Here is a 567,764-nt window from a genome sequence, read left to right on the forward strand (position 1 = left end):
CAGTGAGCCAAGATCACGCCATTGCAATCCAGCCCGGGGAACAAAAGGGAAATTCCGTCTCAAACAAAAAAGAAAAAAGAAAAAACAGAAGAGGAGGGATAGATGAACGGCATCAAATATTCCTAAAAGCCTGAGATGAAGGTAGTGGGGGAGTACAACAGATTTCACAACATGGAGGTCATTGGTGACAATGACAAGAGCATTGTCATTGATCTGTGCTCATTTCTGTGACATGGTGGGCATGGGAGCCCAAGTGAAGTGAAGTATGCCAAGGAGAGAATAGGATGTGCAGAAGTGGAGACTAATTTTTTTTTTTTTTTTTTTTTTCTTGAGACAGATTCTTGCACCTAGGCTGGAGTGCAGTGGCGCGATCTCGGCTCACTGCAAGCTCCGCCTCCCGGGTTCACGCCGTTCTCCTGCCTCAGCCTCCTGAGTAGCTGGGACTACAGGCACCCGCCACGGTGCCCGGCTAATTTTTTGTATTTTTCGTAGAGATGGGGTTTCACCGTGTTAGCCAGGATGGTCTTGATCTTCTGACTTCGTGATCCACCCGCCTCGGCCTCCCAAAGTGCTGGGATTACAGGCGTGAGCCATCACTCCTGGCCAAGTGGAGACTAATTTTATCTGAGGCAGTTGGAGTACAAAGGGCAGTAAAAAGGGAAGAATGTTTTGGGATGGAGGATGTCTATCTCCTCAATTGTTAGGATGGAGCAGTTAATAAATAGCTTAATATCTATCTGAAAACATTAAAGTTCAGAGTGTCATAACCCCATTTCTTCCCAAAGCTATGTGGCAAGACACATTGAACAGGCTTTGGAGCCAGAAAGAGTTAAGTTTGAATCCTAATTCTGCCACTAACTAGTTGTGTGAACTTAAGCCAGTTGCTTAACCACTGTTCCCATCTGCTCCTAAGTGAAATAAGACAATCCTGCCTACCTTGAAAGCTGTTGAAAGCATAGATGACTGCAAAGTACCTATCATGGTGCCTGGCACATAGTAAATCATTAATAAATGGTACTACCATTCTTGCAGGCCAGAACTAGCATTTATATATCAAGGGTCTAAATGAAAGTCCCATGAGACAAATACAGTAAATGTTTAATAACATTTGTAATTTCCTTTGAGCCAAACCACGGGAAGACAATCAAGCCCATATAGCCATGCTGCATAACACGCACAGCTCAAGCTACTCCTTAATGTTTCCCTATTTGTAATGCGGCAGAAAATCATGTACCTGCTTGTCTCTCTGAGGCTCAAAGTATAGCCAGAGGGCTGAGCAGCAGCTGAGCATCTGCCTTCTCCTTGAAATTCAGGGTCAGCAGGAGGACAGACCCACAAGAACACTCACAAGGGGGGACAGTTCTTTGCAAGGCAGATGTAAGAACAAATCCTAAGCAGGAAAATGTGTGCATGCGTGCAGATGAAAAGGTAGGTATCATGAGCGCTCTCATATGATGTGCGAGCTAAGTTTATATTATTACTACTTTATAATAATTATTCTGATTCTTACTTTTATTCAAGTTAGCTCTTTGTCTAAAACCAGGGAAAGGGGTCAATCAGAGTAGGAGATTAGAGAGGTGTTTGTAGGATGAAAGAAGGAATTCTAGGCCAGGCGCAGTGGCACTCACCTGTAATCCCAGCACTTTGGGAGGCTGAGGCAGGTGGATCACCTGAGGTCAGGAGTTCAAGACCAGCCTGGCCAACATGGTGAAACCCCGTCTCTACTAAATATACAAAATTAGACGGGTGTGGTGTCACACGCCTGTAATACCAGCTACTCAGGAGGCTGAGCAGGAGAATCACGCTTGAACTCGAGAGGCAGAGGTTGCAGTCAGCCGAGATCTAGCCATTGCACTCCAGCCTGGGCAAAAAGAGCGAAACTCTGCCTCAAAAAAAAAAGCACGGCAGAATTCTAGTTTCTCTATCCTGCACACCACACTGAATGATCTTCTGACTCTGATAGAATTAGAGTATTGATGGGCCGGGCACGGTGGCTCACACCTGTAATCCCAGCGCTTTGGGAGGCCAAGGCGGGTGGATCACGAGGTCAGGAGTTTAAGACTAGCCTGGCCAAGATGGTGAAACCCTGTCTCTACTAAACATACAAAAATTAGCCGAGCACTTTGTCAGGCACGTGTAATCCCAGCTACTCGGGAGGCTGAGGCAGGAGAATTGCTTGAACCCAGGGTGCGGAGGTTGCAATGAGCCGAGATCATGCCACTGCACTCCAGCCTGGGCGACAGAGTGAGACTCCTTCTCAAAAAAAAAAAAAAAAAATTAGAGTATTGATGAAGATGCCACTGGCTTGTGGGGGAACAGGGCCATTGTGCCTTACCCTGTATTGCACACTGAGCCCAGCAGCCGAGAGGGCACAAACACTGGAGCCAGGCTGTCTTGGTTCAAATCCTAGCTCCATGTCTTAGTATCTGGGTGACCTCAGGCAAATTTCTTAACTTTTCTGAGCCTTAGTGTCTTCAACACTAAATAGGCATAATAAAATCTCTATCACAGTTGCGTTATAAAGGATTGAACAGGGGGAGCTTTCAGACCAAGATGAAGACGTGACAGAATCTATACCAACCCAAGGGAGCCCTGGAGCAAGCGATGCCTACTAGAGGAATTTTTTCTGGGCACAAACATTCTGCCCAGCCCTTGTAGACCCACCTCCTTGCTCAGCCATTCATAGGCGGTGACCTGTAAAGCATAACCTCAAGCTGAGGGGGACCCTAGAGGGGACAACTAGAGGCCATCAGCCCCATAGGGAGGTTTTGTTTTGTTTTGTTTTGTTTTCTTTGGAGATAGGTTCTTGCTCTGTTGCCTAGGCTGGAGTGCAGTAGCAAGATCTCATCTCACTGCAGCCTTGACCTCCCAGGCTATCCCCATTACAAGAAAAATAACTCAACATTAGGCCCTTTTTGCCACTGGTCAAGGTTAAATTGACAAGGCAACTCTATTAGTTGGCTAGGGCTGCCATAACAAGGTACCACAGACTTGGTGGCTTTGTTTTTCTTTTTTGATACAGGGACTGGCTCTGTTGCCCAGGCTGCAGTGCAGTGGCATAAACACAGCTCACTGCAGCCTTGACCTCCTGGGCTCAAGTGATCCTCCCAACTCAGCCTCTTGAGTAAATGGTACTATAGACATGCAGCACCACCACCACTGCTGGCTAATTAAAAAAAAAAAATTTTGTAGGAATGGGATCTTAATATGTTGCCCAGGATGGACTCAAACTCATGGCCCCCGTCAGTCCTCTTGCCTCCACTTTCTAAAGCTCTGGGATTACAGGAATGAGCCACCATGCTTGGCCAACAAAATTTATTTATTTATTTATTTATTTTGAGACAGAGTTTCGCTCTTGTTGCCCAGGCTGGAGTGCAATGGCACAATCTTGGCTCACCGCAACCTCCGCCTCCCGGGTTCAAGCGATTCTTCTGCCTCAGCCTCCCAAGTAGCTGGGATTACAGGCATGCGCTACCACGGCCGGGTAATTTTGTATTTTTTCTTTAGTAGAGACAGGGTTTCTCCATGTTGGTCAGGCTGGTCTTGAACTCCTGACCTCAGGTGATCCACACGCCTTGGCCTCCCAAAGTGCTGGGATTACAGGTGTGAGCCACCACACCCAGCCGCAAAATTTATTTTTAACAAACATTAGGAAAAAAAAGACATTGGAGCATTTCCTAGAATCCCCAGTACTGGATTAATGGTAGCAACTGAAGAAGAAGAAGATGGGAGAACAAAAGAAAGGAGAAAGAAAAGGCAGAAAAGGGAGAGAAGAAGGAGGTGGAGAGAGAAGGAAGAGAAAGGACCAGAAGAAAAGAGAAATGAGAAGGGGTCAGGGAGAGGAGAGCAGTAATGTAACTAGGTATGGGGTTCACCTTGCCTACCGTCTAGACAGAGCTGATCCAACAAGACAGGGGAACTGCAGTAGAAAAAGAGTAATTCACGCCGGTCACGGTGGCTCACGCCTGTAATCCCAGCACACTGGGAGGCCGAGGCGGGCGGATCACCTGAAGTCAGGAGTTTGAGACCAGCCTGACCAACATGGAGAAACTCCGTCTCTACTAAAAAAAATACAAAATTAGTCAGGCGTGGTGGCACATGCCTGTAATCCCAGCTACTCGGGAGGCTGAGGCAGGAGAATCACTTGAACCTCGGAAGCGGAGGTTGCAGTGAGCTGAGATCACGCCACTGCACTCCAGCCTGGGCAACAACAGTGAAACTCTGTCTCAAAAAAAAAAAAAAAGAAAGAAAAAGAAAAGAAAAAGAGTAATTCACACCGAGCCAGCTGTGCAGGAGACTGGAGTTTTATTTTATTTTATTTTATTTTATTATTTTATTTTTGAGACAGAGTCTCGCTCTATCACTCAGGCTGGAGTGCAGTGGCTCCATCTCGGCTCACTGCAACCTCCGCCTCCCGGGTTCAAGCGATTCTGCTGCCTCAGCCTCTCGAGTAGCTGAGATTAATAGGCGCCCACCACCACGTCCGGTTAATTTTTTTGTATTATTAGTAGAGACGGGGTTTCACCCTGTTAGCCAGGATGGTCTGGATCTCCTGACCTCGTGATTTGCCCGCCTCAGCCTCCCGAAGTGCTGGGATTACAGGCGTGAGCCACCATGCCTGGCTGGAGTTTTATTATTACTCAAATCAGTCTCCCTGAATTGGGGAGCAGAGTTTAAGGATAACTTGGTGGGTAGGGGGAAGCCAGTGAGCCAAGAGTGCTGATTGGTCAGAGATGAAATCAAAGGGAGTCCCGGGTGTCTTCTTGTGCTCAGTCAGTTCCTGGGTGGGGGCCACAAGATCAGATGAGCCAGTTTATTGATCTGGGTGGGGCCAGCTGACCCATCAAGTGCAGGGTCTGCAAAATATCTCAAGCACTGATTTTTTTTTTTTTCTTGAGGCGGAGTCTCGCTCTGTTGCCCAACCTGCAGTGCAGCGGCGCGATCTCGGCTCACTGCAACCTCCGCCTCCCGGGTTCACGCCATTCTCCTGCCTCAGCCTCCCGAGTAGCTGGGACTACAGGCGCCCGCCACTACGCCCGGCTAATTTTTTTTGAATTCTTAGTAGATTCGGGGTTTCACCATGTTAGCCAGGATGTTCTTGATCTGACCTCGTGATCCGCCCGCTTCAGCCTCCCAAAGTGCTGAGATTACAGGCGTGAACCACCGTGCCCGGCCTCAAGCACTGATCTTAAGAGCCGTTTAGGGAGGGTCAGGATCTTGTAGCCTTCAGCTACATGACTCCTAAACCATAATTTCTAATCTTATGGCTCATGTTGGTCCTACAAAGGCAATCTAGTCCCCAGGCAAGAAGGAGGTCAGCTTTGGGAAAGGGCTGTTAGCATCTTTGTTTAAACTATAAACTATATGTTTCTCCCAAAGTTAGTTCAGCCTACACCGAGGAAGGAACAAGGACAGCTTGGAGGTTAGAAGCAAGATGGAATCCATTAAGTTAGAGCTCTTTCACCGTCTCAGTCATAATTTTGCAAAAGCAGTTTCAGTAACCAGCTTTGTCCCAGGTTTGGGTTCCCAGCCATTTGAAGGTGGCCTGAGGTGGGCTAAGGGAAAGAAGAACCTTATTAAGAACTTGGCCGGGCAGGGTGGCTCAGGCCTGTAATCCTAGCAATTTGGGAGGCCAAGGCGGGCATATCATCTGCGGTCAGGGGTTCAAGACCAGCCTAGCCAACATGTCAAAACCCTGTCTCTACTAAAAATACAAAAATTAGCCAGGTGTGGTGGTGCATGCCTGTAATCCCAGCTACTAGGGAGGCTGAGGCCGGAGAATCACTTGAACCCAGGAGGCGGGGGTTGCAGTGATCTGAGATCATGCCATTGCACTTTGACATAGGTGACAAGAACAAAACTTCGTCTCAAAAAAAAAAAAAGAGAAATGGCAAAATCCGCATTTGAACCCAGGTCATCTGATTCCCAAAAGGCTGCCCTCATGTAACATCTTAACCATGTGCCAGGTTGCACACCTCTTTACTGAGCTCCAGGGTGTTGCTTGAACTCTCCAGAGCCCACACCCAGCTCATGGCCTCTTGCAGTAAAAAGAACACAAGGTTAAGAGCTAAAAGGTCTGAGCTCTAGCCTCAATTTTGAGGTCAAGTAGGCAAGTAGCAGTGTCCTTGAGCAGTCCCCTGTAAACCTTACAGCCTTGTTTTTGTCTCTTCTCTTTTTTTTTTTTTTTTTTTTTGAGATGGAGGAGTTTCACTCTGTCACCCAGGCTGGAGTGCGGTGGCGCCATCTCGGCTGAGTGCAACCTCCACCTCCTGGGCTTAAGCGATTCTCCTGCCTCACCCTCCTGAGTAGCTCGGATTACAGACGCACACCACCATGTTTGGATAATTTATTTGTATTTTTAGTAGAAATGGGGTTTCACCATGTTGGTCAGGCTGGTCACAAACTCCTGACCTCAAGTGATCCACCCCCCTTGGCTTCCCAGTGTTCTGGGATTACAGGTGTGAGCCATCGCTCCCGGCCTGCCCCTTCTCTTTTAACTGAGGAGATGGGTGACTTGTCCTGTAAGACTCCTCCCAGCTATGCAGTCCTGAAAGTTATCCATTAGCAAGGGTGAATAATCACCAAATAATTGCAGGATAGGTTAGGGTAGATTTGTCTTCATTTTCACTGTAGACTATTAAATCAATCCAGATTGTCAATAGAGAGTCAGAAAAGAGTGGATTTATTTATTTATTTATTTTTGAGCCGGCGTCTTGCTCTGTCTCCCAGGCTGGAGTGCAATGGCACAATCTCAGCTCACTGCAACCTCCGCCTCCCAGGTTCAAGCAATTCTCTTGCCTCAGCCTCTCGAGTAGTTGGAATTACAGGTGCCCATGACCACACCCGTCTGATTTTTGTATTTTTAGTAGAGATGACATTTCGCCATGTTGGTCAGGCTGGTCTTGAACTCCTGACCTCAGGTGATCCGCCTGCCTCAGCCTCACAAAGTGCTGGGATTACAGCTATGAAACAGCGTGCATGGCGAGTGGATTTATTTTTTTGATTATTATGAATAAGACCTTCTCCATGTAGTAGGCCAACCTGGCTATCTCTCCTTAGCTGAAGCCAGATCTCTTTCCCCTGAGAGAACATAACTTTTTTTTTTTTTTTTTTTTCTGATACGGAGTCTCGTTCTGTCGCCCAGGCTGGAGCGCAGTGGCGCCATCCCGGCTCACTGCAAGCTCTGCCTCCCGGGTTCACGCCATCCCCTGAGAGAACATATTTATTTCCCCTCGTATAAGGGAAAGTCCTCACATGCTCAAATCAGAAATCCTTCCAGTTTAGATGTGCTTTGGATCTGCAGAGGCTTTTATTCCCTCTTTCATGAAATGAATCATAATTAATAATAGCCAGAGGATGAGGAATTACAGTCATGCCTTCGGATGTGTCTTCAGCCTAGCGAATGATGACAGCAATGACGAAGCATTTCATCAGCTTGAACACATCCTTCACCCCAGAATTTCCACCTGGTACCCCCACAGAAGAGCCCTCACAATGTGGTTGGAAGAGCAGAGGAAATGAGGCCCAGTTAGTCAACTGCCTCGTGCAACTCCTACTAAACCAGTGATTCAGCTCTTGGCCCACAAAAACCAACTTTTTTATTCCTAAGAGAAAAAAGAGAAAGAATTCAAAGTTAGTACTGATTTAGGAAAATGAATCAAATTCCCTCTGAGCAAATGAAAGTCAGCAGAATTGCTAAAAGTCCACTAATTTTCCACTAAGTTATTTCACTTTCTGGAAGTTTATCCACTCAGATAATCAACAAAAGCCACATCTATAGAGAGGTGGGTAAAGAAGGTAGGCCAGCTTCTGGAACTGTCTGGATTACTCCTAAACATGAGGGGAAATATTTCACACTCACAGAACTGCAGGAAAATAAAACACATGAGAAAAAAAAAAAAAAAAAAGGATTAGGTCAGGTGCGGTGGCTCCTGCCTGTATTCCCAGCACTTTGGGAGGCCAAGGCAGTAGGATTGCTTGAGGCCAGGAGTTCAAGACCAGCCTGGGCAAAATAGTAAGACCCCATCTCTATGAAATACACAAAAATTAATGGGGCATGGTGGTGCATGCCTTTAGTTCTGTCAGAGGCATTTGAACCAGAGCAACTCCATCTTGAGTAGGGGCTAGGTAAAATAAGGCTGAGACCTGCTGGGCTGCATTCCTAGGAGGTCAAAGCATTCTTTATTACAACATGAGGTAGGAGGTCGACACAGGATACAGGTCATAAAAACTTTGCTGATAAAATAGTTTGCAGTAAAGAAGCCTCCTAGAACCCACTAAAACCGAGATGGCCACGAGAGTGACCTCTGGTCGTCCCCACTGCTACACTCCCATCATCGCCATGACAGTCTACAAATGCCATGGAAAATGTCAGGAAGTTACCCTATATGATCCAAACAGGGGAGGCGGCCGGGAGCGGTGGCTCACGCCTGTAATCCCAGCACTTTGGGATGCTGAGGCGGGTGGATCACGAAGTCAGGAGATCAAGACCATTCTGGCTAACATGGTGAAACCCCGTCTCTACTAAAAATACAAAAAAAAAATTAGCCGAGTGTGGTGGTGGGCGCCTGTAGTCCCAGCTACTCTGGAGGCTGAGGCAGGAGAATGGCGTGAACCCGGGAGGCAGAGCTTGCAGTGAGCAGAGATCATGCCACTGCACTCCAGTCTGGGCAACAGAGCGAGACTTCCTCTCAAGAAAAAATAAATAAATAAATAAATAAATAAAGCAAGAATAATCCACCTGTTGTTTAGCATATAATCAAGAAATAACCATAAAAATGGTCAACCCTCAGGGCTGCTCTGTCTACAGAGGGGCTACTCTTTTATTCCTCTACTTTCTTAATAAACTTGCTTTCACTTTCCTCTATGGGCTCCCCTGAGTTCTTTCTTGCGTGAGATCCAAGAACCCACTCTTGGCGTCCAGCAACAGTTCCACCTACCCAAGAGGCTGAAGCGGGAGGATCACTAGAGCCAGAGAGATTGAGGCTGCAGTGAGCTATGACCTCACCACTGCACTCCAGCCTGGGCTACAGAACAAGACCCAGTCTCAAAAAAAAAAAAAAAAAGAGAAAAGAAAAAAAAGAGGACTGAGTCAGCCTTTTCACTTATTATCCCTCTGGCCCTCATTCCTCCTTTTGGTTTGAGAACTAAGGTTTTTGTCATCACAAGTGCAAATGAGTCTTATTCATTCAAGGGAGTCAGGCTTAGCCTGACCCCTTTACTAACTGTGAGCAGTGGATTGTTAAACCTAATAAGCATATGCACATTTGTTCTAAGAACAAATAGCTTTGGGGTAAGATGCAAGATGACCTGCCTTGGAAATAAAATATTAAGTACTTAACATTTTACCATAAACAGTTGCCTAATGTCTAATCGAGTGGGATTTGATGTCTTATTATTTGATCCAGCTTCAGCTATTTTCTATGACTGAATTCAGGATCCCCTCCACCACCATCATCAGTACCTTCCATTACCCATCCAGCTCTCAACAGATCTTCTTTTAGCCTTTAAATGACTCTGAGCCCACACACAGAAAAAAAAGAAGTTGTTTTAGGTTCAAGAAACTGCCCTTTCCTCTTTTTAATTACAGTATATCCAAATGGTAAGTGCTTTTATTTGCATTTGAAGGAAAAATTCAAAGAGTTGGGGTTGGAATGAGGAAGTTCTTAAACATCTTTCCTAAATATCCTGACAATGAAAACCCATAGAAAGGGAAAGACTCCAAGACTAGCAAGGGTAATGATAAACAAAACAAAATAAACTATCCAAAAGAGAGAAAATCCCTGATCTCTCTTTTCTCTTTCTTCCCCTTTGGCTTCTTTAGTGGGTTATCTCCTTTTTGCCCACAGGCAGAGCATCCAGATTTCTTTCAGAATAACAATGGCTGTTATCTAATTCCTAAACTATTCCTTTCATCTTAAACCTTCCCGAGGCAAATCCTCCATCTCCCTCCTAGCCTCACCCTCAAGCACTTTATTTTAGCCATGATATATATGTATGTGTATATATATATATAGTTGCCCAAGCTGGAGTGCAATGGCGTGATCCCGGCTCACCGCAACCTCTGCCTCCTGGGTTCTAGTGATTCTCCTGGTCAGCCTCCCGAGTAGCTGGGATTACAGGCATGCACCACCACACCCAGCTAATTTTTTGTATTTTTAGTGGAGACAGGGTTTCTCCATGTCGGTCAGGTTGGTCTCGAACTCCCAACGTCAGGTGATCCGCCCACCTCGGCCTCCCAAAGTGCTGGGATTACAGGCGTGAGCCACTATGCCCGGCTTAGCCATGCTATATTTTTAATTCTCAGAATTGTTTCTACCGATACAATGGAGTATGCTTCTCTGAAATGTTTCTACTGTTGGTGGACATCACATCAGTACTTCTTACCTTTCCTTTACCCTTAAGTTGAAAGGGAAGGGTGTGAAACATTAGAAACTTTGGATAGTCATAGAAATACAGACTGCCTCACCTCCCTATCCATTTCTCCTCCAAAAGAGGAAAGAGGACTTCCTTTATTTATTTATTTTTATTTTTTTTGAGATGGAGTCTCTGTCACCCAGGCTAGAGTGCCGTGGCGCGATCTCGGCTCACTGCAAACTCCACCTCCCAGGCTCAAGCAATTTTCCTACTTCAGGCTCCCGAGTAGCTGGGACTACAGGCGCGTGCCACTATGCCCACTTAATTTTTGTATTTTAAGTAGAGACGGGGTTTCACCATGTTGGGCAGGCTGGTCTCAAACTCCTGACCTCAGGTGATCCACCCACCTCGGCCTCTCAAAGTGCTGGGACTACAGGCCTGAGCCACTGCACCCGCCTGGAAAGAGGAGCTTCTTAACCGAAGGGCTCAGCAATGAAGCCTAGACAGGAGTCTTGGATCACTTACTTCCCTCCTTGATTTACTAACTTACAAAAGTTTTTAATTGGCCTGCAATGTGCCATGCACTTATTCTAGGCCCTGGGTTTACAGCAGTCTACATGACAACAAGGATTCTGCAATCATGGGAGTTCTTATTCTGGTGAAGGACACCAGCAGTGTGCAAATGAATAATATATGGCTGGTATGAAGAAAACGAACAGTAATGTGATAAGAATTGGGATAGAAGTCAGAAAAGGTCTTGCAGAGAAGATGACATTCACGCTAAGACCTGTAGGAATATCTCACATGTGGGAAAATCAGAAGAGCCATTCTGAGGAAGGAGGGGTGCAAATGCAGGAGGTTGACCTGTTATAGGCAGCAAGGTGATTTGGGTGACTGGACCTTATTAGCTAGGAAGGAAGTGGTAGTGTTAGGGACATTGGAACCAGAGCAACTCCATTTTGAATAGGGGCTGGGTAAAATAAGGCTGAGACATAATGGGCTGCATTCCCAGACAGTTAGGCATTCTAAGTCACAGGATGAGATAGGAGGTCGACACAAGATACAGGTCATAAAGACCTTGCTGATAAAACAGGTTGTAGGCCAGGCGCAGTGGCTCACGCCTGTAATCCCAGCACTTTGGGAGGCCAAGGAGGGCAGATCACCTGAGGACAGGAGTTCAAAACCAGCCTGGCCAACATGGCAAAACCCCGTCTCTACTAAAAATACAAAAATTAGCCAGGCGTGGTGGCGGGTGCCTGTACTCCCAGCTACGTGGGAGGCTGAGGCAGGAGAATCACTTGAAGCCAGGAGGTGGAGGTTGCAGTGAGCCAAGATCGTGCCACTGCACTCCAGCCTGGGGAATAGGAGTGAGACTCAAAAAAAGAAAAAAAAAAAAACAAAAACAGGTTGCAGTAGAGAAGCCAGCCAAAACCCACCAAAACCAAGATGGCCTCTGGTCATCCTCACTGCTACACTCCCACCAGCGCCATGACGGTTCAGAAATACAAACACAACATCAGAAAGTTACTCTACATGGTCTAAAAAGGGGAGGAACCCACAGCAGCTACAGGAATTGCCCACCCCTTTCCTGGAAAGCTCATGAATAATTCACCCCTTATTTAGCATACAATCAAGAAAGACGCATAAAAATAAGCAACCAGCGCCCTTAGGGATGCTCTGCCTATTGGAGTAGCCATTCTTTCTTCCTCTACTTTCTTTTTTGTGTGTGTGAGCCACCATGCCCAGTCCTACATTTTTAAAAGACCTCTCTGACCATAGGTTGAAGAGTAGACTAGTGGGGAGAAAACCAGCAGTGATCTAGATGAAACGTAGTGGTGGCTTAAAATAGGAAGACTAGCTGGGCTGGTGGTTCAGGCCTGTAATCCCAGCACTTTAGGAGGTTGAGGCGGGTGGATCACGAAGTCAGGAGATCAAGACCATCCTGGGTAACACGGTGAAACCCCATCTCTACTGAAAATACAAAAATTTAGCCGGGCGTGGTGGCGGGCGCCTGTAATCCCAGCTACTCCAGAGGCTGAGGCAGGGGATTGCTTGAACCCAGGAGGCAGAGGTTGCAGTGAGCTGAGATTGTGCCACTGCACTCCAGCTTGGGTGACAGAAAGAGACTCTGTCTCAAAAAAAAAAAAAAAAAAAAAAAAAAAAAAAAAGGATGACAGCAATAGACATGAAGAGAAGTGGACAAATTGGGATCCAGGGTATATCTTGTCGGTACAGACAAGAGGATCTGATGTTGGATAGGCTGTTGGGGGTCCGAGAAAAAGGAGGAATGAAGGATGACTCCCTGGTGAATGTCTTGAGCAATTGGGTAGATGATGGTGATATTTATTGAGATAGAGATTAAAGAAGTTTATGCAGAGGAAACATCTGTGCTTCCTTTAACTCATTTGTAAAATGGAAACAGTAGTACCTGCTTCATAAGTTTATGGTCAGGATTAATTAAAATAAAAAGCCAGGTACTAGTATGTCCTCAAATAATGTTAATTAGTTATTGTCATATGCCGAGCATATGACAAAAAATTGAATACCTGCTCTTTTTTTTTTTTTTTTTTTTTTGAGATGGTGCAATCTCGGCTCACTGCAAACTCCGCCTCCCGGGTCCCGGTTCAAGCAATTCTCCTGCCTCAGCCTCCCGAGTAGCTGGGATTACAGGCATGCGCCACCACACCCAGCTAATTTCTGTATTTTTAGTAGAGGTGGGGTTTCACCATGTGGGCCAGGCTGGTCTTCAACTCCTGACCTCAGGTGATCCACCCACCTCGGCCTCCCAAAGTGCTGGGATTACAGGCGTGAGCCACTGTGCCAGGCTGAATACCTGCTCTTGGCTGAATGTGGTGGCTCACTCCTGTAATCCAAGCAGTTTGGGAGGCCAAGGCTGGCAGATCACTTGAAGTCAGGAGTTCAAAACCATCCTGGCTAATATGGTGAAACCCCATCTCTACTAAAAATACAATAAATTAGCTGGACACAGTGGCACGCACCTGTAGTCCGAGCTATTTGGGAGGCTGACGCAAGAGAATCACTTGAACCCGGGAGGCGGAGGTTGCAGTGAGCCAAGATGGCGCCACTGCACTCCAGCCTGGTGGTGACAGAGCAAGACTCCGTCTCAAAAAAAAAAAAAGGAAGCCTAGCATAAATAGAATATGACAAGTTGTTGGAATACGGGATAGTGAGGACAATCTAATTATTCAAGATGGTATAGAAGAAAATTTTCAATACAACAGTCCAAATAACAGAGGAGCTCCAAGACCAAACTGAATACTTTCTGTATTTACAGAAGACAGTCATAGATTCTTTTACAGTGCAGTATCCAACGCAGGCTGAGACTGTTTAACAATATGCTTTCTGAAGAAGTAAAAGAAAGCCGTGATTTGTTGCATTTGCCAGTTTGTGTGGTATAAATACTCCCATTGCAGCCAATTTCAAATTACCAATGTGATGTCAACCAGCTCACAACATTTCTGAAAATTTAACAATTGGTTCTTATAAATGATCTGAGCTATTTTCAGCTCACACTGAACTTAGAATATACTCAGCAAAAAGAGATAAATGATGACACTTAAGGAAGATGAATCTAGTCTAAGCGTTCAGTTTGAATAAGAAATAACAATTGAAGGTAAAAAGCTCTGTATCAGGCCAGGCACGGTGGCTCATGCCTGTAATCCTAGCACTTTGGGAGGCCTAGGTGGGCGGATCACCAGAGGTCAGGAGTTCAAGACCAGCCTGGCCAACATGGCAAAACCCCATCTCTACTAAAAATACAAAAATTAGCTGGGCGTGGTGGCGCATGCCTGTAATCCCAGCTACTCAGGAGGCTGAGGCAGGAGAATCACTAGAACCCAGGAGGCAGAAGTTGCAGTGAGTGAGATCGTGCCATTGCACTCCAGCCTTGGCAACAAGAGTGAAACTCCATCTCAAAAAAAAAAGAAGGTCTGTATGTACTTATTTACTTATTTATTTATTTATTTTTTATTTTTTATCTTTTATTTTTTTGAGATGGAGTCTCGCTCTGTCTCCCAGGCTGGAGTGCAGTGGCGCAATCTCGGCTCACTGCAAGCTCCGCCTCCCAGGTTCACGCCATCCTCCTGCTTCAGCCTCCCAAGTAGCTGGGACTACAGGTGCCCGCCACCACACCCGGCTAATTTTTTTTATTTTTAGTAGAGACGGGGTTTCACGGTGTTAGCCAGGATGGTCTTGATCTCCTGACCTCATGATCCACCCACCTTGGCCTCCCAAAGTGCTGTGATTACAGGTGTGAGCCACCGTGCCCGGCCCTGTATATACTTATTTAACAAATATTTACTGAGTATCTGCTGTGTATAAGAGAATGTGCTAGGTACCTGGGATATCCTTGTCTCACCATTTGGTAAACAGATAAAGTACCATCAAGTTTACATGAAGCTGACAATCCAGCCTGAAGTCCACTGTGGGGATTCACACTGAGTTGAGGTCTTAGAGTACTGATGGTAGAAACTGTCTGAGTAGCTAGAAACTACCTAAGAGTAAGTGGTGAGTCTGAGTTTTTTAGGTAGGATCTATGGCCGGATCTATGATATAGACATAGAAGAAATGAGAAAGCAAAGATCCGACCAAAGCTTCTAGTGCAAGAGACGTTATACATTAACCCAGAGATCAGAAAGGGAAGTTTGTACAGAATAGATGCTCAATAAATATTTGCTGAGTGTGGAAGTGTTTGATATTTGTAATAGCGTTCATAAAGTGTTCCAGTATATTTAATTTGTATGAATGAACTACATGTAATTAGTGATATAGAAACATAATATTTTAGGTCCACGAGGATGCAGCTGGGGGAAGTCCAGGGGAATTCTACAGGACAAGCAAACTGGTTCCTTCCACAAATAAATGGTGGGGTGGTGAGGGCAGATGGGAGGCAGATTAAAAAAGACACATCAACCAAAAACGATCTACGAACCATGTATAGATTCTGATTTGAATGAACTAACTATGAAATGACAATCATGGAAAAACTGAATATGGACAGCATATTAATGACGTGAAAGCATTTTGCTGATTTTTGTAGGGTGAAAAGGTATTATGTTTGTGTTTTATTTTTTATTTTCTTTTTGAGGTGGAGTTTTGCTCTTGTCGCCCAGCCTGGAGTGCAATGGTGCTATCTTGGCTCACTGTAACCCATGCCTCCTGGGTTCAAGTGATTCTCCTGTCTCGGCCTCTCAAGTAGCTGGGATTACAGGCACCCGCCACCACGCCGGCTAATTTTTTGTATTTTTAGTGGAGACATGATTTCAACCTGTTGGCCAGGCTGGTCTCGAACTCCTGACCTCAGGTGATCCACCAGCCTTAGCCTCCCAAAGTGCTGGGATTAAAGTGGTGAGCCACCACGCCCAGCCATGTTTGTGTTTTAGACAGAGAGAACAAAAGTTCCTTATCTATTAGACATACATAATGAAGTATTTACAGGAAGAATAAAGTGATGTCCCCAATTTATTTTAAAATACTCCAGAAAACAAAAAGTGAGAGGATAGATGAAACGAGAATGGCAAAATATTGATAATTGTTGAACTTGAGAGATGGCATACGAGGGCTCCCCATACTCATATATGCTTATTATTGATATGTTAAAAATTTTCCATAATTACCTGGGCATTGTGTCTCACACCTCTAATCCCAGCATGTTGGCAGGCCTAGGCAGGCAGATCCCTTGAGCCCAGGTGTTTGAGACCAGCCTGAGCAACATTGCAAAACCCTATCTCCTCAAAAATAAACAAAATAAACTGGGCATGTGTTGGAGCTTGTAGTCCCAGCTACTAGGAAGGCTGAGATGGGAGGATCACTTGAGCCTGGGAAGTGGAGGTTGCAGTGAGCTGAGATCATGCCACTGCACTCCAGCCTGGGCGACAGAGTGGAAAAAAAAGAGAAATATTTCTGTAATTAAAAGCTAAATTTAAAAAATGAGGAAGAAATCTTTTTTTTCTTTTTGAGACGGAGTTTCGCTCTTGTTGCCCAGGCTGGAGTGCAATGGTGCGATCTCGGCTCACTGCAGCCTCCACCTCCCGGGTTCAAGAGATTCTCCTGCTTCAGCCTGCTCTGAGTAGCTGGGATTACAGGCATGCGCCACCATGCCCGGCTAATTTTGTATTTTTAGTAGAGACGGGGTTTCTCCATGTTGGTCAGGCTGGTCTCGAACTCTAGAACTCAGGTGATCCTCCTGCCTCGGCCTCTCAAAGTGCTGGGTTTCCAGGTGTGAGCCATTGCACCCGGCCTGGAAATCTTAATAATTAAAAACTATAAAGAAAAATACAGGCTGGACACGGTGGCCTCTAATGCCGGCACTTTGGATGCTGAGGCAGGAGGAGCACTTAAACTTAAGAGTTTCTGACCAGACTAGACAATGTGGAAAAACACCATCTCTACTAAAAATATAAAAATTATCTGCTGGGCTCGGTGGCTCACGCCTGTAATCCCAACACTTTGGGAGGCCAAGGCAGGCAGTTTGAGACCAGTTTGGCCAACATAGTCACCCCATCTGTACTAAAAATCCAAAAAAATTAGCCGGGCATGGTGGCAGGCACCTGTAATCCCAGCTACTCAGGAGGTTGAGGCAGGAGAGTTGCTTGAACCCGGGAGGTGGAGGTTGCAGTGAGCCAAGATGGCACCACTGCACTCCAGCCTGGTGACAGTGCGAGACTCCATCTCAAAAAAAAAAAAAAGAAAAAAAAGAAAAAAATTATCCTGGCATAATGGCACATGCCTGCAGTCCCAGATACTCAGGAGGCTGAGGTTAGAGGTTTACTAAGCCCAGGGAGGTTGAGGTTGCAGTGATCCTTGATTGCACCACTGTACTCCATCCTAGGCGAAAGAGTGAGTCCCCGTCTCAAAACAAAAAAAATTAAAAAGGCCAGGCACGGTGGCTCACGCCTGTGATCTTAGCACTTTGGGAGACCAAGGAGGGTGGATCACCTGAGGTCAGGAGTTTGAGACCAGCCTGGCCAACATAGTGAAACCCCGTCTCTACTAAAATAAAAATAAAAATAAAAATAAAAATAAAAGTCGGGCATGGTGGCAGGTGCCTGTAGTACCAGCTACTCAGTAGGCTGAGGCAGGAAAATCCTTTGAACCCGGGAGGCAGAGGTTGCAGTGAGCTGAGATCATGCCACTGCACTCCAGCCTGGGTGACAGAGTGAGACTCTGTCTCAAAAAATAAATAAAATAATTTTAAAATTAAGGGACTGGCGTGGTGACTCACGTCTGTAATCCCAGCACTTTGGGAGGCCGAGGCGAGGCGGTTGGATCACCTGAGCTCAGGAGTTCAAGACCAGCCTGGTCAACATGGTGAAACTTTGTCTGTACTAAAAATACAAAAATTAGCTGGACATGGTGGCCTGCGCCTGTAATCCCAGCTACTTGGGAGGCTGAGACAGGAGAGACACTTGAGTCAGGAGGCGGAGGTTGTTGTGACCCAAGATCTTGCCACTGCACTCCAGCCTAGGTGACAGAGGGAGACTCTGTCTCAAAAAAAAAAAAAAATTACTTAAGAAACGTACAAATCTTAAGTACAAATTTCAGTTACTCAATAAATTGAAACTTCTTACTATTATCACCACTGTATGGGGCAAAAGTAGCAGACTAGTCAGTCAGTCATCAGTGGAATGGATCCTACTTGACTTGTAGTACTAACCAGCTATATGACCCTGGACACTCATACAACCTTTGCTTTCTTTTTTTTTTTTGAGACGAAGTCTCCCTCTGTCACCCAGGCTGGAGTGTAGTGGCGAGATCTCAGCTCACTGCAAGCTCTGCCTCCCAGGTTCACACCATTCTCCTACCTCAGCCTCCCGAGTAGCTGGGACTACAGGCACCCGCCACCACACCCGGCTAATTTTTGTATTTTTAGTAGAGACAGGGTTTCACTGTGTTAGCCAGGATGGTCTGGATCTCCTGACCTTGTGATCCTCCCGCCTCCGCCTCCCAAAGTGCTGGGATTACAGGTGTGAGCCACCATGCCTGGCTAACCTTTGCTTTCAAACCTGTAAAACAGAAATACAGTGCCACCACCTCTTCTACTCATCTCTCAGAACTGTGATGAGACGCGAATGAATAAGAGATATGGAATCCCCTTTCAGAAAGTAAAAACACTTACAAAATCAGGGGATTTTTTTCTTCCCCACATTGACAAATATTTGGGTTCTTTGGGAGTTTTTAACATATGGGTTAATTCAGAGTTACAGATATAGATTTTCATAAATTGGGTTTCTGAATTTCCAAAGTTAAAACTATAACCTCAGACAATGTATCACTTCAAGGTTTCATTTTATCCCAAGTCATATCATCATGAACACCAATTATTGTCCCTTTGGAGACAGCTGAGATAGGAGAAATTTAAGAATCAGAGCATATGAAACAAAGCTTTTAGAAGATAACATCTGCTGGGCAAGATCAGGGATGATATAAGGGAAGAATAAAAATTATGAGTCTTTCTCTAACAGTCCAAGCATGAAAAAATAAAGATAAAAATAAGTAAAAATTTTAAAAAATGATCAAGTCCAAAACGAATATTCCATAGGTTTTTGGGTTTTTTTTGAGACAGTCTCACTCTGTCGCTCAGGCTGGAGTGCAATGGCAGGATCTCCGGCTCACGGCAACCTCCACCTCCCGGGTTCAAGCAATTCTCCCAGCCTCAGCCTCCCAAGTAGCAGGGATTATAGGCACCTGCCAGCACGCCTGGCTAATTTTTGTATTTTTAGTAGAGACAGGGTTTCCCTATGTTGGCCAGGCCGGTCTCGAACGCCTGACCTCAAATGATCCACCCACCTTGGGCCTCCCAAAGTGCTGGGATTACCGGCATGAGCCACTGTGCCAGGCCCCTCATTAAGTCTTGAGTAGGAATAAACCTATCCCAGCTCTGAGGCATAGACCTTAATTGGCATATATAAATCAGTTTAAAGTTACCTACTCCTCTGCCGCAGTAATTGGGTGATGTATGGATAATAATCTAGACCCAAACCAGTTAACTCGTAGTATTTGCTTAGAGTAGTTCAGGGATGAGCCAATCACTGTCAAAGTACAAACTGGCCTGGTGCGGTGGCTCAAGCCTGTAATCCCAGCACTTTGCGGGGCCGAGGGGGCGGATCACCTGAGGTCGGGAATTCGAAACCAGCCTGACCAACATGGAGAAACCTGACTCTACTAAAAATACAAAATTAGCCGGGTGCGGTGGTGCATGCCTGTAATCCCGCTACTCAGGAGGCTAAAGCAGGAAAATTGCTTGAACCGGGGAAGCGGAGGTTGCGGTGAGCCGAGATCGCGCCGTTGTACTCCAGCCTGGGCAACAACAGTGAAACTCCGCCTTGAAAAAAAAAGAAAGAAAGAAAGTACAAACTGTTGGATGATTATGGAGAGCAGTGCTTTCTCCCCTTTCAGAGTAAGCCCTGGTTGCTGTAGGCGACAATCTTGCAGAGGAAGGAAGCCTGCTGAAGACAGGTGAACCACAGGTGGTGGGGGCTGGATCACAGGTGTGAGCCACCACACCTGGCCTATTCCATAGTTCTAACCTTCATTCAGTTGGCTAGTCATTCATTTATCAAATATTAAATAGCACATGCTGGCCAGGCGCAGTGGCTCTCACGCCTGTAATCCCAGCACTTTGGGATGCTGAGGTGGGTGGATCACTTGAGGTCAGGAGTCTGAAACTGGCCTAACCAACATGGTGAAACCCAATCTCTACTAAAAATACAAAATTAGCTGGGCGTGGTGGCACATTCCTGTAATCCCAGTTACTCAGGAGACTGAAGCTGGAGAATCACTTGAACCCAGGAGGCAGAGTTTGCAGTGAGCCGAGATCTCGCCATTGCACTCCACCCTGGGCGACAAGAGCAAAACTCCGTCTCAAAAAACAAAAACAAAAACAAGACTAGGGCATGTTAGGCTGGGTGCGGTGGCTCATGCCTGTAATCTCAGCACTTTCAGAGGCCGAGGTGGGTGATCATCTGAGGTCAGGAGTTCGAGACCAGCCTGACCAACATGGAGATACCCTGTCTCTATTAAAAATACAGGCCGGGCGCGGTGGCTCACGCCTGTAATTCCAGCACTTTGGGAGGCCAAGGTGGGCGGATCATGAGGTCAGGAGATCGAGTACATCCTGGCTAACATGGTGAAACCCCGTCTCTACTAAAAATACAAAAAATTAGCCGGGCGAGGTGGCAGGCACCTGTAGTCCCAGCTGCTCCAGAGGCTGAGGCAGGAGAATGGCGTAACCCAGGAGGTGGAGCTTGCGGTGAGCTGAGATGGCGCAACTGCACTCCAGCCTGGGTGACAGAGCAAGACTCCTTCTCAAAACAAAAACAAAAACAAAAAATTAGCTGGGCATGGTAGCTCATGCCTGTAGTTTTGGCTACTCGAGAAGCTGAGACAGGAGAATTGCTTGAACCTGGGAGGCGGAAGTTGCAGTGAGCTGAGATTGCGCCACTGTACTCCAGCCTGGGAAGTTGAGACTCTGTCTCAAAAAAAAAAATTAAATTAAAAAAAAAAAAAAAAAAAACTAGGGCATGTTTCAGCTATCTATAGCTGTGTAACAAACCATGTCAAAATGATGCCAAAATCTAGTGGTTTAAACACTTGACAGAGATGGGTCTTCCTTCCTCCAGATGGTGCTCGCTGGAGTGGCTTGACAGGCCTTGGAGAATCTGAAGTCACTGGCAGAATGTTCACTATGACTTCATTCACTTCTCTGATGCCTTAGGTGGCTGCAATGTGTGAAGGCTGGCTGGTCCCCTGCATCTTCACCTGATCTCTTACCATCCAGTAATCTGGCTCAGAGCCTCTTTTTTTTTTTTTTTTTGAGACAGGGTCTTGCTCTGTTGCCCAGGCTAGAGTGCAATGGCATGATCTTGGCTCACTGTAGCCTCAAACTCCTAGGCTCAAGCAATCCTTCTGCTTTAGCCTTCCAAGTAGCATACAGGTATGCACCACTACACCTGGCTATCAGACGACTTTACATGGCAGCTGATGGACAAGAGAAGGAAAAGGAAGTTGGGCTTCTTTTTTTTTTTTTTTTTTTTTTTGAGATAGAGTCTCGCTCTGTTGCCCAGGCTGGAGTGCAGTGGTGCCATCTCGGCTCACTGCAACCTCTGCCTTCCAGGTTCAAGCGATTCTCCTGCCTCAGCCTCCTGAGTAGCTGGGATTACAGGTGCCCACCACCACGCACAGCTAATTTTTTTGTATTTTTAGTAGAGACGGGGGGTTTTACCATGTTGGCCAGGCTGGTTTTGAACTCCTGACCTCAAGTGATCCACCCACCTGGGCCTCCCAAAGTGCTGGGATTACAAGCATGAGCCACCATGCCTGGCGAAGCTGGGCTCTTAACACCTGGGTTTAGAAGTCCCAGAATATTACCCTCACCACACTCTGTTGGTAAAAGCAATTTACAGACCCAGACTCAAGAGGAGGGGATCCTGCACCAGAGCTCCCCACTCTAAAAAAAAAAGGCGGGGGAGAGGAAATGGATTCCATCCGTTCCTGTTCACAGAAAGAATAATTTGTTGGTGGCTGTCCTCACAGATGATCCACCGAAGTGCTTAGCTAGGATTGCATGGTGGGAAGACCAATCTTTTCCCTGGGGAGGATGGATTGTAGCCAGGCAAGAGGCAGAAAGACCAGTTTGGAGGGTGTTGCAGTGGGACAAGTAATAGTTGAAAGTCTAGGCTAATGAAGGTCTAGGTTAAAGAAACAGAAGTGGATGGGTTTGAAAGGTGCTTTATAAAAAGAAAAATCGCCGGGCGTGGTGGCTCACGCCTGTAATCCCAGCACTTTGGGAGGCCGAGGCAGGCGGATCACAAGGTCAGAAGGTTGAGACCATCCTGGCTAACACGGTGAAACCCCATCTCTAATAAAAATACAAAAAATTAGCCGGGCGTGGTGGTAGGTGCCTGTAGTCCCAGCTACTCAGGAGGCTGAGGCAGGAGAATGGCGTGCACCCGGGAGGTGGAGCTCGCAGTGAGCCAAGATCCCACCACTGCACTCCAGCCTGGGCGACAAAGCGAGACTCTGTCTCAAAAAAAAATAAAAAAATAAAAAATAAATAAATAAAATAAAATAAATAAGAAGAATCAGGTGACTGATTGGCTGTTGGTGCTAGGGAGAATATGGGGAGGGAAGAGCCAAGAGGGACACCAGTGTTCCTACTTTCATTATTATTATTATTTTATATAAAGATGGGGCTTTGCTACATTGCCCAGGCTGGTCTTGAATTCCTGGACTTAAGCGATCCTCCTGTCTTGGCCTCCCAAAGTGCTAGGATTACAAATGTGAGCCACCAAATTCAACCCAGGGTTCCTACTTGATTTCAGAGCAGCTGCCCTTTGTTCTGTCAAATCCCTACATAACAAAGTCATTTTTATTCCTAGATGAATGTTATTTTTCAGCAATGCTTCAACTCTGCTAAGCAAGTTCTTTAGGTGAGGTTAGCTTGACCCCAAGAAATCCAAGTTAAATTTATTGTGCTTAAAAAGGGTCAGTCAGGGAGACTCTACATCAGTCAGGGAGACTGCAGAGTCAAGGAGGCCACGTGGCTGGTGGCTTTAAAAAGTTTGCTGAGAGCTGAAGAGGTCAGCTGGCCCCATTCCAACCTGCTCTACTCATGGAGAGGAGTCCCATGGAGAGGAGTCAGGCCAGGCTGTTCTGCCCTGTCTTGACCCTGCACTGCAGGGCTGTCTCCACTCCGGAGATCAGGAAAGTCAGACAGACCTATGTTCTCTCTGACAGGTAGCCACAGCCACCAGCTGGAGTAGGACTTAAAGTGACTGAAAGACTAAGAGGCTGCAGAAACCTTAGTGCCTGTCCCCAGAGAGCAGCATCTGTTTAGAAAGTTTTTTCTTTCAGAAGCTGAGCCGGGATGGTTCGGGATGAGAGAGCCGTGATTCTAGTCAGACGGGTCAATCAGGAAGCCCTGATTCTTGGAGTAAGAACTCTGTGGAAAAACAAAAGTGCAGCCAAGCAAGTGAGGTTCCTGTCTCCCCTCACCTGCAGCCAGTGATTGCAAGAATGGAAGGCTGGGTGGGACAGCCCCGGGGAGCATCTCTTCACCACTGATGCTTGTCCCTTTAAAATCTGGAGCAAGGCCGGGCGCGGCGGCTCACGCCTGTAATCCCAGCACTTTGGGAGGCCGAAGCGGGTGGATCACGAGGTCAGGAGATCGAGACCATCCTGGCTAACACGGTGAAACCCCGTCTCCACTAAAAATACAAAAAATTCTCCGGGCGTGGTGGCGGTCGCCTGTAGTCCCAGCTACTCCGGAGGCTGAGGCAGGAGAATGGCGTGAGCCCGGGAGGCGGAGCTTGCAGTGAGCAGAGATCGCGCCACTGCACTCCAGCCTGGGCGACAGAGCGAGACTCCATCTCAAAAAAAAAAAAAAAAAAAAAAAGTTAAAAAAAAAATCTGGAAAAACTCAGCTGTTTATTGATCCCTCAGGCTCTGGGGTAATTTCCAGTCGTACAAATAGATGCACCTAGATCTTGGGAAAGACCCACAACTGGGCTGAGGTGTTTTTGTAGTTGTTGGTTGGTTGGTTGTTTTTTTGAGATGGAGTTTCGCTCTTGTTGCCCAGGCTGGAGTGCAATAGCGAGATCTTGGCTCACTGCAACCTCTGCCTCCCGGGTTCAAGCGATTCTTCTGCCTTAGCCTCCCAAGTAGCTGAGATTGCAGCCATGCACCACCACGCCCGGCTAATTTTTTATTTTTAGTAGAGAAGGGGTTACACCATGTTGGTAAGGCTGGTCTCAAGCTCCCGACCTCAGGTGATCCGCCTCAGCCTCCCAAAGTGCTGGGATTACAGGCGTGAGCCACCGTGCCCAGCTGGGCTGGGGTTTTGTTTTGTTTTTCCCCTCTAAGCACCGAAACTAAGTTTTAAGGGAAGAAGGAACAACTATAGAAACCAAACATACCAGCTCCAGAGAGAAAACGTAACGTGTGTCCAAAAATGAAATAGTCATCTTTCAAGCCCAGTTTCCCCTCCAAAAACCGGTTTCCCATCCTAACTTCCCTGTTTCTCTCAACAGGAACAGCATTCTCTGAGCTGCCCAAGCTCACTCTTGTTTTTATTTTATTTTTATTTTTTGAGACGGAGTTTCAGTCTTGTTGCCCAGGCTGGAGTGCAATGGCCTCCTATCCGTCTGCTGTGAGCTTCTTCAGGAAAGAGCCCTCCACTCCACCTCAGGACACCAGAGTATCACCCTATAAATGAGGCTGAATGACTGAGCCTACTACCAGAGATCCTTTTGGGGTGGGGGTTCTTTTCTTGTTTGTTTGTTTTGATCCTTCCTTTTTTTTTTTAAACTTTTTGTGGAGAATGGGGTCTCGCTATGTTTGTTGCCCAGACAGGTCTTGGACTCCTGGGCTCAAGTCATCGTCTCACTTCTGCCTCCCTAAGTCCTGGCATTACAGGTGTGAGCTACTGCCCCCAGCTCTGGAGGTTCTTTTCTTCTTTTCCTCTCTACCTCCAATAACTTGTGCACAAGGCCCTCAGTCTTCCTTTCATCTGCCCTGTCCCCGAGACAACAGAAACCAAGGCACAGACTACTAAAGGGAAACAGTTCCAAGTGAATCTGGCATTCAGGGCTCCAGTAGACACCTCATACTCCACTCCAGCCCTTTCCCATTTCAAGGGCACCTTTGTCTCCAGGCTGAGGCTCCTGGAATATGCACAGATCTTGCTCCACGCCACTAGTGCCCTTTGTTTCGCCTTCCTCTCACTTTCTCCATTGTTCTGGAGACTTAAACGTCACTGTTAAATTTGAAAGTCCTACTCAAGTCCTGCCCTTTGTAGGAAGCTTTCTCAACCTGCTGGATCTCTCACTGCCTCTTTTCTGAATTGTATGGGATTTCTTTCTTTCTTTTGTTTTTTCCCAGTCTCGCTCTGTTGCCCAGGCTGGAATACAGTGGTGCGATCTTGGCTCACTGCAAGCTCCGCCTCCCGGGTTCACGCCATTCTCCTGCCTCAGCCTCCCAGTCCAGTAGCTGGGATTACAGGCACCCGCCACCATGCCCGGCTATGAATTCTATGATATTTCTTAATCTAATCTAAAATGTTTATTTGTACATAATCATAGGCCACCTTATGCTGTTATTTAATTTCTCTTGAGGATATAATTTTGTTCCTTATAGGCAAGGGTCATTTTTTACATGACTTTTTACTCCCTTCAATATCAAGATCAGGCATCAGACACAGGGGTTGGGCGCCGTGGCTCAGGCTTGTAATCCCAACACTTTGGGAAGACTAAGCGGATGGCTTGAGCCCAGGACTTTGAGACCAGCCTGGGCAACATGGTGAAACCCCATTTCTCTCTCTTTTTTTTGTTTTTTAAAGAGAGATCAGATACATAACAGGTCCTTAATATATCTACAACAAATTAGGGGAAAATATGAAATTTTGGGACAGCAAGAAACATATTAACATTTAACGTCAGCAAACTATCAGGAGTTGGGAATGAAGTAGAACCCAAAGTCGAACCCTCTTGGGGTTTGTAGTCTAATGAAGGGAGGTAATTAGACAATCACACATAAATACCCTTTAACACCAGTGACTGAAGAAAAACACTATAGGCTGGGCGTGGTAGCTCACGCCTGTAATCACAGCACTTTGGGAGGCAGAGGAAGGTGGATCACGAGGTCAGGAGATCGAGACCATCCTGGCCTATATGGTGAAACCCCGTCTCTACTAAAAATACAAAAATTAGCTGGGCATGGTGGTGCGCACCTGTAGTCCCAGCTACTCAGGAGGCTGAGGCAGGAGAATCGCTTGAACCTGGGAGGTGGAGGTTGCAGTGAGCTGAGATCACGCCACTGCACTCCAGCCTGGCAATGGAGTGGGATTCTGAAAAAAAACAAAACAACAACAAAAACCACTATAGTTGAAGAGAGTGTTATCTATAACGAAATTTACTAGGTAGTTTGGGAAATTAAAATCTTATAAAGGAGCTGCCAGTCAGGTGCAGTGGCTCGAGCCTGTAATCCTAGTACTTTGGGAGGCCGAGGAGGATGGTTCACCTGAGGTCAGGAATTCAAGACCAGCCTGGCCAACATGGTGAAACCCCGTCTCTACTAAAATATAAAAATTAGCCAGACATGATGGCGGTTGCCTATAATTCCAGCTACTTGGGAGGCTGAGACAGGAGAATCACTTGAACCTGGGAGACAGTGGTTGCAGTGAGCCGAGATTGAGCCACTGCACTCCAGCCTGGGCAGCTGAGCAAGACTCCATAAAAAAAAAAAAAAAAAAAAGGAGCTGCTAGGCCAGAATCGGTTTGCAGCTTCCTTGCTGGTTCCTTCCACATCACTCCTGCAAGGAACAGGGAACTAAAACATCTACATAAACCTGAATTCTCAAACCTGAATGAACCTCACAGTTCCCTAGCCAGCTTGTTAAAACACACATTGCTGGGTGCCCCCCCACCCGCCGCCCCAGTTTCTCATTCAGAAGGGCTGGGTAATTTGCATTTACAACAAATAATAAGAGACCCTGATACCCCTGGTCTGGGGAAGAAACCCTGAGAATTTATGGGCTGGACCTTCTTGGAAACTTATCATGGGCACTGATGTACAATTTCTGTATGTCTTTTTTTTCCATGTGCATATCTGGTTTTTTTGTTTTTTTGTTTTTTTGTTTTTTTTTTTTTTTTTTTGAGACAGAGTCTCACTCTGTCGCCCAGGCTGGAGTGCAGTGGTATGATATCAGCTCACTGCAACTTCCACCTCCTGGGTTCAAGCCATTCTCCTGCCTCAGCCTCCTGAGTAGCTAGGACTACAGGTGCATGCCACCACGCCCAGCTAATTTTTTGTATTTTCTTATAGATGGGGTTTCACTGTGTTGCCCAGGCTGGTCTGGAACTCCTGAGCTCAGGCAATCCACCTGCCCCAGCCTCCCAAAGTGCTGGGATTACACACGTGAGCCACCACACCTGGCCCTTTTTTTTTTTCATGTAGACTGCAGTCTCCCACAGGGCAGGCAGTATTTTATTGAGGATATACTTTTGTTCCTTATAGGCAAGGGCCATTTTTTACATGACTTTTTACTCCCTTCAATGTCAAGATCAGACATCACACACAGGGGCTGGGCGCCGTGGCTCATGTCTGTAATCCCAACACTTTGGGAGGACTAAGCAGATGGCTTGAGTCTTTTTTTTTTTTTTTTTTTGAGACAGAGTCTAGCTGTGGCCCAGGCTGGAGTGCAGTGGTGCGATCTTGGCTCACTGCAACCTCTGCCTCCCAGGTTCAAGCGATTCTTCTGCCTCAGCCTCCTGAGTAGCTGGGATTACAGGCGCGCAACACCATGCCCAGCTAATTTTTGTATTTCAGTAGAGACAGGGTTTCACCATGTTGGCCAGGCCAGTCTCGAACTCCTGACCTCAAATGATCCATCCACCTTGGCCTCCCAAATTGCTAGGATTACAGGTGTGAGCCACCAAGCCCAGCCTTTTTTTTTTTTTTTTGAGTTGGAGTTTTTGCTCAGGCTGGAGTGCAATGGCAGGATCTTGGCTCACTGTAACCTCTGCCTCCCGGATTCAAGCTATTTTCCTGCCTGAGACTCCCAAGTAGCTGGGATTACAGGAATGTGCCACCATGCCTGGCTGATTTTGTATTTTTAGTAGAGACAGGGTTTTACCATGTTGGCCACGCTGGTCTCGAACTCCTGACCTCAGGTGATCCACCTTGCTTGGCCTCCCAAAGTGCTGGGATTACAGGTGTGAGCCCCTGTGCCCGGCTGAATTCAATATATTTTTGAAAGCTAGAGAAGAAAGCAAATTGAGTCCTTAATGGCAAAAATAAGGGAAAAAAATTTGCATTCTTTCAAGTCGTGGCCAAATTAATGGAAATAAGTAGTACCGGTATTCATAGTAGGACCTTCTGAGTAAGCCAATTCTCCTCCATAGGACTGAATTATTCTCAAATTAAAATAATCATCCATGAGGTCTACATTTCATGACTTAGTCCATCCATGCATACAACCCAATTCCTACCACAATCTGAATCAGTTTAAACATGATTGAACGTCACTATGCAGGATTTATCATATTTGCGACAGGAAAAACATTCGGTTTGGCAGGAAACAAATGATATTACAGGGCCCAAAGGTGAGTAATTGGCCCTAATGACTTGGAAATAAATTTGAATTCGCATTGGGTAGGCTGTATAAATATATACTGTATAACTGAATGCCTGGTGCTTTGGGGGGACAAGCGGGGTGGGAGTGGGGGGCGAGGGGAGGGGAGAGCATTGTTGTCAGCCTCTCCCTTGCAGCTGGTGCCATTCCTACTTTCTTCTCCTCCCCAAGCTGAATGACAGTAGGTTAAAGGAACTGTTGAAGCACAGACAATGAGCAAAGAAAGTGGCAATTCACAGCCTATTAACCTTGGATTTTGGAAGTTGTGCCACCCCCCCACCCCGACTCTCCACTACAGCTGGCTTTAAAATCACAGCTTTTAAGGATTCGCCTCCAGGTCTAAGGTGGGAGTTACGCTTTTGGTTAAGAGTGACCAAGAATTGAAAGAATTTCCTGGGAGTCCTGGAAAGGTAACTCAGGTGGAGAAAGTCTTCTTGGTGGATCAGAGATCAGATGCAGGGGCTGGGTGTGGTGGCTCATGTCTGTAAACTCACCACTTTGGATCAGAGTCCGAATGCATGGCAGGGACGGCACTTGGTAACTGTAATTTATGTGCCTTTGCTTCCAAGTGTTCAGAGAAATGGGTATGAAGACAGCAGCCTTATTTCAGAGGACATTGATTGATTCAGTCATTCTGAAAATATTTATTGAGAGCTTGTTCTGCCCTTCATTGGATGCACAGCCAAGAATGGAACAAAGAGGCCGGCACAGTGGCGCCTGTAATCTGAGCACCCTGGGAGGCCGAGGCAGGTGGATCACCTGAGGTCAGGAGTTTGAGACCAGCCTGGCCAACCTGGTGAAACCATTTCTACTAAAAGTATGAAAATTAGCCAGGTGTGGGAGTATGCACCTGTAATCCCAGCTACTCGGGAGGCCGAGGCAAAATAAACTCTTGAACCTGGGAGGCGGAGGTTGCAGTGAGCCCAGATCGCGCCACTGCATTCCAGCCTGGGCGACAGAATGAGACTCTGTTTCAAAAAAAAAGAGAAAAGAATGAAACAAAGGCTTTGCCCTCATGCAACTTGCAGTCTCAAATGTCTTTCCAAGCTACGGTGACTAACCTCACTGGTATGCCCAGGACTGAAATTTCTGGAATGTAGGGCTTTCAGTGCTAATACCAGAAAGTTCCTAGCAAATCAAAACTAGGCTGTTTGCTTTTAAAATTTTTTTTACAGGCCTGGTACAGTGGTTCACACCTGTAATCCCAGCACTTTGGGAGGTTGATGCAGGAGAATCACTTGAGCCCAGAAGTTTGAGACCAGCCTGGTCAACATAGCAAGACTCCATCTCTACAAAAAAAATTAAAACATTAGGCTGGGCATGGTGGCTCATGCCTGTAATCCCAACACTTTGTTTTGTTTTGTTTTGTTTTGTTTGAGATGGAGTCTCACTCCTGTTGCCCAGGCTGGAGTGCAGTGTCGCGATCTCGGCTCACTGCAATTGCCACCTCCCAGGTTCAAGCAATTCTCCTGCCTCAGCATCCCAAGTAGCTGGGATTACAGGCGCACACCACCATGCCAGGCTAATTTAATCCCAGCACTTTGGGAGGCTGAGGCTGGTGGATCGTTTGAGGTCAGGAGTGCAAAACCAGCCTGGGCAACATGGAGAAACCAGTCTGTACTAAAAATAGAAAAATTAGCCAGATGTGGTGGCCGGCACCTGTAATCCCACTTACTCAGGAGGCTGAAGCAGGAGAATTGCTTGAACCCGTGAGGCAGAGGTTGCTGTGAGCCGAGATTGTGCCACTGCACTCCAGCCTGGGTGACAGAGCGAGATTCTGTCTCAAACAAAAAAAAAACAAAACAACAACAACAACAACAGCAAAAGGCCAGGCACGGTGACTCACGCTTGTAATCCCAGCACTTTGGGAGGCCGAGGCAGGCGGATCATGAAGTCAGGAGATCGAGACTATCCTGGCTAACATGGTGAAACCCCGTCTCTACTAAAAATACAAAGACTTAGCCGGGAGAGGTGGCAGGCGCCTATAGTCCCAGCTACTTGGGAGGCTGAGGCAGGAGAATGGCGTGAACCTGGGAGGCCGAGCTTGCAGTGAGCTGAGATGGCACCACTGCACTCCAGCCTGGGCGACAGAGCGAGACTCCGTCTCAAAAAAAAAAAAAAATTAGCTACACATGGTGGCACGCACCTGTAGTCCCAGCTACTCTGGAGGGTGAGGTGAGGATCACTAGAGCCCAGGAGATCCAGGCTGCAGTGAGCCATGAGCTCACCACAGCACCCTAGCTTGGGTGACAGAGTGAGATCCTGTCTCAAAAAAAAAATAAAAAAGTTTTAGAGTCAGACTTTCTCTATGCTGCCCAAGCTGAGCTCAAGAAATCCTCTTGTCTCAGCCTCCTGAGTAGCTGGGACGGCAGACATGTGCCACCATGCATGGCTCATGGTTGGTTTTTCAAATTATTGTCAAGTGTTATAAAAATTTGAGTTGTTCTTTTAAAATATAGTATAAACTCATCTACTAAATCAGCAAAATGAAATACCTTCGCTGCTTCTTTATTTTACTTATTATTATATTTTTATATATTTACTTATATTTTTATTATATTTACTTATTATTAATTTTAGATGGAGTCTTGCTCTGTTGGCAGGCTGGAGTACAGTGGCATGATCTCGGCTCACTGCAACCACCACCTCCCGGGTTCAAGCGATTCTCCTGCCTCAGCTTCCCAAGTAGCTGGGATTACAGGTGCATGCCACCAGGCCCAGGTAATTTTTCTATTTTCAGTAGAGATGGGGTTTTGCCATGTTGGCCAGGCTGGTCTCCAGCTCTTGACCTTAAGTGATCCACTCACCTCAGCCTCCCAAAGTGCTGGGATTACAGGCATGAGCCACTGTGCCTGGTCTGCTTCTTTATTTTAAAATGTGGGGCTAAAAAAACCTTTTTAAAAAAGATTTGGGAACAGCTGGGCATGGCGGCTCATGCCTCTAATCCCAGCACTTTGGGAGGCCGAGGAGGGCGGATCACGAGGTCAGGAGATCGAGACCATCCTGGCTAATACGGTGAAACTCCATCTCTACTAAAAAATACAAAAAAAAAAAAAAAAATTAGCCGGGCGTGGTGGTTGGCCCCTGTAGTCCCAGCTACTTGGGAGGCTGAGGCAGGAGAATGGCGTGAACCCAGGAGGCGTATGTTGCAGTGAGCCAAGATCGTGCCACTGCACTCCAGCCTGGGCGATAGAGTGAGACTCCGTCTCAAAAAAAAAAAAAAAAAAACAAAAAAAAGATTTGAGTCTTGCTATGTCTCCCAGGCTGGATTGCGGTGGTACAATCATAGCTCACTGCAGCCTCAAACTCTGAGGCTCAAGCAATCCTTCTGCCTCAGCCTCCTGAGTAGCTGGGACCACAGGTGCCACCATGCCCAGATAACTTTTACATTTTTTGTAGAGATGGGGTCTTGCTATGTTGCCCAGGCTGGTCTCAAGCTCCTGAGCTCAAGTGATCCTCTAACCTCGGCCTCTCAAAGTGTTGGCATTTCAGGTGTGAGCCATTTCGCCTAGCTGATGTGGTGACTTAAACAACAAAAATTTATTTCCTCACAGTTTTGGAAGCTGTAAGTCTGAGATCAAGGTGTCAGAAGGATTGGTTTCTCTTAGAGCCTGTCCCTTTCACTAAAGCTGGCTGTCTTCTTCCTGTGTCCTTATAAGCTCTTCCCTCTTCGTGTCTATGTCTTAATCTCTCTCTCTTTTTTTTTTTTTTTTTTTTGAGGCGGAGTCTCCCTCTGTCTCCCAGCATGGAGTGCAGTGGTGCAATCTCGGCTCACCATAACCTCCATCTCCCGGGTTCAAGTGATTCTCCTGCCTCAGCCTCCCGAGTAGCTGGGACTACAGGCATGCTCCACTATGCCCAGCTAATTTTTGTATTTGTATTTTTAGTAGAGACGGTGTTTCACTATATTGGCCAGGCTGGTCTTGAACTCCTGACCACGTGATCCGCCCGCCTCGGCCTCCCAAAGTGCTGGAATTATAGGCTTGAGCCACCGCGCCCGGCCTTTTTTTTTTTTTTGGACACAGGGTCTCACTGTCACAGCAAAGCTGGAGTGTAGTGGTGTGATCATGGCTCACTACAGCCTTGCACTTCTGGGCTCAAGCGATCCTTCCACCTCAGCCTCCCAAGTAGCTGGGATTACAGGCGTGTGCCAACTGTAATGTAGAGTTAATTTTTTATTTTGAGACAGAGTTTTGCTCTTGTTGCCCAGGCTGGAGTGCAAGGGCACAATCTCCGCTCACAGCAACCTCCACCTCCCGGGTTCAAGCAATTCTCCTGCCTCAGCACCTGCTGCCTTACAGGCACCTGCTGCCACATCTGGCTAATTTTGTATTTTTAGTAGAGACAGCGTTTCTCTATGTTGATCAGGCTGGTCTTGAACTCCTGAGCTCAGGCAATCCACCCGCCTCAGCCTCCCAAAGTGCTGGGATTATAGGCATGAGCCACCGCGCCCGGCCATGTGGGGCTAATTTTTAATTTTTTTGTACAGATTGGGGTCTCACTATTTGCCTAGGTTGGTCTCAAACTGCTGGGCTCAAGCGATCCTCCCCAGTCTGCCTCCCAAAGCATTGAGATTAGAGATGTGAGCCACCGCACTCAATCGACTCCTCTTATAAGGACACCAGTCATCTCAGGTTGAAGCTCACCCATATGACCTCATTTTAACTTAATTACCTCTTTACAGACTCTATTTCCAAAGTCAGTCATATTCTGAGGTACTGGGGACTATGACTTCAACATACGAATTTTTGGGGGGAACAATTCAATCCAACAGCAGAAGACAGGTATCATTTGTCAGCTGAATATATCTATCCTCATCTTGAATTTTAGATTCACATTTTGTATTGAAAATGTTTGAAAAGCTGGGCATGGTGGCTCAGGTCTGCCATCCTCCAACTTTGGGATGCCAACGTGAGAGGACTGTTTGAGCCCAGGAGTTCGAGACCAGCCTGGACAATATAGCAAGACCTGTTTCTACAAAAAATAATTTTTTTTTTTTTTGAGACAGAGTCTTACTATGTCACCCAGGCTGGAGTGGAGTGGCGTGATCTCAGTTCACTGATACCTCCGCCTCCTGGGTTCAAGGGATTCTCTTGCCTCAGCCTCCCGAGTAGCTGGGACTACAGGTGCATGCCACCATGCCCAGCTAATTTTTTGTATCTTTAGGAGAGGCAGGGTTTCACCATGTTAGCCAGGATCGTCTCCATCTCCTGACCTCGTGATCTGCCCACCTAGGCCTCCTAAAGCGCTGGGATTACAGGCGTGAGCCACTGTGCCTGGCCAACAAGTTTTTGTTTTTTTAGGGTCTGTTGCTGAGGCTGGATTCGAACTCTTGGGCTCAAGGGACCCTCTGGTGCAACCTCCTGAATAGCTAGAACTACGGGTGTATGCTGCCATGCCTGGCTAACATAAAAGTATTTTATATCCGCTTTGGATAGTTCACACAAAGAGTTCTGGCTGGAAAGCCAAATAGAGATATTTTAAATGCCACTTGTTAACCATTTTCACTTCCTCAATAATTGCAACTCCTTGCTGGTAGCTGGCCTATTTGAAAGGGTACCTCAGATGCAGAGAATGATTTTTGAACAAAATGGTAAATGGCAGTATCACATGTCAATTTATGTATTTATGTATGTATGTATTTATTTTTTGAGACAGGGTCTTGCTCTGTCATCCAGGCTGGAGTGTAATGGCATGATTGTGGCTCACTGCAGCCTTGACTTTCTAGGCTCAGGTGATCCTTCCACCTTAGCTCCGTGAATAGCTGGGACTATAGGCATGAGCCACCAAGCCTGCTTAATTTATTTTTTTTGAGATGTAGTCTCACTCTGTTGCCCAGGCTGGAGTGCAGTGCTGCATGATGTCGGTTCACTGCAACCTCCGCCTCCCAGGTTCAAGCAATTCTCTGCCTCAGCCTCTGGAGTAGCTGGGATTACAGGTGCCCGCCACCATGCCCAGCTAATTTTTATATTTTTAGTAGAGATGGGGTTTCACCATCTTGGCCAGGCTGGTCTTGAACTCCTGACCTCATGATCCACCCACCTCAGCACCCCATAGTGCTGGGATTACAGGCATGAGCCACTGCACCTGGACTTTTTTTTTTTTTTTTTTTTTTAAGACATGGGGCCTCACTACATTGCCCAGGCTGGTTTTTTTTGTTTGTTTGTTTGTTTTTTTTTTTTTTTTTTTTTTTGAGACAGAATTTTGCTCTTGTTGCCCAGGCTGGAGTGCAGTGGCGCGATCTCAGCTCACCGCAACCTCCGCCTCCTGGATTCTATCAATTCTCCTACCTCAGCCTCCGGAGTAGCTGGGATTACAGGCATGCGCCACCACACCCAGCTAATTTTGTATTTTCAGTAGAGACGGGGTTTCTCCATGTTGGTCAGGCTGCTCTAGAACTCCTGACCTCAGGTGATCTGCCTGCCTCAGACTCCCAAAGTGCTGGGATTACAGGTGTGAGCCACTGCGCCCGGCACCCAGGCTGGTCTTGAACTCCGGGTTTCAAGTGATTCTCCCACCTTGGCCTCCCAAAGTGCTGGGATTATAGGCATGAGCCACCTGGTCTGGCCCATTTACTTATTTAACAAGCATTTATCTCCTATGGGACAGGTACTTTGCTGGGTAAGTGGGGAGATGTAGAGTAGAAGTAATGTGAATATGACCCTTACATCTGAGGCCTGGGAAAATCTGGGACAGTCCCAGGCATACTGACATGACTTGCGAAATCTCCAATCTCCAAGGATCTGCTCTATAGTAACTTCCAAAAATGTGGCTCCTTCCTTCTGGTTTTTCTTGCCTTCTAGGATAAGAGAATTCCAGGTTACCTGTTTTGGGTCAAAGGATGCTTTGGAGATACAAACTCTATCAACTGGGCCCCTGGTCTCACCTTCAAAAATATCAATTCAAACACTCAGAGTGCCAAAAGCATAACTGTGACCAATGTGTGTCCTATTTATATCTGTCTGTCTGGCTGTCTCTTTTGAGGTTTCTTTTTTTGTTTTTTTAGAGCTAGGGTCTTGCTCTGTTGCCCAGGCTGGAGTGCAGTGGTGCGATCATAGCTCACTGCAACCTCAAAGTTCTGGACTCAACTGATCAGTCCTCCTGCCTCAGCTCCCAAGTAGCTGTGACTATTGTGCCTTTGTGCCTGGCTAAGTTTAATACTTTTTTTTTTTTTTTGAGATGGAGGTTTTTGTTTTTTGTTTTTTGTTTTGTCTGTTGCCCAGGCTAGAGTACAATGGTATGTTCTCAGCTCACTGCAACATCTGCCTTCTGGGTTCAAGTGATTCTGCTGCCTCAGCCTTCCAGGTAGCTGGGACTAAAGGTGTGTACCACCACACCCGACTGATTTTTGTTTTTTTGTGTGTGTTTTTTTTTTTTTTTTGAGACGGAGTCTCACTCTGTCATCCAGGCTGGAGTGCAGTGGCACAATCACGGGCTCACTTCAACCTCTGCCTCGCGGGTCCAAGTGATTCTCCTGCCTCAGCCTCCCGAGCAGCGGGGGTTACAGGCACCCGCCACCACACCCGGCTAATTTTTTTTTTGTATTTTTAGTAGAGATGGGGTTTCACCGTGTTAGCCAGGATGGTCTCGATCTCCTGACCTCACGATCCGCCCGCCTCAGCCTCCGAAAGTGCTGGGATTACGTGAGCCACAGCGCACGTCCAAATTTTTGTGTTTTTAGTAGAGACGAAGTTTCGCCATGTTGGCCAGGCTGGTCTCGAACTCTTGACCTCAGGTGATATGCCTGCCTTGGCCTTCCAAAATGCTGGGACTGCAGGCATGAGCCACCGTGCCAGGCTGTAAATGTTTTGAATATAGTCATTATTTGGGGAAAAATTTGGAAACTGTTTTTCCCCTACTCACATACCACCACAATAATCATCAACACAGAAGTTTTCTGGGACCAAATGAATGGAGGTTTTCCCTATACACCAAGAAGCAGACACCAGCTGAGAGTCCTTTGATTCAATTCCAACACTATCCACCTGGGGATAGCCTCAGATCCCACAGGTTGAAGGCTCAGTCCCCAAGACTCATCCCCAACACCATTTGTAAGTCCGGGCCTGTGGAACTTCTGACCAACCAGCTTTGAGTTGGGTGGGGTTCCCATGACGCTCTCTTGGGTTTGATTAATTTGCTAGAGGGGCTCACAGAACTCGGGGAAACAATTACTTACATTTACTAGCTTATTATAAAGGATACTACAAAGGATGCAGATGAAGAAATGTGTGGGGCAAGGCATGGCGGAGAGGGTGGAGCATCCGTGCACTCCCCAGTGTGCCACTCTCCAGGAACCTCCACTTGGTCAGCTATATGGAAGCTCCCTGAACCCAGTCCTCTTGTTTTGTTTTGTTTTTTAAATTTTCTGAGATAAGGTCTCCTCTCTCTGTCCCCCAGGCTGGAGTTCAGTGACACTATCACAGTGCACTGCAGCCTTGACCTTCTGAGTTCAAGTGATCCTCCTACCTCAGCCTCCCAAGTAGCTGGTACTACAGGTACTCGCCACCACACCTAGCTAATTTCTTTTTTTTTTTGAGAGTGACTTTCGCTCTGTCACCCAGGCTGGAGTGCAATGGCACAATCTCCGCTCCCTGCAACCTGTGTCCCCCAGGTTCAAGTGATTCTCCTGCCTCAGCTTCCTGAGTAGCTGGGATTATAGTGCCAGCCACCATGCCTGGCTAATTTTTGTATTTTTATTTTTAGTAGAGATGGGGTTTCATCGTGTTGGCCAGGCTGGTCTTGAACTCCTGACCTCAGGTGATCTACCTTCCTCGGCTTCCCAAAGTGTTATGATTACAGGCATAAGCCACTGCTCCCGGACTAATTTTTTTTTTTTTTTTTTGAGAGACTGGGTCTTGCTCTGTTGCCCGGGCTAGTTTCAAACTCCTGGCCTCAAGCGATCCTCCCGCCTAGGTCTACCGGAGTGTTGAGATTATAGGTGTAAGCCACTTTGCCAGGACCCTCTTGGATTTTTATGGAAGCTTCATGAATCCAGCATTCCTTCCCCTAGGGTATATATGGTGGACCCTTTAAGACCCAGAATCCGAAAGATGAGGGGTGGGGGAAGCCCTGGCGAGGTGGCTCATGCCAGTAATCCTAGCATTTCGGGAGGCCAAGGCCGGAGGATTGCTTGAACTCAGGAGTTTCAGGCCACAGGGAGCTATGATTACACAACTACACTCCAGCCTGGGCAACTGAGTGAGACCTTGTCTCAAAAAAGTAAAAAGAAAAAAGAAAAGCAGATTAGTGTCTTGCACTGGGGCAGGTGAAAGAAGGGCAGGAGAAGCCGGGCACGGTGGTTCACACCTGTAATCCCAGCACTTCGGGAGGCTGAGGCGGGCGGATCACCTGAGGTCGAGAGTTCGAGAGTTCGAGACCAGGCTGACCAAAATGGAGAAACCCCGTCTCTACTAAAAATACAAAATTAGCCGGGCATGGTAGCACATGGCTGTAATCCAGCTACTTGGGAAGCTGAGGCAGGAGAATCGGTTGAACCCAGGAGGCGGAGGTTGTGGTGAGCCAAGATTTGGAGCCATTGCGCTCTAGCCTGGGCAACAAGAGTGAAACTCCATCTCAAAAAAAAAAAAAAAAAATAGGCAGGAGAAAGTCAGAGAGCAACTGTTTCCTGAGGCCTGTCCCTGAGACCTAGCAAGCCCAACATTATAACAAGAGATTATAACAAAGGCTATGGGAATAGGCCTGGCGAGGTGGCTGAGACCTGTAATCCTAGCACTTTGGGAGGCCAAGGCCAGTGAATCCCTTGAGCTCGAGCTCAGGAGTTCAAGACCAGGCTGGCCAACATGTAGAAACCTTATCTCTACAAAAAATACAAAAAGTAGCTGGGTGTGATGGCGCACACCTCTAGTCCCAGCTACTTGGGAGGCTGAGGTAGGAGGATCACTTGAGCCTTGGGGGGTGGAGACTAATACACACATAAAATAATATCACACACATAAAATAATATCACAGTCATAATCTATTAGATTTGGAAGAGTGTTAGAGTCCATCTAGGTCAATCCCCTTTTTTCACAAATGAAGAAAATGAGGCATAGTGACATCACAAAAAGCTGAGATGAAACCTCAAGTGTCTAGATTTCCAGTATAATCTTCCCAGTAGCCATATTGTATTAAATAACCACATTGATTTTATAGTTTTCCTCTTTGTATTTGTTTAGAATCATAAATGCCTAAAGTTTTCTAGGTAACATACACTGTTTGAGAACCCTCAATTTCGTAATCGTGTACACATGGACACATAAAAACACTGTCTTTTTTTTTTTTTTTCTTTTTTTGAGACGGAGTTTCGCTCTTGTTGCCCAGGCTGGAGCGCAACGGCACGATCTCGGCTCACCAAAACCTCTGCCTCCCGGGTTCAAGCTGTCCTCCTGCCTCAGCTTCCCAAGTAGCTGGGATTACAGGCATGCGCCAACACGTCCGGCTAATTTTGTATTTTTAAGTAGAGACGGGGTTTCTCCATGTTGGTCAGGTTGGTCTCGAACTCCTGACCTCAGATGATCTGCCTGCTTCGGCCTCCCAAAGTGCTAGGATTATAAGCATAAGCCACCGAGGCTGGCCAAAACACTTTTTTTTTTTGAGACGGAGTCTCACTCTGTTGCCCAGGCTGGAGTGCAGTGGTGTGATCTCAGCTCACTGCAACCTCAGTCTCCTGGGTTCAAGAGATTCTCCTGCCTCAGCCTCCTGAGTAGCTGGGATTACAGGCACATGCCGCCACATCCAGCTACTTTTTGTATTTTTAGTAGAGACGGGGTTTCACCACGTTGGCCAGGATGGTCTCAATCTCCTAACCTCGTGATCCACCCGCCTCGGCCTCCCAAAGTATTGGGATTACAGGCATGAGCCATCGTGCCTGGCCAAAATATTTTTTTTTTAAAATGAATGTTTGACAATTGAGAGAAAGACCAAAAGCAGGAAATTAATAATCCACTAAGTTTCAGTCACAATGTAACTGCCAATGTTTGAATCTTTTCTGTTTCACTCTATGTGTCTGTGTGTAGGATCGGAAAGGGAGATGGCACTGGGTTTCTGTAAGGTGTGAGTGAATCTTGGGTTTTGGAAACACTGAGATTTCAGAAAACAGAATATAAATTGTAGATGTCCCAATTTGGCAAGAGATAAGCTCTGTTTTTGTTTAGAAAATTCTATAGATTCATAGATAAGAAACTATGGGCAAAAGTGTTTGATACGTAGATCAACCAGTATTTAGGCAGGGATCATGTCTGTGAAAACCTTGAAGTGTGCAAGGTGGGGTAAATGAGAGAGTAGCTCTAGACTGAGCTGGACTGGTCTATCATCCAATGAATCTCTAGGATTCTGATGGTGAAAAGGTTATTTTCTCCTTTCCTGCTCACTTCTGTGGCCCTGACAGAGGGAAGAACTAGTAGCTTCTGTGGTAGACTATATATATATATATATATATATTTTTTTTTTTTTTTTTTCTTTTTTGCTCCCTGGAGTGTTTGTCTCCCTCCCCTTTGGATAACAAAATCTGCTCTACCCGCCATGTCCATGGTGGGAAAGGAGTTTTCTTTTTTGTTTTTTGAAACAGTCTCGTTCTGTTGCCCAGGCTGGAGTGCAGTGGCGGGATCTCGGCTCCATGCAACCTCTGTCTCCTGGGCTAAGCGATCCTCCCACCTCAGCCTCCTCAGTAACTGGGATTACAGGCACGTGCCACCATGCCAGGCTAATTTTTGTATTTTTAGTAGAGAGGGGTTTTGCCCTGTTGACCAGGCTGGTGTCGAACTCCTGGGCTCAAGTGATCCGCCCGCCTCGGCCTCCCAAAGTGTTGGGATTACAGGCATGAGCCACTGTGCCTGGCCGCAAAGGAGTTTTCTTTGGCGCTATCATCTCTGCTGGTTGGAGAGGATGACAGAAGAAGGAAATGCTGAGATGAATGGAGAGAAAAAGAGAATGAAGGAATGAAGGAAGGACGATGACATCCTTTGTAGCCCTGAAACTCGGACTCTGGGTTTCCAGATAGGTGAGCCAAGCCCCTCTTCCTTTTTTTCCATAAGCCATTTTCATCTGGGCTCCATTCACCTGCAACTGAAGGCATCCTGATTCATACAGCTCCTCCCCCTTTCCCTGCCTACTCACAGGATCCCTGTAATCCCTATACCTCAGTTTCCTCATACTGATCCCCTGTGGATTAGTTGATCACTGATAAAGTTGATTTTTCCCACCAAACACAGAGTGCAGTATTATTATAAACAGTAACGTCTATTCTTAGGAACTGCAGGTTTCCCGTCTTGGCTGCTTTACCAGAGTTTCTGAATCAGGGCCAGCTCTCTTTCAATAACACAAGACAATCTAAGCAGAATAGTAATGATAGTCCAAAATTTTTACACAATCCAAAGTACCAGCGACTTTCAGTGACTTGTATAAACAAGGTCCACAGACGACCAGTAGGGTTGAAAGCATCATTTTATTGTATTTGGTTTGTGCTGTGGCATTTTATTGAGGCTTGACAAATAAGACTGTAATTTGGGGACAGGAAGCACTGAATAACAAAAAGAACTAATGTCTCCTTGACATCACTCACTCTTAAGAGGGCTGTTTACATCTGAGTTTACCTCCTAGTGTGTTTTAAAATACTCTTGCAAATCTCAGTTGGCTCGAAATAGCTGTTCTATGTTCTTTCAATGGAAGCCCCCACCTTCTGAGTACACTGGTTCATAGTTATTTATAAACCTGATGTCACTCAAATATTATTTTTACATCCCTCTCCTTACTCCCTCACATATGAAGATAGACCTATATAAAATTAGAAACTTCACATAAGGTATTCAGTCACTTAGGTAGGAATTATTGTCAGTCAGCAATCATTTATGAAGCATAAATTCATCATATTGGGTGAAGCATGTCTGTAAAACTGTTCCGTGGTAACCAGCTCTTTCTTCTTCTTTTTTTTTCCTTGGTGTTCTGAGGCAATTTAGGAAAAGCAATGAGGGCTGGGGGCTGGACTTAAAAGGTCTGTTTTTTTAAATTTTTTTATTTTTCGAGACAGAGTCTCGCTCTGTTGCCCAGGTTGGATGGAGTGCATGATCTCGGCTCACTGCAACCTCCACCTCCCAGGTTCAAGCGATTCTCCTGCCTGAGCCTCCTGAGTAGCTGGGATTACAGGCGTGCACCACTATACCCAGCTAATTTTTTGTATTTTTAGTAGAGACGGGGTCTCACCGTCTTGGCCAGGCTGGTCTCGAACTCCTGACTGCATGATCTGCCCGCCTCTGCCTCCCAAAGTGCTGGGATTACAGGTGTGAGCCACCACACCCGGCCCAGCTCTTTCTTTCTTTCTTTTTTGAGACAGAGTTTTGCTCTTGTTGCCCAGGCTGGAGTGCAATGGCAGGATCTCGGCTCACCGCAACCTCCACCTCCCGGATTCAAGCGATTCTCGTGCCTCAGCCTCCAGAGTAGCTGGGATTACAGGCATGTGCCACCACGCCCAGCTAATTTTGTATTTTTAGTAGAGACAGGGTTTCTCCATGTTGGTCAAGCTGGTCTGGAACTCCCAACCTTAGGTGATCCACCCACCTCGGCCTCCCAAATTGCTGGGATTACAGGCGTGAACCACCGTGCCTGGCCAGGTCCAGCTCTTTCTTAAAAAAAGATTTCTGTGATCAAATTAGTTTGTAAAACTACATGCCCCTTTGGGGATTTCTAAAAACCCTACAGTAAAGTAATCGAGTTATCTTTATTATAAGGTAGCAGTCTGCAAATTTATTTCATCGAAGAATTATTTTCTTTTCAGTCCCACCTAGTAACATTTCATGGAATCATATGTCTTGAATCCCATTTTGGAAAACCAGGGAGGTGGCCTGCACTGGGTATGTGGAGCCGAGAGTCCTGAGTTTGACCCTTGGCTCATCCACTCAACTGGTTGTATGACTTTGAGCAAATCACAACCTCTTAATATTTCATTTTCACATTTGAAGAGTGAGGACAGTAATACCTGTCTTGATCTAAGTTGTTTTATGGTTTAAATGAAATTATTATGACAGTGTGCTTTAAACACTATTAAAGTTATACAAATGAAAGCTATCATTAGATAGCTCGGATAAATATGAGGTCTTTTTGGAAATTAATAACATACAAGTGTAAAGAAACTTAACCTAGCAACTTTTACTGAATGATTGTGGATTTGAGTTTACTTAGGGGCCAGCACTGAGGGGGAAAAGCAGCATAATACAAAGGTAAAGGTAGGACTAGAGAATGTTGGGTGTAGAAATGTCTTTGGGAAATAACTGAATTTAACCCTCTAATTTTTAATTTTATGTTTGTAGAGATGGTGTCTGGCTATGTTACCCAGGCTGGTCTTGAGCTCTTGGGCTCAAGCAATCCTTCCGCTTTGGCTTTCCAAAGTGCTAGGATTAGAGGTGTGAACCACCACACCCAGCCTAACCTGCTCATTTTATAAATGACAGACCCAAGGCCTATATGAGGCAGGTGAATGGCATATGGTCACTCAGAGACTTAATATTAGAAACATCTGATTCCCTCATTGCCAATGGCTGCCTCAATATGAGACAAATCATGGCCCCATCCAATTTTCAATTAAGAGATACAAGATACTTACATGACATAATCAGAAAAAAATACAACAGAGAACAATTTTTTTTTGTTTGTTTTTGACAGGGTCTTTCTCTGTCACCCAGGTTGGAGTGTAATGGTGCAATGTCAGCTCACTGCAACCTCAGCCTCCCGCTCAAGCCATCCTCCCACCTAAGCCTCCCAAGTAACTGGGACTACAGGTGCACACTACCATGCCTGGGCCACCACGTCCAGCTAATTTTTTTTTTTTTTTTGGTAGAGATAGGGTTTCACCATGTTACCCAGGCTGGTCTCAAACTCCAGAGCTCAAGTGATCCTTTTGCCTCGGCCTTCCAAAGTGCTGGGATTACAGATGTGAGTCACCACATTCGGCCTCAGAATAAAATTTTAAAGCTCAAAAATTATTGCCAAAATAGGAAGGGCAATGAGAATCCAGGAATGAGTAGGCCAAGCAGCGAGGCTGGATTGGAAATGGGCCTGAATTTGGGGCCTTGAAGAACGTATAACACTACATTGGATTTAGATAATGCAAGAGGAAAACTAGCAGAGTTCCAGAATGGAATGGAAGATGATGGTAGGAGACTAAATGTTGGGCAATAGTCTAAATAGTTGGGCATTATAGTTTTGGTGAAATATTCAACAGTAAGCATTTACTGGACATCTTTCAAATTTGATGAAGTTTTTGGAGCTTTGGAGGGTATGAGAAGTAGACAACATCATCTCTTTAGGGAATTTCCTTTTTACTTGGAGAGAAGAACTAGAAACATTAAAAGTGGAGAATGTAAACAAATAGGATGCAATGCAAAGGGGTGAAATATGCACTTCTTTAAGTATGTATGTGAACCCCTACACCTACTTCAAAACTCCTTAACACCTAGTCATCTCAGCAATGTGTTCTTTTTAGCTTCTTTTCTACATTGCTGATATAGTACTTTTTGGAGGTATCACAATCCATTGTAAACTCTGCCTTTTTTTTTTTTTTTTTTTTACTGAGCTGTGAGCTTCCTGTGTCCTCAGGGATGAGGACAGTGCTGGCATAGAGTCTAATACAATCAATGTACCTAGACATGTTCTCATCCCTGCCCCTCCAATTGAAGAGGTCAAGGCTTTGAGATGTGAAAATCATCATAAGAAAAGCTGCATTTGACTTACAGAAAATGAAAAAGAGGAGGAAGGAGCAAGAAAAGCCTTGGATGGTCTTGCCAAGATGGTAGGGGAAGGAAGTTCATTAGGAGTAGGTTACTTTCACAACAGGAAAATCTTTCAACCACTAAGAAGGCCAACCTTTTTTCTCTTTCAGGGAAAACAACACTAATATTATTCAAATCTTTTGGAAATGAGCAAATTCCTTCCTTTCCCCTCTGCCCTGAGGCCTCAACTTTACACAATAGTTTTTCACACCAGGTGACCTGGAGCTGGTAGCCTGGCAGGGGAGTTCGCAAGCCCAGGACTGAGAAGTCCAGGCCCCAGGGCTAGTTAGGGGAACAGAAAAGAAACTCACCTTTGTTCATTAATATTTGCCTAGGGAATGAGGTATCTGCGTTAAACTTACAGAAAGCTGGTTAAAATCTTAACAACGTGGAGACGTGGAGATTCCCAGTATGCCAGTCCTAATGATCAGAAAGTTTTTAGAAAACACCTTGGGTGGCCCTACTGTAGTCTGCCCCATTGGATCCTTCCCAGGAAATGGCACCAGCGTACAAGTTTTGCAGTATTCAGGGCACAAAAGATCATTTATTTTTCCAATTGTGAAGTGAACATTAGATAAAATTATTTCATTTCAGATTTTTTGAAAAGGTAAAAATAATAAGGAAAATACCCTCTCGAAAAGGCTTTTTATTTCGTTTACTGAAAGCTTCCAATAACGTGCCTAGTTTTAAACTAGGTTACTGTTATTTATCACATAATCATCCCCACAGGTTTGATCACCACTAATTTGCAGATGCGGAAACTGACAAGCTCAGAGAGGCTCTCGGTTGCCTTTTGGGAAGTGGCCAAGGCGCGATTTGAATCCAGGTCTCTTACCTCCAGTTTCTGAGACCTTTCTAGACACCAAGGTTATCTCTTCAAATACTGCTGCAAGTAAACAGCTGTGTGAGTATCTAGACTTTTGAAGTTAGCAGACTCTAGGGAATAGGTAGAATAAAATATATGGGTATGTGTTCGCGGGAGCGCTTCTGCCACGTTTTATTCCGAGGCTAGCCTGAGAGATCATGGAAAACATTGCTTCTCCAAAACCACAGCGAAAAACAAGGAAATTAACAAGGCAGAATCGCGATGCGAGACTTGACAAAGTTGTTAATAAGGCGAAGGCCCAAAGCGCTATGCCAGGGCCTGCTACTTCATTTGTTTCAGCGATTAAACCAGCACGACAGGGGGCTGGAGGCAGGTAAAAAGCAGGCTCTTGCGTGGCCCGGACAGTTGATATTCCTGGCACTCGGTGTTCGAGATGTTTCCTTACAATTGCGTGTCTGTGCGGCTCGGTCTCCATATTCCACTCATTTTTGTCTCAACATTTTGTGGTATTTTATCACAAAATACGCCCGGCAAAGCAAAGATCCCGTTCAGTCTCTTTAAACACGGCTATCTTTTCTCAGGAGGCAGCCGCCGGGGCTTCACTCCTGGGCCACCAGCGACGTCCTCCAAGCGGGTCGAGCGGAGGCGCGTTCGCGACCCAGGGGCAGCGTGCCGAGCCCGGGCGTGGGGGGGCGTGGCCTTTCCACTCGGCGACCCCCGGCCACCGCCCACCCCGCGCGTGGGGGCGTGCGCGACTGCGGGGCGCGGAGAGGGGTGACCTCGGACTACCCTAGGCGCCCGCAGCACGCTCTGTACACAGACGCGAGGCGCTGTCCTGAGGTGACACCGGCTGCACGGCACAAGCAGCAGGCGCCGCCGATCAACTAGTTCGCACCGAGGATTCCTCTTGGTGCGTGGCCCAGTTTTCCTTAGGACGGGCTCCAACCCCTCCCTGACACCGCCCCCCTCACCGCCACGCTCCGAGGCCTTCCCCGGGGAAGCCTCGCGTCCCTCCCCCGCGGCTCCGGGCCGCACGCGCGCGATTCCTCGATTCCACAGGCGGTTCGCGCCGCGGGTGGGGGCGGGGCGCGCGGGGAGGGGGCTGGCGGCCGCCAGGGGAGGGGGGCCGGGGCCCGGGGGGCGGAGGAGGGCCGGCGTGGGGAGTTCCTCGCTCGCGGACCACACGCTCCGCGGGCCAATCCCGAGCCAGCCTCTAGCAGTGTCGCACGCGGGACACGTCCAAGCGTTTGTTGGCACGGCCAGTGAGGGGGAGGGGGCGAGGAGGAGGGAGGGGAGTTGAGTGACAGGCTTTGCGGGGCAGGCTGGGAATTGTAGTTCCCAGCTTCCGTGGCCATAGCCATTTTGTAGTCGGGGGACTACAACTTCCAGAAGATCAAGGGGACCATTCTAAGGTGCCCCGGGAATAGGCGGCTCTCCCCGGGGCCGGGCGTCCTGGGGCACTCCTACCCAGCAGCCCGGCTGCAGGTAGACGCGAAGGCAGTGGCGGGGGCTGGCGTGGGGCGGCCGTGGGGTGAGCGGCAGGCAGGGGAAAGGGGGTGAGGTGGAGCGACGGAGCGTGCCATGCATTGAGCTAGGGAGCCTCTCTCAATTCCACGCCTGGGCTCGGCGTGGGAGCGACGCCCGAGGGCTTGCCTGGGAGGGGTTCGTCGAGGTCGCTCGGGTGTCTGGTTGGCCAGGCTGCGGGGGTGCCCTGGACTGGGCCAGGGGCGGTCGGCACCAGGCTAAGCGGGCGCCTGGCGGCTGAGCGGTGGGAGTTTTCGGCTGGCGCCCGGCGGGGAATTATCCGAGGAGCCCTAACTTGTATAAAAGCAGAGTCCATTTAAAGTTGGGCTGGATAGCCTCTCTCTCATTGGTTAGGGGGCTTGGAAAAAAGAGACTCGGCGAGCCCTCGCTGTGGTGCTGCCGCCGCCGCCGCCGCCGCCGCTGGAGTTGACTCTTCTGCTCGCACTGCTGCTGCAGCACAAACGTGACTTCCAACATTTTTTATTTATCTTTCCCTTTTCTTTTCCAAGATGTAACTACGGATCAGACACTAAGGACCTTCACGTTTCGCTGATGTAGTTTTTGGAGGAAAAAGGGGGGGGAGTGAAGGGCGTCGGTTTTTTTTTGTGTGTGTGTGTATGTGTTTCGGGGGAAATTTTCCATTATGAGTGTTTTACTAAAGTGAATTTTTTTTTGTTTGCTTCGTTCGTCTTTGGCTCTTTTTTTTTCCTTCCCAATTTCGGATTTATTTCAAGGCGAATCTGGCTTTGGGGGAAGAGGAAGAAAAGTCGGATTACAAGATCAACCACCACCAACAACAATAAAAACCACCAGGATATTTTTTTGCAAATTTCTGACGGCTTTAAATTCATGAAGCAATTGTCCCCTTTTGCAATCAGCATTTGGATCTCAGAATGAGCAAGGAAAGACCCAAGAGGAATATCATTCAGAAGAAATACGTAAGTGCTCCTAACAACACATCCTTTGACTTGCAGTTTTAAGCAATGGCTGTGAATGTCAAGTTTATAGATAATTCTGCCTCTGAAGGGTTTTAAACACAGCGTCCGATAAGGCTGTTTCTTTTTTTTCTGAAAGAGGGCTTTTCAAGCAAAGTGGTGTCTGCCTAGTTTGGTTGAAAAAACAGACTGGTGTAGAGATACCTCAAGTGAATAAATTGACCTCGAATGACACAACCATAATCTACTTTTAGATGAAAGGCAAGGGATTTTGGTGGAGCTTGAGGTGGGGGGTGGCTGCGGTAATGTAACTAAACTGCATTCTCAAGCGGATTTGGCCCCGTATTGCACTTTGCATGCAAATGAGCCTGTGTTATTATTATTAATGTTATTTGGAAAAATCGTGTAACGCATGTGTGTTGGAAGCCCTTTAAGTTGCGATCGAGGGTCCGATTATGGCGATCTTCTCTTTGCACTGGCACATCAAATTTAATGTCTGTGGTCGTTTTGGCTTATCTGGTTTGCAACATAAACCAGTTGGGAATCATGTTACAGCGAATGCATTTGTTGGGATTGACTTTAATAATGAGGCTGGTTTTGTTTAAAAAATTCATGGTTTCCAGTTGTAGGGGAAAAGGACACACACTATGGCTAATGTTTTTAAGTGTGTACGTGAATGCATATGTAAGTAACTACAAATAATTTCTCCCTGTTAACTGGGCTTCTGAAATTGGGTGATTATTCCTAGATTTAAATGGCTTGGAATAGTTAAATTTGTTTTGTGCATAGTACAGCTACGTTTTGATTGGCATGGGGAGTGTTTTTGTTTTGTGTGTGGTGGCTTTTTTTTTTTTTTAAGTTTGAGGGGAGGGAGGAAAGGGGGACCGAGGGATTAACCAAATATGCACTCGAGTGATCTGTGATTAGCTGCATGCTTTAAATTAAATAACTCTTTTTTTTTTTCAAAAAAGGCCAAATGAACATACCTTAGGAATAATGCAACGTAAGAGGAAAGTTTATTTAAGTTGGGTAGACAAATTGGTGTTAATATTTTCCCTTTTTGATCATTGTGGTGTGTGTAATGAGAGATGACCTTCGGGGCACTGGTTTTGTAAAAAAATATATTTAATGGAAAAGCTGAATGCCTCTTCAAGAGAGCTGATCCTTATCTAGACACGTCAACTTCAACTATGAAAGAAATGCAAGGTTAAATAATCAAGCCCAACTTAGAAAGCTGTTCCATAAAGAATTTAAGAATTAAAATACATCCGCATTGCAGAGGGCTGGGTAGAATGCAAAGGACTAGTTTAAACTCGGGCTGTAGAAACTGCACTGAGGCAACCTTGTCTTGGAGCGTGGACGCCTTCCCGGGGCACGTCCGTTTCGGATGCAGCCACAAAGCAAATGGGGTAGAACTTGGACGAGAACCGCACCCCGCCTCCCATTCCGGACCTCGTTGAGGTGGAGAGCAGCGTGGGGTGGGTTTTCTTTCTTATTGCGGGCGTTCAGCGGATCGTGTCTCCGAGTCCGGGCGTCCGGCTGCAAGCCCGTGGCTGGCGGCGGCTGCGGGAGGCACGGCACGAGTTAATGCACCGGGAGCAGAGCCGGTGTTCCCGACGTCCTCGAGCCGGCTGCGAAAGGGACGGCCCGCGGGGGTCGCGGCAGGCTGGGCCGGGGCTGGGCGGGCGGGCGCGCGCGCGCGGCCTATAGGGGGCATACTCCGGGCTCTAGGCGGGCGCGCGAGGCGGGCACCGGTCTACCCGGGCCGGCTTGCAGGCGGGCAGGAGGGCGGGTGGGGCGCGGGGGTGGCGCGGCCTGCGGGGCGCGGGGAGGGGAGAGCGCGCGGGGAGGGGGTGGGAGCGGGGGCGGGGGCGTGGGCGTGCCGGGGAGGGGGCGCGCGGCGCACAGCTGCAGCGGGCGCCCCCCACCGCGCACACGGCCGAGCATGGCGGCGGCGGCCCGGCCGGCTTCCCGCGGCCCTGCCTGCGGGCTCCGACGCAGTCTCGAGAGCAACAGGTTAAGCCGGCGAGACGTCAGCGCGCCCCCTCTCCGCCCCCCGGTTCTTCCCCCGCCGCGCGCCGGCGCCCCAGCCCTTCTTCCCTCCCTCCGCCCCCCGCGGCGCTCGGTTCCCCGACGCTCCCGGCCGCACTCTGTTGTCATTGTGACGTCACAAAGGGACGGGCTCGGGTGGAACCTTCCCCTCCTCCTCCGTGACGTCAAAAGTCGGGCGGGAGGCTCCAGGCGCGGCGGGGCGGCGGGGGGAGGAGGGAGCTGGGCGGGGGCGGGGGCTGCCGCAGAGCCGGGCTGCGGCGTGGGAGGAGGAAGAGGAGGAAGATGCGCTCGGCCTCTGCCTTCCGCTCCGGAGCGTCGCGCTTCCCACCAGGTGAGGGCCGGGGAGCCGTAGGTCCCCAAAGGAGTGCCACTGGACCCTGTTCTGATGCCACTTGGGAAGCGGGGAGCGGGGAGGAGGCGCCTCCTTTCTGCAGGAATGTTTTCACTTCCTCTGTTCCAGGTCTCCTGATGGTGTTGCATTACTAGCGTGGTGCATGTGTCCCCTCTCCAGTGCTTATGTAAAGAAATGAAAGTATTCAGGGAAAGCTGTGCTTTGTTGGAGGACCGCGTTGTGGATTTGGCCACCTTGTCACTTGAAGTCGTGTTAGGGGTGCTTCAGCAGGATGTGGCCGGATGCCTTTCATGATGATGCTGCACAGCAGCAACTGTTGCTCTTTCTGGAAGCTTTGTGGTACTACGGTGGGGGGGCTTTCCTTTGCTGTGCCGGCTCTGTACCTACTGACTGTTATTTTGGGGGGCTGGACCAAAGGAAGACTTGTCATTGATAAATGTACTGAGAAGAGCACAGGACTCCTTTAAGTCTCAAGGTGCTCTGGGCTTAGTTCTTCTGAGCAGGGAAACCAGAGGCTGGCGTTCTGTTTTCTCTTTTGTAAAATGGAAAAATACCTGCCATTGCCACTTAACTAAGTCACTGAAAAGATCATGTGCATGGAAGATGTAAAACAGTATGCCTCTTTATAAGTAAGGTGGCATTATTACTTGAGCTGGTGGAAGGCAGCACGTTTCCCACAATTGGTCTCAAAAGCCCGGGATGCCTGCTGAGTTGCCATTTAGTTTATTACCTTAGCAAAGCAGAGTTGGGGGTGCGATTGTCGATAGTAGGCTTTGGGAGAAATGATTGTTATATTTCGTAATAAATGATGTCCTTGAGAAACTCATAAGTTGCAGTGTAATCCTGTCTTAATTGTGTTGAGCACGACTCCCACTGCAATACCTTAAATAACTGAAAACATTTGCCTTTGAAAGCCCCAATCGACTTGGACAATAAAAACAGTTGCATGTTTTGCTCTAGAGATATTTTCTGCCGTTTCCATCATTCCACTGCCTGGTTATTCCTAGGGAGAATAACAGATAGGATACTGGGGCTTCACCACTATTTGATCAGGTATCAGTTTGAAATAGAGAATCTCTGCCTTATGAAGATAGTAATTCCTGTAGTTAGCATGAAAACAAATTGCCAGTTTGATTTTCTAGGACAGCTCAAGCAGAATTTGTACCACTAGGCTGTAAGTTTTAAGTATCTAATTTTCTGATTTGAAAGTGTATGATTTAAAAATTGGAAAAAGTTTTTGTTATAAGCTTCAAAAGGATTTACTATAATTACAACTACGTAAAATTACAAAGAAAAAAGTAGGAAGAACACAAAATATACAGTGGTTGGATTTATGAGGTTTTTTGTTTTAAAACTTATTCATCACAAATTGTTCAGTCACGTTATTTTACAGTTGGTGGGGTGGTGGGGAAATTTGCACGTTATTTTATTGCTGTATTTTTTCTTTCCTGGGATGTTTACGTGGCTTTTCAGTTACTTGTTTCTAGTAGTGGAAAATCTTGCTCTGTGTTACTTAGGTGCAGGGCAGTGGCAGTTTAGCTCCTATCACTGTACAGGGACAGTATGGAAGGAAGACACAATGAAGTCCAAAGTGTCACTAAAATTTGAAAGAAAAATTATGTCGACAAGTAATCCAACTTGGTTTATTATCCAGGTTATATTATTTTACAGTAGGCTAATACCTAACTTGTGTGTCCCTGTAGCCACTGGCCCAAATAGACAACTAGAATTATTTGGTACTCGGTAATGCCTGTTTCCTCATAGTGGGTTAAACCAGTCCCTGTTGCTGGGCTGAAGGCTATTGACGCACTTCCAAGTGCCTTGGAAATAACTCCAGTGTTAATATATACCGTACTCCAAATGTTAAACTTTCCTCCTTCAGAACAAGACAATCTTTTGGAGTATATAATTGGTGTCTGTTACCTTCAAAATGGAACTTTTTTTTTTTTTTCAGAGAAGACACGAGAATGTCATATTAAAAGCGTAGTTCGTTAAAACACTTGGTGAAGGCTAACCTAGAGAGCATTTGTTTTTTTGTTTCCTTTTTTTTTTGAGACAGGGTCTTGCTCAGCCACCCAGGCTGGAACGCAGTGGTTCCTCACTGCAACCACTGTCTTCCGGGTTCAATCGATTCTCCTGTCTCAGCCTCCCGAGTAGGTGGGATTACAGGCACCCCCTATCATGTCCGGCTAATTTTTGTATTTTAGTAGAGATGGAGTTTCATTTCACCATATTGGCCTAGCTGGTCTTGAACTCCTGACCTCAGGTGATCTGCCCGCCTTGGCCTCCCAAAGTGCTGGGATTACAGGCGTGAGCCACTGCACCCAGCCAGCTGAACATTTTTAAGCTAGTGGTTTGCCCTTGCTCATGATGGTGTGAGGACTCACACTCCTGACATTGTCTGAATTCTGGCTGCATTGCTCTGATCATCCTGATGTTACTGGTCCACGTCTCCCCCAGGATTACAGTAGTAGCAGCTCTACTAACCACCTTTTGTCTACCCATCCTGCTTGCCCTGTTGGCTGCAGTATGTCCTGACTGATATCCCAGGATACAGGTCCTGGCCACCTCTGGGATGTACCTCTGTCCCCTTTGGCTTTCACCCAGAAGTCTTGCCAAGTGTCAGTTGTTTGTTCCCAAATCTGGTTATTCCAGTTGGGCTTATTATTGTAATTACAGTTAAGTATTATGTCAACCTTGAAACAGTGTGAAAAAGAGCGTGGTGGCTCATGCCTGTAATCCCAGCACTTTGGGAGGCTGAGGTGGGCGGATCATGAGGGTCAGGAGTTCAAGCCCAGCCTGACCAACATGGTGAAACCCCGTCTCTACTAAAAATACAAAAATTACCCGGGCATGGTGGCGCATGCCTGTAATCCCAGCTACTCGGGAGGCTGAGGCAGCAGAATTACTTGAACCCAGGAGGCGGAGGTTGCGGTGAGCCGCTTGAACCTGGGAGGCGGAGGTTGCAGTGAGCCGCTTGAACCTGGGAGGCGGAGGTTGCAGTGAGCTGAGATCCTGCCACTGCGTTCCAGCCTGGGCAAAAGAGTGAGACTCCATTCAAAAAAAAATGTGGGCCAGACATTTTTAAGATGTTTGGGAAAATCTGAAAGGACTGTCCACACACATTGCTTTGCAAGTGATTCCCTTTTAAGAACCAAACTTCAGTTATGCCCAGACTTCCCCAACAATCAAAACAGCATAATGTAGAACAACAGAACGTTCAGAGACTTAAGCTCAGAAAGAAGACCCATGGCCTCATATCAAAAAAACCGTAATTAAAAGTAGATTTGTCTGTCAGTTAATACAAAATGTTAGGGAATACCTTTTTTTTTTAAAAATTGTTTGTTATCTAACAAACTTGTTCCCATTAACTAACCAACTTCTGGTTCTTGTCATCTCTGATAAGAGTGCTTCCAACTGTGTTTAGCCTTAATCCCCGCATGCTAAACTGGACTCCCTGTCTGCTTCATGCCATGTAACATGTAAAGTGTGGATCAGTTTAAAGTAGTCCTACTGAGGTGATTGTATTACTTTTGGAGTTAAAATAATTGTGCCATTTACTGAGTGGCAGGGAGCAGAAAGATTAGTAATTTTGCACCTAATTCATGGAGTTCAGAAGCTTCTATCTTGTAATCTGGCAACTTTAATTATATATTGTTTTACTTATGAGATATTGTGGAAGGTCTGTTCCATTTTAAATCCTTAAGCCTTACCTGTTAATAAAAATGAAACCAAATGAATCTGTTTTTTCATGTGCTCAATTATCTTTCGTTTTTTTTCCGTCCTCCAGATAACTGTACTCTTTATATCCTGTGACTCCCTAAGACAAGCCTCAATTGCTTTTCCAGGCCCCCAGTCTTTGTTTTTCTGATTCCTTTTGTCCATAAACCTTTTCCATACTTGCCTCACCCTTGCAGGCATCTTTTATTCTAGGAGGTGAGAACTCCGTGGTATCTGTCTACATTTTTGTAGAAGAAGAGTGAGCGAGATTTTATTCTCATTATCCTTCTAGGTTTTAATCTTTCTTGGGACTTCAGACAATCCTATAACCTTCTGCCAGCTTCAGGTTTTTTTAATAAGGATTTTTTTTTTTGAGACAGAGGAGTCTCTCTCTCTCACCCAGGCTGGAGTGCAGTGGCGTGGTCTCTGTTCACTGCAGCCTCCAGCTCCTGGGTTCAAGCTATTCTCCCGCCTCAGCCTCCCGAGTAGCTGGGACTAACCAGCGTGTGCCACCACACCCGGCTCATTTTTGTATTTTTAGTAAAGACGGGGTTTCACTATGTTGGCCAGGCTGGTATTGAACTCCTGACCTCATGATCTGCCCACCTCAGCCTCCCAAAGTGTTGGAATTACAGGCGTGAGCCACCGTGCCTGGCCAAATAAGGATTTTTAAAATGCAGTTCTGATTCAGAATAAAATTATCGAAAGTGGAGCTGACCTGTCATTTTGCTCTTGGTGGAAGACTCATGTTTCCAGGACTTCCTGTTCCTGTCACTTCTTGCAGGTGGCTTTTGTCTTTCTTGCTCTCTTAGGCTGTAGGAAAGAGCCCACGCAGATTGTTCCAGAGGGCAAAGTATAGATCATTCCTGCGTGAGCAGCGACTGGCAGCTCGACTACCACTCTGGGTTTCTGGTTTTTTTTTTACACTTGTACCACAGTTTGTCTTGCCACAGATTTTACTATTTTAAGGGTGCTGCCCACCTCTACTGGGGTTCTTTTTTCCATTTGAAGAAATGTCCCAGAAAAGCATGGATTATAGAAAACACCTCCAGATGACGACACAACACCCACTTCTCTTAACGGGATTGTGAAGAGAGGACTCAGTCAATTCTGAAATAACCGCCTACATTGTGAGTTTGTCTGAGAAAAGGGGTTTTTGAGTCCATTTTATAGATGAGACAAGTAAGGTGAAAAACCAGTCAGATGGTTAGTTTTCTGAATTTGCTCCCCCCTTTTGAGTTCAGAGGACATAGAAGTAACATGAACGATCAGTGGAGCCCCAAAAAGGGGAGAAGAAAAGGTTGTAAAAGGGACTGTTGGCAGCCTTTGGAGAGGCTTTTTGCTTGGGAAAGTTGGAAGGGAGGGCAGTTTTGTCAGAAGTGTCCGTCTTCCCTGCATGTTTGTATTTGTTGTTTTTTGAAGAACCAGTTGGTGGAGCTACCCCCTTATACCCAGCTGGCTGTCTCTTTGAGTCATCATTGGAAGACTGACATCCCGTGTCCCTTGGGACTGGATGGTTTGTGCTCTTCTAGTTTTACAAATGCCCCCACCACATTCTTGGGTGTATCTGAGGCCCAGTGTGGGCTGCAGTTCTCCAGACTTGCAGGAACCAGTTTGATTTCCCAGGGCTGTTGACTTTTTCTTGTACTTGTATCATTGCCCCTGACTTTGAGGCTTAGGGGACCATGGAGCACTGGGGAAATCATATGCCCTCAGTCCTCACTAGGGGCTGGGCCATCCATTAAACAAAGGCTGTCCAGATGTGTTAATGAGGCGGTGTGAGTAATGGGAACATTATACATGATTACTTACATAATCATGGGACAGATGCGGGTGTTAGAGAAAGAGGAACCCTACTGGTAGAAGTTTTTGAGAGCTATTCTTGAGAGCTGGTGCTGCCTAAAAGGTCTCAATTGGATTTTAAGTTCTAATTTTGTAAGTCTGTCAAGCTCCACCACCCATGAAGAGGAAGGCCAGTGAACACTGAAATATTATCAACAGCAGTGTTTATTTACCATGCTCCTAGAAGGTTAACAAAATACATAGCCACAGGGCCGGGCGCGGTGGCTCATGCCCGTAATCCCAGCACTTTCGAAGGCCGAGGTGAGCGGATCACTTCAGGTCAGGAGTTCTAGACTAGCCTGGCCAACATGGTGAAACTCCGTCTCTACTAAAAATGCAAAAAAGTTAGCCAGGCGTGGTGGTGGGCACCTGTAATCCCAGCTACTTGGAAGGCCGAGGCAGGAGAATTACTTGAGGAGGATGGAGGTTGCAGTGAGGTGAGTGAGACTCTGTCTCCAAAAAAAACAAAACAAAAAACAAAAAAAAAACACCACAAAAACACACAAAAACAACCACTGTGTAACCACAGTTTTGCCCCTCCATACTCCCAGTAAGAGTCTTCCGTCATACACATTGGTAAACTAGGAATTCTTTTTTTTTTTTTTTTTTTTTGAGACGAGTCTCACTTTGTTGCCAGGCTGGAGTACAGTGGCGCTATCTCATTTTCCTGCCTCATCCTCTCGAGTAGCTGGGACTACAGGCACACACGACCATGCCCAGCTAATTTTTGTATTTTTAGTAGAGACGGGGTTTCACCCTGTTGGCCAGGATGGTCTCTATCTCTTGACCTTGTGATCAGCCCGCCTCAGCCTCCCAAAGTGCTGGGATTACAGGCGTGAGCCACTGCGCCTGGCCCAATTAGGAATTCTTAACAGTAACTTTTTTTCGGGGGAGGTGAGGAGGAGGAGTGAAAAGGATAGGTTGTGTGACTCTTGTCTACCTGGAGACCTGGTTTACTGGGACAGGAGAATGTGGGAGATCTTCTGACACCCAGTTTATTGATCTCTTAAAATCTTGGTGGTTCTGTCTCCATTATTTCCCAGCCACCATTTTGGTGAGAGCTTGGTCTGAAGTGGTAGTGTATTATCTGTTGGTTCTCTCTCGGTTTCAGCCAGCTGTTAGAGTGTTTGGTGCCTGTGGGGGCAGAAACAGGTGCCAGGAGGAAATGAGAAGGGATTAGGGCTGAGCATGTGTTTCTTGCATTTAGTCCTTCTATAGGTTTGCAGAAGGGGGCTGAGTGAATGCTTATTCTGTTAAGCAGCAGACTTTTGTGCTTTGTGTATATGCCTTATTACTGCTACTAAATGGACCTAAGTAATGAAATGCCTCAGATTTGGACAGGCTTGTGAATATATGGGGTACCTCTGCAGTAATGGACAAGGTTGGGAATGTGAGCCTACTTCAAGTTTGGCCTTGTGTTAAACTGGCTGTGTGACTCCAGGCAGGCTATACAACCTCGCTGAGCTATTTCCTCATCTGGACAACTTATTTCATGCACTTCACAGGCTTGTTGCTGGGAGAGGCAGGGGAATTTTTGATGTGAAAGCACTTTGTAAACTGCATACTGCTGCACAAATGCTCAAGGTATTATTACCCAGTTGGAAATCACCAACCTGGAGACATCAGGCCTGCCGGCGGCCTTCCTAGCTGACTCAGATATAAATGAATCAAATGAATTCTGCACTTTGATTCTTAATAAAGCAAGCTGATAGCAAGTAGCAGATGCACATTGGGAAACAGAACAAGGCTTTACGGATTAGAAGGTGATGTAATCACCTTCTACCTCTGTCCTATATTAGCCAACACTTGACTCCTAAATACACCTGGATGGTGAATTGGAAAGAGGGATAGATTGAGAATTAAGACTGGAGTGGCACTGAATCTGTGCACGAAGATGTTTAAAGAAGACATAGTCCTTGAAATTAAAAATCTGATTATGATGTGAACACAATTCTTTAGTGGCTCTCTGGTCCTCAGGATCGAATCTAAACCAACTTTGTTCCCAGCCCTTCTTGATGTACTCTGGGCTTATCCTGCCACCCATCCACTTCACACATCCGGGGCTTCAGCTGAGCCCAGCATTTTATTCCTCTACTTGCTTGGTGAATGGATTGCCTGAGGAGCCCACCGTGTTTGTCTGAAGCCTGTCACCCTGTTCACCCCGTCTGGCAGAGCCAGGCTCTTTCTCCCTGTTGGCTGGTCTCCTCGCACTTTATTTTTAGGTGCTGGAGTTATTTGCTTACATGTCTCTCACCCTATTAACCCCACAAGAGTAGGGGCTGAATTTATGTCATTGTAGGTCAATGTTAATGTCTAATACATAGTATACATTCTAGGAATATTTGAGTTCAAGTTTGGTGGAGTATTTCGAGTACTACTTAGTAGTGGGAGGGAATCGGTATGAATCTAGTGCAAAAAGATAGACTTAACTGATCACAATTTTGGACGCTATAATTTTATAGTTGAGAATTCCTGAGGTTTCTAGTACTGTTGTAAAGTGACCTGCTTGTGGTCGCATATTTTATCAGACACAGCTGGGGCATGAAATCCAGGTCCTGATACAGTAGAAGGCCCTCTCTGTTACTGCCTTTGGAAATACTTTTCTTTTCAGGGGGATTTTCAGTTATTCATGGTAACTGCAGTAATTGATTCATTTTCATGGAAAAATAAAATCCACGTGTAATCCCCATACCTAATTAAGCCAATAGCATTTTACTGTTGTGCAGATGGCCTTTTTTGCTTAATAAGAAGTGATTCAAATCAGACAAGTACTCAAAAGATAGAAATCATTGAAATCACATACTGGACATTCCTCTACTTGCACATACAGTTTTATATATATGGGCCATACTCTTTAAGTGCTGTATTTTTGTTACCTCCTGTTTGCATTTATAACTTGTCATGGTAATCAAAGACAGTGATTTTTAATGGCTTCAAGGCCGTTGGTTGATAGTTACCACTATTTTCTTGACTCATCTCTTCGGGATGGGTTTTTCACAGATTTGGGGCTGTTGTACAAAATGATGCATGCAGCCTGCTTTGCACGTGTCTGTTTGCACTCAACTCTAAATTCTTACTGTGAAATTACTGACTTAGAAGTGCCCGTATTTACGTTTTGATCTTTCCTAGTACATTGCTTTCTTGGAGAGAGGCTATACTAATTTACAGTCCCACAGGTAGTACACGTTAGGCCAGCGGGTTGGTTGGTTTGTTGGCTTTTAAAAAACAATACAGGCATTTGTAACAAGTAGTAAAGATGTCAGTTGAGTTTTATTTAAGTTTCTATTTTCTTCCTGTGTCCTCTCTCAGGGCATTTAGAACTAAATGAGATAAGATATGTGAAAGCACTTTGTAAAACAAAATTGCTCTAAGAACACAATGTGTTATTAGTCAGAACAGCTCCAGAAGGGAAGGGAAAGGGAGAGCCTTGGGTAATTGTACAATGATGTTCTTATTCTTATATGTATGAAATGCTTTTTGTTGTGAGGACATAGAGATACTTAAGTAATAAAGATGACCCCCAATCACATTGTTTTCATATGTGATCTCAGCCTTGTTTGTGAGGTGGGCTTTGTATATTTACGAAGATCCCTTTGGGCTGTGGCTTGGAAGACTGTTCAGTTAAATACAGCTGGCATTTTTTGGTTGCTTACCATGTTCTGACACTGTGTTGGGAGTTTGAAAATACGACATTGCCCTTGTCTGAGGGGCATTTACAGTTTAGTTGGCAGCAGGGATGTGAAACAATGGGAGGAGAGCACTGGCTTTGGAGTCAGTCTGAAGTTGAGGATCTCTGCTCTGTCATCTTGGGTAGATCACTTCACCTCTCCAGGTCTCAGTTTCTTCATCTTTGAAAGGGGGAGAATTGTGCCTTCATTATTGGCCTCTCAAGGTCATTTTGTGGGAGGCTGAATCAAATGTTAAAGTGTGAAGTGCTTTATGAACTGTGACTATAGCCGGACGTGGTGGCTCACACCTGTAATCCCAGCACTTTGGGAGGCCAAGGCGGGCGGATCACAAGGTCAGGAGTTTGAGGCCAGCCTGACTAACATGGTGAAAACCTGTCTCTACTGAAAATACAAAAATTAGCCAGGTGTGGTGGCAAGCGCCTGTAATCCCAGCTACTTGGGAGGCTGAGGCAGGAGAATTGCTTGAACCCAGGAGGCAGAGGTTGCAGTGAGCCGAGATTGCGCCACTGCACTCCAGCCTGGGCAACAGAGTAAGATCCTGTCTCAAAACAAAACAAAACAGCAGAACACCAACTGTGACTATTTAGACCATGTTATTATAAGTCTTACAGATTCTTGTGGCTGTAATTCTCCAAGTGCAAGATTGAAGAGGAAACTGTTTCTGGGTCATCTGTGCTGATTATAGTATATCCCAGTTGTTCGAGGAAGAGGATAGAAATTCAGATAATAAGGGTGCTTAGCACCTTTCCTTCTCACCAAGGCTTGGTTTTTCTTCCTAACTTATGGAAAAATGCAGTGTGAGTCTCTTTACACCCAGACATATTTTTGGATGGATGGGATTTTTATCTTCCCTCTGCCTTCCCTGGTTTGTGAGGATGAGGGTAGTGTTCACAGTGTGACTAAGAAGCAGCATGACTTTTTTGCATACTTTTGAATGAACTACTTTGCCTGCCTTTTATTCTCCAGGCAAGATGTACCCTTAGAGATGAGGTGGAACCTAACACTTGGTTTTACCTAAATTGCCTCCTTTTCCATTCTTACACTGCCCAGAGCACTAAAGCTCTGTTTGTTCTATTTTCAGCTTGTAATAATGTCTTGATGTTGGAGGATGAAAGAGCTGATGTGAATAGAAGGCATTTAATAAGGAGTCATGGTCTGGAGTCCCAGTCAAATTGGTAGCACATGGTTTTCATCTGCCTTGAAGGGCTTGGTTGCATGGTCTTGCCTTCCCAGAGCTGTGACAGCACCAGGCTGGACCCTATACACAATGCCACATCTCCTTCTCAAACTGATGATTTGGAGTGGCAAATGCCACTGGCTTTGAGAGATGCCAAAAGAATGGTGGACTTGGCTTCTTAATCTTTTGAAGATCATAAAATGTTTGCTAGGGCTCGCTCATCTGCACTTAGGACAGGGGTTAGATGGGTATGTTGGGGAGATGAGGTTATTTTAGTGGGGTTTGGTTAACGTTCAGTTTTAACCACTGTTCAGCCTTCTCACTGGGACTCCTAGCTGGTTACATTTTTTTGATGGGGGTTACTTTTATATATTTATGTATTTATGCCCCTCATTCTAAAAAAGGATTTTAAAGCCACGATGAGCTGTCATTCCAGGAGCAAATAATTTTTACTTAGATCTGACTCAAGTTCACTTTCCAAATGCAAAAAAGGGACAGTCAGATTAAACTGTGGACAGCAGAGTAGTTGTTCATTCATCTCAATGCAGCAGTGTTTGGGCCTGGCAGTGTTTTTGCTTTTGGTTTGAGGTCTTGACCTAAAACTTTAAGTAAAGGCAAGTTTTGCTTAATAGTATTGGTATTGACACTCTGACAGATCTTTTAATCTGAAAGAATTTTAAAGATGCATGAAAGTAATCCCCAGTGATGATTACATCTTCGAGTGGCAGAGATCAGATTTTTATTTAAATACCAATGCAGTTTATCACTTTTTTCCACAGTGCAGGGGGCCAGGGAGGGTCTGGATTTGGGAGGGTCTGGATTTAATAGTGAACTTCTGAACTTGACTTACTTTGAGGGGAGCGATTGGTGGGTGTTACTGCATGATTCAGTGTTCTGTGTCTTTAAAAATGTTTTGAAATACTCATTCTGTATTGTAATCCTCAAAACTACTGTTAGGATTCCAAACCATTGTGGTTTAAACTTAGCTGGAATCTAAAAGGTGGCTGACAGAGGGAAAGGAAACCTCCTTTAAATAAAGAACATATTTGGCTTGCCTAAGTGTCCCAGAGTCTGGGCTCTGGGCATATCTAAGCCATGGGCCAAGTCTCATAGTTGAAGAGGTCGGGAAATACTTGTCTCAAATATAAACACCAGCTCAATATAAACACCATCAATTAGTTCTGCAGAAACTCCTGGTACAAATAAGAACTTGCAAAGCTTCATGTTCAATGGAGTTCTTGTCTGGATGAGATAAGGAGTGCAATACTGCACGCTCTTCTGTACTTGTGATAAATCAAAACTCTAATGATGCTATTAAAATGGGTTTTCTTTTGGCCCTGGTAAGCTGGAAAGCATTGGGAGGTGGGGAGGATAGATTTCACTTGGAAATACCTGAAGCTAAAAAGTGGTGGCTTTTTCTTCTTTCTTCTAAATGTACTCCTTGCTCTAATTAAGCGATGTGATCACTGTCCCAACACTGACATACCCCAGGATGAAACACACTTTCTATTCAAGTAGCCTTTTTTTCCCTTGCCTTCTTCCATGAGACTTGCTGAAATTGTCATGTTATTTCTTTCCAGAATTTATTGGAGCATTAGGCAAAAGCCTCTTGGGAGTATAAATAATGATGATTATAAAGAACAGTCAGTTTACCAAGGAAGGCCATTATCTTTGACTTGCAAAGCTTTTACAGCCAAACATTGTTTGCTTACAGTTCTTTAATACAAATGAAGACCTTAATGGTAAGAAGAGTCCTATTACTACTCCCTTTGTACATGGAGGTCATCCCAATAAAGAAAGGACGATGTCACTTTGCTCAGGCATTAACAGCTTGTTTTTCAGGACAGGCATTATATACGGTCTATGAAGGCCTTGGATGGTGTTTTTTCTTCTTCTTCTTTTTTTTTTTTTTTTTTTTTGAGACGGAGTCTTGCTCTGTGGCCTGGGCTGGAGTGCAGTGGCGCTATCTTGGCTCACTGCAACAACCTCTACCTCCCAGGTTCAAGCGCTTCTCTTGCCTCAGCCTCCCAAGTGGCTGGGACTACAGGCGTGCGCCACGACACCCACCTAAATTTTGTGTTTTTTGTAGAGACAGGGTTTCACCATGTTAGTTTGCCAGGATGGTCTCCATCTCTTGACGTTGTGATCTGCCCGCCTTGGCCTCCCAAAGTGCTGGGATTACAGGCGTGAGCCACCCCGCCCGGCCTGGTGTTTTCTCTTCTAAGGAATGTGGTTTCTGCCATCAGCAGCAAGTAATCCTCCTTGCTGAGTGTTAAAAGATTTCTAAAGTTGATAAGGAATACTGAATTTACTTTTGTACTCCCTACTACGTCCTACTGTATATTGTATACCTTATATACAAATTCAGGGATTTTTTTTTTTTTTTTTGAGATGGAGCCTTGCTCTGTCACCCAGGCTGTAGTGCAGTGGCGCAATCTTGGCTCACCACGACCTCCACCTCCCTGGTTCAAGCAATTCTGCCTCAGCCTCCCAAGTAGCTGGGACTACAGGCGCGCGCCACCATGCCCGGCTAATTTTTTGTATTTTTAGTAGAGGCGGGGTTTCACCGTGCAGGTCAGGCTGGTTTCAAACTCCTGACCTTGTGATCCGCCTGCCTCAACCTCCGAAAGTGCTGGGATTATAGGCGTGAGCCACCGCGCCCGGCCCAGGGGATGGTTTTGACTTTGTCTGAGTAGGCACTGACATGGAAAAGGTATGTATAAATGAAGAATCTCATGCCTTTTTTTTTTTTTTGCCTGTTAATTTTCTTATTTTAAAATTTTTATAGAGGTGGGGTTTCGCTGTGTTTCCTCGGTGGGTCTTAAACTCCTGGCCTCAAGTGATCTTCACCCCAGTTCTTCCAGCCTCTTACACCTACGAATCATTTTCTGTCTTTGTGCTTTTGCTTATTCTGGATATTCCATGTGAATGGAATCATATAATATGTGGACTTTGTGTCTTGTGTCTTTTAAAATTATGTTTCTAAAATTCATGCTGGAGTGTGTATCAGTACTTCATTCCTTTTTGTGGCTGAATAACATTCCATTGTATGGATGTATCATGCTTTGTGTATCCAGTCATCAGCTGATGGACATTTGAGTTGTTTCTATGGTTTGGCTATTTTTTTTTTTTTTTTTTTGAGATGGAGTCTCACTCTAGCCCAGGCTGGAGTGCAGTGGCGCAATCTTGGCTCACTGCAACCTCCACTTCCGGGTCCCTGTTCAAGCAATTCTCTTGCCTCAGCCTTCCGAGTAGCTGGGATTACAGGTGTGCGCCACCACGCCCGGCTAATTTTTGTATTCTTAGTAGAGACGGGGTTTCACCACGATGGCCAGGCTAGTCTTGAACTCATGATCCACCCGCCTCGGCCACCCAAAGTGCTGGGATTTATAGGCGTGAGCCACCGTGCCCGGCCCGTTTGGCTATTTTGAACAATGCTGCGGTGAACGTTTGTGTGGAGGTTTTTGTGTGGATTTGTTTGCATTTCTCTTGGAATACCTTGTTAGAAAAGCGTGCTTATACGTATTACTACTAAATTTATTTTCTGTCATTAAGCTGTGTTTCAGTTCATGCCTCTGAAGTGATGTGCTCTGTTCAGCAGAGTCCTATGCTGTGCCCTCCCCTTCTGGGGCTCTAGCTTGCCCTTTGGAGGGTGTGTGTTTGTGTGTGTGTGTGTGTGTGTGTGTGTGTGTGTGTGTGTGTGTGGTAGGGGTCCTCATTTTCCTTACTGCCTGTCACTCTCCATGTCACTGTGGGTGGCCAAGAGTGGTCTCATTTCCTCTACCCCTTTGCAAACCGTAAACACTGGTCACACGTGCTTGTGCTGGAATCATATGCTCCAGTGGCTTGATGGTGGGACTTCAGATTTCCTGCATTACCTTAGGTTTTGACTTTCTTGTGGTTACCTCTGTCAGCATTCTTTGGCAGAGGACTATGGGGAGTAGAATGACCTAGAAATTATCCCTGATTTTCTTCTCCTTCCAAGCCTGCTGAACCAAAAATGGTTTTTATTTTTCTTTGAAAAACTACCCTTCGTAATGAACTCCATTAAGAAATAGGAGTTCTTCAAAGGAGGAGGGATGTTACTGTATTCTTTTGATTTCTCTGAATTTACTAGATTTATTTTCCCCAAGTTGGTGTGAAATTGTTGAGATTGGTCCTTAACTAGAGTCAGACAATTTTTTTTTTTTTTTTTTTGAGACAGAGTCTCACTTTGTCGCCCAGGCTGGAGTGCAGTGGCGCGATCTCCACTCATTGCAACCTCCGCCTTCCGGATTCAAGTGATTCTCCTGCCTCAGCCTCCAGAGTAGCCAGGATTACAGGCACCCGCCACCACGCCTGGCTAATTTTTGTATTTTTAGTAGATACAGGGTTTCACCTTGTTGGCCAGGCTGGTCTCAAACTCCTGACCTCAGGTGATCTGCCTGCCTCGGCCTCCCAAAATGCTGGGATTACAGGCGTGAGCCACCGTGCCCGGCTGGCAATTTTTATTTTTTAGATACAGGGTGTCGCTGTGTTACCCAAACTGGAGTGCCGTGACGTGAACGCAGCTCACTGCAGCCTTAACCTTCCTGGGCTCAAGCGATCCTCCCACCTCACCCTCCCAAGTAGCTGGGACTAGAGCTGCGCTTCACCATGCCTGGCTAATTTCAGGCAATTTTTAATTGTTAGAAAAACTGTAAGGCAACATAAGAGAAGTGGATGGTGGGGACTGCAAATGTCATGTGGCCTAGTGGTATTGAGAAGCATTTTGTGAAGCAGAGAGTGCGTGTTCCGATTCTGTAGGAGCACATGTCTTGGTGTGGGTGTCTTTGCCTTCCTAGAACTTCCTGATGATAAGAAGCCTGTAAACACCAGTGTGTCCGTCAGTATTTGGAATCTTGTTTATTACATAGTCCTCAGGTTCATTGTCAAAAAATTCTTTACTGATGGTATTAATCAGTATTTGGAATCTTATTTATTTCATAGTGCTCAAGGTCATTGTCAAAAAATTCTTTACTAATGGTATTAATCATGCTTCTCACACTCCAGTTTTTCTGGTATGGTTTTCTGTTCCAAATTGACTCCTGTGCTCAGGTCATTAGTTTGGCTTACTAACAGGAGCCCTGACAGCTATATTCAATATTTTTCTCTGCAGTGGCCAAGTAGCCAAGAATTTACTAGTTTAGACACCCACCTCAGTTTAGAAGGTAGGTGTGAGTGTGTGTGTGTGTGTGTGTGTGTGTGTGAGAGAGAGAGAGATAGAGAGAGAGAGAGAATATCTAAGAAGGAGTTAATATTTTAAACTTTGCATTGTTTAACTGGAAATCTGTGTTCTGCCGGGCCGCTTTTATGTGGTGTACCTATAACCTATACACATACTTGTGCCTTTCAAAGGCTAACGCCACATCCCTCCTACTAAAATTGCTTATTAGAGCTAATTTTAAGAATTGAGTTAGAACTGCCCTATAATGTAATGCAGAATATTTCCCAATAATGCCTAGGTTAACAATGATAGTCTTGCTGTATTGTGCAAAAAAGGCTTCTGTTCAGACCCAGCTGGGTTTCAGGCTTAATTCATTGCTCTATGGTGGGATCACCACAGCTGCTGTGGGGCCTTTACAAATGCAAAAAAGCTGTCAGTGTTTGTTTCATCAGCTGCATAAGTGATGAGGCCAAGTTGAGGAATCCATTCCAGTGCGCAGTGTGCAGGCTGTAGCTATTATTGTTTACAGAATTAGTGTGTTGGAGCTTTAAAATAGTTGGCACATCGTCTGCCCTTTAAAAGCACAAGACTAAGGAATGAGACCAGTTGGTTGTCCTTGTAATGTTGGCCGGATCCAGCCCAGCCCTTGTCTTTTAACAGCTACTGCTCCGGGCTGTGCTGTGGGACTTGACTACTCTTTGGAGGAAGTGGGGGTGCTTGCTGAGTTCTTGTCTCTGTAGTTCTGCATCCCAAACTTAGGTTTGCATTAAAAAAAAAAAAACAAAAAAAAACCACGCAGTCATTTAGAGTTCCATAAGTGTAATTGAGATTTAAAGCCTTAATCATCCTCCCAGCCCCAAATAGGTATAGGACTGTCAGCTGGGATTTCAAATATCTGTGCAGTAACATTCCAGATTTGGCTCTGTGAGATTTATTTTGTGAAGTGATACTGCTTTGGGACTTGCCCTCATCTCTCCCCATGGGTACAGAAGTTAAGGCTACTTCTTGGCTGGCAGCCAAGAAGCCAGGAAAGCCCCATTGGACAGGTCACTTTCCAGGCAATTAAGGAGTATTCTGCAGGGCTCTCCGTGAATGCTGTCTTAACAGTGTAAGGTGACCCTCTTCCCCAGGGACCTGATGAGCCCGGGCAGCATGTTCACTTGCTTTTGGACTGGGCAAGCAGGAATCTGGGACCAGCATCATGGTCATTCACAGGATAGTGTGGGATTGTCCCAGCCCCTCCCTCATTTACATTCAGACCCCTTCTCCACTCAGGGGTCTCTGCCTCATGGAAACTGGAGGGCATGGGCGGTGGCTGGTCTGTTACGGTTTTGAAAGTGGAGCTCATCAGGTCTCCTAGCCAACGGGGGTGAATAATTGTGCTTCCTTCCTCCCAGCTGGAAAAGGTCCCAAAGTGCTCTCTCATATTCATAAAAGAGATGGCACGAGGCTTAGTGTCTCCAAATTAAAGGTCAATACTGATCAGCTTTCTCTCAAAGAACTGTCACATATGCTCTCCTGGAGACATTTGTGTCTTCCCATTTTACCTTAGGAAGTCTCTGGAGCCCAGGAAGACAAGTGTGTCCGATGAATCTCCTGTGGTGTTGGTACTGATTAAGCAGAGTTTGGGGATCCTTGTATGGCCCCTCTTTTAAAGAGCTTTTTAGCACGGTCTCTGCCAAGTATATTTTAACTATTAGTTACAATGATCTTCCAACAGAGAGCAAACAACATAAGTAATAGTTTAGAGTTTTACTTCTTAACGTCTTCCCAAATTCCTTCTCTTTCTCTTTCTTACCTGCACCCTGGAATAGTAGTAATGAAAAGGAAAATAGCAAACCGTGAGCTCCATATCCTCTCCCGCTGGGGGAAGGACTAATTTGCAGGGCCTCATAAGGAAACAGCAGTTTCATGGTCATTGTTGTCAGCCTAGCAGCGCTTGGTTGCACTTCCGTTGCTCAACGTGTTTCTCCTGGCTAGGGTGTTTGTAGTATATTTTGAGTTTTAGGAATCTTTCATCAAAGTTTCTTCTGCTTTTTTGTCATTTTAAGGCAAAACATTTTCTTTTGGTAGCTTGAAAGTTCTACACTCTCAATGTTTAAACATTTTTTGGGGGCAGGGTGAGAAACAGCTTTGTGGACGCATATCTGATTGTGTGTGTTTGTTATTTCATGTCAGAGTCATCTCATGACCCCAGGAGACCTCGCCAGTGGCCTGCCTCCTAGAAAATGCACTGCTGTAATAACAATCAGGGCGCCAGCTGACCACTGGTTGTCCCTCAGCCACTTATTAGCTGCATGTCCAGGAGGATCACCAGGCCGTGGTTTAAATTCTCAGTGTTCTCCATTGTAATGTGGGGTGCACGTGCGTCCCTGAGTGGAGATTAGGTGCTCTAATAGGCACAACTGTGCCCCTTTCATTGTAGGCATTCTCTTCCACCTGTATATTAGTATTGCTTCTAGCTGCGTGATCGAGGGTTTGGGTTAATGCTGACATATTGCAACTTACTGGATGGCAAACAGTTAAGTTGTCTTCTTTGGCTGTGGGGAGAGATGGTGAATTCAACACTCTGAAACTCTGAACACAGTGTCCAAAGAGACCCTGGGCTTCCTGGAGTGTTATTCTCTTACTCTCCTAAACTATTCTCCCACTCCCATGAAAAAGAAAATCTTAAAGCGGCTTATCAGTATCTGACATAAGACAGAGTGAGGCCTTTCCTTTTATCTACATAGAGATAGCTCAAAGATCTGCTTGAGGGGCAGCAAAAGGCATGTCAGCAACCACCAGGAAAGGATCCTGAAGCCTAACCAACTGGTTATAAACAGCAGTAGGTGCCCAGGAGGGAACCGATACCTTCTGCAAGAGCATCAGTTGTGAAATGGCCTAGGTACAAGGATGTTCTTAGAATCAGGTTTCAAATTATAGTAACATGTAGACAGACTCTGAATGCTCTGGGAATGGAGTAAGCTGGTTCTAGTGAATTTTCTGGTTGACTGTTTCAAGCCATGGCATTAACTCCTTATGAAGGATATTTTTTGGCTGTCCTGTCTTCAGAAGTCCGGTGTGACGCGCGAACTCAATGGTTGCGTTCCCGAGGACCTTATGGAGTGCTTCCTGTCTGTCTGCCAGTGCTTTGTTACTGTGCACCTCTGTAGATATGCAGTAGGGGGTTTTTGGGTGGTGTGCATGCTGATCCCCAGAGGGTTTATATTTTACCTGCACTCCTGAGGATGTGTTTGTGTTGCTTGGGGCCCTGAGAAAAAACTGCATTCAGCGGAGGATTTAGTAAGAAGAAAGTTGGTTCCATGAAGTGTACATCAGCAGCCCCCGAGGATGCTGTGGGGTTGCAACTCCTAAGGCTTAACTGCGGCGGGGATCGGTTAATAGTATGGACAACCCCACACCCCAGAACAGGGGATAGGTGATGGACGACAGTGGGACACCATACCTAATGTGCATGCCTGCTTCCTAGAAATTGTGATAGTGTGGTGACTCTTTCCTTCTCTGAAAAGACCAAACCCCATCACTTAATATGGAAATTTAAAACCAAACCTCCAAACCCTTCTGACAGCATTTTTGACCAAATTGGCTTTTCGTAAGGGTAGAGCTAGATTTTCCGAAGAGCTTTAAAAACACAGCCTAGAAGCTTATCTTTGTGAACTTTTGCTGTTGTCAACAGTGGATATCTTGCTGCTGCTAATAGAAAACAAAAAAGTTCATTTGCCAAAATGCTTGTCATTTCCTCCTGAGGAGTGCAGCTTAACGCCAGGACTTCATTTAGTCAGAGGGAAATGGTTGCTACCTCCCTGTTAAGCTTCTTTCCATTATCCAGTTATGGCAGAATGAGTGTTGGGGCGGCCTGGGGAGATGGGGGTAAAATAAAGGAACAGCTAAGAAGTGGTTCTGCAGAATGTGTACTTATATCCGAAAGCCTGGATGGAAAGGACGGTGGCTTTGGAAGGGGTGTAAAATGGGAGGGGGTGGCAATCGCTGAAGCATGACAAGCCTCCGAAGGCCTCTGGGACTTGAACACAAAAAAGGGAGCTTTTTGCAGCTCTTTCACATGCACACGTCTCCCTCTGCCCCATCCATCCTCCCCTGCTGTTTTGTAAATCTCCCAGTTGGAAATTTTTAACATGGGAGAGCTTCTTCCTGTGCTTCAGTTGGCAGAATGCTCACACGCAGCTGCAAAGAATTTGCTTTTCCTTTTCACAGCATCTCTCATTTAAAAGCATTAGTGAGACTACAGAACAAAATAAAAACTTCAGGATTTTTCAGAAGTGGAAGCCAAGTTTAATTAAAGTCAAGGAAGTTCGGGGCTCTAACTCTTTTGTTAAACCTCTTAAAGTCAGGCGTGTGCGTGTGCCCATGGCAGGCAAGGTAGGAAATGCCAGTGCCTGTTTCTCGTTAGGAAATTTAAAGGCCTACTTGTCTGGTGTGTGCTTGGGGAATGTCCTAGAATTTATCAAAAGATGTGCTGAACCATCATGTCTTTGGTGGCCTCAAAATGCTTGCCAGTGGTGAGGTAGTTGCCCCTTTCTTGAGGGAGGAGGAAAACCGTTAAATAGCTTTCTGTCTCCTCCCAGGCCTCTGTAAAACCTCCTAATCTGAGTGCCCTGTTCCCTGTGCTCCACCCTTAGTCCCTAGACCAGGCCACTGGGCTGTGAGCATTCTTGTTGGGGGGGGCGGAAAGAAGTTTCTGACTCGATAACTGCCTCCTAAAGTTGGATTTTTAATCTTTCAATAGTATTTGAACCTTCAGCATTTTTTACATTTTATTTTAAGAGACAGGGTCTGTTGCCCAGGCTGGCGTGTGGTGGTGTGATCACAGCTTATTACTGCATCCTTGAACTCTTGGGCTCAAGAGATCCTCCTGCCTTCCCTGCCCCACCCCCTAGTAGCTGGGACCACAGGTGCATGACACCACACTTGGCTAATTTTTAATTTTTTTTTGTAGAGATGGCTATTTTAAAATTTTTTTTTTTTTTTTTTGGTAGAGATGGGGTCTAGCATTGTTTCCCAGGTTGGGTATGAACTCCTAGCCTCAATCATCCCACCTCAGCCTCCCAAAGTGATGGGATTACAGGTGTGAGCCACCTTGCCTGGCCCAGTTTCTTTGTCTAGGAGCCTTTACAAACATTTGCAAAGAATATCCAGGCAGTGTTTATGTATGTCTGCAGTGTTTTTACTGGCTATATAGACCACAGAGTCCAGAAGTGACTTGGATGGGATCCCCAGGAAGGATACTTAGAATTTACTTGACAGACTGAAGATTGGTAAACATGGTCTCAAGTTGAGTTTTGCTGGGAAATTGGTTAGCTTCGCTGCAACCTTGTCATTTCTTTCCTGAGTAATTATATGCAGACATTGGTAGAGGTTTTTTGTTTTTTCATAAAGAATATTAACACAAGGGTTGTATACAAAGGGAACATACTCATTTCTTAGTCTTTCTGTAGATCCTAGCACTTGTAACTGATGAAATGATTTGCCTCAGGGTCGATCCTTCCTTCCTTCCTTCAGTCCGTCCATCTGTCCGTCCGTCCTTCCGTCTTTGATGGACTTTCACTCATGTTGCCCAGGCTGGAGAGCAATGGTGTGATCTTGGCTCACTGCAGCCTCCACCTCCTGGGTTCACGCGATTCTCCTGCCTCAGCCTCCGGAGTAGCTGGGATTACAGGCATTTGCCACCACACCTGGCTAATTTGGTATTTTTAGTAGAGACAGGGTTTCTCCATGTTGGTCAGGCTGGTCCCGAACTCCTGACCTCAGGTGATCCACCCGCCTTGGCCTCCCAAAGTGCTGGGATTACAGGCACGAGCCACTGCACCTGGCCTGCTCAGGGTTTTTCTTGGTCTTCATGTATTTGATCCTATTGGTTAGGTAGCTGCAATCCCTTGCCCTCATTTTACAGGCATAGAATGGGTACTTTATTTAGGAAGGGTTATGATTGCGAGTCATGTCAGGTTACCAGAACTTGAAACTCTACCTTTGGACTTAGCAGTGACTGTGTTATTAAGGTGTTGGCATTTCCTTTAGGTTCTTGCTCTGCCTTGAAAAAGCTGACCAGAGGCCATGCATGGTGGTTTCACCTGTAATCCCAGCACTTTGGGAGGTCAAGGTGGGGAGATCACTTGAGCCTAGGAGTTTGAAACTAGCCTGGGCCACATGGTGAAACCCTGTCTCTACTAAAAATAGAAAAAATTATGGTGGTGCACACCTGTAATCCCAGGTACTTGGGAGGCTGAGGCAGGAGAATGGTATGAACCCAGGAGGCAGAGCTTGCAGTGAGCGGAGATCTTGCCACTGCACTCCAGCCTGGGCAACAGAGCAAGGCTCCCTCTCAAAAAAAAAAAGGAGAGAAAAGAAAAAACTGTGGGACCTTGGGCAAATCCCACACTTTGCTTTCCCACAGTTGTTTTCCTTAGCTGCAAGTATTGTGTGATGGGAACACAGAGTTCCCCTCCAGAATGCTATGATTTTTGTCTTTCAGAAGTTTGTAGCCTTTCATTTTATTTCATTTTAGTTCTACAAATATTTATTGTCTACTTTGTATACTTGTCCGATTGGAGATTGTTTTCTCAGGTGGTAGGGAGGGACATGTGTAGGGGGCATGCAGGATTGGGACCAAGGGAGGTTCAGGAGGGCTTGAGGCCAGTGGGTTCTAATCACACAAGGATCTTGTTAAAATGCAGCTCCTCATTCAGCAGGACTGAAGTGGGGCCTAGGATTCTGCATTCTAACAAACTCTCAGGGCCTACACTTCGTGTAGCAAGACTTTGGGACTGATTTTGTTCTTGGTGCAGTGGTTCGCTTCTTTTTTCTTTTTTAAATCTCACATCTCTGTCCCAACCTGAGCATCGAAGGGTAGGGTTCCCAATAAGATCTCTGCTACCAACAGAAGTTTGAAAACTATTGTTATAGAAGATCCAGGCCTGATGTGGTGGCCCATGCCTGTAATCTCATCACTTTGGGAGGCCAAGGCATGAGGCTTGCTTGAGCCCAGGAGTTCGAGACCAGCCTGGGCAACAATAGTGAGACCTCATCTCACCTTTTTCTGAACCAGCAGGGACTGAAGAGACACTCTCCTACAGTATAAAGATGTTTAAAAACAGTGATGCGGGCCAAGCACAGTGGCTCATGCCTGTAATCCCAGCACTTTGGGAGGCTGAGGCTGGCAGATCACTTGAGGCCAGGAGTTAAAGACAATCCTGGCCAACATGGTGAAACCCCATCTATACTAAAAATATAAAAAGTAGCTGGGCGTGGTGGTGTGTGCCTGTAATCCCAGCTACTCGGGAGGCTGAGGCAGGAGAATCGCCTGAAACTGGGAAGCAGAGGTTGCAGTGAGCTGAGATCATGCCACTGCACTCCAGCCTGGGCGGCAGAGCGAGACTGTCGCCTGTAGTCCCACCTACTCAGGAGAGGTTGAGGCATGAGAATCGCTTGAACCCAGGAAGTGGAGGTTGCAGCGAGCCAGGATCGTGCCATTGCACTCCAGCCTGGGCAACAGAGTTAGACTCTGTCTCAAAAAAACGAAAAAACAGCAGAAAAACAAAAAAACAAAAACAGTGATGCAATTGTAAGGCTTGAGCATTGCTTGAAAATGCATCTTTTGGCCCCGTGGCCCTCTATGTTGTCCTTTCTGAAGACCATTCTTCAGTTTTCATTCTGGAAGGAAGACAGCTAGCTATAATGCGTTGCCTGCATAGTGTTATCATGTACTTCCCAAAGCTTCCATGTCTTGCTTTAGTAGACAAAGAGCAGTGTCAGGAATTTCTGCGTAGAGCTCTTACTGTTTTGCTGGTTTCTATCCTGAACTCACCTTGAAAGCTTATATAGTTTTTAAAAAAGAGAAGTTGTTACTGGATAATAGCTACCATTGATTGAATGTATACCTACCCTAAATGCTTTACACAGACAGCATTTTACGTATTCACTTCTTACCACAACTCTGTGACTTAGCCATTTCCCCCAAATTGCAGCTGTGGAAACAAAGCAGGTAAAGGGGCCAGGGTTGGACCCCCCTACCACTACTTGACCCCAAATCAGGATGTTTCACTTTGGAGCCTGTGTTTGATTTCACTATCCTGGAAGGTGGTATTACCTCAGGTTTATGCAGCCATAGTCCTGGGTTTGAAGCCTGCCTCTGTCACAATCTCTGTGCCTCAGTTTTCTTATCTGTAAAATGGATGTGATAATTATAGTACCTGGGCCACTCAATTTTGCGTGGCACTGGCTATACATTTTATTTGTTGTTATGATTTTGTTTATTATTCTTGCCATAGTCACTAAGTTTATTTTCTTCTCCCTGCTCCCATTGGCTCTTTAAAAATCATTCTCTAAAATGTTAAATTAGCAATCTTAATGATTTTTCTTCCTGGAGTTAGGTTAAGAGGTTATATTTGTGTTTTCTTATCAACCTACAAAATAAAGCCTAGTAAGTTGCCATCTATAGAGAAAGCAGTTAGGGGATTCAGCATATGGCATTTACTAGATTTTGTTGGGTCCTCATTTTTTACGTGCTAAGTTTCCTCATGTGGGTGGGGAGGATGCCTTATGCCTGGAAACATCGCAGTTGCATGTAGTGGTCTCCCCTACCCTTATTTTAAAATACCTGAGTTTTATTTGTGAGCTATTGAATACACTTAGCGGGGCTCTCTGTAAACATACCCTGAATTTAATAGCCAAATGATGTACACATGGGATGTGCACATATAATCTCTTTTCCAATTGTCCCTGCTATATTTTCTTCCTTGACAAACTATAAAACCAAGGGAATGATTTTCAACTAATGGTTGTGTTCTTTAAAAAACTGTTTTTCAGCCAGATGTGGTGGCTCACGCCTGTAATCCCAGGACTTTGGGAGGCCAAGGTGGGTGGATCACCTGAGGTCAGGAGTTCAAGACCAGCCTGACCAACATGGAGAAACCCCATCTCTACTAAAAATACAAAATTAGCTGGGCATGGTGGCGCATGCCTGTAATCCCAGCTACTTGGAAGGCTGAGGCAGAAGAATCGCTTGAACCTGGGACTTGTGGGTTGCGGAGAGCCAAGATTGTGCCATTGCACTCCAGCCTGTGCAACAAGAGCGAAACTCTGTCTCAAAAAACAAACAAACAAGCAAACAAAACAGCTGTTTCTCAGGGTAGTTTTCTTGAAGCACGATTTTTCGAAATGTTGTAAATTAGTAGGACCCTGGCTTTGAGTCAGGATCCTAGATGGAATGAAATGACACCTAAAGATTGGTGTCATTCTTGGGGATACTCACTGAAGAACATACTGCTCCATTTTCTTTTCCCTTCTGCATTTCTCTGAAAAATTTTGTCTATATCTTTTTTTTTTTTTTTTAAGATGGAGTCTCGCCCTGTCACCCAGGCTGGAGTGCAGTGGCACGATCTCAGCTCACTGTGGCCTCTGCCTCCCGGGTTCAAGTGATTCTCCTGCCTCAGCCTCCGGAGTAGATGGGACTATAGGCGCCCGCCACCACGCCTGCCTAATTTTCTGTATTTTTAGTACAGACGGGGTTTCACCGTTTTGGCCAGGCTGGTCTTGAACTCCTCACCTCAGGTGATCCTCCTGCCTTGGCCTCCCAAAGTGCTGGGATTACAGGTGTGAGCCACTGTGCCTGGCCTGCTTCTCTATCTTTGAAAAAGGAGTTTTTGGGGGGCATTAAGGAAATTTGTCCCTTTTCATTTTAGATAGTTTTGGGGGATGTCTTTAATGTTTTTTTGTGGTTCTTTAGAGGTAGGCATATGAAGACACTGGTGCATTTTTATCTGCTAGAGAAATGGGATTGTTTTTAATTTTTACAGAGAAAAACTAAACATTTATATGCATTATTTAGTATTTTGTTCTGAAGAAACATGCTCTATTTGTAAAAGAGGAAATGTGTGGGAAAAGGGCAATTTGGCATGCTGTTGCATTTGCAGATCCAAATTTATTTTCCTTCATTCAGATAATTTAACACAGGCAAATAAGTGATGTTTCCAGAGTGGCTTCTTATATAGCAGCCCAGGAGGTGAGTGGGAGATTTCAGACCTCGACTTTTTGTGTGTGAAGGGGTGACTTAGCCAGGGCAATATTGTGTTGGCCTCTTTTTGATTCTGGGTTTTTTTGTTGGTGGTGATCCTGGGCACCTTCAGTCTTTGGTTCAGCCTGGGAAGGAGACTTTAGAGGTATCCACTCCCCCTTTCCCAGTTTTCTCCTGATTCTTCCTTCTAGTCCTTGTGCATATTAGTGGGATTCTTAAAAAGCCACTGACAATCTGATGGTCTAAAGCTCCACCTGCAGTTAGAAAGAAGCTGGTCAGCCTTCTGGAATGTTCTTTCTCCACTGGAGGCTAGTGAGCACCTCCAGACTAAAGGAGGTTTTGGTTGCGCTTTTAGCTTTGAGGAGGTCACTGAACTTCAAGAGCCCTTCTGGTTTCCCATTTTGTGTGATAGGATTAAAAACCTCTGTTTTGTTGGGTTACCTCCATCTCTGTGACTTGGGGTGACAACCTCGGACCAGTGGAGAAGGTGTGTGGGCAGCAGGAAGAGCTGTTTGATCTCTCCTTGCAAAATGTTTCTGGGCTCAGGTTCAAGAGTGGAGAAACCCTCTTGAACATGGAACAGTTGGCTCTTGGGGTCAGTAGCAAAGACAGGAATGAGCTGGAAAACTTTGTCCTGACCTAAAAGGAGGTTACATAGACAGGGTTTTGGATCTTTGGTGTTTCCTTTTTTACAAAGGCCATGTGCACAGCTGTACTTCCAGAATTGGAAAATTTCCTACATACACAGCTTCTTCATTAGATACTGATACCGGTTAATTCACAGTCACCTGTAATTGGAAACAGCTGCTGTTTCCCAGCTGACTAGGTGTTCAAGTCAGATGCTTTGAATTAGCTGGACTTGGATTATTCACATTTTAATTAAAGTCCATTTACCGCCCCCCCCGCCCCCCCCCCCGTCTTTTGCCTCTTCAATGACCAGGTTTTTACAGTAATACATTTGAAATTACATGAGTATCCCAGTAGAAAGGCATAATGTAAGTTCAAGGACTTGCAGTTGATTATGGCGTTACATTATTAAATAGTGAATTTAACAGCATTGCAATTCCCTTTTCTCACCCACTGAACCTTGCCTCTCTAGTGGGGAAAATTTCATTCCATTTAGGAAAGTTGAGACTTTTGTCCCCTTTCCTTCTCTTGGGACAGAGTTGTATTAACCTAATTGCTTGTGTCACTGCTACAGGGAAGGTACTGCGTGAAGTGGGACAAGCAATTTTCTGGTACTTTTTGTCTAATGGGGTTTGCAAATTAAGCCATGACTAGTGGGGATATTTTCTCAGAAGGGGGAAAAAAGTTAACAATTGCTATGGTGTGGCTGTTGTCCAGTGCTTCTGTATTGATGTAGAATGTTCACTGAGCAGCTTGTAGGAGAAAAAGACTGCCTTAATTTTTGGGCAAAAAGTTAGAAGGGAAATTGCTTTGCATTTTTCTCTCCATAATGTTAATGAGGAAAAGAGGCAATGCTGGAGGAAAGGAGATAAATGGATGTTTCCTCCCTTCCCTATTTAAGCTGCCTAAGTTGACTAAAGTTCGACTTGATAAATGTCCTAGTTAATTTAATTTTGTGTTAGTGCCTCTCCTCCCCTCGAGTGTCCAGTCCATTTTCAGCTGACTTGCAGAAAAACCAGGTTAATGCAAATCCATCAGATTCTGCATGCCTGTTAAAATGCTTAAGCATTCTACATGGCGTGGGAGACATGATGCTTGCCTAAAAGGGTCCCTGGAGAGATAAAGTATATTCCTGCCAGTGCATTTAGGGAGTTATACATATATAACTGTCTCATATGATTTGGCATTGTCACATACTGAGCACTGGGAGAGCCAAAGGAGGTCTGGGGTTGGTAGGCTGTTTGGAGGTAAAAGTTTACTACTGGAATAGTCCTTCCAGCTCAGCCGCTTCCATTTCCACATTGCCTCAGAAGTTGCCTAAAGGATGTGCATCTTGTTGGCAGCCCCATGACTTTCTAGAAGCCCTGTTGTGTCTGTTTAGTGCTTTCTACATTAGGTCGGAGATCTTTTTTCATTAGGTCAGAGATACTGGACTCCTTTTTGTTATGGAAATAACAGTCTCTTGGGGTTCTCTGGAATGAGCCAGGGGGTCCTGTTGGCCTGGTCCTTGGAGGAGAGGTCCAGGCTGTTGCTTTCAGTATCCATGCCACCTAGAATTTCCAGTGACTGTTGAGTCATTACATTGCTATGGTAGTTTCTTAGGAATAGGCCGGTACAATTTGATTGTGTTTTTGGACCTTCCCCCAAGTTACAAGGCCACCAGCACTCAGACTGTGGGTATACCATATGGACCAGGGAACACATTGGACAAGGCGAAAGCTTGTTACCATGAAGTTCGTTAGAAGATGAGACTCCATTCAAATTTTCAGTTCTTCATGAATGAGTTCTTAGTAAAAGTGCTTTGTTGATTTTTTTCCATGGTAGTAACTACCATGTTTTGAGTGCCTTGTTAAGTAACATAAGTACATAATATTCTCACACACTTTTGCAAAGCAGAATCTATTATTTTATTTTTACAGATGAGCAGATAGGGCTTTGGAGAGAGAAGTGGCCTGAAGTAGCACGCAGTGTGGGTGGCTGGAGTATATGCAGGGGCTGGAGTTACAGCCCAGTTTTCTTAATTGCTTTGATTTTATTTACCTATTTTTTATAGAAACAGGGTCTTGCTATGTTGCCCAGGCTGGTTTGGAACTCCTGGGCTCTAGCAGTCCTTCTGCTTCAACCTCCCAAAGTGCTGGGATTACAGGCATGAGCCACCGTGCTCTTGGCCTTAATTGTTCTGATTTTAATAATGGCATGATACCCCTGTACCCCAAGTTATACAGATGAGAGATTTTGGCTCTGGTATCTCTGTCTCTATCCTGGGTAAGGTTTCTCAGGGTTGTAGGCCAGTCTCTTTGTCAGGAAGAGAGCTAGTAGTTAAACTGAAACAAAGGTCCGACAGTCTTTATTTTGCATTTTAAGGTACCTGTTGAAAATGACTAAACGTAAAATGGGACTTTTGTTAATTCAGTAGCTGTTACTGAAGCATTAGATTGATTCACCTGTTTAAAAGTAGTTATGAAAGACAACAGAGAACAGCTTTCTATTTGTCGTAACTTACTAATAGATAGCCAAGTCTGCAAAAAAAAAAAAAAAACAGTCAAGGATTCCATGTAGTTGCAAAAGGCAAGTTCAAGAGAAAGTTGGCAAAGAAAGATGGATAGATGGAGAGAAAGCAAAAGAAATCCTTTTTTTTGGAGAGAGAACACACTGTTGGAGTATGCTGTAAACAGTGTAAGGGAAAAACCCCATAAAAAAGGTGAACTCTGGTTGGGCGCAGTGGTTCATGCCTGTAATCCCAGCACTTTGGGAGGCCGAGGTGGGTGGATCATTTCAGATCAGGAGTTTGAGATCAGCCTGGCCAACATGGTGAAACCCTGTCTCTACTAAAAATACAAAAATTAGCATGCCTGTAATCCCAGGCTGAAGCAGGAGAATCCCAGGCTGAAGCTTGAACCCAGGAGGTGGAGGTTGCGGTGAGCTGAGATTGTGCCACTGCACTCCAGTCTGGGCAACAGAGTGAGACCCTGTCTCAAAAGTTAAAGAAAGAAAGGTGAGCTGGGCGCCGTGGCTCTGCCAGCAAAATTTCAATCGAAACACTGCAATGAGCCAGGCACTGTACCTCATGCCTGTAATCCCAGCACTTTGGGAGGCTGAGGCGGGTGGATCACGAGGTCAGGAGATTGAGACCATGCTGGCTAACACGGTGAAACCCCGTCTCTACTAAAAATACAAAAAATTAGCTGGGCGTGATGGCTCATGCCTGTAATCCCAGCTACTCGGGAAGCTGAGGCAGGAGAATGGCGTGAACCCGGGAGGCGGAGCTTGCAGTGAGCCGAGATCGCGCCACTGCACTCCAGCCTGGGCAACAGAGCAAGACTCCGTCTCAAAAAATAAAAAATAAAAAAAGAAAGGTGAGCTCTGTAATAGTGTAGCTGGCTGGTGAAAATAGTGTAGCTGGCTGGTACAGCTCAGCAGAGGAAGGGTCTGGGGGGACATGCTCCCCCATCCCTGCCAGTCTCATATCTGCCATACCTGCTGCGAGAGGAATTGATTGGAGGACTGGTTTGGGTGGAAATTGTCCAGCCGGGCTGGGCATGGTGGCCCACACGTGTAATCCCAGCACTTTGAGAGGCTGAGGCGGGCAGATCACTTGAGGTCAGGCGTTCGAGATTAGCCTGGCCAACAAGGCGAAACCCTGTCTCTACTAAAAATACAAAAATTAGCTGGGTGTGGTGGCATACACCTGTAATCTCAGCTTGAGGTTGAGGCATGAGAATCTCAAGCTCAGGTTGAGGCATGAGAATCACTTGAACCTGGGAGGTGGAGGTTGCAGTGAGCCAAGATCGCACCACTGCACTTCAGCCTGGGAGGCAGAATGAAACTGTGTCTCCAAAAAAAAAAAAAGATAAATTGTCCAGCTATTGTATAACAAAATTCATATATACATATATTCATATATATGGACAATAAATTGCCTTTTGTTTTCACCACTAAATACAGTGTGGTTGTGACCCTTAGTTTTGTGTATTCTGACTCACAGCTAGGATTTAAATTGGTCGAAGGTTGTGTGTATTTTCAACATTAGTGAAATACTGTTTTCTGAAATGGTTGGAGCACGTCACTCCTATCTGCAATGTCTGTGTCCCAGGTGATATGTATGCCCACTAGTTTGATTTTGTTGGCGGTGGGTAAGTTTTGTGAGCCTGACTTTTCATATGTGTATGGATTTACATGTTTAGCCCCATGGCACGGCTTACTGCTTAGTTCCAGTGATTCCCTGGCCTCTGGGGTCGTGGAAGTATGTGCCCAGGTGTATTACTCTTTATCTCCCTTCTTGCTAATTTATAAAAGCCTTTACTTCCATAAGTACTTGCCTGATTAACACCACTTGCATTAAAATCTTACTGTCACTTCCCTTAGCTTTCCCAGCACAACTTTCTTGTACTTCATTCATGTACACCATTATTAATTTGTACTTGTGTTAATTTGTCAGAGTTGATGAGGCACTACCCTCTAATCTCCCTACTGTTGTCATAGTTTTCTTTCTTTGAAAAACAGTTACTTTCCTGCTCAGGTTCTCATTAGCCCCTATCGTCTATGGGATAAAATCTAAACTCTTAAGCATTACCTAAGACCCTTCATTAAATCAGTCTCCTGGCACTTAGGAGGCAATCAGTAAGTATTGGTTGTTATCCTAATTTTGCATTCCATATTAACTTGCAGATCATCTGGATGAATTTGATTAAATCCCCTTCCCTCACTGACTTTATATTTCGGGAAATTTCATGTCTAGGGAAGTTGAAGGAATAGCATGAACATCTGGGGCACTTACCACCTAGACTGAAAAATTAACACCTGGTCGTATGTATGTATATTACCCATTGTCTACTTTCTTCTGTCAAATCCGTGACTTTGGAAATTTTGAAATAGTGCTCTTGGTTATCCATTAAAAAAGGGTAAAATAAACATGCTGTTGCTCCTGCTGCAGCACTTCAGTAGTAATAAAAAAAAACTTCAGTGACTTGGGTTTTTTTCTGCCAAAGTAAATGTTGGCTCTCTTTCAGATGTAGTAATGTTGCTTCTCTAAATTCGTTCGAGTTAAACTAAAGCAGGGCCAAGTTGAGAAATTAGTTTCTCGGTTTTTTCCCTTCCAATTTAGAAAAAAATTAAGTTTTGGATATTCTTGTTCCTGTAATTTTCTTCCGTGTTCCTTCCTCCTCCTGCATTAAAAAAGATCATAAAGATTCAGCTAAGATGTCAGTGAAAGGAACAAAGATCCAGCCTTTTACATTCTTTATGTGGAGTTATTGTTGGTAGTAATCTTAAAATAGGGTGTTTGAATCCATGTTGAGGCAGTTAATTCAGTAGTACAGTTTCTTGTTAACCACAAAATGCTAAGTAAAGGTAAAGCCTTATCCCCACACCCTGCTTTTTTTTTTTTTTTTTGAGATGGAGTCTCGCTCTGTTGCCCAGGCTGGAGTGCAGCGATGTGATCTAGGCTCACTGCAGCCTCTGCCTCCTGAGTTCAAGCAGTTCTCCTGCCTCAACCTCCCGAATAGCTGGGATTACAAGAATGAGCCACCACCCCTGGCTAATTTTTGTATTTTCATTACAGATGGGGTTTCACCATGTTGGCCAGGCTGGTCTTGAATTCCTGACCTCAGGTTATCCTCCTGCCTTGACCTCCCAAAGTGCTGGAATTACAGGCATGAGCCACCGTGCCTGGCCAGCCCCTTAACATGTGATTTTTGCCTTTTTGTGATTTTTGTCTTATGCTGCAAAATACGCTTGCGTTATTACTAGCTAGGAAATCCAAGCAGGTATCACACCGTGCCGTCATATGAGTGATAACTGGGAGTTTTCATGCATTAGCTGGTATTTGACAGGTTTGCAGGTATGTTAGAAAGTTTCAGTGTGTCAGTGTTTGGTGTGTATAAGCGTGGGAGAGCCCAATACGCATGTGAGATGCAGCTTCCAGTCAGTGCGCATATACCACTTGGAGGGCATGCTGGTTGCAACCCTTTTATTCTAATAAGGAACTGGTTTGGCTAGGTGAACTACGAAGTCATTTTGGATTTGACCCACACTGGCTGTGTCTCACTCTTTACTGCAGTTTAATTCATGTGATGCTATTAAGATAATAACTTTGTCCAAGAGCAAAAGAACGTGAATACATTGTGGTATGTGTGAATTCACAAACAACATTCAAGATCAGTTTCAGAAATGTTCAGAGCAAAATCTGAAGTCCCCTTATCTCCTATTGTACTGCCTTCCTCAAAAGTAAGCCATCAGTGGTTTGCACATCCTTCTAGCCTTTCTGTGTATTTACCTGCATACATGCATGTTTATGTAAACATACAGATGGGTTCCCCGCGTGGGGGGCCCCCCACTTCACTTGGGGCCTATTTATATAAATGGAATGTAAGGTTATGGCCTGTGATTTAGCTTTTTCTCACGTAACAATATCTCAAAGATCTTTCCATGCCATTCTATTTCATGCTGCAAGTAGCTGATAGGACTAGTGTACTGTAGTTTATTTAGCCACTTCCTTCTGATGACTTTCTTCCTAGAAGAGTCCTTGGCATTTAGGAGGCACTCAGTAGACCTTTAGGTTGTTCATGCTGTTTTGTTTGCTTTAAAACATTTCTGTCCATACACCTTTCAAACATATGGTAATATTAGCATATGATTGAATTGGAAGTGCAGGGTCCAGGGTATGTGCTCTGTGTGTGTGTGTGTGTGTGTGTGTGTGTGTGTGTGTGTGTTTGAGACAGAGTCTTGCTCAGTTGCCAAGGCTGGAGTGCAGTGGCATGATCTCAGCGAACTGTAACCTTTGCCTCCCGAGTTCAGACCATTCTTGTGTGGTAGCTGGGACTACAGGTGTGCAGTGCACCATCATGCTCGACCAATTTCTGTATTTTAAGTAGAGACCAGGTTTCACCATGTTGCCCAGGCTGGTCTTGAACTCCTGGTCTCAGGTGATCCGCCCACCTTGGCATCCCAAAGTGCTGAGATTACAGGCGTGAGCCACAGCGCCTGTCATGTGCTGTTTTAGAGTAGGAAGAAATTTTTTCCTTCCGAAAACCTTCAGCCAATCTACACACCCACTAACAGCATATGAGAGTCTTTATTTTCCTCCCTTCTTGCCAACACTTAGCATTATACAGCTTCTTTGGTTTTTGCTAATAAATATCACTCATCATTGTCTTAATTTGCATTTCTCTGTTCTCAGCCTTTTTCGTTGGTCTGTCAGCTGTCCATATTTTTTTTCTTCATAACTTTTATCCACTATTATATTGGGTTGTTGGTTTCTTTCTCTCTCTCTTTTGTTCTCTCTCTTTCTCTCTCTGTCTTTGTCTTTCTCTCTTTCTCTTTTGTCTCTCCCCCTCTCCTCTCTTTCTTCCTCTTCTCTTCTCTTTTCTTTCCTCAGTTTCGCTCTTGTTGCCCAGGCTGAAGTGCAATGGCGAGATCTCAGCTCACCGCAACCTCCACCTCCTGGGTTCCTATTCTCCTGCCTCAGCCTCCCAAGTAGCTGAGATTACAGGCATGCGCCACCATGCTCAGCTAATTTTGTATTTTTAGTAGAGACAGGGTTTCTCCATGTTGGTCAGGCTGGTTTTGAACTCCCGACCTCAAGTGATCGGTCCACCTCGGCCTCCCAAAGTGCTGGGATTACAGGCGTGAGCCACCCCGCCCGGTCTGATTGTTGGTCTTTTTCTTATGACTTTTTGTCAGAGCACTTCATGTTCCTGAAATCTATCTATCTATCTATTTTTTTATTTTTTTTATTTTTTTTGAGACGGAGTCTCACTCTGTTGCCCAGGCTGGAGTGTAGTGGCGCGATCTTGGCTCACTGTAAGCTCTGCCTCCCGGGTTCTTGCCATTCTCCTGCCTCAGCCTCCCGAGTAGCTGGGACTACAGGCGCCCGCCACCACGCCCGGCTAATTTTTTGTATTTTTATTAGAGACGGGGTTTCACCGTGTTAGCCAGGACGGTCTCGATCTGCCGACCTTGTGATCTGCCCACCTTGGCCTCCCAAAGTGCTGGGATTACAGGTGTGAGCCACTGCGCCCGGCCGTTCTGGTATTTATTGAATATGTCGCAAATATTGTCTCCTAGTCTGTCCTTTGTCCTTTAAGTATTTTTTTTTTTTTTTTTGAGATGGAGTCTCACTCTGTGGCTCAGGCTGGAGCACAATAGCGTGATCGCGGCTTACTGCAAGCTCCACCTCCTGGGTTCATGCCATTCTCCTGCCTCAGCCTCCCGAGTAGCTGGGACTACAGGCATGCACCAGCTACGCCCGGCTAATTTTCTTGTATTTTTATTAGAGACGGGATTTCACCGTGTTAGCCAGGACGGTCTCGATCTGCCGACCTTGTGCTCCGCCCGCCTGGGCCTCCCAAAGTGCTGGGATTACAGGCGTGAGCCACCGTGCCCGGCCATTCTGATATTTATTAAATATGTTGCAAATATTTTCTTCTAGTCTGTCCATTGTCCTTTAAGTATTTTTTTTTTTTTTTTTTGAGATGGAGTGTCACTCTGTTGCCCAGGCTGGAGTGCAGTAGCGCGATCACGGCTCACTGCAAGCTCCACCTCCTGGGTTCATGCCATTCTCCTGCCTCAGCTTCCTGAGTAGCTGGGACTACAGGCGCCTGCCACCATGCCCGGCTAATTTTTTTTGAATTTTTAGTAGAGATGGGGTTTCACCATGTTAGCCAGGATGGTCTCCATCTCCTGACCTCATAATCTGCCAGCCTCAGCCTCTCAAAGTGCTGGGATTACAGGCGTGAGCCACTGCATCCAGCCTCCTTTAAGTATGTTTATAGTGTTTTTTCTTTCATAGAAGTTTTAAATTTTTCTGTAGTTCAGTTTGGTTTTCTTTTATGGGTTTTATGTCTTTGCTTAGGAATGCTTCTGTGACGCCAAGAATACGAAAATGTTCTGAGAAATTATCTTTCTTTTTATTACCTCCCATTGAGCTAAACACCACCCTCCAGCTTGCACTCTCCCATCACCCTACCCACTAAATTGATATGGAATTTACTTCTCTGGAATCCTCAAAAATGATTTCTTCTTTCAGCCACATATTATGGATGTCTTAGGGTTTATTCCTGTTGAAGTCCCAAATGGTGTAATTTTTCAAGTCTTGGCATACATTGATTGTTATGTCCATCAGTATTCTGTGTTAAATAATGTTTTCATACATCCCATGGATATATAGGAAACAGCTCTGGGCTATACTCCAGAGTTCCCAGACTCAGGATCCACTTAAATAAAAATCTAGGTAAATTCCCTTTTAGTTTTATAATCCTTTTTTTTTTTTTTTTGAGACGAAGTCTTGCTCTTGTTTCCCAGGCTGGAGTGTAATGGCGCGATTCCGGGTTCCAGCGATTCTCCTGCCTCAGCCTCCCAAGTAGCTGGGATTACAGGCGCCTGCCAACACGCTTGGCTAATTTTTGTATTTTTAGTAGAGACGGGGTTTTACCATATTGGCGAGGCTGGTCTTGAACTCCTGACTTCAGGTGATCCACCCACCTCAGCCTCCCAAAGTGCTGGGATTACAGGTGTGAGCCACTGTGCCTGGCTGTTTTATAATCCTTCATAAGAAAGGACAAAATAAGGTTGAAAAAGAGTTAACATCCATTATGCTATTGTGTTTACTTTTGAAAGGCAGCAAACATAAAGCTAGGAGCTTGCCCTTCAACAAACAGCTTTAGTTGGGTCTGGTAGAGTCACCCTAAGAACTGGCTCTGCGCCCCTCACCTGGATTGCAGTCACTGCTTGCTCTCATCTGTTGTACATATTTAGCATTCATGAAATTTCTTTTAAATGATGTAACTGCTTTGAAAACATTTCAGAACAATTGCATTGAATTGAACTTTTGCATTAATGTGAGTCTTTCTGGGTTTTTTTTTTTTTTTTTTTTTGAAAGGAAGTCTTGCTCTTGTTCTCCAGACTGGAGTGCAATGGCACGATCTTGGCTCACTGCAACCTCCGCCTCTGGGGTTCAAGCGATTCTCTTGCCTCAGCCTCCTGAGTAGCTGGGATTACAGGCACCTGCCACCACGCCCAGCTAATTTTTGTATTTTTTGTTTGTTTGTTTTAGTAGAGACTGGGTTTTACCATGTTGGCCAGGCTGGTCTCCAACTGCTAACCTCAGGTGATCCGCCTGCCTCGGCCTCCTAAAGTGCTGGGATTACAGGCGTGAGCCACCGCGCCCAGCCGTCAGTGTACTTTAAGTATATTTTCATTATGCAATTAATTACAATATGGGAAGTCAGTTAACTAGGTTATTACTTTGTGAAGTAAAGTTAAACATCTGGTCATAGAATGACTTAAAAATGACAAATAAGGAAAAAAATACATATATATATATATAACATGAGGTAAAGTTAAACCCAGATAGAGGGTATCATTGCTTTCATGCGTGGACTTTGAAATTGCTTTTTATTCCTGAGACCTTTTCTAGTTCTCTAACATGTTCCCCAATAAACGAGGTTAGAGGATAACAATTCTAGAAAAGAAGGCAGCATCTCGTAAGTCATTCCACATTGCATACAGTAAGTGTGATTTCTAGCCATGCATCCTTTTAAAAAAATTCATCTTGCAATAAAAGAATTTGGAGAGCCTTTGGAATCTTGTATAAAGGAATTTTGCTGGCATAAAACATGCATTATGTATCACACTTGTATTTTAAAGCCCACTTGATGAAAGAGCAGCAGGTTGACAGTGGTTGACTCAACAACCTGCAATTTCTGATGTATAACTATGAGCAGTGGGATTATTCTTTGTAACTTGGTTATATGAAGTTTGAAGTTTTTCCTTTCAGTGCAGTGTTTCCTTTTTCTTGTTTGTTTGTTTCCTGAGTCTCACTCTGTCTCCCAGGCTGGAGTGCAGTAGCGCCATCTACAAGCCAATTGCTTGACTCTCCTTTGGGTGAGTGGCTAAGTAAGTTAACAAGTACAAACAACAGAAATGCTTTCTTTGAAAATGTGAGACTTCAATAATAGAATGTGAGTTAGAATAGCAATCTAATTTTATAATTGGAAGAATTCTTTTTTTTTTTTTTTGAGATGAAGTCTCACTTTGTCACCCGAGTTGGAGTGCAGTGGTGTGATCTCGGCTCACTGCAACCTCTGCTTCCCGGATTCAAATGATTCTCTGCCTCAGCCGCCCGAGTAGCTGGGATTACAGGTGCCCACCACCACACCCGGCTAATTTTTGTATTTTTACTAGAGACGGGGTTTCACCATGTTGACCGGGCTGTTCTTGAACTCCTGACCTCATGATCCACCCGCCTTGGCCTCCCAAAGTGCTGGGATTACAGGCATGAGGTACAGTGCCCGGCTCATTGCAGTGTTTCGATTGAAATTTTGCTGGCAGAGCGTGGTGGCTCACGCCTGTATTCCCAGCACTTTGGGAGGCCGAGACGGGCGGATCACGAGGTCAGGAGATCGAGAGCATCCTGGCTAACACGGTGAAACCCCGTCTCTAATAAAAATACAAAAAAAATTAGCTGGGTGTGGTGGCAGGCGCCTGTAGTCCCAGCTACTTGGGAGGCTGAGGCAGGAGAATGGCGTGAACCCGGGAGGCAGAGCTTGCAGTGAGCCGAGACCATGCCACTGCACTCCAGCCTGGGCGACAGAGCGAGACTCCATCTCAAAAAAAAAAAAAGCGCCTCTTAATAGAAGGTAATAGGAATAACAGCCATCCATATTACAACTGCTGCCTCTTTCCCATTGTCAGAAAAATAATAAATACAAAATTAGCTGGCTGTGGTGGCAGGCGCCTGTAATCCCAGCTACTCCGGAGGCTGAGGCAGGATAATCTTGAACCTGAGGCTTGAACCTGGGAGGCGGAGGTTGCGGTCAGCCCAGATGGCGTCATTGAACTCCAGCCTGGGCAACAAGAGTGAAACTCTCATCTCAAAAAAAAAGAAAACACAAACAAACAAACAAACAAAAAAACCCCTCTTGATCCTTTCTTTCCTTGTTCTCTAATCATAGGTTCTTTTTCCTAAAAGTGCTTTTGCAATCGGGTGAAATGTGTGACCCCTTCTTAAAATATTTCCAAATACTTTTTTAAGTAAAATACCCAGGATTACAGAGGGGACCCATGACATTGAAATATAGCCATCAAAATGATAAAGAACAAATTTGTGATATGGTAATATGTTTCTTTGTCCTTTGTTGAATAACAAGTCCTCATAGTGGGTCTAATTATTGTAATTTTAAAATAATGATGTTATTTCAAGATAATCTGCAACCACTGTAAATCAGTATAAGAGTATTTGCAATTTTTTGTGTTGATACCAAACTCACACAGAATTACATTTTTGGTGTGTGGCGTATATTCAAAATATAAGGGAATGTTACATTTCAGCAAGAGATTGGTGAAAGTGAATATGGGACTGTTTCCCTATTCAAGTTCACAGACTTCAGAACCTCTGAGAATCTCTTTTCCTTCTTCCTGCAGTTGCTGCCTTTGTCTGGAGCTATCCCACTGTTGTCAGGGGAGTCTTACCTTGGCCTTAGCTTCGGTGTCATTTCCTCGAGGAGACATGTCTAGGTTAGGAGCCCATGTTAAACATGCCCATAGCTGCACCCTCTACTCATTTCAGCACTTTGAATCATGGACATTTATGAAAAGCATTGTATAATACCCACTTCCCCATTTGTGAGCTCTGTGAGCTTTCGGGGTGTGGTGACTGTTTCTGCCCCATTTACCGTTGATCTGCCAGTACCTAGCACAGTGTCACAGGCAGCCTTTGAATACTTGTATCTTGGATGACACAAATAGCAGTTGAGGCAGATGGAACAAAGCTTGTGAGAAAAGCTCAGGAGGTGTGACAGTCCCAAAGAGTGACCACCACGGCAAAGGGGAAGGCACATTGGTGGTATGGTGGCATATTAGGCCATTCTTGGATTGCTCTAAGGAATACCTCAGATTGGGTAATTTATAAAGAAAAGAGGTTTAATTGGCTCTTAGTTTGCAGGCTGTACACAAAACATGGCTGCTTAGCTTCTGGGGAAGCCTCTGGGAGTTTTTGCTCATGGCAGAAGGTGGGAGGGGTGGGAGCAGGCACCTCACATGGTCAGGAGGTGGGGGTTGGAGAAAAGGGGAGATGCCACACAATTTTTAAACACCCAGATATCACAAGAACTCTCATTCACGATTGCTAGGACAGCACCAAGCCATGAGGGATCCACCCCTATGACCCAGACACTTCCTGCCAGGCCCTGTCCCCCAACACTGGACATTACATTTCAACATGAAATTTGAGTGGGGACAAATATCTGAACTATATCAAGCGAGTGCCCAACGTTATTACTTGTTTGTCTGAATCTTTGCAGTGGAATATAAGATCCACAAGGGTGGGATTTTATATGTTAGCTGTTTATAGTTTATATGAAGATAGTCTGATTGTTTCTCAGTGGCTCACACATAGTAAGTGGCCAGTATGTTTCACATGTATTATATCAGTGTGTACTTTATTCAGGCCTCAGCTTGATCCTTTGCAAAAATGAGGGAGTTCCCTCCTAAGACCCCTTTGAGCTTCTATTGAAGTCTTTTTCTTCTCTCTACAGTTAAAGGAGATCTTATTGTAGGGCATAACTAGGCCCTGTGGGGTTACAATGGTGAATCTTACTTGGATTTTGCCTCCTGGCGAGGTGAAGAAGGGTCTACCCTTAAAGCAGCTAGTAAGCTCTGGTACCCAAGCCGGAGATGAGTCAGCTTCTCTCGTTAGTGAGCAGTGGATAGTGGAGCTCAGACTGAGGGACTGGGGGCAAGGAGCAGGGGTGGTTGTCCAAGCCACGGAGGGAGGAGAAGTGTCACCACTGGGGACAGCACAGACAAATGAATGATCTTGATTGGGGTTGGTGAAACCCCGTTAACAGTTAATCCAACGAGGTGGCACTTGAGCTGGGGCTTGAAGAAGTGAATATGATTTCCTCCAGCAGAAGGGTAAGTCCAAGGGAAGCATCGAGGGACACAAGAATAATGAAGAGTCAGCACCATAAGGCAGGGCGAGAGCAAAATAAATAAATAAAAAAGAATAATGAAAAATAGTTAAGAATGGTGCATGCAGAACACTGTCAGCAGTAGTCTGGTGTCCTTCTTTTGTGGGTAACTGTCTAAAAAGAAAATCTTTTATTTTGTTACATAAAGCCAATTCTTCTATTTTTTAAATCGTTTGTTACTATTATATTAAAATAGAGACAGGTCTTGCTGTGTTGCCCAGGCTGGTCTCAAACTCCTGGGCTCAAGCAATCCTCCCGCTTCGGCCTCTTAAAGTGCTGGGATTACAGGCATGAGCCACTGCCCAGCCCCTTCTTACTCTTTAAATTGTAAAAAAAAAAAACCATGTTTTAAGGCCGGGCGCAGTGAGTCACATCTGTAATCCCAGCACTTTGGGAGGATGAGGTGGGTCACTTGAGGTCAGGAGTTTGAGACCAGCTTTGTCAACAAGGTAAAACCCTGTCTCTACTAAAAATACACACGGGCGTGGTGGTGTATTCCTGTAATCCCAGCTGTTCAGGAGGCTGAGGCAGGAGAATCACTTGAACCCAGGAGGCGGAGGTTGCAGTAAGCTGAGATGGTGCCACTGCACTCCAGCCTGGGTGAGAGAGTGAGACTCTGTCTCAAAAAAACAAAAATAAAAAACATGATATAATTGGGACAAGAAGCACTGTGTATTGCACTTGGCAAAATTGTGGAATGTACAAGTCACTAAACCACTTGTCTTCATGGAAAGAAGGAGGGAGAAGATTTTAAATTTTTCTCAGACAAATTAGTGAGCTTCTATTGCTGTATAATTGACAGTCAAATGCACCCATTTCAAGCATACAGTTTTGTTAATTATACATACCTATGTAATCACCACCCAATTGAAATAGAGAATATTTTCATTACTCCAAATGTGTTTCCTCATCCCCTCCCAGCCACTGTTTTGATATCTGTCACTATAGCTTGTCCATTATTTTCAGCATAATGGTCTCAGATTATTCATGTTGTTGTATTTATCAGTTCATTTCATTTCATTGCCAAATAATACTTCATCGTATGGACATACCACAATTTATTGATGTGCTGGCTGATAAACTTTAGATTGTTTCCCATTTTTGGCTGTTATTGCTGTGAACATTAGTGTTCAAGACTCTTTGTAGTCATGTTTTCCTTTCTTGTGGGTAAATACTTAGGTGTGTAATTGCTGGGCCATAAAGTAGTCTTTGTTGAGGATTATAAGAAACTGCCACACTTCTCCAATGTCCTTGAACCATTTTGCAAGTGTTCCAGTTGTTCCACATCCTTGACAGCTTGGTATTGTCAGCCTGACTGCTTTCTGTACACAGTTTGTAGGGTTAGTATTTGGCCAGAATCAATCTCATGTGATGAAGGGTTGCTGAATAGTTTTTGGATGTTTTTTTCCCCCCCAAGACAGTGCCTTGCGCTGTCACCCAGGCTGGAGTGCAGTGGCACAATCTTGGCTCACTGCAAGCTCCACCTCCCGGGTTCATGCCATTCTCCTGCCTCAGCCTCCTGAGTAGCTGGGACTACAGGCGCCCACCGCCACGCCCAGTTAATTTTTTTTGTATTTTTAGTAGAGATGAGGTTTCACCATGTTAGCCAGTATGGTCTCGATCTGCTGACCTCGTGATCCGCCTGCCTCGGCCTCCCAGAGTGCTGGGATTACAGGCGTGAGGCACTGAGCCTGGCCTAGTTTTTGGATGTTTAAAAATATTTTGAAAATTCACGAGGCCAGGTGCTGTGTGTAAGCCCAGCCCTTTGGGAGGCTGAGGCAGTGCGAGATCATTTGAACTCAGGAGTTTGAGACCAGCCTGGACAACATAGCAAAACTGTGTCTCCACCAAAAATTAAAAAAAATTAATCAGCCGTGGCGGTGCATGCTTGTAGTCTCAGTTACTCAGGACGTTGCGGTGGGAGATTGCTTGAGCCCAGGAGTTCAAGGCTGTTGTGAGCCGTGATTGCACCATTTCATTCCAGCCTGGGTAATAGAGCGAGACCCTGTCTCAAAAAAATAAAAATTCACATGAGAAGAAGTGTATAGTTAATGAAAACCATCTTGGTGAATGTGTTTATCATCTCCTCTTAGTTTAAAAATGCTCCTTTACTCATCTTCCTGAAGTTATGGACCTAACAAAAAAATCCCTCACTTTTCACACATGGTATAGCTTGCTATTACAGTGAAGTGAAGTTGTTAGGGGCACAATCTGTTTTCCCCTCCTGTTCTCAGTGACCTAACTAATCTGGTTTCTCAGCCTGCGTCAGGCTTGAAGGAGCGCTTAAATGAAGAAGGGGAGTTTCTTGGATGAGAGGAGGAGCCTTGGCCCTGCAGTGAAGGGATGCTGCAGGGATCCTGCTAGGCCAGAATCGCTGCATTCAGGAGCAGTGTGTGGGATGCGCAGCCAGACCCTTCCAGCCCAGTAGTGGTGGGACACCGTCTCTTGCACGGTGCCTACATGCATATTCTAAAATGTTGTTTTCTCTAGAAGTAACACAGAAACCACAGAAATGGAGAAAAGAAGTTAATCCCTTGTTCCACTACCCCACACAAATGTTGTAAATATTTTGCTGTAATTTTTTTATAGTTGTTCTTTCCTTCCATTCAAATATTTTTGTACTCCTACTGTATATACAATTTTTGTTTTTCTATTTTTTTACTGGACAGTGTCATAGCATTTTCTTATGTTATTACATATGTTCCATAATAACAAATTTTTTGAAACCTCTCTCATTGCCATCTTTTCTGAAACAAATGCCCTTCGATTTAGGTTTCATAATGGATGTTGTAGGTCTGTGTGATTAGGCTTTTTTTTTGAGTCTTGCTCTGTCGCCCAAGCTGGAATGCAGTGGCGCCATCTCGGCTCACTGCAAGCTTCGCCTCCCGGGTTCACGCCATTCTCCTGCCTCAGCCTCCCGAGTAGCTGGGACCACAGACGCCCGCCACCTCGCCCGGCTAATTTTTTTTTTTGTATTTTTAGTAGAGACGGGGTTTCACTGTGTTAGCCAGGATGGTTTCGATCTCCTGACCTCGTGATCCGCCCGCCTCAGCCTCCCAAAGAGCTGGGATTACAGGCGTGAGACACCGCGCCCAGCTGAAGCTTTTTATTTGATTTCTGTGTCCTTTTTTTCCATAATAGCAATTTTAACAGGTATGTAATTTTCTATACAGTGAATGTACAACTGCAGTTTTCTTTAACTATTACACAATGTTTAAAGATTTGTGTTTTCTTAGGATGGATTATCAAATATGGAATCTCTGGGTCAATGGAAATAGACATCTTAAAGTCTTCTGTTGTATTTTGACAAATGATTTGCCAGAAATGTAACACTCCTGAGTCCCGGTGAGGCTCAGAGAGCACCCCAGGGCCCACTGTAACATTTAAATATTAAAAATGGAACCAGAGCTAATTTTAGTTTAAGAAAGTTTAAGTTGTAATATTATGTATTTGTTTATGTTTTGAGACGAGTCTCACTCTTGTCACCCAGGCTGGAATGCAGTAGCACAATCTTGGCTCACTGCAACCTTTGCTTCCCGGGGTTAAGTGATCGTCCACTTCAGCATCCTGAGTGGCTGGAACCATTGGTGTGCGCCACCATTCCCAGCTAATTTTATTTTATTTTTTGTAGACACGAGATCTTCCTATGTTGTCTAATCTGGTATTGAACTCTTGGCCTCAGGCGATCCTCCTGCCTCCACCTTCCAAATTGCTGAGATTACAAGAGGCATGAGCCACCATGCCCAGCCTAAGTTGTAATATTTTTTTAGTTTGAACTAAAGGCAGGACACCTTTAGAAAGACTTATGTGTAAATGCAACTATAAAAAGTTTTACAGGGCACCAGTGCCTGCTTGGGAAGTTGATCTTTGTCTGTCTCTTCTCTGTGTGAGTAAAGCATTGTTTGATCCAGTGCTTGACTTTGCCATGTTCCTGTGTGACGCTTATGCCAAGTTGCAGTAGTCAGGACCTCTACTTCCAATAATAGGCAGCACCTGCCACTTACAGTATGGTCAGTGAACTGAGGGATTTGCACAGGCCCTTATTAGCCTGGCGTGGTGGTGGGCACCTGTAATCCCAGCTATTGGGGAGGCTGTGGCAGGAGAATAGCTTGAATCCAGGAAGTGGAGCTTGCGGTGAGCTGAGATGGTGCCACTGCCCTCCAGCCTGGGTGATAGAGCAAGATTCCATCTCAACAAAAACCCAAAAAACCTGCTAGCTCTTTGAAGGGACAGATGAAGGAATTAGTGGGCAGAATTTTTGAACGGATGTTGTAAATGTTTGTGATAAGGCCTTGTTAAATGTATTTCTATTTATTTAGTAAACACTGAGTTCTTAGAATTTTTCAGAAGGTTGTTCCTAGCCAGGGAGACAGGTATACAAACTGATCATTGGTATTAGGCAGTGTCATACAGGCAGACTTGACCTCTCTTGACCTCCTAAGAATGGTCCTTGAGACTGGATGCTTCCTTACCAGAAGATGAAGAGTCCTCACAGCCTGTGCCGGATTTCTCACTTTCTGTGGGAATGTGTCTCCCTGTTTCAGAATCAATTTGTGCTCTTTTGTTGTTCTGCTTAAGTGGGTATGTCATAGCATCTGGCCAACTCCTCTGCTATATTTGTCCTCTGAACACAAAAGGGTTGCATGCAGGCCAGTGGCCTGGCATTGGCTGCCAGGAGGGACCTGCTGGTCACAGGGCACCAATGCCTGCTCCGGAAGTTGATCTTTCTCTATCTCTTTTCTGTGTGAGTAAAGCATTGTTTGATCCAGTGTTTGACATTGCCATTTTCCTTTGTGACTCCTATGCCAAGTTGCAGTAGTCAGGACTTCTACTTCCAATAATAGGCAACAGCTGCCCCTTATAGTATGGTCAGTGAAGTGAGGGACTTGCACAGACCCTTTTGAAAGCTTCCAGGAAAAGGAAGGCCAACCACTTTAGGTTAGGTGCACCCCAGAGGGAAGGGAGTGCCCTTTTTTTCTTTTTTTGAGATGGAGTCTTGCTCTGTTGCCAGGCTGGCTGGAGTGCAATGGTGTGATCTTGGCTCACTGCAGCCTCCACCTCCCGGGTTCAAGCGATTCTTCTGCCTCAGCCTCCCGAGCAGCTGGGACTATAGGTGCGTGCCAGCACACCCGGCTAATTTTTTGTATTTTTAGTAGAGATAGGGTTTCACCGTGTTAGCCAGGATGGTCTCGATCTCCTGGCCTCGTGATCCGCCCACCTTGGCCTCCCAAAGTGCTGGGATTCAGGCATGAGCCATTGCAGTGCCTTTTAAAGGATGAGAAGAAATTAGGTAACAGGTCACAAGGTTAGAGAAGCAGAGTGAAAACCTGCTTACCCTAGCAAGTGAGGAGGAGTGAAAGTGCAGGGCCCAGTGCAGTGTTGTGTGTGCGTGTGCATCACATACAGATTTGCTGGAGTGGGGAGGTTGATGCAGGACATGGAAGGGAGATGAGGCTGGAGAGGTAGAACTTGCTCTGTCGGGAGTCAAGAACCAATGAATTGTAGAACCAATACATTGTACACTTAAAGCTGGGGTGGCGCGTATCCCTGATGTCGTGTGACTTTAGTGTGAGGGCCTCAACCCAAGTTTTGCATATAGTGAGTGATACAAGGGAAGGACTTTGTCTCCTGGAAGATATCTGGGAACTTGGGACAGAGCAGGCATCCTGGAGCAGAAGCTGTTTTAGGAAGAGAGTGTAATGAATTGAGATAACTTTTTCTTTTTTGGTGGATTAATAATTTCTTGAAAAAGGAAACCTATAAATCCAAATTCAAGAATTTAGATAACCTGAGAGCGATTAGAAACTGCCTAGCAAGGTCTTTGCCTGGTATAGAACCATCTTATTACTTCATGCAGACCATTTGTGTGACCAGATGTGTCATTTCTTTTTTTTTTCTTTCTTTTTTTTTTTTTTTTGAGACGGAGTCTTGCTCTGTCGCCCAGGCTGGAGTGCAGTGACGCCATCTTGGCTCACTGCAAGCTCCGCTTCCTGGGTTCACGCCATTCTCCTGCCTCAGCCTCCCAAGTAGCTGGGACTACAGGCGCCCGCCAACACGCCCGGCTAATTTTTTGTATTTTTAGTAGAGACGGGATTTCACCGTGTTAGCCAGGATGGTCTTGATCTCCTGACCTCGTGATCCGCCTGCCTCAGCCTCTGAAAGTGCTGGGATTACAGACGTGAGCCACTGCTCCTGTCATTTCTAATAGTAATTAGAAGTTAATTTATATAGGTAATAAGATTTGTGGAGTAAAGCATTTTAGGGCCATTTCAACGGAAAACAGTGGTTCAGCATTGGCATAGGTGCTCTGTGATGTAATGGAAAGAATACTGCATTTATTGTTGGAAGTCTTGATTGGAAGGAGATTGCTGTATGATGAAGACCGGTTTCAGAAATACATGTTTCAATACTGAATAGGCCCTTTGCCACTTAGGGTTATTTATTTATTTATTTATTTTTGAGACGGAGTCTCGCTCTGTCACCTAAGCTGCAGTAGAGTGGCACAACCTCGGTTTACTGCAACCTCTGCCTCCTGAGTTCAAGTGATTCTTCTGCCTCAGCCTTCTAAGTAGCTGGGACTACAGGTGTGCGCCACCATGCACAGCTAAGTTTTGTATTTTAGTAGAGATGGGGCATCACCATATTGGCCAGGCTGGTCTCGAACTCCTGACCTCATGATCCACCCTCCTTGGCCTCCCAATGTGCGGGGATTACAGGCCTGAGCCACTGTGCCTGGCAGGGTTTTATACTTAAAAACCATTTTATACCTCACGCAGAGAAAGACCAAGGACTACACCTGTCCAGCCATTTCGTAAGGCTAGACTCTCGTGCACAAAAGTATTTCGGTAATTTTTTCAACCTCCTTTATTTTGTGATCTTGCTTCTTCTCAACCCAGAAAAGATGTTTCCCTTTAAAAATAGTCAAAATCAAACACCAGTGCCTTGGTCAGTAACATTTTTTACTTCTTTGAAGTAAATGCTATTGTTTTTTTATTCTTGGCATAATTCCTAGCCTAAGTTGCTGCACTTGGGCATTTGTAGCGTGCATTCTAATAGAATCATTTTGGGAGTATTTGAACGTTGTGCTAGAGAAGACTGCAGCAGCAAATCAATATAACACGATATTCTCTGCATCTCTCAGAGCTCCTGGTGGCATTTATCTTCCTTCATACTTTTTTATTTGTTCTTACTTAGTTTGTGGTTATGTTTTACGAGTGGTTTTTTAATGAAAAGTTGCAAAACCTAGTACAAAGATTTTCCCAAATGTTAACCATAGCATATTTGTGTGACAGTATTCTCTCTCCCTTATCCCTCCCCATCATCCTCCCCGCAACACATAGTTTTTATAATTCTGAACCATTTGAGAATATGTTGCAAATATAATATCCCCTTATCACCAAATACTTCAGTGTCTATTTCCTAAAATTAAGGATATTTTGTTCCCAAGCCATAGTTAACAATGAGGACACTAATACTGGGAGGCCTTAAAGCTGCTACCCGTGTCCCTGTAACATGTCCCCATCGTCCTCTGAGCTCTTACTTCCTGACAGACACATTAAGGTGTTGTAGGCTCATCTTGGGTGTTCCCAGCCCCCTGTCTTGATCACTTTATGGTTTTTGATGCTGTTGTAAAGGTTTTGTTTCTTAAATTTCATTTTCCATTTTGGTTTCCACTGCAGTATTCATAGCACCTCAGGGCTGGCCCTGTGGCCTTATCTTGGCTTCCTGCTTACATCCTGTGACTGTCTCCATCCTCAGAGTGTCCCCTCCTAGTTTGAGTAACTGCAGTGAATCTGAGAAGTCCTGCAGTCTTTCCAGTCTGTCCTTGTCATCTAAAACATCTCCATAGGTGTCGTGACAACCAGATGTTTGTAGGTATTTCTTTTTAGTTGTCATTCATTGACTGCTTATCTGGTTATTATTATTTTTTAAATTATAATTTTTTTGAGAAGGAGTCTCACTCTGTTGCCCAGGCTGGAGTGCAGTGGTGTGATCTTGGCTCACTGCAACTACCACCTCCTGGGTTCGAGCAGTTCTCTGCCTCAGCCTCCCGAGTAGCTGGGATTATAGGCGCCGCCACCACGCCTGGCTAGTTTTTGTATTTTTTAGTAGAGACGGGGTTTTATCGTCTTGGCCAGGCTGGTCTTGAACTCCTGACCTCATGATCTACCCGCCTCGGCCTGGGATTACAAGCATGAGCCACCGCCCGGCCTGGTTGTGTTTTTATAAGTCAGGGTCCTTTCCCAGACCTCCACATACAGCACTCTTTTTTTTTTTTTTAAACTAAAAGTGTTTTTTTGTATGGATGGGATCTCGCTGTGTTACCCAGGCTAGTCTTGAACTCCTGGCCTCAAGCAGTCCTCCTGCCTCAGCCTCCCAAAGCACTGGGATTTACAGGCATGAGCCACCGTGCTTGGCCAGCAACTAGCTTGTTAAGGATGTTTGGCCCCTACTCAGTGGGGTTGGTAAGCTCACCTCATCCTTTCCTTTACAGGATCTGTGGCAAATCCTAGCCCCCTTTGAATCCTTTTCAGACTTCGTTTCCCACAACACTCCTGTCAGAGTTAGCAGGAGAGTGGAAACAAGTACTAGATTATTTAGTAGACCCTAGATTTTCTCTACAAATGTAAAATGTTATTTTTACTGTTGAAAATCAGCATATGTGTAGTACAGAAAATTTAGGAAGTGGAAAAAGAAAAAAAAAAAGACTGGGAAACTACAACATTCTTAATGCCCTCTTATATTTATTCAATGAAATCTATGCACAAGTAGATCTAAGACAATTGAGTCAGGTTTAAAATGTAGTATGTTTTCCTTTCCTCTTCTTAGGAGCTCTTTAGCAGAAACATAGTAGCCAAGACATTTTAGGGAGCTTACCCAACTTTTTCTTGATATGTAGCAATAGAAAATGGTGTAATCAGAATGCAGTCAAAATTGCATTTGAATTGTAGTTTAAGTCATTTCTTTTTATTTGATTAATTTGCTTTATTAAGTATCTTCTGGATTCCGCTCTCCTATGCTTGCAAAATAGTAAAAGAGAACAAATTAGAAAGAGAAGAAAATATTTTCGCGAGAAATGACTGCTAGTTTTCATTAGCAGTTGTTAGTGCAATGACAGTTCTGATAAGGTTCCCAAGAGCACTCATTGCTACAGTGAGAACTCAGAATTCCATGGGTATCTTTTCGGGCTCGGTGGTTCACGCCTGTAATCCCAGCACTTTGGGAGGCAGAGGCGGATGGATTATCTGAGGTCAGGAGACCAGCCTGGCCAACATGGTGAAACCCCGCCTCTAGGAAAAATACAAAAATTAGCTGGGTGTGGTGGTGCATGCCTCTAGTCCCAGCTACCCGGGAGGCTGAGGCAGGAGAATTGCTTGAACCCAGGAGGCAGAGGTTGCAGTGAGCTGAGATCATGCCACTGCATTCCAGCCTGGGCAACAGAGTGAGACTCCATCTCAAAAAAAAAAAAAAAGAAAAAATTTCCTTGAGTTTCTTATGTTTTGTTAACTTTCTGTTATTTGTACGGTTGAAACCTCAGAGGATTAGGATAATTGCCTTTTCCAGTTTCCCTGAGCTGCTGAAAATAAACTTTCATATTTTTACTCTCCATACTCAGTATAGTTTACATCTTTAAAAGTGAACATTTATACATGTATTACTTACAAAAACACTCCCTTCTCTCAGTAAAGACCCAAATCAATCCACTAGCAAACTAGAACAAGAGAAGTTAGTGCTGGGTATCCTTAAATGTGTTCTGAGAATGATTTTATTTGCGGGGGTGGGGGGCGGGTGGAGCAGAGAGGATGCTTTGGTGGTGAAATAATTTTGGGGTGCTTGGGTTCTAAGAGGATCATGGTGTACACGAACACATCTGAAGGAAAGAAACCTGGCTATCTGTACCCGACATTTGTCAAACTTCACTGACCCGTGAGCCTTAATTTTGAATACAACCCCTTGGACATAGGGTTCTCTGGAGCCTCCTTTGAGAAGGACCAAAGTCTTGTAAAGAACGTTGAGTGTAGTTTTTGTCCCTGCTGCCACCACCTAATTTGTAAGGATGAGGGCATCAGTAGGTAGCTTGTAATCTTCATTGGGTTCTCAAATTTTAGGTGTGTGTACAACAGAGGTGTGTTTGGTAGAGGAAGGGATGACTGGGATCATGAGTTAAGGTCTTGCATACTGAGGTGGTGGGGCAGTTTCAGAGGGAACCAAAACATTTGTTGAGTCCCAGCTTTTCATCAGGACTCCTGTGCTTTGTGTCAGAAATAGATGCCATCCCTTTTTCTGTAGGAAGGAATTTATAGTTTGGAGAAGGTAGAGTTGGATTTGGAACCTCAGTTGGCCTGCGTTGAGAACTGCTGGTTTCCTGCTCAGTTAGGCCAGTTAGGGGGAAATAAGAAGACTGCCAAAACCTGTGGCTTGTGTCTCAGTTCCCTTTCTCCAGCCACTGCACCAGAGTTTGGGCGCCACACAGATGGTTCTCAGTGGCAGTTCGCAGAGCGGTCCTCATTTGGCCGGAAGCTACTCAGGCAGCCTCTGTTTCCTCACTTCAGCGGGGTGGGCTTGGGTGTGGGTGAAAGAGATAAGATATTTAGCAGTGAGTCATTTTTTTCTGGTAGTTTGACCTGGTTGCTTTGAGGATGATTGCTTCATCCTTTCTCGTACTTTACCCACTGTCCCTTAGGAAAATGGGGGTCCTGTCCGGCCAGTGTTGTTGGTATCTCAGGCCCTGTGGATGTGGGATTCTGCATATCTCTTGAACTGCCTGTTTCCTCCCAACCTCCAAAAGGTTATAATGTCCCCATTCTTCTATGAGTGACCAACATGGAATGCCATGTATGCTCAAAATATGATTTCTCATTGGCCCAGTGTTTGTAAGAAGAAACCTCTGATTTAGGGTGTGCTTCTTTATCTCCTGCATTTGGGGTTGGGATAGGCAGAAATCTGTTGGAAAAATTTTCCGCAGTGAAGGTTGGATGGGTGTTCTGTCCTGTTTTTAATTCTTTGACCACAGGACCTTTTCTCTTGTAAACACTTAAAAACCTCTAAGGCTAATGAGCAAAGCCTGGTGTGATGTATATTTTAAGGAAAGGTGTATAACAATACATGTGTACAAGGAGGGAAGCGGAGAAGGGCATGGGAGTAGAAGGGATCATTCCCCTGCAATTGGATAAGTGACATTTAAGCTGCATTCCATGTAAGCTTTTGGGCCTGGAAACCTTCCCCTCCCATCTTCCTGAGATACTGTGCTTGTTGTGAGCTCATTCAGAGTAATAAACTGTACCCGTAATTCATGAGCTTGCAAGGCCTTCTTTAACCGCTTGCAGCCAGGAGACTAATGACAACATTTAAAATTATAGATTGCTCATTTTGGAGTCTATCTGTTTCGAGTTATGAATGAAATTTCTTAGCCACTTACTGGACAGTAGAACCTGTTTGCAAAGACCCAGTGTCCTCATGTTGTGTGTGTGTGTGTGTGTGTGTGTGTGTGTGTGTGTGTGAGAGAGAGAGAGAGAGAGAGAGAGAGACAGAGAGGAGGGGTGGAGAAAGGGAGCAAGCAGTCCCCCCTTTATGTATGATTCTTAGAGGTGTTACAGGATGCAGTAACCATGAGGACTCTGGTGTTGCACAGAAGTTGAATTCTTACTTGGAAAGTTTAGGTCTGGGACGGAAGGGTGACAGAAAAAGGTTAAGGTTACCCACACTCTATCAGTGGTAGTTATCAATGAGTGACTGTTGGTAGACAGCAAGCAAATGATACTGGGGTAAGAAGGTTCTGGATATGAAAGAACTAGGTAAGATTGCAAATGTAGTCTCTCTATAAACCAGATACTCAAAAGCAAATGTTTAAAGCAGCGTATAAGTAACTGGGTTGTCCATAACTATTTCAGAAATGGCTACAATTACTCAAATCCCAGGTCTTTAAAAATTCCAAAGGAACAGCAAGGGCCACATAAAGAGGAAAATCTGCAAAATGGTAGGGTGGTACCTGAGTTAGCAAATGGGAACTTGAGCTCTTCTTTACTATAAAATTTTTTTCTTTTTTCACAGAGTGCCGAGAGTATTAGCAGACCTTTAATGCATTTGGAAGTGACACCATATTAATCATGTGGATTTCACTTTCTGTCATGAGTTCTATACATTTTGGCTTGAAATCAGTCATCAGTGTGATATTCAGAGGTTTACTACATCTCATTCATACCTTTATTTTTTTTCTAGCCCTCTCACCCGGGTTTCATCTGAGTGACTAGAAGTGGCGTTTATTTATTGACTGTGGAGGTTAACTTACACTGATGGATGATTGCAGTCCATTTTCCACTAAGCGAGTATTACATGAAATGAGTATTGTTGACCACATTTTATTTTCTCTTGTGGAATTAACTCAATAGTCTGTAAGTCCTTAAAAGTAGTTTTTGTGGGGTAAGTCTCTTCCTTTTCCCATAGTGATTTGATAGGAAGACTGAGTGAAAAACAATAGTTGTCTTGTATATTTGAAACGTGAGGAAAATTATGTGGATACTCAAGCATTAAATTCAAATCAGTAAATGGGGCTGCCCTCTTTGGTATGTTGGTAAACATGTTTTATTATTAGCTTGAGAAGGAAATGCCTGGTATAGTGACTAAGACTGTAATAGGGAAAGAGAACTACTTTTCTGGAGCAGTAAAAGTTTTGACTAATATAGATGATCAGTGTTTGTGAATTTTACGTTGGTATGTGTTTTTGGTCATTGGTAACTTAACAGAAAAGTATATGTCAAGAGAAAGAATAGTTTATAGCTCTTTGGACATAGGAGGGAAACGTGATACCTTTTCATCTTTCTGAATGAAAGATGATGATTCCTGATCTCAAGTCTTCATTTTACAGGTATTTTACCATTATTACCAACATGTTACTTGAAGAGTAATGAAGAGGCCGGGTGCAGTGGCTCATGCCTGTAATCCCAGCACTTTGGGAGGCCGAGGTGGGCAGATCACCTAAGGTCAGGAGTTCGAGACCAGCCTGGCCAACGTGCTGAAACCCCATCTCTACTAAAAATACAAAAATTAGTTGGGCGTGGTGGCGTGCGCCTGTAATCCCAGCGACTCAGGAGGCTGAGACAGGAGAATCGCCTGAACCTGGGAAGCGGAGTTGCAGTGAGCTGAGATTGCGCCACTGCACTCCATCCTGGGCGACAGAGCGAGACTCTGTCTTGGGAAAAAAAAAAGAGTAAGGAAGAGAAAGCTTTCCATTGTTGACTTAGTAGTTCAAAGCCTAATGGTGTTTTTGCCTTGATAATCAGGAAGATTTATTCCTATGCTTTATATTGATTGTGGTCACTGTACTTTCTTTTACATGTTTTCTTACTTTGCTAGATTTGTTAATTTTTACGGTGACCCACTTTTAGTTAAGTGAGAATTTCTTTCTAAATCAGGCTGTCCATTGCCTAGGATAGCCAACCTTAAGGCAAAGGATAACATATAACCTCATTTTGTATCTGTTTATTGTGATCACAGGTTATTTGGTGGTTATTTATTTTTTATTTATTTTTTGAGATGGAGTCTTGCTATGTCGCCCAGGCTGGAGTGCAATGGCGTGATCTTGGCTCACTGCAACCTCCGCCTCCTGGGTTCAAGCGATTCTTCTGCCGCAGCCTCCCAAGCAGCTGGGATTATAGGCACCTGCCACCATGCCCAGCTAATTTTTGTATTTTTTAGTAGAGACTGGGTTTCAGGTTGGTTTCGAACTCCTGACCTCAGGTGATCCACCCACCTCGGCCTCCCAAAGTGCTGGGATTATAGGCATCAGCGACTGCACCTGGCCCAGGTGGTTATTTTTCAAAGTGAGCAATGGTTATTAAGTTAAATGACACAGGATTTTGAGTAAATTCGAAGTTATGCCAGGAATTATAATCCTAATTGATAATTTATAAAGGTAGCCTACAGAATTTTAGGTCTTACTGTGACAAACTAGTAGCAACTGGTTCCTCGACCAGCTTTCTGGTGGAATGTGTGATGATGATGTAAGGCATTCATCCTATAGGTAGCGCACCTCGAACTTGAACATTCATAGGCATCACCTGGGGATCTTGTTGAAATGTTGCACATTCTGGGGTTCATTCTGTTTCAGGCAGGGCCTGAGGGTGTGCCTTTCAGATAAGCTCCCAAGTATGCTACTGCTTTGCCTTGAGTAGCAAGGCTATGGGCAGTAATCCTGCACGGGCAGTGTGGCTGGCCAGAGGCTTATTGCCTCTCATGCAAAGCCACTTAACTCCTGGCCTTCCCTCTTTGGTGGGTGCTTTTTAAGCCTTAGGGCTTCTTTAAAGTCCAACATTTTTGTTCATAGGCTTTCTATACATTTATTGGAAGCACTGTTTAATATGCTTCTCACCTCTTTGCCCAGCCAAATAATACCCAATGTGAGAAGAGTTGCTCCTCCTTTGTTATTATTTCAACAATGTGATTAAACAATTTGGGAATGCTTTGAATACTGACCTCCGCTCCCAAGGACAAAACCCAAACTCAATCACTATTAAACAAAACAAGCTTGTTGAACAAGGAAATAGAAGTTTTCAACAATTTGACAGTGGTATTTCAGGTGCAGAGGTTACTGTTTGTATTATTAGTGTAAGGTGCCTTCTTTTTAGTTCACCTGGGCGAATCCTGGCTGCAAGTTTAATAATCGGTAATCTTGAAACCAGCATTAAACCCAGGGCATAATTTAGTGGTTGGGAGCACTGGGTTGAGACCTCAACAACAGTGATAATTCGTTTAAGCTGTGTGACTCTAGGCACGTTGCTTATGTTCTCTGGGCCTCTGTTTCTTCAGCTGAGAGATAATCACAGTCTCAACCTTGGTCTGGGTTGCTGTGGGGATTAAAGGAGGTAATAAATGTCAACTGCTGTAAACAGTCCTAGAGTAAGTGCAGGTGATAGTGGCTACTCCCGCTAATAACCAGCCTTGATAACCAGCTGAGGGCGCAGGGCTCAGGAGCCTCAGGATCAGCTGCCCATCTCGCTGCGCAGCCTCAGTTGTCCCAGCCTCCTTTTGCTCCTTTTCCTCCCTCCTGGAGCTGGTGGTAGAGAATGGACATAATTTGCTGATCCCCCCCCCCCCCCCGCCCACCCACTGTAACTTGGTTAGTTAAACCTGCACTTTTTGGTAAAATCTGGAGAGGTGATAATTTATTCACTTTTTTTAGAGGACTCTAAAGCCAGAGGATTCTAAGCCTCCAGGCCACCTCTCCCAGTCCGTCCAAGTTGCAGACACCAGAGAGCAGCCAGCTCATGGTTACAGTCCTTCTCTGAAGCAGCCAGACAATCATCGGAAGGCCCTTCACAGACTCCCATATCTAGATGAGTGATGCTTTACTTTTGACCTTTGTAGCATGGCCTTTCCCCCTCTAACCCTTTAATCATCTCTTTAAAAAAATCAATCAACAAATATTTATTGAACGTTTCCTTGTAGGCTTTAAAATCCACCCATAGGCTGCTCTGTGACTCTTAAGGATTTCTGCCCTGCATCCAGAGAGAATGCAGTAGCTCTGGCCAATTTACTTAGTATCTGCTTTCTTAGATTATGAGCATTTTCTGTTTTTCCTGGGAGTCCATGGGTGTGTCCAGTGCTGGCAGGGGGCACCATCAGGTTGCAAGGTTGAGGTGGTGCATCTTATCTGCTTGGTGAGGTGCAGGGAGGGGTGGAGCAGCTGTTTCCAGCATGTGTTTCGCTCTCTTTATTGGCCCTTTCAGCTGACTGCTTTTTACAACCAGTTATGATGGAACATTTAAGACTTGTTTTGGGGTCACCACAACCAAGTTTTCTCTTCTCACTGATTGGCAGGAGGGGTGCCCACTGGGAGCCAGCACAAGTCTGGGATTTTTTGGTTGGACAGGGTTTCTTGCCTGCAGTTTCCAGCTGGTAAATGAGCCTGGGCTTGAGGAAGTTGTCAAAGGCCTTCCATCTTTTAAATCTTGGCCATGTAGCTGGTATTGTTGAAGAAAACGTGAAGAAGGATTTTAAGAAATGGCCATTGAAGATTGATGTTGGCCGGTCATCCTGCACACTGTCCCTCCTTTATGTAGCGTAATGCAGGATTTCTTATTCAGAGAGCAACTCCGCTGTGGGCCTACCCCAGGAGAAAAGGGTGCAGGGAGGGTGCTGGCTCTGGCTAATTCTGTCACTCCACTTTGGAGAGGGGAAAAGCCTCCTGAGCAGCTGAATGCCTTTGGTTGTTTCCAGTTTTCGCCACGCTAAATTTCATTCCCCATCCTCCTCCTCTTGCCCTACAACATAGCTTAGCTTAGAGTTAAAATTGGTTTCATTCTTTAGTGCTGTTTCTTTCTCTTCTTGTTTGCATTTGTGGATGAGTTTAGATTCAAACTAGAATGTGGTTCTGATGTGTGAGTAAAAGCACCTCATTTTCCCCTAACCACAGCCTCATCACTGGGTACTTGGCAGAAGCAGACACCATTGTTGACTGAAAATAAATGGAGTTCAAGGGGTCTTCAGGGTTCTTGGCCTTGATTCCTCCCCACCCCCATCTCTTTGGAGCACCCCTCCAATATCTAATTGTTAACATTCTGTGTGTGAGAGATGTATTATGTATTAACTGTTTAAATAAAGTCCTGTGAATTCCTTGGACAGTGTATTATGAATTTACAAGGGAGTTCACTATATCTTTAGGTATTTGTGTTATATGCATTATCTTACCCATTAATACATTATTCTGAACTTTTGTAAGGAAATAGTTTTCTACTATTCATCTGTGGTTTTGGTTACAGTTTTTAAAATGCAGAGACAAATTTCAGTTCCATTTCTGGTGGCCCACTTGTGGGACCAAATCTATCTTTCTAAACGTCAGATTTTTAGAAGCTCTACCAGCAATCCTCGAGGCTTACAGTTTTCCCGGGTTTCTGTTGGCAAGTAACTTCAGCTTTTCGTACTTTGAGATCACAAGTGGCAGACGCTCTTAAGTGCGTCACAGTTAGGTTGTTAAGATTTGAGGGGGACAATCTCCTTTGGTGTCGAGTTCATCATCCACAGCAGTAGGAACAACAAAAACTCAAGAATTCCTTCCCCCTGCAGTGAGCCAGCCAGCCTCTTTTCTCATTAACAACATAGTCATATTTCTTTTTTTTTTTTTTTTTTTTTTTGAGACGGAGTTTTGCTCTTGTTGCCCAGGGTGGAGTGCAATGGCACAATCTCAGCTCACTGCAACCTCTGCCTCCTGGGTTCAAGCGATTCTCCTGCCTCAGCCTCCCGAGTAGCTGGGATTACAAACGCCTGCCACACGCCCAGCTAATTTTTGTATTTTTAGTTAGTAGAGACAGGGTCTCACCATGTTGGCCAGGATGGTCTTGAACTCCTGACCTCAGGTGATCCGCCCGCCTCGGCCTCCCAAAGTACTGGGATTACAGGCGTGAGTCACCGTGCCTGGCCCAACACAGTCACATTTCATAAGGATCATACTGTTTATTTAGTCCACATTCTGGGGAAAGGGGAAAAATACCATCTTCCTTAAACTTAATTTTTAGGTACTTAAAAATTTTTTTTGACTTTTGTTAAAACCTAGGAGTAAAACACAAGGGGCAAGTGGAGTGAAGGAAAATGGAAGGTGGGGAAATAGGCAGCTTATTTTTTTTCCTGACCTTACCCATTGTACTTTGAAGTTAATATATATATTTTATATTAATTACATTATTATATATAATCAATTATATTAATGTATATTATATATATATTTTTAACATTAAAAAATTTAGACTGGGCGTGGTGGCTCATGCCTGTAATCCCAGCACTTTGGGAGGCCGAGGTAGGCGGATCACAAGGTTAGGAGTTTGAAACCAACCTGGCCAACACAGTGAAACCTGTCTCTACTAAAGGTACACAAAAAATGAGCTGGGCGTGGTGGCAGGCGCCTGTAGTCCCAGCTACTCAGGAGGCTGAGGCGGGAGAATCGCCTGAACCCCGGAGGTGGAGGTTGCAGTGAGCCGAGACAGTTCCACTGCACTCCAGTCTGGGCTACAGAGTGAGACTGTGTCTCAAAGAAGAAGAAAACATTTTTTCCTGTTGCCCAGACTGGAGTGCAGTGGCGCTCACTGCAGCCTCTGCACCCCCGGATTCAGGTGATTCTCCTGCCTCAGCCTCCCTAGGAGCTGGGATCACAGGCATACGGCACCATTTTCGGCTAAGTTTTGTATTTTTAGTAGAGATGGGGTTTTGCCATGTTGCCCAGGCTGGTCTCAGACGACATCAGGTGATCTTCCTGCCTGTGACTCCCAAAGTTCTGGGATTACAGGCGTGATCCCAGTTTTGTTTTGTTTTTAGTACATTGCAATTAATGTTTACATTCAAACTTTAAAATTCCTTGGATCTTTGTTTTCGGGATGGGGTTGTGGTTCTTCTCCCCCACCAGAAAATGTGATTTAGCTGCCTCATTTTTGGTATTTTTCTTCTCTGATGACTTACCTCTATTGAAAACTTTGTAGTCTGTGGGGAGAAATTTTGTATGTTTCTGTACTTCAGCTACTAGGTTCTCCCTTTACTTATGTGATTAGTTTAATTTAAGATTTATTACTAGGAGCTCATGAGAAATATGTTCATTGCCCAAATTTGCTAGGATAGCAGAGCCTAGTTTCATCTAATTTGCAGAGTTCATTCTCATGCATAATTCATCGGTCCAAGAAATACAGACTCCCAGCCAGCGTAGCTTAAAACTTAATGATTTTCTCAGGAGCCAGTCAGGTGTCAACTAAAACAAGCACTTGATAAGCTATAGACCCTGACATGGTTTTGTTCTGCTCAAAACTTTCGAGTTTCCATTCTAATCTTGATGCACAGAATGGTTGGTAACGGTTCTTCCTCCTTAAATTTTTCTGGTTTTCTGAAAGGGTGCAGGGAATACCCTCACCCCTTAGCAGCTTCTAGTCCTCTTCCTTAATCCTTTACCTGTTTTCTCATTATTATACTAGTGAATTTTGTTTAATTCCTTTGTGCTGGTTTGGAACAAGTGCCATGTTAAATATCATTTCTATGATGGAGTGCATTCTAGGTTTTAAACTGCAGGTTTATAAATGAACTTTTAGAAGGTGGGCGATTTGAAAGTGATTCTGTGTGGAAATAGAAGCCAGAGGGGCCAGATTCAAAGGCCATCTGGATCTGGAGCCTCATTTATTGTCACCAAGAACTGGATGTTTGTGCTGTTTGTCATTTCCCTCAACTCAGCCTCTCTAAGGATAATGGCTTTTCACAGAAGCCTAAATGTAATGCTTTCTTCATTCCCTTACTTCCCTTTAAAATCTTGCATATAAACATTGATAGAAATCCAGAAAGAGAGAGTCCTGTTTTCTCCCCTGTGGTTAAATAGTGACGGTTGATCTACTGAATACCTTCCTTCCTTAAAAACAACGAGATTAGGTAATTACAGCAAATGTGGTCATTAGCCTCATCTGCTCTTATTATCTTATTATGTATTTGTTACTGTGAGAGCCAAAAGATGTGAGGATAAGCCAGACTCTCCCTACTTTGAAAAGACAGGAATTGTAAAAACACGTGGTCACTAATGGAATCTGCAGTTTGATCCACCATGACTTTTGCTTACTGGTGAAATTGGTTTTCTTATATTTTGTCAACAGTAAATAGGCTGTGTGCTTGGATAATAGTTAGGCTAATATAGGAAAATTTAATCATGGCTTTTCTCAAGTTTAATTTGAAAGAGTGCAGTGGGGAAGTCCCCTGCAGGGTGGAAATCGTAGTAGTTGAACATGAGTGACCTTTTTGGTTGACTGACTGCCCTTCCTGTGAAGCTGGCCCAATATCTTTCCCCTGTCAGGATTACTTCCTGTCTCAGCCTGAATAGTTTAAGTAGCTGCAAGATTGATGTTGGATATCTCTGGGAAAATTCCATTCTCTTGAATTTAGCTGACAGAGTACCTCTTTCATTTCTTTCATTGTGTTCCATTTTTGACCTCGGAAGGAACTAAACATTATTTCTCATCCAACAGACTCATTGTTCATCATCTTTGGGCTTAAAAATCCTGTGTTCCCTCAGTTATTTCTTTTATGAAGGTTTCAGGTGCCTCATTATTCTCTATGTGGAGACTGTGTTAGTGTCTTTAAAAATCGACATTCCATGTTTTAAGCATCTAGTATACATTATAAGTAGTGTGATATTTTGCATCCATTTCACTCAGCCACCCTGCTTCTAGGAATTTGGCCACAAGGATGTGTAGTAAGTATTTTACTGTGTATCCCAGTGAAAAATGGAAACCAATAGGGGATTGGTTAAATTATGGAACGTCTGTTCCGTGCAGTCATTAAAATGAAATGGTAGCAAGAATGTTGACTGACATAAAATAAGTGAAAAAAGCAAGTGAGAAAACAGTATTTACAGTTTAATTTTTTTGTCTTATCTTGGAAAATTTAGTAAATATATGTATACATATAATATATAAAGCATACATATATAAACGTGTGTGTGTGTGTGTATATATATATATGTATGCTTTGACAAATGAAGTGGTGGTGTAGGCACAGGTGGGAGGGGCAACTAATCCACACTGAGGGATGACAGAAGGCTTGAAGGACAGGGATTAGCCAGGTGAAGATGGGATTGGCCAGTAGTGTGTTCCAAAGTGAAAGTGGAAAGCCCAGAGGTGAGAAGTGGCTTGGAAGAGTTTAGGAAGAGGGATGGATGCTCAGGAGATAAGGCTTATCTATATTTTCTCCAGGAAACGTGTATTACTCTGTAATAAACAAAAAAAATGGTACCTAGAAAGCTTCTTCTTCCAAAGAAGAAAGTCAAGGAAGCAGCAGGAAAACAGATTGCTTTGTTGCTTTAAGGCTGTGGATTTTGGACTCTTAATGAGATTAAGGCCAGGGAGGCTTTCCCAGGTTGGCTGGATGGGCTGGGGCTGGGTGTCTCTGGTGAAACAGATGAATTCCAGATAGGTAATTTAATTTCCAGAGGTGCCGCACAAATGCCTTTGCCTCCTGCTACTGGTTAGAGCAAAACAAGCATGTGATTTATGTAAAAATACATGAATATTAGTTTTTATCAAAACCCTGCAGAAGAAAAACAGTAGAAAAAATGATACTTCCTGCCATAGCCTCTTTGTGGAATGAAATTAAGAAAATCAATATTCTTTACAAATGACTAGTCACAGTGGAACTGGTCTGTTGAACCTACCCTTTGTAGATAGCATTAATACATCACCCTCTCCCACATTACTCCAACCATAACAGAAATAGTGATTTACATAGGAAAATGCGAGCTGAATTAAACAAGGATGGCCCTGAATTCTGCTGTAGGGATTCTTAAGATGGCACAAGCTAGGCTGTGAATGCCTTGGCCTCCCCTCTTCTCCCCTGTTTCTGGGTCATGCTCCCCTCTGGATTTCTTGCTGGGTAGTTCTGGAGGGAAGGGGATGCCCTTCTACATAAGCATCTGCAGGTGCAGAGATGGGATGGGCCTAAGTGTTCTGAGATCTTCCAGGAGATGGGATTTCAATCTCCAGAATTCCCATCCCCGCTTGGCTCTTTGGTGGCCCAGTTCTGGAAGTTGAGATTTAGACCAAGATTATAGTCTTAAAATAAATCTTGGATGTGACTCCTGCCAGGATGACTTGTAAATAATTTCGTGCCAGAAACCGAGCTGACTTTGGTTTGTGGGCTGGAGGTGGCTGATTCCAACTCTGGGAATTCATTCTAATTTTTGGTGCCCTGTTCACCCTGAGTTGTCTTCTCACGGCTGCCTGCCCAGTCCCTGTGTGGGAATGGGAACCGTCATAGAGTGAATATGAGGACTTCACATCCTTTGGGATGCGGGTATTTTAGTTCCAGGGCTAACATGGCACGTTGGCAGTGAGATAGTTGCTATAATAATTCTCTAATAAGCTGTTGGTCTCAGAGACCCTTCCGCGTGGCGTATCAATGGGGCTTGTGACAGTAGGAGTTGGGATCTTAGAGGATTCATATCACCCTTGCTCCTAATCCAGTAACCCCTAGCAGTGCCCATCACCAGCCTCACACCACCTTGTACCAGTCTTGGGCATGGTGAGTCTCTCTGGTACACTTTTACATTAGAAAAAGTCTGAAGAGGCTGGGCACGGTGGCTCATGCCTGTAATCCCAAAACTTTGGGAGGCCAAGGCGGGCTGATTACCTGTGGTTGGGAGTTCGAGACTAGCCTGACCAACATGGAGAAACCCCATCTCTACTAAAAATACAAAATTAGCCAGGCATGGTGGCGCATGCCTGTAATCCCAGCTACATGGGAAGGCTGAGGCAGGAGAATCGCTTGAACCTGGGAGGCGGAGTTTGCGGTGAGCCGAGATCGCGCCATTGTACTCCAGCCTGGGCAACAAGAGCGAAACTCCGTCTCAAGAAAGAAAGAAAAAGAAAAAGTCTGAAGACTTGTGAGCAAGCCTTTTCTCTCCCACAGGTAAATATTCGATCTGCCTTTCTGCACAATACAAAAGCAAAGTCCTTAACACAAGCCACAGATGGCACTCTGATTCGGCTTGCAAAAAAGGTAACTGTTTTTTTTTTTTCTTTTTTCTTGTAATATTTTCCTTAAAAAATTTTTTTCCTCTTAATACCCTAAGCCCCAAAAGGGAGTTTGTATTGTAAAATATTCTTTAATAAGTCACTTTTAACTACGTGAAACTGGGGGGAATTTTCCACATTTGGACCAGGTCCCTGGATTGTATTGCCAGAGGTGTGGCTTTTGGCATTAACTTTTATTTAATTTGGATGGCTACTTTCTAGAGAAATCAATTTAACCTAAAAAATTGTCATAGCTCATTCTACATATGCACCCCTACTGTTCTAGATTTAAAAAACAAAAACAAAAGCTTTCTAAGTCAGTTTTGATTTTGAGACGGAGTCTTGCCCTGTCACCCAGGCTGGAGTGCAGTGGTGCGATCTTGGCTCACTGCAGCCTTCACCTCCCAGGTTCAAGCAGTTCCCTTCCTCAGCCTCCCAATTAGCTGGGATTACAGGCGTTTGCCACCACGCCTGGCTAATTTTTGTATTTTTAGTAGAGACAGGGTTTCACTGTCTTGGCCAGGCTGGGCTCGAACTCCTGACCTCGTGATCCACCCGCCTCGGCCTCCCAAAGTGCTGGGGTTACAGGCGTGAGCCACCATGCCCGGCCTCAGTTTGGATTTTTAAAAAACCAATCTTATTGAAGTAAAATTTATACATGCAGCCATTTCAGGTGTACACTGTGATAACTTATGACAACTGCACACATCTGGGTATTACCATCCCATCAATATATGCACCTCCTGTCACCCGAGAAAGCTCCCTTGTGCTCCTGTCCTGTGCCCCCATGCCAGCGCCGACCTGCCTTCTTGCACTGTAGATTAGCTTTGCCTGTTGTAAATGCCATATAGATGGAAGCACTTTTGTGTCTACATCCCTTCACTTTGCTTTGAGATTCATCCAGGCTGTGTGTATGGTTTGTTCCTTCCTGTTATGGTTCAGTAGTCTCCTCTCTTTCTGTCTTTCTGTGTTCTTCCTGTGACTCACTCATTGTCTGTGTTTCTTTTTTTCCCTGTAAGCCTGGCCTGGTCCTTTCGTGATTCCCTGTAGTCTTTTTCTCAAGTGGGCATTAAAGCAACCTTATCTTTCACACACACTGAAAGAACCTAGTAACTGAGAGATGATCCAGCCAGATTCTGCCCTTACCTTTACCCCTCACCACCCCACTAGGGGACAAAACAAGCAAATATACTGACTGACCCAAGCCTTGTTGTTCCGACGAAAACACTGGCGTTCAGCATCTTTCCCGCAAACCGAGCTGCAGCCTCCAGTTTCAGAATAGTGCCTTCCATAAAATCTGTGGGAGTTTTCCGTTTATGTTGCTTGTTTTTAAACAATCTTCTTGGAAAAGAATTCAGTGCTGTTAATGGATTGCCGTCGGAGCTTTTTTTACATTACACCTGTCCTCTGCTTCCTGATCTCCTTTTGATGGTTAGGGAGAATATGTTGACTTAGAATAGCAAGGAGCCATGGCACCCCAAGGAAACAGGAAAAATCTCAGTTTTCATGGATGAGAAAGTCCCATTCTATTGTCTGTGTGTGCCTGAGTATGTACACTGTAACATCTCATTTTTAGTTGTATGAAGAAAGCGCTGTGGCTGAGAACCAGTGTTTGGAGGTTGGGGTAGGGTAGCCTGGGTTCATAGTCACTACATATCCCAGCTCCCCAAGCCCTAGGAGGTACTGCACAAGCAGTACAGACAGGGTCTTGCATTTGTGCCTCTTCACTGGTGACTTCCCATTTTGAAGAGTGCCAGCTTTTCTGGGAAGTCTGCTGCCAACACTGAGCCGAGCCAGGGTTGCTGTTCACATCTACGCAGGCTGTTGGTGCCGCGGCAGCATGCTGTCCTTGAGAGCACTGTGGAATTTGCAGTGTGCCGTACAGATTCAGAAATGGTGTATGTTTCTTGTGGCATTAGTGTTTTGACTTGCAAATCTGGAAAAGAACAGGAAGTCTTGGTGGAAACACTCTCTGGCTGATGTATAGAAACCTGTGGAGTTAACTGCATTTTAAGCACCAATTATTAGAAAATGAATTTCTTCTTACTTGGGGAGATTTCTTTCAGATCTTAAATACATTTGTCATCTAAACCTCTTCTCCTAGGGGCAGATGATCCCTGCCTTGGGCCTAGGAGAGTAGACATTGGTAATTACCTTTGGCCTGTGTCTCCCCAAATATCCTTATACCTTCTGCTGGCCCATGGCTGTCTAGAAGCCCTCATGGAGGTGCTGCTTTTGTTTTTATCTCTTCATTTGGGGAGAGGATACTGCATCTGGACCCAAGGCCCAAGGTGTCCTGATGTTGAGTCCTTCCAATTCTGGGTAGCCATGAACAGTGATGCTGTTCATAGATAAGGTCAAAGGGACGGGCTTAAGGTTAAGCTCAGTTAGTGGATGGCAGAGGCTGTATTCAAATTAATCTTGATCCACTCTGCAGGTTGCTGTGGCTCCTGTTTCCCCCACTCCTGTGGTCTCCTGCTGTGATTCTGTCAAATTACCCATTTATTTATAACATTTGCCACTACTTCAAATACTTTGTTATTTATGTGGTTTTGGCTTTCTCTGCTAGAATATAAAGTAATACAATAATTTAAAAAAAATGAAGAGCAAGACTCTTTTTGTTCTTGAGGTGAATCTTCTTGCTTATAAATTTACCCCAAGCACCTGGAACAGTGCCTGGCATGTGGTACTTAAGTATTTGTTAAAATAATGAATAATAAGTAAACGGCATTTTGAAAGTTGCTGTCATTCAAATTATGATTTGTGGTGTTAGAGTTCTTATAGGCAGGGCTTAGTTTTAATAAATGACATTGAGAGCTAGTTATAAATCATACATTAGACATAGTTTAATCAGTTTGGTGCTTGTGTATAGAAGCGGACAGAACCCTGGAGATACAGTTGAGGCCTCTTCAGTGAGAGGAGGGAGGAAACTTGCCTTGGAACAGTGTCACAGACAATCCATGGTACATAGATGCCAGAGGTAGACACTGTAGGTTAGGGAAGGTTTGGGGACTGTGAAATGAATGGGCAGCAATAATTAGTGAAATATTATAAATTGCCTTTATTACTGTTGGTTTCCCGACTGCTTCAGTAAAACCAAAAAATACGCACATACTTAGCCTGATGTGTTTAGTTGGGGTTGCCGTTATAGAAAAGCCTTTCAGAAGATACAGAAGAGTGATCCTTTCAGCAGCACATATACTAAAATTGGAATGATACAGAGAAGATTAGCATGGCCTGTATGCAAGTATGACACAGAAATTTGTGAAGCATTCCATATTTTTATGTATTGGAAAATCAGGTTTGGATTATGCAGTTTCTAAAATTGAAGAATATTTCATCCTTACCAATATGTTTTGAATAGTATTTTGCCTTAGAAATAATTTTTACATACTAAATAATACGTATATTAATGAAGAACAAAAGGAAACGGAAGAGCAACGTGCTTGTCCAAAAATTCTCCATGTGTATAAGTGAATTGATTCTGCCAGAAAGAAGAGTTTAGACATGTTTTTATTGCAAACAACTTCCTTCAGATGCCAGGTAGTAGACAATCTACAGGACTAGGGAGGATGAGAGATGTCCCTTTAGAATGCTGTTTGAACCCATGATGGATTAATTACGAAGGTTGATGCCCATCTATACCAGCTGGCTTTCCAAGATTTATTTGACCCGTTGCTTTGTCTTGGAGAACTGCAGTCTCTCTCATATAGCTTTGATCTTTACTGTGGGAATCATAGTGCAGTCAGTACACCATAGGGTCAAGTGCTCAGTCTGCCATTTTAACACAGAAAACTTACATATTTAGAAGTAGTCACGTATCTAGAGTGTGACTGGACTACCTGAATAATTGAGATGAGATACGGTCAAAAAAGTGAGATATCTTCATCTGCTTCAGGTGGCTTTTAGGCTGCAAATCCCTAGAAGTTGTGGTTGTCCGGAAGTTACCAAAATAAATGAGTGGTGTTTCGCCCAATTCTGTTTTTTCAAGTTCTGTTTCAAGTTCTGTTAAAATTGTTAGCAGAACTGGGAAAGTGCGTTAATGAAGCAAGCAAGTCCTGTAGTGTGTGCTAACTGGGCCCAGTGTGCCGTCCATACGTTGAGTACGTTCATTAGTGATTTCAGACATGAGTTTCTCAGGGCTCCCAAATTTATGGAAGAAGTAAGTGATGACTTCCAAATTCTTTGTCTTCAGATTGATTTAAAGTGACTGAGGGCATAAGCTGGAACCAAGATTAGAAAGAACACAGTTTACACGAGTCCTGCTTCCTTTTTTTTTTCATCCCGTGAATGTTATCTTCAGTATTTTCTCAACTAATACGAAAAGTACCACTGAAGTGGGGTCTGCTGGCTTGAAAACATGTGTGAAATACAGATTCTATGGGTTTTTTTTGACATGGAGTCTCACTCTTGCCAAGGCTGGAGTGCAGTGGCACGATCTCTGCTCACTGCAACCTCTGTCTGCCTTCCGGGTTCAAGCGATTCTCCTGCCTCAGCCTCCCTAGTAGCTGGGACTACAGGCACACGTATTTTTAGTAGAGACAGGGTTTTTGAACTCCTGAACTCAAGTGGTCTGTCCACCTCGGCCACCCAAAGTGTTGGCGTTACGGACATGAGCCACCATACCCGGCCAGATTCTATGCTTCTGTCTCAGATTCAGTTGCTACCCTACAGAGGTGGCCAGTTAGGAGTGTTTCATAATGAAGATTATGTCTTTAATCATTGTGAGGTTTGTGGCTGAGGACAGTAGTCCTTATGCTTGTGCTGGTTAGAAGTAAAGAAATTTTGGACTGTTCTTGCTATTTTTTTTGAGATGGAGTCTCTCTCTGTCGCCCAGGCAGGAGTGCATTGGTTTGATCTCAGCTCACTGCAACCTCTGCCTCCCAGATTGCTGGGATTACAGGCACCCACCACCATGCCCAGCTAATTTTTATATTTTTAGTAGAGACGGGGTTTCACCATGTTGGCCAGGCTGGTCTTGAACCCCTGACCTCAGATGATCCTCCTGCCTTTGCCTCCTGAGTGCTGGGATTACAGGCAAGAGCCAGTGCACCTGGCCCACTGCTATTGTTTTTAACACAGCTTTGAAAGCAGTATGATTTGGTTAATAGGATGGCTACAGCCAGACACCCTGGGTTTGAATCTCAGCTCTCTATGGAATGACCTTGGGCAAGTCATTTAGCCAGCCTGTGCTTCAAGTTGCTTGTGTAAAATGGGGATAATAGTACCTTTGTTATAGAGTTGCTGTGGGGTTTCAATGAGTGTACTTTTGGTCTAGAATGAATCTTTTGTAGACAGTCTTGAGTATAATGGGTTGTGATTTTGTGCTTCTTGTCCCATCAGTTATTTATAATTAGCAATGGTACTTTGTTGCATGTACTTAATTTGATTTTATCTATTTAGCAGTAGAATTTTTTTTCATCAGAAATAATTTCTTCCTGTCCCTCTGTGAAATCCCCTTGAGAAAGGGGTAAGAAATAGCTCTGAGGACCAGTTGAAAAATAATCGATCTGAAACACAACAGACAATATTAACATGTCAGTTTTTTCTGTTTTGCAGGAAAATGCAAGTCTCATTTAGGATAATAGTTTGATTTCCTGAGGTGGTTATGGTTATGGTTTTGTGTAACTGAGAGTCATTTAAAGGTGATGCATAGGTTTGCAGGTAGAAATACAGTTTTGTTTGAAATCTGGGGTGTTCAACCGACATTGTGGTAAGAGTAATTTCCCCCAAAACTCCCTAGGAAATTTTTACCTTTTACTTCAGTAGACCTGGAGTCTTGCCTCTTGAACTGAAAGTGAGGTTGAACTTCATCCGTAAAGGTGAGTTTTCCCCAAAGGTACCTGAATGCTTGCCGTGTAACTGATGGGTCCATAGTCCACTGCCAGAAGGTACCCTCTTGCGTCTCGGAGGTGCTGGTTCTGAAGTATCTTTTTTGAGTTTTAGTTGGAGTTTCTCTTGTTGAGAATTTTGAATCTCAGAAAATGCCATGGCTGCGTGGGTGTTTGTTTTAGCTCCACACCCTTCATCTTCAGGGTGGATGCACCCTTGGGTGGCGTTGCACACAGCTGGCGCGTGGAGAGCCGATCCCTCCAGGGTTTGTTTCTTTAATACCAGACCCGCTCCCACAAAACTGGTGTATTTAGGCGTCCCCTCTTCTCCTGTGTTTGTTGCTGGCCAGCAGTGCCTGCAAGTTCCAGCAGATGAGGTGAGGATGGACAGTGAGGTAGAGGCTAGTCTGTTTGCCTGGGTTCACTGAAGTTGCTAGGTTTTGAGTTTGCTCCAGATTAGTGAATATATCAGCTGTGAGAATAAGAGTGATTAAAGCATGGTGGCGCATGCCTGTAGTCCCAGCTACTGGGGAGGCTGAGGCAGGAGAATCACTTGAAACCTGGAGGCGGAGGTTACAGTGAATCGAGAACCCTGCCACTGCACTGCAGCCTGGGTTACAAGAGCAAAACTCCGTTTCCAAAAAAAAAAAGATTAAACAAATAGGACTTCTCCATTTGTATTTAAACTTCAAAGAGAAAGCTGAACTCCAAGGCCCAGCTGGAGGACACGTGGATCCAGCCAGCATGTTAGATGTAGGCAATTGGAGAAGGACAGGGAGACAGCAGTGAGGTGCAGGGGGATGAGGCACATAGTTGTCTACATGAAACAGGCAGATCTTTGTTTTCGTATACCTAGAATAGTTTCCATGTCCAGCAAGAACTTCCAGGTTTTTGTTGTTTTTTGTTTATGCTTTGGTGGTGGTGGTGGTTGCTACCACCTGGAGAAAAGCTGCCTTTGCAGCCCCACAACTGTGCAGTTGCTGTGAGTGAGCAGGCTGGGAACCACATGCTCTTGTTCTGACATTCACTGGAGGCACCCCCCTCCCCTTTCCTTACAAGGCATCTCAGAGGATTGTCATTTGAGGCAGGCCGGATTCACTGGTGTGACTGTTTCAGGACTGGCTTGTCTCATTAAAAAACATTTTTTGGATCAGAAACAATGAGGGGTGGGAAAGGCAACAAAAGCCTCTTGAGATTCCCGGATTGCTCAGGATGTTATAAACAGTAAGTGCTGCTTTTGATCTTGGAGGGTGGTGTGGGGTAGGCGAGAAAGGGGGTGGTGGTTATTGGGAAGAGGGCTGGAGCCAGACAGCCATAATGGCTTGTCCAAAGGCTGCTGTGAATCCCAGTGGCAAAGAGCTCTGCACTTCCCGCTAATTTCTGTTTTCTTTACTGTGGCTGGCTTTATTAAAAGGACATAAGGAAGCAGCCTAGACATTCAGTCCAATCAGTTTTCTAGGGTAGCAGATGAAAAATAAAATTGGGCCTTTTGTATTTACATAGAAAGTAAGTAGGGTGGCTAGCTTTTATGGCTTATTCACTTTCTTGCAGGGAGAGAGGATGCTGTCTGTCTGTCTCTCATATGTATATAACATGCTTGGAATGCTATAAGTTATCAAAGATTCATTAGATGAGCACAGATCTTTCATTCTGTCTTGAAACATGGCAAGGTTTGAAGTTGGTGGACCAATGAGAAGCTGTGCTGCCTTGAACAATAATTTTAAAAGAGTTGCTCTGACAGCATATCTTTTGTAACTTTTTCCTCTCTGTGGTTCTGCAGTAGCCATTTTGTGTCTGAGTGACATGGAATTTCTGTGTTGCTTTTTTCTTTTTTTTGGAGACAGAGTTTCCCTCAAGCCAGTTGCCCAGGATGGAGTCCAGTGGTGTGATCTCAGCTCATTGCAACCTCTGCCTCCCGTGTTCAAGCGATTCTTGTGCCCCAGTCTCCTGAGTAGCTGGGAGCACAAGTGTGCGCAACTGTGCCCTGCCAATTTTTTTGTGTATGTGTTTTTAGTAGAGACGGGGTTTCACCATGTTTGCCAGGCTGGTCTTGAACTCCTGTCCTCAAGTGATCCACCTGCTTCATGGCAGGTGAGCCACTGCATCCGGTCTGTCCATAGTTTCTGGAACACAATTAGAAGTGAGATCTGTGTTTGAGGGAGAAGCAGGAAAAGTTTAACCTGAGGATGGCCCTTTAACTTTATATGATGAAAAACTACCTAATCAATGGTTGCAGATTATGTAAATTAAAATAGTGGTGGGTACTTCTTAAACAAATTATGCAAATTTGATGCAGTCATCAAGGCTTCTTGCTTCACTGCATCATTTACCTTTTGATTTCAGAGAAGTTCAGCCCCTTGACTCTTTCCTTATTCGAACTGGAGCTAAGCACTGAGATATTTCAGCCATACGCTTGTTAGGGAGTGTATCTATGTAAATACAAGTAATTTTAAGTAGACAAGGCTATATTAGTAGAACCTGATTACTTTTATCTTGCTGGTTTCTTCCATTGTTTTATTAGTATGTTTCAAATATTTACCATGGTGAGCCGATCAGCTTCTGATCTATGTGGATCAGTATCCAACAAAAACTGACTAGAAGAGACTGTGGTTGTGGATGCTTGTGAAGAGAATGGAAAATGTATTACAGTGTTAATGTCCTCTACAATTCCAGTGACTTAGTATTCAGTTAAGACACAGGTAAGGTGTTGGTTATAAGCCGGTAATTCAAGTTAGGTTAACTCTGTTTCTTTTCCATCATAACCAGTTGAAAAGAGGAAGACTTTACATTTAATTAGGTAGTTCGTAGAATGTAAGTGTGAGAATAGAAAAATATATTTAAGAAACTCAGTCATTGTTCTTTACACAAATTAGAGTGGATTGGTAGCTTTGGGGGATTTAAGTGGGTTGAAGTAGAAGGTGAAATGATGACTGTTAATTATCAAAAACCATACATAAATGTGATTTGTAGTTTATTTTGAAACCTACTGTAGTTTAAATTCATCTGGTATTCATTACAATGCAGTTCTTAAAGAAGATGAAACTGTATAGCTAATGACCCAAATGTTTCCTTCTTATCTAATCAGGGATCCTTCTTTAGTAGCTAGATTAGATGTTATTCAGAAAGGATAATATAGGAAATAATTACTGTATTTCATTTGTGGAGTTAAGCATATGGCCTCTAATTCATTTTCATATGCAATATATGTAAATTAGAGACCAATCTATATTATTTTCAGCCATGGCCATGCAAGAATATGATTCATTCTCTCTCTCTCTCTGTGTGTGTGTGTGTGTGTGTGTGTGTGTGTTAGTTAAACTTGCATGTGAAGTATGACTTGCAGTTTGTAGTAATTTTGTGATGCTGGTACATTTTCTCATCTTGTTTGGGAGTTTTATGAAATGTTAGAATTCAAATTTGGGGATGGGAGGCGGTGTATCATATGAATGATTTCATTATTACAAGTAGTATTTTGCAGTAGTTAGTATGTTGTGAGCAGATTGAAAATGCCAGGAACTTAAAAGAATTTTTGGAAGAAAATAACTAGATCTGTGCAAGAATTCAACAGTCTGATTACTCAGTGTTATCAATTACAAAACACCTGGCCCTGTGCCATGATATATATACTATATATCAGTATAATCAGTATAATCATACACCTTCTTGTGGGGATAAAGGGAATGAAGGGAATGTCATTTTTTTACATCACAAAGAAAAATCATGAAATTATTAATAGTTGTGAGTTGTCCACTCTGTAACTAAGGCTAACTATGAACTAATGAACTCACATGTAGTATTAATTACGGCACATATTTCATTAATGGGAACCTGCAATTCAAATTATGTTTGAGCAGGAAATATTTAACAATTTTGTAAACCTTTTTGATTGGGCCTTGAAACATGGTTTGTAGCTTTTTATTACTTCTGCTCTGTTTCTTAAATGTGGGTGGCAGTGAAATCAAGATCTCTATTCAGAACCAAAGACTGACTGTCAGGGGGTTTATCTACTTCGTAACTTGTCATTAGAAAACATGATTTCCTTCAGCTTCTCCTCGTATTTACAAGCCAATTGCTTGACTCTTCTTTGGGTCAGTGGCTAAGTAAGTTAACAAGAACAAACAACAGAAATGCTTTCTTTGAAGATATGAGACTTCAATAATAGAGTGTGAGTTAGAATAGCAATCTAATTTTATAATTGGAAGAATTCTTGTTTTTTTTTTTTTTTTTTTTTTTTTTTGAGATGGAGTCTCACTTTGTCGCCCAGGTTGGAGTGCAGCGGTGTGATCTCGGCTCACTGCAAACTTCGCCTTCCGGGTTCAAGCAATTCTCCTGCCTTAGCCTCCCAAGTAGCTGGGATTACACTGCCCAGCACTACGCCCAGCTAATTTTTTGTATTTTTACTAGAGACGGGGTTTCACCATGTTGGCCAGGCTGGCCTCAAACTCCTGACTTCGTTGTTCGCCTGCCTCCCAAAGTGCTGTAATTACAGGCATGAGCTACCGCGCCCGGCCTGGAAGAAGTATTAGATTTAGTGTCTAGTGGTTAATGGGAGAATGGGAAATCTGCATAGCTCCTGTTTGGTAGCATGAAAAACACATAATTGTAATTTCAAATATCCAAACAGGCATGTAGAATCATAGGGTCATTTGTTGAAGCTTAGTTTTCAAGGAGCAGTAAGAGTGAGGAAAAGGTGCACAGGCTTCTGTGCTTCTGATTCTGAGACTTGGTTAGAGGGCACTTGCCAGGCATGGTGACACACTCCTGTAGTCCTAGCTACGCAAGCCATATTCACTATTATCACTCTCTGGACCAATTATTGATTTGCAAGTTCCTGTGAAATGTTTTATCACCCAGTGTGTTTTGTCTGTGTACAGGAAGCACTGGATACACTGGCTAGGTGTGTGCTTTTAAGTAACATTCTTCTCTGATTCCTTTCCTTCAAAGTGGGAGATACTGGTAGCATCTACCTACCCTGCAAGGATTTAATGAGTTTTAATGACATGAGAAATGCTTAGATTTCAGGGATTTGACTAAACCCAAATACCTGGGCCATATTTTTAGCCAGGAGCCAGGGAATATTTGCACTAAGCCACTGGCTGACCCAAAACTTCTCTCTTTAAGTCATTTAGCCAAACAGCAAATTAGGGAGCCAGCAGCTCATTTTGGGGGTGATGTTTTGTATGAGAAGTTGGTGAACCCTGGGGGTAGCAGTAGGGGAGATTTCAGCATAGAGAAGAGGGGATAGTTGATTTCCTAAACCACTTCCAAATTATGTCTTCAAACAAAATAAAACTTTCCCCTTGATTTCCAAATTCCAGAATATTAGGCATAACCATAATATAAACATAACAGCATACTCTTAAACCAGAGAGAAAAATTCCAAGCTGTTCTGAATTATCTGGTTCATTTGAGATTGGACTGTATGCAATTTGGTCGTAGCAGCAGGCTCATTCTAGCAAATGCTAAGGTAGCAAACACCAGGACTGTAGGTTACTTTTCCTCACAACATTCTGGTTGTAGGTTTCCTGACACATTCATTCTGGCTGTTTTTCTTTTGCACTCTGTGGTACGAAACCTCTTAGCTCTGTGTGGGTGGTGGGCTTTTGCTTGCCAGGCAGGCAGGCACAGCCTGGTTTCCCAAATGCATTTCTCCCTGATTGCCTTCTCTATCCATTAAGCATATCTGAACTGTGTAGGATTAGCTGTGTCTTGTTCTTTCCTTTTCTTTCTTACAATCACAGGAATGAGCCAGGTGTGTGTGTGTGACTCACCCTAGCCCAGCCTGGGTGTGCTACAGCACCGGGAAATCCTGCCCTCTTGGCCTAGCGTCTTCATAGATATGTGGCTTGGCCTTCTCTCTTTGGTGCTTTTCCCTTGACAGCAAACTTGTCGTCTTTTGTCTTGAACTTTATTGCTCAGAGACCACCCTACTGCTGTCCTTTTACTTCAGATCTTCAAATTCAGTCACATACTGAGGTACTAGGGGTTTGGACTTAAGCATAAGACTTTTTAGGGGACACAAGGCAACCTGTAACATTTCTTAACATTGCCTTCCAAAGAAAATTCCTTTTGTTGGGTGTGGTGGCTCACACCTGTAATCCCTGCACTTTGGGAGGCCGAAGCAGGCAGATCGCAACATGGTGAGATTCTCTCTTTACTCAAAATACAAAAATTAGCCGGGTGTGGTGGTGTGCGCCTGTAATCCCAGCTACTCTGGAGGCCACGTGAGAATCACTTGAGCCCTGGAGGCAGAAGATGCAGTGAGCTGATCGCGCCACTGTACTCCAGCCTGGGTGACAGAGCAAGATTCTGTCAAAAAATAAAAAAGGCTGGGCGTGGTGGCTCATGCCTGTAATCCCAGCATTTTGGGAGGCTGAGGCGGGCGGATCACAAGGTCAGCAGATCGAGACCATCCTGGCTAACATGGTGAAACCCTGTCTCTACTAAAAATACAAAAAATTAGCCGGGCGTGGTGGCGGGCGCCTGTAGTCCCAGCTACTCAGGCTGAGGCAGGAGAATGGCATGAACCGGGGAGGCAGAGCTTGCAGTGAGCCAAGATTGGGCCACTGCACTCCAGCCTGGGGGACAGAGCTAGACTCTGTCTCAAAAGAAAAAAAAAAACTGGAAAAAAAAAAAAGAAAATCCTTTTTGATTTGTATGAAGCCCAAGGTATTATCATTCATCCTTTTTGTGTCCTAGGAAATCTTTGTATAACCTAAGATTGGAAGGATTATCTCTTGTGTTTCCTCTTGGAGTTTTATAATTTTTTCCCCCACATTTTGCTTGTGATCACTTTAAAAAGAAAAGCTTCACGAATTTGCATGTCATCTTTATACGGGGGCCGTGTTATCTTCTGTGTAATGTTCCAGTTTTAATATATGAGCTGCCAAGGTGAGCACTATGACCCCCCTCCTTTTTCTTCTTCTTTTTCTTTTTTTTAAAAGACAGTCTTTGAACCAGGCTGGAGGTTCACTGCAATCTCCGCCTCCGCCTTCTGGGTTCAAGCAGTTCTCCTGTCTTGGCCTCCCAAGTAGCTGGTACTACAGGCGTGCACCACCACGCCTGGCTGATTTTTGTGTTTTTTTTTTTTTTTGGTAGTTTTGTAGCCTTGCTTTATTTTCCAGGCACTTTGCAAACTCCTGAGTTCAAGTGTGATCCTCCTGCCTCGGCCTCTCACAGTGCTGGGATTGCAAGTGTGAGCCACCGCTCCCGCCAACTGCTTTTTGAGTTAATATTTGTTTGGAGCAAAGTACGGGTCAGAGGTGGTTTTGTTATTAAAAAAAAAAAAAAGAAAAGAATGTCTTTTGTTGTTGTTGTTTTAAACTCTGAAAGCATTCCCTGCCCTTTGTCAAAGAATTTCAACAGCCCTGAAAGGAATAAAGTAATAAGTTGCACTCAAGCCTGCCTAAATCCCTTGCTGGAGGAGATGCTTTTAGAGTTTTTCTGTGTATTCGTATGTGTTTATAATTTCTTTTTTTTTCTTTAATGAGGACCATACCACAATTTCAAAACTTGATTTTTTTAACTTAATTTAGTCACCACCTTTACTTCCTCTTCAAACATGGTTTTTCTTCCCATTTTCTTTCTTTATAAAGACTTTTATAATCTGTACCTTGTACCTGAGGGAATTGTGTTGTTGTTAATTTTGACTTTTATTTGCAATAAGAACTTTCGAATTGAGACCCAGTATTTGTGGCTACCTGTGTGTGTGCACACACACAACTGAAACAATTTCAGCTTAGCCTCACTCTCCGTGTTATATTGTAATCTATCCTTTTTTTCCCCCTATTTAATTTAAAAGAAAATTGCTTGTCAAGAGACCCAGCATATTGATTTCCTATTAGGGATCAGCGGTCTAGAAGTACATCTTGAACATTCACAGCTTGTCCTGAATTTAGCTGTGGGAATGTCTAAGGGTACTTTGACCAGTCCATACTACAGAGACCCTTTCTTCATGATGGTGTGGTGTGCAGGAGGGTGTTCAGGGGTGACATGATGTTCTTTTTGTCAACTTGGGACTTTGATTTCACCAGAGTAAAGAGGATCGTAGAAATCTTGCTAAGTCAAGGAAATTCTTATTTACCGCCATAGACTTTGCTCCATCACAGCGGTTCTCAAACTGTCATCTAGGGATCCCTAGATCATAGTCCCTTCCTGGGAGTTTCCAAGGCGAAAAGTAGTACCATGGTAAAAACTGAGACATTATTGTCTTCATTTTCTCACAAATGTGCAGTGGGGCTTTCCAGATACTACATGATATGTGATATTGCATCAGATTGAATTGAGTTATGAGAACTGTGTTGACTCCCGTTAAGCCAGATATTAAAGACTTTTGCAGAAGTGGAAAGCAGTGCCACTTTTCTCACAGTTTTTTCAATGTGTAAAATACAATTTTCATAAAAATTTTATTTCTGTTAACATGTAATGATTGTATAATTTTCTAAATGAATTAATATGAAATTTGTTTTAATTTCTAGTATGGTAAATATCAATGTGTATATGAAACCCAGGTAAACAGTAGCTTTTTTGAGTCCTGAAAATATGCAGTACACTTCTATGCAGCCTCTCCTAATTGCAGAAGTATCAACCCATGGTGAATTTTGTTTCATTTACACCTTTACTCTAAGTGAAGCAAATCTCAGACATTTTTTTGGGGGGTGGAAGGTGGAGACAGGGTGGAGTTCAGTGGTGGTGCCATCATAGCTCACTGTGACCTCAAACACCTGGGCTTATGCAATACTCTCGCCTCAGCCTTCTCACTAGCTAGGACCGCATGTGTGCACCACCATACCCAGCTAATTTTTATTTTTGGTAGATGGGGTCTCACTATGTTGCTCAGGCTGTCCTTGAAGTCCTGGCCCCATGCCTTAGCCTTCCAAAGTGCTGAGGTTACAGGAGTGAGCCACCACGCCTGGCCTGTCAGTATTAATGTTTTTATTTTCTTTGGAGACAGATTCTGGCTCTGTAACCCAGGCTGGAGTGCAGTGGCTCGATCTTCGCTCACTGCGACCTCCACCTCCCAGACTCAGACAGTTCTCATGCCTCAGCCTCCCAGGTAGCTGGGACTACAGGTATGTGCCACTGCACATGGATAATTTTGTATTTTTAGTAGAGACATGGTTTCACCATGTTGGCCTTACTGGTCTCAAACTCCTGGCCTAAAGTGATCAGTCCACCTTGGCCTCCGAAAGTTCTGGGATAATAGGCGTCAGCCACCACGTCCAGCACAGCATTAATTTTTAAAAGCTGTGAATTCTATTTAGAGAAAACATACCCATGATAATGATAACATAATGAGTCAAGTGTTCAGATTTCCCCTACTGTCAGTCTCATGTTTTCAAATAAGGTCTATACATTGATACTGGTTGGGTTGATAAAACATGTTTGTTTTTAATCTCTCTGTCCCTTTAATTTGTTGTTCTTGAGGAAATGAGGTCACTTGTTCCAAGTGCCACAGCTTTTGAGAGTGAAGGTGGGTCATTTAATCTGGCAGCAACATTTGGGCCCGACCTGAAACACGGCTGATGGGTTTTGCTTTGGGATCTTTTTTCTCCCCTTTCTCTTACTCTGTTAGCCTCCTTCCTCCTTTTCTTTTTTGGGGTTGGTGCTGTTTCTTTTTTAAAAATTTGTTTTTTAAATAGACAAATAAAAATGGTAACTTCTAGGTTCCTTTTTTGTTTTCTTTTTTAAGAGACGGTCTTGCCCTGTCACCCAGGTTGGAGTGCAGTGGTGCTATCATAGCTGGCTGCATAGGTGCCTTTTGACTCGCCTCCACCCCACCCCTGCACATTTTCATATTATAGTCCCTTATCAGTCTCAGGGCATAACTCTGCAGTATGTGTAACATTCAGCATACTTGGTGAGGCCACGAGGGGGAGATCTGATGATGGCATCTAGGGCAGGTATAAATGTGAGTGATACTGCATTCAGCTGCCATCCCTTCCATTCTGGAAGAGTGTGTGTGTGTGTGTGTGTGTGCGCGTGTGTGTGCGTGTGCATGTGCGTGCATCCCCGCATGCTGCCAGTGGGTGGTGGGGAGGAGTAGAGAGGACTAAGAATGAGGGAGGGAGGTCATAAAGGACACAGGAAGCCTTGGAAAGAAGGGCACGTAGCAATCTCTGGGGTAAAACAGCAGAACTATAGAAATTTGGTTCTAGGACAGTCTTTATAAAAAGAATAAATTCAAGAAGCAGATGAATGGGCTTGGTTGTGACCTGGACTGCAACGCGGTCTCTGCTGTCTTTACTTTCACATTCTTGTCCTTCAAGGCTCAATGTTATGTCTTTTGTGAAGCGTTTTTCATCCCCCACTTAGATGCATTTTCCGTGTTGGAGTAGCTGTGTTGTGCACCTCGTTTGTATTTGTCTCCACACACATTATACAGTATCTTGTTTGTTTTCAGAGAACCCCTACCATCCCCAGCCTAGCCACCTTTGATTCATCTTAGTGGATTGCCAGTGAATATTTATTACAGGCCCAGGACATGTAGCTGTTCAATAAATATTGGTGCAATGGAAGACTCTCCTCTGTGTGAGAGTTCATGAAGGGAACCAGGAGGTGAATTTTAAGGGTCAGTGGCTTGCAACACTCCTGGAAGGGCTTTCCAGGACCTCTTCTGAGGTCCGAAGAAGCAAAGATCACCCCCCACAAAGTCACCTGTATGGAATTCAGGTAGCGATAGAGCTTGTGAACAGGATCTCCAAATTCTCCAAAACATAGTAAAGCTGCTATTTACTGGGCACCCGCTGTGTACCAGGCACTGGGCAGGATGATATGCTTTACATGTATTACTTGCAATTCCTAATAACACCAGTGTCTGCAGGTTGCTGTTGCAGGTTGCAAGTTACTGTGCTGCCTTATACCTGTAGTTACTTGAAATGCTGAAAATCGAAGGTAATAGAAAAACTTATTATCATTTAGTGTCATTGGGAGCGTTAAGTGATTAGATGTATGGTGCTTAGAACATTGCTAAATTTTATTGACTGCTTAATCCTGTTGTTCCAGAAGCAGAATTTGATGTATACAATTGTTTATCTAGGTTGCCCAGTGTAATATAGTAAGTGTTAAAGCCAGGACCACAGCCTCGTTTACTCCAGACTTCAGAACATCCATACAGTCAAAATGTGTGTCTGTGGCCTCAAAGTAAGAGATTCAGATGGTCAAGAAACACCTTCCTCTGTTTCAAATTCACGATGACTTCATTTACACCTGTGCAGCACATGTTAATATGGCATGGGCTATTATTGCTGCAGGAAGGGTACCTGTCAAGTATGTAGAGTGCAAAGGACCCTTCCTTAGATGTCTAGCTGCTGAGGCCCCACCTGTGTGGGGATGGGCATGGAGGCACCTGCCTTGTTCAAGAAGCCTGTGAACAGTGACCAGCAGTAAAAGCCAGAGAGATCTTCAAATGTAGTATCTTAATAATGGGCTTTTTTTTTCTAGTTCTTCTTTTTCCCTTGGGGCCACATGAGCATCTGTACACCTATTGTAAACCCATTGTGTCAAGGAAACAAAGTAGGTCAGAAACAGGATTTAGGAACCCAAAGAAATAATCTTTGTTGATGCTTAAATTGAATGAGGCAGAAACAAATGTCTCTTTAATATGGTTTTTTTTTTTTGGGGGATTATTTTGGTATCACCCCAAGCCTGTAATTCCCTCCTTAGTCATCATCTTACTATCCCTTGGGACTCTGGCCTGGGATTCTTCTGCTTTGTGGTTGTGATTAATCCTGCAATGAGTGAGTTGGGGAGGGATGGGCCTGGGGAAGTCAGCTGCTGCTAGCAGCAAGCAGGGGTAGGGTTTATAGGGAGAGTTGACATCCTGCTGGGATCTAACAGAAAAGTTTGAAGATTATTGTGCTGAAATAAACTAGCTCACAATTTTGCTGTTTGACTCAGGGCAAGCTCACTGTAAATCTCAAGGAGTACTGGACTGTATGATGGCCTCTTTTGCTGTCCTTATCCCCACTGGAGGATGCACAGATTAGTTAATGTCTCCCTTTCATGAATGCAGCTTTTATCTTTAATAAGCGGGTTAAACCGCATGCGCTCTGTCTAGTCTGTGAAGGTCAGCCAGCCATTCGGATTTTATCTTCCCATTTCTAGACTGCTGACAGAGTTCTTGTGCAAAGTTAGGAATCTTTGGGTTTTAAAATGTTTTCTTCCTTTGCCCATCCATGACATGCCCTTATTCTTGAGGGGAGGAAAAAGAAGGCCTGAGTCTCTGTTAGGTTGCAAATATTGTCTATTTTTTGGGAGTGATCTTTGTAGAATCTGGGCAGTGACTTTTGTTGTTTTGTAGTCCTGATGATTTAAAAAACATATCTCATATATTTCTTTACATACAGCTCAGAGCTCAACATTGAAATAGATGTTCAGCAGATTCTTGCCCCCACTTAATTTTCACTGGGTTTCTGGGTTTTTACTGTGATTAAACTTGACATTCATTTAAGGAATGAGTTGTGATGTTCTCTGGTCATGACCTAAGGAAAAGGATATATATGTGCTCTAGGAGTGAATTCTGGTGAGAACGTTTGTATTCTTTCCTTTCCTCTTTGATTTCACAAGTCAGGCTGTAACTTTAAAAGAAACTATAGGGGCTGTTCCCCAGGTTATTCACAAAACGAGTCTTTGTCTGCTTTTTCATTCACCATCTGGTATACAAAGCTAAATTGGAATCGTGCTTGTTTTAATTATTTTCTACTTGTGTGGCCAGGAGGTTATTTGGTCTGGTGAGGTTACATTATAAGCCTGCGCACTCATTAATACCACCGAATCCACATCCTGCGCCAGCATTGGAATGGTTAAGTTGATCCACTTGTGTGGCCAGAGTTTGATACAACACAGTGGTCACGACCACATTACCGGAGGAAGTATGGTGTGTGGGTTTTGCCCTCTTCTTTTTTCATTTTTTCTTCCAATAATGTTAATTGTTTCAGTGTATTTTTTCTTCCAGTAGAAATATGACTTAGGTTGGCAATCTTAGATTAGTGCCTGGTGTTTATTAAAGGGACAATGTATTTCAAAAATCAGTTCTAATATATTAAAAGCATAGAGTGTAAATTAGGAAAACAGTCAAAACATTTAACATTTTGAACACTTCACAGAATGAGTAATGGAAATAGTGTAGCCAGAAACTTCTCTGCGTGGTCATTATTATTGGTGAATCAGCCAAAAGATGCAATCATTGCTAAGAGGTATTGTTTAATACTGGGAAAGTCACATCAAAAGCTTTCTCAAAAAATATATATTTTAAGTCCTCCTTCCATTCTTCACTTTCCTGTCTTGGGGAGACAGAATACTTCAAAGTAGTCTGTTTTTAAAAGGTGACTTCTTTCAGGTTTTGGGAAAGAGTGTTATGTGTTGTAATTAAGTAATTGTTCCCTAAGATAGTCCTTAAGTACAAGGACATCTCACTAGACTTCATTGTCTTGTGAAAGGAGCGGTATTTCAGGAATTAACTACTCATTTAATAAAGCAAAAAGGCTGGATGTGATAGCTCACACCTGCAATCCTAGCACTTTGGGAGGCTGAGGCAGTTCGATCACTTGAGCCCAGGAGACTAGCCTGGGTGATATGGCAAAATCCTGTCTCTACAAAAAAATACAAAAATTAGCTGGGCATGGTGGCACACACCTCTAACCCCAACTAGTTGGGTGTCTGAGGTAGGTGGATTGCTTGAGCCTAGGAGGTCAAGGCTATAATGAGTCATGATTGCACCACTGCACTCCAGCCTGGGTGGCAGAGAGAGAGATCCTGCCTCAAAAAAAACAAAAACAAAAACAAAAAAAACAAAAAACCTGTAGGCCAGGAGTGGTGAAGGAAAACAGAAAGAGTGCCCTTAGAAGTATAATACTGGAAACTGTCTTTTTGAGCAACACTTTAAGAAATACCCCAGACTGAATGGGGAATTCACAACATTTTGCATTTGTCAAAACCTGTAGAATGTAGAACACAAAGAGTAAGTGAATCCTAATGTAAGCTGTGACTTCCATTAATAGTACGGTGGGGGGCCGGGTGCAGTGGCTCACGTCTGTAATCCCAGCACTTTGGGAGGCTGAGGCAGGCTGATCACCTGAGGTCGGGAGTTCGAGATCAGTCTGACCAACATGGAGAAACCCCGACTCTACAAAAATTAGCCGGGTATGTTGGCAGGAGAATCGCTTGAACCCAGGAGGTGGAGGTTGCAGTGAGCCGAGATTGTGCCATTGCACTCCAGCCTGGGCAACAAGAGTGAAACTCCATTTCATAAAAAGTACGGTGGGACCCCCTTTCTGCAGTTTCGCTTTCTGTGGTTTCTTAAAATAAACAGGTGTCTGAAAATATTAAATAGAAAATTCTAATTCATAAGTTAAAAAAAAAATCCTAGACTTAATGTCCCTCCTTCCGGACTGTATTGTTCTGTTTGATATTTGTGAGCACACCTGCTAAGCCAGTCCATTAGAACTGCATGCTTGATGCAGGAACTGATGCCCTCAGAAAGTCTGCTTGAAAATAGTCGCAGTGCCAAGCTCGAAACCAGTTGCTCTTCGCCATATGTCAGAGTGAGGAAGGAAGGGTGGGGGGATTAGAATGTGCTAGGAAAAAATTCCGACAAAGAATTAGAATTTTATGCAGAAACAACTATTGATAATTTATTAATATTTACAGGGCATGTCAAATGGTTCTGTGAGAAAAACCAAATTAGCAAGCTACCTCAGGAATTTAATTTTTAGATATATCTGAATATTAACTGGGGCTCAAACATGCCAGACAATTCTTTTAGTAATGAATTAGAATATATCATGTAATACTGTTACCATCCAAGACTCCCAGTGTTAACACCAAATCTTAATTTTCATTTCATTAACCTGGCAGGTATTTGAAAGCAGCATTGTATCAAAACAGCTTTATTATGTAGAAGGAGCAATATTTAATAGCTCTGTTCCAAATTACTCCTAACTTCCCTGTATTTCTGAAGGAATATTTATTATAGTGACAAAAGCCTGTACAGCAGCTCCAGGAGAAGAGACCACAGTGTTTAGAAAAAGAAATTGGCTTGCAGCTGTGGTGGGCGCTACTTGTGTAAGTCCAGCTGTCCCCCTTGAGCTCCTGCCAGTCTGATAGGCCTTCTAAGTTGTTGCAAGACCTGAACAGTTCACTTGTCTAGATCCTGCAGAGCTGGAAAGAGAACAATTTTTTTGTGTGTGTGTTTGTCCTAAGAAATAATCCAAAATAGTTTTCAATACATACATTCGTTGTCTGTCTACTCCTTGTTTCTTAAGGTTCTTCCCGTATTCTTCTGTTATTTTTAAAAGAATAACAGCTTTATAGAAATGTAATCCTCACACCATAAAATTTACCCTTTCTTTTCTTTTCTTTTCTTTTTTTTTTTTTTTTTTTTTTTGGAGACGGAGTCGCCCAGGCTGGAGTGCAGTGGCCCCATCTCTGCTAACTGCAGGCTCCGCCTCCCGGGTTCACGCCATTCTCCTGCCTCAGCCTCCCGAGTAGCTTGGGACTACAGGCGCCCACCACCAGGCCCGGCTAATTTTTTGTATTTTTAGTAGAGACGGGGTTTCACTGTGTTAGCCAGGATGGTCTTGATCTCCTGACCTCGTGATCCACCCGCCTCGGCCTCCCAAAGTGCTGGGATTGCAGGCATGAGCCACCGTGCCCGGCACATTTACCCTTTTAAAGTATATACAACTCGGTGTTTTTTAGTATATTCACAGTTAGGCAAGCCATTACTACTATGTAATTGTGGACTATTTTCATCAATCCAAAAGGAAATCTTGTACTGATCAGCAGTTATTATTTCTTCCCAGGCCCTAGCAACCACTAATGTCCTTTCTGTCACTGGATATTCCTATTTTGGCCACTTCATATAAATGGAATCATATGCTATGTGGCCATACGTGTATGGCGTCTTTCACTTAGTATTATGTTTCTCCATGTTCCGTGAATCAGTACTTCATTTCTAATCTCCTCCTTTTTCAGTTCTTAGAATGGTGGTTAAATACACATAACACCAAATTTATCATTTTAACCATTTTTTGTGTGTACAATTCGGTGGCACTGACAACATTTGCAGTGTTGTGCAACCATCACCACTATCCATTTCCAGAATGTATTCCTTATTATTGCTGAAAAAAATTACATTGTATGAACACTGCATCTTATTTATCTAACCATCATATATTCTAGCTATTTGAGTGCCAGATTGGTTCAGTAAATACGTGGGTGAAAGAGAATAGCATTATGCATGATCAGGAATGAAATTCAAAGTTGGTGCCATAACATACAAGTGACTAGGGAGTCTTGGGGCCAGGGAAACCTAAAGGTAATCTTTTCAAAGGAGCCACCTATCAGGATGTTCTGGAGAATAGAAGGGTGCTTCCCCCGCCCCGAGACTGGTTTGGATGAACACACAAAATATATTTAGTGGGCAAACCTTTAAAATATGACATCTTAGCGTGCGGAAGTCCATAACCCCAAAGGAGGGCTTGCTCAGTACATGCAGAGGTGTTCCCAGAGCATGTATAAGTCTGTACGGTTGTGCAAACAGGAATTGATCTGACAGCGTGAAGACACAGCAGCCTTCTCTAATTAAAGCCTCTTGATGACATTAAACTGTGTTGCTTAATTACAATAAATCATACATTAACAGATCATGTCTCCAAAGAAGCATTGTCAGTGTGCTGCATAATGGAATAAAATTTGACCTTGTAATCACAGGGGTTCCTATGGAACAGTGGCTTATGTCACCAATAGGAACATGAGCCCTAGAGTTACTTTGGCAGAAGTCAGATCTTAGAATGCTTCCTTATAATTCTGTTTCTATAAAAATGTTTTTTCTATATTGATACGTATTTTAATGTGAGGATGCTTTTTATATACCTTGAAGGAGTAAGGTTTTCCATTCATTCCCTGCCACTACTTTTCTGATCACCCCCTCTTCATTTCAAGCTAGTCTGGATTTGACATAATTTTTACAGCAGTTTTTGCATACTCCTTTTACCATGTGCTTGCTCCTTTTGCTGTTTTCCATTGCGCTTTGGGGTACCAGCTTTCTGACTGACAGATGGGCCAAGTCAGGTACAGGCTGTTGTTACCAAAGGGCATCTTCCATCATGTTGTTTGTTTCTTCAATACTGTAATATTTGAGAGAGTGTACAACTCTAGATACAGAAGGCCTTTTGAAATTCTACACAAAGTCACAATAAAACTTGGGGTACTGTGGGCCTGGGGAGATTCTAGTTCCTGTTCAAAACTACTACTGCCATTTAAAGAACTGGAATATAACTGCATATCATACCACCTAGACTCATGAATATTGCTATTTTCATTGGTTTAATTTTCAAAAATTAGTGGTATTAAACCAGTGGGGTATATTTAATTTCTTCATGATGCAGATTATTAAACACTCACCAGCCTTACTTTCTCTCTTGATTTTATAAATGGTAATTGAAAGTCCATAGATTTTAGGTTTGTGGAACTGGAATGGGCCCCCAGGGGATATTCAGTCCACACCCCTCTTTTTTTTTCTTTTTTCCTCCTTCTTCTTTCCAGAGACAGTCTTGCTCCTTCACCCAGGCTGGAGTACAGTGGCTTGATTTCGGCTCACTGCAACCTCCGTCTCGTGGCTTCAAGCGATTCTCATGCCTCAGCCTCCCAAGTAGCTGGGATTACAGGCATGTGCCACTATGCCCGGCTAATTTTTGTATTTTTAGTAGAGACAGGGTTTCACCGTGTTGGCCAGGCTGGTCTTGAACTCCAGGCCTCAAGCGATCTGCCCACTTCGGCCACCCAAAGGGCTGGGATTGCTGGTGTGAGCCACTGCTCCTGGCCCACACCCCTCATTTTTCACTTGACCATGTTAGGTATGTCAGAGTCACCTTGCTTCTGGCAGGTCAGCCTCCTATAGTGCTGTTTAGAACTTCACATTTGACAGGTTTGACTGTTTTAGAAGTTCTCTGCTCTTCCTTCACATCTGGGATGCCATCATTCATTCTTTGTTCTCTTCTGTGTGAACATGGTCTTGTTGCAGTTCCCCTTTCTCTGCCTGCCTGTCCACATTGAGGTGTCCCTGGGGGGTGTCTTTTCTCCTAGTGTCCACTGTCCACACTGCAAGAGTGTGCTGGAGACTCCCAGATTTTCTGTCTGTGCCCCTCAAGCCTTAAGCATTCCTATGTGCTGCTCAGTGTTTCTGTGGACCAACAGCTGGAGCAGGCTCTGTATCTCCTCCTCCAGAGCATGGCCCCTTTGGCATGATGGCTTACCCCTGTAATCCCAGCACTTTGGGAGTCTGGGGGACGGATTGCTTGAACCCAGGAATTTGAGACCAGTCTGGGCAAAACCCCATCTCTATACACAACACACAAAAAAATAGCCAGAGGTGGTGGTATGTACCCGTGGTCCCAGCTACTCAAGAGGCTAAGGTGGAAGGATTGCTTGAGCTGAGGATTGGAGGTTGCAGTGAGCTGAGATTGTGCCACTGCACTCCAGTCTGGGTGACAGAGACCCGTCTCCAAGGGTGAATGAATGAATGAATGAATGAATGAATGAATAAATAAATAAATAAAGGCATGGCCCCTTTATCATCCCAGAAGAGAGGTAATTCCGGTGAGTGCTGTGGAGATCAGTGGCTGCCTTTTCCTGAAACTGAAAAACAGGTGGGGAATCTGAGGGAGGGAAGGAAAAGTATATCAAGCCTAACTAATTTATTTTTGTGTTTAACAACACTGGTGGTTCAGTAATATTTCGCTATTGCGAAGATTTCTGTATATTGTTGTTAAAAATAGGAACCTAAGATTAAATGTTTGTGGCTTTTCATGTTTTGGAATGAACTACTTTGGTCAAACTCAAAAAGTAATGCTTGCTAACTTAGTTAGAGCTGGAGTATAGATTTTAATTCTACATTTAAGACAATATTTGTAAATGCCTGTGTACAATGACATATAATAAGGGTCTTGTAGGGAAACCGTTTTGTCTGGGGAAAGAATGTTCCCCAATGTTGAACACTACTGTCTGGAGCTTGTTAAAAACATACCCCCTTCAGTGTTCTAATTTAGCATTGGTTCACTAGTAAAATTCAGGATTCTTTTTTTTTTTTTTTTAATAGATTTGGCAGTATACAGTTCTGTACGTTTCATGTTATTTTTACATTTGTTTTTAAAATTTAAGAGATGAGGTCTCACCATGCTGCCCCAGGCTGGTCTCCATCTGGGCTCAAGTGATCCTCCCACCTTGGCCTCCCAAGGTGCTGGGATTACCTGTGCGAGCCACTGTATTTTTTCACTCTCTTACTGTAATTCTGTTGCGCAGTCAGGATTGGAGACTTAGTGATCTGGTTAGCAAGTTCTCTCGCCAGAGAAGAGTTAACTTATTTTTAGTATTCAGAGTGTAGTTCAGTAAGTCACACATAAAAATCAATTTGTTATTTGTAATCACTCCACTTAAATGTGTAATGGGAAAGGTTCCATTGTCCTCCTCGCAGGGTGAGTGTAAACGAATGCGAAACTGTCTCTCTTCCTGCCTCTCTTCCAAAACCCTGCCATCTCTTTCCTGCGGCTGAGAGGCTCTGCTTCCCTTCATGCAGTTTTAAACCACCCTAACTGCCGATCAAAACCCCCAGACCTTGTCTCTTCTCTCTCTTACATGAGAGAGGTTTGAATGGCTCTTATCTCTTTCCTTACAATGTTAAGAGTTTTCCTCTAGGCATTGGCAATATTACTAAGTAAAATGAGCATTAGGCTCAGCTGCCAAAGATGCACATCAGACCAGATGTTCCTAGAGGTGCCATGTATGTGTCTCTAAAGCTCGACAGACACAGGCACTCATGGCTCAGGGCACCTCCTGTTATCCTTTCCTCTCCCAGCTTGGGTGGCTATGCATGCCTGCAGCAGGCAAGGTCTGAGCCCAACAGCCACGATGGGGGAGGTGGGTGGTAGAAAGCCATGGTGGTAGCTGAGACCCTACAGGGCCAATGGATGGGCACTTCTCGTCTGCCACACCAATGGAACCCCTGCCCGAGGAATTCAACCTGGTCTGAACTGGGAAAAGACATAAGGATTAGGGGGGGTCCACTTGCACTAAGCAAGGGGCTTTCTCCCCCCACCCCCCTGAATTTTCCCCTTTTTGCCTCTTAAACTGTTTCTCTCTTTTTTTCCTTTTCTGAGTGAGAAGGGTCCCCCTCCCAACTCTGTTTCTGATAGGGAAGTTAACGAAGGAACGGCCCCTGCTGGCTGAGAACTGCAGATTTGAGAGGGCACATTTGAGACACTCTACACAGATACAAACAGCCTCTAAAATGCTTTTTCAGTCCCAAACTTGATTCCAAGCTTCAGGCAGAGGCCCTAGAAAGAAAAACCAGGTCTGAGGGTTCCGAGGCCAGGCAACAGGCACAATGTAAATAGGAAGGACCAAGTCCTGCCAACCAAATCCTCCACCTCACGGAAGGACGCCATGCTTCATGGTGTAAACAGGCCCAGGGAACTCAGTTTGCCGACAGCAGGGAGAAATGGAGGCGTAGGTGAGGGCAGTTAATTCCTATTCTCCAGGTTTTCTTTGCTTCATGGGTATGTACTGCAGTGGTACCTATGGCTGGCCCAGGGATAAGAAGTGGAGAGTGAAAGGAGGCCACTCGCTTTCTCTGTCACAGCCTGAGTTTTCGCTGAAAGAAGGAAGGGAATGAGGGACGCCTCTATTCCCTGTCTTTCAGAATGGGCAACCAGTTCTCTTCACCACTCCCAGCTTATACTCCTCTGGAGTGTGTCCTAAACCATTGGGACTGCATTGACTCTCAGAATCTGGAGGAAAAATGCGTCGTAGCCCTCTGCACAAAGGTTTAGCCAAATTACGATTTACAGAAAGGACTGGCTTGGCTTCAGAAAGAAACCATTTATTTTGATACCATTTGGCAAATCTGTAGACATTGAGGACAGATGGGCTGAGGCCCCATATGTGCAGGCTTTGTATACCTTGCAAGGCAATCCAGACCTTTGCCGACAATATAGGATTGATCCAGCCCTCCTGTTTGCTGTCTCAGGGAAGGCTGCAAGGGGCAAGCCCAGGAAAGTAAAGAGGCACTCCCAGCAGAGGAACCAGCTCCCTCTAGCCCTGCCCCTATGGTCCACCCCAACTTCCCTATCTAGCTTCAGCCTCTCACTTGCTCCCTCCTAAAAATTCTTGCTCTCAACAAGGCCCAGTCTCACTCTTTCCCTTCCAGCAGATGCCCTTTGAATTTGGGCCCAGTAAGGCCCAGTTACCCTTCTCCCTACAGGACTTAAAGCAAATTAAGGAGGATCTTGGCAAGTTTTCAGATGACCCTGATAAGATATATAGAGGCTTTTCAGAATTTCACTAAAATATTTGAACTCTCCTGGAGAGAGGTTATGTTACTTTTGAATTAAGACCTTGACGAACACTGAGAAGCAGGCTGCTCTGCAAGCAGCAGAGAGATTTGGGGATGAGCTTTACGTCACATACAGCATCAGGGAAGGGGGCAAACATTATCCAACTGGAAGAGCAGTACTAATGGATGACCTTAAATGGGATCCCAGTGACGAGGTGGAAGACGGGAAGCGGAGACACTTTCAGGTGTGCATAATGGAAGGCTTACCTAGAACTAGGACCGGGCCTCTCAATTATACTAAGTTGTCCATGATTGACCAGGGATTTGGAGAAAATCCCACTGCCTCCCTGGAAAGGCTAAGAGAGGCCTTAGTAAAGCACACCTCCCTATCTCCTGATTCAGCCAAGGGACAGCTAATCCTAAAGGATAAATATATTACTCAGGCAGCCCCTGATATCAGGAGGAAGTTGCAAAAACTGGCCCTGGGACCAGAAATTACATTAGAGGACCTCTGGAAAGTGGCTACCTCAGTCTCTTATAAAAAAGAGAGAAGATGCAGGTATTCCCAGGGTGCACCTCTTAACTGCTAAAGATAGGGCAAGAACAGTTATCTCTCCCGCCCCACCCGCCCTGCTTTTTTTTTTTTCCTTAAGAGAGTTTCGCTCTTGTTACCCAGGCCGGAGTGCAATGGTGCGATCTCGGCTCACCGCAACCTCTGCCTCCTGGGTTCAAGCGATTCTCCTGCCTCAGCCTCCTGAGTAGCTGGGATTACAGGCATGTGCCTCCACACCCAGCTAATTTTGTATTTTTAGTGGAGACAGGGTTTCACCATGTTGGTCAGGCTGGTCTCGAACTCCCAACCTCAGGTGATGTGCCCTCGTCGGCCTCCCAAAGTGGTGGGATTACAGGCGTGAGCCACCATGCCTGGCCCAGTTAGCTCTCTTCTAAAGTTTATCTGCTCCCATACAAGGTTTCATTTCTTTCACCAGGGAGAAAAAACTCAGAGGACAATGTTGCTGTTAGTATATTTCACTTCTTATCTCTATGATCTTTGGCATTAATTTTTTTTTTTTGAATTGGAGTCTTGCCTTGCTGCCCAGGCTGCAGTGCAGTGGTGTGATCTTGTCTCACTGCAACCTCTGACTCCCGGGTTCATGCAATTCTCCCACCTCAGCCTCCTCAGTAGCTGGGATTACAGGTGCATGCCACCATGCCCGACTGACATTTGTATTTTTGTCCACTGCACCCGGCCTCAGATGCCATGTTCTAATGGGCTGTGTCTATAAAGTTATTAAAGAACAAGGGCCAAGTAATTTGGGGTGCCTTTGAAGTGCTGAGCATGGCCTTTCCAATTTGTGTGCACCTTCTTTCATTCTTACTTTACAAATGAAGGAAGCTGATGTCCAGTGAGGTCATACAGCAGGTACAATAATGGGCTGATTTCTGAGCCTGATTCTCAATCTGTGACTTGTGCGACATCATTGTACTTTTGATACTTTGTCATTAGTTGGGTGTGGATTTTACTACCTGGGAGTAGTTATGAACAACCAGTTTGGTGCTAATGAAAAGTAGTTGTGATTCCTTGACTAGATATGCCAACCTTCAGGTTTATAAAGACTACTCTCATCTTGCTTTGGCTGGTCTTTGTAGTGGATGGATATTGGAGAAACCCATGAGGTGATATATATGAAACAATATATTGGGGCAGACTTTTATTCATTCATTCCTAGGACTTAGGAGCCCTGCTGGTGTTCTGTATTGTGCCCCATTTATAGCCATGATGGTAGAGTTAGATTTATGAAGCTGAGGCCGTGATCTTTATTTCAATCCTACTTGGTCGTTTGCTGGTCAGAAATGTGTCTCGTTCCTCTTTAGTGGGAAAAATGTGAGTGTGAATGTAAGATAGTTTTAGATAACACTCAGTTGGCCTTATGACCTATCTGAAGTCCTGAAGTCAGCTATGGGATTACGATGTTTGCCTCCAAGCTGTGTCTTGGGAAGGGATGAGTCTTTCTCTGCATAGTAATTTAAACCTGGTCAAAGACCTGACCACCTCGAAGCAGGAAGCGGTGCTAATACACTTTCTATATCCAAGGACAGTTATCTCTTTTAAAAAGAAGTGAAACAAAAGAGACTGTATTCAAAAGGAAGTCTTTTCTTTTATACCCACGCTCTCCTTCCTGCCCATGTGATGTTAGAAAAAGTGTTATTTTCACTGTTACATAAAATTTTTTGATGGGTTCTTCTGTGCAGTTTTGAGATGTTTCCTAGCTGATGGAAAAGTATAAAAAATTCATGCAGAAATAATGCCTGCTGCCCAGCCCATTTTTTCTTGCTTCATGTACCTACTGTTTACATAAATGTTTTTCCCTCCCATATGTTCTTTTTTACTCTTCCACATTTGAGTGGAAGATATTTAAAAAGTTTTCTTATGTATACTTATGATTTTACTTGGAAACAGCAAATGTAAGGTCTAGAAGCAGAGGGGCTTTCAGCTTCTCTGCAACACACAGGAAAGTAGACAAAGTTTCTAGGGCAGGCCCCAGCCTCCAGGGTAAGATAGGCATGTGCCAGCAACCTTGCCTACCCGTCATGACCCTGCCATATTATAGGTACTGAGTCATGCTTCAACAAGGCTTCCCACACTTCATTGACTGGACCTTCTGTTTTGTCATCAGAATAATTTATATTTGTATATAAAATTTCTTGGTGGGGGGTAATACTGTACTCTAGCAGTGACTGAAGAGGTGCCAAGTAAGTTTGCCACCTATTGTGGGTTTAGTCTTTATTGTTAGTAAATGGCAAAGAGAAATCGATGAAAGGCAGAGTTTAGAGTAGTGCCCGCTTAAGGGCAAGATGACATAGTATCTGCATTGATAGACTCAATAAATGTTTAAACAAATGAAATGACATAGTTTAATATTATGGGAGGGTGTGTGATACTGATCATGACTCAAACTGTAGAAAGAAGAGTGAATATTCTTTCATTATTTCAATCCTATTTAAGTCCTGTTGAGTACAGTTCCATACCCTATTTTGTATTTGATTTACAAGAGCAATATATTTTTATCTTAGAACATTTGGGCTTTCTGCTAAAATAAAAAGGGGGGGGACAGCATTTATACCACACAGTGATAATTATTACCATTTTGTGGTATCCATTTTTCTTTTCTTTTTCTTCACCAAGTTGGGTAAAACATCGAGAAACAAAACAGAAACAATCCCCGGAGCAGCATTGCACATGCTCAGTCTCTCAAAGTCTGGCTTTTAAATAATTTTCTGCATCTTTCCTTGTAATTGGGTGGAGAATGTTCCACTGGGCAGCTGAGTTGAATCGCCACAATCTCTCCACTTGGCCTCTGTGCGACTTACTGTAAACATCTATTGTCTCCCAGGCAGTATGCAGTGTGATCCCTCTCCCCACCCATTGTGCCCATTTAGCCTCTGGGACTACCCCCACAAGGGTGGAAACCTGGGGCAGAGCAGACACTAAATACTGTCCAACTAGGGTGGTTGGATGCTCCAGGTTTGTCAGCCCAGTCACTGTCCTGCATTGCCTCCTAGAATTTATTAGCACCTACCTAGCATTGGGGTATCTAATTCAAACTAATTAGAATTAGTTTGATCTAATTCTGTGCTGTTGAAAGTAACAAAGTAGTGAGCTTAGTGCACCTTCATAATTAACTCCTTATGATAAAAAGGAGTGAATTGCTTATTCAGAATATACACATTTTTAATGGGGGGTATTCTATTAAGTTCTATTAACTTTTCTAGTTTGTTAAAATTATAGAAAAATTTGTGGTTTATACTGGCAAAATTTTCCATAAAATTATTCAACTAGCTTCTTCTTCAAAGTGAACATTATTATGCATCTTGACCTTTTCCCACCTCGTTATTTTGTGTCGTTACTTACCCATAATTTAGGTGTTTAGTACTAGTACTAAGTTAGGAAATTATTACTGAGGTGCTTTGATTGAAGACGCCTTTACTGAGTCCTTGGGAAGTAAAATAGTGACGGTTAGGCCTGGAGCAGTGGCTCACGCCTGTAATCCCAACATTTTGGGAGGCCAAGACATTTTGTGGTATCCAGTGTTTTGGGCGGGTTACCTGAGGTCAGGAGTTTGAGACCAGCCTGGCCAGTGTGGTGAAACCCCATCTCTACTAAAAATACAAAAATTAGCCGGGTGTGGTGTTCATATCTGTAATCGCAGCTACTTGGGAGGCTGAGGCAGGAGAAGCACTTGAACTCGGGAGGTGGAGGTTGCAGTGAGCCGAGATCGTGCCATTGCACTCCAGCCTGGGCGACAAGAACGAAACTCCGTCAAAAAAAAAAAAAAAAAAAAAAAGGGAATAGCTGCTTTACTTCACAGTCCTAGTTAAGGATTTAAAAAAAAAAAAAAGCTCATGAGCATGCTCTTCAAATTTTGGTTTTGTGATTTCTGGGGTTTTCCCATTTAATTCCAGATGGAAGAGTGTCATTAAGTTCTCTTCAAATGTAACCAAATTTAGTGTGTATTATTATTGCTGGTGGAATACAATGATGGTGAATATCCCATTAAAAACTCCTCCCTAGCCCCTAATCACATTGAAGTTACATTAAAGAGTTGGATGTGTATTGAAAGTATGATAGTCTCTTGCTATAAAATTAGGCTATTGTGCAGTCAAAGAGGCCTCTGCTAAGTGTGGTTCCATTTTGGTGTATTTGGAGGGAGAGGAAGGGCAGCCGGTATCCTGTCACTGTGTCCCCCAACATTGAGCAGATGTTCTCTGAGTTAATGTTGCTCTTCAGTTATCTTTGACAGAAGCAGGGTCTGGTTAAGATCAGATTGTTTAGACTAATGTACATTGATCTTGGCATAATGATCACAAGACTATAAGCCAGCTAGACAAGCAAGTGCTGGTGGTGAGTTGTTAGATTAAAAAAACAAAGCAGTTGTTTTGAGAATAACTTCGGTGCCCTGGACTTACATTACAAGACATTGGTTTTGTTGTATGCTACTTTTAGATTTACCTGGGAGGACCTTTTACTTAATAAATAGCTCCAGACTATTAAGCTCGGTGCTGCTGATCCTGCGGAGAGGACCCGGACCTGAGAGTTAGTGGGAGCCACCCTTTCAGACAGACAGGGCGTTGAATGCAAAATTCTCTTGAATTTTAAGGAAGTACATGATAATCTGTTTTACTTGGGAGTATGTAGTGATTTTTTTTTTTTTTTTTTTTTTTTTTGTAAATTTCCAAGGGTGGCTGTGAAACTTACTTTCGTGGTAGTGGTGGACCCTTGAAGCGTTTTTGGAAAGTAGATGAAAGAGGGAGATGTTTACTAATTCTGTTATTTTTATTCAGTGGGTGGTGCTTGAGTGGGTATAATTTCCTCTCTAACATTCTGTCATGTTCCATGTAACTTAGATAAAGCACACTCTGGCATATAGGAATTTCCCTACTTGCTTACCTTGGGATGTGGAGTGTGTGTGGCTTTGTCAGACTCGGCTGATGTAATGAAAAATGGAATTAAAAAACGTGACTGAGAGTCCTACTAAAGTCTGAGCTCTCTGGTTTAAAAAAAAACCAACGCAGCTGTATTGCTATGTCTCACTTACCATATACAGTTCACCCATTTAAAGTGTACAATTCTTTTTTTTTTTTTAACTGTTAGGTTGTGCAAGCATCACAATTTAAGTCCAAAACATTCCCATTCCTCAGTCTCTGATTGTAGAAACAAATGATCTATGACTATTTCTTACCATGAGTATGCAGATTATTTGATGCACAGCTTTTTATTTTACCTTCTTTATAGATTTCCACCCAGGAAAAAATTTTAATCCCAGGTTGTCTCTTACTTGTATGAAGTTTTCTGTAATAATTTCTTAATTATTGTAATTCTATGAACATCAACTGAAATGTAATTTTATTAATAGCTTATTCTGTAAAAATGCTATTAATAATAATAAAAATATCAAAAAACGTTTTGAAGGCATTGCATTACCTGCCGTTTTGGATTATGATCATTCTTTTGTGTGGATAGTTGAAGATTTTAATTTTTTGACAAGCTCAATTGAATTAGGGAAGTAAGTTTGCTGCTATTGCAAAATCATATAATGCATGTTAAATATCAGTTATCAGTGTAATTTGTTTTTTTAATGCAGCAGCTGGTTTCTAGGCTTAGGAATGATAGTTGGCAGATTTTCCTACTGCTTTCCTGTGATGTTTGTTAGAAGCTTCTAGTATAGTTTCTTCATTTCTAAGCTTTTGAGACTGATTGTATGCTGCTTATCTATATATGTAGATAAGTTTCTTGTCTTTCAAGGTCTTTTCAAGAGGTGCTGGAGCAGATTTAGGAACGCAGCATAGTTTAATATTGTTAAGCAGGGATGTGTACCTGAATCTCTTTTGGAAGTACAAAAATTCACCAAGTTGGTACCTCCGGCTACCCAACTCTGATATGGAAACCTGGGGTGATCTGCTGTCAATTACGAGTTGCACCTCAGCTAGAGAACCGTTGTTAATTTATTTGTCCTCTAATTGAAAATCTGGAGCTCGAGCTTACTCATTGATCTTGGTCTAGTTACTGTATTCCCATCCTTTCCTGTGTAATTGAGAAAGAGCTTTTGATAGGAAGTAGTATATGGAAAAGTAATTCAACCTCTTGGAATTTTCAACTAAAATTCAGTTCATAATTAAACATATTAATTTATTTAATATTATTCGTTCCCATTGCTGGGACCGAAATAAGACCATAAGTGCATTTTATACATTTTCTAGCTTTTATAAGTTTGCTTCCTTTAAAATACCGATTTTGACTTTATTCCTCTTAGATGGAAATTTTCTGAGAAAGAATTCCATTTTCTTACGTTTTCTTAGAGTTACATGGGCAACATTGTAGTTCAGCACAGCCCTTGGGTTGCTGGGAGTCTGTTACTGGGTCATTGAGCCTTGGGTGGACCAGAAGGCTCACACTGATGAAGCCTTGGGAAGGGAACTGCCTGGGATTGAATCTCTGCTCTGCTGCTTATCCAGGTTTGCAACTTGGGATAAGTTAGCTTTTCTTTCATGGAGTGGTGATATATGAAACATACATTCCGTAAGTGTTCGTGGTTTTGTTGTCGTTCAGCTGTCTGTATTAGAAATAATGAATTATTATTCAGTGATTTTTCCTGTCTGATAAAAGTCTGTTGTCAGATGTAGATTGGACGCTTAGAGGTTCAGGGTCTTTCATCTAGTTAAATGCGCATTAAAGCATCTATTTGGTGAACATTACTTTTGTGGCATAAAATAGTTTAAATGTGCTTCCCAAAGATCCTGGCTTCCATTAAGATATTCATTTATTCATTAGGAGAGTAATTCATTTTTTATTACACAGTAGCTTATAGCAGGTGTTAGAAACTCCAGTTAACACTAATGGCAATCAGCATTTAACTTTTTTCTTTACTGTCTGCTGTTTTGTGGTTTTCCACCATTTATTCTTAATTGTCATATATAGTGGAAGTAATTAAATCCATGAGTCGCCTCCTCTTGTTATAAATGTTTGTACCCCTTTTAAGTTTGCTTGGCTTTCTCAGATTCTGGTTTCAATTAACATGCTTATGATTTTCTGGGTTTGCAGGGCAGATTAGTAGGCTTTGGTGTGGCTTTTTTCTTTCTTCCTTTCTGCCTTTACGCGTTTGGTTGATGCATCTGTGTACCTAACCCACTTCTCTGGGAGAGGGGATGTGGAGCCATCGTTTTGTCTTGATCTCCAGGAGCCTTGCTTGATTTTGTTTGTTCTGCTCTAACAACGTCTGGATGCTTGTAGTGACCAGCTTGTAGTGGTCAAGTTATTCCTATTGAAGTAATTGTAATTTTTTTTTTTTTTTTGAGACAGTCTTGCTTTGTCACCCAGTCTGGAGCGCAGTGGTGTGATCTCGGTTCACTGCAACCTCCACCTCCTGGGTTCAAGCAGTGCTCCTTCCTCTGCCTCCCAAGTAGCTAGGAATACAGGTGCTTGCCACCACACCCATCTAATTTTTGTATTTTTAGTAGAGACAGGGTTTCACCATGTTGGCTAGGCTGCTCTCGAACTCCTGACCTTGTGATCTGCCTGCCTCAGCCTCCCAAAGTGCCGGGATTACAGGTGTGAGCCACCATTCCCTGGCAGTAATTGTAATATTTTATATCAGAAGAAAAGATAGGTAGACTGTTTTCTTAAAGCAGTATTTGTCATCCCTGAGACATTTCGTGGTTAAGAACATGAGAACACATGTGAAGTAACTAAATATTCAGCAGCTACTATATATTTAAGTAGTTGGGTTGAGAATTTAGCTATAATTTATGGGCAGAATGAGGATATGGGGAAAAGAAGGACCCAGGTAGGTGGTGAAATGCTATCCTAAACCTTTTGAAAGTATTTAGAAAGGAAGTATGTTGATGAAATGCAGGACTTAACGAGAATGTGTGTGGGGAGGTGGTGGGAAGTATGGGAGAAGTGCACATGCTTGATGATGAGAGAAATGATTATTTTGTTTCATGCAAGCAAGCATTCTTCTCAGTATTTTAACCTTTTAAACCATCAGAATTCATTTTGCCTTCCCTGATTCCTCACGTGGTTGGTGAGCATTTGAGAAAAATATTTTATTTTCCATGATATGTGTTTAGATTCCTGGGTATACTCTCTAATGTATTATTGTTGAGCTTGTGTAAGAAAATGAGATGAAGAATGAGATATTCTTCACCAATTACACCAATGACTTTTTAAAAAGTAGAATTCTGTTGGGGTTTAAACATTTCCACTTTGTGTATGTTGGTGGTGATGGCTCAAAAATCCTTTACTGGACAAGGAAGTATATTCATTTATTTTTCAGAGCGGATCTCGCTCTGTCACGCAAGCTGGAGTGCAGTGGCGCTATCATGGCTCACAATAGCCTCTTCCTCCAGGCCTCAAGTGGAGGCTCAAGTAGAGGCTCACAATAGCCTCTACCTTCCTGCCACCTCAGCCTTGCAAATAGCTGGGATCACAGGTGCATGCCACCATGCCCAGTTGATTTTAAAAATGTTTTTGTATTGATGCTGTCTTCCTATTTTGCCCAGGCTGGTCTTGAACTCCTGGGCTCAAGAGGAAGCATCCAAAGTGCTGGGTTACAGGTGTGAGCCACCACACCCAGCTGCAAGGAAGTTTAGTTATTTTATTTTTCTTATAATTATTATTATTTTTGTTTTGTTCTGTTTTTTTTTTGAGATGGAGTCTAGCTCTGTCACCCAAGCTGTAGTGCAGTGGTGTGATCTCGGCTCACTGCAATGTCCGCCTCCTGGGTTCAAGCAATTCTCCTGCCTCAGCCTCCCGAATAGCTGGGATTACAGCCGCCCGCCACCACACCCGGCTAATTTTTATATTTTTAGTAGAGATGGGCTTTCACCATGTTGGCCAGTCCGGTCTGGAACTCCTGACCTCGTGATCAGTCTGCCTCAGCCTCCCAAAGTGTTGGGATTACAGGCGTGAGCCACGGCACCTGGCCAATTATTTCTTTTAATTCTATTTTTTTCTATGAATATTCTTTGCAGTAGATAATCTTTGTGTGGAGGGGTTCTCAGTATTTTTTAAATTATATTTTATAAACTTCCATGGGCTGGGACTGGTTCAGAGTCTTCATAAGCTCATAGAAATGCTTTAAAGTTTGAACTTAATTAAATTTTTTTTTCTAGAAGTTAACTTGTGGGTTTTCTTTTCCTCTTCTCTTCAGTTATACTTGAAAAGGTAGAGAGAATTGCTCTTGCTTTCTTCTCGAGTATAAAAATGTCAAACATTGTTCTTTATTCTTCGCTGAAACCATACAGGTAAAAAGCCCACAGTCAAGCTTTTGCAGACCCAGCTCCCAGCTAGATGAGAAGCAGCTGCAACAGGAGAACTAGCGTGGGGAGCTCTAACCAGAGTAGGCTTTGCTGTTTAGGTTTAGTGGTTGCTATTTTCTACCTCTTTGTGAATGGAGAGGTGGAGGCGGATGAATTAAGCCAATTAATTGGAAAAGAAATACTTACTTCAGTAGCATACCATCTGAAGCAATAGGATGGAAGTTTAAGACTTGTTAATTAAGACCATGAAAGAACTCCATGGACAATGTTGAAAAGGGTTTTCACATTAACTGTGTGTGTATTAGGAAGGGAAAAATGTTTTCACTGAGATTCCTGAAACCATATTGCAACATGAGTTTCCCTCTTGACCTTGCAGCTTATGTTGGTCTGCTTTTCAATATTAAAAGAAAAATGTGGATCCCATCTATGAAGTCATAGCTCATTTAGGGGTGATGTGGTAGATAGGTCCTGGTTAGTTTTGAAGGACCTAATTGCTATATTAGGTTTTATTTTCTAATCCAAGATGGTGACTTTTTGTTGGAGGTGGGAGATACTAAAGAAAAATGTTCCATCTGGATGGAATTTTGTGGGCAGGTAAGTTTTTAGTGTCTCCATCCACAACCACAACAACATTGTGTGCCCTAATTAGTTACGTGTGTGAAGTGGGCCTAACTGGAGTAGCCAGTGAGAATGACTTGGACGTTTTCAGAAGAATTATTTGCAGGTTGGAAAATTCTCACTTCTATTTCCAGGATTGTTCAGTCTGGAGGAACAGTACAAATTAAAGTGCACTGTTTTAGAAGTGGGACTGGATTTTGGCATTGGCAGCTCCATAATTGTAGTTTTGGCCAAAGATCACTGATGGCTTTTGACTCATCACGCGTGAGGAGCTCCTGCAGGAATGCTGAAGAAAAAAGGAAGGGATTCCATGAAGGGAAGTAAAAACCAGAGCAGAAACACCGAGCTTCCCAGTTCCTCTCCCCCACCACCCCTTACGCTAGTGCTGCATTCTATCAAAAGACAGAAGGAAAGATGAAGGCTGGGGATGCTACCTCCTTCCCGCAAGCAATGCCTTATTCTGGCCTTCAGCTTAATACATCATCTCTTCTAGCTTGAATCCTTGCAGGTACTCTTTTTTGGAGATGAGACGGACACCGTTGAAATGTATATACAATGACAGAGTTTATTCTCAGGCTATGATTCTGCGTCTTTTGCTAAGGATGTCAAATCTGGATATTCTCGGTTCTTGTGGTCCCGTATTATTGGTTAGATGAGGAAAGTTAACAGAGATGGGTTGAGTGGAAGTAGCTGGGCCCACCATGTCCTGGATCTTAATGTTGGATAAGTCTGCTGTATTGTTTGTTGAACTCTGCAAGCCCAGCATCTGTTTTAACACGCGGCTGGAATTTGGGGAGACAGCCCTTTCCATCAAGCTTGAGGCTGTGACCTGAGGCATACATCAGTAACGTCACAGAATCATGATCAGAAAGGTCTAAGGGTGAAGTCACAGAATCATGATCAATAAGATCTAAGGGACTGGGAAACCAATATGCTGTTATTTTTGTGCTGCATGTTGACCAAGCACCTGAAATGAAGGAAATAAGCTGTGTTTTGCAGGATTTCTGATGAAGGCAGACCTCACCTGGCTCACTCAGTTTCTCCGTGTCTTGAGCTGGAGATGTTAATCAAAACGTGCATCTAATCAGGTGTTCGTCTTCATTAGTAACACGGAGACTCTATAGCTAGTGGGAAGAACTTTGGTGTTACTGACTTAGCTGATTCCAAGATGTGCTCGGTATTCACATTTTAAAATGCCTAAAATGACAAACAACCCATTTGCATCAGTCACCTTGTTCTCATAGCCTGAGTATGAGTGAATTTGGTCCAGGTTGTTCATAACCTCATCACTTCCTTATAGTCATCGTTGGGCCTTCACTGATTGCATTTAATTGCTATTTAAACAAGATTCACATGGATTTCATTTCAATGCCAAATCATAGTTTAAGGTTTTTTTTTTTTTTTTTTTGAATTAACAAAGGCATAGAAACTGAGTGGCAGCAGGCTGTACATTTGATTTTAGTGAAATATTTGGTGTGGGAGGAATGACCAAAATTTCACTTTTGATTGCAAAATAACTCCCAAATATTTTTGGCAACCTAGTAACAGGAAGACGGTCCTCAAAGTTATGTTAGGTCCTCAAGGATTGCTTACTTATTCCAGGGTAGCTGGAGGCAGGAGAAACTGCCACATCCTTGTACTGAAAGAGATTTCAAAGTAAAAAAAAAAAAAGCAGATATCTTGGATTAAGGGTTACTAAATAGCAGTCATGTTTTCAATTTGAGTGGTATGTAATAAAATACAAATTTCATATTTGAAGGTGCCTTTTTGGTTAACGAAGAGGATGTTGCTGAAGACCTACTGTGCTCATCAGGTATGAGGAAAATAGAGGTCACCCCAGGGAGCCTATAGATTAGTAGGTGAGCCAAGCATTTCTGAGTAATACCAACAGTAACTAATGCTCTAATAGGGTCTGGTAAAAACTTCTCTGAGGTAAAGAGATGCTGAAAGGTGAATATGAGTGAGTGAGGGGAAAAGCTGGGAGGATTCCGGTCAACCTCTTGTTTTTGTTCCCACCAATAGCTACCAGGTAGGGATTGCTGGATTAAATAAAACTGGAAACCTTCCTTCTAGCTGGGGTCCTCATGGAAAGACACTGGCCTCATGGAGCAGGAGGCCTGGGTCTCATCCCTGCTCTGCTCCAGAGGGGTTCAAATGAGCAGATCTTTCTGGGTCCCACTTTCCTCATGTAAAATGGAGGGGTGGCAAATGTTGGTGCATGTGTAGCGTCTGATGCTAGGAGTAGGTGCATTTATATCACACAAGGCTACCGACTTGCACCTGTGTTCTGGGAGCCAATCCTATTCACCACTGGATTTAATTTGCTCTTCTTGGGGAAGTGACCAATGTATGGATTCAACTGGGAAGTTATCCTGGGCTTCTGATGAGTTGCTGTGTGGTCCAGAGAGGCACACACTTTTGTGCAGCCTTATAAAATGGGATGTTTTGGCATCTGTAGCTGCTTCCCTTGGCAGGGAGCAATGGCCTGAGTCACTCACCCTCTTGGTTCTTCCAAGTGCTCTCCACTCCCCGCTTCCCTCTGCTGATGACATACCAGGAGATTCTTCAAACTAGTGTTGACTTGGCTTGAGAGATGGTATTAAAGAGCAGTTACTACTGTACATATCCTTTTAAAAAAGGATAATCACTGCGCCGAATCTGAGGCTGTGAGGCATTTAAAATTGATGTTGATATTTCTTCCTTTTTAATTTTTTTCAGTAATAGTTCTCCCTCTTTTCTGTCCGACGTAAGGGAGGAACACAGCTAGCTCTTCATTGCAGGCTTATCTTCCCCGTTGCCCTCCTGAAATCCTGTTAGTTTCTTGAACCCAAATTTATTGACATATTATTCATTATAACAGAAAATATTAAAGGCTGCTAAAATCTGAGCCATCATGCTTAGCTGAGATTCCTGAAAGACTATAATTTTAACAAGGAAGGCTCTCTTGTTAAGAAACTATGTAGCCCCCCGCCTCTCCACCCCGTTCTTAATATTAATGTTACATTGTCCTCTGTCTGTAAGCTGTTTCCTGATAACGTGCATTGTCATTGGAGAGGAAGACTATTCTTCCCCCAGCTCAGATGTAGATTACTAAGTAAAAAGTCCCCAGAGGACCACATGACCACATGATCCAGGAATCAGAATAGTGAAGGGAAGGCTCCAAGCATGGCCTGGGAGGTCTAAGTCAGGGATACAAATGAAGCTCTGCATCTTGGGGTTTCCTTGCAGATCCTTTTCCTGTGCTTCAGTCCTTTCCACCTTACTCTCCCTTAACGTCCTGGAAACATGAAGTTGTCTGAGTGTCTATTAAGTAGTTCACTTGGCTGTCATGTAGGGAGCAGACAATGATGGTGTGCTTCCAGCAGGCAGAACAGTTCAAAGGCAGGGTGCAACCTCTGCTTTTCCCCCCTCAGACATGACTGTAAGTCTAAATTCACTGTAAATAATGTGTACAGTGGAATAAGTTTTGTAAATAAATACGCATAGCATAGCGCCACGAGGTTACTTATTACAGCTGCAAAGGGCTATTGAGACATCAATACATCTTTTGCTTTTATTGGTGAACAATACTCTGTTGCATGGATATGTCCCATTTTATGCATTCATGAGTTGATGGACACTTGGCTGGGTGGTTTCCATGTTATCGTCATGATGAATAATGGTGCTGTGAACATTTGTAAGCAAGTTTTGGTGTGGACTGTTTTTCACTTTTGGGTGTATGCCAGAGAATTGAATTTCTGGGTCACATGGCAACTGTTTAACCTTTTGAGTAATAGCCTTTTGAGTATTTTTCAGAGCCACCGTATCATTTTACACTCCCACTGCTGTTTGAGGTTCCAGTTTCTCTGCATCCTTTCCAATACTTGTTGCCTGTCTTTTTAGAAAAATAGTTATTGTAGTAGGTGTGAAGTGGTATCGCATTGCTGTTTTAATTTGCATTTACCCACTAATGATATTGAGCATGTTTTCATGTGTTTATTGTTCACTTATATACATTACAGTAGAAATCTTGAGCTTAATTCATATCGTTGTACCTATTCTGAGAGAGCTTTGATTCATTCATATCTTACTTAAATTTCTACTTAAATGGTGGTTTTAAAAAGAGCAGTTTGGAGACAAGAATGCTTATGTTATTTAGGAAAAAATATCATTATCGAGGAAGGTCTCTTTCTGAACAACAACAGCAAAATTTTATTCCAAAATCGAATGCCAATTGATCGTGGTGAATTAAGTGTTCTAGTAATAAGCTGCTGGCTCAGAAGTTAGGAGCCTGTCACATTAGAATGATCCTTTTCCTGGTGGGAATTCCATGTTTCTCTTTATTGAGAACTCAGAACAATTGTAAACCCCTTCAACCAATACTCTACTCCTTCTACCTCTTCAGGATTTCAATGCAAAAAAAAAAATTCTTTTCAATCAAAACAATTACTTTTCTCTTTCTAGGGAAACGTAACAGAGATGGTAGTTTTGCATGAGTTGGAGCCACCAGTTATTTTTGACCCACTCAGGTGTTCATACTTCGTCAGTAGGAAATTCAAGGAACTGATCTTTTATGTACAGTAAAATAAAAACAAATGGGGAAAAAAATCTGCCACTTATGTTCCTAAAGCGTACAGTTTAAGATAACAGTCCCCTCTGTGCCAGCACATCCCTGTATAGCCTTTTCAGAGTTCAGCATGAGGTGTATTTCAATGGCAGCAAGTTCAGTCTTGTTCACAGGTGTATCTAAGTAAAAGGGATTTTGCAGCTGGGATTGATCAAGGATCATCAGACGAGAAGAGTATCCAGGTGAGCCCAATGTAATCACAAGCGTCCTTATTAAACAGAGGTAGGTGGCTCACTGTCAGAGCAAAAAATGAGACGAGAAGACAGGACCGAAGGTGGGAGTGATGCAGTTTGAGGATGGATAAGGGGGCCACAAGCCATGGCATATTAGCAGCCGTTAGAAGCTGAAAAGGGCACGGTATTGGATTCTCTCAGAGCTTGCAGAAAAATCCAGCCTTGCTAACACCACCAGCACAGTGAAACTGATTTTGGACTACTTACTTCCAGAACTGTAAGAAAATTTGTGTTTTAAGACAGAAATGTGATAATTTGTTAACAGCAGCAACAGGAAATTACTGCATACTTTAATGCTTTCTTTGTCCTTTGTTAACACAGGGGTTAGACATTTGATGTTACTGCTTAAGTAACACTCAGTGTCAGGCACACTTCTAAAAACTTTCAGTGTATTATATACACAGCAGACATTCAAGCACAGATAAGGAAATGAGCATGTACTTAACATTCCCCAAGATCATAGAGCCAGTAAACAGCTGGGATTTGAACCCAGACCACCGGACTGTAAAAGTGTACAGTATATCGAATGCTACTTAGCTGGGTTAGGCCACATGACTGGTGAAATTCAGCTGGTAATGTAGTTTGGAAACCATAGAATACCTACCCCTACAAGCAAGAATTGTGTGGTTGATAAATGCTGTAAAGAATGTTAAAGGAGTTCCTTAGACTGGGGTATAGGTTGGTCAGAGAAGGCTTTGAAGAAGGTGATATTTGAGAACTGAATATTAGAAAAGCCGGGGAGGTGAATTTCAGGTGGGGAGCAAGCACAAAAAACTTGATTAGGCTGCGGATTGCTGACCATGATAAGAGTTCAAGAAAGAAATAATTGAAAGTCCAGAAGAATGTTCATTGAGAGCACTATATGAACCCTCCCTCCCATTGTGTGGATTTGGTCACTGACTGGATGTCATGCAAAGGGTAGGAGGAGAGAAAACCTTACACATTCCCATTCTGCCCTGTGTGAGGTCTCAAAAGTAGTTAGTATAAGTTATAAAGGAATTATCTGCCTGTACTTTGTATTGATAAGCTACTTTTTAATTTAATTTAATTTAAGTGATACTTTGTTAGAAATTGTCAATGAACTTGATAACATCAAAAAATGCAAGCTGATATTTTGGATCACTAAGGCTGCAATATATGCAGAAATCTTAAAATTTTTACTCAAAGTGATTATGATTTTGTTTTGCCTATTAGGTGATTTTATATCTAATGTTAATACATTCTAGAACTTTCATATGGGGATAAAATACTAATAATACTAATAATTATTCACACACAGTATTTCAAAAGTAATTTTAAGTACAATTTGATTTTAGGTTAGTTGATTTATTTTTGCTTATGTAAAAAATCACATAAGATTCACTGTTGTAACCATTGTAAAGAGTACAGTTCATAGACTTTTAGTCCTTAGTGCATTCCTTCCTTCCTTCCTCTTGCTTTTTTTTTTTTGAGACAGTGTCTCACTAGGTCACCCAGGCTGAAGTGCAGTGCTGTGATCCCGGCTCACTGCAACCTCTGCCTCCTAGGCTGAAACGATTCTCGTGCCTCGGTCTCCAGAGGAGGTGGGACCACAGGTGCGTGCCACCACGCCTGGCTAATTTCTGTATTTTTAGTAGAGACGGGTTTTGCCATGTTGGCCAGGCTGGTCTCAAACTCCTGACTTCATGTGATCTGCCCACCTTGACTTCCCCAAGTGCTGGGATTACAGGCGTGAGCCAGTGTGCCCGGCCACTTAGTACATTTCTGGAACTTTTTCATCACTCTCAAAGAGAAACCCGATATCCATTAGCAGTAGTCCCCCCTCCTTTCCCAGCAACCTCTGGCAGCCAGCAATGTATTTTCTGTCTTTGTGGGTTGGCCTATTCTGGAGACTTCGTAGCAATGGAATCCTGCAATATGTGGCCTCTCTGCCTCCCTGTTTCCCTAGCTATGTTTTCAAGGTTCATCCACGCTGCCCCATGAAATCTTTTTTACGGCTGAATATCCTATTGTAAGTATATGCCATATTTCGTTCATTTATTCATCATTTGATGGACAGTTGGGTTGTTTATACTTTTTGGATATTATGTATAATGCTGCTGTGAACATTTGTGTTCACGTTTTACATGAGTGCCCAGGAATAGAATTGAATAATTCTATGTTTAACTTTTTGAGGAACCCACACTTGGCCTAAGTAGCTTTCCCACAATTGCTGTATGAGGTTTCCCGTTTCTTCATCTTCACCAACGTCTGCTGTTTTTCTTTTTGTTTTTATTATAGTCATTCTAGTGGATTTGTCTTAAGTTCACGTCTATGGAATCTTTAACAAGTACATATATTTTAACTTCCTATTTGTCACGTAGTACATTGTGTTTCATATGTAAGGGAGAGCATTTTTTTTTTAGGCAAATTCATAAATATAAGCTTGAAGTGGGAAGAAATGTATTATAGTTTTATTAATGTGCACATTTTCCTAATGTAAATACAGGAACAAAGTAGAGACAAGCGACTGAGTTGTTTTCATTATCTCATATTTTGGATTCTTGTTATTTATGTTAAAAAGTTTGTTTTTGGGCTGGGCGCAGTGGCTTATGCCTGTAATCCCAGTGTTCTGGGAGGCCGAGGCAGGCGGATCACTTGAGGTCAGGAGTTCAAGACCAGCCTGGCCAACATGGTGAAACCCCATCTCTATTAAAAATACAACATTACCTGGTCTTGGTGGCACGTGCCTGTAGTCCCAGCTACTTAGGAGGCTGAGTCAGGAGTATCACTTGAGCCCGGGAGGCAGAGGTTGCAGTGAGCTGAGAGTGCACCACTGCACTCCAGCCTGGACAACAGATTGAGACTGTCTCAAAAACAAACAAAAAACAACAACAAAAAACTTTGTTCGTTTCACAGTTACTTGGCTATGTGTTCTAAGTACCTTTTGCTCAGTGCAGAGTGAAAGACCATCTCTAGGGAACGAAGCCTTACTGGCAAGACTAGGGGCTGCTGCAGCCAGATGTCCTTCATGGCCTAGGAAAGTCATGCGTTTTTTCATTGAGTATGTAAAGTCTTCATGAAGTACGCTGAATAAGTGCAGCCATAAGCATACATCACATGGGATTTTGCAGTAATGAAGTTAACAATTTTTACAACAGTGCAACTTTGGATCAAATAAAATACAGTACAATTTACACGGGCTTGGTTTCTGAGGCAAATGTGCCCTTATTTTTATGCTCTGAATTCATTCTTAGTCTTTAATCACAGGTTCATTATGGATGTGATTTAAACATTACATGTCAGTGAACATAAATTATAACTTCAAACTGATACTCAAAATGGGTCTAGTGTGGGTCTAGATGGACAACTGTCTTACATGTTCATTTAAGAGGTATTTGGAGACTGAAGCTGTTTGTAAAAGGGAAAAGTCTCTCTAAGCAAATGTTATTTATTGATTTTTTTTTTAATTCGCCAAGTTGAAAGACCCTTGGTCGAGAAATTCTGTATCAAATTTAGGGGAGATAATCAAAATATAGAAAAATAAGAAATCTTTTCTCAAATCTTTAAACTGTAGATGGTGGGATTTTAAAGAAACTCTTCTGTTTCTCCTGCAGAAAGTGAGCTGTTTCCGGATGCTATGTTGTGTCTTTTAGGACGACACTGGCATGCTGTATATCCTTGCAGCAGCCCTCTGCAGACCCACGGACACCCCCTTCTCTTGTTTAAACATCTTCCAGATGTGTTTCTTTGTATCACACTGACAAGCAATTCCACCGTCTTCTGAGTTTACTGTTGTCCATGTAATTTTGTTTATGATGTTTTTGTGCTGGTGGTTTTTATTGTGCTCTGCATTCTGACTCAGGAAGCCCATCTCCTTTTTCTATTTACGGTAATTACTAGAGAGCATTTTATTTTGGCCTCTGGGGCGTGTCTGCTGTGTTTCTTTGTGTGGGCATGTATGTTAAAATTGGAAAGTGTTTTCTTTGAGGTCAGGGCTTTTGTAAGGTGTTCTAAGAAGTTTGTCAAACCCCAACTAGCTTTAAAAAATTTTTTGTTTGTGTAATATAACCTGTTTACTATTTCTGCTTATAAGCGTTTCTATCATCAACTTTAATGTTAGTAGGAAGAAAAACTTTCTCATCTTCATATATTGACTTTAATTAGTGATTAGTTTCTGGTGATGAGATATATTGAATCAAAGATGGTCTGGTTTTTCCAATATCTCCTTTCTGCTATTATTAAATAAATGAAGAATCACAACAGAGTTTCCCGATACTGGTACTAACACACTGTTTTTGTGTTGTTGGTGGATTAGGACTGAATTACCTCTGACTCAGAGATTCAGGGTTAATGAGATTTTCATCATTGAGTTGGGGCAACCGAAGCTTTGAATGGATGATAGCAGATTGATTCTGTTTCTTGAAGCCAGTAGGTGCTCGTTTTATGTTTCAGTGAATGAAAACTTGTGTCCACTGTAACCTTTTTGCTTTTTCTGAGAATAGTGAATTCTCATTTTCAGAGAATTACTGTCAAGAAAAACATGTATCAAGCCATTCCGTGTGCTCTGTTTAAACAGTTACCTGGTTTCCTTAGTTACAAAGGTTTCCCTTCTTTCTCTCTACAGTTAGTTACTAAGCTTTTAACGCGTACCAGTCTTGATGTTAAGGAGTTGTCAGAATATAGATTTTTTCATGCCAGGAGGCTGATTTGGGAGATGGCGGGACTGAATTCTAGAGCAGCCATTCTGAGTTTATAAGATCTCTGGCACAGGCCATACCCCAACCAGTTAAGTCAATGTGAGGGTGAGGAAGTCATTAAGTGGTTTCCAGGGCGGCCATGCCTGACCACTAGTATTCTAGGAGAGTGCTCCCAGTGAGTGCTGCAGAAGCTTGAACACAAACCACCAGCAGTGGTGATAAGAAGACTTGTTAGAAAGGTAGGAATGTAGCTTTCTAGGAAATGCAGTGAAGAATGTTTTAGGGAGAATCTTTGCTTCAGGAGCTCAAGGATTATGGAAGAAGAAATTCAAACCACAGTGTGTAGGTATAGCAGCATGGTGTGACTCGCAGGTTGGTAAATAAAAACTTTTCTGAGTGGGAATGATTTTCTGCAGTCTCCCTGCAAGTCGTAGGGTTTACTCCTTTGGATGTTGCGCTGCTGTATACTTTACTGTCCCAACAGCTTTTCTGACGGTATGTCCTGCCCCTGATGTGGCATCCAGAGGTTGCTCTTCTGGATTCTTCCTGGATTCATTGACTGGAGAGAAAGTTCATTTCACTGCCACACACATATTTTTGATTTGCGGCCGCCTGAAACCTGAATAGTCTTGGTGTTGCTCAGAGAGTATCTCATGACTATATTTTTAGCTACCCGCGTGGGCAGGCCCTAGGCAGTGTCACTTCACTCACTCGGCCCCTCATTTTTCTTATTTGCATTGAAAGCCTAAGTATAAATAAGGCTATCTGTGGGTAGCGGTGGGGGGTGTGTGTTAGAGAGAGGTGGGTAGGGTTGATTATAACCTCAGCGGGTATTAGAATTTCCCCACCAGCAGTGACAGATGGATTTCTTTTTCCTTTTTTTTTTTTATTTGAGATGGAGTCTCCCAGGCTGGATTGCAGTGGCACAATCTCTGCCTCCTGGGTTCGAGCAATTCTCCTGTCTCGGCGTCCTGAGTAGCTGGGACCACAGGCACCCGCCACCATGCCTTGCTAATTTTTGTGTTCTTAGTAGAGATGGCATTTCACTGTCCTGGTCAGGTTGGTCTTGAACCCCTGACCTCAGGTGATCTATCTTCCTCGGCCTTCCAAAGTTTTGGGATTACAGGCGTGAGCCACCACGTCTGGCCGACTGATGAATTTCTAAGTCCTCCACTGTTACATTAGCAAAACCAAAACCTCATCTCTTATGAGTTAGGGCTTGTGATGTCAAATGTAGATTTTCAGAGAATGGCTCTTGAGTAATTTCTCTTTCTATCCAAGACTCTTCTGTGTTAGTCATTCTTTATATTTTATTTATTTCTATTTTATTCCTTTATAATATTTAATTAATTAATTTTTTTTGAGACTGAGTCTCACTGTGTAGCCCAGGCTGAAGTGCAGTGGCATGATCTCAGTTCACGGCAATGCCTCCTGGGTCCTGGTTCAAGCAGTTTTCTTGCCTCAGCCTCCCAAATAGCTGGAATTACAGGCATGTGCCACCATGCCCAGCTAATTTTTGTATTTTTTGTAGAGACGGAGTTTCACCGTGTTGGCCTGGCTGGTCTTCAACTCCTGACCTCGTGATCTGCCCGCCTCGGCCTCCGAAAGTCCTGGGATTACAGGAGTGAGCCACTGTGCCCGGCCTATTTATCTTATTTTTATGAGACAGGGTCACACTCAGTTGCCCAAACTGGAGTATAGTGGCTCAATCATAGCTCACTGTAACCTCAGAATGCCTGTGTTCAAGCGATCTTCTCACCTCAGCCTCTTGAGTAGCTTGGACCACAGGAGTGTGCCGTCATGCCTAATTTTAAGTTTTTAACTAATTTTAAATTTTTGTTGTTGTAGAGATGAGGGTCTCTTGCTATATTGGCCAGGGCTGTCTTGGACTCCTGGGCTCAAGCAATCCTCCTACCTTAGCCTCCCAGTGTGTGAGAATTACAGACATGAGCCACTGCGCCCAACCTAGTCTTTCTTTTTTAAAGCATTGTTTTCCCAAAGGCTCTGAAAACCTTGTTAGCCAAAAAAAGGCACAGCAAGGTCCGCCAACCTTGACTTGACTTCACTCCTGACTTTTAAATCAATACATAAAGGCTTTTGTTTATTTTTTGTTATTTTGCTCTTCAGTAAATTAGGGCACCTAAATTTATATTCTGAGTTTCGATTAAAACCACCCAACTACATTCATGTCTCTGGACTGAACTTTGGTATTTTCTCTAAGGTCTGTAACAGGTAACAGCACATTGAAAAATTCAGTGGAGGTGACTCCATTTACTGAGTTGAAAACCTTTGGATGTATTCGACTCCCTTTTTTCACACACGCCACATCTAGTCTGTCAGCCTTCTCTTGGCCCAGTGTTGTAAATGTTCCAGAATTTAACCAGTTGTCAGTCTTTGGCACCACCCTGGTCCTCATCTCTTGTACAGGTAACTGCCTCAGCCTCCCTTGTTTTTCCACACCACTGTCCCCCATGATTTACCCTCAACACTGCAGTCAGTGCTCAAAGTCTGCTACTTCTTTGCTCCGAAGTCTCCAGTGGTTTCCCATTTAGAGCAAATTTCTTATCTCCCCCACTTCCTCCTCTGTCCTTTCACACACATCACCGAAGTGTAAATGGTAAATTTCTACATACATCCACTTTGCTTATAACACACCTTTTGTTTCTTGTATGATTGCAAACTGTAAGGATAGGAAGAATCGTAACTTTGCTTCTTGATAGCCATATTTGCTTTCCCTAGCAGCTTTAACTTAAAATGAAGTTGTATGTATGCCATACCACCTTTTTTTTTGGCGGGAGGGTGGGGTCAGTCCTCATGGCTTTGGGTAAGTGTGAATTTCTTCATTAAACCCCCAACTGCCACATTATTCCAGCGTCATAGAGCTAAACAACTGCAAGAAACCTCATTCTGCATAAAGGAAGAAATGTTGGAACTGGCTGGGATGCACGGACCAAAGAAGAGGTTCAGTTTTGTTTAGGTAGCTGAAACAATGGTGATTGTTGTAAAGTATTGTTAGAGGTAGAGTTAAATCTTGTCTTTGGATTGGGAGCCCCCTTTTTTTTTTTTTTTTTTTTTCCCTGAGATGGAGTCTTGATCTCCCAGGCTGGAGTGCAGTGGTGTGATCTCAGCTCACTGCAAACTCTGCCTTCTGGGTTCAAGTGATTCTCATGTCTTAGCCTCCAGAGTAGGTGGGACTACACATGTACCAGCATGCCCCACTAGTTTTTGTATTTTTAGTGGGTTCCGCCATGTTGGTCAGGCTGGTCTTGAACTCTTGACCTCAGGTGATCTGCGCCCCCCCCGCCTCCCAAAGTGCTGGAATTACAGACATGAGCTGCCCCACCAGGCCTGGAAGAGGAGTCATTTAATTTGTCGAAAATATATCAGTTTAAGTGTTATTGAGGTCTTCTCTCAGGGTTACATAGGATCATGCATTCTTTGCAATACAGAACGAACAGCCAGCCTTAGGTCAGTAAGTGAAACAGACATAGCTGGTAAATTAAGACTACTTGTTTATTTCTAGGTGCCAACACATTGGTATGAAAAAGAATTGAGAATGGACTTTTTATTCTTGTCTCTTGAGAAAGGCAACTCTATTTACCGTAGCATTACTGTTGAAGTCATGATCAGTATGCAGTTAGTAAACACTGGCATTTGTTTGGACACGGGGTCTGACGATGAGAGCTTTTGCCCCTATGAGATGCTCATACCTTATCAATTAGGGGTGTTGGTAGTTGTGTAGAAATTAAAGCCTGTAAGGGAAGTTAGGCTGATGATAGGTCTTTATGGGCTCTGCAAGGAAATTTGGAGTTTTCTTCTGAGATTCTGGGGAGCCATGGAAAGGCTTCAGTAGGGGAAGTGGTGACATGGATGGTGTCAAATTGCAGCGTGGCTGTGTTTGTAGAGAAAGAACGTGGGGTAGATGGTTGGAATTGGGATTAGTTGGTGGTAGAGACATTTTAGGAGATTTCTTGTCTTTGGAAAGAGATGAGATTTCTGGTTTAAATAGGTATCCAAGGAATTGAGAGACAGACAGGATTACCTGGATTTTGAAAGCAAATGTCAACAATGAGAAAAAAAGTGCCAAGTCCAGTTTCGGTTTCTAGACCAGAGTAGCCAGGAAGGTGGTGTGGAGAGGGTTGTGGTGGGGAGGGAGGAGATTGTCAAGAAGATGATTTAGTAGTTATCAGTATTTAGATTATGATTGGAGATAAGGGGACGGCAGAAGAATCAAACTTGAAGGTGGTGGAGGTGATGAAACAGCAGAAAAGGTATTTTAGTGTGGCAGGAAAACCAGGGGAGAGTCCAGTTGCCGATAAAAAGTTTGCGTTAAATTTGGCAATTAGAGTGTTTCTCATGGCAGTGAGAACAGTTTTCCTGGAAGACTAGGATGAAAGTTGAATAGGCTGCATGTCTGCTGTTCAAACACCAGCACTTCTCACGTGTAATCCCTGAACCAGCAGCATTAGCATCACCTGAGAGAATCTCAGCGAAAGGAGGCTGTGCACAGTGTGTGTTCACAAGCCCTGGGAGTGTTCCTGATGTCTGCTCAAGTTTGCCACCATTGCCTTAGATAATTATTTGTTTTACACATGAGCCACTGTAAGATTCACAGAATTCCAGAATTGGAATCCAGGCTTCTTTGTACCTCTCACTCTTTCCACCTGCCACCTGTTTCCCTGTGTTGTGTCTTGGAATGGCCTTCAAGTGCCTGCTACGTGCTGGACTCATTGCTATGTCTCAGGAACATAAAAGGCGAGTAAGACACAGACTAGTCAGAATGTGATCTGTACTACTTCACACCTCTGAACCTCAGTTTCAGCATTTAAAAATGTTTGTGTGATAAGTATGCTAGTTGAAAAATGTGGAAGAGAATATGTACAGGAAATGTGTGTGCCCTGTCGCTTGGTGGACACACGTTATTAGTGGGAAATGCTTTTTGGAGGGAAAATGTGCATCAGAATGGTTTCTGGAGGCCCATACCTGTAATGAAAGGGTGCCAATCCCAGGGTGGTTATTAATTATTGGGAGGGCTGGAGGACACAGGAAGGGGTTAAGGCATATGAGACAACTTTATCTGTTTCTGGAAAAAATAAGGCAATATGTCAGTTTATGTTAAGTCCAAGGACAGAGTTTATTTGTAGACTTTCTGTTAGTGTGGAAATTTGCATGAGATAGACAAAAATAAACTGGTGGTTTGTAATATAACATGACCAGAGATAACCAGTCTTGTGACAATATACGTATACTTCTGTTTATTTCCTTGCTGGGGTTCGGGTGGGGTAGTTATTGTTCAACCAAAAAAGCCAGCGAGTCAGTCAGGCATTGATTGATCTCATAAAATGATCCCCCAGCAGTGTCCTGGGTCCTGGTGGAAGAAACAGCAGCACTAACTCCTTTCCATCACCCACAGGGCCGTAATTCTAACCAGCCCTGTCAGTAAGGGGCAACCATGAATCAAATCAAGCCTGTTTTGGCCACCCTGTGGGTACTTGGAGACTGGCTGGTGGATAGGACTGGTTTTTGTCTGGCCTCAATCCCGGAGGCTTTATTTTGTAGTGATTTCCTTAGAAAAGGATTTGAAGGTGTAGGAAAGCAGTGTGTCTTCAAGGCTTTGCAGACAGACTTTACTTCATCTTCAGGATGTTTCCTGCAAGAGGGGTTTCCTGCAAAACCCCTAGAGGCCAGATGTGCCCCACAGGACTGGAACCACTTCCAACCTGGAGAGTTGTATGAGTGGATGTCTGCACTTTGAATAGTTCTTGCCTGCTTTAGACTCTAATTTTCTTGTAAAAGATTTCTTATCTCCCACAGTTTTCTTGGTAAATGGAGTAACACATAAGGCACATAAGACTCTCAGGGACGTAGTAAAATGCACTATCACGTAACACGCAATGTCAATTGAAACCCTATCCAATTTAATGCAGATATGTCAGTGCTGTCCAAAAGAACTTCTTGTGATGACAGAACCGTTCTGTAGCTGTGTTGTCCATTGACAGGTGGTCGGATTGTGGCCATTGAGTAACTGAAATGTGACCAGCATGACTCAAGGACCTTAATTTTAAATTTTAATTGAGTTAATTATAAGTACTTACATGTGACTAGTGGCTACTGTATTAGACGGTGCAGATTAGAATGTGGCATTTGGGGATTTTTTGGGGGTATATCATAATGAACATAAAAAGGCATTAGTGATTAAAAGATCCAAATATTAGAATTTCTTTGTAAATAAATTAACATAAATTCCCAAGGAAATTCTAGTAACATAAATTCCCAAAGTGAAGTCATATATAGTTGCACACTGGCATTGGTGATATTGAACTATTTATTTGATTTGATTTTTGAAGACACTGGCCAATAATTTATTTGTAATTTGATTTCCTCGCCACCACTCCATCAGTGAAGGTACATTGACAATCCAGGTGTCTGTTAGATGCTGGAAGATAATCCTGCTGTAGATCTTGGGTCTTTTTTGATTACATTGAAAAAGCGAACCGTCAGATCCAGCACTGCAGGAGGTTTTAATGCCGTGTTGCGTGGTTCTGGCTGCTCTGTTCCCTGACTGCACCCTTTAACCATGAGCGTGCGGACGTCTTGCTGCCATGCTGCTGCCTTGACGACGGCGGATGTCTGACATGCTCAGACGCAAAAGAGCTGACTTGGCAGCTGCCCAGCAGATTTTTATAAAGGCTCAGTTGGTGGCCGGAGATTCAGCCTGTCAGAGTTGTGTTATGCAATAAATCGTTTTCAGCAGAAGTTCTTAATCCAATTTCAGCTGCAGCTTTTTTTTTTTTTAAATAGGCAGTAATCAAAGATAAGTACACATTATTTAATGGGAGTTTGGAAGAAGTAAAACTCTCCTTGCAGAAGCATTTTCAGGCCGTTTACCCTAACCTGGGAAGCATGTCTGTCTGAAGAAATTTGCTGCTTTGAAGTGCTTTTAATTTAAACCCTAGGCAAGGGAACATCATTCACAAGTTCAGTAAGTAAGTTTCTTCTCTCAAGATGTTTCCTGGCCCCTTATTTCCAGTTGTGAATGTTACTCAGGCTTCACTTTATTTGAATATTGACAGACTACTTTTTTTTTTTGGAATTAAATCAATTGGAAATTATTAGTACTACTGTTACTTTGTTAAAAGGGAAGAAAAGGTTATTTTAGACAAAGTTGAAGTTGTACCTTTCTCATTTTCCTTCATCACCCCCAACCCCATTTTTGTTTACACTTAATCTGTGGGAAGAATCAACATTCCCTCCCAATTTTTTATTTGGTGCTTTCGTTTTTCTCTCAAAGTGTTGCTGGAACAGGTTTGGCATATCAGGCAGCCACAAGTTGTTTCAAGTAGGGTGATTTAACAGCAGGTATATGAGAAACACGTTCTGAAAATAAAAGGCATTCATGTACAGGATTCCAGTCATTTATCCTTGGGAGGAGGAAATAGCAATCAATCCTTTCCTTGTCCATGGGCCTAGTTTTTTAGAATGTTTTTTTTCATTTGCTATTCAGCTCTGTACGGCTGTTGTTCAGATCCACCATCCTTAATCCCATGATATGACATTGCATGTTGGTCCTTTGGGCATTGGAGTCAGGAAAAGCACTTCTTTTTCTTTTTGAAAGTAGCCACATCCCTCCACCTGTAGAGCTCTAGCGATCTCTATATGTGGGTGGGGGGCGGGGGGGGCGGGGGGGGTGGGGGGTGGGGTTGGCAACTCCAATTGCCATGTCTTAGCATTTCTGTGAATTTTAATAAAGAGGCTCTGTGTTAGGAGATCTTCCTGCCTGTGATCCTGAGTGCTCCTTTCCTTGGTCTCCTATGGCCCCATCAATTCGAAGGCGATTTCTGCATTTCAGTTGGTTTTAGGTACTAGGGGTTGTGAAGAGCCTTTGATGTCCTGTGCCCCTGCCCAGTGGAAGCAGGATTGTTTTTTTGCAGCACCTTCCGTAAGTGCACCTAGGTTGCCACCTTCTGCCTCTTTATCACCAGGTTGTTATTTAAAACATTGGTGGGGGGTCTGAATTCCAACTTTAGAACAGATGTGTGTCACACTTACAATCCTGCTATGTCTATGTTATATTTGTTTTATAATATTTATTGTAGTGGCTTTATTTCTTTTTGGAGATATGGTTAAAAAAAAAGTCTTTGTGTCATTGTAGGCTTTTTTTGGTTTGTTTTTAATTGATTCAGATTTCCTGGAAGGGGCCTGGTAGAGTTGGTTGACCCATGACCCAGTTTCCACGAGGTATTTCCCTGTCGTTACTACCAGTGCCCTTGATTTGGGTAATAAATGACTTGACCACTCTACCTGTGAAGCATGAGTGTCTAAGGTAGTTTGCCTGCAAGTGATAGGAAATTAACTGTCTTCCATTTTTAAATAGATGTAATTGTCAGAAAATTGATTTTTAATTGATCAGAAATGTGTTTTCCTTTAACCCATGCTTTTTCATCTTTGTTTCCTTCTCCCAAATCAAGATGGCCTGAATTTGAAACCATAATAAAAACCAAGGTATGAACAAATTGCATAACGATGGTTTGCCAATTGTAGGCTAGTAATAGAAAATTCCTTCCCCTACTCCCACTTCTATCCCCACTACTAATAATAGTTTTTTTTCATATATTGTTTACATGAAGCCTCTGCAAACCAATAATTTTAATTTTGCTTTTACCTAGGAGTCAGTGTGAGTTACATATTTAACATCTCTGGCTACTAACACATTTCTGAGTTTTGAAATTTTACTTCCTGATCTGATATCTGCCATGGACTGACTACCAATGCCACATTTGCGTCAAGACTCTGGAATTCATCTCTAGAAATAACTAAAAGTTTCACGATTACTTCGTTTCCCCCATACCTTTGACTCTAAAGGGAGAAAGCAGTGGTGTGGACCTTATACTAAAGGAAGGCTGAGCAGAGAAATCATGATTATTAAATGCAGGTGGTGCTGAGCTCACTGCCCAACTCCTGCTTCCCCAGGAGAGGTTTGCTGTTAGTACAATCATGATGGAGTTTTCAAGTCTTTCCAGTCGACTCCAAGTATCATCCTCTGGGTGGCACCCATTCTGCGAGCTTTACTGACCTGGATGTCTCTGTTTTCTTGCACTAATGTACTTGAGTCCTTTTCAGAGATTTTTGAGGGCCCATATTATTGAAGAGTTGGCTGTCACTGCAGAACACCATCCTGTAAAGGCTTTTTCTTGGTGGGTGATCCAACCAACCTTGAGACAAATTATAAGAACTCTTGGTGTAGTTAGAAACTATATCAAAACAATCTGGTTTTTAAAAGTGTGGATCATGTACCTTTTTGTCTTGTAAAGCAGTTCATTAACCTGGTCTGAATACAACTTGGTTATATTATGCACACATAGCTTTCTGTCAGTGGCCTGTACAAGGTTTTAATTTTGATGTTTTTTGTTTTTTTGTCTTTAAAATGAGTAGAGGAGAGCATCACAGGAAAATAAAATTGTATCACTGGGAGCTGTGCTTTTGGTTGGATTGGATCCTTCATTTGGTTCTTGTTTCATGGTGATGCAATACTTTTACTTACTTCCTCCCCATCCCTGCAAAGAAACAGTCACCATGGAGGATATAGTTAACTGCAAACTCATGAGATCCTGCAGTGTCATGAGACTGTGCATGGAAATAGAATTATCTTCTTGTATGTGTTGGATCTGTTCTGGAGGATTATTCACATGTAATTTGAATGTATATTTAATTCTGGTTGTTGGGTTTTAAAGAGAAGTCATCCCAAGTTGAGTAACCAAAAGAGAAGGGTTTGAGAGACCGTGTCACGTAAGGAATGATTAAAGGAACTAGCATTACTTAGTGCCATACCTTTTTGGGTGTTTTCCGCTGTGCTCTTTGATCACTGAAGAGGAGTCAAAGGAAGATTTCTCAGGGTATATTTATATAGACATCTGAATTCTGACAGTAATACTGGCCGCATGGGATGGATGTTTGAAGCATTCGTCTTGGAGGTTTCATCTTTTCTTTCTGATGTATATAGGCACAGGATGGAGTCCTATTTTGCAGAGCAGAGCTTCTGAAACTTGACCGTGTACCAGAATCATCTGGGCATCAGTGCAGATTCTGAGCCCCTAGATCTGGATGGGACCCAGGATTCTGCTTTTCTAACAGGCTGCCGAGTGGTTAAGGTACAGGTGGTCTGTCTTGGAGTTGCAACACTATGGAAGGATATGTTGAATCTCTAGCCCGGACCGTCAGCTGTGGAGAGTTGTTACATGGTGTTGTCTGATAAAAGGCATGTGATGTTATCATGTGCTTACTTTCTGAGCTCTGGTATTTTATGTGTGTATTATAGAACTTGGAACAGTGAGTGGTTCTGTTCTCCTTTTTGTCTTTTAGTAAAAAGACTCACAGTCCGGGTTAGAGATAACTTGCAATGCCAAGTTGTGGCCCACAGACCACCTGTACCTTAACCACTTGGCACAGTGTTTTTTACTAATTTTAGTAAATTTTGTAAAAAAAATTATGACCATATACAAGTTTGATTCCTGACCAATTGCTCTTTTTGATAAGAAATTCTATTATTTTCAAAAGTGGCAGTAATCCTGCAGTTTAAAAGGAGCCATCACTTCTCCTCTAAAGGGCGTATTCCTGTGTCCTCTATATTAAGCTGACCAGTAAACCAGAATGCATGGGGTGCTTGGTTTTGTGGGCCATTCCAGAGTGGGCCAAGAAGAGGTCTGCACTGTCAAACCCTGACTGATTCTACCAAGGGGCCTGAAGTGGTTTACAGAGGACAAAGGGGATAATTTGGATTTTCAGACAGTGAGGTGCTAATGGGCTATTAGTTGACTTGAACATATGATTGAGAATGAATTATTGGATCTAGAGGGTCGGGCAGGAGCATCATGAGAGATTGCTGGAAATACAGGAGAAAGAGTCTGAACAGATGTAAGTGGGGTAGGGGAAGAGTAGCTGGAATCATTGGTCAACATTTAGCAAATGGGAGTGTGACAGAGTTGTTACATGTGTAAGACCATGTGGACATCTGGACTGGCACTTTTTCTTACAGAGAACACTGCAAAGTGGCTGAGGAACGAGTGGTAGCAGCCACTGTGGAGGAAGGATGTCTCCCCTAGGACACCAGCCTCTGCTGAGAATCAGAGGTGTGGCTGAGCCCCTTGGGATTAGTCTCTGTGGGGAGTGTTTTATGAGGATAGCAGTGTGACTTCTGGCACTGGATGTTAGACACTGGCAGGGCGAGTAGGGGTAAATAAATGTCAGTGGGAACAGTGAGACTGAGCTTCGTTGAGTTTGTAATTGATTCCAGAAGTATTTATTCAGCTCTTGCTATATCAGGCATGTTTTAGGAGCTGGGATACAGTGGTGAACAAGAGTAGTGATTTCCTTGCCCCGTGGTTAAATGCCTAATTAAATAAGACAGCTATTGAGAAAATGGAAAGGAAGGTCTGTATTGGGTGTATGTATTTTGAGTTTGCTTGACCTCTAATGATAGAGTTGTATCTGGGCTGTTTTTTTTTTTTTTTTTTTTTTAAAGACTTGCTCTGTCACCCAGGCTGTAGTGTGCAGTGGCACGATCTCTGCACACGATCACTGCAAGCTCTGCCTCCCAGGTTCATGCCATTCTCCTGCCTCAGCCTCCAGAGTAGCTGGTACTACAGGCGCCCGCCACCACGCCCGGCTAATATTTTGTATTTTCTTTTAGTAGAGACAGGGTTTCACCGTGTTAGCCAGGATGGTCTCGATCTCCTGACCTTGTGATCTGCCTGCCTCGGTCTCCCAAAGTGCTGGGATTACAGGTGTGAGCCACCGCGCCCGGCCATATCTGGGCTGTTTTTTAGAGCGTTCAGTACTGGTTGATCCTGAATGAAGAATGATATAGCCACAGCAGAGTTAGCATTAAACTGGAAGGATATTTCTTCTGGCCTTCCTCTCCCCCATCTTGGATAGGTTGAGTGCAGGCACACCTTTGCTGTCTGCATCTGGGATTCTGCTAGAGGATTATAAGGTAAGGATGATTCACCATGACCCTACAGTTGAGAAAGGCAGCTTAATTGGGACTATTTGGAATTATTACCTACTGGTCTATCTCTTGTGAACAGCACTGAGTCAACTCATCTACTAGATTTGTGTCTTGCATCAGCATTGAGGGAGCAGGTGACAAGTCTCAACCAGCACTGTAGATTACAAAACACTTGTGTGTTGTGTGTGTTTTAAGTTTGAATTTTAATGTGTAGCATTTGAAACCCCATAATCTGGGTCATGGATTTGCTTCTCCTGTATTTAAAGTACTTCATAGGTGTAATGAAGCTGCTTGTGTCAGTAACTGAACCTTAAATGCGCTTCCTTTCTTGTAGTTTTCATCTCACATGGTTTATGTTTTAATTAGACATTAGTTGTAGGGGAATAATTCTCTCAACTGGAGCCTGAAGTCAGGATGAAGGCACCAGCCTGCACAGGATGCAATAAATCGTCATGGGAATTTTACATTGAAAGCTATTTTGGGGCCTTATAATTTATAAACTGTGTACATGTAGGAAATAATAGTTTATAATCTCACGTCATTGTTTGTTGTGGAGATTCGAACAGTGAGAATAGGAACCTGGTGGTGATGAAGAGAATTCTGTCTGACAGCCTTTATGAATAGACTGAGGCTGCTGAAGAGGTGGATTTCAGCCTAATAAGCATTAACTCCTCCTGCAGTTAACACTATCATTCAGTTGCAGCTAGTATATTAGGAGAGCTTTCTTGCAAACCCAGGGGAGTTGCTGTAAAGATTAATTCAGCTATATCATGCTTTTCATGTGTTGTGGTGTCAAGTCAGTTGCATTTTACTCAGGTTGGTATTTGGGTTCCTCCATTTTTCTGGTTTTTAATCATTTGATTGGGAAGGTCTCCAGTGACCTACACGCAGTAGCAGGTTAGAAATTGTGTTTCTCTTGTTAGGTTGGGGCAAGGTTTGCTGGCTTCTCTTAGCCTTCATGTCCGAACCCTGACCCCGTACCGTGGTCTGTGGATGTTTTGGCTGTCTTGGGAGAGCGGACAGGAAGACTGGATGTACCTCCTTCTTCTAGAGGCACTGCCCAGCAGTCGGAAATCTCAGCCTGGCAGGCTTCTGTGAGTGAAGGATGTGAAGGAGAAGGTGGAAATCCTAGTTCTCTCAGGACTTTCTTCCTCTTGCTGTAGAAGATGGAGAATTACTCTCATTCTAGGAAATCTGTGAAGCTTAACGAAAGTGCAGCTTAAGTTATTTAGGGCTTAGAGTCTCTATGATGTTGGATTTCTAAAATGAAGTTTGTATTTATGCAGAGTATAGGAACGTAAGTGCTGGAGGAGACGTCAGATCATCTAGACTTCTCATTGAGTCCCATGGAAGTTTTCTGTGATCCTTCAGTGTTAGGGAGGAAAAACCAATTCTTTTGTATAAACCAGTAAAACAGCACCAGACTGCCCATGAGATTTTCTGCCTTCTCCTTGAACAAAGGGAACCTGAATATCCAAAATACCCCAAATCATGATTTTACCTGGGATATTAATGTTATTATTATTATTATTTTTAGACAGAGTTTTGCTCTGTCTCCCAGGTGGGAGTGCAGTGGCGTGATCTTGGCTCACTGCAACCTCCGCCTCCCCAGGTTCAAGTGATTCTCATGCCTCAGCCTCCCCAGTAGCTGGGACTACAGGCGTGCACCACCACGCTCAGCTAATTTTTGTAGTTTTTTAGTAGAGACAGGGTTTCAACATGTTGGCCAGGTTGGTCTCAATCCCTTGTGATCCGTCCGCCTTGTCCTCTCAAAGTGCTGGGATTACAGGCATGAGCCACTGCGCCAAGCCGTTCTTCTTATTCTTTTAAGGCCCAAAGTATCTGTATGCTTCCATTTCTTATTTATTTATTTATTTTTTTTTTTGAGACTGAGTCTCACTCTGTCTCCCAGGCTGGAGTGAAGTGGCACGATCTCAGCTCACTGCCACCTTTCCCTCTAGGTTCAAGCAATTCTCGTGCCTCAGCCTCCTGAATAGCTGGGATTACAGTCGCGTGCCACCACGCCTGGCTAGTTTTTGTATTTTTAGTAGAGATGGGATTTCACCATGTTATTCAGGCTAGTCTTGAACTCCTGACCTCGTGATCTGCCCATCTTGGCCCCCAAAAGTGCTGGGATTACAGGCGTGAGGCACCATGCCAGGCCTGCTTCCATTTCTAAAATGAACTTTTATAAAATGCTTAATTAAGTCTGATGTAGGTGTGTGAACATAAGTCCTTCTTAGATTAACAGCTACAGAAGAGAACCTCTCAATATCCTTGGCCATGTGAATCATCATCTATTAATAAAAACTATAGTGACTTAATCTTGCTGATTCTTTAAACATGTATCTCTTCCTATTTACCTTGCTTTAGTGACTGTTGTCAACCATGTCTGTCTTCCCACCTCTTGCTCTGTCTCAAGTCTCTGTATAATTTTTTCTTCCCTCTTTAGTGCTTTTAAAATTTGAGTCTTTCTTTATATCTTTATGACTGGAATTGCTGGAATAGTCTCTGGGCTGGCTGTTTGTTTTTGGTCATCTCTGCATTCATTTTGTTAATTCTTAAGAACTTGTATTCGTTCTGGAGCAACAGACATGAGGTTGCCAGTTTGAAATGAGACCTTCAAGATCCATCATTAATGTGTACATTAAAACAAAAATCATGCCAGTTGTATGCCGCCAAGATCAGTTGCCTCCTTCTGCAGTACTCTCTCCTTTTATTTGTGATTCTTTTACTTAAGTGGCCAATGCGGATCCAATTCCATGTCTTCTGACTGGATTGTAAATTCCTTGAATGCACAGCACCCATATCTGCTGTATCCTTTGAGCTCCCAAGGGAGGCAGCAACATTTTTAAGAGCTCCGTACATATTTCTGTTGCAGTGTACATTCTGGCATTGCTCACTTTATAAAACTCAAGTAAAATGATCCATTATCCTTCTGGTTGTGGGTATAACAACACCTTTTTCTGAACTTTGTCAGGAATATAAAACTATTACTAGTTGATGAACGTATTTGATTTTGGGGCGTATAAAGAAGTGAGATGGTTGTGTGTTGCTTTCATTCTTTTTAACAGCCTGTGGATTCACTTTTCTTTGAGGCCTGTTCAGAAAGGTCATTGCCCCTTTACCTTATGGGTGTAATTCTGACATTGAGAACTGGGTCGTGGTCACACAGTACGTGTTCGGAAATTCCTTTAAAATAAAGTTTATTTTGACTCTGAATATTGCCTTGCTTTCTATTCAGTAACTCCTCTCTTTTCTTATGTTTCTTCAGGATGACAGTGATGGGATTCCGTGGTCAGAAGAACGGGTGGTACGTAAAGTCCTTTATTTGTCTCTGAAGGAGTTCAAGAATTCCCAGAAGAGGCAGCATGCGGAAGGCATTGCTGGGAGCCTGAAAACTGTGAATGGTGAGTTGACTCTTGGAATATCTCATTGGAATGTACAATATCTCTGGGCGTGGACTTGTTCCTGAATTGGATGTATTCTGGCAGCTTGTGCTTCCTGGTCTAGGCACCTAAAGGCAGTCTGTAGGCTAGGTGAATCTGCACTGCAGACATCCTGTTGGGTTTATAGGGTTGTTTTTGTGTTCCTTTATGTACCGCGTTATATAGTGGACAAAATACATTAGTCTGTTCTGTAGGTCCTGTCTTGCTGGTTTTTCTATATGTATGTCTTTCCACACTGGTATGTGAGCAGAACTCTTTGATGATCTTGCTGAAATGTGGAGTCTTTAGTTCTTGTCCCCGGGTTGTATAGGAAATAGCCTAAATCTTTCTGTCTACTGCTTTTCCTGCTCTCTGGCTCAGCGGCTTTCTCATCTCTCCTTCCTTCCTTGCTGGGCAGGTTCCTGCAGTGGGACAGCTTTGCATACCTCTAGAAGTGTGCTTCTTCCTGGATGATTATCACTTGGCTCCTTGATGCCTGGAAAGAAACTTGTTCCTATATGAGTTTGTTCTCATGTCTGTTTTGAACAGGGTTCATATGGTGCAGATGAAGTCATCCAACAGAAAGTATCTGAGGACAAACATTTGCTTGTAGTTTACTATTTTATTTCAGGGGAATGCAGTGACATTCTATAATCCCCTGTGTACTTATCAGGATTACAGTTAAAGTGAATGAATTGACCATGTTTTTGTTTATGCTTCCTTGGGGCAAGGAGATGAGAAAGAGCAGGTTCTGTTCTTTTTTGAGAGCTATGGCTCTGGTCTTAGGAGAGTCACCACATATGGGGTACTTGACAGTTTGTTAGGGTGCCAAAGGACAGGTTCACCATGGCTTCCAATTTGTTTCCCACCACCTTAGTTGTATGGTGAGTTGTCTGGCAGCCTCCTGTTGGAACTAGTGTTCACAGGCACTAGTGCACAGCAGTACCTGTTGCTGCTCTGTTTCTATGGGGCAATGGCAGAGTTTCCTGAGATGACCTCTCTGAACTTCACCATTCACCCTAGTTGTGCTGTCTCCTTCCACTGTTGCGTGACTTGAAAGAAGAGCCTCTGTCCACCCTCCCGGGTTTTCTTTCTTATGGGTGACTTGCCTTTGGAGGTCAACCATTAAGGCCATAGTGGCTCAGTCATGTGTGCGTCTCTCAACAAATCTCAGCCAACATGTATGGGAAAGGCCCATTTTGAGTCTTAACATTTGCAGAAAACAAAATAAGTTGTGGAATCTATTGCCATAGAATCCAATTTAGACCCTCATAGCTGCTTTCCTAAAAGGCACTCTGCCTTGTTCTGTGGGTCTCCAGCAGAGAGGGACCCTAGCCATTCGTTGCTTGTAATACAGTAAACTAAAAACCTTGTGTGTAGTTGGAGAACATTTGATGTGATATAGATCGTGTTTATTGTCATTGATTCACGTTGAACGTAGCATCTTGCTTGATTAAATGTGGGGGGTTGGGTATGAAGGAGAATATCACTTAATCCTAGAGTTTAGAGTGGAGCAGTGACTGCTGTACTGTTAGATTGTATGGTTGTGATGCTCTCACTGTACTGTTCAGGAATGGTGTAATGCCTTAGTGTTTCTTGGCATTGCCAACAGTGGAAACAAAAACACCCATATTTTCTTAACTGGGAAACACCAGCTTTTAGAACAAGAAGTTAGCCAGATGTTCAGGATTTAATAAAGGTAGAATTTGAGTAAATGAACAAAAACTAAAGTTTGTCATTCCAGAAGCAACCAGTGCTGTCAGCCAGTTGGCCAAATGTAGGTTTAGCTCTGGCAGAGTCAAGGGATTGATGATACTGAGGAGAAAAATCTCAGTTGGCAAAGATGCCCACATTGGGATCACTGAAGTCTTTTTATTTATTCTGGCACTACCTTCATAAGGGAAGGTTAGTTTTTGTCATGGTAGTTTGCTTTTCATCCAGATAAAGACTTTTAAGTCTTTTAAAAAATACAGAGACACCTCGGCTTCTCTTTGGGTTGTGAAATTGCTGTGAATATGCCATTTTCTAGTTTGTGTTGGTTTTTATGAAGGCAGCGTTCCAAGGTTACCTTTTTGTTATTCTGTATGTGGGATTTCTATAGCAGTTCTGAGTAAACAGATCTCCTTGTTTCAGGACTTGAGTGTGCTTTAAGAATCATTATTTTGCTTGGTGCGGTGGTTCATGCCTGTAATCCCAGCACCTTGAAAGGCCGAGGAGGGAGGATTGCTGGAGCCCAGGAGTTCGAGACCAGCTTGGGCAACAAACTACAACCCTGTCTTTCCAAATAATAGTAATAATAATAAATTAGCCAGGCATGGTGGCACATGCCTCTGGTCCCAGCTAGTCAAGAGGCTGAGACAGGAGGATCACTTGAACCCAGGAGGTCAAGGCTGCATTGAGCTATGTTCACACCACTGTATTCCAGCTTGGGCAACAGAGCGAGACTCTCTCTTTAAAAAATCATTATTTTCAAGGCAGCTACCATCTTAAACAAAGTGTACTTTCTTATTTTGGGGAGCTACTTGGAATCACTGGAAAACAGAATTGGTATCATGGGAAGAGCTCCTCTTCTGTAGGTGTTTTCGGAGCATGATCCAGAGAAAGCTCACACAGTAGGGAGCAACCAAGACTTTAGGGCTGGTGAGGCTAGGAGTAGGGGTTGTTGTAACTGCAAGCTGTGTTGTGCATATATATGTGGACGTGTCTGTGTGTCTTTGTGTATATATGCGTGTATGTATATGCATGCTTTGCTGAAAAATCCCTTTAGTTTGAGTGGATACTTTATAGTCAGCCATCACTCATGTCCTATCTCATAGAAACACTTCCTAAATGTCAAATGAAATCAGAAGATAGGTTAGTGGGAGTGGAAGCAGGGTGTATTAGTTTGTTTTCATACTGCTGATAAAGGCATATTGGAGACTGGGAAGAAAAAGTGGTTTAATTGGACTTACAGTTCCTCATGCCTGGGGAGGCCTCAGAGTCATGGAGGGAGGTGAAAAGCACCTGTTATATGGCAGTGGCAAGAGAAAATGAGATTTCGTGAGACTTACTCACTATCACAAGAATAGCACGGGAAAGGCCAGCCCCCATGATTCAATTACCTCCTCCTGGGTCCCTCCCACAACATGTGGGAATGCTGGGAGATACAATTCAAGTTGAGATTTGGGTGGGGACACAGCCAAACCATATCACAGCGGATTGACTATAATGGTGGTGGTTTTTTGTGAGCCTGTCACCCAGGCTGGAGTGTAATGGCATGATCTTGGCTCACTGCAACCCCCACCTCCCGGGTTCAAGCGATTATCCTGTCTCAGCCTCCCAAGTAGCTGCGATTACAGGCATGCACCACCACACCTGGGCAACAAATTGAGACCCTGTCTTTACAAATTATAGTAATAATAATAAATTAGCCAGGCATGGTGGCACTTTTTTTTTTTATCTTTAGTAGGGATGGGGTTTCACCATGTTGGCCATGCTGGTCTGAAACTCCTGACGTTGTGATCTACCTGCTTCGGCCTCCCAAAGTGCTGGGATTATGGGTGTGAGCCACCTGTCCCGAGCCAGGATGGATAAGTCCATGCAAGATGTATGTTTTTTTTTCAATTTTTTTTCTTCTTCTTTTTTTTTTTTCTTTGAGATGGAGTTTCCCTCTGTTGCCTGGCTGGAGTACAGTGGCGCTATCTCTGCTCACTGCAGCCTCTGCCTCCGGGTTCAAGTGATTGTCCTGCCTCAGCCCCCAGAGTAGCTGGGATTACAGACACGCGCCACCACACCCAGCTAATTTTTTTGTGTATTTTTAGTAGAGGCGGGGTTTCACCATGTTGACCAGGAAGGTCTCCATCCCTTGACCTTGTGATCCGCCCACCTCAGCCTCCCAAAGTGCTGGGATTACAGGGGTGAGCCACCCCACCCGGCCCTCAATTTTTAATTTTTTTTTTTTTTTTGGTTAGTTCCCAACCCAAAAGATTCCTTTTCAAATGTCAAAATGTTTCCACTGGTTCATTAATTTTTAATTGTCACAGAAATTTGTCTGGTGGTAGAGTTGTAAGATTGTCCAGTCCAGAGCCATTGCTAGGAGGTGACATATGCTGTGCAAGCAAGGATGAGAACATGTGCCTTAACCCCAGAGAAGGGTGGGTGGTGGTGGAGCTTCTGCCTCTGTGTCCTCTTTCATGCCTTCGAGGTTGGGGACAGTGACATGCCTCTGAGAGCCCTGGCACTCAGAGACTCTCAGAGATCTGTAAACTGAAAGACCCATCTAACTATGGGGCCTTTATGACTGTTAGATGTGGTAGTGACTTTCTTAAAGTCAAACAGGTATTTAATTCACAGTAGCAGAATTGGAATTGCAGCTCAAGTCCTGTAACTTTGAATCCAGTACTTTTTTGCAAGACAGAATGCATGAAAACTACATTGGATCTTTGCAATAGGAATATTGAAAAGAAGATGTTTTGTTTTTTCCCATTTCCAGCGTTGTTTCTGGATCTTTGATTATTGGAAAATATAAATGGATGATTGGAGGCTTTCCTGGGAAAAATCATTTGTTTTTACCATAATATTTAAAAATAACAGCAGAATGGATTTTACAGAATTTTTATCTAATTTGAAAATAAAATACATGTGACATCTCCTGAATCATTGGCATCCTGGTGTGATGAACAAGCAGCCCTTTGCCCTTCATCTGTGTGAAGGGGGTCGGGTATCTGATGCCTGGGAACAGTGTGTGGACACTGCAGCTTGTATCTGAGCAGTGAGCTCAGCTGCCCTGGTTCTGTAGGTCTGTGAGTAGTAATAACCTAAGCAGACATAAGATAGTGGAGACACGTCGTTTTTCATGTCATAAAATCCATGTTTGCTATCAGTCTTGTTTTTGTGGTTTTACAGTGACAAGGAATGAATTTTTTTTTTTTTGGCCCTACTATTGGTAGGATATGTGAGTTTTGAACAGCCTCATGAGTTGTCTGTGTAGCAACTGATGCCATCGTTACAGCTTGTTGGTTATTGCTGGGCTTAAGCGTGAAGTGGTAAGATTTGCTGATTGTGAGCCTTCTGTCTACTTTTTGTTGTAGATAATGCCACTTTTCATGGATGTAATAAATTGACAAAAGCTTTGGAAAGGACTGGCAGAGGCTGAGACCTTGGCCACTCTTTGAGGGCCCTTGGCCTGCTGAGGCTAAAATTAGGGACATTTAAATAATAACATGCTACACAAATAATGAGTACACAGAATTACACAGTCAGAGAGGGAAGCTATTAACTGTATTTGAATTTCATTTGCTTCCTATAAATGTCATCTTAGATCAAGTCCTTTGGCCAGCAAAACACTCTTGATGAGATTTAAGGGACCCTGGATTCATTTCCTTAAACTTACCCCGGGCAGTAGTTGTGATGGCTAGCCTACCTTGAGTTCTCACTATTTGCCAGTTATTGTTCTAGTACTTTAGCTGTATTTAACTCATTTAATCTTCAGAACAAGCAATTTTATAGGTGAGGAAACTATATACTAAGAGTGGATTAGCAATTTGCCTACCCAGCTATTAAGTGGAAGCATGAGGATATAAGACCAGGCCTTTTGGATCAGACCTCCCATGCTTTCTGGATTAGAGCTCCCAAGCTTGTAGCCACCACTTAGATAAGGAGAGGTAATTTTGGAGCCTTTCATAAAGATAGCATTCCAAAAATAAGAATTTGTAGGAAGACTTTACTTTTTTTAAGTAGGTATTTATTTGGAAGGAGGTAAGTGGATTTTTTTTTTTTTTGGTCGGGGGCCGGGGGTGAGGGGATGGAGTCTTGCTTGCTCTGTTGCCCAGGCTGGAGTGTAATGGCGCAATCTCTGCCCACTGCAACCTCAGCCTCCTGGGTTCAAGTGATTCTCCCACCTCAGTCTCCCGAGTAGCTGGGATTACAGGCATGTGCCACCATGCCTGGCTAACTTTTATATTTTAGTAGAGAGAGGGTTTCACCATGTTGGCCAGGCTGGTCTCAAACTCCTGACCTGAGGTGATCTGCCCACGTCGGCTTCCCCAAGTGCTGAGATTACAAGCGTGAGCCACCGTGCCTGGCCGTCAGTAAGTGAATTTTTTATTGGGAAAAAGAACCTTGGAAGGCATGGTAAGTATTTATTGACTGTGTTTCTGGGCTTTATTTATGATTTGTAATTGAATTGATAGAGGGTATCAAAAATGTAGACTGTGAATTGGTTTCCTCCTCTCTTCAGTCAGACACACAGATGCATCCGTTAGTTTCCATTTCCTCACTTAGAGTTTTGTGTTTTTAATGCTGTTGTCGTTCTGGCTGGCTGGAACTCACTGGACGGATGGTGCATGGATGTTTTGGCAACAGCTGCCAATTTGTAGCCAAGGACCAGTATTGGAAGCGCAGATGTGGGACATTGTGTAGCCAACACCCCCCAAGCCCCCTTTAAGAAATATAATTTTGAACTCCTTTCAGAATCTTTCAGTCATTTCCAAAGATTCTTGATGTGTGTGGAATGAAATGTGGGCCCGACTGTGAATTCATTGTTAACAAAATATGTTCACACAAGTCATAAAAACGTATTTGTGAATCAAAATAAAAAAATGTCAGGTCACATGGTCTGATTTACGTAAGTTTATTTGTGGGCCATATTTGAAATGAATGTCTGGGGTATAAAGTGACCTTCCTCTACGAAGGGGAACACCTGTCCCTTCTGTTTTTGCTGGAAACTTTCAGGTCTAGCTGTACTAGAGATGGTGCCTACTTTATCATTATCATTTATTATTATTTATTATTATTATTTTCTTCTGAAGACAGTGGCTTATGGGCCGGGCGCGGTGGCTCACACCTGTAATCCCAGCACTTTGGGGGGCCGAGGCGGGTGGATCACGAGGTCAGGAGATTGAGACCATCCTGGCTAACATGGTGAAACCCTGTCTCTACTAAAAATACAAAAAAAAAAAATTAGCCGGGCGTGGTGGCGGGTGCCTGTAGGCTGAGGCAGGAGAATGGCGTGAACCTGGGATGCGGAGCTTGCAGTGAGCCAGATCGTGCCACTGCAATCCAGCTGGGGCGACAGAGGGAGACTCCTGTCTCAAAAAAAAAAAAAAAAAAAAAAGTGGCTTATGCTTCAGCTTTACCGAAGTGTTGATGTCTGTGTGCTAGTCTCCTCCTCTGCAAGCTGTAGGGAGACCAGTTGCAGCTTGAGTTTTCTCTAACACTCCTGTGTCCTGGCCTCCAGACTTTTTTCTTTCCCTCTCCTGTTTCCCCTGATGTGAGGACACACTCTGCATGAAAGAAAGCTGGGTGAAATGAAGGGCTTCAATGTTGTTGAAAACAACTTATTTTTTGTTTACAAAGGAAGCTACATTTGTTGTGGAAAGGCGAGAAGGCTTGGGCTCTTTGTCTTTCAGCTGCTTTTTTGATGTAGTGATGTAGGTGGGGCATTTCTCAGATTTTCATTTTGTAAGTGTTGGAGTTTTTATTATGTGGGAGGCATTGTGGGTATAAAAACTGAGATCAAGTTGCTTACTTTGGTCAAGTCCTAATACCTTATTTCATCCCTTCTAAGATGTCATTGAGTGATGCACCATTATGTTATGTATCAGTAAGCAAGAACAAAACAGTGCTTCCAATGATGAATGTGGGACAGCTTAATTATGAGATGCATGTTTTAACATGAGAAAAATAGATGCAACTTAAAATCTGTGAAGCAGGATAAAATACTGTAGGATAAATGCTTTAACAACCAAATGGGGCTGGGTACTGTGGCTCACGCCTGTAATCCCAGCACTTTGGGAGGCCGAGGCGGGCGGATCATGAGCCTGGCCAACATAGTGAAACCCCGTCTCCACTAAAAATACAAAAATTAGCCAGTCATGGTGGCGCACGCCTGTACTCCCAGCTACTCAGGAGGTTGAAGCAGGAGAATTGCTGGAACCCAGGAGGCAGAGGTTGTGGTGAGCCAAGATCGCACCACTGCACTCCAGCCTAGGCAACAGAGTGAGACTTTCTCAAAAAACAGAACCAAAAACCCCAAACGAGTGTATGGGTGAGTGCAGGAGGCTAGCAGGGAGGCAGATGATGTCAGAGACCCAGTCCTAAGATACAGGAAACGTTGTATATCCATGAGCCTTGCAAAGGGGTCTTGAAAGATGCGAGAGATTTCTGAGCAAGACCTTGGGGTGGCAGGGGTCAGCAAATATTTGACTGGTCTGTTGGTGTCATAATCTAGTGGGACAAATGGCTGCAATGGCCGGTTTCCGTGGCCAAGTCACTTGTACTGGTCTGATGCCAAAGGAGTGGTGTGCAAAATTAAGGACTGCTAGAGCAGGAAGAGTCTTTTTAGAGGTATATAGGTCAAACTCATCATTTTACAGATGAGGAATTTTGAGCCTTGATGAGAAACTTAACTGGAAGGAATGGATCATGCTGAAGCCTGATTGGAACCAGAAATCCAATTTAAGTGACAGTGAGGCGCCACGCTTCCTAGTAGGCATGGCTGCTTGCACGCATTTCCTGGAGCGTTAAGAATGGAGGTGCCTGAGGAGGTTAATGTGCTCCTCTTTCGGGTCACTTTGTGCTTGACACCCACTGCCCCTCTCTTTCTCTCTGCCCGCCTCCTTTGTCAGTTCTGTGAGCTGGGCTCTGTTTCCCTGATTACATCATCATTCCCATCCAATCCTGGACGACTTTAGGAGGGACACAGCACTCAGGTAGTGTCACCTGGGTAGTGGAGTCTGTATGTGTAGGGCTATAGGGCGGAGGAGGTGGTCTGTGTAGGGAGACAGAAGGGAGGGAGAGCAGTCTGAGCTCTAGTTGGGCCTGTTTGCTACAGCCTATTTGCTTTTGCCAGTTTTTATAGGAGTTCAGTTTCAAAGAAGTGGGGAAGGCAAATGGATGGAAATTTGTTGTAGTCTAGAATTTTTTTTTTTTTCTTTGAAACAGGGTCTTGCATGTTGCCCAGGCTGGCCTCAAACCCCTGGGCTTAAGCAGTCTTCCCACCTCACCTTCTGAGACACTGGGACTACTGGCATGTATCATCATGCCCAGGTTGGGATTTTTTTTTTTTTTTAAGCTGAAGCTCTTTCTATAAGGGTCTCTCTAGTTTCTTTGCGGATGAAATTAATAACTCCCCCTCCATGACATCACACTGGAAATTATCCCTCCTTCATCATTTACCTCTCTTTACTGGTTCATTCCCACCATTGTAGAAACATGTTCTTATTTTTCCCATAATAAAGTAAAGCCTCCCTTGTTCTTGCATCTCCTGCCTGCTGTATCTTTCTCTTAGTTTATAGCAAAATCCCCCATAAGAAAATGTCTAAAAGGTTTGTCTCCATGCCCTTCTATTTATATTCATATTAATATCCCCCAGCCTTCCTTTGCCATTCACCTTTAAACCCCTCACGTTGGGCCACTTATCAAGGTCAGTAATGATTGCCCAAGCCACATTTCCATTATTCTGGGGTGTAATTGCCCATTTAGCAGCATTTACCGTGATTGAACATCTCCTGAACACCACCTGCCTGCTTGACTGCTGCATTTTGATTTTATTATTTTATTTTTTGAGATGGAGTTTCGCTCTTGTCCAGGCTGGAGTGCAATGGCACGACCTTGGCTCACTGCACCCTCCGCCTCTCAGGTTCAAGCAATTCTCCTGCCTCAGCCTCCTGAGTAGCTGGGATTACAGGCATGCGCCAAGACGCCCGGCTAATTTTGTATTTTTAGTAGAGATGGAGTTTCTCCGTGTTGGTCAGGCTGGTCTCGAACTCCTGACCCCAGGTAATCTGCTTGCCTCTGCCTCCCAAAGTGCTGGGATTATAGGCGTGAGCCACCGTGCCCAACCTATTTTTTTATTTTTATTTTTTAGAGATAGGATTTTCTTCTGTGGGCCAGGCCCAAGTGCACTGGGTCGACCACAGCTCATTGCAGCCTCGACTCTCAGGCTCATACCTTAGCCTCCTGAGTAGCTTGGACCACAGGTGGGTGCCACCACGCCCGGCTAATTTTTAAATTATTTGTAGAGATGGGGTCTCCCTGTGTTGTCCAGGGTGATCTTGAACTCCTGGGCTTAGCTGTTCCTTCGAAAGTCAAGTTTAAGCCACTGTGCCTGGCCCACTTTGATTTTTTTTTTTTTTTTTGGATAGGCCTCATGAAGTTAAGATGTCCCAAAGCCAACTATCTGTGAGGTCTCTCATCTGCTTCTGTTGTCCGCTTGCCCCTTCTTCCCTTTTTCAATAAGTGGCAGTTCCTTTGTTCTAGTTTTGGTGGCCAAAACCTTGGAGTCATCTGTTACTTCTTTTTTCAGATTTTTGCATTTAGCTTTAGCTAACCTGTTTTACTATTTATTTATTTATTTAGAGACAGTGTCTTGCTATGTTGCCTAGGCTGGAGTGCAGTGGGGGCTATCACATCTCACTGCAGCCTGGGCTCCTTCCCCATTTAACATCCCGCCCCAACCCCCCGAACTCAAGTTGCTGGGACTTCAGGCATGTGCCATCATGTCCAGCAAATAGACACAGTGTTGCCCATGCTGGTCTCGAACTGCCGGGCTTAAGTGATCCTCTTTCCTGCCTTGGCCTCCCAGAGTGTTAGAATTACAGGTGTGAGCCACTTCACTAGTCCTTAGTGAACCTGTTTGAAACTCACAGTACCTTTTGATTCTGAACTTGTACTACTGCTCCTGTTCCACGTTGTCATACTTTCTAGCTTAGGTTATGTTGCAGCCTCCCTGTGCTCGCTCAGCTTCTGCCTTTGTATTCCTCCTGGCAGCAGCCAGCATAAACCTTTAAAAATGCAAATGAGGCTGTGCTATGCTCTGTTCTGATTCTGGCATATCTGCCTATGCTCTTAATGTGAAAGCGAAATATCCTCATGGCTGGCCACTTGATTGGGCCCCCGTATCACTCTGTTCTCATTGTCTCTGTCCCTCTTCCTGGTATTTTAAATACACAAAGCATACTCTGTTTAGCTCTAGCTGATCCTTCTATTGAGAATTCTCTCCCTTCTGGTATCTATGTGACTTGATCTCTCTGTATGTTTCAGGTTCCCCTTTAAGTGCCCCCATACCCTGGAATGTTCCTTGAACATTCTAGTAAAAAGGGTACCTGCCTCTGTTACTCCTTAGCGCTTTACCTTATGAAGTCTGTCTGCACAGCATTTCTCACTGCCTGACATTGTAGTACTGTGAGGGAGGGACATGTGCGTGCGTTTATTCTAATTTATTTATTTATATAGATTTTTTAATAGATTTTTTAAGATATAGTTTTTTATAGATATTATTTTATAGATATTTATTATTTATATAGATAATTATCTAATGTGTCTAGCCACATTAGATTGTAAGCGCTTTGAGAGGAAAATTCATTTGTGTTGACTGCTGCTTTTCCCTGTGCCTGGGATCTCCGAAGTCTGTGTTGTGTGAATGAGCATGCAGACGGCTCAGTGGCCCACCTGCATGCCACCCACGTCTCTGCCGCCCCCTTTCCAGCACCTCTTGTTGCCATGCTGTGGATGTGCCACTCTCTGTTCAGGGGACTGAGAGTCTGCCAACTGGGACTCCAGATTTCATTTTAGAAATGCTCACACCGTGACACCCTAGGCCCCCAGATGTCAGCTCATCTTATTTTCCCCATTGCCAGAGGGAATGTGCATTCATAATTGTGTGATATGTCTCACTATCATAGAGATTCTTGGAATAGGGTCAGCCTTGTGTCCTTTCTTTCTGAACCACATTCATCGCATCCCTGTTTAGGTACAAGGTATGTTGCTTGGTGGTTTAAATTACAATTGGGCTTTTAAGAAAAAGTAAAAAAATTATGTCTCTTAATTCTCAATTGATGATTTTTGTACTTTTACTAATATTTTTGGGGTTAATTTAATGGGCCTTAGGTGTTAAGCAGCTTGTACAAGGCCACCTAGCAGAGAAGTGGTCAAATCAGGGTTTGAGCCCAGGTCTTCTGACTCCAGATAGCTATCTCTCCCTCTCCCCCACCCCTCTCCCTCTCCCTGTTCTTCTCCCCCTTCCTTTCCCCCTCTCTCTCCCTCTCTCTACTTCTGTGTGGGTGTGTGTGTATGTGTGTGTTTAAACTAAGGAAAGCCTGTGAAACCACATATCTCCAGTATGTCTTGTTGTGACAAGTGTACACATATAACCAAGTGAGCAACACTCCAGTGTAGATAAAATACCTTCCTATCACGCTGAAAAGGTTCCTCCTTCTCCCTTCAGTACAGTTGACATGTTTGTTTGTTTGTTTGTTTAGAGACAGAGTCTTGGTCTGCCACCCAGGCTGGAGGGCGTTATAACCTCAAGATCTGGCCTCAGGTGATCCCCCCTCCTACTGGCATTACAGGCGTGAGCCACTTCGCCTGGCCGGTTGAGTTCTTTAAATGTATTTGCTCATTGTGGAGTTCCTCAACACCACTGCCTGTATTTTTAAGAGCTGTTATGCTTATCGATGGGTTTATGATGTTTGTCCAGAATGTGCCGAATGTCTGAGAGTGTTGGGGACTGAAAGTGCCTCAAGGCCAGAGGCCCATGTGCATCCCCTTAGCAGCTCCAGAAGTGGCTTATGTAGGCACAGTGTTGGAATAAGAACCCTGCGATTGGAAAGATGATGACATTCTCAGAGTCAGACTGTCTCTTAAACTGGCATCATGGTTTTTGTTCTGAACTGTTGTGTAAACTCAGAGCAGATGGGCTTTGGAGGAGGCTTCATTCTGACTGTCTTCAGTGTCACCTTTCTCGTATAGCACATTAGCCACCACTGTTTTTAATCTGTGAGTATTCGGAATACTCAGCCTGGGTGTGTATTAATGTTAATAATTAAAAATTCTGGAGCTAGGGTCCCAGACTTGGCTTTTTTCCCCAGAGGCACTCTATAGAGACATCTGTAGGTCATGTCTTTTGCTAGTGCGGTGTCTTTAGTTAGACTGAATCCTGTGAGGAGCCCATGATCTCCTTGTCGCCCTTGAGGATGCCAAGACAGTGTGCGTGTGCCTGTGGTGGGATAGGATTGCTAATCATATTCTTGCGGCTGTGGTGAAAGTCTGTATATTAGTCAGCTCAGGCTGCCATAATAAATTACCTTAGACTGGGCTGCTGATATAATAGAAATTTCCATTTCTCACAGTTCTGGTGTCTGTAAGTCCAAGATCAAGGTGCAGGCCAGCTGGGTTCCTGTTGAGTGCCCTCTTCTTGGCTGGTTCCTCTGAGTCTTCCTCCTCATGCGAGGACTCCAGCCCTCTCAGGTCAGAGCCCTGTGCCCCTATGACCTTATTTACCCTCGATCACCTTCTCATGGACCTTAGGGGTTAGAGCTTCAACAGAAGACTTTGTGGGGAGTACATTACAGTCTCTGCAGGCCTTGGACATGGTGACAATTTTATTCCAGTCTAACTGTAGATTAAATTAAACTCCATGTTAATCTGCAGCATGTTTTCTTTCTTGCTTGTGTGATACTAGAACATTTTCCTGGTAAGTCAGGAAACCCTTAGAGCTGTTTGACCTTTGAGAAGCCTGGATGGAGTAACTGCTTTTGACAGGGGGATGGCAGTTGTGATGGTCCTGGGAGGATGTTTCTGTTGTCATAGATTATTTGGGGAAGCATTGTGGAATTATTTGAGGACTTCTGAGGTCGAGGGAATCCTATCTGTTTAACAGTAATTCATCTTATCTACCTTTTGTGACTCCCAGCCATTTTTTATTCTTGACGTGTAATAGAATAGAAAGACCCTGCAGGGTCACCAGATAGGGCTTCCTACAGCCAGAGGTGACTTGTTTGTGAATAGGATTTATTGACGTTCTTTCTTATAGAGTGATATTGTTCCCTGCTAGAGAAAGGCTTCATGTGTTTTCTAAATCTTCGAATTCTGTGATATGTGTATTTAAGTAGCTTTAATTACTATCAGATTTATTGTAATGGACTAGGGTAGTTTTGCTGTGCTTGTGAATGTCTTAGATCTGATTTCCCTCAAATTTAGAGGGCCCTTTACTTAGCTTTTGGAAATAACCTGTTATTACTTGAGCCACTTTAAATGTTTAGAGTCCTGTATGGTATATCTTTAAAAGCCAGAAGAGTGATTACTAGATATGCTTCTGGGAAATTACCCTACAGTTCATAAATCCCTTAATTTACAATTTGATTTTTAAGCTCACCTGCTGCCAAATCTCATCTATCCTTTTAGCTTCCTCTATAGGCTTTAAAATGTTTCTGTAGAGTCCCAGATTTAGCTTCTTCATAATTTCTTTCCCAAGGATGATAAAAACAGTACAAGTCTATCGTTCAAGGAGGTGTGGGGATGAGGAGAGAAACATGAGCTATTTTATAATATATTATAAAATATATATATATAATTTTTCTACAACAAACTATAATATAAAATATATAAATATTTTATAATATTTTATATTCGCCAGTGACATCCCATTCTTGATTATAAACCGGCAAGGCCAAACCTGTACCCTGCCATTGACATCCAAGGAGAGCTGTCTCTTGTGTTTCATGGTAACTTATGCCCCGCATGCTTTCAGACCCCGTAGCTTCTCTCCCTGACCTGTTACTAGTGTTCTTGCTTCATTTATGCTTTGGAGCTAATGGCTGGTTCAGCTCTTTCTGTGTATACACAGAAAGGTTGTCTTCCTGTGTGATCTGCCCTGCCCTTGTCATCTGGGTAATCCTTAACTGAGTCCCTGTTTTCTTTCTGCAGTTAGGTGGGTGCCTGTTCATGCTTGGTACTGCCATCTTGGTGACGGGGAAGGCCACGTGTGGAGGCTCCCAGGCTAGCTTCTGGTGGTCTCTGAAGTGGTAGTCTGCTTTTAGCTTTCCATGGCTCTCAAAGTTATGCTGCCATGTGTTACATGAAGGCAGTCCAAGGTCTCCATTTTGCAATCATTTAACTGTCTTTTATATTTAATCAATTTATTTAACTGTTTGTTTTTATTTTTTCTGTTGCCCAGGCTGTAGTGCAGTGACACGATCTCAGCTCACTGCAGCTTGCGTGCACCGCCCCCAGCAACCCTCCCACCTCAGCCGCCTGAGTGGATGGGACTATAGGCACGTGTCACCGCCTGGATGATTTTTAAATGTTTTGGTAGAGATGGGGTGTCACTGTATTGCCCAGGCTGGAACACTGTTATTTTTGATAGTCTGCTTCCATCCCATGTGATTGGGGTTTTCACCAAGGGACCCATGCTTTTGAATGCTTATTTGAAAAATAGCATCTTGCCTCCTTTGAGAGTGAATTTAGAAGAATGCATCTAGAGTGATCTGTTCCCTAGGGGCTCCCCCAGCAGTGTACCCTCCATGAGATGACTTTGTTCCTAGTGTCATTTGAAAGGGCCTTCCAGTTTGCTCAGTTGGAAAGTGTTACAGAGTTTTAAAGGGTGAGCTGGAAGGCTCTCAGCTGGCACTTTCTGAATCCCTCTGAGGAAAATGTTGGCAAACTCTTCACTCTGCCTGAACTCTTTTTATAAATGGAGAAGCCAGGAGTTGGGAAACTACCACACAAAGTGAGGTCGAACCCTCTGTGGAAACGTGTCATTATCCTAGCTAAGACAGTGGACTATTTTATGGTAATATGATGGTATGGACCCCCTCCCACCCTTTGATGTTTTGATGTTTCAGAGAGCCCTTCAGTTCATCTTCCTGCTACCAAAAATAGAAGTGTGTAGTGCAGCAATTTACAGTGTATTTCTATTTTTAACTGGAGAGACTTTTTTCCTAGAGATGCACATGGCTTTTAGTTTCCTTCTTTGACAACTTAAATGAGGAGGGCGGTGCTTGAGTGCTTTATTCAACAGGTGTCCCACCTTCTAAGGAAAGTCCACTTTTTTCACCCCCTGCCTCCTGCCCTTCCCTGTTTCAGAGAACAAGTTTCCACAGTAAGGAGGAGGAACTTGCCTTTGATTTATTCTCATATTTGTTGTCATCTGTCCACTTGCATTTCAGTCTGATGAGAAACCCAATGTGAGTGCGCCATGGAGCTCGAGAGGTTTCCATGCTCCTGAGCTGTCTGACTGCAGAGCCTATAGCCACTTCTGCCTAGTCCCCAGAGAAGCCTAGATATGGAGAAGAACCCAACAGTGCTTGTTGGTGTGGGGTTCTCTATCCGTTCATCGCCGCACTGCCGCACACTCAGGTCAAGCAGGGACGTCCTTCTTAGCTCTGTCCACGTTGTGCAGCCCATGCTTGGTGCTTCTAGCCTTCTGGGGTCTCCCTTTATGGACGAATTCCAAGGGAATAGGTTAAGATTGCCATCAAGTGGCTGTTCTTGGTAGTGGATGTTGACATCCCTGCTGGCCGATTTCTTAGCCCCTCTGTGAGAAACTCTGTGCAAGGGATTGCCTGTCCTTTTGTGGGGGTAGGCAGTTGTTGACAGAGCTCAGGTCATCTCTGGGAACGCAAGCTGGGCCTTCTCATGTGTGCTCTGTAAAACTGAAGGAAGACTGGGTTGTCCTTGGATCCATGAATACAGACCATCAGAGATTTCCTGGAGAGAATGGCTGGGCATCTACCCTCCTGCCAGCTCAGGTCCAGTAGGCCGCAGTCCTCCAGCTCTGCTAGTGGAAATTGTTGAAGGATCACACTGTCATCCCTGTAAGTATGTCCCAGGGTCCCACCAAGGGTTCAGAAAACCGACAAACTTGATACCACCATCTGTTTGGTTTGTTGTTTTCCGTCTCAGAAAATGGGATACTAATTTTTTTTCCTCAGAGGTGGTATTCTTACGATGAATGCAGTTGATTTATTTCAGGTTCTTAGTGCCTGGAAGAATGTAAACATTTAAAAGGGCGATCATTATTGAGGTTGTAGATATACAGTACCCCGTGACTTCCTATTTGTGCTGTAGCTTTGTCATGAAGCAGGACACCTAAGGGACGGTTTTCAAGTTGGTTTGCCCCCTTCTAGGTTCTGAATGCCAATGTCTTGTAATCAGGCCTCACCCTAGGGCTTGGCGAGCTGAGACTGCTGCGGCCCTGACAAGCATGGAAGGAAGGATTGCCTCTCTAGTTTTCCCCAGCAAGGCATCCTCAGTGGTGTTGGTGAAAGCTGCCCTGTAGGCGTAGTCGGTGTTAGGTTTGTATAGGAGGGGTACCCCACAGACTATTGGGTTCTGAAGTCTCTGAGGAGCCCTAGCAGAGAGTTTCAGAGCCAGCATGTGGCATGTAATGGAGGCTAGATCTGTGCCAGCTGGGTCAGTGGGGAGGCCTGAGACAGACAGAGGGGAGAAAGTGACTGTGGGAGAGCATCCGATGGGAACAAGCTCTAAGTTAGGGTCAACAAAAGAAAATTCTTAAGGCCTATCTATTTTAGGCAGCTTTTTAGAAATGATAAAGGCTGTGTTATGCAACCATTCACTTTGCAATCTGTCAAATCATATTAAACCAGAATTCCTGGACTGTAGCCATCTCAAGCAATATTGAATGCATCAAAAATTTGATATGTTGGAATGGGCACTGACATTGGATCGTAATTCTTGTTCTACCAGTAACTGGGTGTCTAGGAGCAAGGCATGCCTTCACTGGCATCCTCCTTATGTAAAACAAAACACTAGATCTCTTTGTCTCATTTGGTTTTGTTTCAGTGGTGAGTGGCTTTGGGGTGTTGAAGGCATGCTCCTGCTCTCCCACTTTGGTGGCTCTATCATGCTTTTGGGTCAGGGAAGCATTTGGATGCTTTTGCAGAATGTGGAGGGAAGCGAATGAGAAGTATTCTGGAGGAAATGTGCCCTTCATGGCTACTGACCCTGTCCTTTGGTGTGTGAAGGCACCAGTGCAGTGATCCCAGAGTGGTGTGTGTGTGTGTGTGTGTGTGTGTGTGTGTGTGTGTGCGTGTCTGGAGGTGGCAAAATGTGAGTCCAACTTGGCCTAGGTTTTAGTGCCACTTTGTCCAGAGTATTAGTTGATGATTGCTGTCCTTCCTTTACTGTCAAGCCACGTTAAGGTGGCCTAAAACCATTTCTAATAAAAATCACCCTTTGGGATATTCGTTTGTATACGAAGTTTTCCTTACAGTTTTTAGTTTTCTGAATAAGCCTGGGGCTCTTTAACAGTTCCAATCTCTATTTCCCCTTCTCCCCTCCCCTACAAGCTAGACTGATTACCACCTCGAGCCATCTGCTGCTAAATTTAAGGTGATTTGTCAGCCTGCTGCTGCATTTGCCCCCTGAAAAGGATTCACCTTCTGTCCGACTTGCCCTGTTTATGGGGGAGGTGGTGAGGAGGGGGTTCTAAGCTTGTAACAGGGGACGACAGAGGGATGAGGGACTGCTGCAGACATGTTGGTCAGCATGGTCAGCAGTATAGGTCATTGCTACCCATTAGAACTGTGTGTGATGTTGGAAACGTTCTGTGTCTGTGCTGTCCTATATAGTAGCCACTAGCTACCTGTGATGCTTGAACTTTTGGAGCTTTGCTGTTGTGATTAAGAGACTTTTTTTTTTTTTTTTTTTGAGTCAGGGTTTCGCTTTGTTGCCCAGGCTGCTGGAGTGTAGTGGTGCGGTCTTCGCTCATTGTAACCTCCACCTCCCAGGTTCAAGTAATTCTCATGCCTCATCCTCCCAGGTAGCGGGGGTTACAGGCGCCCACCATCATGACTGGCTAATTTTTGTATTTTTAGTAGAGATGGGGTTTCACCATGTTGGCCAGACTGGTCTCGAACTCCTGACCTCAAGTGATCTGCCAACCTCTGCCTCCCAAAGTGCTGGGATTGTAGGCGTGAGCCACCATGCCTGGCCAAGAGACTGAATTTTGTGTTTGATTTAGTTAATGTAAAATTAAAAAGCCATGCGTGGATAGAGGCTATCAGTGCAGCCATAGAGGCAGGATACGCATGAAATGGTGGTGAAATTCTTCCTGTGTATCCCTATGCTCTGTTCTTGCTTTTGGCAGGAAGTCTTTCTGGGTATTCTTTCAGCTATCCTCATGGTGTGTTATGTAGACAATTCTGACAAAGTTAAAAAAATTGATATTTTACTCAAATGCCTTTTAGTCTTTTGGGCAATGTTAGAATATGTTTGCCCATGGTATCTGTGCCACTATAATGAGAAGATAATAAACTACAGCCTAGCAATTTATTGCTGAGTTCAAAATTATCTTTGTCTACCTTTGTCATTTACCTTATGTAGGTTTTCCCTTAGCTCCACGTAAATAATGTTGGTAGCTCCATCTCATTTCCATCATTGAGTAATTCTCTTGTGATTGACTCTACTTCTGTGCTGTTGACACAGCCAGTTTCCCTGTGATACCATGTAAATTTTAAAATTGCCTTTCACCATATTACTAAAGAAAGTCATCTGAATTGTGGAAAAATTCAAGATTTCAGAAAACTGTAAAAGATTGCCACTGGAGAGAATACCATAAATGATGTTCCATATTTATCGTTGCAGCACTTGGGTTATTTCTGGTCTTCTCCATGATGTATGAAGCTTTTAAGGAAAATGCCAGGAAGAATATACACGAAATTGTTAACAGTGATTACTGGTATATTGGGACTTGGATGATTTCACTGCGTAAATAAGAGGAGGAGGATTCTAGGTAGTTTTGACATTTATTTAAATGTTTAGTAACAGAATGAGGTTACGTTAGCAGGATATAAAAGGCACATATTTTGAGAAAGACGCAAAACTGCTTTAGTTACAGAAACAAAATCAGCCTCCAAACAAAAAAACAAAAACTGTAAAATTGTAATTAATAAAGGCCCAAGTATCTAGAAAACATCGTATGTCTAGATTTCTGCTTGTTAAATTCAGTGCTCGTGAAATTATATTTCATCTGAAAATCTGAAGATGAGGTCTTCTACTTCCGAGGAATTTCTCATTTTAATCAGTGAGTGCTGAGATCTCATAATTTATTGTAAAGTATATGAGCTATGTCTAGTCTAATAATTTCAAACATAAAGAGAGTTCTTTGACACATTTGCCTTTCCCAGAGAATGTTGAATGTTAGGTGCTTTGTATGTAGGGTGGGACTTCCCAGATAAGAGCACCTCAGGCTTACGCAGCCCTGGATTGGCCTTGAGACACAGCTTACTCTTTGACAGCATAAATGCAATGCAGCATTGGAGGGTTATTGAGATGAGCAAGGCGAATGCAGTGGCTCATGCTCATAATCCCAGCACTTTGTGCGGCTGGGGTGCCTCGGGAGGATCGCTTCAGGCCTGGGCAGCTTGGCGAAACACCATCTTCACAAAAAATATAAAAAATTAGCTGGGTGTGGTGGCGCCTACCTGTAGTACAGCTACTTGGGAGGTTGAGGTGGGAGGATTGGTTGAGCCCGGAAGGTCGACGCTGTAGTGAACCTAGATTGCGCTACTTGACTGCAGCGTGGGACACAGAGCAAGACCCTGTCTCAAAGCAAAACAAAAGATGAACAAGACTAAATCTTCTTCTTGAAGAAACCTGACAGTTTGGTAAATGTTACCTTTGTATGTTTTGAAATTGTACTGGAATAACACCTGTCAAATGGAAAGAGGAGCAGGTGCTCTCTAGGCAGAGGAGAGAATAGTCAGAAAAGGGAACAGCATGTGCAAAGGCCTCAAAGCTCCAAGGGTCAAGTAGTGGAGAGAATGTGTCAGCTGCCACACATGCAGGACTCAACCCAGCTACCCCAGCGGCTTCATGCAGTAATTCAGAACCAAAGCATTGCTAATCGGTCTATTGCATGGCCCAGGAAACCGACGTAGAATAATTCCTTTTTTTTTTTTTTTGGAAATGGACATAGAATTTAAACCAGTCAAAGAAGCGACAAAATAATTAAAACAAGCTACATAGAAATTTTTGCTTCTGTCATTAATTTGTTGTATTAACCAACAAACTAATTATTAGAAGCAAATCGTTGCTTCTGTTATTGGTTTGTTAGTATTAATTTCTAGAAATTACTGGATTACAGATTTGTTAACCTCCATTTCCAGGTTGCTCTTTTGAAAGATTTTATCAGTTAATCACACTAGCAGCATATGAGAGTACTACTTTTGTCAGAGTCAGAAATTCGAAAAGGTGATTACTCACTCTTCAGTTTTGACCTATCAGCCCTTTGTTTCAATGCTTTTTTGGGGGGTGGTGGGGGCACGGAGTTTTTGCTCTTGTCGCCCAGGCTGGAGTGCAGTGGTATGATCTCAGCTCACCGCAACCTCCGGGAGTCCTGAGTAGTTGGGACTACAGGCGTGCACCACTGTGCCCGGCTAAGTTTTTGTATTTTTAGCAGAGATGGGATTTCATCGTGTTAGCCAGGATGGTCTCGATCTCCTGACCTTGTGATCCACCTGCCTCAGCCTCTCAAAGTGCTGGGATTACAGGTGTGAGCCACCATGCTTGGCCTAATTTTGTGTTTTTAGTAGAGATGGGATTTCTTCGTGTTGGTCAGACTGGTCTCGAACTCCTGACCTCAGGTAATCTGCCCACATCGGCCTCCCAAAGTGCTGTGATTACAGGCATGAGCCACCGCTCCCAGCTCTGTCACCAGGCTGGAGTGCAGTGGCGAGATCTCAGCTCACTGCAGTGTTTGTCTCTTGGGTGCAAGTGCTTCCCCTGCCTCAGCCTCCCGAGTAGCTGGGACTACAGGTGTGCACCACCATGCCTGGCTAATTTGTTGTACTTTAGTAGAGACAGGGTTTCATCATGTTGGCCAGGATGGTCTTAATCTCCTGACCTTGTGACCTGCCCGCCTTGGCCTCCCTAAGTGCTGGGATTACAGGCTTGAGCCACCGCAGGTGGCCTCAGTGCTTTTAATATACAGTTTTCCTTTCTTCACTATTCCTAAGTAGGTAAACAGCTTTTTTGTGATTCTGGTTCAATTTTACTTTATACTATTGAGTAATGTTTTCAAAATATTCTGAAAAAGGTTGATCATGTTGTTTGACTTGGCATTATTTCTGTGTTCACCTTTTAAAATTCATTAACCGGATCACCTTCAAATATGTTAAGTACATTTTATTATGTGTTTCTTTTTCCAGCCAAAAAGCCAACAATATATATTGAACCAAAATTTGAGTGTTTTATTACCATGAATACATGTAGGTAGCCCTGTATGTTTACAGTGTAGCACAAACCCTTTTACTTGTGTAATTAATGCCTCCAACACCAGTGTTGTCCTTATTTCCGTTTAACAGGTGAGGAAACTGAGGCAGAAGTCTTATGATTTTTCTTAATCATTCTTAATCATAGCTATGTGTACTATGATCCACTAAGGTTTTTAGTGCAAGGTGTTTATCAAATAAGTCAGTATTTTTTAATTTAAAAAATTCATGTAGAATACAGTAGTCCGCCCATATCCATGGGTGATACATTTCAATACCCTCCGTGTATGCCTGAAACTGTCGCTATTACCAAACCCTGTATATACTGTGTTTTTTGCTTATACATAAATACTGTACAGTGCAGAGCATTCACGTCCTGGGCAGGATAGTTCAAGGTTTCAGCATGCTACACAAAATGGTGTGCAATTTAAAAGTTATGAATTGTTTATTTTGGGGATTTTTAAATTTAATATTCTCAGACCTTGGTTGACCATGGCTGACTGAAACCTTGGAAATCTAAAATCCGGATAAGGAGGGCTACAGTGTTGTCTTTTTTGATAGCTTCTGAATTGGAACAACTACTTTAATTGTAGCCTTAACAACCCAGTTAGTTTCACGAGTTTGCATACCATCACCCAGTCCGGGTCACCCTACTATGTTCTTGTAATTATTGGTATTATTTTATAATTGTACAGTGTGGCCTTGTTGACATGTTAGCTATCGGGCCAGCCACATGCATTACAAAGTTCAGCACTGTTGGTGTTTCAGGAATTACCAAGCCTTCTTGGAAAGCATTCAAGCCAGACTGTGTGTGTACCTAATTCTGGTTGGTATAGTGCCAGTGTATTAACTTTTATTTAAATAAAATTCCAACAGGTAACATTTATTATTACTATACTGCTGTCACAGAGTGCCCACACTTTAATGATGTTTTTGAAAGTCAAATATTAGCACAGTAGATCCCCTTTCTGCATTAATTTTTATCACACCCTATGTGATATGGTCAATACTACGTAATTTCATCCATATAACACAGAAATATCATTACAAATACATGGCTGATGCTGTATGATCATTACAATTCTGTATTATGTGAAATTCTCTGGCACCATAACCTTGTACTCTCTTCTATCATACGACAATCCACACCACCCTACCCCTCCTTTGCGATTAGTAGTTTTGGGGAAATTATTAATAGCGTGGTACTGAAATACCAAGGCACCAACTGGGGTTGGTCTTGGGGTTGAGGTGATAATTAGGTGGATGGCAGCCATGAACCTGGGTGTCTGCATAGAATTACTGTGAATATGAGATCCCATCTGAAAATTCTGACTTCTCCTGAATTAGAGTTAGTAGAGTTCCTTGGTCTCTCTTGTGACATGTTATAGAAGGTCTTTAAACATTTTGAGATTCCAGTGGTAACATTACTGGTGCAAAATCAAAAGTTGACACCTGCTTTGGAAACTGATTTGCCATTCAACTTGTAAATTTGAACATTTGCATATCCAAGGATATCTACCACTTCCAGTCCCAAATATTATCTAAGAGAAACTCTAGTGCATGATTTCCAGGAGACTTGCAGAGAGGAATTGCAACATGGTTCATGATAGCAATAAACTAGAAGCGCCTTAGATGCCCTTGGACATGAGAATCATGGTGGAATACCTACCATTCATCAGTTGTGTAGTATTATAAATACTCCATTGTGTAATAATGAAAATGGATAGGCAAGCGATATAATAAGCAAGGCCACGGATGGATCTTAGTAACTTGATGTTGAGTTGGAAAAAACCCAATTCCCATTGGAACCTGTTTTGTAAAGTTTATAATCAAATGCAGTGAAACAAAATGCTATTTATATATGTTTATGTTATAATATTAAAAAGTTAGCACATAGGCAAGGCTTTAGGTTATGTTTGAGTAGTTTGGTTTGGCAGCGGGTTCACAGATATTCTTTATATCCTTAAAAATTAAAGTGGATTGATTATTCAGAGGACTTTGGTTTAAGATTTATGACTTGCTCTGATATTTCACTGTTGAAACTTAGATGGTGGTGCCTTCAGCCTATTAATGAACATGGATGGAGCAAAGAAAAGTTCTTCCCCAGTCTTTCCGCCCTCTGCTCTTTCTTGTCTTTAAATATTGTAAGTTGTGTTGTTATTCCTAAATTGAATCCATTTCTTAGTGTTATTCTTGGTCTTCCAGAGGATGCTGTGAGTCTAATAGGGTAGTTTGCATGTTTCTTCTTTAGTAGGGGACCAACATTTCATGTAAACAGTCTAAAACTTATGGCTATTTACAACGGAGAGTTTTGTTAAGTCTCCTTCCTGGCCTGACAGACACAGGACTGACTCGCATGTACTGTGTTTTAGGAAATATTGCCTGCATGATCAGGAAGTAATGACGATGGTCAGGCTTTTCTTATTTCTTAAAATTTAAATACCCGTTTCTCTTTAATTGACTAGAATAGGAGGAAGCAGTGGAGATAGGAAAGGGGCAGATAGTGTTTTATTAGTGCTGATGCCTGTGTGCACTCTGAGTGTTTGAGTGACAGAACTGGGGGTGTTCAGGAAAACCACTAATCATACGTGATTCTGAAACTTCATTTCTGGCCAACTGTTTATGTCTCGGCGTTTCTACTTTTCTTACCAACCTTGCTGAGAATTAGCATAATCAGAATATCTGCCTCAGGTCTCCTTTCCAATTCTCTGCTTTGGGTGCTGTTGATCATTGAAGCAGCCAAAAGACATGTCCCAGTAGAAGGAAGAGGAAAAAGGCCAAATAGTCATCCCCCGAATGTCCTTTAATTGACTCTGTATGACTTACGCTGTAGTGGGGTGCATTCCAAACACTTGTTCACTGTTAACAGGAACGTGCTGCACTGTAGAGCACTAAATAAGGGTCTGCTCTGGGGGCTCACCCTGGCAGCCATTGGAGAGCACCTCTTCTCCAGCCTTCTATGTTCTGTAGGGAATTGTATATTGAGGTTACCCCACCCCTTCTTCCCCAGTGCCACTGGGTTCTCGGATAGCCTCCTGTCTGTTGAGACATAGGAGCTACCTCTGTGACCTTTGCTAAGAGACAAACTTGTTTTTAGCCACAGTTTCATCATCTATGAAGTGGGGGAATTGTAGTAGAGTATCTCTGAGGCCCTATGTATAATTATGATTTTAAAGTGGTGGATATCAACTAGACACTAAGGAGGACCATCATCTACCTTCGTGATGTCTGTGTGTGTGTGTGTGTTTATGTACATGTATATATATATTTATGTTTATATATTTTTGATGTAAGAAGTTGTGGCATGTTCATGAGCTTTAATTATTTAGGAAACAAGAGTTGGCCATTGTGGAGAGAATACCCGCTAGCCTGGGTGACTTCACTCCTGAGCAAAGTTGACATCTACCTTCAGGGTTTTTGTGAGGTATAAATAAGTTACTGTGTGTGAAGTATTAGAACCCAGAAGGTCCTCGTTAGATGGTTCCACAACTAGGAAAGAAGAAACTGAAAGTATTAGTAAGGCATGTTTCCATTTCCTCTGGATGCATCTGAGGAAAACTTCCAGTGCCATGTGGACTTGGCCACCATCTTCCTCCCATTGGAAGGGCATGAAGAGAAGCATGTGGTAGTGTTGAGAGCATGTGTTTTGGACATTATCATTGCTGGTTGAAGTTCAAAGAAAGGCTTCAAGAAAATTGACTTTAAAAATCAAAAAGCTATAACATATGAAAGGAGATGTGTACTCCAGTTGTCTGAGGCCAGGGAGCTGGCCAGCCCTCAGTTGGACTCCTGCCTTTTTCACCCCTCCCAGCAGCTGCCAGACCACAGAGCCAGTTCTGTGAAAGATCCTCAAGAAACAATGAGAGAAAACAGCTTCTGTTTGATTAGATTAGATCAATTTATGTGCCTCGGGGAGGGGCCTGCGCAGGGCAGGGGGAGGGGTGCCCCTCTGTTGTTGGTGGGGGCAGCGGTGGCCCATGCGGTCACTTCATAAGTAATGAGGCTCCGTGGAAGCTGGAATCAGAGTAAGGGGGAGGGCGGGCTGGAGGAGGAGCATGTGGAAAGAGATTTCTGCAGTCTGTCTGGAGAGCTGCCCAGGTTTCCCAGCCAAAAAAACAAATAAAAATAAATAAAAGGCAAGTGCTGAATGACACAGATTATGATATTAAAAAGGGATGCCATTGAAACTGCGCCCTGGAGTCCGCTGTCTGTGGGGGTGGGGTGTGCTTGGCAATGGGGTGGGGGCATCTGACCGGCTGGGGACACAAAAGTGTGCACAATTAAACTGTGAATGTCCCCCTCCCCCCATATGTCAGAAATTCTATACTTCGGATTTGTCTGCATTGCAGGTTGGGGAAATGGCAGGATGAAAAGCTAGTGACTCTTTTCCTTTTTCTCATTTTAATTTATCAGGGTGGGGGGAGCCAGCCGGAGACCCCTCCTCTTTGGTGTTCGATTCCCTCCCTTGCACATAAATAACCTTCTCTCCTGGCTGCCTCCCCTCCCCCTCGGCCCCATTGCTGTTCTGGCCGTCCTATTGCCGCGCGGAATCTGCACTGCCGCTTGCTTATTACGTACAGGGGAGGATTGTTGACAAGTGCTCCGGAGCCTGCCTCACTGCGCTCTTCCTCCCTCCCTCCCTCTGTCCTTCTTCCTCTCTGTCTCTCTGCAATGATCCGGCTCTGAGGATGGCTGCTCCACGGGTCTGTCAGGTGCAGTTTTTGGTGGCTTATCTTGAGGAACCTGGGATAGAAGGTCTGTTCCTATAAATAAAAGACAAACCAAATAGCTCTAGATTTGTTTCAGGCTGGTATGGCTTTTGTTGGAGAAATAGGCCTTTGTGGGTTTCCCTGCTGGGGTCCTGATTAAATCCATTGTGGATGGCAAGGTGCTATATATATATATATATATGAGAGACTATGTAAAAAGTGTTGCAATTTGCTTAATATTAATATTCTTTTAGCTTTGATATCCTCCCTAGGGGCAATGGTGGCTCCTGCAAAGGCACTGTGGAAATTTACAAGAGAGAATTAATGTCGCTCTTAAAGCATTAAGCTCTGTTGACCATTTTGGCCAAAGCTGCAGTTTCAATCAGGCTTGTATGACTTTAGACATTTCTCTGGAGACTGAATGCCATCCAGCTATAGCTGGTCCCTTTTATTTTATTACCAATTTATCTGATCATTTCCCAGCATTTAAAAATAAATGTTTGATTAAAGTTAATTAGTTCATCCTCACCATAGCTCTGGTTTCCTTCATAAACAGCATGTTTGCTTTCATTTCCATTAATCCTTTCTTTTTCTTCCTCCATCATCTTTCCTTGAAAGATGGAGGAAACTGAGGCATGCAAATAGATCCTGAGACCTGAAGTGGTTCTGGATTGAGACCTTTAAACTTCGAGTGCTCTTGATTCTTCTCCCGAATTTCGTGCATTAATTCATGTCTGTATTACTGTCTGTAAACACAGATGAATTTCAGGAACCTTCAATGTTTGGTGCCTCAAATCTTAGCAGATTCCATGGCCACATTCCTATAGTGCTGCTTTCTGTACTGCTTCCATTCATTATATTTCAGTAGTGGAAAGAATGCTGCTCTGGGAGGCAGTAGGCCTTTCTGAAGTTATTTGTTGTCAGCAGTTTTTTTTTTTTTTTTTTTTTTACTTTGAATGGACTACTTAATCCTCTCTGAATATATTCATTTGAAAAGTAGGAGGGCAGTTGATTTCTTGATATGTGAGTGAGGTAATAAGGAAACAGGGGAACTACTGTCCCTCCTAGTCATGCTACAAAGAAAACAGAACTTAGAACTTCCAAGAGATTCCTTTTATCCTAGGGAATGAAGGCAGCCCAGAGAGGTTTCAGGGCAAAGGGTGTGGCTGTTTATTTATCTACAAATTATGGTGTCAGTCAGGACACAAAGTTTGTGGAGCTTTGCCCATTTATCATTACAGATTAGTACACAAACCGATAACTTTATGGCACTTGTCGATCGAGTTAAAGCAGCAGCTTTGCTTATCTTTGGAGAGCCTGGCTCAAATTGGATACCTGGTTTCTTTTGGTACCTTACATTTGTGGGGTAAAGATGATAGGAAGCTTTAGAGACCTAAGTACATACACACTTGTAATTACTTGAAGGTAGAAGAATATCATTAGCTATCTGTGAACATGCTGTGTTCATGGACATCTCCCTTTGAGAAGTGCAAATTCTGTGAGATGAGAAATCAAATTTGGGCCTGTTAGTTTATCTGAACACAAGACTTTCCACATGTTGGGCCCATTTATCTGTCTTAGAAAAAATCTCAAAAAAAAATGCCCTTGTGTTTCCGTCTCCTTCATGTGACTGAGTTCCCTTGCTCTGCAGTGATGCCATTGTTCTGCCGCTCATGGTTACACATCAGCCTAAGCCCACTGTCGCCTTGAGTCAGTTTTCTTCTGTAGGCGGCTTTTGACCTTGGAGGTGGTCAGTTCTGGGCCCTCTGTGGTGTGGAATTCTTTTCATGAGCTGATAGAAGCTCGAGTTGCATATCCTAGGGGATTCCAGGGATTTATATTTTGGTGCGTATTTATAACTGGGTTGTCTGGTGGGTGTGTGTTTGACTGGGTTGTCAGTGTAAAATTAAAAGGGTGTTGAAATGAAGTGTGGACCCAGAGCAGTTACGGCCTGGGATAGAGTAGTCATGGGATTGGACACAAAACTAGAACTGCCGATTGTAGAGCATCGTGGGTGTTTATAATTCAGTCATTATTATTATTCTAGGTACTGTACTTGTTCTGATTGTTATAAAGGTCATATTAAGGATGAAGAAGGAGTGAAGAGGGGAAGAGAGTGGGGAGGATGAGCCCTTGCCCCAAAGAAGTAACAGGGAGTTGTGCCAAAATGAGCAGTACATTTATGTTCACAGTGGTGATCATCAGAGTTTAAATAGCTTCTGGTCTGTTTGGGAAATCTTTCATGAAGATCACGGCTCTTTGTTTTTGTGAGAGGTTTTGTGTTGAATAAAGTTAAACTGTCAGCCTTGTTGTCTATTTTTATTTATTTTTGTTGGAGCCTTTCAGTGAGCAGTGTTTTCTGTCCCCCTGGGATTGTTGGTTAGGATGTACGAAGGGGAGATCTTTTGTCTTTTGGTGGTTCTTACTCATTTGGGGTCTAGAGAGCCAGAATGGGGCCCATTCTAGTAGTAGCAGTGTTCTGCTTACCTCTTCCTCTGAGGAAATAGGAGATATCTGCTGGGTTTGTTCCTTTGTAGCTCAAGGCGTTTATTGCCTTCTGGGGCCCAGGGTCCTATCTTTCTCAAAGAGTCATTTACTTGTTTCTGAAATAGGAAAAAAAGGATAGAGTCAGACATTTTCCTTATCTACCCAGTGACCCAACTTTTCCATGTTAATAATGAACACTGTGTCAGGTCTTAGTATCTAACGCTTTCTCAAAAAATTGTGCATGCAAAAGAGGTGTAGATTGTTGAAGGTGTGTCGTGGGGGCGGATTCTGGTGGTGGTGAGAGAGCTCTTGTGAGATTGTTGATTTACAAATCAGTATTTACATCTGTTTTTGCAGGGGTTAAATATAACAAAAATATGTCCCCCGCGTCCACCTATTCATCCTCCCCATTCCTGCCTCCAAATCTTGGGACTGTTTTAAGTAGTGATGGGTGGGGGTGTTTTTGGATTGTCTTTTCTTGACCGGAATGGGAAATCTCCATAGCTGATTTGACAGTAGACAAAGGGGAGCCCTAGTCGGCTCAGGGGCTGGTCTCATAAGGGAAAGGGATAATTATTTTCCATAAGCCGAGGTATGAAACCACTTTCATTTGTGCCTCGTTGACCACAAGTGTGCCACCGACATCCTGCCTCATGACTTGGCATTTGTTCTCAGTCACACCAGTGTGTTGATCTGGTGAGCAAGTCAGTGGACAAGCCTGGGCTGTGCTCTGCAGACCCTGTGCCCTGCTCGCCCCTCTCCCTGGAGCTCTGTGCTCCATTGGAAGCTTCACATGCTGACCTGCATGTGTACAGTGATGGGCAAACTCCATGTTCATATTGACCATGCCAAGCAGGCCCAAAGCCAAATCTGCCCTGGCATCGGAATGCCTACCCTGCTTAAAAAGCAATTCATTTTTTTTTCTCTTTGCAAAACTTGAGTGAACATAACATTTATTTTTCACTATCAATGGCAGCAAACCATGCATTCTGATGACCTCAGAGAGGGCCCTACCTCAGCCATGGGGGCTGCTTTTATAATTTTTCTATCATCTTAAAGTGCACACACACACACACACACACACACACACACACACACACACACACACACACACAGAAATTGCTGCTGAAAATGAAAGCTGTCTTTGGATGCTTGACTGTTTGATATGTAATGTGATAACCTTGTCTCACAGTGACAGGGTGACAGACGGCATTGGCTCTATAATACAGAATTACCTTTTGTGCATCTTTTCTACAACAAAGCTAAATACATTGAGTCACCCTAATATGCTAATGACTTTGGTGTGCTCCAGATGTTTTAGAAGCCCTGGAACAGCCTCAAAGCCCTCCTTGTTTTTCCTTTCTTTTTAACCCTTGTTTTGGGGCACTGCTTTTGTGGAATAGAGCCATTGGCTTTTCCTTTAGTTTTCTATTGTCATGTATGTGTAGCTAATGAGAGAGGACTGGTAAAACTTCTTTGTGTCTAAAACATCATAAAATGATACAGACTACATGCTCTAGTCCCTTTTTTTTTCCAGATATTAGAAAAGAGTTGTCTTCTGTCCATACATTTGTGTTCTGAAATCTGTCGTTCTCATTGGTTGCTTTAGAAGTTCCTTCAGCTAAAGGAATCTTTGGCCTAATTTGTGTTTCAATTTTCCCAACGCCCATCATATAAGGCAAGAGGGAGATAGCCATACACTAGTGTCTCCAGTTACCAAGAACAACAGGAATTCCTATTCCATTTTGATGCTGCTGTTCCAGACTCAGAAGCCTGTTTTGTTGTATTGTTTTGTGCGGTCTTTTCATTTCTTGCTAATTTGGGAGATGCGGTGAAAAGCTCCTGAATGTGCAGAGCTGCTGATGGCAGGGTTCTGTTGTGTTCAATTTCTTTAGAGTTCTCGGCTGCACAAATGGACACTGCCTTGTGGCTAAATGGTCTTGGATCCCAGACGCACTTCTCCCGTCAGCTGATGGTGACTAGCTGAGGTTGCAGGCACAGTAACCAAGCTGCCTTTACTGCAATGATTTACAATTTTCAGCTCATATTTATTGCTTTTGTGAAAGACAATAGACATGGTTTAATTTAAGTTCAACCTACTGAATATTAATAGAGGAGAACAAATGCTAATGGGATAGACTGACTCTTTGGGCCATTCATTCAATTTCCTCTGTTTAACCTCCTCTCCCCAACAAAGGTTTGTGTTGGTCGGGGTGGGGGAGGGGGTTGGAAAAATAAAAACGGTTTGAGTGTGTGAAGGAGGGGATGCCATTTCATTATTTCTCGTTGACTAAAAATAATAATTTTAACAATTGGTGGCAGGGCTTTGTTAGGGGAGAGAAAAGGCAGTACATTAGCTTGGCTAATGTTATAATAATGGCTCTGTTGCCCTGTGGCGTCATATTCCATCTTGCTGACCTGGCCCTCCTGGATTGGGCAGGCTGTATGATTGGGCTTAAAACATTCAAAATGAAATGTGGTAGCCAGTACAGTGGAGATTGGTCGCCAGCGGGGGGGTTAGATAAAGAAAAAGCCCAGGTTTATTTAACCATGTAGGCTGTCTGACTATTAATAAATGTAAATGTTTTCTGGGCTGATATATACAGAATGGAAGTACTCACATTGAAAAAGTTGATCACGTGCAGAATAAAGTCAGTCTTGCGCCTTCGTAAGGGCCAGTAAAATCTATGGTCCTGGCCAGGCGCGGTGGCTCACGTCTGTAATCCTAGCACTTTGGGAGGCTGAGACAGGTGTATCACAAGGTCAAGAGATCAAGACCGTACTGGCCAACATGGTGAAACCCCGTCTCTACTAAAATTACAAAAATTAGCTGAGCGTGGTAGCGAACGCCTATAGTCCCAGCTACTCAGGAGGCTGAGGCAGGAGCACTGCTTGAACCTGGGAGGCGGAGGTTGCAGTGAGCCAAGATTGTGCCACTGCGCTCCAGCCTCATGACAGAGCGAGACTCTGTCTCAAGGTCGGGGGAGAGGGGAGCCTATGGCCCTTTAATTTGTATAAAGGCAGTTCCTTATGTATGGGCCCCATTTTATGAATCTGGAACATGAATGTGATTCTCTTCTAGTTCAGGTACTCATTGCAATCCTCAGAATGGTGGAAAACTTGGAGTTCTTGGAAGATTTAGTTAGATAAGGGCCTGGAACAATGGAGTCAGTACTTTGATTTCTTTTTGCTCAGTCATGCCTTATCAGAGTAGCCTTATCTGTTTTGCATTTTGCTTACATAAAATCGTTTAATATTCCTAGGTATTTTTCATGTGTAAAATCTCTTCATAAAATTACCCCTAATTTATACTTAAGCAATTGATTTGCAGGGTGAGAGGGTGGTTGGGGAGAACATTACACATCTCTTTACATTTATGCTTCTTAGACATGCACATTTTTTCCAACCTGTTAACTTTTTTGTCTCTATTTGTCACGTTGGCTGATTCTTGTAACTTTGTGACATTTTGCAGGCAAGTGTCTTTTTTTTTCTGCAAAATTATTGATAAAAGGTACATGAGGCCATGTGCGGTTTTCACGCCTGTAATTCCAGTGCTTTGGGAGGTCGAAATGGGCGAGGATTACTTGAACCCAGGAGTTTGAGACCAGCTTGGCAACAAAGCAAGACCCCATGTATAAAAAAAAAAGAAAAAAATTAGTGGGGCATGGTGGTGCACACTTGTAGTCCCAGCCATTCGGGAGGCTGGCTTGAGCCTAGGAGGACTGCTTGAGCCCAGGAGGCTGAGGCTGTTGTGAGCATGTCACCGCACTCTAGCATGGGTGACAGAGCAAGACCTTGTCCCTCTGCACCCCCACCCCCCAAAAAACAAGTCCCCAGAGCAGCCAAAGCAGCATTAGTGTCACCTGGGAATGTGTTAGAACGGGGGACACTTGGGGGGTGATTCGCATGCATGCTCAAGTTTGAGAGTCACTTCTCTTTACAGTCACCCAGATTCATTTTGTCAGGAGGACAGAAGCAAAGCTGTCATCAAAAAGCTTAACTTTCTTACTTACTTGCTAAATCATTTGTTCATTCTTTCATGCATTCACCTCTTATTCAGCTAAGACTTCAGCTGCTGTTATGTACCAAAGGGTATAGGAACCCTTCCCAGTCTTCCTGAGCTGCTCCTAGTCCTTATTTAGTTCGTTTTTTATACCAATATAGCTCTTCTTCCTCCTTGTCCTCTTCGTCCATCACCACTTCGTGTTTTTAGGCTTACTGCAAATCCCAACTTTCTTGTTCTTGTTTTGGTATTGCAAGCTTGCCGGCTGGCTCCATTGGCTCACTCATTATCCTCTCCATCACATTCTTTTCTTCACTTACTACTGAGTGATGCATATGTCTGTGTTTGTCTGTCTCTCCTAATTTTAGATTTTGATTAACCTGTATCCCCAGTGCCCTGGCATATAGTATTTGTTAAGTAAATTAATGGATAAATTCAGAATTGATCCCTTTTTTGCCTTCTGTGCTTTATTCTCCATTATGTTATTCCCACCTTGTGCTATTGAAAAAAGGAAACTTCAGGTCAGGTGCAGTAACTCATGCCTGTAATCCCAGCACTTTGGGAGGCTGAGGTGACTGGATCCCTTGAGCCCAGGAGTTTGAGATCAGCCTGGGCAACATGGCGAAACCCCATCTCTACAAAAAATACAAGGATTAGCTGGGCATGGTGGCATGTGTCTGCGGTCTCAGCTGAGGCAGGAGGATTTCTCCAGCCCAGGAGGTCAAGGCTGCAATAAGCTATGGTTGCGCCACTGCCCTCCAGCCTGGGCAACAGAGCGAGACCCTATCTCAAAAGCAAAAAGAAAAATTTGAACTCCACCAAGACGATACATATTTACGATGTGCATCCTCTTTTTTTCCTTTTCAGTTTTACATCTGGTTCTTTAACCAGCATTTTTATTTTCAGTTTTCTCTATGGTAATTTATCCATCTTCTCTTTTTACAGATAAGATAAATATTATGTTCCTTGGCCAACTCTAATCTCAGTTAAATGTCGTCTGTATCCTAATTGGGTGGGAAGAGGGATCCCCCACTCGCATAGTGACACTACTAATGTGATCTGAGTGCTGATCAGTAAAGATATTATTTAAACTACATACGTAATTTTAGTTTCTGCAGTCACACTCAAAAGAAGTAGGTGAAATCAATGTTAATATATTTGATTTAATCTACTCCAAAACATTTCCACAATTAATACAACATTGTCAATGACATGTTACATTCTGATATTAAATTACAATTAAGTAAAATTAAAATTTATTTTCTTATCCACACTGGGCATATTTCAGGTGATCAGTAGCTGCACATGACTAGTGGCTACTGTAATGGAGAACATGGCTTCAATCTCTGAAACACTGGCCACGCTTTTATCCTTGGATTCTTAGATTTCCATACAGTTGTCTTCTTTTGCCCTCACAGTGCAGACTCCCAGCATTTTCTTTGGGGGTTTTTGTATGTTTCTATTTCTGTATTGTAGTCACAACTCTTAAAGCCTCATTAGTCGAAGTGAATAACCGTGTGTTTTATTTTCAACCTCATGTTATCACTCATACTCTGAAATGATGTAAAAATAGGTAACTGGGGAAATGCAAGCAGAAACAAGCCAGGTCCCAGGGCTTTGTTGATGTGTACTATGTTCATTCAGAATGTTTATGTATTTTTTAATCAAATACATAGAACACTGTGTTCTACATAGTGTTTAGTACAACTAACAGAAGTCACTTTCTGAGATACTTCAGTCACAAAGACTTAATACAGAGAAATGAAGTGTGCATAAAATTGGTGGAAGGACTAGAAGAGCAAAAATCAAGGGGCCACTCCGTATTTTTGGCTTCAAGATCAAGCACCGTAAAACTGCAGATGCTGTGCTAGCAGTGCTGCTCCTGCCCAGTTCTGGTTGCCTTCGAGGGTTGTGACTAGATAGTGGACAGCGGGTCTAGTTGCTGTGGACATGTCTTATCAGTGGAAGCTTCTTGTTGGCAGAACCTACATTGATGTAAGGGACTCTGAGGCTTTGTTATTCACCCGTTTCCCTATAGTGTGACCTTACTGCTGGTTAGAATACTTCCATATCAGTTAGTACACAGCTGCTTTTTAGAGCCCCCAAGGGCCTGCAGCTTCTTTCCATATTTTGGTTACTAAAAGCACATCCATGAGCACCAAGACTCCCCTGCTTATCATCTGCTATCATAGAGAATCCTTATCCTTTGAGATGATCAAAGGCAAATCCGGTTACAATCTAATCTTGTAGATGGCTATGAAGAAAAACAAGTGGAGTAGGATTTCTAGTTAATATCTAAGATGTAGCTGCAAAGATAAGGATGCCTTTTCTTGTGTGGCAGGTACTGGTTCCTGCAGGCAATTCCAGAAAGGATTTCAGTATCTGTAGAGTCAATATTTACCTCTTCAAGAGTGACTAGTTTGATAACAGATACTCCTTTCTTCCTTTCAACCCTTTAGCTGCAAAAGATGTTTATGTACTCTTTAAAAACGAATCCTGAAGTATAGTGTTACAGTTCCAAATTTCTGCTCAAATTTCTTACTGTTGAAATTGTTTCCCTCTTAGGCATTTCACTCTCTTTAAAGGTCTCATAGAATGAGGTTTTGCTTTTCTCCACCCATTCAAAAGGGATGTGTGCTTTTAAATTCTCTTCTATCCACATTCTTGTCTGTCTTCATCAGCGTTGTGTAGGGTTAACTGTGGTAAAGTGCTGCCTCCTGATGTGATGTATTTAAGTGTTTGTCCCCTTTTCTCACCTGTAGGGCTCCTTGGTAATGACCAGTCTAAGGGATTAGGACCAGCATCAGAACAGTCAGAGAATGAAAAGGACGATGCATCCCAAGTGTCCTCCACTAGCAACGATGTTAGTTCTTCAGATTTTGAAGAAGGGCCGTCGAGGAAAAGGTTAGTACCCAAGGCTGAAAATATTGGTACCTTCAACCAGGGACTGCAAACTCAGGTGCCAGTTTTCACCACATGATAACGTGAGCCCATTCACCCAATCTCTTGATTTTCATAGAGGAGCCAGAATCATGAGGTTTCGTATCAAATGCCCTGCTTTCTAAGTATTGTCTAATAATTATAATTAAAAACGGGAAAAAAAAGTGCTCTGGACTGACAGCACATGTTCCTGCTGGAACAGTTAGCCAAAGAGTTGCCAGCTTGTAATGCCTGTCTTAACTGTTCATTTAAATTGATTCTCAGCAGCAGCCATCTTGAGGAATATATATATTAGGTGATGTTTTGCCATTTCTGAAAAGAGATCTTTCTAAAAATTTGAAGAAGTAAATGTGGTGTTTCTGAGACGTTTTTTCCTTGTCAGGAAAGCTGAAATTACACTGTGTATTTTTAATCCCTTGCTGTTTTACCAAGTTCCAAGTTAGTAGCTGTGGAATTGGTGCTTAAAACTTAGAACAGCAGTTATTTTTATGTGGCTTTCCTAAATAAGCTTCAGATAGTTTGGTAAGGAAGTTGGCTTTAGTAGTTTGATAACAGTTTGTGGTTTCATGGTCAAACAGTGGCAGTGACATTTTATAATAATGATTTTACTTGGGTGTTTTTGAAACCCTTTGCCTAGTATCTACCCTACTTCATACCTGATATGTTACTTCCTTTTTTTCCCTGTTAGAATTTATATTTCCCTTTGTTCTCTTTATGTTTACCTGGAGGACCAGCTTCCTGACTTTTTCTTAGAATTTGTTCGTTTCCGGGATTGAAGGAAAAGAAAAAAAAAATCCCCCTTGTCAGTTCATCTCTGTTTACTCATTCTGGAGAATTTACTTTTTAGAAGCAATCTACATGTATCTATCTAAAGAAGAACAGAATAGAGTGAAAAATTAAGAGAAAAGGACAAGATTAGCCATGTGTAGATATTTAAGATTCCTGTTTTCAGGACTGAAAGTTGAGATGCATAGCTCAAAGTCTTTATTTTCTCCATCATGAGGGTGTCGTCTTTTAAATAGCCTTTTAAATACATTGAATCTGTATTCTTCTCTCATTTTCTCTTCATCCTCAGCACTTTGTCTTAGAAGATGTCATAAGATTCGTTATTAGTATAGTTAGGATCTTCCCGTGTACTGAGCTTTGTATGTCACTCCTTTAAAAAGAGTGTCTCAGTGATGAACCTGTTATATTACAGATATTCCATAACAAACATTCCCCTGTTCCAGTTTAAAGCATGAATTATCACAAGAGAGTGATTTTAAGGATGTGTAAAAAATTGTGTCAGTAAATATATTGGAATGTGTGATAATATTATCCATGCCTCCAACATGGGCATCTGGCATGCATCTGGCATCAACTTTCATCTCCATTTGGGGAGCAGAATTCTCTGAGTCTGGGCACCCACTCCTTTAGCTATGTGGCTGGCCATCACCCTCACTTCTGGCTGAGAGCTGGTCAGCATCCGGGTGCAGTGATGTGTGTTGTAGGCTTCATTCTTAAGGAGGAGGGACTCTTTGTCCCTAACTCACTGTGATTCTCTCAGAAGATAGTGTTGCTAGCTTTCTCTTTGTATGGGACCACAGTGTCATGTGGCACCTGAGTGCAAAGCAGTCATTTAACTGGAATTCTTTAAGGTAGTAGAAAAGAGGAACTCTTTTTCAGAGTTAGCTGAAGGAAAACTTAGCCTTGGCAAATCGTTTTTAATTATTAATGTGTCAAGTATCTTACTGAATTAAGGATTCATTACAGCCTACTAACTTGGTTCTGGTCTCATCAAGGTTTTATGTGGATTAAGGTTTGATAGGCTTGGGTAGATTTTGGGGATGGGCTGGGGCACTCTTGATTATAGGAGGAAGATTTTGTAGCCTTCAAATGTGTAGTGTCATTAGGGTATGCATTTCTTTTTTTGGGGGGGTTGAGGGAGACAAGAGTCTCGCTCTGTCACCCGGGCTGGAGTGTGGTGGTGCAATCTCAGCTCACTGCAATCTTTGCCTCTTGGGTTCAAGCGATTCTCATGCCTCAGCCTCCTGAGTAGCTGGGATTACAGGCACACACCACCATACCTGGCTAATTCTTGTATTTTTAGTAGAGATGGGGTTTTGCCATGTTGGCCAAGCTGGCCTTGAACTCCCAGCCTCAAGTGACCCACCCACCTCCGAAAGTGCTGGGGTTATAGGCGTGAGTCACCACACCCAGCAGGGCATGCATTTCTTGGGGTGTTGCAGGGTATGTAGCAAGCATAAAATGATAACTTAAAGTCTTAAGAACTCCTTTGTTTTGATCCTTCGTCAGTATTTAGTGGGTTGGGTATGAACCCTGCCTTCAAAAGCAGAGTAAATGACTTGGGACCTGAATTTCCAGAGCTTCGGTAGTATACTGTTGAAACTGTAATATGTAACCTGTCTTCAACGCACATACAGAATGCCTTTTCTAATAGGGTAATGGAATGTGCTGACTCTGAAGATGAGAAGTTGAGCCTAAAGTAACTACCTATAATGGTTAATTTTAAAATATCTTTAGTGGATTGTTAAACAGATGCTGGTTTTTTTACTTGCGAGTTTTAAATTTCTGAAACATTATACATGGGAAGAGCTTGTGTTTTTGTTTTTTTTTTTTTTGTTTTTTTTTTTTTGAGACTGAGTTTCGCCTTTGTTGCCCAGGCTGCAGTGCAATGGTGCGATCTCGGCTCACCGCAACCTCTGCCTCCCGGGCTCAAGGGATTCTTCTGCCTCAGCCTTCCGAGTAGCTGGGATTACAGGCATGCGCCACTATGCCCGGCTAATTTTGTAGTTTTAGTGGAGACAGGGTTTCTCCATGTTGGTCAGGCTGGTCTCCCTACTTCAGGTGACCCGCCCACCTCGGCCTCCCAAAGTGTTGGGATTACAGGTATGAGCCACTGTGCCCGGCAGGGAAGAGCTTTTAAGACTGACCATTTGCATTCTCTTTTGGTCTTTAGACTTTGTAGGAGAAAATACTGATTCCTAAAAATTCATATTGTTGTAGTTTGTTTCGTGTTGCTGTAACAGAATAGCTGAGACGGGGTAACTTTAGAAATACAGAAATTTATTGGCTTACATTTCTGGAGGCTTGGTATTCAAAGATTGAGGGACTGCATCTGGCGAGAGCTTTCTTGCTGCATTATAACTTGGCAAGAGAGCACAAGAAAGTGCTAAGCTCGGTTTTTGTTGTTTGTTTTTCTTTTTTAAGTTTAGTTTTTAAAGAGATGGGATCTGGCTTTGTTACCCAGGCTGGAATGTAGTGGTGTGATCATGACTTACTGTGTTCTCTAAAGCCTGGGCTAAAGGGATCCTTGTGCCTCAGACTCCTGAGTAGCTGGGACTACAGTCAGTCACATGCCTCCACGCCTGTCTAAGCTTGCATTTATAACAAACCCACTCCCTAGATAGTGACATTATTCCGTTCACGAGGGCAGATCCCTCATGATGTAATCACTTCTTAAGATCTCACCCTCTCAGCACTGTTGGATTAGGGATTAGGTTTCCAACACATGAACTTTGGGGGCCACATTCAGATCATACTGCAGGGTCATAATTTATGTATGTGCTTTGGAAAGAGCATTTTCACTTTATTTTTTAGAATGATACGAATTGCTAGTTAGCTATACTTGTAGATTTAATTACTCCTACTCTACACATCCTTTTATGTGCATGATTTTAGAATCATCAGCAAAAAAATATGCCTTTTGTCTACAGTAGGGTGATGGGGAAAGGGGAAGACTGAGAGGGATTGTATGTGCTTGACTTCCTTCTTATGGAAAATAAAAATCTATGGTGGAGACTGATGCCAGCCTCAGTTCCAACTTTATCTAGTCTGCTTTTCCAACCTGCACGTTGAAGCAATTACATTTTTCTGATGATGCTAATAACATGTTTTAATTCTTCAGTTAAAACATCCATGTGTTTACTTAAGTGTTGTTTTTCTGCAGAAAACCCCCTGAGTCAGATTTTGCTGTGTGTATTTACTGCCAGTGCCTTTACTTGACACTAGGGATCTTTTTAGCTATAGAAACCAGTGGAGTCCAGAGTTCTTGAGGGTTTTGGAGTTTCCTCAAATTTCTAATTCTCTTCCTCAGAGTTTTTCTTTATGGAGGCAACTACAACAACAACAAAACTCAAAACCGGTATATTTTTACCTAGCCATTGAAAGGTCATCTGAGATGCCTCTTTACAAAAGGAAAGCCAGTCCCCCTTCAGAATCTGTCTGCTGTGTTCACGGAAAGGGCAGCCCAAGAAAAGATGAGTGGAGATTCTGTGCTGGTGGGACCCTGAAGGCTGAGTCTTGTTTTTAGTTCTAGATGTTGTTTTTCTTTTTCTTTTGATCATTGTGGTGGGTGAGATTGTTTTTTTTTTAAATGATATATTTACATAGTTTATAACATATATTTTTTTGTTTGTTTTTATTTATTTTTATTGATCATTCTTGGGTGTTTCTCACAGAGGGGGATTTGGCAGGGTCATAGGACAATAGTGGAGGGAGGGTCAGCAGATAAACAAGTGAACAAAGGTCTCTGGTTTTCCTATGCAGAGGACCCTGCGGCTTTCCGCAGTGTTTGTGTCCCTGGGTACTTGAGATTAGGGAGTGGTGATGACTCTTAACGAGCATGCTGCCTTCAAGCATCTGTTTAACAAAGCACATCTTGCACCACCCTTAATCCATTTAACCCTGAGTGGACACAGCACATGTTTCAGAGAGCACAGGGTTGGGGGTAAGGTCACCGATCAACAGGATCACGAGGCAGAAGAATTTTTCCCAGTACGGAACAAAATGAAAAGTCTCCCGTGTCTACCTCCCTCTACACAGACATGGCAACCATCCGATCTCTCAATCCCTTCCCCACCTTTCCCCCCTTTCTATTCCACAAAACCGCCATTGTCATCATGGCCCGTTCCCAATGAGCTGCCGGCTACACCTCCCAGACGGGGCGGTGGCCGGGCAGAGGGGCTCCTCACTTCCCTGTAGGGGCGGCCGGGCAGAGGCGCCCCTCACCTCCCAGACGGGGCGGCTGGCCGGGCGGGGGGCTGACACCCCCACCTCCCTCCCGCACGGGGCGGCTGGCCGGGCAGAGGGGCTCCTCACTTCCCAGTAGGGGCTGCCGGGCAGAGGCGCCCCTCACCTCCCGGGCAGAGGCGCCCCTCACCTCCCGGACGGGGCTGCTGGCCGGGCGGGGGGCTGACCCCTCCACCTCCCTCCCGGTCGGGGCGGCTGGCCGGGCGGGGGGCTGACCCCCCCCACCTCCCTCCCGGACGGGGTGGCTGGCCGGGCGGGGGGCTGACCCCCCCACCTCCTTCCCGGACGGGGCGGCTGGCCAGGCGGAGGGGCTCCTCGCTTCCCAGTAGGGGCGGCCTGGCAGAGGCGCCCCTCACCTCCCAGACGGGGCGGCTGGCCGGGCGGGGGGCTGACCCCCCCACCTCCCTCCCGGACGGGGCGGCTGGCTGGGCGGGGGCTGACCCCCACCTCCCTCCCGGATGGGGTGGTGCCAGGCAGAGACGCTCCTCACTTCCCAGACGGGGTGGCTGCCGGGCGGAGGGTCTCCTCACTTCTCAGACAGGGCGGCTGGGCAGAGACGCTCCTCACCTCCCAGACGGGGTCATGGCCCGGTAGAGGCGCTCCTCACATCCCAGACGGGGCGGCGGGGCAGAGGCGCTCCCCACATCTCAGACGATGGGCGGCTGGGCAGAGACTCTCCTCACTTCCTAGATGGGATGGCGGCCGGGAAGAGGCGCTCCTCACTTCCTAGATGGGATGGCGGCCGGGCAGAGACGCTCCTCACTTTCCAGACTGGGTAGCCAGGCCGAGGGGCTCCTCATGTCCCAGACGATGGGCGGCCAGGCAGAGACGCTTCTCACTTCCCAGACGGGGTGGCGGCCGGGCAGAGGCTGCAATCTCGGCACTTTGGGAGGCCAAGGCAGGCGGCTGGGAGGTGGAGTTTGTAGCGAGCCGAGATCACGCCACTGCACTCCAGCCTGGGCACCATTGAGCACTGAGTGAACCAGACTCCGTCTGCAATCCCGGCACCTCGGGAGGCCGAGGCTGGCGGATCACTCGCGGTTAGGAGCTGGAGACCAGCCCGGCCAACACAGCGAAACCCCGTCTCCACCAAAAAAATACGAAAACCAGTCAGGCGTGGTGGCGCGCGCCTGCAATGGCAGGCACTCGGCAGGCTGAGGCAGGAGAATCAGGCAGGGAGGCTGCAGTGAGCCGAGATGGCAGCAGTACAGTCCAGCTTCGGCTTGGCATCAGTGGGAGACCGTGGAAAGAGAGGGAGAGGGAGACCGTGGGGAGAGGGAGAGGGAGAGGGGGGAGAGGGAGAGGGAGAGGGGCTAACTTATATTGTTTAGAATGGAACCATTACAGAGACTTTCATCCTGTTCTGAATGTGAAGGTGGCCCTGCCTATCTCCTTTCTCATTTTGCCCTTTTATTCCACTCAGTTCTTCTTGTAAAGTGTGTATTTGCCCCATCAGTCTCTCAGTATGTGTAGAAACCAGAATGGATGGATTTTGGTCATTTGGGTGTGGACTTGTGGTCAGAAACTCTTTGGAAGGATGGTTATGGAGGTGAGGATTATTTGTTTGAGGAATGAAACGATAATGTACAGTTAATTTGGTGATGGTATATTTTTAGATGCAAGTAAATACGAGATCTGAAGTGTACGATTCAAAAGAGGTCATCTGAGTTGGCGACTAAAATAGAGAGCAAGATTAACTGTTTATTTTTATCTGTGGGTGAGTAGGGGGAAGAGGGTAGAAAAATTTCACGAGAACAGTGGTTCTTAAGCGGGTTTTGTGGAGACTGTGGTGCAGCATAAGAGTATAGACTGGGGCCAGGCTGTGTGACTTCTCATTATATCTTGAACATTTACTTGTTGTGTTATATAATGCAACAGGTATTGTATCATACCTGTTGGGCAGGTTATATAATATGTCTGGGCCTTAGTTCTCTCATCTGAAAGATGTGAATCACAGTAGTAACTGCCTGATGGTGTTTTGTGACCTGAATAAATTAATTCTTGAAGAGAATTTTGGTGTATTGGTTGGGTGCAATGGCTCACACCTATAACCCCAGCACTTTGGGAGGCTGAGGCCGGCCGGCCACTTGAATCCAGGAGTTGGAGAGACCTGCGTGGGCAATATGGCGAAACTCCATTTCTACCAAAAAATACAAAAAAAATTAGCTGGGCCTGTTGACATGAGCCTGTAGTCCCAGTTACAGGAGGGTGAGATGAGAGGATCGTTTGAGTCTGGGAGATGGAGGTTGCAGTTAGCTGTGATCGTGCCATCACACTCCATCCTGGGGGACAGATCCAGACTCTGTCTCAAAAAAAAACTAAATAAGCGAATAAATAAATAAAAAATTCTCATGTATAAATGGTACTCTGTATGTTAGATGTTAGTAGCCATTGTCAGTATATGTGACACATGAATTGCTACATGTGAGTATGCACATCCTTTCGAGACTTCTCTGACTTGTTTCAGAGGGTTTTTAATTTACACAAATGATTTATATCTTTCCTCTCTGTCAGCCCTACCACAGCCATCTGTAGGCAGATGGAAATGTATGGGTACTCCCTCTTTTGAAGTTATTGAGTCACGGGAAGGACCCTGTGGTGTATGTTGTAAATTTCCTCTGCCGAGCTTGGTGCGACCTAGTATTTGCCTGAATGGAGCAGGCAAGAGTGGTGGGGTGAGGAGATTCCATCGTGGCTGCTCATGCATTAGTCATTGCTTCACCTTAGGGAGAGACCCAGAACCCTAATGTTTAGTGTTGGGATCTCTTGTTAACTATATTCCTCTTTTTTTTTTTTTTTTTTTGGTAAGACAGTCTTGCTCTGTCGCCAGGCTGGAGTGCAGTGGCATGATCTCGTCTCACTGCACCCTCCGCCCTCCCGAGTTCAAGCCATTCCATGCCTCAGCCTCCTGAGTAGCTGGGACTACAGGTGCATGCCACCACACTTGGCTAATTTTTGTATTTTTAGTAGAGACGGTTTCACCATGTTGGCCAGGATGGTCTCTATCTCCTAACCTCGTGATCGCCCGCCTCGTCCTCCCAGAGTTCTGGGATTACAGGCATATGAGCCACTGTGCCCGGTCAACTATATTCTTTAGAAGGGTATATTGCTTTTTGTGTACTAACAGACTTTAAAATAAAAACTCTTAAGAGTTTCTATTTAACTAGTACAGAAGTACCGACTCTGTCTCTAAAGGGATGTAACTTTTTTGTTAAACAAGGAGCTGCTGTATTTTAGTTAGGCTTTCGATCCAATAGGACTTAGTTTAAACACTGTTTGTCCTATTAGATTGAATTTTGAATGTAAAGAATCATTGGAAGTGTATGGATTTCATAACTCAGTGTACTCTGAGATATGACATGCCTCTGGATATGAAGACATGTTGAAAGTGGTGAGAATTCTCTCAGGCTTTTAACAGGTATGATATTCACAGCTACATTGTCTGCACGACTGTGTTCCTTATTCTTTTTGGTCTGAGTTACTTTGATGGTATAAAATACTTTTATTTACTTCGAGTTTGAAAGGAAGATAAGCCCAAATGTATACGAATCTTCTTGATAGCATGCATGAATTGGGATTATTCAAAGTGAGCATCCTTAATAATTGGAATTATATTAAATAAGTGCCTAGTTTTTACTCATTCCTGTATCAAAAATAAATTAGTAGTATAATTTACTATTAAATGCAAAAAAGTGAAAGCAAAACAATCAGCAAAAGGCTTAACATTTCTCTTAACCCTTGATTTATATTTAGAAGCTTCCACTGATCAGGTTATTTGGAGTTTATTTTGTTCTTACAACCTGGAGATATATTTTATAAATAAGAGAAGTACTAGTTTAATTTTCAACTTTAGAGTTATCATGGGTGAAATGTACTCTCTACTACAGAAAGTAAAGAAAAATTGAGTAATAGATTATGATGTGGCAGTTTTGAACACAAAAGATGTGGAAGTAAATATAAAGTAAATATGGGTAAATCTCGCCTATCTTCTGTTTCAAGTTATCTACGTAGTTGCCATTTTTGTTTCTAGTATCATTTGCATTTGCTTTTGCTTGAAGGATTTTAACATTTCTAACATTAGGTCTGCTGTTGATCATTCAGCTTTTGTATGTCTGGGAAGATCTCATTTCACCCACATTAAAAAAATACTTTTATGATAATTGTAGAATTACATGCAGTTATACAAAATACACCTTCATTTCTTATAGATATTTTTGCTGGGTATAAAATTTTAGGTTAATAGTCATTCACCATCAGTACTTCAGTGACACTGCCCCACTGTCCCGATGTGCATCATTTCTGATGAGAATCCTGTTGTTATTTTCATAGCTTTGTAGGAGCAATCATTTACCACAATTTTCTTTTGAATCCCTTACTGGTTTTAGGCAATTTGATACGATGTGCCTTGGCAGTTTTTATTTCCAGAGTTTGAGATTCATTGAGTGTATTAGGTTTGTAGATTTCATTTACTATGGAAAAATTAGAGCCATTATTATTTCAAATATTTTCGTGTGCATTCGTCTCCCCTTTGGGGACCTAATTTTCATATATATTACTCTGAAGTTGTCCCATAGCTCATGTGTTTTGTTCCTTTTTTGATCTGTATGTTGCATTTTAGATAGTTTATACCCTAAATCTGCTGGTAAGACTATTGAATATATCTTTTATCTCAGACATTGTTATTATATTTTAGAAGTTACAGCTGGGCACGCCTGTAATCCTAGCACTTCGGGAGGCCGAGGCGGGTGGATCACCAGGTCAGGAGTTCAAGACCTTCCTGGCCAACATGGTGAAACCCTGTCTCTACTAAAAATACAAAAATTAGCTGGGCGTGGTGGTGCGCATCTGTAATCCCAGCTACTCAGGAGGCTGAGGCAGGAGAATTGCTTGAACCCAGGAGGCGGAGGTTGCAGTGAGCCAAGATCACACCACTGCACTACAGCCTGGGTGACAGAGCAAGACTCCATAAAAAAAAAAAAAAGAAGTTAGATTTTGGTCTTTCCATAATCTTCAGTGTCTCTAGTAATATGCTTATTCTTTGGTGTTTCTTGAACATGTGGAGTACAGTTACAAGAGATATTTGAGTATATGTGCTATTTTTGTCTTCCATTATTTACAAAACAGTTTTGATTGATTAATCTTCCTCCTCATCAGTCATATTTTCCTGCATCTTTGCATGTCTGGTAGCTTTTTATTACTTGACAGACACTAAATTTTTCTCTGGCTGTGGGAAATGTTCGTATTTCTCTACATATTCTTGAGCATTGTTCTGAGATCTGATTATTAGGGAACAGTTTGATCTGTTTGGATCTTGGTTTCAAGCATGGTTAGGTAGGGCCAAAGCAGTGTTTACTGTGAGGCATTGTTTCCCTGCTACTCAGGCAAAAACCCTTACGAGTATTTTACTTGATGTCCTATGGATTATGTTTACCATGTAGGCTAGTAAGAATGGGCACTATTCCTGGTGCTTTTACAATTTGGATACTGTTCCTGCTAATCCTTTCTGGAAATACTTTCTCTTGGGTAGCTTCCTAACACAAATGTGCTTGTTAGTACTCAGCGGAAGACATGAGGAGCGCCTTTGGCAGATTCCATTGTTGTCTGTGTGGCTCTGGCCTCTGCTGTGCTCTGCCTTACACATTATATCACCTTGGCCTCCCCTTGTGTTTCTCAACCCCGGCTCTGCTTGCCCTTTCCGTAACTGCTGCAGCCTGGACATTCTCTCAGGGCAGTGAGCTGGAGGGATCATTTGTTTTCCATCCGTCAGGGATCACAGTATGTTGCTATATGGTGGCCGTTGTTTTGTGTGGATTTTTAGTTCTTTCAGACAGGCAAGAGGTATAAATCCTGTCTAGCTTCACTAAAAGCGGAAGTTCTTTCTGTTCTTTGAATGTTGAATGAGAGTGTGAGAGAGACACGTACCATCAGGAAATGGAACTAGCCACGGTCATAGCTTTTCATTTAGTTTTGTTAGTCTTTAAAAAAAAAAAAAGGTGAACAGCGTAAGTAAGCCCTGACTCCAAGAAAAAAAATTCAAAATTAATAAACATAAGCATTCGGCCTATAATAAAAATAGTAAACTCCATTCCATAATAAAGCCTGTGACTATTAGAAGTCCTTCTTTGAAGCTATGTAATCTGTCTCTTCCGTTAGGAAGAACTGACCTTAGCCTAGATAATATTGTGCTAAAAATTTTTACCTTAATTCTTTTGAAATACCTGTTTTTAAGGTTTTACCACCCTCACTTGGCAGCTGAGTTAATAGGATTTGGATCTAAGCTTTCACATCTATAATGCCTGGACTTTGCCACTGTACCATGTCACCTTCCATAAGTTGTAGCAAATGTAGGTCTGAATTTTCAGGTGTGTGCATCTGGACAGCAGTTGGCTTGGTGAGCTGTACTGGGGGTGGGGGTGCAGTTTGAACTGGGGTCTGGCCTGGTCCACAACTGTGCTGAGGGGCACCTCTTGCTGTCATGCCTAGTGTTACTCTTCAGCTGACCTCTTCTAGTAAATAATCTCTTCTGCCAAGGGATGTATTCCTTCTTTTCTGAAGTACATGAAATGCCTTGCTTCATTATAAACTGAGCGATGGATAGAAAGGGGAAAAGTTTTAGCTTATCTTGAGCAGAACCTACAGCTCCCGAAATCCTCTCTTGGGTCCTCCAATGTTAGAGGTCCTTTTGTTTAAGGACCCTGGAGAGAAGCGCGTCCAGGAGAGGGCCCAGCTCAGCTGACTGTTGTTTCAGGTAGCTGCTGCAAGTAGATCTGTGATTACTTGTTGATTTTAGTGGGTGGTTCTCTGTCCTTCTGGACGAATACTCTTTTTCTTTACTTTTCCTGCAGTGAGCTGGAGTTGGTAGGTTTGGGGTGGCTCACATCACAGTGCTTGCTTGTGCATATTCACCTTTCCCATGGAAATCTTCCAAGTGTGGGAGGGAAGTTTGTATTTCACGCACTGTGCCTTCACCTTGATCAGCAAGGTGAACCTGAGTTCCTGGGTTTCAGTGTCTGAGGTTGGATAGCACAGAGCTAAGGAAGCGTTTTCTGAGTGTGCCAGCAATTCTCGCTGGGCTGTGCATGCTCTGTTTCCTGGAGGCTGCACATGCTGCTCATCGACATTCGTGGTCAGGTTCTTTCCCTGCAGCAAAAACCCTTGGTTCAGACCTCATTTAACTCACAATTTCTCACCTCTGCTCTAGGGGTACCCAAGATGGTGGCTGTGTCTCCCCACTTCTGCTTCCCCATCAGGAAATAGAGCCCCACCATGGGTGTCTACACAATAGATGAAGCTGGTCAAATAAACACGAAATCTGACTGGTTTTGTGTGGGCTTCCCCGCTCCCCCTCCCTCTCTCAGAATTTTAAGTGCTTGGCAGAATACTGCTTATGTGACTCTGTTTTGGGATTATAAAACAATCTTTTGTATTGCTCCAGTTTACAGGAAGCAGCTCCTTTTTTCTCATTAATGACGCCTGTTGTTGAGTCCATCTTGTCTTCTCATGGGTTAGGCCTACTTGACTATGCTATCAAGGCTTACAGGTGTAGCCTAGTCTTTTTTTTTTTTTTTTTTTTAAACATTTATTTGAGACAGGGCCTGGCTCTGTTGCCCAGGCTGGAGTGCAGTGTTACGATATCGGCACACTGTAACCTCCGCGTCCTGGGTGCAAGTGATCCTCCTGTCTCAGCCTCCAAGTAGGTGGGACTACAGGTATGTGCCACCACGTCCAGCTAATTATTTTCATTTTTTGTAGAAGTAGGTTTTCACCATGTTGCTCAGGCTGGTCTCGAACTCCTGGGCTTGGTTGATCTGCCTGACTCAGCCTCCCATTGTTGGGATTACAGGTGTGAGCCACTATGCCTGGCCTGCATCCCAGTCATCTGTCATTGGAAAGAAAGCTGAGGTCCAGCTCGTTTTTTGAGGTTGGGGACAGGATAGTGGTTTTGGCTTTTGGGAAGAATTGTGCAACTACTAAATTCAGAAGGATTAATATAGGAGGTAGAGTTCAACATCACAGAAGGAAGAGTTTGGATGGGGAATGTGGTTTGTTGGTGTAACACTGTGGGGCAAGTTGTTCCTGAGTCATGGGACAAAGACAGGCTGGTATTTTAAGTTCACTTTTATGGGTCATGTGTGGGTAGATTTGTGTGGCTTACGTGGCAGGATGGACTGCAGGTTCCATTTCAAATTGTTACTACCTAGATCAGGATAATTAAGTCTGAGAGGTACCTCTGTATGCTTGACCTCACCCTGGGCTGAGCACGTACGTTTTATCCTTGGTATGGGATATCTGTTTGCAGGATGCTGGAGAAGCTTGTCACTTCTCATCTCCACTCCTTGCTGGCCTCTGCTTCCCTTGGGGCCGTGATAGGGAAGAGGTGTGAACATGTGTCTGGTGACCAGTGTTTTGGGTTCCTGCAACTGTGAATACCTTTATGGTGCTGCTGTGCCTTTGCAGGTGCCCTGTCTTTGGGTGGAGCTCCGTTTTTGTTTTCCCCAAGACACCTCCTCTCCCGGAGGGTCTTTTTGTTAACCTCTGGTCCCTTTCTCTAGTGGTCAGGCTTCATCCCCTCGTTGGTCTGCGTTGTTTGGCCAGTACTTACTACTTTCACTGCTTAGACATCTGAGCCCGCATTCCTAAACTCTTTCTGGGAGGCACACAGACGTGGATAGACCTGTATGTATTCATCCCTGGCTGCCTCTTTTTTTTTTTTTTTTAAGAGATGGGGTCTTGCTTTGTTGCCCACATTAGTCTCAAACTCCCAGCCTCAAGTGATCCTCCTGCCTCGGCCTCCCAAATTTCTGGAATTACAGTCATGAGCCACTGTGCCTGGCCATTGACTGTCTCTTGATCTTCAAGCCCTTCTTGGCTTATTTTGATTTGGAATTGATTTACACCAGGAGGAGTTCTCCCTCCACAATCCTCCAAATGTTGTGGCTTAGTGTCAAACATGTTTTTCTAGCCCAGTCTTATAATTAACCCTTTGATTAGAAATTAGGAGAAAAGAGCAAAATTTATGATTATAGATTCATATAGACTGGGCTTGAATCTAAAGTAATACTCTGTCCCTGGGGGAGTCAGTTATCTGAAAGAAGAGCAATTTTGCAGAGTGGCTCTGTTGATGTTAATAACAGCAAACACTTGGCCAGGCGTGGTGGCTCACGCCTGTAATCCCAGCACTTTGGGGGGCTGAGTTGGGCGGATCACCTGAGGTCGGGAGTTCGAGACCAGTGTGACCAACATGGAGAACCCCTGCCTCCACTAAAAAAATACAAAATTAGCTTGGTGTGGTGGCGCATCCTTGTAATCCCAGCTACTCAGGAGGCTGAGGCAGGAGAATCGCTTGAACCAAGGAGGCGGAGGTTGCGGTGAGCTGAGATCGTGCCATTGCACTCCAGCCTGGGCAACAAGAGCAAAACTCTGTCTCAAACAAAACAAAACAACAACAACAACAACAAACCAGCAAACACTTACATAGCATTTATGATGTGCTGTCCACTTCCACTGTTTTACATTCCTTACATATGTTAGCCCATTTTATTCTCATAGCAAAATCATTAAGATACGTTATTTTATTATCATCCCCATCCTACCGATGAGAACACTGAGGCACAGAAGACTATACTTGTCTGGGAGACAAGGCTCCCGGTATGTAATACAGACTCAGTAAATGATGTCTGCTCACCTTAAATAAGTCAATGAAGAGCCATCATAATGTACTGATGACAAACAGAGAATAGTATAGTTGTACCTTCAAAATTTTTGGAGTGGCCTGAGAATTCTGGGGTGTGGCAAAGTGATTCCATTTTAACCTTCAGAGGATTGTGACCTCCAAGGAGCACATATGCATAGGTGCTAATTTGTAAATGAAAACGCATGCTAATAGTTTTCTCAGGTGCTGAGATGCAGCTACATATGATTGATTTAAGCCTGTTTTGAGCCACAGAAATCTGCATCCCAGGGAAAGTAGAGAAGTAAATAATTTTTGTTGCGGTGTACTGTGGTATGAATGTGCCCCCCAAATTTCATGTGTTAGAAACTTGTTCCCCAATGTAGAGGTGTTGGGGTCATGAGGGCTGCACCCTCTTGAGTGGATTAATACCTTTATCGTGGGAGTGGATTCATACCTTTATCATGGGAGTGGATTCCTTATAGAAGGACAAGATAGGCCCCCTTTTGTCTCTCTTGCCATATGTTGCCTTCTACTCTACTATGTTAGGTAATGGCATGAAGGCCATCACCATATGCCTGTCCATCAGTCTTTAAAATGGTGAGAAATAAATTTCTGTTCTTTATATGTTACGCAGTGTTAAGCATTCTGTAATAGAAGCCTCAAATGGACTAAGAGCGCAAGTGTGCTGCAAAAGAAAGATGCGTGAAGTTTGTGGAACACAAGCAGAGTGACTAGGGAAATTGCGGCAGCTTCAATATGGTCATGTGTGCACTTCATTTTCCCATATCTGGGAGATGTAATAAGAGCGAGAAAAGGAGGAGACCCTTTTAGTATTGTGCTTTTCTGGGTAAGTCAGTCCTCTTTGACGTCCTAATAGCATGATGTGAGCTGCCAGCTGTGGGTTTCTCAGCCAATCTAATGCAGGGAAACAGGCCTGTACCTGTTTCTGTGAACATGGTAGCTGGGTGCAGTGCAGTTATAGTAATAACATGATGAGCTTCTTGAGTACTGGGCAGTTTGCCTTGGGAGGGGACAGCAGCTACTTGAGACCTGCCACTCAGGAAGGGCCAGAGTTTTCGAGATTGTGACTCTTAATAATCCTCGAGTGGGGCCGAGGTTTGACAAGTGAAGGGTTCTTTGTGCTTCTTAACAGGCTGCTTCTAGAAGGCTTTGTGTGCTTCAGGGCATTCTCTTTACCGATGGACTTCACAAGCTGGCTGAGAGAGAAGGCAGGATTGAATTATAAACTTTTCTTTACCAAGATGGTGAGCTGGAGGCAAGATGGTTAGTTGATATTCAAAAGGACGCACGTGGATGTTGGGCAGGCTGCACATTGGACAGGCCCAGCTAGGCAGACTGGAAATGACCAAGAACCCAGGTAGTTTGTAGAATTAAATGAAATAACCTGTCTCCACACTATGTAGGAGGTTACTATGCTTAAGTGTTGGCTCCCAAATCAGTCTAAGCCAAGATGTGCTCAGAGGCACTGAATCAATATTTGTTGAATGGATGTGGACTGACAGCACTAGCTTCCTTCAGTTATAGTAGGGAGTGGAAGAGCTCCAAGAGGGTTTCCTGTCTTCACCTTAGTAAATGAAAAACAAACCCCAATCTTGCTTGCTTGCTGTTTTTCCAACCCCCAGAGGATGAGGTGACTTAAGCCTAATAGATTCTTGGATAATTACAAGGAGGTCAGGAGATTTTACCATTTGAAAGCCATCAGTGCCATTTTATGGTTTTGATCAAAAGGCTTATTTATAGTATACATTTACATTGTTTAAGTGTATGTGTTTGTTAAAGAATTACATAACTGGCCTGAGTAATGGGGGGTACATCAGCACCTTGATATATTTGGAGTAGCACTTTGCAGGAATGTAAAGGAGGGCTGTGTCTGGCAACCCTTTGTGGCTGTGTGCAATTTATTTTTAACCTTGCCATTTATGCTTATCTTCCTGAAATTGTGTTTTATGAGTTTGAAACCTGGGTCTTCTTTCTTTAACAAGTTCCTGTTCCTGCTAGACTTGGGTCTGTCTCTAGAGAGGTCTTATTAGATACTCAATTCTTCTGCATAAACCTGCACCACACTCTGTCCTAAGAGTTCAGAGCATGTGAGTTGTAGTGTGATGGAAGGAATCGCAAAGCCTGGACCTGCCGCAGAATATTTGCATCCTCTGCAGGTTTAGATGTTGGCGAACACTTGTTGGGACTTCATATTCACCCCCATTATTTGCTTCAGGCTCCTGGCAAACATACTAGCTTCTTCCGCATTTGTTTATTTTCTAGAAAACAAAAAAGGCTGGAACTTCATTTTTATTACTGCAGTGGCCATTTCCTTTTTCTGTTACCTCGGAGATCAGATTGCAGGGATATCACTTCCACCCCCCATGTAAATTATGGTCTAGTATGCTTTGTGGTTGCCATGGAAACTGCTGGATACAAGTTTCTTTCCTTCCTCCTCTAAGCTCTTGCTAGGCTTTTAAACAGTAACATTTTTGTCTCATCCCTTTGCCCTCCTTGCCTTTTCACACCCCCAAAGGACAAGTCTAAACACCACCCTGATCTTTTTCAGCAGTTTCTGACCCTCCTGGGAACATTTGATCAGTTCCTGAATCTTCCTTAGTGTGAATGTGTAGACACTGGTTCCTGGCATCTTACGTGAAAGGCACTAGATGCTGGAATTGTGAGGGCTTGGAGTCACCTGGTTTGTGAAGGAGGTGACAGCCATTAATGTCACTTGTGGTTCACATGTGAGTGCTTATATGGGGTTGTTAGACATACCTTTTTTTTTTTTAATGCAGAGTGCTGCTTGATGTTAATACCTCACTTGACTGCCTAGTGCAATTGCAAGTAGTGCACAGTGCTTTAACTAAGATGAGAATTGAATGTTTCTTCTTACTACTGTCGCCGTATACTTCCTGTTCCCTCACTGCCTCCCTCCTATTTTATTGTAAGATGGGAGTCTGGCGGGTGATGAAAGGCAGCAACCAAAGTGACTTGTTTTAGAAGAAAATTGGGTTCATTTCTGCTTTTGGAAATTTTAAGGAGGGGTTTTTATGGTAAGTGGGTTTTTTTCTACACAATAAGGTAAATATCATGCAAGAATATTTTTTCCTTTAGGCTCAATGGCTTTAATTTGCAATGATAGAATCTTCTTTTTTTGTTAGATATATATTTTTGTTATACTTTAAGTTCTAGGGTACATGTGCACAATGTGCAGGTTTGTTACGTAATGTATACATGTGCCATGTTGGTGTGCTGCACCCATTAACTCATCATTTAGCATTAGGTATGTCTCCTAATGCTATCCCTCCACCCTCCCGCCACCCCACAACAGGCCCTGGTGTGTGATGTTGCCCTTCCTGTGTCCAAGTGTTCTCATTGTTCAATTCCCACTTATGAGTGAGAACATGCCATATTTGGTTTTTTGTCCTTGCGGTAGTTTGCTGAGAATAATGGTTTCCAGCTTCATCCATGTCCCTACAAAGGACATGAACTCATGCAATGATAGAATCTTCTAGTGCCAGGCATGGTGGCTAATGCCTGTAATCCTAGCACTTTGAGAGGCCAAGACTGGCGAATCACCTGAGGTCAAGAGTTCGAGACCAGCCTGGCCAACATGGTGAAACCTTGTCTGTACTTAAAATACAAAAATTAGCTGGGCCTGGTGGCACACACGTGTAATCCCAGCTACCTGGGAAGCTGAGGCAGGAGAATCGCTGGAACCCGGGAGGTAGAGGCCGCAGTGAGTTGAGATAGCACCACTGCACTCCAACCTGGGGGACACAGCGAGACTCTGTCTCAAAAAAACAACAAAAAAAAAACAAACCCCCCCCCCAAAAAAAAAAAAAACTTCTAGAGTATAGTCCTCATTAATTGTCTTGATAGCTCCATCCTCATACTTAAAGCTATTCACAGAATTGGTTGAAAGCAACATCATCCATATGTGATTGTCTTGCCTGTGTTTGGGTGGGGCGAGGAATAGGTAGTCTTTGCTTTCTAGGCTATGTCCACTTGAGTAGGGATGGGTCCTTGTTTATCTTTGTATCCCCAATGGTGGCAGAGTATCTGCTGTGGAATAACAATTTGCATGTTTTTGAGTGTGTAAACAAATTCTAAGAGTAGCTAAACCAACTATTAGGAAAAGGAATCTTTTTCTTGTTCTTTTTTTTTTTTGAGGTAGTTGTGGTCTCACTCTGTCACCCAGGCTGGAATGCAATGGTGTCATCATAGGCTAACTACAACCTTGGATTCCTGGGCTCAAGCAGTCATCTCGCCTCAGCCTCCTGAGTATCTGGGACCACAGGCACATGCCACCATGCCTGGCATACATTTTCATATTTTGTAGAGGTTGGGTCTCAGTGTGTTGCCTGGGCTGGTTGCGAACTCCTGGTGGCCTCAATTGATCTTTGCACTTCAGCCTCCCAAAGTGCTGAGATTACAGACCTGAGCCACCGCACTCCACTGAAAAGGAAACATTTCTAAAGGGGTCATCACATTTCAGAGGCAAATACTCCTATTTAGAATTGTTCTGGTCTTTTGCACACTATCATCTTGGAGGGGGTGTATGCACACGTGTGTGTGTCTGAAGTAAAAACCCATTGGATTTGTTTTTTTGAAGTGTTAGGAAAGAACCGAGTACACGTTTTTGGTAGTGATACATACCGTTTTGTCTCCGGCCCTGCGAGAGAGAGAAATGTACACACACGTTTCTACATTCTTTTCCCTGGGTACAGAAACTCCACATCTGACCACAGGGAAGCCAAAATGTACCGTGTAAATTTTACTCCTTGGTACATCTGATTAGTAATAAGGAAGTGTGTATTTCTAGCCTCACAGCAGGCTTGTGAGTCCTCAGACGTCATTATAATATTGCTGAATTGCTAGCAGCCCTCTCTAATTAGTCATGCCAAGAGAAGGCAAAATTCCATCTTCTTGCATGAAGATTCTCTGGTTCTTCCCTTGGTGCCAACTTAGGGTTAACTCCAGCTTTCTGGACTCTTTCAAATATAAAAACATTTAACCTCTGCATCTATGTCCATGATAATAAAATAATGTCTTATAAGGATGCCATTAAATATATCTGACGTTCTTGCTAAGATTTTGTTTTTTCCTTAGGTACAAGATGTACTTTTGCTTCTTTATCTTCCTGGAGTTTAGTTATCAAGACAATTTCTGTGACATTAAAATACCATGTATGACCACTTTATAGAATATTTCAAGTATGTACAATTGACCTCAATGTTAATTCATTTCGTTTACTATATACAAAATGTGGGAAGAAGGAAAACATTTAAACAGAAAACAAGAACCATGCTTGATACTGAGTTATTTTCCTGCTGTTTATATGTGGTTGCCAATTATATGTTGAAATACATGAGGCCTTTTGAGATGTTGCTTCTCTTATATGAAATACTGTTCTGTTGAGTATATAACAGTATAATAGGCCAGGTGCTTTATTGAATTAAGTAAATTGTTTTCTAATATGATTTAAAAAGTGCACTAAGCAAGCATTGGGTCGGGTGTAGTGAGATGTCCATCTGTGAAGGGCTTATTGATAATCTGGTGATGAAATCGCTTTTGTCAGTGCCTACTTACCTGGGGGTTGTGGGACTTGTGGGGCATGCTTTCCAGTCCAAGCCCACTTAAGCTTCTGCTAACTCTTGGGGGAATGAATGGTCTGTAGGGGCTGCTTTGAGTAACTGCACATGATCCAGACCAGTCTTGGGGTACTTTATTATTCTGTCAACTTGGAACTGTGTAGGATGGGATTCTAGCAGTTTCTAAATATATGTTGTTTTCAGAGCCATTCTTTTTCTGGAACATAGTTACAAATTTGTTCAGCCTGTTACTCAGCCCCCAAGAAATATGTTTGCATTCACTGTGACAGCCTGTAGACTATTGGTACCGTGCAGGGCTGTAATCTGCTTGTTGTTCCGGCAAATACCATTGTGTAATGTGGACTGGCACTTGGCCTTTCTGGAGCTTGTAGTTTTTCCCCTTTGTAGGGAGTTGAACTGCCTTTGCCATAATTTCTCTCCTGATTATCATTTCTTATGCCTCCTGCAATTCAGCCTAATTGAACTGTGCTGGGATAAATAGAGCCCTTACAGATCATGTGAATGTGAGATCATCCCATTCCCTAAATGAGGAATCTATGGCTTAGATAGGACTGGGTGCTGTGAGTCTTCCTGATTAATGTTTTGAAATGATTTAGGAACCCAAATGCACGCTGATGTTTTCCATCAGCTGCGATCCGTATGTCTCATAAACGATGCCTTCCTGCTGTTTGGGTTTTGGGAATTGTTTGAGGCCAAGGAGAGGAGGGTATGGCTCCTTCAGCTTTACCCTTCTGAAGGTCATGAGGAATAATTCTGACAAACACCTTGAAGACAGTGACGGCTTGTGCCTTCTGTGTTGCTGTTACCACTGCCTCCACTACTTTTAGTGTAAACAAGCTCTTTACATATTATTCACATTTCTTGGTTCAAGCCTCAGAAGACCAGGATATAATTTTAAATTGCAATTAGTTAATTGAAATTAAGTTTCTAAAGAAAGTGTTGAAGACTCTTATCTTTTTCCCTTTCAATGAAGCAATTTAAGCACTGTAAGAAATTTACAGATGGCAGTTTGGATAATGACCCCATAGATTTTTTTCCAGAGAGGTTCTGTCTCCAGTGTTGTCCCTTTATTCAGGGACATTGAATCAGAGCTGTGAAGCAGTCTGTTTTGTGGTTTCTGTTGAAATCCTCTTAAGCCAAGTCACTAAAGGTATGCCACTGGAAAGGACTCTTATCTCTTGTGAAATAAATCCAGTAGGAAGCCTGTTCTCAGGAATGCCTGGTTAGGTACACAGGCTCACTGTGCTCAGTAGTGCTCCTGCACTTTTGCTAAGCCACTGAGACCCACAGTTCAGCTGGTACCAGTGTGTTACCGGTGGAGGGTGTCCAGGTTCTTGGCGTTTTGAACAAAGAATTGGACAAAACACACAAAGCAATGAAAAAAAAAAAACACAGATTTATTGAAACGAAAGTACACTCTACAGGCCGGGTGTGGTGGCTCCCGTTTGCAATCCCAGCACTTTGGGAGGCTAAGGCGGGTGGATCTCTTGAGGTCAGGGATTCAAGACCAGCTTGGCCAACATGGTGAAACCCTGTCTCTACTAAAAATACAAAATTAGTCAGGCATGGTGGCTCACGCCTATAATCCCAGCTACTCGGTAGGCTGAGGCTGAGGCATCACTTCAACTTAAGAGGCAGAGGTGGCAGTGAGCTGAGATTGCGCCACTGCACCTCAGCCTGGGCAGACTTGGGACTCTGTCATCCTCCAGCTACTCTCACCTTCAAAAACAACAACAACAACAACAACAACAACAACAAGAAAAGTACGCTCCACAGACTGGGAGTGGGCTCGAAGCCAGTGTCTCAGTAGCACTGGTTGCAGAATTTTCTGGGGTTCAAATACCCTCTAGAGGTTTCCCATTGGTTACTTGGTGTATGCCCCATGTGAATGAAGAGGATGAAGTGAAGTTTCCTGCCATAGCTGGAAAGTTTGGAATGTTACAAAGTTATTTACTTGGGCTAGAAGGTTGGCAGTTTTTCCGTTTGATTTAGTTCTAGGAAGTCCTTAGGCTCCTTCCCTCCAGACCCTGTTCTCCTGCTGCAGAAGCACAGGTTTTTGAATAAAGTTAGATGTTTGGTTTGTATCTAAGCTGTTAAAAGCTACTTAAAAGTGTCTGAGCCTCTCTGTTTCCTTGTCTGATAAATGCAACCATTACACCTTATAGCATTGGCTATAACCCAGTATTTCTCACATGTAAGCGTGCATCAGAATCATCTGGAGGACTGGTTAAAACACAGACTGGCTAGGTCCTGCCCTGAGGGTTTTTGATTCAGTTAAGTCTGAGGTGGTGCCTGAGAATTTGCATTTCTAGTATGCTCCCAAGTGATTCTTTTGTTGCTGGTTGAAGAATCACACTTTGATAAGCACCACTCCGAGGGCTCTATGTGATTTAAAGCACGTATTATATTATTACCCTTAAATAATAAGCACCCATTCTATATATAGTTGCTGGGTAAGTGAACAGTGATTATGTCTGTGGTTAAGAATTTTTAGGGCCAGGTAGCCCCATTTCCTTATAGGGACCTTTTCCTTTGTGTGTCCCCAAATGTTTCCTTCCTCAGCTTGTTCATCTGCCTTGTGCAGAGAAAGAAAAGTAATAATGTCTTTCCTTCCCTTGCGGTTTATTTGAAATTATTTATAGTCTAGTTGTTGGCTGCATGCCTCCTCCCCAACCCCCATGTCTCTCTGTGTGTGTGTGTGTGTGTGTGTGTGTGTGTGTGTGTGTGTATAATTTCAGTTTAGGCAGTCGCTTAGGTGGCGTGCATCCTACCTAAGGGCATGTCATCCAAGTGAAAGTCTTTTCCTGATGTAAGCAACTTATTAGAGCAAACAATGTGATTTAATCTTGGATTTCCTTTGTATTAGGCGGTCATATGCTGGCTTTAATTTTATATTCATAAGATGATTCCCAGCTTCCTGTGGGTTGCAATACATGGTGCTTCCCTTGGCCAGGTCGATGCACCCACTACTGCCCACCCACATCAATTGCATCATACAGGACTGGGGATGTTTTTCTCCATTCTTTTGGGGATATGGGGGGAAAATTTGACAGTGCTTTCTCCCTGATAGTTCTTTTCTCTTATAATTAGCATTAATGGATGATACTGTGGCTGACAATAATGCAATATCCATCATACCCCTGTTTTTTAAATTCTTTTAGGCCCTAAGAGTTTTTCCAGTAGCCCTCACTCTCCAGGGTGTGTGTGTGTGTGTGTGTGTGTGTGTGTGTGTGTGTGTGTGTGTGTGTCAGGAGTAGAATAGGGTTGAGAATATGTATGTGCCAGTGTACTTTACTTTCCCTGGTTTCACATGTTTCAGCTTGGCATGAGACAGTTTATACCCAGTGGGGGAATCTGCCCGTAAAACACAGGTACCTCCGTAAGTCTGTCTCCACCCTTCACTGTGTTCCTAACAGTTTTTTTTTTTATTTTTATTTTTTAAACGAAGTTTTGTTGTAGATCAGAGAATGAGAGATGACATTAAATAATACTGTAGCTGTCCCTTGATGCACAGAATTCATGCTTCTGTGATGGACAATTCCATATACTCCTCAATCAGTGACTTATCTTTTAAAATGGAATTTGTTGTATTTTTAGCCTGTGGGGTTGTTTAGGGTGGTGGTATCTTTCAGAGAGTGTTGCACATAGATAGATTACGAGGAGCCAGTTCCCTAGAGGAGCTGATGGGGAGAGAGATTTTCAGAAAATTCTTAGAAGGGCAAATAGGGTCAGCTGTCATCTTTGTTTATTTTAACCACTGTGAAATGTGGAAGAGAATGCATTGGTTTTTCATTGTCATGACAACAGAGGCTCTTCACACCCCTGGGCACAACAGGAAATGAACCCATTCATTTATCCAAGTGTGAGTCTCAGAATCCCATTATGTGAATTCCATGGAGTGTTAATTCAAGTATTTTGATAGAATGTTATTGTGTATTCTCCAGCAGTATTTAATAGTTGCCTAATCCTACTCAAGTCACTAAATACCCTTCTTGATCTGCTGTTTCCTCATCTATCAGAAGGAGATAAGATTTTCATCTATAGGACAGTGTTTCTCAGCTTTCCGTATCTTGGGCCTTAACCTCTGCTGGAAGAGGACTTTGAAGTTTTGCAGTCTATATAACTCATGAAATTTTTGCTTTCTACTTCTCAAGTAGGTTTGGGTTTCCTTCAATAGAAAAATGGTTTGTTACTGCCAAGTGAGAGCCTTAATTCTGGCTAGTTTATTTTTGATTTCTAGAAGCTCTGTTTGGTTCTTTTCAAATGTTAGGTTACACTCAAATGTTAGTTTCAATGTTTGTTCAGTGGTAGTTTCAGTGTTCACTGTTTCAGGTGTTAGTTTCCTGTTTTTCAAACTTGGCTTTTATTTGTTTTAACATAGTCTGATGATTCAAATTACTGACTGACATTTTCCCAGTTGGACATCTGCTGGGTTTTCCTCATGGTGCTTTATTTCCCCTGAATGTGAAAAGTTGTTTGAGGGGGAATTCATTGAGGCCTGAGATGAAAAAACTCTTCTTACAGAGGGTTCATGTATGTTTTTGCTACATACCTTAGGGTATCATCAGTCCAACATTATTTAAACTAAATTCAGGGCTTGAGAGATGATTTTTATATTCCAAATCCTCGTGAGGGCCGCTTAAGTTTTACAACTTCTCAGGAAAGATATCCAGCCTTTGGGAATCCTAGCTGAATGTAAGAAAGTTGTCTCCTGTTAGAGCCCCATTTTAGGGCTTGGAGGGTGGTAGGATGCCACCTTCCTCCCAGTGCCAGTGCTAGGGAAATCAAGTTCAGGTTTGTTTGTGTCAGAAGCACAAAAGTGGGGTCATTTCTCCTTGGGTAGGTCTGGGTTCTAGCTTTTGTTCTTAGAATTTCCATCAGTAATTTCTTGTTTGTTTATTACCTCATTGATGGCTTTAATGACTTGCTTGAATATCTTGGCCTGCTGTATTCCTGGAAATGACTCATGATGCCATGCTTTGCTACATTTTATTTTTTTAATTTTAAATAAATACATTTTACTAATTTGAAATCGAGTAGATTAATAGTATAAGCTGTTTGGCACATTGGAGTTTCAGTGCCTTGAGGATGAATTCCAAATTTTTTTTTTTTTTAAACTTTGAACTTCAGGAGTACAGAGCAAACCAATCCCAAAGCTAGCAGAAAACACAGAAAAGCTTTGCTGCATTTTATGGTTTCTATTGAAATGGGGAAGGTTTTCTTGTCCCCCTCTCAGGGCGTGCGATGGAGGAGTGGCTCACTTCTTCAGTGCCCCGCTGCTCATACCTCTAGGGGAGCATACAGACGGGCAGGTTGTAGGGCTGCAACCCCACAGCAGTCTCTAGGGGTGAATGTTTACAGCTGAAGTCCCAGTGTGCATGTGTTACAGGGTGCTCCTTTAGTTTGCTGTCTATAGGCGGCTTGTGTTAGCTCAATTAGACTCCCTTCCTTGAGGACAGAGGGATTTCTGTAACCCATGATCCTACCCTTGGTGTATCAGAAGAATCGGATCACACGTGGGCTTGGAGAATGATCGCAAGGTTTTATTGCATAGAAGTACCTCTCAGCAGATGGGAGAGCCAGAAGGGAGATGGTTTTCCCCTGGAGGCGGGCTGCACGCTGGTCGATGGCTTACTGGCCTGCCAGTGCTCTTCTGCGGCCGTGCTCTCCACAACCAGCCGCTTGTGTCGTCTTCCGCTGATGTGTTCCTCAGGACGTCCAGCAGCTTGTGTCTATGTCTTGCTAGGGTCTTGGGTTTTTATAGGTTTTCATAGGCCCAGGATGGGGGCGTGGCAGATCAGGGTGGTCTTGGAAAATGCAACATTTGGGCAAGAAGGCAGAAGTGCCTTCCTCACTTAGGTCTTGGGAGTAGAGCCCTAGCCAGGGGCCACGCCCTTCCTCTACCCAGCTTTTCCCTCCCCACCTTCCCTATCATTTAAAGGGACCATGCTCTTCTATTCCCAGCACTCCTGTATCACTTGTTGCCTACCACCTGCGATGCCCTGTTTGAGAAGCATGATTAGAAAAATCCCAGCAATCTTTTCTGTTTCTAGTGGTGTGGACTCCTGCTTGGAAGGCTTTTCTTGTGATTTTTTTTTTCCCCCATAATGTTTATATTCTGTGTTTTCCTATTCAGTTATAATGAGTTCAGTTCAGGGGAGAATGAGGTTCAAGTGGACTGTGCTTCCCTGAGAGAGCAATTGAGTGCTCTCCTGGTCACATAGGTCTTGCACTTCTGGAGCTCTAAATGGAACCCTCCCAGCATATCCAGGTCCTTCTTAGAGCCCGACTGCAGGCCACCCTGTCCTTCAGCCGTGTGATTTTACGGTTTTACTGTTCAGCTTCAGCATAGATTCTACCTGGAAGCACAGGGGTGTGTGGTCATCTTTTCTTCCTGGAAAGGTCCCTTTTGGTGAATGATTGAGTTCCCAAGCCAATTTCTGTCCCAGAGGGAGGTTGTTTCAGGGACTGGTTGGGAATGGCAGTCTCCACTGACTCCATGGTGTAGTCTAGGTCATACTTTATGTTGTGAGGCTGTGACTGGATTATGTCGCACTTCATGAAACCTAAGGCTTCCTGTTCAGACCTGAAAGGCAGAAACTGTGTCTCCTTCATTATCCATTCCCTAAGGTCTGTCCCCTTTTATGTCCAGCTGAATCACACCATGAACCCTTGGCCTCAGCTCCTTATGCACTGTCCTTTACGCTTACATTGTGGAAGTCCTCCCTTAACCTAGTTAGTTACTAGGGTTGTCTATCTGCAGTGCTAGTTTGTGTAACATTCTCTGCTTTTAAAGTTGTATGACATAAAAAAATAGAAGAAACGTATTTTAAAAAGAGGAACTTTTTCTCTACCCTCTTAAGTTCAGTTTTGGGGAGCCTGCTAATTAAATGGATGAAAGACAGATTAGCAACAGGGAAAAAAAAAACAGATTTAGTTGAGTTCACAAAGAAATGTGACTCTAAGAGGAGGTTAGAATTTACCATCCTAGAATCGCTTGAACCCGGGAGGCGGAGGTTGCAGTGAGCTGAGATCACGCCACTGGACTCCAGCCTGGCAACAGAGTGAGACTCTGTCTCAAAAAAAAAAAGAAAGAATTTACCATCCTAATGGGATGTGGGGGGCAAAAGGGCGATTCTGGGAGGACAAATAAATTCTTAGAAGAGGGTGGAGAAAGGCCACTTAAGAAGAACAAGTGAATTTTTGGAAAGGTAAGTGGGCCCTTAGCAGAATAGATAGAAGATAGAATATTTTTGTCAGTGTCTGTTAGTATTGTTTTCCAAACCCACACAGGTTTAATGTCTTGGGGCCTGTTCTGGGTATGAAGTTACTATGGCTGCTTTTTGATGGTATTTTGGAAATGGGTTGTGGGGTGGTGGGATGGGGAGGAAACTTGAAGTATCCAGCTGGAAATGTTCTCATTTACAAATTGCTGGAGGAGAAGCCTCAGCAACCCTTCCCAGGACTGATATATGGCTGGGAGTGTGGAGTTTGGCAGTGGATTGACACAGTTAAAGATGGATGCCTCTTTGATCAAAGGGAGACCATTAGGGCATGTTGAGGCTGGCGGAATCGGAAAGTTGCATTATAAAGAGGGTAGTTATGCATCCCCCCTCCCAGTGCCTGTCACCCACATCTTTATGAACATGATTCTGCATTTGCCCAGTTGGCTGGCATAACATTCTGCTGAAGTCAGCAGTGAGGGAGATGTACGTACGTAGCTTTTTTCATCTGTGAATTGCAGAGCGTAGAAGGATGTAGTTCATTTCCATGATTCCTCTGCACGTCATTGTTTCTGACCAATGTGGACAAAATGTGAGTATTTTTCTGACAATTCCAACTTCTTTGTTATTGTGGTTCCTCCTGGCAGCCCCCGCTTTAAAGATCCTTTAGGCAAATGTTATCCTTTCTCTTCAATGGTGGCTTGCCTTCCTGTGGTGGGGGCAGCATAGCTTGAAAAGAGCTAGGAAGCAGTTTCCCTCCACAGTATCCTTCTATCTGCTCCATTGAAATCCCTTACTGTGGCCATGCTCGGTGGCTCACACCTGTAATCCCAGCACTTTGGGAGGCCAAAGCAGGCGGATTGCCTGAGGTCAGGAGTAAGAGACCACCAGCCTGGGTAACATGGTGAAACCCTGCCTCTAGTAAAAATAGAAAAATTAGCCAGGCATGGTGTTGGGTACCTGTAATTCCAGCTACTCAGGAGGCTGAGGCAAGAGAATCGCTTCAACCCGGAAGGGGGAGGTTTTAGTGAGCTGAGATCACGCCACTGCACTCCAGCCTGGGTGACAGAGCAAGACTCTGTCTCAAAAAAAAAAAAAAAAAGGTGTGGGGGGTGCTTTTTCTGGTTCAGGCAGTGGAACAGGGGAGAATGAGGCAAACCCAGCTACAGTGCCTCTCATAGGAAGCATCACAACCATTAATTACTCCTGGTGCAAGAGGACTCAGTGAAGCTAGGTTTGAGGTTGGGGTAAAAGATAAGATTTTGGACATTGCTCATTTAAGAAGTTTTTAGCTGAAAAATCTTATCATTGGCTGCTTTCATTGTTGGAGGTTTATAAGCCTGTTGCATGGATCTCTATCCTCCTCCTGTACTTGCACCCCTGCTGTTATGTTTTATTAGGATGTCGTGCAATTTATTCTCCCGTTTCTTTCACTCCTGGTTATACTTTTGATCACCCTTCCCTCTGTTTTGTAATGCCATCCAGAAAAAATGAACAGATAGTGAGGCTTTGTGAGGAACCTACGATGGATATGTGGCTGCAGCCTTCTTTGGAGGGTTTAAGCTGCACTGAAGGAGGCTGACCTTGTGGCTTTATCATTTCCTGTCTACAGACAAGGAAAATGGGCTTAAGCAGGAGGGATTAATGAAGGACTTAATTGAACAGGAAGTCTTTGTCTTTTAGCCCTTCAGAATTACACACAGCTTGGGTGTTTTTATCTTGAGTCCTGTTTAAGAGATTGGACTTCTTTTCTCAGGATGTTTCCGGAAACTGAGTGGGGATCAGAAATTGTCATGGAGTTAAAATGCTAAAGAAGAGGGGTAACAAGCCAGCTTCATTGGATGAGGAGAAGGGCTTGTTTTGATTTCCTCATTCTTCCCAGTCTCACCCCTGGGAGTTTCTGCTACTGGCTTGGCTCAAAGCCTTAAAAACCCATAGAGTACTTTTATAATGTCACAGCAAATGCAAGCATGTTGTCTCTGGAAAGGAACTCTGAGGCACATGTGTTAAACCAGCAATGCTGTACCTTTAGCAGAGTGTTGTTGGTTCCGTGCCTGAAACACAGATAACATACTTGACATCAAGACCCCTTGTGAATCAGAGAGAATGACTTTACCTTCTTGGAAACGTTTTGACTTGAGATGTAGTCAGAAGATATTCTCGTCCGACCCTTTGAGGGTTCATTTAAGCCGTACGCAATTAGATGAACATGTATGTCCTGCAGATACTCACTGCTCATCTGTTGTCCACTGCCGCTGTCTACATATGTGACCTCTTTCAATTTAGTGCACATTCTTGACATCAGGTGGATTCACAGCTTGCAACAGCGGACTGGTCCTTGGCTGATAAAAACTGGGAGGACTTTCATGTTGTACTGAGGCGAGGTGTCTGAGGTCATGGAATGGTTATTAAGATTGTAATCGAGGTAGAATATTGTGAGTTGGAAGGTTTGGGCTGACCCCTTTGCATCCTGCCTCCCAGCCCCTCAGGTCCCTCCCTTTGGTTTGATTCAGTGATGCCATTTGGTTTCTGTTTTGTGGCCTGAAATATGGTACCATGTGCAGTGTTGAATGTTGGGAAAAATTTAAGGCTGCTTAAGGGATATTCTGGGTATTGTTAGAAAGGAAGTTGATTTGCTCACCTTGCCCTGTTGCCCACTTTCCATTGGCACAGTTTCTTTGGGTTGTATTTAAATTTTTATTCCACTAATGTGTCTTCTAGAACTGTTACTACAGCCAGTGACATAGATGCTCAGACACTGTGTCTGTAATAGCTCCGGTTTTTAAGTGGGAGAATGTGCCGTTGTTTCAGCATCAGAGAGCTCAAACAGTCAGAAGGTGGAGGAGAATTAGTTTTCCTAAAGTTCATTAGCTATTAGCAGATTTTTTAAATTATGATTGTGTTTCCTTATCTTAGGCATTTTTAACAAATGTTGTCAGAGACAATGTGTCAGTTATAGTGAATCCTTTTCTTACAGAGCAGACTTCACTCCGCATTTTTGTTGGTGATAGTTTAAGTAATGCCCCATACTTTGAAAATCACAAATGATTAAGGTCCAGGCAACTAAATAAATTTCTGTCAGAGCCCCAAAATGTGGGTTTTCTGATACTTATCAAAAAAGGCTAGATGTTGTGGGTTTTCTGATACTCAGAAAATGTGATAATCAGAAAATGTAGGTTTTCTGATACTCACCAAAAAAGGCTAGATGCTGTGTGTTTTATCTCTAGCCATGTTTCTTGGGATCTAAAATAGCTGGATTGTATATTCCTAGATGTTTTCCATACAAGAACTTTGGGGTGTAATGAGTTGGAGGGGTGAGATGGTATTACTAATAGCGTTGATAGACCTACTTTCTGTAAATAGTGGCTGGGTTCTTAACTGGCACCAGATTTTAGTGCAGGTCCTAAAAATTGGCTAATACTAGTGCTTGTCATAATTTAGCATTCCTTTTTTTCCCCTTAGGGGTGATCCCACAGCTGGAGTGTAAAGACTCGCTATTGCCATCTATTGGTGCATGCTGGCTACTTCATAAGATTTGCAGTGGGTGGGGAAATTGCCTGGGATCCCTTTTCTATTTGTTACCCTTTAAATGAAGAAAATTTCTGTTAGTGAACTTACTGCATGAGAGGGAGGACATGTAAGATGCCAGAGCCCACTCTGGTCCTTCTGGGACTTAGAGGACACTCTGAGTGCCGCCTTTGTGCTTTGGTCTGTCGTGTGCTGAATGGATGGTTAGGACCTCACCTACCGCACAACTCCATCTGGTATGATATTTCTGGTGGGAAGTTTCTGCAGCTATCTTAGAAGCATTCCACTGGATTTTCTTTATTTATTTATTTTTATTTTATTTTATTTTATTTTTGAGATGGAGTTTTGCTCTTGTTGCCCAGCCTGGAGTGCAATGGCACGGTCTCGGCTCACTGCAACCTCCACCTCCTGGGTTCAAGTGATTCTCCTGCCTCAGCCTCCTGAGTATCTGGGATTACAGGCGCCTGCTACCACGCCCAGCTAATTTTTATATTTTTAGTAGAGACCATGTTAGTCAGGCTGGTCTCAAACTCCTGACCTCAGGTGATCCCCCACGCCTGGCCTGGATTTTTATTTTTTAATAAGCTGTATAGCATTGTAGAATACAATTTCTTCTTATATTTCTCTTGCATTTTGAAAAAAAAAAAAGGAAGTAAAACAGGATTCTCGCCTCACAGGGTCATTCCCTTTGCCTTTCCAAACATGCCCATTGCCAGGAGAGTTCTGGCAATTTGCAGTTGGGTGTTGAGTAATCTAAAATTGAGAGACTGCTAGGGTTTTTGTTGAAATGATATTTTAAAAACTAAATAGGGAATCCCATCGAGAGATAGTAGAAAGGCAAATTAACATTTTAACTCGCTCTTCTAGGCTTTTAAAACTGAATGTACTTAGATAATTTGTTCACTCCTTGTAACTACAACAGCCTATTAGAAATTATTTTGGCCAGATCCTGGCTGGATTCTGTAGCTACTTGCATGTGTTACTCTGACTCTTACTGTCTTTATGTAGTCCCTTCTGCCTTAAGATCTATCTGCTTTTTGCTTGAGACTGTCCTGAGACCAGCAGTCTTTGACGAGAAGAGTATTTGTGGCTCTTCCCTCCTGGGCTTGGAGTTGTATCCCTCATAACAACGGGGTTATGCCGTGTGGGGATGGCGGCGCAGACAGCCTTCCATAGGTGGTAAACTATAACTGTGTCATTTGTGACTGACAGAACAAAAGGGCTTTGTTGCCACTTTAATTGTTGATTAATGATGATCCCTCTCAAATTTGACACGGTTGCTTTCTAGAACACAAAAGAAGTCAATGTCAGATGTTTCCTTGATCATGACAGTCATGATTTTCAGGCAGTCTTGGTTCTCTGACATTTCAGGATGCCATAGAAGATTTCAAGAAACATAATTGAATAATTTTATTAATTGAATAAAAAACTGTACTGCATATTACTTTTCATACTGTTTGTGCAGGATGTCACCAGCTACCTGAGATTTATATGCACCAAGTCATGTTTTATTTGGGAAAAAGTTCATATCTTGTAGATATTTAGTGCTATTATCTTCGATTTTTTAATTTTTTTCCTCCTCTTTCCTACCCCCCTAATCCTTCCCTGGAATTAAAAAAAAAAAAGATTCACCTTTCTCTCTGATGCCTGTTTTCCACTTTAGTATTCCAAGGGAGTGAAGTGTCTGCGAGCAAGAATGGTGTCTTCCTGATGTGGTGGTGATGTTTGGATTTGCAAGGCTTGCCTTGTCCTTGGGCTGGCTTCTTCATGGATAGAGCTGATGAATATATTTTTAAGTAGTTATGTCAGCGTTCCTAAGGGTGACTCACAGTTCTGAAGTAAGTTAACGTGTTGCCTAAATGAGTTACTCCTCATTGGAAGGGCTAAGTGGAAGGAAATGCAGATTACAGATTGTATTGCTACTATTTAATCTTTAAGGGAGTAGGGGAGTGGATTTTTGGAATTGTGATATCTTTCTAAAATATATATGAATGAATTTTTCACCTTCCCCTCCACCTTCTAAAGTGCTAGGTGGTAGTACTAGCACTTTAAAAGTCAGTATATTTTGCTGTTTTACTGGCAGTTAGAAAGTTGGCGCTAGAAATCTTTAGCAATACTGACAGTTTGGAGATTTAGATTTTACTTCTCCAAAATAATCAGGACTTTTCATCTACTCTTACGAAATGATAGATCCAAAAGATTTATTACAGAAATTACTACATTCAGGTACCACTTGTTTTTTTAAGAGGAGGTCAAAGATCACAGAAGCTTGGAGCTAGAGAGAGCCTTAGCTTCCCTTTTTAAAATAGTCCTTAAAAAAACCACCTAAGAAAAAAAGACCCAGCTTGCCCTAGGTGACAAGTTAGGTGAACTAAACTCAGGTTTTGTGACACCACTACTCTTTTGCTTGTACCACTGACCAAGCAAAACATCATAATGTTTCATCTTGAGGGGAATTCAACTAACAAAAGATTTCTTTACGCAAATTCCGGCTATGGCAAATGTTTATTCTAAATAGCTTCCTATGTAACTTAATTAAGACAAGTGCTGCAAATATTTAATATCCTGCGGTTTTTTGCATAAACAAAGTGTTCCATCAGTTTATGTGTAAAGCAAGAAATGAGGCTGTGGACCACTAGGGCTCCATCTCCAGAAGTACCATAAAGCAGGCATTCTGCGTAGGATAACTCTGCTTACAGAGCCAGCTGACCTCCCGTTTTGTCATTGTGTGATGCCCTCCCATTCTGGTAAATCAAACCCTGACCGTTTAAAACTGTGGGAACTGGGTGGACCTTGCGCTTAGAAGGATATGGTCTATGCTAGTGCCTCTCATTACAGAGTTTGCTATGAATTGGTCTCTGCTAGCCTCTGGGTTCACTTGAGGATGTGTTTATTTTCTCTTTACTGTTCAGGATGTTTACAACCATTCTGTGTGGTTTGCTCGCAACCGCACTTGCATTTGAATTTGGTGGGCAGCTTGCCCTGGGTAGAGGGTATCCCTTGCCCGACCCCCCACAACCTCCAGTGCGCACACACACGGGCACACTCTTGTTTCTTTGAGTGGCTGCCAGGTTTGTAGTGTGTGTGTCTGGGGGGCGAATGGAGTGGGTAATTATTTTGGGGATGGAAACACAGGAAATTTTTTTTTTTTTTGAATAGGCCTTTCAGCAAGTTGGCAAAGCTTCAGGGCCAGCTCCCACACCGGCACAAAGAGCGCAGCCATGCCGGTCATTTTGCATTTGCCAGACACGAACTGTCTGATTTTTTTTTTTTTTTTTTTTTTGAATGAACAGACCCTCCCTCCCACCCTTTCCTTGCCCTTTGTTTAGAATTGGGATGTAATCTAAATAATTGGATTTACCAGCTTACGTTTTTAATATTGGAAAATTGAGTTAATAAAATGATGTTTTGGCATGTACTTCCCTCAGCAAGGGAACAGCTGTGCATTCACTTTAAGCCGCCTGGTCCCCCTTGCTCCTGCTTGATCCAGCTGATTTGTGTGTCACGCCATGCCCTTCTTGGGTTTGCAGGCTATCAGAAATCCTGGACAGAAATAGGATTTAATTAACCTGGAAATTGCTGTTGTGCCGCAGTCAGGGCTACCCTAGAGATTGAGTGCACAGATAGCAATAAGCTGGTTAACTCTACACTGTTGATGACCCCAGAGGAAACCTGGAGAAACAGTGCCACCCTTGTGTGAAGCTTCTAATGGCAGGATGCCCAGGAAGCTTCTAAATCAATCATTTGGGGAGGAAGGGGCACAGGGAGGGTATTACAAAAGAAAAAAGTATTTGGCATAGGACTGTTAGTTCATCCCTGGGGTTTCTTTACAAGCATGGTCTCGTGATTTATTGGTTAACTTTCCAAATAATGTTAGTGTGTATCTTGCTGTGCTCCTTCGTTCTCATAAAGGTGCTATATATTTTATTTTAACAACAAACAATGAAGATTGATTTTGGTAAATTTTTAAGCGGTGATACCTAACAGCAAGTGAGAGGTGGCTGTGGGAGGCTTAGCAGAAAAAGAAAGTCACCTTCCATGTAGCTTAGGGAGTGGATGGATGGGGAAAGGACAATAGGGATCTTTCCCCCTTCGAGCTCATGCAGCTTGATCAGGAAGTACAAATACTCTCTGATGTATGTGGTGGTCTTGTTGCATGAGGTGTGTCAGGAGCCGCCTCTTGGGCCCAGCGACTGTGGCCTGGGAACAGTTGTGCTGTGTGAGGCCATGTGGAATACAATGAAATGCCAAGGGTTAGAAAAGCGCCTTGTGCCACAGGGTGACTGTCAGCCGGAGGCAGACCTTATTTGGCTTCTGCGAGATGATGGTGAGAATGGGCAAGTGGCATGGTAAATTCTTAAGGGAGGGCCATGTAGGCTGGTGCCTAGTTGGTATTTTTTTGTTTTCGTTTTCAAATATCAGCCTCTATATTCAAGACACAGTTTTATTCTTAACGAAACTGAATTCCTGTCTACCTTCAGGTAGACTTCTGCTGGGATGGCTACTAACTTTACCTGGAGCACAACAATACCAAGGCTCCTCCTCTCCTGTTGCTATTGGATCTGTTTCACAAACATGCACCAATCTCCCTTTTCCTCTGAGTTGCCATTCAGTCTGCCCCTCTGCTCAGATACCATGTGTGTACTGTATTCTGTGATTCCTAAATCATGAGTGATGGGTTGTATAATTCTCAGCAACTATAGCAGTATAGTGTTCCTCCCCTCCTCCTTTCCAGCATCTATGGAGGCCTTGTCCTCTAGACTTGGTAAGGCCTGTATATAGAAGTGGACCAGAAAGAGGAGACTGCAGTAGAGAGTCTTGTGTATACCAACAGAAGGGCAGAGCAATGGCTTTGGGGTTAGGTGGCTGGTTATGCATGAGGTACTGCTTTAGGATGGTCACCTCTCTCCGAGGAGGTGACTTCTGTGCAGAGGCTTCTGTGCGGGAAGTGGCCTCTATTACAGAGTAACAGGCCTGGATTGTTTGCTTCTCTTATCTGGCCTAGAGGATGAGAAGCCGCCAGGCATGGCAAGAGAAAGAGTATTCCAGATGGAAGGAGCTGTTTGGAGTAAGCAAGATCCCCTTGGACCATTCCTGCAATCCCTACCTTTGTCTTAGGCCATTTGTTGCCACATAAAATACACTCTATGGGATCCCATACACTCCCATACACTCCCATATACTCTATGGGATCAAATCCGTAAATGGTCATTCATTTTAACACCTTTTATTTTGAGACAGCTTAAATGGTGTTCACTCAGCGGGGCTGATTTTGGTTATGAATGAGGGACCATGGAGCTCCTTGGCCTGGCAGGTTTTAGTGAGGGAGTGCACACCAGAAGGCTGTGCTCACAAGGCTTTGCCTAACCTGCCACGTGGAGGTGGCGTGGCATGACAGAGACAGCTCTCACATAGGGACCCATAGGTTCGTCTGCTGCTCCTATTTGTTTTGCCATCCAAGCTATGTGACCCAGGGTGGGTCTCACCCTTCTCCTAGTTACTCATGTGTACAGTGAAGGGGATCTTATTAAGATCCTTGAACATAACAAAGTGACCAGCCTTTCTTATTTCCCCAAACAGCAGCTCGTATCCGTCTTCTTCTGAACTTATTTGAACTTTGTAGTCTTTTAATTCACATACACGCCCCAGTGATGATCTGATCTGAAACATCTATTCCCTCACCCCCACTGCGCCAACCCTATGTTGTACCATATTGTAAATAAAATGTTATCCTCTGAATATATCAACATACTTCTTCCTCTGCTGGTTTACATTTACTTGATTTGATCTTTTCACCTTGGCTTGCTGGAGGGCTTGATTTAATTGGTTTCATTGACATAAAGGGTACATGTGGAGTTCCTGGAATGAAGGTGTCTTCTGTAAGGGATCTCCTTGAAGAATTAATAAAAAAAACACATGAAAGTAAATTACACCATGATTGCTACTTCCGTGGTGCGTGTGAAGGACACACACCTTCTCTGGGGCTGTGTTACCCAGGGCAGGAAGGCCCATCCTGACTACATGCAAGGCCCAAGGCTTGGGAGGGCACGTATTTTATTTTTCTCTCAAACATTTATGTTTTTACCTCTTCAACCCCAGGAACCCCGTGCTCTCTCCACCCCAACCCCACAGTGATTCTGAACCTCTTTTATCCCAGTTCTTTTCATTTTTGCTGTAATAATGGAATGGCAGGTAGTATTCTGTTGAAAATGCCAGTCAGCTGATGGCAGGGAGTGAGGAAATAAATGGTGTGGTGGGCGGGTATGCCGCCTCCCCTGGAGGGCTGAGGCCCCACAGGCTGGGTGCAGCCTCACCTTTCTCCTCGTGCTTGCCAGGTGACCTCCTCCTTTACCCCAGGCTTCTGCTGCTCCTGCCATTAGCATCTCTAGGTGCAAATATTGTGAGTTTTCAGCACATCCAAATCACTTTCTTCCATTTTCCTATATCCAGCATTCTAGAAGGAAACTCCTGTCCCTGAAGCCTGTCTGTACTGTTTAGAGGGCTTACTCAGGATTTGGCTGTGCCATTCAAGCTCTTTGGTTGTATGGGGCTCTTAATCCCCACGGGACTCTGCAGGTTGAAAAGCCACACTGCAGACCTACCCTTTTTAGACAATACAGGTTCTTCTGGCCTCTTTATAAAAGATATTGGTTTGTCTTGTTCTTTAGTTCCTGGTTTCATCTGGGTCTCACAAATGTTTAATCACTTGGGAGCTTGGCTTCTTCCTCTAAGGGGTAATTTATTTTACTGCCACTTTTTAATGTGTTATTGCCTTATTTTTCATAGCCTCACTGGGAAAGTCATTAGGCACCAAGCACCTTTTATTTGAGCATTGGTAGGAGCAGTTTATCTTTGAGGTCCTGAAATTGTAAAATATCTCACAGTGTCTCGCTCCGTTGTCTGTGCTTCGTCTGTGTTTACTTGTTTGTTTCTCATTGTCGCTGCACAATCTTCTCATCGTGTATAGGGTTTGTTTTCCCTGACTTCTAAAAAAGCTGTAAACCCTTAACATCCTGTTAACATGCAGGCAATATTTCTATAAAATTCCTGCAATACTCAGAGTGCGATTTGCGTCCATTCAAATGAAGATGTATATATTATGTAATTGCCAATTAAAAATACTTTTCAGTAGAATTAAAAACCAGCAATTTTTCTAAATATGGCACAACATTTCCTTTGTTTTAAAACAGTCTGGGAGGTTGGTGGGAAGGAAAGCCTCATGGGAAAAGCAGGGCAGTTGTGTTGGGTCAGTCTACCTGGCAGCTGGTTGGAATGTGGACCAAGGGTTCTGTAGCCTTCCCTCCTCTGACACTGTGTGCTCGAGACCTGGCCATCACCAGGTGCCTGTGAATTGATACAGAAATTGAGAGCCAGCCTTGAGAAACCTCTGCAGTTTGATGGAATGATTTTGTGTCTGTTGAGTCCCAATAAATTAGGCTTGTGTTTTGTCTTTTTAAATTGCTTTTTGCCCCCTTGTTCTATTTTTTTATGTAATTAAAAAAAAAAAGACATTTGTAACAGATGGAAAATTTAAAAGGGGAAAAACAACCAAGCAGAAAACTGCTCCTCATCTGTGATAGATGAAGCTCTGTGATTGTCGGAATATCCCCGTCACCCTAACTGCCCCCCACTTCATTGTCCCATGTGAAGATCCTGCCTCTGGGCTTCTGGTCTGTCATGACTTATATAGAGGCAGGCAGTTGGTTGCAAAAAAGCTCTCTTTGTTCCCCATGACATAGAGATAGTGGCATTGCCTGATCCCACCCTCCCCCTTATTTTTTAAAAAATAACACTAGGGAATTTCTGTTAAACTTGATTCACTTCCTGCTGTTGCCTTGTTAATGTGACTGTTTCATATCAGTTATTCCTGGGTTCTAAAGTGCTTTTTGGGACAGGCATCATGGCTCATGCATGTAATCCCAACACTTTGGGAGGCCAAGGCAGGAGATAGGCTTGAGGCCAGGAGTTCAAGACCAGCCTGGGCAACATGGGGAGACCCTGTCTTTATCAAAAAAAAAAACCCAGCAACAGCAACAAGCCAAAAACAGCTGGGTGTGGTGGCACATACCAGTAGTCCCAGCATTTAGCAAGGCTGAGGTGGGAAGATCTCCTGAGCCCAGGAATTTGAGGCTGTAGTGAGCTATGATAGCGTCACTGCACTCCAGCCTGGGTGCAGTGAGACCCAGTTTCAGTAAAAAGGTTAAAAATAAAAAAAAAAAGTGCTCTGAATGACCTACATTGTTTGTAGATTTTTTTTAAGGACTATAGATTACCCACTAAGTAGTTGGAGTCACACTTTGTCCGTTTTGGTGGATTGTCAGTTTGTATCAGGAATATTATTAGACGGTGGTGTTTTCGATGGTCATAGGGGAGACAAGAGTAGACACTGCTTAGGACATACAAGGGAATTTAAGGTTAAAATGAGATTGGAAATTCCTCATAACATTGTAGTACTTTATATTTCGGGAGTGTGGAGGATTTATGAGGTTAAATTTAAAGGTATTAGTTTTGATGAAGTAGGCAATCATTGTGTATTTTCTTGTAGGAATTTGTTAAATAGTATAATTTTTTTTTAAATGTTACAGCATTTTGAGCATCAACAGTTTAAGATAAATGCTTACTATTTTATATAATCCACTCCCAACCATGTCTTTAAGGGAATACATCTGCTCTCTTTTACTTACTTAGTTTTTTTTATTCGTTATTATTTTTGAGACGGAGTTTCGCTCTTGTTGCCCAGGCTGGAGTGCAGTGGCGTGATCTTGGCTCACTGCAATCTTCACCTCCCGGGTTCCAGCGATTCTCCTGCCTCAGCCTCCTGAGTAGCTGGGATTACAGGCACGTGTCACCACACCAGGCTAATTTTTGTATTTTTAGTAGAGACGGGGTTTCACCACCTTGGCCAGGCTGGTCTGGAACTCCTGACCTCAGATGATCCACCCACATCGGCCTCCCAAAGTGCTAGGATTACAGGGATGAACCACTGCGCCCGGCACTTATTTAGTTTTATTAGTTAATTGTCTTGAGTGGCATTGCATTATCCATCCTACGTAGTGTTTGGGATTCTGATGAGGTCTATTTCAATCCCTGTACTGTGTGGCTGTTTCTTGGTTCTTTTTGTTGTTGTTTTCCTGCCCTCAAAGAATGTTTTTCAAATACCTCTCTGAGCAGGTCTAGGTGAACAGTTTAAAGTAGGGCCCAGTTTCTCATCCTTGCAAGTGCTCACTATTGCGTGAGTGGAGACCTTTACGATTAGAGGAGGAGGGACTATTAGGCAATTGACGATACATATCAAGTTGATTGTATGTAAAGCAAAAATATGTTCGTGTATTTATTGGTGGAGAGAAAGGGAAATTTCTTATTGGCTACTGTGTTAAAAAAGAACAAACTGGGCTGGGTGTGGTGGCTCACGCCTGTAATCCCAACACTTTGGAAGGTCAAGACTGGGGAGGCTAAGGCGGGTGGATCACCTGAGGTCAGGAGTTCAAGACTAGCCTGGCCAACATAGTGAAACCTCACCTCTACAAAAAATACCAAAATTAGCTGGGCGTGGTGGTGCACGCCTGTAATCCCAGCTACTCAGGAGGCTGAGGTAGGAGAATCGCTTGAACCTGGGAGGTGGAGGTTGCAGTGAGCTGAGGTGGCAACACAGCAAGACTCCATCTCAAACAAACAAACAAAGAAACAAACAAAACACTGTTCCAAGATCTATTAGGATTTGTTTTGATAGAAAGGAATTTCTACGTAAGATATTCAGGTGAAAGGAATTGAAATGTACTCTGTAGTTAACAAATGGTAAGTTAGGGAGTTAGCATAGGATTGTAATGGGAAAGAAGCCTGAAGAGTAGATTAGGGCTATTTTCTGTTTTAATGTCTACCAAATAGTTGCAATTTGACCTTGTTGGCAGAGGGTAACCCAGAATTTGGGATTGGAGGGGGCGTAGATAGACTAGAGACATACCTTTTTTTCTGTAGTACAAACTTGAATTGTTGTAGTGAACTTTTCGTGGCCGAATTTAGAAGTGGCGACAGGGACACTGATGGCTAAATAGGCAAAGGTGACCTGGATGTAATGACACAGAAGAGATGTGGGTATGGATTTGTGACCCCGTTAGATGGACGTATAGGATGTATATAAATACAGCAGGATAATGTAGTGTTTTCTTCTTTACTGTCAGTGGAAATAAATGAACACCATTAAGCTGATGATGTCAGATACCGTGTGTAGTTTTTAAATACTCAGGCAAACATAGTGTGTACATAGGCATGTATTTCTACACACATGTATACACATGTCCATGACACACATTTTATATCCATGTACAAAACATAGTCCTTTAACCAAATTTATTGCGCTTGAAAGTAGGCCTGTGGTTTATGAGAGTGTGAGAGATATAGAACCTTAATTAGGAAGAGTTTGCTTGAAATAGGATCTTTTTTCCCCTTATGTGTCATGATTTTATTGCCGCACGTAGGCCTATATCCTCCAGTCTCTGCTTAATTTATTTTTAATTTTCTTTTGCTTTTGCAGGCCCAGGCTGCAAGCACAAAGGAAGTTTGCTCAGTCTCAGCCGAATAGTCCCAGCACAACTCCAGTAAAGATAGTGGAGCCATTGCTACCCCCTCCAGCTACTCAGATATCAGACCTCTCTAAAAGGAAGCCTAAGACAGAAGATTTTCTTACCTTTCTCTGCCTTCGAGGTAAGACTTTGCAACCATCGGCGGAGGTCTACGTGGAATCTACATGTAAGCCTGAGGTCTACGTGGAGTAACCTTAGCTTTACTCTCTGCCATGTTCATTTTTCTGTCCCCAACCTGGGTTGAGGGGGAATTGAAAGTGAGAAATCCCACCGAGAGAGTGTGTGCTGGGTGTGGCTTTTGAACCATCAGTTAAGTTTTATTTCCTTTTTAATATGACTCTTAACACCCTACTTCCTGGCTTCTCAATGCACAATTATGCAGTTTCTAACTTTGACTTCTAATTTGATTTCTCTGCACCATACCACCACCTTGACACACACACATTGCTGACTTGTTTTGTAAGGCAGTTTTTTTTTGATGCAGGACTTTGGGGCTGTGAAGGCCCCTTTCTTTGTGCTTCCTAAGGCCTGTCAATAAGCCATGGTGATGAGGGACTTACGGTTCTCTCAGCCCTATATTACGTTAAGGAAAACAGTACTGGTACTTTCAGAGTCTAATTGACAGTGCAAATACTGGTCCATGTTTCAACTCGGACCAGTTAACGGAGGCCAGGTGGATTTGGGATCTGCTGAATAGAGTTATTTGTGAAAGTGTTTGTTGCAGTTTCCTTATTACTAAGTTTTCTAATAGCTGTGAGGAAAGAACACAGAAGATTGAGAGAATAAGGAGTCATTTCTGGAGGAATGATAGAAAATTTAGGAAGTCCTGAATGCAGAGAGTTCCTTGGGTGAGGTTATTTGAGAGAAAATGAGCAGAAGGAGAGGGCCTTTGCTATTGGACATCTGTGGGAAAACCTTGAGGTTCATAGTCACTTTTATTTGATAAATATTTTGATAATTTATTATTACAGACAGATTTTAAGTTAACCTTAAAAAGTTTCCACCCATCATCCCTCACTCAATACATTAGTGTGTCTTTCCTTCAAATAAGTACATTTTCCTATAACTGTCAAAGTTAAGAAGTTCACAGTGATACGTGGCCCCCATGCAGTCCTCAAACCTCTGTTTCACATTTGTTCTGAAGGTGCTTTGTAATGTCCAAGTTTAGAGCAAAAGGACCCAGTTCAGAATTAGGCGATGCCATTAATTGTCTGTAGTCTGCTTAATCTGGAAGAGTTCCTCATTGTTTGTCTTTGACCTCAACACTTGAAAATTACAGGTCAATTATTTTTTAGAATGTCCCTTAATTTGGGTGCCTGGTGTTTCCTCATGATTACATTCTGGTTTGTGTTCTTGGCAGGAATGCCACAAGGGAAGTGATTCCTCCTCCTTGTTGTTGGGTCCTCTGTGGGGATACACAGTTCAGTCCTTCCCTTTCCACACTCGTGTTCATGCTGATCATTCGACTGTGGTGGGCCTGTTAGGAGTAAAGTTGCCCGTCTCAGCCTTTGCAGTGTATAAGTGTTAAGAGAGGATATTCTTTGAAACTAGTACATACTTCTCATCATCTTTATCATAATTGTATGCGTATGGGCTTCCTATTTTATTCAAAGGGTTATAATCTGTTACTCCTATTATGTATTCTGATGTTCAGATTGTCCCAGATCACCGCCTCATCCGTGGATCCTCATCAGGCTGGCTTTTTATTCCATTTGACATGTCCCTGTCATCCTTCCAGCCTTGCTTCTGGCACAACAAAATGTTCCAGGCTCATGGTGTACTTTCCCGCCCTCAGTCCTGGAATTGGCCATGTCTTCAAGGAGCACTGCTTTCTTATAGGGATAAGTGCTGTTGAGGAGCCAAGATCTGGGCACTAGGGATGCTGGGAACTATGGGAATGTCATTTCTCCCAGGTGCTCTTAGTAGACTGAGGTTGCATGTTTATAAGGGTCTATCCGAAGTTCTGTGTATATTAAAATCCGTGAGTTAGCAGCCATACCTCCAATTTCAATTTAACACTAAGGGAGGTTCATGTGCATTCATCCCTGAGGAACTTGGCTCCTGTAATCCTTAATATACTTACTTGCTCTGTCTTTTCAGTGTAATCCACCTCCCATCTCTGCTTCTCTGCTGCCCCCACGATGGGAAACTCAGCCCTGACACCCCATATGGTTGCTCCTCACCCCCTCTCCTTGCCCAATTGCCCTGCCTTACTAATTGGCTTTGGGACTGAATTGTTGGGGGGGAAATTTTGACATTATAGGATAGTTCTTGGTGATTCTTAACACATAAGAAAGGAGAGTTATTAATGTATTTGTTAGAAATTTTGTAGCCCTTGTCGGTTGTTGAGCCTTGAAAACAGGGAGATACGAGGTAGGTGGGGTTCCCACCAGTTTATCTCCATTAGCTTTTTTGTTTGTTTTTGGAGACAGGGTCTTGTCTCATATCAAAATAAGAAGTTGTCCACTTCTGGAGTGCAGTGGCACAGTCATGGCTCTAAGCAGCCTCGACCTCCTGGGCTCAAGCCATCCTTCTGCCTCAACCTCTCCAATAGCTAGACCTACAGGCGCAGGCAACCACACCCAGCAATTTTTTTTTTTTTTTTTGGTAGAGAAGGAGTCTTGCTGTGTTCCCCAGGCTGGTCTTGAAGTCCTGGGCTCATGCAATTCTCATGCCATCTTGGCCTCCCAAAGTGCTGGGATGACAGGCATGAGCCAACATGCCTTAGTTTTTACATAGATTTTGGCTGAAAGATTCTCCTGATCTTGCATGTTGAGTATGAAGATGGAAAGGAAGCTGTGAGAACTAAATATGACAGAATCTTGTGCTGGATTGGCTGTATATAGAGAGAAGAACATGGCCACTAGACTGTGAGGCTGGTAGAGTGTGGTGTGATGATCAGGAATGGAGAACGAGTGGGATGTGTACTCAGAAGGATGTATTTGCCCTAAAGGAATCTTTGAAGGATCAGCAGCAATGTGATTCAGGTATATCTAGCCGCGCTTGGTTGTGCCGTCTATAGTCCATCTCTGTGGAGGCTGACACGGTGGAATCCTTGACACCTGGAGTTTGAGGCTGCAGTGAGACATGATTGTGCCTCAGCACTGCTGCCTTGGCAATTAAGTGGCACTTTGTCTCAAAAAAAAAAAAAAAACAATGGTGATATGGGACTCTTAATTTGTGACTTTGGTCTTGCGTGGCTTAAAATTTTTTTTTTTAAATGACAAATAATAATTGTACATATTTATGGGTCACATGATGATTTTGTGATACATGTAAGTGATCAGATGAGGGTAATCAGCATATCTCATCTCAAACATTTATAATTTCTTAGTGTTGGGAACATTCAACATCCTCCTTCTGGGTGTTGCTAACTGTAGGCATCCTACAGTGGGATATAACACTAGAACTTATTCCTCCTATCTAACCATAATTTGGTATCCTTTTCTAAATATGCATGGCTTTTAAACGTAATTGGAGCCAGGTGTGTTTTTTGAGACAGAGTCTCACTCTGTCGCCCAGGCTGGAGTGCAACAGCGCGATCTTGGCTCACTGCAACCTCTGCATCCTGAGTTCAAGTGATTCTCCTGCCTCAGCCTCCCGAGTAGCTGGGATTACAGGCGCCCACCACTACGCCTGGCTAATTTTTGTATTTTTAGTAGAGACGGGGTTTCACCATGTTAGGCTGATCTCGAACTCCTGACCTCAGGTGATCTGCCTGCCTCGGCCTCCCAAAGTGCTGGGATTACAGGCATGAGTCACCATGCCCGGCGAAGCCAGGTTCTTTAAAGAGTAACTATGACTTAACTAGTTTGGCTACTTTTGGGAAAGGAATTTTGATGTCTAAAATTGCTGTCGGCATTTTGCTTAGTAAATAATGAAATAATAGTTTCTGCCTCCACCAGTCCACCAATCCCGTTTCATTAGGATGTCTGAAGATTGCTCTGTTGATTATGGAATTTAGTTATGCAGGTCTTTACTATGGCGCAATTGTGACTGTTGTGTTTAGTTCTCAAAGGTAGAGAAGGAGAGAAACCCATCAGGGAATGTCTCAGTGATTCTGTGTAGAGAGGAATATGTGTGTTTGTGCTACATGTACTTGTGCGTGCACTATCTTATAACATTATATTTTCTGAGGTTCTGGGAAACCTGGAGAGTCTTTTAGTTGCGGAGGCATGCTTATTTATTGTTCAAATAAATGCCATCTAGAGAAAACATTACCAAGTAAGTACCTGGCTTTGAAGTTTCAGGATTCCAGACAGAAGAGAATCATCTTTTCATAGATAAAATTTACTTCTTTTAGATGTCAAATACAAAAAAGGCTTAAATAATTAAAGCCTAGGAGATGTTTAAAACAAATTTAAAAAAATGCTCTGAACCTTTGGAAATGAATTTCATATATGAGCTAGGCAATAAAAATAGGCTTTGTTATTTGTTTTTCTGTTCGTATACAATATTGTACTGTTTTGCTATTTCTTTTATACTTTTTTTAGATCTGAGGTATTAAAAATGAGTCATCCTAGCTTTAAAATACCATTTTTTTTTCCCGGGAGGATAAGTGTGTTTACCTGATCTGACTCTACAAACCCCAAATGACAGATGATGCTTATTATAGCTTCATGACCCTGAAAATCTGATGGATTTGGTGGCCTTAGATAGCATCTTTTCTATCTAGGATATCTAGATAGCATCAAGATAGGTAGTTTCTTGAGCTAATTAAAACCTGTATTTCAGTGTGTACAAAGGTTACATAGTGATCCCTGTTGTTGTGGTACTTTAATAATTTTATTTCCATTTTAATTTAAGAAAAACAGGATGTTAAGCTTTTTTTTTTTTTTTTTTTTACAATCATAAAAGTAGTTCCTGTTCATCTTGGGAATATTGGCAGAAGAAAGGTAAAGAAGTAGGCAAAAGAATGCATTCAAAATAGCATCTCCACCATCTCCCAGAGACGACCGCTGTTAATTACCTTGTTTGTGACTATTTTACTGAGCATTCTGTGTGCATGTATAATACATATTTTTCCTGAAATGATATTGCATTATACTTTCGTTTTTGCAGTCTGATTTTCCTACTTAACACTGTCACAAAAATGCCTGTCATTTCATTTTAATAGCTTATGTTCCATTTGGTGAATGTCTCATAATTTATCTAATTCCTGATGCACATTTAGAGAGATTTCCACCTTTTTGATATCCACTGCTAATGACGCATATCCTTAGTTAAATCTTCACCTTGTTGAAGCCCTTTCAGGCAAAGTTGACAGTTGGGAATGCGATTAACCTTCTTACACCTGCATCCTAATTCTGTTCTTTTTTCGTGCTGATTCCAAAGCAAACATAGCTTGTCACATCCCCAAGCCTCTAGTGTTCACCATAAAGAGCTCAGTCAGCCCATCACCCTTGGGTGACAGCGAGCACTGTGAGGGGTAAAGAAGGCAGTCTTTAATATGCTCATTATTTATAGGGAAGAAAGTCTGGCTGCAGAAATAATGAAGGAAGCAAATCAAACACCTGGAAGTGATGTTTGTTGCTAAGGATCCAGGTCTTTTTTTTTTTTTTTTTTCCCTTCTCCAGTCCTCAATTATTACCTTTAATATTCTCGGCACTTCTTTGGGATTTGGAAGAGAATAAATCGTGAGGCCAAGGGAAAGACAGCGAGTGGAGTTCTTTAAACCTTGTTTGTTATCTGTTAATGACAGTGAGAAATCTTTGAGATGGGGAGGAAAAACCCTATACTATTAATACTGGGATTAGTATAGATATGTAAACACCCAGCTAGTCATTCTGAGGTTAAAAGCTTTAGAAATCTAAAACAAATTTGTTTTAAGACACTACCAGCTAAGTCTGCAAGGCTCTTTCATTTCCTATTTAATATTGTGACCTAAAATTTCTACAGGAAAGGAGGATGGGATGAATAGTGCAGCCGGCCCGAGGTATTTGCCCGCAGTGTATTTATCTTTAAATAGCTGCTTTGAAGGGGTCCACATGTCTCTTGCCAGAGGCATAATTAGTATCTTTCACTGGCACACGCGGGGAAGAGGGTTTTGCGCTTGCTGCATGCAGTGATTCGTACCATCGCCGTATTCCCTGTCACCACTCTGGTTATTCTTAATGAGTTCTGTCGTCTCCTCTTTGTTCTGACTATGATTATTAACAGATTAAAAAGAGCTTAATGTAGCAGAGCACTGGCAGGTTAAATGATTCTCTTATTTACATTTTCCTCTTTACGGGGCACTGCAAACAAGGGGATTCCCAAAGGGGACTCCTGAAGCATGCAAACCTACATACACAGTTCATTCCTATGACCGTGGGCATCACAGTTCAGCGTCACGGCTCGGCACAGTGAAGAGAGTGTTATTATGGGGAGTTCCTCGTAAATATCCTTACTGTCAGCCGTTGTGAAGCAATGCTGTCTTGTTTTGGAACTGCCTGCCTTTTGTTTCTTCTGTCTTACAGAATCTTTAGTGATCAGCTGTCATTCAGTTGCTAATTAATTCAGCAAACCTTTATTAAACTCTTTTTGTATGCTAGACACCTAGAAAACAGATTAGACACAGGAAAGCAGTATTGGTGGTGGGTGAAATTGAGGATATAACAATAAATGCGTGAAAATGCTGGGATAGAAGTGTGTACCCATTAAAGCAGGAAGGGAGAGGCCCTGGGATGGCTGCAAAGGAATGCTGACATTTGCTGCGGGTCTCCGCGTTACAGTGCATTAGGAATCTTTGCAGAAAGAGGATAGTGCTGGGAAGGGGTTCTGCAGAAGCAACTGCCAAGGCATGGATTGATGTTGGAGGTCCTGGAGTTAAAGCAAGAAAGTTAGGATAAGCCTCAGATTCTGCATGCCCTGGGCTAGTTACTGGAGTATCCCTTGGCGTTCTTCAAGTCAGGGGTGACATCATAATACACCTATGAGGTTAGGAAGATGTTACTGGCAGCTCTGCAGAAAATCGATTGAGGCTGCAGGGAGTTCTTTCTAGGGGCATTGGCAGAAGGCTGGCATGTCTTGGGCAGATGATTTAAATATTTCTCAGCCTGAGCTTCCTCATCTGCGAAATGGATATTCTAGAGTCTATAGCACATAGTTGTTGCAGAGCTAATGGGTATGAAATAGCCCAGAATTGATACCTGAGGCGATCATCCACATATAGGCATCCTTTGATAACTCAGAGGACTGATTTATGGACCTCCTTTTGATACCAAAATTCATGGATACTCAAGTCCATTATGTAACATGGCACATGGTATTTGCATGTATGCACATCCTCCTGTATACTTTAAATCATCTCTTGATTACTTATAATACCTAATACAATGTAAATGCTGTGTAAATTTGTTAGATAATATTGTTTAGAGAATAATTACAAGGAAAAAAAGAGTCTGTATGTGTTCAGTAGAGATGCAACCGTCCCTTTTTTTACCTGAATGTTTTTGATCGACAGTTGGTTGATTCCATGGGTGCAGAAGTGTCTGATACAGAGGTCCAACTGTACATTTATTTACCATTTTTTCCAGTGAATTGAGGCAGAGGTAGTGGAGAGGAAGATTATTAGATTTTGGATTTAGGTGGAACTGTCTAAAAGACCAGCTGAATCGGCCACAGGTAATAGAAGAGACAGCCAACCTGTGGTGTTTTTTCTAAAGAGCGTTGCTGGCCTCATTGGCAAGGAACACATATTTTGATGTGGTCCTAGCCTTGAGTATTGAGGACTAGGATTTCTAAGTAGGGCAAATGCAAAAGCCTGGGGTGATTTAGAGGTCACAGAATGAAAGGGGATTAACCTGCCAGAAAGCAATTAAGTAATCCCCCAATTGCAAGGAACACTATGGTGCTAATAATGAGCTTCCTTGAGCAAAATGGGAATACTTTACATTATGTAAACTCTTTGGGGAGGAAATCACACTGTCTCCAGTGGTACACAACTTTTTTTGAGGGTCTCTGGGAGTTGTTGCATCTTAGTTTTTGAGAGCAGCAGTAGTGAAAGTGTATGTTTGAGAACGGTGTCATCACTGCCTAGGGGCTTTCAGTGGCCTTAACGTTCTGCATATGCTTGGTTTTCTCCTAGAGTCAGTTACCTGTTTCATTTGTTGGGATAGTTTATCAGTTAATAATGAAGAAATCTGAAACCCTGAAATTTTTGAGGTCTGAGGAGGGGAAGGATGGATCACTTTTATTGGCCCTGTGACGTTGATCAGATGTTATTAATAAGACTGTAGGTCATTTTGCTGTGAGGATTCTCCCTGCTACAGGCCAGCTGGCCTCTGACCATGTTGTGCCCTCCCTGAAGATAAGGCAGGCTTCCTTTTTGCTGCCAGTGAGTACTGGCACAGATTCAGTAGTACTTCTCAGAGTCATCTCTGGCCTTCTCCTTACTTTCTAGAGAGTCCTTGAGTCTTTCTGAAATCCACTTAGAGAACATGGAAATAAGACTTTAAGTATGGCAGTGCTGTTTTGTTGGCCAAGCACCTTGCTGACTGAAGGGGTTTCATTTATAGCACTAAAGTCCCTGGTGTCTGTGTCCCGCAGGGAAGTTGAGTATTCAGCTTCTCCATTGGGAACTGAGGAAGGCCTCACATGATTCGCACAAAGACTGTTGTCTGTAGTGGCTGTTAGAATGCTCATTTTGTTGTTGTTGTTGTTGTTGTTGTTGTTTTGTTTTTTGAGACGAAGTCTCCCACCCTGTGTCACCCAGGCTGGAGTGCAGTGGCGTGATCTCGGCTCACTGCAACCTCCGCCTCCCATGTTCAAGGTATTCTCCTGTCTCAGCATCCTGAGTAGTTGGGAATACAGACGTGCCCCACCACACCCAGCTAATTTTTGTATTTTTAGTAGAGACGGGGTTTCACCATGTTGACCAGACTGGTCTTGAACTCCTGACCTCAGGGTATCTGCCCACCTTGGCCTCCCAAAGTGCTGGGATTACAGGCGTGAGCCACTGCACCCAGCCAGAATGTTCACTTTCTTACTGGTTTCTTCTTCTCCACTTGAGATAATACCGTGATGGCTTGAGCACCATCATGGCTGCTGCTATGTGGTATGATTTCTATATTCAGTGAGATGAAGCGAACCATAGATAGACCTTGTGGCATTTGACTGGGTGTGTATTTGAATGTGTTTTAAATTGCCAGTGCAGACAACAATATAGGAAGGGTTGTAAGGGGAACGTTACAGTTTTCAATGACAAAGATGCTAGATTAGCGTGGGAATAGGAGATTGGGAGGGAAGGTGGTATGATAACCATTGTATTCTCCTTGTGAAGTCCCACATGTTAATTGCACTTGCAGATAGAATACTACCCTAATGTCGGGAATTTCCTATTTGTGGGATTAGATAGGCACACCTGGGTGCTTGTTTGCACTAGTTCTTGAGAGCTGTAATCCAGGAGGAGGAGGGAGGGTTGCTGAAGGAAAGACTGGCCATGCATCTAGGAGGTCATTGCGTCATCCCTCCTTGTTCCTTAACAAAGACCAAAGGTTCAGCTTATTCTAACCATTGAGTTCATTTTGCATTTTCATCCCCTGTCTCCCAGATTCTGGTCACCAACCAATCTAGTTACTTTCCTATTTGGGAAAGAAGATATGCTGTCACCTATGGAAAGAATGACAGTATGATTTTATACCTATGAGCATAATAATATCACCTTACTGTGAGTCACTCAGCTTGCTTTTGCCTATGTTTGGAGCCATAAAAATGTTTCGACTGAAGACATTATGCTCTGTATACAGTTGAGTAACCTCGAGTCTCATGGCAAGTAAGCATCTCCCAGAGCCATGGCCTCATCCTGGAGTCTTGGATCCCATGTAGAGTCCCTTCAGTGATGGTATCTTTTTTTTTTTTTGGAAATACCTATTTAAAAAGAAGTACATTCCCAAGATGAGCATGATTGGATAGGCACCTCCGTATTCAGTAAGGAATAGGGATTCCCTTTGTGTTTTGCTCATGCTATTGAGGGCTGCTTCCCTATCTCTGCTACACAAATCCCTCTTCATACCAGAAAGGACATTAAGTGAACGTTTTACATTCATTTTAATTTTAACCATTACCTTTCCTTTAGGGCAATTGATAGTAATTTTGTCTTGATACAATGGAGATAAATTATTTAAGACATGAATGCAAGTCACCTTACAGATAATAATAGCACATGGAGCATCTGGATCTGGCAAATACTTTTAGGATGGTAGGCAAATGAATGCGAATTGGGAAATTCTGTTTTAATTTCTTCCCTAATAAGTTGTAAAGTCAGACCAGGAATGGGCAGAGATTGGCACTGGACATGTTATATTTGTCCCAAAGTCTTTTAGGGAAGTTTGTGTTTACATGTTGTGCATGCATGAACATGTGAGATGAATGTAGACAGCTGCCCTGTTTGAGTCTCTGGTGCTTTGAACAGTGCTGATACATACATACGTAGATTGATGCACTAGGGTATTTGGGTGCAACTGCTTTCTTCTGTGACTTCTTTCATCTTCTATCCGTTGCCCAAGTCCCTGCCAGCTCACTTTGAAGTTTTGTTTCTTAATTTGATAGTCGGGGTTGATTACTTTTCATTCTGTTTATGTATCCCGAAGATGAAACACAAACTCAGTGGGCCAGCCCCATGGTAATTGGGTCAAGCAATAGAATTTGACTCTGCAGCTAAATGACAGTGCACAGGGAATCCCTCTAGGGTCTTTCCAAAATACAGCCAAGCGATGTTTCGCTGCTTAAGATCAAGAACTGATCGAGGGAGGGAAGATAATGGGCAGGAGGGCTTGTCTGTGTACATGATTCATAGAGAAGAATCCAATTTTATAGAAACCACAGCCTAAATTAGAGAAAGCAAGCTTTTGGATTAAAATGATCTCTGTTGTTGTTGTAACATACCACAGTTTGATTTTTGTCCAGATGAAAACATTTGGTTTGCACTTCAGTAAATATTGTGGAGACATTGCCAGCTAATTCTGAAAAGTAATGAAATACGGCTTTGGCAAAGAGCAGATGCATTCCGTACTCTGATTGCTCTTATCTGATCCAAGTTCAGATTTTTTTTACATTTGCTAATGCACTTGAATAATCGGGAGAGAAAATCTGCCTGTAATTTTAATAGGAAACTGTCTATATTGACTATACTTTTATAATGACCACCCATAAAGTCTTCCCCTGCTCCCCCTGAAAAAAATCCCACACAATTCCCAAACCTCTAAAACATACAGCTTTTGTTGGTTACTTTTCTAAAATGAGAGTTTGTAAAGGAGTGATATGATGTGGTGTTCCATGTGAGGAGTCAGCCTCTCTCACTTGCTAAATAATGTGAACAGAGCTTGTGTTTTTGCCATGCAGAGTCCACCCCTGAGAACGCAAGGTCATGTGGGGTTGTGGAGCCCTTTCCTTTTTTTTTTTTTTTTTTTTCCGAGGTGGAGTTGCCCTCTTGTTGCCCAAGCTGGAGGGCAATGGCACAGTTTCAGCTCATTGCAACCTCTGCCTGCTGGGTTCAAGTGATTCTCCTGCTTCAGCCTCCCTAGTAGCTGGGATTACAGGCATCTGTCACCATGCCCAGCTAATTTTTATATTTTTTAGTAGAGATGGAGTTTCGCCACGTGGGCCTGGCTAGTCTCGAACTCCTGACCTCAGGTGATCCTTCTGCCTTGACCTCCCAAAGTGCTGGGATTACAGGTGTGAGCCACCCTGCCCAGCCTGTTCTGTTTTCAAATACGTCTGCTAGATACGAAGTTTCTACCGACTCAGCACAATATAATTACGTAATGCATCCATTCACCCATTTCATACTGAGAAATATGCAATAGTTTTCTCCAGTGATAAACACCCTGGGCTGCTATCTGACTTGAGGGGTTTGAAATATCCTTTCTTTCATCCTGTTTGTATTGAGCAGATTCTTCCTCCTCTGCATTTATTTCTAAATGAGATAATCAAGCTGGTATGTAGGTAAAGAGGAAATAAATGCTCTTTATATAAATGTCTTAATTAATTTTAGTTTCTTAGATGCTTTGTGTCTTATGCATTTGAGGTTGTTATTTAGCTATTTTCTAGATATTAGTCCTTTTCTATCGCTGTGACCATTTTTACTTTGGCATGAAATAAGAGATGATCTTACTGCATTTGTCTCGAGGAGAAAAAAAGAACCTACTTTGGCTTCATTTTTACCAATTCTGTGGCTTCTCTGGGTCTGGAATGCCAGTTTGACCCCTCTGTGATTTTACAAGTGGACATTCCAGCAGAATTCTTAGAGGGATTTACAGCAACCACGTGGTGACAGAGCAATGGCATGTGCAGCGTTAGACTCTGTTGGCTTTATTCTTTTGTACCTACTTCTGTTTGTCTATGACGTTGATGAGATGGACAGGTATGAGGGTGCCCGACCAAATTCTGGAGGTCTGTTCCTTCTAGGGGAGATGCCAGTTGTTCATGAGTGCTCCCCCTGGTGGATGGGTGATGGATTGGCCGTGGCCCTTGGAGGATGATGCCAAGGAGGACAGTCAGGCCATATCCAGGCTTGGGGAGACAGTGTTGTCCTTGTGGGGTACCCCCCAGTGAGAAGAAGGGGTACAAGCTTAACCTCTGAACTAAGGGTACTCTGGTGGTGGTTAACTGACCTCCTCCCCTGGAGTTCATTTTTATTCTGCTTCAATCCCTTTCCTACACTTTCCCTTTTCCCAGTCTTCCTTCCATTCAACATATTACCTCCTGATTCCCCATCTGATTTACGAATCCTTCATTACCCATTTTTCTTTGTTGATTCTTTACCTTTAGATCCAGACCAACATGCCAATTACCTGAATAGAAGCAGAATCATCTTCTAGGTTGAAAACAATCCTTTTTTCCTGTGTCCCCATATGTAGAAGAAATTGTGTTCTTTCTTACCTCTGACTTCAGGGCCAGTTCCATCAGAGGGACTTACTACTATTATAAGGTTTTACTTTGAGAGCAAGTTCCTCAGAATTGCCCTTATTCCTCACTGGTCTTCTATTTCTAATCTTTCTTCCATTTTAGCCCCTCACTTTCTTTCCCAGCACCCAGCAGGTCACATCACATATTCGTATTTGCCGAGGAGCCATTAAAACAAATCCATTCATAATGTTGGTTGTTTTCTGCTTTTGTTAAAAAATTATCGTCTATGGGCCGGGCATGGTGGCTCACTCCTGTAATCCCAGTGCTATGGGAGATCAGGTGGGAAGATCACTTGAGGTCAGGAGTTTGAGACAAGCCTCGGCAATGTAGCGAGATCCCGTTCCTACAAAAAATGAAAAAATTATCTGGGTTTGGTGGTGTGCACCTGTAGTCCCAGCTACAGGAGGCTGAGGTGGGAGGATCACTTGTGGCCAGGAGGTCGAGGCTGTAGTGAGTCATGATCACACCACTGCATTCCAGCCTGGGCGACAGAGTGATTTCTTGTCTCAAACAATATCTTATCCTTTGTAGATATCAACAAAGTCTGGATGCTGAACTGAGCGTCTAGATATTTTCTCCATTTTAGTTCTTTGCAACATAAACTCAATCCTCACCCTAACATAAACTCAATCCTCACCCTTTCTCTCAACATCTTGAGTGCAAGGAATGTGATATTTGCTTCATGCTGCTTCTCTAATGTTTGAGTTTTTAAAAAAATCCTCAACAGATCCTGTTAAGTGGAAGTTAATTCCTTATTTCTAATGTGCTTCACATGGATTTTTACCTGATTCTCTTTGAATCTTAGAATATTTTTATTGGATCTTACTGCTGTATTTTTTTTGTTGCTGTTTGTTTGTTTGTTTGTTTGTTTGTTTTTTTGAGACGGAGTCTTGTTCTGTCGCCCAGCCTGGAGTGCAGTGGCATGATCTCGGCTCACTGCAACCTTCGCCTCCCGGGTTCAAGTGATTCTCCTGTCTCAGCCTCCCGAGTAGCTGGGATTACAGACATGCATCACCATGCCCAGCTAGTTTTTGTATTTTTAGTAGAGACGGGGTTTCACCATATTGGCCAGGCTGGTCTCGAACTCCTGACCTCAGGTGCACCACCCGCCTTGGCTTCCCAAAGTGCTGGGATTACAGGCGTGAGCCACCACGCCCAGCCTTATTGCTGTATTTTTATATTGCTCTCACATGGCCTCATTTGTGGAGTTTATTTCCTTTGCAACAGAGGGGAGAGAGGAAGGCTGGAGGGGTGATGGCCCTCCTCTTGAAATACATGCCTGTAACAGCTTTCCCTCCTGCTTCTCCTGTTTCCTTCTGAAAAATGGTTGAATTGGCTGCAGAAGTTTCTATTAGAAAGATCTACACAAGAACCTGCTGTTTTTATACCAATCCATCGTTTGGATTTCAGCTGCTAGTCATTGCCTCCAAGATACAGTATAGGAAGGTTGTTCTTTAAAAGAAATTAAGCATGGATATTTTTATCTGGGAGGAACTATTTAACCTATCCCATCTCCTTTTAGAAGAGGGAAATTTAATGGCAGAGTCTAAAACTTACAAGTTCTCTCCTAATGGTATGACTGACAGCATGTGTTAGATCGATAGTAAAATAATTTGAATATTTTTTGAGTGCTGTAGTTACTCTTGTTTTTTCATAAATACTTATAAAGGTAGATTTAGGGAAGAGGGATCAACAACATTGTTGTATTTGATTAGATAACCTGTCTGTACCCATGAATGGTGATACTGTACTGAAAACTATGCTAATTAGCCTCCTGTTTTCCTTGTCAGTCTTGTACCAATTGTAAAACCATTTAGATTGAGTATATATTTTGGTCCAGTGGAAATGTGGATAGATATTTTTTTCTCTTTCTCTTTTAACTCCTGACTGTTTATTTTACTCCCTCTTCTATTTGATTTTCCCCAAAGTCTGTGTCAGGTTTAAGAACCTTCTTTCTGTCCAGAATCTACTTCTAAATGGAGACAATCAAGGGGAGGGGAACAAAACATCAAAATGGCTTTTGTAAGACCAAGTTGAAATCTTCTGTCTACAGAGGGTCTTTTTGCCGACTGTATCCCTTTGCAGTTGCATATCCACTCAGTAATGTGGTTCACATAATTTGGGGGGTTTTTGAACATTGATAGGTCATGAAGATGCCTGTAGGAAAAGGAAGGGGTTGAAGGTCCCACATAGTCTTTGCATTTTGGGGAGATGGGTGCTTGGTTTGCCATCTCAGCTCCTGATACTGCTCATTTTCCATTTCCTTGTCACTGAGCATATATAGTTCCGAAGCTGGACAGAAATGGTTTTAACTGTGTGTTTAAACCTTGAGATCTTTGAGATCTCTATTTAGGTAGGAGAGTGAATTGGTGATCTATCTCTTCGGTGATGTTACTGGAGTGTTTTTAGCTCATTCATAGGCAGGCAAGAGAAGACATGAATTTTGTATTTACTAGTTCTTTTACTATTAGACTGAAGGGGATTTTGTTTGTGTTTTAGAAGCCTCTGGTTCCAAACAACGTACAAATGACTTGATTGTATTTCCTGAATTGCCTTTGTTTGATAAAGAGGAACTATATTGTGCTTTTTTTTTTTTTTTTAAGAATATTGAGCCTAAGGGTGGGCATGGGGGCTCATGCCTGCAGTCCCAGCACTTTGGGAGGCCAAGGCAGGAGGATTGCTTGAGTCCAGAAATTTCAGACCAACCTGGGCAACATAGCAAGACTCCATCTCCCCACAAAAAATTAGCTGGGTGTGGTGGTGCGCACCTGTAGCTCCAGCTACAGGATTGCTTGGCCCAGTAAAGGGTGCAGTGAGCTGTGATCGCGCCACTGCACTCAGCTTGGGCAACAGAGTGAGACCCTTTCTAGAAAAATAATGATATTGAGCTTATTTTTTTGTTACTTTAAAATCCGGAATGAGAACCTTTGAGGATGAGAGGTTAAGATGTAAAAGGGTAAAGGTGAGGAGATCGGTTCCCCCGTTGGGAGGTTTATTTCTTTATTTTTTATTTCAAATTCAGCACTTTTACTTAGTGCAGCGTGGGAATTTATTTGGGTGATTTTTGCATCCAGTTAACCTAATCAGGACATCAAAGTAACTTCCAAAACTATTGGAATTTGGGGAATTCATATCCACCATAAGGAATGAATATTCCTTATGAATACAACACAGTGATTTTATATAATGAAATGTTATATTCTGTTTTTACTTCTGTCTTCTCTGTCTTTTTTTTTTTTTTTTTAAGTCTATTAATTTAGAGTAATCTCTCTTCCTCAGCAGTGGGTAGGTGTTTTTATTTTATTATTTTTTTGTTCCATCCTTGGAGGTGTTTGTTTTTTTTCTCAAGAGATATTCAGATGAGATTTTAAAAATCCTTATTTGTTCTATTTTGCATCTTCTTCCTGCTGGGGGATTTTGCTTGAAATACGTTCAAAAGGCACAGATGATCTTGGGAGCATTTGAAAAATAAATTTAAAATGGCAGTAGAGATCAGTTGCTTTGTTTTTTCTCCTCGGTTTTGTTTCATTGTGGTGTTCCTTCTGGAAAGGGTGAGGGTCAAGGCCTGTGTTTATGAGCTGTTTTTCTTATTCCACCAGGTTCTCCTGCGCTGCCCAACAGCATGGTGTATTTTGGAAGCTCTCAGGATGAGGAGGAAGTCGAGGAGGAAGATGATGAGACAGAAGACGTCAAAACAGCCACCAACAATGCTTCATCTTCATGCCAGTCGACCCCCAGGAAAGGAAAAACCCACAAACATGTTCACAACGGGCATGGTAGGTCCACCGTTGAACTTGGATAAGAAAAAATCTAAAGCTTTGGGTGAGAGCTGGAAGAGAGCCTCTGCTGAGAAGAGATGAGATGAAGGCAAAGCTCGTTCTGGGTACTTCTCCAGGGCCAGACACTTCATGGGCAAAGGGATTATTAGTGTAGCTTAGTGTAGTCCAGGGTGTTCTAGGTGAGTGCAGATACTCTGATGATGTGGAGATGATGGTAAATTCTATAAGAGCTGTAGATAAACAGGCATCAGAACAGGAAAAGACCAGATCTACATGGGGATGGTCAAGAAGATTTGGTGAAACAACATCTGTGCCCCCCTTTAATTACTAATGTGATTTTAGCAGGTGGATATGGTATAGGAAGAAAATTATCATTCCTCCTATGGAATTGCACATACATTCTGAAGTGGACTGATTTTCCCCTTGCGTGTATAGTGTGGAGGAGGAGGATAAAAGGCAGGAACAATAGCTTGAGTATCACAGCAAAGAAACTCATCTTATGTGGATAAGTTGGCTATAGAAAGTGCCTAGTGGTCTTTTCTCTCTGTCTCTCTGTCTCTCTGTCTCTGTCTCTCTGTCTCTGTCTCTCTCTCTCTGTCTCTCTCTCTCTCTCTCCTGTCTCTCTCTCTCTCTCTCTCTCCTCCCCTTCTCCCCCTCTCCCCCTCTCCCCCTTTCCCCCTCTCCCCCTCTCCGCTTCTCCGCTTTTCCTTTCTTTCCTTTCTTTCTTTTGTGACGGAGTCTCGCTCTGTCGCCCAGGCTGGAGTGCAGTGGCGCGATCTCGGCTCACTGCCAGCTCTACCTCCCGGGTTCACGCCATTATCCTGCCTCATCCTCCTGAGTAGCTGGGACTACAGGCCCCCACGTATTACAGACATGAGCCACCACGCCCAGCCGCCTAGTGGTTTTTCAATAGAGAAGTGACTTAAATGGAGTTGTGCCCTGAAAACATGAAGCCGGCATCGATGATGAGGACTTCTTAAAGGGAAATAACTTGAAGGGGAAATGCACAGCGAGGTTGTAATTGTAGGCAATTCCCTGACCGAAGGTTGTCCAGTAGACATTGGAAGATGTAGAATAGGTATAAAAAGGAGTGATTTCAGAGGCAGCACAGAGGTAGTCCTGAACCAATTGGAATTGCACTGAGTGGGGGAATGAGAGTAAGAAAAGAGGAAAGAGGCTGGGCGAGGTGGCTCACACCTGTAATCCCAGGACTTTGGGAGGCTGAGGTGGGCAGATCACGAGGTCAAGAGATCAAGACCATCCTGGCCAACATGGTGAAACCCCGTCTCTACTAAAAATACATAAATTAGCCGGGCATGGTGGTGTGCTGCTGTAGTCCCAGCTACTCGAGAGGCTGAGGCAGGAGAATGGCGTGAACCCGGGAGGCGGAGGTTGCAGTGAGCAGAGATCGTGCCACTGCACTCCAGCTTGGGCGACAGAGCGAGACTCTGTCTCAAAAAAAAAAAAAAAGTAGGAAAGAAAGAGGAGGGAAGCAAAGAGAATGGGAGTCAGGAGATATGGCTGTTTTCTGTTGTCCTCCTATCAGCTACTCCACTAGACATACTTTACTTAGGACCCACTGAGACCCTGTAAGATAAAGAAGCCTTGTCTACAAATGGCGGAAAATCAGTGCTGTCTGTAAGTGATTGAGGCAAAGGAGAGCTGCTCATTTTTCTCCTTGGTGCCTATGCACTGAGCTACCATTTGCCTTTCTGGATTCACCGGGAAATAGAGGCTCAGGACAAGCATAGCTTAGACATGATTGAAATCTCTGTCTAGCTTTCATTGTTGTTGGGCATTTCTGCTCTGTCCACTTAATAATTGTTCATCTGGCTTGCCTCTTGCTTTTGATTGTGTTTAGGTGACACATCTGCATAGTAGAGGGTGCAATCTCTTTTTAGGTTCTTGTGGTTTAATTGGGGAGATGGGGTAAATACAAAATGTAACTACATTTTAACCTTTCGGGAAAAGGTTGTTACCTGCAGCTGTGGTCATCAGGGCATCTGGGTGGTTGGAAGAGAGCTGCATATGTGAATTGGAATGCAGGTATTAGTGTACGGATGTAATTTCTAAGGAGGAAGAACATCGCAAACAGAGCGATGCGGAATAATGCCTGTTTTTGGGACTGTTGCCTGTTGTTCCACCAGTGTGGAGGTCTACTGTTTGGTGACCTGGAAAGACCTGGGCACGAGAAAGAATTCTAATAACAGAATAGGAACCTGTTGATGATTTTAGATGTGGGAGTAAGAGGAAATGCGTCAAGTTCTGAACGATTCCTTTGGTAGCAGACTAGTCTGAAATAAAGGAAAAAATTATTGTATTCAGAGAGTTCCATCCAGGCAACAGCTGATGTGAACCTGAACTTGAGAAGCTACAGTGGCATAGCTTTTCCCAGGGGCCTGCAGAGGCGGGGGTGAAGGTAATTGAATAGGAATTAGGAATGGGTTGATTTGTGGAAAGGTAATAACTTTATAATCTTTTGAGTTTGTGTTGATGGTGAGAGACAACCGAATTATTGAGAATACACCAGGAATTTATCATTTTGGAGCTGCTGCTTGAAGCCTCCTGAATAAGTAAAGTTTTTGAAATATAATATGGATAGAAAGGAAACCTCTGGAGAACTTTTTCTTGTGAAGGAATTTAATTTTCTAGGTTTCTTTTTGGTTTAATAGAGATTGAAGAGTGAAGAAATATGAACAAAACATGGAATTACCCTCATCTGTTGTCTTCTGCATGGCTGTATGATAGAAATCTGTTTCATCAGTGTAGTATCGGATTGGGTCCTTTTCATAAGTTGTTTTTCACCCTTTTATGCTGATTGGGCAGGTGAATTTATCTGACGTCTTGATCAGTTGAGTTAATCCCATGTATACTAGTGCAGTTGTACTGGGGTTGCTAACTCCTTTGTTTTCCAGAGTGTTTGAGCTTGATTTAGAGACATTGGATTCACATGCTGATTTTTCTCATGGATTCAGTTTTTAATGTTAAGAATCATCATCTGCATGGATCTTAGGTATGTGCAGGGGCAGTGACTATCTGGCAGCATGTTACATGGAGCATATGAAAGAAGGGGATGGAATGAGGGTGAAGGGATAGGCTGAGCTCTCACCTAAAGGAGGGCATAATGATTCTACATTGACCACTGTCATTGCCACTAGGAGTCAAGGAAAGTGTAACTATCTATAGATACATATCTCTGTGCATTTACACAGATGAACTTCTGAGTTTCAAAAATCTTAGGAGATTCTACTTTTTCATTTTTTATTGTTTAAAATTTAAAATTTTATTTAAAAATTTTTTTAATTTTAAAATTAAAAATTTAATGCCTGTTAATTCAGATATTTCCAGGAACAGTGTTGGGATTTTTTTGTCCCCTCATGAATTTTGATGTCTCTCGGTGAGGGGCTGGTAGGATAGTGTGAATCCTGGCTCCAGGCTGGGAAGACTAGGTGGAATGAGTGGTCTTGGGTAAGCACCGACACACCCACCTCCTACTGCTGTTTCTGAGTTGTGCCCTTGCCCTCCTTGCTGTCCCTCTTCCGCCCTGTCTCTTCTGTCATCCTTTCTTTTACAATAGAGTCACAGCATCAGATAGAGGAGCTGCAGGAAGCATACCCAAACCAGCTGAGCTTAGTAAGGGGACTAACTTCACTGAAATGTACAAACCTTTCTGTGCTTCCTTTTCTGAGACTTGTAGATAACCAAACTGAAAGGCCTTTCTCACATCCCTGAGCAGCTGGCTTATAATTTTAATTAGATTGATGTCATCTGTGATTAGGCCTGCCCCCAACCTCCAAGTGTCTACCATTTTGATTATGTCGTATTTGAATTGTGAATGGGTTTTCTTTGATTTCAACCCAGCAGAGTCCCAGAACTACCATCTTGGGAGAAGCCATGGGGCTGTGCAGTCTGTTTGCCTGCACCTGAACTTCAGGGGAAGTTTGGTGGGGGGATTGTTGCAGGCCCAAGAGACCTGTATTTAGATCTGTCCAGACTGCAGTCCTTCTTGCTGTCCCATTCTGTTGTCCAGAGTCACCAGCCATTTCCCTGTTCAGTCTGTGTTAGGCCTGCCCGTTCCTGAGCAGGCACTCACTTCCTGGGCATGTCCCTCTGCAATTTAATTCATTGCTCTTCAGCAGCGTCATAGGGAAGTTTGAATCTTATTTAGTCTGAGGTTTTCTTTCTATTGCTATGCCTGGGCATTTTTTAGATCTTAACCTGGTCAGAAAAATTCCATTTCCTGTGCAAGTCAAAGAGACAAGCACGAAACCAACTCCACTAGAATTTTTCCTACAGAATTTGTGAGTTTTTAGCAAATGTGAATACCCGTGTTAGGAAAGATTTCATATTTACATGTTCCCGAAATTGCTGTATTTGTGGAGGATTTGGAGAGAGCTCAAACTCATTTTATTGTGATAAGTGCTGAAACATAATCATAGAATCTTTGCCATGTTAACAGTGGTGAATGATATTAACCATTTATGGAGTTACCTTTTCTCTCCTAAATCAAATAAGATTAACTTCTGTATAAATGAGAAAAATGTAAGCCCCTGTGCTGACGTAAGCGCTCTGAAAGATAGCACAGATGAACACGGCAATAGGATCTACCCACAAGGAGCTAATGGGAGATGATGTCTCCTGGCACATCTGTCAGAAACGTCAGAAGACATTCAGGTCTTTACGTGTGTTTCTCCTGATGAAACAGGTTTCAGTGTCTCATTCATCTTTGTCATTCCCTGTCACTTGGTGATGCTACCTGGGTGACTTGTCTCCCTTGTCTTCTGATGTGCGTGCCCCCCCCCCCCCCCCGCTTTGTGTCCTGCCACCCACCTCACACCCATATACCAAGGTCCTTAAGAGGGGGGTGGTGTGATCGTTGGGGCTCCATTAAGACATTTTGTAGTTTTTGTGTATATTTATGGGTTTTATGTATTTGTTGTCCCTTTGTAGGCATCCGAGTACCAAGTCTTTTGTGAAGTCATATGAAAAGAAAAAATCCCCACAAGCCACTACCTGGGATATAGGTCTCTGCAGAGTCCTTCCTGCTGTTGCCACATGGCTTGAATGGCCTTGGAAGCCAAAGAGTAACAATCCACAGGATGTCAGTGCTTCCTTATGACGCCAGTGGAGGGAATGGAATAAAGCCAGCTTAGTAATATACAGGCCACTTGGAATGCTCCTCCGATTTCAAATGACCCGGGGGAACATGGTGGTTTCGTGAAACCAAAGTCAGCTTTGAAGAAAGCTAATGTCAGCCTCAGGTTCAGGCAGTACTGTAGAAGAACACTGAGCTCTCAGTAGCTGGCTAGCTGTGCTGCCTTCCCCAGTCTATTTCACATCCGCTTTTATATCAAGGCAGATGACAAGGAAACAAACTGACGTCAGTTTATTAAAGGAAACACTTGTGATATTGGGAGTAATCCCTCAGGCAAGAGGTGCTAATTGAACCTAAGAGTATTTCTGAAGTTACTATTTTCAACAGTAGAGAAGGAAATTATTGATCATCTCATCCAAAATTGATAAAAACCTAAGTGTAGCAGTCTTTCAAAATTAAATATTCTCAGCTGTGGAATATTCTCATGCCCAACATTGCTACTTCCTCAACCATTTCTAGATGATTAAAATTACACTGTAATGCCATGTTGCTCAATATGCATATTTGTTGTCATTTTTGTCTGTTCATTTCTTAGGAATGTCTTTGCCACCATCGAACAGTCATCAGGAACTTAGTTGCATGCCTTTTTTTTTTTTTTTTTAGCTACTCGTTAGCTTGTGTGTTCTTGGGCAAGGTATTTACTTAGCTTCTCTGATTCTTAATTTCTACTTCTGTGAAATCAGCATGATAGAGTAGATTAGCATTAATTTGTCCAGTCATTGATTCATTTATATCCCAGCATAAGGAAACAATGAGGCTGTATCATGGGCAGCAGTAGAGCCATTCAGATCTCTAATGGTGGATGCCAGCCATTGTTATATGTTCAAGGAAAATGACATTTCCAAGATCACTATTCAGCTGGGTGAAGGTTCCCAACTAAAATTTTGTCCCTGTAATCCATTCTTCTTTCCCTGAGATAATAGTGACTTGTCCAGATTAAAACTTTTATATCCCACCGTGTCTTCAACCCCATTTACATTGCTATCTATACTTTGTTTTCTTCATTCTTTTATAACCCTTAGGAAAACTGGTGTACTGTTGCATCCTCCAAGCAAAGGCTGAGTTGCTGAAAGTCAGTAATAATCCCGGTTGACACCAGTCGTTTACACAAGAATCCTCCAAGTGGTCAGACTGCTGGGATCACCTAGAGCTTTGTTTTCATGTGTAATAAATACAGATCAAATGTTGGCAACAGTTCCCATGGCAGCTAAAAGTTCTTTCCTGCAAAATTTCACTGAGGTCCATTTCTCTGTAAGTTTAGAGCGGAATTCCTAGAAATTTCTTATAATGGGATTTCATTATGAGTATCCATCAGTCATCAAAGGGAGTATTTATTTAAATGTGACATAATATAAAATGAAACAGATCTTCCTATAGAGGGTTCCTTGCAATAAAAAGGCAATCAGGCACCAGTGCCTTGCAAATCTAATGAAGCTTGGAGCTCTGCAGGTGCAGGTGCTGTCAGAAAAGAGGTTAGCAATTTTCTGAACCTGAAGAAGGCCTCTTCTGAACTGCAGACAGAGGAAAGAGTCCTGGAGAGCACCACATCTCAGGCCACATCAGGTGCTGTGGAACTGCCAGGGAGGCCCAGGTCCTCGCTTCGCCGTGCAACTAGCATTTTCTCTTGCATAATCGCCTACCACCTGTTCTTCAACATAAACCCACTAGCCCCACATTGTGCCATGAGACAAGGCACCTGAGCCAGGCCGTGCTGCACCTGCGACCTCAGGAAGCTGTGATGCTCTGCCCTTACCCCTGTTCCCTGATTTTGGAGTGCCTTGGTGAATAGAAGCAAAACACGAGCTGTGCTTTTAGATGAAAATAAGTTCTCTGGCTGCATGGAAAGAACGGTTTGGATATAGTTAGTTAAGAAGGTGAGAGCTCAGTCTTCCCTCCTCACACCTCAGTTTTACTCCCTCATTTTTTGAAAACATTCAAATATAGAGGCAGATGATCTTCGTGTCCTTTTGGTTTCTGACTTGGGTGAAGAAGGCACAGGTCTTAAAATAGGTTTTCTTGCAGGGAGAACCTGGGTGAGGGCATCACGATTGTGTATTCAAGCAACTGCTCAGAATTGTTAATCTTTCACAAGCGAAAGGGGAGAGCAAGCTGGTTGTTTTGTGACTTTTCCATTACAGGGTATTTCTCTTATCAGATTTGTGCTTTTCCCTATTTTGTATGCTCGAGCTGTTGAGGCGTGTCAGGAAATCTAGCAACATCTGTATCCTCCCCAGAGGGATCACCCCTGCTGAAATGTGGGGAGATAAACACACAGAAAACAAAAGTATGGAAAACTGATGCTTTACCACTGGGGTGGGTTTGGCCAATATTTTAATTAGGCCACATTTCAAGGAGAACAGCTTTATTTCAGCAGCTAGCTGAAGAACCTAGAACCCAGACTGCCAGGGGTGTCCTGTTTCATCTTGTTTCTCCACAAAAGAGCAGAGTGGCTCTGGTCATGGAGCCGGGACCTCTGGCCTCATGGCAGAGGTGGCAGGAGAGGACACACACACCATCCACAGTGTCCTGCCATCAGCTTCCACATGGGCCTGAGACTGTACCCTTCTTCCTCCGAGCAGGAGTCCTGATGCCAGTAGTTTCCTGCAAGAGCCTGCTGTCCCCAGGCAGATGTTTTGTTTTGCAAACATTACACAGGACTCTAATGTGCTCATTTGTAATCCACTGAACATCCTAATGGAAATGGATTTATTAAAATATATAATCTGAAATGATTTGGACAGCATCACATGAGCTTTTAACCTTGGGTTAGCACTCAAGGGTTACAATAACAATGCTTCCAGCAACTTCTATTTCAATAGCACATCAGAGTTTCCAAAATACTCTTCCATATACAGAATCTCAAATGATTCTAAAAATGGAGCCCTTAGGTAATGACTATTTGGAAACCAAATAACACAATCAGAACACTGCTTCATGGGTATTTATATTACAAGTTGATATTTGAGATGCCTAGATTTTTCTTAAGCTCTCATAATTGGTTATTTTTTCCAGGGGGTAAGTGAGGTAGACTAGAGGAATTAATAAATGCCTTTGGAATGAGTTTACCTTGGCTTTTTGAGTGCTTTGAGGAGGAGACCTTGGTGAAGGCTTGTTGCTAGGTCAGCTGCATGTGTATCTTTTAAATGCTTTTTATAACTTAAAAACGGAAGGAAGAAGAGTGGCTGTTGTTTCTTTTGTGCATATCGTTTTCTGAAGAGGGATGTTTCTCAGAAGACTTTTTAAACAGCATGTCATTGGACTCCCAGCTGGAATGACTTAATTGCTTTTAGATTCATACCGGGGGCATGTTGTGTAAGGGCCAAAAAGCAATCATTTGGACGAGTTTATCACATTTCTGCTCTGTGGTTGCCTTTGAGGGGCATTGAGCCCTCTCTTTGTCTGGGCGGTGGGGTGTTGGGGTGTCGGTCATGCATCAGGGTCAGGAGCTTGCCATAGCCCTGCTATGTTCAGTGGGGACAGACACTCTGTAACAGACAAATGCCGCCTCCCCGCCCCCGAGAGAACATGTGATATTCTCTTTACCTCTTTTTAACCTCTGGTAGCTCCATTTTTCCTGTTGAGACAAGTGACTATTCCAAAAAGTTGGAATATGGGATGGGAGTGTTGGTTTTTTTTTTTTTTTTTTTTTAAGAGCTGTAATACATGTAGAGAGACCAGTTATACAATGTATGTTTCTAACCACCCCCTTTACGCATTTGGGGCGGTGTTCCTTAGAGGCCGTTGGGTAGGATGGTTCAGAGCATCATGATTACAGCACTGACACACTTATGGCTGCAACCTTAGGATTTTTCTGTTTTAGTTTTCTTATCTCTGAAGAAGAGATCATAGGTTTTGGCAATAACTAAATGAATTGATACATGTTACAACAGTTAATGTTAGAAACTGCTGTGTTGCATATTATCATTAACATAATGTGATTGAAAAGATCTGGTGCCTGGAACAACCTTATAATTGCTAGGAAAACTCGAGAAAGTTTATGTATCTCAAATGCCTGGGGCACGATGAGGACTGTCAAAGAGTCAGCCATTACCCTTGAGTGTTGTGACATCATCAGCCTCGCCAGAACTATGTTGTGGGCTGTTTCAGTGTGGTAGAAGGTCTTGGTAATTCCTGTGTCAGGATTATCATCCTTTCCCTGTTTCTTCTTGCTTTGCTAAAGTATTTATTTGTTCCACTGGCCTCGTAGGGCCTTAGTGGGGGATATAGGCACACACTTCGGGATAGTTGGCCCATGCCCCATGAGTTTGGTGTTGTTACCTTCGTAACTCTTTCTGTGACAGGCAGCTAGAAGATGGTGTATCTGGTGGTGGAAGAGAAGCTCCTGGCTCTGATCCCTCTTTTTAGCCTGGTGTCAGGGCTAAAAAGATTATTTAGCCTCTTTAAGCTTTAGTTTTCCTCCTTTGTAAAATTATATTACTAATACCTGACTCGCAATGCTGCTTGGGGTTGTGGGGGAGGATATGTGAGGGTGGGGTCACTACTCTCAGGTATGGATGCAGAACCCACAGATAGAGAGGGCCGACTGTATTTAGTTTTTTCGTGCTAATGTTTTTACTTTGAAAATGACCAAGTTGCCTATAACTTGTATAGTCAATTGTGTCAATGGGATGCGTTCTGGTCTAACTCGCATGTGCATATTTAAGGGTGTTTCTCTCTCGGTGTGTAGTAAACAGTTTACAAATTCCTTACTCAAATCCAAAGGTGAGCCAGAACTCTTATCACTGACTTCAGATGTGGTTGGCCTGTTTTAAATCATTATTTTTGGAATTTAGGTTTTTTGTTTTGTTTTGAGATGGAGTCTCACTCTTGTCACCTAGGCTGGAGTGCAATGGCGCGATCTCGGCTCACTGCAGTCTCCACCTCCCGGGTTCAAGCGATTCTCCTGCCTCAGCCTCCTGAGTAGCTGGGATTACAGGTGCCCGCCACCATGCCCGGCTAATTTTTCTACTTTTAGTAGAGATGGGGTTTTTACTGTGTTGGCCAGGATGCTCTCCCGAGCTCAGGTGATCCGCCTGCCTCGGCTTCCCAAAGTGTTGAGATTACAGGTGTGAGCCACCGTGCCCGGCCGGATTTAGGGTTTTATGAAACCCAAAACTGCAGAAACATTTTATTCGTGTGTTCTTTACGAGTTAACGCCATCCTTTTCTGAGTGTAACCTGCAGTTCTGTGCTCTTGCCTTGATTCTTGCCAGTGATAAAGCACGAGAGCCTTGCAGACCAACTGCCTGTTGCCCCGTAAGGCCATTTGTCCAGCTGTTCCTCCCTTACCATTAACGCAAACATTTTAGAGTGACTGATGCCCACACAGGCCGCGGGGCTAGTAATCATCAGGTCTGCCATCCTTTCCTCAGCACTTTTGGGGGCCAAGAGGGCCAAGAAGCCATTTTTCAATGACAAAAACCATTCATCCTGATTTATGGTCTTTCTGTTGTCCTGACCTTTATATTCTCATAAAAGTCTTTTAATTTTAGTGTCGTATGTTAGCAGGAATATATGTAAGAAATTTGTGTAAAGGGCAGATATATCCAAGTCTGTTATTTTATCATTGCACATAATGCATTCACACTTGGAGATCATGATGAGAGTGGCAACCAAGTGGTAATTGGTGGGAAAAATATTACAGAATTTAAGTTCTTCTATAGAAAAGGAAGAAGATGTGATTGGCTTTAAACATTCTATTTCCAGATATCTGTTATAATTGTGATCAAAGTGAAAGAGATTTCATTGTGTGAAAGTTCCAGAAGCGTTTTACAAAGCCTGTAAACCAGTAGAATTTGCTTATGATACTGGAGTTTCGGAGTACAGAGGCAGCATCCCAGGTTGACGTTTGTTCCCTGTGCGAGTGAGCTGCTGGCTGGATGCAAGGTGATAATGGGGGTTTTGCTCACCTAAGCTGTGTTCTTGCAGCTTTCCCTAGTTTTACACGTGGATGGTGGAGCTGTTTTGGCCCAGGGCAAACCGGGTTACAGCACTCACACATGCTACATTAAAATCCATTTGAACTGTTGGCACAGGTTGGCAGACATTCCATTGTTTTCAGACAATAGTGACTCAAAGTTGAACTGGCTCCAGGGAGCAAGTGTGGCTTTTGTACAGTAACAGGGATTTAATGCCAGCCAATTGACGGAGTCTGTGTCTTGCCCAAGGAAGGGATGCCTTGTAATGACATGAAGCGTACATTTAAATATCTGGCTTGAGATCAGAAACTTGCGGTGGATCTCTTTTCCCTTGCTTAACACATTTCTTCTTTATTTACAGTGATTCTTTTTTTTGCCCCTTTCGTTTGTTTTGGGGTGTGGACAGGAAGAAGGTATTTTAATTTGGGGGTTAGTTCGGTCCCATCTTCAGGGTCTTCTTTTCCTTTGTTGCCTTGCTAGCAGATGTTTCGGCTGACTTTCTGTAATGGTCCTTGTCTGGATTTTTCTCTTTCAAGGAGGTTAGGCCTTCTGAACTGTATTATTTCAGGTCATACACTGCATAATTCCAGGATATCTTATAACTTTTGCTGGATGCCAAGTAAGGACTCCTGTTTCATACACATCTAATAATCTAATAATACACATCAGGATTCCCTCTTGTGTTTGGATGAGGTGCCTTTATTAGCATGGGTAATTGGCAAGATAGGGGCGTCTGGTTCTGGGAGGCGCTTGGAGACAGGTAAAAGTAGAAGGCCAGCTTTGTCAGCTTTCTCTAAAAATTATATTTTTCACATGTGGATCTTTGCCATTGCAGCAAGAGCTTTCGAAAAGATCATTCTTCTTATATTTGCGCAACTCCTTTCTCTGAAGAACGCAAAGCACTTATATACTTTATTCAAAATACTTCAGCAAGTCCTGGAGGGCGGATAAGAGGAAGCAGCCAGCTGGTCTGTAGTTCAGGGAATTGAGGCCCAAACGGGGTTGGTGAGCAGAACTAGACATCAAAATCAAGAGTCTGTGCATGGAGTGAGGGTATTAAAAACCTTGCGATCAGTTTCTCATAGGGCTGCCTTCCTTGAGGGTCTCTTCCAGGAAACTTGTGTCAGCATCTAAATATGCGAACAAAGCTTTTGGGGAACATTGTTTAGGACAAGCTCCCTGGAGGTATAGTTGTGAATTCCCCTAGGAAAGTGTATCTCTCTGCCTTTCAAATTGTTACAGGATTGCTATTAAATATGTTTCTAAAGTAACTTCTTTTGCCCATATCTTTTTCATCCCTCATTGGGAGCAAATCTTACCTTCTCAGGGATGAGGTGACCCTAAATCAAAATAATAGCCTTTGGATTTAAAGATTTTGCCTGCCGTGGTGTGAAAACACTTTTCTATAGGCCGTTTAACTTTCAGAGTATGTGTATACAAATCAATATATTTGTCTCTGTTCGTTAATGTAAAGCTATTTGTATCTGAGTACAATACAATTTCCTAATATGGTTCACAGTGATGAATGCTTTTTTTCTCTCCTTAAAGAAACTAGTCCAATTATTTCTTTTAATTGGGGACAGTGTGTGGAGGACTTCTATACATTGAACTTTCTGTCTTTCTCTCTCTTATGTTCACAGGGTTTAATCTTTCCCTGTGAGAGTGAATATTTTTTTTCCTTTCCTCTTCTCTCCCTTTCTCAAATCTTACAAATTAAGACAAAAGATAATTACTTGGAGGAGTAAAACTGGCAGGTTCCCACGACACTTAAAATTAATGAGCTGTTGAGTACAAAATATACCTTGTCTTTGGCTCTGTCGGTGTTGCCCAGTCCTCCCCCTGCCCCCTTTACTTCCCGTTTAACACATGATTTGACTTTCTGGCTATGTTTGCCATTTGGGTATATCGCTGCTCTAAAACAGCATGATGGTTACAAAAAGTGGGTTTGGTTGGAAACCTTCTCTTTGTTTGCAAATGAAAGTTAATTTGATTCAGTTTTTAATTTCCGTATGTTTGAAAACTCTTCCATTTCCAGATATCTCATCAAAATATTCTTTAGTAGAGTACCTTGCTGAAGTCTTCAGGGCAGCCAGTTTATGGTTCACTATGTTAATTTCACCTGCCTCCCTCTCGTCTCCGTTTCCCCTTTCCTATAATCCTGGTACTCACCGCTTTGCTGTCCATAGTATTTTCCTGAGCAGTAGGTTTTGTGACCTCAAAATACAATCAAAGAGTTGTGCATCTGGTTTCAGGTACGGATACTGCAATGAAGGATCTGTTTTTTTCAGATAAGAAAGATACTGCTGACTAACCACAGTCACACTCTTCAAGTGTCTGTGAAAGTCCCAGCTTAGCAACTGGCCTTGCCCTGCCAAGTGATTTATCACCGAACAGGTGACTCCTGTCAGTTTTTATGTGACACATCAAGCTTCTTGAAATCATCATGTAAGGAGTAATGGAACAGATGATCTGGCCCCAGGGTTTCAGGCATTTTGAATTCCAGACCCCTTTCTACTTTTAGAAGTTATTGAGGGACCCCAAAAGGCTTTTATTAATGTGGATTATATTTATTAATATCAGCTTTAATTCTCATATCTACCATATTAGAATTAAAAGTTAAGACACTTTAAGATATTTATTCATTTAAAAAATGACACAAACCAGTTACGTGTTAAACACATATAGCATTTTTTAATGAAAAATAATCATAGTCCAAAACCAAAAACTTATTAAGAGTTACATTATTTGACCTTTTTGTTAATCCCGTTAATGTCTTACTAAGTAGGATACAGCCATATTATGATTGCTTCTGTATTCATCTCTTGAGTGTTGCAGTACATAGTTTGGTTGATGTATATGAAGAAAATCAGCTTTGGATAAATATGTATGTACATGGGAAACGGTCTTTGTAGATGATTTCAGTACTTGATAGGATAGTAGGCTCTACTGGTAGTTTCCTACAGGTCAGTTGCTCTGGGAACCTGTACCTGTATCAGTGAACTTTTCATACTGTTACATTAATATCCATTGGTTTGTCTTTTTCTTTGAATGGACCTTTAACCCATGCACTGTTTTGTAGCATCCTATGTTGTTCATTTGAAAATAATGGTTCAGTGAGTTCTTGTTAGCACCTTTGGTAATGAACAAGGGTACATCATCAAAGAATTTCTGTCGAACTCATGATGGCAGATACTGGTTTTCTGAAATTCTAATTTTTGCCTGAAAGCATGAATTCTGTCATTGGCAGCAACGACTATTAGTTACTTTCCTTGAATAGACAGGCTTGCTTTGTTCATTTTTGAAAAAAATCTAGTAACTAAGTAAAAACTACAAATAACTAAGTCCGAAGAACTATAGTGTGTTGGTCCTTCTTGAAATAAAAACAACATCCTATGAAAAAGGGGCTAGCCCAAAACTTGCACAATCACACAAGTGCTTTTCCCTAGAGATGATCATTGTATTTCTGTATATAGGAGAAGTGCTTTATGTGTAATAGCATCTTGTCACACAAAGTATGTGTGCTCAGGGGCCATGATTCAGTCATACTCACTGTTTGTATGACTTTATCAAGGTCATTCTTAAGTGAAACTGGCTGTTTTTTTTTTTTAACTGCTACTAATCCATGGTAGGGATGAAATGCATATTAGACTAGTGTATAGTAGTTTGGTGCCATTGCCTTTGTTTATGCTAAAGTACCCGTGATTTCACCCATATTTTAAAAATATATTTTGTTGAGATAAAATTCACACATTATAGAATATACCCATTAAATGTACTGTAGCATGTATCAATACTTGATTTCCTTTTTATGGCTAATACTTCATTGTATGGATATACCACTTTATCTAAATAAATATCAGTTGGATCTTCGGTGATTTCCCCCAATTTTTAACGATTAGTAATAATTCTGCTGTGAATATTTGTGTGCAAGTTTTTATGTGGACATATTTTTTATTTCCCTTGTGTACATTCCTGGAAATGGAATTGGTGGGTCATATGGGAACTCCTACGTTTCTCCTTTTGAGGAGCTATCTGAAAAGGAGAAACCATTTTGCATTTCCGCCAGTAGTGTGTGAGGGTTACAGTTTCTCCACATCCTTGCAATCAGTCATCATTATCCATCTTTATGATATGACTTTACATCCTAGTCGATGTAAAGTGGTGTATCTCATTATGGTTTTGATTTGCATTTCCCTTATAGTTAACCTACCATTTTTCGTGCCATCAGTGCAGATGTCTATCCATTGTAAAGGCAAATAATGTCTTTGTATTATTATGAAATAGTTTCGACCCTAGCACATCTCCTGCAAGGGTTTCTAGGTCCTTGAAGGGTCTGTAAATCTCCTTTGAGATCCACTGATCTGACCATACGTCGCTAGTGGAAAATTGGGATGTGTTTTCAGTGTTGTATTTCTTTTTGCTCAGGCAGGTGATTAGCTACTCCTCTTTTTCCCATGAAAGTGATACTGGCAAGTGTTAGGAGGCACCTGGCTCTGCTGGACTTTGTCCACAGACTCTCAGTCATGGTCTGGCATGAGTAGGAGACGTAACAGGCATGGTCAGTGTGGACAAATTAATGACCCAGAGGAGTAGGAGGTTGTATTGGGTCTTGCTGAGACCAGTGTTTGTCTGCATTGAAGCCCTTCTTTATACTCTGTCTGCAGGGAGGGATATGAGGCAAAAAGAGATTTGCCCACAATCTGATTGTGCAGTAACCTGAGATGGCCCTTTTAAACATGCAGTGATAGTGTCTCCCAAATACTGTGTACCTACTGAACCCCAGACATTGTGGTAGATGTTCTACCTACCGGAACATCTGCTATTCCCCAGTCTATAGATGGGAAAACTGATGATTAAATAACTTGCCCAGCTGCAAACAACAGAGCTGGGAATGAGCTGCAGATAATGTTTTGAAGGGCGGGAAACCCATATAGTAATATTTTGTTAAGTGAATAAAGAGAAGTAATTATAGAACTGGTGCTTCTTTGTAGCAGGCCTCACCATGAGACATGTCTTAATGGCAGGAAAAAGCACAGAGAAGTTTGGAGGAGTATTGGAGATTAAAAAAAAAGCAACTACTTCCTATGTTTTAATAAGCTGTGTTCACTGCTTTAGAAAATTGGTGAACAGTCAAGAATTGCCTAGATTCATGTTCCCTTGGCTTGATTTTTAATCACATTGAAGTATGACTTCTTACGGATGTTGCTTTTAATTTGTCTTGAAAGCTAGCACAGATACTGCCAGCTTGGGCATGATTGATGGTTTCTGACAATGGGTAGTTACTTAGAATAAATGCCAGCCATTTGAAACTCTCCATTTTCTGTGTTAACTGAGAGTATCCAGTAGAATCTTGTGCAACGTCGGATTGTATCCCATATTTTGACGTGGCCTGGTCTTTCCTTCAGTATTTTAAAATCTATTAATCACTGGTGTTGGAAGGAACTTTGAGATAAAGGCTCACAACCGATAATCCAGATGGGGATAATGGAGATCTCCATCTTATACCATGACAATTGGACTAAAGAATTAAATCCAAGCAGTTTAATTAGAAAACAATTAGAAGGAAACTTAGAAGATTATTTTACCGTTTGAAAGCATGGGTGGTGGAATGGAGAAATGTTGATGAAAGGGTGCATGCAAAGTTGGTTTGAAGGGAGAGAGAAAATCTGGAGATCTACTGGACAGCCTTGTGACTAGTCACTAATAATGTAGTGTATACTCAAGTTGCTTATCTTACATATTCTTAGCACAAAAGTATATAAGGGGATTGGGTGTGGTAATTAGCTTGATTAATCACTTTATACATGTATTAAAACATGTCATACTGTAAACGTACCATTTTAATTGTTATACTTTCATAAAACTGGGAGAAGATATACGGAAGGGTAGGTTAAGCACGAAAGCAAGAAACAAAGAAATTTGTTAGCAGATTTGGCACCACAGCAAATGAAAAAGTAAACGGCAAAAGAGGACAGTATTTGCAATTTATAAGACATTAATATAATTTAAAGGACTCTTAAAATTCCATGTGAGATTGAATGTTGGGGAAAAGGGAGTTTTCAGAAAGGACAGACAGGTAAGATGTTTAGAGGAGGAAAGATTTGATTTCCCCTTCTGCAAGCCAATAGGAAGAGATTTACAACTCAAAGGAGGAATAATTTTCACTTTCATCTGCTGCTGTGGGGGTGAGGGAATTCTACCTGAAGTTCTGCCAGTCCTGGTTGGGGTGGGGATGGCCTGGAGCTGCTCAAGTGCCAGATGCATGAGTGGACACAGTAACCTTTTGAAAACTCCCTCTGGCAGGATGATGGCTAAAAGATCACTATAGCTTCCCCTTGCTGATCTGCCTAAAGGCAACCCAGGAACAGGGTGTGCTTCCTCCTTCCCTGAAGAAACAGGCCCTGTTTGGACTGTTTGTGGGGAGACAAGGCCTGTGGGTTCCAGAGAAATGGATGTGAAAGTCTCGTTTATTCCATGGGGAGGGACTGTAAAGCAGAAGGATAAACCCATAACGTTGGTGTTTCTGGTTTTCTGTAGAAACCCCAAGCATCCCTGTTCTCTTTTGAAGTCTCTGCCTCATGGGTAGGAAGCACCATGCTCACTGGAAATTCTCACTTGTAGCCACCTGGGGTTTGGGGTGGATGGGGTGGGCTTGGGAGGCAGGCTGACTTCATGTGCCAGGGATAGGTGGCATGGCCTGTGCCAGGCACGTACCCCCTCCATCTGTAAGTGTCCTGTCCAGTAGGGTTGTTCTGAGGATTCAGAGGCTCAATGTACTTCAGGACTTTAGCATAGTTCCCCTGGCTTATAGGAAGCACTTAAGAAATACTAGCTATTAGCTATTGCTGTTTTTGAATTTAGGAACAGAAAATGGGTCTGGCTCAAAGTTCCATCATCCCTTTCTTCATCTCTGTTGTCACTGATAGGTCAGATAAAGCAGCTGCGCCCCGAACTCATGCATGTCAGTAGCTCTCTGGCCTCAAAATGCATCTCTTTTAAATCTGAGAATAGACTTTTTTTTTTTTTTTTTTGAGACAGAGTCTCGCTCTGACATTTGATGGTTGATTCTTTCTGACTTCAGGGAGTAGAGGTGTATTAGTCCATTCTCACACTGCTATAAAGATACTACCTGAGACTGGGTAATTTATAAAGAAAAGAGGTTAAGTGGACTCACAGGTCCGCATGGCTGGGGAGGCCTCAGGAAACTTACAATCATTGTGGAAGTCGAAGGGGAAGCAAAGCACTTCTTATATGGCAGCAGGAAAGGTAGAGCGTGAGGTGGGAAACACTTTTAAACCATCAGATCTCATGAGAACGCACTTGTTATCACGAGAACAGCATAGGGGAAACTGCCTCCATGATCCAGTCACCTCCCACCAGTTCCCTCGCTAACACATGGGGATTACAGTTGGACATGAGATTTGGGTGGGGACACAGAGCCAAACCATATCAGTAGTTTGCGTGGTAGTGGTCAAGGTAGTGATTTCATTCTTGTTTTCTCCTTCCTTTCTAGTTTTCAATGGTTCCAGCAGGTCAACACGGGAGAAGGAACCTGTTCAAAAACACAAAAGCAAAGAGGCCACTCCCGCAAAGGAGAAGCACAGCGATCACCGGGCTGACAGCCGCCGGGAGCAGGCTTCAGCTAACCACCCCGCAGCGGCCCCCTCCACGGGTTCCTCGGCCAAGGGGCTTGCTGCCACCCATCACCACCCCCCTCTGCATCGGTCGGCTCAGGACTTACGGAAACAGGTAAAGTCCAGCAGGGGTGCCTACATGTGTGCCAGACCCCAGTTTCCCACTTCACTTCACCAAGCTAAAAATTCATCTTCAGAGGGCTCAAGAAGCAGGAGGTGATGCCCAGAAGCAAGACAGGGACAGACAGAGCGCACCTTTGCATGAGCTGCAGGCGCCTGCACCTTTTGTCCTGCGAAGATCCATCAGTTGGATTTGCATTCATCCCTGGGTGCCACTGCATTCACCAAGAAAGTGAACTCACTTTTTTACTTAAGCCTTCTCCCACCCACCCACCCTGGGCTCCAGATGAGCGGTAGAGTGGCAGGGAACATGTTTTTCTCAGGGTAGGTTTTGAAACACACCTGCAAATGGGATAGTTCTGTTAATGGATGATCCTGGTCTACTTTTCTGTTCTTTTTGATGTGACAAGTTAACATTTCACCACCTGGCCTTTGAAGCAGAATATGTGCATGCTGTGTGCACTGCCGAGCAGTCTGTGGAACTGGGTGTGGCTGGGTGGCACCTCTTCCACTGAAGGCATTTGAGTCCCAGGCTGTAGCATCCACAGAGTGTAGGTGGCTGCCACCCTGACCACCTCCTGCCCCTGCCTGTCCTGCGCTGTCCCCCCACCCGCTATCCCCCAACAGGGCCACAGATAATGCCGGTTCTGGTGAGGCAGTTTTGAAGAATCCCTCAGGGCTTGGCCATTATTGCTGTCCAGATGTTCCCATTCCTGGACATTGATTTCTCACAACCCTAGGGATGAGTAGTGGGGATAAGGGCAGGTTCCTGCAGGCACACAGCTGAGGGCTTGTCCCCGGACAGGTGGCATTTCACTGATGCCTCGTGCTCCTGTTCCCCCCTCCATTTTAACATCCGCTAAGTCATGGGATCATTGATGAGCTTTCCTCACAGAGTTAAAAATAGAGGGTTAAAATCTTCCCTAGAAGAGACTGGAGGCTATGATCCTTAAAGGTAGCTTCAGAGGAAGTTGTAGAGGGGACGGAAGAGATTTCCTGGCTGGCAGTGTTGCAGAGTGACTTACATGGTTATTGTGGTGTGAAAATACTCGATTTCGTCTTGCGGTAGAGGTGGCCTTTCTCATTCTTGGTGACGTTGTGGATATTTCTCTCTGAACGTGAACATGTGACTATAGTCACACATAGGCAGACAGGTATGTATGCATGCACATGTGAACCTTTACCTAGCAAATAGTATGCAGTTGGGGGGGTGGGCATGGCAAGAATCACCACATTTACATTTCCACAGTCCACACACACCTAGCACATATTAAACACTGGCCACTGTTGGCCAAAACAGACCTCAGTTTTCCCAGAGACAACAGCCACGGTGTGGAATTGGGCCACACCATGTGCTCACCTGGCGTCTCTTAACCATTGGGCCCCGGATTGTCAGCACTGGAGGCACAAAGCCCAGGGAGGCACCGAGCTTTGGTCCTGGGTCTGTGATTCTTCACTCCCCCGCTGTTCCCAATGCTGTTGGTCTGATGGAGAATTGTACAGAACTCTCCAATGTGTAAGGTTTTTGCTCATGAAAGAGAACAGAATTAGAAGCAACCCAGGGAGAAAGACAGAAAGACAGTGATTACACCATGTGACTGCATCCTGTCTCCTTTCCCAGAATCCTAGAGTAGGGTTAAGTTGTTTTTGTTTATCTTCTATTCATCCCACTATGCTTTTTTGAGTTTTTTTAGTTTACTTGTGGTAAAATTCTCATGGGCCACATCAGAACTGGAGGCCATATCCAGGTGAGCTTCCAGATCTTGCCTTTCTGCCCTGAGAACCCATCCTTGGGATGGCGAGGCAGGAATGAAGGGTGGCAGAGGACCTGAGTCATGTACATGTGACTGTTCATGTTCTCATGCACGGACAGACACGGGTGCGCACATCCTCTTGCACGGTCACGAATAGGGATGCGTGGGATACGCCTGTCATCTCAGCTGGTCAGAGCTCACTCTCAGCACTTGGCCTTCATTCAGTTCAAGGTTTTCATTTGTAAGGGGATGAGAGGAATTAGTACAGTTGGACAGAGGAAAGAGCTGAGGAGGAACAGAAAGTACTGCCTTAGCCTGGGATGGCCCTGCCTGCCCCCATGCTCCATGGCGTGTTCGTGTGACCTGTTCCCTGTGCAGGATCTTAGGTGCAGGAAAGAGGTCCTGGGGTGCCCCTCACACAGCCGGCCTCTGTCCTCTGAGTTAGTGCAGGAGTTTCAGCTGCTTCCGGGGCTCAGGGTAGAGTCCTTGCAGGGAGCGCCATGTGCTCATGCAGGGCATCCTGCAGGTGTTGACGGGGATCCTCTCCTGTCACCCTTTCCCCACTTTCTCCCTCTTCCCTCTCCTCCTCCTTCCCTGTTCCAGTCTAACCAGCCCAGATGGGTTGACCCATGGCTCCAGATTCTAATTTGGCTCTGACTCTGACCTTCAATGAGACTTGAGATGTGATATTTAACCTTCCTGGGCCCTATTATTCCTTTGGAGCCAGTCTGGCCAACTCCTTATACCAGGGACATTGTGAGAAATAAAAGGAAAATTTTCAAACCCTCAGATCCTATTAGTTAAGTACTCTGAAAATAAGGTCAGTAAAAGCAAATTGTAGATTCCCTTGTGACTGCTTGATACAAGTGATTAGACTGTGACCTTTCATCTTTTCAACTGCATGAAAGATATGGGCCCAGAGGATACTCTGATCTTTCATTTCAAATATGATATGTGGATTTTTTTTTGTTATTGTTCAGCTTAAAAGCATAAATGTGACTGTATTGAAATGTGGAGGAATGTAATTTTTAGGGGGTGCTGCCGAGAAGTGCCTTTGCTCTGCTTGCTATAATGAACTGTGTGGGTGCATGCACCTGTCTTCCAAGTCTAAAACCACTTCCCCTCGTGCGAACTGGGCAATGCCATTTGATAGTGTGTGCGATTTATGGAGTCCCTAGAACCCGAGAGTTAGAACACACCAGTGCGTACTTCACCTAAGCCTTTTTCTTGGTGAGAGGGCTCTGGCCCCGGCCGTTTACTCTCGATTATACCAAATGAGCTGTCTTTGTCATGGAATGCACATGCCTGTATAACATTGCATTGTCATGGGGCTGGGAGTGCCCCTGGGTAATAATTTGGTTGTATGGTAAGGGTCTCACCAAGGAGCAAATGGTGTTTTTCTGTTGCTTTCCTGCAGTAGTACTTCTGCTTACATGCAGTGACAGAAAGTAACAAGTTTAGGATAGTCCAACAGACGAGCTTTATTTCTAGCAAGGGTTTTGAAGTATTAGTTTTCCAAGAGAGTCATGAGCAGGTTTTGTACTTGTGTAGAAATTTGTGTGGTTTGTAAGCCAGGATATTGAACCAGATGTGGCCACATGTGATTCTCATTTCTTACGCTGAGGCTGAGTGTGAGAAGAAAATGATCAACTGGCTAATCCCACTGGTTTTGCAGGACCTTCCATTGAGCTATAGGCTACTGTCACTGAAGAGGTTTTCATATGAAAATGTACAAGCCTTGCAGAAAAATCCTGCCCTAGTAAGATTCAGAGAGGGCCAAGGAATTGAGAATATTCTTTTAAAGTTCTGGAAAATACGGCTATTGAGAAGGAAACATAGAAAATCATATTAGTTTTTAAAAAAGTTAAAGGTTTTCTTCTCATGACATTATTTTGTCATTTGAATTGCACTTGCTGGTGGTGGGGTATTTGTGACTCAGTTACATTGCCTTCAGTGGGAGGAGAGGTTATAGGTACATCTAGATTGCCCAGTGGAACCCAGGCATCTCTTTTAGAGCACATTTGCCTTGGCCTTGGCCTTGGCTAGGAGGCTCCTGCCCATCTGCTGCTGCGGTCAGTGTTTGAGCAGGCTGCTCCTCCCCTTCCATAACTCACTGTCTGTCCAGTGCATTTCGCTTCTGTTTAGGCTCTTTGTTTTTGATTCAAGTTTTAAAGTGCAAATGGACTACCCCCAGCCACCAACTGTTTCTCTCTCTGGGCCTCTGGTTCTGTTTTGAAAGGCTGGCAGAGGCCTCGGCTCAACGGCTCCCTCTCGTGGAGAAGAAGAACTTGCCAGTGAATCTGAGGTTGAACTGAGGACAGCGTCATAATCTTGAACGACTAAAACATTTTTGCTTAGTTAACCAAAAACATCAGAGTCATTTCTCATCTTCTGCTCTGCCTTGGAAGTGCATGTTTCTCCTTTTCATCTGTCATCATACTGAGTTGATTTAAATATTGTGTGTGTCGGTGGTGGGGTGGAGAAAAACCCATAAGGATGGAGGGGAGAGATTTTATATTCTTAAAGCAAGCACACAGAGTGTGGATTGGGTACAGTTTTTAAGATGGAATTTCTGTTATTAAGAACAAAGTCAGGTAGGAACGTTTGATGTCCTGGACTTTCATATCTCTCACCTTATATCCCTTCTGCAAGAAGAATGAGGTATTGTTGCCAGTACTCATCTGGCCGAACGTAACTTGAAAATGCTCTCAACCTTGCCTGTTAAATTGAAACCATTCTCTTATGACTAGGAGGGATTGCTTTAATATCTCATGGCCGTGTGCCTGGGATCACCTGAGATACAGGTGACGGATGGCTGTGGGCCAAGGAGCACACGCTGCAGACACCTCACTTTCTGCAGAGCTGGGTTGGGGGCTGGGGGCAATGGGCTGAGAAGCCAGAAATCCACAACAGAGCTGAGAGAAGGAGTAACTTCAAGCACTTATGTATAAAGCTGCTCAGCTGAAATGTATTGTCATTCAATGGAGGGTCCTGCTGTAGCCCACGTCGGCGCTAATTCTTCAGTGAGTTCAGATGACTTCCTGTGTGTGCTCTTCTGTGGAATCCCTCAGGACGTGCAGCGGTGGCCTTCCTTGTAGTGCACTGGCTGCATAACTGGGGCTGTGTGGTTTTAATTGATACAGAGGTGGGTTGAGGGAGACCTTCGGTAACAAGGTAAGACAATGCCTTCCTCCATTCTTCTGTTTCCTTTTGTACTGATTAAGTGTTGGCTCCTTATAGACAAGTCCAGGCCAGGAAAAGGGGTGTCCTTTTGTTAGATTGGTGGGTCCCAGGTTTCCCCACAATGGTGGTGCTGGCTGGGTTGTTGGTTCTGTTTTATTTCTCCCTTTTAGGACACATGGAGCAGCTTAAGGGGCTTCCTATGTTAGCTTTTCAGCTCCCCTGTGGCCTCTCGTGGTGGGCATAGAACACGGACCCTCTGGGTTTCGAGGAGGAAGATGGCCAGTGACACTTGCCTTTTTCAGTCTTCGTAATTGTTTGAACTTCGCTGGTCTGTGTTGTGGGTGAGATCCATCTAGTCTTTGAGCTTGTTATATGGGCATGCGTGTGTGATATCTGGGTGGATACTGTTGAAGATAACTCCTATAATAAGAAGGAAAATATTGCAACTCATTTCTCTCATAAAGCAAGTTATTTGAATGTATACCTTGCCAATAATTCAGTATTTAGGTTTTCAGAAAGATGTAAACAAGGTGTTCCTTTTGCCATTGAAGATAGTGATATATAGAATTCAGCTGTGTTGAAAATTTACTTCCCTGTAGCATTGCTAGCCATGAACTCAGGTGCCCCCGAGAAGCCAGAATGGATGGAACCAAAGGCCTTACACTCTTATTTGAGATAGAATATGAGAGACATAGCACTCTGGTATTTGGACAGCGGTGTTAGGGAAGGGTAGGGTCCACGGATTTGTGGGAACACTGAGACATCTGAGGCTTTTAAACACTGATTCCCTTTCTTGATCCTCACCAATTAGCACAGAATCTAGAGGGAAGGGATTTACATTATTTTGAAGCTCCCCTAAGGGTTTTAGGGGTGCCAGGTTTGGAAAACACTGAACTAAACCTCAGCAAGTAGTGGTGGCTGATGCCTGAACCTCACAGGAGTTGGGTTATGTCCGGCACCATCTGGAGTTTGCCATTTTGATTAGCGATATACGAAGCCGCACTGTGTCCGTCTCCTTAAGGAGACTCTTGTGCTGGGAGTAGGGCTGAAACAGATTGCACCCCTACAGGTTAAAAGGAGATTGAGCCAACTGTAGAGGTGTTGTCTTTTGCTGTCTGAACCTGAGATAGAGCCCTTCCCCAAGGTCCTGGATTCCCTGAGGCCCATTCCCCCACCCCCACCCAGCCCCACCAGCCTTTGTTGCTGGAAATAAAGATCAGCCCCAGCTGGAGTTTACTGTTTGCTTTTGTTTTTCTAAATGTTTTGTCTTGTTTTGGTTTTAGTGGAAGCATTTGAAAGAACAATTAAAACTAAGAGATTTGCATTCCTCACTATACCTCCTCTTGCAGATTAACAGTACTTACCACGGAATATTTCTGTTTGTCCTTACCCCTGGTTTTATAAATCTGTTTTAAATTTATCATTGCCAGGTGCTTTTTTTCCTCTCCAAAAGGGTTTCGCATTATTTATTCCAGACCGTCTGTCAGTCCCACTTTTTTTATGGGTGACTCATGGTTTAAGAGCCAGAGTGTGATTCCTGGGTCTTCGCTTCTGCCTCTTCATGGGGCCTGAGATCTGGCTCTAGGAATGAGGCCTCCATGGGCCTGGCTCCTAAGAGATGATGTCCTACCAAGAATTTGTGGCTTTGATTGGACTGCACTTAATTGGTGGCATATAGAGAAATACAGGTCTCAGTGGCTTCTTTCCTTTTTGATTTTTATAAACTTCACTGATACTTCATTCAGTGGTTCCAAGCGCGGTCCCCAGGTCAGCACACAGCATCACCTGGGACTTGGTTAGAAATGCACATTCTCAGTCCCATCCCAGACCCTCTGACTTGGACACTCTGCCGGTAGGGCCCAGTGATGTGTTTACATCAGCCCTCTAGGGGATGCTGAGAGCCACTGGTTTGGATGTTTTTGGCAAGTCTTTTTTTTTTTTTTTTTTTTGAGACAAGAGTCTCGCCCAGGCTGGAGTGCAGTGGCATGATCTCGGTTCACTGCAAACTCCACCTCCTGGGTTCACGCCGTTCTTCTGCCTCAGCCTCCCAAGTAGCTGGGACTACAGGCGCACACCGCCACACCCAGCTAATTTTTTGTATTTTTAGTAGAGACGGGGTTTCACCGTGTTAGCCAGTATGGTGTCAATCTCCTGACCTTGTGATCCACCCGCCTCGGCCTCCCAAAGTGCTGGGATTACAGGCGCCTTTGGGAAGTTTCATTCCATGCCCCACCCCCACTTAAGGGGGGTCCTGGGCCAGGCCTAGGTTTAGTACAAAGGTCACTAAGACTCATTACCCGCCATCTGGGGACCTTCGTCCCCATGTGACAGCAGCCTGCACAGCCTTGTGGTGGCACTGGTGTTTCAGTACCCTCTGGGCCATCACTGCATGTGGCCAGCTCTCCTGACCAGGAAGTGCAGGCTCCCCCGACCCTGGCACCTTCCTCTCGGGCTGTTGGGGAGAAGAGGGGGCTAGTATTCTGTGTTTCTCAGTAATTTTGTGATTTTTAGGCTTCTTCCTTTGGAGATGGTGGTGGTTATAAAACCCTGAAGTCCCTGACTTTAACCTCATATCATAGACGAAAAGTAATGCCCAAGGTGTTAAGTGATGGGGCAGTGGCCACATTGTGACGCAGAGAAGACATCTTCTCGAAACCAGCATGTCTGGCAGCAGCCCATTGGGGTCCCTTCATTATTCTTGTTTGAAGCTTGTGCATTTCTAGTGTCTGCCATTGTCGCTCCCCATTTTCGCTGACGTTTGTGTGTCCCAAGATTACCACGGCGTCCAAGCTGTAAGACTGTCTCTGTTTGCCCAGGTCCCATAGAACCTGATGGGAAAGTTTGTCCAGGGTGGAAGATACATGGGACAGTTTGTAAACGGTGGGAAAATATAGGAAGCGCGTGTGCAGACGAGGGTTGGCATGTGTTGCTTCAACAGTGAGGTCGGGGCATCCCTCTTCCATCCAGCCTGGCCCTGTCCAGGGCTCGTCTCCACAAGGAAAGCAGACAGCAGCTGCTGACAGTTTGCAGCCACACCTCTGGGCCTGGCCTGCCACCCGGAGCCAAACCACATGAGCACTGCTGTTCTTTTGCTTCCATAGTATTTTTGTTTTCCTTCTTTTTTTAGCCATAGATTTCTAAATCCTGTGGGCAGGTCATGCTGCTATGTGGAGCACAGAAATAGCAGACATGACTTTTCTTGGAACAGGGATATGTGTGTGTGTCTGTCTCCACTTCCCCCAAGGAAGCAGGATCTTGCTGTCATCAACTCTGAGAAGCTCAGGACAGGTGATTGCATGGCACGTGGGGAGGTCTTCATTGTGAAACACCAAATTTCCTGGAAGAGCAATGGGAACGTGAAAATGCACCCAGGAAACCCCGCTAGGAAGCGCCTGGGGCAGTTTGCATACTTCTGTGACGAAGGATAGGTATATAGTGGATTCTGAAAGTGGACATCGCTGCTTAATTCTTGGATGTGTATTTTGCTTCTCTTTGCTGGTATTTCCACATCTCTTCTTATCACACTACAGGCTGCTGGCTCTGTTCATCCCCAGCATCCAGGGTCCTTTCTCACGGGTGGGCCGGTCATTTTAGTGGCAGGTACTAATTCTGCGTTTTTTTCCACCTCTGCTTCTGCTGCTCCACAGGTTTCTAAGGTAAACGGAGTCACTCGAATGTCATCTCTGGGTGCAGGTGTAACCAGTGCCAAAAAGATGCGCGAGGTCAGACCTTCACCATCCAAAACTGTGAAGTACACTGCCACGGTGACGAAGGGGGCTGTCACATACACCAAAGCCAAGAGAGAACTGGTCAAGGACACCAAACCCAATCACCACAAGCCCAGTTCCGCTGTCAACCACACAATCTCAGGGAAAACTGAAAGTAGCAATGCAAAAACCCGCAAACAGGTGCTATCCCTCGGGGGGGCGTCCAAGTCCACTGGGCCCGCCGTCAATGGCCTCAAGGTCAGTGGCAGGTTGAACCCAAAGTCATGCACTAAGGAGGTGGGGGGGCGGCAGCTGCGGGAGGGCCTGCAGCTGCGGGAGGGGCTGCGGAACTCCAAGAGGAGACTGGAAGAGGCACACCAGGCGGAGAAGCCGCAGTCGCCCCCCAAGAAGATGAAAGGGGCGGCTGGCCCCGCCGAAGGCCCTGGCAAGAAGGCCCCGGCCGAGAGAGGTCTGCTGAACGGACACGTGAAGAAGGAAGTGCCGGAGCGCAGTCTGGAGAGGAATCGGCCGAAGCGGGCCACGGCCGGGAAGAGCACGCCAGGCAGACAAGCACATGGCAAGGCGGACAGCGCCTCCTGTGAAAATCGTTCTACCTCGCAACCGGAGTCCGTGCACAAGCCGCAGGACTCGGGCAAGGCCGAGAAGGGCGGCGGCAAGGCCGGGTGGGCGGCCATGGACGAGATCCCCGTCCTCAGGCCCTCCGCCAAGGAGTTCCACGATCCGCTCATCTACATCGAGTCGGTCCGCGCTCAGGTGGAGAAGTTCGGGATGTGCAGGGTGATCCCCCCTCCGGACTGGCGGCCCGAGTGCAAGCTCAACGATGAGATGCGGTTTGTCACGCAGATTCAGCACATCCACAAGCTGGGCCGGCGCTGGGGCCCCAACGTGCAGCGGCTGGCCTGCATCAAGAAGCACCTCAAATCTCAGGGCATCACCATGGACGAGCTCCCGCTCATAGGTAGGTCTGGGCGGGGGGTCAGGGGGTGGTGCCTGCCCTCCTGCCCCCAGATCCCTGCAGTTCCCTCACAGTCTTCACGTTCTCTTCCCTTGCGAAAGCTCCAGTTCCGCTTCCCTGTCTCGGGAGTAGTGGGCTTCTCAGCTCATTCCCCCTGCAGCCCTTCTTCCCAGGTCCTGGGCGTTGGTGGCAGGATAAGAATGGTATTGAGCTGCCGGGCGCGGTGGCTCACGCTTGTAATCCCAGCACTTTGGGAGGCTGAGGCGGGCAGATCATGAGGTCAGGAGATCGAGATCACGGTGAAACCCCGTCTCTACTAAAAATACAAAAAAATTAGCCGGGCGTGGTGGCGGGGGCCTGTAGTCCCAGCTACTTGGAGAGGCTGAGGCAGGAGAATGGCGTGAACCCAGGAGGCGGAGCTTGCAGTGAGCCGAGATCACACCACTGCACTCCAGCCTGGGTGACAGAGTGAGATTCCGTCTCAAAAAAAAAAAAAAAGTATTGAGCTTGGATCTGGGGTGAGCCCCCACTCTGGGTCTGGGCCCCTTGCTTCCCCTGGGCTGTCACCTCCTACCCACAACTGCTGGAGTTAAAGCAGGGGCCGGGGGGCCAGTGGGGAGCGCTGCCCCTCTGGATTCCACACTGGATTATAGAGGCTGGAAGCCCAAGGTCTAGGGGCCAGCAGGGTTGGTTTCTCCCGAAACCAACAAGACCTCCCTCCTTGGCTTGTGCATGGCTGTTTTCTCCCTGTGTCCTCACAGGGTCCTACCTCTATGTGTGTCTGTGTCTTCATCTCCTCTCCTTAGAAGGACATTGGATTAGGGCCCATCCTACTGACCTCTTTCTAACATAATTACCCTTTTGAAGACCCTGTCTCCAAATTCATTCATGTCCTGAGGTACTGGAGGTCAGGGCTTCAACATATGAATTTGGAGGGATCACCATGCAGCCCATAGCCCTCTAGGGTCCTGTAGGCCATTTTTTATCCTGCTCAGCCTTGTCTCTTCTTCCTCTGAGCTTCAGTTTCTCTGGCGATTTTGTCAAGGCCACAGGTCAAGGGATCTGTTGACCTTTTTTCTGAGACCAGGTTTTTTCTGAGACCTTTTTTCTGAGCTCTGGCTGGGGCTGTTGGAAACTTGTCACAGTGGATCCTTAGTGAATGCATATCTGGGCTGTCATGCAGACCCTTGCTCCTCAGGGTGGGTTGCAGGCAGATCCTCCTCTTGGGTTCCCCTGTAGCCCTCCTTCCCTGTCATCCTCTCTTCAGTCCTGCCACTGGGGACACAGGGTGAGGATGAACTTGCCTTGTTAAGGCTAAGTGGATTCTGTGGAGTGAGGTGCATCCAGGTAAGGTTGCAACCCCATCAGTCTAGACCCATGGGAGGAAACAGGCCACACCTCCATTTTGGAGATCCTCAATTTTCAAAGGCATGGAGACGTGTAGCCATCATTTAAGTGTCAGGGATTTGGCAGCAAGATAGGCTTCCAGGCAGGATGGAGGTTTCGTGGTTCCCCTCAGCAGGTGCCTGCCAGGACTGATGCCTGAGTGACAGTCACCTTAACTTGCAAGAGTTCTTGGTTTGTGCTCTGCTGTTGGGAATAGCACGTGATAGGAAGCAGTGCAGGGAGCAGGCTCTGCACACGCGTGCACCCACGCCCGCTGACCACGCCCCATGACTACTTGGGACACAGGATGACTGAGTCAGTGATGGAACCGCACCAAGTCCTCCTGCCTTTGGAGACCTGCAGACAGGAGGGAAACATTCCAAGTTTCCCTCCTCTGCTAGGTGGATGATGGAGCCTCGAGAGCACACTTGACATCGTAGTGACAGCGCCTTTTGTTTAGAGTAGGTTTTTCTTTACCCTCGACTCCCTTACCCTGGGACAAAAGCCATACTGTGCCTCCCTGTGGTGTGCTTATGCTTGTTGCCGTCACCCAGAAGTCTAAGGCGTCTGACATTCTGTCCCAGGGGTACTGACCTGTCTGTGACCCAGCAAGGCCTCAGGGCTGGGGTCTGAGCTCAGCCATCTGACAGTGGTAGAAACTTAATAACTTTGAAGTAATAGCCTAAAATCCACCCCAGCAGATGTGCCTTCTGCCTCTGTGTAGGTTCACTTCCACCGCAGGTCCCAGGGAGCCGCCGTGCCGCTGGCGGGAGTTGGGTGGGGAAGGGGCTCGGCCACGTAGCAGCCTCAAGGCCCTGAGTGGGAGTGATCGCAGCGGATGAGGATTCCATGAAGAATTCTTGCAAGCGCTGTGTGATTTTCAGGTGCTCTTGCGTTATAATCTACTTAGAGTGAAATATGAAAGTGTGGATTTCCTCCCTTCTGTGACCTGTGTTCTGAGTCACTCGGACGGTGGAGGACTTGTTTTGGTTGGGGGACTCGTTTTGGTGCCTACCTCTGTAAGTTGAGACAGTACCCACCTGCCCTCGGAGGAAGAACTCCCGATTGTCAGCCAGAGCCACCGTGAGTCCCACCTGTGACTCTGGGAGTCTGTGAGACCTGGAGTTTGTTGTGGAGTCTCAGTTCTTAGGTCCCTCCTGTCGAGGCTGGGGACAGTTCCCTCATGGATGTTACCCCAACTCCCCTGTTCTCCACAACCACATCAGTCCACTGTCCTGCCATTTAGTGTGAGTGGAATTCAGGCTGCTGTGTCCCCATCCCTGGTCTTGCTGGTGTGCTGGGAACTCGCTCTCTGTGTGTGCTGTGTCTGCCGAGGTGGTTCAGACGCTTCACCTAGTGGGTCCTGTCATGCTTGGTATGTGCAGCGACCCTGCCTGGACTGGATCCGTGCACACTTTACCTTTTATTACTTAAAAACAATATATCCCCACACTCTAAAGATTTAAAACGTTGTTAATTTGTACTTTGTTTAGTATTTTGTTGATGGTTATTTTGGAAAATCTCCCCTACCCCCCTTCCTTTATTTGGCCCGAGGGAGGTTGCTTTCTCCATTCCCATCTAGAAAAGCCACTGGGCGCGCGTTAAAACCTGCCCAGGTTTGATGTGCATTTGCGCTGCTCTGTGGCCTGATCAGGAGGGGCACTGAGCACCAGCTTATGCACTGAGAAGCAGCCCGCTGTCTGGATGGGCGAGGGACGAGGCATAGATGTGCTGCCCTGTGTCCTCACGCAGGTGTTGCTCTTTGCTCTGGAAATCCAGCAGGATGGAAAATAGACTTCCTTTGTGTGAGTGAGTGGGTGGATGGGTGAAGTTGAGTGAGTGAGTGGGTGGGCATTGGGAATTATAGAAGGGGAATTGGGAGTTGGTAACAAGCATGTGTCAAAGCTATTCTAGGTGACGCTGGGCCGTGGGTGCAGCCAGGACCCCTACCCACTCCTCACCAGGGAGCTAGTCTTCTCATGACACCCGCCTCCATGTGACAACACATGTACCAGTACATGGTACACTGGGATGTTCCTCCCTGTATGTCTGTCTGGCCAGCTCGCATCCTTTTCCAGCCAAGCCCCAGCTTAAATGCTGCCTCCTCAGACGCTCCCCACCTAAAATGGTAGTCCCTCGTTCCACCTGCTCTTCGTAGCAAGTGGTCATGACCCATCATTTTGTAACGCCCTTCTCTCTGTGGACCGGGAGTCTGCTGTTCACCACTCTCACCCCAGAGCCTGTCAGAGTCCTGGCTCATAGTAGGAGTTCAAGAAGTACAGGTTGAATGAGGAACATCTTGTTCGTGTCTCTTTCACTAACTGTCCCGTTTTTTTCCCCTTCGCTGTCCCAGGGGGCTGTGAGCTCGACCTGGCCTGCTTTTTCCGGCTGATTAATGAGATGGGCGGCATGCAGCAAGTGACTGACCTCAAAAAATGGAACAAACTAGCAGACATGCTGCGCATCCCCAGAACTGCCCAGGACCGGCTGGCCAAGCTGCAGGAGGCCTACTGCCAGTACCTACTCTCCTACGACTCCCTGTCCCCAGAGGAGCACCGGCGGCTGGAGAAGGAGGTGCTGATGGAGAAGGAGATCCTGGAGAAGCGCAAGGGGCCGCTGGAAGGCCACACAGAGAACGACCACCACAAGTTCCACCCTCTGCCCCGCTTCGAGCCCAAGAATGGGCTCATCCACGGCGTGGCCCCCAGGAACGGCTTCCGCAGCAAGCTCAAGGAGGTGGGCCAGGCCCAGTTGAAGACTGGCCGGCGGCGACTCTTCGCTCAGGAAAAAGAAGTGGTCAAGGAAGAGGAGGAGGACAAAGGCGTCCTCAATGACTTCCACAAGTGCATCTATAAGGTAGGGGCCTCCGCAGAGCAGCCACTCCCAGCTGCAGGAGTGCGGGAGGAATGAGAGAGGAAGTGGAGCGTGCTATGCACTGGACGGTGTGTTCTCTGATTCCCTGGGGTGATGAGGGGGCGGGCCACTGTGCTGGGTGATAGCGCTGTATTAGTCCTCTCGTGTTGCTGAAATACTACAGACTGGGGAATTCATAATAAACAGAAATGTACTGGCTCCTGGTTGTGGAGCCTGGGAAGTCCAATATCGAGGAACCTAGTGAGGGCCTTGTGGGTGCGTTGATGGGGCAGCAGGAGACCCAGTGAGGGAGGGGAAGTCCACTCCACGAAGATACCACGAGTCCATTCCGCCTGCCTAGGGCCTCGGGTTTCCTTTTCATTAACTGGCTTGCGTGTGCGTGTTGCATGCACGTGCACACATCTCCATATGCCAGGGATAAGTAACTGGGCTGCATGCTTCGTTTCCCCTGCTTCTCCAGTTCCGTTTCATCCTGGTGCTCGACAGCTGCCCAGATCCAGCTGAACTTCTCACTGGCTGGACCGTCAGTGGACTCTGTGCGCTTGTTTTCTCTGTTTTCTATCCGCTCACCTCACTGCCAGCCCAGCGTTGCCAGGTCCTCTCTGTGGAGAGCTATCCCTGATAAAGCCATCAAAATGAATCTCACCATTCACACGCTGTGGAGGGAAGAGCTGGGGAGAAACCAGCAAACTGAAACATGCAGCGTTTCCCTGTCTCCGCCAGGTCTCCCGGCAGCACACTCATCCTGAGGAGACTCGCCCCTCCAAGAAGCAGGGGAGGCAGAGTCCGTGGCTCTCCTCTTGGCAGCTCTCCCAGCTGTCCTGGCTCTGAAGCAAGGCTTGGGGTTTCCTCCCTTCTCCAGCCTGCCAGTGGGTAGCGGGGCACCCGGGGCCCAGCTGGCCGAGCTCAGCTAAGTTGAAGTCTCTGCTGAGTTTCCCGGCACAGACTTGTCCTCTGTGGTCCCAGTTCTGGATTCACTGGAAGGGAAGCGTTCTCTGCTCCAGCCCTCGTGAGCCTGGTGGGAGTGTGTGGCTAGTGGGTTTCGGCAGCATTGGGAATTGGCTGTTGGTTATCACTAAACACCACCATACCCTCAGGTGCCCACGGCTGCCTGACTGCAGGCTCTGGCCTGGCCTTGTAGTTGAGGCAATGCGGGCTTCTGATACCATCACACATCTTAGAAATACGGAGGAAGGGTTGACTTGACTCCTGGCGTTGCTGCTTCACTTTAAGTCCAGGCCCTGCAGACCCGCCTCAGGCTGCATCTCATGTCCTTGCACACTTCTCTGGAAAGAGGTACCCAGTTTTTCTGGCCTGAGACCCTGAGAGGGTTTGGCTCCCTTTTATCTGAGTCTGCTCTCCCATTGCCCAAGGCTGCCTGGTGGGGATGCGGTGTGGGGGTTGCTGGATGCAGCCTGCCAAGTGTGACCCAGAGACTGTAAGCTCTGAGGAACTTTATTTGGTGTTTCCTGAATGTTTTACTGAGAAGCCTTTGTCAAGTAAAGCCACTCAGTGAATCCTGTGACTGAATAGCCAACTGGTGAAATGAGAAACTGTCAACGTTTTTACTTTTTACTGAAGGAGGCCAATTCTGTGAGCGTATGTTTGATTCAAATAAGAGGTTTGGATTTGTTTAAATCCACCCCGTCAAGGGTATTTCTAGATTTCATCACGGAAATATAGTGGAGCTCTGCGTGGTGGCCATGGCGAAGCCCCCAGCAGCCGTGTGCCCACGGGTAGGGACCGTGAGCACGCAACTCTCTGTGGCACCGGTGTCCTGGCTGCTGACTTTGGTCTGCTGGTGTCATCCTCACCTCCACTCATTGCACTCTGCCTTGGTGCAGAATTCAGTCCCTCCTTTTTTATATTTACAAGAAACAGACTATCAGGAGCGGCTTGGAATTTGCATGGAAGTACGTTCCTGTAGTTAGAACCCCATCTAGTTCCTTTGCTGCAGGAGAGAAAGGCACAAGCCAATGTCTCCATGCCGACTACGACTGTGGACCCAATGGCAGAAAGCATCTGCTGCTCCCTGTTGTGGCCCTATCACTTCTAGGGGGACGCTGCGGTGTCCAGTGCTCCGCAGGGAAGCCTTCCCTGACCACCCTCCCCCACTCTACATGACACCTGGCACCTCCTCCCATCCCATATTTGTGTGTTTGAGGCCTGTGTCTTCCCCAGACTGAATGGAAGCTCCTCGAGGTTTTGTGTGTTTCATGCACTGCTCTGTCTCCAGCCCCTAGGATTTGACCTAGTACACCATAGGTGCTCAGGAGATATTTCTGGACTCAAGCAACAAATGTGCCCGGTCAAGTAAGAAAGAAATAGCAAGGGTCTTAGATGGATTCCCTCTGAAAAACGCACCACATTTCGTGTGGTAGGTAAAAGAAGGTGCTGACTCCGGATTCCCAAACTGACTCAGCTGTTTTATCAAAGCAAGCAAATCATTCTGGAAGTTATTGGGAACAGGGCAACAGAGGGGCATCGAAGAAGAGGCGCAGAGGGGACAGCAGGTGGTTCTGTGGAGAGAAGGCGACCAGGTCGCAACCTCAGTGAAGGCTGCTGCCCTGGCAGGTGTTAATATGGCAAGGACTCTCAGGGTGTAGATGTCGCACCAGTTTCTGTCTCTCCAGCTTCTCTCCTGTGGGATCCCTGGTCACGAGTTCCATCAGGTCATAGCTGCTGATAGCTTCTCCGCTGGCCCGCAGCAGCCTTTGTCAGCTGAGGGATTCTGCCTCCAGCACAAGCTGCTTTTTCAGCAGAGCCTTGGAGGGGCCTTCCGCGCTTCTGCTGTGCGTCCGCTCAGGGCCTCTGGGCGGCAGCCTCTGTTCCTGGCAGAACAATTTGGCCCTCATGGGGTTGATCCTTGGTGGAGTCTTCCCACTCCTCTTGGCACTGCGGGTTCTTAGAGAATATATTTCTTCCTTCTCTGCCTGTCATTAACTCAGAATACAAGGTGGCCCACAGCCGCAGGGACGCCAAGGGGCAGCGGCCCATGACAGGTGTCTGGCCTCATTTGCAGTAGGGTTCAGCTTTGCTTCTGAAGCTTTACTGTTTTTTGTTTTGTTTCAGGGAAGGTCTGTTTCTCTAACAACTTTTTATCGAACAGCGAGGAATATCATGAGCATGTGTTTCAGCAAGGAGCCTGCCCCAGCCGAAATCGAGGTGAGAGAAGGGGCCCCTCACGCTGCCTCTCATGGTGTGGGAACCCCTCGGCGAGCTGGAGGACATCCTGTCCTGCCCTGACCCCTGCAGCTCGGTGAACGGAAAGGACTCAGATGGGGCTGAGTTCGTCCTCTGTGTTGAGCGTGCACCAGGGCAGCCAAATGTTTTAACTTAGGTTGATCTAAACTTGTTCACAAGCCAAAAACACTATAATGAAGGTGGGGAGCTGCCGAGTGCAGGGGACGGGTTCTGGGCACGTCCCCTGCTCCCCGTCACTGTCTCCTCCTGCTTGCTCACCCGGCTGTTTCTCACCCCATCCTCTGTGTGTCTGTTATGCAAGAGAATGTTTGGAATCCCTTGAAACCACAGTTGTGCTTTTTCTTCTCTTCTATTTTTTATTTAATGGGATTGGCAGATTGCCATTTTTGTGCTTCTGCCAACTCTCTTCTTTGAGTTAGTATGAGGTTGGAAAGACAGTGAGCACTTCTGTGCCCAGACCAATTAGGGGGAGTTTTTGTGTGCGGCGCTGCAGGACAGAGACCGGATCTGTTTATTTACCTCCCCTCGGCCAGTGCCCAGCTGAGTCCGTGTGAACTTCCAGCTGCTGACGTCGGTGGGCTCTCAGCAGCGCTTGGTCGTGGAAAGGGAAAGAAACCAAACCCGGACTGCTGGTTCAGGGCAGCTGCCGGCCGGGGAACAGGAGGTATTTGCTGACCACAGCCTCATCTTTTAGTGTGTGACAGGCTTTTGCTGTGTTTTTTTTTTTTTTTTTTCCCCTTAATGCCACCTGTTTCAAATAAAATCCAAGGTCGGTTTGCCCCGTGTATACATGCTGACCACTGGGGGTTCAGGTATCTTGTTTTGCCCAGGTTTTAGACCTGTGACCTTCAAACCTGCTCAAACCAGGACAGCTGGTCACCCTCCCTGGGTGGCGTTTGGTGCCCCACCTCCTGATAGCAATTGTCAGAGCTTAGGATGTCCAGCCCTGTGGCCCACCCCTCCCTTCCTAGTGTGGGGAATAGAGGTTTACCTTTCACGCCATTTTCATCGTCTTAGGACCTAGGTCTCTGCTTACGTGCAGGGGCTGCCTACACTGTGTACCCTGGGTGCGGCTGTTGAATGCCACGCAGTGGCCTGACACCCGGCCTGTGGTCATGATTACCGTGCTGCAGCCGCCACTGCCTCACCCACCACCAGCCACGATGTCAGCTGAACCGTGGTCTAGGACACGTGTGGCTTCCGCAGCTGCTTCCAGAGCACGCGTTGCGTTTGTGGTAGAGATGTCAGGCGGAGGACACTTGGCTTTCTGGGGCTGAGCGTTGGACCTGGGAAGAGGCCTTTATTGCCAAACAACACGTGTCCTGTGGGCATCTCCCCAGAGGTGCAGAAGTTTATTATCCATGATGCGCAAGAAAACTTAGCTCATTTTACAGCCTCTTATTCAGGAATTAATTCCCTCTGAAAGTCTGGATTTTGCTCTAGCAGTTGTGTAAATATTTAAACACAAAGGGGAGATTTGCTAGAATTTAAACTTCAGGCCTGGATTGCCTAGCTTCTTGTGCTCTGTATTCCAAAAAAGGCTGGTGGACAGCCCCTGGAGTTGGCCACCACCTGGGAGCAGTCCCTTGCTTCCCTTCCCATGTCTTTACAGGCGCACCAGACGCTGGTTGCCCTCAGTTTCAGCAAATACGCAGCAGGCTTGGGCACTCAGGGAGTCTGTTGAGGGAATCCAGTCATTTAATGTGGAATTCGTTCTTGATTTGTGGAGCTTGACTCCGCCAGGTCGGCCCCCTCTTTGTGGAAGTCACACAGCATTGAGGAAAGTGGTTTTGGTGTTGCTAGTAGCGCTTTGTGGAGCTTAACTGGACCCTATGATGCTGGGGGCTTATGAGTTAGGCTTCTTCCCTAAATGTGGTTCCAGCTTTACCAAGGCTTGTGAGACGAGGGAAGAGGACTTAGTGCTTCTGGAGTGATCACTGAGAACAAAGTGGAAGGTGACTGCGTGGGGAGGCTTGTCTCAAGGGAGCCTGGGCACCGCTGCTTGCCTGTAGTCAAAGCATGTTCTGACCCATTCTTTGCCCCCATATTTGTTTAGATGGGACATATTAAAAGTCACTTCGGAAGCTTTATATAATTGGCGGTTACCGTGCTTAGCATAATGTCCTCCAGGTTCATCTATGTTGTAGCATGTGTCAGAACTGACATCCTTTTACAAGTTGAGTAATAGGCCATGGTATGGACGGAGTAGATTTTGTTCATCCATCTGTGGATGGGATACTTTGGTGGCTTCACCTTTTGGCTGTTGGGAATAACACTGCATAACATGGGTGAGACCCTGCTTTCTGGCATTCTGAGGATATGCCTGGAGGTGACCTGTCATTGCTTTCTGCATTAGCGTCCTGCTGGAGACACTCTGCAAAGAGAGCGTCTGTTCTGAGGGGTGTGTGCACCAGGCATTCGTGTCCCAGTTTTGTTGGGTTGAACTGTGCTCTGTGGCTGCAGCACCTTAGGGGTGCTGACCAGCCCTTTCCTGTTCCCTGCAGCAAGAGTACTGGAGGCTAGTGGAAGAGAAGGACTGCCACGTGGCAGTGCACTGCGGCAAGGTGGACACCAACACTCACGGCAGTGGATTCCCAGTAGGAAAATCAGAACCCTTTTCGAGGTAACCTGGGATTCTCTCGTCCAGGTTCTTGGGGATGTGACTGCATCCTTTCCCCGCCAGTTTGTAACGTCCCTCGTCTTCCCCTTTGCAGGCATGGATGGAACCTCACCGTCCTCCCCAATAACACAGGGTCCATCCTGCGTCACCTCGGTGCTGTGCCTGGTAAGCCTGACTGTGGCCGCCTGCCTGTGGCAGCTGTGTCCATGAGTCCTACTTGCTGAGAACCAGGGCTGGGAAATCCCTTCTAAGCACTGCCGGGGAGGGATGGCGTCTTCAGGCTTACAGGACATACAGTGAAAATTGATTTTTAGAAAAGAAAGGAGTAACATAATGATTGGTGAAGTCAGTAGAAAAGGTGGAAAGGTGAACCGCATGGCAGAGTCTGGAGCTGGGAGAAGCTTAGGGGCCAACTTTGAACCTTGAAATTGCTGCTTTCAAAGCTGAAGTCACAATTCCTTAAGGCTACTGCAGGCTTGAAATCATGAATTCTCAGGATGGTCAGTAGGCTCGTAAGGGACGGATGGATGCTTTGCAAACTTCAGGGAAAGCCAAGGGGTCATGGAGGTTGTGGTCACCATGAATGTGAAGGCCCAGGCCTTGGCGAAAGTGGCTAGGAACCTGTCCGGGTCCTGGAACCTGACTCATTTCTGAGCTGAGCCAAGGAGCCCTGTGCCCTACTCACCCTGCTCAGAGGCCTTACCAACAAAGGGGCTTTCTTGCTTTCTGCCTCTGGCCCTGATGGGGGTTTTTGGGTTTGGCGCCTCTGGTCCTCAGCCTTGAGGCTTGGGGGCTTCGGCCCGTGGGCGGCCGGTTCCTCGGCATTCCTCACCAGGTCAGGTTCCTGCGGCCACCTCCCTCATGAGGCCGACGTGCTCCTGATGTTTTGAAGCGGTGTTCATATTCTCCCACTTCTGTAGAGCAAGCAGGAAAGAGTAGGTACCTTCTGCTCACTGTCTTTTGTCTGGCTTTGAGTCCCATTTCTTTTCCTTCTTGTTTTAGCGGAAGAAAGAGATTTTTACTTACTGTTCCTTTGAGACCTTGTTGCCTAGCTTTTAAAAATGCCCTTTTCACTCTTTCTGTTTTAGGAGTGACTATTCCCTGGCTAAATATTGGCATGGTCTTTTCTACCTCATGCTGGTCTCGAGACCAAAATCACCTTCCATACATTGACTACTTACACACTGGTGCTGACTGCATTTGGTGAGTACTGGCCCCAGGCGGGAAGGGAGGGACTGCAGAAACTACTATTACCACATGAAGTGGGGCCTGTGGGTAACTTCTTGTCCAGGTGGTTCCACGTGCTTGAGAACTTGCTTCTCTGTGTTCAGGCCTGTCCTGCGTTCCCTGCCGAAGCCTGGGCCTGGGATCACCTACCTCTGTTGGAAGAGTTGGGGTGCTGGAGAATGTTGTAACACTGTCTGATGATGAGCAAATCTTTTCATATGCTTAGTGGCCATTTAAGTTCCCCTTAGTTCCTTAAGTTCCCTTAAGAATTACCTACTTACGTCTGTTTTTGTTTTGTTTTGTTTCGTTTTGTTTTGTTATGGATTAGTCACTTTTTCTTGTGGATTTCCAAGAGTTATTTTCACCTTAGGGTTAAGGAACAGTAGTAAAAGTGCCACACAAAGCTAACCAGTAGTAGTGACCGTGTCATCAGCCCTCTAGTAACTGAATATAAACCGTGGTATTTCATGATTGGTTATTTTCAGCCTCTCTGTAGAGCCAGTGTTTCCTCATCTATCGGTGGCTGTGGGGAGTAGAGTTGACTTGGGAATCTCGTTCCTGCCATGTGGAGACACGCGCGTTATGTACCCTGTGGAGTCTGTTGCCTGGCGAGGTGTTCTGGGTCCCCGCCTGTAATCTGACTCTCACTGTAGCCATCCCTGATTGAGGCTGGGTCCCCGCCTGTAATCCTGACTCTCACTGCACCCATCCCTGATCGAGGCTGGACTCTTTGGTGTCTTTGTTTACGGCGGCAGATGGGAAATGACTACAAATAATCAGATGTCTTGTCGTCTGATCGTTTACCGGCATGCTGTTCATGCCATGCTGACTGTGTTTATTGCCCTAATGGGGTGATTAAACATTCTTTATTAAAATAAACAAAGTCTTAGGACTCGTGTTCTCCCTCTTTGGAGCCAGCGTCGGCTGCAGCCTCCTCATTTTGGCTGTTCTGGTGAGTGGTGCTGTGGACATGAGGGAGCCCTCCCTTCCCACATGGGTCTGTGTGCCATGGACGGTGATCATGGTGTCCTGCAGTGGGTCCAGAGTGATGGGCCCGGGAAGCCCAGGCTGTTGCCTGTGGAGCGGGGACTGACAGGAGCCTTGGGGCTTAGCCGGGCCAGGCCACCAGCTGGGGAGGGGACAGCCAGGACTATTCCGAGAGGTGCCTTTGCCTCCGGAAGAAGAGCGTGGCCATTTCCTGTGGAGGAGTTACACTGGCTGTGGCATGGCCTGTGTTCTGGGGTCATCCCCAGGCCAGTGACCTCAGGCCCGAGTTTCTTCCGTGTGGGTTTGCTTATGGCTTGACGTTGAGTCACAGATAGCAAAATGTGATACCCTGTGTGGGCTTTTTGAAGACTCACTCCTGGAACCTCATTGACAGGAGAGAAAGAAAAGGCAGGGATAGGATCAGAGAACATGATGGTGTGTAGTTTTTCTTAAAACATGTGATTTAGGTTAGAAACCCTGTATTTAAATTACCAATCAGTAACAGAATATGTTGGCATTGAAAATAACATGAGCATTAAAAAAAATACTTCCTTCACTGAGCAACTGAAACCAGGATTTGGCCTCAGAGAGAAATGCTTTCATCACAGACACATAGGGGCTGCAGAGTTGCTGCCCGCCTGGACCTGGGGGGCGGGGGCTGTGGGGAGGGGCTGGCGGTGTTGCCCTGAGCTGCTGGCCCACATCTTTGTGTTTAATGGTGGTTGATGGCTTCACTGGCTTAGCATCCTGAAGACCTGTCAGGCCCCTCTCCACACTGATGTCCTCCTCTTGCCTGGGGAGGAGCCCCTCAGACAGCCTGAGACACCCAGGGGCAGGGCAGCCATCCCTGCACCCCTGCCTTGCGGGGGGCCTCCCCTCACATCCCCCTCATTCATGCTGTGAGCCTGACACCAGGGGCGTCACACGTTGTGAGTGGAAGTGTGGCCCTGGTGGGCTCCAAGGACATGGGCAAAACCTCCTCCCCTCCCTGTGATTGCCGTGAGGAGGCCGTGTAGGTTACTTTCTACCTGTACCTCCCACCTTTTCTTACACTTGAGGACCCCTGCCATGGTTATACCCTGGAGGGTCTGTGAGCCACCACTTCCCCAGGCCACCCTCTGACAGAGGCCTATGAGCCCTTGATCCTCCTGTGTGTCTTGCTGTATGTGCCTGATGCCGGGTAGGCTGGGTCCTAACACGTAAAACTCTCCAGTGGGGAGCAGAGCTGGGGGCCCCTAGCTATCCCCTGACCCCTACTTCACCACAGCATCTGCCAAGGAGTTGGCCTTGAGGTGGCACATGTGCATGAGCCTGGCTCCTTCCCCAACTCTCTGTGCATTTGTAGAGGGCAGGGTTTACTGTTCCTGTCTGGAGGGCCGAGGGAGCCACGTATTCCTTGTGAGGACATTATCAGGTGCTGCTCCTGCAGTGGCCTCTGTTAACAGAAGGAGGGTGCAGTGCTGGAGCCTCAGAAGAGGCTCGTGGAGGCCGCAGTGTGTCTGGTTCTGATTTCTAGGGGTTTGTGAACATCTGTTTGTGGTTTGAAGGCTTTTTGGCTCACCAGGTGGGTCAGATCTCCATAAAAGATGAGCATCTCGCAACGCGGATGCACTGTGGTTTGGCTGTGTGCTAGGTGGACGTGGCACTGCTGCCATGGGAAATGGGAGCCAGCAGTGACCAGGCACCCAGCCAGGCCAGTGCGCCATCCCTGCCGGCGTGGAGCAGAGCCTCTCGTGTGCTCGGGTCCCTGAGGGTGACGGGGGTGGCCCAGTACATGCAGGAGGCCCTTGTCAAGTCTCTGCTTGTCTCTTGTGTCTCTCAATGACCCAGGTATTGCATTCCTGCTGAGGAGGAGAACAAGCTGGAAGATGTGGTCCACACCCTGCTGCAAGCCAATGGCACCCCAGGGCTGCAGATGCTGGAAAGCAACGTCATGGTGCGTCCACTCAGCCACCGCCTCCAGCAGGAGCTGTAGGACCTCCTAGGCACTTGAACATGGTTTCCCATGAACCCGCCTTTCAAAGGCAATGAGGACACAGCAAAACAAATCCCCAGGGTGCAAAGGGAAAGGTCCTCTGACACAAAAGCCAAACTGACCTTCCATCAGATTGCACAGGGCGCTGGGGTTTTGCACGGCCTTTGCATCTGTTTTGGGGCTTGTTTGTGTTGTGGGCTGCTGTGGGCCCTGGGATTTCTTGTGCCCGCCGCTCCTACCTTCTGGGCATGTGAGAGGAATGAGCACAAAGGCTTCTTCACCTGTTTTCAGGAAGTCATGGGGCTGGTGAGTTCCTGGGAAGTGCTGCTTTGAGCTGAGTTCTGACCAGCTTCTCTGGCCTCTGCTGACCCTGCCGGTCCCGCCTGTCCATCTTAGAGAAGAGATGGACGGGGGACTCCTTTGTAAGCCCAGCCTGTGGGCCTGTGGCCTACTTGGCTCTGGAGATGAGCCCGGCAGCCTCCTGGTTGTGTAACCTTGTCCTGTTTCCAGCCCTGGCATTGCCACGTGGGGACAGAGGGGCCTGTGTGGTCATCATGTCCTCAGCTGTGCATGAACCTGTCATCACTCTTGGACCAGTGCAGTTTAGAAGCTCCTTCTTGTGTTATGAATGACGTCTTTTTATTTTCCACATAAAACAATCTTATCTCCTTGAGAGCAGGCCTCTTAGGGTGCGCATACGTCACCTGAAGACTGCAGGTGTCCCTGCGCACAGGGAGGGGTGCCTCAGCCTGGCCCTGTCTCCCCAGATCTCCCCGGAGGTGCTGTGCAAAGAGGGGATCAAGGTGCACAGGACCGTGCAGCAGAGTGGCCAGTTTGTCGTCTGCTTCCCGGGATCCTTTGTGTCCAAAGTGTGCTGTGGGTACAGCGTGTCTGAAACCGTGCACTTTGCTACCACCCAGTGGACAAGTATGGGCTTTGAGACCGCCAAGGTGAGCAGAGCCGGCCTCCTCCCGCTTGCTGCCCCCGCATCCCTGTGAGTGCCGTGCGTGAGCGCACACAGAAGCATCCCTGCGTGTGCGTGTCTATTTGTCAATAGTTCCTTTTGGAATATGTCTTTGAAATTCTTAAGACGTGGTTGAAAGGTCTTCTAGGAATGAAAAGTTGTTAGGGATTTGTTTGTATCACAAAGAGTTTTGATCAGACCGTTACTGACAGACCCCTCCAGTATTGGAAAACTGTTGAAGATGCTCAAGGTAATTGCTTAGAATGGACAGAGAACCTCCACCCATCGTGAGGGAGTGGCAGCTGCCTCTGGGTAGCGGCGAAGTGCTATGACTTTTCCTGGTATGTGGTGCCTTTCTCACAGGGAGGCAAAGTTTTGAAGAGTTTTTAATCTAAATGCAATTCAAGATTTAGAAATTCAGACAGCCTGCCTGCCCCCTCCACCAAGAAGAACCTTGACAGCTGCCTAGTAATGAAAATCCACCCTAAAGGGATGTGACTCCTCTTTCAGGAAATGAAGCGTCGCCATATAGCTAAGCCATTCTCCATGGAGAAGTTACTCTACCAGATTGCACAAGCAGAAGCAAAAAAAGAAAACGGTCCCACTCTCAGTACCATCTCAGCCCTCCTGGATGAGCTCAGGTAACAGACCCCCAGAGCCCACGCCAGAGAGCTGGACCCGGCTGCCCTTCGGGGGCTCACCCCCCGAGCAGGCCTCACTTCCTGACAGGAGGGTGTGTCTGCAGGGAGGCCGGTGTGGGGTGCGTGTGTCCCCTCTGCTGGTGAGCATGGCAGGCCGTCACTAAAGGTGCGGGCCGTCTCCCGTGTCTGGCAGGGATACAGAGCTGCGGCAGCGCAGGCAGCTGTTCGAGGCTGGCCTCCACTCCTCCGCACGCTATGGCAGCCACGATGGCAGCAGCACGGTGGCGGACGGGAAGAAAAAGCCTCGAAAGTGGCTGCAGTTGGAGACGTCAGAGAGGAGGTGTCAGATCTGCCAGCACCTGTGCTACCTGTCCATGGTGAGCCCGCCTGGCCCTGCCGGCGCCCTCGCATGTAGTGCTTGGCCTGAGAGCTCCGGGGTTGCCCCCAGAAGAGGGAGGGCGCTCTCTGCCCAGGAGACCTGCTGTGCTCCCATCTCTGGAGCCGGCTGTGGGACCTCGGCGGAGCTTCTGGCCGCCGGAGGTGGCTGCCTCACCCACAGTGACCAGGCCACACAGAGGCTGTCCCTCTGTTCTGCCCACGCGTGGCCCTCCCTCGGTCCTGCAGTGCGTCCTTCCTCCCTGGGGAGCAGGTGGCCTCCCTCTCCGCCCTACTTTGTCACTCCAGCCCCCACGCACTCTGCTCTTACCCATTCTTTCTGAGGCAGTGAGGGGCGGGTTTCCAGTACTGGGCAGCGTCTGCCATTCCCTGTGGCCTGTGCCTGGTGCACCTGGGCCCATGGCCTCTGCCCTTTGGCTCTGTTCTTGGTTTCCTGGTCCTGCTCAGCTACATGATCTGCCTCAGCCCCCGAGGACTTCAGAATCTATCCTTGGTGAAAGCTGATGTTCCTCCTGTCCCATCTGGGATCAGAGATGCTTTTCTGGCACAGCCACTCCAGGCCACAGCAGGCTGCATTCCTCTTGCCTTCTCGACTGTGCCCTGCTGGCTTCCTCGTGCCCACCTGCCTGCCTCAGCTTTGGGGTTAATACCAAACACCTCCTCCCCCTGCTCACCCCTGTTCCAGCCCAGAGGTGGGCTCAGAAAAGCCCTTCCATGGCGACTGGATGGCTGTGGCCTCGCCATGCTTCTTCCAGTCTCCCCTTGACCTCTCACCAGAGAGCTGCCCTGACACACTCTGGGTAGGGACGCCCAGCTGGCACTGCAGATGGCTCCACAGCACTACACACCTTAGCCTGGAACAGAGAGCATGCCCGAAGGGCCTGACCTGCCTCCCCGGGCCTCGTCCCTTTCCACAGTGCCTCACATCTCCAGTACAGAAGCCTAGCTTAGGAGGTGCCCACCCCATATGCTGTGTGGTGCCTGTGTCCCACAGGTGCCCCCTTCGGCTGCACACTCGCTGAGAGGCCAGTGCCTCTGCGTCCCTCTGCTTGTCCATGGTGGGCCAGGACTGAGACCCGGGTCGACTCTCCTTGGCCTCCCAGTGTGACTGTGTCATGCCGTCTCACCCCGAGTCCTGGCGTGCCCTGTAGAAGAGGGAGGACACAGCCTCTCCCGGATGAGTCAGATCGTCAGATCGTCAGATCAGGGCTTTGTAACATTTGAAAGAGCTAAAAACTCGGTGTGTCCTCATCTCCTCCTTACCTAAGGACGCAAATCACATTGTATCAGATAGGCCCACCCTCATGGCCTCATTTGAGCTGATTTACCTCTTTAGAGGCCCTACCCCCAACTGCAGTCACAGCTGAGATCCTGGAGGTTCAACGTTTGCATTTGATGGGGGACAAATGCAGTCCGTGACCGCCCTGCCTCCTGTCCTGTAGATTTCCTTCTGTCTGGTTTTTTCCCCCAGACTTCTCAAAATGTATTACCTAGAGCCATTTGGTTCTTAAAAGAAAATGATGATAAGCATTTTCCCAGATCTTCAAAGTATCTTATAAACATCACTGATAAAAGCTGCATAGCTTGGTGTGCTCTCTCTCTGTTCTTTTTTTTTTTTGTTTGTTTGAGACAGTCTTGCTCTGTTGCCTAGGATGGAATGCGTGCTGTGATCCTGTCTCACTGTAGCCTCAACCTCCTGGTCATCCTCCCACCTCAGCCTCCTGAGTAGCTGGGACAGCAGGTGTACCACCACGCCTGGTTAACTTTTTTTTTTTTTGTGGTAGAGATGGGGTTTTGCTGTTACCCATAGGCTGCCTACTTCAGCCTCCCAGAGCCCCAGGATTATAGGCATGGGCCACTGCGCCCAGCTGTCCATCCTCTTGCTGGAACACGCTATTCATTTCCATGCACTGAGGGCTGTATGGTAGTTACACCTGGGGGTGAAGCTGGTCTGTCCCTGTGAGGTGGCACCAGGTGGCCTCATTTTCAAGCCATCCTTCAGAAACTTCAGAGTTGTCACCTGGCATTTCCTGTCAGCCTGAAAGTTATTTTAAGAAGAATGTATTGTGAGGCCGGGCATGGTAGGCCAATCCCAGTGCTTCGGGAGGCAATGGTGGGCAGATCACTCGAGGCCAGGAGTGCGAGACCAGCCTGGGTGACAGAGGGAGACTAATCTCTACAAAAAATACAAAAAATTAACTGGGTGTGGTGGCGGGGGTATCACTTGAGCCCAGAAGTTCAAGGCTACAGTGAGCCATGATCACACCACTGTACTCCAGCCTGGGTGACAGAGTGACAACCTGTCTCTTTAAAAAAAAAAAACAAAAACAAAAACCAGGCACGGTGGCTTATGCTTGTAATCCCAGCACTTTGGGAGGCTGAGGCGGGCCAATCACAGCCTGGCCAACATGGTGAAACACCATCTCTACTAAAAATAGAAAAAATTAGCCGTGCATGATGTTGAGCGCCTGTAGTCCCAGCTACTCGGGAGGTGGAGGTTGCAGTGAGCCGAGATCGCGCCATCGCCCAGGTGACAGTGCGAGACTCCATCTCAAAAAAAAAAAAAAAACCCGTTATAAATCCATAGGCAAAAATTGGGGTTTGACTTATACGTTGACAGTTTGCATTGCTTGGATTACTAATACATTTGTGAATTTAAATTTGATGTGTTTCCTGTTCTTCCTGTCCTTGGCCCCGTGTCTCTCCAAGGTCTTGTTTCTGTCAGTAGGTGGCATTCCCACACTCCTACAACGTGTTCTCTGTTCCTTGCTTAGAAACACCGCAGACGAAAACAAGTCCTTCCCCTCAAGCTTTCTGAGAAAGGCCTATGACTCTTCTCCTCTTGAGTGTTAAGACTGAATTTTTCCTTATTTTCAAACTCAGAATTAGAATAGGACTTGGAGTCAGCGTGAAGTATGGGAGCCCTCCGGCAGAAGCCAGGTGGCTGTTTCCTTTCATCCGGCCCCTCTCAACCCTAGACAGGCCCCCAGTGAGGGTCTCTGTCCCAGCACTCTCCTGTGGCCTCAGGCAGCAGGGTGTCCACTGGCGGGACAGCTGTGGGCTTTGTGGACAGCCCGCCCAAGGGGGCCGGGGCTGGTGGGTGAGGTCATCGGCGTCACAGCGGTCAGGAATCTGTGATGTTGAGGGTTTTGGGGGAGTTTGCATGGGGTCGTTGGACGCCGCTTGCTCTGTTGACTGTGAGCCACTCATGGACCACCATGAGAACCTGTTTTGCTGCTGGAAAGTCAAGGGTGCGTTCCCCGGGTGGCCGCCTAAGTTGGAGTCCTCCATGTTCCACATCTATTCCAGCACTAGGGTGGTTTCAAACACAGGATCTCAGGAGCCCTCAGAACTCAAGAGATGAGAAATACGCACCCCTCACTGTCTTTAGCAGCCTGGTGGTGACTGAACCTCTCCCAGGAAACTCCAGCAGAAATCTGGAGGGGACTTGAGGGCCACTCCCAGGTCTAACTCAGAGGTGGTCAGTTACTCACCTTCCTAGTTGAAGACCATGTTCCAGGTGTTTGGTCAGTTTTCGTTTTAGTCCATTTCCAGCATTTCCAGTCCTCAAAGCCCTTGGCCCGGGTGGTGGGTGCTGGGGCTACTCTGGCGCGGGCAGTGGGTGTGGTGGCTGCCCGGCCGGGCGTGCTCCTACCTTACCCTCCCAGGGCGCTGTGGAGCTGCCTCCTGACCTTCGGGTGTCCTGCTCTTGCTTGCAGGTGGTACAAGAGAACGAAAACGTCGTGTTCTGTCTGGAGTGTGCTCTGCGCCACGTGGAGAAACAGAAGTCCTGCCGAGGGCTGAAGTTGATGTACCGCTACGATGAGGTCAGTCCCTGCCCGCGGGGTAGGGCAGGGCGGCAGCGTGGCGCCTTCCCTGCTCCCGGCTGGATGTAGGCACTCCGGCCTGGCAGTTCTGTGCCTGGCGGGTAGTCAGGGCTCTGCAGGCCTGAGGTGCCCTGTTCTTAGGCCCTAAACCCATTCAGGCCCCATGTTAGGATCCCAGGGGGAGCGGGGTTCCTGCACGGGCATTTGGATTTGAGCAATGGGCTCTTAACAGGGCTGAGGCTCTTCCTGCAGCCGCCCCCCCGGCTTTCCCAAGGGCTGCACCACTGTGGTTTAGACCCAGACCCTTTTTTGTGACCTGTCCCAGGCACAGTGGGATGGTTGGCAGTGGCCTCTCCAATCTGCACTAACTTGACACCAGCCCCTTCAGGCTGAGAGAGCTGGAAGTGTCTGCGGACACTGGGGCAGGACGGGCCCCATGATGTGAAATCCCGGTGCCTTCCTGCAGGTGCCACGCTCTTCTGGAGAGGGGGGTCATAACAACACACAGCCTGTGCAGCTGGGGGCCGCTCTGAGTGGCGGAACTCCTGGCAGCAGTGCCTCTCCCCTGCTCTGCCCGCCTTCCCCACGTGTGCTTCCCACAGACTCTGATGAGGCTGGTTACGAGGAAGGTCGCCACATTGTGGTCATTGCACATTTGAGGCCACTGAGTGGGGTGGGTGCTGCGGGTATGACTGTGAGGGGCCTGGTGTGTCTGGGGGCCCAGGCAGTGGGGCCAAGTGGTGGGTCTCACTGGATAAGCCTTGAGCTAAATGATCGGAGAGCTGGAAGAAGAACTCTTTGCATCTGTTTTGTTTCAAAGAGCATGCTGGGTGAAGGCAGTAAGCACCTGCTGTGTCCCTCCTTCACCTTAGCAGCAAATGTCCAGGCACAGTTGCAAATAACGAAGCCTTTGCGGCTGAGCACGAGCATGGCTCTGGCACCTTGTGGGGGTGCAGGCGGCGGCACGGGGAGGCTTCCTCTGGCTGCCTGGAAAGCGCTCTGTGAATCATGGGTTGTACCTCTCACCAGCAGCCTGTTTCTGTAGTCGGATGTGTGACGTGACCAGATCCTGGGAAAAGAATGGCATTCAGGGGCTGTCTGAGACCTAATGGTTGGTTTTGATGAATTAGGAGCAAAGGTATTTGGAAACTGCATACTCTGTAGTGGCTGAGTAGTTCAGTAAGCATGTCTGTGCCTCTGTCCCCTGTTGAGCTGTGCATTTTTTTGTTTTTAAGACGGAGTCTCGCTCTGTCGCCAGGCTGGAGTGCAGTGGCGTGATCTCGGCCCACTGCAAGCTCCGCCTCCCAGGTTCACGCCATTCTCCTGCTTCAGTTTCTGGAGTAGCTGGGATTACAGGTGCCCGCCACTACGCACCCGGCTAATTTTTCTTTTTAGTAGAGACAGGGTTTTACCATGTTGGTCAGGCTGGTCTCAAACTCCTGACCTCAGGTGATCAGCTTGCTTCAGCCTCCCAAAGTGCTGGGATTACAGGCGTGAGCCACCACACCTGGCCCATTCTTTTAAATAGGAAATTTCTACCTTGTAAACAGAGACCATTGCAAAATCTTCTCAACCTCCCAGTGTGCCCAGTACACAAATCACCCATGTCTGGGCCTGCTGACCCGGGACAGTCTGCTTTAAACACCCACCCTTGCTGGGGTGGGGGGTGCACCTAGATTGCAAATCCCTGAATTCATGGCTTGGGTTCTCATGGATGGTGAAGCTCTCTGGGGAGTTTGGAGCCATTTGTGTCTCTGGCCCTTGCAGGCTGGCTGAGCAGGGTGTTGGGCCGCCTGCCGCCGAGCCTAGTGTGAGAGCACTGGTCTGGGGCAGGTGCTGCCCACCTGTCGAGCTGCACGCAGGGGAGGGAACGGTGTCCTCCTGTAACCGCACACTGCCGCTCCTCCTCACTTGTCCTTATGGTAAGGTAGCAGTAGCCGCCTAAATGGGTTTTATGGCAGCTCATCCACTTATCCTTTATCAGTGTTTATCATCAGTACCTCAAGCAGCCATGACTATGGTGTTATTACAGATACGTGTGGACCGCCCCGCCTTCCGAAGGCACCTTTAACTTGTGATGGGAGCCAGCTGTCACTTTCTCACCCTCATCTTGAGGGCTTTTCAGAGGACTAGAGATCAGGCCCTCAGATGTTTCATTCCATGGCTGGCTTCCTCTCCTGCCAGGGTCAGCATGGTTCCCAGCCACCCGTGGCCCAGAGAGATGCTCATAAGATGCACGTTTGCTACTCCTCCCCATGTTGTTTTTAAAAATGATATGATTATAGGATGTACTGTGTGAAAGTTACAAACACAGTTTTTGGTGCCGACAGATAAATGATTCTCTTGAGTGAATTACAAGGATATGTATAGGTTGAGAAGTGTTTGCATTTACTTGCATGGCCAGGTTCAGTGGCCGGTAGCTAAAGTGAGTCAAGTAGCTTGGGTATTTGTGTCACCATCCAGGATGTAACAAAGCCCCTGGGTCTCTTTGCTGAGTGCTCCGTGGTAGAGGCAGTGCTCTGGGCTCCCCTGCCAGCCCTGCCCTTATGAGCAGGCAAAGCATGGTGGACCAGGGTGTTGATGAGGATGAAACGGCCATGCCTGCTATGTGGCATCAGGAGGAGCTGGGAAAGGGAGACTCACTGCATCTGAGCCTCTCGGGGTTATTTTAAAACCTGTTGGTTGGTGTGGTGAAGGGGACCGCTGCCCTCTGCCCTAAACTTGCCCCTGCATGGCTCTCAGGGACAGAGCTCTTGTTAATACGGTATGTTAACTGTGTCTTCCTTTCACCCCCAAACAGGAACAGATTATCAGTCTGGTCAATCAGATCTGCGGCAAAGTGTCTGGTAAAAACGGCAGCATTGAGAACTGTCTCAGTAAACCCACACCAAAAAGAGGTCCCCGCAAGAGAGCGACAGTGGACGTGCCCCCCTCCCGTCTGTCAGCCTCCAGTTCATCCAAAAGTGCTTCGAGCTCATCATGAAGATGCCAACGCCCGTGGTCGATTTATATATATTTTTTTGTAATTATTATATTCTAGTTTGGAGTACTTGCTGTAGGATTCAAGCTGTCTTTGCACTAGCTCTAAAGAAGATTTTCTTCTGGTTTTAGAGAACTAATTTTGTTTTAGCATTAAACTGTTGAACTTTTTTTTGTACTTAGAAAACCTAGATACTGCAGTCAGATTTTGGAAACTGCCGTATAGTCACTGTTTTAAAAACCCCGGAGGGGCTGTATTAATTTGTATTGCCCCATGGCTGACAAAAGCCTTTTTTTTTGGTTTTGATTTTTTTTTTTTTGTAACTGTTGGGGGGAAAAAGGCTTTTTAACCCATTTTTGAAGAGGGTGAAGTTTGGAGAACAAATTTAAAAACCATCAGTCATGTGAGCAGATTTTTTAGAAGGGATAGGAGACACACGCGCACACACACACACACACGAAACTTGAAATGGCTTTGCTTTGGCTGTCGTCTTCTGCCGTGTGCCAGATGAGCTTGTGATCTGGGAAGCCGGGGCACCCCCGTTTTGTTTCTCTGGGCGGTTGTGGCAGCTGAAGGCGGACGTTGTTTCCTAACCATAGGTGGAACGAGGAGACGGGAGCGAGTGGGCTCTCCACCAGCACATCACTATGCATCTGTTCCAGGAAAGAAGAAAAGCGAGCGAGGAAGACGGAAAAGACTGCCTGCCTTGGAGGGGTCACATGAGGGAGACCTGTGCCTGATTTCATTAGGAAATCCATTCTGTTATTTTTTGGTGCTGTTGGCTACTTTATCAAAAAACCCTTCAATAGCATCCTTAAGATTTAAAAAAAAAAAAAAAAAAAAGGAAAAAAAAGTGATGGAAGCCGTAAGTGCTTCTTTGTCATCGACGTGCAATCTTTCTAACATTCCATCTCCATCTCACCGCTTCTTGTTTGACACCTTCACAAGTCAGCATTAATCTTTCTTTTAAAACTTGTTTCATTTATGATCATGTAGAGAGCCACTAGGAGGCCTGCAGTTATTTTTGAATGTGAAAATGCATTTGCGTTCATCTTGTCTATTTTTTCTCTTCATGTTGTAACAAAAAGGAAAAAAGAAAAAAAAATCCCATCCCTTTTGTACATATGCCTGTAAATTGTTTTAAATACTTGAGCCTTTTTCTCGGTGGGGGGTGGGGAGGGGGGTGAGAAGACAAGATGAAGAAAAGCCTTACATTTCAGTTTCTTCATCGGTTGGATTGGATGCTTACAGGGTTTTTCTTGTAACATTTATAAGTGCTGCTTACATCACTGAACAACAACAAAAAAATAATAATGGAGTAGCTGTTGCCCTTCTCCGGTTGTGTGTACAGTATGTGTGGAATAAAAAAGGGAAACTGTTTTCACAAGCTGTTCTTTGTTTCATAATTGGATTCATCAATCCCGTAGCTACCCATATTGCACTGAGCTTGCCAGTGGTGACTGCCAGGAACGTCCTATGATCCACTTTGTTGGTTGTTGTTGCAGAAGACTGAACTGTTTTGGAATATTTAACAATTACAGAAACAGTCAAGTGTTTTCCAATGTGGTTGTCCGGTTTCTATGGCCTTGCTGTGTACTTTCCCTCTTTTTGACAGTAAACTTCTGCCTATGGCTTACAGTTTGACATTTAATTTATTAGCGCTGCTCTGCACCCCTCCCTTGGGAGGGAGACTTCATGTGGTTTATTGCGAGTTTTTTGTTTACTTTTCAGGTTTGTACTACAAGGTTTAATAATAAAAACAAAGTTTTTTGGACATTTGTCTGTCTTGTGGAAGATGACTGAATGGAATGAGCTCTTTCTTTTCTCGTCCACGGGCAGGGGGCAGAGGATTCCCCCCAGCCAGGGAGCAGAGCCACCCCCCACACTGCAGTCCTGCTCCCACCTGCCACTGGGTCCCCTTCAGCCTAACCTAATGGTTTCCATGTGGCCTGCGGCCGTCCCCCTCATTTCCCATCGAGCTGCGCCCCCCTGCTGAGCTTGCTTTCATGATGAGACGACACTGGGTGCATTCAGGGTGGTATGGCTGCAGACAGACAGACCCCCTCATCCCGGCGGGGAGTCTGTCCCCTCTCTCTCATTGGGCTGGAGGAGTGATGGCAGGAACACATCTCCAGGGGACCAGTTTCTTTTCATAAAGAATGGAGGATTGCTTTGGGCTTGTTTCTGTTCTTTTGGGCCCAGGAGTGTGAAAAAGTAGGGGTTGGACTGGCTGGCTACTGGACTAATGATACTTACTTACTTCTGTAATGATCAACGGAAAACCCCAAGCTTTGCCAGAGTGGTTTGGCTACAGTCAGCTCTTCTACAGGAAGTGGCATTTTCCACTTGTGAAACGGTAGGTCATTCCCTGCCTCATGCAGAACTCAGCCCTGTGGAGCCTCCACCACCTGGCCCAGGCCCTGCCCACATGCAACCTCCCGGGGTGGCCCTCAATGACCTGCACGTCCCTTCACTCTAAGGAACCCTGAGTTACAGTGGCCTTAAGGACATGTGTATTTAGAAGCCTTTGTGTACAAACTAGCTCTGTGCGCTCTCAGTTTACCGTCCTCACACTTTATTGTTAGCTGTTCTTTAAGTTTCTCACACATTATTGGCAATTATGTAAAAATCAAGAACCTCTATAAAACAACCTGGCTTTCCAGGTGGAATTCCGCATACAGCCAAAACTGGATTCCAGTGTGGCCAGACAACGCCCATGTCCCAATTTAAGAGTCGCTGTCCTCACCACCATCCGGAGTGGCCTCTCTGTCAGTGTGTGATGTGGCCAGGGCAGTGTCCACCTGAACTTCCTCCTCATCGGACTGAACAACGGGGGACTCCCCACCCTCACTGATGTCCCGGGTGGCCGAGTCGGTGCAGGTGGAGGAAGAAGAAGGTGGCTTGGCTCTTAATTCTGAGGGATTTGGAACCTGGAGGGTAATCTCATTCTGACAGGTACTGGATTCAGGCCCTGCAAAATAACGTAGGGAAGAAAAAGCCCTGTCATAAAAATATTGTGAATCAGAATTGCCGCCAACAGCTGTGGAATGTGCCCGTCATGAAAGGGGGGTGTGGTTTTTGTTCCAGGCACCTGGGGCCTGCAGAACTTGGGAACTGCCCTGGAAGACACTGAGCTGAGCGATGCCAGAGGCAGCCTCAGGCCCTGCGGTGACCCTTCTGTCCCCTAAGGAGTCAGCCACATGTGACACAGATCAAGTGCTCCTAAGGCTGTAATACGCGTGTAATAGAGGCCCAAAGGCAAGTGCTGCCTATCTTTGAGGAGCAGTCCTTGTAACCTTGATAATCTAGATTTCTTTTTTTTTTTTTTACCCTTTGCAGTAATTCAGAGACACCACTGCTGAGAAAGTCGGAATTACTGACCTTCAGCAGTTCTCCAATTTTATGGAACTAAATAGGCTCTTCAAGGAATCAAAATTCTATATGCAGGTGTCACTGTTTCTAAATCTTCCCCTGACTCTGGGTGAGGGTTCACGCTGGTCTCCAGTATTCTGGCCTTCTCAGGATGAGGGCAAATGCACCCAAGCTCCTTCTCTTCCCCAGGATGACACCGTTCTGACAGATTGCCAGGAGAAGCGGGTGAGAAGTTTAGAGGAAGCTGAAACCGTGGTAATGGTAGAACCTTCTACAGATGGCTGAGGTGCTGCTGGGACGACTGAGCTTTGCCTTGACCCAGCCCAAAGAACTGGTCTGAAATTTGAAACGCACCAAGCCCAGGTACAGGTCTGGCACCTCAGCCCATATTTGCTGCATGAATGTGAAACAAAATTTTGTGAAGGGATGAAAGGAACTGAAGTGCAACTAAGTTTACAACACAGGCCAAGAGCTGAACACACACCATGGCTTTGCCCATGGCAGGCACGCCCCTAAATGCCTGTCGCACGAAGAGGGAAGAGTTTCCCGTGAGCCCCGCAGGAGAGTCCGCACCTCCCTGCAAACGCCAGTCCTTAACCACAAGGAGCAGACTCAAATGGATTTCTGGGTGGTAAAGGAGGGAAAACAAACAAGAAAGCTCTCAACTCACCAAAGTTACCGGAGTGGAGCATGTCAAATCTTTGAGAAGAATTCATGACGGAACCACACCACTGTTGCAGCTGCCACACAGCCGTGTGGAACCGTGGGGTTAGGGAGCCAGGAGCTGGCTGTGAGCTTGGGGGTTTATGCGTAAGTGACTGGCAGATGGTTCTCACGTCTCACCTTTGGAGGGGAGTGGCATCGATACTGCCCTGGTTCAGCTAATGCAAGTTTGTCAACCCTACCTAAGGCGGGGGACAGCACAGTGTTCTCTTCTCCTCCAGAGTTCAGGAAGACGTCCAGGGCCTCCTGGTCCGATATGTCCATCAGGTCCATCTGCTCCAGCATGTCCACGTTCACTTCCATGGATGACATGCTGCCTATGGGCTCTGCGGATAGATCAACACGAGAAAGGACACGCTGTCTTTAATATTACTTTAAAAGGTGAACTTCCATTGGCATTAGGCTAACTACATTGCATTTCCTAAGCTTCCTTCAAAATGGAATTTGAAGCAACGTATTAGTAGATGACATATGCCAGTCTGGCACTTTAAATGCATCCTAAATCACCCTTGGCAACTATTATTACCTTTTACACTTCCTTAATCTGTTCATCCCCAGCCCTTTGGGACGCTGAAGACTAATCTCTGCATTAAGTGAGTCCCGGCTGTTTTGAGTAGGACGCTCAGCCTGTCTCAAAGAGGCCAACATTCCTGCAGCAACAGTTAGCGACCTTCCTCCCTGCCAGCCACAGCTCTGCTTCCTGCCTACAGGTGCCCTGAACCTTCCCGGCAGGCGCACTCCTCTAATTGCAAGTGGAGTTTCCACTGGCCTTGGAACATTTCTCGGGCCTAACGGCAGAAGGGGTTTGACCTACATCTGTAAGCTGTAAGAGCTCCCTGCAGTGGAAGCACAGACTAGGAGAAAACAAAACCCAGCCCACCAGCAGACGGCGACCCCATGAAACAGCACATGCCTAGTTGGCCTCTGCCCGGGCACTGAGCACGGGATGCCCCACAGGTCTTTACTCATAGGCAAACGACCTCTATGGTCCAGAAAACCACAAGCCACGTAAGTTATCCTAGCCATGGGGAATGCCTGGCAGAAGCAAATGCAAATTATTTCTGGAAGGACTCTCCCTTAACCTTGGTTTAAACAAAGTCAATCCCAACCCAATCTGGCATTTGTAACACACATGAAATGAGCCACTCCGAGTGAAGGGCAGCAGAAACAAACATCATCCTCGCTGAAGAATATGAGATGGCTGTTCATACACCACAGTCACAGGAAAGGTGAAGTCAAAAACAAGGTGTCAAAAATAAGGACAGACATTTGAAAGCCAAATAATGACTAGGTAGAAGAGACTGAAATCTCAAACTCGGGGCACAGTCACAGCCCAATAGAAAATTAATAAACTAGAAGGCAGGATGAGTAAATCTGCCATAATGCAGCATAGAAGAACAAAGAAAGGAAATACAAGAGAGCATAAAAGGTACGAAAGATGCAGAAGCGTAGCATCTGGTCACATTTCCCCGAAGCCAAGAAGGGGAGATAACTCTATTCAAAGAAGCTGATGAGTTTCCCAAATCGATGAAAGACCTCAGGACCCAGATTTAAAAAGCAAAACATTCCAAGCAAGATCAAAGCAATCTTCACCTACACCAATTGCTTTGAAGTTGAAGAACATCAAAAGACAAAGGCTCTCTAAAAGGCAGCCAGAGAGAGAGGGCAGGCTAAGAAAGAGAAGGAAATAATTAGGATGACAGGCAACTCATGAACAACAATAATAAAAGCCAGAAGACTGCGGAGTAAGTTCAAAGAGGAGAGAGAAATGTCATCTCTAAAATGGTGTAACATTAGGTATCGTTTAAGATCCAGGAGAAAAGCAGAGACCAAGAAGAAACACGTCATTATGAGCCTGCTCTCGCTAGAGGCATAGTGAAGGAAGGGCTGAGTGCAAGAAAGCATGTTAAGCAAAGAGACGTGTGAGTGTGTGAGTTAATGTAAAACCTGGAATGGAACAGTCATAACGAGGAGTCACCAAGGCCAAATTACCCTCCTGAACAAAGACACGGGGGTGGAGAGGAGGGTGCTTAGAGCCACAGCGACGTGAGATTGCGGCTTCATCTGGGAGGAAAGTGAGTCTCATTATCCTCAGGCTCAGAAAATCACTAAAGTTCAGCACTTGAATGAGAGGTAAGAGTAATTCCTATTTTTAGTTGGGGAAAAGTATTATGGTTTAGATGATCCCATGCTTGGCGGCATCACCCTCGCCAACTGAGCCAGCCTGCTCTGCCTCGGACTTGGCCGGGGGTTGAGCCCAGCCGCACAGGGACAGCAGTTCGCTGGGCTGGATCTTCAAGGCTGAGTGGTCAGGGGAATTTGAAGGCACGCTGGTCAGGCTTGTTCTTTTTGGGGGCACGCTTCTGAGGGTTTCCTTTCTGACCTACGGAAGCCTTTCGCCAAGGCCTGTCTTTTAGATCGTGGCTTCTGACTTCAGTTTTGAAAGTTTGTCTGTGCCATCTTCTTGAAAAGGGCAGGAGAGAAAAAACTGGACTAAGAAGCATAAGAAAAGCTTTCAGGAAAATTCTGTAGCAACAAATAAGATGGTAATGGGTGTGTCAGTGATCACAGGAAATGTCAATGAGCCAAACTTGTCAGTTAAGAGATTATACAACTAAACTAAAATAAAATCTAGCTACCTTCTGTTTACAGGAGACAAATATGGAGACACAGAAACATGCAAATGTTTCTTAAAAAATGAAAAGATATAATGAGGAAACAAATAATTAAGAAGAAAGCTGATACAGCTGTATTAATATCAAAATAGATTTTAATGGGAAACAAAAGTAATATTGGGATAAAGAGTAGTACTTAATGACTTTTAAATGGTTCAATTCACCAGGAAGATAATCTAAAACTTCTATTTTTGGTTACGTTTTTAAAGTAAAAATATGGCAGAATGACAATGAAAACATAATATCCATAATCTTGGGGGCATGTCACTATACCTATTTGATGACTGACATCAGCAGTCCCAAAGTTAGTAAGAGAAATCGAAATCCCATTCTCCAATCACAATGAAATTTAGTTAGAAATTGGTAACTGCTAGGAAAACTTTCACACATCTAATTATTTTTAAAAAACATTTATAAACAGTTCACAAATCAAATATGAAATGCTAATGATAAAATTTACCCAGAAATTATGAATGTCAAAATTTGTAGGATTCAGCTAAAATGGTACCCCTGCAAGAAATCCATAGCTTTGAATGCCTTACTAGAGAGGAACGCTGAAAATCAAGCCTGAATATTCAACTTGGGTTAGAAAAAAACAATAGCCCAAAGAAAGCGACACTGAAGAGAAGTTAATGAAACAGTAGAAAGAACAAAGAAGCTGGTTCTTTAGGGGAAAAAAGCTTAAAAATGGTTATGTTCTGGGTAAGACTCATCGTAAATAGAGATGAAAGGAATAAAAGGCACATGAACAATTTTAAACATGCAAAAGCAAGCCTAACCAGGAACACAGCTAAGGGGGAGACGCACACCATGGACAACGTTATGCTGACATATCTGACAACTAAAGACAATTCCATGGAAAACTTGCCAAAATTAACGAGAAATAGTAAATCTCTATAACTATCAGAAAAAAAGAATAGGTAACTCTTCAAATAGAGTAGTCACTGGTAACAGCATTGGAGGCAAGTTCTACTCAACACTCAGGAATGCATGAGACACGTGCACTTGCAGAAAGATCCAATACCACTAAGAGGTCCAGTGTGTCTCCGTGCAGAAACTTACTGCAATTCCGCTCAAACTGTAGACAAGGTTCGTCAACAAACTTGAAACTGTAACACTTATACCAACGGACAAGACCCCAAGAAGAGTCATGGCAACTATGAAGAAAATAAATGCACACAGATGTGCAGAGCAGGTCAGGAATGGCTCCAGCAGACTCAAGCTTCACTAGAAAACATTTTCTCAGCTCCAGCACTCCTGACACTTTGTGCCAGATCGTTCTTGGTTGTGGGGTGTCCTGGGTAGTGTGGGGTGTTTAACTGCATCCCTGGCCTCTGCCCACTAGATGCCAATAGCACACCCTTACCACCCCAGGCACGACAACCAAAATGGGTCTCCAGACATTGCCAAATGTCCCCTTGGGGGCAAAAGTGTCCCCAGCTGAGAACCAACACTTGATGACTAAGTAGACTACAGTATGGTTTTGGCTCAGGGACGGGCGGCAGAAGAATGGAGCCGAAAAGAGAGGCTTGAAGATTCCTGAATATACAGAAACTGCCAAAGGTGTCGTTTCATTCCAACAGATTAGCAAAAATTTAAAAATCTGATGCTACCAAGTGCCGGCGAAGATGTAATCAGAATGTGCATATGTGGCTGAGGAGACTATAAACTGGTGCAAATGTTTTGGCAAGAAATTTGACAGCATCTAGTGAAATGAAAGACAGCCATGTCATTGTGACCAGTAATTCCTCTCCTAGTTATATACCCTAAAGAAATGGTTTCCAAAGTGTGGTCCCCTCAGCATCACCTGGTAACTTGGTTATAATGCAAATCCTCAGGCCCCACCTCACACCTGCAGTGGGCCCAGGAATCCATGTTTGAACAGCCCTCCAGGGGACTGTGGGACTGCTCAAGCCTGAGAACAGCTGGTCTTAAAGCAACTCTTACGTATATGTACAGAGAGAGAAATTATAAGAATGTCCAAGGCCGGGTGTGGTGGCTCACGCCTGTAATCCCAGCACTCTGGGAGGCCCAGGTGGGAGGATCACTCGGGCCAAGGAGTTCGAGACCAGCCTGGGCCACACAGTGAGACCCTGTCTCTCCAAAAAAATAAAAAATTAGCCCGGCATGGTGGTGCACACCTGTCGTCTCAGCTACTCGGGAGTCTGAGGTGGGAGAACCACTTGAACCCAGGAGTTCCAGACTGCAATGAGCTATGACCACGCCACTGCACTCCAGCCTGGGTGACAGTGAGACTCCATCCTAAAACAAACAAAAGTCCATGCCGGCATTGTTTTTATTAAATAAGAAAACTGGAAACACCCATCAATACATCAATGAATAAATTACATTTATTCAATGGAAATAAATATTTAAGGATGGAAATCAAATTAGAGGTGAATATATCAGTATGGATGATTCTCAAAATCATAGCACTTAGGTGCACTGTTGCCTGTTAATTCTATCTTTTCTAACTTTATTGTAATTTTATCATTAGCCCCAAACCTCGTTCTCTTCCCAGGGCACTGGGTCCACGCTGGAGCATCCCAGAGCTGATCAATCCCTCTGGAAGCAGGGACACCCCTGGCTCCATAGGATTCCATTTTGCTGAACTACTGGTTCAGAAACACAAGAGCCTGACATCTATGGGAACACAGAGCCAGAAAACCCAGGCACAGACCAGGACATCTCCGAGGTGATTTATTAATAAGTAACTGCAGGATATCCTGACACTCAGCAATAAAATCAAAGCAATAAAAATGCTTTTCTAAGAAAATGGCAGTCATGTCAGGCAGAAGATCAAACCTGGGCTAGGGCCTTACAAAACATCTAATTATATCCTAACGGCATGGAGAGGCCTGTGGGGCATGTGGTGGGGCCCAGGCCCCCTCTGCTGCTCAGCCCTCCCGGCACCGCCTTCAGTCCTCAAGCCTGAGAGCCTCTGTGCTTGGGGGGCCACCTGGCCTCAGCACCATCCAAGTGGGCACATATGTGCCTTCACCCCTTCCTCTGATGATTCTCTGGATAAAACTTTCCATGGCCTTGTCTTAATTAAGAAATGATGCTTCTGAAAGTGAAATTCCAACTGCTATTTCTGATTTAGTGGAATGAGTCCAAAACACCATGTTCGCTGTAGAGTTTTTAAAATTTTGATTGATTCTCCTAAATTAATACTAATCCTTGGAGATGAAGATTCCTCCCTAAGAAAGGTGCTGTGGCTCATCAGGCTGGGAAGTCTGAGCCGGCTCTGCACAGACGTGCGATGAGATGCCCGATTCCCGTGTGTGGCTGTCTCTCAGCTCTAGCTCAAGAGAAAGCTAAAAAGCCCAGGGCCGCCAATTTTCTTCTTCAAAGCTTTCAAAACCATATATTGGCGACATGTGCCTGATTTTTACCTTAAAAAAATGAGCCCAGCATTTTCTTGAAACTTAATCTTTGAGATACTCAAAACCACAAAAATTTAACCACTTCATATTTCCTTGCAGGTATTTCCAGCAGGTATCTGCTAGACGCGTTCTCTCTGCCAGCCCGCTGACTTGCTAGCTGTGGAGCAACTGCAGTACGTGCCCGTCCCTGTCACCAGGGGCTGGCCATCAACAGAAGCTGCTCCTTCCAAGCCGGCCACGCGTCTACTACTTCATCATCCTCTCGGGGGTGCATCCACGGCTCTCCCTACAATGGGAGCTTCCTGAGAGGCACTTTCATTTCTCTGTGCTTCCTCTGGGCTCACCAGCAAGTGCTAAACTGAAGGAAGATAGAGTTAAATTGTTTAGCAATCAGAGTTTCTATGACTGTCCATCATCACTGCATCTCTTCTATGACATGAGACATTGGTGCGATGTGTCATTATGTTCAAATGTGTGGGTCGGCCAGGGTGTATCTGTATGGACTGAATGTGTCCCCATAAAATTTGTATGTTGAAGCCCTAACCCCCAATATGAGGATATTTGGAGCTGGGGCCTTTGGGAGGTAATTAAGTTAGATGAGGTCAGATGGACATGGCCCCTGTGGTTGAGATTAGCCCTAATACCAAGAGATAGCAGAGAGCTCCACCCTACTGTTGGCCACGTGCACACATAGGGAGAAGGGGGCCGTCTATAAGCAAGGAAGAGAGCCCTCATCAGAAACCGATCGCGCCAGCATGCTGATCTTGGATCTGAGGCCTCCAGAACTGAGGGAAAATAAATGTCTGCTGTTGAAGTCACCCAGTCCATATTGTTTTGTTATGGCAGCTGGGGTAAGACAGTGTCCTTCTCGGTTTCTACCCTTAACAGGATAAAAATCCCTGGAGCAAACCCTCTCCTTCCTCCCAAAGGAGCCATGGGAAGCCACTCTCTACAATTTGCAGCAAACACGGAAGCACCAGAATCCTGCACGTATGCTCGGAGGAAACGCACAGAGGACAAATGCAGGGTCGCAGGATACAAGAATGGCAAAGGCTGACTCCAGAGAACGTTGTTAAGCTTCAAATCTATACTGTGCATTGGAAGGTAAACAAGCATCATCCACACAACTAACTGACTGCATTCACCAGCACACTCTGAAGTCTTCAACTACTGCTATTAATCTATTTTTCTCAACATTATTTTCTTTCCTCATTCTTGGATTTCTTTTTATTTATGTATTTATTTTTTGAGATGGAGTCTTGCTCTGTCGCCAGGCTGGAGTGCAGTGGCGCGATCTCAGCTCACTGCAACCTCTGCCTCCCGGGTTCAAGTGATTCTCCTGCCTCAGCCTCCTGAGTAGCTGGGACTACAGGCACATGTCACCACGCCCAGCTAATTTTTGTATTTTCAGTAGAGACGAGGTTTCACCATGTTGGCCAGGATGGTCTCCATCTCTTGACCTCGTGATCCACCCACTTCGGCCTCCCAAAGTGCTGGGATTATAGGCGTATGCCACTGCGCCTGGCCTCATTCTCGGATTTCTTTAACCTCTCCTTGGAGGGGACACAGAACTGGATGACAAGGAAGAAACACTCCTGGGAGATGTGGTTGGGGGCAGGATAGAGAGAACAAAGGCCAGGGCCAGGCAAGGCTGGGGAAAGGATGAAGGCTGAGATTTGGGGGGTGAGGGAGGTGTCCAGAAGATGATGAGACGTTCAGGAGAATGGGAGGGCAGGAAAACAGGGCAAGGTTTGGACGGGTCTCCCCGCTGCCGGGGGTCTGGTACTGCCTGTGCAGCGCAGGCTGGAGGGAAAATGTAAGCTGCCCAGTGCCGCTGCCCTGCCCACCCCTGCTGCACCTCTGAGTCACTCAGTTCTTCCAAAGGAAAAGCTGGGAAGAAGGAGTTCGGTGTCTGGACTTCTAATCAGCTTGTTCCTTACAGCACTATTTACTGAGGGAAAGATTTTAAATGTTCAGCTAGGAAAACTGGTGGAATATATTAGGATACATCATGACAAAAAGATGCAGCCTTTGACACACAACCTCTTATAGTATTTTTAACAACAGGCGGAAAGAGCCCTATGTAACATGAAGAAAAGTTAGAGACAAAGCCATATATATGTACGGTCCAGTCAGATACCAATTAGATAAGCAGACTCGACAGAGACTAGAAAGAACACACGAAAAGCAGTAACAGGGACTATTCTGTACTGGAGAATTAAGGGCTATTTTTCTTTTTTTCCATTTTGGTAATTTTGCAGGTTCTCTAGAAGCATAATTTGTGTTTGTAATCTTTTTTTTTTTTTTTTTTTTTTGAGACAGTCTCACTCTGCCACCTAGGCCGGAGTGCAGTGGTGCGATCTCGGCTCATGGCAACCTCCGCCTCCCGGGTTCAAGTGATTCCCGTGCTTCAGCCTCCTGAGTAGCTGGGATTAGAGACACGCGCCACCACGGCCGGCTAATTTTTGTATTTTAGTAGAGATGAGGTTTCACCATGTTGGCCAGGTTGGTCTCAAACTCCTGACCTCGGGTGATCTGCCTGCCTTGGCCTGCCAAAGTGCTGGGATTACAGGCGTGAGCCACCACGCCTGGCTGTATCTGTAATCTTTAGAGGTATTAAAAAAAATATATCTTCAACTAAAGCTTAGACTGATAGAAGAGGCAAAAGCAGGGCAAGAGAGAGGTGGCCCGACGCACACATTTTGGTTGCTGGGGTCTCATAACAGAACGGAACTTCTGAGGATTCTGCCCCATGCCCTGCTCTGGGGAGAGGGGTCCATCGCCACCCCGCACAGCCGGTGAGTCCCCACACCAGCAGCCCCAGCCCCCACTCGCCTCGCCGCTCTGCAATCTGCAGGTAGCCAGTGGACAGGTACTGCTCCATGTCCTGCTGGAAGGCTTCCTCAAAAAACTTCTGCCGCTCCTTCAGCTTCATTTGCTGGGTGTGCTCCATTTCCAGGACCTTCTGGGCGTGCTCTGCATCTAGTTCAGCTGAGGAAACAGAATAACTGGGGTTAGGGTTTGAAAAGGGACTGAGAGAGGAAATGGGTATAAACAGCTGCTCGCATCCACCCTCCAAGTGGATGGAGTCATGCCGCGTTTACAGACTGGGCTGGTGCCCCGACTGCGTGTACAGCTGGCCTCCTTGTCCCCCAATCTGCTGCACTTCCTCCCCCTACCTGGGCGGTCAGGGTCAGGCCCTTCGTTCCACACCTTTGCATGTGCTGTTCCCTTTGCTGGAACGACCTTCCCACCCGCATCGCCCATTCATCAGTCACAAACAGCTGTTCACCTTCCAAGACCAGCTTCTCAGGTCGTCCTTCTACTAACTCCAGTGGAGTCTGCTGCTCCATCCAGATGTTTCCACATCCCTGTGTTTAGACTTTTGCAGCTGACTTACAAAAATTGCAGTGCAATTGCTAAGGATTTGGAGTCCCTGCAAGACTGTGACCATGTATGACTCATTTCAACATGCTGTCACTCAGCTCAGAGCCTGGCACACAGTAAGCTCTCAAGGTATGTTTGTTAAAAGTATGTAACAGTAGAATACTATTCACCCTTAAAAAGGAGGGATATTCTGACACACGCTGTAACTTGGATGAACCTGGAGCACATATGCTAAGTGCAGTAAGCCGGAGTCACGAAAAGGCAAATGCTGTGTGCTTCCAGCCAGTCGCGAAAAGGCAAATGCTGTGTGCTTCCACTCATATGAGGTACCTAGAGCAGTCAGATGGATGGAGACACGAAGTGTGCTCTCAGGGCTGGGGAGAGGGCGTGGGAGCTTAGTGGTTAATGGGTACAGATTTTCAGTTTTACAAGACGAAAGACATCTGGAGATGGATGGTAGTGATGGATGCACAGCATGAATATATTTAATACCACTCAGCTGGACACTTATGAATTCTATGTACACATAAAATGGTAAATTTTATGTGTACTTTACCACAGTAAAAAGTTGGGAACAGGGCCGGGCGCGGTGGCTCACGCCTATAATCCCAGCCCTTTGGGAGGCCGAGGCAGGCGGATCACCTGAGGTAAGGAGTTCGAGACCAGCCTGGCCAATATGGTAAAACCGTAAAACCCCATCTCTACTAAAAATACAAAAATTAGCCAGGCATGGTGGCAGTCACCTGTATTCCCAGCTACTCAGGAGACTGAGGCAGGAGAATCACTTGAACCCAGGAGGCAGAGGTTGCAGTGAGCCAAGATCTTGCCACTGCACTCCAGCCTGGGAGACAGAGCGAGACTCTGTCTCAAAAAAAAAAAAAAAAAAAAGCTTGGGAACAAAAAAAGTAAGTATGTAGCCATCATGGTGTATTACAAAGTGCTTAATCTTGGCTTTTTAGTGTTTACTGACCACACAACCTAATCAGTTAACCTTCTCATCTGAAAATTTGGGATAGAAATATTAACCCAATATTGATATGAAACATATGAAAGGATGTGAAAAAATTTTATAATTTAAGGGACCAGTGACCCTTCAAGGTAAGCCTTAGTAATATACAAGGCAAGAACACTAACATAATTAACCTTCACCTGGTCATTCAAGCAAGAACCCCAAATCTCCCAGCTATAAACACTTTCCAGTAGTTTAACTTTTCCTCAAGGCACGTGATATGGTTTAGCTCTGTGTTCCCACCCAAATCTCATATCGAATTGTAATTCTCACATGTCAGGGGAGGGAAGTGATTGGGTCATGGGGGCAGTCTCCCCCATGCTGTTCTCGTGATAGTGAGTAGTTCTCACTAGATCTGATGGTTGTGTAAGTGTCTGACAGTTCCTCCTTCACATGCTCATACTCTCCACCTTGTGAAGGAGCCTGCTTCCCCTTCTGCCATGATCATAAGTTTCCTGAGGCCTCCCCAGCCATGCAGAGCTGTGAGTCAATTAAACCTCCTTTGTTTATAAATTACCTATTTTTTTTGAGACAGAGTCTTACTCTGTTCCCCAAGCTGAAGTGCAGTGACAGTGGTGCGATCTCAGTTCACTGCAACCTCTGCCTCCTGGGTTCAAGCAATTATTGTGCCTCAGCCTCCCAAGTAGCTGGGATTACAGGAGCACGCCACTATGCCCAGCTAATTTTTTGTATTTTTAGTAGAGATGGAGTTTTGCCATGTTGGTCAGGCTGGTCTCAAACTCCTACCTCAAGTGATCTGCCTGCCTCGGCCTCCCAAAGTGCTGGAACTACAGGTGTGAGCAACCTCACCCAGCCTCAGGTATTTCTTTATAGCAGTGTGAATATTGACTAATGCAGCAAATTGGTACTGGAGAGAGTGGGGTATTGATATAAAGATACTTGAAAATGTGGAAGGGACTTTGGAACTGGGTTACGGGTAGAGGTTGGAACAGTCTGGAGGGCTCAGAAAAAGACAGGAAGATATGGGAAACTCTGGAACCTCCTAGAGACTTGTGGAATGGTTTCAACCAAAATGCTGATAGTGATGTGAACAATGAAGTCCAGACTGAGGTGGTCTCAGATGGAGATGAGGAACTTATTGGGAACTGGAGTAAAGGTCACTCATGCTATGCTTTAGCAGACTGGTGGCATTTTGCCATGCCTTTGAGATCTGTGGAACCTTGAACTTGAGAGCAATGATTAAGGGTATCTGGTGGAAGAAATTTCTAAGCAGTAAAGCATTCAAGACATGACCTGGATTATTCTGAAAGCTTTCAGTTTTATGTGTTCACAAGGAGATAGTTTGAACTTGGAGCTTATGTTTACAAGAAAAGCAAAACATAAAAGTTTAGAAAATCTGTAGCCTGACAATGCGACAGAAAAGAAAAACCCATTTTCTGGGGAGAAATTCAAGCCAGCTGCAGAAATTTGCATAAGTAATAAGGAGTTGAATGTTAAGTGCCAAGACAATGCGGAAAATGTCTCCTGGGCATGTCAGAGATTTTGGCAGCAGCCTCTCCCATCACAGGCCCTGAGGCCTAGGAGGAAAAATAGTTTTGTGGGCCAGGCCCAGGGGCCAGCTGCTCTGTGCAGCCTTGGGATATGGCACCCTGCATTCCAGCCACTCTAACTACAGCCGTGGCTAAAAGGGGCCAAGGTACAGCTTGGGCTATTGCTTCAGAGGGTGCAAGCCACAAGCCTTGGCAGCTTCCACATGCTGTTAGGCCTGCGGGTGCACGGAAGTCAAGAATTGAGGTTTGGAAACCTTGGCCTAGATCTCCCAGGATGTATGGAAATGCCTGGATGTCCAGGCAAAAGTCTGCTGCAGGGACACAGCCCTCATGGAGATCTCTATTAGGGCAGTGCAAATGGTAAATGTGGGGTTGCTGCCCCACCACCTCCACAGAGTCCCCACTGGGGCACTGCCTAGTGGAGCTGTGAGAAGAGGGCCACTGCCCTCCAGAGCCCAGAATGGTAGATCCACTGACAGCTTGCACCATGAATCTGGAAAAGATGCAGGCATTCAATGCCAACCCATGAAGGAGCTGCCCAAGGCCATGGGAGCCACCCCTGTAACCTGGAAGTAAGGCATGAAGTCAGAGGAGATTATTTTGGAGCTTTAAGATTTAATGACTGCCCTGCTGGATTTCAGACTTGCTTGGGGCCTGTAGACCCTTTGTTTTGGCCAATTTCTCCCATTTGGAATGGGAACATTGATCCAATGCCTGTACACCCATTGTATCTTGGAAGTAACTAACTTGCTTTTGACTTTATGGGCTCCTAGGCTAGACATTTGCCTTGTGTCACATGAGACTTTGGACTTAAGACTTTTGGCTTAGGCCGGGCGCGGTGGCTCACGCCTGTAATCCCAACACTTTGGGAGACCAAGGCGGACAGATCACGAGGTCAGGAGTTCAAGACCAGCCTGACTAACATGGTGGTCATGTATTTTTTGTAAAAATACAAAAAAAAATTAGCTGGGCATGGTGGTGCATGCCTGTAATCCCAGCTACTTGGGAGGCTGAGGCAGGAGAACTGCTCGAACCAGGACCCAGGAGGCAGAGGTTGCAGTGAGCCAAGATCACGCTACTGCACTCCAGCCTGGGCGACAGCGTGAGACTGCATCTCAAAAAAAAAAAAAATACGACTTTTGGGTTAATGCTGGAATGAGTTAAGACTTTGGGAGACTGTTGGGAAGGCATGATTGGTTTTGAATGTGAAAAGACATGAGATTTGGGAGGGGCCTGGGGCAGAATAATATAGTTTGGCTCTGTGTCCCCACCCAAATCTCATCTCAAATTGTAATCCCTACGCTGAGGAAGGGAGTAATTGGATCATGGAGGCAGTTTCGCCCATGCTGTTCCTGTGATAGTGACTAGTCCTCACGAGATCTGACGGTTTTGTGTTTGACAGTTCCTTCCCACGCTCACACTCTCTCCTACTGCCTTGTGAAGAAGGTGACTGCTTCCCCTTCTGCCATGATTGTAACTTTGCTGAGGCCTCCCCAGCTATGCAGAACTGTGAGTCAATTAAACCTCCTTTGTTTATAAATTACCCCTCTCAGCTATTTCTTTATAGCTGTGTGAAAATGGACTCATACAGCATGTACAGAGAATACAAAAAATGAAATCAGGGTCAGACATTTACCATTTTTGACCTGGTACATGGGTAAAGGATTACTTCTAAACTTGCTTTTAGATCTTAAATCCTTTGTACTTCACAGGGGTGCAGGGAGAATCCTGAGGTGGCTCTGAGACCTGCTCCCTGGTGTACCTGCTCTGCACTCCCTAGGCCTGGGGCTGGGATGGATTTTACCCTGTGCCTAGGTGATGTCCATGGCACAGCTGACTCCTTAAAGGGGGAACATCTGGGTGAGCCTGGCCTAGCTAGGCTTGTGAAGGGCACTGGGCCTTCTTGGAGAAAGATGTGAAGCGTGACAGGGATTTGACACAGGGCCATTATCTGTTGCTGGGTTGGAGGATGGAGGGGGCCACGTGGAAAGGAATGTGGGTAGCATCCTGGGGCTGAGAGCATCCCCGGGCTGACAGCAGGTGAAAGAAAAGGGGCCTCCATCCCACAATCACTAGGTGCCTGAACTCTGGCAATGACCTGAAGGGCCCTCACACAGATTCTTCTCCAGTGCCTCCAGAAAACAACGCAGCTCTGCGACCCCTGATCTCAGCCTCATGGAATACTGGGCAGAGAATCCAGTCACAGCTTGCCTACACTTCTGCCCTACAAACTGGAAGCTGATAAATTTGTTTCATTTTAAACTGTTATGTTTGTGGTTATCTATTACACAGCAATATGGGCTTATTCCAAACAGGCTGTATGAATTCAGGTCCCTGACCAAATCTGGTTGACTGTAAAAATGAAAAAGGACAACCTGAGTGCCTTACCTTACGTAAATATTTCCTAACTCCTGCCCTGTGTCTGTGGCAGACACCCTGCTCCGCTGAGTTTGGGTGCTATTACTCCGGAAAATCTAGTCATCTGCAGAAACCATTTCAGCTACCTTCTGTCCTGGGATACACTGTAACAAACCATTTCACCCAAGGCATTGTTTCCTCTGGTTCAGCTCAGGGGAGTATCAACATCTTAGGGGTGTTATCAAGATTGTTAACAAAACAAACGCAGCAGCTCTTACCATGGACAATGGTGAATGAGGTCCGTTATCTGCCTTAGTCCCTGCCCATCCCCACATTCCCAGCACCACACTCTCAACTCCGGAGTCCAGCAAGCTGGTATGCATGGCAGACCTTAAAACCCAGTGATGGAGTTTATCATCTCAAATCAGGTACAGTGTCTAATACTTAGAATACTATGGGCTTTCTTCTTATATTCTGATCTACATACATGCAAGAAACACAAACTAATGCTAACCAAAGCAACATAGGAAAAGTAAATATTCCTAATTAGCATGTAATCACATGCATAGTATTTCCTCTGTGCATTCTGCTCATACTGTTGCCAGTACTGGGTGCCCTCTCTCCATTTCCTGCTACCTCATCCCACATGTGTTTACGTGAAGACGGTCTGCCACAGTGGGAAGAGTTTCTTGTGCTCACAGGTTTTGGGCTAGGCCCAACTCAGGTCCTACACTCCTAGCGCCTCTTGGCACAGCCCTCTGGTCTACCTCTACGTTCAGCTGCAGCTATGGAAGCCAGTTCTGTGTGCGCTCATTGGGATGCACAGAGGGTCCCACCTCACAGCCACGCCTGTGTGGCTGTTTTTCTGGTCAGAGTATTCTCTGAATCTCAGGGAACCTAGCCAGCACAGCCCAGTTTTGTGGAATTAAGGCAGTTCTCAACCAACATGTGACAGAGGTCAGTGTCTCAGGACCCTGGTCTAACATCCTTTGGGTGGACGATTCTAGGAGGCGTTCTCAACACTTCTCAGAGATCCTGGTACGACGGCACATCCTCACTGGCTTTAGCAGCTTCCTGCTTTTAGCTTCTTTTCCTCGCTGTCTCACTTTCCCTGTCCCTCGCTCCTGCTTCTTGGAATCGCCTCCCAAAGGACCTGCAGCTAAATCCTCTTCAGGATTTAGTCTCAGACTCTTTTTCCACATAACTGATTTCACCAGAGTTGCAACTTCTCCTCCATACAAGTGCGGTAAAAACACCTATTTCGTAAGGTTGTTGGCAGGATTAAATGAGGTAGCAAATACGAATCACCAAGCATACAATGTTGGCCAATAGCTGGCAGCTAATATTAATACCAGCATTATTTAAACAACAGCCTCTTGAAGAGGGAGCAACACCAAATATTACCAAGAACCAGGACTCACTATGCACTGAAAATCACCTGCTCTGGGCCCCACTCAGATGCTTAAGAATTAGTTACCTTTCAGTACTCTTAATAAATCTGCAAGGAATTTAGAGTGTACTCGTAAGAAAAAAAAATGAACTGAAGAGGATGTCTTTTCATTTGTTTCACTTCAGTTGTCAACATATCTGTTCAAATGATTCATGGCTGCCAAGTGCATTAGAATAAGTCAACCCTAAAATACATTAAGTATGCTTCAACTGCTTCAAAGTTCAGCTAATCTTCTTTTGAAAAATAATTCCAGAATAGGCAGCTCAAAACCAAAGATCAATGCAGAAATCATCAAAGGGGTTTTAATTAAAGAATATCTTGTTTTAACAGAATTAAGATTTTCTGTAGATATATAACATAAAAAACATTTTTCTCAAGACTACTTCTGCTTTAAAAGTTTGATTCTCTCGTGTTGCTGAATTATTGGCCCTTCAGTTTATCTCAGTTTTTTCTACATCAGAATGAAATCCAATCATGTCTCGACCTTCACAAGGGAGGAGGGGTTAGATTAGGAAACTTAAAATGACTTTTTTCTTTTTTGACATGGAGTCTTGCTCTGTCGTCCAGGCTGGAGTGCAGTGGCGCGATCTCGGCTCACTGCAAGCTCTGCCTCCCAGGTTCACGCCATTCTCCTGCCTCAGCCTCCCGAGTAGCTGGGACTACAGGTGCATGCTGCCACTGCCAGCTAATTTTTTTGTATTTTTAGTAGAGACAGGGTTTCACCATGTTAGACAAGATGGTCTCGATCTCCTGACCTCGTGATCCGCCTGCCTTGGCCTCCCAAAGTGCTGGGATTACAGGTGTGAGCCAATGTGCCTGGCCTTAAAATGACTTATAAAAAATAGGAGAAAACAATCACTGTTTTAAGTTTTAAAACATGTTCCTCACTAGGTATCTGAAACATCCCCAGCTGTCCCCACCAGCTCCCCACTTCATTTCAGAGCCCTTTTTGTATCTCGGGGCTAAGCACTAAGCCAGCTTCACTGAGGACCGAGTATAGTTGCACCACACCAGCCACTATTCAGGATGACTATGAAAAAGCACAAAGCGGGCATTTAAAAATAACTTTGCTGCCCAACAGCTAAGAGACATTTGCCCTCAGCGACGTGACTGAATGAGGATGTTCTAATTGTGCTGTGTGTACTGAAATCATCAATTGGGCCTGCATCAAGAAAACAACCAAATATGGGAGAGGTGAAATGATGGGAGGATATTTGAAGGAAAAATTTCAAATCTAGGGGTTTAACAGCATCTGAATTTTAGAATGAGGACTGAAAAATCTAAATTACAGAACATTTTCTACAAGGAAAAATGACCCCTTGCTCACATTAAGATGCCATTTATTATACTGGGGAAAGCCAGACAAATACAAAGATGTTAAGAGCTTCAACAAATGGACTTCAGATTAAAAGAAAAAAAATCAAAACAAGATGCAGTAGTTTTTCTACGACGAGTCAAGAGTAATCATTTAATTCCATTATCACCTCAGGCCTATGTCTTTTTATTTCAACTCCAGATCATTGCTCAAGTTTTATCTGACTGCAACTTCCACTTTAGTTACCACTATCAATTTCAAATGCTTACTTACTCAAAACAACAAAAAATTCCATTACCAGTGAAGACGGAATAATCAATTCTCAATTATACGTTTTAATGGGGCATAAGGGTGGCACAAGATATATGAAATTAAAAAAAACCAAGTTCATTTCAGGAACATATTCAACATACTCTACAACTAAGCCTTTTAACCGAGATAGGTAATAAATATAGTGAGGTGTTAATGACCGAAAAAGGCCCCCAAACCTCTGGGAGTCATGTATAGAAAACTAGGATAAGCCTCTCTCTTAAGAGTTCAAAATGTTAAAAGAGAAACAGTAACACTTACTACATATGAATTGAGAAAAATTCTAGTAATCTCTCTATTAAAGATTAAGAGCATTGTTCATTAGAGATAAATAAGACTAAGAATAAACTTTAAAAACTAACTTCAATATTTACAATTCAGGTGTTTTTATATTGAGTTAGGAAATATGAGTTTTGTGATATTAAAATACATGTGACATGATCAAGAGAGAACTGTGAAATATCTGTAAGTCTCTAAACAATTTTCTGAATACAAATAAACATCTCTTCAAGCTGTTTTTTGATAAAAACAATTGCCAACAGTCTGTCAAATTACATAACCACTAGAAGACATTAAATTCTGTCAATGTGACAGATTTTAAAAATTGGGACCTATGATTTGTTTTGTTTTTTGTTTTTTGTTTTTTTTAGACGGAATCTCACTCTGTCACCAGGCTGGAGTGCAGTGGTACGATTTTGGCTCACTGCAATCTCGGCCTCCCTGGTTCAAGCCATTCTCCTGCCTCAGCCTCCTGAGTAGCTGGGATTACAGGCACACGCCACCACACCCAGCTAATTTTCGTATTTTTAGTAGAGACAGGGTTTCACATTGTTTGACAGGATGGTCTCGATCTCCTGACCTTTTGATCCACCCGCCTCGGCCTCCCAAAGTGCTAGGATTACAGGTGTGAGCCATCGCACCTGGCCAAATTTTTTATGCTTCTAATTATTTGCATTTTTTTCTTTTTAGACAGAGTCTCACTCTATTGCCCAGGCTGGAGTAAAATGGCACGATCTTGGCTCACTGCAACCTCCACCTCCTGGGTTTAAGTGATTCTTGTGTCTCAGCCTCCCGAGTAGCCGAGTAGCTAAGACTACAGATGTGCACAACCACACCTGGCTCATTTTTGTATTTTTAGTGGAGACAGGGTTTCACCATGTTGGCCAGGCTGGTCTTGAACTCCTGACCTCAGGTGATCCGCCCACCTGAGTCTCCCAAAGTGCTGGGATTACAGGCATGAGACACCGTGCCCGGCCTATCTGCATTTATTTAATAGGGTATTTTTGATGCATGAACTATGTACACTGAGGAAAATTTTTAGCCATAAAAAATTATTTATTCCACAAATAATAGGGTGAAAGTCCCTATTTTAGGGGACTTTTCCTATTATAGATGACTACAACTAGCACATTTTGGTGTATACCCATCAGGGATTTTTCCCCCCATTAGGATGACTATATGAAATTGCAATACTCAATTTTTAAAGCTTTTTACTTCGAAATAATTATAGGTTCATAGGATGTTACCTAGAAATGTACATCCTGAATGTCCCTCAGTGCTAACATCTTACATAATTCTGGTATAAGGTCAAAACCCAACAATTAACATGGGTACAATCCACAAAGCTTATTCAGATTTCACCAGTCACACATGCGCTGTGCGTGCAGATGGGCATACAGCTCCATGCAGTCTTACTACATGCATAGCCTTGTGTAAGCACTACATCAATACAGTACCACCGTAAGACTCCCTCAGGTTCCCCTTGCAGGATACAGTAAATTCCTCTTCAAAGTTTAGCCTGTTAACTTCCTTTAAAATTCAAGAAGGAGAAAAATTGTTAAGTACAATAAGTTCTGAGTTCTTCTTCAAAGAACCAATATGTCAGTATGTTCAGCTTCCCTGTTCTTTGTTCTCCATTTTAAAGTTTAACTTCCTCATTCTTTACTCTCCTTGCCCCTAGTTTCAGTAAATGACCCCCTCCTAGCCTCTGTCACCTGTTCTGTCCTTAGGCATCCTTAGTCACCTGTTCTGTAACTGTCCTTTCCACCAAAACTACTCACCCTGCCACTCCGGCTCATACCCTTGCTCTCTTTAAAAGAGACAATTGGAATTAGCTTAGACTGTGCAGTCCAACCCTAGCCAATAGGGGAAAGACACAGCAGTAGGAGCTAGCGGCATTAGGAATAAGACCCCTTCCCCTTCCTTGTCTGGTGTGCTCTCGCCATTGTTCCATCCACAAGATACACCCTTCTATAGAAGTAAATTGCCTTGCTGAGAAAACTTTTGCCTGAGTGTCATTTTCACTTGGTGACACCAAGCATTTACTTCCAACACCTCTTATAGCCATGCCCTCCTTCCCCAAACACTCAGCTGGACTCCAAATCTATAATTATGTTATTTCATATGTTATGTAAGTGGAATCATGTACTATATATCCTTCTGAGACTCGCTTTTTTCACTCAGCATAATTGCCTTGGGGTTTCTCCAAGCTACAGCACATAATAATCTGTTCCCTTTTATTATTGAGTAGAATTTTATGGTATGGATGTACCACAGTTTGTTTAACCATTCACCCACTGAATGGCTGTTTCCAACTTTTGGCTATTATGAATAAAGCTGTCATGAACATTTGTGTATGAGTTCCTACATGAAAATAAGTACTTTCTCTTGCATAAATGCCCAAGAGTGCAACTGCTGGGTCATACGGTAAGTTCATTTTTCGGTTTTGAAAGGAACTGCCAAACTCTTTTCCAGAGTAGCTATTCCATTTTACATCCCCATCATCACTGTGTGAGTCAGCTAGTTTCTCTGCATCTTTGCCAGCATTTGCTGGGACTTACTAATTGTAACACAGGTTGAGTATCCCTGCGCTGAAATCTGAAGCTTTTTGAGCACCTACCTGATTCTAACAGGAGATGCTCATGGGAGCATTTAGGATTTCAGTTTTTTGTTTTAGCCATGCTCAACCAGTAAGTGCATACTGCAAATATTCCAAAATCGGAAAAAATCCAAAACCTGCAACACTTCTAGTCCCAAGTATTTCAGATAAGGGATATGTAATTGTACAGACTGTTTCCTTTTCTCTCTCTTTTCTCCAGAATGTGGATGCCTGTCAGAAACAAGTTTCAGCTTCCTTTTAAATATTTTCAATAATTGCTGTTTCCAAAGGTACTTTTAGTTCCCTGAGCTTAGTAAAATATATTTTAGAAAAATTTTGTTCAGAAACTGAGGACTTGTTAGACAATGACAAAATACACAATATTTCCTTGCAGTTTTAAAAACCACTTTTCCTGTACTGTTACCATTTTTAACAGTTACATTTTTTCTTACCTCAGTTTTCAAATAAGGTATACACAACAATTTTTAAAGTCTCCCAATCTCCTGCCCCCACTTAAACAAATGAATACAAATTTTCTCAGGCTGGATTAAAAAAAAAGACCCGTAAAAGTATTTTCCTGGCATTGGTTTTCCTTATACATGAATTTTTAAGGTATCAACTTCTGTGACCTGTGTTTCTACAGTTTTAAAAAGTTTTATATCCAGCCTTCATCAATAATTAGTTTTCAAAACAGACATATTTATTTTATACCATACATTATTTCTGTGAGTATTCTAAAGTATTATAGAACATTATTCCTCAGAATTGGCATTTGGAAAAACAATTCTGTGCATGCTAAAGTTAACACACGTTTTCAAAGAAAGTTAAATGACTTTACAGAGCTTTTCTTAACCCTTGCTCCAACACAGACACACACACACACCCTTTACACACATTAATCAAGTACTATACTTTTACATGCAACTAAAAAAAGATGATCCTTACCTAAAACACAGTAGTTAGGAATAATGGCAGTTTTTTTGCAGATAGTCAGAATAAATAACTTTTACATAACAAAGAATTCATGGCAACTACTGAGTTGGTCACAAAATTAGGTCCTTAGGAACAGCTACTGGAAATGCTGTTTCCTAAAACCATGCTGCAGGAAACACTATTCTAGTATTCTGGAACAGTTTTCGAATTCCTATCAATTACCTTAAGGAAATGACCACTATCTAGAGTATTAACAAAATGAACACTGCAGGAACAAGATGTGTATGAGGCTTGTTAGAAATAGTTAAGACAGAATGCTCAACAATACCTTAGCTTTTATGGGAAGGGCAAGGCAGTTTAGAAGACCGGGGTCTGACTGCAGGGCCAGCTCAGGCAGGCGGGTCTCAGCACACCACTCACCTCCCACCATGCACCCTGGAGGCCTCAGATTTCCCATCGCCAGGAGGGTGGAGCTGGCTGAATATGGATCGGAAGGTCACCTCCAGTTCTTTTTTTTTTTTTTTTTTTTGAGACAGAGTCTTGCTCTGTTGCCCAGGCTGGAGTGCAATGGTGCGATCTCGGCTCACCGCAACCTCCGCCTCCAGGGTTCAAGCAATTCTCCTGCCTCAGCCTCCTGAGTAGCTGGGATTACAGGCGCGTACCACCACGCCCAACTACTTTTTGTATTTTTAGTAGAGATGGGGTTTCATCATGTTGGTCAGGCTGGTCTCGAACTCTCTGACCTCGTGATCCGCCTGCCTCAGCCTCCCAAAGTGCTGGGTTTACAGGTGTGAGCCACCGCGCCTGGCCCCACCTCCAGTTCTTAAATGCTGAGAATCTATTTTTATTTACTTCTGATTGGAGCAGGAAAGGGTGATCCCAAAGCCTATCTTGTTTTTAGTATAATTATATGAATATCAGATTAGCATTAAGGAATCTAAGACCTTTTGAGTTAGACAATGACATTTCAAGAAAATAAGATTTAATTATTAACAAAAACCTGAAGGTATTTTTACATTCATTTTCCTGGCCATGTGATTGATTGAAGAATGATAAGAACCAGAAAGTGTAAGATAAATGGATCAGTAAGAAATGCACTTAATCATAAATTATTACCCTTGTTCAAATTCACAGGCTCAGACTAGGAGGTTAAGGGTACGGTGTGGTGGCTTCTGCAATGAGTACAGGTAGCACCAAGAAGGCTGCTTCCTGTAGGAGATCGACAAATACCTACATGGATGAGTCACAGTTCGAAGGAATGGTTCAACGCCATTTGAAAATGCTCTTCAGTGATATGTTGACAAAGATGCTTTTTACAGAAACACTATGCTAAAATGCCGCATGAAATAGCAGCTTTTTCTTTCTTTCTTTCTTTTTTTTTTTTTTTTTGGTAAGACTAAAAAGAACTTCAGTCTAGAAGCTTTGTGTTATGGATATTTAGACAAAAGCCCAATTTCTAGAATTTTTAAGCCACATCTGACATGTTCCTGAATTTTAACTATGGAATTGGCCTACTTATTAACAGTTTGAGGGGAAAAAATGGAAGAAGTTTAGATCACTACAGGAATCTTTTCAAAATCAAAGGCTTTTTTTAAAACGCTGCATAAAAGACTTTAGAAAAAGTAGTATAAACCAACTGCCAGCGTCTGTGAGTGAAAATTATTTATTAAAGAGTCCATTCAAAAGGGTTGTACAGACAGAAAACCAGTGGTTCTCCACATTTGGCAGCATCAAAATCACCTACAGGACTAGTGAACAGAGATTCCTGGACCCCATATCCAGAATCTGATTCAGTAATCCATTTGGGCCAAAGATTTGCATTTCTAACCAAACCCCAGGTAATGCTGACACTGCTTGAGAACCACTGCTCTAGACGAACTACATCTGTGCAACCACTGCATTACTTCATTTACATTTTGACCTTGTATAAATATTTATACAATGGGAAACAGACGAAGCAGCTGGTACAATCCATAGAAATGACGGAAATGTTATCTCCTTAACTCTTGAAAATATCTGTGAAATTATCCAGAACGGAAGAGCTCCAGCAGCAACCAAAATGCATAATCACAGACAAGAATTGCCTGTTGTCAACCTTATGGGTGACAATAACGGATAAGCCCCTTAAGGCAGGCTTTCCTCCTTAGCAACTCTGTGCCATTCTGTGGAATCCATTACCAGTCCCTGTGCTTGGTGGCTTCCACACAGAAGGAGGCAAGATCCCCTGTGACCAGATCTGTGCTTTGTCCTGAACTCCAGATATAACAGAGTGGGTTCTCATCCTCTCCATTTTCAGAGACAACATACAGAAGTTTTCAAGCCATCTGCATTTAATTTTCCCATAAACAATATAAAATTATATTTGTATTCAAAGCTAATAGACAAAACTCTGGCAAATAAAAATTTTAGAGAAGAAAAAATACATACAAGCAAAGTGAGATGTGAGAAAGTGAATATGGCAACAAATGCTGAAGAGATGCAAAATCAATGTTAACCATAAATTTCTATTAATCGAAACTCTCAGACTCCAACAGTATAACAAAGCTAATCACAATGATAACCTAAGGTATTCAAAGATTTAAGAGATTTCTGAATTATTAAAACATTTTATAGTATATTCTAACTGCTTTGAAAATTGGTCATCTTTGACAGACTGGTAAATATCAACAGATAAAAGGTTTGAATTAATCAAAAACTTCCCAACCTTGATAACCTGGTATGCTTGTTATTCAACATAAATAATCACACATTTAAAAAGTTTTAAAAGCGTTCTACCTGCTATGGATTCATGGCCGTTCAACACAATCTATGTGTTAAAATAGATCAGACCCAGGATTCAGGTCAGCATTTGCTATTCTTAATCTCTAAGCTTAAACACACACAGACACACACACACACACACACACACACACACACACACACACACACCACAATTCTTCCCATGTATAACACATTTGGAAGGCAGGAAGGACGTTTTTTGCCAACAGAAAACTCTTAAGAACACAAAAACCAAAAGCATCCCCTTGTTTCCAACATTTTGATTTCAGTATATAAATGATGTTGATGGAATTTTCTCAGTAAGACAATTCTCATTTCTATGGTTATAGTGATTTAAATTGGCTGCTATGTTACAAAAGAATCTTGAGAAATATCTAAAAACTAAACTCATATAAAGAAATTTTGACATAGAGGAAAAAAAGAAGGCAGTTAATATGTCAGCACATCTAAACATAAGGCAATGTTAATTTAAAAAACAAAAAGAAAAAAGCCTGTTGAATAGTGATTGAACATAATATTAAAATCTATGGTTTGGGTTTTGTTATTTGTTTTAATCATGAGAGAAAAATCCTTCAGATGTAAAATTTAAGTTTTCATTAATTATTAAAAATGTATATTTTTCTATCTTATTCATTCAAGAACAAGCAACCACTTGACAAATGTGGACTAATTTTGACAGTAACCCCTCACTACCAGGAATGGAGAAATACACAAGCTTCAGTTGTTTTCTCATGATCCAGACTGCAAATAAAATGCAGTTGCAAATAATATCACCTACAATTTTGTTTAACTCCAAAGATCTGAGGGTCTCTAATTTGAGCATTACAATCAGAAAAACAAAGCTGATTTTCTTCTTTTTAAAGGGAACCTGAGACCGGGCATGGTGGCTCATGCCTGTAATCCGAGCACTTTGGGAGGCCGAGGCAGGCAGATCACAAGGTCAGCAGTTCGAGACCAGCCTGGCCAACATGGTGAAACCCTGTCTCTACTAAAAATACAAAAATTAGCCAGGCGTGGTGGCGGGTGCCTGTAATCCCAGCTAGTCGGGAGGCCGAGACAGGTGAGTCGCTTGAACCCAGGAGGCGGAGGCTGCAGTGAGCCGAGACCGCGCCATTGCACTCCAGCCTGGGCAACAGAGCAAGACTTTGTCTCAGGGATTAAAAAAAAAAAAAAAAAAAAAAAAAAGGGAACCGAAATATCGCAATCCAGAAACAGGCTGGATGTGGGTGGCAGGTGCAGTGGACGTGGTGTCCTGGCAGCTGCCCTTTCCGTCAGCCCTCCTAGCCACCTCTGGCACCCCCGCAGCAACTCTGGGCCTCCCCTGTTGAGGCTCATTGTCCTGTCCTCACTAGGTTGCATTATCTTTTTTTCTAGCATTTTATACTAAGCTAGCTGTCGACCAAACCGAAGCCTTGTGAAAAGTTTTAACAAGAGAAGATCCTTTCAACTCTTCAGAGCCAAGATTCAGTATTTTTAGGTTTAGTGTTTCCCAGGGACATTTGCATTTTCATAGGACACTACAGAATCTGAAAGGCCTTTGAAGCTCAAGGAAAAAAGCTACAGCAAGGAATCACTTTCAATCTTTTTGGGCAGGGCTCTTGCCCCTTGACCCAAGCCGTACCACCACCAGAGCTAGATCCTGACTACGCCAATCCCACCTCACTTCAAGAACTTCCTGTCCAAAGGTGAGGGAACCTGACTACTGATACCTGCAGCTCCCCACCGTCCATCAGTGTAGCTCCAGGAAATCAAAACCAGGTTTAAAATTTACCATTAGTGTAATGATTATCAACATTAATTAGAATTCAGATGCTAGATTTCCTTGGATTTTGAATGTCACTGAAGAACACTTAAAAATGTTCAAAACAATCACCTTTAGAGATGTTTCCACTCATACTGCCTTGATTTCAAATTAAGTAGTCCAAAAATTCTAATCTAGGACAACGAGTCTCAAACCTTTTCAAGTTTAAGAATGGGTATACTTTTTTGGCAATTTACGAGATAGTATGTGACAACAAAAATCTATTATGAATTCAGTAGCACTTTACATAGCTTTGAATTTTGTTTCCCACAACATTTACATATATTTCAAATAAAATACTGCATATACTTGCAATACAAAATATTTATCCAAAGCTCAACATGCTTTTGAGTTCAAAGGCCTCTTGTTATAAATATCCTCATGCCACCAGTTGGAAATATCCTGCCTCTAAAAGGTTCAGTGACAGCCAAATCTCAGCATGCTTGAAAGCTGATCATATCTGCTGGAAACCTCATTATTTCCAGAAAATATTTTTGAAATGGGGACATATCACTTTCAATTATAAGCTGTTGAAGGCTTATGAATAAGTGACTTATGAATAAATCAGTATTATGAATAGCTGTCTTGGTCCCCTCCCTCCTTCCACCAGGAGTCCTTCACTGCCAGCTAATGAGATGGGGATGAGAGGCAGATTCTGCCCCTCCCAGGCAGGCTGGTGTTGCAGCCCACAGGGATGACGGAAGATGGACCTGGAGAAGTTCCTGAGTCCACAAGCTGAGGAAGATGCTGCATGAGGAAGGTCGGAGCAGGGGAGCTGTCAATGTGGGGGCAGCATGCTGAGTCATCTGAATTTTGTCACCTTTCTTGAGATTTCACCAATTAGAGATTACATGTTTTAATATGTCCTTTTCAGTATGAAGAATACTATATTCAGGGGGCTCTGAGAAAACTAACATTCAAAGCTTAACATGAATTAGTTTATCAGGACCTCTCCCTTACTGCTTCTCTAAGATTAACTGCTCTATAGATGAAGGGGTAAATGAGCAGAAAGAGAGGTGATGTGAAAAAAAAAATGCAGCAGCTGGGAGACAGGACACCCCTGCTTGGGGCCCTCAGCAGGAGCTTTTGGCAAACCTGAAGGTATCAATGCCTTGGGACAAGGACGTGCAAAAGACAAGTATGAGATGCTGAAGATGTGCTACTTCTGATTCAAAATAGTGTTCAGAGATTTTACCCCTCACTCTTCCTGTTTTCTACTGGCTACAACAACCTTACGCTCAGTAAAGACGTATAAGAATAGCTTTGCAATGAAACTGCTATTCAGGAAGTATCCCTAGGAAGCCGCTTTTCCAGCTGCGGAAGAAGGACACACAGCCAACACCTGATGGTTCTCCAAAGAAGCCATGCCCTGACTTGTAATTGCCTTGACCCTTTGCTCAGACGCCTGCACTCAGCCAACTTCCACTCACCCTCCACATCTCAGCTCGACTGCCCCCTTCTCTGACAGGCCAGGGAGACCCAGGCTCTCTTTCCTCCACGCTCCCACATAGCTGGTACCTCTCCATTGCTACCACACACTTGCCCCCTATAGTTCCACTGGATGCCACGTTCCTCGAGAGCAAGCACTGTGTCTTTCAACATGGAAGCTTTAGTGCCTGTCATGGAGTTGGCGCTCGGCAACAGTCTGATGAAGGTACTGGTAGCAATCACTAAATGGGGACTGCACAGTAAACGCCAGATATCAGGAGCAGCCTCACAAGTACACAGGAGTAGGCCTTCAACTGGCTGCTTGATCGCAAAGCCACAGCCAGCAGTCACAGCAGGCCAGACGTTTGAGGTGCAGTGATGCAGAAGATAAACAGCACACAGCTCAGGAAACAGCAGCACAGCTGACGGGAAACACCAGCATGCCATTCTATGGGCTGGAAACAAACAAGTACAATCCTCATGGCTAAAAGTGGGAGCAGGAAGTGGCTACAAGGGGCTCTCAGGAACAGGCAACGGACAATGACATCAGACTGGTCCATGGAATCAGTGCAGGAGGTATCCAAAAACACCTGCACTTAAGATTCAGTTCAATAAAAAGTGACGTTACCCAAGGGCTATGGAAAAGCTGGCCAGGAAATCTGTAATGCATTAAAAATAGCATGCCAAAAATAAATCACATCCAAATGATCAATAAAATACACCCTCTGAACTCCTCCCCCAAATTCATACTCACAAAATGATGCCATGAACCTTTCTTTGGGGTTGACCACACCTGAAAGTAGGCAGAGAAGCTGAAGGAATATTGAGGGTTTATTTAGAATAGCACACAACCTATAAGCTGATATTATTTATTCAATGAAAGGTTTAACACATCCAAGATATTACAGGATTCCCTTACATGTACCCAATTAGTATGACAGCACAGCTGGGTGCAGTGGTTCATTCCTGTAATCCCAGCACTTTGGGAGGTCAAAGCAGGAGGACTGCTTGAGGCCAGGGGTTCAAGACCAGCCTGGCCAACATAGTGAGACCTCCTTTCTCTATTTTCTTGAAAAAAAGACAGCAAGTCATATACAAGAAGCCTATTATTTTGTAAGAAAAGTATAACTTATAAACTGAGCTAACATTCCTAAAATAAGACCCATATGGTTTTGAAAACTGTGATGTGATAATGTCCTTTTCATGAACTCTCCTGATAACACATGTTGATATTCCTTAGGATGAAGATTTGCCCATCAATTCAATACACAGAAATAAATTATTTTCATGGAATACTTTCAGGTCTTCTATGTTCTAAGCACAAAGTAGAAACTCAAAAGTGATTGTGAAATGAGTGAACAACGATTAATTAAAAAAATAAGAGTAAGAGGGTATAAGATTCAGGAAATACCCCCTTAAGGAAAAAGTTTCATCTAAGCTCAAACAATCATTTTATTTCATTGCTTAGTTTTTTGGTGTACGATCATCAACAGGAGAGGGGAGAAAAATCCAAAAACTCTTGCCAACTTATGAAAAAAGCAGTTTGCCTGAAAATCAAGTAAAACAAGTTGATGAAATGATTTGTAAAGTCAGGAATACTGCCCTGTTATATTTGCATTTCCTTTGTTTCTCATGAAGGGTTGCAGCCTGTAGGGTGGCCATTCTGACAGGCTGGGAAGCACAGCCTCAGGCCAGAAGCCAGACACAAACACTTTGAGGGAGGGGCAGAGGGAACAGAAATAGCATACAAAAAAGGTCCTGGATGAAAATACAAGATTTTTAGACATTTGAAAACATAAGCTTCATATTATGAAAGACGGTACCATACAAGATAGATATTGTTTTAAATTCAGATAAAATGGAACCACACAGCATTCCAGAGAGATGGTAAGTGGTAAGTGACTTGATTAGCATTTTGACATAAACTGTTTTAGGCCTTCCAAAGTCTTTTATCTATCTTTCCTCACATGCAGAGGAACAACTTCATTCTATTCTTCATGTGCAAAGCAGTTCAATGCTCTTGACAAGTGAGCTTTTTTTTTTTTGGCCTCAGACAGCTTTGCCATTTCTTAAATTTTCTTATAAAAGCCTATGTAGGTTCCTTAGAAGCAGACCCAGAGCCTGAAAGCTAATTCTTAAGTCGTTTTCATTTTTCTTTTTTCCTTCCTTTCCTAAGCCTAATTCCTTTTATTTATGATTTTGGGTGATGGGGTTCAGGACACAATACCCCAAAATATGGCACTGTGGCGTATTAGATATTTGAAGCTGAAAGAATCTGAGAAAACTGCAGAAACAGGAGGATCGCTCTCACCTTCCCCTTGCCCTTCTCCCCTGAGGCAGGCATAAAACCTAGGAAGGATCTTCTCATTTTCTCCTGAAGCAGGACACAAGATCCTCATGTGAGAGACGCCAACCCTACACATGGAGAGAAAGGACTCTATCTCAAATAAGAAGAAGATGCAGGGACACAGAGAGGAATCTGAACAAACAGAACTTGCTAAGTTCCCCCCAGTTGACTGCTATTACATCATACTCTTTGTCCAGTCATATTTCTACACAGCTGTCCACTCTTCATCAAGCCTAGCATGCAAATACATCAAGTTTCTGTCGCTTTGGGTCTTCATTTCTGAAGGCTCCCATGTCACATAAAACTTATATTAAATTTGTATGCTTTTTTCTTCTTTTTCTTCTTCTTCTTATTATTTGAGATAGAGTCTCACTATGTTGCCTAGGGTGGTCTTGAACTCTTGGGCTCAAGTGATCCTCCAGCCCCTGCCTCCCAAGTAGCTGGAATTACAGGTGCATACCACTATGCCCAGTGGCTTTTTTCTTATTAATCTGTCTTTTGTTATAGGGGTCTTAACCATGAACCTAGGATGGGTGAGGGAAAGATATTTTTCCTCCTGTCAACTGAAGAATGAGGTTCATAAATCTGGAAAGAAGAGCTTTATTTCTCATGAAGGGTTGCAGCCTGTAGGGTGGCCATCCTGACAAGCAGGGAAGCACAGCCTCAGGCCAGAAGCCAGACACAAACACTTTGAGGGAGGGGCAGAGGGAACAGAAATTGATGCTAAGCAGGGTGGCCACATGTACATATTCAATAAACTGTAGGAGGAGTCATGAATATTTATGAAAGGAGAAAGGTGCACACATGCAACGGAGCTTCATGCTCCTTCATGGGACTGATGTACAAAAAAATGGTGGCATTAGCAAGATCCAAGGGTGGATTGCTGCCCTCTGATGTCAAAAGGTGAAGAAGACCAGAAAACCCTTGCTGTGCAGTCTCTGTAGACTGGCCCGAACCATTCCGTGGTCGGTGGTCTCTTATGGGAAAAAATGCTGGTCAGTTATGCGAAAACCGCAAAAGGGAGAAGCAGTGTCTGGTGGTTGGTTGAAATCAGCGGTGGAGTCTTTTGAAAGGGCTGTTTGCTCCTTAGCCCTTGGGTGAGAAAGCCTAATCATGGTTAGCCAGGGAGGGGGGCATATGAGAGGCATGTCTGACCTCCTATCCCATCATGGCTGTGAACTCAGTTTTCAAGGTTACTCTGGGTCCCCTTGGCTAAGAGGAGATCTGTTCAGTCAGTTACGGGGCTTAGGATTTTATTTCTCACTCCCCTACATAAATACGCACACAAGATAAAACACTTTCCTCTTTGCTGGAATCTCTTAATGTTGATGGTCAAAAGGTCCTATATTTACCATTTAGGATGTTAAGAATCTAAAATGATCCAGCAATATTGTCAAAGGCATTAGAACCAGAGCAACTCCGTCTTGAATAGAGGCTGGGTAAAAGGAGGCTCAGGCCTCCTGGGCTGCATTCCAAGGATGGTTAGGCATTCTTAGTCACAGGATGAGATAGGAAGTCAGCAGGACTGTTATCACAAGATACAGGTAATAAAGACCCTGCTGATAAAACAGGATGTAGTAAAGAAGCCTGCCAAAACCCACCAAATCCAAGATGGGGATGAAAGTGACCTCTGGTTGTCCTCACTGCTCATTATACACTAGTTACAATGCATTAGCATGCTAAAAGATACTCCCACCAATGCTATGACAGTTTACAAATGCTATGGCTATGTCCAGAAGTTACTCTACATGGTCTAAAAAGGGGAAGAACCCTCAGTTCCAGGAATCCCCACCCCTTTCCCAAAAAACTCATAAATAGTCTACCCCTTGTTTAGCATATGACCAAGAAATAACCATAAAAATAACCAACCAGTAGCCCTTGGGGCTGCTCTATGGAGTAGCTTTTGTTTCTCCTGTAATAAACTTGCATTCACTTTACTCTGAATTTGCCTTCATTCTTGAACAAGATCCAAGAACCCTCTCTTGGGGTCTGGATTGGGACCCATTTCCAGTAACATCTTCCTGGCAAACCACCAAGGGACAACACTGGAGAAACCCCGACCCAAAAGAATAGACTGCAGCACTAATTGGCCAACTTTGCGTAAGTAGTATTTTGTCCAGGGTAAAGAACAGAATTGGGTTAGAGGCCCAACTTAGCAGGGTTAGAATCCCTCCTAAGAAACAGGCAGTTAAAGGTCTTTGGGTTAATCCCCGGGTTAAAATGCCCAATTTAGCAGGGTTAGAGTCCCTCCTAAGAAATAGGGAGTTAAAAAATCTTTTTTTTTTTTTTTGAGACGGAGTTTTGCTCTTGTTGCCCAGGCTGGAGTGCAGTGGCACAGTCTCAGCTCACTGCAACCTCCACCTCCTAGGTTCAAGAGATTCTCCTGCCCCAGCCTCCTGAGTAGCTGGGATTACAGCCATGCGCCACCAAGCCCAGCTAATTTTTGTATTTTTAGTAGAGACGGGGTTTCACCATGTTGGCCAGGCTGGTATTGAACTCCTGACCTCGTGATCTGCCTGCCTCGACCTCCCAAAGTGCTGGGATTACAGGCATGAGCCACTGCACCTGGCCTAAAAGTCTTTGGATTAACTTGCCTTGTGCTCTTTGCTGTTGGCTGTGGGTGACAGAATTGGGCATGTACAGAAGCACATGGGACATGGGGAGACTTTTCTTCTCAAAGGAGAAACTTAAGAGCTCATGAAGATGCTGGAGATCAAGATCCCTTTGTGGCTGACAAGCAGCCACCTGAACTTTTGATTCAGTGTCACCGCACTGGGTGGGTCTTTCCCTGGCCTCCCTGAGCTCCTCGCCTGCCCAGCCCCATTTCAGGCAATGCTATTTTCCCTTCCCTCCTTCCCTTCCCTTCTCTCTCTCTCTTGCACCCTTTTTCCTTTCCTATCTTTTCTGTCACTCAGGGCAACTGTCCTCTCTTCCATCCTGCCCAGGGACCACATGTTGAAACTCCTGGTCAGAGGTCATTCCATCCCACTTTGAATGGATTAAATGCTTTAAGGTCATAAACTGCTTCTTTGACTTGAAAATTGTTCAGCTTGACTGCTTTGGAGCCATTAGATTCTAGATAAGGCCTGGGGACCTGTGGAGTTGGCCATGCCCCTTGGGTATGCTGGAAAGCATCATACCTTGTCTGCACTTCTGTCTGGTGTCCTAGGCTTCACACCTGGTACCTACCAGGATTTTTACCAAAAATAAAAGTTGCTAAGAGTTAATACCATAACATACGTAACTGAGACTACTGGCTAAACAGTTTTACATGTAAGGTGTGTTAAAAGTAGAATGTGTTTTTGGTAAAATACTATAAGAAGGCATGGGGGTGGGAATTTTTTTTTTTTTTTTTTTGCCTGGTTTAAAAGGTTAAAGGATTGTTTTAAGTTAGATATGATAAAGCTGAAGGTTTGAGCAAATTGTGAAAGGTTTGTGAAAGACTAATCTTGTAAAAGAAATTCTGTGTGTAAACACATTGGCTAAAGTTAAAGGGGTAATATTCAGTTTTTACATAAATTGAATATTGAAATAAAAGCACTGCAGGGTTTTCTTAGAATATTAATCTTTTATTTAACAGAAAATTTTAACAGTTTATAAAAGGTTTACAGGAATCCTACCTTATGGTCAAACTGATTAAGACTGGACAAATTTATCTAAGGGTTTTACTAAGAATTGGGTTTAACATTCATAGTACACAAATACAAAGGTGAAATCTGGCCCATGAAGAAGAATTTCATGTAATATTAAAAGACAATGAAAGATTTTTGTTTGCCTAAGCTACAAAAAAGAGGCAGGAAAAAAGAGATTGTTTGGAAAGCTAAGTTCTCCTGTATTAACAGGTAAAGGTTTTTGTCTTTTTAAAATCTTTATCATTTTGGCTAAATGACTTATTGTGACCTAGGATTCTATTTTATAATATCAAATGTTTTAAACCTTTGATATTTGACAAACTTTCCAAAGTAAAATTATAAATCATGTCTTTTTCTTAATTAATCTTTTAGATATCAGTCCCCTAAAGTAAAAAATGATATATTTGGCTTATTTGGTATATTAAAATCATACAGGAAGCATTGTTAAATATGAAGTTGTGTTTGGCTTTCTTTGGGTTGTATCTATATAAATATATTATTGGTATGTGTTCCAAAAATACTGGAAACACCTATAATTTTGATATGACTTAGTGTACGTTATCAGTAATTATATTATGTTAAATTATTGTATACCACAGAAGCAACCAAATTTCCTTGTCAATTGCATCTTTGATTATGGCTGCCCAAAGACATTTTGTCATCCACAATTGTCTTGTTTTGATCCTCTTCAAAGGATGGTTTATAATCAACTATAAGATTCTGATGAGTACTCTTTTTTTTTTTTTTTTGAGACGGAGTCTCTGTCGCCAGGCTGGAGTGCAGTGGCACAATCTCAGCTCACTGCAACCTCTGCCTCCCAGGTTCAAGTGATTCTCCTGCCTCAGCCTCCCAAGTATCTGGGACTATAGGCACGTGCCACCACACTCAGCTAATTTTTGTATTTTTAGTAGAGATGGGGTTTCAGCATGTTGGCCAGACTGGTCTTGAACTCCTGACCTCAGGTGATCCACCCGCCTAAGCCTCCCAAAGTGCTGGGATTACAGGTATGAGCCAACATGCCCGGCCTCTGATGAGTACTCTTAAATGCAGGTCTCTGATAACTTTGAAAAGTATGCCAATAAAATAGGAAAGAACTTCCAACACTCTCTTGAAAAACTAATGTATTCATAAATATTGAGCAAAATGGGAATTGCATAAACTGAATAAAACACTGAAATAATCTGTTTATGACTTTCTACTTAAAATGTTGCCCATCCTTTCTGTTTTGTTTTTCAGAGTCAAGAAAACTTTTCTTTTGAGCTATTTACAGTTTTTATTAGGTTGATGCAAAAGTAATTTCTGTTTTGCACTGCTGGAATTTGCTGTTTGATATTGCAGTACATTCTTAAATAAATGTCGTTATGTTATAGGTCATTTTAATGGGCATTTCTCACTTTATGTGTTTTTGCTAATGACTTACTACTTGCTGTTTATCTTTATTTTAGACTACGGAAATGACATTAGACAAAAAGCAAATTTGAGCGATTTTCGTATCAAAGTTCGAAATGGGTCATAAAGCAGTGGAGACAACTCGCAACATCCACAATGCATTTGGCGCAGGAACTGCTAATGAACTGACAGTGCAATGGTGGTTCAAGAAGTTTTGCAAAGGAGACAAGAGCCTTGAAGATGAGGAGCACGGTGGCCAGCCATCAGAAGTTGACAACGACCAGTTGAAAGCGATCGTCAAGGCTGATCCTCTTACAACTACACGAGAAGTTGCCAAAGAGCTCAACATCAACCATTCTGTGGTCATTCAGCATTTGAAGCAAATTGGAAGGGTAAAAAAGCATGGTAAGTGGGTGCCTTATGAGCTGAGTGAAAATCAAAAAAATTGTCATTTTGAAGTGTCATCTTGTTTTATCCTACACAACAACAACAAACCATTTCTCAATCAGACTGTGATGTGTGATGAAAAGTAGATTTTATGCAACAACCGGTGACAACCAGTTCATTGGCTAGACTGAGAAGAAGCTTCAAAGCACTTCCCAAAGCCAAATGTGCACCAAAAAAGAGCTCACGGTCACTGTTTGGTGGTCTGCTGCTGGTGTGATGCACTATAGGTTTCTGAATCCCAGCATAACCATTATATATGAGAAGTATACTCAGCAAATCAATGAGATGCCCAGAAAACTGCAACACCAGCAGCTGGCATTGGTCAGTAGAAACGGCCCAATTCTTCTCCATGACAACGCCCAACTACACATCACACAATGCCTCAAAAGTTGAATGAATTGGGCTACAGAGTTTTGCCTCATCTGCCATATTCACTTGACCTCTCGCCAACTGACTACTACTTCTTCAAGCATCTTGACAACTTTTTTGCAGGGAAAACACTCCCACAACCAGGAGGATGCAGAAAATGTTTCCCAAAAGTTTGTCAAATCCCAAAGCATGGATTTTTATGCTACAGGAATAAACTTATTTCTCATTGTCCAAACTGTGTTGATTGTAACGGTTACTATTTTGATTAATAAAAATGTGGGGCCAGGCGCAGTGGCTCACACCTGTAATCCCAGCACTTTGGGAGGCTGAGGCAGGCGGATCACATGGTCAGGATATCAAGACCATCCTGGCTAACAGGGGGAACCCCATCTCTACTAAAAATACAAAAAATTAGCTGGGCATGGTAGCAGGCACCTGTAGTCCCAGCTACTCGGGAGGCTAAGGCAGGAGAATGGCGTGAACCCAGGAAGTGGAGCTTGCAGTGAGCCGAGATCATGTCACTGCACTCCAGCCTGGGCAACGGAGCGAGACTGTCTCAAAAAAAAAAAAAGTGTTTGAGCCTAGTTATAACGATTTAAAATTCATGGTCTGAAATTGCAACTACTTTTGCACCAATTGGGTAAAGTGTACTCCTGTAAACAAAATTTGAAGCATATTTCTTTCTCTCTATCTGATTTCTCCAGAATTTGGAAATTATTTGTATTTGTAATTTATGGCAATATAATTATTTGCATAAGTACAGTAAGAATCTGTTTTCTTTTGTAACAGGGCCCAGTTGGAGAAACTGGTTATTTTACCAAGGCTTTGACTGAAATGGCATGCTTTCAAATATAAACAGGCTTCTTTAAGGAATCAAAGTTGACTTACAGAGCCAATAAAAGCTCCTTGGGAAAACTGGCCTCATGCCTTGTCTACACAGTCCCTGCATAGGGTTCTTGACCTGTGGTAAGTAAAGAATGTCACTTTCTGACAGGCTCAGGAGGCCCAGGTTATCTTGGGACCCTGAAAGAAGGAAACAATTTATCCAACTCACACAGGTATTTGCAAGCACAAACCCCTGGCTGGGCTCAAACCTTTAATAAGAAGTCTACTCTAAGATTCCTTACGGAAGAAAGTTCCATCAAAGCCAACTTAAAAAGAGCCTATACAGCAAAAATTATTCTTGCTGCACTTTATACAAATAATCAGGCCAGGTATAATAAGACTAAAGTTTATTTTGCAAACAAATCAAGCCTATCATGCTTTGTCTTTAGTAAAAATGGGAGACTGGAGAGAGAAAAACTATGTTTCAATAACTATAGTACACCTGTTACTAGAACCTAGCCTTGTCTGTTGTTTTTGAGTTTTTCCCTGCAATTTAGACTGACCCAGCTTATTCCTGTGAACCAACCAGTGACCTCTGGATGCAAGCTCAGAAGAAACAAGAGGGATAGGTAATGTAAAAATCTGGATCAATATTGTAATTCTAGGCACATATTAGAATCAGCCACTCCAAGTCTGCTTAGTTCCAACAATTGCCCAGTTCATGGAAAGCCTTCTTATTTAGTTTACTTGAGATAATTTTACTTATTTTGCTTTACTCTTGTGGAATATACTGTCATTGTGCTCTTTGTGTAAGAATGCAGAATAAGTTAACTCAATATTTTATTAAATTGAACACTTATTAGTCTTCCAAATATCACCTTTGGTCAGAACTCAAGAGTTATGAATGGCCCTCACCATATGGATGCTTTCTGACCAAGCATCTCTCTACCGTGAATACAAGAGATGCTAATAGTTGGGCGGGAATATCATCACCCCATTCAGCCTAAGGAAGAGAAGATGGATCTTCCTCCCTCTACAACCCTTAGAATTAAAATTTCCTTGTAAAAGGGAAGGAGAAAATAAGTCAGAGGTATTTGAACCACAGCAACTCCATCTTGAATAGGGGCTGGGTAAAATGACCTGCTGGGCTGAATTCTCAGGAGGTTAGGCATTCTTAGTCATAGGATGAGATAGGAGGTTAGCAGAACTGGTATCAGAAGATACAGGTCATGAAGACCCTGTTGATAAAATAGGATGCAGTAAAGAAGCCAGTCAAAACCCATCAAAACCAGAATGGTGATGGAAGGGACCTCTGGTCATCCTCACTGCTTATTATACATTTATTGTAAAGCATTAGCATGCTAAAAGACACTCCCAGCAGTCCCATGACAGTTTACAAATGCCAGGACTATGTTCAGAAGTTACTCTGTATGGTCTGGAAAAGGGAGGATGCATCAGTTCCAGGAAATCCCAACCCCTTTCCTGGAAAACTCATGAATAATCCACCCCTTGTTTAGCATATGATCAAGAAATGACCATAAAAACAGCCAACCAGCAGTCCTCGGGGCTGCTATGTCTATGGTGTAGCCATTCTTTGTTTATTTACTTCTCTAATAAACTTGGGTTCACTTTACTCTGTGAACTTGCCTTGAATTCTTTCTTGCACAAGATCCAAGTACCCTCTCTTGGGGTCTGGATCAGGACCCCTTTCTGGTAACAATATCATGTTGTGTTTTTTTCATAATTTATAGCAGCATTTACTTATCTGTTTCTCTATAATCTAAATTGAGAAACCTTTGACTTTCTGTATACTTCAGAAAATTTATAAAAAGAAAATATGTTCATAGGTATCACATGCACAGAATGGAAACACTTAGTAAACATAATAAATGTTTTAGTTTTCTGAGCAAGACACTTCTCACCATTAGCTTAGAAATCCCAAATGGATGTATGGATAAGTTGCTTTCCATTTTTTCCCAAAGTCTTATGGAAGAGGAGGAAAGCAATGAAAATATTTAAATTGCTGTGTCTAGGCTATTAAGACTATCTTTTTCTGGTAAGGAAAACTCAATGAGCAGAACAAAAAAGAGAAGTGTGCCGGGGAATGGAGTAGAAGCCATAGAAACTAGCATAATCACCCTTATTACAATCTCCTAAATTATGCAGGCCATAATCTCTGACCATGCAGTATTAAAGGCAGGCAGACTCTCATATGTCCCTAATACTCTTAATCTGCGTAATTCTCCTGGGTCCAAGCTGCCATCGTTTCTCACTAACTGGCCAACAGCCTCCTACCTGGTCACTCCAAATCCATACTGGCCACCTTCCAAGCCTCTTCCACACAGCAGCCAGAGTAATTTTTCTAGAAAGCAAATCTGATCATGTTTCCATTGCTCATTAAAAGCCTTCCCTGAGACTACTGCTGTAGCAAGATTGCTTCACATGGCATAAATGAGTTTCACTGAGAACCAGAAGATGCACTGCACTGCAGCCTTCACGACCTGCTTCTAGCTCTTCAGACTGGCCATATCCCACCTACACATGCTCTTCCCTCTAGCTGGAATCTCTTCCCTCCCATCTTACCTCCTACTCAGCTTTCAGATCTCAGCTAAAGTACCACTTCCTCACAGAAGAATTTTATGACCTTCCTAATAAAGTGAAACCCAACCTATCACAATACCTCATTTGAAACTCCTGAAGAAAACAGGAGAAAATCTTCATGGCCTCAGGTTAGGCAAAGGGTTCCTGAATATGACAGCAAAAGCATAACTCATAAAAAAAGAAAATAATAAAATGGACTTCATCAAAATTAAAAACTTTTAAAGCCATCTTCACAGGGTTAACAAGAATTCTGGACATAAACATAGTTATAATTAAACATTAATTAGGCTGCATCTTAAGCCACTTCCTTATAACCTAATGCCACATAACGTTAGATACTGACCATCTGTATACCCATTGTTCCTATAGACAGGATCTCTGATGTTAGAATCATAAGGCTTTTGTTTAAGAATTCCTTAAGCAAATCCTGAATTACAGTGGAAAAGCTGAAGCCAACCAGCTTGAAGATCCCCACAGAAGAGCCAAATCAGCATGAAAATACAGTTTCTTCATCTCTCTGTCCCATGACTTCACTCTGCACTCTTTGACTAATCAATGATCCCTACACTCGGTCCACTCCAAAACCTTTAAGAATCCTAGCCCCAGCTGGGCGCAGTGGCTCACACCTACAATCCCAGCACTTTGAGAGGCTGAGGCTGGGCCGAGGTTCCCGCGGTGGAACACCTGAAGTCAGGAGTTCGAGACCAGCCTGACCAACATGGTGAAACCCTGTCTCTACTAAAAATACAAAAATTAGCCAGGTGTGGTGGCACATGCCTGTAATCCCAGCTACTCGGGAGGCTGGGGCAGGAGAATCACTTGAACTTGGGAGGTGGAGGTTGCAGTAAGCTGAGGTCATGCCACCGTACTCCAGCCTGGGCAACTTGGTCTCGGAAAAAAAAAAAAAAAAAAGAACTCTAGCCCCAAACTCCTCAGGGAGACCCCTTTGAGGTTTCCTCCCATCTCCTCATTTAGCGGCTCCACAAGTAAACCTTTTTCTGCTGTAACTCGGTGGCTCGGTATATTGACTTGCCATGTGCATCGGGCAAGGAACCTACTACTGTTACACTTTTGCCCTTCAAAATATATTACTGAGAAAATGAAAATGCACAAGTTGGGAGAAAATACTGTAAATCGTATATCTGATAAAGAACTTACACAAAATAAATTTTAAAAAACTCAACTCAATAATAAGACAAACCAATTAAGAAGCAGACAAAAAAAATTTTTCCTTTCTTTTTTTTTGATTTTTTTGAGACAAGGTCTCACTCTATTGCCCAGGCTAAAGTACAGTGGCACAATCTCTACTCACTGCAGCCTCTGCCTCCTGGGTCCAAGCGATTCTCATGCCTCAGCCTCCCAAGTAGCTGGGTTTACAGGCGTGTACTACCTCTCCTGGCTAATTTTTGTATTTTTAGTAGAGACAGGGTTTTACCATGTTGGCCAGGCTGGTATCGAACTCCTGACCTCAGGTGATCTTTCCGCCTCAGACTCCCAAAGTGCTGGGATTACAGGCATAAGCCCACCGTGCCCAGCCTAAGAAATAGGCAAAATATTTTAATAGTCATTTTACCAAAGAAGATACACAAATGGCTAATAAACACATTAAAACAGATGCTCAACATCATTAGTTATCACAGAAGTACAAATCAAAATCACATGGCTGGGCAAAGTGGCTCATGCCTGTAATCCCAGCACTTTGGTAGGCCATGATGGGCGGCTCTCTTGACCCCAAGAGTTTGAGACCAGCCTAGGCAATATAGTGAGACACCCAAGTAAACAAAATTAGCTGGGCATGGTTGTGTGTTCCTGTAGTCCTAGCTACTCAGGAGGCTGAGGTCGGGGGATCACTTGAGCTCAGGAGCTTAAGGCTTCAGTGAGCAGAGATGGCACCACTGCACTGTAGCCGTGACAGAGCAAGACCCTGTCTCAGGAAAATAAAAAGACAAAATTACATGGGATACCACATCACATCTACTACAATGGCTGTATTAAAATAGACAAACAATAAGTGTAGGCAAGGATGAGGAGAAACTGAAACCCTAATACATTGCTGGAGGGAATGTAAAATTGTAAAAAGTCACTCTGGAAAATGGTTTGTCAATTTCTTTGAAAAGTTAAACATAAACTTATCATAGAATCCAGCAATTCCTCTCCTAGGAATCTACGCAAGAGGATGAAAACATGTGCACACAAAGGCTTGCACAGGAATGTTTACAGTAGTACTTTTTTAAATAGCCCCAAACTGAAAACAATCCAAATGTCCATTAACTGGGGAATGGATAAATAAAATGTAATATATCCATACGATGGGTACCACCAGAAATAAAAAACAATGAAGTACTGATATAGTCTATAATATGGATGAACCTAGAAAATATTATGCTAAGTGAAAGAAGCCAAATACAAAAGACTATACGTAACATAGGATTCTGGACATTTATATGAAATGTCTAGAAAAGGCAAATCTATAGAGACAAAGCTGGTTATGCTTATCTGGGGCTGGGGTTGGGAGCTGGGATTGACTGAAACTAGGCAGAAAGGAATCTTTTTGGGGTGATGAAATATTCTAAAACTGGATTATGGTGATGAGAGCACAACTCCTTAAATTTCCTAAAAATCACTGAATGGTACACTTAGAATGGGAAAATTTATGGCTTGTAGATTATACCTCAATAAAACTGTTTGAAAACAAAAATCTCATGTGACCATGTAGTTCGTGTTAGCACTTATTGTGAAGTGTTCAGCATATTAAACATTCAGAGGAGAAATACAGAGTACTCTGCAAGCATTTTGCTTCTTTACTAAGAGGCAGCCTCATGCAGTAGAAAGATCACAGGCTCTAAAGCCAAGACTGAAAAACAAACATAAAATTCTTCACGCCTGTAATCCCAGCACTTTGGGAGGCCGAGGCGGGCGGATCACGAGGTCAAGAGATCGAGACCATCCCGGCTAAAACGGTGAAACCCCGTCTCTACTAAAAATACAAAAAAATTAGCCGGGCGTAGTGGCGGGCGCCTGTAGTCCCAGCTACTTGGGAGGCTGAGGCAGGAGAATGGCGTGAACCCGGGAGGCGGAGCTTGCAGTGAGCCGAGATCCCGCCACTGCACTCCAGCCTGGGCGACAGAGCGAGACTCCGTCTCAAAAAAAAAAAAAAAAAAAAAATTCTAAGCCCCCCAAATGATTGAATGGATCCACCTTCTCAACCAAGGGGATTCCAAAGAAACCTGAAAGGCCAGTTTAGGCCACCATGGGAAGAGGGGGTCAGGCATGCCTCATCATACCTTCTTCATTCTGGAGTTTAGACAGGCTGACCAGCACTAACTTTAAAACACAGATCCTAAGACAGACAGAACAAACTCTTTGCAGCAATAAGATACCACTCCAACCTGACTCTAGCATAACCTCACATGACAGATAAAGAAGGAAATAAAATATTTTATCCCAAAATATGTTTCTTTGGCATATTTTGAAATGACCCTGCAAAGCTACCTTTTGTGGGGGAAAATCTGCATCTGGAATGAATCTCCTTTTTTTTTTTTTTTTTTTGAGACCGTCTCTCTCTATCGTTCAGGATTGAGTGCAGTGGCATGATCTTGACTCACTGCAACCTATGCCTCCTGGATTCAAGCAATTCCCCTGCCTCAGCCTCCTGAGTAGCTGGGATTATAGGCACCCACCATCCTGCCTGGCTAACTTTTGTACAGACGGGGTTTCGCCAGTTGGCCAGGCTGGTGTTGAACTCCTGACCTCAGGTGATTCGCCGGCCTCAGCCTCCCAAAGTGCTGAGTTTACAGGCGTGAGCCATTATGCCCAGCCTGAATGAATCCCTATTAACATAACTAGGTCTTTCCCCTTCCAGACCCTCCCAATCCTGAAGAGTTTAACTGAGAGTATAGCACCTTTTAAAGGTCTAAATGGAAACATTTGCCATCTATTGTCATCTTTAGCGTAGCCACCTATGAGTCTTCATCTAAACACTAAGAATCTTAGGCTGAGTGGGCTGAGTGCAGGGGCTCATGCCTGTAATCTCAACACTTTGGGAGGCTTAGGCCAGAGGATTGCTTGAGGCCAGGAGTTCAAAACAAGCCTGGGCAACACAGTGAGATCCTGTCTCTTAAAAAAAAAAAAATTAGATGGGCATGGTGGCAAATACCTATAGCCCCAGCTACTCAGGAGGCTGAGGTGGGAGGATTGCTTAAGCCTAGGAGTTTGAGGCTACAGTGAGCTATGATTGCACCACTGCACTTTAGCCTGGGTGACACAGCCAGATTCTGTCTCTCGGGAAACAAACAAACAAACAAACAAACAAACAAACAAACAAACCTTGGTCTCCACAACCCTTTATCTTAACCCAGATACTCCTTTAGATGATAACTCCTTCAACCAATTGCCAACCAGAAAATCGTACAATTCACGTATGACCTGTAAGCCCCCTCGCTTCACATTGTCCCATCTTTCTGGATCAAACCAATGTACACCTCACATGTATTGATTGATGCTTATATTTCCCTAAAATGTATAAAATCAAGCTGTAAGCCAACCACTTTGGGCACATGTCCTCAGGACCTTTTGAGACTATGTTTCAGGCCACGGTCACTCATATTTGGCTCAGAATAAACCTCTTAAAATATTTTATGGAGTTGGATTATTTCACCGACAAAACAATAATGTTAAAACTCCTGCTTCACCACTTACTAGCTGGGTAATTTTGGAAAGTTACTTAAAATCTCTCCAATTCAGTAAAATAGGAACAAGAACATTACGAGTTGCTATGCGGATTAATGATAATATATGTATAATATTATCATTAAGCCCTTGATGGGGTTCAGGACATGCTGCCCCAAAATATGGTACACCTTGGCATTTGAGAAAACAGCAGAATCAGGAAGGCCACTCTCACCTTCTCTGCCCTTTCCCTCTGAAATAGTCCATAAAATAATTCTCTAACTTTCCCCTAAAGTAGGTCCAAGATCCTCTTCAGAGAGGTATCTTCTGTATACCTGGAATAAAGGAATGTTCCTATCCCTGAAGAAAAGAATCTGAACAAACAGGTCTTCCTAAGTTCCCCCAACTCCCATTTATTACTGAGAGAATTTTAGAGATATCCTTTCGTCCTCCAATCATATTTCTCCATGCATCTCCACTATTCATCAAAGTTAACATAAAAATACATAGGTGTCCCTGTTTCTTTGTATCTTCATTTCTGAAGGCTCCCATGTCATGTAAAACTTATATTAAATAAATGTGTGTGCTTTTCTTTTGTTAATCTGCTTTTGTTTTAGAAGTCTCGGACACAAACTTTGTCATGGAAAACAAAAAGATACTACCATTGACCCTTGAACAACATGGATTTGAACTGGACAGGTCCATTTATACACGAATTTTTTTTTTCAATAAAAGTTATACCAAGTGTGCCTGCCTCTCCTTCCACCTCCTCTACCTTTGCCACCCCTGAGTCAGCAAGACCAACTCCTCCTCCTCTTACTCTATGTGAAAACAATGAGGACGAAGATCTTCATAATGGTCCACTTCCACTTAATGAATAGTAAATAATATTTTTTTGTCCTTATAATTTTCTTAGTTACATTTTATTTTCTCTAGCTTGCTTTATTGTGAGAATATAGCATATTATACTTATGACATACCAAATACATGTTAATCAACTGTTTATGTTATTGGTCAGGCTTCCGCTCAATAGTAGGCTATTAGTAGTTAAGTTTTTGGGGAGTCAAAAGTTATACAAGGATTTCCATTTGCCTTTGGGAATGGGGTCAGTCCCCTCAACCCCTGTGTTGTTCAAGAGTCAACTGTACTTTTTTCCCCTTACAAAGCCCTTTGAGATCTGGTGAAACCATCCTCACAGGCTAACAAGAATTACATGCCAAGTTCTGGGCAGAAATATAGTTATAATTAAACTGTAATCAGGCTGCACTTTGACCCACTTCCTTGTAACCAAAAGTCATATAGCACTAGACACTGACCATCTGCCTCCCCACTGTTCCTCTAGATAGGATATCTGACCTTAGAATCATAACGTTTTTGTTTAAGAATCATTTGCATCCCCACTGTTCCTATAGACAGGATCGCTGACATTAGAATCATAAACTTTTTAAAGAATTGCTTAAGATGTGCTTCAGACCCTGAATTACAGTGGTACAGCTGAAGTCAGCCAGTTAAGACCCCCCCCCGCCCGCCCCGACAGGAACGAAATCAGCGTGAGAATGCAGTTCTATCTCCCGTCCTATGACCTCACCCTGCACTCTTCAACCAATCAATGATCCCCAGACATCAGCCCACTCCAAACCCCTTAAAATCTCTAGACCCAAACTCCTCAGGGAGGCGATGTGCGGTTTCCTCCCATCTCCTCTTTCAGCTGCTCTATAATTACTAAACTCCTTCTCCACGGAAAGCCTTGGTGTCAGTGTAGTGACATGCCAGGCCTTAAGCAACAGACCTGTTAGGGTCACACCGGCTTCTGCTAACTTCTCCAGTCTCGCCACATTCCAGCCACAGAGGCCTTCTTTCAGTTTTCTCACACCTGCCAAGCTCTGTACTTCCTGAGAACCTCTGAACACATAGTTTCTTCTGCATAGAAATTTCGTGCCCACTCGTTACTCATATTGGTTCTCTCCTTTTTGTCCTTTAGTCTCAGACTTAATAGTCACCACGTCAGGTAGTCCCTGCCCTTTCTATACTCCTTGGTAAATTATGTCCCTGTAATAATGCTGATTATTGCTTGTAAACTCCCTCTTCTCACTAGACAAAACTCCATGAAGGTGTCCGCCCACCTCACTCTTCCCTTCTCCCTCCCTCTCACCCCTTCTCTGTATATGTGCATGCGTATGTATACCTGTGTGTACATACATCTATGTGTGTCTGTACACATGTTAAAATGTATGCCTACTATACAGGGGTAGACCTGCTAACCAGCAGAGTGCCTGGCATACAGTGGACAATCAACACCAAATTCTATGATTTACTTTTTGTTAAGGTTTACAGAAAAAAAAAAAAGACCATTTACCCACACTCATCAAAGCACCTTTCCCAACACTCCCAAGAGGACTGAGAGACTCATTTCTGTTCCAAAATGCATAGGTATATATTCTCATTAAAGCAACTATCTTACTGTTTTTCTGTTTCTTCCTTGTAGACTGCCAGCTTCTTGAGGGCAAGAATCTTTTCAATTTAATACACAGCCAAGTGGCCGTTTCCTGACTAGCAGTCACACATGTACTCTGAGTTCTCCAAAAGCCCACACCTCTGTTCAACTTTGAAACTTTCAGAGGTCACCTGAACGAACCCATCAGAACTCAGCTATATCAACCAGCTGGAACTAAGCAAGTTTGAATCCTGCATTTGCATAAATAAACCTGGCTGGGAACCAGGGTGAAACTTTTGTTATAAAACCCAAACCCCACCTTCGTTTTACACCAAAGGCTGTGTCTCCCTGTACTGCAAACTGTTCACTGCAATAAAGTCACTTTCCTTCAAATTTCTTTTCCGATAATTTTTGTTTACAGTACTCTGTTCTTCCTGGGAGTGCTTAAAAATAAGCTAATTATACTCACAGCTTTTTGTAAATTTTCACTTAAAGGGGGTAAAAGTTTTTGATAAAAAATAATATTTGAATAATATTTGAATGTAAACTAAGGTGGTATGCTAACTAGACAACAGGAAAATAAAGACCAATTCAAAACCACATACTTAGAAAATAAAAAATTAGTAAACTAGGTATTACAGAAATATAACATATGGTTTAACATCTATTTCACTCATTAATCTAACAAACCTGACATTAAAATATCTATCTTAATGGCATTAAGAAATTATGTTATTTTTAAGAATAATAATGGTATTCTGGCTATGTTTAAAACAGTCTTATTTTGTTAGAGGTATACATGAGATACTTACAGAGGAAATGACATGGCATATGGAATCAGCTTTAAAATATCGAGGTGGAAAGGGCACAGGCAGAGGTCCAGAAGACCTTCCACTGGCCATTTGTTGATTGCTGAATCTGGGTGATGGGGACATGGAGGTTCATCGTACTACTTATTCTCTCTATTGTACATATTTAGAAACTCTCATAACAAAAAGGGAAAATAAAGCTTTTAACTGCCTATACATAAAAGAAAAGATTTTGGCTGTCACAGTTCAAGTTCATTCAAAGAACTGTCAATCTCAATTAAAAGACTGAACAAGTATATCACCTGTCACATTAAACCTCACATTAATCTCTTTAAAGATTGTAAATCACAGATCCATGAAGAATTTTCCCTCCTTCTGTTCCTCTCTCCCGCCCTCTTTTAGTTTTACTATAATAACCACTGCTCTGGGGTTTCAGTAGCCAAGTGAGATCTTTTGCAAGATACTTGTATATTCACAAGACAGATGCACAGAATTCCACAGGTTTACTGACAAGTGACTGAAGGATGTCCAATGCATTACCTCTAGGCACTGTTCACTTCTGGCAGGCCTCCACTGGAACCCAGTATCAGCCCAAGCAAACCCCAGGGGTCAATTCATAGTATTGTCACTATTGACTGTCTTCCAGCTGCACTGTGAACTTCCTGGGGGCTAGACACTTGGTCTTAATCTTTACATCCTGCACTTAGACTTAGCAGGTACAGAATAAACTTTGAGGAATGAGGGAACAAATCTGTAAATCTCAAAGTTAGTGCTCATCCTAACACTAAATATCTTCAAATTTTTCCCAAAATTACTTTAATTCTACTATTGCACATTTGTTAATAAACTGTTTCTGAAACCACAGTTTGAGTTCTGAAGCCAATTTCCATGTGAATAACTACCTTAATTTATAAGCTAATAAATTATCTTAATTTATTGTTTTCATTAAAGAAAGTGACACCCTGTGGCTAATCAAAGATTTAGGAGTCACATAAACAGGAATTATAATTAGCATGAATTCATAATTACAAAGACCTTAACATTTATTCCATATTTATTGTATGGCTAGCACTGTTATTTCATTTTTTTCTCATACAAATGAGAAAAAAAACATATTGTTCCCATTTTATAGCTGAGCAAGTAGACTTCAGAGGTTAGGTTACTTGCCCAAGGACATGCAGCTATAAGTGATAAAGGTGAGTCAAACCCACCCAGTGTGTCTAACAGCTTTTCAGCAGCCTGAGTGATGGTCTTCCTTTCATGGTTGTAGCAGACTTCTCCCCACCATATGTATTTTGCACAGAAAACTCAGTTCTGTAACATGGAGAGGTTTCAACTTGATTTTTCTGTTGTTCCTATATCTTTATATATTACAAGACAAGAAACCAAACAATGGAAAACAAGTCACTTAACCTGTTTGCCTTGTCTCTGTAGTAATAATAGCTTACTCTTATATACAGCACTTCTACGTAAATACCAGGCACAGCTGTAAACCCTTTATGTGTATCAATGCAGTCTTTAAAGCAATTCAAAGATGTAGGTCCTATTAATCATTTTCATTTTTCAGAGAGGGAACTGAGGCTCAGAGAGGTGAGATAACATCCAAGCTAGCATTTCAGCACTCCCAGTCTGGCTCTAGATTCCATGTTCTTCTTTTTCTCTTTCTAGAGACAGAGTCTTGCTCTGTTGCCCAGGCTGGAGGGCAGTGATGTGATCGTGGCTCACTGCACCTTCAACCTCCCTGACGTAAGTGATCCTCCCACCTCAGCCTCTGGAGGAGCTTGGACTACAGGTATGCACCACCACAACCAGCTAATTTTTTAATTATTTGTAGAGACGAGGTCTCACTCTGTTGCCCAGGCTGGTCTCTAACTCCTAGGCTCAGGCGATCCTCCAGCCTTGGCCTCCAAACATATGGGGATTACAGGTGTGAGCCACCACACCTAGAATTCCATGTTCTTAATCATCTGCTACACTGCCTAATATGTACACATATATTTGGGTTAATCTAAAATACATGGTTTAAAGATTAAACCATGTTTATCCCCTAAATAGTAGCAAGGCTATTGTCCACTTACTTTTTTTTAGGTATGTTTTATAGTCAATATCAAAATCAAGAAAATTACAATGATCAACATTAGTTTACTGAAGTAGACATTGTTCTTTTACATCTTTATCACCATATAGAAAATTTTTGATACATGATATATACTGAAAAAAACTCAAAGACCATTTTAAACTCAATAATTAGATTTATCAAATCAATAACATTTCTGGGGCTAATTAACTCTAATAAGAGATTATATAAATTACAGTAAAGAGTCCATTGGAAAATCCTTAAAAATGAAAAACAGAGTATGGTCAGTCTATAAACAATACTAACTTTAACAACAGGAACAGAGGCTCCCAGCACTATTTTAAAAGACAAAGAAGCAGCCTTTGTTTAAAAGACAAGGGCGCAGTGGCTCACATCTATAATCCCAGCACTCTGGGAGGCTGAAGCAAGTGGATCACCTGAGGTCAGGAGCTCAGCCTGGGCAACAAGAGCAAAGTCTGTCTCAGAAGAAAAAAAAAACAAACAAAAGGAGAAGCTCTGCTCCTTTGTTTTCTGTTTTGTTTTGTTTTCGTTTGTTTGTTTTTTGAGACAAGGAGTCTTGTTCTGTCACCCAGACTGGAGAGCAGTGGTGCGATCTCGGCTGACTGCAACCTCTGCCTCCTGGGTTCAAGCAATTCTCTGCCTCAGCCTCCCGAGCAGCTGGGATTACAGGTGCCCACCACCATGCCTGGCTAATTGTTGTATTTTTAGTAGAGATGGGGTTTCACCATCTTGGCCACGCTGGTCTTCAACTCCTGACCTCGTGATCCACCCACCTCGGCCTCCCAAAGTGTCGGGATTACAGGTGTGAGCCACCGCGCCCAGACTCTCCTTTGTTAAAAGAAAATAAATACAGACGGTTAAGTATTTCACAGGTACAAACAGATCATGTCTCGGGAGATGCTCACATCTTCAAAATCGGAACAGATACACACACCAGAACCCCATGTGGATTCTCTGCATCACCACAAAAACACAAAGAGTTACAAGGAGAAAATGCAGAGGCTCCATAAATGGATGGTTTCCACAAGCACTGGCTGAGGGCCTACTGTGTGCAAAGTGGTACAACAGCTGCTAAAGACACAAACACTGGTGGAGGCATCCTTATTCATCTCACATCCTTAGCATGGGGCAGAGTAGACAGCAAGAACAGTAAACACAAGTCTTTCCTAGATGGATCACCGGATTTCAGTATATGCAGGAGTTGCCTGGGGGAAAGAAGACTCTCCTAGACAGAAGAATAAGTGAGGCTGAGCAGGGAAGGACGCACTATCACACGAGGGAGCTGTCAAGGTTCTGACATCTAAAGGTAAACACAGTACCATCCATATAATTTTAGATGCCTTGTTATTCACTTATTTCAGTTTGCTCTGAGCATATTGTTTTCACCAAAAATTATTCGAAGTGAATCTATTGTCACACTCTCCAGTGTGCACAGAAATAAACATTCCTCAGCACACAGAGCACTGCCCTCAGCAAGCTGTTCCGCTCAAATGCTCAAAAAACTTTTGTGGGGGAGGAGGAGGAGGACAGTGAAGTGTCTAATCATTCAAAGGAAGAGTTTCTCTGGAATTACTTGGTCATGAAAAAAACGCAAACCTACTTATTAGCTGGTGGTAGGACCCTCTAATATTTCTCTCAATTAAAACAAAGTGTCCCAGCTTTCCCAATATTCTTCAATCCAACCCTAAAACAAGAGTGACAGGTTTCTGAGTATGGTCGAATGTTTTCCACCAGTTATTAGTACTAATTTTTTCTGAACAGACAGTTGAAAACAGATTTATTTCACAAACATAAACATAATTTCCTGCTATATGTTCTCTGAATACAGAGCACTTGATACTGCCATACTAGCCCAAACTGTCCTATTCCAGAAACCAGTGATGTTTTCACTCTGTTCCTTCTACACAAACCGAATCCACTACAGGAAAGCCAAGCTGCGTGTGACTTTCATGAAAACCTTTTTTAAAAAACTTATTTGGGCTATTCCAGTGTTAAATTTGAAGGAAAAAAAGGTATACAGTAATATAATATAAACCTACTTACCACAAGTCTGAATAAACAAAACAAATTTGTTATTTAGGGTGTAATACAAGACAAAATCCTCTGAAGGTAATTATTAATGCTGAAACAAGACAATCTGAGAACAGACTGAATATGAGAGAAACTAACAAGTAAAAAAGAAAACCAAATAACCCACTCTTCCCTACCACGTTGCCACCATTCTCCAAAATCACTTGTTATGGGCAAGAGACCACAGAACAACTTCTCTTTAATTTTATGGTAACATTTCCAGTTGTAACTGACATTTTGTCTCACAAAGGAACAAATTAATGGAATCAGCAAAAGTTGCAGGGAAAATGTCGCTGCTGAAAAGTGACCCCTGGAAAAGAAGAAGTAGCTACCAGAGCTGTGGGACCTGGAGGCCAAAACAGCTTTCAGTGTGACATATGTTTTCTCTTTGAGTTTTATGAGAAAAACACTTTTCAAAATACTGTCTGGTCCAAGATACACTCAGCAAATTATACTCATGGAGGGGAAAAAACACTGTGCAGATAACCACAACTTAATAGGATGAATAGATGTGGGAGGTGCACCTCATGAGCTTTTGAGGGGGACCTCCCAGAAGAGGGAGAGATGGGGCAGTTTCAGAGGGAAACAGGAAATAGCCCTGTGAGGTGAAGAGCATAAAGAAATGGACTCCATGAAGAAGGGTCAGTGTGCACAAAAGCTGATGCAAGATGTTGCGCTACGTGCTGCTGGCCCATGAGCTGTGAGACACAGAGGAGGAGGAGACACAAGTATGGCCCTCGGGATGACTTTTGTCTACTATGGTAAAGAGCCTAGACTTAATCCTAGACCACAGTTTTCTAAGATATTATAGGCGAGACCATTTAGGTGGGCAAGGACAGTTTTATGTGTTTATGGTTGCTATTAACTTCTTTTTCCTTTTTTTTTTGAGACAGAGTCTTGCTCTGTTGCCCAGGCTGGAGTGCAGTGGCACTATCTCGGCTCACTGCAACCTCCACCTCCCGAGTTAAAGCGATTCTCCTGCCTCAGACTCCCGAGTAGCCGGGATTACAGGCACGTACCACCACGCCCGGCTAATTTTTGTATTTTTTATTAGTAGAGACAGGGTTTCACCATGTTGGCCAGGCTGGTCTCAAACTCCTGAGCTCAGGTGATCCGCCCGCTGTGGCCTCCCAAAGTGCTGGGATTACAGGCATGAGCCACCGTGCCCGGCCTATGGTTGCAATTAACTTCTATTCATGTCAAGTGATATTGGTTTTCCATTTATAATAATAAATGTATTTTAGGCTGGTAGCAGTGGCTCATGCCTATAATCCCAGCACTTTGGGAGGCCAAAGTGGGGAGATCCCTTAAGGCCAGAAGTTCGAGATTAGCCTGGCCAAAGTGGCAAAAACTCCATCTGTACTAAAAATTAGGTAGGCATGGAGGTGTGTGCCTGTAATTCTAGCTACTCAGGAGGCTGAGGCACGAGAATAGCCTGAACCCAGGAGATGGAGGTTGCAGTGAGCCGAGATCACACCACTGCACTCCAGCCTAAATGACAGAGCACAACTCTGTCTCTAAAAAAAAAAAAAAAAAAAAAGTTGTGAAAGTGAGGCTCAAATGACTGAGACATCGCTGTAAGAACTGGAGAGCCACTGGAAGAAAGCAAAGAGATACAACTCTGTTACAGAACTCCATCCACACAGACGACATGTATTGGGTGCTATGCCAATCACTATTCTAGGCCCAACAGATAGAGCAGAGAAAAGCCAGATAAATGTATGTTAGGTTTACATTTTAGACAAAAAAGAGGATCCAGGTCACAAATAAAATAAACCCAGGTAAAGAGAGAGAGAGAATGATATACAAAGTAAAATGTGGAGAGCCTTGAGAAAGCAGCAGAAGGGAACGAGCCAGGCCACCACCTACAGGAAGAGCAGGACAGGCGGTGGGAAAAGCTGGAGGCCTGGTTGGGCCTATGGGCCTGCTGGAGGGAGCAAAATGGCTGAGAGCTGCAGCAGAGGAGCCAAGGCCAGAGAGGGAGCAAAGGGCTGGGCCCTGCAGGGCCTCGCAAGCCAGGACTCGGGAGGTATTCCACATGTGATGGGAGGCCACAGAGAGTTTGGCACGAGGAGGTGATGCTCTCTCTGGAGGGTAAGTGCAGAGGCAGGAAGCCCAGGGAGGATGCCCGCACGGCAGCCCAGAGGAGAGACAACAGTGCCGAGTGTAGGCAGTAGTAGGGGAGGCAGGAAGAAACGGTGAGAGGCAGTTTGTGGGCAGCACTGGCTGGATTTACTGAAGAACTGATGTGTAAGGCAAGAGAGGACTCATGCAGCATTTTTGTTGATGTCTCTTATAGCCTAAGCCTGGGGATGAACAGCGCTATCATCTAATGAAATGGAGAAGACAGAAGAGCCAAGAAGCAGGCAGGATGAGACTCAAGACTGCAGATTTTGACAGGTTGAGTTTAAGATGCCAGTGAGCACCATCACAGGACTCTTGAGCGGAGAGCTGGATAAACCAGTCTAGAATTTAGGGGTGAGGCCAGGATTGGAGCCAATAGCATTGGGTGGTATTTAAAGCCTTGGGACTGAATAAGAATGCAGGAGAGAAAAGGCCCAAGGATTAACCCCAGAGGCACTTCAACATCTCCGGTGGGAAGGTAAAGAGCTTGGACTGAATCCTGAAGTGTAGTTCTCCAAGTGTAGTTTTCCAAGATATTGTAGCCAACATAATTTGGGTGGTAATGTCAGTTTTATTAGTCATGTGTTTACTTTTACAGGCAAAAGGGATTAAGGAAAAGAATAGTGAAGTATGTGGACAGTACGAACAACTGCCAGACGATTCTGCAGAGAGGTGAGCACTGATGGTGCAGAAGAGAGAGGACAACGCTGCCAGAGCAAAGCCCTTAGGCAGGAGAGAAGGAAGGAGTCCAGCGCCTACACTGAGGGGCTTGCTGTGGAAGCAGGGACAGTCCCCACGGTGCCAGCGAGGAAGCCAGAGTAAGCCGACGCTGGGAGGAGGGGGTGTTAGTGCAGGGAGCACAGAGCCCTTCTCTTCTGACTGCTTCCAGTTCCTCAGTGAAATCAGAGGAAAGCAATGAGGAATGGGATCAGGGAGGGGATGTCCCAGTTTGAGAAAAGAGCATTCTCCTAGTGCGCAGAGGGGAATGTACTAGGATTGCCAGCCTGGATGAAGGCTTTCTAGTGAATTGTGGACAACATCTGAAGTGAGAACTCAGGAAAGGATGTTATGTTTTCTTCTAGCTACATTCAGCTGCTCGGGGGCATACACCATGCAGGCAGGATGGAATTTAACCAATTACATTTTTTCCAGCAACAGAGGGAGAGAAAAGTAAGGAATTATTGCATAGTACTAAAAAAATTAATGACTTATATGGCAAAATATTGAGTGGTCATTTCATGCTGTAAATCAAAATAAGTTCTAGATTAAGTAGAGTTAAAGTAATAAGTAAACTATAATAAAAACTGGAAGAAATAACAAGCTAATATTTATTTCTTAGGATTGGGAGAGAATCTTCCATGCAGAAAAGCAATGGAAGGTATCATTAAAAATATTCATTTGATGCCCAAAAGGTATGTGAAAAAAATGCTCAACATCACTAACCATCAGGGAAATGCAAATCAAAACCACAGTGAGGTATCATCTCCTACAGTCAGAATGGCCATTATCAAAAAGACAAAGGGTAAGTGTTGGTGAGGATGTGGAGAAAGGGAAACTCTTAGACACTGTTGGTCAGACTGTAAATTATCTCAGTTGTTATGGAAAACAGTATGGAGGTGCCCCCAAAAAACTAAAAATAGAATTACCACGATTCAGCAATCCCACTACTGGATATTTACCAAAGAAAAGAAAATCAGTATTTTGATTAGATAGCTGCACTCTCATGTTTCTTGCAGCACTATTTACAAAAGCCAAGATATGGAATCAACTAAATGTCTATCGACAGATGAATGGATAAAGAAAATGTGGTATGTATACACAATGGAGTATTATTCAGCCATAAAAAAGAACAAAATCCTATCATTTTCAGCAACATGGATGAGCCTGTAAAACATTAAGTGAAACAAGCCAGGCATAGAAAGACAAGTATTGCATATTCTCACTCATATATGGAAGCTAAAAAACTTGACTGCATAGAAGTAGAGACTAGAATAGTGGTTACTAGAGGCTGGGAACGGAGAGTTAACCAGATGTTGGTTAACAAATACAAAATTACAGAGAGGAGGAACAAGTTCCTGTGTTCTATAGCACTGTAGGGTGACTATAACAATTTATTGTATATTTTCAAATAGCTATAAAAGTGGATTTTGGCCAGGTACGGTGGCTGACGCCTGTAATTCCAGCACTTTGAAGGCCAAGGCGGGCAGATCATCTGAGGTTAGGAGTTTGAGACCAGCCTGGCCAACATGGTGAAACCCTGTCTCTACTAAAAATACAAAAATTAGCTGGGCATGGTGGCAGGCGCCTGTAATCCCAGCTATTTGGGAGGCTAAGGCAGGAGAATCACTTGAACCTGGGAGGCGGAGGTTGTGGTGAGCTGAGATCGTGCCACTGCACTACTCCAGCCTGGCCGACAGAGTGAGACTCCCTCTCAAAAAAAGAAAAAAAGAAAAGAGTGAATTTTGAATGTTCTCAATGCAAAGAAATGTTTGAGGTGATAGATATGCTAATTATCCTGATTTACTCATTACACATTACATATATGTATCAAAACTTTACAGTGTACCACACAAATATGTACAATTATGTGTCCATTTAAAATAATAAAAGCAAAACAATTCATTTGAATAAAAAATATTACACTTCTGTGTGTAATAACCACGCAAAATTAAAAGGCAAATAATTAGTTGAAGATAAATATCTGCAATAAATATGACAATTTGAAACCCTTAATATGTAACCCCTTCATTCAAATCTACAAGTACACTAAAACTGCAACTGAAAGCAGCCAGAAGCAAAAACAGTTCATAACAACAATAAAAAGCCGATAAATCACATTTTACCTCCCGTCACACCTCAAACAATAATCAAATTTTATTTTTGCTTTCATATTAGTAAAGACAAGAAAAAAATACTCAGGTGAGGGTCTATGAAATAGATAAAGTCACAGACATTGCTAATGAAAGTATAAACTGGAACAACCCTTCTAAAAAGCTAACGATGAATACACACCAAGAGCCTTAAAAAATGTAATACACTTAGGCTGTAAAAAATTGTGGCCCTATCTATGTACGTATAGAGATGCTTATTACAGCACAAGTTATGCTTAGCATAAAACTGGCAACTACCTAAATTTCCAACAATAGGAAAACAGTATGTTAATGACATGAGGCAATGCTCATTTCATAAGGGGAAAAAACAGGAAACAAAATTGTTTGTATGCTATTCCAATTTTGGATGATATGTCTATATATGTGTGTGTGTATATAAACCTCAAAAATGTTTGAGGCTATTGCAGACTAGTGATTCAATTTTTTTCCCAGAAGCTTTTTAAATTTTCCTGTCTTCAATGGGGATGCATTGCTTTTACAGTTATTTTAAAAATAAAGACTAGGGGCACTTTCATGTTAAAAAGATCTGGGCATTGTAGTTAAACATGAGCTGACTGGCAGAAAAGGTGACTAAAAAGCTATAGTCACAGTCACCGTTTCTAGAAGACTGTGCAGGTACAAACACCATTTTTATATGGGGTATTGGAAAACTAGCATGGGTCTAGACAAGAATGACCAGGAGAATAAAGCATCTACAATCAGCTACCACGAAAAGAAAAGGTCAAGGAACTACAACTCTGAAGCCTTAGAAGGTTGGTAGAGAGTGTGAACTGTCAACACACCACGTAAACACCTTCAGGACTGCTCATAAACGGACTCTACATGGGACGAGGTGTTGGATGACAGGACTTCAAAGTTTTTCTAAGATACAATGGCTAGAAAGAAGTAGAAAAGGGGAGACTGCCAGAAATTCTTTTTCTGTTTTCTTTTTTTAGACGGAGTCTCACTCTGTGGCCTAGGCTGGAGGGCAGTGGCTCCATCTCGGCTCTCTGCAACCTCTGCCACCCAGGTTCAAGCAATTCTCCTGCCTCAGCCTTCCGAGTAGCTGGGATTACAGGCACCTGCCACCACGCCTGGCTAATTTCTGTATTTTTAGTAGAGACAGGGTTTCACCATCTTGGTCAGGCTGGTCTTGAACTCCTGACCTCGTGATCCACCCGCCTGGGCCTCTCAAAGCGCTGGGATTACAGGCATGAGCCACCGCGCCCGACTGTTTTTTTTTTTTTTTTTTTTGAGATGGAGTCTCGCTCTGTCACCCAGGCTGGAGTGCAGTGGTGAGATCTTGGCTCACTGCAACCTCTGCCTCCCAGGTTCAAGCACTTCTCCTGTCTCAGCCTCCAGAGTAGCTAAGACTACAGGAGCATAACACGCCTAGCTAATTTTTGTATTTTTAGTAGATACAGGGTTTCACCATGTTGGCCAGGCTGTTCTTGAACTCCTGACCTCAGGTGATCCACCTGCCTTGGCCCCCCAAAAGTGTTGGGATTACAGGCATGAGCCATCGCGCCCAGGCAGAAATTCTTTTAAAACTGTTACGCAGAAATCAGCATCTGCAATAGAGAAGATTTGACTTTAAGAATGGTCAAATATTTCCTGTCCAAGGGGGACACAGTGTGCAGAGGGGAGCTAGAGGCCTTACTAGTCTTTCTTCTAATCCTGCCCTGAGCTTCAACCCACATCTCAAATTCAGAGGAATCTTTCCAGGGTTCTGCAGCATAAATCAGCATCTTTTTTTTTTAAACACTGGGTTTTATTCTTAGAATAGCCCTGTATTAAAGGAGCATTACACAGCAAGACCAGGAAGCAGTTCAAATACAGTTAAAGATGAAATCTCAATATGCTACTTAGCTATTCAAAGTTTGCGGTATAGAAAGAGAATGGGGGAAAGGGACTGGATATAAATGCAATACCTAAAGAACACTGAACACTATGGAAACTCAAAACTTGTCTAAATTCTATTGTTTACATTTTAGCACGTCCCAGGAATGACTGTGGTGAAGTGAGAAAAACACAGGTTTTGAGGGCAGACGTTCCTGGGTTTAAATCCCTGCTGAAATGCTTACTAGCTGGGTGACTTGTTTAACTCTCTAAGTCTCAATTTTCTCATCTCACAGGGTTGTTTTGATACTACTTGAGATACTGTGGTACTAACTATGAAATGCAAAGTACAGAGCTAACACATGTACATGCCTAATAAGTAGTTTCTTTTCACTAATTTATTAGAGTTTTAATAGAAATAAACAGAATTATACTTATATACCTATAATGGTATGACTGATATTCTGTGCCACATTAATTTTACTAAATGAAAGAAAAAAATCCTGGTGGTTATTTATTTTTTGATCACATCATTGCAATTACTACGATAATTCTTATTACATATACTTTTATTTTCAGTTAAAAATAAACATAATTAGAACTGATGAGTCATCTTCATGTAGTAAGTTTCTGACTGTTCAATTCCATTTTATCTACCATAGTATTTATTTCATAGGTTTTCAAAACTGGAATTAGAGACTTGAAAGTGAATAGCATATTATTAAGTATCCTATGCTACTCTTTTATACAACACTTTAAATGATTCTTAAGAATACAAAGGGATATTAAATAGTTCAATATTATTCCAATGCTTCTTTAGTTATTTCCCCTATCTTAGGGTAAACACCATTTTCCTTCTCAAATAAAAACAAATTAGCCAAATTTCAAATGCTGATTCATTTTATTTTATTTTAGAGACAGGGTCTTGCTCTGTTGCCCAGGCTGGAATGCAGTGGTGCCATCATAGCTCACTGCAGCCTCAAACTCCTGAGCCTCAAGTGATCCTTCCACCTCAGCCTCTCAAGTAGGTAGGGTTACAGGTGCATGCCACCATGCCCGGCTAATTTTTAAATTTTTTTGTAGAGCGGGGGTCTCATTATGTTACCCTGGGCTGGTGTCAAACTCCTGGTCTCAAGCGATCCTCCTGCCTCGGCCTTCCAAAGTGCTGGGATTACAGGTGTGAGCCACTGCTCCCACCCATATACTTATATTTATGCTATAGGCATACCTTTACAGGGAAAGCCAGATGAATATTTAAGTAGGAGTGAGAGTTTCTCAGCTCAGTTGGCCACTTGACTTCTCCCCTACTCTAGAAGTTTATAAAAACCATTAGGCAACTACCAATCTTCTGAGAAAAGTACAAACTCCATCCCAGTTGCCTTCAACAGTTTAATCAGCAGAGCTACAAGATCCCACAGGTTATTTTCCAGCACACACCTCTAAAAAGCTAAGACAAAATCATGAAGCTCCATATGAATTCAACAGACAAAGTCTCTTGTTAAGGCTGACAGCTAAAATTTTCAAAGATTTCTTTTTGTGGTTTTAAAATTTAGTTTTCTGAAAGGTATAATTTTTGCTGTCAAGTTATACCATGTTCCAGCAAAAAGGTAATGAAACAGAATAGCTGTATTTATTCATGATACCAAACATTTATGATAGACAACAAAACGTTGTCCTGATTCACTTCTAAAATACTCTATTGCTATAATTATTGATCATACAATGGTGGTATATGATCATTACAAGAAATCCCAGAAAAGTAACATTTAAGCATCACAACCCTAATCTTGATGCTCTATTTTTATGTAGTTTAATACCTAAACAAGCTGTTAAAGTGCCAATTCCCCTTCAATATAGAACATCGTCTTAGAGAATTTCAGGTCATGCCCAGTATGACAACTTAAGACATGGTATTAGAATAAACAATCAACTCCGTCTTAGAAATAAACTGTCTTAGAGCCAAAATTAACAAACAGGATATAAATATTTTGGTATTACAGGATATAGATACTAACTTTATTTAAACACTGTTACATAAATATAAGCCAGCTTTTAAAAAAACGAATATACACTTAACATATATTGACATATGAGAAAAAGATGAGCAGACACCTCAAAAATCTTGCCAGTATTTACCAACAAATCATGATTTTCAAGGAGCAATTTCTTAGATGAATGATCTAAAATATTAAAATTGAATATCAGATTATACCTATATGCAGATCTTTACTCTTAGAACCATTATTTAAGATAATGACTGAGAGAAGAGAAAATATGTCATTTATCATACATTCCCTATAAGTAAATACTTTAAAAATAAATGCCAAAGTTCTCACTGATAAGTTTTTTCCTGAACACTTAATAATGAATAAGAATGTGGTAAAACCTCTAGTTAGAATTTGATTCCATTAATGCTCCAATTTTATAATGAATTCCTGAGCTATCATTTTACTTCTGTTAATATGTCTATCTAAGCTTGAAAGGTTTTGCTATGTTATACATACACAGGCGTGAGAGAGGGACACAAAGAAGGAACTTTTCTCTTAAGTTTGATATACCTTATTCAAATTTGTAATATTAAAAAGAGAATAACCTTGATAGATGAGAGACAACATGTATTTCTTTTTTTTTTTTTTTTTTTTTTTCATTTACAGAGAAGTGGCTTCTACCTGACAAGGCATGATGTATATAACATGCCATAACGTATGCCAACTAAAAGAAATAACAGGGAGTTTTAAAAAATGCAATCACTATTAAAAATTATTCCTCAGTTACCACCCCCATGGATAGTACAATAAATTACTCAACAAAAAATGCACAGTTAATTTTTCAGGTATTTTTTGCAGTAAGTTCCACAACTTCAATATCCTTATATATGTATTTATATATATATATAAATACCACACAGAGATGTCATTAAAACCACAGCCTCTGGCTAACAGATAAGGAATACACTGAAGTTATATGAAATTATGAAAAGAATATATATATATATATATATATATATATATATATATATATATATATATTCAACCTGTATGAAGCATTATGACATTTTTCAAAATCCATATTGAAAATCAGCCATTTTAGATAAATCCATATAGTACCATAGAATGAATTTTAACTTTATACTATCTTTGGATATGGCTCACATATTTAACTCTATTAACTGCCTCTTGGAAAATGAACATACTAGCAGCAAGGGATGCCGAATTAGTTTTATGGAGCTGTACCAGCCTCATTATTCAAATAGCTAGTATTATTTTCCTGGTATTTTATATTTATCTTTTAATACAAATATTGCTTCATAAAAAATGTCAGTTTGATTAATTTCACCTGATGCATGAAAAGACACATATTGTAAAAAAAAAAAAAAGTCCTACATTTCCATGCAACATTTTAAACTTATTTTAGGTATTAATTTAGTAATTATTACTTGTTGGTAATAGAAAGAACTAATAATGCTCTCATAAAAATGTACTACTTGTAGGTTCAAGTCAAGTTGAAATTTAATTTCTGCTTTTTAATAATATATCATCTGCATACCATGCAAATACAGCAATGTATCCAGGCATGGAAATAAACATTTCAAAGGAAAGCAGCAAAGGAAAAACAGAAAATAAAGTTCCACCTACAGGGATCCCTCTGACTATTTTCGGTGAGTCCTGGAGATGACATGGATGTGAGACCTGAAGGAGTGAACAGAAGCTCAGTGCTGGTCAAGTGAAGCCTCCAGTTACCAGGCAGCTGCCCTCACGTGCATCTTCTGGGATGTAGAACAAAGGAAGTGAGGCTGAAGCCAGAAGCAGGTTTTTCCAAAGAAATTGTAGTAAGCCTATTAGTTTTTTGCTGATGGCTTAAGCAGATATACATTGGAATCTACTGCCTCTATAAAAGCAAAATGCAAGCTCTCAGGGGCTCTAGTGTGCAAAGATGTATGCACCGGTCTGGGACCATACCAAATGCAGCTCAAAATGGAGGGGAGGGAAGGCTGAAAATAACTAAATCCAACAGAATTTGTCATCTAGGTACAAAGATGCTTTAGTAACACAGCAAAAGAGAGATGAAATCTTGCTGTTTGAAAGTAGTAACATAAAAATTAAAAATATAGTTCATTTCATAACACACAAGGCATCTATAATTTTCCCCTACCTCATTTTTAATGTAGCATTAGCCTAAAGGTTTTTTCAAATTCAGCAACACTAACCAGTGGCTTGGAATGTGCTATATATTTTTAATAAGTATCTTAAGTCATCAATTCTAATAGTTACAAACACTTCTCCACAAATTTTTCCTTTTTGAAAATAGTATGGTCTAAATCCCACTCCCGCTGGTCCCCTCTGAATCACAGCTCCATCAATCAGCCACTCTCACTGTATCTTCAACCTCTCCCTCTCTATAGCTTCTGTTCCTTTTTCATACAAATATACTCAACTTCCTCCCAAAATTAAAAAAAAAAATCCTCCCTTCAACCTAACTCTCTCCTCTAACTATTCTTCTTTCCTTCCTTTAGCCTTAGCTTTTGAAAGCATTGTCTCTACTCCCTCATTCATTTAAATATTTAATAAGCACCAAAGTGCCAAGCACCTGAGTCACAATGGTGAACAAGGCAGAACAGTCCACTCATTCCAATCCTCTGCCATCTGGTTTCTACCCCCAGCACCCCCACACACAAACCCATGCTGCTGAAAGTGTCCTCATTAAGATCACCAATTAGCTTCTCAGGCTATATTTCAGTTTGCCTTCTCCACAACAATATGACACTGCTTCTTGACATGTCCTTGAAATGTTCTCCTTATCACATTTTCCTCTTTGCCTCCACTATGGGCAACTAGCTCTCTTCTCGTGCCTGTCTGGTGAATGTTGGTGCTTCCTAGATTTCTATGCATTGTCAACTTTTTTTCATTCTGCCCTGTTGTTTGTGGGCAACGTCATCCAAACCCCGGGCTTCCATTCCCACCTACATGCTGGCTACTCTCAAATCTAGCTCAGATCCTTCTCCTGAGGTTCAACAGCCCATTGGACACTTCCACCTATAATGTCTTACAGATACTGCAAATTTAACATGCTCATGGTGAAATTCACTCAATAAGAATGAAATATTAAGGAATAAATTTAAGACTCACATATTGAAAACAACAAAACTGCTTAGAAAAACTGAAGATGGCTTAAACAAACATGGATACATTCCATGTTCATGGATTGAAAGACTCACTATCATTAAGATGACAATTTTCCCCAAATTGATCTATACATGCAACACAACCATCCCTATTCAAGTCTCAGTAGGCTCTTTCCTTTGTTAGAATTGTCAAAATGATCCTAAAATTTATATGAAAAGACGAAGGACCTTAAATATTAAATAGTCAAACCAATTTTAAAAAGTAGTAGGTTGGAGGACTTAGACGTCCCAATTTCAAATCTTACTACGAAGCTACACTAGTCAAGGCAGTGTGGCACTGGCAATAAGGAACAAAGTTGAGAGTTCAGAAAAAAACTCTTACATTATGGTCACTGGTTTCCTACAAAGGTGCCAAAGCAATTCAATGGGGAAAAGAAGCTCTTTTCAAAAAATAGTTCTAAGGCTTGTGAGGGAGACTTCGGGCATGGTGCAGCCTAGAGCCCCAAGGTCTGCCAAAAAATGGTTCTGAGACAACTGAATATCGATACGTAAAAAAATGAAGGTAGACTTTTAACTCACACGAACACAAGGCTTAACTGAAAATGGATCACAGACCTAAATGTAAGAGCTAACTAGTGTTGTCAAGGATGAGGAGAAACTGCAGCCCTCACACACTGCTGATAGGAACGTAAAATGGTACAGCCATTTTAGAAAACAGTTCAGCAGTTTCTCAAAAAGTTAAACACAAACTTGTCATACAATCCATATATTCTAGTCTTAGCTATATACCCAAGATAAATAAAAATGTATGTCAACACAAAGACTTGCATAAGAAAGTTGATGGCAGCATTATTCAAAATAGGCAAAACCTGGAAACAATCCAAATGTCCATCAGCTGCTGAGTGGATAAACAAAATGGGGTATATTCATACAATGAAATATTAATTCAGCAATAAAAAGGAACAATATAGTGACTTTTTATTCTACTCAGTTTCCTGAATCTGTGTCTTTCCCTCCATTCTAGCAATGGCTGAATTCAAATCTAATAGTTTCCCAACTGATCTTTTTTAGTCTAGACCTGATCTTCTCTAATCTATCTCCTATATGATTCCAGAAAACTTGCTTTAAAATGCAAATCTGATCCTTCTACCCTGATTGAAACCCTTGGGAATATCCTACTCCCTATCCGGACTCTATCAGCTACAATAACCTTTGAGCTCTTTTTAATCATGCACCCCTGACATATGCATGAATTCCTGCTCTAATTTATTACATAATATACAGAAAATTGACATTTAAAAGGATGACATAAAAAAACAAAAATTCCAGTTTCCTCTCTCCTCCTAATGCTCTGCATGCCCACATTCCTCTTTGAAGACCACTGGCCTAAAGGGAAATGTCCAAGTTCCTGTGTATGGCATTCAAGGCTGGGTACCAGTTGTTCCTTGCCTCTCTGTCCAACTTCATCCCTCATCACTTCACCCCACACACCATATGCTTCAGCCAGGCAAATTATTTGTGGCTCCTTCAATAAATAAGAAATTAAATTTTAACTTGTATTCTTGAAATAAACATATATGCATCTTTACAACTGTTCTTTCCTCTTCCTGGAATGTCTTTGTTATCCTTTCTAGCCCAGTGAGTACTCGTCATTCAGATCAAGTGTCATGACCTCTCTCTGGTTAATTACTCCCACCTTAGTGTACTTATTTCTATTATTTCTATATTATATTCAAATTATATATTTGCCTTTCTAATCTATAAGCTTTGCCACAGTCCTTTAGCTCCCTGAGGACAGAGGACAGTAACATCATCCAACCTGAGTCACTTAAGTATTGTTCAATGGCAGCTGAATAGTTTTGTCTCACACGTTAAGCCAACTCTTGAAGTGAACCAACAAATTCTACTGAAGTTTACCACCTAGCATCATCATCCCTATCTGTAACATGCTAAGGGCTGCCAAGCCAGTAATATGCATAAGCCACATCCACGAGTCATCCAAACAAGTGAGACTCCTCACAGCCTCAGAAGTCTCCAAGTCAGATGACTTGGTGCCTTCTATTTTTACTCAAATTTAGCCATCATCATCACTGGGAATTGCTCCCCTTCTAAGATTTCAAACTGAAATCTCTTCTTTGACCACAAGATCCACCTCAACCACTAAAAGTGTTCTTCCCCTTTACGGGGTACCTCACCTGTACCATTCAGCCTGCTTATTCTGCTGGTCTGGTCAGGCCTCCCCTCTCTCTAGTCAGAACTCCACAGCCAATCATTTCAATCATAGTCTCACTAGCATCCATGGTTACCATGCCTGCTGGCCCATCTTACATGTCTTCCCATTTCCAACTCTGTGTTAACCAAAGCATATTTGTTTTGCTTTTTTATTTCTGCTTCTGAGCCTAGCCCTGAAAATTCAGATTATCATTCCTTACGTGAATTCTCAAAAAATTATTTAATCCTTCCATGTCAACTTTTCCCTATATTATCAGCCATCCTTTCCTTCTCTAAGGTCTTAGGAAAAGAGACATCCCTGGATACTCTCCAAGGATAACCTATCTGGATACCACTTCTTTCCATTTTCTTTGGTATCATAATGACTCCTTCAATATCTTCAACTATACCTCCCCTGACTTTGACCCGGATCCCATCTCATTACATTTTCATTTTTTTCTACCATTCATGATTGAATAGTTAGTTCATGTCACCTTTATTTCCTAACTACTCATACACTTCTTTTTTTGGAGACAGAGTCTTACTCTGTTGCCAAGGCTGGAGTGCAGTGGCACAATCTTGGCTCACTCACTGCAGCCTCTGCCTCCCAGGTTCAAGCAATTCTCATGCCCCAGCCTCCCAAGTAGCTGGGACTATAGGCGCCCACCACCACGCTGGGCTAATTTTTTGTATTTTTAGTAGAGATGGGGTTTCACCATGCTGGCCAGGTTGTTCTCGAATGCCTGACCTCAAGTGATCCGCTTGCCTCAGCCTTCCAAAGTGCTAGGATTACAGGCGTGAGCCACCATGCCCGGCCTATTCATACACTTCTGATTTTCAATTCGGATTCAACCTTTACAAACAGCTCTTTCAGGTCACCAATGACCTGTTCATTGTCAAATCCAACAGGCTCTCTCCATTCAGCTCAACTTCTCTGCATTACTTATATTATGGATAACCACCTTTCCTCCTTTAAACTCTCCTCTGTAGTTTTTTTGTCACTACGTTGCCTTAGTCTTCCTGTTTCTCTGACCACTTTTGTCCTACCTCATCCACTGGCTCTGCTTTCCAGAGCTAAGTCTTCAATGTCTTATGTCTTTAAAGACTATGAAAGCTTATGTACTCTACATGTGCTTACAATAATGGAATTCCTTCCCCATTAAAAATATAAAATAAGGACTTTTATGATCCTATCCTCTTTTTCTGCTGTCTAATATTTGAGTGATGTCACTAAAAATTTTAAATGAATGCAGTATTTGGGGAACACAGAAAAATTTCCTACTGCCAATATTAAAATAAGAACAACAACTGGTTTCAATAATCTTGTAGAGATTGGCCATATGCACCAGAAGGTGAACGTAACTCATCAACCTCAATGGAGTATTAGAAGGGAGAATCCAGAACATGGTGGATGATATTAATCTACATTACTAACTTTGAGGGTTACTAATTTGGTATTTTGGTTCTCAAAAGTTAGTTTTCCCCCAATTTAGAAAAGAGCTTCTAAATATAAGTTGAATAAAGCAATTGGAGGAAGTAACACCTTTTATTTTCCTGCAACCTGAAAAGGAAAAAGGCAATATTCAAAAAATAATAAATTGCCACAATATGTTCGAACAAACTTTTACAACTTTTTTTCTTCACTAATACTTTGGAAGAGCTATTAAATTTCTGTTTTTCTTGTTATAGGGTACTTTTTTTTTTTTTTTTGAGACAAGAGTCTCATTCTGTGGCACAGGCTGGAGTGCAGTGGCATAATCTTGGCTCACTGCAACCTCCACCTCCCAGGTTCAAGCGATTCTCCTGCCTTAGCCTCCTGAGTAGCTGGGGGTACCACCACGCCTGACTAGTTTTTGAATTTTTAGTAGAGATGGGGTTTCACCATGTTGGCCAGGCTGGTCTTGAACTCCTGACCTCAGGTGATCCCCCTCGGCCTCCCAAAGGAGGCCCTTCCAAAGTGCTGGGATTACAGGCGTGAGCTACCATGCCCAGGCCACGTTTTAAAAATATTAGCAAAACACTCAAGAAGAAACAATTTTGAATGAACACTGATAATAAAAATCTAGATATAATGCAACATTCAATTTAGGGTTTGTTCATATTTGAGATCTTTAATTGGACTGTGGGTGGATTTGATGTGCTGTTAATTGTACATAATTAGGAATGTGTGTATAAACAAGATATTTCAGCCTAAATTGAATTATTCTATCGGGTAATATACAACACTACCTAACCTTTTGCAAACTGCTATTCTCTTCTTTTTCTCTGAATATTGTCACACTAAAAAAAGTACGCCTCAGCACTGAGATGCAAGTAAAACTGACATTTTACATAATCTGTGTCCCTGCCCTGTCTTTTAATATTAACTTGATTGTTTTTTTCATCTCTTACTGTTATATAAGAAGATACTAAACTAGTCAACCAAAAGAAAAGAATGAGAAGGAAAAGGCATTTTATAAGGATTTCAAATCTTATTTTAAACCACTGATTGAAAAAAGAATGTATACAAGTAGTGGTTTACAAATTGAATTAAGAACAATGACAGCCATGACAACACATTGTATCACATGATCATTTAACATTACCTTCAACAAACTGGCCATGAACTTAATCATTTACTAGAGCCGTAGTAGGTCAAACAGAAATCCAGCCAAACAAAGCTGTTCAATAATAGCTATAGGAGGAATATGCCTTTATACCTTTTATCTTGAGAATTTGTCATTTTTTCTAAATCCAAACAGATCACACATATAAACAATTCAACCATAAATGATATACTTGGAAATCTTTAACCATTCGGTAAATCTAAAGGACAATGCTGGTTTATACGTGAAGTATAATAAGCATAAAACAACAAAATCAGAAGTGATTTAATAAGTAATTCAAAAAGTTTTCTCAGTTATTGAAATGAATCTCTCGAGAATAGGATTTCTACTACTTAATTGCTCATGAGTAATTAATTGAAAAATGGGAAACTGGAAGAACCTTGAGCTGCTGGAAAGTTTGTGTTTTTTTCTGTTTTTCACTAGTGTTTCTCCATGACCAGTAAGGGTCAACATAACCAAGAATTATTCTCTAGCGTCCCTCCTTCAGGCATTCCCTAAAAGTAAAAAGTAATGCTGGGTGCTTTTGGAATCTCAGAATATATTTCATCTGAGCCTCTAATTTTACAGATGGAGAGAGAAACTGTGCCTGAAAAGGTAAGAGACTCATCCAAAGTCACAAGACAGCAGCAGAGCAGGGCCCAGCACTGAAGACCTCTCAGGAGGTTCGAGTGACTGCAAGGTCAATTACAGGGGCACCTCTTGATCTTTGTCACCATTCCCTTTCCACATGGCCCAGACTGTACAAGAGAAACCAGAATCTTCTTAAACTATGATTCTCAACAACCTCAAAGTTAGCACTGCACCTTCCTAACACACCACTTATAAAGGTCATTAGCAGGAACTCTCACTTGGTACATGTGCTAAAGAGAATATCAAAACCACCTGTGATTAAGCAAAACCTACAAAAAACAGTATTAAGTTTTACTGTTTTATGTAAACTGATTTTAAAAAATGAGTTTGTTCATCATTGTCGAGAGAACATCTGATACCAATGAACTCTCAACTACTTTAAAGTGAAGAATTAACACAAAATTACCTTTGAAGGTTTCAAGTTCCTTCCTGTAGGAAAAAAAAAAAAAAGACAAGACAATGCAAATTAAAAATCTCCCCAATGAAAACTGTTCTTCCATCATAATAAAAACTTATGTACTTTAAATGCCCACAGTGGTATTTCTGGATCTTCACATATCAGTTATACTTTACTGAAATGACCAGTACAATGAGCCTAAACCAACTATTTTCAGTTATTTCTGCTATTTTCTATTAATGGCTCAAAAAAGTTCCACCAGAATCCAAATAATAATCTAAACAATTTCATCTAAACAATAAAACAATTATAAGAACACAGACAGCATTTTAATCCCAGCTATGAACCATCTCATACATGTAAGAATCAGTTTATAAAAAGCACTTAACACAATTTTTCCTTGATGGATAAATATTCAATACTGGATTTTTGAGATCGTTAGTTAAGAATTATCCAAAATAGAAGCAGTTGTTTTCCCTTTCAACAGCAAAAGAGAAAAGGGGGAAAGTGCATATCAAAGGATTGAGGTGCACAGCTCATGCCACAAAGGGCCAAGCCTCTAGGAATCTTCTGGTTTATTATTTTGTCAATATTAAGTAAGGATGCCAAAACACAAAGTTTCCTGGGAAGTGTACAGTGGGGAAACATAGATTAAAATAAACATTTTGTGACAAAGAAAGCAAAGCAAGTTGTTTTGAGGCTTTCCCTCACAATTTTGCAGTTACGTATTTTTTTTCCTCATTATCAGTACTAATGAGTAATTTTGAGGAAATAAAGGCTGGTTATCCCAGTTAAAATATGAGACATTTATTTTGTACTTGCAGTCCAGGTTTTACTAAAAATCTAGAGATGTTTTGAATTCTTAAATCAATTTTCTACACACCTAATTACAATACCCCTCATGTTCCAAAATAGCTGACTACACTCAACAGCTGCTAGAAGAGACTGGCAAGCTGCCTACTGAAAGGCCAAGTAGATAATGTTCTTGCAACAGCCAAAGTGAAGGTTCTTAAATCAGATGGTCATCCCACTCCGTTTTTTCCTAACAATATCTACTTATAATAATTATCCAGCACCATGGTTCATAAACTATGCAAGAATTTTCAATCCTATTTTTTCAAAAACCTGTGTGGCTGGGCGTGGTGGCTCATGCCTGTAATCCCAGCACTTTGGGAGGCTGAGGCAGGTGGATCACCTGAGGTCAGGAGTTCGAGATCAGCCTGGCCAACATGGTGAAACCCCGTCTCTACTAAAAATACAAAAAAATTAGCCGGGTGTGGTGGTGGGCACCTGCAATCCCAGCTACTAGGGAGGCTGAGGCAGGAGAATCACTTCAACCCAGGAAGCACAGTTAGCAACAAGCCAAGATCGTACCACTGCACTCCAGCCTGGGTGACAGAGCGAGACTCTGTCTCAAAAAAAAAAAAAACGAAACAAAACAAAAAAACAAAAACAAAACCTGTGTAATTGTTTCCCTTCAGTCAATAATCAACTTCATTCTTAAAAGCTTAGCTAGGTACAAGCTAAATATGCCTAAAACCTGCTTTATACCCCGATAATAAAAACCAGAATACAACAGGAAGGCAATATGTATCACAAGAGAATCTCAAAAAGATATCTTCAATCTACTTCTTAGTGACATCCTCACATTAGCAATTCCCCGACGTGGGGAAAGTTGACAGAACACTCAGTTCAATATTCTAATGAGTAATTCTTTTTTTTTTTCTATGATTACAATGTTTAGAGAGCTTCTAATTTTCTTCTTTTAGAATGTGTGACTGTGAGCAGAATTTCTAAAGGGCTCTCTTGTTTTAAAAAGCTGAAACTCAGAATAATGATTTCACAGACACTGTTATTCTCCTACCCCCAAATACTAACAACCATAAAAACAAGGAATCCAGCAACTACTATTAAATACATTAATGAGTGAGTGTGCAATTGAGGAGGGCGGTTTTCCTGTGGACTCATCCTGCTCACCCTGCAACCGTCTGTCTGCTGCTGTGAAGAGGACAAGCCCAGCATCTTCTGGGCATCCTCTGTCACACAGCGTCATGACCCACAACTCCACAACTGTCAGCGAAATTTCCAGGAAACTTCCCTTCAGAAAATCATTCCTGTACCCAATTCCTAAAACAGATGACTGCTTGAAGTAGTGGTGGTACAAATAATTGGTTTAAAGAAAAAAATCAGTATTATGCAACTTTTTTTTTTTTTTTTTTTTTTTTTTTTTTTTGAGACAGAGTCTTGCTCTGTCACCCAGGCTGGAGTGCAGCGGTGTGATCTTGGCTCACTGCAACCTCTGCCTCCCGGGTTCAAGCAATTCTCCTGCCTCAGCCTCCCGAGTAGCTGGGATTACAGCCACCCACCACCACATGCCTGGCTAATTTTTGTATTTTTAGTAGAGATGGGGTTTCACCATGTTGGCCAGACTGGCCTCAAACTCCTGACCTCAGTTGATCCACCTGCCTCGGCCTCCCAAAGTCCTGGGATTACAGGCATGAGTCATCGTGCCCAACCAGTATTATGGAACTTTTAAGGAACTGATGAGGTAAAGCAGCAGCACTGAAAGCCTTGAAATTTCACAATTGTTAGGGTGTACTCCACCATCTGTTAGAGGTACTCAGCATTTGGAAATATAGAAAATGTAAGAGAAGGCAGGGAAAGGCATGTCAGTCACAGGCAGCAGTGACTGTGAGGTCACAGAGGCCAAAGACGACGCAGGTTATATTTAGGAAACAGACTTCAGAACAGCAATACTTCAGCAAGTACTTGTCCTGGAGCAAATACTTCAGAACAGCAGGCTGAATGAAGAGAAAGTAATTCAGATAAAAAGGTAGAGAGTTCTCAGTGCCAGGCTAAAATATTTTGTTTTATTTTTAGCAGGAGAATAACATGAGCAAAGCTGTATTTTAGGAAGAACGTTCTAGCTGTGATGGATGGATATACTGGCAAGGGAGAGAATAAAAGCAGTGAGTACACAGGAAACTCACGTTGGGGGCACGTGGGGAAGAGCTAATTAATACTTGGCAAGAGCAATGTTAAGTGGTAATGACAATGAAATGAAGGATTCCAATTTGAAAAGTATCATAAAGAAGACTCAACAGCCCAAGGCATCTGACTCAATGGGGTAAGGAGAGGAAGGAGACAAGCATGCTAACCGGGGCAGTTCTAGTCTGGATCATAAGAAGGAAAAGATTTTGGAGGGCAATGCATGAGTTCGGTTTGGAAATTGCTGAAACAGGAAGACTGAAAGCTGCAGACAGGATTCCCATCCCCTTCAGCCTACTCGAGGATTTAACTCCTACAGATTCCTACTCCCTCGCTTCGCATTCACTCTTGAACCCATTCCAATTTGGCTTCTGGACCCCCCATTACACAATCAACACCACCAACAATCATCATGTTGCCAAATCCAGAGACCACTTCTCTGTTTTCATCCTAATCCTTAAGCAGCATTTGACCCAACTGGTGGTTTCTTGAAACAGTTCCCTCTAGTGTTCTCCCACCTCCTCAGTTTCTTTTGCTATTGTCTCCATCCCTTCCAGACCACCAGATGCTGGAGTGCTGCAGGCTTGGTTCTGGGCCCTCTTCTCTCCTCAGCTTACATTCGCTCATAAGCCAATTTCATCCCTAGCTTTAAATGCCATCCATATGCTACTAACTTCCTGATTACATTTCCTGTCTTGATCTCTTCTTTGAGCTCCAGACTCATATGCAACTGCCCATTTGATAGCTTTATGCAAAAGTGGAGTAGGCTACTCAAACATTTGCAAGACAGCCTGTTCTTCTCCAGTCGACGTCATCTCAGTTAATGGCATTACCCGGCTCCTCAAGTTTTGGCTCATCCATCTCCCTCATTCTCCATCCAATTCATCAATAAATCCTGTCAATTCCATCTCAAAAGATAGCCTGAATTGATCCACTTCTCTCCATCGTCACTGCCATCAACCTTATATAAATATCCATTTTCGTATACTAAATATAATCTTGGTTGAGTTCAATCATTCATTCAACAAAAATTTACTAAGCCTTAGACACTATGATAATGTTAGGAATAGCATTAGGAATAATGCTAGGTTTGGAATAGACATGTTCCATAACCTCAAGGAACTTTAGTGGGAGAGACAGAGAAATAAAGCAATAATTAGAAATCAATGTCATAGATTATAGTGCTTTGGTAATGACATGCTGAGGATTCTCTAGGAATAAAGAAGAGAGGACAACTCATACACTTAGGTTTGGTAGGAAAGGCCTCCTGGAGAAGCAAGGACTGAGCTGATGCATTTTCAAGGACAGTATAACTGATGATGATGGGCAACATTTATCGAGAACATGGCAGATATTTTACTCTTAAGCATTAAGACATACTCTCAGCTAACCAGATGAAAAAGCATGGGTAAGCAGGAGTTTTAAGTTCCAGTCACTCTCCTTCAAACTGTGTTATTAGCATAAAAATGCTAATAATAATAATTAGTGTAAAACAGCCTTCAAGTTCATCTTTTCCAAGAAGACTTCATTGACATCCAATCAGTGATCTCTCCTTTATCAAAAATTCTGTAGCACTAAACTCTATCAATATTATACATTTCATGTGCTGCCTTGTAATGTGGTTCTGTTCATACAGGTATCGTCTCTACAGTTCCTGAAGTGCAGAGACTGCATCTCTTCCATCCTGCATCACATGCGTGCCCAGAGTTGGACCCAACAGACACTCAGCAAATCATGATTACCAAGTACTGAGGCTGCAGGATGACTAAGATCTGCTTCTTCAAAGAGGCCATTGCTGTAATAAAATATAGATTTTATTTTTGATAAAGTTTGATCAAATATTATCTCATTTGAAACAACTTGTTTGTTGCTTGCATTTTCTAAAAATTGAGTTTATTTCCATAGTTTAATAGTATTTTCAGAAGATCAAACAAAAAATTGAAATGTCTCATTTTAAATGTTAACATATTTCAAAATTTACTCAATTCAGCTAATGCCTTTACAAAATTTAGCATAACCCTAAAACTAAAACATTCAAAAAATAACAGCAGGATCAAAAGCTAATAATATTCCAAAGGGTGAAACTGCTATTATTTAATCATTTTCTCTCCAGGGATTGAGTTATAAAGAATAAAAATGAAAGAAAGAATCACATTAATAAGCCTATGGAATGTTACAAGAAGTATATTAAATCTATATATATGAGTAGAAATCAACTAGCTCAGACTGAAGATGAAAACTTAATAGACAGAAGCTACTGGATAAATGCCTCCATAAACACAGATAAAGCAAACTCTCTCTAAATCCTAAACTGCCTCCCTAGGACAAATCCATGATAAAAGGCTAACACAAAATACCACATTCAAAACACCAACTGCAAATTGCACCCTAACATTTTTCTTCATGTGTAGAAATGTTTAGGGGAAATTTTTTTTAAGCATGATCAGCAATACTCTTTTATAGAACATTCCTGAACAGTGTCCCTTTGTTATGGCTGATGGACAGAACCTATTACTGTGACTACTTGTTCCTGGGAAAGATCTCACAGGCCCACTCTCAAGAAAGAAGCATCTACCATTCATCACCAACAAGTCAGAGGTCTGTTGTTTTCCGGCAGTCCACAGTCCTGTGGTGCCACCCTACAGGCTTGGTGGGGTTGAGGGGGATTGGGGGTGGGTGGTGGGAGGGACCTCCTTCCAGCTTGAGATGAATTTTCTCAGGACTCTCTATACCTTAAAAGTCTCTGTTGTCATTTATTCTTATACAAAACCAGCAAGACATTCTCAACATTATCTTTAAAATAAAACCTCTTAAAAAGCAGCCAGTTCACTGTAAAAATGGCATTATATCCTTATTTATTATGCTATTAATATAAATTGTATATATCTATTTTGGGCAAATACAGCCAAGAAAGTAACAAGATGATAAGATTCCAAAATCTTGGAATTTAAAGTTGAAAAGGATCTGAAGGATATGGTAACAAAGCCTGGAATTTAAGAAAAATGGATTCCAAAAAAGATAATGAAGGTCTACGCAGGTTGGCAGCACTAAGTTATACATGGATTACATTCCATCCCACCTTGCAAGAATCATTTCCCTAAACCTATTTTACATGAAAATCTATTTGATTTAGAAGCCATGCCTGGATAAAGAGAGGTTGAAGCAAGTAGGATAAGGAAAGATGAGACAGGGGTAAGGGATATTTATTGAGTTCCTACTGTATACTCCACAATATGCAAGGCACTTTACACATACTGTCTCCTATAACTTGTAATTACCTAACTGTAGGTATCATCACCCTCACTTAATACATGAGGAAAATGGGGCTTGAGGATGGAAGGCCACACAGATAGTAAGTGACAGAACTGGGAATAAAACCCACAGCTGACTCTGCATGTGTATCATCTTCAGCATCCAGAATACAGTTCAAGGGTCAAGTTTAGCCCTAACAGAAAGTTACTTAAGTAGATCACTAAATCTACAGAATTCCAGAGTCAGATATGTGAAACTCAGAGCCACCCCAAAACATCCAGGCAACATCTGGGTCTACCTAGCTTGGGGAAAGTACATTATTTTTAGGAAACTAATAAAAACTAACGTTGAAAGCCAGGATCGTTGATGTATGCATGAGGTAAAATCCCCAACATAGCCCTGAAGACATGTCGTGGTTTTCAAAAATAAGCCTGCAAAAAACACTTTTATTTTCACTGGTGTACTAGTGTTTAATGACTAGTCCACAGCAACTAATTGGCTAAAAATCTTTATTACAAATTTAAATTTAAATTTTTATTACAAATTTAAAAAATTTATATCACCTTTGTGTTACTGATTTTTTTATTCAAAATTCTTAGTGGCTAGCCAATTCCTTAAAGAGCCATCCTACCATTAATTATCACCAAATCAATGGTTTGTCATTTATTAGCTGTCTGCAGTCATGCCCCACCACTTGAAACTGTATATCCTTACAGGCTTGTTGCCATTTATAGCTGATAGGGTAGAAGGTGGATTTTTTTTTTTTAAACTCATGCATCCCACATACAAATATATTCCTGATCAAGCGGCACCAGGCCCTAAAATCTCAATCCATCCTTACATTGAGTCACCCACAGCAGTCCATACACGCAGAGAAGCAAGGTCCTTTCCATACTCCATGGCACCCAAGCACAGAGTACAGATGGCTTTGTGTGGAGGCAGTTTACTATCAAAGATATGAGGAGACTTTGAAGTCAGGAAAACATTGGTTCTGGCCCAGCACCGCTACTTCCAACTCCTGACAAGTTGTTTTATCTCCCCTAGTCTCTCTTTTCTTATTGGTAGAGAAGAGAGTACACCTACTCAAATGGTCATTGTGAGACTTCCATGAGTTAATTTGGAGTTTTTAAGCAGTGTCTGGTACATATTAAGTGTTCAATAAAGGCTACTGCTATAGTCACCATCATCATTTAATTTTTTTTATCTTGACGATCAGAAATCTTAATATCTACATTTGGGAAAAAATGAGCACTCTAACAGTAATATAAATGAAGGGACACAAGACTACAGACAGCAAGACTAATTAAGAGGCTATTAGTGTAACTCAGGCTACAAAGACGTGGGCTAGAACTCCGGAAAGGATCAGTGAAGACAGAAAGGCAAGGACAGAGTCAGGAAATATTGGGCTGGACTGAGAACTGAGCAGGTGGTAGGAGAGGAAGGAGGAGATTATGAAGACTCCCATATTTGTGGCCTGGATAAATCTGTAGTGATGGTATCTTATTAGAACAGAAAAAGGTCAGGTTTTGCTGTGGAAGACAATTTTGGGCATGGTGCTGTTGAGAAGTCCAGGAATAGCTGTGTAGGTGGCAACTGGTTCTGCAGGTAAGAAGAGAGACCTGCACTGAATACAGTGGTTTGATAATGATCACCTTATGGCTGGCAGATGAGCCAAGGATGTAGAAGAGCATGCCCAAGGAGGGTCTGCAGAATGAGAGGAGGCAACAACCAAGACCAGAGCACAAGTGAACACCAGCATTAAAACATTTACAAAGAAAACTAAAATGAACCTGAGGCAGAGAAGAACATCTGGGATACTGGTGTTGAAGTCAAGAGAGGACAGTATCAAGTCAGGTAAATAAAGATTGATTTGTCAAGGACCTTAGTTACTTAAAAAGCTAAGAAAAACATAGGTTAAACACTTCAAATGAATCATGGATTTGTTCTCTAACAATGTTTTCATATTATACAATGTTGATGCAATCTTTCTTTTTCGACAATATTTTAACTGTGGTATGCCATGTACCTTGCCCATTCATTTTAATTAAGAAATATTCTTAAAAGTTCATTATGAGGTAAAATCGTGTTTTAACTTTCCCCAAACTAGTCCAATGTTAAGAATTTTAAAGGATACTTTTTAGCTTTTAAAAACCCATGTACAGCAAAAATATTGGGATCAACTAATAAATTCTCAAATCTACCTGAATTAATCCTTAAGAACTGTAACTTCTATTTTCTCTGCCTCAAAAGTAACGTGTTATTTTATATGACAATAATGCACTTCTCTGATATCAGTTATAATAAGAATTGGTCCTAGGCCGAGGCAGATGGATCACCTGAGGTCGGGGGTTCAAGACCAGCCTGACCAAGATGGAGAAACCCCGTCTCTACTAAAAAAAAAAAAAAATTAGCCAGGTGTGGTGGCGCATGCCTGTAATTCCAGCTTCTCAGGAGGCTGAGGCAGGAGAATCACTTGGACCTGGAGGCAGAGGTTGTGGTGAGCTGAGATCACGCCATTGCACTCCAGCCTGGACAACAAGAGCAAAATTCCATCTCAAAATAAAAAAAGAAAAAGAAAAAAAAAAAAAGGGTCCTAAACAGAACATAACATGAAACTTCCAGAGAGGAAGGAAAATGTTGCTATCTTTGGGGGAAAATGTCCCTCTTTGAAATCCAGTATCAAACCTCTCCAGTAGCATTAGCCGGGCACAATAATTCAAACCTGTAATCCCAGCTACTTGGGAGGCTGAGGCAGGAGGACCTCTTGAGCAATATACCAAAACCCTGTCTGAAAACAAAACAAAACAAAACAAAAAACTATCTCCAGTAGCAATTGTTTCAATTCCTTTGAAACAATTATAGTGCCATTTTTTTTTCTGAGCCAGAATGAAAGACTAGTAATAGTAAAAGGCAGGCAAGAAAAAGAGACCTGCTTCTTAGCCATAGAAAAAACGGGGCCAACACAGCCATGCTAGAGCACTGCCCAGAGAGGGTAGAGAAGGGCTGCAGCAGAGAGGAGGAGCACTGTTTTCTTGTTGCTGACTTCACCATGGTTCTTGCTTACCACCGATGTCAGAGCAGGTATGGCAGGCTGCCAGGTGTGCCTCTGCCTGTCCCAGCTCTCATATCCGTCAAGAAAACCAGAAAAGTGAGAAAAGCATAGGGTAATATCATGGTTTTAGCTACATTCAACTGAAGACTAAAATAACTGATAAATTTTATACTTTTGAAAGTATCTTTGAAAAACACAGTAACTGATGGAACATAAACTCCAACACAACTATGGGTCATAAAAAACATAAAATATTATTCCAAATGTAATAAATGAATTCTAAAACACTGAAAGTTATTACAGACTCTAAATTATAATGTACAAACTATAATCAATCTAACTTTGGAAAAAAGGATTACCTACTTTTCAACCCAGGATAATAATAATTTTGCTTTGCTTAATTTCAAAAAACTTTTCTCGAGATTGCTATATCTTTAGTCTCTGCTCCTCTCCACCTCAAAGATACACTTTAGGTTTTCATGCCTCTTAAAAACAAAAAGCTTGAACCCCAGCGTGTCATTTGCATAACTGGAGGAAAGAGATAACGAAAAGAATTTTGTAAACCAGTTAGAGAGACATTTATTATTTAAAAATGGCAAACAGATACTCATTGTTCAAAATAAAGCTTTATGAACTTAAATATCAGTCCTAAACTCTATTTACTGTCAACCCAAGGATCTAATAAACTGTTAAATATTCTAGCTACATCTGTTCTCGTGACTACACATAAAGTCTGAAACTGCCAAGATTTATTCTCTAACAGACACTTTAGAGCAAAAATTTTGTTAAGTTCAATTCCTTGCCAACTCATAAGCTTAGGTTTAATTTTAAAAGAAAATGTAAGGTGTGATTACACATTTATGAAGCCAACAAATTCATAGCTCTCAGTCTGTTTTCAAGAGGTCATTGGCCTAGTAAATGTGATTACATTATAATAAATACAATAAAATAAAAATGTCAATTTACTTTCAATTAACCACCTGGGAACCATCTAAAATCTAGCATCTAATAGGGAGAGGGGGGAGTAAAAGGAGAAAATGGAGAAAAGAGATACAAGTTTCAGCCTTTTTTATATTTTCCATGTCTCTACTTCACTTTTTGAACAGAATACAGTTACAATAACAATTTTTACTGTCCTTGTCTTCTAATTCTAATATCTGTGTCAGTTTTTAATGGCTTTGATTGACTATCTTCCTCCATATGTTTTCCTAGTAATCTTTGATTAGATACCAGACATTGTGATTTATCTTGTTTGGTGCTAGGTATTTTTATATTCCTATAAATACTCTTGAGCTTTGTTTGTTATACAGTTAATTTACTTGGAAACAGCTTGATTCTTCTGATGCTTGCTTTATGATTTGCTAAGCACGTCTTCAGCAGTATTCAGACAAAAGCCAATTACACATCCTACTGAGGCAAGAATTCACCGAGTCCACTTCCCAATACCTCAGTAATTATGAGTTTTCCCAGTCCGACTATTGGGAAGAGGCTCTGTGTGAGTGCCAGGCACTGTTAGCTCACCCTCTTGGATATTTTTTTCCCTCCTGCCTTGGATAGTTTCCTCACCTGTATTATCAGGTGAATATTCATGGAGACCCTCTCAGAAACTCTCTCCTCTCTGGGACTATGTCCTGTAAACTCCAGCTGCCTTGATCTCCCCAGATTTAGCTCTTCAACTCTGAGTCTGCCAGGCTCTGCCTGGGTCCACTTCCCTGCAGTGCACCCTGGAAACTCTCTCTAGGCAGGATGCAGAGGCAATCACAGGGCTCACCTCACTTGTTTCCTATCTATCGGGTACCATCACATCTCTTCTTTGTCCAAAATCCAGTGTCTTAAAAACATTCTCTCATTTATTTCACCTGGTTTTTCATTGTTTCGGGGGAGAGAATAAATCTGGTCCCTGTTACTCCATCCTGGTGGATGCAGAAGTCTGCTCCCTTTTTGTAAAGTCATTGCCTGCGGAAAAGTTCTCCTGCTCCCCTTTTCATTCAGCATCCAAACAGACTTCTGCTGCAGAACTGCAGAAGCTAGTTACTGCCCTGCTGCTTGGCTCCTTCAGAGAAGGTGCTCTCGATCTTCTCTTTTGGTTCCAGAAGAACCAAAAGAGATCGTTTTTGGATCTTTACCCTGGAGAATGCTGTTGGTTTCTTCTCTCCCATTCTCAGCTCCGCAAAGCCAGGCCTGAGGGCCACACTCCTGCCACACCTCCCCTTCTCCCCAGCTTGCCAGTCTCTTGGCAGGTGAGCTTGAACACTCATTTCTTGAAGCTCAGGAATTTGGCAAGTTAGTCTCTAGAACATACACTGGTCAAACGCCACTACAGATACGCCATAATCTCTTAAATATATCTGTTATACTTTGTTCTAAAGATTTTCTAAATATAGTCCATAGTCCAAATGTTACCAAAAAACAAAACAAAAAAACACAAACAAAAAGAAGGGCAGAGTCCCTTGGCATTAACTATAGTAGATATATAAACATAAAGCAAAAAGAATCAGGACCCTTAAAATATGCATAAGCACTAAATCTCATCAGAGGCAGCAGCGACCACCACTTCTAGGAGGTGGGTTCCAGGAGACAAGCAAATTTCAAAGTCTGGATAAATCAGTGAAAAATGTTTCTGGAGTCAGTATGCCCCTAAGCAGGTTTCGAGTCCAACAGAAGACTATGTTAAAATTATGAGTCACTTATAATTAACAAGAATTGCTAAAATCACTGTTCTTCAAGATGTTACTATTTTTGGAGAAATTCTGATGGTATGCTGTGTACTGAAGGGGAAAGCATAAGTACTGAAGGAGATGCATAAGGGATCTAGAAACTTGGAAATAAGAAATATTTTAATCAAATTACACACTTATGGATGATTTCAAGTATAACTAATTATTGTGAGAGAACTTCAATAAGCACTCTAAGGATTATGGTGGCACTGGAAAGATTAAAAATCTAGAAGGTTGAGATTCTATACTTCCATTTAGCTCTATCTCTAAACGTACCTACTGTTCATGACTCGGGGTCTTTGTTCCCACTGTTCCTTCTGTTTGGAGCTATACAGTCCTAGATCCTCATATGACTGCCATCTTACTCAAACCTCTTCTCACATATCTTCTCAGAAGAGCCTGTCCTGCTCACCCTAGCTGAAGCAGTCCTCCCCTGCCTTACCACTATACCATTACTCCATTTTATTTCCTTTGAGGTTTATATTATTGTCTGAAATTATTCTTTTTTTCTTTATAAATTTATCATCTGTCTTCCTCCACACCCCTAAGAATATAAGCTGACCCTCAAATCTCAAGCCCACTTTTCTAATTGCTAGCTAGAAAAATCCATGTAAATGGTTTTAAGTTCTTTATTTTGGCTCCTATACTAAATATTAGCTCTTCTTTCTTTACGAAAAATGTATTTCCTATTGGTTACAAAAGCTTCTGCCAGGGGTCCATGAATTAGACTCGTATGGCTGTAGCACTCATCTTCTGAACTATCTGACAACTTAGCTACTGGTTTGAGTACCTGTCTTTGCCTATAGCCATATTCTAGCCACTACACAATGTTTTGTTGTTTATCAAGGCAATGTCCGTTCCAGTCTACAAAGGCACTGGTAACAGTAATATCATTTTACATGCAGAAAAATATTTAGAAAAGCAATTTATGGGTATTTTCCCCGTACAACCACACAAGTGTCTTAGATGGCACTTTTCTCAGATAACTAGCTAAAGAGAGATGTCCTACTTTACTGCACAAATGAAGTGGATTAAACCGTCTATTCAAATGTTTCTCAAGGGTAGGTAAGAGCTATCAGAACCATCCCTAGGCTGTATATTTCCCTACCCACTGGGAGAATCCCCTGACTAGGAAGCCACTGTCACGTTTATTTTATTTTGTGTTTATTTATTTTATAATGGGTCACAGTCCTGTTTTTGTAGGGGCAGGAATGTATTCTCTCTGCTGGGAACGTCCGTCAAATGAATGACAAAATATCATATATCCATTTGAAACTACAGATGCACTGGTATAAACATCTGGGACTCAATCAGTTTGTTCCAACTTAACATCAAAAAAGAAGACACATTTGGGTTGGTGTGGTGGTGTGGTGGGAGCCTTGGACTGAAGACTCTGGTTCTGATGCTGGCCCCTAAATAGTCTGATGACTTAATGCAACTCAATCTCCTTCTCAACTCCAAAAATTGCTGCCCTGCCCACACTACAGGCTCTGGTGGGAGCTGAATGAGAAAAGCCATAGGAGCCTATTGCAGAGCCTATTAGCACTGGAGGAGTGTGAAAAATTATCTTTCATTCTCCCACTCTCCCCACCTTCATCCAGTGTTCTGGCCCGGATTTTTGGGAAAGCTACAGGGTGTGCAAACATTGTTAAAAAAATGCATGCACATAAGCATATCACATATCCAACTTTTTCTATCACATATTATCGTTTTCTTCAGAGTAAGAAAAGTCATTAGTGTAGTTTGCATAGCATCTTGTTAAAAAGGAAGAAGGTTTATTTTTAAGCGACTCATCTCTTATGAACCAGAAAATTAAAAGTTTTTCACTGGCAGTATTTGAAAATTTCTCAAATGGTGTTATGTAGAATACTAAGTCACAGAATGTTAATATGTGTTACATGCAAATTGATTCTGTGAGCAAGTAAGTTGTGAAATGCTGAGTCAAAAAAAAATTTTTTTTTTTTTTTTTTGAGACAGAGTCTCACTCTGTAACCCAGGCTGGAGTGCAGTGGTGTGAGCTCAGCTCACTGCAACCTCCCGGTCCTGGGTTCAAGCAATTCTCCTGCCTTAGCCTCTTGAGTGTCTGGGATTACAGGCACCCACTACCACATCCAGCTAATTTTTGTATTTTTAGTGGAGACAGGGTTTCACCATGTTGGCCCGGCTGGTCTCGAACTCCTGACTTCAAGTGATCTGCCGCTTTCGGCTGGGATTACAGGCATGAGCCACTGTGCCCGGCCAAAATATTTCTTTGTTTTTTTGAGACAGAGTCTCACTCTGTTGCCCAGACTGGAGTGCAGTGGCACGATCTTGGCTCACTGCAACCTCCACCTCCGGAGTTCAAGGGATTCTCCTGCCTCAGCCTCCCAAGTAGCTGGGATTATAGGCATGCAACACCATGCCCAGCTAATTTTTATATTTTTAGTAGAGATGGGGTTTCACCATGTTGGCCAGGCTGGTCTCAAACTCCTGACCTCACATGATCTGCCCGCCTCAGCCTCCCAAAGTCCTGGGATTATAGGTGTGAGCCACCGTGCCCAGCAAAACATTTCTTTACCACAGGAATTCTCAGAACCTTTAGCACGCTGATGCACACTGCAAAGCTCCGTGGGCAAATGCAAAGTGTTTCTGGAGCTTATCTGATCACATACTGTTTTATCAATGGCAACCTTTTCAGTCTAGTATTCCATGCAGAAGAATTCAGGGAATGTTATATGGAATTAATTAAAAAATGTTTAATTCAATTTTTGCATGTTGATAGTACATACCCATTCCTGAAGTCAAAGAGCACCCAGGAGATGTATTTATAGTGAAGACAAGTAGTCCCTGCCCCAGCTCTCTCCACCTTTCTGCCCTGTTTTTCACAAGCAGCCATGTTCAATTCTTTCAGTTATTTTTCCTGGCATTTACCTCTGTTATTTCTAAATAATATGCAAATATTAATATTTATTCTTTTTTCAATTTTAAATATTACTTCTTGATTTCCTGCTGGAGAAGATGAGGATTAGCTATTTTACACCTCTAATTCCCCTCAACACAAATATGCTTTTTCTCCCCCATCTCCCCAGCAAGTTTTATCACAATTCTGCTTTTAATTATTCCAATATCACATAAATACTGTTTGTGACTGAGCCATGTAGCATATTATTTCTCTTTTTTAAAAACTGTTTCCCCTCAGTGTTAATATCTACCTTGTTGTTGTTTGCTTGGTTTAAAAAAAAACACACACATTTATCTCTAATTCCTCATTAAACCCTCCACCAGAGTTTAATAATTCAAGTTATAAATAAATAAATAAATAAATAAAGGAGTCATAAAGCTCCTCTCAATATTGCCACGCCGATAAGACAATGCATTAGCTTCATTTTTTCCCCCTTGGAAACACTACTTAGAATTCTCCAGAAGGCCTTCCTGTCCCAATATGAATTGCTCTCTAGGATTGCTGAAGCTTCTCACCACCTCCCTAGAAATTCCCTTGGTGTCTCTTCTGAACAGAATGAATCCTCCTGGAGTGACTCATCTCTGCTCTGTGCAGGCTCTTCCTCCTCCTGGGTTACTCCCTTGTGTGTGGAGCACATCCTCCAGGAGCTTCCTGACAAAGTGTCCACATCCACCACACTGGAGCCCTTGGCTGCCTGGAAATGACTTTATTTCCTCATGCTTGATGAAAATTTTGCCCAGTAAATATTCTTAGTAACCATTTTCTACTTTCGGCATTGTTGCTGAAAAGTTGATGTTCCTTTTGATTCCTGATCCTTAATATAAAAGCCTTTTTTGAAGGCTTTTATGATCTTTATTCCTAGTGTAGTGAAATTTACAAAAATATGTATTTGACAACAGATCTTTCTCCACTCATTTTGTCGGGCACTTCATGGGCTCTTTTAAACTCAAACATTCATATCCTTCAATTCTGGACAACTTCCTTATGTTATTTCCTCAATAAATTTGTCTCTCCTCCTTCTCACTCCTTTATTTCTGAAACTCCTAGTACTCAAACATGGGACTTATGAATTATCTTAACATTCTTAGTTTTTCCTCAGACTTTTTGTTCTCTTAGAGGTTTAACATTATCTTATGCTTCAGGTGAAATTTTCTACTTTTGCTACCTTCTTTTTTTTTTTTTAATACTTTTAAGTTATAGGGTGCATGTGCTTCTAAAAGCTCTCTCTTGTTCCTTTTCTACAGCATCTTTTCTTGTCTCATAAATACAAAATGGGCTCTTACAAGATGTTCCCATATATCTGAAGCTACTAATTACAATTTTTCTTTTTTTTTTTTCCTGAGACAGTCTTGCTCTGTCTCCCAGGCTGGAGTGCAGTGGTGCAATCTCGGCTCACTGCAACCTCCGCCTCCCGGGTTCAAGTAATTCTCCCACCTCAGCCTCCTGAGTAGCTGGGATTACAGGTGCACCCTGCCATGCCCAGCTATTTTTTTGTATTTTTAGTAGAGACAGGTTTTCACCATGTTAGCCAGGCTGGTCTCTATCTCCTGACCTCGTGTTCCACCCACCTTGGCCTCCCAAAGTGCTGGGAGTACAGGCGTGAGCCACCACGCCCAGCCTCGTTTTTAAGTTTTCTTCTGCTCCTCAGTCTCTCGTTCTTCTGCAGGTTTTAAACAATATTGTTTACTAGCTTATAGTCTACGTATTTCAGTTGTTTTCATTTTGGAAGCTTTCTTAATTGAATATGATTCCTCAGCTGTCTATTTGTATTTGAGTGAGGCAACAAAAGTTGACTCGAAGTTATGCAGAGTGTGGGCTCAGCATCAGAGGGTGGTAAGAGCAGACCTAGCTGTTTCACCACATACATACAACCTAAATATCCATATCTGCAGGCCTTTTCTTGTGGGCTGGTCAAGTGCAGTTTTGCAGATGAATGCTCCATTCTTCCGCACAGGGGATGTGAGTTTGGCTGCCGGAGTTCTGGGACCTACTGGGGAAAAGGGCCTAAACAGTCTTATTGTTTACTACGTAGGCTTTCACTTAGTTCCTCTGTTTTCAATACATTTGTATGTCTACCTGTCCTCAAGTGTGTTAGAGTCAAGTCTGGAGCCCCTCAGGTGAAATTCCACATTGCCTGATGAGCTAGGGATAGGGTGATCACCTGGCTAAGCGGAGGATCAAGGGATCTTACTTCACATACGTGCTTTCAACACACCTTATCTTTCAAGATCCTGGTGCCTTCAATTCCTGAGCCCTTCTAGAATTCTGTGGTACACACCAGCACATATTGTTGTCATTGTTTTGGGGTGCCACAAGCCCCATAAATGTTGTATGTGTTCTGACTGCTCCACTGACCAGCCATTCTCCAATTTCTCTTCCTCTCCTTGGACCCCTCTATTTCCTGAGACCCAATAATATTGAAATCAGGCCAATTATTAATAATAACCCTACAATGGCCTCTAATTATTCAAGTGAAAGAAAGAGTCTTATATCTCTCACTTGAAATCAAAAGCTAGAAATAATCAAGCTTAGTGAGGAAGGCATGTCGAAAGCCAAGACAGGCCAAAAGCTAGGCCTTTTGCACAAAATGGTTAGGTAGGTTGTGAATGCCAAGGAAAGCTCTGAAAGGAAATTAAAAATGCTACTCCAATGAACACATGAACGATAAGAAAACAAACCCACCGTATTGCTTATATGGAGAAAGTCTGAGTGGTCTGGACAGAAGATTAAACCAGCCACAACATTCCCTTCCTTAAGTTAAAACCTAATCCAGAGCAAGGTTCCAACTCTCTTCAGTTCTATGAAAGCTAAAACAGGTGAGAAAGCTGGAAAAGTTTGATGCTAGCAGAGGTTGGTTCATGGAATTTAAAGTAAGGAGTCATCTCCATAACAGCAAAGTGCAAGGTGAAGCAGCAAGTGCTGATGTAAAAGCTGCAGCAGCTTATCCAGAAGATCTAGCTACGATAACTGATGAAGGTGGCTATGCTAAACAGCAGATTGTCAACAGACAAAATAGACTTTTATTGGAAGAAGATGACACCTAGGACTTTCATAGCTAGAGAGAGGAAGTCCATGCCTGGCTTCAAACCTTCAAAGGACAGTCTGATTCTCTTGTTAGGGACTAATACAACTGGTGACTTTTAAGCTGAAGCCAATGCCTCATTTACTACTCTGAAAATCTTTGGAGGCATCCTGAAAATCCATAGAATTATGCTAAATTTACTCTGCCTGTGCTGTATAAATGTAACAACAAAGCCTGGGTGAAAGCATATCTGTTTGTGGCATAGTTTACTGAATACTTTAAGCCTACTGTTCAGACCTACTGCTCAGAAAAAAAAAACAAATTCCTTTCCAAATAATATTGCTCCTTGACAATGCACCTGGTCACCCAAGAGCTCTCATGGAGATGAACAAGGAGAACAACGTTGTTTCATTGTTGTGAACGCAACACTGATTCTGCAGCCTATGGAATAAGGAGTCATTTCAACTTTCAAGTCTTATTATTTAAGAAATACAATTTGTAAGGCTATAGCTGCCATAGATAATGATTCCTTCAACGGATCTAGGTCAACTGAAAACCTCTGGAAAGGGTTAACTATTCCAGATGCCATTAAGAATGTTCATAATTAATGTGAGGAGGTCAAAATATCAAACATTAGCAAGAATTTTGAAGAAGTGGATTCCAACCCTCATGGATGACTCTGACAGGTTCAAGATTTCTGTGAAGGAAATAGCTACAGATGTGGTAGAAATAGCAAGAGAACTAGAATTAGAAGTGAAGCCTGAAGATACGATTGAATTACTGCAATCTCGTGATCCAACTTAAACAGATGAGGAGTTACTTCCTATGGATGAGCAAAGGAAGTGGTTTCTTGAGAAGAAACCTACTTCTGGTGAAGATGCTGTGAACATTTTTGAAATGACAAGAAAGGACATAGAATGTTATGTACACTGAGTTGATAAAGCAGCAGCAATGTTTGAGAGGATTGATTCCAATTTTTTAAGTAATTCTACTATGGGTGAAATGCTGTCAAACAGCAACGCATGCTGCAGAGAAATCTTTCCAGGAAGAAAGAGTCAATCGATGTAGCAAACTTCATTGTTATCTTATTTTAATTAAGATAATGCCACAGCCATCTTAACCTTCAGCAACCACCACCTGATAAGTCAGCAGCCATTACCATAGAGGCAAGACTCTCCACCATCAAAAAGATTACAACTCACTGAAGGCTGATGATCATCAGCAATAAAGTATTTTTAATTAAGGTATGTACATTGTGCTTTAAGACATAATGCTAGTGCACATTTAATAGACTACATACTGTATAAACATAATTTTTATATGCACTAGGAAAGCAAAAAAAAAATCATGTAACTAGCTTTACTGCAGAATGCAGTGGACTGGAACAGAATCCACAATATCTTTGAGGTATTGCTATCATATGTTTCCAACAATCACATTTCAACATATCTTGATAGAAAAATCACAATATTCATATACTTTTTGTATTATGTAGCTAAAAAGCAATGGGCTATTTAAAAATATAGAATACCCATTTCTTTATAGCTGCACAAGTAATAATACGAGTTAGTCAGAGCTGGCAGCCACTGACAGAGCACTTAGCTGGTGCCAAGCACTATTCCAAGCACTTTACTGATTCCCTAAAACCCTATAATGTACTGTACTATTATTATCCCCATTTCACACACGAGAAAACCACCTTCTAGGGTCACATGACCTGTACCCAAGCTGTCCAACCTCCTGCAAAAATTTCCTCTCAAAATTCTAGGCCTTCTTACCATGTTCCTTGAAACTCTTGTTGCATTATAAACATATTTCCATGCCTAACTTCTTCACAACAGAATGTCTCTCTAACTTTTCATTTAACAATGAAGACTAGCCTGACCATTTCTACCTCTGCTATCTTCCTCTTAAGGGAAGTTCCTCTTTTCCCACACCCACATATCAGTCTGGAAATGCCCTGGGTCACAAGGCTCACCCACTCATTCAAAAGTCCCTTCTCTAGGCCAGGCGTGATGGCTCACGCCTGTAATCCCAGCACTTTGGGAGGCTGAGGCGAGTGGATCATCAGAGGTCAGGGGTTTGAGACCAGCCTGGCCAACACGGTGAAACTCCATCTCTACTAAAAATAAAAAAAATTTGCTGGGCGTGGTGGTGTGAGCCTGTAATCCCAGCTACTCGGGAGACAGAAGAAACGCTTTAACCCAGGAGGCGGAGGTTGCAGTGAGCCGAGATCATGCCATTGCACTCCAGCCTGAGCAACAACAGTGAAACTCCATCTCAAAAAAAAAAAAAAAAAAAAAAAAAAAAATGCCCCTTTTTTGACACGGACCCCATTTTTTTTTTTTTTTTTTTTTTTTTTTGAGACGGAGTCTTGCTCTGTTGCCCAGGATGGAGTGCAGTGGCGCGATCTCGGCTCACTGCAAGCTGCGCCTCCCGGGTTCATGCCATTCTCCTGCCTCAGCCTCCCGAGTAGCTGGGACTACAGGCGCCCGCCACCACACCCGGCTAATTTTTTGTATTTTTAGTAGAGACAGGGTTTCACCGTGTTAGCCAGCACAGTATCGATCTCCTGACCACATGATCTGCCCGCCTTGGCCTCCCAAAATGCTAGGATTACAGGCGTGAGCCACTGCACCTGGCCAAGGACTCCATTCTTAATGCTGCCAAATGCCCTCCTACAATCTTTGTGGGACAAATGAAATGTACAGAAAGCACCTCTGGAAAATTCGCACACATACAACCTTTTGTGAACAATTTGATCCATGGCCTCCCTGGAGCTCTTCTGAAGCTCTTCCATTTACAGCCTGCACACAACCCAATCTCCCATCCCTGCCTGGCAGTCTCTCAAACTATGGTCCACAGGCCACCCATATCAGAATTACCTAGAATGCCTGTTTCAAACCATTCTAAATTTAAACCATTCTAGAGGCTTGTGGAATAAGGAGTCATTTCAACTTTCTCCACTGGAATTAACTTTAGAATGGACTCCCCAAGGATGAAGCCCAGGAATCCCCATTTTAAATACTCTCCCCAGGTGACTCTTATGGCTCATTAACATTTAGTGCCCATCTCTAAGGACACATGACCCTGATTGAGAACTTGTGTTCTAAAATACTCATTTCTATTCATTTCTGCCTCATCCCTTGGCCTCATTCTAGAAGATTTTAACATCAATACAATAATCCACCTCACCTATGTATTAGCTTCATTGGGGGTAGGGGGGTGGTGGTATATTAGTGACCAGCTCCTCCTGTCCATGATAGCAACCCACTCCTGTTATTGTCACATCCTAGATCCAGAACAGCTCCACTCATCAACACTCCTAACACCAAGAGTGTACTCTGCCCAACCTATCCATCTTTCTCTCCACCAAATCTGCTCTTGGGCCACAGCCAGACCCAATCCCATGACTTCCGCTTCCTCCCAACTAGCAAAGCCCGCCTCCAGCTTCAGTTCCAGAGGCGCCCAGCACAGATGACAGTCTGTCTCATGTCCTCTGAGACTGACTCCCCACGGACTTCAGAAATACCAACCCTGTACCTTCCTTCTCTGAGATGGCCACTGCAGGACTTGGGATGCCAGAGCTAGTCTAGCAGGCTGTTACCCTTAGACTCCTTTTCCATCTCCAGTTCAGGTTGGCCTAGTGATAACAGCCATTATTATAACTAATATTTACAAAGCACTAACTGAATTAGGTAACAATTAATTCATTTAATCCTTATAACAACTCTATGATAGGGGTACATCATTATCCCATCATAAATCAGTGACATTGAGGCCAAGAGAGATAAAATAATTTGCCTAAGGTCTCAAAGGTAGTGTGTGACCGAGCTGAGATTTGAAGCCCTCCAGCCCCTTTCCACAGCCTGAGCTCATGCTCCTTTCCTTCTGCTCTAGTAATGGAGGAGAAGAGCAGGAAAAGAAAAGAGCAACCCAGTCATTTGCCTCTTGGAGAAAACTAGCTCAGGGCTCCTATTTTGCTGGAAAACTTTGCCCTGTGCTCCACTCCTTCATCTTTATATTTGGGATTCATGTTTTACCTTCTCCTGAGTTTTTTATAACTCATCTCCAAAAGATGGCAACAGACAGTGGTTTTTAAAAAAAGTTTTGGAAAGCTTATTTATCAGTTTTATGTTGAAACCTTTGTCTTTTATCAGCCGGGACTTCTAAAGAGTAGCATGTAAAGTAATATGGAAAACTTCGAGACTGGAATGAATACTGTGGCAAACTTTTCAAACTCACCTCTTATTTTTCTTGTAATTCTCCAGTTGCTGGGACTGCATATGTTTGCATCTTTCTAATTCACACTGCCCACATAAGTCTTCCAGATGCAGCAGGTTGTTCTCTACCTCCTCAAAACTCGCCTCTAAATGAGCTGAAAGTATATAAAAATAAACAGACCTCAAAAGTCAGAATCCTCAATCATGATGAATACAAAAAGTATCAAAAAGGTAAAAGTTCACATTGTTGAGATTGTTTTGCATTTTTAATGTTTTTTATTAAACTTTCTTGAAGCAAAATAAAATATACTGGCCAACATTAAACCATAATTCAAATTACTTTTTTGACTACATTTCAAGCATTTTCAAGAAATAACTTTCCTAAACACTTATTAACCAGGAAGACAAAGAAATGGAGAAACATTATCTTGATTAACGTAATGCTATATCCTAATGATCCCATATACCACATGTGAATAACCAATTTTCACATAAGAATATGGTAAAATATAATTAACACAAATTATACCTACCTTAACCTAATTACACCTATACTTAACTAACTTAATATCTGTGTTTCTAAATTACGTTAGCATTTGTTTTGCCTCTGGCACATCACATACACAAATCTTCAAGGCACAGTAGATATGCACAAATACTTGGTAAGCATGAGTTACCAGGCTACTCAGTGGTTGGGTGAGGAACAGACTTTGCTCTGCCTGTCAGGTGACTAGTCTTTCACTACTCCACTCTGCTGCTAGGCCACAGAGCCTTGCAGCTGTATTGGAACATGAAGATCACCCACTCAAACCTTTCACTGAGAAGATTCAAGACTAAAGCCTAGAAAAACAAATACAGTGCCTTGCCCAGGCAAGCTAGTGAAGGGCCACACGGCCAGTGAAGGGCAGTCAGGAATCCAAACTGAATCCCTCTCACATTACACTAATTTCCAATTGACAGGGTGCTAAGTAAACTGAGATTGTAGGGGCAAGGATTAGTTGTTTTCTTATACGAAAGAAAAGCTTTCGAGGTCAAAGATTTGAGAACTCAGAGCCTCATAACTAGTTATCTATTATTCACTGACATATGCCAGTCACTGTGCCAGTCACTGTGATACAAAGATGAAAAAGACAGTCCTGGAGCTCAAGGAGCTTACAGGAGAGGGGAGGTATATTTCAATGGCAACAGAGCATGACAGAGTAAGGCATGAGGTGCCGAAGGAACTCAAAGGAGTGGCATCTAACACAGATGAGGGAAAGCTCAGCCAGAAATGACTCCCAAGTCAGGAAGTAACAGCGATCCAGTGGGGAAGGGAGCAGTGAAGAACAAGTTGGCTGTGCAGCCTTCCAGTCTTGGGTTCACTTAAACGGCTACAATATAATTCCTTCATTTACGTACTAGCTTTTTACATGACTTTCTAAACTAGCTTTCATAGCATTTAGGTTTGAGGCAAACTCCTCAAATTTCAACTTACAATTATAGGTTTATTGTAATGCAAATTTTTGCCGTTTTTTGAAGTCCTAGAGAGAGCAATTAGGCACAAGAAAGAAATAAAGACATCCAAATAGGAAAGGAGGAAGTCAAAATGCCTCTGTTTGCAGATGACATGATCTTATGTATAGAAAACTCTAAAAGCGCCACCAAAAAAACTTTCAGAACTTGATAAATAAATTCAGTAAAGTTGCAGGATACAAAATCAATACACAAAAATCAGTAGCATTTCTATACAACAACAATGAAATTGCAGGGGGGAAGAAATCAAGAAAGCAGTCCCATTTACAATAGTTACAAAATATTACAATACTTAAGAATAAATTTAACCAAGGGAAGGAAAGAGCCAGGTGTGGTGGCTCACACCTGTAATCTCAGCACTTCGGGAGGCTGAGGCAGGAGGATTGCTTGAGCCTAGGAGTTTCAGATCAAGGGGATGAAAGATCTCTACAAGACAAAGTATAAAACACTAATGAAAGAAGTTGAAGAAGACACAAAAATGAAAAGACATCCCCATGTTCATGCATTAGAAGAATATTGTGAAAATGATCATGCTGCCAAAAGTGATCTACAGATTAAATGCAATCCCTATCAAAACACCAATGACATTCCTCACAGAAATAGAAAAAAAAAATTCTAAAACTCATATGGAATCACACAAGACCCTGAATAGCCAGAGCAATCCTGAGTTAAAATAACAAAGCTGGAATCATCAGATTGTCTGACTTCAAAATATACTACAAAAAGCTATAGTAACCAAAACAGCATGATGCTAGCATAAAAACAGACATGCTGGAACAGAACAGAGAACCCAGAAAACCCACAAATAAATCCACATATTTATAGCCAACCAGTTTTTGACAAAGGCACCGAGAACATTCATTGGGAAATACATGGTCTCATCAATAAACGATGCTGGGATAAGCGAATATCCATATGCAGAAGAATGAAACTAGACCCCTAACGTTCACCCTATACAAAAATCAACTCATAATGGACTAAAGACTTAAATGTAAGAGCTGAAACCATGAAACTACTAGAAGAAAACATATGGGAAACATTTCAGAACATTGGTTTGGACAAAGATTTTATGGAGAAGACCTCAAGACACAAGCGACAAAAGCAAAAATAGACAAACTAGACTGTATCAAACTAAAAAGCTTCTGCCTGGAGAAAAAAAAACATCAAGACTGAAAAGACAACCAGCAAAATGGGAGAAAATACCTACAAACTACTCATCCCACAAGGGATTAATATCCTTTCCTTTGAATATATCCCTAGTACTGGGACTGCTGGCCATATGGTGTTCTATTTTCGTTTTGTTTTGTTTCAGAGGAACCTCCATACTATTTTTCATAATGGCCCTATAATTAAAATTCCCAAGAAATTCTTACACAAGGAACCCAAACAATGCAACAGCAAAAAATAAAAATTAAAAAAAACCTATTAAAAATGGGCAAATGAACTGAATAGACATCTCTCAAAAGAAGGTACATGAATGGCCAACAGGTATATGGAAAAATGTTCAACATCACTAATTATAAAGGAAATACAAATCGAAACCACAATGAGATATCATCTCACCCTCGTTAGAATAGCTATTGCCACATGGAAATAACAGGCACTAGGGACTCCAAAAAGGGGGGAAGCGTGGGAAGGGACAAAGATTGAAAAACTACCTACTGGGTACAACGTTCACTGTTTGGGTATTGGGTACACTACAAGCCCAATCTCCTCCAATATGCAATACAGCCACACAACAAACAAGCACATGTACCCCCTTACCCCCTAAAACTAAAAAAAAAAAAAGAATAGCTATTAGCGAAAAGACCAAAAATAACAAATTCTGTCAAGAACGCGGAGAAACGAGTTCTCATACGCTGTTGTCGGGAATTTAAATTAGTATAACCACTATGGAAAACAGTATGGAAGTTCCTTAAAAATTCAAAAGTAGAACTACCATATGACCAGCAGTCCCACTACTATCGGGAATACAGCCAAGGGAAAGGAAATCAGTATGCTGAAGCATTATCTGCACTCCCATGTTCATTGCAGCTCTATACACAATAGCCGAGATATGAATTCAACCTAAGCATCCATCAATAGATGAATGGATAAAGAAAATGTGTTATATATAAACGATGGAATACTATTCAGCTGTAAAAAAGATTTAAGTACTATCATTCGCAGCAACATGGATAAGCCTCGAGGACATTATGTTAAGTGAAATAAGCCAGGCACAGAAAGATAAATACTGTATGTTTTCACCCACATGTGGAAGCTAAAAACGTTGATCCCAGGGAAGTAGAGGGTAGAACAGTGTTTACTAGAGGCTGCTGGGGAGGTGGGCAGTAGCCAAAGGTTGGTTAACAGATACAAAATTACAGCTAGATAGGAAGAATAAGTTCTAGTATTCTATAGCACTGTAGGGAGAGTATAACAATTTACTGTACATGTTCAAATAGCAAAAGAGTGGATTTTGAATGTTCCCAAAACAAAAAAATGATGTTTGAGGAGATGGATATGCTGACTACCTTGATTTATTACACACTGTGTACATGTATCAAAAATCACACTGTGCCCTATAAATATACACAATTATGTGTCAATTAAAAATAATAATAAAAGCAAAAAATATACGTAAATACTTAAAAATTTTTTAAAAGAAAAGAAACTGGGAGAAAATCATTGCAGAACATACATGATAAAGGACTGTTATCCAAAATATTACAAAGTACTCAATTTGCAACTGAGGGACAGTCTACAAAATATCTGATCACCATGTCTCAAAAAATTGTCATGGTCATCAAAAACAAAAAATGTTTGAGAAACTGTCAGAGCCAGGAGGAGCCTAAGAAGACAAGATGACTAAATTTAATGTGGTCTCCTGAATGAGACCTTGGAACTGAAAATAATATTAAGTAAAAAAAAATTAATAAAGTATGAATTTTTATTAATGAAGATTTTATTTTTAATTAATCTTTGTTTGATCCAAACAGCTATTAGATAATCCAGAAGTGTTGACATTTTCTCTTTTTATCCTCCTCTCAAGCATTTATCCTTTGAGTTAGAAACAATCCAATTACATTCTTTAAGTTATTTTAAAATATACAATTAAGTTATTATTGGCAATAGTTACCCTACTGTGCTATAAAATAGTAGGTCTTATTCCTTTTTTTTTTTTGACACTTTCTAATATCCTAAATTTTAACTCTATTAAATATTTGTGCTTATAAAAACTCCCTCTCCTCTCTGCTAGGGTGTAAGGCTTAAAAACATGAATTTGGTCGGGGGGGAATAACATTTTATTCAAAAGTGAAAATTTGATGACAAGCAGTTTAGCAGTTTTCTTCAGACATTTTAGGTACTGACTTTTATCATATTAATATATCACGGTAAATCTGGAAAAGGCTAATAATAATGTAGTTCATGGTGCTTTTGAATCTAGCTTCAGGGACCACATCAAACAGCTACTATATGTGATTATGGAACGCTTAAATGAAACAATTTGTAAAATCTAAATTTTAGCCAATAACTGTATTTAAGATTTTAAAGAATGTCATAAATGGTACATAAGGAGTTTATATGGGGGAATCAGGCAAAATGATGTACTGCCATTTATATATATATTTTTTTGTAGAGACGAGACCTCACTATGACCTGGCTGGTCTTGAACTCCTGGGCTTGAGCGATCTTCCTGCGTTGGCCTCCCAAAGTGCTGGAATTACAGGTGTGAGCCACCCCACCCAGCCTACATTGTTTTTTGTTTTATTAAATGAAAAACTGACTAGGAGATTCAGCTTGGGAGCTAGTACTCCTAGTACTAAAGAAGCAATATTCAGCTCATTCTGTTATAACTAGTCTGACATGGTCTTAAAATGTATAAAACACTATCATAGCTAATAGGATTATTTAAAAGGCTGTTTCATTTTGATTAGTGATAAAAACTAGAATAGTTAAATTTAATATAGACTCCATTTAACTCTAAGCTACTTGGTGCATTCAGTATCGTGCATGTATGCTTAGCATATGGGGGACGGGTTAAGAGCTAGGCTTTGAAGCACAAGCTTAAAAACCCAGCTCTGCTCCTGCCAGATGAGATGCAATGTGATACCTCGTCTGTGAAGAGAGAGCTAACAACACATATCTTGCAAAGCTGTTAAAAGGATTAAATGAGCCGAAGTACCTAAACTTAATACTTGACAGTAAATAATTAATGTTTGAATATAAAAAATAGAGAAAATTTTTAGATTAGCTAAGTTTTATATTTAATAAAAGTGATTGAAAACTAATAATTTCATTGACCAGTAATGATCATGATGTAAACAAGATCTATGGATCTATTAGATCAAAATGTCAACAACATTTTCATTTTTATCTTACAAACTTACACACCTATAAGTTATTTTCCAGGCTATAGTCTTAGACTTAAGATCTCCTACAGGTAAAAGGAATTAAATTTCAAATGATTTTTCTGAAAAGAAACTATGTAATGGAGCCAACAATTATTCTATGCTGGAAAATGTGTATGTTCTTTTTACCTCTTTAATCTTTATCTGGACAGATGGCAATTTCCATTTAGATTCTAGCTCTGTTGGTTGACTACAGAGCTAATGAGGCCAGGAACTTAAATGAGGTTGATCTCTAGGCAGGCCAATTAATTTCTCACAGACAGAAATTCTGTTCTAGGTACAAATTGTACTTGCTGCCCTAGTCACTCTTTTGTTAATAACGTGGGGACCAGATGAAAACATGTGAGTGGTTTATCAACCTGGAATTCCTAATGAGAAACAAACTGTACATACTTCTGAATAGGACGGCCTCATGCTCTTGTGCTGAATGACAAATTTAGACTAAAAATGCTTGAAATAGTCCGTGGTCATTTTACTGCTAACACCAAATTCATATTTATGTTCTCCCCTTTAAAAAGCTTCACAGGCTCCCCAGCCCTTTCAAGTTAAACTCCTTATCATTCAGAGAGCTACTGCTCTCTGGCCACAAACTGTTTACTTCACTTCTTTCCTTCACATATTCTACATTACAGCAAAACAAGAGGAGTACTGAGCGTTGGTGCCTCCTCCTCCTTGCCTCTGCCTGTCCCTAACCCCGGCCTGTCTTTTCAGGCTTAGGCCAGTGGCAGCCCGCCCTCCTCCCACAGGGCTCCCTTCCTCTTCTGTGCTTCCCCAGACCTTTCAGCCTCACACAGGACTCACATTCTGACTGATATCATCCAACCAGTTGTGTACTCTCATATCTCTCAGGAATCAGTAAGGGCCTTAAAGGTGCAGACTGTATTTTTGCTTTTTTGCTATCCCCTAATAACCCTGTCTGTTGAATTCAATAAAGAATAATTTCTGGTGATAGAATGATTTTATTACTCTAACATGTAAAATAACTGAGAAGGCAAAACTATTCATGGTCATCTAGTTTAAATATTAAGAGACTATGCCAAATTTTGTAAAAGAATAAACATGAGCAGAGAACTTAGAAAACATTAAACAACATGATGATACTTTTAGTATATTAAACCAGGTCACATTATCAGTGACTTAAAACAGAAGAAATGATGAAAATTTTCCATTTTAACACTTAGCAGACTTGAAATCAGTAACAAAATATAAAATAATTGCATTGAAAAAAATAAAGGTTCATCCCCTTATATTAAACTTAAAAAAGCTCTTCATATAATAATGACAAGTACATACGTAATGTGTATTCCGAATATTTTATGTTGAATTTAAGTTAGCAGAAATTTAATTTCCCTGTCACAGCCTGCTCATTTCCTGTTGCAAAACAAGTTGCATATATGAGTACATTTGGTAACCAACTTAGGATGCATATACATAAAATACTAGCAGGCCTCCATGGACACAAATATACCTTTACAAGAAGCTCAAGCCTCACCATTTTGCTCGCTATAACAACCGCATATGTCTCATTTAGTGATCAGTGAAAGAGATAGGTAGAATTTTATTGTGAAAAGCCATTTGGGAATGCCTGACAGCTGTGCAAAAAAGAGCTTCACAAATTTTTGCAAGAAGGCCGTCCCAGAGGAAAAGCAATTCTGTTTGGAATTTTTCTTTGTGCCATTTGTTTCAAATACATATCATCTGTAGTGTAACCACTGATATATAAAGAATGAAGCAGCACACTAAAATTATTTCCCACTTAATGAGTTATTTTCTAACAAAATAATTAGCCTTATGGAACAAAGAACTCTCCTTGGCTGCAAACCCATAGGTCACAGAGGCCAGGTACTGAAAGACCACAAGACTGTTCAAATGCTTACGTTACACTTTTATGTACTAAGGTAATAAGGTAATGATGGTATGAATAAGGAAACTTTAAGAAGTACATTAACTTGCAAAAGCCATTATGGAACAAATGAGATCTATGTAGTAGCCTAAAAGGTGTCTAAGAGAATTAATGTGCCTCTTGAAGGGTCTAGCCTCAGAAAGGAACCTGGACATCTGATAATCTAGTCCATGAAAAACTGACAGAGCTATGATAATCTCTTTGTTAGATGCCCTCTAAAATTCTGTACAGAAAAAAGCAAAATAATACTGTATCAGGCTAGGTCAAACCAAAAGAAAAACACAAACTCAGTATACGGCTGCTATTCTCTTATATCTAAGAATTCTTATCTAAGAGTTAACAGCATCTTCTGGCTGGGTACAGTGGCTCAATCCTGTAATGCCAGAGCTTTGGGAGGCTGAGGCAGGAAGATCGCTTGAGTCCAGGAATAGTCTGAGGCTGCAGTGAGCTATGATCACATCACCATGCTACAGCCTGAACAACAGAGTGAGACTCTGTCTCTTAAAAAAATTAAAATTTTAAAACAAAAACAAAACCCAGAATCTTCTGTTCTAGATGAAGGGAACAGTCTTTTAAAAATAGGTCATATAAAATAAACTAAGAGAAAATTCAAAGACAAGGCTTTAACATTTTGAACTTCAATAAAGGAATAGGATTATACTACCCTCTAGTGGAAGTTCAAGATAATTCAGTATATACTTTTCAAACATATTTTTCCAGTTTTATGATTAAAAAGCACTGTGGTTTTTCACAGAATAAGAAAGTGCATAGAATCTGGATAAAAATATTCCATTGTATGCTTACACACCTTCAATGTACAGAATACTAATATCACCACATTGAATCTTGTGGTTTTGCATTCTAAACTGTTTTGCAGCACAAGCTAAACTGCCTAACATCCATCCAAACCCTCGTGTCACAGAATAATGGTTTTGTGAATTCGCAAAGGCTAGAGAGGCCCCCATTAGAACGTCAGCATCTTGATGGCAGGTGCCCAGCCTTGTTCACTGCTGTGTGTCCAGAGTCTGTACGCAGTGCGTGGTGCGTGGCAGATGCCCAGCATGTACCAGGCACTGTGCTAAGTGGTTACGTTTGTCATCTCCTTTAATCCTCCAAATACCTACAAGACAGGTATGCTCATCGTCATTTTGCAGACAAGAAAACTAAAGCTTGGAGCCATTGAGAAATCTGCACAGTTTTTAAAGTGAGGAAGTTGGATTGGGAGCCAAACCCGATCTGTCAGTTCATAGCCCTTGTTTTCCAGTTCCCAGCATACCCTTATTACTTATTTTTAAAACGACAAACCTTACCAGTAAGTATCAATTAAATAGGCTCCTGTAAGCTGGACTGAAGCCAATATGAATGGATCATCTGTTGTAACTTAACAATTCCCAAGGGGCTAGGTACCAGGAGCCATATTAATGAAGCCATGGGATAACACAGCTAAAAGCATCATCAAAAGTCCAAATTGCTCACATAACATAAATCCTTTGCCCTTCAATAAAAGCAGGGCCTCTAGAGAGCAAAGTAAGACCAAAAGAGTGAAGCAGCCTGGAAAATGGAGGGACTGACAGGATATGGTGTTACATTTGACAGTGAAAGGGCAACAAGTTCAAAGAAGTTAGGGGGACCCTGTGACTAAATATAATCGGTTACCATTTTCTTCTAAGTTTGTTTTTATTTTTTATTATTGCTTAACTATTTAAGCTTTGTAATATTATGTCAAGGTATTTGGGTAATAATAGGAGAGATTTTGAGGCTTCCAAAAAAAAAAACCCAGTAAATGAGTAAGCATTTAAAACACTAAATGTTTCCAAAATCTAAGACTGATACATAAATGCATCAAAATGAATTCATAAAGTACATTAATGGTACAGATACATGTTTACACAACTCACTCCATCAAATTTGGCTTCAAAGTGTTTGTTTTCCTACTGTAAAGAATATCGTCAGCAATGATTCTATAAAGCTTAAATTGCTTAGCTAAAAGCCTCATGATTTTAAAACAACTCTCTCTGGGCTTATTCTAGGCCAACAAATACTAACTAGGTCTCTAAAATTCCAAGTTTTGATATGCTATCTTCCACAGTCATTCATTACTAATTATAAATATCAGGCAAATAACAGCAATAGATTAAAACCCAAAGGAAGCATGTATTTCAAAGGCTAACAGATAATTCAGATTGGCAATATATATGAAAAGCAACCATCCAGACATACCTTCTAAAAAAAACTGAACTAACTCTCTAAAAAGAGCTCAATATCGGTTAGACATAGATGAGAGGAAAAAAATGACTCAAATTAATTTAGCAGTGATTAACCAGAACAGTATATCAGATAATGTTTTAGCTTTCATTTGTCTTTAGTGTTAGATGTTCTCAGATTACTAAAAAAGAGAGGATTCAAGTGAACATTTGGAAGGCCTACCTTGTGCATTTAAGAAGCCAAAATGCAGTTTCTGAAGAATAAGGTCATGTGTCACTAAACATCAAACATTTTTCAGGATATTAGAATCCTAATTGGGAACGAACATACAATATATTCTATGAAAGACTTATAGAGACTGCATTTTCTAAACAGAATTGACTATGAAAATAATGAGAACTGTGGCAGAATGCATTTAATCAATAGAGTGGTATTAAGCAAACAACAACTATCCGTAAACAGATTTACTCTCAGCTGGGGAAATAAAAGAGGTTATCATAAGAGAACATGTCTGCAAAGAAACATACAACCAATGAAAAGCAAGTGACTCAAAGAGATACAGGAAGATGAGCTGAAAGAAAGTGGCTAAGAAGAATGTTCCGAACATCTTAAAGGCTATGTCCAAGGCTTGGGAAGGACCATTACTATACCTGTAAGAGGAAACCAATGCAGACGGCAATCACAGCCATTTTACACTTTTCTAAGACCCAGAATCTCTTTTCCATGCCCTGCCTTCAGAAATAACAAAACACTGACCCTGAAAGGCATGGCAACAGCCAGGGGACTTGAAGAATACAGTTCATAGAGACCTACTGAGAGCTCCCATCCCACTGCCTCATCACCTCATCCTACTGCCTCATACTGATATTGAGGATATCATCAATGTGGTTGGAATCCTAGATGCATTTATAAATTTTATGATTCTGAGCAAGTTGCAACCTCTCCAAGCCTTAGTTTATCTGTAAATTGGGAATAATAAAAGCTACTTTTGTGGGGTTCTTGTGAGAATTACAGATAGTATCTGTAAATCATCTAATCATCTCTGACATACAGTAGGTGCTATAAACATTAGCTACTGTTATCAGCAACAGCACTCCAAATACTACGTATCTATTTTGTTCACACACAAAAAACTGTCTTATGACTTGCCAATTACTTGCCTTGTAAATCAGTCATGTTTTGCTTTGAATAAGGCAATATTAAAAACAGGAGGAGATAATAGGGTATCTTTAGCTTCCCACCTAAAAGACTAAAACAGGTTATTAGCTCATACAGACAGCTCCTACCTCCTACTTTACTAAGATCTTAAGCTTGATTAGGAAATAGTAAGCTGCAATATTATCCTTAGATGTGGCATCATCAAACATAAAAGATAATTTTCTGAATATAAACCCAAGAAAAAAAGAATACCAACATAATCCATCCAAATGAACAACGACAAAAAAATAAATTTCCACAGAGTATAAATTTAGCCAAACAGGTACCCTAATTTACTTTGTTGTTGTTGTTGTTTGAGACAAGGTCTCACTATGTTGCCCAGGCTGGATTCAAACTCCTGGGCTCAAGCACTCCTCCTGCCTCAGTCTCCAGAATAGCTGCAACTGCAGGCACGTGCCACCACACCCAGCACAAGTACCCTCATTTAACCAGGTTTGTTTGATCTCCAATCCGTTTGAAGAGAAAAAAATACACTACAAGACATGAAGTTCTAGCATATCTAAATTTTAAAAGCAACAATTTCTGGAATACATTCTACAGTAAGGACAAAGTCACCTAATCCATTTTCTATATGTATGCTTTTAAACAGAGACCAAATGTCAACAAAGACAACCTGAGTCACTTTAAGAATCAACATAATTATAATTATGTGTCCGGAGCTGACCTGAGGCAGAAACAGAACTAATTTCTACACTTTACATCATTTTCTGTGGAATCCTCAACTAATCAAAATATGAAATCATGATTTTCCAAAAAATCCTGTTAACCCAGAATTTCATGTGTTCCTGAAAAGCTCTGAAATTACACCAAACCCTGCCCAAGTTGTTTTCATTCCTAAAAGTAATGTACAATGAAAACATTGGACTTACTCAGATTTGCTGTCATGGATTCTAAGTCTGCGATTAAAGCTGGGAGCTGCTGGAGCTGCTCTTGCAGCTCCACGAGGCTTGTCTTTTTCTTCTCCCAGTGCGCAGAAAGCATGACCACCTCGCTATCCACCAGCTGCAGCACACAAGAAGGGGGGTAAAGTGAAACCAGGTTTTAGGCACAAAGAAAGTACAGTTAACGTAATGAGATTTAATGTTATCTTTAACAACCCCTCTACTCAGTAGAGATTACGGTACATTCTAAAAGAGACTGAAGTTGTTTTCATTTTTAGAAAAGAAACAACTTAATATTCAGTGCAGGAAACCTCCAATTACTGCTTGTATCAGTGCATCTTAACCCACAGAAGAGAAAGTTTAAAAATGACTTCAGAAGTCACTTCTAAGTATACCCTGTTTTAAGCAGACCATGTATTTGAAAAGCTAAATCTAGAAAAAAAAAAAACAAAAACAAAAAACTACCACTAACAACCAAAAAGAAAACAAACATAAAACATAATTAACGGGTAATTATTGGCTTTACGAAAGGAAGTCTTCAAAGAAAAGTTCCCTAATACATTTAGAATATACCATGTTTCAATTTACATTTAAACAGGAATACTTATTGCATAAAGTATATAAAGGAATTTTGAGGAAACTGGCCAATTCCAGAATTCCAGAAAAAGAGGAAATGATTTAAGTTAATGAGGAATTCAGCAGATGTAAAGGGTTCCTAATAGCAAGGTTGTGAAATTCTAGAATAGCCTAAGATAATTCTAACTTCTTTTGCTAAAGACTATAAAGAAAATGACAGACATTAGTTTCTCCCAGACAATTCTGTTTTGGTCTTAACATAGTGGGAGGGACAAGGGCCTAGAAAGACTTAGAAGGAGCAAGAAGAGGTGATCTTTTGAAAATATCAACATGAATAAGCAAGAACTGTGGAAAAAACTCCATAATCTGTACGATAAAAAATAAAGGTAACAAAACCCATTATATGACAGAAGAAAATGAATTTGAGTATTCAAAACAGACAATTTGTACATCTCAAGATTAAGGTTCTTTTTTTTTTTTTTTTTTTTTTTTGAGACGAAGTTTCGCTCTTGTTGCCCAGGCTGGAGTGCAGTGGTGCTATCTTGGCTCACTGCAACCTCCGCCTCCCAGGTTCATGCGATTCTCCTGCCTCAGACTCCCCAGTAGTTGGGACTACAGGCACCTACCACCACACCCGGCTAATTTTTTGTATTTTTAGTAGAGACAGGGTTTCACCAAGTTGGCCAGGCTGGTTTTGAACTCCTGGCCTCAAGCAATCCACCCATCTTGGCCTCCCAAAGTGTTAGGATTACAGGCATGAGCCACTGTGCCCGGCCAGGATTAAGGCTCTTTAAGAGTTAGAATCTGAATACAACTGATTCTTACTAAGTTCCACTTAATAAATTAAGAAAGAACTTTGGAGGAATGAATATATCAAAGATACAAAATTATTTGTATGTAGTACTAGATTGTTTTTGTTCGTACATTTCACTATAGTAGGAATTCTCATTTGAAATAAAGAACTAAGCTATGACACATCTCCCTGTGGTTTCTCAGCCCACGCTGGAGGGATAAACACATAATCTCTCACATTCAAGCCTCAACTGAGCTGGGAGGCCACATCAAGTTTCACGCAAACCGCATTTCTCATTATTTTTGTGTATTTAAAAATGTCTGTTGCCAACTGGTCTTTAAAAAAAATCTTTAAAAGTAGCTTAAAACATACTGAAAAAACAGCTAAAATGCAGTAAGGAAACCAAAGCTTGAAACAAGGATCTATGTTCACAAAATTCATTTATAATATTCCACAAACTTCCACTGACCACCCACTATTTGCTAAGCCCTATTTTGGATACTGAAGATGTAATGATTCCTGCCCTCTTATTGTTTATACTTCAGTGGCAGCCCTCATAAATTCTCTTAACTTCAGATTTTAAACTCTAAAAAAAAAAATTCCTATATTATGGGCTATTTTGGTTTCTAATTTGAAAACTCTAGAATAAATAATTTTAGATATTAAAAATTACATATTAACCATTTCTTACTGAAAATTAAAGTGCAATGTTTAAATATTGAAATTTAACTACAGTTTAGTTCATACCTGCAATAAAACTGAAAATTAAATTCTGAATATAGAATATAAGCATATGTAGAAAAACTATATCAGAAAACACTAAACTATCATTTAAAAGAATGGAAGGGTAAACAGATTCTCAGAAATTATCAATAATTATCAACAATTATACAATACTAAAACATTTTGAACATTTTCTAAATACCAGACCCTGTGCTAAGTAATTTACATATATTATCTCATTTAAACCACACAGCAACTCTATACACTAAGCAATATTATAACCTCCATTATACAGATTTTAAAAATTGAGGTGTAATGAAGTTAAGTTACTTCCTTAAGGACCACAGTGGACTTAGATTCCATCCCAGGGAATTTGACAGTAAGCCTATGCCCTTAATCAACCTACTAGGGATTGTGCTATAGGGGTATATAAAGGGAAGAAGAAAAGTAAAAATCTAGCAAAAGAAACGGTTCTGAAAAACTGTACTGTTACCTATTCATTTTATCATGTGTAATTTCTTAATGATTAAAAAAAGCTATCTCCGGAAGTTCAATTTTTCCACCTCGAAGTAACTCAGAATAAACCAAGATTCACCCCCAGGAAATTAAGTTTAAGGAGCAAGACAAACCCATAGTGCTTTATTCCAAAATTCTTTCTGGATATTGAGGTTAGGAGAAGGAAGAAAAAGCACACCAATGATGAAAAGGTACACCAATGATGTAGAATAGGATCTTAGTATAAAACTCAGCAGTTCAGAGTTTTAAGGAACACTTCATTTTATTTGATTTCCACACAAGTTTGATAAGCAGAATAAGTAGTGTTAAGCCATTTTATAGATGAGAAAACTAAGAGAGGCCATGTTATCTGCCCAAGGTCAACAGGTATTTGTGCAGCAAGGAGCAGAAACCAGGATTTCCAACACTACGTTCAGTTCACTTTCTGACAGTGAAACAGTCAAATTCAACTGGCTTAATGTCAAACTGTTAAACAAAACCATGAATCTTGAAAGTTCAATTTGAAGGCAAGCTAATATTTCACAATAACAGGAGAGGCAAAACACTGAAAGTCTAACTTTAGAAAACTGCCCTCAGAGTTTAAGCCCTAAGTATTAACTATTTATGGTATTTTTTTAATACACTGCTAAAGGAGAAAAAAAATCGAAACCCTTATTTAGAAAAAGCCTAGACAGGCTGGGTGCGGTGGCTCACGCCTGTAATCCCAGCACTTTGGGAGGCTGAGGCTGGCGGATCATGAGGTTGAGAGATCGAGACCATCCTGGCCAACATGGTGAAACTCCATCTCTACTAAAAATACAAAAATTAGCTGGGCATGGTGGCATATGTGCCTGTAGTCCCAGCTACTCGGGAGGCTGAGGCAGGAGAATCGCTTGAACCTGGGAGGCAGAGGTTGCAGAGAGCCAAGATCGCACCACTGCACTCCAGCCTGGAGACAGATCGAGACTCCGTCTCAAAAAAAAAGAAAACAAGCCTAAACAACAAAGTTACCTTTGATCACAGTTGCTTGTTTTATAAACTATTGCTCTGAATTCTAAGACTATATAGTTATAATAATTAGCTTTAAAGTAGATGAGTATAAAATAATTTGTTAAACAAGATGGAATTGTCCAAAAGTATATTTGCCCCAGGAGGTTATGCTGGTAAAGCCCACCAAAGACACATGAGCGGTCTGACAAAATAAATTTACAAAATGACAAGTTTAATACTATGCATACTAAAGATATACATTTAAATATTTACATATATCTCAATAATACACCACAGAAGGCTTTAAAATAAACTTTCATTTTTAAGGCTGGGTACTGTTTCTGCAAAGCAACATAAGTACTTTTGATGAGCTGTGGGTTTTACAATAACCAATTATACAAAAATTTAAGATCCTGAGGTAGCACAAATTCAATAACACATCTGACAGGAAATTCTTTCTCCTGTATATATTGTTAATGCTTCTAATAATCAAAAGAATGATTGTTGTTAAAGCTCCTCTATAGGACACAGTCTTCATTTAACATGGGATTCATACATATTGATACATATAGGTGTAGTAGTTCACTAATTTTCACTGCTGTATACGGTATTTATTTTATGAATAATACCACACTTTTCCCTGCAGATGGACTTCGGAACTGTCCAAAGATTAAACCAAGCTTGCTACAAACATTCTGGTACAAATCTCAAGGTGCACATGTGCAAGGGTTTCACAAATGAATTGCAGATGTGTCCAAGATATCCATCTCCTCATTGCCCAGGGCCTAGGGTAATGAGATCCCCCTCCCCAGCCCCTGCAGGTTGGATGTAATGCTCTGGAAAAATTCCTAGAAGCAGAATTGTTGCTTGAAAGGCATGTGCAACTTTAACTTCTACTTAATGCCAACTCATTTTTTCTAACGTGATTGTTCTAATTTATACTCCCAAGTTCTAGTTGTTTATCATCACATTTCTTCCGAGGAAAGAAACAAAACTGTCATCTGCAAATAATGACCATCTGCACAGAAAGCTCAAGCTTCTTAAATTTTTGGTAATCTAATGAGTGAAAATTTGGGGTTTCAATTTGCATTTCCTTGATACCAAGCAAGGTTGAACATATTTTACTGTGTACTGGCCATTCCTGTTTTCTCTTCTGCAATATGCCTGCTGATATCTTTTACTCACTTTTCTCCTAGGTTATTTTCATCCTCTTTTTATTGGTTTATAGGGGTTATTCATATTTTCTGAACACTTAGCCTCTGTCTTATAAATCACTTAATTTTTCACGGTGTTGTTTGATTAAAAAAAGTTTTGACAAAAATTATCAATGTACTTATTTATGGCTGGTGCTTTTTATATCTTACTTAAGAAATCTTTCCCACCCTAAGGTCTTAAACATATTCTCTTCTACCATTTTCCAAAAAATGTATAGTTTTCCTTTTCACATTTAAATCTAATGAAGCCAAAATGTGAACAAGGTCTTCAACTATTTTTATTCAACATTATACTAGAGTTTCTACCCAGTATAAGAAACATGAAAAATTAAAAGTTGTATGGCTTAGAAGGAAAGAAACAAACTTACCATCTACCCAAAACAACTCGCACCCCCAAATACAAAGTAATAGAATAAGAGAATTTAGCAAGATGGCCGAATATGGGATTAAAATACTGCAAGTCAAACACTGCAGGTTTTTGGTAGATATCAGGACAAAGAAGCTGTCTTCCATTAAAAATTTGCTAAAACTTTTTACCCTGAATAGGTATTTAATTTTATGAAATGTATTTTCTGCATCTGACGATCATTTTCACTTTTAATACTTAAGAGTCAATTGCATGTAAAAGATTTTCTAATGTCAAGTTAACCTTTTAATTCTGGAATAAACTAAGTGTATTTTGTTTTTTATACATTGCTGGATTTGGTTTGCCACCATAGGCATACATTGAAGAATGTCTCCCAGGTAGAATGCCTTTTATTATCCAATATTCATAAGCCTTGCAAATATCAATAGCAAGTTTTATATATATAGGAAAACTTTATATTTAAGCTTGATACACATTTTAAAACAACGTGTGAGTAGATTCTCGAATTGCATTTCAAATACAATTGTTAGAACATCATAATTGTTAGAAATTTAAATTGTCTACACACTGAGGCTGTATGAACAGAGTATCGACAGCTAATATGCATGGCTTATATGTGTCCAGCATGGAGACGCCAAGTTACTGCACACAAGCAACTGTTAATTAACATTGTTTTCATGCCCACTAATGCAACATCCATTCTGTAGCCTGTGAATTAAGGAGTCATATCAACTTTTAAGTGTTATTGTTTAAGAAACACATTTTATAAGGTTATAGCTGCCATAGATAGAAGTTCCTTCAATTGATCTGAGCAAACTAAATTGAAAATCTCCTGGAAAGAATACACTATTCTAGATGCCATCACACAACATTCATGACTCATGGGAGGAAATCAAAATACCAACATTAACAGGAGTTTGGAAGAAATTGATTCCAACCCTCATGGATGGCTTTGAGGGGTTCAAGGCTTCAGAAGTAACTCCAAATGCGGTAAAAATAGCAAGAGAACTCGAATTAGAAGTGGAGCTTGAAGATGTGACTGAATTGCCACAATCTCATGATCAAGCATGAATGGATGAGGAGTTGATTGACTCCAATTTTGAAAGAAGTTCTACTATGGGTAAAATGCTATCAAACAGCATTGCATGCTACAGAGGAATCTTTTGTGAAAGGAAGAGTCAATAGATGCAGCAAACTTCATCGCTGTCTTATTCAAGAAATTGCCACAACCACCCCAACCTTCAGTAACCACCACCCTGATCAGTCGGCAGCTATAAACATTAAAAAAAAACAAACAAAACTCTCAACCAGAAAAAAGGTTATGATTCACTGAAGGCTCAGGCAATTGTCAGCATTTTTTAAGCAATACAGTATTTTTTATTTAAGGTATTACATTGCTTTTTTAGACATACTTAATAGACAATGGTATAGTATAAACATAACTTTTATATGCACTAAGAAACTAAAAAATTTGTGTGACTTGCTTTCTGGCAATATTGGCTTTATTGCAGTGGTCTGGAACCAAATTGACAATATTTCTGAGGTATGCCCATACATTCAATCTTTCTGTGTCCTATGTTCTAGGTGTTTCTCTTGTCAGTAACTTATAAACTATTAATAGACTTTTCCTCGTCTTTCAAAATATGCCCTTTAGATTAATCTAGATTAATCATTTAAAAATATTGAGGCTGCAGATATATTCACATTTACCATCTTATTCTGTTTATTCTACTGTTATGCATTTTCCTCTGGTTTCTTGTCATCTTTTGCATTGACTGAATTCTTTCTCATTGTTCTAGTTTTTTTCTACTAGTTTAGAAGATAAACAGAGTCTTGCTCTGTTACCCAGCCTAGAGTGCGGTGGCTCAATCTCAGCTCATTACAACCTCTGCCTCCCAGGTTCAAGTGATTCTCCTGTCTCAGCCTCCCAAGTAGCTGGAATTACAGGTGCCTGCCACCACACCAGGCTAATTTTTTGTATTTTCAGTAGAGACAGGATTTCACCACGTTGCTCAGGCTGGTCTCGAACTCCTGACTTCAAGTGATCTGCCTGCCTTGGCCTCCCAAAGTGCTGGGATTACAGGTGTGAGCCACCACACCCAACCACTTTCTATTTTTTTTGTATGTGGTTACCCTTGAAATTCTGCCCTCCATAATTAACTTTTAAAAGTGAGGTTAATCAATATCAATACATTTCCCCCAAATAATACGGAAGTGTTAGAATGCTTGAACGCTGATAATCTGCCTTCCATCTTACATGCTTTGTTATCTAGCATTATTCTTCTATCATTTTAACCCCACAAATTAGATAACTAATATATATGTCCCACTGTTTAGATTTATCTATGTTTACCATTTTCTCTGCTCACTATTCCTTCCTACATCTCAGACCCATCTTCTAAAATGAGTTTCCTTTTTTCCTGAATTACATTCTTTAGAAGTTCTTTTATTGGACGATTGCTGATAGAAAAATGTTTTTATCTGAGTATGTCTTGCTTTTACTCTAATTCTTGACAACAGTTTGAAAAGTCTGCTGTGGAACTCATTCATTTATAAGTGATCTATCTTCTCTCTAGTTAAGATCTTCTCCTCTCCTTTAGGATTCTGTAGTTTTTGTTGTTGTTGCTTTAGACAGTCTTGCTGTTGCCCAGGCTGGAGTGCAGTGGCATGATCTCGGCTCATTGCAACCTCTGCCTCCCAGGTTCAAGCGATTCTCCTGCCTCAGCCTCCCGAATAGCTTGGACTACAGGCACACACCACCATGCCCAGCTAATTTTTGTATTTTTAATAGAGATGGGGTTTCACCATGTTGGCCAGGCTGGTCTCAAACTCCTGACCTCAGGTGATCCACCCGCCTCAGCCTCCCCAAATGCTGGGATTACAGGTGTGAGCCACCGAGCCTAACTGGGTTCTGTAGCTCCAGTATGAGGTGTCTAGGAATGGATTATTATCTTGCTTGCTTGTTGTACTTTCTGGATCTGAGGATTTACATATCTCATTTATGGAAAATTCTCAGACATGTTTTTCCTACACTGTCTTTCCCTCATGCTCTTTCTAGAACTATTTAGGTTTACTGGATATGTTGGGCTAACTCATATGAAACTGCAATTTTACAGATAAAAATTCATCGAATATTGGCAATCTCACCTGGTTCAACCTAAAGACCTTTTATAAGTATTCTCTGCCTATCAATTCTTCTTTCATATTTTCCATTTTCTTTCTGAGATCCTTTCTGTGTACTCTTTGACTCTCTCTTGTACCTCACTATTTCTTCAGCTGCCTCAAATTGCTGTTAAGCACATCTTTTGGGTTTGTAATTTCAATGACTTTAAAATATTTGATAGTGCCTTCTTCCTTACTCACGTTTAAGTCCATCTTTTATCTCTTGAAAGATTTTATATATAACTATTTAACAGTCAATATTCAATAGTGCAGTATCTACAGTCCTTTATGGGTCTAAATCTCACACTTTGGTTCTGGTGACTCAAACTTTTGGTGGTTTACTTGTGTGATTGCTAACATTTTGAGGACAGGGAGCCTGATTTAATCTGTGGAAATCTGAGGGACCTAGGTTTAGACAGTTTCATCCATGGAGAATTTGCATTTGTTTTTGTTGGGTGTCAAAGAACACAAATTACCTGCACCTTTTTTTTTTTTTTTGAGACAGAGTTTCTGTCACCCAGGCTGGAGTGCAATGGTGCAATCTTGGCTCACCGTAACCTCCGCCTCCCAGGTTGAAGCGATTCTTCTGCCTCAGCCTCCCGAGTAGTTGGGATTACAGGCATGAGCCACCACGCCCAGCTAATTTTTGTATTTTTATTAGAGATGGGGTTTCACCATGTTGGCCAGGCTAGTCTCAAACTCCCGACCTCAGGTAATCCACCCACCTTGGCCTCCCAAAGTGCTGGGATTACAGGTGTGAGCCACCGTGCCCAGCCAACTCTTTCATTTCTTAACTTAGAGGTTCTTTGATCAGGCAGGAAATATAACTTAGAACCCCATACTCCTATGAGGCCAATACCATGGTAACAAATCAAGAAACGAGGCTATGCCAACTTCTTAGGAAGCCAGACAGGTTTCCTTGTTGACTCCTTTAGCCAACAGGTACATTTTTTTTCCCCCTAGCTTAAGCTTTCACCAGGGGGATGTAGCCACCTCAAAGTCCAAAGAGCTTTATCAAAAGTCTCAGATTCAGATCCCCACAGACAAAGTCTCCTATTCCCACAAATCTCCAAAGCTTTTGTTTTAGTATTTTGATCCCGACTTCCATGTTTTGTTTTGTTTTGTTTTAATGACTCTGATTTCAGTTCCCTGTTCTGTTTTGTTGTGTTGTTGTTGTTGTTGGCCCTTTATGTTTCCCTTAATTTTTGTGGGCTTAATGTATCTTAAAGAACTTTTAAAAAATATATCCAACATTTAAGTGTTTTATAGCTGTAGGGCTTTTCAAAGTATCTATTCTGCCTTACTACCAGAAACCTACATTTTCTTCTTATCAGTAAGTTCTAAGAGAAATGCTAGTGTCTACATTTCATCATATATATTCCTGTGTTGTATATAACTATTACAGCTTCATTAATTTAGGTAAATGGTAAAGAAAATCAGTCTAAATTTATTTAAAGTCAGAATTACAGAAATCATTTCAGAAAAAAATAAGGTTTGATTGACATCAACAACATTGAGGAGAGTATTCGATTTTGGCTATGTACATTTACCAAGTCATTTAAATTACAAGACACTAGTGCTTAAAAATACTTTGTTCTTCTAAGTGAACTGAGGATGACCCCTGAAATTTTTGTATTTATTTGTTAGGCAAATTAATAATTTTGGATAGACTGAGCAAAGTTAAGTTTTTTTGACCAAATAATAAGGAATTCTTAAATAGTGTAGAAAGAGATGTCTTATATAGGGTATAAAGAGATGTCTTATAATTTACATATATTGCAAATTCATCAGACTAAAATTCAGAGCATTATATCTACATAAAACAAGTATTTACCTGTCCTTAGAATAAAAGTTATAAACTCTCTTGCTCAACTAAACTAAATTACTTGACAGAGAAATGATAAAAAGGTGCTTTATTCAGGGAGTTTCATAATCAACGACTAGATTCAATTTCAGATATCCTGCAAAACATTTTGACACAAACAATTATAAATTCAATTTTTAAAAAATACCATTTAGCACTGAAAAAGGAAAGTTTGCCACGAGTATAAGATTAGTCAATTCTTTACCTCTCCAGCACTTGCACAGTCTTTGGCTCTTCTGTGAAGTGCAGCCCATGTATCCTCATACCTAAAAAAAAGCAAAAAATAATTTGAAATGCAAACCACACATTAAAAGGAAATACTATCTAAAGATGAATGTGGAATATCCTGTGGTGCTAGAAAGGAAACACTCAAAAAATAATGGGGACATGTTGCAAGGACACAGACGTCAACTTGACAGAGCTTCCAGTGGCCAAATCTGTGACAATTTGAGCAACAAAATACATAATGGTAGTAACAGATTATAACTCAAAGAATACAATATCCCTGAGTCCATGGTGATGTAAATAATTGAATAAATAAATCAATGAGAGAGAAGAGAAAAACTCTTCCTTATAATAGAAATCCAATTAGTAATTTTTTTTTTTTGAGATGGAGTTTCACTCTGTCACCCAGGCTGGAGTGCAGTGGTGCGATCTCGACTCACTGCAACCTCCACCTCCCAAGTTCAAGCAAGTCTCCTGTCTCAGCCTCCCGAGTAGCTGGGATTACAGGTGTGTGCCACCACGCCCTGCTAATTTTTGTATTTTTAGTAGAGATGGGGTTTCACCACATTGGCCAGGCTGGTCTCGAACTCCTGATCCACCCACCTCGGCCTCCCAAAGTGCTGGGATTACAGGCATGAGCCACTGTGCCTGGCCCCAATTAGTAATTTTAAAAGAAATGATGAGAAAAAAAATCTCCAATTGGTAAACACAATAGTAATAATTGTTTTAAAAAGAATTTTAATGGATGATACAACTAGTGGGTAAAAGCACAAAAAGAAACAGGATATTTACACAGCCTCAAAGTATCTGCCCATTGGATAATCATTAACTAAAAGTGAGAAAACAGTGTTAACTGAGGACAAACCTGGCAGACACATCCTTAATAAAGTGATCAAAATTAATGTCAACAGTAATGAGACACATCAACATTATGTGCCTCCTGATGTGATGCACTGGGAAGGATATAACATTACTCTTCTGGTATTCTTACCAAAAAAGTACTAACTTACAGTTAATTACAAGGAAATAGAAAAATCCAAATTCATAGACATTTTGAAACATAATTGGCCAGTACTTTTTTTTTTTTTTTTTGAGACAGGGTCTCACTCTGTCACGCGGGCTGGAGTGGTGTGATCACAGCTCACTGCAGCCTCAACCTCTTGGACTCAAGTGATCCACCCACCTCAGCCTCCCAAAGTGCTGAAATTACAGACATGAGCCACGATGCCCAGCCTTGGCCAGTACTCTTCGAAAGTACTGAGGTCATGAAAGACAAAGACTAAAGAATTGTTCAATGTTAAAGAAGGTAAGGGAGACATTGTGACTAAATATGATGTGTGATCCTGGATTGGATCCTAGTACAGAAAAAAGGACACTGGTGGAATAATTGATGGAATCTGAATAAGGCCTATGGATTAAGGTATTTACTAATGTTAATTTTCTGGTTTGATCATTGTACTGTGGTTATATGAAATGCTAACACTGGGAAAGCTGAAATTGCTTGTTCTATTTTTGCAATTTTTTTGTAAATCTGAAATTATTTCAAAATGAGAAGTTAAAAAATAAAACTTCTAAACTACTATTCATTTGATTGCTGATGTAAAACCTGATTTCCCAATCTAAAATTCTAGCTATCCAGCGAATATTTCTCCAAACAGGAATACATATTTAATGAGTTCATACTGCCTCCCCTCATAGTCAGATTCACAATTTTTCTACTGAATTTAAGTAAGAAAATCAATCTGAATAATCCAGGTGATACTAGAGTCCACATGTGATGAAAATTAAGGTGGAAGGTCACACAAATAATACAGTCCTGCTGTCATTGTTGACTAACAGAAAGCTAGAAAATTTTCTTGGATGTATCAGATTATGTAAGCATCAATTAAAATCAACAAGTATTTACTAAATGCTAAGCACTGTTAGGCACCAGAACTGCTGAGATATAAATTTTACTTTTGCATCTTTGTTATCCTGGTAGTTAGCACAGAACCTAACAAACAAGAGACACATTAAATGTCTGTTGAGTGAGGAAATAGACTAATTATAAATTGAAAATTCAGGACTTCGTGGTAAAATTTTCTATCATTTTCTTAACTCAGTGGGAAAGAGAAAATTAATCCTCACTTGCCAAATTTAGACTCCAGATCACTTTTCCTAACATCTCACCATTTCCTTTTCTCCCCGTTATTATGTATGCTTTTCACATCCACCTTGCCATTATACATCACCCTCCCTCATTTCTACTTTCCTAGTTCAGCACCTAGTTCATTCATGATTTTCCTACTGTTTTCAGCATTCTCTAAACCTAGACTATCGCAACCATTCATATTCTCTGCTCTACTTTTACGACATGAAGCAGTTTGGAGAAAGGCACTAAATCCATTACAATGTATGCTATCCAACCTCGCATGGGCCTTAGCTGCCAATCAGCACTTAAAAAAAATTTATTGCTATTAGATTGTTCCCTGAAGTACACACAGCAGGTATTACACATCTCATGCCGCCTTGAAACTCATCCCCATCCAATCACTTTCAACAGATGGATGAACTTACTCCATTTTACTGAGATAAAGACACTGGATGTAAACTCCTTCAATTTTTCTGTGTTCAAACTCAAACGTCTTTAAAAATCACAAGTCAATGATGATGAAATGAAGAAGCCACATTCATAATGTGTAATTCTTGCATTCAAATCGTTATTGAATATATTCTATGTATACCATGGGAAGACTAGTGGAAGTGTTCACAATACAGTTAGGAAGATGAACACACAGGTAAATAATTACCTTACTTGGTAGACAAAGGAAAGGACTAATTATATAGCATTAGAGCTATAGGAATATAGGAAAGTAACTGTAGACTGTGTTGTACTACACTCTTTGAAACATTATGATTTAGGAAATAGAGAGAAGATGTCAGAGTAAGAGGCATCTAGAATCTGTCACCCTACCTAGACCACAATCACATTGGCAGAATCTGTCTGATGTAACTATTTTGGGACTCTAGAATCTATTAAAGGCTTGCAGCTTCCAGGGGAAGGTTTGGAGGGTAAACTGAGGTTCATTTCAGTCGACTTCAGGTTTTAGCACAATGACAGCTACCCATCCACCACCCCAACCCCTGGACAGGTAGCCATGCACTTGTTCCTGAAGTAGCTTGTACACGGCTTATGAAAGTCAAGGTGGGCCAATAAGGACCCTGTGCTCCAAACATCAGGGAGTCTGTGCTCTGATCACAATTGCTGCTTCTAATCAGGGAGATGCAGACACAGAGGCAGCTACTGTTGCAAACCCCTCCTGCTATGGCTAGCAATTTTCAGAGGATTTAAAAGGCCAGCGTCTGGTTTTGTCCCCTTTCTTTGTTCCCCTTTCCCTCTTGGAGAGCCAGACACTTAAAGACTAGGACATTCAATAACAGATGCAATTGTTTTTTGTTTTGTGGTGTGTGTGCGTGTTTTTGTTTTTGTTTTTGTCCCAAGATGGCTTACTAGGAATATCAAAAGCCAGTTTTTCTCAAAAAATAGATCAAAGTTACTGGTGAGTGGACAAATTCTAGACAGAAAACTGAGGGAAGGGAGCCAGGACCTGTCAGAGTGCCCAAGGGAAGAAGCTGGGGTGCAGAAAAGGAAAGCAGCAAGACTCTGGCAGAGATTGACCCTCAAGGACCTTGGAGCCCTGTGGAAAGGGTAGGTGGGAGTAGTTCTCTGCTCCCCTTACCCCTCCAACAATCTCCTGACCATCAAACTGTTGGAGAGTGCTCCTCTGCCCTTGTGACCCAAAGCAATACTATTGATGGTGACTTGAAAACCTCCTGGGGCTGGAGAATCTGGTGGCCAACTCGTGTGTACATGCGTGTCCACACTCCTCTCAGGTGCCAGATACCATACTTGTCGTGCGCCAGCAGTGGGATGCTGCCCTGCCCAGGGATTCTCTGCCCTTGAGTCACCACACCACCAGATTCCCTGCAAACACACCTCACAGACCACTCTAACTTTGGCAAGCACAGGGAACCAGCAGTTCCCCAGGTAACTGTGAGATCTCTGGAGATCTAACCCCCTGCGTGGGCCATCCCTAAGTGGAAGAGAGTGCAGCCCATCAAAAGCACACCTTGGGACAAAGGAAATGCAGGCACAGTGCCAACTGCTACAAGAGGAAGTATCATTACCCAGGAATGGATGTGGGGAAGGGGTCATCTCCTGCATCCCCCTACACTGTTGCTGATGCAGCAGTGTTCTCTCTGCCAGGGGCCAGCACATGCACTCGGACACACAGCGTATTTCATGCATCTTGTAGCGGCTCCACCTCTACTGAAAGTGAGCCCTGCACAGCTCAAGCTTTCAGGAAGGGTAGGGCCCAACTCCCCTTCCCTACACAGAGCAGCAACACCCCAGCAAGGGAAGACAAGTTGCAGAGTTGTCTGCTCCCATCTGGAGGAAGAGACTCTCCCTGAGCCCATTTTGGTGGCAGCCCTCAGAGGAGTGTACCCGCAACCCGCAGCCAGGAACCAAAGGACAAAATCTTTATGAAATGAAGGTTGGGAGCCTTGTGACAGGGGCATGATAGGAAGTGGATCACGTTCCTGCCAGCACAGAATGAGGAGTGGGTGTACCCACCCACCTTCTCCCCCAAGACCTCAGCACACCCCACAGGATCTCTTCCCGCCACCATCCCCTGCCCACTCAGGGCAGGTGCTTCCACCCAACGCCAGCCTACCTGCCGGCTCTTACTCTTAAATGCCATCTACTGGACTGCAGCCTGAACTGCATCACCAAATAAAAATCTGCTAAAAAAGGGCTTAGTGCTAGGCAGTCCACAAGATGAGCCCCCTGGGATCTCCACACCCTCAGCTCCACAGGAGACAAGGTGTTAGGTGTCAGTTCTTAGAGCCAATACATCACTACAGTAAGCAGCATCTGAGAAAGTCACTACACAGAAGCTATCCATAACCAAGGACCCCATATAGCATTTGGCTCTGTGGAAGCACCCAGAAACAAAGGCAAATGATAATACACAACATATACCACAGCCATACCCTTAAGGAAAAAAAAGTCACATCCAAATGATGGCAAATTCAAAATAAAAAGAGACAGCTTCCTCAAATGAGAAGGAATCAATGCAAGAACTCTGGCAGTACAAAAAGCCAGGGTGTTCTGGCATCTCAAAGGATCACATTAGCTCTCTAGCAATGGATCCTAACCAAACTGAAATGTATAGGATGACCAATAAAGAATAAAAAATACGTATTGCAACTAAACTCAACAAGATCCAGGAAAAAAGTTGAAATCCAATACAAAGAAACCAGAAAACTGATTCAGCACATGATAGACAAGATAGCTATATTACGAGAGAAACAAATAGAACTGCTTGAATTCTAAAATTTACTAAAGGAATTTTAAAATATAGTTAATAGGCTAGACAAAGCAGAAGAATTACAGAGCTTGTAGACCAGTCATTCAAATTAACCAAGTCAGACAAAAATAAAGAAAACTGAATTTTTAAAAAATGAACAAAGCCTTCAAGAAATATGGGATTATGTAAAGCAAACAAACCTTTCACTTACTAGCATTCCTGAGAGAAGAAAAAGTAAGGAACTTGGAAAACATATTTGAGGGAATAATCCAGGAAAATTTCTCCAATCTTGCTAGAGAAGCTGAAATCTAGAATCAAGAAATTCAGAGACTCCTGAGAGATACCATATAAGATGACATCCCCGAGACAAACAGTCATCAGACTAAGGTCAACATGAAAGCAAAAATCATAAAGGCAGCTAGAGAAAAGGGCCAAATTACCCATAGAGGAAAACCCATCAGGCTAACAGTGGACTTCTCAGCCGAAGCTTTACAGTCAGAAGAGACTGGGGGCCTATTTTTAGCCTCCTTAAAAAAAAAATTGCTGGCCAAGAATTTTATATCCTGTTCATCTAAGCTTCATAAACAAAGAAGAAATGAAATCTTTCCCAGACAAGCAAACACAAAGGGAATTTATCACCATCAGACTGGACCTACAGGAAATGCTCAAAGGAGTTCTAAACATGGAAATGAAAGAATGATACCTGCTACCATAAAAGCACACATAAGTACAAAACTCAGACCCTATAAAGCAATCGCACAATAAAGACCACAAAGCAACTAGCTAACAACACTATCAAAGGAATAAAACTTCACATATCAATATTAACCTTGAAAGGAAACAGCCTAAATCCTCCACTTAAAAGATACACAGTGGCAAGTTGGATTAAAAAAACAAGACCCAACCTCTGCTACCTTCAAGAGACCTATCTCACATGTAATGACACCCATAGGCTCAAAATAAAGGGATGGAGAAAGATCTTTCATGCAAATGGAAACCAAAAGAGAACAGAGGTTGCTACTCTTGTATCAGATAAAACAAACTTTAAACCAAGAACAGTTAAAAAAAAAAAAAAAGACAAAGAAGGGTACAACATAATGATAAAGAGCTCAATTCAATAAGAAGATATCGTATCCTAAATATATATGTACCCAACATCACAAGACCCAGATTTAGAAACTACTACTAGAACCGAAAAAGAGAGATAGCCATAAAATAACAGTGGGGGACTTCAACACCCCACCAGCAGCACTAGACAGATCATGGCACAAAACTAACAAAGGTTTGGACATAAATTAGACTCTCAACCTAATGGACCTAATGGACATCTACAGGATACTCCACCTAACTACCACAGAATATACATTCTTCTCATCTGTGCATCGAACAGTCTCTAAAATTGACCACATGCTCAATCATAAAGCAGGTCTCAATAAATTCAAAACAATCAAAATCATATCAAGCATCTTCTCAGACCACAGTGGAATAAAATCAAAATAAATACCAAGAGGAACCCTAAGAATCACACAAGTATATGGAAACTAAACAACCTGCTCCTGAATGACTTTTGGGTAAACAATGAAATTAAGGCAGAGATAAAAAAAAATTAATTGAATCAAATGAAAATAAAGACACAACATACCAAAACCTCTGAGATACAGAAAAAGCAGTATTAAGAAGAAAATTTACAGTGCTCCATGACTACACCAAAACACACAAAGATCTCAAATTAACAACTTAACACCACACTTTTAAGAACTAGAAAGGCAAGAACAAACTAAACCCAAAGCTAACAGAAGAAATAATTATGATCAGAGCAGAACTAAATGAAATTGAGACCAAAAAAAAACCATACAAAGTATCAACAACACAAAAAGTTAGATATTTGAAAAGATAAACAAGATTGACAGACTGCTGGCTAGATTAACCAAGAAAAAAAGAAAAGAGATTCAAATAAGCACTATCAGAAATGACAAAAGTGACATCATAACTGACACCACAGAAAGACAAAAGATCATCAGAGACTACTAAGAACATCTCTATGTGCACAAATTAGAAGACCTAGAGGAAATGGATTAATTCCTAGAAACACATCACCTTCCAGACTGAACCAGAAAGAAATTGAAATTCTGAACAGACCAATAACAAGTTACGAAATTCAATCAGTAATAATAATAATAAAAAAAATCTACCAACCAAAAAAAGCCCTAGACCAGATGGATTTACAGCTAAATTCCACCAGATGTACAAAGAACTGGTACCAATCTTACTGAAACTATTCCAAAAAATTGAAGAGAGGAGATTTCTCCTTCACCTCATTCTATGCAACTAGTATTATCCTGATTCCAAAACCTAGCAATGACATAACAAAAAAAGAAAACTACAGGTCAACATTACTGATAAACATAGACACAAAAATCCTCAACAAAATGCTATCAAACTAAATCCAACAGCACATCAAAGAGATAGTTCACCATGATCAAGTGGGTTTAACCCTTGGATGCAAGGACGGTTCAACAAACACAAATCAATGAATGTGATTTACCACATAAACAGAGTTAAAAGCAAAAATAACATAATCTTCTCAAAAGACACAGAAAAGGCATTCGATAAAATTCAATATCCCTTCATAACGAAAATCCTCAACAAACAAGGCATCAAAGGAACATACCTGAAAATACTAAGAGCCATATATGACAAACCCACAGTCAACACAATACTGAATGGGCAATAGTTGAAAGCATTCTCCCTAAGAACTGGAACAAGACAAGGATGTCCACTCTCACCACTCCTATTCAACATAATACTGGAAGTCCTAGCTGGAGCAATCAAGCATGAGAAAGAAATATAAGGTACCCAAATAGGAAAAGATGAAGACAAATTAATTATCTCTGTTTGCTGACAACATGATTACATACCCAGAAAACCCTAAAGAATCCTCCAAAAGACTCATAGACCTGATAAACAACTTCAGTAACTTTTCAACATACAAAAGCAATGTACAAAACTCCACAGCATCAACTCATTTGAGAAACTAAAAAATAAAAATTAAAAAATAAATAAAAATAAAATCTGCAGCATTTTTATACACCAACAACATTCAATCTGAGAACCAAATCAAGAACTCAATCTCATTTACAATAGACACACACACACACACACACACACACACATATACAATACCTAGTATATATAACCAAGGAAGTGAAAGATCTCTACAAAGAGAACTGTAAAACACTGATGAAAGAAATCATAGATGACACGAATGGAAAAACATTCCATGCTCATGGATTAGAAGAATCAATAACATTAAAATAACCACATTGCCCAAAGCAATCTACAGATTCAGTGCAATTCCCATCAAATTACCAATGCCATTTTCCCCAAAATCAGAAAAAAAAAATCTAAAATTCATATGGAATCAAAAAAAGAGCCTGAATAGCCAAAGCAATCCAAAGCAAAAAGAACAAATCTAGAAGCATCACATTACCTGACTTCAAACCATACTACAAGGCTACAGTAACCAAAACATCATAGTACTAGTATAAAAATAGACACACAGATCAATGGAACAGGATAGAGAATCCAGAAATAAAGTCACACAGCTACAACTAACTGATCTTCAGCAACGTCAACAAAAATAAACAATGGGGAAAGGACACCCTATTCAATAAATGGTGCGAGGAAAACTGGCTAGCCATTTATGGATGAACAAAACTGGACCCCTACCTCTTACCATATACAAAAATTAGCTCAAGATTAAAGACTTACATGTAAGACCTCAAACTATAAAAACCCTAGAAGAAAACCTAGAAAAAAACCCTTTTGGGCACTGGCCTAAGCAAATAATTTATGACTAAGACATCAAAAACAATTGTGACAAAAAATGACAAATGGGACTTAAACTAAAGAGCTTCTGCGTAGCAAAAGAAACAACACAATAAACAGACAACCTACAGAATGAGAGAAAGTTTTTGCAAACTATGCATCCATCAAAAGACTAATATCCAGAATCTATAAGGAACTTAAACAAATGAACAAGAAAAAACAACCCCATTAAAAAGTGAGCAAAGGATATGAATAGACTCTTCTCAAATGAAGACATATAAGAAGCCAACAAAGATGAAAAAAATGCTCAGCATCACTAATCATCAGAGCAATGCAAATTAAAACCAAATGAGATACATACAATCTCATGCCAGTCAGATGTGAAAAATGATACATGAACAAAATGGTAACATCAATACCACTACCGTTTATATCTACCAATGGTAGATATAAAACAGAAAGGAACCAATAAGAAATTCTGGAGATTAAAAGTATAATAACTGAAATGAATAATTCACTGGAGGAGTTCAAAAGCACATTTGAGAAGAAAGAATCAACATGATTGAAGATAAACCAATTTAAATTATCAAAATTAACAAATGTTTACCTAGATTGACTAAGAAAAAAAAAAAGACTCAAGTTACTAAAACCATAATGAAGTGGGACTATTACTACGAATCTTACAGAAATAAAAAGGATTATGAGAGAGTGCTATGAACAATGTATGCTAACAAACTGTATAACCTAGCTGAAGTGGACAAATTCCCACAAACACAAAACATACCAAGACTGAATCCTGAAGAAATGGGAAACTGAATCAGTAATAAAAAACCTCAAGATGAAATACCCTGGACTTGATTGCTTCACTGGTGAATTCTACCAAACATTTAAAAAAGAACCAACATTGACCATTCTCAAAATCTTTTTAAAAAGAAAATGAAGAGGAAGGAATAAATCCTAACTCATTCTACAAGCCAGCATTACCCTGATACCAAAGCCAAAGGCATACAAGAAAAGGAAACTACAGACCAATACCCCTTATGAATACTAATGCAAAAATCCTCAACAAAATACTGGCAAACTAAATTCTGCACTGTGTTAAAAGCATTATACACAATTTCCAAGAGGGATTTATTCCTGGAATGCAAGAATGGCTCAACATATGAAAATCTGTCAATGTAATAATATGACAGATTGGTAGAACGAAAGGAAAAAACACATGGTCATCCTAATTCATGGAGAAAAGTTATTTGACAAAATTCAACATCCTTTCATGATAAAAACACTAAAGTAGAAGGGAACAATCTCAACATAATAAAAATTCATAGTTGACATTATACTCAATGTTGAAAGACTGAAAGCTTTTCCTGTAAGATCAGGATCAAGACAAGGAACAAGACAAGGATGCCTGCTTTTTCCACTTCGATTCAACACAGTACTGGATGGTCTAGCCAGAGCAATTAGGCAAGAAAAAAGAAATAAAAGGTATTCAAATTGGAATGAATGAAGCAAAATGATTTCTATTCATAAATGATATGATCTTATATGCAGAAAACCCTGAAAGTTCCACACAAAAAACTATCAGGATAAAGGAACTCAGCAAAGTATGATATTAAATCAACACACAACAATTAAGTCAGTTGTTTCTATATACTACCAATAAATAATTCAAAAAAAGCAATTAAGAAAACAATTTCATAAATGATAGCATCAAAAAATACTTAGGAATTAACAAAGATGATGAAAGACTCATACAATGAAAACTACTAAACAATACTGAAAGAAATTAAAGAAGACATCAATAAATAGAAAAAGCACTCCATGTTAATGGATTGGAATACTTAACATTGTTATCTGTAATAAGCAAAATGACCAGATTCAATTTAATCCCAATCAAAACCCCAATGACATTCTTTGCAAACAATAGAAAATACATCTTAAAATTCATATGAAATCTCAAATGACCTTCAACAGCCAAAACAATCTTGACAAGAAAAACTCTTAGAAGAAAACACAGGGGAAAATCCTCATACTCATTAGAGTAGCTATAATAAAAAACAAGAAAATAGCGAGCGTTGGTGAGGATAGGAAGAAATTAGAACCTTTATACAATACTGATGGGAAAGTAAAATGATACAGTCACTATGGAAAACAGTATGGTGTTTCCAGAAAGAATAAAACACAGAATTACCGTATGATCCAGTAATTCTACTGCTGGGTATATACCCAAAGGAACTGAAAGCAAGGTGTCAAAAAGGTACTTGTCACTCATGTTCCTAGCAGCAAGCAGTATTTAGAACAGCCAAAAAGTGGAAGCAACTCAAGTGTCCATCAACAGATGAATAAACAAAATATGGTACATACTTACAATAGAATATTCAGCTTTTCAAAGAAAGAAAATTCTGACACATGCTGCAACATAAACTTTGAAAACATTATGCTAAATGAAATAAGCCGGTCACACACAAAAGTACTTTATAATTGCACTTATATGATGTTCCTAGAATAGTCAAATTCACAGAGAAAGCAAATAGAATGATGGTTGCCTGGGATGGAGAGGAGGGAGTAGAAATGAGAGTTGTTGGTTAACAGGTACAGAGTTTCCATTTTGCAAGATGAAAAGAGTTTTTGGGATTGGATGCACAACCATGTGAACGTACTCAGCACTACTAAGCTTAAGAATGGTTAAGATACATTTTATGCTATGTATATTACATTTTTAAAATTAAAAATATGATTTAAACATTTGCTATTTAAAATGGTCTTTCTCACATTCAATTTTAGTTCCAATGGGAAAAGACTGTTTCAGTGCGATGTATAAACACATTATTGACACCGTCTTACGGATGTAAATTTTCTATATTAACTCCTAAAATGCAACCCTATCCCCAAAAAATGTACCACACAAAAAGTTGATAGCTCTAACATAAATTTTTCAGTAAAATGAAGTTATTTCAACTAAGTTTCTAGAGAAAAAATAAAGATAAAATGTAAATAGTAAACAATACATTACTGATTAATTTGTACTACACTTCCTTTCATGTTCATTTCTGTTCTTCACACAACAAAACAAAGGAAGCAAATATCATATTAAGCACTTTTCACTTCAGAGAAGAAAAATCTCTAGATTTAGCAACCATAAAAAGAAACCTAATGAAGAACTAGAAAGGAGAAAGGAAAATGTAGGTATCAGTGATTGTGTCATAACAAATACAGATAAGGAAAAGCAGCATACCCTCTCCCACATACATCTTTACCACACATCTGTCAAATGGCACATTAGTAAGCACAGAAATATGTATAATGACATACTTTAACCATATACTGTATTTATTTATTTATTTTTTGAGATGGAGTTTCGCTCTTGTTGCCCAGGCTGGAGTGCACTGGCACGATCTCGGCTCACCGCAACCCCTGCCGAGATCGCACCATTGCACTCCAGTGATTTTCCTGCCTCAGCCCCGAGTAGCTAGGATTGCAGGCATGCACCACCAGGCCCAGCTAATTTTTGTATTTTTAGTAAGAGACAGGGTTTCACCAAGTTGGCCAGGCTGGTCTCAAACTCCTGACCTCAAGTGATCTGCCTGCCTCAGCCTCCCAAAGTGCTGGGATTATAGGTATGAGCCACCGCGACCGGCCTCATTGTGGTTTTGATTTGCGTTTCCCTGAAGACTGACAACGTTGAGCATCTTTTCATGTGCTTATCGGTCGTTTGCATATCTTCTTTTGAGAAATGTCTATTCAACTCTTTTGCCTATTTCTTCATGGGGTTGTCTTTTTATTGTTAAGTTTTAAAAGTTCTTTATATATTCTGGATACATGTTGTTCCTCATATATATGATCTGCAAATATTTTCTCACATTCTATGTTTTGTCACTCCACTATCTTGATGGTGTTCTCTGACACACAAAAGTATTTGATTTTGACCAAGTCCATTGTGTCTAATTTTTATCTTGTTGTTTGTGCTTTTGATGTTATATCTAAAAAGACCATACATTTTAATATTAAACTCCATGTCAATAAAAGAATGGATTGGAAAAGAAATGACATAAGAATCAAAGCAAAAAAACAAAATTATTGGGGACTCAAATCCAGAATCAATTTTCTTGTAATAAAGAAGCCGTACATATTATCATAAAGTATTGACTTGTAAATACAATAGTGATCTGTCTGCTCAAAGTTTGAATGGACTTTGTACTAATGAGTGAAAAGTGAAAGCCCTCAAGGAAAATAATACATAAATAATTTCCAATCACTGCATTAAGATAAAATTTAGCTGTTTTAAGGCTTTTAACCTACAAAATTAAAAGATATTTTTGGTCAGTAAAAAAGTCAGAAGTATAACCTTCCTCTACAAATGAAACACTTACCTGCTAAGTAATTCTAATCCAGCAGAGTACTTTGGCAAAAATGGAACAGTCCTGCCCAAAAGAAACACTTATTAAAACTGTTCTTGATTTAGCCAACTGAAAAAAAAAAAAAGGTACATACAAGAATTTTGACATTGTCAATTGTAATATATTTTAAAATCACTAATGACAATTATTAAACTTTTAGAGAAATGTGTTTTATTTCAGAGTTAATGTACTGTATGTAACACACTATCAACCATCATTTTGCCCCAGAGATTCTCTTCAGCATACAATAAATTATTTAATATAATGTTGGATAAGAACAAATATGTAAGATCACAGTTCATTTCTAGGTTGAAAATGAAATCTGGTCACATGCTTTACTTTATTAAAAAAATGGACAAACAGCACAATCCTGGTGTTTTCATACAAAACAGGTAACATAGCTGAAGAGGCTCATTTGCCAAGTAGTATTTCATCATTAATTTGCTTTTCAATAATTCAGGACTTTTACTTTTGCTCTTATACAAATTAAAAATGACTAATTGTGATCAAATAATACTCATTGACTGTCAGAGTAAAACAATTATACTTCACCATTTTTTCAACCATTTCACGATTTTATTAGAAAATTTTCCTGTTACAAAATTTAGAAAGAATCGATAAATTATTTTGTAGTCAGATGCACTCAACAAATCTAAGGTTCATTAATATAACTACACAATTGTGAATACACCAAAAGTTGTATGAAATTTAAGTCACAGTTAAGTTAAAATCTTAGCACAAGCTTACCTGGGTTTGCTTTTCACTTTTGCTTCTCTTGACTTGTCACTTAAAGTCTTCAGCCTATAATTCAATATAAAATATAATATTTTTACAAGTCAAGAGATTATTATTATTTTTTTGAGACAGGGTCTCACTCTGTCGTCCAGGCTGGAGTGCAGTGACATGTACATTACTCACTGCAGCCTCAATCCTGGGCCCAAGTGATCCTCCCACCTCATCCTCCTGAGTAGCTGGGACTATAGTCACCCGCCACCACGCCTGGGTAATTTCTTTTTTTATTTAGTGGAGACGGAGTCTTGCTATGTTGCCCAAGCTGGTCTCATACCCCATGCCTCAAATGATCCTCCTGCCTCAGCCTCCCAAAATGCTGGGATTACAGGCATGAGCCACCCCACCCAGCCCAGAGATTTTTCAACCACAAATTTTCACATGTTAAAATTTTAGGTCAGATAAGCTACTTTTTTTTTTTTAAGCAAGAATTAAGTACCTCAAAAGACAACAAATATTTGAGTGTTTACTATATGTTAGATACTACAAACGGAAAATCTGTAGCAAATTTTTTTTTAAGAGATGGTCTCACTCTGTTGCCCAGGCTAGAGTATAGTGGTGCGATTGTAGCTTACTGTAACCTCAAACTCTTGGGCTCAAGCAATCTTCCCACCTCAGCCTCCTGGGTAACAAGGATGACAGGTATGTGCCACCATGCCCAGCTATTTGTTTCACTTTTATTTTGGTCTCACTATGTTGCCCAGTCTGGTCTCTATCTCCTGGCCTCAAGTGATCTTCCCACCTCAGCCTCCCCATAGAGCTGGGATTATAGGTGTGTGCTACCACGCCAGGCCTTATTTTCATATTCTTACTTACCCCAAGCCCCTTTTTTAGAAACCAAGATTCCTAAATGTGATCAGACCACAAAAACATAATTTATCTGGCATCTTTAGAAAAAGTAATGTTCCACATAGGAGAAATCGATAGGTAACAAAGATATCTAAGCAGCACACTTCATTAAGTAGATGCTACCCAGGCCTTCAAATCTCTTTAAGCATCCACAGTATTTGAAATTTTAGTTGAGAAAAAGCTTTTTAAAATATATTACAAACTTCTTTCATTAAAGAGGATTTTGTATATCTCATTTAACATTTTGTGATGACTCAGGATCAGTATTAAGAATATCATTGACTACATTTTGCAGCAAAACAGTACTCTCCCCTGATACTTCTGAGCTAGAAATGCATCTTCATCTATTAACCTGAAACCAATCTATGGTAGTTTTGTGTTTGTTTGGGCTCTTATGTCTACCTTTCCTAAATTTTCTTTCTCTACCATTGGTCACCTGGATGTCAGCTCTCACTCACTGCTTCTGCCAGCTATTTAATTCTAGCAGTCTCCTCCCCTCTACTTGCTGCTTTTAAATTATTGCACTGGAAAACAGATAAATGGGCTAGAGCTGCATATATAGAATTAACAGACTCTTTTAATGTAAAATATGATGTTCATAAACTGTACAATTTATTTTCACTTCACTGGCCCAGTTTTACTTTATTTTGGCTGTGGACTCTGTTACAGATAACTGAGGTTGCCAATAAGTGAGTGCTACAGTATGCAGTAATATCACATAAAATGAGATATCATGTACACATTCTTCTCAATCACTTCAACAAGTACTCATTTGTAAATAGAAACTGAAAATATAGGCCACAGTACTACTGCTAGCCCCTACAAAGTCTTTGTAAAAACAGAAATAGCTGCTCCTTCCTCCAGACACTTTACTGCCATCAGCCAGAAACTGTCCTAATACACAAGTTGACTCTTGCATGAATGCCTCAACTAATGCATGGTACAGTATACAATCTGCACAACTATGCATGCTGGTTCTGAAACAGGATTCCATCTTTTCTGTCTATAACGTCTGATTAAGCACCATATGGGGACTTCTGATAAACTGCATTTTTTTAAAACCAAATTAGAATGCCAATGTCATACAAAGAGTTTCATATTACTCTATGATCTTTTTCAAAAAATAAAATATTGACAAGATCAATTCCTCTGCAATATTCAAAAGATTCAGCAATCTCTTTAATACAAAAGTAATTAGTATACCTCTCTAGATAAGTCTAGGAAATTGTGTAAAAGTCTAATATAAATTTCTCAGTTTATCCTGGAAACTAGTAAATCTGGTTTAAACCAAGATTAAGCAAAACCTAGGGAAAACAATTTTTATGGCCATGCTCTACCATTTCCACTATAAAGTTTGATCAAAATACTTAGTTGGAACATCTCAGGCAAAATTATCCTAGTTATATACAGCAGTGCCTCATACTCAAAATGATTCTCGCATTATTTTTAGTGATTCAGGAGAATTCTATACAGCTGAGTGTGAAAGGGAATTCCTAAGATCCTCTTTGGACTACTCTAATTATATGATCCAGCAAATCTCTAAGTTGGTATTTCAACTATTTATTTCTAAAACAAACTTTTACTTTCTTAATTGTAATATGCCAAGTTTGGAATTCTCTTCTCTGCCCCCCTACCCCATCTCCTCCCCGCCACCGACAAAAAGAAAAAACCGGTTTGAAATGAAAGGGAAAAAAGGAGTGTTACAGGGAACAGAAAGTAAAATTGTTGGAAGATTCAACAAAAGATTCCCCATGTGGCTCTTTAACAGTCATCTGTTTTAAAAATTGGTCTTTAACCAAATTTAATGTGTGAAACTTATCTGATCTGGATTTGAACAAACCAACTGTAAAAAGTCGTTTCTAAGAACAAAAGAAGTCTGATTATGGACTGCATAATTGATAATATCAAAGAATTAGTGTTAATTTTATTAGTTATGACATCAGCACTGCATTTATGTAATGTGTTTCCTTTTTAGTGATGCAAGCTGACATATCACAGGTATAGTAGGCAAGTCTGAGATTTACATTATAAATAAAGGGAGAGACAAGGCAAACGTGGCAGTATCTGAAAACTGTTGAATCTCAGCAATGGATATATGTGGTTCATTGTGTTATTCTATTTGTGTGTGTGTTTGAGACTTTGTAAAATACAATTTTTTTTTTGAGACAGGGTCTTGCTGTGTCACCCAGACTGGAGTGCAATGGAGCAATCATAGCTCACTGCAGCCTCAAGCTCCTGGCCTTAAGCGATCCTCCCACCTTAGCCTCTCAAGTAGCTGGGACTACAGGCTCACACCAGCACACCCAGCTAGTTTTTAAAAACCCTTTGTAGAGACAGGGGTCTCCCTATGTTGCCCAGGCTGGTCTTGAACTCATGGGCTCAAGCTATCCTCCCACCTCAGCCTCCCCAAGTGCTGGGATTAGAAGCATGAACCACCATATCCAGCCAAAAAACATTTTTAATAACAAAAACAATCTTTTAGGTATTCATCTTTTCTCACCACTTCTTCTCCAAATAAATGGCCAATGTGCCAAAATGCAGAAAAGAAACTGTTGGAGAAAACAAAGTAGCTATAGGAAAGTTGGAAATAGTCATCTTTTTCCCTGCTAAAAAATAAAAACAAAGTAAAAAACAAAGTAGCTATAGGAAAGTAAAACGAAGTTAAAAAAAAAAAAAAGTAAAAAAACAAAGTAGCCATAGGAAAGTTGAAAATAGTCATCTTTTTGCCTGCTAAACTTTCTTGATTGTTTCCAACTATTATTCTTAAGATGAAAAATATAAAAGATCAGATATACTTAAGAAAGTAACAAAAAGCCAAAAAGGTATTTTCTAAAATAACATCCTCAAAACCCAGAATTCACCTGAAATTAGCCCACTATTTTTATTTTAGGATAACTCCAGTTTCTCTGGAGAACTTATTCTGTCCTGGAAACAACCCACTTATAACGTCTGTTTAATGTCCTACAATATCATGACATGCTGTGAAGGAAATACTGACCTAGGGGGAATATTCCAGTTTCCTCAAATGTAAAATGGTAGTATTATACTCAACCATAAAGATTTGCCATGAGAATTGAATAAAATTCCAAATATGACCTTAATGGCATTCTGGAAACTACAGAGCTAATTTCAAATGAAAGTTATAATAAAGGTGATCCCCATCAAGAAAGCCGAGAAACCAATGTACTACATTACTGGGCTAAGGTGAAATAAAGCAGAGGTTCCCAATGTGCCTACAAAAGGCTTGCCCAGCCCTATTCTTGGTCTTCTCCCAAGTACCATACACCCCATGAACACATAAGTGCTGTGTGAGCATATTAATATATAGACTAAGTGAGCCATCTGACAACTATTTTCTACTAATGACAACTTTCAAGTTCAAAGCACTAAACCTCAAATTCGTCATAAAGTTCAATAATTTTATTTTTAGATAGCTCCAACGACTTCACCTTAATTTGACACCAGCATATTTATGTCTTTGAGCTTTGTAGAAAATACTAAAATGGGGGCTTCTTACTGAAAAAGGGGGGTGACTCACAAAACTGCTTAGACAAAAAGTGTAAAAGGATGTAAATAAGCCTGGGCAACATGGCGAAACCCTGTCTTCCAAATATACACAAATTAGCCAGGCGTGGTGGTGTATGCCTGTAGTCCCAGCTACTTGGAAGGCTGAGGTGGGTGGATTGCTTGAACCCAGGAGGTTGAGGCTGCAGTGAGCCATGAGCATACCACAGCACTGCAGCCTGGGTGACAGAGTGAGACCCTGTCTCAGAGAAAAAAAGAAAAGAAAAAGATGTAGATAAACAGAATGATGCATTGAGTACTACAATGACTGCTGAGATCTGCCGGTGATTCAACAGCGTGCGGAACCTGCATGACGTTTCATTTACTTGTAACTCAATTTCCAACTGTCTACATCATTGGCTATTAGGAAAGGTGAGGACGATTGCTTTAAAGCACCACAGAAATGTATGAATTAGCATATTTTGTCATAAGGCACATCCAATCTATTACATTTTCACATCAGTGTTCATCATTTTTTTTCTCTCTTAAGCGAGATCAGGGAAAAGCCAAAGCCTCAATCACACTTAAAAGTGCAAATGGCCTAAGGTACAAAGCCTAAGAAATTCACACAAAAGCTGCACAGACTCAGGAAAGAAAGATGAATTTAGACTATCTACATCCTAATGCCTTTATCCTAAGTCCCAAATACATGGCTTCAAGTTCTCACTTCTCACCTGAGCGCAAGAGAAATTTCCAATTGCTTCTCAGCTGTCAAGCAGCTAGCTCATCACAAATTCACTGTTAACTGTTCCTTCTCTCTCAAACCTATTGTTAAATTCTTTAATGCTGGTATATGACACCATTTATCTAAGATACTTCCAAATTCACATTCTCAATTTCTGCACCTTTTTCATCTCCCACTGCTGTCTAATCTGACCAGTGCCTAACACATCTATTCCCTCCTTTAAACTTCTATCAGCACTGCCTTATCTTCTCTCATCTGGACCTTCATTACAGCCTCCTAAATAATCTCCCTCTACCCCATCCCCTATCTTCCTATCACACAGCCTCTCAAGTTATTCTTCCAGAAACACAGAAATATTTTTCCAGAAATACAGGTAGGCCATCTTCTCCTTAGCCTGATTTTTAGCCACAGAACTTATGGCCGTCTAGATATTCTAGACAGTCTGCTACTAGAACGAGAGTAAGGATCTTACTTGCTATCTGGTTTGTTCTCTGCTATATCCCCAGTACCTAAAATAGTGCCTGCCACATAGTAAGCACTCAATAAATATTTGACAAATTAATTAAGCAAAGCATTGAAGATATTCTATTATTAGGCACTAAACTTCCTTTCCAGCTTCATCTCCCAGGACTGCTTCCATCTCTGAAATGTGCTTATCCAAATCTATCGCAATTTCTCCTCATTATTCAAGGCCTAGTTTTAGAAACCCCTTCCTCTTTGAAGCCTTCTGTAAATGCATCCTAACTAATGACTCTTTCTTCGGACTCACATACCACACTATTTGTATCTTTAACATTCTGTTCATTCTGCTTTGCTTTATATCAGCACCAGTCTAGGGCATCTGGTGGACAGAGACTGTTTTAGACACCTTTGTACCTGCAGGATCTGGCCCAATATATAGACATTGTTTAGGAAAGACTAGGCAAACCTGAGCATATGGGCTCTCAAATCTTTTTTAAGCTTCTATGAAAAAGGACACTTTGAGTGCCTAGTCTAATGTCTGGCACTGGCACTTAATAGGAACTCTGTAGATATTTATGAAATCAAGTTGAATACTGAGATTATTTTCTCTTTAAGATGATGATTAATCCCGGAAAAGTCAACATTTCAAGCAACACTTCACCATTTGACCACATTGTAATTTAGATGACTGGCTCCAACCCCCTTTGTGTAGGTTTTGGTAGATACTACAAGGACGGAAGAAGACAGAATGAGGACACTGGGCAGGGGTGCAGGTGGGCGGCAGGGGCAGTGAGGGCTTTGAGGGGGAAACACCCTCTAGCTGCAACAATAGCAGGTTTTTTTATCCCCAACCACAGGAACCCAGTGCATCACAAATAGGAAACACCAGCCTGTGACAGGCAGCTGTAAACCCGTCAGTAAATCTGATTTTCAGTTCCCTGAAGGGTTTGCATGCCTAAATACCTCAATCCTGAGGCCTTTGGTCGTAACAGCTCAAAAGGTAAAAGTCAAAGACCAGAGTGGCTTCGAAGTATGTACTTTGGTATGTCCAAAAGTCTTCCCCAGAGCTCAAGCCAATCTCTGTAAAAATGGATATTTTATGTGAACTCTCCAAAAGGCTCCAAGAATTCTGACTCAGTTAAATCAAATTACAACTCACTTTAGGTGAGGGGAAAAGATCTTTGAGTGAAGCTCAGAACCAATCCTCTTCAGTCTGTGGCCTAAGGCTGGCCCACCACCCAATTAAGGCAGGAAGAATGTGATGTAATCACTAGTTTTTCTCAAGGTTGACATAATTGTTACTACGCATAAAAATTTACAAAAAAGGCCATAAGTCCATGGACAACCTAGAGCTCCCCCCAAACCACCAGTAATCTCTACACTGCCCTTAAAGAACAATGGTCTTAAGCTGCACTTTTTCAAAGTTTGAATGGAATGTAGAAATTTATTCTTATTGGACATGGTTTCATCACCAAAGTGACATTCTGAGACTGATAAGGAATCGTTCTATTTTACTAAAAATGAAAAAAAGTAAATTTATCTAGAGTTAGGGCCTTCATATGAGTTTTCAGAAAGTGAAAATGATCACAGAAGCTCCGAAGAGAGGATGCTGCTCTGGGCGACAGCGGGAGCTGCACTGGCTGCACTGAAGGAGCCCAGAAATGCCTGAGGCCTTCCATTCCATCCCTGGGGCAGCCTGCACACCCGGTGTTTCCAATTATTTTAGAAGGCAGCTGCTCTGGCTTCCACACAATTGCTCTGCCACCAAGTGTTCTACAGAAACGCCAGGTCCAATGTGATAGCTCTGGGTGGCCAGGGCCATGTTTTTTCATTTTTTCTTTCTTTTTTAAGAGATGGGGTTTCTTTCTTTTTTTTTTTTTTTGAGACGGAGTCTCCCTCTGTCACCCAGTCTGGAGTGCAGTGGTGTGATCTCGGCTCACTGCAACCTCCACCTCCTGGATTCAAGAGATTCTTCTGCCTCAGCCTTCCAAGTAGCTGGAATTACAGACGCACGCCACCATGGCCAGCTAATTTTTGTATTTTTTAGTGGAGACGGGGTTTCACCACGTTGGCCAAGCTGGTCTTGAACTCCTGACCTCATGATCCGCCTGCTTCGGGCTCCCAAAGTGCTGGGATTACAGGTGTGAGCCACCGCACCCAGCCAAAAGATGGGGTTTCTTTGTGTTGCCCAGTCTTGAACTCCTGGGCTCAAGGGATCCTCCTGCCTCAGCCTCCCAAGTAGCTGGGACAACAAAATTGTTGGAAGATTCCATAAAGCTTCCCCATGTGGCCCTTTAACAGTCGTCTGTTTTAAAAATTGGTTTTTAAACAGATTTAATGTGTGAAACTTATCTGATCTGGATTTGAACAAACCAACTGTAAAAAGTCATTTCTAAGCACAAAACAAATCTGATTATGGACTGCATAATTGATAATATCAAAAAATTAGTGTTAATTTTATTATCTATGATATCAGCATTGCATTTATGTAATATGTTTCTTTTTTAGTGATGCAGCTCACGTCTCTTTCATCTTTGAATTCCACATTACCAACATATAATAAACACATGTGTGCTGTGTTTAGCGTCATCTTTTCTCCTCAAGGCAAAAATAATCAGTTATGTAAAGGAGGTTGATCTCAAGCTGAATATGGAAAAGTTTAACCGAACAGCTTAAATGTAGGAAATTGAGGACCTGAAGAAAGTGAACATCAGGCACTAGAGGTCCGGGTCTACTGGGAGACTGACATCACTTGGAGATGAGTTGTTTCTCCACCAGGTGACAGGCTAATGGCACACACTGACAGTCCAGTGGTTTGTCAGCTGAAAGTGACCTGTACAGGAGAAAGCCAACAAAAGACCTAATGAAGCCCTCTCAGGATGTCTAGCTCCAAAATGGCCCCAGACTACGGCATCTTTAAGAAGTCAAGTCAGTTTCCAAGGGGTTCTAACTAGATCCCTTTGGCATGTCTCTCCTTAACTAACTCTAAACGTTTAGGGTTACCCTGATCTCCCAGGATGGTTTGTGCCCCAGCAGTCCAGAGCCCACTCCAGAATCTACATTCCGGGGTAAAATGCCTTCTTACAAAGGTCAGGAGCATGAATGCTTCTGAGGCAACCATGTGACCTAGAGTTATAGTAACTACAAGATGGGCTCTTGTGCCATCAAGGAATTCCATGAAGTACTAACAGGAGAATAATGGCCACTCTCATGCTACAAATGGGCCATTTCAGCATCACACCAAAAAGTTTTCAATACAATAATTTACGCTCTGAAAAGAAGGTACTTTTACTAAATAGGGAGAACAAAATGCAAGCACGCAAGCACACCCATCAGTGAATGACTCCGAGCGTCCATAACTTTCTAAACACCAAACTAACAAAAATGATTGACGCATGGTAAGTGCTCAAGCGTTTGACAGTTTGTTATTCAACGCCCAATGTGCAAATAGTATTAACATTTTTGTCCATTAAGATAAAATTTTGGCTAACATCTTTCTCATTAGAAATTTAAAACGAGGCTGGGCGCAGTGACTAATACCCATAATCCCACCACTTCAGGAAGCCTAGGAGGGAGGATCTCTTGTACCCAGGAGTTGGAGGCTGCAGCGAGCTATAATAGCGCCACTGCGCTCCAGCCTGGGCAACAGAGCGAGAACTTGTCACTTTAAAAAAAAGGGGGGGAGGGTGGGCCGGGAACGGTGGCACACGCCTGTAATCCCAGCACTTTGGGAGGCCAAGGCGGGAGGATCACAAGGTCAGGAGTTCGAGACCAGCCTGGCCAATATGGTGAAACCCGTCTCTACTAAAAAATACAAAAATAAGCCGGGCGCCTCTAGTCCCAGCTACTCAGGAGGTGGAGCCAGGAGAATCGCTTGAATCCGGGAGGCGGCGGTTGCAGTGAGCCGAGATCACGCCACTGCACTCCAGTCTGGGTGACAGAGCAAGACTCCATCTCAAAAAAAAGGGGGGTGGGGGGGAGAAATTTAAAACAGTATGAGTGGAAATGTTCTCACATTCAGTGCATCCTCCAACAGGATTTGTAAGCTAAAGTTGAAAGATCCTTTTCAAAGACAGATCTTTTTCACTTTAAAGGAATGAAAAAATTAAAATTAAGCACTAAGTAACAATACTGACATGATGCTTGCTTCGTGTTTTACACATTAATTCATTAATCCTTGTAATAACCTTTTAAGTACCATCATTATCCCCATTTTACGGTAGCGGAAACAGTACATTGAGGCAAGGCAGCTGAGTAACTACGTTTGATTTAGTGGTCGAGCCAGGATGCCTAGGCAATCTGGCGCCAGAGTCTCGGCCTGTGGTTCCCAGGCGTTGGTGCCCACTGGAATCCCCTGGGGATCTTTAAAACGCCGTCTCCAGGCACTCTGGTCAACAGGTAGGGGGTGAGACCTGGGCATCAGAACTCTGAAAGGTTCCCAGGTGATTCTAAGCAAAGTTTGGGAACCGCTGGGTATTAAAAGCATTCCTAAAGTTCTGTCGCTTCTCCTGCTTAGGAGTTCCTTCGCCGAGGCGCTGAGCTCACGGCAAAGGTAGAGAAAGGACGCAACGGGGAGGGGCGGCCAGCCTTGCCAAGGGTTAGGCCGGCGAGCCGGGCGTGAAAGCCGAGACGCGGCGCGGAAGGCTGTGGCCGGAGGGTGCAGGCTGCTGCGCGGTGCGATCCGACTCGGGGAGGGTGGCTGGCCCAGCTCCAGGTGCGCACGAGCAGGTGTCTGCTGGGCCGAGGGGCGCAGGCCACTGTGCCGCGGGGGCGGAAGCGGTGAGGCGCGCTGGCTTCTCACATGACTTCCCTCCAGGGCCCAGCTGATGCTGCCGGGAAAGGACCGCAGGGTCCCACACCCCCCCCGGGCGCTCCGCTGCGCCGCCGAGCGCCTCCCGGTCCTGGGGGGTGCGCGTCACAGGCGGCCCGCAGGGACCTAAGTTACTTTGCGCCGCCCGACGCGAGGACGCCGGGAAGTTCGTTACTTTCCTCGGCGGGGCGGGGCGGGGAGGTGCGGGACAGGACGGACCCTGGACCGTGGCGCGGGGAAGGGAGCGAGGCAGGGGCATCCCAGGCGGCGGCCCGGCCCCCTCAGGTCCCTTTTCGTCGCCCACCGTATACCCACCCGGAGGTGAAATCCTGCTGCACGCTCAGCAGCCGCTCGCGAAGGGTCTCCAGCATTGCCGCCGCCGCCGGTCTCCTCTCCTCAGGCCTCGGGCTGCTGCTGCCTCTGTCGCCCCCTGGGTCCCACGCCGCCAACCCCGCGCTGTCACCGCGCGCCCCGCACTCCCACTACCGGCCCCGCCCCCGGTCTGGTCCTCGCCGCCGCGCCGCAACCCCAGCCCCTTCCGCGTTCCCGCCCCGCGCGCGCCAGGCTCGCGCAGCCGCAGTGGACTGCGCCGGGCTCGGGCTGCGGAAAAGGGGCGGGTCTTCCCCCGACCGAGAGGGCCAGTAGCTCCTCGGCTCATTCCTATCCCGCACCAGGCCTTCTCGTTTTTTTTTTTTTTTCTTTAAAATGGAAGCGGCATCGTGAAAGGATGATTTAACTCGAAGCCTCCTTTGAGGGAAGTGTTGGCTTTTACGTTTTGGAAGAGAATTGGATCTCTCTCTTCAATAGGCGATGTGCACAAATCATTGCATGGATTCTAGGTCCAGGATCTGACCCCACTGGCTTTCACCTTGAATGAGACAGTCAAATATTGAGCCTCGGTTTCTTCATTCATAAAATGGCAATAATAGTCGACTGTCTCGACATTCTTACTTTCCACTCTCTCTTTACCCCCCCAGGCTTTTGTGCCCTACACACCAAAGGTGATCGCCTTTCGCGAGTCACCAGTGACTTCCATGTTGCTGATGCCTTTTATTACTTCTCTGCCCTGATTTTTTCTCCACCTCTCAGTGGCTTTCAATGCAGTTTATCATCCCCATCCTTAAAACACTTTCTTCTCTTGCTAAGCACTCCATAGTTCCTCTCTCCCTTCCGCTCCACCCCTTCTCCTATTTTAATAGCCACTCCCAAGGCTACAGTCCAGCCTCCCCAGCTCTTCTCTCTTCTCCAGATGTGTTGTTCCATAGATGGATAGCATAGAGTCTATCCATTACCACGCTGTAAATTCTGTCAAGGAACCGATGACTCCCACAGCTCTATCTTCTGCCCTGTCCTTCCTCCCTCTCCGTCAATTCATACCAGTTGCTTACTCATGTAAGCATGTATACAACATGTATCCAAAAGGCATCTCAGACCAACATACACAAAATTGAAAATTTCATTCATTGCATGTTCACCTTTAATCTGCTCATCCTGTATTTTCCGTTTCAGTAAATGACACCACCATCCACCAATTTGCTCAAGGTAAGACACTTGAAATCACCTCTGGTTCCCCTCTTTTCCTCATTCCCCATATTAACCCATCAAATCCAATCAACTCTACTCCTGAAGTATTTCTGGAACCTCCTTCTCTTTCTATATCTTCACTATATTTATCCTGGTCGAAGGCACCATCCTCTTTCAATGGGAACACAGACAGTTCTTCCAGATTCTACTCTTTTGCCATACACACCCCTATAATCCATCCTTGACACAGCAGCCAGAAAGAGTTATTTAAAAGATCAATCGGATCACGTTGCTCCCCTGCTTAAAATCTTCCAATTGCCTCCTGGGCACTTGGAATAAAATTCAAACTACTTACCCCCTTAAAAAGCCCTAAAATTTGAATGTTTTCTAGCACTGTATCCAAATTGATTACTAGTCACCTATCATGTCCTTGACAATTAAGACATAATAGCCTTTTTTTTTTTTTTTTTTTTGGTGTGTTCTTAGAAAATTCCAGGTTTATTTCCACCTGTGGTGTTTTCACAAACTTTTCTCCAAACTGTCCCTTGTCTGGCTCCTTATAACATAAGGGTCACATCCTAAATAGCATCACATTAGATAGGTTTTACTTACCATTCAAGTTACACACCCAATCACTTCCTATCACGTAGCCTGTTTCTCAACTTAGTACACATTAGAAAATTTATTCAATAATTATTTGCTATTTATTAATTTAGTTGTTTACAAACATATTTTAAAACCACGACAAATAAGGCATTCACCTCAGGTACAAAATTTACGGGAGCCAAAAAGCTCAGTAATCAAGATAAGTAATATTTTAATACAATATTTAAAAAATTCAAAATTAATGAAAAAAAATCTGTGATGAACAAAATATCAAAATTTTAAATACACAGGATCTGTTAGGGCTGGGATTGGATGAGGCCAGTGAGGTAAGTAGCACAAGTACAGGCCCAGATGTAAACTGCTCTGTCTTATTAAGCTTTGCATCCCCAGCAATGAAAACAGTGAATGGCACATAACAGACACCCAGTAAATGTCTTGTTGCAGGAGTTAAATAAGATAAAGGACTTAGCTTGTAGCTGGGGGACCACCTCTTCCCCACTCTTGATGTTTTCTTCCATGGGAAGGGAGCTCTTCTGCTAACATAAAGAAGTACCCAGCCTCTCCTGGTGGGGAAGAGGTGACTACGATGATTAGTGAGCTAGAAGTAAGGAGCTTGGTCTCATCTTCTTTTCTTTTTGTTGAGTGAACACTTCCAACAAAGAGCATTCATTCTGCTGCCTAAAGACAGGCTTGAAGGGCAACCCAGTGCTTTTTGTGACTGGGTACTAGAAGTTCTGCTTGCCCATGAATATAAGCCATGTGTTCCATCAGTCTTCCTAGATATAAAAGTGATATTTTGGCCTCTTTATGCTGACACTATTGTTTTATTTCTCAGTTTGCTCAGACAAGTAAGAAAGAGGAGTGCTGTTTATTGAGCCTTCTTCTACCTCTCAGAAACAGTGCCTGGAACAAAGCAAGTGATCAAATGATCAAATCTACAGACAGGTCCCTTAGTATCTAGTAGATTTGAAAACCACAAGTACTGGGAAATATTAAATTTTTTTCTTTTATTCAATTAAACTCTACACATAAGCTTTCAATTTACTAAGTTTCATACATTCCAACAAAGCACCAAATCCACTCAAAAAAGACTCTTGCCTGTCACTAAAAAATAGCTTTACTGGTTGTGCCTGATCATTTCTGTCTTGACCAATGCACTGTTTATTAGTCTATGGCATGTTTGTATTTGAGGTGCTTTCTGAACATTCTTAATTCCATCATATCTATTAAATTAAAAAACAGTGAAAGTTTTAAAAGTGCTAATAAAAAGATAATTTATGATTTAAAGAAGTAAATATTAAAAAAATTAGAAAATAACTACTGTTGTACATGAGTTGCTCAGGAGGAATGATTAAGGACCAAGAGTTGAAGCATGTGACATGTCGTGTTTACATAAGTAACAGTAATCAGCCAGAAACTAGGAAGATGGATTGGCAAAATGAAAAAAAAAACAAAGCTTTTAAGTACAGTTTGAGAACCAACATCAGTATGGAAGCTATTGACCTAATCTTAATTCAGGAATTGGTTGAGAGTTGATTGTTGTTTGTTTGGGGTTTTTTTGTTTGTTTTGTTTTAAGACGGAGTCTCCCTCTGTCACCTAGGCTGGAGTGCAGTGGTGCAATCTTGGCTCACTGTAGCCTCCACCTCCTGGGTTCAAGTGATTCTCCTGCCTCAGCCTCCTGGGTAGCTGGGATTACAGGCTTCCGCCACCACGCCCAGCTAATTTTTGTATTTTTAGTAGAGACAAGGTTTCACTATGTTGGACAGGCTGGTCTCAAACTCCTGACCTCAAGTGATCCGCCTGCCTTGGCCTCCCAAAATGCTGGGATTACAGGCATGAGCCACCGCGCCCAGCAGAGAGTTGATTTTTTGAGAGCATATTAGTTGCGCCCAGGAAAAGCTTTGGTGATACAACGTTTGGGGTGAGCACCAAAGCTGCTAAGAAGTTTCCTGAAATAGTGCTTCCCTGACCAGCAGCAGCCGCATCATCTGGGAGCTTCCTGCAAAGGTAGAATCGTAGGCCCCAGCCAGCCCTACTGAATCAGAATCTGAGTTTTATTAAGACCCCCCGGGTGATTTTTATTCATGTTAACATTTGAGAAGCCCTACTCGTTGATGAAAGGGGGTTTCCTGTCTCAGCAGATTCTTATTGGAGACAAAGTGATAAATGAGGATTTGGCGGAGTTAGAACCAAAGAGAAAGATGCTATTAAAGAAGGGGTGGTACGAAAGAAACCACCATCAGAGCGAACAGGCAACCTACAGAATGGGAGAAAATTTTTGCAATCTACTCATCGGACAAAGGGCTAATATCCAGAATCTACAATGAACTCAAACAAATTTACAAGAAAAAAACAACCCCATCAACAAGTGGGCAAAGGATGTGAACAGACACTTCTCAAAAGAAGACATTTATGCAGCCAAAAGACACATGAAAAAATGCTCATCATCGCTGACCATCAGAGAAATGCAAATCAAAACCACAATGAGATACCATCTCACACCAGTTAGAATGGCGATCACTAAAAAGTCAGGAAACAACAGGTGCTGGAGAGAATGTGGAGAAATAGGAACACTTTTACACTGTTGGTGGGACTGTAAACTAGTTCAACCATTGTGGAAGTCAGTGTGGCGATTCCTCAGGGATCTAGAACTAGAAATACCATTTGACCCAGCCATCCCATTACTGGGTATATACCCAAAGGACTGTAAATCATGCTGCTATAAAGACACATGAACACATATGTTTATTGTGGCACTATTCGCAATAGCAAAGACTTGGAACCAACCCAAATGTCCAACAATGATAGACTGGATTAAGAAAACGTGGCACATATACACCATGGAATACTATGCAGTGAAAAAAATGATGAGTTCATGTCCTTTGTAGGGACATGGATGAAGCTGGAAACCATTATTCTCGGCAAACTATCGCAAGGACAAAAAACCAAACACCGCATGTTCTCACTCATTGGTGGGAATTGAACAGTGAGAACACATGGACACAGGAAGGGGAACATCATACACTGGGGCCTGTTGTGGGGTGGAGGGAGGCGGGAGGGATAGCATTAGGAGATATACCTAATGTTAAATGACGAGTTAATGGGTGCAGCACACCAACTTGGCACATGTACCCTAAAACTTAAAGTATAATAATAATAAAAAAAAAGCAGGAAAAAAAAGAAGGGGCTGTAGAACCCAGAAAAGTTCATACCATTTCATTGGCAGAGCTCTTTTAGAGTAATTGGAAAGGGACTATGGTTAATTGCTTTGCAGGAACCTGACTTAGATTTGTAAAGATATTTACAGTGTGTTGTTATTATTTGTGATGTTTTTAAAAAGCCAACATGTAAATATTTTTGATATCTTTAATTTTTAAGAGTTTAATGGTTACAGAAGAATCCATGTAAAAGCTGTAAATGTTTCTCGTGAAGCAATGAGTATTTTTAAGAATGAGGTAAGCTAGATAAAGCTGGAAAGGTGATATCAGCACAGCATTTTGAAAAGAAAAGCAGAGACAGAAATCAGGGAGGTGAAGGAGGAGAGTTCCAACCTCAGAGAGTAAAGATTAGAACGCAGCTGAAGAACAGGAGAGAAGGGGGTAGTTAGAGAATATCAAGGTCGGAAGACAGAAGCTATAATAATAGATCTAGACGGCAAGCACTGTCGGGAGTGACAGCAAGGTTGGAAATGAGTATTTTACCTGAGCTGAACGGAAAGAACAGTAAAAGGATCTCAGCTGCATCTATTTGTGTTCCAAAATTGTATCCCACTGTCATAAAATGACTGGGCACCTAACCTTATCTTTTTGCTCAGATGAAAAAAGAAGGCACTACACTGTTGCATTAAAGGAGGAAAACGTTTATTTTTTGTTAATATGTGTTTAGATCTATATAATCTATAAAGATACATTACAGGAGGAAAACTTTTATTTTTTGTTATTCTATGGTTGGATCTATATGGTCTATAAGATATCCATAAACGACCAAGTGACTCCATTCATCAAAGCGTAGGGACTCTACATGAGTAAAGGAAACCACGTCCTGTACTCTTACAAATAGATGGTTCCCCCAGAGAGAATACATCTCAGAAATCACATCTTCTGAACTACTGTGCCATAGAAATATATTTGTGTGGGAAAACTTAATAACAAACTGAAACTCTTTAATAAGAATTAGTGGCCAAAAAAAAAAAGTTTGAGACAATGATTACTTAGAGCTAACTATCAGGTCAATACATGCTGGTGGGGGAGCCGTAATAATTGATCATTAGTAGTTAAAATAATTGATGATTATAATTGCAGTTAAGTAATAGTTTTCAAGCCTGGCTGCACCTTCAAATCACATGGGGAGCATTTTAGAAATACCAGTGCCTGACCTCAGCACCCCCAGAGCACCTGGTTTAACTGGTCTAAGGTGATGTCTCCTCCTTCATGCGGTTTAAAAGCTTCCCTGGTGATTCTAACATGCAGGCAGGGCTGGGAACCACTGAGCTAAGCAGAGAGACTTAAGCTGCCCTGCAGGGGAAGGCAACGATGACTTCAGAATCCATGAACTTCAGGAGTCAAGGCTGCAGTTTGTCCTCACCTTTCCCAGCTCATTCAAACAGGCACTAGCCCCATCACTTTATTGTACCCAAACCCCTGTAGCCTCCATCTCTGCTGGCTGGTTCTGAAGGCAACAGTGTGAGGCAGGGGCAGAGGAGAAAGCTAAACCAGGCCTGGATAAGTGAGGCAGCAGCTGAGATGTGCTCGGGCTTCCCCAGGGGTTGTGTTTTGTTGTTGTTGTTTTGTTTGTTTTGTTTTGTTTTTTCAAAAATACCTACTCAGCAAAGAGAGGAAATCCAAGAACCAACTGTGCCTGGAGACTTAGCCAGGCCTTCTGGAACTGGAAGACTCTTGTTGCCAGTGATGGGGTTCAGAACATGCTACCCCAAAATATGGTACCCTGGGCATTTGCGAAAACCACAGAAGCAGGTTTTGTCTGACACACATCCCCTTCTCCCCTGAAGCAGGTCCTAAAACCCCAGAAAGGATTTCCCAGCCTTCTCCTGTAGCAAGTCACATGAGCAGTACCCCATGTGAAAGGTACCATCCTTATACATGGAAGAAAGGAGCTGAAGACTAAAAGATGCCAAGAAGAATCTGAACAAACAAGTCTTGCTAAGTTTCCCTCCATTTATTACCGCTGAGCCATACCTTTGTGTCCTCCTAGCAAACTTCTCTATGACTGTCCATTTTTTATCAAACCTAACCATAAAAATACACAAGATTACCTGTTCCTTTGGGTCTTCATTTCCTTATGAAGGCTCCCGTGTCACATTAAACTTAATAAATTTGTATGCTTTGCTCTTGTTCATCTTTTTGTTATAGGGTTCCCAGCCATGAACCTGAGATGGTAAGGAAAGCTATTTCTTCTCCGCTATACCATTGGGGAAACAACAAACCCTCTAGTGTCCTAACAGGAGCTCTGGTAGCTGTCATTTCAGAGAAACTGTCTTGTTTCCTCTCCAAGTGACTCCTCCAGTCCCATTTATCTTTCTGACTCTCCCTGCTTCTACCTTTTCTTCTTTCTACTCTCTGCTTTCCCATATAACATTGGCCACCTCATGGCTTCAGCTTAACAACTCCTCTCTCCAAGTCTCGTGGTTTCTGCCACTGCTACCAACTACACCGCTCCCTGGGTGACCAGAAGAAGGATCTGAATGCTTTCACCAGTCCTCTTTTACCCCAGAATGCCTCACATAAGCAAAATCCTGTACCAGGCCACCTCATGCTGTGCATGTCTGCCTGTATGCCCAGTACCACTCCCTGGCCAAGTCTACGGTGACCAGGGTTGCAGAGTCAAACCGTACAAAACATGTACAAGAAGTGCTTTTGGCCTTTTTTCTCCCTTAGAGGGGGACTCTGAGGGGCTGTTTCTGCGAATTTGCAAGGGGGTGAATAAACCCATAATGGCTAAATTCGAGATAATGTATTCAGTGTGTTACCTGGTAATGTTTTCACTTGTGTTGCTTCAATTCAGAGGTTTAGACAAAATAAATGGTAAGTTTTCAAACATTGCCTTTGTGATATGCTGAGAATCTCAACAAGGGAAGGAGGGAAGTAAACTAGTTCTTATGTACAGAAATATTGGGTTCCTTTGCTTCTATGTATTGTCTCTGTTTATACACAAATAAAAGTGAACAGATGTACCTGTTGTCTTAATAAACCATTTTTTATGCCAATGAGGAGCTTGTGGCATATACTGAATAATCTAGTCCTCTGCTACCAGAATTCTGTTCTTGAAATGAGTGTGATTACTTTCCTCATGCAACCCAAATTAGCACCACTCACCACCCACTGGTACCTAGGGAGGAAGCATGGCATTGAGGGGGAATTAGCTGATCAATGGAGGACTTTTAATAAAACCTCAACTTTTGAAAATAGTGGAAATGTCAAAGGTGAAACAGTATCTAAGAGCAGGATGCTCATCCTTCCTCTTACCCCCTTGTTCCACCTGGAGGCTGCAGTGAAGAGAAAACATGAGGCTGTTAAGCAGAGCACGACGGGGAATAGGGCAGGGGAGAACACAGGTGCACACCACATCTCCTGATTTCCCATTGCTCCCTATTATTCATCCCTCTGTCAGGCAAGGCTTTTCTCCTTATGGTTTTCTGCAGTGTCACCTACTCAACAAAACCACATTGTTAAGGCCCCACCTATACTGGGTGCTCTACTAGATGCTGACAGTAATGGTATTCATATTGTCTTAAATTATTGTTATACTAATGATGATGGCTATGATTTACTGAGACTTCCATAGTGCCAAACAGGATTCTAAGCACTTTGCACATATCATTTATCCCCTTTTACAGATTAGGAAATAAAGTACTGTAAGACACATACCAATAAGGTACTGAAGAGCTTCTGATCTAGAGGTGAGACAATATCCACAAGGTGATTAGTGTTTTAAATATGGCTGTGATCTGCTGGGTGTGGTGGCATGTGCCTATAGTTCCAGCTACTTGGGAGGCCAAGGTGGGACAATTGCATGAGCCAGGGACATCGAGGCTGCAATGAGCCGTGATCATGCCACACACGATCTAGCCTGGGCAACACAGCGAGACCCTGTTTCAAACAAGAATTAATAAATACATCTGTGACTGCCCAGATGAAGAGTGACTCACCTTGTCTTTGCTTTGGAAGAAAGAGTCATCAAAGGGGGTCCATTGCTGGGACAGCCTTCAGAAATGTAAGTATCTCAGCATAAACTCCTGGAAGGTGGCTGCAACTGCTGTGGTGAGGTTTAGGCATCTGGGCCAGCCTCCAAAGCCAGCTCTCGGCAAATGCCACCTGGTTATGTGAAAATCAAGGCAGCCGAGCCAGTTCAGCCCCTCAAGCCTTTAGGCGGGTTAGCCAGGGCATCACCTCCCTCACAGACTGGCAAGACCCTGGGGGAGGGGAGACAGAGAAGACAAAGAGTCCACCAGAGCAAGGCAAGAGTGGGCGATACCCATGCCAGGCACCCAAGCCAGGTGCTCTGCCTCCTGGAAGAGAGTTGGGAGAGGGTTACATGGCCCTTGGCTGGAATCCTGCTGTGGAGACTGAGGGGGAGGTGGGCAGGGGACTCCCCTTCATGGGAGCAAGAGGCTTCCCAGGGTACACGGGAATCAGAGACATGGGTGCGTGGAGGGTGAGCAGCCCTGGCTCTGAATGTAAAGAGGAGAGGGGCTCTGGCTGGGAAATCTGTCCACCCTGTTGGCCAAATCTGAATACCCTGCTTCTCATTTAGTCATAGACATCACCCCCAAATCCTCACCCAGCCTCACTTCCTCAAATCAGAGGACTAAGGCACTGCCCATCTGTCAGCTGGTGAAACAGGATAGATTGCATCTTGGAGGTTAGCTGTGGGGGAGTGGCAAGTCAGAAATGTGTTACTGTCCCCATGCCATCTTGCTCATACTCCAGCAGGGTACAGTCTGGGAGCATGGGTCATGCTATTTTCTCTTCTTAAAATGCCTTGTCTACTCATAAGGAACCATAAACCATCCTGTCTTCATCTTTTAATATAGAATATTGCCACTAAATGTTTGTAATACTTTATTGCATTTTCATGATTGCAGCTCTAAATCAAATCAAATCTGGGAGCTTGTGCCACAGGCCAAATGACATTCAGCTGAAGATCAGAGATCCAGCCTTCAAACTGGTCCCTCTTTCCCTCCTCACTGTCATTTCTTTATGTTCTTTTTGCATTTGAGGCAAATGCATTTCACCCAAACCTGATGATGCGTTCTGAGAGGGATGAGAGTTTCCATTAACTCCCTATTTCACATCCATCACTACATTTAACCTCTCATATAAAGTCTCAAGTTCTTTGCCCTAAAAATAGCTAGGGGCTGAAATGGGAATTGAAGTGAGGATTAGTGTCAGCTGTGGTTTTGAGTATCAGAAATCCACGGATGGTAAATGCCAGTCAATTCTCCTTGCTCTCCTTCTGCTTGCCTTCATATCCATCCTGCAGGGCTGCATCCAGACACCTCCCCAGTCTTCCTAACTAGGATTCATCCACATTCATGAACACTAGATAGAAAAACCTCAGTGGAGCGCTACTTACCCTTTAAAACTTTCTGGAAAATTGGTCAATTTTCCTTTGGAAATTTGACCTTGCACAAATCTTTTGGAAAATAAAATTATAGGCTTCCTGTCAACAAACCCAATACAATGTGCCTTACCAACTTTTAGTATAAATGCAAAGCTACAATGGTTTATGCTACATAGATCCTGTTGAAATGAAACTTTTAAGTTCTAGCAATTTAAAATAACACACCAAAGACTTTTGTTCATTTCTCACAAAATCTAAACACACAGACACACACATTCATACCACAAATTATTTAAAGAAGTAGAAAGAAGTGGGTTGCAATAGATTCTCTGCATTGGTATTCATGTCTTTTTATTTAAACTTAATGAGGTCATGGCAATGTGGATTTTTTTTAACTTAGTTTACTGCGACCTACTGATATTTGATTTCTGTGTCTTCTATTTTGCCCAGCAGTAAAATTAAGCTTTTCATTTCCAGATGGTAAATGAATGGCACAGTTCTTAGTTGTGAACTTTAGCTTATGTGTTCATTTGACTAGAATAAATGAATCCAGAGAACTCCACTGTTAGTAGCCAATTAGTCATTAAACAACACAGAAACTCAAGTAAGTCACTATAATACCAGATGGTGACCCCATTGTACATTTGCTCTCTTAGCCTGGAGGTCGGCATTTGGGAAACTGCCATGCTTCTTAGTGGCATTAAGTTTCGTAGAGTTCAGAGCTAGAATGCCACATAGAGATGAATTAATCCTCTCATTTCACAGCTGAGACTATAGCTGCTGCACAGTGGGTACATAGATGCCAGCTGCCAGAAATAACTCTTCATTTTTACTTTGTTTTTAAAATCTACATCGTTTACTAATAAGGAAAAGTGAGGTACAGAAAGATTAATGCCATAAAGTGGACATTTGAAAAATTCTCAATCTGGCCAGGCACGATGGCTCACTCCTGTGATCCCAGCACTTTGGGAGGCTGAGGTGGGTGTATCATTTGAGGTCGGGGTCCGAGGCCAGCCTGGCCAACATGGTGAAACCCCGCCTCTACTAAAAATACAAAAATTGCTGGGCATGGTGGCAGCCACCTGTAATCCCAGCTACTCGGGAGGCTGAGGCAGGAGAATGGCTTGAACCCAGGAGGCAGAGGATGCAGTGAGCTGAGATCGCACCATTGCATTCCAGTCTGGGTGACAAGAGCGAGGCTCTGTCTCAAAAAAAAAAAAAAAATCTCAATCTGCAAAGCTGGAGTAATTTTGGGCTTAAATTCCAACAGTCATCTTGGTTTTCTAACAGTCCTTAACCTCATGATTAGCCACATAGATGATTTAAGATCAAGATACCATCAGGCTATAATCTCACTTTTTATAGTTTTGCTATATTAATAGAGACAGGAATAAGATACATTCATGGAAGGGGACATGCAGTTCCATTTTTTACACTGAAAAGTCATCATGTTATAGTTTTACAAATGTGCTCACACACATGCACACACGGAGTCCAGTTTGATTTAAACTCCAGTCTGGTCCCCTTCCCTTCAGAGGCTCAGGCCTGACCTAGGCTCTCTGGACCCTCTATGGAGAGGAGGACTACAGTAGAACTGGCCTCTGCTTTCACTTTTGTTCTTCTTCCCTCTTCTGGTTTTAGCTTCTCTTGGTGTGGCAGGGAGAAAGAGGACACACTGCGAAAACAGAAAGAAGTTTCACCTAACTGGGCATGTGATAGCCTCTGCAGAGAGCCCCGAGGTGACTCCCTCTCCCGCTCCCATCTGCAGTTTCCTGACCTGGGTAATCTGACTCCTCTCTTACCCCCTTAGCCTGTAGTTACTGAGGTGCCCTTGACCAGCAGACAGCCTTCTGATAGGAATACCTCAGAGGAGCTGCCAGTCGCTCATTGCCCCCAGGAGAGGGTAAGGTATCCTTCGGTTTGTTTATAAGCCCTGGTTAAACCCTTGTTTATCTGTACCCCACAGACACGGGATTGGAGCCAGTCAGTTAGTAAATCAGTCAGACTAAATAAAGACAGAGAGACAGACATGATAAAAGCCACTGGGCATCATTAAGGGCTTAACCGAATTACATGTGTGTGAGATGAATCTTGGCTTGATGATGGAACTCCCCAAGCCAGATTGCTGAGAATAAATCCAACGAGCAGGATCACAGAGGATAAATGATGCATTTTGCACAGTGCACACTCTATGAAAAAGTTGGGCTCCAAAGTTTCTTGTCAGGGTTTAGGGACCCAAGATGCATTTTTTCCCAAGCAACAAAGTTATAAATGGTGATTCAATAGCAAGGCCTCTTCGACAGAAGGCTGTTTCACCCCTAATGTGGCTGAATGACCATAGGAGCTTGAGTTCTAGGCCTAGAAGTTGGGGACCGTGTCCTTACTGGAGAGATTGAGAAGAAAGTGCTCCTCCCCTTTACTAGAGCCAAGGTCAGCTTTAATTGTTTTCCTCCACTCCAGGGGCTCTTGCACTTTGTCCTAAGCTCTTGCACTTCCCCTGGGTCAGCCCTGACTTCTCTAGAGTTCCCAAATCATCAACTTCCTTCATTTCCTTATTCAAACCCCATTGCCTCACTAAGACTAACAGGAAACCAAACAGGATTAGTTAGTTCAAACTAACATTTGATTTTCTAGCAGCCTTTTCCTTTCTGTAAGTGCTTAGGTCTTTGTAAAAGGGTGCTTCTGTGTTTGAGATATCGCCTGGCTATAGGAGTTTGGAGGATTCAAATGGGCTACAAGACAACAATAAATCTATTATTCCCAAGTGTTGTCTCAGACTATAATTACCCTTCTGTCTCAACTGCCTCTTAGCTTCTTGGGGCAAAGCAAGCTCACTTCTGTTTTATCAGGCAATACAGCAGCATACTACCATCCACATGCCTGATGATTTCTGCCACAGAGGCAAGATGCTCCATTTCACCACTGGGGTTAGTGTTCTCGCATGTTGATACTGACTTATGTCACAGATGTATGTTGCTTTCAGTAGTCCATCACCCTTTAACTGTCTTTGGGCAGAGCACTCATTTGGAGGAATTAGCTCTCTCCCATTGGATTATATTCCAGTGGGATTTTCAATCATGGTGCTCATTCTTTCTGCAGGCAATGGTCAGGCAAACGACTAGGGTAATTGCTATTTTCGTCCTTGAACTGAATGATGCAAAGACTGAAAATCTAGTGGAGATGTCCAGACAAGACCGTTTGGTCATTCCTGTCACTGGGAACTTCCAGAGATGTGTGGGCCTGTCCTTTTTGAATCCATCTTTTTTTTTTTTCTATCCTTCTGTGCCCCATATCCTTCCCAAAGAATTCCTTCTTGTTGAAGGTAGCCAGAATTGTATCAATTGCTTGATACAAATAACACTAACTGATAACAGTCCTCTACTTCCTCTGTTACTCTATCTGTACTTGAACTTAGGGACAAGATCTCGAAAAGAATGACACACTTCTTATTCCACTGAGGAACCTCACTCCTACTCCAAGTCCTATCTCAGTACTCCAACCCCAAAGCCAAACCTAGGAAGCCCTTGGAATGATTTGTTGTTTTTCTTGTTTGATTTCTAAAGGTTTGTTGGACCCTCAGTGGAGCATGGTTTGCCTTATCCCTGTGAATTATGAGGTTGGGATCTTCCATCTCCTCCTCCCAATCTTAGAAACTACTCTCCCCGCATTCCACTCATTTCTACCAGCCATGTTTCCCCAGAATTTACTTAGCAGATTTTATTGTATTTGTCTGCAAAGCTTGGTTATACTTGTTCACCCAAATAAATCTGTCATTGGTTGAATTTCTAACAGTGTAATAAAATGAACTGAAAAACTTCAGCCTGAGTAGGATGCTGCTTTGCATCATTTCCCAGTGAAGCAGAAGACAAAATTGTTTAGAGATGCTACAAATCTAAATAAGTTCAAGTTTCATTAGCCTCTGTCCATAAATGTGCTTGCTAGAAGCCTGCCATTTATTCAGTATATTCACATTACTAATTATATTACCTATATATTTTGAAACTAGTGTCAACTGCCTAGAATCCCTGGGTGAGGTTAAGGTGTTTCCTGACCGGAGTATCTTTTTGCAGTTACAGGCAAAATTCTCTCAATGAGTAGGCCAAGCATCTACATTCAAAAATTATAATATTTATTGAGCACATACTATGTACTATGCAGTATCTGCATTTTTATGGAAATCATCTCATTTTGTCTCTAGCAGCCCTATGAATAATGTCCGTCCTATTTCGCAGCTGAGGAACCAGAGAGATGACAAAACCAGCTCATGTTCAAAAAGACTGTAGAGTGAAGTCAAGAGTCAAAATCAAGCAGTCTGATGTCCTTTTCCAAGAAGGAAGGGAATGGATATTTTCATACTGAACTTCGTTGGCTTACAATAGGAGATTACCCTCTTGACCCAGGCTCTCGGTTCTTCAGCAAAATTAACTATAAAGTATAACCAAACATTTCTAAGTTTCCAAAATGAAGAGAAAATGTTTTGGGATGAGTTGAGTTGGCTATGTGATAGGTGATGTCCAAAGGTGGTCCCTCAATCAACTGTGTACCCCAGTTTTCACCCCCTGGTACAGTCTCCTCCCGTTGAATCTGGGCTGGCCCTATGGCTTGCCTTTTAACTTGCAAAAGTGACGCCTTTGTAACTTCTGAAGCTACTTTATAAGGAGTCTGGCAGTTTCTATCCGAGTCTCTTGAAAAGCTCACTCTGAGGAAGAAGTCTGAGACCGCCATACTAGGAGGAAGCCTAAACCAGTCATACAGAGAGACCACATGGAGAGAGAGAGAGAGAGAGAGAGAGTGATGTAGCCAACCATCTGCTCTTCCATCCATCCCAGCTGAGGCAGATTGCAGCTGAGCTTTTAGATGACTCTAGCTTCAGATGCCATCTTACTGCAGTCACATGAGAGACCCCAAGTGAGAATTGGTTGGCTGAGCTCAGTCAAGCATGAAACCACTAGAGATAATCATCATCATTTTAAGACACTTAGTTTCGGCATAGTTCGTTACGCAGCAATAGATATCTGGAACAGATGCCGAATGGAAGACAGACTGACACATGTTGAGACTATACTTTGTGCCAGATCTGGTGCTATTTTCTTTAGATATATCATGGGGTAAAATGATCAACATAATATGTTGGCACATTTTCTACCACATCACCTTCCCATATTGACAAGGAAAGCCCCATAATTTCCAGTTTAATTAGAACTCCCTTCTCTGCCAAACTTTATCCTCCCAAATAAACCATTGGTCTTTCTCTCTCAGAATGGTTTTTGCATACTTGTGATGCAGATTGACCATAGAAAAACAGACTCTGAGAGACTAGAATTGAAGAGAAAGGACTTCCCTAAAGAGGTAAAAATCACCTTTGTAATAAAGACAAGAAAGAGATGGAATGGATAGGTGGGGAGTGGGATGGGAGTGGCAGAAAAAGCAAGGAAGGGTGGAGAATGTTCTATGGTAGTAAGGTAGATAAGGAACTCCAGAAGCTGCTGACATGAGTGAACTTGGTGACTAAAAGCAGCAATGAGAAATATTGCAGCTGGTTATGAATTGGATTTTCTTCAGTGCTGAGAAACTTGAATAAAACTGGAATTGTTTCCCCCTGATTGGTTGCCTGAAAAGTCTGTGTTTCTCTGGGGCTGGACTAGATAGGTTGTGGCTTCAATTAGGGTTAGATGCATTATCATCTCCTGTAACCTTTCAATAATATCATGAAGCATGTCTTCTTGCCCTTGTTTTATAGATTCAGAAACTCAGGTTAAGAGAGGTTAAGTAACTTGTTTAAGGTCATACAGTAACAAGCAGTAGAGCCAATAATTTTAACCTAGGTTTGTTGACTCCAAAGTCCATGATTTCCCACTTCACCATTCCAGAGTAACTTCCCTGACATTATAACCTTTATTCATAATATCATCCTTTCTTCTATTGCTGAACTCACTTTATCTCGCATAAAGGCAGTGTCATTGGAGGAGGGGTGAGTGGGGCAGCAATGACCCATTTATATGAATCTTTTTTTTTTTTTTTGAGATGGAGTTTTGCTCTGTTGCCCAGGCTGGAGTGCGGTGGCGCAACTGTGGCTCATTGTAACCTCTGCCTCCCAGTCGCAAGGTGATTCTTCTGCCTCAGCCTCCTGAGTAGTTGGGATTGCAGGCACCCACCACAACACCCAGCTAGTTTTTGTAATTTTAGTAGAGACGAGGTTTCACCATGTTGGCCAGGCTGGTCTCAAACTTTTGACCTCGAGCAATCCGCCCACCTTGGCCTACCAAAGTGCTGAGATTACAGGCATAAGCCCCTGCACCTGGCCTATATGAATCTTATATGTACCATTCCCTGAATTTCCTAACAGTTTCTACAAGCAGGTTTTAAAAATGGCACATACTAATGTCAGATGATGTAATTTCTTAAAAGTCTGTTATGTGTTCTTTATCATATTCAATTCTGTTATGATGTATTAAGTGTTAAAGCAACTCATTTGATGGCACCTACAAAGAAGATAACATCCTAAGGTTATCTTGGAATGATACCTTTTAACAATAAGAGCTGCTGCTTCTGTTTATTATAAACCCAGATTAAAAAAAACTTGACAATAAAAGATTGGGTTTTGATTCCTTCTCTCTTTTTGGTGACAGCAGTTGCTCACTAACCTTTTCCCATCAGATCCAGATCTATTTCCATTTAAAAGGGAACAAAACTGTTTAGCATTCTCCTGGCACATTTGTGTCAGAATGCAGGTATGCTGCACAGAAAGAGATAAAAAATCTTTTTCTGTTATGATGATAAAAATATTCATCCTGAATTTCCATGACAAAAAAGTACAACTTTACTTCTTACTGATTGTATGCATTTCCTACTTAAAATATAAAATTATGAAATCTGAAATTTGCTGCTCAAACAGTAGCATATATACAACAGCAAATCATGATTATACAGAAATGCATACCTGGTGTGTCCTCACAGTCACCTTCTGGCAGTTTCACCTCTAGCAACACAGGCCAGAAAGTAGCAGGGAATTTCACACCAGCCAATCTGACTAGGTAACAGTTCTGATTTTCTAATTAAAGATTTGGGAGAAATGCTAAAATAAGAATTGGCAGTTATCTGTGAATCTCAGCTATTTGTGTTTTCCCCATGCCCCATCTCTGACCTTTTTAGACAGATGTCAGTATTAAAAAAAATAAATAAATAAATAACAGGAAGAAAGGTAGTACAGAGGGGGTAGGAGAAAATAGGCTTTGGTTGACCTGGCTCGAACCCTGGATCTCTCTTTTACTGGACAAGTGACTTTGGGCATTTCCTGAACATCTTTGAGGTTCTGTTTCCTCACCTGTAAAATGGAGGTAAATGTGCTTATTGTGAGCGTTCAAATGACACAATGGGTAATGCTATGTGTCTGGTACCAGCAACAGAGGAGGAGGACAAGAATTCACAGCTTGCTTCCTCTGCTACAATGGAAGCAGAAAGATGAGGCTATTAATTCCATCCTGCAGTCTTAAGGGTTGTATGTATCACTTTCTTAAATTTACTAATAAATGAGCCTCTTCAAGCACACAAAAGCCCACTAGACTTAGGACCAGAGACCAGTGTTTAATTTCAGGGTCCAGTTAGGGACTCATTGATTTTTCTAGACATCAGTCACCCCAGGAAAGAAAATACGAACAGCAATATTCAGCTTGAAAGTACTTGTAGGGCCAGGTGCAGTGGCTCATGCCTGTAATCCAGCACTTTGGGGGGCTGAGGTGGGCAGATCACTTGAGGTCAAAAGTTCAAGACCAGCCTGGCCAACATGGTGAAACCTCGTCTCTACTAAAAATACAAAAAAATTAGCCAGGCATTGTGGCATGTGCCTGTAATCCCAGCTACTCAGGAGGCTGAGACAGGAGAATTACTTGAACTTGGGAGGTGGAGGTTGCAGTGAGCCGAGATTGTGCCACCGCACTCCAGTCTGGGCAACAGAGCAAGACTCAAAAAAAAAAAAAAAGAAAAAAGAAAGTACTTGTAGGGCTGTTGTAAATATTAATGTGCAATCAATGATCTTTAAGTGCTTTGGAGAATTGTTCCATATAATAACAAAGTATTTATCATTATATACAGAAAGAGTGCTTATATGGTGTGAGAGGTTTCTTTTTTTTGAGACGGAGTCTTGCTCTGTCACCCAGGCTGGAATTCAGTAGTGCGATCTCGGCTCCCTGCAACCTCTGTCTCCTGGGTTCAAGCGATTCTCCTGCCTCAGCCTCCAGAGTAGCTGGGATTACAGGTACTTGCCACTACACCCAGCTAATTTTTGCATTTTTAGTAGAGACAAGGTTTCACCATGTTGGCCAGCCTGGTCTTGAACTCCTGACCTCAGGTGATCCGCCCACCTCGGCCTCCCAAAGTGCTGGGATTACAGGCTTGAGTCACTGTGCCCAGCCGAGAGATTTCTTATGAAACAGTCCACTGAGGCCTGCAGTATTGTTACAATCATATTGTCCAGTCACATTTGACACAGGGCCACAACCTTCTGAGAAAAGGGTTTCATTAAAAAGAGTAAATGACTTTCTTTTAATTTCCAACTTTTAAGTTCGGAGTACTTATAAAGGATGTTCAGGTTTGTTACATGGGTAAACGTGTGCCATGGTGGTTTGCTGCACAGATCATTCCATTGAGGAAATGACTTTCATGTGGGCACACATTTTGTGGTCATACTGTTTGCTGTTGGGAATCAGGTTTTTTTGCTCAAACTGGTAAACTTACTGAGGCTTGTTCTCTGCTTGGATGAAAGGACAGAATGAAAGATAGCTTTAATTTTATTCACCTATGTTAGGGAAGACTTTCAACCTTTTTGCTGAGTTGTAGAGTTCTGGTTCAATCTTAGAGAAAGGCAGCATGGTGGAGTGGGGCTTGGAGCCAAGGTGACTTGAATTTCCCACAGGCTCCATCACCTTTCAGCTGTGTGGCCTCAGGCAAGTCAATGAACCATTCTGAGCCTGTTTCTTCAACTGTAAAATAGAGATAATAACACAGCATCTTGCAGGAGTTGTGTGAAGATGAAAGCTTTAGGTACATGAAGATACAAAATACAGAAGAGTTTGGCACATGATAGGCCCTCGTAAATGTTCAGGAGTATACAGAATAGTTATGTATAAATATTGTTTATGAAATTAAAAAATCAGAAGATAAATTATGCTAATGCTAACCCGCCCACATTATGGATGATTAGTTTGGATTCAGGATCAGATTTGGAACATCTTTTGAAACATATGCAGGGCAGAGAAATTAACATTTAAATGCCTGGAGAACCTTACATTTTCTCATTCCTGACTTCTGGTATAAAATTTGCAATACAGCGTAAGTTTTTGGTATGCTCCCTTTTCTTTTGGACTTACTTACTTTTAATGAACAAACAAAACCACAGCATCATCTACAGTATTGGAAATTACAGCTACTAGGAGATGGAGCAATAAAAATGAGCCATAAACTCTAGTTAGCAGAGGGAAGCCCAAATCCAGGAGCTGACATAGTGAAGCTTCTAAAGACGACATAGGTGACTGATGCTGCTGCAATGTGATTAAATGGTTAAATGGTTATTTAGTCTGAAGGAAGTGGGCATCAGCCAAAAAGGAAGGATGGCATAGTTGTCTCACGCATTTGCTAAATCAAAATTAGAGAAATTATCTAGGGCATTCAGCTATTCTCTTGAGAACATAGCTATTTCTTAATTACCTAACTAGAAAACTCATGTTCCTCTGGAGAATTCTTAAGAAACTTTACAGAGAGTTTATGTGAACTGCAGCCTCTGGGGGCAAATGCCCCAGAGTGATTCTCTCACTTGAAATGAGTTCTCAGGTTCTGATGCAGCCAATCATCCCCTTGCAGCTTTTCCCTCCTTCCTGTCCCTTTCTACTACCACTAATCTAAGCAACTTCCCAGTTGGCCCCTGCCCCCAGCCTCTCCAATGTTACCTTCATGAAGCACAGTTCTAATCAAATCAGTCTGGCTCAGACACTTTTAGCAGCTCCACCACGCCCCACATGACGAAGTGCAAACTCCTTCAAAGGATATTTAAGGTCTTCCACGATCTGACCTCAACTTACGTTGAAACCTCATCTCATAGGTCTCCTTTATCACAGCCCTTATTCTTATCCTCATTACTAACCTCATGCATTCATTCAACAAACATTTTTAAAGTGCCACAAATCCAGCATCGTGATAGAGGATGAGCAAGACACAGCCTCTGCTCCAGGGAGCTCAGAGTCTGGTGATGGGTTGGACAAGCAAAAGAGTGTTACTGAATAAGGCGCCGTTATATTTATTTGCTGAACATCCAATGAATATTTAACAAGTACCTTTGATGTGTCAGTAACACACAAGCACACAGGGCAGGGGTGTCTAACTTTTCTTAGAGTCAGTGAAAGCTTAAAAGAGGAAGTGGCATTAACTGAATCTGGAGAGAATTTCAATCAGGGACAAAGTCCACATACAGGAAAAAAGGGCTTGAGGGAGCAAAGCACACATGATCTTGCTGAATGGTTCTTGTGGCTACAGCATGGCTGTAATATCATTTGAAGAAAACCTCTCTTCCTGGCCCTAATCCTGAGCATGTGCCCTTGATATCCCTTTAACTCAATTCATCCCTCAGGCTTGACTTGGAGGCCACTTACTCAGGGAAGTCTCTCTTGTTGGTTCAGACAATGCTAGTCCCCAGTTATTTACTCTGAGAATGTCTTCTACTTTTTCTTTCAAACACACATAATTATAAGTAAATAATTATCTAGGTAATTATTTAATGCCTATCTCTCCTTCTCTCACCATCAAACTTTTAAGGACAGAGAGGGCAGAATCATGTCTGATCAGTTCACCTTACATGCACAGTGCCAGTTATATAGTAAATGACCTAAATATTTTTGAATGACGTATACTTGTGGCCATTTTTCCTTTTTAGAGCTTCACCACATTTAGATATTGTGCAAAACATCCCAGAATCTGGAATGCACTCTAGTTCCACAGGGGCTGTTCCTCACTTTGCCTGATGGCCAATAACATGCATAAGTCTCCTTTATTCCCGCCTCAACAGGAGTGTGTGCACACACAGACACACACACACTCACTTACACACAGACTCACACACTCACATCCCTCTCTTTATTTCTATATTTGCATCCAGAAGCAAATATGTGTCAAGGGGATGTTGACCTGGTTAGAAAATCCTACTCTGGCAGAATCTTAAATATTTGCTACATAAATTCATCAGTGCAAGGGCAGACTTTATACTTAGAAACGTTCAGAATTGCCTTGGTTCCAAAATTTAAAAAGGAATCCAAAATTAAAAAAAAAAATCAAATTGTCTTAAAATGCTAAATATAGAGAATAACTATGGATACCAAGCCCCTTGATAATCTTATAGATAGCTGATCTACACTCATGGCTTCAAACATTACTTACGTGTTTGTCTTAGGGTGGGTCACCCAGAAGCAGAGCCTGATTTGTGAGCACACGATTTCTTAAGGAAATAATCCCCAGACTGGTAAGGGAGAGGGGGATGCAAACAGAGGAGAAGAAGCCCAGCAAAGGTAGGCAGTCTTTGCAGAGGGTAGTTTTAGCCCAGTCCTGGGCGTAAAGAAACCCTGGGGCTTGAGGTATGCCCAGAGTTTTTCAGAGAAAAGAGAACTAGGCTTTCACACACCTCGCCCTCTGCACCCTGTGCCTGTCTGTCACTGGTCAAGGGTTGTCCTAGAATAGGAGTCCCCAGACCCTGGGCCACAAACCGGTACTGGTCTGTGGCCTGTTAGGAACTGAGCTGCACGGCGGGAGGTGAGTGGTAGGCGAGCAAGCAGGCAAAGCTTCATCCGTATTTACAGTCACTCCCTATTACCTCTCGCATTACCACCTGAGCTCCACCTCCTGTCATATGGCGCAGGGGTCCCCAACCCCCGGACCGGTACCATGGACTGGTACTTGTCCATGGCCTGTTAGGAACTGGGCTGCACACCAGAAGATGAGCAGTGGGTGAGAGAGTGAAGCTGAGCTCCACCTCCTGTCAGATCAGCGGCGGTGTTAGATTCTCATAGAAGCGGGAACCCTATTGTGAACTGCATATGCGAGGGATCTAGGTTGCAGGCTCCTTATGATAATCTACCGCCTAATGATCTGTCACTGACTGCCATCATCCTTAGATGGGACCATCTAGTTGCAGGAAAACAAGGTCAGGGCTCCCGCTGATTCTACATTATGGTGATTTATATAATTATTTCATTATATATTTCAATGTAATAATAATAGAAATAAAGAGCACAATAAATGTAATGTGCTTGAATCATCTCAAAACCATCCCTCTGCACCACCCGGTCCATGGAAAAATTGTCTTCCATGAAACCGGTCCCTGGTGGCAAAAAGGTTGGGAACCCCTTTCCTAGAGATAAGTAAATTTCCAGGTATATCTTGTTCTGTAGTTGTAGGGGGCAAAGCAGCTCTAAAAGCCCAAGGGCAAGGCTCCAAAGAGACACAGGTGCTGGGTGTTAGAAGCAAAAGCATGAGTGGGGCTCTCAGAAAACAAGTTACTCCAGGGAATCCAGGTGGAGCAGATGACTGTCCACTACAATCCTTACTGCTCTCAAAATTTCCTCCAGCTTGGACTTTCCACCTGAACTTCAGACCCATGCATCCAACTGCCTACTTGACATCTCTACTTGGATATCTGTGTCAGTTACTTATTGCCACAATAATGTTGTATAACATACAACTACAAAACCTTAGGTGCATATAATAACAAACTATTTTTTTTGTTTACAGTCTGTGGGCCAGCTGGGCAGTCCAGATTATTTGAATTGGGATTGGCGAAGCTCATTTATGCATCCGTTGTCGGCTGTGGGTTTGCCGAGTGGCTTGACTAATCTTTGCTGGGCTTTCTCAAATGTATGGGGCCTCAGCTGGGACAACTGAGCTGATTCCGCTCTGCTGCACATGTCTCATCCTCCAGCGGGATGGCCTAGGAGAGAGGGAGAGAGGGAGGAAGAAGAAGAGAGAGCAAGAACTCTCGCGCGAGAGCCCCCTAATTTGCAAGGCAAGGCAGGCAGCATTTATAGACAAAACAGAAGTGAGGTACAGAAACAGCTTGGTTACAGCTCAGTAACCAATCAGCAGACACCATATTTGAACCTGGTCTGATCAGTTGGCCACCTGTGACCTACTGAAGCTCAGCTGCTGTGATTGGCTGGGACTCAGCTATTTGTTACAAAAGTCGGCTCATGATTTCTGCTTTCATTTAATTTATGTCTAAGTTGGATTGCAGTTTGTTACATAGGGACTCAAAGTATGGAGGCAACCCCAGGTGGGAATTTGGCTTCATTTAACAAGGCTTAGACCCAGAACTGGCCACTGTTCCTATTACCACATTCTATTACCAAAAGAGAGTCACTGGTTAATTCAAAGGGTGGAGAAATAGACTTCACCTTTGATGGAGGAGCTTTAGAGGCCATTTCTGTAAACAGCCTACCAAATGCCTAACAGGCATCTGCTTTATTGGTGGCAGTTGAGCAAAGTTCCATTGTTAAAGACAGGTCACGCCTGTAATCCCAGCACTTTGGGAGGCCGAGGCGGCGGATCACGAGGTCAGGAGATCGAGACCATCCTGGCTAACACGGTGAAACCCCCGTCTCTACTAAAAAATACAAAAAAAATTAGCCGGGCGCGGTGGCGGGCGCTTGTAGTCCCAGCTACTCGGGAGGTTGAGGCAGGAGAATGGCGGGAACCCGGGAGGCGGAGCTTGCAGTGAGCCGGTATCGCGCCACTGCACTCCAGCGTGGGAGACAGAGCGAGACTCCGTTTCGAAAAAAAAAAGACTTACAGGACACCAAATGACAGTGCTTACCGATCTACAGTTTACTGCCGGAAAAGGATACGATATAGCAGCAGCATTGAAGTAGGGGCGTGCATCACAACCAAGGGTTGTGTCACAGCAAGGGGTCCAGGGAGGCCAGGTGCAAGCTCCAATTATCCTCCCTCTGTAAGGGCCGTGCTTGACATGCCCTCTCCCAGATCAGGAACCAATGATGTATGCACGGAACACCTTACAACTGGGGAGCCCCAAATAGAGTCTTATCTCGGGTCTCAGGTGTTTTGTTTGTTTGTTTGTTTTTTGAGATGGAGTCTCGCTCTGTCGTCCAGGCTGGGGTGTAGTGGCGCAATCTCGGCTCACTGCAAGCTCTGCCTCCCGGGTTCACGCCATTCTCCTGCCTCAGCCTCCCGAGTAGCTGGGACTACAGGCGCCCGCCACCACGCCCAGCTAATTTTGTTTTTGTATTTTTAGTAGAGATGCGGTTTCACTGTGTTAGCCAGGATGGTCTTGATCTCCTGACCTTGTGATCCACCCACCTCGGCCTCCCAAAATGCTGGGATTACAGGTGTGAACCACTGCGCCCGGCCAGCAAAGATATTACTCTCTATCATGTTTGTATATACATATACACTCATATATGAAAAGTGAAATATAATTGAAACAAACTGGTTAAGCATTCCTAAAACTTCTACACATTCCGAATCCAACTCTTCAGAACCATTTTTGACATTGACTCATTAATGTCCATGTTTTAAAATCAAGAATGTTCTTGAAAGAGTGCTCCACTCTTGTCTCTGGAATTCTCCCCCAGGTCCCCGACACGATTTAGCACTTTTGGACGAATAAGCACAGGCGATGATAGCTACATCGTGACGGCTGCCTGGTCTCAGTGACTGTAACAGGCACCCTGATTTCAACAATGTTAAAATATAAAAAAAATTTGCATCTGAGAGTCAGTGACATAAGGAATACAATGAGATACCCATTTCCAAAAGTCTTAATGATTTATTTTTTATTTTTTTTGAGATGGAGTCTCACTCTGTCACCCAGACTGGGGCACAGTGGCGCGATCTCGGCTCACTGCAAGCTCTACCTTCCGGGTTCACGCCATTCTCCTGCCTCAGCCTCCCGAGTAGCTGGGACTACAGGCGCCCGCCACTGCGCCCAGCTAATTTTTTGTATTTTTAGTAGAGACAGGGTTTCACCGTGGTCTTGATCTCCTGACCTTGTGATCCGCCCGCCTCGGCCCCCCAAAGTGCTGGGATTACAGGCGTGAGCCACCACGCCCGACCTAATGATTTTTTTTAAAACTGATTCTAACTTCTTTCTCTTTCTACTATTGCAGAATAGGTCAATTGTATTAACCACAGCAATCACGTGCAGCACGTGCAGTCAAAGAAAGCCTTTCACTAAAGTGTATCCTCATTATTTGCACAATGATAATCATTAAGTCATTAAAGTGAATTGCAGGAATAAAATTATTAAAGGTTGGTAATGATTTCAATACATCAAATTGAAGAAATATAGTCCTTTAAACTTTGATTATAGTTGGTTTTTTATAGAACTGTTTGGAGGATATTTTGGCATAGTATTTACATGTAACCTACACACAGCCTCTTGCATAATTTAAGTCATATCTAGTTACTTGTAATACCAACTACAATGTAATGTTATGTTAATAGTTGTTATACTGTATTTTTTAAAATTTGGATTATTTTTTATTGTTGTATTGTGGTATTTTTTCAGAATATTTTCAATCTACTGTTGGTTGAGTCTTTGGATGTGAAACTCCTAAAGAGGGGGGACTGGCTATAACTTTAATCCAAAAGAAACATGCGAAAGTTATTTAGGTTGTGGCCAGGTGCGGTGACTCATGCCTGTAATCCCAGCACTTTGGGAGGTTGAGGTGGGCAGATCACCTGAGGTCAGGAGTGTGAGACCAGCCTGGCCAACATGGTAAAACCCCATCTCTACGAAAAATAGAAAAATTAACTGGGCATGGTGGCAGGCACCTGTAATCCCAGCTACTCAGGAGGCTGAGGCATGAGACTCACTTGAACCCAGGAGGCGGAGATTGCAATAAGCCGACATTGTGCCATTGCACTCCAGCCTGGGTGACAGAGTGAGACTTCGTCTCAAAAAAAAAAATTATTTAGATTGCAGTATCTTTTTATTATCTCTTTAGTAACTGGTTATTAAAGTGACTATTTATTAAATATATTTTTAAATATTAAACATTTTTTATTGAGGTAAAGTTCACAGAACATAAACTTCATAATTTAAGAGTATATAAACCCGTCTCTACAGAAAATAAACAAATTAGCTGGGTGTGGTGGCCTGTAGTCCCAGTTACTTGGGAGGCTGAGGTAGGAGAGGGGCTTGAACCTGGAAGGTCAAGGCTGCAGTGAGCCAAGGTTGCACCATGGCACTCCATCCTGGACGACAGAGTGAGACCCTGCCTCAAAACAACAACAACATAAAGAGTATATAATTCACGGTATTGCATAGCCATCACCTCCATCTAGTTCTAAAACATCTTCATTGCCCCAAAAGGGAACCCCTTACCCATTAAGCAGTCTGCTCCCCTTCCCCTTTCTCCCAGTCCTTGGCAACCACTAATCTTTGTCTCTATAGACTTACCTATTCTAGATAGGTCATGTAAGTGAAATCATATAATATGTGGCCTTTTGTGTCTGGCTTCTTTTACTAAGCATGTTTTCAAGTTTCATCCACCTCATGGCCCAAATCAGTACTTCATTCTTGTTTATGGCTCAGTAATATTCCACTGTATGAATATACCACAGTTTCTTTAAGCACTTACCAGTTGATGGACATATGGGTTGTTTCCATCTTTGGCTACTGTAAATAGTGCTGCTGTGAGCACTGGTGTACAAGCTTTTGTTTGAATACCTCTTTTTCAGTTCTTTTGGGAATATACCTAGGAGTGGAGTTGCTGGGTCATATGGTAATTCTATATTTAACTTTTTAAGGAACTGCCAAAGTGATTTCCACAGAGGTTGCATCATTTCATATTCCCACTAACAATGCACGAGGGTTTCAGTTTCTCTATGTCCTCACCAAACATCATTAAATATATTATTGAGAAGTTTTTCTGGAACTGTAATACAGAATTTATGAAAATCTAAATTTACAGAACGGTTTGGAGGGCATTTTGGCACATGGCTTGGCATTTTTAAGTTGTTAACAGTGTGAAGTATTCGGTGCTTCCCTGCAGTCAGAGCCCCTGGTTATTCTGGGAGCCACATGGCACTTGACCTCACAGTTAGTTTTAAGGCTCTGTTCCCTTGCTCGTTCCATGGTGTAGAACATTCCCATTTCTCATAGACCTTTATTTCTCAATTTTCTTTCTGCAGAGCACAAAGCCTTCCTCTGTATCCCCCACCCAGTAACTCCTCCCAATCCCCCAGTCTTATTAATATCCCAGCCCGTAGGAAAAACCGTCAAAGGAGATAACACCTGCCCACACATCCCCCATTGCACTCTGATAATATCTAATGAGACTTTCCAAGGCTCACCTTCAGCATGACAAACACCAATTCTCCCTGCTGGATTCCTGCTGTACCTGTCCCCAGTCCAACAACTTCCTGTTAGGAAAACCTGGCAGTTTTTCAATTAAGCAGATTGCACATGTCTTTCCAGAAATCTCAGGATCCTGGTGTGGTGAAAAGGACAGAATATCTGGGCTCTAGGCCCCATCTGTCACCCATGACCTTTGTTCTTTTCAGCATTTCCTACTGAATTTCTGCCAACTGCAAAGTGCTGTATTATACAGTGGACAGATCACTGGTCCTGCCTAGGTCTCAAATCTAGGAGAGGAAACACCTTGTCTTTCCTGGATCTGAATGATCCTGGACATCTATTCCACCTGAAAGTAATTCTTTGCTTCTGAATTGGAAAGACTGTCTCGATGGGAGGGAACAGTGATACTATTTCTTGGTACTATAAATGGTACTATTTCTTGTTTTATCGAGTCTAGAAGTAGGCGTGTAACAAATGAGTAAACGTTCCCAAAATATTTGGGAGAGGACATGAGACATGGAAAGAAAATTGAGACTTGCCGTCACTTTCACAAAGCCCCCCAAATTCAGCAGAACAAAAATCTCAGAAGGAAAGGCAATCCTCGAACTTAAATGCATTTTTACTTTGTGTATTAGCCTTATTTTTCCAATTTCTAGGGAACCACTGGCTTAGAGAAGAGAATCCAAAGAAGCAGAAACCCAATCTTCCGCTGACGTCTCAACAATGTGCCATCTGAACGATTTCTCATTTCTCTGTCTCCCTAGTTTCTTTTTCAGTTAACTCAAAAGTTTTCACTGGCCCATTTGAGCATTTTCGAAGTGTAACTAACGTCTACAGCCACTAGAGGGCAGACCGCAGCCTGAGGTCCGGTCCTGAGGCTGCAGAACCATCACCTCATTTCATTTTCCCTGCGTGCCTCCAGACGGCGCTGCAGCTCGTGTCAATCTTGCCAGCTCCGACGCTCCTGGCGCTGAGCTCCTCACTGGAGAGGGTAGGGAGAGTCTACCGTATCTGAGAGGCAACTGAGGAAGGGGCACCCTTCCTGGAGACGCTGCCCTGCATCAGAATCCCAGGAGGAGCTTTCCTCTTTGTATTTAAATTCTGTAACTGGAATTCATCATTGGCATAAAAAATATTTATAAAGTTCTTCGGCAGCGTCGTAGGCTACTAAGCGTGGAATAAACAGACGCTGCCCCGTCAGGGTTGAGTGACCCATCAAAACTCCTGAGGAACTTTCTCCTGTCAGTTTCTTCAGGGACAGCAGGACGACATTCTCCTTTCCCTCCCTCTAAAAACACAGGCAGGATATCATCTTTGGAGTCTTAGCATTCTCACACATCATGTTCTCAGTTCATCCAGAACCTTGAGAGGGAGGTATTCTATTTCTCCCAGTTTCATTTTTATTTTAAAACTCAATCTCGGGTTTCAGAAATCTGTTTTAACGATTTTAAACTTTTCTTTTCTTTTCTTTTTGAGACGGAGTCTTGCTCTGTTGCCAGGCTGGAGTGCACTGGCGCGATCTCCGATCACTGCAACTTCTGCCTCCCGGGTTCAAGCGATTCTGTTGCCTCAGCTTCCCCAGTAGCTGGGACTACAGGCGCCCGCCACCACGCCTGGCCAATTTTGTGTATTTTTAGTAGAGATGGGGTTTCACCGCATTAGCCAGGATGGTCTCGATTTCCTGACGTCGTGATCTGCCCTCCTCGGCCTCCCAAAGTGTTGAGATTACAGGCGTGAGCCACCGAGCCCGGCCCGATTTTAAACTTTTCAAAGCAAAGTTGATGTTAAAAACATGAAATACCACGAAAGAGCTTGTCATGAGAAGGAACGTTCCCAGTCTATTCCTTCCCACACGCCACCCCTGGTTCTCCAGCTAAAGGCGACCTTTAGGAACTTTTAACAGTTTCTATTTTCAGGATTTCTTGGGGGTCACCTCCAGATCTCTAAGTGATGTACCCATGGTACTATTTCTTGTTTTATTGAGTCTAGATTATAAACAATCTACTGAGTTTCTCTTTTAACAGATGAGGATTTAGCCTTTTTGAGGAAGTCTCTTGTGATCTCTGTTTTGAAGATGAGAAAACTGAAACTCACAAGGTTCAAGTGACGTGTCCAAGGTCACATAACCAAGAGCTGATGGAGTGGGAATTAGGACCCAGGTTTCCTAACTCTAGGATCCTTGTAATTTCCACCCCACGTTGTGGGGGACTCAACCCGCCTTTGCAAAAATTATAACTGAGAAAATTATGACAATGAAAGAGATCTGACGTAACCAACTCCATCTTGCTTCTAACCTCCAAGCTGTCCTTGTTCATTCCTGGGTGTAGGCTGAACTAACTTTGCGAGGAACTTAGTTTATAGTTTAACTTTGAAACAAAGGTGACAACAGCCCTTTCCCAAAACAAACCCCCTTCCTGCTTGGGACCAGACTGCCTTTAGAGGACTAATAGATTAGCCTCTATTAGTCCTCTAATCTTGTGGCTACAAGATTAGAAATTATGGTTCAGGAGTCATGCAGCTGGAGGCTATAAGATTCTGAACTGGCCAGGCACGGTGGCTCACGCCTGTAATTCCAGCACTTTGGGAGGCCGAGGTGGGTGGATCACGAGGTCAAGAGTGCAAGACCAGCCTGGGCAAGATGGTGAAACCCCGTCTCTACTAAAAATACAAAAAAATTAGCCAGGCTTGGTGGCACGCGCCTGTAATTCCAGCTACTTGGGAGGCTGAGGCAGAGAATTGCTTAAACCCAGGAGGCCGAGGTTGCAGTGAGCCAAGATTGCGCCACTGCACTCCAGCCTGGGCGACAGGGAAAGGCTCCATCTCAAAAAAAAAAAAAAAAAAAAAAAAGGAAAAGAAAAGATTCTGAAGATTCTGAACCTCCTTGAATTACTCCTGGGGATAAATCATCATTGTAAAATTTAAGATCAGTGCTTGAGCTATTTTGCAGACTCTGTGCTGGATATATCAGCTGGCACCACCCAGATGGATACACTGGCTCATCTGGTCTTGTGGCCCCCACCCAGGGACTGCCAGACAGCACAAGAGGACAGCTTCGACTCACTGTGATTTCATCTCCAACCCAACAATCAGCACTCCTGACTCACGGTCCCCTAGCCACCAAATTATCCTTAAAAACTCTGATCCCTGGCTGGGCGCCGTGGCTCACGCCTGTAATCCCAGCACTTTGGGAGGCCGAGGTGGGCGGATCACAAGGTCAGGAGACCGAGTCCAGCCTGGCTAACACGGTGAAACCCCGTTTCTACTAAAAACACAAAAAATTAGCCGGGCGTGGTGGCGGGCGCCTGTAGTCCCAGCTACTCAGGAGGCTAAGGCAGGAGAATGTCGTGAACCCGGGAGGCGGAGCTTGCAGTGAGCCGAGATTGCGCCACTGCACTCCAGCCTGGGCCACAGATCGAGATTCTGTCTCAAAAAAAAAAAAAAAAAAAAAAAAAAAAAAAACTCTGATCCCTTAATTCTCAGAGACTGATTTGAGTAATAATAAAACTCCGGTCTCCCCTACAGCCAGCTCTACATGAATTAAATTCCTTCTCTGTTGCGATTCCCCCATCTTGATAAATCAGCTCTGTCTAGGCAGTGGGCAAGGAGAACCCCCCGGGCAGTTACAGCACCACTTCACGGCTTACCCGCCAGGGTAATTACCTTCTAGGGTTGTATTCAGGTGTCAAAACTGAGGTAGTGGCCAGGCGTGGTGGCTCACATCTGTAATCCTAGCATTTTGGGAGGCCATGGCTGGCGGATCACCTGAAGTCAGGGGTTCGAGACCAGCCTGGCCAGCATGATGAAACCCCTTCTCTACTAAAAATATAAAAATTAGCCAGGCGTGGTAGCACTTGCCTGCAATGGCAGCTACTCGGGGGGCTGAGGCAGGAGAATCACTTGAATCCAGGAGGCAGAGCTTGCAGTGAGCCAGAGATTACACCATTGCACTCCAGCCTGGGTGACAGAGTGAGACTCTGTCTCAAAAAAAAAAAAAAAAAAAAAAAAAAAAAGACTGATGTAGTAAGGCTCCTTAAAATGGGTCTGAGAGATAAAATACAGGATGCCCAGTTAGATTTGAATTTCAGACAAAGAACAAATACTTTTTTGGTATAAATATGCCCTAAATATTGCATGGGGCATACCCACTGGAATATGCATGGGACATACTTGCTTTTATTTGCTAAATCTGGCAATTATAGGAGAGAAAATATTTCTTTTCTCACCAATTGCCAGGTTCATGGTTCAGACTCCTATAATAAGAGACAGATTAACAAGAGAAGAGTTTAACAAATTTATTTGAAGTAAGTTTTATGTGACAGGGGCTGGGCGCAGTGGCTCACACCTGTAATCCCAGCACTTTTAGAGGCTGAGGTAGGATGATTGCCTGAGCCCAGGAGTTCAAGACTAGCCTGAGCAACATAGCGAGACCCCCATCTCTACAAAAAGTTTAAAAATGAGCTTGGTGTGGTGGCATGCACCCGTAGCTCCAGCTACTTGGGAGGCTAAGGTGGGAGGATTGCTTGGGAAGATCCCCAGTGGGAGGAGGTCAAAGCTGCAGCGAACCATGCTCATACCACTGCACTCCAGCCTGGCTGACAGAGTGAGACCTTGTCTCAAACAAAAGAGAACAAAACAAGCTTTATGTGACCCGGGAACCTTCAGAAATTAAGATCCAAAGAAACAGGGAAAACTGTGTATGTTCATGAACAGTCATGCAGAAGTATGATTGGGTAAAAGGGTATTAGCTAATGGTTATAAACAGGAGGGAACTTAGCAAGTCCTGTTCGGATTCTTCTTGGTGTCTCTGTGTCTTCAGATAGGGACATTCCTTTCCTCCAGGTATACGGTGGGCCATGCTGGAGTGAGAGATTTACAACCTATATCAGAGGAGAAGGAACAAGGGGAAGAAAGTGAGGGAGACCTTCCTGCTTCTGTTGTCTTCTCAAATGCCAAGGTGCCCTGTTTTGGGGTAGTGTGTGCTGAACTCCATCACAATTCTACTTTGACTATGAATCTAGGCTTATACATAGGCTGGTTTCTAGAACTGCAGGTACAGTAACAGGCCTATGGTTTATTCATGACAAAGGAATTTTTCTGAGAAAGACAGACACTATTTATGACTTCCATACAGATAAAATATAAAACAGGCAAAGTTAAAACATATAATATTTACTGATACAGACACATAAAGTAAGATGACAAAGAAAAGCAAGTGAATTGGTAATACAAAATTTAGGAGAGTGATTACCTGGTATGTGTGGGATATGTCATGAGGAGAAGTAGACCAGGGGCTTCTAAGCTCTAGGGAAAAGGCTAGGGAAATGGTGTGCATTTTATTTTTTGATGTAGTATATTTCTATGCACTCTTTGTGTATATATTTTATTTTTTATTTTTTAAAAAGGCTGGGTGCAGTGGCTTGCGCCTGTAATCCCAGCACTTTGAGAGGCTGAGGCAGGTGGATCACTTGAGGTCAGGAGTTCAAGACCAGCCTGGCTAACAGAGTGAAACCCCATCTCTACTAAAAATACAAAAAATTTTTTAGCTTGGTGTGGTGGTACGCACCTGTAATCCCAGCTACTCGGGAGGCTGAGGCAGAGAATCGCTTGAACCTGGGAGGTGGAGGTTGCAGTGAACTGAGATCACGCCACTGCACTCCAGCCTGGACAACAGAGTGAGATTCCATCTCAAAAAAAAAAAAAAAGAAAATAAAAAAGAAAAGAAGCATTCCTAGATTCTGAACGACACAGACCAAGGTTGTAAACCTAGCTCTAGCATCTCTGAGCTTTGGTTTCTTTATCTGTAGAATGGGAATAATAATACGTAGTTGGCAGCACTGTTGTGTGTTTTAAAAATAATATATGTAAAGAACAGCAGAGGGTAGGCATCTAGCACATCTTTAGGAAATGCTACTGTCAATTAAGTCTACGTAGGAGTGAAGTAGAGATTGTGCCAGAACTTCCACATCCTTCTAGGTAAGCTGTGATCAGATACTGTCTTTGCTTCTGTTGGCTGTTGCCTTCTTACCTAAACTCTTTCTTTTGTGGGTGTGTATTGAAATTCTGAAGAAATCACCTGAAACTTCACATAATTTTGAATGTTGAACTACTTCTTAATAGTAAACTGTGGCCCTTTAAAAAATAGATTTGTGAGTAAATGAGTGATGTTTGTAAAGGGAAGAGCCAAAAAGGAAAGTCAATTCCCTGTTAATGTTAAGTTCTAGCTTCAAAGCACAGGAGACATGTAGAGAAATCAATGAGGAAAAGTTTCTTGATTGGAACAGGCAATCATTTGCCATGGACATGCAAAAGGTAAATCATTTTCATTAATTGTACACTCTCAGGCTCCCCACTGGAGAAAGAGATTTTTAGCAAAATTCTAGAATTCTAAATATACAGAACATTTTCCCATGTTCTGCATATTTCTATACAGAATTACTAATATACTGAAGTCTTTTGGCTTCAAAAAAAAGAACCAACTTCCCTTGGCTGAAGAATTCACTTTAAGCCATAATTTAATGTTAAACAAACCAAGCCTTTAAAAAAAATGAGGTAAAGAGAACCTTCAAATTAAGAATGCTAATTGAAGAATTTTTCATGTAAGTATTCAGAATTGGCTGAAGGGAGGATTCACTATGCCAGTTTAGAAGGAAATATTCTACCAAAGTTTATTTTTATACATTTTGCATCAAGTTAAAATATCCTGAGAGTAAAATGTTCAAACTCACTAGTAATGCAATAACATAAATCAAAATAATATTGAGAAATCATTTCACCCTCAAAAATATTAACGCTCAGTGCTGCCACAGGTATGGTGTACAGTGAAGCAGGCTTTCTTGCACTTTGCTAGTGGAGTATAAATTCGGACAATCTGGAAAAGCAGTTTGCTAGTATCTATTAAGAGCTCTAAACATATCTATATTCTTTGACCTTGTAACTTTAGACTATTTCCTTAAAATCTCAGAAGCACAGCCTTGGTCAAAAAGGAAACCACCCACCCTTCATCAGAGGTCTGGTTTCCAGTTCATAGAATAAATGTGAATATTATCATTATATTTTCTGATAATGGTGGAAAAGTGAGCTATCTAAACATTCATCAACGGGAATGATGAGGTAACTTAGTGTGCACTCATACTGTGGAGATATACCCAGCAAGTACATTTACCAAGATGTTAATGAAAAGATAAAATGCTCACAAGTTTACGTTAAATGAAAAAAGCAGTATGCAAATGGCACAAAATTATCTCAACTATGCAAAATACGTACTTATAAATATATTGGAATAAGAGAAACCAATCTACTAACACATAGTAATTTTAGGATTGAGGGATTGTAAGTGATTTTTATTTTCTTCTTTATATGTTTTCCTATTTTCCAAATTTTCTACAATGAGCACTATTACCATAATAATAAAAACCAAAAAGATATTTTTAACAATTCCGAGGCAGTGGCATATTTCTCTATTGGTTATACATGAATTGACTCGTGTTCAGGGGAGAAAGAAAGCTAATGACACAGGTCCAATATACCATTTCACTTCCTCAAGGCAGGGTTAAAATGGCATTTTCTCAACATGTGTTCGCTTCAAAGAGTGTGTGCAGCATACATTACCAGTAAGTTGCAGGATTTCGCTCTATTTCTAGAACTCCAGTACCTGAGTTAAACAAAAGTCATGCTTTTCATATTGGTATATGAAATGACATACATCTCTAGTTCCTTGAGAGAGCATGCAATTTGTAATGCCTATTATTTTTATGTTATGAAACCCATCTCTATAATTATTAGGCAGAAGGCGTAATGAAGTTGGCTGATTACAAAGGAAGGGGAAGCCAAGTGTTTCCAGCTCTCTGATGTTTTCTAGTGATAGCCATTGATTAGAGCAGTGTTATTTTGAAGCAATTTTACTGAAAAGGGAATATGTTTATAGAACATTAATTGAGTTTATTGCTTAAGAGCTTTAAATTTCATGATTTGGGCATTGGTCTCTCTCTCCAGGATTTCAGAGTGTGTCTTAATATGTTTAGTGTTGCTGTAACTGAACACTCGAGACTGGGTAGTTTATAAAGATAAAAGGTTCTTTGACTCATCACTCTGGTGGCTGGAAAGTCCAAGATTAGGCATTGGTATCTGGTGAAAGCCTTAGGTTGCTTCAACTCACAGTGGAATGGAGCCAGTGTGTGCAAAGAGATAGGGAGAGAGGAGGCAAGGGAGATGGGTTTTGGGTGGGGGGTACCTGGCTCTTTTTAACCACTAGATCTCATGGGACTTAATAGAATGAGAATTCACTCACCTTGAGGGAGGGCATTAATCTATCCATGAGGGATCTGCCTCCATGATCCAAACACCTCCCACCAGGCCCACTCCAACACTGCCACATTGGGACTCAAATTTCAACATGAGGTTTAGAGGGGACAAACATGCAAAACATAGTATAGCATGGTGGGAATAGGATAAAGCAGGAATCCACTGTTAAATTTTACTTACAATCAATGTTCTAAGTCTTCTTGGTCAGATCGTTCTTTAAATATATATAATTCTTAAATTGAAAGGGTCAGTTCTAGAGTGACATTACATATGCTGTTGCTGACAATGCAATGCTCTTTGCAAAAACAGGTTTAGGTTAAAGAAAGGCCAGTGACCAGGCTGACTGGCAACATACAAAGGAAAGGCCATAAAAACTTGAACTTTACAAAGTTGTTCTTCACCATTTTGCTGTGTGGCATTTATTATTCCAAAAACTAAGGAACAGCAATATTCATTGAAATGTTCATAAAGTCATCAAGTTTATATACCTCCTTTTAAATATATCATTTGAGAGGTGGAAGAATCATCTGAGCTCAGGAGTTCAAGACCATCCTGGGCAACATAGCGAGACCCCATCTCTCAATTTTAAAAAGTAAAAATAAAAATATCATTTGATCCTGGAAGTCTCACACATTATAAAGGAAATATTTAAATAAGGCTCTTCAGGTTACTTGAAAAACTCTTTGGCTTAGCTTAGCTGAAATGAACTGAGTATTGTTTTATGTTGGAGAATAGTACTTTGTTTGCTAATATATAATATTATGTATGTACTACTGCTTTACAAATTAATTGTTTCATGGATATTGGCTTATATCCCCAACTAGATTAAAAATAGCAGTGGGCAGGACCTATGTCTTATATTCCTTTTATATTCTCCATGGCATCAAACACTATGCTGAAAATCAGGGTGCATTTGGAAAGAAGCGGGAAAACTTAAGACTAGTGAGAGAGAAAGCACCTGAAAATAAAAATCTGAAATGAGACTGGGGATGCTACAGCCTAAAAGAACAATCTAGGGCTGGACTTTAAGGTCTGAGGTCTGGAGACCCTGCAACACATCCCTTTTCAAAAGAAGAAGCTGTTGCAGGTGGGGCTCTGTTTGACTTTCAGAAGGATTTTTGCTGGGCATGACCCCTCACATTAAGTGAGGCTTTTAAAAATTTTTGTACTGATGCATTCATATTTGAAATGCAGTCTAATGTTCTTATTGAGTATATAGAAAGGAAATAGCCCTGTTTTGTATTCTTAATCCCTTGGAGCTTTTTAAATTTTTAACTTGATAAATCAACTATGTGAAGAGATGCTATGAGCTGCTTTACAAGCACTCAAATGATTTATGGCATCACTTCCCAAGTATTTGTAAAGGATTATTTCAGAATTAATCAATTATATCTTTTTTTCTTTTTTTTTTTTTTTTTGAGATGGAGGTTCACTCTGTCACCCAGGCTGGAGTGCAGTGGCGCGATCTCGGCTCACTGTAACTTCTGCCTCCTGGGTTCATGCCATTCTCCTGCCTCAGTCTCCCAAGTAGCTGGGACTACAGGCACCCATCACCACGCCCGGCTAATTTTTTCCATTTTTAGTAGAGACAGGGTTTCACCATGTTAGCCAGGATTACTCGATCTCCTGACCTCATGATCTGCCCTTCTTGGCCTCCCAAAGCACTGGGATTACAGGCGTGAGCCACCGTGCCCCGCCTCAATTATATCTTACATTATCACCCACAACAATCATCATCTTTAGCTACCATTACATGTGGACCAGAAGAGTGAACATCTTAAAATTCCTCCAGAATAAATAATCCGTGCTAACTCTCATCAATTCCTCAGACAAGGTTTTGCTTTGCTAGGTCTTAAAGTTTCAATCTGGCCAGGCACAGTGGTGTACACCTGTAATCTCAGCACTTTGGGAGGCCTAGGCTGGTGAATCACTTGAGTCCAGGAGTTTGAGACCAGCTGAAGCAACATGGTGAAACCCTGTCCACACAAAAAATGCAAAAATTAGCCAGGTGTGGTGGTGCACACCTGTAGTCCCAGCTACTTGGGAGGCTGAGCTGAGAGGATTACTTGAGCTCAGAAAGTCAAGGCTGCAGTGAGGCATGGTCACACCACTGGACAACTGAGCAAGACCCTGTGTCAAAAAAAAAAGTTTGAATCTAATAGCATGCAACTTTTTGCTGCTGTTATTTAATTAATAGTTTATTTGATAAATATACTCCATGAGAGGCATTCCAAATGGATTTTGGGGATAAACGTCTTCACGTTTATGGAGATAAGCATGAATAGAAGGAGGGAGGCAATCATGAATGATACATGTTACCATAATCATATGTATGTAAACTACAACACATCAAACTATGTCTTATGTTGAGAAAAACAGTTGGAATTTAAGTGTTTCCAATGTGTTATTTGTTAAGCTAGTGTCTCTCAGCTTTGAACCTATAGTTCCATATCCTGTTTTGTGATGCAGGCACTCTGCAAACCTTTCTCTTTATTGGTTGGTTCCTTTAGGCTCTGCTAATTGGGCACTAGAGAGAGACTGTGGGGTTGGAGGGGGAAGACAAGGTGCTCTCTTTTCTCTTTGCTTCAGAGTCACCTTAGCTATGCTACTTCACTTGCCAGCAGCAGTTCCCTCCAGAAGCAGCATGATTCCAATTTGCTGACTTACTAAAATGTAGAGAACCAGCCTTATCATGCACTCCTAGAGATGTGGCCTCAGTGAACAGGAAACCCCCTCCCTTCCTCATAGGTCTGGGTCTCAGCTCCTGAGGACCCTCTTCCAGATTTCTGAAGCACCAGCATTATCTGGGCAACAGTCGCTCTTCAGAGGTCTGAATTCCAGTCTGTAGGGACCCATTCTTCAAGACTGTCAGTTTCAATAATTCCAACCTTTTTCTTTAGTTCCTCAGTTCTAGTGGGGATAGCTGTGTCCTATGGATGTGGTAAGGCATCTCTGAGATACCTTACTGTTCCTTCATTGCCTTTTTAGTTGTTCCATATCTGGCCAGCAATTCCTGATACTACTTTCTCTCTGTTAAGCTAACTGGGGTGGTTTCTGTCTTCTTATGGGATCCTGACCAATACAGCTTCCTAAAACATTAAGATTGGGAGGGTCAATGTTAATGTTCATAAAATACACATGGCTGGTTGCTGAAAATTTTGGGCAGGTAAGAGGGAGAAATTCCTTTTTTATTCCCAGCTCTGGGAGCTTTCCTAATAGTCCAGTGGACCAGGCTATATAGAAACAAATTTAAAAGTACACATATTTAAGCCAATTTAAAAAAATATGTATTTTTTCCTTTGTTGCCTAAAAGTTTCTGTAGAAGCTCTCATTCCTAAAAATCACGTGATGCATCTAGACATTCTATAAGATTCTTTTCTTTTTTTGTTTTTAGAGATGGAGTGTTGCTCTGTCACCCAGGCTAAAGTTCAGTGGCACAATCACAGCTCACTGTAGCCTCCAACTCCTGGGCTCAAGTGATCCTCCTGCCTCGGCCTTCCAAAGAGCTGGGATTACAGGTGTGAGCCACCACGGCTGGGTTAAGCATTCTGTATGTCTTTTAAAGAAATCTTTGCCAAACTCAAGATCACTAAATTCTCCTATCTATTGTATTCCTTCAGAAATTTTATAGTTTTGGCTCTTACATTTAAGGATTCATTTTGAGTCAAATTTAGTGTATACTGTGAGATAAAGATTGAGGGTTCTTTTTTTTTTTTTTTAGGTAAATGACACTACAATTCTTTCAGAATCATTTGCTGGAAAGATTGTCTTTACCCCATTGAATTGCCTTGGCATCTTTGTCAGAAATCTACTGGTTAAATGTGTATGTATTTTATTTCTAGAGTCTCTATTCTGTTCCGTTGATTTCTATGCCTATCTTGATACCAATACAACACTATTTTGATTACTATAGCTTAACAGGAAGTCTTGAAATCAGGTAGTAAGTTCTTTAATTTCTTTTTTAAAATTGCTTGGGCTACTCTAGTTTCTTTGCATTTCCATATACATTTTAAAATTAGGTTGTCACGTTTATAAAAATAAAGTCTGTTGGGATTTTAATTGGGATTTCCTTAGTTCTACACACCAATTTGGGGTGATAGCAATAAACATTTTATGATTTGTTACATTAAAATACATAGGTCTATCTTGCGGTTTGAATGAATTTTACCATACCTGATTTTGTGACATCATGCATCAGTCACTTGGAAAATATCAGATCACTGAGGCATGCAGAACTTCCATATGTTTACAAATTATATTATATTATTTATTTAAAAATATTCATTAATATCACTATCTCATTGGAATAGTCTAAGTATCAGGGAGCTTTCAAGCTCACAGTGGCACATACGTGTTTCTAAAAATTCTGACTTTTCATGGAAAGCTCTAATTTTATCATTGGCAATAAAGGCTTTCAGTTGTTTTCCTTGAAGTGTCAGCCTCACTTTTGGTTCCTTTTTCAGAAAAAAATCTGCCAGAAACCCAAGTATGAATCTTAGTTTGTTTGTCAGTTGCTCTTAAAAAAAAAAAAAAATGATGTTAAAAGACAGGGATTGTCAGAGTAGATCAAGAAACAAGACCCAATTATATGTTGCCTACAAGAAACTCCCTTTCACAATGGGGCCAATTTGAGGGTGGAGGGTGGTAGGAGGGTGAGGACTGAAAAACTACCTATTGGGTACTATACTGATTACCTGAGTGACAAAATTGTCTGTACACCAATCCCCCATGACATGCAATTTACCCACGTAACAAACCTGCACATGTACCCCTTGAAACTAAAAGTTGGAAAGGAAAAAAACCTCATGTTAAATATAAAGGCACATATAGATTAAAAGTGACAGGATGGAGAAATATATACCATGCTAACACTAATCAAAAGAGAGCAGGAGTAGCTATATTAACTTTAGACAAAGCAGGCTTCAGGCCAAGGAAAGTTAGCAGGGATAAAGAGACATAATAATCCTTAATTGTGTATGTCCCTTACAAAAGAGCATGAAAATATATGACACAGTAACTGATAGAATTGTAAGGATCCACCATTATATTTGGAGACTTTAAACAACCCTTTATTGGTAATTAATAGATTCAGCTAGCAGAAAATCAAATAAAAATGGTGTTCTATGAAACAAAACCAAACAATGGTTAGCACAGCTGGCAACTCAAACATAGACGCTTTGTCTTGAGACAACCATTGTATAGCTGACCCGGGAACAACATGGGTTTGAACTGAGCAGGTCCACTTATGCGCAGATTTTTTTCCATAAATATATTGAAAATTGTTTTGGAGATTTGCAATAACTTGAAAAAACTCAGACAAACCAAGTAGCCTAGAAATATCAAAAAATTAAGAAAAAGGTATGCCATAAATGCATAAAATATATGTAGATACTAGTATGTCATTTACTATCATAAAATATACACAAATTAGTGATAAAAAGTTAAAATTTATCAAAACTTATAAACACAAACACAGACCATATGTGTTCCCATTCCCAGTCAACAAAAATGTAAACAAAAGCAGTAAAGATGCACTGTTAAATCATAACTGCATAAAATTAACTGTAGTATATACTGTACTACTGTAATAATTTTGTAGCCACCTCCTGTTGCTATTTCAGTGAGCACAAGTGTTGTGAGTATCCACTTAAAATGCCACATGTGCAGTTTGTCTCTCTAGTAAATTTCGTATCACAGTAAAAAGTGGTCTCTTGTTCTTACATATTTTTCATCATGTTTAGTGCAATACCATAAACCTTGAATAACATTATGGGACTCCTATGAACCGCCACCAATAATGCTGGAAGTGCTCCCAAGAGAAGCAGAGAAAAGTCATGATATTAAAAGGAAAAGTGGGATGTTTTGGCTGGACACGGTGGCTCACGCCTGTAAATCCCAGCACTTTGGGAGGCCAAGGCAGGTGGATCACCTGAGGTTGGGAGTTCAAGACCAGCCTGGTAAACATGGTGAAACCCCATATCTACTAAAAATACAAAAATTAGCCGGGAATGGTGGCATGCCCCTGCAGTTCCAGCTATTCGGGAGGCTGAGGCAGAGGAATCACTTGAACCCGGGAGGTGGAGGTTGCGGTGAGCCAATATCACGCCACTGCACTCCAGCCTGAGCGACAGAGCGAGACTCTGTCTCAAAAAAAAAAAAAAAAGGAAAGGAAAGAAAAGAAAAGTGGGCTGTTTTGTGTGTGCCATAGTCTGAGGTCTGCAGCTGTGACTCCCCACCATTTCAAGATAAATGAATCCAGTGTTCATTGTAAAAAAAGAAAAGGAAATTCATAATACTATCACTGCAGTTACACCAGCAGGCATGAAAACATTGTACTTTATGCAAATATCTTTTTCTCTTGTATTAAAAATGCAGCTTTTATGTAGGTGCAGGATTGCTATAAGAAACGCATACCTAAAGACCCTAATATGATTTGAAAAAACGCGAAGTCATTATATAACAACTTAAAGCAAAGGGAAGATGAAAGATCTAAAAGCTGAAGAATTTAATGCTGGTAAAGGATGGTTTGATAATTTTAGAAAGAGGCTTAGCTTAAAAAATGTCAAGATAACACAGAAGCAGCTTTTGTCTACCAAGATGAGCAGCAGGTGAGTTCCCAGACGCCATTAAGAAAACCAGTGAAGAGAAAAGATAACTGCCTGAATAGGTTTTTAGTGCCGACAAAAGTGCCCTATTATGGAAAAAATATCCACAAAGACATTTATTAGTAAGGAAGAGCAAACTGAGCACCAGGATTTAAGACAGGAAGGGATAGGCTAACTGTGCTGTTCTGTGCAAATTCAGATACGTTGATGATCAGGATGGCCCTTATCCATAAAGCTGCCAACTCCGAGGCTTACAAGAAATGCTTTGTACCTGAAGTCAGAAAGTACCCTGCCAGTAAGGAACTGCTCTTGGCCACCCAGAACCCCATGAGTTCAACATTGCAGTTGTCGAACTGGTCTACTTGCCCCAAACCCAGCGTCTCTAAATCAGTCTCTAGATCAGGGGTTCGTTAGGACCTTTAAGCTTTGTTACACATGGCACTCTATGGAAAGGATTGTCAAATGCTATAAAAGAGAATCTCAACAGAGAGAACATCGTGAAAGTCTGAAAGGATTACACCACTGAAGACACCATTGTTGTTACAGGAAAAGCCATGAAAGCCATCAAGCCCGTAATAATAAGCTCCTGCTGGAGAAAACTATATACAGCTGTAGTGCATAATGTCACAGGCTTAATAAGAGAGCCAATCAAGGAAATCATGAAAAAGATTGTGGATTTGGCAGAAAAGATGGGGGCTAGGGGGCGTGAAGTGTTTCAAGATACAGATCTTGGAGAAATTAAGGGCTAATAAACACCATGCCAGAATTAAAAGAAAATGAAGATGGAGATGAGAGCTTTTGAACCAGTGCCAGACAATGAGGAAGAAGATGTAGAAGAAGCAGTGCCAGAAAAGAAACTGACATTAGACATCTGGCAGAAGAGTTCGAATTATCCTGGACTGCTTTTGACTTCTTTTATGACATGGGCCCTTCTATGATACATGCACTGAAACTAAAAAAATGGTGGAAGAATTGGTACCATATAGAAACATTTTTAGAGAAACGAAAAAGTAAAAAGTCAGACAGAAGGAATGATGTAGTTCTGTAAAGTTATACCAAGTGTGCCTGCCTCTCCTGCCTCTCCTTCCACCTCCCCCACCTCTTCCACCTCTGCTACCCCACCCCTCCCTCCTCCTCCTCAGCCTACTCAACACGAAGACAATGAGGATGAAGACCTTTATGATGGTCCACTTCCACTTAATAAACAGTAGATTCCCCAAGAACTTAAGCACTAATAGCCTACTGTTGACTAGAAGCCTTACCAATAACATAAACAGTTCATTAACACATTTTTTAATGTTATATGTATTATATACTGTATTCTCACAATAAGATTAAGCTAGAGAAAAAGCAAATGTTATTAAGGTGGCTCATGCCTGTGATGCCAACACTTTGGGAGGCTAAGGCAGGAGGATGGCTTGAGTCCAGGAGTTCAAGACCAGCCTGGGCAGTATAGTGAGACTCTGTCTCTACAAAAAAACAACAAACAAAACCAAACCAAAACAAAACAACTTATATGTGGATTTTTGACTGTGTAGAGAAACCTCTGCATTGTAGTTTGGTAGGCAGCAGAAGTTGCTTTATGTGTGCTTCCCATTTCATCATGTAGAATAATCAGAAAGTCATGGATTTAAAGGTTGAGATTTAATAAAATCAATAATCTTTACTGCTGCAAGGACATTGTTAAGTACAACTTGTTTTTCTTATTATTTTTTAGTTTTTTTGCAAGAGTGTAGTGGTAAGAAATACAGTGACTACTAGTGTAGTTTGGTGCCCTGCCTCGATTTGTGTTAAGATGACTTCAGTTTTACTCATCATTGCTTTTGCATTATCATCACTAATGTCAATACAGTGGAAAAGGCAAATAACATGTTCGTATTATTATAAATACACTTTCGCCTTTGCAGACACTTTGTAATAGTTTCAGGGAACTCTCCTAGTGCTCCATGAACCACACTTTAAGAACCACTGCTTTGGCCAGGCGTGGTGGCTCACGCCTGTAATCCCAGCACTTTGGGAGGCTGAGGTGGGCAGATCACTTGAGGTCACTCGAGGTCATGAATTCAAGCCATGAAAGCCATCAAGCCCATAATAATAAACTCCTGATGGGTAAAACTATGTTCAACTGTTTTGCATAACTTCACAGGCTTAACAACAGAGCCAATCAAGGAAATCATGAAATTGCCCATGCCTGGGCAACATGGCAAAACCCTGTCTCTACTAAAAATACATGAAATTAGCCTGGTGTGGTGGCATGCACCTATAGTCCCAGCTACTCCAGAGGCTGAGGCACTGGAATCACTTGAACCTGGGAGGCAGAGGTTGCAGTGAGCCAAGATTACACCACTGCACTCCAGCCTGGGCCACAGAGCAAAACCCTGTCCAAAAAAAAAAGAACCACTACTTTAGGAGCACAAAAGGGCATTTACTACAACCTGTAAGAATTCTGGAGGCTTTTTTGAGAGAGGGAGGCCTGAGCTGAAGCTCCACGGACACATACGTAAGAAAGGGTTGGCTGTCTAGACACAGAACAGCAAGAGCAAAGCACAAAGTGTGAACAGGGCTCCCTTCCTTGGTTTTGGTTAAACAAAAGATGCAGTGAGGGCAAGGGCAGGAGCTGAGACACCAAGAGATCCAGAGGGCCTTGGATGCATCAAAGAAGCTGAGACTTTTTATCCTTCAGGTGATGGGGAGTTTTTGAAGATTTTAGGGCATGGGAGCGATAGAATTAGAGTTGTCTGTTAGCTCTGGCACTCTTAAAAGGATATGTTGAATAGATTTTGGAGGTTTGCATTGGAAAAAAGGAATTCAGTTAGAAGCCTGTGCAAAGTAAGAGATGATTTAATAGAACAGATGGTCAACTAATTGAACACTCAAAACCCCCATCCATTAATTCAGTCAGAGTATTCTAACTGGTGCACAGTTAGACTCAGGGGACGCAACTTGATATCACAGTTAATCCACGGATGCAGACTCAAATGATAAAATGAAAGAAGCCTTACAGATCGTGTTTCTATTATCTGTGTCCTTCCAGACCCTCAAAATAAAATTCCCATGGCCCCTGCTCAGCTTAATCATTTCCTACAATGATTAGAAAACCGAGAGCAAAGAACAGGGGTAGGAACGGGTCTGCAAGCTATGTTTGTTTTTCAAAAGAGCATAATTGGTATAGTACTATAGAGATTTGAGATCATAGAATCAGTTGATTTTTAGGGATTAACTATGATGTGCATGTTTCTGTGTATGTGCATGCAATGCATATGTGTCCGTATATTTACAGTCATACATCACACAATGATGTTTCCATTAACAGCAGACCACATATATGACAGTGGTCCCATAAGATTATAAGACCTTATTTTTACTGTATCTTTGCTATGTTTAGATTCCTAAATCCTTACCATTGTGTCACAACTGTCTACAGTATTCAGTTGAGTAACATGCTGTACAGGTTTGTAGCTTAGGGGCAACAGGCTATACCATCTAGCCTAGGTGTGTAGTACACTACACCATCTAGGTTTGTGTAAGTAAACCTGATGATGTTCACACAACAACAAAATTACCTAACAACACATTTTTCAGAAGGTATCCATCCCTATTGTTAAGCAACATGTATTTATAGATTCCGACATTGAACTATGCTGCTACAGCCCAACCTAAATCTCCATCAACTCTTTTTTTTTTTGTGACAGAGTTTCGCTCTTGTCATGGAGGCTGGAGTGCAATGGCGCCATCTCAGCACACTGCAACCTCTGGCTCCTGGTTTCAAGCGATTCTCCTGCCTCAGCCTCCCAAGTAGCTGGGATTACAGGCGCCTGCCATGACGGCTGGCTAATTTTTTGTATTTTTAGTAGAGACGGGGTTTTGCCATGTTGGGCAGGCTGGTCTCGAACTCCTGACCTCAAATAATCCACCCACCTCGGCCTCCTAAAGTGCTGGGATTACAGGTGTGAGCCACCACCCCCAGCCTCCATCAACTCTTGTCTGGACTTCTGTGATGACCCCTAACTAGTCTCCTTGCTTCCTACCCTTCTTCAATCCATTTTATGCACAGCATCTACAGTGATCTTTTAAAAATATAAATCAGATCATATAATATGTCTGCTTTTAATCCTCCAGTGACTGCCTATTCCACTTAGAAAAAAATCCAAAATCCTTATGCTGTTTTGCAAAGCTCTACATAACTGGACCTGCCTGCCTGCCTGCCTCTCTGACCTCTTCTATCATTCCTTGCCTTGCTCCACAAAGTCTAGTCATGCCAGCCTTGGTGTGTTGCTATCTCGGGGCCTTTGCACTAGCAGTCATTGCTATAAGGGATACTATTTCTCCAGAGCCTCACATGAATTTTAGGTTCTATCAAATTATGAGGAAGCCCTAGGGTAGCCTCTCTGTCAACCCCCACCTCTTGCTCTGTTTCCTGTTCCTCATAGTCTAGCTGGAGCAGCTCCTGGAACATTGCCTGGTATGCAATAGGTTCTCAATAAATATTTGTGGGATAAGTGAATGGATGGATTATAGGTACATTTTCTCTTCTTGTTGTTACTTTTAATGGTTTTCACAAAACTATAACAGCAAATAATTTCAAGTTTAGAATTAGTTTAGCACCATGTTTTGAATGCCAGATAGCCCGCTGGTCCCCCTCCCCTTCCTCTTCCCCTTCCCATTCCCTTCCCCTCCCTCCCTCCCTCCCCTCCCTCACTCACTCCCTTCCTTCCTTCTTTCCTTCCTTCCTTCCTTTCTTCCTTTCTTCCTTCCTTCCTTCCTTTCTTCCTTCCTTCCTTCTTTGTTATTGGTCAGGGTTCTATTCCTTCTAAAACCATGTAGTAGAAATTAAAATTACTTAGAAAGGGCATAGATGACTTTCTTTTAACTAGTGTTACGGGTTGAAATGTGTCTATCCCCAAATTCACATGTTGAAGTCCTAACTCTCAGAATGTGGCTTTATTTGGAAATAAGATTGTTGCAGATATAATTGGTTAAGATGAGGTCACAGTGGAGTAGGATGAGCCCCTAATCCAATATAACCAGTGTTCTTATAAAAAAAAAAAGAGGGACATTTGGACACAGACACACATACAGGGTGGGGGTGCCATGTGGAGATGAAGGCAGACATTGGGGTGATGCACCTACAAGCCAAGGAACATCAAAGATTGCCACCAAACCACCAGAAGCTATGGGGGAGGCATGAAATAGATTCTTCTTCATAGCCTCAGAAGAAAGTAACTCTGCTGACACTTTGATTTTGGACTTCTGACTTCTAGAACTGCGAGACAATAAATTGTTGTTGTTTAAACCACCTGCTTATCAGTAGGTTGTTATAACAGCCCTAGGAAACTAATACAACCTGTTAGAGGCATCAGTTATGGTTATAGAGCAAGAGAATTCATCTCTACATTTATGAGATAGCAATGTTTCCCTCTTTTTTTTTTTTTTGAGACAGGGTTTCACTCCTGTCACCCAGGCTGGAGTACAGTGGTGCAATCTCGGCTCACTGCAACCTCCACCTCCCAGGTTAAATCAATTGTCCTGCCTCAGCCTCCTGAGTAGCTGGGACCACAGGCATGCACCACCACACCCAGCTAATTTTCATATTTTTTTGTAGAGACTGAGTTTCACCATGTTGGCCAGGCTGGTCTCAAACTCCTGGCCTCAAATGATCTGCCCACCTCGGCCTCCCAAAGTGCTGGGATTACAGGTGTGAGCCACCGCACCTGGCCACATCAACGTTTCCCTCTTTAGAGAAAGAGAGGAAGAATAAATCATAAAAATCTTGCAATCTGGGGGACACAAATATATAAACAAATTATTACAAAATATGACAAAAACTGTAATCAAGCACAAAGTGCCATGAGAACACAGTGGCAGGAGCTGCTTTCTGTGCCCAAGGAAGTCAAGGAAAGTTTCAGAAAAGAGATGGCAGTTCATATGGGTCATAAAGGATGTGGAGTTTTCTTTTCTTTTTTTTTTTTTTTTTTTTGAGACAGAGTCTCTCTCTGTCACCGAGGCTGGAGTGCAGAGGCGCAATCATAGCTCACTGCAGCCTTGGCTTCCCAGGTCCAGTGATCCTCCCACCTTAGCCTCCCATGTAGTTGGGACTACAGGTTCCTGCCACCACACCCAGCTAATTGTTTTTTATTTTTTGTAGAAACAAGGTCTCGCTATGTTGCCCAGGCTAGTCTCAAACTCCTGGGCTCAAGTGATCCGCCCGCCTTGGCCTCCCAAGGAGCTGGGATTACAGGTGTGAGCCACCACACCCAACCAGGATGAGGAACTTTCTAAGTAGAGATGGAAAGAAAAGGCACCGCAGGCACATGGAACAGATTACAGAAAGCCACAGATGTGTAGGAAAACATGTAGAGGGAAGTAAGTATCATGTAGAAAACATCTTTTTCCCTCCAGGCACCCACAAATCAAGAGTTTAGGTTTTCTAGTATTCCTCTAACCATTTTGAAACTGTTAAAGCAGTAGGATCATTTTCCCCCTAAAAGAAATCTCATCTACCCCAATGTATGAAACAACCTCTTTGGGTGAGGAAGGCCTAGGAGTTTCTGCGGTGGTTCCTGAGTTCTCTGTGTGAAGTAATGGGCCACTTTGGGAACCAGAGCTTTTAAACAAAACAATTTGAAAGCTGCTGGCTTTTACTCTTTTTAAGCAGATGTAGGTGGAAGCTGTGGGGGCTATGAAAATGCCGCAGTCAATTCTGCTGCAGGGAGCAGGAGTGACAGATGGGAATCCCCTATAGTGCTTGCTTGAGTCTACACCCCCTGGGCTGCTCAACTAAGTGCCACAGGGCTGCTAATGCAGGGCTTCTCTGGGGGACTTCGCTGGTGGGCAACTTTGGCCCAAAGACGTCCCATCAACCTGGCTGAGATTTTCTTGGAACTGTGCTGCCATCCGAGACTGCCTATCCAGCACCCCTTATTACGTCCTTCTCATCCTTCCCAGCTCCCCTCACTTCCTGCAGCTCCCTCTCCTTTTTCCCTCCTTGGCATTTCCCTCAATAAATCTCCTGCCTGTCTAATCCAGACTTGGCATCTGCAGAGGACCTGATCTAAGGAAATTAAACAAGAGGTCTGCATTATCCTTACCATTGAGTATTTCCAGATTAGCTAACCTAAGAGTTCCAAATTGCACTGATATTGTTGCGATACCAATAAAACCCAATAAGGAGGAGGAGAGGATTGAGAAAGGAACACCTAGGCATTCTGTTGTGTTCTCAAAGCTTGCAAATTGATCATGAGTGACATCAAAAAGCTAAGACTGGGCAGATTGAAATACTTGAACAGATATTAAATAGCCAAAGTAGAATTAAAGAATAGTTACTGGAGGCTGTTTTTACACCCACACAACCTGGCAGATCACTGCTGTACAGTCTTTGTTGCAAAAAATACTACAGAAATATGGTTCTTTGAAAACATCTTCTGTGCCTGTATAAATGACATAGGATCCGGAGGCATTTCTGCAAATAATATGTTTTCCTGTGCCAGTGTATAAATAGCTGTAGAGTAATGAGAGTAAGAGAAAGTTGCCAAGACTATTGCTACACTGACAAGAGAAGCAGCAGACTTGGAACTTGCACCATTATTTGCTGCTAGTCCTAAAGTTTAATGAGACTGCACACAAATGTTGTTTTCACATGACCAGATAAGAGGGCAGATGCTGCCATCTCTGATGACATAGAAAAGGCCAGAATAGGGCCTTTCCAATGTACCTGCCCTTTGGGTGAGGTTTCCCTTCCACACAAGTGCTTTCCTTCTATAGGAAAATATTGCTTTTTAAAATGATGATCAAATTCAGGCCTCTACAGCTTTTAATGCCATAGTGTCCTGGTGATCTTCCTGGACTGAATTGTCCTCTCTTGGCCAAAGATACCTCCATTTTTCCTTTCTACCTTTCGGCAAGACTTACAAAAGGGAGAGAGGAATCTACAGAAAACAGGAAAATCTAGGATGTCCTGGCATACCCTGGAGATTTGCATCACTAAATATGCAGATTCCCTGACATTCCTACAGTGGCCCTTGCCATCAGTTTGGACTTTGACTGTGTCATTACTATTGTCTGCATGCCTCTGCAAATTCATGTGTTGACACTTAATCCTCATTGTGGTGGTATTAAGAGGCGGGACCATTTGGGAACAGAGTAAGTCATGAGGACTCTGCCTGCATGAATGGGACTAGCGACCTTATAAAAGGGGCTGGAGGGAACCAGTTTAGGCCCCTTTTTTGCCCTTCTGTTCCTTCTATCATGTGAGAACACAGCATTCAAGATGCCTTCTTGGAAGGAAACACCAGAGCCCTCACAAGACACTGAACCTCCCTGTGGCTTGAACTTGTACTTCCCAGCCTCCAGAACTATGAGGAGTGAAATTTCTGTTCTTTATATAATAAATTACCCAGTCTCAGGTATTTTGTTATAGAAGCACTAGTGGATGGAGACACCATTCCTTCATTTATACTTTAATTCGTATAATAAACATTTCTTGTCAGTTTACTGTGTGCAGGCATGATGCAGTGCACTGAGGATAGCAACGAACATGGCTGGCAAAGACCCTTGCTCTCTGGTAGCACATGCTCTTGGTGGGAAGGAAGGTGGTAAATATACAACATAATGGGAATATGAGTGATGAGAGGGAGTGACTGGGAAGAGAGTGGCTATTTTTGATAGGGTGGTCAGGGATGACCTGTCTGAGAAGCTGTCGTGGGAAGACTGTGGAGAATGGGTAAAATCAAGTGCAGACACTTAGCTGGACATGAACGTGGTCTCTCCATTGGAAAGAAGGCTGATAGGGCTGGATCACAGTGAGCGCAAGAGTGCAGTGGGAGATGAGGTCAGTGTGAAAGGCTGGGCCCAGTCAGATAGGGCTTTACAGGCCCAGCAGGGTTAGGAGTTTGGGCTTATTCTAAGTGTAAGGGGAGTTCACTGGAGTTGTTAGTTCTTTTGTTTTGTTTTTTGTTTGTTTTCAGATATAGATATTTTAAATGTGAGATGTTTCTCTCAAGGATCTGAACACTTACATTTTTTGAATCATCAATTGCCCTGATTTGTTATGGGACTTCCTTCCTTTTAGAATGTGTCTTTGTGTCCTCAAAGTCTAGCACATCACCCACCTAGGGTGTGTGAGTGCTCAATAAGCACTGATTAAATGAAATTGTTATTGAGTATGAGAAGGACAAGGCTTTGGTTAAAAAATAATCAGTGTGAAATATGAATATTTAATAGGTTAGCAGAAGATGGGACCCAAAGGGAAGAAAGCAAAGAAGTTCTTGTGTTATGACAAGTTCCTAGTGAAGAGATACGAATTGACTACTAAAGTTAATGCAGCAAATTCAGAATACTGAAATTCAAAGTGAGACCCAGGAAACAGGCAGAGTTGTAAAAGTGTTTCAGTGACCTCCAGGATGTGTGCCATATTTGTCTTCTCACTGGTTGTGATTTTGTCTCCTTATTGGGAAGGCAAAGGAACCTGAACCTCTCTCCCTGTTTTGGCTTATTAGAAGGCAAGGTGAACACTTGTCCTTCTTTATGGCCGTCCAGTATGAAACCTTTTCCTATGTTTGGATTTTCCCACCTTGTGTCAGTGAAATACAGAATGTACCTTCCACTACAGAAACAGAAGGCTCAGGTACTTGCTTACTCAGTCTCCTCTCCTTACAGGTGTGAGTCATGGATTCCACTCATGAAATGAAGTCATGAAGTCAGGGAACCATAAGAAACTCTCCAGTGTCTCAGTATCAAAGGCAGCAGAATGATCAAGCTTTGGTAGTAGCAGTGCCAGAGGGGCTGGAAGAGCCCAGTGTCCAGTTAGATTGTTGCCTATGCAACTGTCTCTGAATGAGTACTTTTCCTGGCTGCCGAGCCACACACTTGACTCATCAGCCTTCTTAGCGATTCTGTGAGCCACGTGATAGTCATTCATAAATTCATTGTCTGCTTCAATCAGACAAAGTTTTTTTCTAGTTTTTGAAATTAAGAACTCTAAATGATCCAGGAATTAGAACCAGAAATGGATTGGTTGCAGACCACAGGGCCTTAGAGAAACATGGGATGTATACGGAAATATGGGACTGTTGTTATCTGGCCTGATTGAGGTTGAAGGCAAAGACAATGCAGCTGGTGTGATTAAGGGTTCTTGTCATGATCTAGAGAACCAGTTAATCAAATTGTCACCTGTGTGCACCTAGACTGAATTGCCCATTGAAGGCCAAGCTTTGGGGAACTAAGAGATCAATTCTATTGAATAATACGAAGGACACAGGGAGTTCAATGACTGTGGGATGAGATGGCTTCTCCTAATTGTAATGGATAGCTTCAATAAAAAGAAAAACCTACACAAATTCCTAAGTTCTCAGTTCAAAGTATGTGCTAAAATCCAGAGGCTTCCTTGGGATCATTATAAGAATATCTTATCTTTTGCTGTTGAAATGTGGAGAAAGTCAAATACAAAATGCACAGTTTGATCTCCAAAATTTCTGAATTAAAAAGAGTTGAATTCACATCCTCAGCTGGTCTCTTAGGAGAAAGTTGAAGCACTGACTTGCGGGAGAGTGGGCCTGGAGAATTTGAATGGGAAGACATAGATGATTCATGTAGGCCATGGCCAGGCATGCCTCAGTGAAACCACGAGAAGACCCAGTTACCTAATTCAAAAATAGAATGCAGCAGTGTGTAATTGCGGAACATAGGAATTTTCTTATATTCCTCTAATATATCCATATTAATGAGATGGACACTTGAATACAAATGTATTCCTCCATGTCTCCAAGAGAGTAAGACAGTATAAATGGAAGATCAAAATCCTTACTTCATGAGGACTACTGAGACTACCAACTTTTGGCAAATTTTAAAATTTTGTTCTTTGCACTCCCGTTTGCTGGTTTAAAAATAAAACCAAGTTAAATAACTTAAGCCAAATCCGAATAATCATTCTTACCAGTTTTCAAACATATATACCAGCCTTTGTTATCCAACCCAGTTTACTCAGAATATCCTGAATCTTGAATCCCCACTGAGTATCTTTGCTTTTTCTCTCTATCCCTGTAAGTGGGGGACATAGGGAGTTTGTTTTCATCTGGCAGAGTAAACAATATCCTTTCACCACAATGCCTTAGGGTTATGCCCGTTTTCTGACTTTATCTCAAATTCAGTCCACAGAATGTGGAGCTGGTTCACTATAGCTAATGACATTGTACTGATAAACTTGGAAACAGGAAGCAACATGCAGACTAGGTGCCTCGGAAAATCCTGTGTGTCAGAAGGTGGCGAATAAATTTCATGAAATTATGGGGCCTGTTACCTTAGTAAAATTCCATGTGTGTGTGTGTGTGTGTGTGTAAGAGAGACAGAGACAGAGCATGCATGTGTGTGAGAGTGCCTGGAGAATGTTGGAATAGTTTCCACAAAATGAAGGAGAAGTAGCTGTCCATCGCACTTCATGCCACTGATAAAGAGAAAGATCATCTTTTATAGGTGTTTTTGAATTTTGGAAATAATACATACCACGTTTGGATCCTATGGCAGACAACTACTAACTGTTTACCAATATGGATTTCTCCTTTTTAACAGAACCCCAATTCTGTTTGGGCAGCAGTGTATCCAGTTAAAAATATTAGACTCCCTTGCAGCTAGGAATCAACAAGTATCAAAGTCTGGTTACTGTGACATGCTCTCTAGATTTCTGGAAAAGGTGCCACCTCTTCCTATCTCCCTCCCTTCTCCTATCTGGAGCTGGGGTAGCCATCCTGTGCCCATGAACCCAAAGAAATCAGCTGAGCACAGATCATAAGTGCAGGATGGTAGAGCAGAAAGATAGAAGGATCCTGACACACTGTTGCAATCTACCTCCAGACTCCTTAGTATGTGACAAAAATCAACCTCTATTTGGTTAAACTATTATGGTTGGATTTGTTGCTCCTTATACAAAGGTATTATATGGACTCATTTATCGGGTGACCAGCAAGGCTGTTAGCTTTGAGTGGGGCCCACAGCAAATCTCTCCAACTTGTCAAGGCATTGATACAAAGCGGTTTTGCCCCTTGCCCCTTATTACCAGAGGATCCAATGATGCTCAAAGTGCTTGTGGCAGAAAATATATCGTATGGACCCTTTGGAAAAGTCTGGTAGGAAAATTACAGGGAAGGTCCTTTGGGTTTTAAAGTCACATCCCACTGGACAAGTTATAATTCTTGAGAAAAAGCTTGTAACTTGATAATGAATTCTGTTTCTGGGCTCTGTTCCATTAGTCTGTCTATCTCTAAGCCAATACTATACTCTCTTGGTTTTATACATTTATAAATTCTTGCTATCTGGTGGAGCTATCCTTTCACTTTGTTCTTCAAGAGGATTTTAACTATCTTGGCCATTTGTGTTTTTACTTAAATTTTAGAATCAACTTGTTGAGTTTCATAAAAAAAAGATCTGTTGGAGTTTTGACTGAGATTGCACCAAATCTATTAAACTGGGGAGAACTGGCATGTGTATTCCAATCTATGAGAATACCTTGTCTCTCTATTTGTGTAGTCTTTAAGTTCTCTAAAAGATGTTATAGTTTTCTCCATAATCTTATATATTTTCTGGTAGATTACTCCTTGACATCTACTATTTTTAATGCTACTACAAATAAGAAATTAAAAATTGTTTATTTTCTAATTATTTGGTGGCTGGTATTCAGAAATAAGATTCATTATACAGACAGTAATTTTGTGTAAAGCAAATTTGCTAAACTCTCTAATTCTTATAATTTCTCTGGATTCTTTCAATTTCTCTAGACATAATTTTCTTATCTGAAAAATAATGAAAGTCTTTTCTGACAATTCTTAAAACTTTCCCTTATAAATTAGCTGGGTGTGGTGGCGGGTGCCTGTAGTCCCAGCTACTCAAAAGGTTGAGGCAGGAGAATTCTTGAACCCGGGAGGCGGAGGTTGCAGTAAGCCGAGATTGCACCACTGCACTCTAGCCTGGGCGGTAGAGTGAGACTCCGTCTCTAAACAAAAAACAAAAACAAAATCAAAACCAAAAAACAAAACAAAAAAATCTTCCCTTATTTAACCTGCTCTTACTAGGAACTAGATTAATGCTAATTAGAGAAGTTTTACCAGAAATCTTTGTTTTGTTTTTGATCTCGAAGGGAATGCTTTCAAAATTTTACCATTAAATATGAGGTTTTCTTTGTTTCCCTATATACTAAGAAGAGGTGTGTGTGTGCATGTGTGTGTGTGTTTGCATGTACATGTGTATTTAAATGTAATAGATGTTGCCCGATTGCTTTCCCAAAAAGCCGAAATAATTAACATTTCTATCAATTAGCATTTTTGCCAGTGATAGGCATTATAATTCTTTAAAACATTTGCCATTCTGTTGGGAATAAAAGATACCTTATAATTTTATTTTAATTTGCATTTTCTCAACTGCTAGCAAGTTTGATCTTCTCATACGTTGCTGACCATTTGAATTTGTCCTCTTATGAACAGTCTCTTCATGTCCTTTGCCAAAGTTTTTGTTTGTTTATTCCTTACTTTTAATTTGAAAGAAACTTTTGCATGGTATAACTAACCTCATATGTCCTCTGAATTGCAAGTACTTGTCCAAGCTTATAACTCTTTAAGGTTTTTTTTTTTTTTTTTGAGATGGAGTTTCACTCTTGTTGCCCAGGCTGCGGTGCAATGGCATGATCTCGGCTCACTGCAACTTCTGCCTCCAGGGTTCAAGTGATTCTTTTGCCTCAGCCTCCCGAGTAGCTGCGATTACAGACGTACGCTACCACGTCCAGCTAATTTTGTATTTTTAATAGAGACAGGGTTTCTCCATGTTGGTCAGGCTGGTCTCGAACTCCTGACCTCAGGTGATCCACCCGGCTCAGCCTCCCAAAGTGCTGGGATTACAGGCGTGAGCCACTGTGCCCGACTCTTATGTTTTTAAGCTATAAAATTGTTTTAAATTTATGATAAAATCTCTATTTTTTATTTTGTGTCATCTGTTTTTCCAATCTTGTCCACATATTGTCTCCTAAATTTTCTTGCAGAATTTTAAGTTGTTAATATTCTACATTTAAGTCTTTTAGCCATTTAGCCTGAAATTTGTCTTCATATATGGTAAAACAAAGAGATCTAATTTAATTTTCTTCCACTTAGATTATTTGTATCACCACCATTTATTAAATAATGCATTATTTTCCCACTTAGATAAAATGCCATCCTTATCATATATTAAATTCTCATATGTAATTGGATTTAAATTTCAGGTTGTCCTGTTACATTTTGTGTTCAATGCCAATAAAATGTTTATTAAAGCAGATTATTGTATGTTCTTATAATTATTGAAGCATGTCCTCACCCCCTTCACTAACCTTCTTTTTCATATTTTTTCTTGGTTATTCTTAGGTACTTATCCCCTGGTATAAACTCTAAGATCATTTATTTAATTATCCTTTCCTCCTTTCTTCCCCTTTGCCAAGAAAGAACCCCGTTGGAATTCTAACTGGAATTTTATTAAGTTTACATATTAATTAGAGAGATTGACATTTTTATATTAACATTTTTTCCATCCAGAGTCATAGTTTGCTTTTCTATTTGTGCATATCTTAGTTTATATCAAGATTTTTATAATTTCCTATACTCTGATTTTAAAATTTACTCCTAAGCATTTTAAAGTTTTTATCTTTATTGTGAATGAATTTTTCTCATATCCATTTTTATTTCCAGTACAAAGATTACTGGTTTTTGTACACTTATCTTTTATCCAGCCACCTTACCTAGTTCTCTTGCTAAGCCCAATAATATTTTTGTAATAGAGTCCCTTGGATTTTCTATTTCTACCTTTTCTTTTCCAACGTTTATGTTATTTCATTTTTAAATCTTTTTTCAATTGCTAAAATTTCCAAGACAATGTTAAATAATGCTAATCTAGTTTCTGACTTTAATAGAAATAGTTATAGTCTTTTATCATTTAGTATGCTATTCAGTTTTAATTTTTGGCAATTAGTCTTTATTATACGTATTTCCTTCTACCTCTGTCTGACTTTGATTTTTTACAAAGATTAAGTGATACATTTTATCAAATGACCTTTTCCATCTATTGACATAAGCATTTGCCTTTTTCCCTTTAGTTTACTTATGTAATAATGTTAACAGACTTTTTGATACTCATTCACATGTTAATTTACACAGTAAGTCTTGATTTATTATTTTTAATTTTAAAATGTATACTGTTTCATTTCTTTCAATATGTTGCTGGATTTTATTTGTTAAGGTTTTATTTAGATGTCATAATTTCTGGATTCAGTCCTGTTATCCTGCTCCTTAAAAAAAGATAGAATTTCTATACGCATGAGATTAATCCCAAATTTTATTGTTTCATAATAATTTTCCTGGTTTATTATTAAAGTTATTTAGTTTTCATAATAAATTGGAGGAGTTTTCATCTTTTTATAAGGACTGGAATATTTTAGATGCCATTGGAATGACCTGTTCTTAAGAGGTTAAAACTCAGCTGCGAAACCATCCAATCTGGATGCTTTGTTCGTCCAGTGATGGATCTAAAATTATTTTCCAATATCTGCTATGGTAACTGGTTTCTTTCAAGCTTTCTTTTTATTACTGGGTTTTCTAATTTTATTTTTGCTAGAAAATTATTTCTTCTAGATTTAAAAATGTTTCATCATAGAGTTGTATGTAATAGTTATTTATAATATGTTTAATCTCTCCTGTATCTATGGTTTTAGAGGTGTTTATTATTTCTTTCAAAGAACTAGCTTTTGGATTTATCTGTTTTTGTTCATTTTTATTTTCATAAATTTCTGCTTTGTCTTCTTTATCAAATCATTCTTTCTAGTTTTTTAAACTTTTTTTGATGTAATTTGGAAAATTTCTTAAGATCCCAATAATCTATAAATAAGATTTTTTTGTTGGTCAAATCCACCAAGATTAATTTTTATTGTTTACAACTAGAATCCATAGTTCTAGTTGTCAAAAAGTGTCTAAGTAAGATGAAAGGACTAACACATGAAGAAAGCCAGGAAGAAAACTTCATAAGCGAAGTGAAAAATTCTATTAAATGTATCAAGGAGGTGAAAGGCAAGAAGAAAGTACTCTTTATCCTTTGGGGCAGTGTTTCTCCACCTAAAAAAGATTATTATTTCCCCTAAAGGAGAAAAATTAAATCAATGAATTATTTAAGTTTAAAATTAAATGCAATTTTTCTCCAACAAGAGAAATTAAATACTAAGGAATAAGATGTTTTCAGATAGGGTTGAGCTTTGGAGGATTCCCAAACTTAAAAATCTAAGTTTTTTTCCCCTATTCTTCCCTCCCCACCAAGAACAATTTTTTTCCCTCTTGGAGGCAATGTTACCTCCACTGAGAATTCATGCTTCGAGGTATAGGTATAAGACAGAAGGAAACTTTGCCCCATAGTGGGTTATTTCAGATATTCAGAAAGAGAATAATACCTAAGGTTCTGGAGAAACTTAAAGATTCTTCAGCACTAGCAGATTTGAGAAATCCCCTTCAGACCTCCACAAGAAGAAATAAGGTCTCTGGTGTTCGCTAATAGGTCTGGAGGTAACCAAATGTAGATCTGTGTCAGTTCAACAGAGGTTGGGGGGTGTATCTGAGACTTAATGGAAAGCCAATAGAGACTCAGATGGAATAACTTGGCCATTAGAAGTAATGTGGAATATATCTTCAACAACTCTGATGCCCCTGTTAGGAAACTAAAGAAGTGAATGGATCACAGGTGGTGGTTACATTTCTTTCTTTTATTTTTTCTTTTTCATTGAAGATCTTGAATGTGCAAGATAAATGAAGATGTTGGAAGTAAACATTTGCCATAGAAATGGTATAAAAGAATAAGATTTAACTTTGTGTATGGAGTTTGGCTTTTGAACACCAATAATTTGGCTGGTGGTTATGGCTGATAAAGTAATGTCATATTGAAATTTGAGGTGTGAGAACCAAAAATCTGGAATTATGAATATGACAAAGAAAGATTAGTAGTAAAAGAAGTTTCTGTAACTCAATAAGGAAACAAGAGGTGTTTTGGGGAGATATTTACACCCTCCTGTGAATACCAATACACACAGTAAAGACAAAAAGAGTGAGCTTGAAATTCAACCACTAGGTAAAATTCTATTTTATCAATACTACTAAATTTAACAGGTATATCTGTAAAGAGGTTGTATTAGTCTATTCTCATGCTGCTAATAAAGACATATCCAAGACTGGGTAATTTATAAAGGAAAGAGGTTTAATTGACTCACAGTTCATCATGGCTTGGGAGGCCTCAGGAAACTTACAATCATGGTGGAAGTGGGAGCAAACACATCCTTCTTTACCTGGTGGCAGGGAGGAGAAAAATGAGTGAAGGGGAAGAAAGCCCTTTAAAAAACCATCAATCTTCTGAGAACTCACTATCATGAGAACAGCATGGAGGTAACCGCCCTCACGATTCAATTACCTCCCACTGGGTCCCTCCTAAGACATGTGGGCATTATGGGAACCACAGGATGAGATTTGGGTGGGGACACAGCCAAACCATATCAGAGGTATAACTTTTCAAAGTCATAGTCTAGGAGAAGAGACAGGAAGTAGCACTGCATGTCAACAGGGAATGCAACTATGCTGGCTTGGGGCTTGTTTGCCTTTTGATTCACCTCTTGCTTTCCCCCAGCTCTGCTCTATAATACAAGGGGACGACTCCCACAGCCTGTACCTCTCAGGCTCTCACGTTTCCCAGTTAGGTTTGTCCAATGGGAGGTACTGGTAGGGAGACTGGAAGATGGGAAAAAGGGTGAAGCTAAGGTAATTTTTTCTCCTCTCTTTGCCATGGCTGTGTATTTCCTGTGGCTCCAACTCCTGCTGAATGCTGGCTCACTGTAATTTCAGCTTTCAGTGGGCTATCCTAGTGTCTGCACTCTGGTAACATGACCTCCTCCCTTTGTTCTTCCAGCCTATGGGTATTAATGGCTTCCATCTCTAATGTCTCAGTTGCCTCACAGTTCCCTATTGTCTTCTCAGTTCTCCCACCATCTGTGTAACTGATTCCCTACAATGACTATCCTGTTTTTAGATACTCAGACCCTAACTAATAGAGCAACTAATTGGAAGACCCCCAAATTTAGCATGGATGCATACTGGAAAGCATTTTTGATCAATGAAAGAAGAGACAAAAGTGATTGTAATTACAGAAGTTTATTTCAGACTGCTTAGACAGAGGGAGGGGACAGACAATAGCTTACCCTTAGAAATCATAAACAAGTGCATCCACAATACTTTGCTTATATCTTGGTCTATGTTGTCAATGTGTATTATTAGTTTATACATTTGATTCCCTTAGTAGGCAATGAAAGTAGGTCCAGAATCATATTCAACTCTCATATACCAAGTTCTAAGCTCAATGCCTAGCACTTAGCAGGTGCTCATACATGCATGTAGAACAAATGAAGGATAATGCAGGTCTTCAAGCCTTAAATTATTTTTAAGATTCAGTCTCTTTATATAAGTTCCTAGCCTGGGGTCCATAGGGAGACTTCAGGGAGCCCACAAACTAGGATGATAAAAAAATCACATCTTTTTTTTTTTTTTTTTTTTGAGACAGAGTCTCACTCTGTCACCCAGGCTGGAGTGCAGGGGTGCGAACTCGGCTTACTGCAAGCTCCGCCTCCTGAGTTCATGCCATTCTCCTGCCTCAGCCTCCCGAGTAGCTGGGACTACAGGCACCCGCCACCATGGCTAATTTTTTGTTTTTCATATTTTTAGTAGATACGGGGTTTCACCGTGTTAGCCAGGATGGTCTCAATCTCCTGACCTTGTGATCTGCCTGCCTTGGCCTTCCAAAGTGCTGGGATTACAAGTGTGAGCCTATGCGCCCGGCCTTTTTTTTGTTTTTAATGGAGTCTCACTGTGTTGCCCAGGCTGGAGTGCAGTGGCACAATCTCGGCTCACTGCAACCTCCGCCTCCTGGGTTCAAGTGGTTCTCCTGCCTCAGCCTCCCAAGTAGCTGGGATTACAGGCGCACTCTACCACACCCAGCTAATTTTTGTGTTTTTAGTGGAAACGGGGTTTCACCATGTTGGCCAGGCTGGTCTCAAACTCCTGACCTCAAGTAATCCGCTCGCCTCGGCCTCCCAAAGCACTGGGATTACAGGCGTGAGCCACCATACCCAGCCAGAAAAAATTACATTTTTATTTCCCCTAACTTTTAAGGAGAAATTTAGCATTTTCTTCAGTTATGAATGCAGGAGACTATCCCCAGTAGTTTTTGGAGTACCCATCACCAATAGAATTCACAGATACTTTTGTAGCACATTTCGTTTGTTGCAACTATCTCGAAATTTATTGTTTATACCCAGAAACTGCCACTATATCTTGCTATTCAATGTGTTAATAACATTACTGTATCACACATTTGTTTTTTAAATCGTTCTGATAACTGTATTTCAATATGATTGGTTTCCTTTGTAATTTCTAATTTTTTTTTTAATTTAAAAACATGAATCTGAGAAGGTGAACATAAGCTTCATGAGACTACTAAAGAGGTCTATGGCTCAAAAAAGGTTGGAATGCCCTGCAAACTTTCTAAATTGGACTTTGCTGTTAGATTCAAATCCCAATTCTGCGTCTTAACAAGTTGCATCTGCTTGAGCTAAGCACAAGTTCCTCATTTGTGAAGTGGGGTGACAATAGCAACTAACTCCTAGGAATGTTGCATGTCATTAAATGGCAAGTGTTTAGTTTCATACCTGGCACAATTAGTATTAGCTATCTAGGCATATAAACTGTAAGTCACACCAGACGAAAAGTAGAGTGTTTGGCAAAGAATGGCTTGTCAAGCTAGGGTCTTAATTTGAAGACTGTGAAAGGAGGACTTATCTTATGCATAGGTTGACAAAATAGGCCAAGTCTGCTGGGCCACTTAAAACAATGGGGTTTAACATCCCTGATATTTGTCACTACATCTATAGGGAACACATTAATGAACCAATTAATTACAAAAAGGATTTTACTTCTTTGTAAGAAACTATTCTTTAGGGGCCCTTTTAGGAATCTAAAAGCCAGGAGGCACTTAAAACTTGCTGTTCACCTAGTCTTTATTTTATTTTATTTTATTTTATTTTTATTGATCATTCTTGGGTGTTTCTCACAGAGGGGGAATTGGCAGGGTCATAGGACAATAGTGGAGGGAAGGTCAGCAGATAAACAAGTGAACAAAGGTCTCTGGTTTTCCTAGGCAGAGGACCCTGCGGCCTTCCGCAGTGTTTGTGTCCCTGGGTACTTGAGATTAGGGAGTGGTGATGACTCTTAACGAGCATGCTGCCTTCAAGCATCTGTTTAACAAAGCACATCTTGCACCGCCCTTAATCCATTTAACCCTGAGTGGACACAGCACATGTTTCAGTGAGCACAGGGTTGGGAGTAAGGTCACAGATCAACAGGATCCCAAGGCAGAAGAATTTTTCTTAGTACAGAACAAAATGAAAAGTCTCCCATGTCTACTTCTTTCTACACAGACACGGCAACCATCCGATTTCTCAATCTTTTCCCCACTTTTCCCCCCTTTCTATTCCACAAAGCCGCCATTGTCATCCTGGCCCGTTCTCAATGAGCTGTTGGGTACACCTCCCAGACGGGGTGGTGGCCGGGCAGAGGGGCTCCTCACTTCCCAGTAGGGGCGGCCGGGCAGAGGCGCCCCTCACCTCCCGGACGGGGCAGCTGGCCGGGCGGGGGGCTGACCCCCCACCTCCCTCCCGGACAGGGCGGCTGGCCAGGCCGGGGGCTGACCCCCCCACCTCCCTCCCGGACTGGGCGGCTGGCCGGGCAGAGGGTCTCCTCACTTTCCAGTAGGGGCGGCCGGCCGGGCGGGGGGCTGACCCCCCCACCTCCCTCCCGGACTGGGCGGCTGGCCGGGCAGAGGGGCTCCTCACTTTCCAGTAGGGGCGGCCGGCCGGGCGGGGGGCTGACCCCCCCACCTCCCTCCCGGACGGGGTGGCTGCCGGGCGGAGACGCTCCTCACTTCCCAGACGGGGTGGCTGCCAGGCAGAGAGGCTCCTCACTTCTCAGACGGGGCGGCTGTTGGGCGGAGGGGCTCCTCACTTCTCAGATGGGGCGGTTGCCAGGCAGAGGGTCTCCTCACTTCTCAGATGGGGCGGCCGGGCAGAGACGCTCCTCACCTCCCAGACGGGGTCGCGGCCGGGCAGAGACGCTCCTCACATCCCAGACGGGGCGGCGGGGCAGAGGCGCGCCCCACATCTCAGACGATGGGCGGCCGGGCAGAGACGCTCCTCACTTCCTAGATGTGATGGTGGCCGGGAAGAGGCGCTCCTCACTTCCTAGATGGGATGGCGGCCGGGCGGAGACGCTCCTCACTTTCCAGACTGGGCAGCCAGGCAGAGGGGCTCCTCACATCCCAGACGATGGGGGGCCAGGCAGAGACGCTCCTCACTTCCCAGATGGGGTGGCGGCCGGGCAGAGGCTGCAATCTCCGCACTTTGGGAGGCCAAGGCAGGAGGCTGGGAGGTGGAGATTGTAGCCAGCCGAGATCACGCCACTGCACTCCAGCCTGGGCACCATTGAGCACTGAGTGAACGAGACTCCGTCTGCAATCCCGGCACCTTGGGAGGCCGAGGCTGGCGGATCACTCGTGGTTAGGAGCTGGAGACCCGCCCGGCCAACACAGCGAAACCCCGTCTCCACCAAAAAAATACGAAAACCAGTCAGGCTTGGCGGCGCATGCCTGCAATCGCAGGCACTCGGCAGGCTGAGGCAGGAGAATCAGGCAGGGAGGTTGCAGTGAGCCGAGATGGCAGCAGTACAGTCCAGCTTCGGCTCGGCATGAGAGGGAGACCGTGGAAAGAGAGGGAGAGGGAGACCATGGGGAGAGGGAGAGGGAGAGGGAGAGGTCCTAGTCTTGTCCCAACACACACTGGGGATCAGTTGGGTCTGCCAGGTGCCCCCAGTTGGGAGTGACTTGCTGGAAATAAGCTGTTAGAACAAAACTTAAAGCAACCAAGTGATAAAAGGAAAACAATGAACAAATCCAAAAAGCTGAGTTATGAATCAGAAAAGCCTAAGAGACTTCCAGGAGGTGATTTCAGCACCAGGCTGCATTGTTGCAGGGTATTTATACCTTTTCCAAAGGCTGAGAGTTCCTGGAGGTGTGGCAGGTGTGAGGGAGGCAGAGATATTTTATGTTACAACATGGCCAGGGAGAGGACAGAGGCAGGATGTTTCTATTTTATCCACCATTTCACTGTGGGTCAAAAACATAGCCTAGCCCCTATGATTAGGAATAACATCTATTACAGCTGACCCTTAACACAGATTTGAATTACACAGGTCCACTTACATGTGGATTTTTTTCAAGAAAAGTTACACCAAGTGTGCCTGCCTCTACTGCTTCCTCTTCTACCTCCTCTACCTCTTCCACCTGTGTCACCCCTGAAACAGCAAGACCAACCCTCCTCTTCCTCCTCTTCCTCAGCCTATTCAACATGAAGACAATGAGGATAAAGACCTTTACAATGATCCACTTCCACTTAATGAACAAATATATTTTCTCCTCATGATTTTCTTAATAAAGTTTTCTCTAGCTTACTTTATTGTGAGAATATAGTCTATAATAAATATAACATACAAAATATGTGTTAATCAAGTGTATATGTTATCAGTAAGGCTTCCCAGTCAACAGTAGGCTATTAATAGTTAAGTTTGGGGGGGGGGTAGTTAAAAATTATATAAGGATTTTCAACTGTGCAGAGAGGTTGGCACACCTAACTCCTGCATTATTTGAGGGCCAACCTTAATATTTTCTTCTTAAATGTTTATATGCTAGATACTTTACATATTCCTCACAACACTCTAAGATGTAGGTATTATTACCCCCACCCTCTTCTTTAACAGGTGAGAAAACCAACGCTTACAGAATGTGGTTAACCTATCTGAAGTCATGTAGATTACAAGAGATCCTGCAAGGATTCAAAAATTGCAAAATACAGAGAAGTTGAGGGAATTGTACAATGAATACCTACAATTCATACCGGAAGCCTGCCTGACTCTTAGGTCTTTTATATCCATATCACCTGACCAGAAGTTACCAGATTTGCTAGTATAGGAATTTTGCCAGGAGAAAACAGAAATCTGAAAACATCTGTGATTCCAGACTAATGAACAAAGTTCTTATCTTCAAAGTTAATCACCTTTAATGAAAAGGCCATCTCTCCTTTTTGGAGCTTCCTAAGCTTCCTTCAGTGTTTTTCAGGTTTCCTTTGGGCCAGCAAATTCAATCAGAATAATACACAATCTTGGCTGGTATTAGGGCTTCTGTCCCTTTCAAAGGTGCTGTGATAGGGGGATGAAGCTCTCTTGTTGCTGCCATTGGTGATCCTTGGGAGTCTCCCTTCCCTCTCCTGCAGAGCTCAGTGAGAGGCAGCCTTAGGCAAAGTTAAGCTCAGTACACAGCCAATGTCTGGTGAAGCAGAGAGAGAGAGAGAGAGAGAGAGAGAGAGAGAGAGAAGATGGGGACATCTCTGATCTATCCTACCCATCTCTGGGACCAAACATTTGTCAGACTCCATAAAATCATCAACCTTAAACCTGGAAGGGATCACAGAAATGATCCAGTTATACCTCACTTTACTTCTTAAGAAATAGAGGCCTAACAAGGCTTCCAACAGCCATATAACTGGCTAATGGCAGAGCTCACAATCCATCGCTCTTCTCCCTGCACCACAATGTCATTCACAGCCATTCAGTGATGCATCATTACTTTAGAGTACACTTAATACTATCAGGCATGATTTGAGAGGCTGGAGTTGAATTGGCGCCTTCTCTGCCCACGAGGGGCTTAAAATCTAGTGAAAATGACAGGGCCCATTTATTGAACAACTTCCGATGCCTCAAATACATTACTTACTCTACCCAACATTTCAAGTTGTGTTATTTTATGTTCAGAGAGGTTAATGTGTACAAAGATGAATGTGCCCAAAGCATTCATTGGTAGGGCTGGGATTTGAGCCCCTGTCCATTTGACTCTAAATCCTAGGCTTGTTACGCTGTGTAACTCTGCCTCCCTAATATTAACAAATGTGTGGGAGAAGCATAACTATGACCCCTCTACCATGCTGGCTCAGATATCCGTGTGGTTTCTAGAAGATTAAGAAGCTATTATTCTGGTACCTTTCTTACAGGGAAAAGATGAGGTGAAGTAATGCAGAACATGGAAATGACTTTCTAAAAAGGATTTGAAACAGCTGAGAGCAACATAAACAGCAGGTTAAAAGATGAAACAAATATGTAAGTAATGGGGGAAATGAGGACAAAGCAACAACAAAGGATAAAGAGGAAGCCAGGGGTGAAGGAGGGACATAAAATGCCTACCATAGGGTCCAGGAAACCTGCTAGCAGGAGTCAAAGGACTGAGCTGCATTTTGATGAAATCGTTCTCGAAAATGCTAATCTATCCTCATACACAGTCTGTCCATTAATACTAGAAAACAGAAGAAACAGAGAGACAGAATACAAAACTGTTAAGAGTTTCAGCCTCTCTATTCAATGGATTTTAGAGGACTCAACTTGATTCAAACTCCACGTTACACAGACTTTATTAGATACTGTCTTAAACCACAAAATAAACTTTACACCAGTATAGTACAATATAACTTTGTTTGAAAGCAATATCTTTTGCAGGCAAGGCCCAGTTTTCAAAAGGTACATGTGTAAGGCATTATTTAACTATATGTTGAATACAGCAACATTTAGCTGGGGTTTGGAGGCAGAAGACTGAGGCTTAAATGCATTTGATCCCTGTGGTCTAGTCAAGTTATTCTCCGTCTCCAGGTCGGTTTCCTAATTCACAGAATGAGGATAAGATCTGCTTTATCAAATGTTTGTGAGAGTTAACTGAAGTAATAGAGGTGAAATGCCTGGCAATTTCACGTCATTGATGCTGCTGATGAGGTAAAAACTTTTGATTTTCCTCCTTTGCTATGAGCTTATTCTCAGTCCAGTTTTGTTTCGGTGTTGTCTCCTTACCAGAGAGGTTAGTGGTAATTATTGTTAGTGATAACAGACCAGCATCTGGAAATGATATAGAAGACAGCAGATCATGATAATGTCCCTTCCCTTTTCCAAATAAGCACTCTGTCACAGGGTGGGTCCCCCAGAGTTTAGTGTGCAGGGTGTTGATTAGGGACTGCCCTCAGGATCAACATCTGTGGAAGGTGTGGGCAGAAGAAGCTGAGCTGTCATGCAGGCATCACCACAGCCCCTGCCCGTGGGGCGCACTGGAGTGGAAATGGCCCTTCAGAAGCGTCCCAAGGTGGGCCTAGATGGCCCGGCCTTTTTATTCCATGTGGGCCACTCTGGGAAGGGGGGTGACCTCGGTCAAGGGAGTTCTCCACAGCTGAGAAATCCCTGACGAGGCATGTCCTTCATGAAGTGGGGGGTTGAGGAGGTGGTCTGGGCAGTGCCCTACTGCCTATGCTGCACTTCCTCATAGGTTCTCTTTCTTTGGTGGCCCTCCTGCCTTTCCAGACACAGAGAATGTCAACATTCCTCCTAATTCTTTTATTAGAAGTTCCTAGGGCAGATTGAGAGAGATCTGAATCAAAGGTACACAGTGGTTTCCAAGGGAGAAGAGCCTCTTTATGTTCTCGGTTGAACAGCAACTCTGACTTCTTCTGAATGAATTCGTCAGGGGCGAAGGGCAGAATGCAGACAGGCATCACACAGCCCCGTCAAAAGAACCTGAACAAAGGTTGAGGGAGGCTGATGGGGGACATGTATAAAAAACACAGCCTCTGAGAGATCTGAAGTTCATCAAGTTCTACAAGCATGACCATATCCCAACCATATCCTTAAGATAATGAGGGCAAATGAGAGTGTAGCAGGTGCATGGTAGCTTAGTTCAACATCCAGCTTTGAATATAGAAATTAAGTACCTAAATGGCATAATACAAATGGCAGCACCTTCTTGTTGAGAAAAAGCTTTTTTAAAAAGGTGGAGGAGGGGTGCTACGTTCCCTAAATGTTCTTTTAGGAAGGAAACTCAGAAAAGTTTAGTCGCCACAGATATTACTAACGAAATATACCTATTTTCTTTGTCTTAAATCAATTGAGGAGGCCAAGAATTGTCCAAATAACTATAGTCTTCCATGAAACTCACCTCCTTATATCAACAGAAAGAAGGAAATATAAGTTTTCTGCCGGGTATTATACCCAAAAAGAGAGTGTTGTGTTTTTCCAGAGAGGCTACTAAATAATACTTCAGCGAAGCCCACAGAGCGATTATAAAGAGGATGGATGTCCTCCTTATAGTAAAACAGAAAGGGTCATCAAATCTGCTTTGCCAAGTATTTATCTGAATCTCCATTTCAAGACTGAGAGATCAATAATTCATCAGAGGAAAGAAAAAGAATTAATTAAACTACATTAAAACCACCTTATGAAATAAAATACCATGAAATAGCTTATGCACACACTGCTAGGGTCTTTTCTAGAACTTGTCAATTTTGGCTTCTGACAATCACCTCTGGCCAACAAATCTACCTATTATATTAGCTTGGCATCTGTACCTTTGTAGCTATTCGGAGAGGGCTGAAGAGAAAAACGGTGAAGTCCTGCCAACCAAATAAAATGGCACCTGTCAAAACATCAATTTGTGTGAAATGGCAAAAGAACATCTAATATATAGGGTCAGCCAATGAACATCTAAATAATAGTGCTTTTATCAGCAACGTCTGTGCTTGAGTTTACACTTAAAGCACACAATACAGGAACACAGAAGTCATGCAGGTTGAGTTAGAGCTGCCACTGATGTTTCATATTTGAGCTCCACTTCATGACAGGCTAATAGTGCATTTAAAGCATTGTTTATCCTGAACAGACAGAAAAGAGAGGCGGAGACCCTGCTTTGCAGACTACCTGTAATTATGGGTGTGCGTTAAGAGCAAAGAAAGGTCATGCCATTGATCCCATTTAGAAACACAACAGTTCAAAGCCTTTGAGAGTGAAAAGTGTGCGGCAGTGTGGGAGGGGATTTTCTTACAGAAAGTTATCAAAGGCATTATTGTTGTGTTTCTATTCCCAAACTCATATGAGCTCCTCTGAAGAAAAAAAAACCTGGCCAGGTGCGGTGGCTCTCGCCTGTAATCTCAGCCCTTTGGGAGGCCGAGGTGGGTGGATCAGGAGGTCAGGAGTTCGAGACCAGCCTGGCCAACATGGTGAAACCCCATCTCTACTGAAAACACGTAAACTGGCTGGGCGTGGTGGCACATGCTTGTCATCCCAGCTATTTGGGAGGCTGAGGCAGGAAGATCACTTGAACCCAGGAGGGGGAGGTTGCAGTGAGCTGAGATTGTGCCACTGCACTTTAGCCTGGGTGACAGTATTTATCTGAATCTCCTTTGAGACGAAGCAAGGCTTCGTCTCAAAAACAAAAATAAAAACAAAATCAAAGCATGATGTGGACAGACCCTCAGGAAAGTTAGTGACATCTATGCAGGCTTGTAACTTCACTCAGCCAGAGAGAAAGACACTAAAGTACAGAAGAATATCAGACCAGTGCTGGAACAGTGTCCACCTCATGATAAAGTGGATCAAACGGAAAGAAGATGCAGGGAATTAATACATCTTCCCTCTCAAGAGAAGGATGAGGGGTCATAGGAAGTGAAACAAATCCCGGAAAATCTCACTAATTGCGATTTCCGGATTTGTAGAGATGAGTGTTAGAGGCATGGATGGGTTTTAGAAAACATCACATAGTCCTTTACTTTTTTCTCCTGCTCTCTCGACATAAAGCCCTTTGTAAATGCAATCTGTGGAATGGTTTCATCTCAGTTCCACCTCATTCTCTATGAGGCATTTCTCTTTGAGAAACTGTAGTAAGAATCATCTTGTGACATTCGAGAGATTTTCCTGATAACGTCTTTGTATTGCTTTCCTTCATTTTCATTCTGTTATATCCACCTCGGTTTCCTTAGACTATCCTAAAGAAATCTCCCACTGTCAGTTTAGGGATTTAATAATGTGGTAAGATAATTGTAGAAACATTTGAATTATTGGTAAAAGAAAGAAGGTAGACAAGTCTGACACACACACACACACACACACACACACACACACACCGGTTCCCTGCCATATCCAAGCAGCAGTTTTCATCTGTTGAGCTCGAGTCTGCCAGGATTGTCAACACCCCACATCCTTTCAACTGTGAGAATGCAGCAAAAACTCCCTCACACATTTCCAAGGGAGGCTCCCAAACCCTTGCATTATTATGTCCCTTTCAGCTTCACTGCTGCGTGCACTCTAAACATGACAGCCTCTTTCTCCACAGAATACACACACGGGCAGTGAAAGATCTAAGAACAACTTACAAGCAGGGGGAGGTTGAGCTACATTCGGAAACAAATTGCTTTTCAGAGAACCATTTTCAGGAAAGAACCACCACCATTTGCTGCTAAATAAGCCCAAAGAACTTGAGAGGGACTGAGACAGGCTGGCTGGCTGTTTGAACCTGGTATTTCTTTAGAGCTGGGCCTTTCTTTCTAGAACTGTGATTTCATGCTTCAGTTTTTGGTGAAAGGCAAAGGTGTAGGAGAGGTGCATAGTAAAACTGAGCCCTCCAGAAGCACAGCACTGAGGTGATGCTTCCAAGGGGGTGACACACTCCTGGCTCCAGCCCTCTGGATCCACGGAACAGTTTCTTTTTTCTTTGAAACAAGCCTACCATAAAGACTTTTCTATCTACATCTACCTCTACAGTTGTAGACAGACACGTGGATCTTAGAGCAGGAAGTTCCCTTAAATATCAGCTATTCCAGTGGTTAGCCACGGAAGCATTTCTTAGATTGGTGGAGTATCACTAGAAAAGCAGATAGAACTGTTCTGGTTGACGTAGGGGAAGGGTTGGCCACCCCACATCACCACGCAGCCTTCACAATAGCTCCACAGAAACTTAGGTAGACTTAGTTTGAAAACTCTTTCGAGTGTCAAACTGGTGCGTTTCGGGACATAGCTCTGGCTCACCGAGGTGTCTTTGGTTTGGTTCTCCCAATGTTTTAAACATTGTTGTATTAGTTTCAATACTCAGAATCAGTAGATTTTTGCAAAAAGACAAGGATGCCAGGCTCCTGGCAGAAAATCAGAAGATAAAGAGCAAATGCGCCTGCATTGCCTCTTGGCCACAGTGTGTTGGGTCGAGTTGCTGCTTGCTACTGCTTTCACCACGTCTGGATACTGTTAGGTCACATGCCCACCCATTTTGGATTTGCAGCCTCCTCTGAACTCTGATCTAGGCTGTCTCATTTTACAGATGAGGCAACAATAATGATCTGGCTGGGTAGTGGCGAAGGTGGGACAAGAATTGATTTCCTAAGTTCAGGTTTGGAGTTGCCTTTTCAACCATGCATCAGCATTTCTTAAACTGGGGGCAGGTAGATGTAGTTTTCATGATCAATGAGAATATTTTTTCCTTAAAAACACGTCTGTACTTGACTCACATTTGAGAAATCCCACGCTACACCCAGCTGCCAGTGGAATGCCCAAAGATTCACAACTATATATTCAGTTGTTTCTGCTTTGTTATCTGTCTTGGAATAGCGGGACTCCTTGTGGCACAGCTTATTATCCAAATTTGTATATGCTGCTAATCAGATATGTCCCCTGAAACTTAACAGGTAGACAAAGAAAAGGCGTTTTTTTTTTGTTGTTGTTGTTTGTTTTTTTTGGAGACAGAGTTTCACTCTGTAGCCCAGGCTGGAAGGCAGTGGTGCAATCTGGGCTCACTGCAACCTCTGCCTCCTGGGTTCAAGTGATTCTCCCTCCTCAGCCTCCCAAATGGCTAGGACTCCTACAGGCATGCCACTTGGCTATTTTTTTTTGTAGGGATGGGGTTTCACCATGTTGGCCAGGCTGGTCTCGAACTCCTGACCTCAAGTGATCTGCCCACCTCAGCTTCCCTAAGTGCTAGGATTACAGGTGTGAGCCACTGTGCCCAGCCAGAAAAGACATTTTTAAGCAGTAAATAGTTCTGATTCTTCCAAGGTAACCTCACAAAGGGATCCACAGTTAAAGATACAGAAAGGAGTGTCACAGGAGAGCCCATGGCAACAGCACTGCCTTCTACCCCAGAGAGGCCAGGGCAGGAGCAGCTTCAGCCTCAGCTTCTAATAATGATTTGAGTCTGCTATACTGGGAAGTAGCACAGAGTAGTTGGTAAGTGAGTAGGCTCAACTGCGAGATGGCCTGGGTTCAAATTCCAGGTTCACCATTTACTGCTGGCATGATGTTTAAACAAGACATTTAGGTTCTCTGTGCTTTGGCGTAGTCATCTGTCATGGGAATAATATTTACCTTGTGAGAATTCAATGAGATAAGCCACATAGAGCTCAGTGCCTAGCACATAATGAATACTGATAAATGCATGCTATTATTAGCACAGCAGGTTTACAGTTTATAAACCACACTGACATCATTTCCTCCCACGTTTTCCATGTAACACATCTATGAGATAAGTAGGATGGATCGGATTCTGTTTTAACAGACAAAGAATCTGAAGCGGTTGAGTCATCCAAGATCAGGTAACAAATACTCAAATCCAGGCTTTCTGCCTCAAGATCCTAGGTTGCTTCTACTATCCACAATGCCTGTGGGGCCTCTAAGGAGTAGGAATGATTTTCCAAGACTATTCTGAGGCTTAGCTATCAACATGTGTTCATATTTAGTGGGAGCAAATCACTTAAGAGTTAGGGCTTTGAAGGCAAGTAGCAGAGGTGGGTGGAAAACCAGAGAGGGTTTATATAGAGAAATGAAAAACTGCAGCACACTGAGGAAATTTTTCATTTGAAATTTTGAAAACCCTGGAAGGGGATGGTGCTCAAATTACCTGCAGTTTTCAGGCACTGCAGTTTCCAGGTGGGGCCTTCAAGGGCACTCTGGTCAATGTGAGACCTTGGTCTGCTGTTCTCATCGGGGGTGGATGGAGTGCAGTATGGGGACTGGGCAGGAGACTAGGATGGGAGACAGGCAAGAGAAAGGTCCCAGCGAGGGAGCATGAGTGACTCTGCACATTGCTGGTGAGAGAGTTTACAGGAGGCAGCAGTCCCATTTCCCATGCAAACGAAACCTGTCAGATTACAGGATTTTCACTGGGTGCTTTCTATGGTGTTTCCTAAATTATTGCTTTGGATTCCAGAACTTTTATATTAGAACTAGGCACTGCAGCAAGCTTGTTGGAAATCTTGAGTAGTCTGTTTAGGACTACTGCTTGGTCCTAGAGGCAGTAATAGGAAATTGGCTCTAGCCTGGACAGGTACATTTTCAGCTTTATAAGAATCCAAATGGGCCCACAATTTTATTTCCTTTAAGGCCAATGTGGAAGAAATGCGGGTCTCTTTACCCTCCTGTGGTACTGTGGGCACTTTCTTCTCCTCTTGCACTCCTAGACCCCCCCTCTCCCCCGCCCCCCTGCCTCCTCCCCACCTCCCCTCTAGGTCTTGCTGAGGTGGGCCAGGCTGAGGTGAAAGCTGTGCTAAATATCTTCTGAAATAATTTAATGGGTTTCATTTCCTGCAGCCTCTTTCTATCCTCTGAGGGAGACATTTTCCATCTAGCAGGCCATGGTAAAAATGTTGAAAAGAACAATATAGTGTGGAGTAGGAAAAATAATTTTTGTATCTTGGTACCTGAGAAGATGTCCTGCAAGCTCCCTTCCCAAGACGCAGGGGCCCTGGGTGCAGCTCATCAAGATATTGCATTCTTTCCCCATAGGGTTGCCAGAAAAAGCACAGCACAGAAAGCTCAGTTAAATGTGAATTTCAGGGAGGAGAAAACCAATTTTTTAATATAAGCATGTCCCAAATACTGCATGGAACATATTGTTAATAACGCTAAAAAAGTGATGTGCTGCATATCTGAAATTCAAATTTGACCATGTATCTTGTGTTATTTTCTGCTAAATTGGGCCACTCTATTTCCCTAGGAAAGTATCTATATAAGCCTAGTGAGTGGAAAAGAAAAGAAGGCAGGTACTTTGAAGGTCTTCTGAAAACTGAAGAACATAATAAAATGATTAAAGATAATTTTTTCAAAAAAGATCAGTGCATAATACTAACCATTTCAAACAATTAATTTTCATTTTGCATATACTGTTCACATTTTTGTCCCTGAACATTTTTATTTTTTATGAATGTAATGCTGCATAATTGATATTTTGCTTTATTTTTTAAACATTGTCTCAAGTACTTCTTATAATTTTATACTATTTTATAATTATTTTTAAGGGTAATATAATGTTCCATAGAATTGAATATAGATACCTAGATTTAAAAAAAAATTTTTTAAGGATTTCCATACTGTTAGGCATTAAATAGTTCTCAATGTTTAAGTTTGGGGGGTTATTGAAATTAATAAAGTATCTGTATTTCTCTTAAAAATAATGTTATGCCTTTCTTGTCTTTAAGAAAAAGTGAGTATTTAAACATTTTGGGGGACACAAAAGCAGTGTTTGATTTGACAGAGAGTCTCTCCTTGATCAAACTTTTTTTTTTGATCTACTTTTTTTTTTATTATACTTTAAGTTTTAGGGTACATGTGTACAATGTGCAGGTTAGTTACATATGTATACATGTGCCATGTTGGTGTGCTGCACCCAGTAACTCGTCATTTAGCATTAGGTATATCTCCAAATGCTATCCCTCCCCGCTCCCCCCACCCCACAACAGGCCCCGGTGTGTGATGTTCCCCTTCCTGTGCCCGAGTGTTCTCATTGTTCAATTCCCACCTATGAGTGAGAACGTGCGGTGTTTGGTTTTTTGTCCTTGCGATAGTTTGCTGAGAATGATGGTTTCCAGCTTCATCCATGTCCCTACAAAGGACAAGAACTCATCATTTTTTATGGCTGCGTAGTATTCCATGGTGTATATGTGCCACATTTTCTTAATCCAGTCTATCATTGTTGGACATTTGGGTTGGTTGCAAGTCTTTGCTTTTGTGAATAGTGCTGCAATAAACATACGTGTGCTTTAATCAGGCTTCTCTGCTTGCTCTTCCCAGCCAGTCCTCGATTTCTGCATTTCTGTGTCCATCTTTGCATTGTTCAATTTTAATTAGAATCCTGTCACGTCAGTTTAGCCAGAGTCCTCCACCCTTGATATCTGACCAATTTCTTCATTCCCCACATCCCCCAGGTAATGTGTGATCACCCTGGCCTGGCTTTAGCAAGAATCCTATTAGGTCAATTTAGGAAAGACTTACCCTACCATCTCAGTAATTTTCTGACCATCTACCTCCCACCCTGCTCCTTGGCTATAAATCTCTCCTTTTCCTTGTTATATTTGGAGTTAAGCCCAGTCTCTCTCATCCACCGAAAAGCCCCATTATCACAGTCCTCCTTAATAAAGTCTCCCTTATTGTTTTAACAAGTGGTGTGAATAATTTTATCTTTAACAGTTATGGTGCCGCAACTTGGGTAGAGCCAGATTCATTATTGGACCCCTCCAGACCAAAGGTGGGATGTTAAGTACTCACCTTTGAAGCCTGTATCTTCACTCCTGACTGATTGATCAGGGATCCACTGGTGAGTCAGAGTCCTGAACCACTGCTCAGGACAAATGAAGCACAGTAAGGGCAAATTTTGATTCTTACAAGTCTGAGTACACTCTCTAACAGCTGCGTTAGAGGCCCAGATGAACAGAAGTTGGGGCCAAGTACAGTGGCTCACGCCTGTAATCCCAGCACTTTGCGGGGCCGAGGCGGGTGGATCACTCGAGGCCAGGAGTTCGGGACCAGCCTGGCCAACATGGTGAAACCCCATCTCTACTAAAAATATAAAAATTAGCCAGGCGGGGTGGCACACGCCTGTAATCCCAGCTACTTGGGAGGCTGAAGCAGGAGAATGGCTTGAACCTGGGAGGCAGAGGTTGCAGTGAGCTGAGATCGTGCCATTGCACTCCAGCCTGGGTAAAAGAGCAAGACTGTGTCTCAAAAACAACAACAACAAAAACACAGACGTTGGGTAAGAGGCCTAGGCAAGTAGAAGCTGGGCTAGGGGCCCAGGCTTCTTTGTTTGAAAGGTGCCTGCTGGGCTGGATATTTTTCTTCCTGACTCTGTCTTTAGTGAGGATTACTCCCTGACTCTCTAGGCTGGAAGTCTCTTTTCTCAATTATTTCTCTCAAGTGGGGTCTGACTTCCTAACTGTGCATTGGAAAATGTTTCCTGGCTCTTTGTGAGGCCTGCTTTGTTTGATCCTGTTTCTTCCATAGGAACTTCTCAGTTGGCTGAAACCACCTTCCCTAACCCCTGCTGACTATATGCTTTGCCACCTCTGTCCATCTCCTTCTTGTTGGCACGATTTTACTAAAGATAATGTGGAACTTCGTTGTCTTCTTTTGGAAACATAAGTTCGCACCCAACTGACCCCTTTAAGACCACTCCTTTCCCACTGCTTTTGCTCCTTCCCTCACTTTACTACCTTTGATCCCCCTTCTGTCCTCTTGTAGGGGAGCACTTTGATATACCCCTTCGAGTCCCTGCTGCTTCTGCCTTCTGTCCCCCCCACCGCCAGGCCTTTCCTTTCCCACTGCAGCCTTTCAACTGCCTACAGCCACTTGAGCTTTAGGCCCGCTGCCTCCAGTGGGGACTCTCAAAGGATGCAGGGATTCCCAAACAGCAACCACCTGTGGCCAAAAGAAAAGAAGAAGAAAAGGCTAATTGGAAATAGACTAGACATTTTATCTACTCAGCCAGGCTTTGGAGATGTCCAGACAGCTGTTTGATGTCCCCTCACTCTCTTACCTAAAATGTAGTCCATAAACATCAGGGCAAATGAAAATCTTAAGTCTCCTCCACAAATATGGGTAAAAAATATTAGCCCTCATATTGAAGGTGAATAGTTGCATGTATGTCTATGTATGTATGTTATGTATACGTGATATTTTCTTACCTCTGGATGGTATTACAAAATTAATTTATAAAATTCCTTAAAGGAGTTTTATTCAAATTGATTAGAAATAAATGGGTGCTTATATAAACTAAATATTCCTAAAACTCCCAGAAATATAGGAACTAACTCAAATGTTTTTCAGTTTCACATGATGTGGGTAAATCTTTGGTAAGTAAGGTTAGTTTAAGACTATTGGCTTAATAAAAATAGTTGCGTGTTCTTCGTTGTCAGCATTAAACATAGTATGAGCATACTTTTTATTCCACTTGGGATTACTAGCCAAATAAAGTTAAAAATAGTTAATAGGGAAATAACTTGAGATGATATATTAGTTTAATGTTATAATATATCTGTCTGAAAATAGTTTCCAAACTCTTTTTGGTAAATTGAATCCTTAGACTTAATGCTAAATTAAGTAATACATATTTATTAAATATTAATCATTTCTAAGTAAGATAAATTACTCAAGTATTAATTACTAAGCACAAGTTAAGTTTATATTTTTGGCTTCTTATTTTTATATGGTATAGAGAAACTGAAAATATTTGGATCTGTTAATAAAAATAAAAAGTTGTGCTATAAGAAGTGTGAGATGCAGGCGGGCATGATGGCTCATGCCTGTATTCCTAGCACTTTGGGAGGCTGAGGTGGGCAGACTGCTTGAGCCCAGGAGTTTGAGACCAGTCTGGGCAACAAGGCAAAACCCCCTATCTACAAAAAATACAAAAATTAGCCAAATATGGTGGCATACACTTGTAGTCCCAGCCACTAGGGAGGCTGAGGTGGGAGGATCGCTTGAGCCTGGGATGTTGAGGCTGCATTGAGCCCTCATCCTGCCACTTCACTCCAGCCTAGGCAACAGAGAGTAAGGCTCTGTCTCAAAAAAAAAAAGACATGTGAGATGGTATCTTCATAAAATTTGTTAGTCTGCTACAGAATGCTTGTTTATGACAGATAACTCATAATTGTCTACCCCTTACTAACCCTTAGTTTTCTCTGTAAAAGGAGATTACTAATGGTTAAAATTACAATCAATATATGTCAATAAACCTATTGAAAATAATAAGGGAACAACACTGTATGAAAAGTATGCAGGGAAATAGGATGTGTTTTTGATTTGTATTTTCATGGCAATATAATTATTTGCCCCAGTTCAATAAGAATCTAGTCTTGTAATATGACACTATTGTAAACATTGGTTATTTATTACCAAGGCTTTGAGTGACATCTCCTATTTAAGAATGATGTGCATAGGGCTGGATGTGATGGCTCACACCTGTAATCCCAGCACTTTGGGAGGCTGAGATGGGAGGGTCACATGAACTCAGGAGTTCAGGACCAGCCTGGGCAACACAGTGAGATGCCACCTCTAAAAAGAAAATAATAATAAAATAATGATGTGCATAGAATCTGATTTAAGAAACTATGGTTGACTTTATGGAACCAATGCTTATAAAGCTGTCTTGGAAACATCTGGCCTGGTACCCAGTTTATAGTGTTCTAGCCTTACGGATGTCATTCCCTGGCAGGCCTAAAAACCTAAAGATATTTGGTGACCCTAAGAAGAGAGAAATTTACCCAGTCTATTGATATTGCAGGGGAAGTTTGGTGGCAAGTTCTCCAGAGGCTTTTAATATGAGATTTAATATGAGATTCTGTCTTAGACTCTTTAAGACATACCTGAGACTGGGTAATTTAAAAATGAAAGAGGTTCAATGGACTCACAGTTCCACATGGCTGGGGAGGCCTTACAATGATGGCAGAAAGCAAAGGAGGAGCAAAGGCACATCTTACATAGCAGCAGGCAAGAGAATGTGTGAAGGGGAACTGCACTTTGTAAAACCATAAGATCTCATGAGATTTATTCACTATCATGAAAACAGCACAGGAAAAACCTGCTCCCATGATTCAATTACCTCCCACTGGGTCTCTCCCATGACACGTGGGGATTATTACAGTTCAAGGTGGGATTTGGGTGGGGACACAGCCAAACCATATCAGATTCCTATGAGAAGTTCCAGCAAAGCAAACTCAAAAGGTTCTATGTGATCAATTACCATTCTTGCTGCACTTATGTAAATAATCAGGCCAAATCTAATGAGACTAGATTTATTTTGTAAACAAGAATGAAGGAGTGTAGTAATTATAGAGAAAAATTTTATGTTTCAATGGAAAACAATAGTGCACCCTGGTAGGCTCTGTCTTGTACGTTTTGTCAGTCCTTAACAAATTCTCAATTCTTTTCATTTCCTCTGATCTGACTACAACTCTTCAAACTAACACTTCTAGTTTTTTTCCTACCCTCGTGGCTTGACATCATGGAGGACTAAAACTGCCCTTTTCCCAAAGTCCTGAAAGCTGAAGCTAGACAACTCTATATATAAGCTTCAAAGAAATCACAACAGATCACGTCTGGACAATCTTTGCTGGCTGCTGTAAGGGCCATTCAGAAAGTTCAACTAAATGCCAAATGCCATTACCAAAGACACTGAAACTGCAAACCAGGAAACCTGTCAGATTGCTACTGCCATCCTCATTCTACTGCCTAAAGATGCTCCAAGCCCATTATCTAGAAATTTTCTGAACTGTTTGCTCTTCAGATTCAGCAACTGCAGTTATTAATTTTGGTTGGTTTTTCTTTTATTTACGTAGAAATTATTATTTCTTATTTCATGCCTAAATGTTTGCGTCAACGTCAGTAAATACAATCTACTACCAAGTCCGAGCAGATGGTTCCACTGGTTGGTAAAGAACAAAAGGTGACTGCAGGAGAAATGGACCTACATTGTAGCTATGTTACATTCTTTCTGTCTCTTTTTTCCTTTGAACGAGAGGATGCATTGACAAAGAATCTCTCCTTGAACAAAGTTAGGTTCCTCTGAATCCTCTTCCCAACTAGTCCTCAACTTTTGGACTTCCGTGTCTATCTTTGCATCACTGAATTTTAGCAAGAATTCTGTCAAGTCAGTTTAGTCAGAGTCCTCCATCTTTGATATCTGACTAATTTCTTCATTCTCCATATCCCCCAGGAATTGCTCATTACCCTGGTCTGCCTTCAGCAAGAATCCTATTAGGTGAGTTTGGCAAAGAATTATCCTACCCTCTTAGTAATTTTCTATCCATCTACCTCCCACCCAACTCCTTGGCTATAAATCTCTCCTTTTCCTTGTATGTGGAATGGAGTCCAATCTCTTTCCCCCACTGCAAAACCCCATGATAGTATTCCCCCCTTACCATTCAAGTAAGTAGGCTGCCTTACCATTATACAAGTGTCACAAATAATTTTTTTCTTTAACAGAATGTAGAAAAATTAGCAATACAGACAAATACAAAGGACATACTCCTCCCCAAACAACTCTGTGGACTCCTTGGTCTGTATCTTTTCCATTTCTTTTCTATATATGCTTCCAACAACGGGGTCATACCATAGTTACCACATTGTAACATGATTTTTCATGGCACCATGTATCATGATTTTTTTTTCATATCAGTAGACAGATTTCTGCAACATTTCAAGTAGCTGCATAGTATGGAGGCTTCATGTTTTAGCTGGACAATGATCTATTGTTGAACGTTTTCATTTATCATCCCAACTTTTCTTTATTGAAAATAGTACTGACATGAATATCCTCTTGTAGCTAAATCTTCATACACATCTTTAATTATTTTCCCAAAACAATTTTCCAGAAGTGAAATTGCTGTACCAAAGGTCATGAATATTTTAAGGTTCTGATAAGCAGGACCAAACTGCCTTACAGAAAGTTTGTTCCAATTTACATTCCCATTCACAGTTAAAAATGACCAATTTCTCAAGGATCTCACAAATATTGCTTATTATACATACATATTTTTCCCATTTTGATGGTAGAAAATGGTATCTAGTTGCTATTTTAAGTTCACTTCTTTGATTACTAAAAAAATGAATATTTTAATGCTTATTTGCTGTTTGTTTTCCTTTTAATTCTTTGTTCTTTGTTAGTCCTTTTTCCCCAGTGGAATGTTCTTTTTTTCTCATTGATTCATAAGAGAATATTATATTAAGAATATTTATATTCTTACATATTAAAAATATTAATATTCTTACATATTAAAATATTAATATATATTAAGGATATTATATATTAAGAATATTACCATATTCTTCATATATTAAGAATATTACCATATTCTTCATATATGAAGAATATTACCATATTCTTCATATATTAAGAATATTACCATATTCTTCATATATTAAGAATATTACCCATTGGGTTTTTATATTAGAAAATTTCTTTCCTAGATTACATGTGATATTTATTGTGAATTTTTTGAGGTACAGAAGTTTTAAAAGGAATTAATTAGTAATTGCTATATACTAATTATTTTGGTAGAGAATTATATTTTTTATAAAATATACAATTGAAAAAAGGGGAACAATCTTTGCTTAATTTCACCCAGTAGTTCTGGTATGGTTTGGCTGTGTCCCTGCCCAAATCTCATCTTGAATTGTAATCCCTGTAATCACCACATGTCAAGAGAGGGAGGTGATTGGATCATAGGAATCATGGGGTGGTTACCTTCATGCTGCTCTCTGACAGTGAGTGAGTTCTCACGAGATCTGATGGTTCTATAAGTGGCACTTCCCCCTTTGCTTTCTTCACACTCTCTCTCGCCTACTGCCGTGTAAGATATGCCTGCTTCCCCTTCCACCATGATTCTAAGTTTCCTGGCCTCCCTAGCCATGGGGAACTGTGAGTCAATTAAACCTCTTTTCTTTATATTACCCAGTCTCAGGTATTTCTTTACAGCAGTGTGAAAATGACTAATACAAGTTCTGAAGAGCGACTTAAACTTAGAATCACCTGAGATGCATTAAAGCATCAGGTGTCCTGCTGTCTGGGGTCTACACTGAGGAGATTCTAATTGGTTTGAGGTGGGGCCTGACATTGTTGTGTTTATAAAGCTCTGCAGGTGATTCTAATTGCAGCTAGTGGACCAAGGGTAACTCTAGTTTTTCTCATGGTGCCAATAAGGTACAGAAATTTTAAGAAATATAGTCTCTGAACTGTGGCCCTGTATAAAACCATGGTGTTGTGGCAAACCTATCACAGGTTATAACATACAGTTTATTTAAGGTTTTAACATTTTAACCAAAGAGACACATATTTCCTACCACCAGGTTTTGTTTACCTCTCACAGTAAGTGACTTTCTGAAGTTACAAGTACTTGGACAAAGCAAGAAGCAGAGGATATGTTATTGGTGTGGTTAAGGGTGGTGTGGCTGTTGTTTTTTCCCTCAAGATTTTGCTTGTTGGCTTAAGGCCTTATTTACTTTTTTCTTGTACTAGGTGCATACACCTAGAGCAATAACTAATACTAGTACGATTACTACTAACACCATTCCTGTTGCATAGATCAGAGCATCTCAAAGTTTAATCTGCAAAGGAAACACCTGGAGATCTCTTAACATGCAGATTCTGATTCTGTAGAACTGGGGCTTCCTGGGATTCTGCATTTCTAACAAGTTCCCAGCGGGAACAAGTGATGCTGCTGGTCCTTGGGCCATACTTTGAGCAACCAGGTAATGATTGATGAGACTGGGTTTAGAGATTAACCACATTTCTAGGAAGTAGCAGAGTATGTATTAAAACCCAAGTTAGCTTGACTTCAAGGTCACTGCCTCAATATCTAACAAAATGACACACGCATTTGCCTTTTGATCCAGCGATCCCAATTCTAAAAATCTGTGAAGATTTACTTTCAAAATATAAAAAACATGTAAGTACAAGATAAGGCACTGCAGCATGATTTGTGATAGTAAAATACTGGAAACAACCTGAATGCTCATACACAGGTGAATGTTCATTCACCTATGTCCGTACAATGAAGTACTATGCAGCTGGAACAAAGAATGAGGAAGATCTCTATGACCTGAGCTGGAGTGATGTCCAGGATCTGCTGATGAGTGAATAAAGCAAAATGAAAAAGAATATATAGTATGCTATTCCTTTTGGGAAAAACAAAGGGATATACAAAAATACATATGTGTCTCCTCCTTCAGTGCAAAAGAAATACAGGAAGGATAATCCAGAAACTAAGATGGTTGAGTATCTGCTGGGAATGGGATGAGAGTGATGAGGAGAGAGCAACACTTTCTGAATATACCATTTTGTATAGCTCTGGCTCTTAGAAATATAATGATATTAGGCTGGCCACGGTGGCTCATGCCTGTAATCCCAGCACTTTGGGAGGCCAAGGTGGGCAGATCACCTGAGGTCAGGAGTTTGAGACCAGCCTGGCCAACATGGTGAAACCCCATCTCTACTAAAAAAAAATACAAAAATTAACACACGCCTGTAATCCCAGCTACTACTTGGGAGGCTGAGGTGGGAGAATTGCTTGAATCTGGGAGGCAGAGGTTGCAGTGAGACAAGATTAAGCCACTGTACTCCAGCTTAGGTGAGAGAGTGAGACTCCATCTCAAAAAAAAAAAAAAAAAGAAAGAAAGAAAGAAAGAAATATAGTGATATTTTACATACCCTCTAAAATAAATGTGTAAATAAAGTTAACCAGGATGAGGAGGCACAGAGTAATATGAGGCCCAAAATGGAATACAAGCAATAACAAATGAACCTAAATGTATTACAAATGAGTAATATAACCATACAGAAGGGGAGGATGAAGAATCTAAGAAACTTTAGAAAATAGCATCTTGACTGCATATGTAAGTACGTAAGGCTAAAGACAGAAAGAACTGTAGATAAATGTTATACTCTAGTTGGCAAATCTGTTTCCCATTGGGGTAATGGGTTAGCAATTCTGCAACCCCGCAATGTACAGTTTGGGCAAATAAGCAATCAACTCATCTTGATTTTCCTGGACTTCCCTGGTTTTAAAACAGAAAGTCCCATGTCTCAGGAGCCCTCTCAGTTCCTGGCAAACAAGAAAGGTTGGACACCCTATATACATGTGAATGTATTTTAGATCAGAAGAGTAAGACTTCATTGCTGGAGAAAAAAAGCTACAAATAAGAAAGGGAAAAGAAATTAATCTTGTGGTATTAGATTGGAACTGGAGGTGTCAATATAAATTTGTGGTTTTTAATGCAAAAATAAACCATTGAGTGTGTATGTGTTAGTATACACACACACAGTATTTCCTAACTCTGCTTGCTTTGAGGCCTAAGGACAATGACCCAGTAGCACAGAGATTTTAGTTTTGAAATACCTTTCTAAAATCAAAGAAACAAGGGCTCTTTGGAGAAGTTGATTCCAGACTGGGGCAGGGAAATACAAGATAAGCCTGTGGTGCCAGAAGTTAAGAAAGTGCTTGAAAAGAATTGGGTACATTAAAAGGACACAGGAATCAACCTGAAGGAGCTCTCGATTGCCAAAGCTGAAACAATTTAAACAACAGGATGGGCATAGTGATTCATGCCTGTAATCTCAGCAGTTTGAGAGGTCGAGGTGGACAGATTGCTTGAGCCCAGGAATTTGGGACCAGCCTGGGCAACACAGCAAAACCCCAACTCTATTAAAAATACAAAAATTAGCAGGGTATGGTGGTGCCTGCCTGTAATCCCAGCTACCCAAGAGGCTGAGGTGGGAGGATCACTTGAGCCTGAGAGTTCCAGGCTGCAGTGAGCCGAGATTGCACCACTGCACTCCAGCCTGAGTAACAGAATGAGACCCTGTCTCAAAAAACAAACAAACAAAACAAACTTAAGTAACAAAGTAAATGATAGTGTTGGATTATAACCCATAGAATGAAGTACATATCCATGAGTTCGCACTGATATACATAATTGAGCAAATAAGTAAACAGGGGAGAAGGGACAGCTTTTCTTTACAGAGGAACTCATATGTAGAAGGACCGAGCAAAGTGAAAATCATCACTAGGTGAACATCATAGTAAAAATTACTGTGGACAAAATCCACTGATGGATGCTAAAATTAGTGGGCAAAAGTTCAAAGAGAAACAAAATGCTAGCCTTGTCTCAAGTATCTTCCCCAAGATATTTATCAATTACCGAGAAGAAAATGGTAACTTTACAGTAGAGAAACTTTGTACACACTACCTAAGCCCAGTGATCAATGTTAACATCGCCAGTAATAAGACATTAACTTCATGAAACCCCGGCTATGACGCACTGAGGACAAAAACACACTGCTGTGGTGTTCTTGCCAAAAATTGTACAACCTCAATCTGGTCATGAGAAAACATCTGACAAACCCAGATGGATATTTTATGAAATAACTGGCCAGTGCTCCTCAAAAGGGTCAAGGCCTTGATGGATATAGAAGGACCAAAAAACTATCCCAGATTGGAGGATACTAAGAAAACATGACAACTGTATGCCATGTGGAATCCTGGATTGGATACTGGAACAGAAAAAGAATATTGGGGGAAAATGTGAAATGTGAATAAGGTCTATTTTTAAGTTAATAGTATAGGCTGAGTGCAGTGACTCATGCTTGTAATCCCAGTGCTTTGGGAGGCTGAGGCTGAAGGACTGCTCTCTGAGGCCGAGAGTTTGAGACCAGCCTAGGCAACAAAGTGAGACCCCATCTCTACAAAGTTTTTAAAAATAGCCAGGCATGGTGATGCATGCCTGTAGTCCCAGCTACTCAGGAGGCTACGCTTGGAGGATCACTTGAACCCAGGAGTTTGAGGTTACAGTGAGTTATGCTTGCATCAGCCTCCAGCCTGGACAACAGAGTGAAACCTTGTCTCAAAAAGAAAAAAAAAGGTATAGTATCAATGTTGATTTAATGATTTCATGGTTTTGATCATTATTATATAGTTTTATAATTTTTTAACATTAGAGGAAGCTGAGTCAAAGGTATATGTAGGCTCTCTATACTATTTTCGCAATTTTTACATCTAAAATTATGTCAAAATAAAACATAAAAATCTAAAAATAAAAAATAAAGTCACAGCCCTTCCCACTATGAGGCCATTTCATAGTTGGTACCTGCTTGCCAGCTGCCCCACCCCAAAGCTCTGTGATATAATGAATCTCCCTTACCTAGCTCTGTTACTCAGTACAACACTGACACATCAAGGTGCTCAGGAAATGATTGGTTTTTACTAGTTTATCACTAGATAATAATGTACTATTTTAAGTTACTTTACTTGGCTAATGGATGGTTATTTGGTGACAAGCTGGTGGCAGGGTTCTCCCTGTTTTTTAAAGCTGGTCTGAGTCAGCATGAAACTTTCTCATTCTGGGCATCTTGGGCTATGATCACAAGAACAAAGCGAATTCTGATTTTCTTTTCCTAATCAGATCCAACTCTATTGTTAATTTTACAGTTGCAAATAATGCTAGACAGCATTTATTATATGCCCACTCAGAATCATATTCAAAACCAGGAAATCCACATTTGTTCCTATAGGTGCATTTTTAGACATCACCTTATAAAGCATGGAATTGTAAAATTCTACTTTCTGTATGTTACCCTCTTCAATCACAGCAGAGACTTGTGATCCCCTAAAGGGCAGAGGGCACAACATCCATCCTTCAGTCATCTGGATTACCGTTTGTTCTCTGATCTTTGGTCCTCCATTCTCCAGTTCCTGGTTTCTGCTCTTTTGGAGTCACACAACTTAGTTCTCTCACCTGGAAAAAGAGAGAAGATAATATCACAAAGCAGGGTTGTGGTGAGGATTAGAAAACATGATGTGTAAATAACTATGGTACAAAAGCATGCACAAGTGCTTAATACATGTTCACTTCCTTGTTTCCTTCAGTTTCTTCTGTGCCACAGGGCCTGCTTAACCCATTAACAACATATAACAGAGTTTGGCATTAAATAAGGTTTGATACAGTCCTCAAACTACAAACTAGAGTGTTAACCTAAAGGCTACTGTTCCAAGGTTTATAAAAAATTATAAGATTACATAAAGTGCCCTAACTATAAGCTCAGCAAACATGTAAACAATCTAAATATTCAGTATTATAAATTTGATCAATAGAAAATATGCTGATGGTGATAAGTATCAAATTAAACATTCTCTGGGCAGTTGTATTTGTCTCTTATAGGAAGTTTTTAAAGAGATGATTTGCATAATTCAGACCTCTTAGAAAGTTTTTAGAACATATTTGGACTGATGACTTCTTTTTTATCAGTTATTCAGTAGTACACAGAGACGTGTTCCGTGAATGTGTTATTAATCATGATAATTAAGATGACAATGGTGTTTGATACTGACAAATTCATTTTAAAGAATTAATCCAATTTTTGCCCTCTTTAACATCCTCAATTTTCTTATTTAAAATTGTAATAGTTATAGAAACAAAGGTTTATTAAAAGCTTACTATATTATAAGCATTATTCTAAATCTTGTACATGTATTAACTTTTTAAATTCTCCCCAAAACCCTGTTATAATGATAACAGCTCATGGTTCTATAGCATTTACTATGTGCCAGAAATTGTTCAAACACTTTATATGCTTTAATTCACTTACATCTCACAGCAGAAATGTGATGAAATTATAGTTGTTAACTTATTTATAAGGAGAATAAAAGTAACTTGCTGAAGACTACAAGCTCAGGCAAAATCAAAGTACTAGGAAATAATAAATGTCATTCTATCACTTTACTTTTGGCTGTCATGGGTCCTATTTAATTTTATGTCTGCCAGCAAAAGAACACTTAACACTGTGTCCTAATAACAGATAAACTAGACCATTAAAGGGGACTTCAGATCACCATCAGAGAATTGCTAAAATGATCGCAATATCCTGAATATGCTTGATGTGTTTTCCTTTGTCATTTTCAACATTTTGCTGAATTTCTTGTCTCTGGGTGTGTGTGTGTGTGTGTATGTGTATGTGACAGAGAGACAGAGAGCGAGTGAGCACGCGCACAAGAGAGCGCTCCTTTCCTGCCCTCCTGGCTTGACATCATGGAGAACTAAAACTGCCCTTTTCCCAATGTCCTGAAAGCTGAAGCTAGACAACTCTATATAAACTTCATATAATTCACAACAGATAATGTCTGGACAACCTTTGCTGGCTGCTGTGAGGGCCATTCAGAAAGTTCAACTAAACACCAAATGCCACTAACAAAGACACTCAAACTGCAAACCAGGAAACCTGTCAGATTGCTACATGCCTGGTACCTGAACCTGCTGTAGCCATCTTGCACCCAAAGGGGAGTTAGCACACTGAGGATAGAGGGGAAAGAATCTGGGTCTTTGAGATACAATTGAGTAGGTGAACCAATGGATCCTGGAATTACTATACCTCTCTTATATAAGACAATAGGCTTATTGTGAAAGCAGTTTTCAGTTTGGGTATCTATACTTGAAGCCAAAAGCCTTCTGATACAGACATATTAACTATACTCATATTTCCCTCCATGTTCATGTAATAGTTGTTTCGCAGAGGGAAATATGAGTATAGTTAATATGTCTGTATAAGAGTATACCTTATCTTGGTTTACTCTTCAGAGATATAAACATGCAAACCACACATACACACAAACACACCAGGAGGTCTCACTACAAATCAGTGCAGTAACAATCCCCAAATCTCAGTGGCTTAAAACAACAAATGTTTATTTCCTGCCATGCATGCCTGCTGTTCATGTCTACTGTGAGTTGGCTCTATGTCATCCTCTCTCTGGGACCAAGACTGATGGGGAGCACTAACTTGAAAAATTGCATGTCACTTCAGCAGAGAACAAAATACATCCCATGGATCGCATACTGGCAATTGGATGCTGTAGCCCAGGAGTGACACACATCATTTCCTCTTCCAACTCACTGGCCAGAACTAGTCACACAACCCTGCCCAACCACAGGACAGCAAGGAAATGCAATGGGATCATGTGCCTGGAATGAGAGAAGTGGAACGGCACTAAGGACTACCAAAGTTTATTAAGTATTGAAGCTGCTAAATAAGGCTATTCAACAGGGGAGGGGAAATGAGGGGTGGCAAGTAAACAGGTGAAAGAGTTTTGTTGTTGTTGTTAGCATTTGGATTTTCTTAAACTTTGAAAGATTGAAGTATGACCATAGAGATAAGTGTGCAAATCATAAATGTACAGCTCAATGAATTATCAGAAAGTGAACTCATTTGTAAAATTACCACCTAGATCAAGAAATAAAATATTACCAGTTCCCTAGAAACCCACGTTGTGACCCCTCCAATTTCTACTTCTGTTCTTCCTCCCAAAGTTATCCTATAGACTGAAAATTTAAAAGAAATACACATTTTCACACTCATCATGAAGGAAGTAGAAAGTATCATTCCTTTGGGGTTTCTCTAAACCTTGGGGAGAATGACTATATTGTTATTTTGGATAACTGAAACCTACAGAGGGTAAAGAATGAATCTGAGTTTACTAGGAAGTAGCACAAACCAGGGAGAACTAGGTTCTCTGAGACTTGGAGGATGGAAAGTTCTGTGAATGGAAATGATACAGGTACTTGCTCCCCTGCACTCCTCAAGGTGTCAGGACCTACGATGATGCTGTACCTTGCTTCCTGGGAGTTAGCATTGGCCATCTTGGCTTTGGAGGCTTGCAGCCCAGACTGAGGCAGACTGGAATGCTGATGAGTTTCTCTGTGGCAGCTATGCCTGATAAACAGCAGAGGGCCAAACTCAACGCTGGTACTGGGAAATGACAGGAGAAAGAGAAGTGATAGCAACCAAACCGGACTAAGGCCAGGCCCTGCCCTATCTCCTGGCCAACACTCAGGATTCCCATTCTATCCAAGGGGGGGTGGTGGTGGTGGTAGTTAAGTGTCCCAGTAATGACCACTTTTGTATGTCCTCCCAGCCAAGGAGGTGGAGGCACAAAGCCAGATATAATTTAGCTTAAAACACAAAACAGGCCAGGCATGGTGGCTCACAACTGTAATTCCAGCACTTTGGAAGGCAGAGGTGGGTGGATCACTTGAGCTCAGGAGTTCAAGACCAGCCTAGGCAACATGGCAAAACCCCTCTCTCTACAAAAAATACACAAATTAGCCAAGTGTGGTGGCGCATGCCTCTAGTTCCAGCTACTCAGGAGGCAGAGGTGGGAGGATCGCTTATGCCTGGGAGGTCGAGGCTACAGTGAACCCTGATCTTGCCACTGCACTCCAGCCTGGGCAACAGAGTGAGACCTTATCTCAAAAAAAAAATAAATAAAAAATAAAAAATAAACCCCACAAAAACAACAAACCCACCAAAATTAAACATTAAAAAACAAAAAAAAAATTATGCTGTTTCTAGCCCCTGATTTAAGGAGCAAATTTAAGTGGAGCCATGTCTGGACTCTGCAGAAAATGTTGCAGTTTACTGGTGATGTCTACTATGGGCGCATCTAAAGCTATGCTGTCTGCCATCTTTGTTGTGGAGTTTGGTAAAATCATGTTCCTCTCCCTCCTCACTTATGGGATAGGGTGGGTAGGGCCTCTTTCCTCGGTTGTTATCTGAGCAGAGGATAGTAATTCCATCTTCCTTCAGTGCCAGGTGGGCTGTGAATGTGAACTTGTCCTCAAAATGCAGTTTCACCTTCCTGTTGTTGATGTCCAAGTCTGAGGTAAAGCAGCGGAGCAGAGGGTTGGCACTGTGTGTGTTCTCTGTGAAGCCCAAGGTGTACCAGTACCCTGACATAAACTGGGGAAGGGGCACACAATGAGTGTATCATTCCGGGTCCAAGCAGAGAAGAAGATGGATATGTATATATAATTCATTTGAAACACAATTATAGGAGCTGGCTAAGCAGCCTCCCCAAGGCTGTTTCCTTGACTAATGTTTGAGCCTGAAGTCCATGAGCAGGCAGGCAAGGAGAGCTGATGAGAGCAACCTAGAACCCCACGGGTTCTAGGCCAGACTGAAACTCATCCTTTTTTTTCCCTCTCACCTTGATGATGAGGGTATCCTGCAGAAGTTGAGGCCCTGTGTCATGTTGCTGAACAAGTCATCACCCACCCCAGGGGTCAGAGAAGCTGTAGGAAGGTCCAGAGGGAAGGGAGGGCAGCGACAGGCCCAACCACAGCTTCATGTCAACGAGGTGAGTCAGCAGATCAGCAAAGCCTGTCCATGTGCTGCAAAATGGCTGTCCCTGCCATGCCTCCCTCCATCTCTCATGAGAGAATAGCCCTCTAGCTCTTCCTAACTGGAAACACAGGAGAAAGAATTCTGGGAAATGTAGTCTAGCCTAGCCAAGTTAGCATATTCCAAAGCTCACTAAGGCTGTGGCTCTGCCCACTTCTCAGGAAGTGAGTTTGGTCTTTAAACCAATACCATGTGGCCTCCCGTTTCCCCAGCTGTTTTCTGCCTCTGCTGGCAGAGCCGCTTGTGTTAGTCCAGGCCAAGGAGCAGACACCAAGCTAGATTACATGTGCAAGATATTTACTAGGGGAAACACCTATGAAAGAAAACAGGGAGGAAGCCGAGAAAAACTTGGAGAGCTTTCATACCATGATGCGAGTCCAACCTGGGGGAAGGAAGAAATGAAGGTTGGATAGAAACGACAGACTTCGATGCAATTCTAAGGAAGGTTGGGCAATGCTGCCTGTCAGAGCAGCCCTGCTTTTCCCTGAGGCAGGTCTGTTTTAGCATCCCGATGTGCTTAGGAGCAGCATTTGGGAAGTGTGGCCTGCAGGAAAACGCAGAGTTGCATTTCAGAGCACAGCGTTGGGGGCTCCTCGATCAATTGCTCTCCCGGCAATAGGAGGTCCAAAGGTGCCTTGTCCTGGCCATGCTGCCTCGTTCTCATTTCTTGCTTTGGTCAAAACTCAATCAGCCCACCTTCCTCTTTTGGAGCATGAGAAGTAACTAACTAGGGCCAGGAGTCTTGCTGGCGCCTCTTTTGCCCAATGCCTGATTTCTGTTCAATCAGGATAAGCTGTCAGGAGGAGATGGTGGCCATACTTGGAGGTGAAGGGAATTCCAGAATATTCAAGGAAGATGGAATTGTTGCCTTGATCATACAACTGGTCTAACCTTAGATCATTTTATGAAAGTGTTTGGCTAAATATTAAACACTCCTGATGCCCTGTGATTTATTACATATTTCTTAAGGAAAAAAAAAACAGAACCAATGAAGTTTTCTGCTATGAAGGCGGAAGTATGGGATTTGCTAGAGACAGGGATTTGGAAAATATAGGTCAAGGCATTTTCTGCAGTCTTTTATTTCTATTCTCTTGAGAAATCAAAGGTAAGCATCTGTAACAAATGAACGTAATGAAATGGAAATAATTTTTGCCTAGGCATTGGGAAGTTAACGATTCATTAAAATGTTAACTCCTGGAAGGCAAGGATTGTTTTTCTGAAGCTGTGTGACACCTAGCGGGTATCTGTACAAAACAGGACTTAGTTGCTCTTTGGCAGTGAGTCTTTTGAATTTTTGGCTTTCTTTTCATAGTTGCGTAACAGCAAAAATAAATTAATTCCCATTGTTCATGGGAAATGTGGGGTGGAATGCACCACAGCCTTACCAAAGCCTGACATTAGTATCTCGCGTTTACAGCAAACAAACTCTAGTTTTGCAATAAGTGCAAATTACACTTTTGCAATTCTACTTTTTCTGTAATGCTCACTCACCAGAGATTCTTTTCCGATCGAGCATACAGTCCCCATCATGGTTTCTCATCTATGCAAAGATGGAGTGTGAGTGGCTCTACTGACCTTTGTTCTCAGTTTTCTGCCCTTAGGGTCAAATTATGCACTTTTAATGAGAATTCATATCATTTTTTTTCAATGAAAATACGAAGGGCTGATTGGCTAGATTGTTGAAGCCTGTACTGACAGCTAATAAACGAAAAGGATCATCAAGGAATCATCTCCCTTCCAGTGTACCTGCCTAATGGGAAAAACACAGAGGTAAATTGTCTTTATTCCCTGTTAAGCCCTAAAAATGGGAACAACAATGCCTTCGGATTCAAATTCCCTAGAGAGCATTTGTTTGTTTCAAGGTTACAGATGAATAAGCCTCACACGCTCATTAGGCCCCACCGACCTCCTAATCAGCTCAGGAGATACTGAAAAGCAACCCTCTGTTAGTAATTTCTGGCTAGGACACTGTCTTTTTTTTTTTTTTTTTTGAGACGGAGTCTCGCTCTGTCGCCCAGGCCGGACTGCGGACTGCAGTGGCGCAATCTCGGCTCACTGCAAGCTCCGCTTCCCGGGTTCACGCCATACCCCTGCCTCAGCCTCCCGAGTAGCTGGGACTACACGCGCCCGCCACCGCGCCCGGCTAATTTTTTGTATTTTTAGTAGAGACGGGGTTTCACCTTGTTAGCCAGGATGGTCTCGATCTCCTGACCTCATGATCCACCCGCCTCGGCCTCCCAAAGTGCTGGGATTACAGGCGTGAGCCACCGCGCCCGGCCAGGACACTGTCTTGAAAGAACTTGTTTTCCCCTAATTTAGAGCAGTCCCCTGGGTGTAGCAATGTTTGCTGGAGCTTGGTAAACAGTCTGTCTGACACATTGCAGTTGTTGGCAGCTTCACACCAAGATCCTCATCAGGTCTAAAGACTCAGAAGTGAATTCATTAATATCTCCCAGACAAGGCCTTCCACTACTGCAACAGTTATCAGGAACTAGGATGAAGAATGAATTGGGGCCGGGTATGGTGGCTAACGCCTGTAATCCCGGCACTTTGGGAGCCCAAGGTGAGCGGATCACTTGAGGTCAGGAGTTCAAGACCAGCCTGGCCAATATGGAGAAACCCCCTCTCTTACTAAAAATATAAAAAATTAGCCAGGCATAGTGGTGAGCACCTGTAATTCCAGCTACATGGGAGGCTGCAGCAGGAGAATCGCTTGAACCTGAGAGGCAGAGGTTGCAGTGAGCCAAGATCAGAGTGAGACTTTGTCTCAACAACAAAACATGAATTGGAAACACGTTAAGAGCCCCAACCTTGGATTACTTAGAAAACAAGCCTGAATCTCTTTCCCATTGATAACAGTGTCTGTTTACCCATTTTCTTCTACTTTATTCTTCATAGCCAGGCCTATCAATTTTGCCTGTAAAAAGTCTCTCATTGCTGCCTCATTCTCTTTTCTCCCACAATCAGGGATTGTATTCAGCTACACTTGTAAGGTACAGGTAAAGCCATGACAGCTGGCAAATAGCCACTGGTGAGTGCTTCCCCCCACCCCATTATCAGCCCTGGGCCGACCCAGCACACACCAGAGCACCAGGCTGGCCACAGCTCCAGCCCGGTTAGATGATCTGCTCTACCTAAGTCTTTACCGCCTGTGATAGGCTGATAAAAGTCCCCAATATATCAGGTCTGTGGTAGCTTACCTTAAAAGTCAGACACCTGTGATTATTATTTCAAGTTGCCAAAGATGTCATTAAGTGAAGGATTTTGAGATCAGAAGATTGTATTGGATTATCTCGGTGGGCTTCTAATGTAACCCCGTAGTATGCCTCTAAACAGGCAAACAGATTTTGTGTCCAGAATTGGTGGGTTCTTGGTCTCACTGACTTCAAGAATGAAGCCGCAAACCTGCTCAGTGAGCATTACAACTTTTAAAAGCAGCGTATCCAGAGTTTGTTCCTCCTGATGTTCGCATATGTTCGGAGTTTCTTCCTCCTAGTTGATTCATGGTCTTGCTGGCTCACGAGTGAGGATACAGACTTTCACAACAACCGTTACAGCCGGTAGGACTACTTAAGACAAGACAGCCTTCACTCCTCCTGGTGGGTTCATGGTCTCACTGGCTTCAAGGGTGAAGCTGCAAGCCTTCACGCGGAGTGCCACAGCTCCAAAAGTAATGTAGACCCAAACACTGAGCAACAGCAAGACCTATTACAAAAGACCAAAAGAACAAAGCTTCCACGGTGAGAAACCAAAACGGACAGCTTTGCTACTGCTGGCTTGGGGGCAGCCTGCTTTTATTCTCTTATCTGGCCCCACCCACATCCTGCTGATTGGTCCATTTTACAGAGAGCCGATTGGTCTGTTTTACAGAGAGCTGATTGGTCCATTTTGACAGGGTGCTGATTGGTGCATTTACAATCCTTCAGCTAGACACCAAAGTTCTCCACCTCCCTACTAGATTAGCTAGATACAGAGTGTCGATTGGTGTATTTACACACCCTGAGCTAGACACAGAATGCTGATTTGGTGTATTTACAATCCCACAGCTAGACATAAAGGTTCTCCAAGTCCCCACCAGATTAACTAGATACAGAGTGCCGATTGGTGTGTCCACAAACCCTGAGCTAGACACAGGGTGCTGATTGGTGTGTTTATAAACCTTGCACTAGATACAGAGTGCTGATTGGTGTGTTTACAATCCCTTAGCTAGACATAAAGATTCTCCAAGTCCCCACCAGACTCAGAAGCCCAGCTGGCTTCACCCAGTGGATCCGCACCATGCCGCAGGTGGAACTGCCTGCCAGTCCCACGTCGTGTGCCCGCACTCCTCAGCCCTTGGGCAGTCGATGGGACTGGGTGCCGTGGAGCAGGGGGCGGCACTCGTTTGGGAGGCTCAGGCTGCGCAGGAGCCCACGGTGTGGGGGCAAGGCTCAGGCATGGCGGGCTGCACGTCCCAAGCCCTGCCCTGTAGGGAGGCAGCTAAGGCCCAGTGAGAAATCGAGTGCAGTGCCGGTGGGCCAGCACTGCTGGGGGACCCGGCGCACCCTCCGCAGCTGCTGGCCCCGGTGCTAAGCCGTTCACTGCCCGGGGCTAGCAGGGCCGGTTGGCCGCTCCGAGTGCGGGGCCTGCCAAGCCCACGCCCACCCGGAACTCTAGCTGGCCCGCAAGAGCCACGCGCAGCCCCAGTTCCCGCCTGTGCCTCTCCTTCTGCCCCTTCCCGCAAGCCGAGGGAGCCGGCTCCACCCTCGGCCAGCCCAGAGAAGGGCTCCCATGGTGCAGCGGTGGGCTGAAGGACTTCTCAAGCGTGGCCAGAGTGGGCGCCAAGGCTGAGGAGGCGCCGAGAGTGAGCAAGGGCTGCGAGGGCTGCCAGCACGCTGTTACCTCTCAATTTGACAGCTGACACACAAAGAAGAAGGCCATGTGAATATGAACAGGGAGAGACTTGAAGATATTGGCCTTGAGAATTGAAGCATTGTAGCTATAAACTCAGGAATACCAGAGCTACCAGAAACTGTTAAGAGGCAAGTAACCCATATTCTCCTATGGTTTTTAGCAGAAGCATGGTCCTATTGACACCTCTATTTCAGACCTCTGAAATCCAGAACTGTGAGAGAATAAATTTCTGTTGCTATAAGCCTCCCAGTTTGTGATAATTTGTTATAGCAGCCCTAAGAAACTAATATACCACCTTGTACCAGAATCATAGCAGCCTCCCAGCTGACTTCTTTTTTTTTTTTTTTTTCTTTTTTTTTGAGATGGAGCCTCTCTCTGTCGTCCTGGCTGGAGTACAGTGGTGCAGTCTCAGCTTACTGCAACCTCTGCCTCCCAGTTTCAAGCGATTCTCTTGCCTCAGCCTCCCAAGTAGCTGGGATTACAGGCATTGGCCACCACTCCTGGCTAATTTTTTTGTTTGTTTGTTTTTAGTAGAGATGGGGTTTCACCATGTGGGCCAGGCTGGTATGGAACTCCTGACCTCAGGTGATCCACCCACCTCAGACTCCCAAAGTGCTGGGATTATAAGGGTGAGCCACTGTGCCCAGCCCCAGCTGACTTTTTGCAGGGCAGTTCTCTCCTCCCTAACCCGCCCTGCGCACTTAATTTTCCTGAGCTCCTCTGCATGGTTTCCGAAACTTTCTATAATGTGTTCCTGTCTCTTACTGGCATAGCTTTAGTTTCCATGAATAGTAATAATAATAACTTTATTGAGTGCTTTCGATGTGCTAAGCACTGTGCTGAAAGATTTATTGCAAATGTGACATTTCATTCTTGCAAAAACACATTGAGTTTAGTATTATTATGCTTACTTTACAGAAGAGGAAACTGATGCCCAAAGAAGTTAGGTAGCTGCTCACGTGAATGGCAGAGCTGCAGGCACCCTCATGCTCTCAGCCAGTGTACTGTTTTTGTTCTCCCTCCCATCTGCTTGTTTAAAACTTACCCTCATTCCAGACTCAGTGCATAGACCACCTTCCCTCCAAGCCAAGTTCTATTCTTCTGTAAAATATCTTCTTGAAATATAATAAAAGATTTTTTAAAAACGTTGAAAGTGTTTTTTTGTTTTGTTTTTATTTATTTATTTTTTTTTTTGAGACGGAGTTTCGTTCTTGTGGCCCAGGCTGGAGTGCAATGGCACGATCTCAGCTCACTGCAACCTCTGCCTCCCGGGTTCAGGCTATTCTTCCGCCTCAGCCTCCTGAGTAGTTGGGATTACAGGTGCCTCCACCACGCCTGGCTAATTTTTGTATTTCTAGTAGAGACGGGGTTTTGCCATGTAGTCTAGGCTGGTCTTGAACTCCTGACCTCAGGTGATCTGCCCGCCTTGGTCTCCCAAAGTGCTGGGATTACAGGCGTGAGCCACCGCGCCCGGCCAAAAGTACTTTCCATTCCCTATAGAAAATGTGGAAAATACAAGGAAGAAAATGCAGCTCCTGAGTATTTCAACCTTGGAGGGTTTTCTCCCTAAGCATAATTAAAAATGTAGATTTTAAAAATTAGGATTATTCTTTTTATCCTATTTTGTAATATGGTATTGGCTCAGAAACATAGCCCTTCCCCAAAGTTTTTTTTATTGTTCCATGCATGTTAGTTTTCTAAGTAGATTTTAAACCTAGAAAACAGAGGTCATGATTTATACCATTTCGACATTTCTAGTTACCTCAGAGTATATAATTGGGTACATGGCACTCATTCAATAAACACTTGAATTAACCAAGAAAAATGTTTAATCAACAAATATTTATTGAGTGGGTTAGGCTTCTCTGACCTTTTAGTTAACAATAAACTTAATCTGTGAGTTGAAAGCCCAGCTGAACAACTCACTTTAGGTTGGAATAACCTGCTGATCTTGGAGACAGAAGCTCATGCCGCTTATTAGTGTCTACACATAGGGTGAGCCATTAAAGCTCTGTCAGCCTCATTTCTCCAACTGTATAGGTGAGAAATGTGTGCTTGATTACCTTATCAACTCTCTCACCTCTTCCAGGATTATGTGAGAACCAAATGAGGTAATGTTCAAATGACATAATACACAAGAGCACTCCATAAAATAAGGAGGTATGTTGTCATTCTTCTTTCTAACCTTGCTATAGTGGGTGAAATGTGTTCTGAATATACTTACAATTTGTCCCCACTATTGATCACATCTACATCTTGGTAACATGATCTAATATTATAGACTCCAAATTATTAGCATTTATATTTTAAATTATTACTTTTTTTTTTTGTTTGAGACAGAGTCTTGTTCTGTTGCCCGGGCTGGAGTGCAGTGGCGTGATCACAGCTCACTGCAGCCTCGACTTCTCAGGCTCAAGCGACCTTCCCATTTCAGCCTCCCAAGTAGCTGGTACCACAGGCACACCACCATGCCATGCTAATTTTATTTTATTTTATTTTTGTAGACATGAGGTCTCCCTGTGTTGCTCAGCCTGGACTGAAACTCCTGGGCTGAAGTGATCATCTCGCTTCAGCCTCTCAAAGCGCTTGGATTACAGGTGTGAGCCATCCTGCTTTTCCTAGGATTTTAATCGTATTTACAACAATTTTTAAAACTTAGTTTTAGTGCTCACTGCTAGTTCCCTTCAGTCATGACTTTCTTATTCAGTGTTTGAATTCTTTACTTTGTGAATATTTCCAAGTAATTGTTTTAGAAAAAACACAAGTGGTAAATCATCCAGTTCTTTAATGTCTGGACAATGTCTGAATATTCTTCTGTTGCCCTTTATATTAGAGTTGCCAGATACAGGACACCCAGTTACATTTGAATTTTCAGATCATCAGTGAAAACATTTTAGTATAAGTACGTCCCATGTAGTATTTAGGACATACTTACATTACAAGCATATTCATTGTTTATTTTAAATTTAAATTCAACTGGGTGTTATGTTTGTGTTTTAATTTTCTCAACTTGGTAGCCCTAAAATATATACAACAATTTGATTATAGAATTATTGGGTTATAGCCTTTTCCTCTCAAATCTTTGAAAGTGATACACCATTAACTTCTTTTTTTTATTATTATACTTTAAGTTTTAGGGTACATGTGCACAACATGCAGGTTTGTTACATATGTATACATGTGCCATGCTGGTGTGCTGCACCCATTAACTCGTCATTTAACATTAGGTATATCTCCTAATGCTATCCCTCCCCCCTCCCCCCACCCCACAACAGGCCCCGGTGTGTGATGTTTCCCTTCCTGTGTCCATGTGTTCTCGTTGTTCAATTCCCACCTATGAGTGAGAACATGCGGTGTTTGGATTTTTGTCCTTGCGATAGTTTGCTGAGAATGATGGTTTCCAGCTTTATCCATGTCCCTACAAAGGACATGAACTCATCATTTTTTATGGCTGCATAGTATTCCGTGGTGTATATGTGCCACATTTTCTTAATTGAGCCTATCATTGTTGGACATTTGGGTTGGTTGCAAGTCTTTGCTTTTGTGAATAGTGCCGCAATAAACCTACGTGTGCATGTGTCTTTATAGCAGCATGTTTTATAATCCTTTGGGTATATACCCAGTAATGGGATGGCTGGGTCAAATGGAATTTCTAGTTCTAGATCCCTGAGGAATCGCCACACTGACTTCCACAATGGTTGAACTAGTTTACAGTCCCACCAACAGTGTAAAAGTGTTCCTATTTCTCCACATCCTCTCCAGGACCTGTTGTTTCCTGACTTTTTAATGATGGCCGTTCTAACTGTACACCATTAACTTCTAACCACCATTGTGGAGTCTGATTTTTATTCCTCTTCTGGCAACCTTCTTTTTTTGTTCTTCTGAATGTGGTAGGGATTTTTCTTTGTTTTTATGATATAAAGATTTGTAAGGACATATAGGAATTTCAGGCCTTTAATCAAGGCTTATAAGACTTTTGGGACTTTGGAAATTATATCAAGTATCTGGTAACCAATCTTCATGACTTACCTTAAACTTTTCCTCCCCGACCCCTTTTTGTTTAAATATGAACTTATTGAGGATGTCAGCTGTGTATTTACATCTCTGAGCCTGTAATCCACAGAACAGTGAGAGAGAGTTGAAGAAATGTTGGTTACAATATCAAATGAATGAATGGGGCTGAACATTAGAACTAGCCACACGTTTCTCATGCATAGTGTCGTCAAATGATTGCACAATAGTTAAGTGTAACAATATGAAGATAAACTCTGAGAAAAGTTCCCCAACATAAGGAATACCCTCAAGAATGAAGCAATGAACATTGGTTTCAAGGAATGGAGAGATTAAAACAGGTCTTATTTTTTGGTATGGAGGATATGATGCAGAAAAAAATTTAATTACAAAAACATAGGCTATTAGGCTATTACTTTATTCAGAAGCAGAGTGAAATTCATATTTCATTTTGTCACCCTTGCTGAGAGGCCCAGGAGCATGAGAAAATAATTTTCCCACTTTGTAATGAATGACAACAGGGTACCCCCACTGTTAAGAAGAGCAACATTCCAGCATTTCACAAAGCCGAGAGGCCAGGGAGAGCTCCTTGGATTGGGTCCAGACAGACTGTTCCTGGAGAGGGTTGTAAAGGGCAAAGACTTCTGAGGCCATCAGCATGTTGCAAAGGGAGGGAAATACCCTTTGATGTGAGACGGCAACCCTGAGTCAGCGGCCTAATTTCCAGTCTCAAACTGTCTGTAAAATCAAATCACAATCGGACTTTGCTGCGTACTTCGGCTCTGAGGTCGTCACCCTCCAGAGAGTGAGTTCATCTTCCTTTAGTTACCAATCTCTCCCAGCTCTTCCATGACTGGAGCAAATAATGCACATATGGCACGCAGTTCTGCAGGTGCTGTGAAGATTTTTCTCCACTGCCTGTACTTTAGCACAGATTCATTTTCTTTAGAGCAATAAAGGTAAATCTTCTTTGAATTATCAAATCTTAGCTGCTAACCTCAGTGAGATTTAAGCTGCTTCTAATTTGGATCCCATCTGCCTTGCCTTCCTTTATTGGCTTATTGTTTATTCAGTCACATAGCTTTCCCATGGCATCTGATTTCCCATGAGATCCTCTTCTTTAAAAGTTAAGTAACAATAATAACAACAGTCAAGCTCCCAGTGTTCTAGAATTCTACCTGGAGCTTTTTTCTTCAGCTGAGCTTGATCCCAGCACCACCCTGGATGCTAACCCTTGGATAGTGGCTGCTACCTCAATAAGGTCCTGAGTCTCTCTCATAATTAAAAGATTATGTGACTTCAAGAGCCCAGAGGGAAAGCGTTCTCATTCCTAGAGCTGTATCACCACTGTTCCTGATAAAGTGTGAAAAAATCAAGTCTTGAGCAATGTCATTGCCAGCTTGTAAACTTGAGTATCAGAATGTCACACCAGGAGTTTTCAAACGGCATGTGTGTGTTTGTGCGTATGTGTAGACCTACATATAGGCATGACATTGATAACTATGAGTTACAAATGGGTTATGCAACTGGAGAATGGATCAGACCCAGTATAGAATCTTTTCTATTGCCTCCAGAGATTTATCTTGATCAGAATCAAAGCCTTGACATTTTTAACCATTTATTGAAACTCTATGGCTCTTTTCTTGAATTAAGAGATTTGATTCTTATGAGAATCTGGAAAGGACAACAAAGGAGGCGCTGGTCTCTGTCTGCTGGCAGGTGTTTGGCAACGTTTAGGAGAACGTGCATATAGTGTTATATAGGATGGGGCAATGAAGCTATTTCTGAATCTTTGAACTAAGTCTTGCTTTTTTGGAACATTATCATTTCAAGTGTGCTATTTTACCACACACTTCCAGGTCATGGTGGCCTCATTGTTCTACACCTGCTATCTTGAGGGGCATGGCCTAACTGTTAATGATGCCATGAATATGCATGAAGAGAAGTCAAGCAGGTAGCTTTGATATTAAGAAGTGATAAAAATCATCATTAATGGATTTAATGTAGTTACCCTAAGCAGGCATCCCAAAGTAACATAAATACACAGGATAAAATATGCATAGATGAGTTGTATAATTCCCTTACCTTATTAAGTAGGGTAAGTATTAAGTAATAAGTAATTTTTCACCCAGCTAGAACTGGGAGAGAATGTGTGCACTATTGTATGGCCCCAGACCACGTTGGCACTGACCGTTCTCTTTCTTCCCATTCCATTCCCCATGATTGATCCTGTTGGGTGTAAAATACATAAGGAACAAAAAGCTGCTGAATCTGGGGGGAAATTCATTTTTTTTTAAATTCTAGGCATTATTTTATATGGTACTGAACAGTCCTTCCAAGGCCAATAATGTAGGTGATTCTAGTGAAGTTCATTGTTGAATCCAGGACTTGAGCAGAGAAGAGACTGGACAGGCTAAGAGGAAGGAATTGGGCTTGGTATTATCCAGACACCAGTCATCAACTATCAGAAAATCACTATGTAGCATACTGATTGTAAGGAAAGGGCTGATTAAAGGAATATGCTATGCAATGTCTGATGTCAGACTGGGCGGGAGGACTCATATGCAAAGCAAATTCTGGATGTGTAGGTCAGGTTTGGGGTTCTGAAATATGATTGTGCACAAGCGGGAGACCAAAATGCCTGGGCTTGGTTCTGTAGCAGAGAATACCCACTGACATGAGGGGAAGATCTAGTGGTAGATAGCAAGGCCCTGCAAGGGACCTAGAGACATCTGGGTAAGAATCTAAATATGCAAGGTGCATGTTAGGAACACAGACAATAAATGCCTGGGTTGCAGAGTCAGAGCCCAGACAGAAAACGCTTGAGCTCCAGGAACAGTGCCCAGACATGGCATGCCTAGGCAAGGGGACAGAGCCTCATTACACAAAAACTGGGAAGGATCAGCAGCAAGGTGATAATGACACCAATAACGATTACAATAATAAACATGAATAACCATAGCTAATATGTACTGAGCATTTGTTATATTCCAGGCTAAGTGCTTAACTCATACATGTTTTTTATTCTCATTTAACAGGGGAGAAAACTGAGGGCTAGAGACGTTAAGTACACAGTTTAAGGTGAAACAGTGCTAAATGGCAGAGCTGGGATTTGAACCCAACTTTGTCTCACTTCCAAGCTCCTGAGCTTCCCTCTTTTCAGGACAGATCCTGATAGAATTTCCTTCCCAAGGTGGTGAGGAGGCTGGAGCCTGTAGCAGGGATGGCACACAGGTACACATCAAAAGCAGATGAGTGCTGCTTCCAAAATTAACGTAAGTAAATATCCAGCCTGGTTATGCAAAAAGAATTCTAGCCTTCAAAACCTCTGAAAAGTAATCACCCCACCATGCTCAACATGGATGAAGATCTTCATGGAAATCTATTGTCTGTTTTGAAGATATAAATAATGCAATTAAAATATAAAGTGATATTCCTGGCTAACACTGTGATACCCCGT

General features: G+C 42.8%; 2 protein-coding genes, 5 long non-coding RNA genes and 2 pseudogenes across 39 annotated transcripts, besides 79 other annotated features; 4 read left to right on the top strand and 5 right to left on the bottom strand.

The window, feature by feature from the left end:
* Positions 4,505-5,057: an enhancer, noted in NCBI's record as "H3K4me1 hESC enhancer chr6:15203770-15204322 (GRCh37/hg19 assembly coordinates)". NCBI's record gives its function as "activates a minimal SCP1, AML or CMV promoter by ChIP-STARR-seq in primed H9 embryonic stem cells {active_cell/tissue: H9 hESC(primed)}" and the evidence as "EXISTENCE:reporter gene assay evidence [ECO:0000049][PMID:30033119]".
* Positions 7,819-8,371: an enhancer, noted in NCBI's record as "NANOG-H3K27ac-H3K4me1 hESC enhancer chr6:15207084-15207636 (GRCh37/hg19 assembly coordinates)". NCBI's record gives its function as "activates a minimal SCP1, AML or CMV promoter by ChIP-STARR-seq in naive H9 embryonic stem cells {active_cell/tissue: H9 hESC(naive)}" and the evidence as "EXISTENCE:reporter gene assay evidence [ECO:0000049][PMID:30033119]".
* Positions 13,071-13,235: a silencer, noted in NCBI's record as "fragment chr6:15212336-15212500 (GRCh37/hg19 assembly coordinates)". NCBI's record gives its function as "represses an EF-1alpha promoter that drives an FKBP-Casp9 reporter gene in an ReSE screen in HepG2 liver carcinoma cells and K562 erythroleukemia cells {active_cell/tissue: HepG2 | K562}" and the evidence as "EXISTENCE:reporter gene assay evidence [ECO:0000049][PMID:32094911]".
* Positions 39,793-40,293: an enhancer, noted in NCBI's record as "H3K4me1 hESC enhancer chr6:15239058-15239558 (GRCh37/hg19 assembly coordinates)". NCBI's record gives its function as "activates a minimal SCP1, AML or CMV promoter by ChIP-STARR-seq in naive H9 embryonic stem cells {active_cell/tissue: H9 hESC(naive)}" and the evidence as "EXISTENCE:reporter gene assay evidence [ECO:0000049][PMID:30033119]".
* Positions 40,294-40,794: an enhancer, noted in NCBI's record as "H3K4me1 hESC enhancer chr6:15239559-15240059 (GRCh37/hg19 assembly coordinates)". NCBI's record gives its function as "activates a minimal SCP1, AML or CMV promoter by ChIP-STARR-seq in naive H9 embryonic stem cells {active_cell/tissue: H9 hESC(naive)}" and the evidence as "EXISTENCE:reporter gene assay evidence [ECO:0000049][PMID:30033119]".
* Positions 44,889-46,340, bottom strand: JARID2-DT (JARID2 divergent transcript). Its single transcript, NR_187237.1, has one exon. It is a non-coding gene; the product is annotated as a JARID2 divergent transcript (long non-coding RNA).
* Positions 45,150-45,663: an enhancer, noted in NCBI's record as "NANOG-H3K27ac-H3K4me1 hESC enhancer chr6:15244415-15244928 (GRCh37/hg19 assembly coordinates)". NCBI's record gives its function as "activates a minimal SCP1, AML or CMV promoter by ChIP-STARR-seq in naive H9 embryonic stem cells {active_cell/tissue: H9 hESC(naive)}" and the evidence as "EXISTENCE:reporter gene assay evidence [ECO:0000049][PMID:30033119]".
* Positions 45,663-45,972: a silencer, noted in NCBI's record as "silent region_16946". NCBI's record gives its function as "represses an Ori minimal core promoter by ATAC-STARR-seq in GM12878 lymphoblastoid cells {active_cell/tissue: GM12878}" and the evidence as "EXISTENCE:reporter gene assay evidence [ECO:0000049][PMID:35858748]".
* Positions 45,983-46,242: a silencer, noted in NCBI's record as "silent region_16947". NCBI's record gives its function as "represses an Ori minimal core promoter by ATAC-STARR-seq in GM12878 lymphoblastoid cells {active_cell/tissue: GM12878}" and the evidence as "EXISTENCE:reporter gene assay evidence [ECO:0000049][PMID:35858748]".
* Positions 46,853-46,902: an enhancer, noted in NCBI's record as "active region_24064". NCBI's record gives its function as "activates an Ori minimal core promoter by ATAC-STARR-seq in GM12878 lymphoblastoid cells {active_cell/tissue: GM12878}" and the evidence as "EXISTENCE:reporter gene assay evidence [ECO:0000049][PMID:35858748]".
* Positions 47,013-47,112: an enhancer, noted in NCBI's record as "active region_24065". NCBI's record gives its function as "activates an Ori minimal core promoter by ATAC-STARR-seq in GM12878 lymphoblastoid cells {active_cell/tissue: GM12878}" and the evidence as "EXISTENCE:reporter gene assay evidence [ECO:0000049][PMID:35858748]".
* JARID2 (jumonji and AT-rich interaction domain containing 2) lies at positions 47,035-323,008 on the top strand. 21 transcript variants are annotated; one of them, XM_011514579.4, is made up of 20 exons: positions 47,035-47,550; positions 112,605-112,694; positions 152,067-152,120; positions 175,083-175,218; positions 211,190-211,331; positions 252,972-253,186; positions 269,508-269,684; positions 288,273-288,508; positions 297,098-298,136; positions 301,873-302,375; positions 305,466-305,558; positions 308,102-308,220; positions 308,312-308,382; positions 309,306-309,420; positions 312,262-312,367; positions 313,174-313,356; positions 313,881-314,011; positions 314,205-314,388; positions 318,127-318,234; positions 321,035-323,008. In XM_011514579.4, exons 1-20 carry the CDS (start codon positions 47,506-47,508, stop codon positions 321,215-321,217), a joined length of 3,930 nt encoding a protein of 1,309 aa, XP_011512881.1. In that variant the 5' UTR covers positions 47,035-47,505; the 3' UTR covers positions 321,218-323,008. The 21 variants fall into 21 exon arrangements, with proteins under 21 accessions (XP_011512881.1, XP_016866322.1, XP_047274691.1 ...); XM_017010833.3 differs by having other exon boundaries at positions 252,972-253,141; XM_047418738.1 differs by lacking the exon at positions 47,035-47,550 and adding an exon at positions 49,821-49,930 and having other exon boundaries at positions 252,972-253,141.
* On the bottom strand, positions 48,781-49,662 carry JARID2-AS1 (JARID2 antisense RNA 1). The gene is made up of 2 exons (NR_120502.1): positions 49,476-49,662; positions 48,781-49,110 (listed from the first exon to the last, which is right to left on the bottom strand). It is a non-coding gene; the product is annotated as a JARID2 antisense RNA 1 (long non-coding RNA).
* Positions 49,228-49,287: a silencer, noted in NCBI's record as "silent region_16948". NCBI's record gives its function as "represses an Ori minimal core promoter by ATAC-STARR-seq in GM12878 lymphoblastoid cells {active_cell/tissue: GM12878}" and the evidence as "EXISTENCE:reporter gene assay evidence [ECO:0000049][PMID:35858748]".
* Positions 49,408-49,887: a silencer, noted in NCBI's record as "silent region_16949". NCBI's record gives its function as "represses an Ori minimal core promoter by ATAC-STARR-seq in GM12878 lymphoblastoid cells {active_cell/tissue: GM12878}" and the evidence as "EXISTENCE:reporter gene assay evidence [ECO:0000049][PMID:35858748]".
* Positions 50,076-50,917: an enhancer, noted in NCBI's record as "nonconserved acetylation island sequence 83". NCBI's record gives its function as "activates a minimal heat-shock promoter by reporter assays in Jurkat T cells {active_cell/tissue: Jurkat}" and the evidence as "EXISTENCE:reporter gene assay evidence [ECO:0000049][PMID:17135569]".
* Positions 52,606-53,381: an enhancer, noted in NCBI's record as "H3K4me1 hESC enhancer chr6:15251871-15252646 (GRCh37/hg19 assembly coordinates)". NCBI's record gives its function as "activates a minimal SCP1, AML or CMV promoter by ChIP-STARR-seq in naive H9 embryonic stem cells {active_cell/tissue: H9 hESC(naive)}" and the evidence as "EXISTENCE:reporter gene assay evidence [ECO:0000049][PMID:30033119]".
* Positions 55,414-55,483: an enhancer, noted in NCBI's record as "active region_24066". NCBI's record gives its function as "activates an Ori minimal core promoter by ATAC-STARR-seq in GM12878 lymphoblastoid cells {active_cell/tissue: GM12878}" and the evidence as "EXISTENCE:reporter gene assay evidence [ECO:0000049][PMID:35858748]".
* Positions 65,684-66,193: an enhancer, noted in NCBI's record as "OCT4-NANOG-H3K4me1 hESC enhancer chr6:15264949-15265458 (GRCh37/hg19 assembly coordinates)". NCBI's record gives its function as "activates a minimal SCP1, AML or CMV promoter by ChIP-STARR-seq in primed H9 embryonic stem cells {active_cell/tissue: H9 hESC(primed)}" and the evidence as "EXISTENCE:reporter gene assay evidence [ECO:0000049][PMID:30033119]".
* Positions 66,199-66,338: an enhancer, noted in NCBI's record as "active region_24067". NCBI's record gives its function as "activates an Ori minimal core promoter by ATAC-STARR-seq in GM12878 lymphoblastoid cells {active_cell/tissue: GM12878}" and the evidence as "EXISTENCE:reporter gene assay evidence [ECO:0000049][PMID:35858748]".
* Positions 68,333-68,891: an enhancer, noted in NCBI's record as "H3K27ac-H3K4me1 hESC enhancer chr6:15267598-15268156 (GRCh37/hg19 assembly coordinates)". NCBI's record gives its function as "activates a minimal SCP1, AML or CMV promoter by ChIP-STARR-seq in naive H9 embryonic stem cells {active_cell/tissue: H9 hESC(naive)}" and the evidence as "EXISTENCE:reporter gene assay evidence [ECO:0000049][PMID:30033119]".
* Positions 68,892-69,449: an enhancer, noted in NCBI's record as "OCT4-NANOG-H3K27ac-H3K4me1 hESC enhancer chr6:15268157-15268714 (GRCh37/hg19 assembly coordinates)". NCBI's record gives its function as "activates a minimal SCP1, AML or CMV promoter by ChIP-STARR-seq in naive H9 embryonic stem cells {active_cell/tissue: H9 hESC(naive)}" and the evidence as "EXISTENCE:reporter gene assay evidence [ECO:0000049][PMID:30033119]".
* Positions 69,450-70,008: an enhancer, noted in NCBI's record as "OCT4-NANOG-H3K27ac hESC enhancer chr6:15268715-15269273 (GRCh37/hg19 assembly coordinates)". NCBI's record gives its function as "activates a minimal SCP1, AML or CMV promoter by ChIP-STARR-seq in primed H9 embryonic stem cells {active_cell/tissue: H9 hESC(primed)}" and the evidence as "EXISTENCE:reporter gene assay evidence [ECO:0000049][PMID:30033119]".
* Positions 70,009-70,566: an enhancer, noted in NCBI's record as "NANOG-H3K27ac hESC enhancer chr6:15269274-15269831 (GRCh37/hg19 assembly coordinates)". NCBI's record gives its function as "activates a minimal SCP1, AML or CMV promoter by ChIP-STARR-seq in naive H9 embryonic stem cells {active_cell/tissue: H9 hESC(naive)}" and the evidence as "EXISTENCE:reporter gene assay evidence [ECO:0000049][PMID:30033119]".
* Positions 81,539-82,519: an enhancer, noted in NCBI's record as "H3K4me1 hESC enhancer chr6:15280804-15281784 (GRCh37/hg19 assembly coordinates)". NCBI's record gives its function as "activates a minimal SCP1, AML or CMV promoter by ChIP-STARR-seq in naive H9 embryonic stem cells {active_cell/tissue: H9 hESC(naive)}" and the evidence as "EXISTENCE:reporter gene assay evidence [ECO:0000049][PMID:30033119]".
* Positions 88,712-88,761: an enhancer, noted in NCBI's record as "active region_24068". NCBI's record gives its function as "activates an Ori minimal core promoter by ATAC-STARR-seq in GM12878 lymphoblastoid cells {active_cell/tissue: GM12878}" and the evidence as "EXISTENCE:reporter gene assay evidence [ECO:0000049][PMID:35858748]".
* Positions 88,782-88,831: an enhancer, noted in NCBI's record as "active region_24069". NCBI's record gives its function as "activates an Ori minimal core promoter by ATAC-STARR-seq in GM12878 lymphoblastoid cells {active_cell/tissue: GM12878}" and the evidence as "EXISTENCE:reporter gene assay evidence [ECO:0000049][PMID:35858748]".
* Positions 92,600-93,101: an enhancer, noted in NCBI's record as "H3K4me1 hESC enhancer chr6:15291865-15292366 (GRCh37/hg19 assembly coordinates)". NCBI's record gives its function as "activates a minimal SCP1, AML or CMV promoter by ChIP-STARR-seq in naive H9 embryonic stem cells {active_cell/tissue: H9 hESC(naive)}" and the evidence as "EXISTENCE:reporter gene assay evidence [ECO:0000049][PMID:30033119]".
* Positions 97,827-97,916: an enhancer, noted in NCBI's record as "active region_24070". NCBI's record gives its function as "activates an Ori minimal core promoter by ATAC-STARR-seq in GM12878 lymphoblastoid cells {active_cell/tissue: GM12878}" and the evidence as "EXISTENCE:reporter gene assay evidence [ECO:0000049][PMID:35858748]".
* Positions 97,947-97,996: an enhancer, noted in NCBI's record as "active region_24071". NCBI's record gives its function as "activates an Ori minimal core promoter by ATAC-STARR-seq in GM12878 lymphoblastoid cells {active_cell/tissue: GM12878}" and the evidence as "EXISTENCE:reporter gene assay evidence [ECO:0000049][PMID:35858748]".
* Positions 108,888-108,947: a silencer, noted in NCBI's record as "silent region_16950". NCBI's record gives its function as "represses an Ori minimal core promoter by ATAC-STARR-seq in GM12878 lymphoblastoid cells {active_cell/tissue: GM12878}" and the evidence as "EXISTENCE:reporter gene assay evidence [ECO:0000049][PMID:35858748]".
* Positions 109,784-110,078: a silencer, noted in NCBI's record as "tiled region #4383; HepG2 Repressive non-DNase unmatched - State 19:H4K20". NCBI's record gives its function as "represses a minimal TATA promoter and a strong SV40 promoter by Sharpr-MPRA in HepG2 cells {active_cell/tissue: HepG2}" and the evidence as "EXISTENCE:reporter gene assay evidence [ECO:0000049][PMID:27701403]".
* Positions 113,493-113,562: an enhancer, noted in NCBI's record as "active region_24072". NCBI's record gives its function as "activates an Ori minimal core promoter by ATAC-STARR-seq in GM12878 lymphoblastoid cells {active_cell/tissue: GM12878}" and the evidence as "EXISTENCE:reporter gene assay evidence [ECO:0000049][PMID:35858748]".
* RNU6-522P (RNA, U6 small nuclear 522, pseudogene) lies at positions 115,886-115,992 on the top strand (annotated as a pseudogene).
* Positions 118,774-118,863: an enhancer, noted in NCBI's record as "active region_24073". NCBI's record gives its function as "activates an Ori minimal core promoter by ATAC-STARR-seq in GM12878 lymphoblastoid cells {active_cell/tissue: GM12878}" and the evidence as "EXISTENCE:reporter gene assay evidence [ECO:0000049][PMID:35858748]".
* Positions 124,385-124,434: an enhancer, noted in NCBI's record as "active region_24074". NCBI's record gives its function as "activates an Ori minimal core promoter by ATAC-STARR-seq in GM12878 lymphoblastoid cells {active_cell/tissue: GM12878}" and the evidence as "EXISTENCE:reporter gene assay evidence [ECO:0000049][PMID:35858748]".
* On the bottom strand, positions 125,333-125,438 carry RNU6-645P (RNA, U6 small nuclear 645, pseudogene; annotated as a pseudogene).
* Positions 128,231-128,280: a silencer, noted in NCBI's record as "silent region_16951". NCBI's record gives its function as "represses an Ori minimal core promoter by ATAC-STARR-seq in GM12878 lymphoblastoid cells {active_cell/tissue: GM12878}" and the evidence as "EXISTENCE:reporter gene assay evidence [ECO:0000049][PMID:35858748]".
* Positions 136,751-136,800: an enhancer, noted in NCBI's record as "active region_24075". NCBI's record gives its function as "activates an Ori minimal core promoter by ATAC-STARR-seq in GM12878 lymphoblastoid cells {active_cell/tissue: GM12878}" and the evidence as "EXISTENCE:reporter gene assay evidence [ECO:0000049][PMID:35858748]".
* Positions 136,921-137,070: an enhancer, noted in NCBI's record as "active region_24076". NCBI's record gives its function as "activates an Ori minimal core promoter by ATAC-STARR-seq in GM12878 lymphoblastoid cells {active_cell/tissue: GM12878}" and the evidence as "EXISTENCE:reporter gene assay evidence [ECO:0000049][PMID:35858748]".
* Positions 137,944-138,463: an enhancer, noted in NCBI's record as "H3K4me1 hESC enhancer chr6:15337209-15337728 (GRCh37/hg19 assembly coordinates)". NCBI's record gives its function as "activates a minimal SCP1, AML or CMV promoter by ChIP-STARR-seq in naive and primed H9 embryonic stem cells {active_cell/tissue: H9 hESC(naive and primed)}" and the evidence as "EXISTENCE:reporter gene assay evidence [ECO:0000049][PMID:30033119]".
* Positions 164,902-165,061: an enhancer, noted in NCBI's record as "active region_24077". NCBI's record gives its function as "activates an Ori minimal core promoter by ATAC-STARR-seq in GM12878 lymphoblastoid cells {active_cell/tissue: GM12878}" and the evidence as "EXISTENCE:reporter gene assay evidence [ECO:0000049][PMID:35858748]".
* Positions 186,215-186,975: an enhancer, noted in NCBI's record as "H3K4me1 hESC enhancer chr6:15385480-15386240 (GRCh37/hg19 assembly coordinates)". NCBI's record gives its function as "activates a minimal SCP1, AML or CMV promoter by ChIP-STARR-seq in naive and primed H9 embryonic stem cells {active_cell/tissue: H9 hESC(naive and primed)}" and the evidence as "EXISTENCE:reporter gene assay evidence [ECO:0000049][PMID:30033119]".
* Positions 188,367-188,446: an enhancer, noted in NCBI's record as "active region_24078". NCBI's record gives its function as "activates an Ori minimal core promoter by ATAC-STARR-seq in GM12878 lymphoblastoid cells {active_cell/tissue: GM12878}" and the evidence as "EXISTENCE:reporter gene assay evidence [ECO:0000049][PMID:35858748]".
* Positions 188,457-188,566: an enhancer, noted in NCBI's record as "active region_24079". NCBI's record gives its function as "activates an Ori minimal core promoter by ATAC-STARR-seq in GM12878 lymphoblastoid cells {active_cell/tissue: GM12878}" and the evidence as "EXISTENCE:reporter gene assay evidence [ECO:0000049][PMID:35858748]".
* Positions 191,189-191,548: an enhancer, noted in NCBI's record as "active region_24080". NCBI's record gives its function as "activates an Ori minimal core promoter by ATAC-STARR-seq in GM12878 lymphoblastoid cells {active_cell/tissue: GM12878}" and the evidence as "EXISTENCE:reporter gene assay evidence [ECO:0000049][PMID:35858748]".
* Positions 203,604-204,104: an enhancer, noted in NCBI's record as "H3K4me1 hESC enhancer chr6:15402869-15403369 (GRCh37/hg19 assembly coordinates)". NCBI's record gives its function as "activates a minimal SCP1, AML or CMV promoter by ChIP-STARR-seq in primed H9 embryonic stem cells {active_cell/tissue: H9 hESC(primed)}" and the evidence as "EXISTENCE:reporter gene assay evidence [ECO:0000049][PMID:30033119]".
* Positions 204,964-205,258: an enhancer, noted in NCBI's record as "tiled region #1760; HepG2 Activating non-DNase unmatched - State 19:H4K20". NCBI's record gives its function as "activates a minimal TATA promoter and a strong SV40 promoter by Sharpr-MPRA in HepG2 cells {active_cell/tissue: HepG2}" and the evidence as "EXISTENCE:reporter gene assay evidence [ECO:0000049][PMID:27701403]".
* Positions 205,328-206,018: an enhancer, noted in NCBI's record as "NANOG-H3K27ac-H3K4me1 hESC enhancer chr6:15404593-15405283 (GRCh37/hg19 assembly coordinates)". NCBI's record gives its function as "activates a minimal SCP1, AML or CMV promoter by ChIP-STARR-seq in primed H9 embryonic stem cells {active_cell/tissue: H9 hESC(primed)}" and the evidence as "EXISTENCE:reporter gene assay evidence [ECO:0000049][PMID:30033119]".
* Positions 214,408-214,575: a silencer, noted in NCBI's record as "fragment chr6:15413673-15413840 (GRCh37/hg19 assembly coordinates)". NCBI's record gives its function as "represses an EF-1alpha promoter that drives an FKBP-Casp9 reporter gene in an ReSE screen in K562 erythroleukemia cells {active_cell/tissue: K562}" and the evidence as "EXISTENCE:reporter gene assay evidence [ECO:0000049][PMID:32094911]".
* Positions 223,466-223,525: an enhancer, noted in NCBI's record as "active region_24081". NCBI's record gives its function as "activates an Ori minimal core promoter by ATAC-STARR-seq in GM12878 lymphoblastoid cells {active_cell/tissue: GM12878}" and the evidence as "EXISTENCE:reporter gene assay evidence [ECO:0000049][PMID:35858748]".
* Positions 233,912-233,961: a silencer, noted in NCBI's record as "silent region_16952". NCBI's record gives its function as "represses an Ori minimal core promoter by ATAC-STARR-seq in GM12878 lymphoblastoid cells {active_cell/tissue: GM12878}" and the evidence as "EXISTENCE:reporter gene assay evidence [ECO:0000049][PMID:35858748]".
* Positions 239,856-239,925: an enhancer, noted in NCBI's record as "active region_24082". NCBI's record gives its function as "activates an Ori minimal core promoter by ATAC-STARR-seq in GM12878 lymphoblastoid cells {active_cell/tissue: GM12878}" and the evidence as "EXISTENCE:reporter gene assay evidence [ECO:0000049][PMID:35858748]".
* Positions 245,490-245,990: an enhancer, noted in NCBI's record as "H3K4me1 hESC enhancer chr6:15444755-15445255 (GRCh37/hg19 assembly coordinates)". NCBI's record gives its function as "activates a minimal SCP1, AML or CMV promoter by ChIP-STARR-seq in naive H9 embryonic stem cells {active_cell/tissue: H9 hESC(naive)}" and the evidence as "EXISTENCE:reporter gene assay evidence [ECO:0000049][PMID:30033119]".
* Positions 248,734-249,234: an enhancer, noted in NCBI's record as "H3K4me1 hESC enhancer chr6:15447999-15448499 (GRCh37/hg19 assembly coordinates)". NCBI's record gives its function as "activates a minimal SCP1, AML or CMV promoter by ChIP-STARR-seq in primed H9 embryonic stem cells {active_cell/tissue: H9 hESC(primed)}" and the evidence as "EXISTENCE:reporter gene assay evidence [ECO:0000049][PMID:30033119]".
* Positions 261,939-262,596: an enhancer, noted in NCBI's record as "NANOG hESC enhancer chr6:15461204-15461861 (GRCh37/hg19 assembly coordinates)". NCBI's record gives its function as "activates a minimal SCP1, AML or CMV promoter by ChIP-STARR-seq in naive H9 embryonic stem cells {active_cell/tissue: H9 hESC(naive)}" and the evidence as "EXISTENCE:reporter gene assay evidence [ECO:0000049][PMID:30033119]".
* Positions 270,457-270,639: a silencer, noted in NCBI's record as "fragment chr6:15469722-15469904 (GRCh37/hg19 assembly coordinates)". NCBI's record gives its function as "represses an EF-1alpha promoter that drives an FKBP-Casp9 reporter gene in an ReSE screen in K562 erythroleukemia cells {active_cell/tissue: K562}" and the evidence as "EXISTENCE:reporter gene assay evidence [ECO:0000049][PMID:32094911]".
* Positions 274,403-275,602: an enhancer, noted in NCBI's record as "BRD4-independent group 4 enhancer chr6:15473668-15474867 (GRCh37/hg19 assembly coordinates)". NCBI's record gives its function as "activates an origin of replication core promoter dependent on BRD2, P300/CBP, MED14 and CDK7 cofactors, and independent of BRD4, by STARR-seq in HCT116 cells {active_cell/tissue: HCT116}" and the evidence as "EXISTENCE:reporter gene assay evidence [ECO:0000049][PMID:35650434]".
* Positions 292,656-293,157: an enhancer, noted in NCBI's record as "NANOG-H3K4me1 hESC enhancer chr6:15491921-15492422 (GRCh37/hg19 assembly coordinates)". NCBI's record gives its function as "activates a minimal SCP1, AML or CMV promoter by ChIP-STARR-seq in naive H9 embryonic stem cells {active_cell/tissue: H9 hESC(naive)}" and the evidence as "EXISTENCE:reporter gene assay evidence [ECO:0000049][PMID:30033119]".
* Positions 308,312-308,853: an enhancer, noted in NCBI's record as "H3K4me1 hESC enhancer chr6:15507577-15508118 (GRCh37/hg19 assembly coordinates)". NCBI's record gives its function as "activates a minimal SCP1, AML or CMV promoter by ChIP-STARR-seq in primed H9 embryonic stem cells {active_cell/tissue: H9 hESC(primed)}" and the evidence as "EXISTENCE:reporter gene assay evidence [ECO:0000049][PMID:30033119]".
* Positions 308,854-309,395: an enhancer, noted in NCBI's record as "H3K4me1 hESC enhancer chr6:15508119-15508660 (GRCh37/hg19 assembly coordinates)". NCBI's record gives its function as "activates a minimal SCP1, AML or CMV promoter by ChIP-STARR-seq in primed H9 embryonic stem cells {active_cell/tissue: H9 hESC(primed)}" and the evidence as "EXISTENCE:reporter gene assay evidence [ECO:0000049][PMID:30033119]".
* Positions 309,396-309,937: an enhancer, noted in NCBI's record as "NANOG-H3K4me1 hESC enhancer chr6:15508661-15509202 (GRCh37/hg19 assembly coordinates)". NCBI's record gives its function as "activates a minimal SCP1, AML or CMV promoter by ChIP-STARR-seq in primed H9 embryonic stem cells {active_cell/tissue: H9 hESC(primed)}" and the evidence as "EXISTENCE:reporter gene assay evidence [ECO:0000049][PMID:30033119]".
* Positions 313,757-314,735: an enhancer, noted in NCBI's record as "H3K4me1 hESC enhancer chr6:15513022-15514000 (GRCh37/hg19 assembly coordinates)". NCBI's record gives its function as "activates a minimal SCP1, AML or CMV promoter by ChIP-STARR-seq in naive H9 embryonic stem cells {active_cell/tissue: H9 hESC(naive)}" and the evidence as "EXISTENCE:reporter gene assay evidence [ECO:0000049][PMID:30033119]".
* Positions 318,293-318,793: an enhancer, noted in NCBI's record as "H3K4me1 hESC enhancer chr6:15517558-15518058 (GRCh37/hg19 assembly coordinates)". NCBI's record gives its function as "activates a minimal SCP1, AML or CMV promoter by ChIP-STARR-seq in primed H9 embryonic stem cells {active_cell/tissue: H9 hESC(primed)}" and the evidence as "EXISTENCE:reporter gene assay evidence [ECO:0000049][PMID:30033119]".
* Positions 323,773-464,024, bottom strand: DTNBP1 (dystrobrevin binding protein 1). Of its 9 annotated transcripts, none has more exons than NM_032122.5 (10): positions 463,780-463,994; positions 453,053-453,106; positions 452,279-452,329; positions 438,710-438,770; positions 428,309-428,441; positions 416,233-416,365; positions 394,025-394,047; positions 334,206-334,361; positions 325,492-325,635; positions 323,773-324,185 (listed from the first exon to the last, which is right to left on the bottom strand). In NM_032122.5, the coding sequence occupies exons 1-10, from the start codon at positions 463,833-463,835 to the stop codon at positions 323,941-323,943; spliced, it is 1,056 nt and encodes a 351-aa protein (NP_115498.2). In that variant the 5' UTR covers positions 463,836-463,994; the 3' UTR covers positions 323,773-323,940. The 9 variants fall into 9 exon arrangements, 8 of the variants coding, with proteins under 8 accessions (NP_115498.2, NP_001258596.1, XP_047275350.1 ...); NM_001271667.2 differs by having other exon boundaries at positions 452,279-452,374; XM_047419394.1 differs by lacking the exon at positions 463,780-463,994 and adding an exon at positions 461,349-461,484.
* Positions 324,000-324,186: a silencer, noted in NCBI's record as "fragment chr6:15523265-15523451 (GRCh37/hg19 assembly coordinates)". NCBI's record gives its function as "represses an EF-1alpha promoter that drives an FKBP-Casp9 reporter gene in an ReSE screen in K562 erythroleukemia cells {active_cell/tissue: K562}" and the evidence as "EXISTENCE:reporter gene assay evidence [ECO:0000049][PMID:32094911]".
* On the top strand, positions 327,300-345,337 carry LOC105374947 (uncharacterized). 3 transcript variants are annotated; one of them, XR_007059475.1, is made up of 4 exons: positions 327,300-330,679; positions 331,470-334,886; positions 338,680-338,786; positions 339,354-345,337. It is a non-coding gene; the product is annotated as an uncharacterized LOC105374947 (long non-coding RNA). The 3 variants fall into 3 exon arrangements; XR_007059474.1 differs by lacking the exons at positions 338,680-338,786; positions 339,354-345,337 and having other exon boundaries at positions 327,300-327,442; positions 330,482-330,679; positions 331,470-332,188; XR_007059476.1 differs by lacking the exons at positions 338,680-338,786; positions 339,354-345,337 and having other exon boundaries at positions 327,300-327,442; positions 330,506-330,679; positions 331,470-332,188.
* Positions 336,010-336,210: a silencer, noted in NCBI's record as "peak5680 fragment used in MPRA reporter construct". NCBI's record gives its function as "represses an SCP1 promoter by STARR-seq MPRAs in K562 erythroleukemia cells {active_cell/tissue: K562}" and the evidence as "EXISTENCE:reporter gene assay evidence [ECO:0000049][PMID:32103011]".
* Positions 347,036-363,169, top strand: DTNBP1-AS1 (DTNBP1 antisense RNA 1). 2 transcript variants are annotated; one of them, XR_007059478.1, is made up of 3 exons: positions 347,036-356,974; positions 359,952-360,300; positions 361,501-363,169. It is a non-coding gene; the product is annotated as a DTNBP1 antisense RNA 1 (long non-coding RNA). The 2 variants fall into 2 exon arrangements; XR_007059477.1 differs by lacking the exon at positions 361,501-363,169 and having other exon boundaries at positions 359,952-360,946.
* Positions 351,964-352,258: a silencer, noted in NCBI's record as "tiled region #14615; K562 Repressive non-DNase unmatched - State 7:EnhWF". NCBI's record gives its function as "represses a minimal TATA promoter and a strong SV40 promoter by Sharpr-MPRA in K562 cells {active_cell/tissue: K562}" and the evidence as "EXISTENCE:reporter gene assay evidence [ECO:0000049][PMID:27701403]".
* Positions 352,700-353,248: an enhancer, noted in NCBI's record as "H3K27ac-H3K4me1 hESC enhancer chr6:15551965-15552513 (GRCh37/hg19 assembly coordinates)". NCBI's record gives its function as "activates a minimal SCP1, AML or CMV promoter by ChIP-STARR-seq in primed H9 embryonic stem cells {active_cell/tissue: H9 hESC(primed)}" and the evidence as "EXISTENCE:reporter gene assay evidence [ECO:0000049][PMID:30033119]".
* Positions 373,170-373,370: a silencer, noted in NCBI's record as "peak5681 fragment used in MPRA reporter construct". NCBI's record gives its function as "represses an SCP1 promoter by STARR-seq MPRAs in K562 erythroleukemia cells {active_cell/tissue: K562}" and the evidence as "EXISTENCE:reporter gene assay evidence [ECO:0000049][PMID:32103011]".
* Positions 384,250-384,450: a silencer, noted in NCBI's record as "peak5682 fragment used in MPRA reporter construct". NCBI's record gives its function as "represses an SCP1 promoter by STARR-seq MPRAs in K562 erythroleukemia cells {active_cell/tissue: K562}" and the evidence as "EXISTENCE:reporter gene assay evidence [ECO:0000049][PMID:32103011]".
* Positions 413,825-413,934: an enhancer, noted in NCBI's record as "active region_24083". NCBI's record gives its function as "activates an Ori minimal core promoter by ATAC-STARR-seq in GM12878 lymphoblastoid cells {active_cell/tissue: GM12878}" and the evidence as "EXISTENCE:reporter gene assay evidence [ECO:0000049][PMID:35858748]".
* Positions 413,975-414,044: an enhancer, noted in NCBI's record as "active region_24084". NCBI's record gives its function as "activates an Ori minimal core promoter by ATAC-STARR-seq in GM12878 lymphoblastoid cells {active_cell/tissue: GM12878}" and the evidence as "EXISTENCE:reporter gene assay evidence [ECO:0000049][PMID:35858748]".
* Positions 417,030-417,119: an enhancer, noted in NCBI's record as "active region_24085". NCBI's record gives its function as "activates an Ori minimal core promoter by ATAC-STARR-seq in GM12878 lymphoblastoid cells {active_cell/tissue: GM12878}" and the evidence as "EXISTENCE:reporter gene assay evidence [ECO:0000049][PMID:35858748]".
* Positions 422,721-422,820: an enhancer, noted in NCBI's record as "active region_24086". NCBI's record gives its function as "activates an Ori minimal core promoter by ATAC-STARR-seq in GM12878 lymphoblastoid cells {active_cell/tissue: GM12878}" and the evidence as "EXISTENCE:reporter gene assay evidence [ECO:0000049][PMID:35858748]".
* Positions 432,600-432,800: a silencer, noted in NCBI's record as "peak5684 fragment used in MPRA reporter construct". NCBI's record gives its function as "represses an SCP1 promoter by STARR-seq MPRAs in K562 erythroleukemia cells {active_cell/tissue: K562}" and the evidence as "EXISTENCE:reporter gene assay evidence [ECO:0000049][PMID:32103011]".
* Positions 442,429-442,619: a silencer, noted in NCBI's record as "fragment chr6:15641694-15641884 (GRCh37/hg19 assembly coordinates)". NCBI's record gives its function as "represses an EF-1alpha promoter that drives an FKBP-Casp9 reporter gene in an ReSE screen in HepG2 liver carcinoma cells and phorbol 12-myristate 13-acetate-treated (for megakaryocytic differentiation) K562 erythroleukemia cells {active_cell/tissue: HepG2 | K562(+PMA)}" and the evidence as "EXISTENCE:reporter gene assay evidence [ECO:0000049][PMID:32094911]".
* Positions 463,201-463,250: an enhancer, noted in NCBI's record as "active region_24087". NCBI's record gives its function as "activates an Ori minimal core promoter by ATAC-STARR-seq in GM12878 lymphoblastoid cells {active_cell/tissue: GM12878}" and the evidence as "EXISTENCE:reporter gene assay evidence [ECO:0000049][PMID:35858748]".
* Positions 463,481-463,990: a silencer, noted in NCBI's record as "silent region_16953". NCBI's record gives its function as "represses an Ori minimal core promoter by ATAC-STARR-seq in GM12878 lymphoblastoid cells {active_cell/tissue: GM12878}" and the evidence as "EXISTENCE:reporter gene assay evidence [ECO:0000049][PMID:35858748]".
* Positions 502,290-502,490: a silencer, noted in NCBI's record as "peak5686 fragment used in MPRA reporter construct". NCBI's record gives its function as "represses an SCP1 promoter by STARR-seq MPRAs in K562 erythroleukemia cells {active_cell/tissue: K562}" and the evidence as "EXISTENCE:reporter gene assay evidence [ECO:0000049][PMID:32103011]".
* Positions 526,458-527,271: an enhancer, noted in NCBI's record as "NANOG-H3K27ac-H3K4me1 hESC enhancer chr6:15725723-15726536 (GRCh37/hg19 assembly coordinates)". NCBI's record gives its function as "activates a minimal SCP1, AML or CMV promoter by ChIP-STARR-seq in naive H9 embryonic stem cells {active_cell/tissue: H9 hESC(naive)}" and the evidence as "EXISTENCE:reporter gene assay evidence [ECO:0000049][PMID:30033119]".
* LOC102724520 (uncharacterized) lies at positions 531,006-559,171 on the bottom strand. 2 transcript variants are annotated; one of them, XR_427883.5, is made up of 4 exons: positions 558,601-559,171; positions 553,832-553,969; positions 550,884-550,965; positions 531,006-531,498 (listed from the first exon to the last, which is right to left on the bottom strand). It is a non-coding gene; the product is annotated as an uncharacterized LOC102724520 (long non-coding RNA). The 2 variants fall into 2 exon arrangements; XR_427882.5 differs by lacking the exon at positions 553,832-553,969.
* Positions 545,760-546,433: an enhancer, noted in NCBI's record as "OCT4-NANOG hESC enhancer chr6:15745025-15745698 (GRCh37/hg19 assembly coordinates)". NCBI's record gives its function as "activates a minimal SCP1, AML or CMV promoter by ChIP-STARR-seq in primed H9 embryonic stem cells {active_cell/tissue: H9 hESC(primed)}" and the evidence as "EXISTENCE:reporter gene assay evidence [ECO:0000049][PMID:30033119]".
* Positions 546,434-547,107: an enhancer, noted in NCBI's record as "OCT4-NANOG hESC enhancer chr6:15745699-15746372 (GRCh37/hg19 assembly coordinates)". NCBI's record gives its function as "activates a minimal SCP1, AML or CMV promoter by ChIP-STARR-seq in primed H9 embryonic stem cells {active_cell/tissue: H9 hESC(primed)}" and the evidence as "EXISTENCE:reporter gene assay evidence [ECO:0000049][PMID:30033119]".
* Positions 558,670-558,870: a silencer, noted in NCBI's record as "peak5688 fragment used in MPRA reporter construct". NCBI's record gives its function as "represses an SCP1 promoter by STARR-seq MPRAs in K562 erythroleukemia cells {active_cell/tissue: K562}" and the evidence as "EXISTENCE:reporter gene assay evidence [ECO:0000049][PMID:32103011]".
* Positions 562,090-562,290: a silencer, noted in NCBI's record as "peak5689 fragment used in MPRA reporter construct". NCBI's record gives its function as "represses an SCP1 promoter by STARR-seq MPRAs in K562 erythroleukemia cells {active_cell/tissue: K562}" and the evidence as "EXISTENCE:reporter gene assay evidence [ECO:0000049][PMID:32103011]".

The sequence above is a fragment of the Homo sapiens genome, chromosome 6, assembly GCF_000001405.40.
Source record: "Homo sapiens chromosome 6, GRCh38.p14 Primary Assembly".
In the NCBI taxonomy this organism is placed as follows: Eukaryota; Metazoa; Chordata; class Mammalia; order Primates; family Hominidae; genus Homo; species Homo sapiens.

Coding starts and splice junctions, on each gene's coding strand:
- JARID2 (XM_011514579.4), top strand. CDS start 47,506: ATGAGCAAGGAAAGACCCAAGAGGAATATCATTCAGAAGAAATAC. Junction 288,509..297,097: donor CTCAGGACTTACGGAAACAG/GTAAAGTCCAGC, acceptor GCTGCTCCACAG/GTTTCTAAGGTAAACGGAGT. Junction 305,559..308,101: donor CTGCCCCAGCCGAAATCGAG/GTGAGAGAAGGG, acceptor TGTTCCCTGCAG/CAAGAGTACTGGAGGCTAGT.
- DTNBP1 (NM_032122.5), bottom strand. CDS start 463,835: ATGCTGGAGACCCTTCGCGAGCGGCTGCTGAGCGTGCAGCAGGATTTC. Junction 452,330..453,052: donor AAAGTGAAAAGCAAACCCAG/GTAAGCTTGTGC, acceptor TCTTTTGGGCAG/GACTGTTCCATTTTTGCCAA. Junction 428,442..438,709: donor ACTGTGCAAGTGCTGGAGAG/GTAAAGAATTGA, acceptor TGTGTGCTGCAG/CTGGTGGATAGCGAGGTGGT.